This window comes from Miniopterus natalensis, chromosome 1 (genome assembly GCF_054644295.1).
Source record: "Miniopterus natalensis isolate mMinNat1 chromosome 1, mMinNat1.hap1, whole genome shotgun sequence".
NCBI classification, from domain to species: domain Eukaryota; kingdom Metazoa; phylum Chordata; class Mammalia; order Chiroptera; family Miniopteridae; genus Miniopterus; species Miniopterus natalensis.
This window is the reverse complement of record NC_142081.1, coordinates 82222472-82661440: the sequence shown is the minus strand read 5'-3', so window position 1 is coordinate 82661440 and position 438969 is coordinate 82222472. Positions and strand designations below refer to the sequence as shown.

At 42.8% G+C, this 438969-nt stretch overlaps 1 protein-coding gene, 1 non-coding gene and 1 pseudogene across 2 annotated transcripts; 2 read left to right on the top strand and 1 right to left on the bottom strand.

The window, feature by feature from the left end:
- Positions 1-40725: 40725 nt before the first annotated feature.
- Positions 40726-41747, bottom strand: LOC107530232 (putative protein FAM10A4; annotated as a pseudogene).
- Positions 41748-59364: 17617 nt separating this feature from the next.
- Positions 59365-425043, top strand: CAMK1D (calcium/calmodulin dependent protein kinase ID). The gene is made up of 11 exons (XM_087823615.1): positions 59365-59483; positions 195642-195773; positions 277940-278014; positions 372188-372326; positions 378709-378835; positions 395772-395847; positions 413498-413610; positions 414680-414758; positions 421071-421158; positions 422081-422198; positions 424343-425043. The coding sequence occupies exons 1-11, from the start codon at positions 59392-59394 to the stop codon at positions 424459-424461; spliced, it is 1158 nt and encodes a 385-aa protein (XP_087679741.1). The 5' UTR covers positions 59365-59391; the 3' UTR covers positions 424462-425043.
- On the top strand, positions 131445-131573 carry LOC148094242 (U6atac minor spliceosomal RNA). The gene has a single exon (XR_015713649.1). It is a non-coding gene; the product is annotated as a U6atac minor spliceosomal RNA (small nuclear RNA).
- Positions 425044-438969: the final 13926 nt, after the last annotated feature.

Here is a 438969-nt window from a genome sequence, read left to right as displayed (position 1 = left end):
TTTCTCCCCATTTACGTTGCCACTCACTTAAATCAGCCAGGTTGGCTCACTTTAGTTCCACAGTGGCATGCCAAGAGGCCAGCCATTAGTCCCTGGGGCGGAGGAGACAGCCCCGCCGGAGAGCATGTGGGCTCGCTCTGGATTCCTCTTAGATCTGCAGTGTAGCCACAATACTCATGGCTCCACGTGTGTGCCTCAGCTAAGCTTTCGGCATAGTGGGGTCCCTTCTACTAAAGAAATTGTGAAGCTGCACAACCAGGCATTACACCCTTGTGTTCTTGATCTAAGTAGATTTTAATTGACTAGATCACTCAACTTTCATTACATTGAGGAAACAAACTGCAAACCTTGGGGGGGATGTGTGTGTGGGGGGGAGGACACACACCTGAAAAGCTGAAAGCTTATGTGTTGATACAGTTTTTCCCTGCCCTTCCCCACTCTAGAGTGTGACCTTAATGCTCGTGTGCAGGGCTGCTTTAGGAGCGACGCGATCTAGACTTTCCACTTGTTTTGAGCCTTAGGTGGCAGCATTTCTCCTAGCTGATTTCTCCTTTCCCTGATTCTTTGCTTTAGTTTGGGTTTTTGAAAGTCCTGGGCTGGTCAGAGGCAATAGTCCCTGACCTGCAGGAGGTTTATAATTCCATAGTGAAATAGGGACACACACAACATATAGTATGACTAGGAAAAAATATGTGGATACATATGTGTTAATGGCCAAATAGCAGTAAATGAACATGTGCCTTGATATATAGTTGGTTTTAAAGGTGTGGAAAGTGAGGTATTATAAATCAAAAGTTGGTTTAATATAACTTACTGTGTTGATAAGAACAGGATTCCATAGTAAAAAAAAAATCCTCCCATTATGTACCCATCCATCAAATGATCAGTCCTAAATATGATTTGTGGCCAGTTTTCTTTAATGCCACGCAATTCCATATATACTAGTGTGACATTTGAGAAGTGAGAGAAGGGAGCGTGTTGAAGGGATTGTACTTTCTGTATTGGGTTTCCCTGACTTGGACATCAATGATCATTGGTTGTGATTGGGAGAATCAGGGCACAAAAGGATACTTGGTGGGTGAGTAAACCCTGAAATACGGGGGTCTTTAAGGAAAACATGTATGCAAAGCTGTTGAAAGACTTGGCTCCTACCTTCACACCCTGCCTTTATTTGCAGTTCACAGGGGTCTAACTGCTAAGACCTTCAGCCAGTGATTTCTTTGAGCAGGTGGAGGCTCGCCTTCCTCTTGATGGAATTTCTGCAGAAGGAGTGAGCCTGTCCTTAATCTCACTGAGTTCTTTCCAGTCTCATCATTGCACAACACTGGGCTAATAGGCATGGTTCATTTTTACCTCTCTCCCCAGACCACAGCCCCAAATAAGAGAAGGGAGAGGGAGCAATAGGGCAAGAAAGAGTGCAGATGTTATGTATGCATGTGTACATATGCACTTAGAAATGTGAATTTAAAAGTGATTTGCTTTGGTATGCCGAGCAACACCTGAACTTCAAATAAGGAAGTGAGCCAGTCACACAAAGGAAGGATCATTCAAAAGCTGCAACCCCACAGTTTGAGGGGTGACTGGGAACGACCTAATCTGTGTGGAAACTTCTCAGTGTGTCATCGTGTGGGGCAAATGGAAGCAGAGCCAGGTCAGAACCCTGGAGGGTTTTCCTCCAAACTGTCTTCGCAGACTCTCAACATTCACTAGATAAATGGTAGTTCTTCTCATCCCCCACCTTTCCCCCTTTTTTTTCTCATAAGAAGTCATCTTGTTCAGCCAGTGTATATGCAGGGCACATTGTTTAGGTCTGAGGAATGAGACAGGATTACACTCAGCATTATACATTTATTCTTGCGGAAAGAACTGACAGCTCATCCTTTAATGTCTACAAATTGCTCTTTAGATGAAAAGCATTGAATAAATGCCAAGTAACATTATAGCTTTTAGGGGCATTTGTTTCCAGTCTGGTAAAACGCATTTATCTCTAGGCCCAATAGAAGCTCAAACTTCCACAGCCAGAATTTATATGTTTCTCTCACATACAATAAAAGCAGAGCCTCCTGTAGGCATACTGGTGATGCTGAGAGCATTGTAATTCTTAGTTACTTAAAAAAATAAGTGGTCACCCAAGGAAAGAAGACATTGGGTAGGGACAGGAAAGAAGGGATGGAGAGGCATATCTTCAAGGGCATGTGACCTTGATGGCAAGGGAATTTAGAACTGAAGAAATAAGTGGAGTAGGAAGAGCCACATTTCAAACAAATTAGAATATAGTCTGGTGCAGAAGGATCCCAGGTACCTCTTTCAGTAAAGGATTGGGTGTGAGAAATGAAAGTGGCTAGGGTATCAGATGGCTACTTCTCATCACCATGGCTGTCATGAAGTTGTCTTCTTTGAAACCAAAATGAGAATCCCTGGGTTGAGCCTTAGCAAAGGAGAAATGAAGATCTCAGGATGTGGCATGCTCACTTCCGGATTTTGAATGCAAAAATAAAGCTGTGGCAAAATTGAATAATGGGAAGAATTGTGCGGTCAACCTGTTAAACTTCAGTTGCAAGGTACAGAAACTAACTTGGATTAAGGGGATGTATTGGAAGGATATGAGGTACCTCAGAGAATTAACAGCAAAGCTGAGTAAACAGGCCATGTTGCTGAGTAAACAGGCAGAGACACAAGCAATTTAAGAGATTTAGTGGGAAGTGAGTGACACCAGGCCTCAGCCATCAGAGAGCTTCTGGTTGCTGGACTGCCGTTCCTCTGCTGAAGACAGGATCCTGGGAGCGAGAGTCTGACTGGCCCAGCTTAGGTCAAGGTACAATTACTGCTAGTTTGAACGTGAATCACAGTTCTCTGGAAATTCAAAGGAGGGGGTGGAAGGCACAGTGGTCTGGAAAGGCCTCAGGGAAGAAGACAAGTTTAATTTAATATCATGCATAAGCCTAAAGTTTAAACAGTGGTTCAAAACCCCAGCTAGAGTGGGGTATGGCACTTTGACTGACAGTCCAAACAAGACTGCATGCACTGGGCAGGTCTCCAAAGGAAAACTGAGGAACCAGCAAAGGGTGGAAAAAACAACAGATGTCATTACACATGAGTGGGCAATGGAGAAGAGAAAGAGGATGCTGGATGGAGATGTTCTGCGGAGATTCTTACCAATTATTATTTTATCCTCTCTGGATATCTAGGACATTACTCAGAGGGCTCTGCTGTGCTCAAGCCTCAGTTCTTACCTCTTCAGCATTAATTTCTCTTCTGTCATGGATGTCTACTTAATTGGTCACCTCATTTAACTCTAGTTAACCAAAGTGTATGGAACAGTTAGTTATTACATACATCATGCTAAGTGTGAATAAATGTTATTCCTGACATAAAAAGTTAGTCTCATAGAGAAGGTCTTTATCCTGCCACATTCATGCTCTTTTCTCCATGCCAACAATTTATTTTACTCATTAGTGTTTTGTTAGTAGTATATTCCCAGACCATCAGCCTCAAAGCCTTAGAATCACATACAACTCAACCTTTTTCTTAATTTCCCATATTTATATCACTTATCAGCATATCCACATAGTAAGTCCTACCAATTCTTCCTCCCAAATCCTTACATCCATTTGCACATTTCTGCACTGGTGTCCCACTTGTCAAAGCCCTCATTATCTTGCACCTATTTTTCTGTAATAACCACTAGCTGAGCCTGCTAACTTGGTTTCTTCCTTCCTCCTGTCTTTCCTGTCTGTTCCAGAAGCCTTACAATAACTTCACTTCGACCCATGTAGCTTACTTTCGACTACTTTTAAAACATAACACGGCTCCAGGCAGGTCAGTCATCTCATTGTCCTTTAAATATACCATGTTATTCTTGCTTTCGTGCCCCTCTGCATATATTTGTCCTCCTCACCTGGAATGTCCTTTCTTTCATCCATTTAATCGAGTGGTTCTTAGCACTGGTTACACATTCTCATCACCTGGAGATGGTTGTTCCTCCCTCCCTCCCTTCCTTCTTTCTTTCCCAACGGAAAGGACCCAGCTAGACCAATTAAGCTGAATTTTCTGGGGCCTCAGATTTTTAAAGGCTCTCCAGGTAATTCTAAAGTACCACAAGAATTTAGAATGACTATTCAAACATTAGGCCTCATGCAAGTGTCCATAAATCAGCCCTGCTCCTGAGGACCTCCTGGATCACTTTAGCCCCTCTGCCTTTGACCTCATCTTTCTTTGAACTTCTAGAAAACTACAGTCCACTTTGTCCAAACTAGCAGCTAATTCCCTACTTTACTCCATGATTTCTTAGTTGTCTCTGGTGTTTCGTTTATTTACAGGCTCCTTGAGGGTAAGAACAAAAGCTTAACTGATTAGTAAGCTCTTCCAGATAATGAAATACAAAATAAATAGAGATAAATTAAAGAATGTTTGAAATGATTGTGAGTGGACAGTGAAATGTTATGGGCTGAATTGTGTCTCCTCAAAATTTATATGTTGAGCCCTAACTCCTAGTTCCTCAGAATGGGACTGATTTTGAAATAAAGCCTTTAAGGAGGTCAGTAAGTTAAATGAGGCTGTTAGGGCTCTAATCCAATCTATATGATCTTGTGAAGAGGAAATTTGGACATGCAGAGGAAAAACCATGTGAGAAAACAGAAAGAAGAACATCTGCAAACCAAGGAACTATACCTCAGAAGAAACCAAAGCTGCTGACACCTTGATCTCAGATCTCCAGCCTCCACAACTATGAGAAAATTAATTTTTGTTGTTTAAGCCCCCCACTCTGTGGGACTTTGTTATGGCAGCCCATGCAGACTAATATATGAAGATGCGGACAAATTAAATTCATGAATTTGGACACATCAAAATTACAACTAAACTACAGAACAACCATCATTCAGAACCACCTGAAATCCAGCTGAGTGGAAATCCTACAGAACAACCATCATTCAGAACCACCTAAAATCCAGCTGAGTGGAAATCCTACAACTAGGGATATAAAGAAGGAGCCACATAGAGACTGGTAGGAGGGGTGGAGCTGTGGAAGGGCTGATCCCAGACCCACATGTGGCAGATAAAAATTGGGTGGGATATCTTGGCTGCTGAGGTCCCCCTGAGGAGCATGAGTCCCTGCCCCACACCAGGCCCCCCAGCCCAGGGTTCCAGTGCTGGGAAGAAAAGTCCCCATAACTTCTGGCTGTAAAAATCAACAGGGATTGAAGCTAAGGGAGGCTGAGGCTGCTGGAGTCCCAGGCAGTTCCTCTTAAAGTCCTACACATGGACTTATTCTGACTCACTCCCTCTGAGCTCCTGTTCAGGAGCCGCAGCTTGAAAGGCACCAGAGACATATGGGGAGGAACCGAAGTATCTGGCATCAGGGCAAGAGCTGGAGGGGCAGCTTTCTCTCAGACTGAAGAGCTGGCAGAAGCCATTGTTTCTTTTCTGAGCCCTTCCCCCGCAGAGCCAGCAGATGGGTGCTATATCTGAGTCTCCATCAACCTGGCTCATACTGCTTGTTCCGCCCTGGTGATTCCCTGAGACCTTGCCCCACCCACTTTCCAGCCCACCCAAGAGGTTTCCAGTGGCTTTTCCATAGGAATGGCCTCTCTTGGCTCATGCTTCCTAAAAGCTCCCAAACAAGTAGTATCTGGCCCCAGCGTGCCCCACACCTCTTGCTATGTGGCCCCAGGCCCAGCACTAACAGCAGTTGGCCTTGGTTCATAGCTTGGCCTCACCTGGGCACCTATAAGCCCAGTATAAGAAGCAAACATCTACAGATCACTTTGTAGCTCATGCCTGGTGGCCCTGGGCAGAACACAGGCAGTGAGTGGCTGACCTTGGCCTGCACCTCCTGGGAGGCCCCAGTGCCAGCACACTCAGTGGGCAGCTACAGACCATGTCAAAGCACCACCACCCAACCACCTCCACAAGAAACACACTCAAGGGACAGACCTAGAGGGTACAAGAGCCCTGCTGAAGTAAGTCCTGCTCTGTGTGGTGGGCCCCTCCACAGATGATCCTTCAAGGTGGTTGGAAGTAAGTAGTCAGTCCTTGAAGCTGATCAGCCTTGGGGTAAATTCCTCCCATTGACATGCTAACAGCAATCAAGGCTCAACTACAAGAGGAGAGTGTACAGCTCAAACAGGGGGCCACACCTCCACTGCCCAGCTGGGATGATCACAGAGGCTGTGCCACTGGGCTCTGCAGGACATCAACTATATTAGGCTACTCTACCAAGCCTGGGAGACATAGCAGCTCTACTTAATGCATAGAAACAAACACAGGGAGGCTACCAAAATGAGGAGGCAAAGAAACGGCCCAAATGAAAGAATAGAACAAAACCCCAGAAAAAAAAACTAAACTTAATGGAAATAAGCAATCTACTAGGTGCAGAGTTCAAAACACTAGTTATAAGGATGCTCAAGGAACTTAGTAAGGACCTCAACAGCATAAAAAAGAACCAGTTAGAAATGAAGGATACACTAACAGAAATAAAGAATAATTTACAGAATCAAATAATCAATTTGGACTATAAGGAAGCAAAAAACACCCAATCAGAACAGCAAAAAGAAAAAAGAATCCAAAAAACTGAGGATGGTTTAAGGAGCCTCTGGGACAACTTCAAGCATATCAACATTCACATCATGAGGGTACCAGAAGGAGGAGAGAGAGAGAGAAAAATTGTAGACCTATTTGAAAAAATAATGACAGAAAACTTCTCTAACTTGATGAAGGAAACAGACATACAAGTCCAGGAAGTACAAAGAGTCCCAAACAAGAGGAACCCAAAGAGGCCCACACCAAGACACATCATAATTAAAATGCAAAAGGTTAAAGACAAAGAGAATTTTAAAACCAGCAAGAAAAAACAGTTACCTACAAGGGAGCTCCTATAAGACTGTCATCTGATTTCTCAAAAGAAGCTTTGCAGGCAGAAGGGATTGGCAAGAAATATTCAAAGTGATGAAAAGCAAGGACCTACAACCAAGATTACTCTACCCAGCAAATCTATCATTTAGAATCGATGAACATATAAAAAGCTTCCCAGCCAAGAAAAAGCTAAAGGAGTTCATCACCATCAACCCAGTGTTATATGAAATGTTAAATGGTCTTCTTTAAGAAGAAGAAAAAATATATATGAAAAATAAAATGGCACTAAATACGTATCTGTCAACAATTGAATCTATAAAAAATATATATGAACAAGCAGAACAGAAACAGACTCATAGATGGGAGTTGCCAGATGGGAGGCTGTGGGGGTGGGTGTAAAAGGCGAAGGGATAAAGAACTACAAATTTGTTGTTACAGAATAGTCATGGGGATGTAAAGTATAGCATAGGGAATAAAGTCAATAATATTCTAATAAATAGGTCTGGTGCTGGATGGGTGCAGGATTTATTGTGGTGATCACTTATTAAGTTATGTAATGTCTGGTCATTGGGGTATACACCTGAAACTAATATAATGAAGTATGTCAACTCTAATTGAAAATAAAAAATTATTTAAAAAATAAATAAATTCATGAATTTGGGGAAGATAATCTAATTATAAGCTCTACATAATCAGACGCCCTGTGGGTTGGCCCCCCCCTCCCCAGGCAATCCTTGGATGCTGGGTAGTCCTTGAAAAGCATATTAGAAACACATAAAGGCACACCCACACAAAGCAGAAAACGTGTACACCTGGGAGGCTGGTATGCAGTTCAGGGGAGCCCTTTAGAAGAATGTACTAGGCTTTCCTGAAGTGAGAGACTCAAAGCAGCAGGGCGTCTGTCCCCACTGCTGGGTCAGAGGATGTAGCTGCCGTGAACTCTGGAGCCACAGAAGCTGATCCTTCCCTAGTCAGGCTTTCAGTTGAGAACTCAGCTCAGCCCACACCTAGATTCCAGCCTCCGGAAGCCCTGAGTAGAAGCCAGGTAAGCCTGCGCTTCTCACCTTCAGAAACCAAGATATAACAACTGTGTTGTTTTAAGCCATTAATTTGTGGCATTTTTTTGCATAGCAATGGAAAACTAATACAAACCTTAATTACTAAAGCCTGGATCATTACCCTAGGGCCTATCATTTAAAGCTCAAAGGAAATAGCCTTTGAACACCTGAAATTTAGCATGATTTCACACCCCAGAGAATAAATTTATGGAATCTGCTATTTAAAGAACCAGTAAAGTTAAATAAAAAAAATTTAAAAAAGGTTTTGGAAGGATTTCCATGAAATCATGGATGACCTCTTTAAAAAATTACGGCTTATGTTCTACCTGCTTCCCAAAATGATTTGAGGTGACCTTGAAAGGTGTGCTTGGTGACAATTAAAAAGACAAATAGAAAATGACCACAGAGGATAAAGAATGAACAATATAAAAAACCTTGGCTTTGAATTTTGTGTCCATGGATTATGCATATATGCATATAAATTCTTTGGTTAATCTCTCCCCACCCACTCCCCCACCTCACCCTTCCCTCTGAGATTTGTCAGTCTGTTCCATGTTTCTATGTCTCTGTATCTATTTTATTCATCAGTTTATTTTGTTCTTTAGATTCCACATATAAGTGAGATCATGTGATGTTTGTCTTTCTCTGACCGGCTTATTTCGCTTAGCATAATACTCTCCAGGTCCATCCATACTGTTCCAAAGGGTAAAAGATCCCTTTTTTTTTTTTACAGCTGCATAGCTGCCCTGTTAATTCTAACATGCAGCCTCGGCTGAGAGCCACTGAACTATAACTTTTATTGTCAAACAAAAGTGCCCACACTAATTTATCAGGAGAGATACACTGTCTTCTGGGATTTTTATTGTGAAATTTGTATAATAGAGAATATCTTTATACTTTAGCCGTTTTGCAGAAAATGGAAAGATATTCTTCATATGGCCATTTCTTATATCGATATTAAAAAAACCAAAGACATGGCATCAAAATGTAATTTTTGAAGGAATTTCTTTGGGAGGCTTAAGTTTCTGATGCTATAACTTGATAGAGGAGTTGGAGTTTAAATTTCCTAGAAATGTGAGTGGACACATCTATTTTTGCAAATCTACTTTAAACAACCATCTTGAAAAAATTCACGAAAAGAACTGGTAAAAAAAACCTTCAGATTGAAGTCTTCAGTGAGACCCTGTGATAAAAATATTCTGTTAAGCTGCATGAAGGGACATGATTAAGCTTCAGGTGTCAGACTTACAGGTGCCACCTTCATATGTTAGCTTATGTTCTGTTTTACACCATTTGCAATTGAGATTTGATTTTTCTAGAGAACATTTTTGACCACTCTGATGTTCAAAATGTTTTGATATAGACTCTACAAAAATACTGGTAACATAGGATTTAATTTGAGATTAACTTAGTTCTTAGAAAATTGTTGGGTATGAAATCAAAGGCTGATGATAGATCAGCTAGGGTAGGGAAAATTATTTAGCAATATTTGAGCATTTCCAATAATGCTTAATACACATAGTACTTACTGTGTGCTCAGCCCTATTCTAATCTCTTTTTATATTAACTAATTTAGTCTTCATGGCAACATGTAAGGTAAATACATTATTATCCCATGTCATGCATAAGAACACAAACACGAAGAGGTTATGTGACTAGCTCCAGGGCACCCTATTAGTTAGTGGCAGTTGTAGGATTTGAGCCCAGGCATTGTGGCTCCTGAACTTTTGAACCCATCTGCTAGGTCACACACCCAATGGCAGGTACTACAGGTGAATACGAGAATAATCATAGGACATTCTCTGACCTTGGAGAAATGCACCCCAGTGGAGAAACAGACATGCTCATACAACTATACGTGGAGGAAGGGGGAGCTTGTGTGGATTGCATGCAGAATAACCAGCCTGAATCATGTTGCCCTGCTCCAGCCATTTCTGTAGCTCTTCCTTCAGTTCTCAGGGGCAAAGTTTCTTTCCCTCTGGCATAATTTCACATTAGCCCAAAGAACTTACTTAGTAGTTCTTCTAGATCAGGTCTGCTGGTGATGAATTCTACTAGTTTTCCTGTACCTGAGAATGTTTTTAATTTCCCCTTTATCCCTGAAGAATATTTTCATGGGATACAAAATTCTGGATTGAGAGCTCTTCCTTTGAGAACTTTTAAGATGCTGTTCCAGTGTCGTCTGGCCTCCCTGGTTCTGAGGTCTAACCGCTGTCATTCCAGTAGGAAAGGTGTTCTGCACTAGCTGCTTTTGAGAGTTTTTTATTTTTGGCTTTCCGCAGTTTGACTTTCATGGGTCTGTACCTGGTTTTCTTTGTATTTATTTTGTTTGGGGTCCTCTGAACTTCTTGAGTCTGCAAGTTTATATCTTTTGCCAAATTTGGGGAGTTTGGGGGTCATTATTTTTTCAAACATATTTTCTCTGCCAATCTCTCCTCTTCCTCTAGGACTCCAAAGACACAAATGTCAGATCTACTGATAGCCTACAGCTCCTGTGGTTCTAGTCCCTTTAAAAACTCTACTTTTTCTCTCTACTCTTTAGACTAGATATTTCTATCTTCAACCCACTGACTCTTTCTTTACATTGTCATCTCCATTTGTAATCTTCCCCAGGCATTATTCTGTCACAGTTGTGGACATGTGCAAGGAAGGCATCCATAGACAGACCACTTTTATCACCTGTGCGGTCTTTGTGCTCCTGTCTGCAGCAGGAGATGTGTTTCCATCAGGGTGGAGTTGGAGGGCTGGGTGGAGGAGGTGGGGAGGCCACAGAGAAGTAACTTCCCTAAGGCTGCCCAGACCCAGTGGCCTAGACCTCAACAGACCCGTGGCAGCCAGCCCTCCACCCCAGCGGGCTTCCCTGGCTTCCCGCCACCAGACCAGCAAGAAATGTGTTATACACAGTGGGCTGCGGGCAACAGAGAAAGGAGCAGTGTTGCCTCATGGAAAATTCTGCTCTTGGAAAACCTTGGCATTGTTTTCATTTTTTCCTCTTTTCCCTCTGCTTTGTTATTTAGAAGGGCCCCAGGAGAATGGGCATTCTCTTTGTGGGATGGAGGTAGAAGAGTGTGGAGCAGAATACTTACATTTTTCCTCTTACGGGTGTGTGTGTGTGTGTGTGCGTGCGTGTGTGCGATCTGTTCTGGATGCAGTTACTCTGTACCAGAGACTGAGTTTGTGACTTAATCAGTGGCCTGATGAAGGGGGCAGTCAGTGGCAGGGAGACGTGGGGGTGGGGGCGGCGGGAGTGGGGCTCCTCAGAGCAGCAGGATTCACTAAGGGCGGGAAGAGGCCCTCCCCCCACAAGCTCTGTGCCTGCCCCCCCCCAGCCTCCCTGCTTCTCCCCTGTCCCGTGCTGACTCCCGTCGCCCCCAGCATGACTTAGTAAGTACTGCTTCCAACTCCTCTCCAGGCCCTTGCTTCTCCCAAGCCCGTTTTCCCGGCTCCAGCTTGCCTCCCACTGCCCAATTATGCCCTCGGCATTTCTCCTTCCATCTTCTCTCCCCTTCCTTCCAGGTTGGTGTATTGCAAACACGTCCCCAGAGTATTTTGGCAATGGAACAAGGAGGAAAAGGACAACCCACATCCACACTTGGTCACCACTGTACCCTCCCTGCCCTTAGTCACTCGTGTTAATTCTCTTTGCCTTCTAACATTTTCTGTTGGCTGCTAAGACCAACAAAAATGAATGTTCCTCGTTTCAGACCCACGATCTCGGGCCTCCATGAAATGTTAGTGAGCAGCGAAGCTGGGGAGGGAGAGCAGGAGGGGAGCGACGAAATCCTCACCGTCATCCGTCTAGTTATCGCCTGTCAGCACACTTTCCTCCTTTGTTCCACTTTAGCCTTCTCACCGAAATTACTTCTGCTCTCGGGCTGCCTGTGGCTTTCTTCGATGGTCCTCCCTTCCTCAGAGGCTGATGGCCAACTTCCAATCACATCCTCCTTCCGTCTCTCACCCGACGGATGGCACTCTCTGGGCTTTCTCTGTTCCACCTTTGGAGCCATGCCCAGCCCCTGCTATCTATGAAGTTAGTTACCCTCCTGACCCTCAAAATCATTTTCAGGCACCCTCCCCCCCTGCCCCCCTTCCAATTCCCTGAAAGCTAATTGCGACACCTCTCTCCCATCACTGCTTATTTCTTCCCATAGAGTGACTTCCCCTCACAGTGATCCATATTTACCGAAGGATGGCCTCAGGCAGCCAGGTTGGCTGTACAAATTTAGCCACAAGTAAGATTATATGTGATTGTACCTTGAACATACCGGTGGGCACTCAATAAATGTTTGTTTAACATTAATCTGATCAAAAGAACTCAGACTTCGGGCAAGAGAGAATTCTGGTTAATTTTTTTTTTTTTTAAATGCAGTCAACCAGGTATTTATTTAATGGCTGTTATGCTCCAAGCATTGGGCTCTTCTGTGGTTCACTGTGACGAGATATGTTATCAGTCAGCCAATCAAAGGCATTCACTGAGCACCTTCTGTGAACTTGACACTGTTGTGTAACCATAAAGTGAGAGAAGGACTTATAAAACTTTTTCGGGCTGGGGTAGTTTACAGGTGGGTGGATTGGGGGGTCTGTTTGCTGTAAGGCTAGGTTGGCAACATAAAAAATCCTGAGAGTGGCCTGAAGCTTCTCCAGTCCCCAACTGGGCAGAGCTAGGCATCTTGCTCACCTGTCTCCCCATGACGAGCCTGTCACAGATTCGTAGCTCTGATTTCATAGCCACACAAAATGCAGAGCTTCACCCTGCTCTTAACCAGTGTGGGCTCACTACCTAAGCTGAGCACTAAGATCTGCAGCAAAGACCATGGGATGAGAAACAAGGAAACCTTAGTTTCATTTCTGGTTCTGAAGATACACAATCAATTGTGTGTTGTTTCCATAAGTGAATGGGACACCCTGCATCCTTTGTGTAAGTTTCAGGGGGACCCCACTGGGTAACCCTTTCTCAAGATAAAAAAAGTAAATAGAAAAACCCAGAGTCCATGTGTTCAGACCTTCAGTTCCTTTCAGGTTGTTTGAAACCAACCTACCAATGACTGTATCTAGAAAATTTTCCTTATGTGTTAAACCATTCAGACACGAGATAGGACCTGGTCTAGAGCTGAAACACTGAATGAAGTTTTTTCTCAAAGATAGGTAATTTTCATTACATTAAAAAATTTTTTTTTCTGTGAAACAGATTCCTTAGATTTTCTTCCTGGATTCTATGATTGCTGACTTCCAGATGGGGAAATCACGATCAATATTTACTAAGTCTTAGATCAATGGAAAATGTATTATAAACTCTTGTTTTGTTTTAAGTTATGAAATGGAAGTTCAAGCTGTTCCTAAACTGGTCAAAAATAGTCTAAAAACTACACTTCACAAAACTTAGAAAGTGGAAAAAATTTGGCCCTCTGTTTCTTTCAAATTTCTGAGAGGATTTACCACAAGATGGCACCACGCACGTGGTAGTTAATAAAAAGGCTTAGTAATGTTTATCTTGCATTAGGCCCTCGAACTTAAGAGCATGACATATGGCATATCCGATAATGCTACTTATATGAAGACAAATGTCTGTCTTGCTATGTGGGTTTTTAGTGACCAGGTCTTCCTCTTGTGCTCTGCCTTTCACCAAGCCTTTCTAGTACATGCTACCGACACAACACTAAGCCCTCTGTTACGTACACTCTTTGAGAAGGTGGCTCAGTCAGGTTCACCTCTAAGGCATTTATTGGTTAAGTTTTCCCCTGAGCTGTGGATGGAAAGTGTGGAAAGGTTACATTCTGTGTCTTTTCTCCATCACGCTTTGTGTTGTGGATTTGTTTAAGTGCCAAACACTTGGTTTCCTTAATTTATCTGTGGAAGATCAGCAGCAGAACTGGAAAAGTCCTCAGTGCTTACAAATCTCATTTCTGAGAACAGAAGGATGAGTCTGACCTCCCAGGCCAAGTGACCCCATTCTCTTCACATGTGAAAAGCAAACCTTCAATATCTATTTTCTCCATGGCGAGTCAAATCCTGGAGAATTGGGTGATTTGGAAGTCAAAGCATTCACATGGTTTTTAACATTTGGAAAGATAGTCACAGGAAAGGCTTAGCCTTCTTCATGTGTGTGAAGAGAATGGCGTGCAGGGCGTGTGTCTTTGAAGTTGAATAAAACTTGTACCACCCTGTTGCCAAGTAGCTAGGTAAATATTTGCAAAGTGTCTCTTGCTTCTCTGAATTTGGGGCACATGTCTGCTGGATATGAAGCAACCTCTGGGGAAGTAAGGCTACCCAGTGCTTATCTCCTCCCTCTGGCACAGAGTTCACTGAATATGACACAACCACCAGAGGGAAGGGAGGCCTATCAGTTCTTATCTTCTGTTTCATCTGGCATTGGGGCATTCTGGTAACCAAGACCCATGGGTCACTTGTAGGAGCCCTGGAGATAAAAGGTGGGCCCAGAGGTTCATCCTCTGAATATACATTCCTGGAGTTGCCTGTTTCCTAAGGGCTCGTGATTAGAATTCACTGAGGGGTAGACTAGTTAGCTCTGTGGTTGTTAGGGGTGACAATCTGTAAGAAACACTGAAATATCATGGAAATGGAATGATATGGAAAATCGTCCTTTTCAGAACTCTTTGAGGTAGAATATTCTAAGGGGTAGGAAGAAATACTTTGATAAGTGACTTAGGGTGAAGATTAGATGCCCAGCCTCCACTGCTGGAGTCATAGCAACAAGCTGCCCAACTGCCATCCAGCTGAAGAACTTGTTGCTAAGAGGGATTCACAGGAGGGGCAAGGTGAGCTAAATGTTTAGGGACAAAAGAGCAGAGGCTGAGTTATCAGACACGTTGTCCTTCTCTGTCCTCCCAACAGGCTTTCATCTACATAATCATTAAACAACTCCCTGAAAGACTATGGATTTAAAGCAAAGCCCAGTCCTGGGCCTGTGAAAGAACACAGTGTCTTTACCGTGTCAGGTGAGGCCGAGTTGCTGGGAGGATGCTACAAAGAGAAGCCAAGCAAGAAACATTTCATGTGAGGGATTATCTGAGTGCCCACTAGACAAGGCCTTCAGCTTTTCACACCTGCTGTTTTCCTTTTCCCCAGAACAAAAATAGTAGCCATAGATCCTGAATTTCGAGAACTGTCTGGTCTTAAACATTTTGTCTATTTTGTTCAGACAATATATTCTAACTTGATGGTCAATTATGTCCTGGCTTTTGGGTCAGAAAAGTGGTCACCATAGACTCAAGGACTTTGAACTCAGTAGTTCTGTCTTTTCTGCATTGGAAAGTCCCCTGCAAGATGATCAGAGATGGATCCTTTGGAAAGCTGCTAGGCCAGGGGCTGGAAATGGCTTGCATCAACCCAGTGGAACACTGTTGTTGACACTTGTGTGAATTAGGCCCTGTGGAAGAAGACAGGATGGATCAAAGACCAGGCTCAATGGAGATAAGTATTTTTAGAGAGCTTCAAGTTTTTCAATAAGGGCCTTCTCAAGTGTGAACGGACCTATAGGAACAGAAATAGGTCAGACGGTGCTCCAGATGGCCCAGCCTGGTGGCACATCTGCCAGGTCATGTGTAGCTGTCCATCTTTCTTTTATCCCATTTCTTTCCCTTTCTTAAATTCCTCTTATGTTTTGCCAACGTGGTTCCTTGGGTAATATTTCCATGGTGGGTATGTGGGCAATAAACCTTCTGAGTTCTTGCATGTATGTCCAAAAGTATCTTTTTGTCCCTTCACTTCTTGCTAACAGTCAGAGCTCACCTAAAGTGGGAGGGACTGCCTTGGGAACCCGGGAGTTCCTCATAAGGGTTCTTCTTGATGGAGATATTGTAAATCAGATCCAAGAACCAACTGGATGGTTAGAATACATGATCTTTAAGTTCTTTTTCAACCATGAGTATTTATTTGCAGTACTTGGTGAAATACCTGGCACTCCGTGGATGCTCAGTGGATGCTAAATAAAACATCTGTGGGCTGCGTGATGCCTCACACTCCAAGGCGAGTGGCAGGAAACTGTTTTCATTTGCTGTGATTCAAGTTTATACTAAGCAGGGGTTAGTCACAACTATCGTTAGCTACTCATATTGAAAAAATGAATAGACTACTTTCTTCCACAAACAATGGCTTGCACTGGGTGCTCAATTTTGTTCCCAAACCCTTTACAACTTTGTCGCTTATCTGCGCTACCACAGACTTGTGCTGTGTAGACATAACCAACACAGAGAGGGCACGAAGCAGTTAAGCGGCAAAGCCCTTAATCGTCTGGATTAGGCACAGACCGAAGGGCTTTGGAAGGAAAGAGGCTTTCAGGCAACACTTGGCTTGAAAAATACAGTTTTTCTTGTCTGGGAGAGTTAAAGAAGACATCCCAGAGTGTGGCCCATCTTCCTGCTCCTTTGTGTACCTGCTTGTGCCATGTGGTTAGGGACAGAATCTTTAAAGGTGGGGACAGTAGAGACACAGTCGATGTGCCCATGAATTCAGTTAGAAAGCTTGAAAAGATGGAGCCTTTAGTCATCACCCAGAGGTGACTGGCCTTCTGGCCCAACTGATGGGCCAGGACAACGAGCAAGGGAGGCATCTGGTGTCCCAGGCCTGCTGCCCTGGCCTCTCCCAGCTTCTGAGTCAAAAATTGGAACTCCTGGGCTGACAGAGGATGTTTCCTGCTTTGTGAATTTATTTTTATGCATGCAAATAACATTATAAGAAAGATGCAAAAGAAAATTTCTCCATAATCTTATCACCCTAACACAACTTTATCTGGCTTGTTTAATACCTCCAGGCTCCCTGCAGGCACATATAGCTTATTAGAGATAGATGGTTTACTATAATTATAGTGCAAATATTTTCCTACTTAATATATCATATGCATTTTGCTAAATATTTTCTCTAAAATATTCTCTAAATATTTCTCATGGCTAAATGGTATTTCATCAAGCAGAAAAAATAATAATATCGAACATGTACTATGTTTATTATATGCTCAGCTGACTGCCATGTGCTTTCTATGTTTATCTCATTTATTTCTCACAGGATGGCAGGTGATATTATTTACTTCTTCTTTTGAAATTTTCAGATGAAAAATTTTGAAGGGCACTTGGTAATGCAGTCCCCGAGTGGCAGAGCTGGACTCAGGCCTCTTTCCAGGGACGCCTAACCATTTTAACCAGGATGCCTAACCATTTATTCTCTGTTTGGACATTTAAATTGCTTCCTTTTTACTCCTTTTGTTATAATAACTAACCCTACAAAGGACATCTTTATCCATAACCCATCTGCAAAGAAATGCTGTTGACTCTAAACAACAGTCAGAAAAATTTGATGACAATTGATGCCTTGTTTCAAAATGACTTTGAAAAGAATGATGCCAATTTATAATATATAAGTGATATGTAATTCTACATTGCTTCTTTATCCATCTATTTATAAACTACTTCTTTGCCAGCATTAGTTATGCTAGCTAAAAAAATTTTTTTTGCTAATTTAGTAATAAAATGAAAATTTAGTGTTTTAACTTATTTTATTAGAACTATTGACTATTATTTCATTTATTTGTTCACTGGATCTAGTTTTTTGAATGTTAGGTTTATGTTCTTTTTCCATTTATTCATTGGAGGCATAAAAAAAATCAATTAACAAGGACTTTTCTCATACTAATAAAGATACTAGATTTGGTGAAAATATTTTTCCTGGTCTGTTGGCATTTTAATTTTTTTTGACATATTTTCAAGAGTTCATGTACCTAGGGATAGTCTTTCCAAACTTTAATTTAATATACTGCTTCTAGACAAACTTATCTCCTCCAAACTCTTTTCCTGGTATTTCACAAATATTTTAGTTTATTTTCCTATAGTTTTTTATTTGGTTAAACAATACTGTTTGGAATTTATTTTGATTTTTGATGTGACTTATATATGCCTAATATGCTCAAGACTTGCATAAAAAACCAAAAAAATTCACATCCCACACACCCTCTAGCTACTGCTCTTTCTCCACTTCTTTACCTCCCACTCACACCTCCACCCACTCCAGTTTGGATTTCATCCCAAATACACCTACAAAACATCTCTGCCTCTCAACTCCCCAGTGACCTGTTTTCATTTCTGTTGGGTAAATTCCTAAGAGTAGAATTGGTGGGTCATATGGTAGGTGTATATTTAACCTTATTGCAAAACTCCTAAGCTGTTATTCCAAGTGGTTGCACCATTTTGAACTCCCATTAACACTGTAAGAAAATTCTAGTTGCTTCACCTTCTTTCCAACATTTAATATTGTCAGTCTTGTTAATTTTAATTGTTAATGGATGTGAAGTGGCACGTTCATCTGGCTTTAATTTGCGTTTCCCTAATGACTAATGATTTTGAGCACCTTTCTACATGCTTATTGATGATTTGTATATTGTCTTTTGTGAAAGTCTTTGTCCATTTAAAAATTGGGTTGTCTTTTGATTTTTGACTTGTAGAAGTACTTTATATATTTTAGATAAGACCTCCATTAGATAAGTGTATTGCATATTTCTCTCAGCCTATGGCTTGCCTTTTTACTTTTCTTAATGGTATCTTTTGAACAGGATTGTTTTAAATTTGATTATTTCTAATTCATCAATCTTTTTTTCATAGTTAATACTTCTTGGGCCTAAGAGATGGTTACAGACCTCAAGGTCATGAACATATACCCCTATTTTTCTTCTAGGATCCTTATAGTTTTAACTTTTACTTTTAGGTCTAAGATCCAATTCAAATAAATTTTTGCATGTGGTGTGAGGTAGGGGTCAAGATACATCCTTCTCCATATGGATAGTTAATAGTTCCAGCAGGATTTGCTGAAATGAATTTCCCCATTGAATTACCTGGAAACTTTTGTGGAAAAGCAACTGATTGCATTTTATGTGTGTATGTGCGCCTGCACACACAATTTCTGGGCTCCCTATTTTGTTTCTTTGACCTATTTGTTTTTGCACCAATACCACAATGTCTTATAGCTTTATAGTAAGTCTTGAAGTAAGATAGTGTAACACTTTCAAACCAGTACATCTTTTTTCAAGATCATTTTGACTATTCTAAGTCTTCATATTTTTTAATCCGCTTTCTAATTTCTACAAAAAAGCCTGGGGGATTTTGATTGGGGTCATGTTGAATCTTTGGGGAGAAATGACATCTTAACAAATTGAGTCTTCTGATTCAAGAATATGATACATCTCTCCATTTCTTGAGTCATTTTAAAATGCTTCTCAACAATGTTTTGAACTCTTTAATGTAGAGATCTTGTACATCTTTTTTTTTAAAAAAAAATCTTTATTGACTTCAGAGAGAGGAAGGGAGAGGGAGAGAGAGAGAGATAGAAACATCAATGACGAGAGAGTCATTGATCGGCTGCCTCCTGCACGCCCCCGACTGGGAATTAAGCCTGCAACCCGGGCATGTGCCCTGACTGGGAATCGAACCTCGATCTCCTGGACCCTAGGTCGATGCTCAACCACTGAGCCACGCCCAGCCAGGCTCTTGTACATCTTTTATGTATTAATAATATTTCATAGTTTTGATGCTATTATAGTTGTATTGTTTAAAAATTTTATTTATTGCTAGCATATAGAGATATAACTGATTTTTTTATATGAACATTATATCCTGTGATCTTGTTAAATTCATTTATTAGTTCTTTTAATGGGTTTTTGGTTTTGTGTTGTCTCCCCCTGCCCAGATTCCTTAGAGTTTTCTACATAGACAATTATGCCATGAGCAATAATGAGTTTTACTTCTTCCTTTTCAAGCTTTTTACAATTAATTAATTAATTAAAAAATAAAGTTTGCCTTATTGCATAGGCTAAGAACTCCAGGACAGTGTTGAAATACTCAATCTTAGAATGGCTTGTCTCAATCTTGGAATGCGGTCAATATTTTGACTTTAAGTATGCTGTTTTTATATCATGAATAGGTGTTGAAGTTTGTCAGATGCTTTTTCTGCCTCCACAGAGGTAAGTTTTTTTTATTTATTCTGTTAATGTAGTGCAAAACATTAATTGATTTTCAAATGTTAAACCAACTTGGCTTTCTTGGAATAAACCCAAGTAGGTTATGCTATATTATCACATATATAGTTGTTTTATAGATATGCTTTGCTTTGCTAATACTTGCCAGTAATTGCATCATTGTTCTTGAGGGATACTAGTCTGTACTTTCCTTTTAATTTGAAATGCTCTTATCTGGTCATTTCACAAGATTTCTGTTAAATTATTTGTTTCAGTCCCATGGGCCATTGAGTCTCTGCTCATTGCCCAATCTTCTTTCTCTTTGTTGTTTAGTTTACAATATTTCTGTTCATCTCTCTAGGTTCACTGATTCTTTCTTTTCAGTGAACTATCTCCTATTAATTCCATGTGATGAATTTTTATTTCAGACATAGTTTTCTGCTCTGGGTTTCCATTTGGTTCTTTTTTAAAAAAGAGTTTCTATATTACTCTTAATATTCACCATTTGTTTCCTCTTTGTACCTATCTTTTCCTTTACAATCTTTACCATATTTGTTTGCTAACTAGCTGTTTTTCTTTTTTTTTGAGAATGGGCACACTCTTTTCCTGGATCTTTTCCTGTGTGGTAATTTTTCTTTTCTCTGAGTTTATTACTTATTGGCAGGAAGGTTGGTTCATTGCAAGTTACTGGTGGCAGAACTCTCCTTTGCTTTCATTTTCACATTGAAAAAACTGAAGTGATTTTCAAAAGTCATTAAAACCTGGGTTCAAATCCCATTTCTGCTATTTGTTAGCTCTGAGGTCTTAGACAAGTTATTTAAGTTTTCTGAGCCTCAAAATTTTTCTCATATTTATTATTATTGTTATTAATTTCCTCATATTTTAAAATGAGGAAATTAGAATAAATTTCTTCTAGCTATAAGGTTTGGGGATTTTATGATTGTAAAGTGCTGGTGCTAAGACTCAAGCACAGGTTCTGGGGACCAAATTTTTAACTCTTTCACCTCAGAAAGTTCTGCTGACTAAGGACCCTCTTGGCCTCTGAGCAGCTTTGCCTGGGTGATTTCATTTGCTAATGCAGCCAGCCAGTTGCAACTAAGCCACCCACAAGGCCTTCATTTTTGTAGTCTTTTTTGTCCCCATCTCTCTCCTTCAGGAGAAGGTACCTTTGAACTGGAAAGAACACCTGTGCAGGTAAGTACGGATGGAGAACATTGCACAGCAATGTCACTAGAAATTCATCATCAGTGCAAAATTTTGGTTCCACCTTGGACCTACTGAACTGAAAATGCAGGGGTGGGGCCCAGCACTGCACGTCCAAGTGATTCAATGTACACTCAAGAGCGAGAACCACTGGTAAAGGGGAGTATGGCAGAATAGAGCAGGAATATGGAAGAGGGTCTTTGGGTGGGGGGAGGAAATACAACAGTGGGACCACAAAGAGGGAATTTTTGCTTTTACTTTTAAAAATAGAAACCAGAGTCTATTTTGTTGTTTGGAAAGTAGTCACTCAAAAGAGTGGGTGGCATTTCTTTGAATGATATTTAGGTTGTTTTGAGAAGCAGATGATGAGGCAAGAACCACATGGCCCTAGGGATCAGAGTATGATTTTCTCCAAGTCATTTCACTCCAAACTAAGCAGCTTCTGTGGTCCTTTGAGGGCAGAAGCACCTCAAGAAGGTGGCCTTGCAGTCACATTGGCTTCTGTGTGGATGGAGGTTTGATGTTGGATGTGTCCAGTAGGAGTTCAGGTATATTCCACTAGGCCCCCCTGGAGCCCACTGCCTCAGTTCCTATGGTGGCTTGAGCTCGGCAACCTGGTCCCCAGGTGGGGCTGGGCGAGGAGTCTTAGGAGCAGTCCAGAGGTGTGGCTGACCTGACTTGAAGCACATAGCATGTGTCATCTTAGGAGCACAGCAGGACGAACAGTTTCGTTTCCAATCAGAGAAAGATGGAGGCATTTCTCCAGCTGGAGGGACTGGGGAAGCGACTTCTATGGAGCAAATACAAATATATGCAGATTAAGAGGAGGCAGAGGAGGGGGAGAGGGAGGAGGGGAGCTGATTAATGGTTAGGGTAAGAAAGAGCCTTTGTTCTAGATAGTTTAAAACCACAATAAGTTAGGTAAAACAAGGAATGTAGTCTTGTCCAGAAGAAGAAGAACATACTCTCTGATGTTTACTGGTTTCCTAGGGAGCACTCTACTTAAAATCCTATTGAGAAATTTTTGCTACCTGGTAGAACATTGCTTTCATTGAATCAGTCGCTTGCTCAAGACCCCACTCCTGCCTGCCTGCACGTGAAGATTGCCTTTGGCTATAGCCTCAGGCCCGGGCTTTTTCCTAAGATTTTAACATCCTTCCTTAATTGGCTCAATTCCACCTTTCTAACCTCATTTCTGAATTCCTACCAACACCAAACACTGCCTCCTCCAGGCAATCTCACATCTCGCAGCACACACCATGCTCTTCTCACTGTGACCCGCTTGCCTTCCTAAAGGGACTTTCTAGTCCCCAAGCTAAACTGTCCATCTTCAGTGACCCCGCACCCCTCCGTGGGAATGTCAGCCCACGCTAGGCTCTGTTCCCCTAACTCTGACCTTTGTAGGCTCTACATCAAGTCAGTGGCTACAGAAACACTGTCCTGCGTTCTTTACAGATTGGCTTCCTGCCTGGCTGGTTCGTTCCATGGACGGAGGAAGCCCAGAGCCCACCTCGCCGGGCTCTCCATCGGAGCTGGCACAGGGCTGGCCGCAGGGAAAAGGAAAGGAGCGCATCACTGCTGGGTAGGCTAGAGCGCTGCTGCGTCAGGTGCTGTCAGCTGAGTCAGGGGCTCCCGGTCGTGTTCCAAGGAACACTAGCTGGGCACGGTGCTTATCATCTGTCTGCCGGAGAGACGGGGCGCACCTGCCTCAGTGGCAACCGTTTCTGCTCGTTACCCGTGTTGTTCTAAGTGAAAGACACCGGCTGAACCTCAGAGGCCAGGAGGATGAGAGGGAGTGTGGGAGGGGGCATATTCATTATTTTTACACTTTTAATTGTAATGCTTTGTCTGTTTGGGGGAAACATAGTAAGAAACATGAAGGATGGGCTAATTAAAATATATTGAAAGGGAGGGAAGGAAGATACACCAAGCGAAGGAAGCTAAAGAGAGTGCAACTTTCCAAGGGGACTGTTTTTCTCACTTGGCTGTTTCTGGTCAGTTTCTTTGGGCCACAGCGGCTGCCCCTCAGTGTTCTCTGTATTTTGCTGATAGCCTGTGGTGAATTTTCAGTTTTATGAGAAGTGGTGCTAGACATTTTCCCCCAAACATGCGATGACTGTAAAATGTTAAAAGGTTCTACTGATAGCATCGCCTCTCTTAGACATTAATGAAGTTGGGTGAATAGATTTTACTAATATAGAGAGCATATGGGCAGATGGATAAGACACAGATAGAAACTAGACCCAGCCCAATGTTAAAAATCTGGGTACCCCAGCAATTGTTACTCTTTCTCTGCCAACTTTTGTGTGTGTACATCCACACACACATACCCATAAATCCCCTTTGTTCAACACAGACAAAATTGACAACCACAGTCAGTCATAAATGACAGCTAGCTCTGCCCCTCACTTCCTTCTGTATTAATGAAGCTTAAAAGAACTATATTACTTTCGCTATGCAAATAATATATGATAAATTCATGAATATTAGAAATGTAGATAAAAAGAAAGTATTCAACTTGAAATGACATCATCCAGATAGAACCACTCTTAACATTTTTCCAAATGCATCCCAGGCTTTCTTCTCCAATGAATGAATTTATACACAGAAATAGGCAAACTTTTAAGAGTGGCGTCACAATAAACATTGTTATCAAATTTTTCACTCATTGATATATTTTAATCATATTTTCACATCATTAATCTTTCACATCATCCTTTTCAATGGCTCATAATCATTCCTTTGCCTGGAGGTACCATTTTCTATTGATTTATACTTAGGATTAAAAAAAAAAATCTATAAGTAAGACTTCAATGAACATGATTTATATATGTCTTTGGATACTAGTCTGATGATCTCCTTAGGATAAAACCTTATGAGCAGACTTACTAGGCCAGAGTATTCATTATTTTAATACTTTTTCCTGTAAGTATTACTATTCCTGTCCTAATCTGATACATTCTTACTGACTTGATATAAAGTAGTGTTTTTATAACAGTAATGACTAGGTCCAAGTGTACAGAAGAGCCCAAGAGAGAAAGCTATGGATGGGCCTTAGCCCTGAAGACATTAGTGTAAATACCACAGAGCTGTGGGCAAATCAGTGTCTAATTTTTGTTTTTGTGCCCTAAAGACAAGCTTCCCTATAGGACAGGCCCAGGACATAATGAAGCCATCAACTACATTTTATTCACAACCTAGCCTACTTTTGTTTTTGTTTGTTTTTGTAGCAACCCTTAAAAATCAACTATGTGGAGCCTGTCTAAATAGTATTAAGATGCACCTGACTACCTAGGGAATCACAACCTTCCACATAAACCCCAACCCAAGTCAACGCTTCGAGAGGGACACATGGGCAGGACAAGTGAGTCTTCTTGTCATGGGTTTCAGGAAGGTGACTGTTCTGTGTTTGAGATTTATTCCTTAGTCTGCACCAGTGGTAGGCTGGTAAACCAGCTTTCCAAGGGGAAAAATAAGCCCTGACTTAAAGCATTTGCTAATTTACATGGTGTAAATAATTGCATATGGCAGATTTCAAACTACCAACCATTTAACAACTGGCTAACTATATTCCTGACTAGTTAACAGTCAGCTCTTTGGTCAAGACCGTGGTTGCTTTTACAATAGAATCTTTATTTTTAAAGCTGGTGTTCAGGGACCACACCTGTCTTAACTATTTATTGTGATGAGCACACCAGAGGAATTGCTTCTCAATATTGCACACATGTTAGGTACCACATGAAGTCATTTTGTGATCATGGCAGTTGACAACTAACGCCCTTGTAATTTAAGGCAAAGTCATCTCTTCTGTACTTCATGGTGCAAGACACTGGGCTATAACTCAATGCTCATGAGAAGTTTCAGGCAGGCACATAGTTCTTTGTCAAGAAAAAATGGGATCATGCCTTTTCTTTGAGAAACAAAGTATATTTCGGACCCCTTAATTTTCATAGCAGTTGGTCAGTTCTGGTAGCTGGCATTAGGTAACAAAAGAATAGGGAACTCTTTCTATCTCACAATGCAGAAAATATGAAAGAAAATGTGCATGAGGCAACATATGCCTATTCTTTTTTTTAAAAAAATATATCTTTATTGATTTCAGAGAGAGGAAAGGAGAGGGAGAGAGAGAGAAACATCAATGATGAGAGAGTCATTGATCGAGCCCACAACCCGGGCATGTGCCCTGACCGGGAATCGAACCCTGATCGCCTGGATCCCAGGTCGACGCTCAACCACTGAGCCACGCCCGGCTGGGCGGCCACATGCCTATTCTTTTCTTGCTCACAGTGTCTTAAAGTTTAGTGGGCATCAGAATCACTGTGGGAGTTTTGAATGTGTAGGTTTCTAGCTCTTCCTCCCAATATTCTGATCCAGTAGGTCTAGATTGGCCCAAGAATCTACGTTTTATCAGCAGTTCAGCTGAATGTGATGCAGGTTTTCAGGGTGGGTGGGGGACACTTGGAGAGGCCCTGGCCTTGCCTCCTGTAACTCTCACCCTTGCATAAGGTTGGTCATCAGACATGAATATGTTCAGACCGGTAGGGTACTCCTTGCTTGCCCACAAATCAATGTCCTATGCCCCTGGCTTTGATCAAAGACCAGTACATGAACCAGCCACACAAAGTAAGTGTATATTTTCACTCTTGTTTAGATTTAATTATAAATTCCTTTTGAAATTTAATTTTAGTGGGAAAAATTTTATTATCTAAATAGGGAGCCAACACTTTTTTTTTTTTTTTTTAACTTCTAAGATGCTCCAAGTAAACTTAATTTTTTAAAATATATTGATTTTTAGAGAGAAAAGAAGGGAGAGAGATAGAAGAGGGAGAGAGAGAAACATCGATTTGTTGTTCCACTTATTCATGCACTCACTGGTTGATTGTTGTATGTGCCCTGACCAGAGATCGAACCCGCATCGTTGGCATATTGGGACGATGCTCTAACCAACTGAACTACTTGGCCAGGGCCAGAGTAAACTTAATTTAGTGTTTAATAACAATAATTGTCTAGCCCTGGTTTCTGGTGTAATTATGACTGCCTCTTTCCCCATAGTTTCTGATGTCTCAGCTTTTATTTTAAGGTGCCTTAAATCCTTTTTGGGAGTACACAATGTGTAACAAAGCAAAAAGCAGATAAAACATGGAGAGGCCTGTTAGACATCATTATACTAACAAGGGACATAATTTGTCTCCTGGTACCTCCGAAGCTGTGGGCTAGTAAAGAACTTTATAGTTTTTCCACACCACTTCTGTCTTTTAACATCGAGTTCCCTTCCTTCACTAGCAAACGCTGACTAAATCTTCCATAAAGCCATCAGCAGTGCTACAGAGGAAATGTTCACATTCCTCCCAGTTCATGGGTTGAAGCCTTAATCCCCATGGGGGTGGCATTTGGAGATGGAACCTCTGGGAGGTAGTTAGGTTAGGTCATGAAGGTGAGCTAGATAGGGTTAGAAGGACGGTTAGATTGGATCAGGAGAGTGGGCCCCTCATGATGCAGTTATAGGAAGAGAGAAGAGGGAGATCTCCATGTGCACACACACAGGAAAGGTCATCTGAGGACACAGCGAGAAGGTGGCCATCTGCCAGCCAGGAAGAGAGCTCTCCCCAGGAACCTAAAGTGGCCCACACCTTGATCTTGGACTTCCAGCCTCTAGAGCTGTGAGAGATAAATGTCTGTTGTTTAAGTCTCCCGGTCAGTGGTATTTTGCTATGGCATCCAAGTTGACTAAGACAAACAGCGTTTATGGGCACCTACTTTATACCTAGTACTCTGTTTCAACCACTCTTCCTCGGAAAAGGGAAAAGATAGGGCAAATTTCTAAAACTGGGCAAGTCTAACTTTTACATTCCCTATTCACAAAGGGCTGATCTTTGGCTTTTTCTGTCAAACACAGCTTCCTGGATAGTCTACTGCTCCAGGAGAAAGGGCGGGCCTACCTTGCACTAGAGAATAGAGTCACTAATCCCCCACCCCAGCTCCTGAGGTCTGTGGGCTCCTCGCTCTCTCACGGTGGGGGTGAGCGCCTCTGTAGACCCACAGCAAGAGGACACCCGGGGTCGGAGGTGCTTTGTGAAACGCTGCTCACCTCACTAGCATGGGCAAAGCTCTGAGCTCTCATGCATTAGAGTCCTTTTTAACTTGAAGTCATCCAAGGTTTCTCAAATGATTTGATCATAGGACCTCTCCCTTATAATTTTTACTTTTTGAATCATGCCTATTAGATATCAGCAATCAAAGGGCTGTGCTCAAGACCTGGCTCCACCGAACGCCCACAGATGCTGTCTCCTCGCTGGGTGGCTCAGTTTTACAGGCCAACCCCGACACCACTGCCCCTCAGTCTGCCCTGAGAGAGGAAGCTTCACCATGGAAACAAATGCTTGCGTGTGTGTTTTTAAGCTAAACAGAGATGATGCTAGAACTATAAGGCAGTTATGATGAGGCCAGCTATAATATCTAAAAAAGGCTGGGATGGTGTATTGGTGGAAAATACAGTAAAGAACACAATGGTTGGAAGGAAATAATAGAGATTTAAAAGTCTGTAAAGGGGGCAGGGGAAATGGGGAGTGTTTAATGGGTACAGATTTCAGTTTTGTAAGATCTTCTGTACGACAATGTGACTGTTTTGAACACTGCTGAACTGTGCACTTAAAGTGGTTAAGATGGTAAATTTTATGTGTTTTATTTTTTATACCATAATTTTTAAAAAAGTCAATAAAGGTAAGGGAGGAAGGAAGGGGAAAAGGGAGCATGAATATCTGGAAGGTGCTTAAAAGTATTGTAATGGATCAGCATATAACCCACAGCATAGCTCTCTCTCATTTGTATTTCCTCTCTGTCCCTTTTTTTCTTACTATTTTTGATCTGTAGTACCTGCTGCAAGACTAGACAAAACTAAGGTGGCCAGATAGCAGTGAGGTCACTGGTCATTTTGGCCCCTCTTTTTTCAGGAGACTGCAAGCTGCTTACTTTTTTCGTTAGTTCTCAAGGCATCTCACGTAGCTGAAGAGTTCTTGATTCCTCCAGCGCTAAGTCACTGCTTCAAGCTCAAGGTTAATGGATGGAGGAAGAGTTAATTCATTGATTAATATGTTGGGTCAGAGCCAGGCCTTTGTTTATGCTGAATTGCACTTTGGACTTAGAAGTTCTGCCAAAAAAACCTGTGACAGTGCCATCAATGTGAGACGGGGACCATTAACTGGAAACAAGAGAAGCTTTATATAATTTTCTGGATTTCACCAGTGAGCAGGAGAACAGGTCCTTCCCTTGACACAAAACTGAAAACACTAGGTGTCTAATGAGATTTGAGCCGTGGGTAATAATAATTAATATTATAATAAAAAACATATGTTTGAGGTCTTACAGGCCCATCTATCTAAATCATCTCATGTGGTCCTGGACAAAAACCATTAGAGATGTGTAAGGTTCAGAAAGGAAAAGTACTAGCCTAAGAATGCGTAGGGAGTAGTTTGTCTAAAGTGCTGAAGCAGTGATGGAGGTAGGATCCGAACACTGTACTCTCAGCAACCTAGAGGAGGTGGCTTGGTGGTCACAAATGCTTCAGAGATGTATTGATAAAACTAAGAAGAGTTGTGCTGATGGAAGGGACCTACAGATAAAGCCCCACTTGAGTTCTGATTACTTGCTTGACCTTACGAATCCATTATGCTCAGCTGTTTTCAAGGATCTCATGAGGCCATGTGGTTTACTAAATACAGCTTGGTTGTAACACGGTTGGGGTCCTAAGGACTGGAGTGTAATTTCTGTAATTCTGAAGACCCCAGTCATTTTCCCAGAGTGAGGGCCAGCACAGAGGAAGCGGTTATTTTTGGCCCCAGCCTGCAAAGTCATACAGTGCACCCTGCCAGCTCTCCACTGTCTCTGGGCAGATTGCCAGGGTTGTAGATGGAGAGGATGGGCTTTAACCTGTGAACTATCCTAGCTACATAGGGCCCGTGACAAGAAGCCACTGGGTTTCCAGGCCACTCTGGTGATGGAGCTGAAATGTGTGTCGACAAGAACCTGCCAAAGGCAGTTCTGCTCTGTCTATGGGTGAGCAGCAGGCTGCAGGCACAGAGGCATCAATACTGCTGATCACTGCCCTGGCCAGTTGGTTGGGTGTCATCCCGTGCACCTGGGGGCAATGTCTGGGTTTCAGGCTCAATTCCCAGTTGGGGGCATGCAGGAGGCAGCCAATCGATGTTACACTCTCACATCGATGTTTCTCTCCCTCTCTCTTCCTCTCTCTAAAAAAAAGTCAATAAAAAACATCTTTAAAAAAAAATACTGCTGATCACCAAAGACTTCAATATTTTCCACTTTGCGGTATTTACTGTTCCCTCACTCCTGCCCTAGTAGGAAGGTCGATTTCTTCCCCAAATCCTGTTCTTGTGAAAGTGAACTTAGGTGACAAGTGTAATGACTGTGAACCTCAGTTTCCCCACTTGTAATTGACGTGTAATCCTTCTTTATCATGTCATATACAGAGCCTTCCAAGGTGTCACACCTTTTTCAATCTCATCTCTTACAACGTCCTCCGATGCACATTGTACATGGTCACAGTAAGCTGTAGATGGAATGTTTGTGTCCACCTCCCACCAAATTCCTATATTGAAACCTAACCCCGAAAGTGATAATATTAGGCGGGGGTAGGCTTTGGGAGGTGATTAGATCCTGAAAGTGGAGCTTTCATGAATGGATTAATGCCCTTATTAAAAGGGACCCAGAGAGCTCCCTTCCCCCCTCTACCACGTAAAGACACAGGGAAAAGACAGCCATCTATGAACCAGAGAGGGAGCCTTCACTAGACACCAATATGACGGTGCCTTGATCTTGGACTTCCAGCCTCCAGGACTGTAAGAAGTAAATTTCTGTTGTTAAGCCACCCAGTCCATGGTATTCTGTTACAACCGCCTGAATGGATTAAGACACAACAGATGTTTGAGGTTGCCCCAACATCATGCTCATTCTCATCTTTGTTCTTTGCTCTTGATGTTCCCTCTGCCTGGGATGTTGCAACTCTAACCTCCACCTGTAGAATCCTCACATCCTGTTAAAGACCAGTTCAGAAGGTAATCGCTCACTCTCTGCACTCCCACAGAGCTTGGCATATATTTATATTACAGAACCTACAACATTTTTGCCTGATCATTTTCTCATCACTCTCCCTCACTCCTAATCAGGGTCGCTAGCACACGTCCTGCACATGATAGGTGCTCAATACTATCAGCTGCAAGGAATTGATAATATGCAGCTTAGAGCTTCAGATGGACTCCAGTGGAGAATGGAAGCGGAGAGGCCTCAGGGATGCACTGCAACTTGTCTCCAGTCTCCAAGCAGGACCTGCCTCTCACTGACCTTGAAGAACAGTGAATGGTCAATTGACTTTTAGAGGAGGGGGTCCTCGTAAGTACAATGTGCTCTAGACTGTTCCTTTGCTAACCGATTTAGTGACTGAGAGGGCTGTCACTGTGGGCACCGGGAAGTGGAAAGCACTGAGTTAAACCAGGGCAGCCCGGCATTTCAGCGGACAGCTCCTGGATATTTCTGCTTTCCCAAAGGAATGGTCTGAATTTCCTCTTTGAAAGGCCCCAACCTGCAGAATCTTAAACTTAGCCTGCGTCAGACGGCAAGTGGTGTTTGGTCTTCAGAGAGGGATTTCATTGAGTGGGAACAGCAGGAGGAAAGTTGGAGCTTTTAGAGGTAGAAATAGGACTGGCTACTTGTAGTGCTAAGAGGTTGTGTCAGAGAAGACTATTGTAAGCTAATAAGAAAGTAAATGGTCTCATTTTTGTATTGTCTCAAACTCACGGGCATCTTTCTGTTGTTGGTTGACCTCGAGGCAGGGAGAAATGATCTAACATTGTTCTATGCACTCCCATAGCTACTCAGTTTCATTGCAAAGAAGGTTGGCATAACCCCTCCATCAGAACAAGCCATAGGATTACCTATTTGCTGCTAAATCTTCAACACTTAATGTTGTGTCTAGCCAATAAAAATACTCCATAAATGTTGAATAGATAAATGAATTATCGACTCAACAATTCAATCAAATAAAATGTCTAGTGGATCCATTTGGGCAACTGCTTGAAGGATCAAATTAAATATAATTTTAAACCACGTAAGTGTACTGTTTCAATAAGACTAATTCTAGGAAGTTTTTATAAAATTAAGGATTGTATTATTTTACTGTATTCATTAGAATAGTCTGGGTCCCATGTACAGAATTTAGGCACTAGAGGGCAAGGATTACACTTCTTTTGCCCACTCCTCACCCAAATGCCAGCTGATAGTGCTATGAGGAGATTTGATAGAGTAATCTTCAGGTGTCAAAGATTTAAATAAAAATGTTATTTAATAAAATATTTTTCTTTGTTAATTATGTTACTATTAATATAGAATATTTTACCAATAGAAATGTTCCTAAATGAATGTGATACATATGTGATCTGCTCTTTTACTGAAAAAGAAAAAAGAAACTTTTGTTAGTATTATACACAGGACTTTTGGTGCACTTATGCCTGCAAAACTAGTTGTAGTTTTTGTAAAGTGCATCAAAGAATGAGAATATCTTATTAAGTTAAAAAAACACACAACACAACCTGCAAGAGGTAGAGATTTCATTGTCCAACATATGGGAATCTTCCTTGAGAAAATTCTCCAGTGTGTGAGGGGGATTCTGACTGAGTGCCAGGGCACTTCCCTGACAAATGTTCTTATATTAAATAGGAAAAAGTTTCTTGACTTTGATTCTCAAGGATTTAAAGATGTTTTCTTTGCAACCATGACAATTCATAAAACTAGAAACTATTAAAAGGCAAATTAAACCATGAGAAGAGTAATAATATATCCACGAGGAACAAAATAATATATCTATTTGTCAGCATTTGAACTCCCTCAGAATCTATAATTTTGAGACTTCCACCTCCACAGCAAAGTATTTGGCTTCTGAGAAACTTTGACTGGAGAGGACACCTCTGTCTCTAAGCAGAACTTGACAAGAACTAAGGTGAGCTGCTCTGTCCAGTGAAGAAGATTCTCTCCCTGTCCCAGGGTGATGGTATTTCAGTGGATTACAAGTTTGCAGCCAATAAACTCTTGCAAACACCCCAAATGCTGAGCCCTTGGTAGGTATTCAATACATGTTTCCTAACTTTGGTAATTCAGATGTGCTGTGTGACACCAAAACCCTAGGATTTTTACTTTCTTCATTTTTTTGATTCCAACCAGATATTAATGCATTCCAGGCCTCAACGGATCTGCTGCTCCTCTGTCTTTATGTTCTGTCTCTTCTTCGATCTGCTGAGGCTGGTCCTTCCACTTTCTCTACAGGTGTTGGGTTTTCCCTTCACACTCAGATGGTCTTGCCCATCTGTCCATCCCAACTCCATTAAACTTTTCTTGGCTGAACTTCCCAGCCCTGATTGCTAAAAAATCATGGTGAAAACCCATAGGTTCCCCTTTCTCCCTCTCCCCCCCAGTGGTTAGCATTCCCAGGTTTATTCCTTGTCTCTTAGCATAGCAATAATTGATGACTATCCTCAAGGCTCCTGTGCAATGAAAACTTCTTACTTTCTGAATTGTCTTCATAAGTAGAAACAGACTCAGTTTTCACAAACAGTAGAAATATCAATGCCAATTTCCCATCTGACACCACAGTGGTTACCCTACCTGTGCTCTTGGCATAATTTCCACTGCTTTTGGTACTAGAAATGGATCCAGGAACTGATGAGAGAGAGTGGTAGTGTGCAGAAAATGTTCTAGTGAGGAAGGGGCAAAATCGGCCCCTCCCCAGGAGGTGTTGCCTAAATGCTCTAGAAAATAATCGGTCCTTGGAGAGTGAGAGAAAGATTATAATTGGGGCTCATCTTTCCAGCCTTTTTCTCCTGTGGTGTGACGGCTGTTGGTGCTTTTCTTGACATGAAAGTTACTGAGAAACATTATTCTTACTAAAGCAAGTCATATTTTCTGGGCACAGGCCTGAAGAGAGGCAACTGAAGAGGTGTATTGGTAGAAAAAGGGAATGAGACCAATGGTGTTAAATGAGTTCCTTTGCCTTTCTGGGTCCCAATTTCCTCACGAACACACTGGAGGTGATAGTGATCCCAATAATACTTCCCTTAAGGCTTTATTGGGAAGAGTAAGAGGTGAGTAAGCTCTTAGCACTGTGCCTGGAGCATGTGAAGTGCTTGATGAGAAGGCTGGTTCCCCCAAGTCTTTCCTCTTTGCCACAGGGTTCCTGTGCAATCCCTCATTCTCCTTGGGGGCCAAAATACCTTGCTATGGGCCTCCTGGGGAACCTGCTCTGTGACCTCCTAACCTTCATGATAAAAGTAATGACAACCAATGTTTATTGAGCACCTACTATGTGCCAGGCATTATCTAAATGCTTTATATGAATTAACTCAATTCTTACACCTATGAAATGAGAATGAAGTGTTATTATTTCTAATTTACATATGAGGAAACTGAGGCACTGGAAGCTTTATTTATTTATTATTTATTTCTTTATAAAATATCTTTATTGATTTCACAGAGAGGAAAGGAGAGGGAGAGAGAGAGATAGAAACATCAATGTGAGAGAGTCATTGATCAGCTGCCTCCTGCACGCCCCCGACCGGGGATCGAGCCCGCAACCCAGGCATGTGCCCTGACCAGGAATTGAACCTCGATCACCTGGATCCTAGGTCATTGCTCAACTGCTGAGCCACACCCCGCTGGGCCAGAAGCTTTATTTAGCTGCCCAGCTACTGCAACTAAGAAAGGAAGCCACTGGCCTCAGGGTCAAACCCAGGGCTACCCCTTAGTGACACCATTAACTGTGGAGTCTTTGGTGGACCTGATGAGAAAAAAAATCTAACAACTATTTGTAACACCTTTTGTGAGGAAAGTGTGTTTTGCTTCCAAAAGCCAATGTATCCGTGAACTTTTGGATAGATGTTCCTTTGTCAAGTCTGGGTGGGCTCCTGGTAACGGAGTGAGAAGTGGGCTCTCTTGAGGCTGAGCTGTGTTGTAAGAGTGAAGTCACTCCCACCCTCTCACAGAGCGGTGGCCGAAATGTTCATTTTCCACACATCCAGGGCGTCGGTCTTCTAAGTCAGTGGGTCTGGCAGGCTCCCAGCGATGGCTTTATGCTTTTGTTCAGTCCACCTGGACCGGCCTCGTTTCCAGCGGCTTCCTACACATAGCTCTCTGGAGAGAGCTGTGCTGTTTCAAGTGCTGGCTCCCATGTGGAGGCCTGATTCACAGAATGAAGATTGGGTTAACAAATATTTTAACTATTACTTATCTCCAGCATAAAAGCATTTTCCAAGCTTTTTTCACATGTTAGCAGCTGGGAAATAGAGAAGCAATTTTTTCTGTCCCTTCTTAATGTAAGGGAAGCAGTTAATGCCTGCTTATAAGGAATTCTTTATTGCTGATGATTATAGTAGCTCTTATTTCATGAGTCTGTCTTTATATATATTCTCACCAACTTCACAGATGAGGAAACTAAAGCACAGATAGAGCTGAGGTTAGAACCCAGTTCTATCTAGTGCCAAAGCCTGATTTCCTAACCACCAGTCTCTCTGCCTGCAGCTGCCCTGTGGTCCTCTGCAGGGTAAAGGGGGTGCCTGTGGGGCTGATCCAGACAACAGGAGATTTAAACAAATTCCTATTTGCTTCAGGAATCCATTATTTATGGGATTTACTTATTTTACTTAGGCAAATATTGAAACTAATTTTTTAAAAATGTTTTATTGATTTTTAGAGAGAGAGGAAGAGGGATAGAGAGATAGAAACACCCATGAGAGGAACACATTGATCGGCTGCCTCTTGCATGCCCCTTACTGGGGATCGAGCCCAAAACCTGGGCATGTGCCCGGACTGGGAGTCAAACCGACAACCTCTTAGAGCATGAGATGATGCTCAATCCAGTGAGCCACACCGGCTGGGCTTGAAATTAATTTGGATTTTGCGAGTTTACAGCAGCTCAGGGTGTGGCAGGGACAAAAACACAGTCTAGGAGCCTGGGAATCAAGGGAAAGAAATCAGATTGAGGTTAAAAATTAGCCTCAGAGCCAACAGAATGATGTCTGTAGGAGAGGGTAACCAGGGCTGGCTATGTGCCCAAGTTTTATGGTAAATCATAAAAAGATGAATTTCAATCTGTAATGCAGTTTCATTAAGCTCAGACACTCCTTATTTGGAATTCACGGTGACTGAGTCGAAGCTCTCCTGGGTTTACTGAGCAAAACCATGTCTTTAAAGATCTGACAAATGAGTAACATAAACAAGGACCTGGGCTATTAAAGGGAACTGGTCTTGGTGAGTTTGATGCCTTAGCTGCATTGTCCAGACAATACTACGTACTAGTACCTGTCTTATTCCTGGTTTTGTAAAGCGGCCCCCTGGACTCCCTCTATTAGGGAACACTCCCTTTTAGTCAGCCTTCTGTTAACTCAGGTTGTCATCCTTTTCTGAACAATTCCAGGATTACGATGGAATCAGGTTGTGAACAGCCTTCCTTCTGATTTTATGGTTTGACTGGCCTCAGAAATGTTTCACTTCTGCATCCACAAAACTTTAGTGATGGTCAGTGTCTGGTGTGCAGTGGGGTCATATATGAACTTATCATGTATATAAAGCAGTGAGGAAATCGCTGAGAATGAGGGAAAACCAACTAATTACCCTAGAAGAGGGCTGCTTCCCTGCTCAGGACTGCCTTTTTATTTTTTATTTTTCTCATGGCCACTTCGGGACGAGCTGTCCTGAATTCATATAATTTCAGGGCTGGAAAGGAGGTTAGATGTAGTCAATTTCCTCATTTTTAGACGTTCCTCAGGAACATCCATTTCCTTGAAAATACAACCTAAAGAAAATGCAAAGAAAATCTGATGCCTCATGGGTCTGTCTTCTGGACCAGTGCTTGTTTTCAATGGCGAAATCTGTGTACCTGCTCCCTACACAGGCCTCTCTGCCCCTCGCATCCTGTTCTTATTTACTCACCTAGAGAGAAACATGCAAGGCTGCCTTCTAGCTCCAAGGAGACGCGGATGTGATGCTGCTCACCACACATAGTTTTTGACATTCCTTTGGGGCTTTTCAAAATACATAGCTAGATGAAAGGAATCATATACATATTTAGGCCATGTAAAACTGTCTAAATTGCTAAGATCATGAGTATAACCGACACTGACTACTATTTAGTTCAGTCCTCTGCTAACAGACCCTCTTTTGAATGTTGCAATTCATTCATTCATTCAAGAAGCATGTACAGTACTGACTGTCAGATGCCACCCACTGATAGTATAGCAATAAATAAAGCACCGACCTTGTCTTGCAAGAGTTCAAAACTGAGCAGCTGAGGCAGACTGACTTACCTCATCTAAGAGGAGGGCCACCTTGATTGTTTCCTAGGATGGCAAGGGATTGTACTGACTCACAGCTTACTCAGAGATTGCTTGTGAACCAGGGCCTTAATTTCCCAAGGCCAGTTGAGTGGGGGTGCAAGGATTGTAGGGAGAATGAATGAGCAGGGCCTCATTGGTACTATGTTCCGATCAAATAGGCTGGTTGGACTCCGCTGTGATATGACTTGTGATGACAGCAAAGGCTATGTCAAGGTGATTTGCAATATTTTATATGTGGATATGTTGCTGGAAGATTGGATAGGTTGCAATTCTCCGTCACTAGTGGGAGTAGGGTTTTGGGGGTACCACTGGAATAAGAATTTCCAGAGGGCCCCATTGGAGAATGGGATGTGGTAAAAGGCTTTGTTTTCATGGAGTTACATCCCTTGGTTTGCAAAGTCCCATTGTTTTTAAACCAGTCCTGGAAAATGTGCAGCTGGGGTTTCGTAGAGCTAAAAGCAGGGCCAGTGTCCAGAGGTTCTGTTCCATGGTGGAGCTGGGTCTGAGGTAGCATCAGGCTAGTTAAAGTCCGTTAGTCCATTGTGTGGCATCCACATGGCTGTGGGCCAAGTGGGCAAATGCAGAGCATGCGAGCCCCACAAGTAGGAGTCAGGCGCAAACTGCAAGAGTGAGAGAGAGAACTCCCTTTGTGCAGGAGTTTAAATAGCAAATCTTCCTGCATTTATAGTGGCCACGCCTATTCTAGCCACTGACTTGTTCCCAGCTGTGACTGACAGATAAGCATTTTCCCAAGTCGCCCAGGCCTTACTGGGCATTTGCCTTTATTGCAACTTCCCTTTGTTTCTTTCCAGTTAAATAATAACCAGGTAATTATAACGGTATCAGGTGAACAAGACCCAGGCGTCCCTAAATCCTCAACAGTTGATCCTACCCTGAGGGCGCCGCATAGGTGGTAGGCAGTTACCATTCCAGTGCTGCTTTAGGGAAGACTTTGAGCCCTAGTGGACACAGTTCAGTAGAAAGCCAGTGATTCAAGCATAAAAGAGGACATGCGGATGGCCAAGAGACATGAGGAAATGCTCAACCTCAACGTTGCTAATCATCAGGGAGATGCAAATTAAAACCACAGTGAGGCGTCACCTCACACCTGTCAGAACGGCTCCATCAACAAGTCAACAAACGACTTGTGCTGGCGAGGGTGTGGAGAAAGGGGAGCCCTGGGACACTGCTGGTGGGAATGCAGACTGGGGCAGCCACTATGGAAAACAGTGTGGAGGTTCCTCAAAAGATTAAAAATGGAGCTGCCGTTTGACCCAGTGATTCCACTCCTAGGAATGTATCCTAAGAATCCTGAAACACTAATCAGAAAGAATATATGCACCCCGATGTTCATAGCACAATTTACAATAGCTAAGATCTGGAAACAGCCCAAGTGCCCATCACTAGATGAGTGGATAAAAAAGCTGTGGGACATTCACACCATGGAATACTACGCAGCTGTAAAGAAGGACCTCGCACCTTTTGGGACAGTATGGATGGACCTGGAGAATATTATGCTAAGTGAAATAAGCCAGGCAGCGAAAAGCAAACATCACATGATCTCACTTATATGTGGAATCTAAAGAACTTAATAAACTGATGAACAGAATAGATTCAATGACATGGAAGCATAGATGAGACTGATGAATGTCAGAGGGATGGAGGAGGGCGGGTGGGTGGAGGGGGAGAGAGTAACCAAAGAATTTATATGCATATATGCACAACCCAAGGACACGGACAATGGTGGGGAGAGGGACTGGGGAGGGGGGTGAGAAGGGGTGGAATGGGTCATTGGGGAGAAAAAGGGATATGTGTAATATTTTAAACAAAAATAAACACACACAAAAAAATTAAAAAAAAAAAGTAAAATAAATGCATTCATCTCCACTTCTACAGATTCACTGCTCATCCCCAAAGGTTTTGGTTTAAGAAAGTAAAGTTCCAAATATCCCAACTTTCTACCTCCACGGCTCGGCTTTGTTTGCAGAAGCAGGTTTCCTTGACATTAACACACATTTCCAATTTAAAAAATAAGTCAAAACAAACTTATGTTAAGATTTCACTACCATGTTGTTCTCATTTTTTCCAATTCAGTGAGTGTTCCACTGTAATAACCAGACCAAGCTTTTTATTTTATTTTTTAATTTTTAAAATTTTTATTTATTTAATTTTTTAATTTTTAAAATTTTATTATTGTTTAAAATATTACAGATGTTCCCTTTTCTCCCCAATGACCCGTTCCACCCCGTTCCTTCCCCCTCCCCCGTCCCTCACCACACCATTGTCCTTGTCCTTGGGTTGTGCATATATGCATATAAATTCTTTGGTTACACTCTCCCCCTCCACCCACCCGCCCTCCTCCATCCCTCTGACATTCATCAGTCTCAAGTATGCTTCCATGTCATTGAATCTATTCTGTTCATCAGTTTATTAAGTTCTTTAGATTCCACGTATAAGCGAGATCATGTGATATTTATCTTTCGCTGCCTGGCTTATTTCACTTAGCATAATATTCTCCAGGTCCATCCATACTGTCCCAAAGGGTAAGAGATCCTTCTTCTTTACAGCTGCGTAGTATTCCATGGTGTGAATGTCCCACAGCTTTTTTATCCACTCATCTACTGACGGGCACTTGGGCTGTTTCCAGAATTAGCTATTGTAAACTGTGCTGCTATGAACATCGGGGTACATAGATCCTTTCTGATGAATGTTTCAGGATTCTTAGGATACATTCCTAGGAGTGGGATCACTGGGTCAAAAGGCAGCTCCATTTTTAATTTTTTGAGGAACCTCCATGTTGTTTTCCATAGTGGTTGCACCAGTCTGCATTCCCACCAGCAGTGTCAGACCAAGCTTTTTATTTTAAATTTCTTTCACTAAAGAGGAGGCACAGAATCACAGGATCCTTTCTTAGGTTTAGTCCAGACATCTCTCTCAGAATGCTTATCTTTTTACATGATTAGCTGTCTTTTACATGAGTACTAACTAGGAAAAAAGAAACAAGAGAAATGGATTGTCTTAATTTCAAGTAGAATTATTTATGAAAGCACATGGACAAAATATCTCTGAAACCACAAAAAGTTCTCATATGTGATTTGTAAATTTACAGTAATTGAGACATAAATAGTAAAACACAGAGAAGCCAGCCATGAAGCTGTCCCAAAACACGCAAGAGTATATGACAAAGGAACTTTACAAATCATTCCTAAAGCGATGAATTTATTTAATGAATCATTTAAATAAATGATGGTGGGGAAATGGACTACCTGGGAGAAGTCTCAAATTATATTTACTTTCACCATAGAATGTAAAGGCATGTCAAAGTGAATTCCAGATGGATTAACAGAGAAATGTAAAAATGAAACCATAAAAAAATCCAAAAGAAAACAGAAGGGATCTCAGAGTAGAAAAGAATACTGTAATTAAAAAAAAAAAATCAGTGGAAGAAATTAAAAAGGGAAAGATCAGTAGATTGAATTACATAAAATGTAAAACATTTTTTTGTCAAAATATCAAGCAAAATTAAAACATAACAACAAGCTAAATCAAATATATTAAGAGCTTTAAAATGTAAAATGACAAATGCTTTGTGAAATTAAAAAAAACAAAAGATAATTCATAGGAATACACATTAATAAAAATAATTATTTCAAACATACAAGTGATAAAAATGATTATTTAGATATGATTCTGTGATTTCATTTTTTATTTATCAAATTAGTAAAGATTAAAAAAATAATAGTTAACTCTAGGGTATATGTGCAGGAAAACCAGCCTTTTCTTGTACTCTGGATGAATGTGTAAATTGGTAAAATCCTTTTTAAAAAAAACAAGTTGTTAATGTATATCAAGAGTCCTAAAAACACTCATATCCTTTGCTCTGATAATGTCATATCACAAAGTAACCATACAGGTGCAGACTGATCTATATAGCCTGGGATGTTCATTGCAGCATTACTTATAATAATGAAAAATTGGAGGCAACTTAAACGTTCAACAGAGAACAATCATTAATAACATTATGATACATCAGGAAAATGGAATATTATGCAAGTAGTGAACACTGTGTTTCCTTTTTATTGGTAAAGAAAAATGTAGAAATTAACACACCCTTTTATTTTCATTTGTTTCTAAATATTTTTAAAGTTTGAAAGTGTTTAAAGTTTGTAATTCCTAGTAGGAAAACATTGTCTGGATGAATATCATCCAATGGGTGATCTAAGTTGCTCTTCCTTCAGCAAGGGCTTTATTTGACAGAAGGGCATTATGCTTGACCTCCAGATTTGGCAGACAATTTAAAGATGAGATTCATAACCTTTGGGTTGCTCTGATATTTTTACATTTTTGCAGGGTTCTGGGCCACATCCTGGAGGTCCACCATGACTTCTGGATCCTGTATGGCTGCAAGAACCTCTGGATCACTAAGAATTTCCTTGAGCTCAGGCATTGCTGCCATTCAGGCAAGCCCCATCCCATTCCTGGCATGCTCCCCCCCCCCCCCCCCCAGCCACCTGGAAAAGAAACACAGCGAGCTCCTGTTTGTCTTACTTTCTTGGATGTTCTGCAATTTTCTGGGCCCTTGGCTGAATTTCCTTCAGCATTGCACTAGCATCTTCATCATAATCCAATTTACACGCAAGGGCAAGGTCATGGGCCGCTTCTTCTGCATGGCACAGGAGTCTATGTGCTGTCCCTCACCCCTTGCCAGGCTGCCCTGAATCAGGATTATTCAATAGCTCTGCCGCAGTCTCAGATGGCAGCATTTGGCTTCTGTAATTTGGTGAAGACACTGGCTCTCTTGGCATACAGAATGTCCAAGTGAGTATTCAGCTTGATGGCACCTGTGAACAAAGTCCACTGTCATTTAGGGCACAAGTGGCAGCCTCTCTTTTGTCATTCGCCTAATCCATCATCTCCTTGGTTATCTCTACATTTTCATCTCCCATTTCTTGAGGGGTGTGGCATCTGGTTCAAGCACACCTTCACTGTCAGTTTCTAGATCACTTTCCTCACGTGATGGTTTCTCTGTTTTTATGTTTTCTTCCTCCCTCCTAATAAATATTTTCTCTTCCTTGATATTTTCTTCTGATTTAGTTTTATGAGTAGTGGTGGTGTTTTACCCACTCCCTCAGGAAGCGCATCTCCCAGGTGTGCAGAGCTCGGATCCTGCTTATACCTTCTGACCAAGGCCCTAAGCTCGCTCACTTTGTGGGGTCCGTGGTCGGAGGTGGAGGGCATGGCCGAGGACCCATTCCAGGCCCGGGTACTTGATGGGGGGAACATCATGTTTTCACAGAATATTCATTGACATGGGGAAAGCCTCATGATATAATATTTAGTAAAAATAGGCACACTTGTGCCATTTTTGGAAAAAAAAATGTTTAGAAATAAAAGGGAAGAAAACATGCCAAAATGTTAATAGTGGTTATTGCTGGTTGATAAATTACAGCTTTTAGATTTTGCTATCTTTTATGGCCCACATGCATTTTTATTATATTTATTGTCCTCTATCACTAAGTCAGACACTCCAAAGACCTTTAACTAGAATTCCTGATGGGTTCCCTACCTACTTTTCATTTCTCTTTGCTCCCAGCTCATCCTCAGGCCCTCCAGTCTCAGACCTCCTGGGCCCCTCTGGAATTTCCTCAGTGCTGCTCCCTGTATGTCCAGGGCTCCTGTGGTCTGCTCTATTCTGGAAACACCTTTCCAATCTGGCCTCTGAATTCCAAGCCTTTATGACATTTCCCTGTCACCTAACTGTCTTCTGTGGTGCCTGTTTCTGAAAGTAGGCTGCACATACCCACAGAGCAGCCACCGCGTGCCATCCGGCACAATACTGGGGATCCAGGAGGTGGCCTAATATGCAGTAGTAGGTGCTCAATACGTATTGCTGATTATCTCATTTCTAACCTAATTGTGGCAATACAGTTTGCCACCATTTGGAAAATATTTTTTTGGTACATCTCCCTTCCATGCCACTCCCAGAATAAGGTCATTTACAGGCCAATGGACACTCGGGGAGCCAATGAGCATCCCAGATGGAATGAAAATCAGGCTGTGGCCTCACAGGCATTTAGTGTCCTCCCCATCTTTCTGTGCTGTTTCTAGATCTCCATGATGGTAAGCAATAACTTTCTATATTAACTCCAGGTAGACGCTTAAGCTCTCATCTCCTTTTAACGTTCACTTAAAACTTCTTTTTACTATCTTTTAAAATAAATGAAGTCATCCTTCAGTTTAGTTACTAGAGTTTTAGGGAGGGTGGGGCCCGCCTCACAGGGCCAGTGCCAGCTGTGTTTATACTGGAAATCAGGAGGAATGGGGGCAGGAACTGTTGGCCACAAGGTGTAGATAAGAGATCACAGACTCAGACACTTCTCTGGCCAGCCAGGCAGGCAGCACACGTAGACACTGTGCTGGGGGTGAAGCCAGAGGCCGGGGTGGGGCCTGAGGTGCATTGATTGTGGAAGCTCATGATGTGTAAGCTTCTACACCCATCCCTTGCTCAGGTCCGTGGAGGAGCAATAGCAATTTTATAGTTATAATTTTGATCTATTTTTTTAAGAGCCGTCACCCCCAAGTTACATAAGCTTCAGGTCCCGCAGAAACCTGGCTCGGCCTCTGGCAGACTCTGACTGATGTGGACTGCCTCAACAAGCCGGACTCTTCAGCCAAGTGGTGACAGTTCATCAGAAGTGTTGCTAGAGCTTCTGATTTTAAAGAGCAGCAAGGAATCCAGATGTTTGTATGAAATCACCTACATTTTACAGGCTGGCAACTTAAAACAAAAACAGTCTCTGGCCAAAACAAGTCTTATCTATAGGCTCAACTGAGCCCATGGGCTGCAGGATTGTGATTTCTGGTTATTTGAGCCTGTAGGAATCACAGAATTGCCAAGTGCTAAGGATACCTGTATGGCAGGTACATCTGTCCTCGGCACATTAAGAACAGGTTTGGCCAAGTCTAAACCAGTGAGCTTTGCTCTTTTCCACGGCTGCAGCCAACAGCCAGACATGCTTTAAGTGTCTGCCACTGGTTACAGGGCAGGGAGCTAACCAAGGCTGTGGATGAATGAACTGGTGTAAATTCATCCTCACAATTGGCAAAGCCAACCGAAGTACATGGCCCACGGACAGGAACGGAGCAGCAAAGCCACTCTGGGAACACCTGAGGACAATGAAGGTGGCTCTTCTTCCTGGGCACAGATTCAGCTGGGAGGTGGCTATTTTGTGCTCCCCTGTAGGGCTGCAGCCAGTGATTATAGGAGAGATTTATATAACTGCTTAAAGGGACAGCAAGTCACTTGTCTTTAACCCCCAAATCCTCCCGAGGCCATGTAATCCACCATTTCATAACTGAGGCTTTCCACAATATGAACACTCCTGAGAAACTATAAAGAGTCCCCAAAATGAAGGGGATTACCTCTGGGTACCATTTCATGTGCAGAGCGTGGGTGCTCAATAAAAAGCTCCTGGTGTAACAGGGGACATGAGATAAGACCACAGGCTGGAAATTGAGGCACAGCATGGCAGTAAGGCCATGGGGGAGGGGAGGGAGAGAGAGAGAGAGAGACAGAGAGACTGATAGGAATGAGAGATGGCCCGTGACAGCCCTGTGGGTGTCCCTGAGCTGTCAGCTCAGATTGGTGATAAAGCGGCTTAGAGCTGCATTTTGATCACTAATTAGCTTGCTATGGGATCTGCTTTGCACAGAGTGGCTTTGGGGGCTGCAGCTTGGTTTGCAACTCATTTGTTGTGGTGACTAAATGTGTCAAGAGTGGTGCAAGAGCCAGAGGGGAACTGTTGTCTAAACTCCACTTCTTGGGCTCTGACAGAGGCAGAAACAGAAGCAGGAGAGGGGGTATAGAGGGTGCAGGGGACATTGCAGCACATCTCCTTCTACGGGGGACGTCAGGGAACCTCACTCTTGTGCGTGGACTGCTTCTGGGATTGAACCTGTCAGAATTGCCTGGAGCTGTTTTTAACTACACAGCTCACAACTACCAGAGATTTAGCGGAACATGTCCAGCCCTATGACCCCTGCATCCCCCATCATTTGTTCTGTTCTAACCTCTTTGCCTTGCCGCTGAGGCACTGGGCCTGGATCATCTCAGGGCTGAACCTGGACCATCTAGTCCAGAATCTAGTATCCTGACTTCTGGCCTAGCGGCCTTTCAACTATGTCCTACCCATCCATGAGCAGGATCACAGGGCTTCGCTAAGTTGGGGACAGGAGCTAGAGACCCCAGGAGGGCTGTTTTGGTGTAGAATGGGGGATGTGCCATAGCACTGTGACTTCAGGGTCATGGTCATCTCTTCCATGCTCAGTAGGGCTGGTGCTTAGTACCAAGCACAGGGTTGTACTTCTTGAAAGGACTCAATATGCTGTAATTTCATGTAAGAGCATTTTCATCCTAGATTTAAATAATCTTCATATTGCTACAAACTGCAGCAGATAACGTATCATGGGAGAAGGTTAAAGAAACAAGATGAAGTTTTTCTTTTTCCTAGTGAGCTAGACAGCCTTCGTGGGTGTCAGTAGTCCTGATACGCGCTTGGTAGCATTGCCTCACTCACAGATTAACGTTTGACTTCCTGTAGTAATGTGTATTGTCCTCACCTTCACCTGGCCCTTCCTGATTTGTTTGCTTTTATGAATTAAAAATTCACTCTTCTTGGCCCGCTTGTTTAAATGGCTTGTTTCATTCTTCTGATCACTACTAACTTGTAGCTTTTAGAAATGTTCTGGAAACAAGCAGTGTTTCAGCTTATGTAAAAAGAGGGCCACTTAAAACTTGATGTAGGTTGTCACACACCCAGGGGAGGGGGGCAAGTGGAGAAACACCAGGGTCCATGCTGAGGCCTTGAGAGAGTGGGGAGAAAGCCAGAGTAAGCCGCACATGCTCCAGGTTTAAGATTTCACTTTGGTTTTCATTGTTTACACTTTCTCTATGTTGTGCCTAAGTGTAGATTTTTCAAAAATTCGTGTTGCTTGGGATTTGTTGGGCTTTTCAAACTGAGTTGATGTCAGTCATCAATTCTAGAAAATTCTTGGCTATTATCTCTTCAAATATTGCCTTTGTTCCAATATCTCTTTCCACTCTGGATGCCAAATTAAATGTATGTTAGACCTTTTAAATGTATCCTCTTTTTAATATTTTTCTTTTTTCCCCTTTTCAAGCTGAATTCTGGATAGCTTTTTTCTGACATATCTTCCAGGTCACTGATTCTTACTTCAGCTGTGATAATCTGCTGTGAACCCAGTCATTGGATTCTTTAACTTCAATGACTGTATTTCCCCGTTCGAGAATTTCTATTTGGATCTTTTAAAAAAATTTTATGTCATTTTCTACAGTTTCCAGTTCCCTGTCAAAATTTACAAGTGTGGCGTTTATGTTTCTGAATAGAGTAAGTAGCATTGTTTTATAGTCTGTGTCTAAGCATTCCCATTTCTAAAGTTTTTGTGGGCCTGTTTCCACCCTTGGCTGTTTCTATTATTATTCCTGCTCATAATGCCCTGTTTTCTTGGGTGCTTCAATTCTCTTAGTAAGCATTAGTCACTGAAACACACAAACATACAGAGTCATCCACTGCATAGCAATGTTTCAGGCCACAAGGGATCATACACCTGACATAAGATTATAACGGAGCTGAAAGATTCCTGCCGCCTAGTAATGTCGTAGCCACTGGGATGTCAACTGCAACAATTACTCGTGTGTGTGTGGCGATGCTGGTGTGAACAAACCTACTGCCAGTCATATAAAAGCATAGCACTTAAAATCATGTACAGTACATAATACTTGGTAATCATATTAAACAACTATGTTACTAGTTTATGTATTTACTATAATTTTTATCATTCTAGAGTGTACTCTTTCTACTTACATATGAAAAAATTTGCTGTAAACACAGCATGCGGTGTTATGCTCGCAGCAGCCTCATACCTCTCCTGTTTACCACATTTCCTCATTGCAACATTTTCTCTGCGCTTGATTCGATCTCTTGTTGTTTTGTACAGTGACGTGCGGTATAGGTTTGTAGCCTGGGAGCAACAGGCTGTACCATGTGGCCTAGGTGCGCAGTGGGCTCTACCGTCCAGGTTTGTGTAAGTGCGCTCCATGAGGTTCTCACAATGACAGAATTGTCTAATGACACATTTCTCAGAATGTATCCCCACTGTCATGCATATGTCATGTTCGCATGTATGCATGTATGAATAATGGCAGAATATCTTTCTAGAGAGGCTTTTCACTTGTGTCTGCCAGTTGTTGAGGGCACTTCCCATCTGAAACCACCTTAATCCAAGTGTAAAGCTTATGAGTTTCTGGACTCAGTGGTGAAGTGAACCTGTCTGTAAGACTGAGGGATAGATATTCCCCCTTCTCCCCCACCCAGGGTTTAAAATGGAGTGTGGTTTATCTGAATCCCCAACTTTGGCAGGCTCTGGGCTTTGGCCTTGTGAGGCTATCAAAACAAGATCTTATTTTCAAAGTTGTTTTTTTTCCAGATTGACAAAGACCTTCGGAAAAAAGCTTTGTGAGCTACCCACCCATGAGCAGGTGGGTTTGTCATCTCTGAAATTTGGCAGGTATTTGTTTACTACCTTTTTATTGTTTTTATACTTTTAAGAAAATAAAACAAATATTTCATCCAGCTTTTTAAGTTGTTCTTGGTAGGAGTGTTGATCTGAATTACTTAGTCTGCCATTGCCAGAAGTGAAAGTAGCAGATGACCTAGGTTCAGATCCTGGGTCTCTCACTTACTAACTAGTTGATGTTGGCCAGGTTTGTTCCCTCACCTACCAGATGTATTCATGAAACCCTAGCTACTTAACAGCGTGGCTGTAAAATTTAAATGTGAATCTTTTTGGTAAAGTGGTATAGTAACACGTTTGTTTATTATCTCTGTCGTACACTAGAATGTAAGTTCCATGAGGATGGCAAATTTATTTTTTTCACTGTTGTTTCCCCAAAAATGCCTGGTGCATAGAAGATGCTCAATAAACATTGAATAGGAGAAAAATTACTTTGTAAAGATAACCAAGCACTTAATCCAAATGCATGACTTTAAAATAAAAACATATTAGAAAAGTGTACTCTTGGGGGTCAAGCCCAAATCTTCATAACAGCCTCTACTATTTAGAAGGTCCTACTCCCTTTTATTATTTTATAAACCTGGTCGTTAGATTGATACAATCATTGTTATTTTTGTTTTAGTTCTTCCCTTGGTATTATTTTGACTAGAATCTGCCTTAAGTGAAAGTATCATATTTCATTGCTTTGTGAAAACCTGGCCCAGGCCTGCTGAACACTTGGGCTGGTTCCGGTTTTGGGCTATAAGATAATGCTGGCTTCTTCGTTTGCTGATGACAGTGAAAAGAATAAAATGTGTTTATTGTCAGGCTTTTTCAGAAGGAGTAGTGCTTATTTCAGTGCTTTCTGAAGTCTGGCATTTTCTATAATATTAACACAGTCAACGAAAACTGACCCCGAGTCTCCCAGAGGAAAGCTCAGGCTGTATCCAAAGCAGATCAGGGAAGGAGGTTGTGCAATATGAAATGCAGGGTCACTGTTAAATCCTGGTCATTAACTTCCATATTTCCTTGGACAGAAATTGTTTTAATAAATGCTCTATAAGTTATTGTGGCCACAGACACTTATTTTTTTAAACCAAGGGGTGATTTAAAAATGGTAATGCGATTTATATTAAGCCATAGAAGCTGGAGTGCTTGATGACCTCACTCCATACTCTCTTGCAACTTTTAAGAGAGATAACTAAAATAATTTTGTAATCAGAACAACTAAATAACCCAAATATGCTTTTATTTAATGATCAAATGATTGGATGAAAGAGTCCATACAGCAATAAGATCCACCATTTATTGACTGCCTTTGTGTTAGATGCTTTATAGTTACTAGTTAATTTTCTTAGAACAACCTAGTAAAAGAAATACTATTGTATTTCCATTTTCCAGATGGAAATGGAGACTGACATAGCTTATGCCACTTGCCCAATAGTTAGAGGGTGGCTGAGGCCAACTGATGGTGCTGATTCCAGAGCCCAGGCTCTTTTCACTGCTCCCTGCCCTCTGACTTCTCTTTTCATTGAAAGAAAAAATGGCCTTTCCTATTGGCAGGAGCTCTTCAAGCTGCCCTGTTTGCGCATCCTCAGGCCCATGAGGGTTGGGTGTTCATTCAATTCAATGTGTTTCTTTAGGACCCAGCACTACTTGCCCCCAGGGCTATGGGTTAGGTGACTTGAAAGGCACAAGAGCTACAAGACAGGACATATGCCTTTGGGGGCTCAATGAAGAGGTTAGACATCTGTGCAAACAGAAATAAACCACAGGAGTGGCCAATGGGAGGATACAATCAATAATTAATAATAGTGTAGGTGGGGTGGTTATGCTGGCTGAGGGAGGGAAGCCCTGACCAGCTCATCTCTCAGGACATCAGGAAACCAGGATTTAAAAGCTGAGATATAAAAGCTGAGAGAAAGCCTCCCCTGTCCTTGAGGATATCATTTTGAATTGAGGATAGTATCCAAAACCAAATTTGATGTATTTAGTCTTTTCTGAGTGTACTGGGATGGCATGAACCTGGGAATCAGGGTTGGAAAGTAAAAGATGGGAAATTCTCTTGGCTACCACCCATTTGCGCCCTTCTCCCTCCCATTTGCCATTTGTCATTTGCAGGGAAGTTTAGGGGGAGGAGGAGATGGTGGGGGGAGGAGGAGAGCACCCTGAAACTCTCCTTCCTCCTGGTTCATTTCTGGCTTGAGTTGGAGCTCCTGCCCTCTGGGAGCCATGAATACTCTGATTTCTGGTAAAAAGGCTGCCTGCACAGGGTCAGATGAAAACTTTGGGCTTTATGTGGCCACAGCAACAAGAAAGTTCCGGTGTCTCGTCCAAGGATACATGTCAAGCCAGGATTAGAAGTTGGATCCCTGGCCTGCAGGTCAGGGCTGCTGCTCATTTAATGTTCCACGTGAGTCACAGGTTCAACCAGCACAGGAGGCAACTGAGGGGCTCAGCATCTCTCCATAACCCTCAGTAGCTGGGTTGAGGGAAAGAGAAGTTTTTGTTCATGAGCTCATTCCAATCAGAATGTGTCCAGATGCCCAAATATTTGATTTGAGCCTGGTTGCTAAGAGACCTCCCACTGGGACCCAGCTGCCTGCGGGCAGGAGGGCGGTATTGGCATCACTTCAGATTTCTGCCAATTTATTTTGAAACCAGAAAATCTGGAACCTCGGCCTCCTCAAGGCAGCCACCGAGAGAGAAGAGATCTGAGTCAGCCAAGCACCAGAGGAAAAAGCCCTACTGACCTTCTGCCAGGAATCTATAGGAGGGTTTAGGATAGAATTCTTATACAGTGATTGTTTACTTGGTGTGAAATATGCTGGTTTGGTAATGAAGAATAAATTGGAGCTCTGTGCCTGGCCAATCAGGGGACATCTCGGAGCAACCTTAGGGACAAGGCTGGATTTCTGACCTATAACTGGGCATCGGGAAGGCTGCCTTGATTCAAAATCAGAGCCATACACCCAGAATCTTGGGTTTTCATTGCCTGGTGAATTAATCCTCCTAAGGGAATGCCATAAGCGAATGTGTCCTTGGTAAGGGTGTGATGAGTCAGGGCACGGGGTGATAGTTGGGGAACCCCTATTCCTCAGAAGGCAGGCAGCTGAACATAATAGGCTCACCTTGTTACTGTTTCCACTGAGTTACTGCTACTGCTTCCCCATATTACTCGCAGAATAGGACCCCCAGTCCCCCATGCAGGACCCTGGCCCCAGTGCCGCTCTCAGAGTCAGAGAGTAATCTAACAGGCCTCAAGCTTTTTCCAAGGTATTTTGTTTCTGAATTTGGCTTAAGTACTTGTTTATAAATAAAGGTTGAGAAACATAGGTTTTGCTGTTAGGATTTTTAGATGAGAATTGTAATTTGATGTGTAAAGGTCATGGCTGGTTACTCTTGACCTTCACCCAAAGCCCTCCTTTCTATTAACCATTTCCTCGGAGGCGGTATAGTTAGGCAGGTTTTGCTTTGGGCTAGGGCTGTACTGTGGGCTCCATTCTCCTCTGTGTAGATTTGTGCCCTTGGCCAGTTCTGGTGTTTTAGTGTCCTCATCTGTCAGAAGTCCTCTAGAAAGAAGTGCTTGTTGGGTTTGGGAAGAGCAGGAGGGTGCTTGGGAAAAATCAACTGGGAAGAGGAAGGAGCTTGAAGTTAAATTTGGAAACAGCAAAGGGATGAGACTGGGGCTGAGCACAGTGTTAAGTACATGATAACCAATTTCTACAGTCATTCTGGATTTGCTCTGAGAGGCTCCAATCAAGTTTGCTTGACTAAAAAGGAAGATGAGAAAAGGAGATATACGCCCAGTTCCATGAACAGAGGACTTGAATAAATAGTCTGAATGTAACAGAAAATAAGGGGGAATCACAAATGCTTCACACGGGTCTTGTGGCACCAAATCAGCAGGTAGTACAAGTTTCATCTTGCAGACCAGGGAAAAGATACCCTGCAGAATTGAAATATATCTGAATCCAGAAGGAAGACCCTTTAGTAAAGCAAGTTTTTGCTGCTAAGTCTGTGTGCTGAAGAAATACGCAAGAGATAAATTTTCCCCACCCCCCCCCCAGTGGTTAAATATACCACGTCATCTGAAGTACCAATGATTTGTTTCCATAAAAAGGCTATGATGTCACAAGGGCTGCATTATGATATCATCACAGGATCCCTTAGGCACCTGACCAGGAGAGATGGCTTCTCATTTTGAATACAAATATCCTTGCCAATGAGGAACACTGGCAGAAAGGAGGAGAGGGCCACTCCAAAAAGATAAAAGCGGCAGACAGAAGGCCAAATCCTACATGGAGATCTTGAATATTACATGAGGTATTCAGCCAAAAGCTGTCTCTTAGTTTTTTCAGTAATAATAAATGACAAAGCCTGGGGTAAAAATAAACCCACTTCCAGTGTGGTTTCTGGCTGGTTCAGTGGGAAACAGCTTTGTTAACCTTGAGGGGAAAGGATAGCTGTCTGAGATTTGGAAGCCCAACCTCTCCAGGGAGGAGAATGACTGGGGTGGGGGTGCCTCCCCCCCGAGGAGCTCCAGGGCCACTCAGACCCCCAGTTCCTCCCTCTGCCCTTTGCTCAGTTTCGATGTAAACTTAATTAGGAGAAAGGCTCTTCTTGAGGCTGGTAGTTAAACATCTGGGGTGCAGATTCCACAGACACCTCAATATGTGAACCCTGGAAAGAGCAGTTGGGCCAGGAATGCTGAGAAGCACTTAATTGAATTTTTTGCCTGGTAACTTGTGAGTGGATCCTTTGCCTATAGCTTTCCTCATTTTTAGAAACACTTGAGAAACAGAAGAACCACGGTGGCTCACAGGAGCACTTTGTCAACTTGAAGGAGCATATCCCTTTAAAAAAAATTAAGCTACACGCCATTTGTTTTTGTAAAAATATTGGTCTCCACTTGTAGGTCTCTGACTTAAATATAAAAACTATATGTTTCTGGTTACAGATTTTCATGGTTGGTTTGGAAGAGTTCATACTCACAGTGGCAAGACACTCTCGGGGTCATGCATGAGCAGGATCTGGCTTATTGATAGGTTTCCTTCAGCTAGGAAATCCCTGCCAGAAACAAGAATCTGTGTCAGTCCAAGATTATTTACATCTAATATACATGTGTCAATTTAGAGGAAGTCTTGTGGGTGGGTGTGTTTTGGTAGGATATTTTTTCTTTTTAAATCCTTCACCTTATAATCCAGGCAACCCCCCCTCGCCCCCCCAAAGAGCCAGATGTGACAGCTATTAAAAAAAAAAAAAAGGCATACTATTAATACCTCATGTTTATTGACTGCTTTTTTTTCTGAGAAGTCCATGGTGCTTTGCATATGTTATCTCATCCATCCCATATGTTGTCCTCATTTGAAGAAAGGACTGGAAAATGCCTGAAGTCAAGGAGTGTGTGAGACATCAGATAAGACCTCGGTTCTTTTATTTTGAACAGCACCTTGCTCTGGTTCCAGCACCAATATTGCAACACATGTTGTGTTTTAAAATACCCCTATATTGCACCCCCTTTGGCTGTAGCCCTATGGTAAACAGCTCTCATAAGACCCACTGACAAACAGAATTACTTGTTGGCTTGTTTCCTGTGCCAGGCTGTTTGCTAAGTCACGTTTGCATGGTGTGCCCACCTGCTCACCAATAACGTGATTCAGGGACACTGTTCTGTTGGACTGGGATGTCTGAGCAGTAGAGTGCATTTCAGAATGCTGGTAATTAGTCCGTCTTCTGCACATCCTTAGGACTTCACCCCAGACTTAAAGATTTGTTAATGACTAGAAATTGAAATCTGTTGTTGACTTCAAAAGTAGGAATGTTAGAAGTGATACTGCAATTTTCTCTGGAGCTCCTTGTCTGACTTCCTTCACAGGTGTACAGTGTTCTGTCGTGGTTAAGGCTGTGCTCCACCAGGATTAGAAAAGCAACCAGGAGCCCATACAATTTCTGTAGGTGACAGAGCCATTTCAGAAATTCTGGGGTGGGAGGGAAGGGTGGCAATGTTCTTAACCCTGATTGTCACACTTGAAGCACTTAACATTTTTATTCTTGGGCTCAAAGGAAGGACAGTCAAGGACTTTCAAAGACAGATTCTTCAAGCTTCCTCAACCCCATCTGTCTTCCCTTCTCTGCTCACTGCGCTCTAACACCCCCCCCCCCCCCCCCCGCCAGCACCACTGAACACTCACCTTCTGTGGCACCTCTGCAGTGGTCATCAGCGCTCTTGGCCAAACCCATTTGGCTTTCTCCCTTCTGGGCACATAAGATTGCACTTTCTGGACCCCTTGTGGTTGCGTGAGGCTGTCACTAGCTCTGGCGGATAACTTGAGAGTGGAAGTAGTGTGTCCCTTCCAGGGCAGGGCAATTAAGTGCTGGTGCAAGACCTGGCTGGATTCCCCTCCCTAAAGTGACCAGCAAAGTGCAAAATGGCAGCTGCTCTGCCAGCAGGTGGGCTTGAGAACCCAACTACTGAGATTTGGGGACTCTCACCATACTATTCTGATGGATAAACCTTTCTTTAATTTTTGTGCCTTCACCTATTCTTTTCCTTCTGCTTGAAATCTGCATTACCCTTCTCTGCTTGGCAAATTCTTCCAGATCCTTCCAGACCCAGTTCAGAAGTCCTGTGTTCTATGAAGCTTTTTCTGACACCTCCAGGAAGTTGGACTCCCTCTAATCTGTGCTTCCCCATCACCCTCTATGCGAAAGTCCACTATAGGCTTCATCACATTTTATTCTTGCTGTCTGTTTACATGTCTGTCTTCCTCTCTTAGACTTTGAACATCTTGAGAGCAGGCACTGTGCTTCAATCATTTTTCTAGCCAAAGTGGCCATTTCAAAGTACAAGCTCAACAGAGAAACTAAGGCACTTGGGATGGTTGATGGACACAGTTGAGGTCAGTCCACTAGTGTTACAGTTCATTGTCCCAATGTCCCCAATATACCAGAACTAGTAATTTACCAAACATTGGAAGACATTTCTTAAAATTGATTTCCCTTCTTGTTTGAACATTATTTAAGTAGCTGTTATATTTCAAAAGTAGGTGTGGTTCAATGAACTAAAAATGAAGAAAGAACATCTTACAGATTCCTATCTTTTGATAATTACCTATCTTTCTAGGAAAAAAAATATATAATTTTAAAGATATGGAGATTTGGAGAAAATCATTCTTCATGGGCAATTTTTTGAGGCCATTGTGGTTGGTTGCTTAGGCCTGGCTCTGCTTACATGAAACAGCGCATTTATTGACTCAATGCCTTCAATTTTTGTGAATGTATTTATGTACATCATCAAAGGTGCCTCCCTCAGTTGTTTGGAATGTACCATTAAGTTAAAATATTAGTTGGTGAGATTCTATTTCAATGTCTGTTGTAGATCAGGGTAAACAATCAGGGGAAGTCCCATTTTTATTTAGGCCTAGTTCCCCATATAAGAGGCAGCATATTTACTGTTTTTAGTGTCCTTAATTTTATGACTGCACCTGTGTATATTACCAAATGCACTTTGAGTTTAGACTCTTAATTCTAACATGAACTGACAAAATTGTGTTTCAACGTCAGCTGTAGAATCAGCAAAATATGGGTCTGGGAGAATGTCAAGAAAGGCCCCACACTTGTTTCGAGTCTAAGGTAGAAAGGTAAGGGCTAATGTCCACTAGGTAAATATCCAATGGGATATGTTCACTTGAGGTTTGAAAAACTAAAACTAAAAAAGAAAGCCCAGTAACTCCCCCCCCACCCAGTACATTTAGCAGTCATTTGATTCTCCTGTTTTGGTTTTTAAAAACTGTCACTTCTCTTTATTGACTTTGGGTGGTGGGCACACAATGCAATATACAGATCACGTATCATAGAAATGTACACTTGAAACCTATATAATCTCATTAACCAATGTCACTCCAATAAATTTAATAAATAACTAAAAAAAGATTATTTTTACATTATGGTGGACATCTATCATGTTTGCCTGTTCAGAATTCAATCCTCCTCCTAGTAACAGCTTCTCAGTGTTAAGCTGATGACTTTGAGTAACTATGATAGAGGACAATAGTGCAATAGTTGAGGGCAGGGCTCTGGAGTCAGGCGGCTTGGTTTCATCCACTCATGCTGTGTGACCAGGGGTGTGTGACTTAACCTTTCCAAATCTTGGTCTCCTCCTCTTTAAAGTGGGAATAATGATATTACCTACTTCACAGAATTGGTGTGAGGATTAATAAATAAATACGATAAAGCACTTAGAATAAGGCCTAGTAAATGTTAGCTATTATAAAATTTTTACATGACAATGTGATTTCCTTAGGGATGTTATAAACATATCTTCTGGCTATAGAAGTCTGCAGCAGGCTGATCTATTTTATGCATGTGACTTCACTTTTTTTCTTTCTGAGAAAGCCAAAGGATTTGATTAGAACATGAGTAGTTTTTCTAGGATGTGCCTTGATAATGATCATCCATATATTTTCTGATACATTGTGTGACCCTTCAATCTATAGATTGAAGTCTTTCTTCATTTCTGGAAAGACATCTTTCAATATTTTTTGTTCTACTACTGCAGTCTTTTCAGAAGGGATACCATTTATGCATATATTGAACTTCCTTTGTGTTTCATATAACTTTATAGCAAATCTTTGTTTGTTTCCATTTTATTTTCCCATTACAGTTGTCTTTTGGTATTTGTGGGGGATTGGTTCCAGAACCCCCCACAGCTGCCAAAATCTGCAGATGCTCAAGTCCCCTATATAAAATGGTAAAGTATTTGCCTATAGCCCAGGTACATTCTCCCATATACTTTAAGTCATCTCTAGATTACTTCTAATACCTAATACAATGCAAGTGCTATGCAAATAGTTGTTATATTGTATTGTTTAGGGAATAATGACACGGAAAAAACCTCTGCACATTTTAGTACAGATGCAGCAGTCATAGGCCTAACTAACTACGTAGTGCATGTCAGCAACAAGGTAATTTTAAAAATATATATATTTTTGATGTGAGGTTGGTTGAATCTGAGGGTGTGAAACCCTTGGAAATGAGGGCTGACTGTTTTCTTAATTTTGTCCCCTGTATCTCTCTTAAGGAGCGGTCCTTATACATTTCAAGGTTTTTAGCAATTTCCCTTGTGCCATTTCCAGTGCAGTCTTTATATCTATGGTTGTTTTGTTCATGCTTGTTTCCTGAGCTGCTCCAGCTCATGTTTTAATTTCTTCTGTTGCCTTGCCCTATATTTCCTGAGCAAATGCATCTTTGCTTTAAGTTCCTGTTTTCTACAAGTAAATTTTTTTGGTAAATTATATACTTGAATATAAATTTTACCTATTCTCCAATAAATTTTTTTCTTGAGTTGATTCTTCATTGCCATTTGTTTTTCCTATTTCTTCACTTTTTTTTTTTTTAATTGGAGGAATTTTGTAAAGATTTTGTTCTGGTTCCACCTTGATTTTTAATCATGTGAACTAGATGAGTTCTTCCATGAAGAGCTATTTGTAAGAGGCTCATGTTAACGAGTGGGCCTTAGACATTTTCCAGTCTAGCTGGAATTTTCCTTGGATCATGCTCAGGTTCTTTATGACCCAAGTTTGTGACTGAAGGTTCTTTTAGCCTGTACTTTTTTGAATAGAGATCTGAAAGGGCCTTGCTGAGTCCCTCTTCTCAACCTTGCCTCCTTGCCAGCCTGCTTTTTATAAAGGTGGCAGTTCTGCGTGATTCCTTATTCAGCTATGCTTTTCCTAGGTGTTATTGTAGTACTCTGTCAATGGCTCGTTAATCATCAACATATAGGAAATATGCTCAAGTAACTCTCTTTTCACTATTTCTAAGAACTAAGTACACAATTTAAGATGCCAAAATTTTTGCAGCATTTGTGAGAAGAGGCCTCAAACATCAAAGTGTTGTCAAATAATCTATTCGAGGTGAAACTTTTAACAAGGCAACGTTTTTTTCCATGCAATAATTTTCGTCCAGATTTAAACAAGTTTTTCATGTAGGGTGTATATATATGAGGCCACCTAATAAAAAAATATTTTTTTTGACCAATGTTTTTGGACCAAATAGTTCTTAAATTTTCAAAGGTTGATGATATTCTGGATAAGCTTTTCATCATGTTAAAAACAACAGCAACAACGCTGATTTACAAGTCCTAAAAATCACTGATCCTTAGGCAAGGAGCAAGGGGGAGATAGGAAAGATCTGTGTAAGAAGGAGACGAAGCGGGAAGGGAAGGAGGAAGGAATTTGAGGTGCTTATGGTGGGGTGCGGTGGGGCGCGGGAGGGGATCACCTGGGCTCTCAGTTATGCCTGGTTCCTACTCTTCACACCTAACCTTTAAGCCAAATAAAAGATATTATAGTTCTCCAAATATACTGGGAGGTGCAGTTAGCCTCAGATTTGGGTGATGTGTCCTCACCTTGAGAGAGGTTCTCAGTAACCCGTCCTGGAAGTTGGGTTTGTCAGTTCGGTTTGTTTCTAACAGCCAAGTAATCCCCTATTTGCTTTCCTCAGCCTGGAGAGCCTCTGAATGAGACCACCCGGAGGTGTGGCGCGACCACGCCAGGCTGACCTCCTGGGGTCAGGGAAGGGTTGGGGACCCCTGCGGGTCCAGACCGTTCCAGGAGACCAGATAGCCTGCATTCAGCTTTTCGGAACCAGCAGAAGGTGCTGGGTGAAGTTTCCTTTTCAGGGAGTAGAATTTTTCTCTCTCTCTCTTTTACAGTGAAATTGGAACGTACTGGGAAAATGGGACAGGTGTCGCCAATCAAGAGTCGGGGCTGTTTACCCAGCGCAGCCTAGGGGGCCGTAGGGAGTGACAGTCTTGATACAGGGGAAACTATAATTTTCCGGAACAAGAGGCAGTCCCCGCAGGCTGGGCGGGGGGCTGTTTGTAGATGGCCCCTGACAGGCGGACGGGACGGGGGTGGGCTGTCGAAGCGCAGCTCCGAGCAGCAGGCCCGAGCGCACCCTGGGTTTGTTTCCCCAGCGCGTGTGTCCCGGCGCCGGGACTGCCGCCCGGGGACCTGCGACGCCGGTGGGGCCCAGGAGGGCGTGGGGCAGGGGTGCCCTTTCCATAGTCTCTGGGTTTGCGAGGCTGCGGAGCGGCCGCAGGAGGGGGGGGAACCAGGCGGGGCCGAGCGGAGCGAAGGCGGCCCGGACCCGCTGGCCGCTCCCGCCCGGGGCTGGGGCAGCCCGAGAGGCGCACGAGGCCCGCGCCGGGCGGGCACCGAATCCACCGCCGCCCAGCAGCCAAATCATCCCGGGAGTTTTGCTCCTAGAGGGAAACCCAGGCAGCGCCTGGCAGGTCCTGCGCGTCCCCGGTCCGGAGGCTCCCAGGCTTTCTCGTCGCGACGAGGTCCCTTCCCCCGCCCCCCTCCCGGCAACAATAGGGCGCCCGCGCCGATTTTGGTGCAATGCGAATTAGCTCCAGTCGCCCAGTGGGGAGGGACTGACGAGCCCGCGGAGCGCGGGTCCCGCGGGCGCCGCGGCCCGAGTCTACGCCCACCTGGGTTGGCTACCCAGCCGCCGCCTCGGTCGCCATAACAACCGGACCCCGCCCTCTGGACCCGCGCGGCCCCGGGTCGGCGGGGCTCGGGCTCTCACGGGCCAGTGCCCCGGACCCGAGAGGGCGCCCAGCATCCCGCGGCCTCGCGTCGCCGCCCCCGCCGCGCTCCGCTGCCGCTGAGACGACGCAGAGGCGCCCCCGTCCGCCGCGGGGGAGGAAAGCCCTCGAGCCCCCGAGACTTGACAGCCGAATTCACAAAGCACCCCAGGGGCCGGGCTCCCCGCGCGCGCCCCTGTGCCCCCGGCCTGCTGGGTCCCCCGCCAGCCCCCTCTCAGGCTCCAGGGCGCACGCGGCGGCCGGGAGCGTGGCCCGTGGCTGACGGCGCTCGGGGCGCAGGACATCCCCGAGGGCGGCAGCGCGCGGGAGGCGGGAGGAGGGGGGCGGCCGGGGCCCGCGGGTGGGGCGGGGAGTCCGCAGGAGGAGGAGGAGGAGGAGGGAGCAGGCGGGCGGCCGGGAGGCGGGGAGGCGGAGAAGGGAGGCAAGAAAGTAGCAGAAAGTGAGGCTGGCAACCCGCGGCGAAGAAGCCGGGCGAGCGACGGCGGCAGGAAGTCTGTGCCTGAGACAGGCAGAAATACGAGCCAGGGAGGGACCGCGGCTGCGGCGAGAGTGAAAGAGGAAACTGCAGAAGAGGAAGCTCTGCCGCAGCAGCGAGGCTCCTCCGGCTCCCGCGCCGCGCATCCCCGCGCCGCCAGCCCGACCCCGGGGACACCCGCCCGCCGCCGCCCGGCGCCCCCTCCTCAGCGCGCCCGCCCCGCGCGCCTCCCGCCCGCGCCGCCTCGCCGCTCGCCGCCCTCGGCTGCCATGGCCCGGGAGACCTGCGAGAGCAGCTCCTCCTGGAAAAAGCAAGCGGAGGACATTAAGAAAATCTTTGAGTTCAAGGAGACCCTCGGAACGTAAGTGGGGACGGGGGAGGCGGTGGAGGGGGCCGCGGCCGCGGGAGCTCGGGCGGCTCGGCTGTCACCGCCGCCGCAGGAGCCGCAGGAGCCGCTGGCCGCCACGTCCCCATTGTGGGTGCTCGGCTCAGAGGAGCGCCCCGCGCCCAGCGCGTGGCCTGCGTCCCCGGTGCGGTGGGCACGGCTCCGGGGCGGCGGAGCTCTGGGCTTCGGGAGGACGGCCCCGGCGGGCGCCTTGCACTTCCCCTGACACCGCCGCCCTCTCGCCTTCTTTCTTCCGACGCGTGACTGTGGGCTGAGGCGGTGGGTCTGCCTGTCGGCTGTGCGGCTTACTCACCGCGTGCAGGGGCGCGCCGTGTGAACGAGAGACGCGGTCATGAGAAAACCGGGCTGCGGTCATTCCCGTTTCTGTGCTTCCATCACGTAGTCTTACAGAACTGCCATCTGCACGTAGTCGGTGTGGGCAAGACTTTGGATGGCCGCGCGAGGGTGGAAGGGAGGGATTTCGCAGTGTGCAGGGTCATGTGTGGGCACACGCGCCTCGCCTGAGCGCGTGGCCATCGCGGAGGCGCAGCCACGCGGGCTGGGGTGCGTGTCTCCGAGGGAAGGTCTGTGCGCGCCGCTGTGCAGGCGGTTTCTCTCCAGGGCTGCATTTCGTCCGGTGCTGGTGGCTGCGTCTCAAGAAAGAAAGAATCCCAAGTCGAGGGCATGAATGCGGCCAGCGTGTGCCGCTCTGCTCAGCTGCTGCTCCCTTTCTGCCCTGGAGTTGGTTTTGTTTTGTTTTGTTTTGAGCGCCAGAGAATAGGTGGGGAGGCCGATGGTGGAAGGGAATCAGGCACTGCTGGATGAATCTGAAGTTCAGGTTGTTTTCTCCCCTCCTGTGATCAGTATCTGCTGCTGATCAGCATCTGTCAGTATATATTGGCACACAGGTGCTGCATGAACTGGGCGTTTGGCAGGGATTCCTGGAGGTGCCCACTAGGCTGGGAAGAGAAAAAGGAGGTGTTTCTAGGGTAAATCACTGTGCTCTTTCTTTCCTTTCTTCCTTTCCCTCCTTTACTTGTCTTTTTGTTTGCTTTTCCAGAACCATATTTTCAAACCCAGATTGTCTTATGCTCCGTACCCAGGGTCCATTGCAATTGTTTGGCCATTTTCGCCACCCCAGCCCCCAATATCTGCATTGGGTTTCCCAGAAGCAAGTAGTGAAGGTGGCCTTCCTAGCCAGCCTTCTGACTTCTGGGAAAGTACACTTGCTGGGGTAGAGAACAGGGTCTCCCAGCTTTTGTGCTTTGCTTCAGGGAGGGCACCTGTGGGTCTATACCTTCTACCTTTCTTGCCGTGAAAACAGAACAGACTCAGTCTGTTCATAACCAGGGGTTTAAGGCTGCCTCTCAGCATGGCCGGTTAAGGAGTGAGTTTTGGAGAGAACTTTTGAAAATTGCCATTGAGGTTCATTTGGGTTTGGGGTTGTGACTCTGAGATGCTCAGGCTACGGAGAAATGAGAAGCGAGGAGTCCTTACTTGTGGTTCCTACACCAATTATGTGACTGTGGGTCAGGGGACTGGGGAGAGTGGTGTCCCTTCATGTGAGAATGCATCCCTTTGCATGGTGTGTCCCAACCTGAGCCCCCCTCACTAGTCTCTCTGCCTGCAGCCTCCAGGTGGACTGATGCAGTGTCCCCTAAGTGACTCCTGCTCCTGGGAGAGCCCCGCAGACGCACCTCTGCAGTGGCAGGTTTCTGAGGCTCAGTGAGCTGTGGCTTCATTGAGTGGCTCCTGCTGTCGCAGGAGCTGCTTGGGGATGACTGCGGTGGTTTCTGCCTCTGGGAAGAATGGGATTTGTCTTCTGGTGCTGGAGACACTGTAGAGCTCTTGCAGTACAACCTCTTAGATTCTGGCCATGTTCCCCCTGAACTTGCGTATGGGCCTCTCTTTTGGGGTTCCAAAGCTTTGCCTTCTGCTTAAAAAGAATTTGTTGAAAAGGAGTTTCCCACTCAGGTCCTGTAGTGCTGACAGGAGTTCTAGAAGAATGAAACAAACAATAAAATGATCAAAATGTTTTTACTCAATGACGTAATGATAATAATAGTAATCATGTGTGACTTTATTAATTGAAATCTAAGTAACAGGCATCATTCTAAGTGCTTACATGTATTAACTCATTTTACTCTCATAATAATCTTATGAGATAGGTATTTACTATTGTCCCCAATTGGCAGATGGGAAAACTGAGGCAAGAGAGAGTAAGTGACCTGCCAAACATGAGCTAGTTATTAAGCGGTGTAGCTGATACTTGAATCTAGGCAGAACAACTCATGATTATCCATATGGGGTTGAGCCACTTCATGGATTATGTAATGGCAAATGTTTAATAACTGTGACTTAATTTTAGTATTTGGAAAGCTAGTCTTAATATTAATGTAAAGAACATATTTGTGGGGTAACCTGTTATCTAAATCTGTAACATTTCAAAGCTTTTGGATTATCAACATTGTCTCTTCAGACTTTCCAGAAGTGGTCTGAAGTTCCGGATGCTTGTTTCACCCTAGTTCATGTCCTGAGTCTAAACAGAGAAGTCATTTCTGGTCCCGTCAGTGTAGATATTGAGTAATGAAATCCAGCATAAATCAAAGGCATTGGTGATTACGACCGGGATTTATTTCCAAGGTACCCTGCAGGCCCAATCATTTTGTTGCACCTTCACCATCTGCCTTTAAGATCCTAAGGCAGGAAAGCCCTCCCTGCCAGAGCCAGACTGTCCGTTTGCAGTGTTAAAATGCTTTTCAAATAAAGCATCGGGAAGGCCTGCCAAAGCTTGTCATTTGATATTTGACTCCCTGATCCAGGTACCGTTCCTTGCAGAGCAGAACACTTACTGTTGAAGCTTAAGGGTCTAGCTATTTAGTCCGTGTGGTCAGAGGGCCCTTGCTGGAGGGTGAGGCCAAACGAGAGTGAAGGCTTGCCCAAGAGAGTGGGAAAAGAGGCTCAGGAAGCAGAGGACAGCTGAGGGGAAAGGATGGCCTCTGTGGTTTGGGCCTAGGTTAGCAGACACACCTCTGACTCGGGCCTCAAGACAAATCTCTTACTTAACCTGTGGGCTGCAGTGTGGCTTCCTTTTAGAGGGAATCCTGGAACCTAACCTTACCACCTGATAAGGTAGTTAAGGCTTAATTACTATTTATTAATCAGTGACATGTTTTCTGATCCTTGACACACTGTGAGAGCAGATAAATGCTGTGTAACAGCAAATTAGGAGTGGTAAATATTAATGCTGGTGTATTTGCTGAGGTTCTTCAGGCCACCTCTACTGTAGATATCTTTTAACAACTTCCGAAACAAGAAAATGAATACATGCTGTTTGGGGAAGCCTACAGAGGGGAAGAAAGCCTTGGCATGGTGTCCAGGAAGTACCCTGGACTCACGGAAGTCACTCATGTAATTTCCACATCATGAACAGCATCTGGAGGGAGAAGGCCTCAATACTTCTTCCAATAGAAGTATTTCCCCTGGAGTATAGAAACTGGCATGTCCTAGAGAACAGTCTTCATCTCCGTGGGGTGTGAATACATGCTTTTCTTATAGACTAAACATTTTACGTGGAAGTAATTGCTGCCTGTAGGGGGCTGGAGGAGGCGCCGTGGAGGATGCGAGCCTGGTTCCTGGTCTGGCCCTGCCACGAGTGGGGGGTGTGGCCCGTGGGTTGGCTGGTCACTTGCCAGCCTCCTCACCTCTAGAATCAGGTAGGCAGGGGAGATGAGGCAGTTCTCACGGGCCCCTGCAGCCCTGAACCTAAAGCTCGCCTGTACAAGGCACTCGTATTGTTCTTCAGGAGCTTTCCGCGCATGGCCAGGTGCACCTGATTCCTGTTTGGAGGGACAGTTTTGTGCCCAAGCCAGCAGCAGAGGGAGACTGCTCAGGACAGGAAGTCTTATCCTGCTGATGCCAGCAGCACCGTGTGTTCTCTTTTTCATTAAGTGAGAGCCCGCTGGGTACTGCTTGAGGAAGGGTACAAATAGAAGTTTCTGTGGGGCAAGCACTGTCTTTTCTCACTAGTATGTATAATACACTCCTTACCAGATCTGAGATTGCTCAGTCAGTGCACCTGCTGAGGACACAGATGATGGATTTGCCTGGAGGCCCAGGTGGAAAACACTCAGCTGTCCTTTTTGGGGTGTATGGAGGGGGAGAGAGGGAGAATGCAAAGGTACTGGAGGTGGTTGGTATGTTTGACTGCCTGGAGTTGTAAATAGTATTTATTCTGGGATTACTCTGAATTTTAGAGCCCCGGAGAAGTATTTGAAAGCATATTACCTGGAGGAAAATAAGGGCAGGAAGTCCCTAGGTTTCTACCTGAGGGTATCCCAGCTTCAGTATTTGTTAGAAGCTTGCATTTCTCAGAGCCCCCCCCCCCGCTTCTTCCTTTTCTTCCTCTTTCTCCTCCTCCTCTTCTTCCTCCTCTTCCTCCTCCTCCCCTCTTCCTCCTCCTCCTTTTCCTCCTCCTCCTCCCCTTTTCCTCCTCCTCTTCCTCCCCCTCTTCCTCCTCTTCCTTCTCTTCTTCCTCCTCTTCCTCCCCTCCCCCTCCTCCTCCTCTTCCTCCTCTTCCTCTTGTTCCTCTTCCTCTTCCTCTTCCTCTCCTTCCGAGGCATGATATCATTCAGCGTCTCGTACATTTAGAAATATCTATTGAACATCTATATTCTAGGCAGTGAACAGACAGCATGTTATACAGTGTGCACATTACCGGGAGAATAAATCAGGGAAAAGGGTTTTTTTGGAGTGGGAGTGATTGCAGCTTGAGGCAGGGTAGCCAGGAAGCTGGTATTTGAATGAAGATCTGAAGGAGCCATGAGGGTGGCTGATGTCGAATATGCCAGTTGGAGGGGAGAGCAAAGGCTGGGGGCCTGAGGTGGGAGTGTGCCCGGTGTTTTTGAGGCCTGGTGTTCAAGGAGCCCAGTGTGGCTGGAACTGAGTGATCATGGGGAGGAGAGCGGGAGCTGAGGTGCGGGGCATGGCAGGGGTGGGGGTGCCGTAGAAGGGAGGTGGTGGGGAGCTCACTAAGGCCTTATAGACCATAGTAAAGGTTGCCTTTGCTCTAAAGAATTGGAGAACATCGGAGGGTTGTGAGCAGAAGAGTAACTTGATGTGACTTAGGTGTGCCCATCATGGCTGTGGTTGCTGTGTTGAAGGACTGGTGGTCTCAAGGGTGGAAGGCCATTGGGAGGCCATTGCAACGATGCAGGGGAGACATGGTGGTGGGTAGGACTGGGGAGTAGCGATGGAAGTGATGAGAAATGGTTGGATTCTGGATCTATTTGGAAGGGACAGCCAATGGGAATTGCTGGTGGACTGGATGTTGGATATGAGATTCTCCAAGACTTCTGGGTTGAAAGAATGGTGCTGTTGGTGGTTTGGGTCAGTTTTTCCAAGGATTTTTGGGAAGCTCTTGGGAACAGTTTAGAGGGTAAGCTCATGCCTTTTGGAATTCTGGGCTCTTCTTGTGAAGGACTGCTGTATTTTAAGGTGGATCTCCTTCCTCCCAAGTGCTTGTGTCTGGAAAGGGCTTCTGAAGTATCTCCTCTTCTGCCACAGAGGGAAAGTTGGGATAGGCTGGGCATTCTGGCAGCTGGAAGAACTGCTTAACTTTCCATGAGAATGCTGGGTTTTGCCTTTGGAATTATAGATCTAGATCACTTTGACAGTAGGCCTAGCACCTATAATTTCTCACTTGATTGGGGAATTTGCAGCCCAAAATTTCTGTGAAAAATAATAAATATGAGAACTCGAGCTCCTCTTTTCTTTGATAGGATGTATTATACTGTTTTTGGAGAAGAAAAGCCAATAGTTTTTCTTGATTGAAAAGAGATAAAATCTCTAGTGTCCATATTGACTAGTAGGGTGGTGTTTGGGAAATTGTATTTTTGGATAGAACTTGTCCCCAGAGGGGCTAATGAGGACTGTGTCTCAAGTAGGAATTTCTGGTTCAAACTTGGCAACTGAATAGGCAATAATCAGGCTTGGCAGGTGGACATTAGTGTCCTCTCCAGGGAGGACTTTAGGGGTTAATTTGTTGAGTTTTTCTTTGGCTGGGTCTCCGTAATTCCCTGTAATCTTTCCTTTCCCCCAGATAAATCTCCTTAAATCTCCTCCAGTCTCTCTCCTCCTCTCTCCTCTGGGAGGGCTTAGGCATTGATCCAGTGGGGGATTGTCACATCACTGGTCAACTTGCACCCAGAGTGGCTGACCCCAGGACCTCAAGCCTCCGTCCTTACCAGATTTCACAGGAATGATCTGGGAGCGTAAAGCCCCCCTGTGGGACACATTTCTTTAATTGAGGAGCTGCTGATGGGTGGCCAGCATGAAGCCCAGTGCCCTAGTCAATGACCCAAATTTATTTTCTGACTCAAAATGCCCAATCCAGTGCTCATGTGACTAAAACAGGAGGACATGTGGACTCTGGGAGAGATGCCATCAGGATCCTCTTTGCCAGTTCATGTTGGTTATGCCCCTTTGACTTTCTGTGGTGCAGGAGGTCACTTTCTCCTTGAACTCATTTTTTATTAGATCCTTCTTGATTTAAAAAAAATGTTTATTATGCAGTGTATGAATTACTGAAGCTCCAGTGAGACCAAGAGTAATCTCCAAATGGATACCACGGCAGACCAAATTCATTCCACGTCTCCAGCAATCAGCTGTGTGTCTTGTGCTGTTTTTCCTACTATTTCAGCAGAACACAGAAACAGAGGGATTCTGTGTCTTGGAAAAACCAATCTTGAGGATAAATCTTTAAGACAACATATTGGCTGAGGTCAGGTCTGGGAGGCATCAGGAGGCAATGAGTAGAAATAATGGAAAGGTGGTTCCAACACAACCACTCATACTGTAGTATCTGGAGAGGCTCCTTAATCTTTCCCAGGTAAGATGGAGATGGAAGTTGCTGCCTTGTGCTGTCTCTTTGCAAGGGTCCAGTGAAGTATATGAGTTGCCTGGGACATAATTGGGATTGAGTAAATAGCAACTGTCATCAAATTTAGCTGCCTTCAGCAGCTGTGGTTGAGGTTGACTACCTGAGGATATTTAGGGCCAGTACAATGGGAAGAACATGTCAGTATCTGTTGGAAATTGATTTTGGAAACTCTTGTTGGGATTATGCAGAATGGTGCATATTTAACCTCCTTCCAAATTGAGGTGAGAAATCATCACAAGTCGTCAGTCAGCTAGGGAAGGACAATTGCTGGTTGTTCTCCACTGCACTGTGCTGAGCAGCTAAGAATGTAGACTCTGAGGTCACAGGATATGGATGCAAATCCTGGATCCACTGCCTCCTAGCTATAAGGTTTTGGGCAAATTATCTTGCCATTCTTAGCTTCATGTCCTCATTTATAAAACAGGATAAGACTAGCACTTAATCTCAGGGTTGTAGTGAGGATTAAATGAGGGCGCACAGAAACTATTTAGTATAGTACATGGCCCATGAATATGTCCTCAGTAAATGCTGGTTCTCTCTCATTAGTCCCTGTGGTGCTGGAACACTGCTCCTCAGAGGCCATTTGCACAGATTTGGATGGTCCATTGAGCCATTCAGCGTTTGCTCCCCACAGGAGGGTGATTAGTTCATATAGTGCTAGCATTAACCAAGGGGCTCAGTCTGAAACATCCTCTGGGCCAGCTTGTGTGGTGGAGTGACCTAGTTTGCCATATATCACAGGCTCATTCTTTCCTCTAGTTATCTCATCAGCTCTGCCTCTCTGCACCTCTCCTGCACCCTGAGCTGGTGTGTGTGTGTGTCAATCTGTCCCTGTCTACATCAGCTTGTGCAAGAGTCTTTTCTAACTGTACTTTCTGTCTCCTCAAATGGCACTGAGGTCTTGGTGCAGCTGTGGCCCTTCTTCAACTTAGACATGCTTTTTCTTAAACAAGCAATTCACTGAGAATTGCTTCAGTGTTTCTGCTTTGTTTCTTATAGAAAATAATGTTTTGATTTATTAAAAGGACTTAAGTAACTTTTTTTTTTACAGTACCTTTACATTGTGGAGTTTTGTAGTTTAAAATCTAGATGTACTGAATGTGTTTTAATATGAGCATATTTAAAAATGGCAGCAAGTATATGCATATACCACATGAACATAACAGTTTATTGAAAAACATCCTTGTAGCGGACGGTTGCGGGGGGGGGTGGGAGATCTCAGAAGATTAATTTCCCAGGTCCCAGGGTGTAGATATGATCTTGGGGAGCTGATGTCTGAATTGGGAGATATCCCTCATCTTGATCTGTCTGTTTTAGCCCTTTTGATAGCCATACAAGGTCTTTGGGTCACAATTTATTAGGACCTCTGTGACAGGGTGAGCAGGGAAAGAGGAGGCTCCCGAATTTAAAGTAGTTGATATTACCACTCGTCAAGAGGACTTCTCTCTGTCTTTCGTGACCACAACACACATCACTGAAATTGCTTTTACACCAAACTGGATTTAGTGCTGTAAATGGATACCTAACGGTTTCAGATTCATTCAAACCTCAGACAGTCCCTGACACTCCTGCCTACCTCCTACACAACTCTGTCCCCTCCCATTGTGGCCCACAGTGTTGTATGGGAAAAAACCCCCACAACAAAACACCCCCAAACCTTGTAGCTTTAGAAAACTTGTGGGTGGAGGGAAGAGCAGCTGTGCACAGCGGCAGGTCTGGTGGAGTGAGGGAGGTGGCAGACACCCCAGGCAGGAACCGTGTCTCCTGCTCCCAGATATCTTCCCATATACAGGGAGGGGCAAAAGTAAGTTTACAGTTGTGAGTACTTGAAATAAAGTTCATTCTTGTATTATTATTTATTATTGTATTATTTTCCTACAAACAACCGTAAACCTCCTTTTGCCAATGCTTTGTATGAGCTGACACTTCTTTAACCATGATAAAAATGACTGTTTGAAATTTGCCTTAAAACATTAGAAGATATAAATATCTTCAGATAGGTTGAGGGACCAGTCATTTATTATGTAAGGAATTTTAAAGAAAGTACATTGTCTCCCACACTTAACCGGAAAGAATTAGTGTTTGAATGATAGACAGTAGGGAAAATAGGTAATTCTAGTCTTGGAACTTTGGAGAAACGGAGGAGGCTCAGATGGGTTGCAAACTGGGAGGGGCTGGGTGAGGCACCATGGGGAGAGGACCCAGGCCCACTGACCTCAACCATCACAAAACTGGGTCCTCGCTGGCCTTGGCCCTGGCAAGGGAGGACAGCATGGTGCTGCCTCTGTGATCTTTCCCTCCTTCCCTGCACTGGCTCCGCTCCCAGGACCAGGCCAGGACTGTTAACACTGTAATTTAGCCGAAGCAGGGACTCAAGTCTTCTCTGGGCCTGAGTAGGGTCCTGACTACTGTGAAGATTTTCACTTCTCTACGAAAATATACCTCTAACAACATTAAGCTTACAGTGGACTTTTGGAGCAGACCTTGAGTAAATGTTAGGGACAGCCTGCTTCTGGCAATAATGTACAAGAATGATACTGGTTGGATTTTTCCTACCTGTGTTAGGTCAATAAAAATGGAGTTTGTGGTCCTAGTCATGATTAAAAAATATTGTTCGCTTTTTGTGGTGCTTTTTCCACTCCCTTGATACTGGGATATGATATTAAGACCTAATATTTGTGTGTGTATTTTAAATTATGGTAAAAATGCATAAGATTTATCGTCATAACCGTTTTTAAATGTGTAGTTCAGCAGCATTTAGTAGATTCACACTGTTGTGCAACCATGACCGCCGTCCATCTCCAGAACCTTTTTGTCTTCCCAAAGGGAAACTGACCCCTGCTAAACACTAAGCCCCCATTTCCCCTCCCCCACCCCCTGGCAACCATCATTTTGCTTTCTGTGTCTATGAATTTGATTACTCTATGTACCTCATGTAAGTGGAATCATACACTATTCTTTTGTGTCTGGCTTATTTTACTTAGCATAATGTCCCCAAGGCTTATCCACATAGTACTACGTGTCAGAATTCTCTTCTTTTTAAGGCAGAATTATATTCCATTCTATGGACCGCCCACATGGTGTTTATCCATTCATCTGTCCATGGACACTTGGAGTTGCTCCTACCTTTTGGCTCTTGTGAAGAATGCTCCTGTGCACGTGGGCATGCACATATCTTGTTGAGTCTCTATCTTCAGTTTCTTTTGGTTATACCCAGAAGTGGAATTTCTGGATCATATGGTAATTCTAGGCTTAATTTTTGAAGTACTGCCATACTGTTTTCCATAGCTGTGTGGTGTTTTGCAGTTTGCAAAATGTTTTTTTTAATCCTCACCTGAGGATATTTTTTCATAGAGAGTGGAAGGGGGGGAGAGAAACACCGATGTGAGACACATCGATTGGTTGCCTCCTGCATGCACCCTCACCAGGGCCGGGGACGAGCCTGCAACCGAGGTATGTGCCCTTGTCCAGAATTGAACCCGGGACCCTTCAGTCCACGAGTTGATGCTCTAACCACTCAGCCAAACCGGCTAGGGCATTTGCAAAATGTTTTTAGGGTACGTGTGTGATTTCTTCTGAGTCTTAGAGCAGCCCTGTGAGTGGGCAGCAGTCATTGCCCTCATTTTAGAGATAAGAAAATAGAGGTTCAGAGAAGATATATGACTCAGGTGAAAAGGTTGCTAAGTGGCAGGTGGAGATGGAAGGCTTCTGACTCCCAAGTCAGTGCTCTTTTCTCACATGGCATGCTGCTACAAGCTGGTTAGTGGAGCCGATGGGAATAGAGAATACTGACGGGATTAGGAAAATGCCCCCTCCTTCTGTGGACTTGTCATGGTACGGTAAGGAGACCATATGATTCAGTTGTGTTCTGGTAAACCAGCTCTGATTTATAATAATTGCCAATTTCCATGATGTAGATACTCCCACTTGGAACAATTTGAAGCCCATGGTTTAACAACCTGCCGCAAAATTCTTGAATTAGGCTCTTATGAGTGGGCACGAGGTGACACGAACACACCTCTGAAGGAAGTAGAGTCAGGAGACACGAGTTTAGTCCCCGCTCTGTCATTTAGGAACTGTGGAATCCTGGCTTTATCTTCTCTACGTCTTGATTACCTTGTTTGTTAAATGGGGATAATTATACCTGAAGTGTACCTGCTTACATTACAGACTGTTTTAAGGCCTGAATGAGATAAATATGTGTAGTAGGCTTTATACAAATAGAAGGTATTATTGTGTTATGAAGATTATAGCTTTAAAAATATTTCTTTCTCATAAATATTAGTATCATGTACTCTTTCAAACCTGGCTATCTTTGGAGCAGGATTTCCATAGAAGCTGGGCCATAGTCAACTTTTAAAGCATCAACACAAAACCCAATGTCTCACAGTATATTTTCACTGGCTCTATTCAGGTGTATGTGGTTTTCATTCTTGGTGTTTAAGTGATTGGTACCTTAAGAAAAACTTTTAAAAAATTATAAAAGCAACATGTTATCTTAGTAGAGAATTTGAAAAATCTGGAAGAGTATAAGGAAGACAGTAAATATTGATTAGTTGGCCGGATGGGAACTGGGTAACAGTCCCTCTAGGGCAGGTGTGGGGAATATCTGGCCCTCGGGCCAGAAATCATTTGGTCTGGCCTTGCCAAGGCAACCACAGGAGGGACTAAAAATTCAATAAATTTAGGAGCTTTTTTCATAGTTAATTTTTAAGTTGATAATTTTGTATGGCCCACAAATGATATTATAAGTATCCAAATGGTCCTCGGCAGAAAAAAGGTTCCCCACCCCTGCTCTAGGAGGTGGGGAGATCTCAGGATAGGTCCCAGACATCAGCTGTGGGGAAGGACCTATGGGATTAGGGTGCGGCTGTAGCTGTTTACTAAGCGGTATGAAGGTATTTCAGTATTTTGCCAGCTGGTCTGATCGAACCACTGTGCATGGGTTGAGTGTTGGCTCTGGATATAGGGCTGGTGGTCTTTGTTGAGTGCTGTGGATGTCTTATTTTCTTCACGGTGTCAGTATTTTGCATTAGCTTGGAGGTGGTGATGGTGTTGGGGTTATTGTCATGCTGACCGTCTCTACCCTCATTGCGACCTCTAAAGGTGCACAGTCAGCAGTGGGACAGAACCTGGTACCAATAGGAAACCCTGCTCCATTTACTTCCAGTGAGGTAATTACACACTCGGGAAGAAGGAGGTAAAACATATTCGCATCTAGGTGTGGCTGACTCTTCCTGATTGGGGCAGGGCTGAGGAGCTTAGCTTCTGTCACTTTGTGGCATGAAATTTCTGTGGACTGAATGTTTGTCTCCCAAGAATTCATATGTTGAAACCTACCCCCAAGCTCATGATGATATTAGGAGGTAGGGCCTTTAGGAGGTAATTAAATTATGAGGGTGAAGCCCTCATGAATGAGATTAGTGCCCTTATAAAAGAGACCCCACAGAGCTCCCTCACCCTATCCACTCTGTGAGGACATAGTGAGACGATGGCTCTCTATGAAGCAGAAAGTGAGCCCTCACCAGCCACCAAAATGGCCAGTTACTTGATCTTGGACTTTCTAGCCTACAAAACTGTGAGAAATGTCTGCTGTTTAAAAACCACCCAGTTGGGAGCATTATCTCAATTTGTTGAGATTTTTGCTTCCTGGTAATTGTTGACACTTTGGCTCAAACTCTCCAAAATGCTCTATAGGTTTGAATATTTCTTATGTTGACATTTACTTGGCATAGTGTGGCAGGATTCCAAAGCAGCTCACCCAGGACCACCTCGCTCACCGGGACTCAGTGCTAGGATTCAGCAAAGGGCCCATGGAACTCACTGGCTCCCCTCCAAACTGGGTGAACTTGGTGTTGGAAGGGACCATACCTTATCAGGTGCCTAACTGCGAATGGACATCTGCCCCTGTCTCTGACACTCGCCTCCACCTACAGTGGAGGTCAAAAACTTTTCAAGGATGAAAATCCCAAACATCAGAACTAGACAGCCATCCTGAGACACCAACAAGGCCTGTATATGTACAAATTAATGTTGCTGCTAATATTAGTAATAATAATTATACTTTTTCTTTAGACTTTTCTCACACTCTATTTATATAACCCAACTGTTAATAATTACTGAAGGTGTATAAGATAACCTTTTGTATTATCAAGAATATTCTTTTTATAGTTTCTCTTTTGAAATTTAGAAAAAATGCTATTGCAAAAAAAAACAAAGAGAGAGAAATATTAAGAAAGGAATTTTATATATAAACCTCAAAACCTAATTATGAAAATGTGCTTACCTCCTAACCCAACAGAGACTACTAACTATATAGGGCATCCCCCCAAAATGTATACACACACTTTGAATAATTAAAGTGTGTATACATTTTTTTGGGACACCTTGTATTAATTCCAATAGAAGCTGCAGTGGCTATAAAAACATGGCCTTCTATAACTGCTGCTGAGGCACAGGAAAGTTACTTATGAAACACTCACTGTCCTCATTCTCCTGGCCTCTGGAATTTTAAATGGTAAGTGTAATTTACAGCATTATGTTCTTACAGCCTTGGCCACAATTAAAAAAACACACACAAGAAAACCCCCATAAGCTTACAGCTTTAAATTGCTCAACTAGTGGTAATCAAATCAATAACTGCACCTTATTGTTTCCAATGGGAAGTAAGTGGGCCATGTCAAATAGAAACCAATCTCATGGTCAGATTATAAAAACCGAAAAAGTATATGTTATGCCCTCAAACTATAAGCGAATGTTACACTAGATGCAAAATATTAAAAAGTGAGGCAGGCAACAGAACCTGGATCATAGTAACTTATAGGTTAGAAATAATCTAGAGTGCTTTTCTTAATAAAGGCCCATGAAACCTGACTGCCTCCCATTACCTGCCTTTCACTTTGGAGAAAAAATGTTGGCCTTCCGTCCAAGGTTACAGGTTTTTTGTTTTGTTTTGTTTTTAATCTTCAACCCCCTAGGATAATTTTTTCCATTGCTTTTCAGAGAGAGTGGAAGGGAGAGAGAGAGAGTGAGAGAGCACGAGAGAAGCATCAGTGTGAGAGAGAGACACATCAGTTGGTTGCTTCCTGCTCATGCACCAACTGAGGCTGGGGATCGAGCCTGCAACCAAGGTACGTTCCCTTGGCCAGAATTGAGCCTGGGACCCTTCATTCCAGGGACTGATGCTCTAACCACTGAACCAAACCAGCTAGGGCCAAGGTTACATATAGTCTTGCCCCATCCCCAGTGGTCCTTATGTTTGTTCAGCAAGACAAACACTAACACAGACTTCCTAGGAATGAGCTTTCCTGGCACCATGGCACCTTGTTGTCCAACCGAAAGGTTGGTCATCAGTGCATCCTTTGGACTGTTTTATGACCAAAAAGGAGATGTGTGAATGAAAAGGGGCCACATGCTAATCTGACGAGCTGAGGGAAGGTCTGCGTGACGGGCTTGCAAACTCAGAGACCTAAAGTAACCATAAAGGATGGTCTGAAATTAAAACTTTTTAACTAAAAGCAGTCTATGGCAGGTAGTCATATCCTAGGCTAGAATCTTCCCTGACAAAAGTCAATCTTTACCTTAACTAAGCCTGTCTATTGTCTTTTGCACCTACCATAACATACCTTTGGAATGTCAGGGTAACTCCCCTTTTTCCAGATCCCTCAGGATACAACCAGTGCGCCAGGGAGGAGGCCATAAATCCTTTCTTTGTTATTGTTATCATGTTAACTGTTGACTGTTAACTATCCTGTACCCACCTACGTAATGTGTCTATCATTTTACTTTTCATCCAATCCCAGAGGTTTCACACCTTTGCTTTCTCCCACCTCCCTAATCTATCACCAGTGGATTTCATGAAACCAACTTGCGTCTTCTCTTCTGATTATCATGTGTAAAGCAGGGTGCAGAACTGCCATTCTCAGGAGCATTATCTCAATGCATTGAAATTTTGCTTCCCACAGTTGTCGACAGCTTGGCTCAAATAAACTCACAAAATTCCCAAACAAACAAATAAGTAAGTAATAAATAAGCAAGCCACCCAGTCTATGGTATTCTTTTATGGCAGCCTGAACAGACCACAAGATTTACAGACACACTTGTGCCTTCTGCCAAACTGCTCACGGAAATCTTCAACTAACCTCTCTTGAGAACAGTGTGTTCACATTCAGCTCATTCTTAGGATTGGAAGGTGAAGTCTTTCTAACTTAAATGGAGGTGGGCTAGGCCAGCTCCCTCATCTTGTGGGCCGTGACACTGAGGTGCTTTGCGATTAAGTGGCCTGCCTGAGGTCCCACAGTTACTCTTGGCTGTATCCAGAACTCTGGTGCTTTGGCTGGGCCTCTTCTTGTGTTTTCCCTAATGATGGTAGCAGTGAACGTCTGAGGCATCGGTCCATCACCATCGATGTAACGGTTATTACCAGAGAAGAAACCAGGCCTGTTAGAGGTTCCTGCTGCAGTCATTGTCTCTCCGTTCTTGTATCCTCCGTAGTTCACTTGTGGGTGCTGTAAAATGAGCTCCCAAGGATGTGTTTGGCTCCACAGAGAATTTGGAGCAGTGTACAGGGCGTGACTTTGCTCCCTCTGCATGGTATGGCTCCCAGGCTATTGTCCCTAAGTCGGTGAAAGGGAACCACATTCAGAGGCCTGAGAGCAGAGTGCAGGCTTTTATGACGCCTGCAGGGTCTTAGACCCAAGCCAGGAGGACCCTGGGCCAAGGCCTGTGTCTGGGCTCCCCTAGGCCAGTGGAGTAGGCCACGCTCACAGGCAGCACCTCGCTCGTATGTGACGCCTACATGTTTCATTGTGTTTGTTGAGTAAGTGAATAGATAAGTGGAATAAAAGAAGGAGTACTGGCTTTGATGGCAATAACCAAGTTCAAATCCTAACTGTGCCGCATCTGAGCTGAGAGACCTTGAGCAAATTACATAATCTTTCTGAGTTTCTGTTTTCTCATATTGAAGTGAGGATAGGAGTGTTACCGGAGAATCAAATTCCTCCCTCACTCATGGGAGAGGGGTGGCTCTTGGGGTACTGCTGAAATAAGCACTTTCAGAAGCCCCCATGGGAGAATGAAGTGTGGTAAAGGCTTTATTTGCATGGAGTTACCCTCCTCGGGTTACAAAGTCCCATGCCCCTAAGCCAGTCCTGAAAGGGGTGTAGCTGGAGTTCCACCAGAGTCAAAAGCAGAGCCAGTGTCCAGAGCTTCTGCTCCATATTGCAGCCAGGTCTAGTTCAGTATCAGTTAATTAAAGTCCATTAGTCTATTGTGTGGGTCTCACATAGCTGTGGGCCATGTGGGAGCAGGGGAGTGCCTTCGTCCCTGCAACAGGAGTCCCAAGGGGGCCAGAGGGCCAAAGGCCAAGAGCCAAGAGAGTAAAAACCAAGGGAATGCACTCCTTCGTTCAGAAATTTAAATATTCTGGGTTCTAGCCGTTGCAGTGTGCGTGTCCACCCTGGCCACTTGGGGTAGGCACCTTCCCACATCACCATACCTTACTGGGCATGCATCTAAACTGTCTTTGTCCAGTCCCTTCCCCCAGTGATCAGCAAGGAACAGACTTGGAGAATGTTAAGTTGGCAAAGCTGTATAAATGGCATGCCTGTATTATCTAGTCTTCCCTTTACTCCTTTTCTGTTAAATAATAACCAGGTTATTACAATGGTATCAGCAGTACCTACCTTTCCAGCTTGTTGTGAGATTTTGTTGCAAAAACAATAAGGAATATAAAGCATGCTACATATTATAGGTGCTAAATAAAGGGGCACTGACTTGATGTTTTAAGCAAATATGTATTAGACCTCATCGTGTGATTCAGCTTCATTGAAAATCTCTCTACCTGATGCCGTGATGAATTCTGTTAGAGAGTCATTCCTTTGGCTAATGGCATTTTCTCAAGAAATTAAGCACTAATAGCCATTTATAGGTCATTGTTAAAGAGTTTATATTTTATTAGAATGAGCTTAGAGAAAGAGATGGGAAAGAACTTTTGAAAACCACTTCTAAACCAGGTTGGATTAGAAGTAAGGAATGGTGGTAGTGCTGATTCTGCCAAAGAGGAGATTGGAGGAAGGAAAGTAGGCCAGAGTCATAGCATTCATTTATTCGAGGATTCATTCAACAATTTCTGAAATCTTTCTCTGTGAGAAATACTGTGAAGGCCTGATATCCATCTCTGTGGCCCTGATGACCATGTTCATTGCGATTCTTATGGTCCATGTGGAAGCCCCAAATGAGAAGAATATGATTTGTCTTTTAGTTGGGGCATCATTCTTGCAGCCACTCTGTTGCTCAGATGGTTCAGGAGAGGGAGGGGCTCTGCCTGCTGTCCTGGGATTGTAGGAATGGGCCATGAAGATGCAGGGACCTCTGGAAAGCTTGGTTAACTCTAAAGGTCCCATAGCTGGGTGACCTTCAGAAGCTCTCCAGGAAGTTGGTGTTTGGTGGTTGCTGTTTAGGCTCCTAGCATGGCTCGGCGTGGGGGGTATTATCTAGGAAAGCTCCTGGGTTTATTGAACACTGAGTAAATTGGGCCCCTCTTGACAAGCCCCATCTGCCCCATGGGCATGAGAGAAACTTGAACTAGTCCTGATGCTAGAAAATCAAATGGGTTTGTCTGGTCAGAGCCATCTGGAGATGTGCCTTCGCTTATTCCCCTCAGACTGCCTTCAGATAAGACTTTTGAGAATCGTGAAACTAAATCCACAGTTTTTTCCTTTTAAAAAAATTCAACAGATAGTATAGGTTGAGAGTCTTCTTCGTTCCAAGCAGGAAGGCGGTGTTGATTAACCCCTCCTCCCCCCCCAAAAAAACTTGGTTCCTGTTTCTAGGGAACTTTCTGGGGAGAGAGACAAGTAAATATGTAATCACAATTCAGTGTGATAGTGCTGCCATGGGGGGGGTATATGACATGAACACCATTAAGTGGGGCCCCTCGCCAGAACTGAGGCTCGGGGATGGTGAGCTGGGCTGTTGCCTAAGAAAGTTCCAGAAGTCGTAAGTGAAAAAGAGCTAGCTTTCCTCAGTTTTTAATGAGTTTCTGCTGTATGGCAAAGAGAATGCTGGTTTCTGTAGGAAAACAGAACATATAGTTTCAATAGTTTTGATAGTAATAATAGCGAACAGTTATTGAGCACCTACCAGGTATAGACACTGTGCCAAATACAGTATTTTACATGCACTTTCACATTAAATCCACACAGCAGCCCAATAAAATAGATACAATGTTATCACTATTTTAGAGATGGGGAGACTGAGGCCCAGAGAGGTTAAGTAATGTGGCTGAGGTCACACAGAACTGGGATTTGAACCTAGGTTATCTGTCTGGGGCCAAAGCCAGTACCCTTAACCATCACCTTACAGGGTCTTCCTGTCCAGGTTGGTAAATTTTGCCCTCTGAACTCTTAGAGAAAATTGGGTGTGTACCCATATACCCATATGGTGATATAGACATGGTGCAAAGTGTTTTAGAGGCTCCCAGGAAAGGGAAATAATTTTTAACAGACATAAGGGAGATGACTCATGGGAGCCGGGAACTGAGGTTTTCTCCAGCGTAGCTTCTCTCATGAACCACTTCCCAGTGCCGGTCTTGTTTTCATTACCCAGTGGTGGTTAAACTCTTATGCATGGCTGCTGCTGTACCGGCTGGGGCTTCTGTGGCAAATGAGGGATGGAGTCGCTGCTGAGTCCTACAGATATGCTAGCCTCCCTCCAGCCTTCGCGTCCTGCTCCCACCGCCCACCCAGCAGTGCTCCAGGGCTCCGCTTGGTTCTGCTCTCTTCCCAGGCCTCCCCAGGTGTGCACAGCCCACTCAGGGCTCCTCTGCCTCTGCTCTTTCCGTCTTAGAATCACACTGTGGAGGGTCTGTTTTTTCCTTTGTGACAGTTTATCTGATACACCCGAAAGCTCCTTGAGAGCAGGAGACATTCTTGCCGAGGTGGTTTCCCCTGCGTCTCCCACAGCACCTTCCACGCTGAGCACTAATAGATGGAGAGTTTGTCTGGTTCAGTTTTAAAAATCCTGAGTAATGAAATTGTCTCTTTGGTCTCTTAGGAAGCTTGCTTTTCTAAATGTTTTCATTACTGATAAGCTCTTTAGAATGTTCCGCCCATATTTTCTTAGTCTGGATTTCGTCTCTTTAAATTGTCACCACGTTTGCATGTGTGGATTGCTCACTCCGTGGGTTAGCTGGGGTGAATTTTTTAGTCCGGGGGGCTTTGCCAGGCCTCCTCCCTCAGCCAGTGGGCAGGCGCCTTCCCTCAGCTGCCACTGGGGCTGTGCGCAGAGAAAGCAAGCTTGTTGTCAGGCTCCAGAAAAGGGTCTCCCTCAGCAGGATGGCCTGAAACGGAATATAAACGACATTGGGTTTTCACGCCCTTCTGTTAGTTGGGTGGCCGCGGTGGGTCGTGCCCTGTGAAGCATTACTCTTTTCTGTTATTTTCCTTCTTGAGATTTTCCCGCTCAAACATGGCTTGTTGCAGCCGTGAGATTACTCACGGGAGCAGGGTCTGGTTGGCTTTTTTTCAGCTTTTCTCTTGCAACTCAGGCCTTCAGTGGTTTTCTGACTTTCTTCTGCGTGCCAGTGTATCTAAAACCCAAGGAGGTCCCTTGACTGTAGTTACCAACTGCATTCATTTTCTTCAGGAGGTGTGTTATCTGCTTAACTGAAGATGGGATGAGAAATTCCTTGTTGTTTCCCTTAGCATTTCCTGATGTTCTCTCCCTCAGAATGTAACATTCTTTGTCTCAGTGTCCCAGGTTCATTGACTCTGAGGTAGAAGATTTCCTTGCTCTAAACTTCTGAGGGGAAAATGTGCAGTTTCCCTCTGCTAGCACCTACTTTCTGAACGTACTGGAATTTCCGAGGAGGTCACCAGGGCTGGCGGTAGTGGGAAGGTGTGGACGTGGTTCTAAAGGAGTAATATTTGAATATCTGCTTGTCACTAGACACTTGACTGCCTGGTGGGTCATTTAATTCACCAGTAACCCTGTGACTTTACTGCTTGACAGTTGTGGAGCACTGACCCGCCCCAGGTCACATAAGTCACTGGGCAGCGATTTGAATCTAGATCTGTCTGAAGAAGCTTCCGGAAGGCTGTGCACAGCTCACAGCTCTTCTGTTTGAGGTGGAACAGCCTTCTACAGGCTGTGTCCTGGGAATCTGCACCACTGGCCAGGCCTGGAGATGCTGGCAGGGAGATGTGTGTTTTTGTGTTATGACCCTTATTACTGGGTCTCCAGAACTTCACCCCAGCCGCCCTTCTCTTCAGGCACCTCAGAGGCCTTGCCCTTGAACCTGGAGCTGGGAAATTGTATTAGGGAGGACACTGGGGCTTGGAGCTTATGACTGGGCTCACCTCATCAGAAACCTCTGTGCTGAGAGAGGAATGGGACTAATAACTATTTTGCAGGTCAAGGATACATTTTGTTATTGAGTTACTATTTCTCTACTGGCAAAATGAAGAAAATCATTTTTAAAACCTCAAGAGAACCCTGAGATTTCGAATCAAACTATTTGCAAAACAAACAAAAAGCAACAAGAAACTAGAGTGCTCACCCCAGGGTTCTGGCAAACAGAATGAAGTGTTCTCTGGAACTTAAAATAATACACATCATTTATAGCTTAGGTATCCATTAGCAAAAGGTCATGGAAAATTCAGGAAGATATCCAGAAATTTAGACAAAGTCTGGTTTATTTTCTTAAATGGTAAAATGTGTACAGGAGAATGATTCCTGTCCCCTTCCCATACAAGCTGGTGCTGAGCTGGTTACTTGTGGAAGCTGAGTGACTAGGGGACAGATAGTCTCTGATTTTCACCTCAGTCCTCTTTTTTTTTTTTTTTTAATCCTCACCTGAGGATATTTTTCCATTGCTTTTCAGAGAGAGTGGGAGGGAGAAAGAGACAGAGAGAGAGAGAGAGAAACATTGATGTGAGAGAGACACACATCGATTGGTTGCCTCCTACACATGCCCCGACTGGGGCCAGGGATTGAGCCTGCAACTGGGGTACGTGCCCTTGGCTGGAATCGAACCCAGGACCCTTCTGTCTGCGAGCTGACACTAACCACTGAGCCAAACTGGTTAGGGCCATCTCAGTCCTCTTTACTCAAGTTTTTTGTTACTGTTGCTCCGGTCACACTAAAATAATTTGTTTCTTGTTACAATGTATTGCAAGTATTTTTCAAAAGTTTATTCAGATTTACTTTTTCTCAGCACTTGTAATTTAAAAAAATCATTATTAGGTGTGCAATAAAGGCCTCATTATATATTATGTACCTCAAATGGTTTCTTAATATTTTCATTAATTAGAAACACCAGGAGATAGCCAATAGGAATATTAAAAATTTTGAACACCTGCTCTATTACAAGAACTATACCAGCATGATATGCAACATTACTCACTGTTTCTCTTTAGGATATGGTTTGAAATCTGTTTCTCTAATGATATCTATGCAAGATGACCTTTTCCTGCTGTCACAGGCAACTTCGTAGCATAAGAAGCAGTTAAAACTGTATTTTGTATTGAGCTCACATTCAGAGGTATCAGGAGCCAAGCTGCTTAAATATTCCAGTTTGAGATTTTGATTTTGCATGTGGTTCATTCTGGAGAAAACCTCCAACACCTGCAGCTGAGCTCCAGGCCATTTCACAGCCTGTTTGTTAAGCTTCTTTCCTCTAGAGTCCAGAGTGACCTTGGGGGTCCTGGAGACCAATCCTGTCTGGGGCTGGCTTCCTGGGCATGCAGCCTTTGAACTTGTACAGAGCCCTGAGCTCAAAGGCCCCCTTGCGTCATGTAATACGCTTCTCTCTTTGTCTTAAAATGCTTAATATTTTTTGAATAGGAGTCCCCCATGCCCCCATTTTCATTTCTTGGGTTCTGCAAGTTACATAGGTGTCTGACCCTTCTAATTATAAAGCTTTTCTCTCCACTCCTTTCAGTCTAATATCAAAGACATGTTACTGATTAACATTTTCTTAGGGTTAGTGGTTAAAATAGTTTGTTGATTACTAAGGTTTACCGCATACTTGGAAAAGTCTTGTATTGTGATATCCTAGGTGGTAAAAGCTACCCAGGTACGGGCATACACTTTTGAGTATATAAAAAAAAAACCTCTGAGGCATCATTTTGCAAAAGTCTGAGGTGTTTCTAGAATGCTGTGACCTCAGGTTTTCTCAGTATTACAGTGGATCTTATAAGCAGGGGGTGGTCTGTGGATAGGGGTACAGCAGTCCCCAGGCCTGAGTTCCAGCTTCACTACTCACCAGTCATGTGTCTGCATAATGCTGGGCCTCTATTTATAATTCATAAAAATGGGGATAAGTTATCATCATTATTATTGTTTTGCATAGTGCACAGTATGTACATGAAGTGCTCAATGAATGTTACCTGAAGTCACTTCATTTTGGGCCAGTTTTGCGACTCTGATTCATGGCCAACTTGATACCTCTACTGCCCAGCCAGATATCTTTTTAAAAATGTGTCATAAAGTGGATGAATCAGTGTAAATCCTTTAGGAAAACTTTAAAAAGAGGCGCTATTTAGAGATGCTGTCCTTGCATATGAAGGGGTAGCATTGCCAAGTATCTTGGCAACTGATAAATCGAAGGGTAACCAGAAGTAATATTTGGTGTGTCAGATTGGAAAGAGGGAAGAACACACACACACACACACACACACACGGTGGTGCTGTCATAGGGCCTGTGGATACAAAAGGGAAAGTCACAACCACTTCTCTCAAGGAGCAAACAGAAGGGACCCTTTCATCTACTGGCTCCATGTTTTGGGCAGAGCTGGAAAAAATGAAGGCATTTGCTCATGTGTTTTCTGATGTCTCAGTTCCCGGGCCATATACCCACAGTGTCTTCGGGCTCTGGTTGCAAGGAATGATGAGAGGGGTGTACGTGAGAACAGGTGAGTGTTTGGCCTGGACAATGATAAGTGGGGATGGGGTGGGAAAGGCGTCCCTTTTTCCTCAGGCCTGTCTCCAGCAGAGCAGGTATTCTGATACTGTTTCAGCTTCCAATTAAGCAAACACATGATTTCAAGAATGAGAGAAAGGTTGGGAATGTTGCAAGATTTCAGTCACACTTGTAGCCTATTTTATGTAATAACTCTTCAGTTTGACGAAACAAAGTAGGCCCCCAAACTCTCCTTTACGAGGCAGGTAGCGTAAGGGCAGTCTGCCTTTCATGTGATTGCTGCCCTTATAAAATGGACGATTGATTTTTATTACAGTGCCCTCAAATCAACATATTTTAAAGAGCACTTAGCTAATTTAAGGCTCACATATTCAGTAATGATATAATGGCTAGGTGGTCATTTAGCCATCTCTTTTGGGTTAAAATGAATGGTTTGAGGTTCAGATGAAAACAAAAGTGTGTACCTGTGTGAAGCAGCTAATGCATTTTATGAATTTCTTCCAGTTTGACTTAGTTGAAAGCCTTCCTTTTTCCTTTAGACTCAGAGAAATAAAAAGGAGATGGGAGTGAAAAGAACCAGCTGTGCCTTCAAAACAATTGTAAAAGAAGGTCAGTTTTGTACATACATTGAGCACTAACAATGGACTGGCACCTTATAAAGCTGCAGAATTAGAGCAACCCCCTTCCTGGTGTGCTCACAGCTTGGCTTGGGTGACGTGATGGAAATCTGAATCTCTCCAAGAGAAATCTTAAGTGGACGAACTAGAAAACACAGCATTTTATTGTGACACGTGGCATCATGTTCCCCTGGTCACCAGGCCTAGCGCATGGTTGTGTCATACAGGCCTCATGTGGCTTTGAGCAGATGTAGGGACACGTTGGACTTTCCAGCTTCAGAATGCTGACTCTGGAGAGGGGTCTTGTGAACATCTTGTTCTTTGATCAGGTTGAGAAAACAGGCCGCACAGCCAGACGCAGCAGATTCAGTGCAAAGTCCCAGAGCCCTTGTGTGCAGGCACTTTCCATTAGTGCGCTGGGCTTCCAGATGCTAATCTTCTTCAGGGGGCAGAAATGCACATGTTCTCCTGTGAAATGAGTAAAAATGACTTTATCTTCTTCTTGCCCTACTCCTGATTCATCATCGGAATCTCAGGACCTGAGGAGCTAAGTAGTAGGGAGCTCATTTCAGGCTGTTGTGGGAATTAAAATGAACCTATATGTTCATTAGCACAGCGCCTGTCTCCGAGTAAGTGCTCGATCAGATCAACAATAGCACTACAGCGACCTGGGTGAGCAGGGCTGATTGTGGCATGGCCACTGTTGTGGTGCTTTGTTGCCCTGTGGCCTTAACCCCCCCTCAGTGCCAGGGTCCTGGCTCTCCTGCCCAAAGGAACTGCTTTCATTTCAGGAGACCATGTGTAGGAGGAGCCCCTCTCTGCCGTATTATTGTGGGATTTTTTTTCTGTTGTTGCTTGATGATTTTTAGTTGTTGATGAATGGTTTTCTGTGGTTGACATTGCTAATTATGAGACAGCCTGGTGTGTGTGTGTGTGTGTGTGTGTGTCTGTGTTTGCATGTTTGTGTGTATGAACTAGTTGCATATGACAGGCACTTGATATTGGTTTAATTAAATTTTGTGTTGTCTTCTGGAAAGTCTGTGGCTCAGCTAAGTCCAGCATGTGGTAATGACCAGGCTGTGACTGTGGAATGAGTGCAAGTTGAGGATGTGGGTTTAGTTCTCTCAGTAACTGCTACGTAGTGGACAGAGCCTGCTCCTCTTTTTTTCCCCTGGTTTGCCGTGTAGTGATAACGCTTTTGAAACAGGAACTTTCGTCAGGTGCACACAGTTTCATAGTTAGGAAAATGTATTGTCTTGAGATTCATTCTCAAGCCTTCCTAAGTAGACAGAGCAGATCTCGCAGAATGGATTAGGATCACAGTCAGCATGTTCTGAAGGCTGTGGTGTGCTCGCAGCACAGAGGCTGCCTGAGTCACCTGGGCAGAGCTGGTCAGTCTTCATTAGCTTGTTAATCAGACAGTTTGAGATGTGCCAATTAGCCTGTGTCAGGAGCATGCTCAGATGGAGAAATGAGGAGCTTGGCAGTGTCATTGCTAATTGGTGTCCAGGGTGTAGACATGGCCATTCAGGGGACTTAGGGATATGAGGTCAGGATACAATTTCCAGTTCATTGGTTTTTTTCCTAAGCTACCTTCTTAAGGAAAGCAGGTAAACAACAATGGTATAAACTCATGTTTGAAATTTATTAATGAAAACCACGTTTTAGGCTGTGTATCAAGTTACTCATATAGTCTGCTCAGTCTCCTGCATCTTCTATCTCTACAATATTGTGTAATTATAATGCATGTAAAATCCTTGTGGTGTGTATCATGTTCATTTATACCTGACTAAAAAACTACTTGTGGATGAACCTGGCATACCTTTTGTAACTTACATAGGATCTTGCACATGCAATACTTGGAAATGAAATGGAAGCTGTAACTGTCTGTCTACCATAGTACAGAGACACAAAAATACTAAGATTGTTTAGAAGGAGTTTTCAGCCACAGAAGTCTGAAAATTAGAAACTAGAATGGACCAGACGAATCCATTTTTTGAACAGTTTAGTTAGGAAATATTACTACTAGTAATAAAGTACCTACTGTGTTCCAGCACTTTATGGATAATATGTCATGCAATCTTTACAACATCCCTGCAAGACAGTTTTTGATCCTTATTTATTTATTTTTTAAACAGCACAGAGAAGATAAGTAACTTGCCCAAGGGTGCACAGCTAGGAATGGAAAGATCTGAGATTTGAAGGCAGGTCTTTTAAAGTCCAGGTGGTTTCTCCTACCCCTCTTTATGTGTGTCCCAGCTAACTAAGACGTTGCTCTAATATAATTTGTTTAGGGGTCAAACGGGATAATCCAGGTTTCAGGGTTTTGATCTGAAGTATGTGGTATGACTAAATAATCAAATTAAGTGACTGTCAAATCTGTCTTTGTTCTAGGATTTACAGATTTAAATACAATTATAATAGATCTTCCCAACTTTTTAAAATGGTATTTATTGTAAAGAGCCTTAGAGTTAATTTGGGCGAGCAGTGGGATGAAAGCTCAGGGAACTAGTCAGGCAGGAAAACCAACCCAGAATTTCAAAACATGCTCAGAATAAAGTCTTCCTTTCAGCAGTGAGTTGAGAGGCTGAATTCAGTGAACTCAGGGAAATGTCAAATTAACTTTAACTTAATGCCCACTGTTCAGGCTTTCTATGAGCAGGTGTTTATTTTACCAGACACTGGCATTCAATTTCCTTAAATCTGTCAGTTTCAGGTCTTCTTGAACTTCAGAATTACTTGAGATTTTCTTTAACCTGTCACTGTCCCTTTTCTGCTATTATAAGTACAAAGAATGCTGAAATTCTGTTAGAGAAAGAAATATTGAGGGAGTTTCACATTGGGAAATGGACATATTTAGGATTTCTTATGAGTGGGTATAACACTGATATAACCTTTTTAATCATCTCACAAGTATACTTAAGAATGCTACTCCCAGAGCTAGCATCATACTTAATGGTGAAAGAATGAATACTTTCCCCTGAGATCAGGAACAGGACAAGTATGTTTACTCCCATCACTTCTATTCAACATAGTACTGGAGGCTCTAGCCAGGACAACTAGGCAAGAGAAAGAAAGAAAAGGCATCCAGATCATAAAAGAAGAAGTGAAACTGTCTCCTTTTGCAGATGACTTGATTTTGTAGAGAGAAAACCCTTAGGAAGCCACTATAAATCTAACAGAACTAATATATGAGTTCATCAAGGCTGTAGGATACAACATCAATCTACACAAATTAATGGTATATCTAAAACCTTTTGTGTTTCAAAGGATGCCATCAAGACTGTGGAAAGACAACTCACAGGGTGGGAAACTTTTTCTGCAAATCTGATGAAGGACTTATATAAAATTAAAAGGCTTACAACTCAATAATTAAAAGACAGCCCAATTAAAAATGGGCAAGGGATCTGACTAGACATTTCTCCAAAGATACACAGGTGTAAGCACATGAAAAGGTGCTCAACGTCATTAACCATCAGAGTAAGATTCACACTTCCTAAATTAACCTAAATGTTCATCAACTGAAGCATGCATGAACAAAATGTAGTATATCCATACGATGGTATAATATTTGACCATAAAAAGGAACAGAGTACTGATATATGCTACAACATAGCTGAACCTTGAAAACAGTAGTCTAAATGAAAGGAGCCAGTCACACAAAACTACGTACATTGTATGATCCCGTTTATGTCAGATGTCTAGAATAGACACATTTATAGAGACAGAAAGCAGATTCATAGTTGTTGAGGACTAAAGGTGAGAGGGCTTGGGGGGAAGTACCCCACAGAGTGACCTCTGAAGGGTATGGGGTATTTTCTAGGGCATGACGGAAATATTCTAAAATTGATTGCGATGATGATTATACAAATTCTATGAACGTACTAAAATCATTAAATTGTACATTTTAAACTGGTGAATATCTCAGTAAAGCTTTTATGAAAAAAATTATCTATGCACTAGTATTTCCTATAGTAATTGATCATTGGAAACAACTCATTTAATAATACAAAAGTGATAAAATAAACTGTGGTACAGCAATAAAACGTGACACTGCAGACTTCAGCTCACGCTGAAGGATGTTATTTAAGGGCATGGGTACGTTTGATGTGAAAAAATAAGTTATCGAATAACATGATCCCAGTTTTGTGGAAGAACATTTGTAATTATAGGCACAGGGAGAGGGCTGGAGGTATGTACGCCAGTTATAGGGCTAGTAGTCATCTCCGGGTGTTAAAATAACAGATAACTTCAATTTTCTCCTCTTGCCTTGCTGTGTTTCTTAGATTTTCTATGCTATTTATGGATTCACTATCAGAAAAAGAAATTTTATGTGCAATTTACATATAATAGACTGGTTTAATACTTTAATAAAATAAGGAGTTAAGATGATCTTACCTTGGCATATTTCATTTTCCAATTACTACTATTCTCAGAATAATGGCACACACACACACATATATGTGTGTGTGTGTGTGTGTATATATAAATATATATATAAATATGTGTGTATATATATATATAAAGTAATAACTTAAACTTTTATTGAGAGCTTAAAATAAATGTATAGAGTAAATTGTAAGCTCTTACTAAATGTTATATGTATGTATCTTATCATGTCATGATAAGTGCTCAATAAATGCTAGCTCTGTCTATTGGAATGTAAGTCCTAAAATATTTTATTCATTTTAAGAAATAAAACCATCTTTCTTTCACACTGGCCTCTCCCTCTTTTTCTTTTATGAGTGAGTGAGGAAATGGAGCCTCACGTGGGAGAGAGAGACCTCAGCAGTCTCCTTCCTGAGCTTCGCTCCTGTCTGGAGGTACCTACCACGTAGCATCTCGGTGCGGCTGGTGCTGTGTGTGGCTGGCAGCAGTTCCCAGGAGATGTCCACTCTGCAGTGATGTCCGTGCCAGTGGCTCCTCCTGTATTTTGGGAGACTGTTTGGGGGCCCTGGGTTGTTCTTCCCTCTGCTTTGGGAGGAGGAGACTTTGAAGTCCTTGTCATTATACAATTTTACCTGAGTCAGCCTGGAACCTTGTTCCCCAGTCTCCAGCTTCTTAGGTCCTCTGTCTGCAAATAAATGGCTTCAAGTAAAGCTGGTTAAAAGCAGAAAGGAGAAAGCCCTGAAATAATCTGGTGTGCCTTCTTTTTCCAGGAAATGTTTTTGTCATGTCTCAGTGTTTGTGCCCCTGTTGCATGCTGCTCAGAGGCACAGGAAGAGTTACCAATCTGCCAATTGCAGAGGTTTAAATGCACCTCATCCACTGTGTCTCTTAAATTAATAAATTGTGAACAGTGCACACTTGCGAGGCTTCTGAGGGCTCATAAGCAGCTCTGTGATCACCGAGGGCTACAGGTTCCAATAGTGTTTCAGGAAAACTCTGCCAGTGTGGACTTTCGCTGTGAAAAGAAAAACCTCACCCCCTGAGAAGTCATGAGCTATGGCCTGAATGTGAGTGTGACCATCTCCCGAGTCACATTAGAACTCTGCTCAAAAACTGGTGTTGGAGAAGCCTGGCTGGTGTGGCTCAGTAGATTGTGCACCAAAAGGTTGCCAGTTCGATTCCTGGTTGGGGCCAGGTTGTGGGCTCGAGGCAGCCCTGGTGGAGGGGATGCAGGAGGCAGCCAATTAGTGTTTTGTTCTCACATAGATGTTTCTTTCTTTCCCCCCTCTTCCTCTCTCTCAAAATCATTAAAAAAAACCACACATCTTAATAGAAAACCCAAAACCAAAAAAAACTCATGTTGGAGGAAAATGCTTTGAGAGCCTTGGATCAAGGCAAGGCTTGCAGTTTCAATTGTGAGAAATATTTTCATTAAGTCTGCCTGATTTACATCCCAGGGAGCTGCTGGAGACACAACTGTACTTCATGGAAGGTGCTTCTAGTCCACGGGACTGGAAGGGGAAGCAAGATTGCCTGGATAGAGAGGGGGCTGATTATTCATGATATCAGCCCCGGTGTGAAGAACTGTGTCACACAGTGTGTGGGGGTGAGGTGAGCTGAGGGGTTTGGGTGGGGTCATTGGCTGTGACATGTGTGTGTATGTCACCTGTGTATCTTTCATGCTGTGCAGACCCTGGGCGTGAGCTGAGACCTAGGGCTGTGTTCTGCCCATGGCACTTGGGACACACTTTAGGAAATCAAGGTCTCTGGAAGTGTCCTGACCCTGCTCCCCTTGGAGGTGTGTGGCTAGAGGTGCCCTCCTCAGGCCTCACAGAGAGATGCTGACCACGAGAGCCAGACTGGGCTTTGCACAGCACCACCCACATGCTGGCCTGGAGCAGCCGGGTGGCTTTATCCAGGCCCAAGTGGGGACGTGACCTAATTATTGTGCCTCCCAGCACATTGGCACAACAACTAGACCTTCCTTCCTCTTCTCACAGCAAGAATAACTCTGCTGGCCTCTCAGAGGCTGAAGGGCCAGTTTTAGTAATGTGACTTTCCTGGCTGGCTATTGTCCAGTTACTTCCAGTGAGTGTTAATGGCCACGAATTTAAAAGTTTTATTTAGGAGGAAACTCTCTTTCTTGATCCTGGTGTCTTTGTCAAATGTTACCTGCCTGAAACTCTTCCTTCTTTGGGGAGAAGTTGACAACAAAGTGGTCACAAAGTCCCTGGCTTTGGATTGCCACCTGAGGTCTTCTGATGTCTTTGACACCTTCCCTGTGCATGGAAGTCAAAGGAGGGAGTGAAATCAGCATACGCACTTGAATTAGCTCTGTAGGATCCCAGCCAGAAGGCCACTCTTCTTATAGGTCATCTCAGGGCTGGTCATGGCATGCGCCACCCCGCGGCACAAGGTGACTTTAACTTTGAGGGGTGGCATCTCAGTCTTTTGACTGTAAGGGATATGGGGGAAGATTTAACTTCTGTTTTAAGTCAGACTTCTGCCTGGATTATTGTTATTTTCAATGCAAAATCAACTACTTTAACTTAAAGCCTGTTTGGGGCTCTGGGGACAGGATGTAGGTATACTTTCCCCTAATTAAATCGGAATCGCTATGTAAATGAACTTTCCAGAGGAGCCTCTCTGGGAATTCCTAAAGCAGTCTTAGGGTTGGTATTGCGCATAAAGAAAACATCAAGCATTCACTTTTAGGAGCTTATCTTCTATTCAAAGTTTGCACGTGAAGGAAATTTCACCCCAGCTGGGATCACCGGTTGCTTTGCACATTCTTAATTCTTTTGCCAATTTTCCAGATGCCTTTGGAAATTCATGCTGACCGCCTTTTCTTTTTCATTCCATTTTGAGTACTGAATATTTTCCCGTCATTAGCTAAACTGGCATGAATAAAATATTCCTTTTCAGGATGATTTTCAAGTGTTTTTTAAAAGAAAAACAAAACACCCAGTTGGTTAAATTTATGAGGCCTGTTAAAATGTCCTTACAGTACCAATGGGTGGATTTGGGGAATAGCAACCTATCTTTCTATAGGCCACATAGTGTCAATCACGGTGGTTTCTGGTAGTAGGATGCATAAAGGAATGGGTAGAAAATAAGTAGATTTGAGTGGACAGAAATCATTCAAGACTCAAAATACAATTTTTTCCTCAGAATCATCTGGATATTTATACTAAATGTATGGGCTAGTTACTGTCTAACAATAATACAGGTTAAAAAGAGGAATGATTAAAAATAATATAAACACTAAGTATAAAATATGCCATTTATCTATTCATACATTTAATAAATTTTCCTTTAGCTCTTATTAAATGTAAGGCCTTGTGCAAGGTCCTTAGAGAGAGACAAAAATCCTACATTCAAAAAATACTTGCAGTATTAGTAGGAAGAAAACTTATAAGCTTAAATAACTATATTAAAATTTGAGAAGTAATAAATTCTACAAAAGAGGGAAGGTGAAGATAAACTAAGCCAAGCATTTTCCATATATTATATCCCCATTTATCCTCATAACCTCAGTGAGATAGATAGGTTCAGAGATTTTAATTTTCTCATCTGGGTACATTCAGCTAGTAAGTGGCAGAGTTGGGATTCAAATCAGGCTCTGACCAGACGCTTCTCTGCCTTCCCTAAGCAGAGATAAATGCTACATAAGTTCGGAAAAGGAGACATTAGTTCCACCTGGGGGAGATGTGGTGGAAGTGTTAGAATCTGAGCCAAACATTGAAGCATGGGGGGGATGTCCTGCTGTGGAGGTGGGAACACAAACAGGATGAACATGCTGGGCCAGAAGCGCCACCGTGGGAGATGGTAGAGTTGACATGAAGTGTGGGAGGTGGGCCAGTTAGCTGGCATGGAGGACACCTGAAGAACCAGTAGGGTTAGAAAGGTAAGGGTTCAGATCATGATGAGTTTGAGTTCTAGGTTAAAATGTTTATAATTTTAGCTGGTGATACAAGCTAGTAAAATATCCAGGTGATAAAGCTATTAGAATATAATATTAGAATATTAGAAACTAACCTCAGCCTCTGGGGTTGGGGGAGTGGAGCTGGGACAGCCTGCAGAGAGAGAGTTGGAAGGCTGGCACAGCGGTCCCAGTGAACCGCTCCTGAGCTAGTGTGGTAGGGGGAGCCCAGGAGAGAGGACAGGTGTGAGAGCTGCGGGACAGGGGCGAGGCCTTGTTGGGGCCTAGGGTGGTTCACCAGGGAGCTGGGAGAAGCAGGGCTGGGCATTGTCACTGCCCCAGGTGAGCTTCCCTTTGCATTGTGGTGCCCCTCAATTTGACTAGGATATAATTAATTTGTAGCTGCTTTTGATGGTAAAGGGAACAGTTATATACTTAATCACATTGTGGTTTGGGTCAGATTTTGTTCTAAGTGCTTTGCAAGCACTCACTCATTTCTTCTTCGTGACTATAAGGCAGGCTATTATTATTACCCCCACTTTACAGGTGAGAAAATGAAGGCCTGCTCTAGGATTTGTACTCTTAACTGTTAAGCCTAACCCTCACTTTTGGTGTAATAATACATTCGAGATGAAAATTTTAAGGTATTTCCACAAATTCTGATTGTCTTCTTAAAACGACTGTAGTATCCATTGGATATGTAATGCATGCAGTGGAAACATCTAGAATGGGATTCATTAGGGGGGTTTCCTACGAAATTGGATTGAAATTTCTGAACCAGGAGAATGAGGGGATACTGGAGTGCGAAGGACCAATGAGATTGTCTGCTAACTAATTTGGTCCAGCCGCCTCACTGTGTACCTGGGAGAGAGGTGCTGGTGGAGCAGGTGGCTTACAAGGGCCACCAGGATAGGCCTGGAGCTCAGGGCTTCTGACAGCTAGTGCAGTGCGGAGCGTTCTGTTATGCTGGGGCAAAACATCCTGAAGAATACTCTGTTTTTGAGTGTTTGGCAGCTCATGTCCAGGGCTCCTTAAACTGTTTCCATAGAGGACTTTTGTTGGGGAAGGGGTGGTGGAGGCCAGTGCTGGAGCCCCAGGGGGCTGTGCGGCCTGGGAGGGGACCCTCTTCCTCCTCACACCCTGCTGCCCTTCCCTCTTTACTTCTTCCTCTGTTTCTGCTGTGGGATTAAGAACTTTGGGAACCGTTGCCAAAATTGTTATTTTTCTGGTGAGTGCTGTGGAGGATTTTTCAATTGAGGGCTTGTGTCCAGGGCCAGTGCGTTCAGATTCTGGGTCCCCAACCAGAATTCCCAGAAGGGCCTCCTGCTTCATCTCCTGTTTGCTGTCTGTTGGAAACCAGCAGCCCTCCCTCAGAGAAAACCCCTTTTCTCAGAGGCTTCCTGCGGAGAAGGGGGTCACATGGACAGGATTTTCTCTTTTTCTCGTTTCTTATGATTTCTACTTCTGCCTGACCTGAGCAGATCCTTGAAACCATCTTAAACGAACTCTTAAAATCTTGTTGGAGTTCAGAGCAGCAGTTGTGTTTCTTGCTGCCTTTGCTGGTTCCTCTGGGCCAAGCCTGTCCTTTTCCTTCCGCAGCTGTTGCTGGCAGCTCAGGAGTTCAAGGCCACACAGGTGCCCTGCTGCACTGCCCCCTGCCTGCTGCAGGCTGTTCCTGAGATTTAGGTTTTTAACTCGTGTTATCCCCAGGAGTTGAATTATGGGCCTAGGAAGAAGCAGGTTGTATGCAACACCTCCGCGTTTGGCCCACAGCTGTGTTTTTGTGATCTTAAAACAATTTCTGTTTCCTCTCAACCGTGCCCCGTCAGCTGGCCCCTCTCATCTGCAGCCTTTGGTAATCTCAGTTTTAATTAATCTGTCAAAGAAACAGATTAAGATGATTGCCTCCAAACTGAGTTTTGCTGTACGTACCTTTCAGCTGCCTCCCAGACGTGATTAAAAGAAGAATTTTTATAGGAGCTTTTATGCCCAGTTAAGATTATTTTTGGATCTTGTCTCAATAGTTTATTTCTGTCATGTGCCTGTTTTTAACACAAGAACTGAAAATGAGGAGCGGGGCTGGTTTTTGTCTCCCTATCTGTGTTCTTTGCTTCTGGACATCCTGCCATGATCTTTGCTCCTGTCTGCCTTGTTGGCCCATCTCCCAAAGAGCCTTCCCAGGGTATCCATGCCAAGCCATCAACATCGAAGTTACAGCTTGTCTTGGCTATTCAGGATGCTTCTGGTCCTGCCTTCTCTTCAGTCCCATGCTAATGCAAATAAAACCATTTATTCCTGATCCACCCATGCCAACGCACTGCACCCAGTATTTAACCCTAGCACTGAATTTAACAGATGATATTGCAAAAAGGTAGTCTACTTGTTGAGGACCCCCTGGGCTGTCCTTCTTGAGGACAGGTGCTGTGTTTCCATCATCTCTGTGTCACCAGGGCCTAGGCTAGTGCCTGGCACACCAGGAGGTGTTTTGTGAGGGTTCTCCTTACAGTGTATGGAAAGGTTGACAGAGGATGGTAAGTATTGCGCAGAGTCAAGGCAGAAAAAAATGTTGGCTGGTTCATATGTTTTATTTGGCCTGCATGCTGTTTAAAAAATTTCTGAACCGACATATCAGAGAAAGGTAAATTGTACATAGAAAATCCAGATTTCCAGCTTCTCCTGTAAAATGTTAAGACCCTGACTATGCTGGAACTGAGGGGTGGGCTTCCCTTTGAGGGACCTACACTCTGCCTTTTGCTCACCTGATCCCTAAAATAATTTCGTAAAATCATCTACCCCTCACACACTTTGAATTGATAGGTCAAATTTTTCATCATAATTTAAGTGTTGCAAGGTATGTCATTTCCAGATTATTGTAAATATTGACAAATAAAGCTGTTACATCATTTTAAAAAATATAACCAGTGGAATCTAAATATCACAGAGACCTGATACGCACTATCTTCCATTTAAAAACAAAGTTCTTGAATAGACTCTTCTTTTAAAATTTTTTGATTAGTTACACAAATGTATTTTATGTGCAACTTCACTCTCAAGGAAGCCCGATTTTGTTAGTTAGATGTCAACACCAGAAGGGCCTGGGGGCAGAGGATTTTTTAGGAAGGACTGGCCACTAGACTTCAATAACTGCCCTTTATTTCTCTTTTCTGTTATGTGTGTGACTTGAACTTGATTAATGTGACTTCCCAATATGATGACATGATTTTTAATATAACAGTGGATTTTATCATCACTTCTTCCGATACTAAAAGTATTTCATAAGTAATATCTGCAAAACAGCAAGTGTTTTCTAAAAATTTGATTCATTTATTTCTCACCCAAGAATATGTTTTATTGATTTTAGAGAGAGGAAGGGAGAGGGAGAGAGAGAGAAACGTCCATGTGAGAGAGAAACATTGATCCTTTGCCTTCCATACTTGTCCTGACCGGGGATCATCCCTGCAACCTGGGTATGTGCCCTGATCAGGAATCGAACCCATGACCTTTTGGTGTACAGGACGACACTCCAACCAACTGAGCACACCAGCCAGGGTGCAGGTGTGTTTAAGCACAGGCACCCTAATCAGGGAAAAAGATGTGGACGCACTTAGGGAGTGATGCCAAGGAATCCATCTCTTTAGGTAGGTGAACCATAACCTTGGGCAGCACGTGTGGTCTAAGGGTAAGGAAAACTACCCCGAACTAAGCTACAGTTGTAGGTGACTGCAAGTAACCTTGGGAACAGTGGACACAGACAACTGCATGTCTTAAGTGATTTAGGCTATAAAGACATGTGGTAATTGGATTCTCTAGTAATATCTGCCTCTGCTGTGGTTCCCTGGGGAACATGGCCAGGAGTCCCCCAAGGGCATCGTAAACTTCTGTGGTCCATGAGGTGTCCTCCTGCCTGCCCCACTGAGGCCCACCTTCTAGAAGCTCCACTAACGCGCAGGCAGGTGCACCGGGTACCCAGCCACTCTCTTGGAATAGAGTCTTCTTTAGCCACTGGAATTTCTACTTCATTCTTTTTTTTCTCTGAATTTATATTCTGTTCCCACAGAATGTTATCCGAGGGTATTATATTTGTTCTTGCAAAAAGTATGTCTATACATTTAAATTAAATTTCCTGTGGCTTTAAGGGTCTAAATATAAAAAGTTCCTGTATTTAGTTATTATGATTGGTTACCATTATACATTTGAACAAAACATAAATATATTACAAAGTTTGATAAATATATTAGAAGGAGAATGCAAAAGTTATTTGGAAATATATCTCCTGGCCCTGGCTGGGTAGCTCATTTTGTTAGAGCATTGTTCCGATACACCAAGGCTGTGGGTTCAGTCCTCGGTCAGGGTACATACAAGAATCAACCAATGAATGCATAACTAAGTGGAACAACAAATCGATGTTTCTCTCTCTCTCTCCCTCTCAAATCAATCAATCAATAAAAAAATACATCTCCTAATGATATGCATGGAGCCCTGTTGTTTTGCAGTTGTTTTCTGTGTCCATGGATTTTTATGCCTGGAATAAGAAGGCTCAGCACTAGTTCATACCTGTTTTTGTGTTTTAATAGATGGAAGCTTAAAGAAGCTGTATATAATTAACATAGATGGGACTAGGAGTTATATTATAGTGGTCCCGCGTTTCTTTTATTTTATTATTTTTTAAATATATCTTTATTGATTTCAGAGAGAGGAAGGGAGAGGGAAAGAGAGATAGAAATATCAGTAATGAGAGAGTCACTGATCGGCTGCCTCCTGCATGGCCCCCCACCAGAGATCGAGCCCGCAACCCGGCATGTGCCCTGATGGGGAATCAAACCGTGATCTCCTGGATCCTAGGTCGATGCTCAACCACTGAGCCACGCCTGGCTGGGTGGTACCGCGTTTCTTTGAACTTTTTCTAAGTTATATGCCCAGTTGTTTATCCAGCCTGCATCCATAGTTAGTTGCTACCGTTAGTTTCTTCCTTTTCAGCAGGTAGTTCTTGAGCGGAGAGAGCTTGCCCCCTGCACGGTGTGTTGGAACTGCATGAGGGGGGTGGGGCTGTCCGACCATGCACATGTCTCTTTGAGGCTCAATAGCAAGAGGGAGTCCAACGGAGCTACCCCGGCAGGGGCATTTAGTGAGCTTAGAGTGCACCTGAAGGAGTAATGTTCTGGTGATGGGAAATGCCTTTGCTGTTTAAACTTAACGGTGGACTTCTTGCTGCGTACTTGGGCTGAGTAAGGAGAGCGGCATCTGAGTTGCTCTTTTATTATTGACTACAGCTTCTCTCACAGCAGAAACGAAGCCTGGGGTTTGGAAGCTGTGCCAGCCTCCTCATTTACATTCAGAACCATTATTTATTCTCTGATTTCACATGGCTTAAACTACACATGACCCTGAACAGCACAGTTTGAACTGCGTGGGTGCACTTATACACGGGCTTTTTAAATAAATACTATAAATGTATTTTCTCTTCTTTATAATATTCTTGATAACAATTTTTTACTCTAGCTTACTTTATTGTAAGAATACAGTAGATAATACATATAACACACAAAATATGTGTTAATCAACTGTTTATGTTATCAGTAAGGCTTCTGCTCAATAGTAGTTATGTTTTTGGGGAGGCAGAGGTTACAAGTAGGTTTTCAAATGCATGGGGTGGGGTTCAACATCCCTAACGCCCATGTTGTTCAAGGGTCAACTGTATTTTTTTAATAGCCACTAGTACCACAACCACTAATCCCTAGTTAAAAGTACAAAAAATGTAATTGTTATGGTTTGAGAAATTTATATTCTGAGGCACAGAGTGTATTTTAAGATGTGACTTGATCCTTCTGGAATCCTCACTTGAGTGAGGGCTGCGTTTTAGTGGACTGGGACTCACAACCTTTGCCCAGAGTATGACGTAGGCATTCAGGAAGGAAGTACTTCTTACTTAATCCTCTCCTCCTTCTGGTACAAATCTCTGGTCCAAGAATACCTTGCCTCCCCTCACCTCTCCCTTTATAGAATGTTTTTTAAGCTTAAATCAGATTCCAAGTCTGGTTCTTCTCTCCATAAATTATAAAGCCAGTGGTTTTCTTTCCTTCCCATATACATTGTTTTTACTCATATTTATTTAATCAGTAGATATTACTGAGCCCCTACTTTGTGCCTGGGCTTGTGCTGGGTAGTAAAGGTACAAAGACAGTCTGCCCCCAGCCCCGGGGGAAGGAGCCCGCTTTCGGCTGGGAAGAAGGATCCGCGTGGAGGGGCTGGTAGGGGAAGCTCCTGAGCTGAGCCTCCGAAGGGAGCTCACAGTGTTTCAGTTTGCCCGAGCATCAGGGAAGGCTTCACACAAGAGGTGGTGCTGGGCCTGAGGCTTGAGGAATGGGTAGGAGTTTACCCAGGGACGGGAGAGAAGGCTTCCAGGCACATGGCTCTGTTCTAGTCCTAAGACCCAAAGGATGAAAGAGAGTGGGTCTGTTTTGGGGTTCAGGCAAGAATAGGGCAGTTGTGAGAGAGGAAGCAGGAAAGGGAGTGAGGGGCTGTGGTTTCAAGGACTTTTTATGCCTCACTTAGTAGTTGGTAATTTATCCTGAAGGTAGAGGAATTGAAGGGGAAACATGATCAGCTTTTTTGTGCAATTGAAAGACCTCTTTGGAGCCATAGTTGGGAAGTTCAGGACAGGTAGGGAGATCAGTTAAATTGCTATTGGGTCCATGGAAGGGGCGCTTGGGGGAGGAGTTGAGTGGCCAACTGGCCATGGGCCATGTAGAGAGGGACAGACAGAAGATATGCTGAGGTAGTCAAGTCTAATTCCTTGGGATCATTTTGGATTTGGGAGCATCGAAGAGAGAAGGGCTAAGAGGCTTCATGCGTGGGTAACTGGGTCGAGCGTGACGCACTGTGCTGCGAATGCGCGCGGGCAGGTGTGTGGGAGAACCGCAACGAGTTCTGTGTGTGCAGAATTGCATGGACCCTTGCAACCTCAGGGTGGAGAGATCCCGTTACCGCTTCAGTATTATATGTTGGTCTGTTGGTTGACAGAAAAAAAACATGGAGCCAAATGTGCGAAGTAACTGGGAGGAAAGAAAAATCTCTAATGATGTGGTCTGAAGACAAAAGTGGGCACAGGAAACCAGATGCAAGGAAAGGCTGTGGGCTGTTTTCAAACGTGACTTACGACAAGCTGTCACCTGCTGGCCACCCTGTGTTCACACCTGCCCTGTGGAATGGTCAGTGGCTAAGGACACTGGTTCTGGTCTGACGTGGAGCTAGTCCGTCTTTCACTGGAGATTCCACCCCTTGGATGAGTTTCTGCTCTGTGCCTAAACATCTTTCTTGTATCATGGTGAAACAAAACCCACCTTATTTGTGAGGATTAAACGAGATAATTGATAGTGTTTCGTAGCCTGTTTCCTGGCATAGCGAGCACTCAAAAAAATTGTACAGTATCTCAAAATAATTACATGAACAGATCTTATGTAATGACTCTAAAATCACATCCAAAAGCAAAGCTGGGATTGAGGATTGGTTTCCTAAGAGATTTTTTTTTTTTTCATGTAGGAAAGGATGCATTATAGAATTCCTGTAGAAAATCTTCCTATTAGTGCATTTAAAAATATTCGACTTATAGAAATCTACATACTTTAAAGTCATAGACTGTTATTAATAATCTAAATTATAATTAAATAGTGCACTTAACTTTTAACGTTTTTTTTTTCACCCTTTGTCATCTGAACTGCTTTTCTATCCTGGGCCTCGCAGTGGGGCTGACTTTGTGGCCCTGGGTTTACTGATGAGAACACTGAGGCCAGGGAGCTCCAGGGATGTCACTCAGCTGATGGCATTGGGGCCAATTGAAATCTTTCTGTTGCTTTTTGAAAGAAAAAGATCAAAGAAAAAAAGTGAGCATCTAGTTTCCTGAGCTTTTGGAAGAGCAAGAACTTGAGGGAGAAACTGCTAATTGTGCGAATACAAACCTTCCCTTAATATCTTCAGAGCTACCGTTGCATCTTATTATTTTTGGAAATATGGCACCCCTTATAAGTAAATATGCTCTGAATTAGTTGAAAAGATAGAAACAGTTATAGAGAGAAAGCTAAGAGAGAAAGCTATTCATTATTGTTAATTATGTACTAGGGCTACACTAAGAATGGGTTCTTATGAACAGCTTCCTGTGAAAGTTAGAATCATAGAATTGTAGAGAAGGGATCCTAAAGATCAACTTTTTACCACACGAAAACTGTACTTTTGAAGCTCTAACTCATTTGCTTTATAATTTTATTAATAAAGGACAGACCCAGCTGCCAGTAAGGGCTTCCCCTCCCTGTGCTCTCACCATGGCCACTGCACATTGAGTTGACATAATTCTTATTTAAAGCAAATATGTTTTAGCCTGTGCCATCATATTGTGGGTAAATGTGTGGTTTCTGTTGGGCCTTTTGAAATACTGAAAATAAGCCTGGTGTTTCCCTTGGGGACAGCCACAGCTGTTTCCAGTTCACCTGCAGGTTTTGCAGACCTCAAGAGTTTAAGTCACTTGCCCATGGTCAGAAACACAGAAACTTTTTAAGGTGATATATTGTATCCAGTGCAGATATGGTGCCAAGACAACTTTTGGGCCAATCACTGATGTTCTTTGTGGAAAACAATGCTGGAGCTACCATTCTTATGTTTGGTAGGAAGGCAGGCAGTGAACTGGCAACACACCTCCACTGTTTGCTTAGCGTGTCTGTGTATTGACTCACCTGCTCACAGTCCTAAGCAGCTATCTTAAAAAAATTAGTCGCAATTTGTCACATCAAAATGAACACCTGTAACTGTCTTGCTCTGTAAGTACCACATGCCAGAGCCCCCAGTAAACCCTCACCCATCGAGATCCCCATACATTAGGGAAGCCAAGTGATAACCCACAGGGATAAGCCAGAGTTAAGCCATTATCTACGAAAAGGGAGCTGAGTTTGCTCAGCAAGTGTATGGTATCAACAGGAACTTGGCCATATTGTTTAACCACTTAGCTTTAATGTTTGCACATGTAGTTAAGTTTATTACAAGTGATTTTTACGAGGACCAACAAGACTCCTGCTTAGCAATACTTGGCGAGCCCTTTAAAGTTGTTTATGAATTTTCAAAGCATTTCAATTGCATTTCTCTATGAATGTTTGAAGCTCTTTGGCAAAAGGGCAAGTGGTAGTGTAGGACTTGTTTGCACCAGTGCCGACAAGAATACCTGGCACAGAGGAGACGCTCAGGGCTCACTTGTCGAACGTATAATCAAATGTGTGAATAAAGACCATGATGCTGGTATTGTGGGCTCACTAGTTGGAAAAAATAACACATTGTGTTTCTCAGTGGGAACCTATTGGCATTGTGGCCAAGATGGTTTTTCTTTGCTGAGCACTGCCCAGGTACTTCTGGACACCCAGTGTCCCTGACGTCATCACCCAGCAGCAGGATTGCGCAATCACAAAGTTCCATTTGCTTCCAGATGCCCATGGGGGACCAGTGCCATCACTAGTTAGGGACTACCACTTCTCCCACACACCAAGGACTCGGAGCAGTTCACCCTACCCGCTGGCTCCAAAGGTGTTTAAGGGAAAATCCAGCTTCTTTGAAGCTTAATATTGTCCCAATTTACTCTTACTGTTTACTCAAAACAGACTGGTATCTGTTTCCTTGTAACAAGTGTGTCTCGCAGGGCTGAAGACACATAGATAAAAAAAAGTACTTCTCTGGAGGGCTGCTCCCCAGGGAGAATGAAATGATAAACCTTTTTGTTGGTGGTTCCACAAATCAGAGAGGACACATCCAGCACATGCAGTGTGATAAGGCAGTGGGGCAAATATACAGCGTGCTTGACAACAGATACTGGTTCTCTCTTAGCCAGAATGACACATGTTTAGTAGGTGGTCAGAGGCAAAGCAATTCTAGACCTTAGGGACAGCCTGGGGTCTAGCCTTTACTGAACCTCGGGCTTATTTTGATAGTCTTTCCTCTGTCCTTATTTATTGATTATTTTAAACTCATCTCTGGGTGCTTTTGCTTTTCTTAGGTTTGTCCTAATTGCCAAAAACGTCAGAACAGAATGATTGGCTATGGTGCACTGTGTCTGTGACATTTCTGGAATGCTCATGGTAAACCTATGCCCTTCCCTTCCTTATAGGCTCCATCTCATATTGAAATATGTTCTCGGAAATCCAGTGCACTCATTCATTTACTAAGTTTTAGCTGCCCTCCTGGGCTCCTCTGACACCACTGCACTTAACATTGGCTCATGGAGTATTTATTTCTGCCAGTCTGGGTGCCGAGTAACCATCTGTGGGATGAGGTGACCTCGGCTAGTTCTCCCTGTTTTGTTTTTTTATCCCATGGGCATATCTAAGCATTGGCAGTTTTTTATTTTCGGGGCAGGCACACATGGGGAGAATGCCAAGAACCTGAGTTCAGAACTTTCTGACTTCAATTAAAAAAGAATTTCAGCTTTACTTCAAACGTTAGGCTGCACTTCCACGATGTGAATTCGTATTGAAATTTCCATCTTGCGCCGTCTTGTAGAAGCAGGCACCTGGTCGCTGTGCAGGTTTCTGCAGCCGAGGCTGTCACAGGTGCTGCACTGTGTGAGGTGAGGTGACATGGCTGCAGAGGTGCCGTGCCAAGCTTCCAGGAGGTGCTGCCACATGCACCCTTCATTCGCCCCTTCCTTATACACTGAGGGTTTTTGAGTAGAAATATATGTGCATTTTAATTTATAGTGTTATTCTACTTGGCTTCTTAGGCCCATTATTGATAGCAGTTACAAAGCCAGGAACCAAAATCATGACTCCAAAACAGCTGGAACATCTGCTGATGTCTTTTGATCAATCTTGTTTGAGGCTTGAGTGTGTCCGAGTGGGCTCTTATCTTGTTTAGAGAGAGAAACAGAGTAGGAGACTGAAGGCCAAGGCCCTAATAATCCAGGTATGTCCCCTTTCCACCCGTTAAGAGCAAAAGGGGCTTTTCTTTAATGACATTCACCTGGTATTTCCTGGGACTCCATCTGTGGGGTGAGTCTGTGGCATTGGTGGCTGTGGGTGGGGGAAGCAGGCACTGTCTGTCCCCGCCTCCCCCCCACGGCCAGCTCCAGCATGTTGCTCTTCCTCTTCATAGCCACAAAAGAAAGAAAACTTGAACGGGTGTCTATTAAAAATGAAACCAACTGTAAGTTGTAGCAGATGCCTGGGTTGAGTATAACAGAAACAGGAGGGTAAAGTGGGGTGTTCAGCACTGAATTTTCCATCCACTTTTTTGTGTCTTTCCCTTAGATGAAACATTTACTCATCTGAACCCTGGTCCTCTGGGGTTCTTTCTGTCCCTGGAAAGAGTTCACGAACACCTTCCTACTGTCCTTTCTGGCTTGACTCACGGGCCTTGCCTGCCCCGGGTTGTGAGGCACGGTGGGTCTGGGAGTCTGCAGAGGTGGCTCAGCACCTTTCCCTGAGTGCAGCTCTAACCCAGCAGTCCCCTGGCCTTCCTCTGGGGGCCAGGCTGTCTTGAGGTTCCAGGAGTAATGCTTACATCTCTTGGCAGGTGGGGAGGTTTATTCAGGGGTTGGGGAGAAAGGGCCCATCCTCTTTGGCCGAAGTGAAGGCTGGCCTTGCTGAGGTGCATGGGAACCCAGGGAAGTCTGAGGAAGCACATCATGGTCCCCAGGGATCCTAAGGGCAGGGCCGCAGGGGACAGAATAGATTACTTGGTCGGAGGCTCTGCATGGAACTCATAGCCCACCCATGTGGGGCCAGTCTGAGGCCACTCAGGGGGCCTTCTGGGGAAGTGCTGAGAATCCTGTGGGGTTCTGTGTATGCTGTATGTCATCACAACAGACTGCCAACCAGCTTGGGAATACAGGATTTCTACTTTAAAAACAAAAACCTCCTGTTAATAGGACATATTACATGCTCAAGGTAGCTAACTTGCCCTCGCCATACCTCAGACTCCACAGCTGCCAGATGGGGTGAGTATTTGTTACTGCACCTACTTCACGGGGGTGCTGGGTTGATCAAAATAAAAACAAAATCATGAATTTGACAGTTGTCTCAACATATTATGTGGTATAGTATTTTACGTGATGTGATGATGGTGATGAATGTGTTGGTGATGGTGGTGGTGCTGGTGACAGTGATAGTGACAGTGGTGAGTGCCGGTGCAGAAGGACATAGAACTGTGTGTTTGAACGAGTAGTAAGCTGGTCATTGGCTGGTGTTTATGCATCTTGAATTCCTGGATATGGGCTAGTTCTGATTTCAGATATTCTGTTCCGTTGTCAGACCATATATTTCATAGTAAAATTGTGCCATGGTTTGTTTAGAAAAAATATGTTACTTTCACAGAGTTTGCAGATGAGGAACCTGGGTCCTCCGGAATTGAATCAGGCTCTCTGGACTTCTTTCTTAGTTCTGAAATCCATATGCTTTATACCGGTGGCCTTCAAACTTCAGCCTGCACCAGAATCCCCTGGAGGGCTTGTTAGAACACAGATTCTAGGCTTTCGCCCCGGAGTTGCTTGGAGCCTGAGAATTTGCATTTTGATACGTTCCCAGGTGATATTTGTGCTGCTGGTCTGAGGCCCGCACTTTGGGAAGCACTGCTTTGTATCCTCTGGACCACTTTTTCTTGGTCCTGGTTCATAACAAAGTTTTCACTGGTGTGCAGGAAAATGAGGAAAATGATGTACTGGGTTTTTCAGAAATCCAAATGGAAAAGGGAAGGGATTATCCTTTTATTCCCTGACATTTTGTCTTTCCTAATTTTTGGTGATAAAACCCTATCTTTCATAAAACGATGGTAGCAACATCAGTAGTTTAGATGTACTGACCTTCCTTGAAAAATTATGAGTTGGCAACTCTAATCCAGTTCTTGATTTCTGGGAGAATTCTACAGCTCTCTGAAACTCAAAAGTCTGACAGGTATTATCTAATCAATATGTGGTTTAGCTCCTTAATTTTAAAATTTTAAATGGGCAGTAGTGGGAATGGAGGTGGTGAAGTGAGAGGCATGTGTTTATTCCTTTGGCTAAGCCCTAGCTATTTTATTTTTCTGATGGTAATTGTGGTGAACTTTTTCTGTGTTGCAAAAACCCTGTCACTCGAGGCAAACTTGCTGTGCAGGGAAGACAGGGTCTGCCCTGGGAACGTACATTGGCTGTGGCGTGTTTCATCTTTTCCTTCCGTGGTTTCAGAAAGAGAGGGGAGAGTGGTCAGCCTCATGATCACGTGTTTAGTGGGCGATATTATGTTTTGTACTGACATCTTGCGCTTTTCTAACTTTCTATAGTTTTCTCACACCTGGCTATTCAAATACATCTAACGCTAATGCCCACTTGTAGGCCTCTTTCTGGAAGCGCTCTGACAAGCTTTCACCATTGATTTGCAGTATTTTCGGCAAAGTGTTGAAGAAAATTTTGTAACTATTCCTTATAATTTGAATTTAGATAGTTTCCTTGAAAAAGCCTCTTTCTTAGTCACAGTGTCCCAGCTGTTTGCCTCATGTTGTTGCGTGATTGATGACCTTAACTCTCCACTTGGCTTTGCCTGTGGTAGATGTGGTCTTAGTTGAGGGTTTTTAGATTTTGCCTGATGGTCAAATTCAGTTCAAATTCAGGTTAGTTATGGAGAGTTTGTTTCTCTTCTGTGCTCAAAAGGTTCCATTTAACATTCATTTTGAATTTCTACTGAAAAAAAATCTTGCTAACCCTCTTTGATTTTCCCTTGTAAATCTGTTTCCCTCTTTGGTTGTCATTACCTTCCCTTGTTTATAGGTTTCCTCTGCTAATTTCATGTGTCCATTATTACAGCCAGGACCACCTTTCTTAGCTTATTAACTTTCCCAGGTTTTTCTATTTATATGTGTGGTTTTCTTTTCAAAAATACAGTTACTTACTAAGTAACTTAGCCATTTCTTTTTATATCTTGGAGTGTATGTTGGTGACATACATTTATTCTGTGTTTATATTTTTAAAAAATTATTTCTTTCAAGTGTTGTATGTCCATGACTATTCCTCAGGGTCTCACTGCTACACATTTTACTTCATTATTCTAAACTCAGTACTAAGAAATCACTTCTTTCTTTGTAACAGATTGAAATGATAGTTATTTTGTCTTCTTTAAAAAGATAGGCATTTGACTGTGGGGCAAAAGTATTTATAAATATATGGTTGTGGCTAAGACTTATGCAGTATAGCAGAGTAAAAGACAGTATTTACAATTTGTTTTAAAAAATATTCTCTTTGTTGGTTTTTTATGTCTACATAGTTTGTTCCTTAGAAAACATAGGCTAGTCCCCTTTAAAAAAAAAAAAATCAATTTTAAGTATATTAATGGAGCGGTCTCAGCAAATGTCACTTAAAATGGAACGTTTAGTTTGGATTTAACTTTTTATGGAATTGTGCATGTAATTCCATTTGCATTTGCTGAGGTTTTGTGTTATTAATAGAATAGACAAATCAGCATTTTGTTGGTGTAAGACTTCTCTTGTTTTTCTTGATTGCTAGTTGCACATAAAATTGAGAAGGAAAAAGAGTGTAGCATAGAGAGGAAGGGAGGTGATAGAGTGATTCAACACTCCCAAAGTCCTGTTTCCACTTCTGGGGCAGCCTTTTGGCTGGAAGCCTTGACTTTAAACTGCCGAATGGGGCATGATAATCCTAACCCAGCACACTGAGTGTAGGTGCTGAGTAATCCCACAGATCATGTGTTTGGGGGAGACACTGTAGGTGAAATGGCTTCCTTTGCAGAGTGGAGTTGCTGTGAGGCAGGGGTTTCACTGGGCATGGGAGAGGAGGCCCTGACTAGCCCTTGCAGTTGGGACACCAGAAACCATATGCCACATTCTATGTCACTGTTTTTCCAGGAGGAGTGAAATTCCGTTTGCCTGGGGATTCTGCTGCCCTTGTTCCTTCCCCTCTTCTTTCCTTATTTGTTTGGCCCACCCTGCTCCAGCACCCCTCCACCACTCCCAGCTTTTCTGGATGCTTTGCCAGAAAGGAGTCTCATCATGGGTGTGTCCAAGTGGCCTGTTGGTGGACTCCCTAAAAACGTTCCAGATGCCAAAAGCTGCTGAGGCCCGTGGACTTTTTGGTTGGTGTACCATTGTTGGGGCTCTGAGGTCAGGCTGTTTGGGTTGGAGTTCAAGTTTAGTCCTGCAACTTTGGACCAGTTGCTTAAACTCTTGAAGCCTCTGTTTCTTAATCTGTGAAATGGGGATGGTAACAGTACCTGTCTCATCAGACAGTGCATGGAAATAATTTAGCCCAGTGCCTGGCATATAATGTTTTTAAAAAATAGTTGCTATTATTATTGCCTAAACACAGGGTGATAGACCGTGACCTGAATTTTCTTTCATTTTCTGAGAGAGAGAGAGAGAGAGCGGTAGAGAGAGAGAGATTGGAAATAGTACAATAATTTAATGGACTATGGGGGATGTTTGAACAGAGTTTCAATGGCATGTCTTTGAAGTGAGCTAGGAATTTGGGGGTGCCACTGTGCCAGAGAAAACAGTTTCCAGAGAAAGCAAACAGAGGCAAGACTCCTTGCAGAGCAGGAGGTGGCAACAAGTAGTTTAGGATGGCACTCAGCCAGGAGGATTGCTGAGTGTTTCTGCAGGAGGTGGCCTTGGGGGGAGGGAGCTCAGGGAAGAAGGCGTTTGCCTGGGCTGTGGGTTAGAGAATGTTGGGCAGGGATGTTGGCCCGGGGACCCGGGTTAAGCCGTGGTGAACTGCAAGCCTCCTGGCTCCTTTAGAAATGAGGCCTGGGCAGGCCCACACCTGGCCACTCCTGGTATGTGAGTGGCAGGGGCTCAGAGATCTCTGATGTAGTGGCTCCACTCTATCATTGGAATCAAATGGACACTGGGTGTATTTTCTTCCAAAGAAAACCTCCTCCTGCTAACTGGGTACTCCATGCTTATTGACAGCCAGATGAGCAAGACCGAATAACCTTCCCCAGGGTGTCAGAGTAGAATAAATTGCTTGGTAACCAAAGTAATGTTTAGGCCAGTCCTTGCTGGAAGGGAGCTGCCAGTCCAGTAGGTCAGAAGAGGCAGATGATGTGTCATCAGAAGAAACCTCTGATTACAATATTGGAATGCCACAGGGAGGAGGAAGGGCTGGCCAGCTGTTGACAGATGAGAGATGCAGATGGACCCACTTTATCACTGGAGATGGACTTGCTTCATTACTGACTCATCATCATCATTATTGTTCTTGTTGGCGAAACTGCATTTATCTAAATTGGTGTCATAGCTACTATGTAACTTTACGTCTGAGTCTTTTTTCAACATTATACTTAGAGTAATTTACCATAAATTATATGGTTGTAAATATGTTTCTTAATGGCGTCTGAATATCTCATTGACTAGATATACCTTAATTTAATCACTCCCCTGTTCAGCATTGGGCTTATTTCCGTTTAAAAAAAAATCTATTATAAATAACATATGCAAGGGACATCCTTGTGCCAATATCTGTTTTCACAATCATGATTGTTTTCTTTTTTTTGTTTTTTTTTTGTTAATCCTCACTTGAGGATATTTTTTCCATTGATTTTTTTTTTTTAAGAGAGAGTGGAAGGGAGGGGGAGATAGAGAGAAACATCAATGTGAGAGAGACACATCGATTGGTTGCCTTCTGCATGTGCCCCAACTGAGGCCAGGGATTGAACCTGCAACCCAGGTACATGCCCCTGACCAGGAATTGAACCTGAGATGCTTTGGTGCCTGGGCTGATGCTCTAACCACTGAACCACACCTGCCAGGATGTTTTCTTTATTTGTCCTCCTGTTTTTGATATTTTTTCATTTTATGATGTATAATTGACAAATGAAGTTGTAAGATAAAGTGTTCATATATACATTGTGGTGATTTGATATACGTATACTGTATTATAGAAGGATTCCTCCCTTCTAGTTAATTAGCATGTCCATCACCTCACATATTTATTTTTTATTATTATTTTTTTTCAATGAGAACATTTAGGTTTTACTCTCTTAGCAAATTTCAGTTATACAGTACAGTGTCGTCAACTATAGTTACCATATGTTACATTAACTCCTCAGAAGTTTCTCATCTCTTAGCTGAAAGTTTGTACCATTTGACCAACCTCTCTTCATTTCCCCCAACCTCAGCCCCTGGCAATTACTTTTCTACTCTGTTTCTGAGTTTGCCTCTTTTTAGTGGTACCGTGCATTTGTCTTTTTCTATCTCTTATTTCACTTAGCATAATCAGGGTCCCTCTGCATTGTCGTAGATGGCAGGATTTCCTTCTTTTTCATGGCTGAATAATATTAAATTGTGTGTATTGTATGTATATATGTGATATACAACAGTTTCCTTATCCCTTCATATGCTAACAGACACTGAGGGTGTTTGCGTGTCTTTGCGAATGACGCTGCAGTGAATACAGGTGTTGTGATAGCCTGGGAAGGGGCATTCAGTTAAATGAAGTCCATTGTTTTAGGGGCTTACTTGGTGCCATAGTGGCTCTCAGAAATATGTTTTACTAATTTACACTTCTAAGAGTAACGCAGCAGCATGCCCATCTTAACACATCCTTGTGAGTGATTAGCATTAGTTTTTTTTTTTTACTAACTTGAAAGTCTAAAATAAAACCTTAAAATAAAAGCAACTAATCAAGGTATTACAACCAAACACTTGATGTTCAGTTGAGCGAAGATCCCAGTTTCTACATTTGTCCAAGAGTTTCCGGCCCCTACCTGGGTGGGAGATGGAGAATGACGGTCTGTCCCTGCTGAGAGGTCCACAGGTTTACTGCGGCTGGGGTGTGGCGAAGGCACATCTCATAGGAGACTTTAGAATACCTGTCTGGTAGGGTTGTTTTTTTTGCTCGACTTTACTGAGTGAATGAACTTTTCTGTCTGTTTTTGACTTAAATTTTAGAAAGGTCCCTGAGAGGTCATCCATCTCAAATGAATGGAAATCCATCCTGCTTTTTAAAACCCCAGGGATAGGAGATTTCATAAGCATTAATGGTTTTCCCATATATTTTCTTCAAAACTTGGCAGGCATGATCTCATCAATATCCACCTCTCCCCTATACCTCCCACTTATTATTATTTTTAAAATACACACATCTATACACCACATTTTCTCTATCCTTTCATATGTTGACAGACTTAGGGTGTTTCCATGTCTTGGCTGTTGTGCATAATGCTGCAGTGAACATGGGTGTTGTGATAGTCTGAGAAGGGGAATTAAGTTAAATGAAAACTGTTGTTTTAAGGGCTTACCTTATTTTTAAAAAATATAAGTCAGAGACAAAATTGAGTAAGCTAAGCCCAGTGAGGTGAGTTTGCTAGCCTGAGGCCACTTACGGGAGGTTCCAAGAATAGAGAAGGGTTATCCTAACACCCACTGACTTTGGGCAGGAACATTTTCCAAATTGCTATGAAAATGGGAAAATTCACTACATAACCAGAGCCAAGTCCTGTTTCCTGACTTTTCCGCAGCTTTTATTAACAACATGCAGGGCACACATTAGACATAAGTCAGGGCCCTGGTTCTCCTAAGCGGTAAAACCCTATGTGCAAGTAGTTGGCTCCCCACTGGGCCTCGGTGGATTCTGAATGAAGCCAGAAAGTGATTCAGCCTTAGATCAAAAGACAAAACACACACATACACCTCAAGGCAAAAAGAGTTCCTCTTATTTCTAGGGTGCAGAAAATACTAATATTGAAAAGACTGCCTGTTTAAAAGCTTCTTGGGATTTCGTTTTATACATTGGATTTTTAAAAGAAGGTTTTCTTTGTAAATAAGCGATTACCACCAGAGCTGTTTCATTTGGGGCACAACTCTAGATAGATCCTGTTTTCATAGCGATGTCAATGACTAAATCAAGTTTTAAAGATTTTTTAGTAAGCAACAAAGAATTGGATCTAATTCTTTTTCTCCAGCTTTAGTGAAAAATCACATCTATGCAACTTTAAAAAATATGGCACTTTTGTGATAGAGGTAGTGGAAGCATGATATATTTTAAATATTTTACGTTGATAGCTCACTTCACATGAATAGTTCTTTTTATTATTTTATAAATTATAATACTTGTTTTCATAACTCCAGCAAGGCTTTATTGGCTCTGGATTTTCTGGATTAGTATGAGTTCTAGGTAACTGAGGCTTACTTATTTAATTAACCCTTTGTTTGGGACTTTTTGGTGGAAATTTTAGTCAAATAGATTCCTTTTTTGAGTTGTCTAGAAAAATACAACATCCCAGCCTGCTTGGGGCGTGTGGTGATTTCTAGCAGCCTCTCTCTTGCAAAGGGCTGTCATGTAATCTAGGAAGACAGAAGGTTTTAGGAGAAAACCAAGTGTAGCAGCAGGACTATTACAGCCAATGCTAAGTCACTAACCCCCCTGAGAGTGACTCTGCTTTCTTCCCATAAAACAATGTCAGTTATATTTTCTTCTATCCTCAGAGGGCTGTCATTTTTCCTCTGGGCTCATGTTGGTATCTGGGACAGCTGAGCAGTTCCGTGGCTCTGGCCATTGGACAAAGAGGGGATGGCGGGTGCAGACAGGCTCCTTAAACATCACTGCAGTGTCTGCTCTGTGAATTTGCCTCTTGCTTTCACCTGAAAAAATAAACTCGTTGCTTTCCCTCATGCCTAGAGAAGTCCCTCTTACTGGTTTGAACTGTCCACTCAGGGCCCTGCACACTTTATTATAGAATCTCCGGCCTCGTACCTCTTAGGAGGCAGGAGGCCCTGAACGGTGTCATGCTTTCCTGTGAACCCAAGCCGAGCCGCCTGCTTTCTGGGTAAGGACTTCTAAGACCGGGCAGATAGGGGCTCCAGGTGACTGCACCTGGTCTCCTTCCCACTTTCACATCCAAGCGTAGGAAGAACTTTCAAGCTTGAATCAGTTTGGGCTTTGCTCTGTGAGCTTCGTGAAAGGAGTAAAGTCCAACTAATAAAGCACCAAGCTTGTTCTACTGATTCTGAAGGTCAAAGCTTTGTGGGTGGAGCATGTCCACTGCACTTTTCCTCAGGATCACAGGGAGCTTAAAACCCAGTGTTCCTGGCCAGCACCGTAACGCAGTGTAATCAGTACAACCAAAGCATTTCCTTCGGTTTCAGTTTGACTCGTGCCTGTTTCTCTGTCCATTGTTTATGCCGCGCTAATTTGCCTGGGTTCTTTTTGATGGTTCCCAACCATGTCCTGTTGGTTTTATTTTATTCCCTGAGGTCAGGCAGTCAGGAATGATTTTTCATGGATATTTGGTAATTACACCATATAAAAATTTTCCTTGGTTCACCCACTAACAGATACCAAGAGGCAAATAAATCTGTTGGTGATGAATCTTTAGTCAGGATGTTTTAGTTGCATATATTAGGAGGAGAGAATGGAGTCTTGTCTTTCTCTGGTTTTTCTTGATTTTCAGCATGTGCTGGTAATGAGATAATTACACAATGATAAAAAATAACCGGCCAGCTCTGCCTGGAGGGGCCCCGCGCCCACGAGCATTACCACATCATGCCAGATATGATGAGGGGACGCAATTCCCCATGAGAATAATAGCTGTTATTCCAGCTCCTGTGTGCCATTGGACACCCAGCCAGCATGGGAGAGAAACTGGGAGCTTCCAAGCCCCCTAAGCAAAAACCCTTACAGATAAATAGAAATAGAATACAGTGTTCTGGCTTATATTTTACCAGTCAGAGCTTGCTTTAGGAAATATGTGGGTAGTGGTTCTGGTAAAAATGTTTACAATATTATTTTTTTGAGGGGGTTGCTTATGTCAATGGAGCCTGCGCTTATATCTAGAAATCAAGGATGATTTAGGTGCAGAGTAACGGAGAAAAGAGGGGGACATCTGTACTCCTTCCCTGTACCTCTAGCTCTTGAGAGTTTTCCTCTTGTACTGTCCATGGACGTCATCTAGTATTAGGAGTGACCACTCACTGTGTCAACAAGAGACCTCATGACAAATTCTCTTACCTCTGGCGACTGAGTGAAATGCAGAGAAATATGCAGGTACAGGGCACCTCTGTTTTTCTGGAAGTGTCAGTGGCAGAAATTTAGTCTTTCTTTATCCAATTAGGATGAAGCTAGCTTGAAATGATAGCTGGGATGTCTCAGATTTGGATATGAGAAACATGTCCCTTCAGGTTTGTTCAGACAGCCATGAATGTTTTATCCTGGCTAATTTGGTTATTTTAGGGTTTGGTTTCTGTGGAATTGAAATAAAAGACCCCAAATGGTGTGTATTTGAATTTAGGGAGGCCATTTGCTCATGCCCAGGCTTATGACATATGTGTCTACTCAGATGCATCCTGTACCTTCCTGCTCAAAGTCTGTATCTGCCTTGTTCAGTGTCCCCTAGCCCCTGTCAGAGTGCACCCACCAAGGCCAGTCACTTCTCCACTCTCTGCAGCCTCTGCACCTCATCCCTCCACGGAGACGTCTCTCCTCAAGGTCACGGCCGCTCCTTCCAGGGGTTCTTTCCTTATCTAATGTGAGTTGAGAAGTCCTGAGTCCCCATTTTCAGCCCACGCCTCCTTCCCAAGCTCCTATGTCCAGCACATCCCTGGATGCCCCTAAATAATCAGGCCCAGCCAGCGAACTCTCCCTCACCATCCCTGCCCCCATCTGAGTCCTCAATCTCCCAGTGGCCCACAGCCTCCTCTACTTGCCCATCCAGACATCCTTTTAAGATTTGGTCTCCTTCCTTAATCTCTAATCTCTCCTCCATGCCCTCCTTCCATTTCTAGTCAACTCTTCCACATCTGAAATTTTAATTTCAATCTCTCAAGTTTGTGTGTGAACAGTGACCCCACTCCCCACCCCAATGCAATGAGCCCGTGCCATCTCTTCCTTGAATTTCTCTAAAAACATCTTTTCTACTCTCCCCTTCTTCAGTTTTGGCCCCTCTCCAGCTTTATTGTCCAAGGGGCGAAGTGATTGTCTGGAAGCACAGATCTGAGTGTGTTAGTCCTGTGCTCAAACCCCAGCAGGGATTTCTCATTGGCCGTAATGTGTAAACTGGCCCATGTGTCGGATAAGCGGAGTGACCACATGTCTGGCATGTCTGGGACAGTCCTGGCTTATGTCTTCTTCCTAGTGCAAAATGTCACTCTGAACATGTCCAGGTTTGGATGATAAACTATATGGTTTCCTCACCTATCAGGCCTTTCGCGAGGTGCCACCCACACCGCAGCTCCTCCTCCCCACCATCCGTCTCATTCTGCTTCTCTGGGGACTGTGCTGCGTTTTCTCTGCCACCTCCAGCCTTTACACATGTGGGTCCTTCTGCCTCACACCTGTCCACTGTGTCCTCTCTTGGGCTAGCTCCTGCCTGTTCCCTTGGCCTCCACTTAGATTTCATTCCATCTAGGGCACCTTCACTGTGCTCTGCTCTGCACTAGACAAGATGCCCCCACCCACCCCAGAAGCTCCCCAGCACCTTTGCTGAGCTCTGAGCACCACTGGTTGCCTTGGGTTTAATTGTACGTGTTTATCTCACTTCTCAAAACTAGATTCTCATCTCCTGGAGGGCACAGGACTGTATCTTGGTCACTGAACTCTAAAGTTTGCCCAGTACCTGCCAATATCAGCAAATATCGACCCATATTATTAAACAAGTGAATAAATGAGCAAGTTAAAAGTAGAATTACTCCCAAATAGGCAAATGTGTCAGTCATTTCAGTTCATATATGATGATAGGAAGACTTTAAAATCCTGCACCAGGAACATTTTTGAATGTGTTGGTTGAAGAACTGGGAATAGAGACTGAAAATTCTCATCCTGCTATTAAATAATTCAGGCTCACTGATTGTGCTGGAGAATAGGCCATGCCAGGTACGTGTCACCTCACCTCTTTAGCTGATCCTGGCATTATTTTACAATTTCCTCTTTAGCACACCACTCATGATAAGCTATTATTTGGAGCACTGCAATGATTCCTCTTTAATGAGACGTCTTTGAGCTTTGGAATAGTTGGACCGGATGTGGAGTCAGCCCTCTGACACCAGGAAGGCATGTTCTCATGCCTGTCGGGCTGCTGTGTTTTTGCTATAGAGGGTTTTCAAGACAACTGGGTGTTTCATGGCATCTGTTGTGTTTCAGATGCTGTCCCAGCAGGAAAGGGAACTCACTTCAGACAATTCTAGTAAAGAGACTTTAACAGAGGGGTTCATAACAGACGTATGGGTAGGGTGAAGGCAATCAGTGATAGCTGTTGGGAAGTCCAAGGACTAGTGCCTCTCCTAGGCCAAGGGACAACAGGAGGAGCCCCATGGTCCCTGCAGAATGGGTGCCAGAGCGAATGGTGGTGGTGGGATACAGCCATTGCTGGAACCCTGGACTAAAGCATGGAGGGAACAGGTCTCTCTCCTCTTTCCCTCTCTTCTTTTGATGGTGCCCCCTATTGGCCGGCCTAAAGCCAGAGGGCCAGGGAGCCTGGGTGATGCCATCAGCAGGGGTTGGCTTCAGGGACAGAGAGCAGACACAGGAGGGTGGAAGATGCATCTGGGAGGCAGGGCGTAACCATTCCCCAGTCTCTTTTTCTCCTGGCCGTCTTGGAGGCAGAAATTATGTTTCCCTTTATTTCGTTTCATGCATTTTATTCCCGAAAATGTCATAGGGCCAGGCATGCTTTTCTAGCTTTACCAAACTTACTGTTTCTTGACAGAAAAGCACTGGATTGTGTCTGGCCTGCTCCACATCCTTGCTGGCTCCTTGAGCCCACTCACCTAGGCTATCGATTTGTGAATTAAACAGAATTTTTAGGCAGCTGCAAGTAAATTCTTGTTAAAACCCCTACCGCCAATTCTTTTTCACCAAAGTTTCTTTTCTTATCCCACTTTCAAAACTCTGCCTCATCTCGTTTCTCAAAGGTGTGCGTTTCTCTGTATCTCTGCTACCACCGCCCGAGCCTGAGCCCCCGCGTCCCTCTCCCGGGCAGGTACAGCAGCTCTCCAATGTTTCCTCCTTTCATTTTGTCCCTCCCCAGTTTAACCTCTCACAGGAGCCAATGCTGTCCTGGGAAACAGTGGCCAGACCAAGGCATGCCCTGTTCCGAAGCTTCAAATCGTCCCACCACGTGCGGATTATAACCCGATCTCCTTACGCCGGCGGAGAGGCCAGGTGGGGCGCGGCCTCTGCCCGCTCCTCCGCCCTCGCGCTCACCCTCGCAGGCCCTGCAGCCACGCTGGCTCTCCCAGCACCCGAGCCCGGCCCCGTCTCTGGACCTTGGGTCTGCTCTTCCCTCTTTTCTGACTCTTCCTTCTCCCCGGGTCCTGCTCCCTTTGCCTAACTGGCTTCTCCTCATACTTCAGCCCACAGTTTAAATGTCACCTCAGAGCATCCTTTCCTGACGACCAAATGTCAGAATGGCCCTTTCCTGGCACATCGTCTCTCCCATGTCACCTGTCACTCTACGTGTCCATCTCGTGTAGCGGGCACTTAGCCCAGGGGTTGGCAAACATTTGACAGCAGGTTCAGGTCTGAGGAGGGTGTGACGGAGACCACAGGTGCATCTAGAAGACAAGCAGAGGAAGCTGCACCTGCAGCTGCGTCCCCGACTGTGCACGCATGGCTGTGTGCCCTCATTTCATTTCACATCCCGGTCTAGTATCCAGTGGGCCACATGGGCCAAGGGAACACAGCTCTTAGAACGACACTTCACCTCCCCAGTGTGGGGGTCACTTAGGTGGCCGTGAGCCACCCACTCCTTTGTATTTTCTCCCACATTCTGTCCTGCTTGCTTTCTCCTCCCATTTTTTCCAGCCTTCTGACTTCCTTGCCTCATATAAGTAGCCACACATAATGATGAAGACACACACACACCCCTGCTCTCTCTTGCCATTCTCTCCTGGACAGAAGTCACTGTCACTTCATCTCCCACTCCTTGAATATTTGTGAGCATTTGGAGGGGGTTAAGTTGATGTTAACTTTCGTTCTTGCCATGAAAAGAGGGATTGCTCAGCAAAGGTATGTGATAAATATGTACCGGATGGAAGCCATGGGCTCTCTGAGAACAGAGTGTCTGGGGGCACGTACCCCTCTGTTCATAGGTGGGCCCATGTCAGTGCCACAGCTTGGCAGCACCTTGTCAGCCCGAGTTTTGCTACTGATGAAAGTAAAAGGGATCAATGTGCTTGTGAATACCTAGAGCTTACTCTAAATCAAATTCGCCTTTACCCCAAGTCTTTTGAATTAATTACACGACTTTCTGCTTGTCTCCTTGTGGCCACATGTTGTCATCTGAGAATAAGGAAGTAGGTTGTTAATTTTGTAAATAAATAAACTGAGGCCCAAGAGCTGCCCAGACTATGAGGACCACGTGCTTCTTCAGGGGCCGAGCTGGAGCCAGAATCCATGTGTCTTGCATGTTGGATCGCTCTATTTCTCTCCAGAGCTTTTCAGTTTTGGAGCTTTTCTGCCTAAATGTGATTAATATTTTAAAAATGCTTTCATTGGGTTTGAATAACAAATCAGGAGATTTGTCTCATTTTCTTATTTTTTTAAATTTGTGCTTCCTCCACTTTGTTTTTATTCCCTTGTTATTGTAGCAGAGAAAGGAAAACAAATTAAAACAATAAACCAAAAATGTTATAGGCAGTTTTGTGGGAAGGTCAATCAAACACGTGTCTCACCTCTATGTATGCTGCTTGGAGCCTAGTGCTGTCTTTCCCTGTTTATTGAGGGCACAAGTGGAAGTTGAGACCAGCTTTTAGCTCATTTCTTCCCGAAGGTGAAGCAGGTCAGTGGCGACAGGGAGCCAGGGCTTGTGGTTGTGTTTGGAAGAATCTGGGTCTGTGACCTCTCAGTCACTGAGGTGAGAGGAGATAGAAATGGGGACCAAAAGATGGAGAGGTATATGAAACCCTAAGGGAATTGGTTAATCACATACACATAGTCTCATGCCAAGAGGTGACAAATAACCCCTACTTCCCCAAGGAATGCTTTGCTCAAAAGATTCAATAACCCTTGGCCTTGGCCAGGTAGCTCAGTGGGTTAGGGCCTCATCCCAATATGCTAAGGTTGTGAGTTTGATCCCTGGGCAGGGCACATACAAGAATCAACCAATGAATGCATAAATATGTGGAACAACAAGTCTCTCTCTCCTCTCCTCTCTCTCTCTCTCTAAAATCAATAAATTAAAAAAAAAAAAAAAAGATTCACTAATCCTTAAGTAAACCAGTGTGACTCTTCAGAGCCAGCCTGGCTCAAGGGGATGGTGGAATGACTATGTTCTGACTCCAGGGCAGGGTTAGGGAGGCATGACCATGCTTTATAGGCCTCTCATCTTGCCCATGTGATCATGTCTGATTTTTCTTCTTTCCTGTTTCCCTGAAGGGATTGCCTAGGAAAGCTAGAAGTGATGGCTATTACCCACCTTTTCTATATCACATTTTAGGTTTACAATGTCCTAATTTCCATTGAGGATTTGAAGATGTTCTCTGCAACCTCTTTGTTTCTTACTTTTTTTCTGACGTCAACCATGACTTTCAGCCACACGTCAGGGTCTGGGGAGTCAGGTCACACCTGGGAAAAGGCAACCAAGGAGGCTTGGCTGAACCTTCTTGAGCAGAGCTAGCTGTGGCAACTCATAGGGTCTGGCATTAGTCATTGGGAAGGAGAATTTGGGGTAAATCTGAGGTATGGTGGTTTCTAGATTCTGCAGGCTTTTGGAAACAGTGGGAAATGCCTCTCCCAGAGATTGGAAGCAATTCTTCATCTTTGGTGATGTCATGGTCAGAGAAAGTGAGCAGGGCTGTTTGGCTCCCAGAGATGGACTAGAACTTGCCCATGGTGGTAGGGAGACAGCCCCAGAGAATTTTCACAGTTTCGTGAGGCTGTGATCGGAAGTTCTCTTCCATCACCCCTCCTTCATTTGCAGGCAGTTCTGTGGGTGATTCCATGGCTCATTCATCTGCTGTCTGTGTTTGTACATCTCTGGCATGTCGAACTTGGGGCTGGGACTAGGTTTGAAGCCTTTTACTTTTCCTCCAAAATGGAAATGAATGAATGAATGAATATGTCAGGCTTCCAGTACTGCCTCTGCTGCAGAGGTGTCAGGGTTGCTCACTCCCTGAAGGCTCCCCATTGTCCAGCTCCATGTCTCCTGTGTGCTGCTGTTGTTGGGGCCATGCTTGGCACGCCTTGAAGCCCAGATCGCAGCCAGCTGCTCTCCAGATGGAGACATGTTAGTGACAGGAACTTCACAGCGAGGGAAGACCCTTAGGGTCTTATACAAGGTCCACAGAATTAAAGTAAGTGCAAATGCACTCTAGTGATGTCATAATACCTGAACTATCTCCCTAGGTAACTAAAAAGAACCAAGACTGCCCAAGTATACTCTGGGCCTGGGGCAAGTGGGACCAGGGCTTCATTGTATGGCCAGAGAAAACCTGACAGACCACACACCAGGTACTAGGTAAGATTTCATCTCAAGCAGCTTCAGAATTACTCTTTTAATGCTGCTCTGCTCTTAGAGACTAGGGGGCACAGAGATCCCCACTCTCCAGCTGAACACTTTTCGTCAGCTCAGCTACTTTTGTGCCTCACACTTTCCTGGAGGTTTGCGGATCGTTCTTATCACTACTCAGTGCCCTGTGCAGACCACAGGGTTTAATTACCGGTGATTGATATTTTTCCTTCTGCCCTCATTTCCTGCTCAAGGTGCTTGGTGTTTTTTTTTCCTTCCTTAGATCGAAGGGTTCGATTTTTTTTTCCGATTTGGTTTTTCAAACAAAATAGTCTAGGCTTTCTTTTACTCTCCTGCAATTTTGCTCAGTGATTTAGTCAACAAAAGACGGATGAAACAGGGCCGAGGAAAGCAGAACCTGACAGTTTCAGTGTATGGGATGCTCTAGGATTCACTTGATTTGAAGGGGACTGGGACCATACTGTTGGTATCTCCCCCAAATATCTCACGTGTGGTTGTTCAGAAAGATGGCACTTGGTGTGTATTTGTTGAATGAAATGAAGACAAAATATCCCAGAAAAGAAAGAAACATAAGGTCATGGATTCAGATGGTTAATTTTATGTGTCAATGTGGCTGGGCTACAGGATACCCAGATCACTGGAAAGACATTATTTCTGGCCCTGGCCAGGTAATTCAGTTGGATGGATCATTGTCCTGTACACCAAAAGGCGGCAGGTTCTATTCCCTGTCAGGGTATATACCTAGGTTGTGGGTTTGATTCCTGGATGGCGCATAAGCTGATCAAAATTTCTCATCAATGTTTCTCTCTCTCTCCCTTTTCCTCTCTTTCTAAAAATCAATAAAAAACGTATCCTTGGCTGAGGATTAAAAAACAAAACAATATTATTTCTGGGTGCTTCTGTGAGGGTGTTTCTGGAAGAGGTTAGATTCGACTTGATTAATAGGCTGGAGCAGATTGCCCTCCCCTCATCCACTCTGCTGAGGCCTGAACAGAACAAAAGACTGAGGAGGGTGAGTTCACTCTCTCTTCTTGAGATGGGACATCCATATTCTCCTTCCTTCAGAAGTTGGAGATCCTGGATCTTGGGCCTTCAGATTCTTGGACTTAAACACATCAACTCCCCAGGTTCTCAGGCCTCTGCACTCAGACTGAACCACACTGCGGGCTTTCCTGGTTCCCAGCTTGTAGACAGCAGATTGTGCGACTTCCTGGCCTCCATAGCATGTGAGCCAATTCCTATGATAAAGCTCCTCTTACATGTGTCTTTACATGGCTCCTCTTGGTTCTGTGTCTCTGGAGAGCCCAGGCTAATACACAGAGTGATGAACTTACAGAACATTTTCATTCTTGCAGTTCTGCTCCTTGACGTCTCTCAGCTCTGTATCTTCAGGTTGCTAAGAGTTGGTCAAGCCTCACCTCGTGAATGGTTGTGTTTGGGACCTCAGCATAAATGGGAAAGGACTGGACTGTCCCATTAGACAAGGATTTCAGGGTCCCATGCTTCCTCCTGTGCAAGTGTAGTTGGCTCTATAAATGCCTCTTCTGAAGCGTGAGTGTTCCTTCTGAGTCTGAAGTGTCGTGTCATCACTGACTTAGTCTAGTGGGATGAGAAATGTGCAAGGTGAAGGGTTGGCTCATGAAGATCTATGCTATCACAGCTCAAATGGTCAGTCACAAAATAAGTAGGAAGCCTCCCTCTGTGTGAAAGATCCCCAAGACCACCCCAAGCTTGATTATCTGCTCGGAAGACTCATAGGACTCAGCATGTAGTCATACTCATGGCTAAGATTTATTACAGTGAGAGGACACAGCAAAATCAGCAGAGGGAAAAGGTACATGGGACAAAGTCCAGGGGAGACCAGGCACAGGCTTCCAAGAGTCTTCTTTTGGTCGAGTCACTTAATTCCTTCAGCAACAAGTAGAGACGTGTAAAATGGTGTCCTCTAGAAAAACTCCTTAGACACAGTGGCCAGGGATTTGCTGGGGCTGATCATGTAGGCAATCTCTGCCTGGCATGAACCAAAATTCCAGAGGGGCTCTGGCTGGTGTGGCTCAGTTGGTTGGAGCATCGTCCAGTACACCGAAAGGTTGTGGGTTCAATTTTCCAGTTAGGGTACATACTTAGGTTTTGGGTTTGATCCCCTGTTGGGGCACCTATGGAGGGTAACCAGTCAATGTTCTCTCTCATATCGATGTTTCTCTCTCTCTCTCTCTGTCTTCAAAATCAGCAAGCATATCCTTGGGTGAGGATTAAAAAAATTCCAGGAGGAAAGCAGGACCTTTCGCCGTGTGGAAGCCTCCCTATGCATGGTACAGTTTTTCCTCCCCTCAGCTTGAGCAGAACAAATGAGAATTTACAGTTGTTTACTATAGGGGCAGCCAGTGCCATGAATTTCACTGACTTTTCCTAAGTCTTTGGGGTCTGACCTGGGCTGGGACCATTCTTTTCGTGGCGCTCTTGGTATTTCCAAAGGCCTAGGGTAATACTGTATATTTTTGTATGTGCCAATAGTGAAATCAGTCTCTTACCCTTCTACTGCTTTCTTACCTTGCATAATCAGTCCTAAAATTTTTCTCCTCCAAGCACTAAAAAAAAAAAAAAAAAAAAGGTCTGGTGGAGTAAAGTTGACTGTGTAAAGGTCTAGAATGTATGGGATCTGGAATCAGACACACGTCTTTACTTGTGACTTCTGACAAATTGTTCTACCTTTCTGAATCTCATATGCAAAATGAGAGAGTCCTTTTGCGATAATATATGTGAAGGGTCTGGCACTGAGCCCAGATCAAGGGCACCCAGTAGATGGCCACTGTTGTAATGGTCAGGGGTCAGGGGCAGGACTGGATCCAGTCAAAACTGTGATGTAGACCAGGGTACTGACTTATATATCCCAGGCTGTTCTTCTCATTAGTAGTGAGCCTTCCTTACTGGCCCAGAATTAACTAGTTGCTTTAGGTATAATAGCATCTAACAGGTGATTGCTTGAAGATTCCAAACATTTAATGACCTAAATGATGAAACCTCCATCCATAATGGAAAAGTTTAAAAATTTCTTGTGATATTCTCAAACCTGTAGTCTAAGAAACAGAACCAATGGCAGATGGATGGATGGATGGATAGATAGATAGCGATTTATTATAAGAAATTGGCTCATGTCATTATGGAGGCTGAGATGTCCCATGATCTGCAATTGGCAAGCTGGAGACGCAGGAGAGCTGGTGGTGTAATTCTAGTCTGAGGGCAGGAGAAGGCTGATGTCCCCACACAGCAGTCAGGCAGAGAGAGCGAATTCTCTCTGATCTTGATTTTTGTTCCATTTAGGCAGAAACTACATTGATTGCATAAACACTGAGCCATTCTTTTTAGTTAGGTAGTGGGAACCTCCTAGAATTCAGGTTCTCAGGTTCCAGCCAAGGGAAACTTGTCAGCAGGTCTTTGGAAGGATAGGAGTCAGGCCTGCTATGATAATTTTCCGTTATAGCCCACTGTGCCGAGTTTATCATAGAGTGATTCTAGGGCTGAAGTCATTGGCTCTTCACCATGAGCATCTGTCTTCCTCCTCTTCATCTGGGACCACTGATCATAGACCTGCCTTGGAAAAGAATCCTAATTCTAAACAGCTCTTGGGGTCCTTTGTCCACTTCTGATACTCTCATTCCCATTAGGTAAATGGCCTTGATGAAATTATGTATATGGCTCTTGTCCTCTCTGAATTGGAAGGATGAAAAGGCATACCTCCCCAGGACGTTAATTCAGTTCCTTTCTTAAATGCCAGGTTTAGCGTCTAAGCACAGAATATTTCATCAGTCGAGATCCCTGGGCCTGTCTTTTATGAGTGGTCACCTTCCTGTTTGCTGTGACCCGATTTTTATTTGTTTCACTGGTTTGGGCATTAAACTGTGTCATAAAATTTGCCTACTACTGCTGACCTCTTGTACAGGCGTGTCTACATTTTTGGTGCTGTGCTAGGGATTATTAGCCTTGAGATTGAAAATTCTCCTCATAGCTTCTGAAGTTTGAGGCATTGTGCGAGATGCAATGGATTTGTTCTCCAGGGCATAGAGGAAGCCCACCTCCTTCCTTCCTGCCTTGCCTCATTATATCACATAGTTAAAAGTTTTTACTTTAGTTAAAAAGTAAATTTGCCTTTGGACACTGAATGTGAATCACACCCTTGAACAGCACTGTATTACTTTCATTTTTTAGAAAGACATGATACTACCATTGGCTTTTAGTTTTCCTTGGAATTTTCCTGAGATCTCAGCTTTCTGGTGAAGTATTCTTTCTCATATCTTTCTCCCAGTTATTAAAATGGAGCCATGCCCTGCTCATGTGTGAGAGACTTGTCATCTGGGCAGGACAGTCATCAGCCACTCTTGTCTGTGTCTATCACGAGCTGTTGTTCCAACTCCCAATGCCTGGCTGTCTGGGGACTATTGTTCTGTATACCACAGGCTAAAATTATTTTTCTTTTCCACAACTCATTTTTGCAGTTATTATGACAGGTGCTTTCTGTGGGTAAAAAGACTGCATGTGTCTCAGAGACCAGAATGGCTCTTTGTTGTGGTTTGATATTTATTGAAAGCACTCGTCTAGGGGGCCATTTATTGACTGGAGGCCAGGCAGAGAGAGCCACGTGTTTTCAAAAGTATTCTGTGAATGCCCATCCTTTTAGATTTACAGTAAGTTTTATTACCATTTAGTGAGCTGTAGAGACTAAACTGATAAAGTTGAAATGTTGTGCATTTTGTTTGCTTGCATTTGAAGGCTTGGTTGTGATGACAGCTGTGGATTTTTCTCTTAGTTGTCATCCCTCCCCTTCCGTTACTATCCTTATGGTGAACATCTGTTGCACGAACAGGCTGCACACCTGTACTCCTGAGCCGTTTGTACTTGAACCTGAGGGTCCCAGAGTCCTGAGAGGGGAGAGGACTTACTTAGTTTCTTCTGCTGTGTCTTTGATACCAGACAGGCTGAGGACGTTTTTGTTTCTCTCAACAGAAGGAAAAAGAATTTGGTGGCCTGCCTTCTCTTCCTATCTAGTAGAAACTTCTCTTTAAACCTGGTGGAAGAGAGACCAGGTTCCACTGGCCTGGGGTTCATTCCTCCCAACTCCTTATACAGGTCACTTTTAAATTATGTAGTAATTATGCAACAGTAGTTCTGCTGCTCATTTTTATTCTTCTGCGATTCTTGTTATATTTTAGTCGTTTTGGATACATTAAAAAATTTTTTGTGTGTGACAAAAGCCAAGCCCTTTTTTTCCTCTCAGTCTAAACTTAACTTTTCTTTATGTATTCTGCTCAAAGATGGGAACCAAATCCCGCAAATAACCCAAGAAGCACTTAATAATAGTCAGTTACAGTAAAATTTCCAGAACATAGAATGGATTGGAAATTGTATAAAATGAGTTTTCTTGCACAAAAAGGTGAAACAATGGAAATTTGCAATTTATTTTAAAAGTTATGAAAGAAAATCTTTTTTATGGCATAAAAATGCAGCAGTAATAATTCTTCAGGTCTTTTTAATGAATTAGAATGCACCAAACTCAATAAAATTTAAACCATAGGTTCAAAGAGTTATTAAAGTAGTCTTTACTAGTGATTTGCTTTTCTTAAAACTCTAATTTTTCTTGAACATTATACAAAAATGGAATGTCATTCTACTAACATTTCATTCCAGATATATCTGCAAAGCTCTTCCATTCACATTTAGCATTTTTAGTTTCTCCCCAAACCTTGAACGTTTACCTCCAGTCGGAGTTTGTATGAGTCTAAAATCTAATGATATTACTCTTTTAGATGGTGGAAGGTGGCACGTGGAGCATTTTTTTCTTTTTTTGTTTTGTTTTCTAACAAGGAAAATATATTAAAGGAACTTTCAACCATTGCTGAGCATTTTGGGGAAAGTGAAAACTGACTTCCTCCATTTCATTTGTAAGGAGGAGCACGTGAGAAGTGAATACTCCTGGAAATGTCCAAAATCCTCCAGGAGAGGAAGCAGCAATGGCAGAGTTCAGGCAGAACTTGGAAGAAGGGAGGTGTTTCTTTGCCTCCTTCCCATCTTATCTTTTCTTCTCATTTCCTTTACTTGTTCCACTTCTTCCTGACTATTTCTTTCCTTTCTAATATTTCCCTTAGGTTTTGAGCCATTTCCTTTTACTCTCTTTATATATTAGCTCACGGCAGTTGAGAAAACAGCGATACCGCTCTCAGAGAGATCTGTTTTGTTAAGGGCTCTGCAAGACGGATTTAAAGAAATTAACCTTTAATAATGAAATTTTGGCTTGAGTAGGAAGGATATTTGTGAGCAGAAAGTGTTCTCAGGAATTGTCTGTTTATGGCATTTATTCAGTGTTTATGGACGAGAGATGATGGATGCCAATTGTGGGTCACTTTGGTCAAATATACAGGTGGATAAATGAAGTTGCTTGCATTTCGAGGGCCCTGCAGTGGCAGGAGAGGGGACAGACAAGCATAGAAATGAGCAGTTACAGTGCAGTGTTGGAACTGCCTTCCTGGAAACTGGAACCACGTGTTGTGCTCAGATGGTCAGGCATGAGGATGGCCATGGAAGCCTCCACTTCTCTGGTCTCTGAGACTCGCAGGAGGAGAACATGCTAACCGAGTTAATGTTAGAGCTCTGAATCAAACCACCTTGGAACCTGTTGAAACACTGCGTGGCTAGAGTTTAGACTTAGCTTTGGTCCTGCCTGTTTCGCTTTGGCTTCTTCGGCGGGAAGGATGGGTGCTAGGCTTTTGTTACTTGGCTGGCTTCCATGCTAGCTTTGCCGTTACTGTCTATGACATAACCTAGCACCAAAATATGGGTAAGAAAGTGGAAGGCATGATTGGGTTGCAGAGCAGACAGGCTTTCCTTTATTCAAAGTGTCATTGTCTAGTAATGTTAACACATTTTTAGACAGGAGTCTGTCTCCTGGTGTTTTCCTGACTCGCCTTAAGCCATTATAAATACTGCATTTGCGCTGCCTGCAGTAATAAAAAGGAAAAAAACATTTTCACTCTTCTTAATGTAAAAGTTAGAAAATAAATGCCTTGACAACTGCAGAAAATTGTATTATTAATTTATTTCTGTGCTAGTGTAACTTTTAATTGCCTTTCTTAACTTCATGCCTGACCCTTGTTTTCTGAGACGAAGTTAACAATGTTTTGAAAGTTCAGGGGTAAACGAATGATACAGTCACAATAGCAGATTTAGACATGTTGTTGGCATTTGGTGAATGTCAAATACTAATTTTAACAATAATACATTTTTAGGAGGAATGAGAATTTCCCAGCTAGTAAAAGGAAGATGTTCTGTGTGAGAGACTCTTGTTCCTTATAGATACCACTATTAATTTCTATTGCAGATAGAATGGAAAATATCTCCTCTTTGCTTTAATTATTACCTTCACCATTCAGCCTGCTAATATTTGACAAAGCTCAGATTTTTCAAGCAGAAATAGCCATGATACAAAACCTCTTCTTGTAACCTAGGCCCTTTGCAGCAACCTCCATGCCAGTAATCACCAAACCCTTTGGAGTTACACTTAGTTGTACCAGTTCATCTGTTTTTTTTTTGTTAATCCTCACCTGAAGATATTTTTTCCCATTGATTTTTGGAGAGAGTGGAAGGAGGTGGGAAGGAGGGGGTGGGGAAGAGAGAGAGAGATGTGAGAGAGACACATCGATTGGTTGCTTCTCGCACGTGCCCCATCCGGGCCTGGGGTTTGAACCTGCAACCCAGGTATATGCCCTTGACCAGGAATAGAACCCATGACTCTTTGTTGTGCGGAGTTAAGCTCTAACCACTGAGCAACACTGGCCAGGGGGATCTGATTTTTAGTTTCCCCTTCCCTCCATGCCTTCAGATGCTACACTTGCTGTACCTTGGTGTGGCTTTGACTTCCTTTGAGAATTCTTTGGCTTCTTCTAAGACTACATGAGACATCCTTAACTTATTCCTGTTGGGGATAATTGGACTCAATGGAGGAGAGGGACTCCGGGACAGGACTAGAGAACATTCCATCAGACACTTTCTCCAGTTTATTGTAAGATAGATACCTCCTCACCTCTTCTAGGATCAGTTGTTTGGATCTGATTTTTTTGGTCTTGGGTCTCGGTTTAGCATTGAAGGTACAACTTTAAATAAGTAATTTAATTATAAAGATTCATGCAGCGTCATTGTCAGCACTGACTAAGGCATTGGAAGGTTGGATACATCCTTGTTTATTTCTCGTGTGTGTGTGTGTGTTTGTGTGTGTATGTGTGTGTGTGTGTACAAACACTTCCCTGCAGAAACGTGAAGACTTTCCTTTAGAGTCCTTCGAAGGAGAGATTGGCAGCTTTTCATCACATCAGCACAAGAGGCTGAATGGGCAGCCTCTAGAGGAGAATTTGCAGAGCTGCTTGGACTTCTTGCCAGGTTTTCTGGAGAAGAGCTAAGTAGCACTTAAATGATTTGAATTTTCGATGAGTGAAAGATTTTTCTGACATCAGACATTTTGTTTTGGCCTATGGGGCAGATGTTATTTTTTTCTTTTAATATTTTTTAAAAATATTTTTTGATTACAGTATTATATTAGTTTCAAGTGTACACCATAGTGATTAGACATTTATGTACCTTACGAAGTGATCACCCTAAGTTTAGTACCCAATCTGACACCATACGTGGTTATTACAATGTTATTGACTATATTTCCTATGTTGTACTTCCCATCCCCATGACTGTTTTATAACTACCAATTTGTACTACTTAATCCCTTTCACCTTACCTTTTGTTTTTATTTTTCTGCACTGTTTTTAAAGAGAGCAATGAGAAGCATTTACCCCTGGAACATTTCTCCCAGGGAAAAACATTAGGTGTGACTGTGTGGAAATGGAGTATGGCCATAAGGAGAGCAAATGGCAGTCATCAAAATGCTGACTCTCTCCCATACGCTCTGTGGTCTTGGCAAGTTTCTTAAACTGTCAGTGCCCTGGTTACTTCATCTATATGATGGAGACAGTAATCTCACTGGATGTGTTGGTGATTAATCAAGGTCATTCTTATAAAACACTAGAAAAATCCCTAGTACAAGGTAAAGCAGTTCATAGTTATTATTGTAGAATTCTGTTTGGTCATTTTATTATGTAATGGAAGATTCTCCTTTCTTAGTACACTTATGTGGTCTTAGGAACTTAGAACAGATGTCCACTCAGGCCATTGTTGAATGAATATTTGGTCATTACTTGGTAATTTGGGTTAGAGAAGAAGACTAATCTAGCAACTTACTCTTTTCATCAAAGCCCAGTTTGCCACACTCATTTGAAGCATGCAGAGAGCCCCTCCAAAGAAGAAGAGAGTGGGCTCCAATTGCCCCCTCATCACTAACCAGCTGTGTGTACCTTGGTCAGACCTGCTGTTCATTCATTCACTTATTTACTTCACTCCATTTGTAAAAACTGCTAAAGTATTTTATTTATTTATTTTCATCCTCACTCGAGGATATTTTTTCCATTCCTTTTTAGAGAGAGTGGAAGGGTGTGAGAGAGAGAGAGAGAGAGAAAGAAACATTGATATGAGAGAAACACATCAATTGGTTGCCTCCCGCATGCACCCCGACTGGGACCGGGGATTGAGCCTGGGCCCCTTCAGTCCATGGTCCGACACTCTAACCACTGAACCAAACCAGCTAGGGTGCTGAAGTATTTTAAAGTAAATTAAAGATATCTTATTGCAGCATTATTCATAATAGCCAAGATATGGACGCAACCTAAGTACCCATGAATAGGTGAGTCGATAAAACAGATGTGGTGCATGTGTGCAGTGGAATTTTATTCAACTATGGGAAAGAAGGAAATCCTGCCATTTGTGATAACATAGGTGGACCTTGAGGTCATTATGCTAAGTAAGATAGAGAAAGACAAATAATGTATGGTATCACTTATATGTGGAATCTAAAAACTGCAATCTTGTAGAAACAGAGAGTAGAATGGTGGTTCCCAGGGGCTGGGGACATTGGAGAGATGTTGGTCAAAGAATACAAACTTCCAGTGAGAGGATGAATAACTTTTGGGGATCTAATGCATAGCCTGGTGATTATAGTTAGCAATACTGTATTATATACTTGAAAGTTGGTAAGAGAGTAGATCTTAAATGTTCTTATCACAAAAAAAGAAATGATAATTATGAGTCATGATGGAGGTGTTAGCTAATGCTATGGTAGTAATTATATTGCAGTAGATTACGGTATTAAGTCTACCTGTTATACATCTTAAACTTACATAACGTTATATGTCAATTATGTCTTATTTAAAAAAAATTAACATTCCACCCCTAATAATAGTATGAATATCCACTCCTTCCATCCCTCGAAGGAAGGAAGGTTTCTTATATAACCAAAATAGCTCTATCACAACTAACATAATAATAATTTTTAATTTCTTGTAATATCCAGTTCATATTCAGGTTTCTCAGGAGGGGTCAGTCATAGACTGAATTCACTTTATGTTACTGTCGTCACTTCATACAAGGAACGAAGAGGCAGAACTAACCAAATGATCTCTGAGGCTCATGGAAGCATGAAAGTTCATGTTTGCAACCTGTAGCAAGTGCTGCTCTGATTTTGTTCATTTATCTCTTGTTCTTGGAGAAAGAGTATTCAAAGATTATAGACATAAACTATGACTCTATAGCAAGATGAGATGGAAGTTTGGAAATTGCTTATTTGGTTCATGGAATCAATCCAGACAAGTTAGAGGTGCCTCATGCCAGGCATGTCTTGCAGGTTGGTCAGCCCTGGCCTTAGCTCTGGTGAGATAAACTGTGCACTTGCCAGAGAAAAAGAGCTAGCAAATGAGTTTTAGGCCCAACAGGTTTTGGGCTTGCATTTTATATGCTCCACAAATTTCATGATGTAACTTAGAGTTAAAAACAAGGACTTTGACAGTCCTTTTGATTTTTGTTGTTATTGTTGTTATTTGAGACTCTGGTTTTTTATTCAAGGAGACTAAATGCTGGATCTCTTAGGTTACCTGTCTAAGAAAACCTCCATTGTTGCAGAACAAAGGAATGAAAAAATCATTCAGTGACTGCCTGGCAGAGATCGGTTGCTCCCAGTCCCAGAGGTCACTGGTGATTGGCAAGGTCTCTGCATGGAGCAGTGCCCATGGAGTCTCTTCCTGGCTTCTTAACCTTCCCAAGCTGCCGCCTGTTATATGTGTGAAAAATGAGGCCCTTTCCCATCTGATCTCTCAACCAGTTGGGAATTAGGGCTGAGGGGTCAGACAGGTGGAGACCAAAATATTAACTTTATTCCCAATAAAAACTAAATTGGAGGACTGTGGTATGTGGCAATAAAGGGCTTCCTAATTCTGAACCTCTGAGCTAGGCAGTGCTGGTCCACTGTGGGCCTCTTTTCGTGGTGGGCAATGTAGGGGAAAGAAGCCGTAGGTGGGCTTCCAGAGGACTCCCAAGAGAAGGGAGGGAGAAGGGGCTGAGCTCCCACCCCTCCTGGTTCTCCTGGCCAGCCGGATAAGTCCCTTCTCCTGCCCTGGGGAGGAGGAGTAGGGGAGAGGACACAGGGAGGCACAGCCCCAGAGAAACGGAGACCAGGAGTGGAGAATGACTCTTCCCCTTTATAGTTACCTTCCTCTCAGGACATGGTATTGCCCAGTGTACAAGATTTCCAGTGCCCTAGAAGGTTTCTGGCTACTTTTTCCTATCAAAACACCCCCTACCAAAGGTAGTTACTATTCTGCCCTCACTAATTACCATAGATTAGTTTTGCCTGGTTTGAATTCCATTAAATGGAATCACACATTTTGTGAGATTCTCTCATGCTGTTGCATGTATAAGTTGTTCATTTGTTCTCATTGCTTTGTAGTATTTCTTTACATGAAATTTAGATACCCATTCTATATGCGATGGGCATTCGATTGTTTCCATTTTGGGGCTATTATGAATAAAGCAGCTAGAAACATTTTGTGCATGCCTTTGGTGGAGGGAGTATGTTATTGATTAGGGTAACTAGTCCTAGAATTGAAGTTTGCATTCACTATCACATGGAGAATATCATATGGTCCATGTCAAATGGTTTTGAAAGTAAACTGAAGGTGTTGTATAAAACTATGTCAAACAAAGGAATGAATTTAGTCTAGTATGACTTATATTTAGCAAATCTTTGCTGGTAAGAGGTAGATCATTACTCTTGTGCTCCTTGACTATAATAAATATCTATGCCAGAGGGTCAGTTTTCTGAAAGCCAAGCTTCTCATGTGAAAGTATGTTTTTTTCATGCATCCTCCAGAAGGGGTGGGAAGAGAACCTTTTTATTAATTCTGCAAATAGACATCACTTTGTAATTTCAGATTCTCACTGTGAAAAAAGTCATGAATTACTAAAAGCTTTGAGAATATAAACGTGTGTGTGTGTGTGTATGTGGCAGGGGGATCCCCTGAATTGGAATGAATAAGGCTTTAAAATATTTACATATTTCTTTCCATGCCATTTTGGGTATTGTGATAAAAAAAATATTTGCTACTGATTGCAAATCCCTGAATACTCTTAGAAAAATGTAATTCCACCCATATTGACTAGGCTGTCAGGGCTTGTTTGAGGGCCTGTTTTCCAGTAACAGGTCACTAGAGGGAAAATCTGTTAGCCTCAAGCATTGATGGATGGAAGTAGATTAGGGAAGCTGGACTAGAACCACCACTGGGGATATTGTGCTGACTTAAATTTTAAAAGAGCCCATGTTTTGTGAAAGTGAAGAATTAGGTTAGCACTCTTCTTGACAAGAATGGAAAACAGTCTAGTGACCTACACCAGACTCAGACATTTAAACTAACACCACTTCTTTAGAGCGCCTAACAATACTTTTTAACAACCTTGCAGAAGGAGAATTTGGCAGAGTGAACCATGACAGGTGCAGCATTCCTGTTCTGGGGCATCTTTCCTACACATATACCTGCACGTATAATGCAAGGACATTCGTACAAGGTTATCGCTGAAGCTTTGTGTGCAACTCCAGAATGTTGGAAGCCACTAAGTATCCATGTCAATAAGCGAGTAGTTGAAGGATGGTGTGTCCAGTGTAATGCTCGTTAACAGAGAGTGACAAAGATCTGTGTTCCTATAAGTAATGATGTCCCAGTATATTGCCAAGTGAAAGCAGCAAGGTGGAGAATAGTGTATAGAGCATGTTACCCTTTGTGTAAGAAAGGTGGGGATATGAAAATATGTATGTGAATTTGCTTATATTTGCATAAAGAAGCACTTGAAGGGTAAATAAGAAACTGATAAAAAATGCTTTATCTATAGTGGGTACAGGGAGGTGGAGTAATTTCGAGTAGGTATAGGAATGATTCCTTTGCGTGTATCTTTTTATATTGTGTTGACCTTTGAATCATGCAGAAAACAACCAACCATGAAATGTGAATCTGTGTGGGCATGCCTTTGACATTGAACTAGACTAAGAGCAGGTAGGGGAAAGTACAGCTGGTTGAACATGTCATGAAAGGGTCAGACCATTCATACCATTTCTTTTCTCAGAAGCTAATCTGTGTGTTCAGTCTTTTAATCAGCAAATGCTTATTGAGCCCCTCTGCCCCTCTGATGTGCTGTCAGTGGGAGCCTAAAGGTCCAGGCTTTCTTGGAGCTGCTGGCATTTTGAAGGGGCAAACTGGCAACCAACAGATGAAGAGTGTTGTTGGGGCCAAGGACAGGAGGTGAGAAGAGTCCATGAGGAGGTCAGAGGAGGAGGTTAATTGCTGATTTATATTCCTATGTATTAGTGGTGCATTTATGAACAGTACTGTTGCACATGGGATTATAAAGTGGAGTAAACTCTCACTTTTAATTTTTTGTTACATCAGTCAGGATTTCATTTTACTATATCATTATTCAGTTAAGTTTCAAATAAAGATAAAAACACATTAAGGCAGGTTACTGTACCCCAGTCTACTACTGTGTTGGGAGGAGACTAAAATTTAGTGGAATAAAAAATTGACTTGACCATCATGGTTTGTTTTTACCACAGTGGGATTATATTGGGGATAATGTTATCTATATGATTTGTGACTATAATCATAGTTTATTAAATGGACAAGAATTACTATGATAAGTCTATTTTTTTTTCCATTTTAAGAATGGTTTAAGCATAAATTGTCCCTTTAAAATGAAATATTAACTACAAAAAATTGAAAAACACACATATATACACACACCATACAGCCCTCACATTTCATATGACTTTATGACAAGTATTGTCTGAAAATACCATAGAGGTATTTCCACAGTAGATAATATAGACATTTGAAACATATTTCTCCTATGTGTATCTTTTTCTTAGTCTGATCCTTTACTGGCAGATTTCTCTTTCACAGTTTCTGAGTCAGTTTAAAGATATAGATAGTTATTTTTTTTAAAGTTTCTATGATTTAATGAGTTTTTAAAACTTATCTTTATTGTTGAAAGTATTACAGATGTCCCTTTTTTTCCCCATTGACATCCCCCCCCCGACCTTCTTTTTCTCTGTTTTTTTGTTTTGTTTTTTTTTTAGTTCAATTAAATTTTGGTGAAACTTGAGAAAAAAGATCAAAGCTGTAGGAAAATGTGATGGTCAAAGTGTTTCTTGCATCTCTGAGCCTACAATATCTTAAGTCTTAGTCACATAAGAGGAATAAGAACCCAGACTAGCACCCAGACTTAGGAGTCTGGAATTTTCCTGGCAACCAAAGTCCAAAATATAGATCTATCTGGAGCCAGCATATTCACAAACAGCCCTAGGTTTGTGTTTTTGTTAAGGAAGCACCAGAAATCAGATTTGTTTTAAGGGTTTAAAAGTGCAGAATAATGTAGATCCTTATTTCTTAATCATGATAAGCCCCACTCTATAGAATAGTAAGGCAATGCCCAGGTGCTGCAAGAATTTACTGTATTCCTAAGAAATACACAGAAAGGTGATGATAGACCCTTGCTATTGTATTGCCCCGTTCTCTATTTCATAAAAGTCTTGGGCCACACCCTCATGTTACAGATGAAGAGACAGAGGTTCAGGGAGGTTAAATGGAAGGTCACCCACTGAGTTGTAGTGCTGGGCTGCAACTTCACCCCTCTGACTGAAGACCCATTCTCTCTTAAACTATTGCCTACCCACTGGTGGAAGTGTGGTGAGATGTCCTGAAAGACAGAAGGAAGACAGAAAAAGGCTGAACTAATCTTGAATCATTAATCCTGAGTCACCAAGAATTGACAAATATTTGGGAGAGTTAGCTTGAGATTCTTCAGATAAAAATACTGCAAAGTATTGGAAGGAACAAGTGAGATAATGGATTAAAAATACTTTGATAAGTACAATCAGCACTAAATGTGCCAAGGAAGACTGTCAGTGCTGTGAACCTCTGCCCCTTGAGACAAATCTGTGCTTCATCTGGTCTAGACAAACAGTGGCTGCCAAACAAAGCAACGTGTGGCCAGGAGCACTTTGGGTTAAGATCTCTAGAACTTTCTGGCTAAAAGGCACACAAGTTTTGATAATTCATTTGGAAGCAAACCAAGTATGTCCTGTCTCTTGGCCCCTTGAGCAACTTGCTCACAAGTCAGTGGAGAGCAGAAGGAATGAAAGGATGCGGCCACATTTAAGCTTGTAGTAATAGTGTTACTGGTGAGATGATGAGACCTCAGTTCTTGTCTTCTTGAAGGAAAGATTTCAATCAAGATACAAAGTGCAGGAGAGCAAGCAATAATTTATTGGTCTCAGCAAAGACACACTTAAGGCAGTGAAACAAGGAAGGGCATAGAAGAAGCAACAGGAGAGCCTAGGCTGGGCTGCTTTGGCTCACTGAGAAGTCAGAGAGAGAGAAGGGGGCCTTGGAGACAGGTTCAGGGGGTTAGCCCAGAATGAGCTCTCTCTGCCTATTGCTTCCCTGTTTGCAAGTCTCATGGGGTATTTATCTCTCTCTTGCAGGTGGGTATCTTAGGGGAGGTCTCAGGGGAGGGTCTCAATAGAATATTCATCAGTTTTTCAGGTGTGCTGTTTCAGGGTCAGGGTCTCCACTGATTGGTCAGAGCCAGGGCAGGGGGTCATTAGTCAATACAGCTGATCCTGAGACAGCCACAGTGTCACTTGCCTGGTTTTACTGCTTTTCTGGGCTTGGAGATGAAATACAACTGAGGCCTAGATGTTATCTTTAGGGAGGAAAAGGTCAGGGGGTCATATCGCGTGACTAGCGATCAAATGAAAAGTCAGGGAGTCCAAACAGCATGACCAGCGATGTGCTAGAGGGAGGAAAGGTTACCCGGGGTGTGAGGTTCTTGGTTTCCCAATTTTGACCCTTTTTAGGCACCCAGCGCTTTCTGCCCTGGTGAGTTTCTGTATCTGGTCCCTTGTCCTTGCTCTGCTCATGTCTGTCTAATTGCCTATAACAATACTGATAGTTGGTGGTTGGGGATCCACCCTCATGTTTTCTTGATAGTTGGTAACTGATGAATTGCTACTTCAGCATATCCTAACCTAAATAGTTGAAGTATTTAATGCGTGTCTAAACATTTTCACTTCTGTTAAAAAAAGTGAAATTCAGTTTCCTGAGGGCTACCTCAACTATTCTCTCATCACTCACTCACTGTTCATTCTCTGAGAACACCAGCTGAGACAAACTCTGTAATGCCTGGCATAGTAACTGAGGAATGATGTACATATTTGCTGAGTAAATGAGCTCCAGAAGCATCTACAGAAACCAGGCTCCCTTGTAAGAAAGATGACCTCTTGATTGGTTTCTATTGACATGAAGCTTATAAAATATGTTCTTTGGTTGTTTTTTTAATTGAAATTTTATTGAGATAATCATAGATTTACATGAAGTTGTAAGAAATAATACAAGATCCTGTATACCCTTTGACCAGTTCCTCTCAATGACAAAATTTTATAAAACTATTGTAAAATATTATGACCAGGGTGTTGACATTGATACAGTCCACCCATGTCATTTGTATAATCTGCTGATTTTATTTAAATATTTTAAAAGTGATTTTAAAATGGTGAAATATGATTGGGGAGAATAAAAGCCAGGTTGTGGTCTCCTGTGGCAAAGGTGGATCCAGAACTTTCTGGACATCTGTTGGGCTGAGGTTGATTCCAGCTGTGGAGGAGAGCTGAGTGTGGGATCACTTGGGGAAGGGGTGTTCCCTCTGGGGAAGGGGAGGTTTTCCCTTGGAGGCATGGGGCTGAGAACAATAAAGAACTGTATTGCAGCCCAAAGAGCAAGGAAAAGCACTGTCCTGCATTTTCCAGGAATGAGCTGGCCCCCTGTTGGGTGCCTTTCCTGCCTGAGACAGCCCCCAACTTCCCCAAGCCACTAGCCCATGTGGCAGGGACATGTGCAGTGAGTGGTTTGCAAGGGCCCTAAATCTGGTCTACACCCAAATACCAGACCACACCTTCCCCCTTCTGAACCAGAATTTCCAGAAGGTTTGAGAAGAATTAGCTGCTGTCTTTGTTATCCTTTCCTTTCATGTGGTAGTTTTTCTTATTAGATTCAGGCAAGCATATAATTAGGTATTGGGGAACTGGGAGTGTCTCTTTTTATTCATTATTTGGCAGCCTCTTCCTGGTCCCAAATCTCATCTGCCCTCAGCAGCCCACACAGCATCAGGTCCCAGAAAGGTGGGTCATTAAAGCTCATGGAAATGAAGTCAACTTCTCCATAGGGAGAGATTCCTAGGGCATGAAAACCCAAAGCTCCCCTGATCCAGAGGAAACAGGTTGAGGAGAGGAGGGAGTGGTGTCGTGTGGACAAGGAGTTTGTTCTATTCCTGAGATTCTTTTTTTTAATATGTTTTTATTGATTTTTAGAGAGAGAGGAAGGGAGAGAGAGAGAGAGAGAAACATGGATATGTGAGAGAAGCAGGGAGATCAGCTGCCTCGTGCTCGTCCCCTACTGGGGATGGAGCTGGCAGTGTGGGCATGTGCCCTGACCAGAATGGAACCAGGGACCTCTTGGTGCATGAGACAATATCCAACCAACTGAGCCACACCTACTGGGCTATTCCTGGGATTCTTGCCCCACTGAGTCTGGCGGTTTCCTCTGAAGTGGGAAGCTGGTCTTGTTTCTATTTAAAGAGGAAAGAACCATCCAGCATTTTTACACTCCTGGATTAAACCCAGCATTCCAGGTGAAAAGACAGAGGTTTCCCCCGCCCTCCCCTATTCATATGTAGATTTAGAAAAGTCTGGATTTCAGCCCATACTAGTAACTCAAAGAGTTAAGTCTTTCCTCTGAGCTGGGCCTTCCCTGTGGGGTGTGCAGGCCATCAGCTACACCTTCACTGCTCTCCCTTAGGCACAGCCAAGAAATGCAGCATTTGCGAGATATCCCCTGTTTGGTTTGCTACCCTCTGCCATAGATTTGGAAAGGACATACTTTTCACAGGAATTACAGGTCCTTAAGCAAATAACCATATGATAGCTTCCTATGTGGGAATGCTGATAACTTTTTCCCCAGAAAAGTTAATATAATAAAATGCTTTGTCACAAGTGCTTATAGTATAATCTTATTTATTAAGGGTTTAAGAATCTGGCTTTTAAATTTTCAGCTTCTGGAGAAAATAACATTGTATTTTACTCAGAGAGCAATTTAGTTGAAATGACTCTTTCAAGGGACTTGAAAATTCACTTGTTAAATCATTCTTTTAAGCCTTTGTAATCGGTTCTCATAGAAGCTGGTTATTCCTTGCAGAATTTTTTCTCCTCACTTTTTTGTTTTACTAGGTTATTTTAAAGTATTGAACATTTTCTTTAGGGCATAGTCTGATATTTAAGTAAATGGATGAGTATCAGAAAAAAGGATGGTGAATTTTCTGCTTGATTGCTTTGGATTTTTCTTTGATCCAAAGATTTGTCTCAATGATTCCAAATGTTCACATATCAGTAAGCAACCAGATAATTATTTAGGGTTTTCAGATTGTTTCAGAATGTCCATTATTATGTAAACACAGCTAGCTTTGAGGGCTGCATTTGCCTTCCAGATTTCATAATGATTTTGCTTTTGTAAATTAAAGAAAGTGTGCTTCCTCCTCACCCCACCCCATTGTATAATATATAAAGATTTAAGGAAGATTATAAACATTGACTCTAATCCTGCCACTCAGAAATAACCACTGTTAAATTTTTTATACATTTCAAGCTTTTTCTGTTTATAAATAGTGAATGCAATTACTTTCATATCATTTATTGTTTCTTCCATTTCTTATTAAATGACATATCCTGGGCATTTTCTCATATCGTCGTCTTTCCCCCCAGTACTGCATATACCATTTGAATCCCAATAAACCCAGTCTTAGCTTGATGTGTGCGTCATGGCCCAGTGTGCTGCCCCCTCTATGTTAAACAGGGCCCCTGTGTGTGTGTTGGACTGTTAGTGTCCTCTCATCTTCCTCCCTGTGTGTGTTTTTCTGTGTTTATTTTTCGTCCTACTTTCTTGTGGCCAGTGTCCATCATAAGCTGGAGGCTGGGTGGCCATTTGTTGCTCACCGACTCTCTGCGCCTGCACATGCCCGCTGCAGGCTGAGGGGAGCGGGCTTGCTCCTCTTGGAAAGCGAGTGTTAGCCTGGTTCTGCATCAGCATGTTCAGGTATCAATGGGGGCAGCTTTCTTTATGATTCTTTTTCATGTTTACTTTTGGGCCCAAGATCACATGTTCTCGATACTAACTTCTAACTGGAAACAGCATCTCATTGAAGAGGGCAAACCCACTTCTTAGTTCAGGAGGGCTGGCTTGGCCTATGGGTGGCCATGTCAAATGGGTTTTGGGTCTTTGACTAGAGCTCAGCAACCAAAACCTGAGTGTTAAAGGTTAGGAGCTGTTCTGGCTGCCAGGGTGTTGGCTGAGGGCCCTCAGCTCATAGAAGTTCCTGAGCATGAAAGAAGGCAGGATTTGAGCACCCCAGCCTCCCACCTGGGTTCTCCACCCATCTTTCTACCTGCTGAGTGGGTTTCAGGTTTCTTCCTTTACTGATAGTGCAATAATGTGGAGAGACACATAGAAAAAGTTGTTTCTGAGCTTGACTTCGAGTCCCCATTTAATCTGAGATGGCCTCTGCCCTCCTCATCCTTCTGTTATTCATATTCACTCACTGAAGTGTGAGGGCATTTTGAGAGAAAGATGACACGCTGTCCACGCAGTTCCCCATCACTTGTCTCTCTTTGTTCATGTCTAAATTATCACATGCCTTAACGGCTTAGGCCCTGTTGAGGCCCGTGAGCCTCAGGTGGTCTGTGCACCACATCACTGCTCAGCCCAGAGTGGCCTTTGATTCTTTCCTTCCTGTGATTATAAACCTTGCTTCTCTTGCTGTCACTTGAGCACACCCCTTCTTCCTATATGGAGATCTCGTGCAACTTTATTCCAGCCTGTGTCATTTTCCTGTCCTTTCATTCCTGGTCTCAGTCTTACTCTTTTTATGTTCAGCATTCATTCATTCCTCCAGCTTTTTATTGGATGTCTTGTCTGCGGCAGGCCCTGTGCTTGAGGCACAGTGCACAGTGTACAGGGATGAGCAGCGTAGATACTGCCTGCCAGGGGCCCACTGTTCCTTATCTGGGGAGCTAGGTAAGCAGCTGAATGTCCAAGGTGGGAATCACTCTAACAGTGGGCGAAGGCTAGTGGAAACACAGAGGAAAGTGGGTGTAAGTCTGCCAAGGAGTCAGGAGAGCCATCAGTGGTGAAGTGACACCCCCTGAAGAGTTTTCTGGGCCAATGTGGGGCAGAGGGAAGAGGGCATGTAGGCGGAAGGAGCAGCACATGAGGAAGTTGGAGGCATGAACAGTATGGCCTGTTGATGAAGATCAGCTAGTAAGATGATCTGTGCAGAATCAAGGGCAGAAGTTACACTTGGAAAAAGCAGCCCGTGGCCACGTGATGACAGTCCTGGTATATCAAAATGATAACAGCAGCTGGCACTTCCTTCCATGGTCCTTAGTATGTGCAAGACACTGTCTGAGCATTTGTTGAATGTTAATTCATTTAATCCTCATAACTCTAAGAGGTAAGAACTGTTAATGTCTCCATTTCACAGAGGAATAAACTGAGGTCAGAGAGGCTGTGATTTGCAGGGAGCCATTCAGACAGCAAGGGGTAGAGCCAGGATTGTAGCCAGGGAATGTCCTCTGGGTGAGCAGATGGCCCAGAGTTAGCTCTCCTGAGAGCCCAGCTTGTTGTCCTTCAGCCTGCAGAGCTGTACATTATCACGCTGGCCTGGAGGAGCCATGGAAAAGCATTAGGTAGTGGGGAAAAGGTTCTGAAATTTTTACAGGAAATTCTTTACTATTAGAGACAGGTAGAGACCTGATCCAGGAAGAATGCTTAGAAGTCCCTGCAGTTTCTGTGCGGGAATCTGGTGGAACGGTCTTGTAAAATCAGTTTCTCAGAATGATGTACACTGAAAAGGCAATTCCAGATCCTGCTATTAAACCAACATTAGTTTATAACAAAACATGCCCTATATGCTCATGGAATTTAATGTTTGAATTAAATAAGAAATATGTTTATGACTTGAAGTATTTTGCTGTATAATAAAAAGAATTGTTTTTTTAAAAGATACTTTTCTTAAATCCCTTTGGCCCTTCTTTCCACTTCTGAGTTGATGGGAGAGTGGCAGTTTCACTAACAGAAACTTTGGGGTCTCACTCACTGGAAGGGAGGGAGGAGAGGGAAGCAGCTAGCCTGTGACAGTATCCCTAGCTGTACCTCTTCCTGCCTCCCCTAGGAACTATCATTCTGCTTTCTGTCACTATGAATCTGAGTACTGTGGGTACCTCCTATAAGTGGAATCATACAATATCTGTCTTGTTGTGTCTGGTTTATTTCACTTATCATAATGTCCTCAAGGTTTATTCATATTGTAGCAGGTGACAGGATTTCATTTCTTTTCAGGGCTGAATAATATTCGACTGTGTGGTTAGATCCCATTGTGTGTGTTCATTCATCTGTCCTTGGCCACTTGGGTTACTTCCATCTTCTGGCTCTTGTGAAGAATGCTTCTTTGAACATACGAACATATGTCAAACAGCTGTTCACTTTTAGTTCTTTTGGGTATTCCCTGAGGTTTAAAACCCTCTTAGGCCTGAATTTGGGAAATATAATATAGAGGAAGCATTTACGGACAAATTCCAAGCAGGAGGTTCCCTGAGCTATGGAAGTGCCAGTGGAGATGGGAGTGGGGTTTGAGGGAGGGGCAAGGAGAGCAGTGCTCTTTTCAGCACAGTCCAGAAAGTAGAAATTATGGGAATTCATAATTTTGGACTTCATGGTGATGAATGAAGAAGAGAGAAAAGTCTAGAGTGAATCCCAGATTTGTAACTTGGGCAACTAGATAGATGGTACCATTAGCATGACTGGCAAATGAGGAGGGTGTTGAGAGTTTCACAGAACACACATCTATTTTGGGCCTCTCCGAAATAGGGGGAGAAGCTCCATGGCCTGCGGATGGTGTGCAGGGCAGGGATAATTACAACGTGACTGTATAATGGAAGTGGAAAATGAAATAAAGATACTGTATAATTAGTGTGAATTTAGTTTCTTACTCAAAGAAGATGGTTATATTTCTTTAAAGAAATTTCTTTTATTGTGTCAGGATTTTTTATTTTGGGAACCTTCAGTGAAGGTTAGTATTTTCTCGGTTTGTTTCAAAGGTGACAAATGAAACTAGGAGAACAATTTGATATTAAATGTTATAAGTGTTTCCACCTAAATTTTTGTTCTCTATTTTGACCTTGAATTTTGGGTGAGTCACTACTTTATTCTCACTAGCACCTGAATTGTCTGGCTCTATATACCCTTATCGGTAGGCTTGCCAGTCCTCATTCCTAGGAAACACAGCTCTTTATTTTTTCTGCTACAAGTCCTATTATTATGGAATTGGAATGAAGTGTACAGTGAGAATAACAGATGTCACAGGAAGGATAATGGTTCACTTTCGAATATCTTGATCTTGAGAAGCTGGTATAACATCCAGGTGGAGGTGAGTAGGTCGTTGGATATAAAGGCCTAGTGCTCAGAGTTGGCCTATGGCTGGAGGTAGCTATGGAAGTCATCCCAATGCCCAGGGATGAGATTTACAGAGAGAAAAAAAGAGACAAGAAGAGCAGAAAACTAAAGACAGAAGACTGTCCTCTTTGTCTGTCCTGTATGCATTTCAGCCGACAAGTTTGAGAGATGGCACCTGACCTGGATCTTAGTCCCATCCCACTGTCTTCATCTGCTCGGTGCAGACTCCAGAGCAGGAAGAACGGGATTTCAGCAGACAGGCTGGAGGAGACAGGAGGAGGTGTGGCAGCCACGGAGGTCAGAGGAGAGGAGCCCACAGAAAAGACTGACAAGGAGGTCAGGGTGATATCAGGAGAGCCAGGACAGGTGCTGTTTTGGAAGTCAAAGGGAGGAAGTTGAGGGAGGTGGGAGCAGTGGACTATGAGATGCTGGAGGGAACAAGATGATTCACAGGTGTCCACTGCATTTGGCTGCTAGGAGGCCCTTATGACCTCTCCCAGAATTGTTTTAGGTAATGGTGGTGTGCACATTGGGCAGGCACCTGGAAGTTGGTAAGCATATTAGATGCTAGCAGCCTGGGGAGCTCCCGTCTCCAATTTGAGCCAGACATTGTATGGGTCACTCTACTCTGTGGTTGCTCTGGGCTTGCTCAGGATGGCAGAAGCTCCCTTTGTGATCATGCCTTTCCTGCAGGCTGCTGCAGCATTTACCTCCACTGTAATGAAATGTGGTTTCCCGTGAGGGGGTGGTTATTGGTATTTATAGAGTGTCTTATAGCTGAAGAGCTCCAGAAGCAACAATTATCTCTTTCATCCTTAGCATCTCTCTGAAGAGGGAAGTAAATGGCTGTAGCCTGCTCCTGCGCCATCTCTTTGTGTCTCTGCCCCTGCCCTGCCCCTTACAGAATGCGCACAGCAGCAAGGTGGGAGGAGGAGAGGGGCAGTCAGGGGAATAAATCCTTCTGTTGGTTACATTCAGAGCCAGATGGAAGTGTAGGTCCTCTTGTGGGGGGTCTTGAGGTCAGCTCACCTGCATTCAACTTTATTCTACTTGGTAACTCAATGGAGAAATACCGTATTCCTACTAAAGAAATCTCACCAGCCACTTTCACTATTCTTATGCTCAGGGATCGAAAGTTTGAATCATAGATTTGTTTTTTCTTCTCAAGCAATGAATTCTTCTGTCTTGGCAGCTACAGTATTCAAGAGAAGCTATTTAGAGAACTGGAGAAAAGGGAAAGGGATGCAGCCTGGGAAACCTTGGTGTTAGTGTTTTCCATCCGCGTGTATATATTACATGCACATTTGCATCTATGAAGCAGCCTACTGGGTATGCATGATAAGCAGCCGCGCTGTGTGGTCTTTTGTTATGCGGATGTAATTGAATTCAGTGACAGCACCTGAAGACTTACTGCAAGGAGATAAGGCTCATTTTGGTCATCTGAGCTCACCAATGGGATGTTATGATGGCGCTGGAGGGTTCCTTGTTTATGCTAATATTTTCTGTTACTAAGGGTTGCATAACACCTTTAGATAAATAAGATCTGCTCTTCTAGGGATTCAGGACTTTTTCAGCTGTTAGGAGCTCCTATTTCAGGGTTGTTAATAATCACTTCCCTGGCCAGATCGTAGTGCTAGCTAAGTGTGCAAAAGAGATATTACAGTTAGAAGAATACTCTTAGCTTCCTGTTATTTTTCCCCTCATGATCCTTCATGAAAAGGGCTGGCTGGGTTAACTTCCTCCTTTCTGCCTTTAACCACCTCTGCCCAAACAATTCCTGAGTGCGTGTCGTTGGCCAAGCCCCTGAATTCCAGACTTTGGTAGACTCCAGTATATCTTTGTTGAGGGAGTATCATTTAATCTGATGGGTTTGTTAAAAACTTTAAAAAAACCCTATTTTTGCCCGGCCAGGAGTGGCTCAGCGGTTGAGCGTCGACCTGGGATCCAGGTGATCAGGGTTCGATTCCCATTCAGGGCACATGCCCGGGAATTGTGGGCTCGATCAATGACTCTCTCATCATTGATGTTTCTATCTCTCTCTCTCCCTCTCCCTCTCCTTTCCTCTCTCTGAAATCAATAAAGATACATTTTTTAAAAAAACAAAAAACCCCTATTTTTAATGACTTTATTTCGTACTTGGGGAACCGAGTTCAGGCTGGTGCACTAGCCAAGGTCCTGAGAACTGAAAAAGGCAGGGCGGGTGGAGTTGGCATTCTGTCACCCAGGAACTTGGCAATCGGAGAGATATAAATATTGCACCATCTGGGTTCTGAACTCTGACTTCCCCTGGCACCCCCCTCCGCCCTGTTCCAGCCCCAGCGCTGTGGTCCCTTCTTCTCTCCCCTCCTTGAGGACATTCTCTGCAGCCAACAACCCCAGTCCTTGTTTCCCTCCATGTTTCACCTCCAGAAAGCAGAAAAGGTATTCAGTATGTGTTGGGAGAAAGGAAGGCCAATAGGGTGGCCGTGGGATAAAGTAGGAAGAAGGAAGCATGAACGGAGGCCTGGAAAATTGATTAGATGATGCTTCTACCTCCATCCCTACAGGAGGGCAAGGATCAGAGAAGCAGAGCTGCCCTCATCCTCCACATAGTTAGAGAGTCAGCGTTCTTGGAAATGCCAGGAAAGTCCGGAAGCTCTTCCAAGACGGCCATGGAAAGTCAGCAGGGACATCAGCTCCAGGGAGAATGAACTCATAGGAGGGGACCCTGTGCAGTGGAAATAATGACTTCCTGCCCTCAGATGTGGAAAACAGCTTCTAAGGGATGGCTTGTGGAGCTAAGCCAGGTCTGTGGCTTTCTTTAGATGTTCTGCAGGTTTCTGACATGTCATGTGGCTTCAATGGAGGCCATTCAGCAGCTGCTTCTGTGGTGACAGTGACTCTGGGGGCTGAGGCTGGGCACGTGCCCATGGAGGGCAGGTGTGACATGAAGAGGGAACAGTGGAGTTCCATTGTGTGCCAAAGTAAATGTTTCTTCGTTGGCTTTTTTCTTTCTCCTCCAACCCTAGCCTTTTTCTTTTGTGTCACCAGTTACCATCCAGTGTACAAAGGTTTTATACACAATTGTCACCCAGCATGGAAAGGTTTGCTGTTGGCAGATTCGTATGCTGAGCACAGCAGAGCAGACAGGAACCTTCCTGAAGGAATTGCTATAACATTCTGCATGTTTTCACTGCTGCCTATATGGGTATTTCTAAGTAAGAATGCAAACAGGCCTGAAATAGAATGTATTAGTAAGTGTAACAGAGAAGTGAAGTGTATTTTTAGCACATATGGCTAAAGTTGATTATTGCAGTGAGTGAGAGCTAAGAGAAGGGCAGAATGCTGGGCATGAGGATTGTCTCAGCCTCTAGTTGTCCCCAAACCTGAAAGATTGATGGGGTCTGAGGATGCCTGGGCCGGGGTGGCTCCCAGAAGACTGAGGGCTTCTTGAGGCTACTGTGCTGGTCTTATAGCTCCTCTGCTCCTGCTTCTGCATGTTGTGGAGGAAATTAGAGACAGGCAGTAGACTGTGGTGAAGCCAGGAAAGGCCTGCAGCAGTTTCGCCATCCAGGAGTCCCCTCGCTGGGCTCCAGCCCTACAGTCTAGTCTCTCCGTGTTGACCAAGTTAACTCTGGGATCCTCAGCTCCTGTATTCTTACTTGCAGAAAAAGCCCATCATCATTGCAGTGGGTAATTTTGTGTGTAAACTTGACTGGAACATTGGGTGCCCAGACATTTGGTCAAACATTATTCTGGGTGCTTCTGCGAGGGTGTTTCTGGATGAGATTAACATTTAAATCAGTAGATTGGTAAAGCAGATTGTCCTTCCAAAGGTGAGTGGGCCTTATCCAATCACTTGAAGGCCTGAATAAAACAAAAGGTTCACCCCCCTCCCAAGTAAGGGGGAATTCATCCTTCCTGATGGCCTTTGAACTGGGACGTTGGCTTTTTCCTGCCTTTTGATTCGTGTTGAAATATGGGCTCTTCCTGGGTCTGGAGCCTGCTGGCTTTCGGACTGGAACTTACTCCTGAATCTTCAGCTTGACGACTCACGACTCACTCTGCAGATCTTGGGACTGTCAGCCTCCATAATCATGTGTGCCAGTTCCTTGTAATAATTCTCTTTATTTGTTGGTTCTTGTTTTCTGAAGAACCCTGACTAATAATATAATCATCTGCCAAGTAAAATTGCACTTTGTGGGCCACCTAAAATGTCCCTTTCTCTATTATAGGATTTCATGGCAAGGCAGTGAGTGGGCAGAGTGTAGAACGTGGGCTCTCTCATTGTTCATTCTTTGTGTGACAGGCAATGGGGCATAGACTTAGAGCCATGGAGGCTCTTCTTTTAGAAAATACAATGCATAGAAATTTAAACCTATGCAAAAAGAGAATATAGGAGCTAATTTTTCACATTAAAATAGGATTCTTTACAAGATTCTTTTAATTGACAAGTTTCTTTTTATGTGGAAAATTTTGATTTACAGGAACCCCTTTCAGGAACACATGGATTACCTCAAATGAACTACCAGACTCTAGGGCATAACACTGAGTGACCTGATTGATCAACTCACAAGGTTGATAATTTGATGACTTATTTCATAGACTGTTCTCTAGCAACTGGCATGGACCTGGGAGTTGCCCTGTGGCAGAGGGAACTTTGGTTGATTTGTACCTTTTTTTTTAAAATTTGGGTTTGATTTTATTGGATCAACTCTGAGTCAATTCACGAGTCCTTTTCTAATCACTCAGTGCCTGCAGCCAGCCTCAGCCCCCATTGTAAGGACACATGTCCCAGAAGAAGGCGCCAGGTCATGGGAATCATTTGTGATGTGTCCTACAAGGGATTTCTGTCGTCAGGAAGAAGGTTTCAGGCTCAAAAGAGTTCTGAAGTCAGTGAGACTGAGATTTTTCTCTCTGTTCTGACAGTGGAACACTGTCCTACACAGACCCGTGCAGTATTCATCAAAAGTCAATGTTATCTGAAATGGAAAGTATAAACAATTATTAATCTGGCTTATTTCGTACCCTTTCCTTCTTGTTTTAACAACGTGGGCATTTCAGAATCTCAAAAAAGTGACCTGTATTGATGAACACAACCTGGGAAATACCCTCTCCTCGGTCTCAGGAAATTTCTTTCCCTAGCTCCCCTCCCTTCACAGACATCATCTGCTTTAATTCTCATGACATCATTCACTCTAAGGCAGAAGAGACTGATAACTTCATTTCATGCAGGAGCTGCAAGTCCAGGGTAAAGTTTCCCATGTTAACTATTTAAAGGACACAGATTTCTTCCCCCCTGAGGACAGAGGCCTCCCGAACAGCCTGAAATCACAGAGATGGGCGGCCAAATCACATATGTGACGGTGGCTAAATACATATGCTTTGGTGAATATACTATGAGAAAATGATTTTATCTTTGGAGTCTTCCACTGAGCCCAAAATGAAGGGTTGACTCCACTTATCAGACAACAGTGTAGGCAGTGACTCTATATCCTGCAGGTGCCAGAGTAGAAATTTTAGTATAGACCATCCACATGACATGAACACATGGAATGTTTTCCCACACTTCCCTTTCTTGGTATTACTGGGGTGTGTGACTGCTCATGCTCTTTACACACCTCCATTTAATCTCCACCACTCTCACTTCCGAGCCTTTATCTCGAGCTCACACGTACATTTGCCTGAGCTTGACCATCTGCATGGGCGGCTGTTCACAGGCTAAGGCCAGCTCTGTAGAGAGCCATGTGCTGCCAGGAGCTCAGACACCTTGAAAGCTGCATTCCAACCTTCAGCACGAGGGGGACGTGCTGCTGGACATGATATTCCCTGCTCTGGATAGCATGGGACAGCTGTGAATGGGGCAGCCACGCTTGCAAGTCCAGGCACTAAAGGTGAGAAAGGAGTACACCAGGGCCATGCTGGAGTGTCTCCAAGTTTTTCTGGGTACAATCTTTCACAGCCCCTATGGGAAAGCAGCACTCCCCATATACCACAGCCCTCATTTCTGCTGTTAAGCCTTAACTGGGCCCAGGAAACCACTTGAGAGTTGTCCCATCCTTGCCTATGGACTTAAGATACTTTGTTCTGAAATTAATTACAGTGTGATAAGTATTGTGAAATAGCAACACTGTCCTTGGAACTGTCATCAGAGTCAGTGCTGCAGGCGCTGGGACACTCTGACTTGCTAGATTCTTCTACTACCTGGTCTGTTAGGTTCCTGTGGTGTGGTAAGGGAATTTGGGGGTCTGCCCCAGCTTTATCAGAAAACAGGGAAGTAACTGGGGATGGGGGCGTGGGGAGGAGATTTTAAGACAGAAGGAGAAAACAGGATGGGTGTTGAAGAAAAATATCAGGATGTCAGTCAGCCCTACTGTCCCTCTGTTGTTACTTTCTTAGCATATTGGAGTTAGCCAGGCTTACCTGCCTCATTCACTGCATGTTGAAAAGGAGGATACTGCTGTGCAGACACTGGGGATTTGATAATTTACTGGGTTGTACACGTTCAGATTTCCAGATTTCCACAGCCTGCTTCCATGACCGATACAGGATCATCCTGCCCCATGCACATTCGGTTGTAACTATGGGTCACTAGAGGGTATGAGTTTGTGTGTGCTATGGACAGAATGTTTGTGTCCCTCCCAAATTCATATGTTGACATCTAACCCACAATGTAATGATGTTAGGAGGTGGGGCTTCTAGGAGATGATTACATCATGTGGGTGGAGCCCTCATGAGAGGGATTAGTGCCCTTATAAAAAAAACCCAGAGAGCTCCCTCACCCCTCCACCATGTGTGGATGCAGTGAGAAGACGTCGATATGAACCAGGAAGTAGGTCTCACCAGACACTGAATCTGCTGGTATCTTGATCTTGGATTTCCAGCATCCAGACTATGAGAAATATCTGTTGTTTATAAGCCATCTAGTCTATGGTATTCTGTTATGGCAGCCCAAGTGGACTAAGACAGTGTGCCATCTGTCTGAAGACATAATCTCAAGCTTCTTAAATTTTATTTATTGATTTGAGAGAGCGAAGGGGGTGGGGAGAGGAACATCAATTTGTTGTTCCACTTATTTATGCATTCATTGGTTGCTTCTTGTATGTGCCCTGCTCTGGGATCAAACCTGCAAACTTGGCATATCGGGATAATGCTCTAACCACCTGAGCTGTCTGGCCAGGGCCAGAATCTCAAAGTTTGATGGAATATATCTGAGAATGTCTGGGCTGGGCTGTTCTGGTCTTCAATGATGGCAGTTACTTGAGCTCATCAGGTTGGACAAAGTAGTCACCAGACTAAGGGCATGTGATATGGCTTCTGACAGGAACACTTTATATCTATTTTATTAGCTTGTGTTTATTATAAAATTCATACAGCCTAATGGGGAAAAGTTGCTTTAAATTTACTCTTTTAAAGTAATGCAAAGATTAGATATTTTTTCTTCTTCTGTGTCTGGAGGGAAAATTCCTGTGTCTAAAGAAAATTCCACCTAAGAATAAAAGATCCCCAGAGTCCATTGTCGGAGCCTGAGTAGCAAATGGCTTTAACTTCTGAGTGAGGCAGTTCTGACTCTAAGTCCCCTCTCTGCCACTCACCAGTCCTGAGAACTGGGCAAGGCATGCTCGCTTCCTGAGCTGTAAAACACTGTGAGAGGATTCACTGAGATAATGTATAGAAAGGACACCCATTCACTGTTAATTGCTACAAATCATTAAGAGCCCTGAAGAGCCCTGGAGTGATGATTCTCAATCATCTTCTGTTTAGTACATTTCTAACTGGAGGCTTGATGTGTTTTTTAAACATGTCCTCTTTGAGAAGTATCATTATGGACAGCACTGACTGTGGGTTTTGTTCCTGCAGGCCCCAGGGCCATGTCCCCTACTCTGGGGCTGGTCTCCAAGGTGGGAGGTTTGTAGCAGACAGCCTAGACCACCATCACCGTGGGTGTCCCCAACCAGAAGCTGGAGTCACAAAAACATGCAGCTACTGTTGTTTACAACTATAACTGGTCAAGCGAGGGCCATATGGAGAGAGGGGCCTTCCCAATGCAAGGAGCTAGCTGCCTCTCCCCCTACAGTCATTGTGGGCTCCAAGCCTGCCACTGGGCTCATTGAGACTCCGTTAGATACATTGCCTATAAAAAGTGACAAGACAAATCTTTGGAATGTTGGAGAAAAGCCTTGATTTTACTGGAACACTTGGTAAGTATGCTGAGCACCCGCCTGAGCCAGTAAAATTTGCTTGTGGTTGGGTGGAGCGAAGTAAACACATTCATTGGTGGTTATGATTTACATGCTTGAGTCAATGAAGCTGGGTTCTAGAAGCATCTCACAGTTCAGACCCAATTCCAGTTGCGTTGTGGTCAATGAGAATGAACTTTCCATTGAAATTACATTTTTATAAATAGCATCGAATATGTTTCTTTGGTAGTGGAGGGATCACACTCTCAAAGAAAGAATGTAGAAGCAGATTAAAGACGCTACTGCTGACATAAATAGATGAGTAATTCAGAAGCACATTCATTTTCTCACAGAGAAAAGGTTAATTATGACTTTTAGGCTAGAGTAGTGCCTATGACACTAACCTGTTTATGTCTGTTTTAAGTCATTCATTTTATGTGTGATGGGATCAAGTGGATTGCTGATGAGCTGCCACAGTGAGGTCACACTGTTTTCTGGTGGAAGTCCTCTCCTCACCTGAGGTTTAGGAGGACAAATGGAAATGCATATTGTTTTAAAATATTGTAACTGTAATTTGGAGATGCCAAGGGGAAACCCTCAGTGAGAATAATCAAAGGAGTATAATAGAAGGAGATTTATCTTTGGGCTTGAGACTAGGGTTAACATAATAAAAATCTGTTCAACACAGAGCTTGTAGGGGAGGAAATACTGGCCCTGCTTGTGGTCTCCGAGGGGAGCTATGAATTGCAGAGCCAGAAGGTGTGTCGCAGGACTGACAGGTGTCATGTCAGTACTGGCAAGGAAAGTCTCAGCCATTTATAGTACAGTACATCAGATGAGGGTACATATGAGAAGCTTAAATTCAGTTGTAGAACCAGACTAGGGCGGGTTCTTTATGGAAAATGTTGAATCTTAGGCTAGCTTCACTTTATATTTTTGGCTTGCAGCTTAGTTTTGAGTCATTTTTCCTTCTTGGCTGGTGTGTGCTTAGGAAATGCTTGCTAATATTTAACATTAGTTTTATAGACACACACACACACACACACACACACACACACACACACACACTATATTAGAGAGCCACTCATTGGAAGGCAAACCTGCTGCCTCCTTGCTCTGCCCCCAACCCCCACCATTCCAGTCTAGTGTGTCACAAAGCCCGTTATTTTTTAAATTCATTCTCATATTCACTGTGGTTTGGGATTTTTCTTGTCATTTTTCACCTTAATTGGTTTGGTTGATTAAGAGCTGATTATCTCATTGTTTTGAATTTGAGATCTAGTAATGAAACATTCTAAATGTAAACTAGAAATTAGTGGGGTAAGAGTGGCTTAGGGATGGGATTTCTGTTTCGGGTGAAAATCTTCTCTTTTAGAATTAAAAGCACCATTGTCAAAATCCTTCAATTAAAAAAATGTAAACTGTGAACTTGTGGGCTGAAAACTTAAATTCTGGTTACTTTCAAAGTGAGCACATTGTTTCACTCTTGTGAATTTCTTTTATTTTTTATATATATTTTTAATCCTCACCTGAGGATATTTTTTTCATTGCTTTTCAGAGAGAGTGGAAGGGAGAGAGAGAGAAACATTGATGTGAGAGAGGCACATCAATTGGTTGCCTCCCGCATCCCCCCCGCAACCGGGGCCAGGGATGGAGCCTGCAACTGAGGCACATGCCCTTGACCAAAATTGAACCCAAGACCCTTCAGTCTGCAGGCTGATGCTCTAAGCACTGAAGCACTGAACCAAAACAGCTAGGGCCACTCTTCTTAATTTCTCACAACAAAAATTTGCTGCCACAGTTAAAGCTCATGCTGTTTATGAAAAAGAAAAATGCCTTCAACTTTTTTATTGCCTAATAAGTTCCCAGATGCAGACAAATATTTATTTCTTTTACGTGCCATATGCTCATATGACCTTATAATAGTGCAGGGCATAATGATAACATTAATTTTAGTCACTGCTTAGAATGAGCTAAATATTAAATACCATCAAGGAGTATTTCTAATTAGTTTAAATAATGATATGTTTTTTCCAATCATCCAAAGTACTTCTTTCTTAATGGACCAGTTCTTTTCAGTTTTTAAAAGTTATCTTAATTTTTAAAATTAAAGCCTTTTTTTTTTCCAGTTAAGGAAGTAAAATGCAGAATGCCAGAATAGTTCATTTCAGTTCATTGCTCATTTAAGTTCTGTGTCCTTGGGAAAGTTAAGAAATATACATTTAGGCAATTTTGAAAGGATGCAAACACTCCAGTGCACTACACTAGTAGAATTCAGGAATAATGTACAAGACAGTTTATTGTTGTCAAGGGTTTAATGAGGTGAACTATATATTTACCTACTGTAAGAAAAGCTGCTTTCTTTAAAGAATGTTCTTTTAAATGTATGTTTTCTTACATGCTCCTTCATTCTCCAAAGGATGTGGACACGTGTCTTAGTAAATTACCTTGGTTATTAATGAAGTTCATGTTCTGTTTGAAAACTTTAGTCTCTTGAATGACTGTGTTACTTAGGATGAAGACTGAACTGCAAGTCAGAAAACTACAGATAACCGAGTAAAATAGGAGAGAGGCTGGTTCTCTCTTACACAAGTCTTGGTAGTGGTTTAGGGCTGGCATGGCTCTTTGGTGGTGGCAGGGACCCAAGCTCCTTCTTGCTTGTTTCCCTGCTTTTTGTGGCCTTGATTTCATGGTGCAAAACGGGGCACCCATATCCCAGGCAACAGAATGAAGGAAAGGACAGAGAAAAAGGAGCACAGGGCACATGTGAACTAGCTAGAGCTTAGAGAGTCATGCCTAACTGCAAGGGGGGATGGGAAAGCGTCTCCATTCTGAGGTGTGAGTCCAGCTCGAAAGCAGGGGCTTTCTCCCTAGAGAAGAAAGAGCAAATAGCTAGAGGTGAACAGCTCACAGTCTCTGCTACAGTAACAAACTTTGGCTATAAATACAATAGCAACAGTCTGTTAATAAGATTTAAAAACAAGCTGAATTTCTTTTTTAAGTTGAATTTATTTATTTTTTTAATATATCTTTATTGATTTCAGAGAGAGGAAGGGAGAGGGAGAGAGAGAGAGAGAAACATCAATGATGAGAGAGTCATTGATCAGCTGCAGCCCGCAGCCCGGGCATGTGCCCTGACTGGGAATCGAACCCCGATCTCCTGGATCATAGGTTGACACTCAACCGCTGAGCCATGCCCGGCTGGGCCTGAATTTCTTTTTATGGTGGTTATGGACCTGAAGTACACATTGTTTGCTTAAAATTATGAAATGCAGTCATTCGAACTCTAATAAAAAATGGGTTGAAAAGTACACAATGATTTCACAGAAGCCTGGTTTATGAAAATTGACCAAATCTAAGCCTAGGATGTGGCAAGAAAGTACGAATTAGGTGATTAGACTGGGAGGTGCCTAGGCTGGAACAAGAGATGAAGATGATGCTGGCATATATTTATTTGAGGGTGTTGGGGAAGGGCAGGTAGAAAGGGAAAGTGGGTAAGAGAAGAATGTGAGGATGGTTGAAGTCAAAGCAGTGGAGACTTTGTGATGACTGAGAACCCTAGACCTGAGTTCCAAAACTGTAAACTGAGCCAGACTTAAGGAACTGGTTTGCCTTGTGGCCAGGGTCTTAGAGTGAGCATCTGGTACCAACAGAACAACAGAGCAGACGACTTCTGGGTTATCCAGGAAGAGAAGGCCTTAGGCTGGGATAGGTGCATTTTAGTAACAGAGAGAGGTATCCAGGAACTCTTTGACTGAAATCAGGCTCAACTCCATATCCAAAATGTGCCCAATTTCCAACTTGTATAAAACCTGGATAGCGTTGAGTTCATTCTCATTACTGGATGTCTTCAGAGACGTTGGGAGACAGTTGCTGGGTGAGTCGAGATGAAACAGAAGAGATTCTGGCTTCCAGATTGGAGATGGGCAGTGGGGAGCGGTGGGGAAGATGAGCTCTGAGATTGACAGGGGAGGGAAACCAGCTGGTTGTAATACCCCAGGCTAATCTTGGGGCTCCAAGAAAACACCAAAGTCATTGTTGGCACTGGCCACTAGACTTTATTATGTTAAAGTTTGTTGGGGTGCAATTCAGCTCTCTGAAGTGCAGTGATTAAAAAGTAGTAAAGAGAAACAAGAATGACATTGCCTTCCATGTGATGTCATCTAAATTAAGAATTTCTGTCAGTTTTCACAATAGAAGTTAGGTAGATATTCATGCACAATTTTATTATCTTATCTTTTTAGTTAAAATACAGTTAATATACAAAATAAATTAGTTTCAGGCATGTAACATAGCTATTTAACATTTATACCTAACGAAGTGACTACCATGATAAGTCTAGTAACCATCTGACACCGTACAAGTTTATTACAATATTATTGATATAACTGGAAATTTGTACTTCTTCATTCGTTCACCTTTTCACCCTTCCCCAGACCCCATTCTCCTCTGGTAACCATCAGTTTGTCCTCTATGTCTGTGAGTCTATTTCTGTTTTGTTTTGTTTGCTCATTTGTTTTTCAGATTCCACATGTAAGTGAAATCATACTGTATCTGTCATTCTCTGACTGACTTATTTCACTTAGAATAATACCCTCTACATCCATTCATGTTGTCACGTTTGGCAAGATTTCATTCTTTTTGTGGCTGAGTAATATTCCATTGTGTGTGTGTGTGTATATATATATATACCCCCCCCACATCTTATCCATTCATCTTTCGATGGACACTTAGGTTGTTTCTTTATCTTGGCAACTATAAACAATGCTGCAGTGTAAAATAGGGGTGCAGATATCTATTCGAATTAGTATTTTCATTTTCTTTGGATAGATACCCAGGAGTGGAATGGCTGGGTGGTCATGCCAAACTCACAGTGGGTAGATTAAGGCATTGGTTCCGAATGACTTGTCTTGGCTCATTCCTGAAATCTACTTTCCTGGCTTCTCTATTAGTGCCTCCATTTTACATCCATATCAAACATCGTGTTTTATTATCATTTATGTTGTTTGTTGATTAATGGACTAACTGCAAGAGAGATGGAAAGGGAATCTGATAAATAAAAGCTTTCCAGGCAGTTCTTCCACATATTGTTTTTTAAATCAATTTCAGTATTTAGTGTTGAAGTGCTGAGGTCATTTAGGGTGACCAATATCCTTGGCTAAGATGTGGACGGACCATTCTAGGTCTTGTTTCACTACCAGGAGCCTACATCTCTTTTCTCACCCTGATAAGAACTGTTTTACTTTATCTTTGTTGCCCACAATCCATATCTGCATGCATATTTCATGATTTTCTTATCTTCTCGGTGCTTCTGGGGTGGTGGTGGGGAACATGATGGAAAAAAAGAAGAAAGACATGTCAGAGCTGAAAGCAGAAGTAAACAGTTTCATGTAGCTGGCCCTGAGGCATTAGTATTGATTACTTACACACACACACACACACACATGTGCCCAAATCTGAGTCTCTCGCCAGGCGACTGTGTGCTTAGGGGGTACACACTGAGGGTTTTATGGTAGGATTTGGCTGAAACAACATAAAGAAGTGTATATTTTCCCACCTCCTACAACAGCTGACTTTGAAATTGGGGTTGGGGTGCGCCTTAGAGCAGACTCAGGAGAGCAGAACATAGAATTGTGGGCAGGCTGTCTGCCTGTTAGCTGTTCTGTTTTGAAGAAACTCAGGGGCACTGATGGGCATTAGGTGCCCCATTACATAACAGGGTGTGTGTGCTGAGGCCTTGGGTACAGTTCCAGAATCCTCACCAGACACTCTGGGACATGCTGACACTGTCCATTGTCTACTTGAGGAGAAGGAATTACAGGAAGGAGAACCCTCCACGGGACATTTAGCGAAACCATGGCAAAGCCAGGAGTGCCCAGAGAGGGTGTGGTGTTTGGCTTCTGGAGGATTGAGACGGGGGAAGAAAGCTGAGTAGCTTCCCCCTCCTCTCCTAGAGCAGAGTCATTCGCTATGTGCATCTGTCCAAGGCTGGGCTAACTTCCTTTTTGATCTCACTGAGGACAAGGCGGAGGCCCAGCCCCACCCAGTGTGAATCCACTGTGGTGGGGACAGGCCCCAGAGGCAGCAGCCCTACCCTTGTGGGATTGGAGGAGTCCTTGCTGTCACTGCTAGTGCTAGTGACCTGCCTTCCTAGTGACTGAGAATCTATTTAGTACATAGCAGAAAGACTAGGCTTTGGGGCGTGGCCACCACCCTTTGCCTTGTGACTTTGGGTGAGTTACTTGACCTTCAGGACCTCCATTTAGAGAGGATTCCCTATCAGAGTGGCTTGGGACATTCTGCCAACTTGTCATCTAGTCAGTCTTTCCTTTAGAAGCCACCAAGGTATGGATTCTTTGTGAGCGACTTAGCAGTGGAGTACAGTAGTTCTCCGTTGTCCACGGGGGATATATTCCAAGACCCCTGGTGGACGCGGGGGCAGCAGCAATAGATCAAGGCATAGAGAGAGGGTGAGTGTGGAGTCATCAGGGTGGTGGGAAGACCAGCCTGTGTGGGGCAGTGGTTCTGTGGGGAGTTTGGACTATCAGGGAAGAGGTGCAATGTAGACTTTGGGGCAGGGTAATGCCATGATGGACCCAGGGTTTTAGGAAGGCTGCTCTGACAGTGGTGGGTGAGACTGGTTGGAGAAAGGTGATCTGAAGTAAGGAGACTCTAAAAAGAAGAAGAAGGGGTGCATTGTAGCAAGTGGAAAATCAGAAGTAACACCTTGTGAAAGCTGGATGGAACATCGGCGATCGCTGACCTGGTCTCAGTTTGCCCATGAGAGAGTTTGGGTGCAGCCACAGTAGCATCTTTTTCACTGGCTTCGTGGAGGTGAGGCAGGATCTGGGTAACAGAACCGGACCTTCATTGGGTGGGTCCTGTCCTAAGCACACATGGGGAATTGTATTTTGTCCTCTTGATACCCCACAGGGTAGGTGCTGTCATTACTTGCATTTTACAGAGGAAGAAATGGAAACAGAAGTTCAGTGACCTGCCCATGGTCCCATCAAAGCAGTGGCAGAGCAGGCTTTTATCTGAGCAGGTTGACCCAAGGATGCTTGCTCTTAAGCAGTAGACTTGGCCTTGCTCCCAGGAGGTGGCAGCTCATGTTCCATGAGGCCGTCCAGCCTGACCCGGGCGCTGGCAGGAGCGGTGGAGAGGGGTGATTCAGAGGGCAGCTTGAAGGAGGGTGCAGAGGATTCGATGCCTGGCTGCCACCTGGAGACCCGAGAGGGCCTGAGGTCCTGTGAGGGCTGTTCATTTGCCATTTCCATCCCTTTCTCTTTGGAGCCTGTCTTTACTGCAAGAGGAACTGGCTTTCCCAGCCCAATGTGATTTCATAATGTTGTCATCTCCGTGCTCTCCCCCTTGGCATAGCTGTGTCAGCACTGTGCTGTTGCCCATTCAGTGTATTAGTGTGTGTTTGTGTGTGTATGTGCGTGCAAGTGTATATGTGCGTGTGTGTGTCTCTGTCTATGTGTGTGTACATGTGTGTGCTGCTGGGATTGAGGGAGGAGTGCTTGCTGCTCTCCCTGCCCATTCAGCCAGGTGGCTGCATATAATGTATTTAAATACATTCAATGAGATGTGTGAACCAAAAACAACAACTGGGAGCCGGGTTACAGCTGAGTACCCGGTCCCTGCTCAGGCATACATCAAGGCTGTCTGGCAGCCTGGGCTTCTAATGAGGAAAAGGGGCTGGGCAGAGGGAGGAAAGGAGAGAAAGGGGACATTGGCAAGAGCAAAAGAAAGAGAGGAAGAGTGGTCTGATAGGGAGATGGGGGAATGTTTGGGAGTAGAGATCTTATCACAAGACATAAAATTCAAGTAAGGCCCCACTTAACTGGGCTAGCTCCACCCATGATGAATAAATGCATTTGATGGAGGATTAGTGGTGACTTACCCTGATATGTCCGTTTTGTTTCCTAACAAATCAGTCTTTCCTCCTGTCCTCTGTTGTTGGGCCAGTCTTTTAGAGTTGGGGCTGTGGCCCTGAAGGGCATTCTGTAGGATGGAAGATCGTATTAGAATGCTTTCTCTTGGCGCCCTACTTTGTAGTGATGTTCAGGTCACAATGTGTAGAAGTCCAAACTCCTAAGCAGGCAATGCTGGCCTGAGGGTAGTAAGTATTATTCAAGGAGACTCGGAGTTGGACGTCTGGCTGGCTTTGACATGTATCTCCGCTTTCCTGCATCAGCTGATGTATCTCTCTGGGAGAAACCTTGAGCATATTAACCAGTCAGAAAGGCTGGGTTTGTGGTCCTCTGGGAACATGCCCTGTCAAAGACCCTGATGGCCACTCTGTCCCTTTCTCTTAATTCCCCCTTTGCCCCCCAGGAGGTAGCTGCTCGTCCAGGTTTTCCTGGAGTTCTGCAGTGCACAGCCTTGAGTTACCCTGTGGCACATGCCCTCCGACCTCTCCCGAGGGGTGGGCCCAAATCTTCTCTTGCTTCCAAGGGACATCAGAGCAGTCATGGACCATTGCCACCTTGTTTCTTAGTCATGTGTTTTTTTGTTTTTGTTTTCTGGATTGCTGTTTATTTTTGAGGTGTTTCATGGTTATTATTATTCCCCTCATATCTTGATCGGTGCAAAAGCAGTAAGAGAGTGAGAAGTCTTTGTGAAAAGAGGTGTGTGATGGTAGTGGAGCTGAAATGAAACTTGCTTGTGAGGTTGCCTACTGGCATGGCATCCCTTTGGACAGGAGAGCAGATGAACTCCCAAGTCTTCAAGAATGGAACTTGTTGCAAGCACAGACCTTCTGGACCTCCTTTCCCTCACAGGTGCCAAGGAAATGAACATTCTTTTACAAAACCCAGTGTGGGAGAAGAATACAAGGATTATTACATCAGCTCTATAATTTGAAAGGTAGTAAAGCTGGTTTAGAAAGCTTCTCCAAGGTGGATCAGAGACTTCTAAGTGTTGCAGTGTCAGGAAGACTGGAGGGAACTTTTCCTGGCCGAGTGGTCCATCCGGCTCCTTCCCTGCCCACAGGAGGAGCTTGAGTTGTGCTCTTCACAGGCAGTGGCTGTCCTTGCTTATTTAGCACCACTGCGCAACAAAGAAGAAAAAAAGTGAAAGCAAATGGGCCAGTACTAGTGTGTGTTTCATGAGAATTTAATTACGCTTCTCATGGCAAAGTTGGATCTCTTCTTTGTGTTGCGGCTTTATCACTGCTTGGTTTTCATTAAGGCCAGGACTGCGTGCTCTGGCACGTACCAGATACTAACAGGATAGAGTGAAGAAGGGCTGATTCGATAGAACAAGTGACTTCAGATTACTGCCTTCCTCCTCCTCCCCTCTTCCATCCTGTCACGTCACATGTATATGAAAACCTACTATTTTCCCCCTAAGAAGGGGCAACCTAGAATTTATTCTTTTGTACTAAAGTCATAGATTGGAAAAAAGGAGAATCTAGGTTGATTCCAGGTTCTACCACATGCTAAATGTGCGAGGATTGGCAAGTCACAACTTCTCAAGCCTTTATCTTCTAATCTGTATAATGGATGTATTATGCCTGTCTAGCTTGCTTCCTGGGATTGCTGTGAAGATCAGAAGAGATAATATACCAGAGAGTGCTTGGGAAGTTTAAGATTCTCTGCACACTGTAAAGGAATCAGTGAAAGGAGCCGGGCCCTCTCTTTCATGCTCACTCAGTGCTTGGTACCACTGAGCACTAGGTTGGGACTCTGTCTACTTTGGGTCACGTATTGTTTGTTCCCTGCACAGTACTCAATAAATGTCTGTGGAATTAATGAAAGGGAACAAAAAAAACAGTCTTTTAATATTTTCCCATATAACTGCAGAGCTGAGAACATTTTTTTTCAAAGTAACTGCACTAATTAATAGAGGAAATGATTTATTGGGTTGTTTGTAAAGTTCTGAATGCCTCATTAAAAAATTTAAGAATAGCAAAAGAATTGAAATCAGGATCTTGAAGAAGTATCTGCACCCTCATGCTCACTGTGGCATTATTTACAATAGCCACAATATGGAAACAGCCCAAATGTCAGTCGACAGATGAATGGATAAAGAGAATGTGGCGTATTTATATATTGGAACATTATATAAATGGACCCTTAAAAAGGAAGGAAATTCTGCCATTTGAAATAACATGGATGGACCAGGAGGACATTATGTTAAGTGAAATATGCCAGTCACAGAAGAGGAAATACTGCACTATTCTGCTTATATGAGCTATCTAAAATATTTAGTCAAATGCATAGATGCAGAGAATAGAATGGTGGTTGCCAGAGGCTGGGGAGAAGAAGTGAGGAGTTGTGTTTCAATGGATAAAAGTTTTAATTATGGAAGATAAATAAGTCCTGGAGATCTGCTGTACAACTTAGTTTCCCTGGTTAACCATATGGTACCGTGCACTTTAAAGTATGTGAAGAGGATAGATCTCATGTTACGTCTGCTTACCAAAAGAACAAAAAAAATAAGCAAATAGCCCTCCAAAGACACAAGGGAAAAACACACACACCTCTTTCCACCATATCAACCTGACCCAATAATGTGATACTAAATATACGCATAGATGCAGAGAATAGAATGGTGGTTGCCAGAGGCTGGGGAGAGGAAGTGAGGAGTTGTGTTTCAATGGATAGAAAGTTTTAATGATTTATTTAAAAAAAAATGTTTAAAAGTAAAGACTTTTAAGGATAGTTGAATTTCTGAACGGTTCTGAATGCTTTGCAGCTACTGTTTGAATGTGCCTTCATGTCTACAGTAAAGCACAACGTGGACTTTTCTTGCAGCTCTATTTCCTCACGATTCTTTGTTCCCATGGGTGATGTGTACACTACATCCCTCAAGCTGGTAAGCACAGTAGAGAAAAACCAAGAGGCTAAAAAAACCCTGGAAACCGAGTTTCTCCTATGTCAGCTCAGATGGTGTCTGCCTGCATTTGAGGATTCTGTCCTGAGGAAGGAGGGACACCCAGCAATGGCAAGGTGCCCTTTCTCTTTTTAACTTCTGTTAATCAGGTGGGGGAAGGCTTAAGCTCACCGAGATGAAGCTCATTGTGCCTCAAAGGGATCCCAACTCCTGGTTTCTGCTGATAGAGAGATTTCCCACTAAAATCAGTAAGTCCTGTTCTCCTTTCCCGGGAATGGGTGGAATGGGTGGTGGAGAATAACCCAGCAGCTGCTTTGTTAGCTGGCCGGGGGCACCCAGGGGAAAGGGAGCTTTTTCAGAATTGCACAGAGGCAGTGTGCATGAGCTGGTGGCAGTTTCTAGAAAACTGCCTGCCTGGTCCCCTTGACTCATGCTGGGCCCTTGTTGCTGCTCCCGATTCTTTTATTTCTGTCTTATTGACTCCCTTCTGCATCTCCACAGAACTACTTTAGCTTTCCTGTCCTTTCCAGTGGTGGCTCATTTTGCTTCTCAAGATGGTGTTCTAGAGATGCCCCTCTTGTCTCTATATACAGCCTTCCTCATTTACCTCATCTGTGCCCAAGCCTCACCCATGACGTTGAGGCCACATTGTTCTCAGGCAGAATTTACTGTAAAAGGCAGAGTTCTGGGTCCTGTTCCCAGCCTGTCGATCCAGTAAAGCTGGGGGTAGGATCGAGACGTTTGCATTTTTAACAAGCGTCCCAACTTTGAGAAGCAGTTTGCTGACCTTTAACAAAATGGGTTTATTCGGGAACAGCAAAGAAGTGCAGTTCAGGGGCCGCTCGTATGTAGACCACTCGTACGGGGTGTGACGGCAAAGCACGCGAGTCCGGAAACTGAGGAGGGGCCTGTTGTAAACGTGGAGTCCATTGGAGGAAACTGGAACGTCCAAGTATAGAGGCTTCTCATTGGCCGAGTCGTGGCCGCCTCCCATTGGTTGAGCTGTTAGGCGCAAGGAGGAATCTCTTTTTCCTGGCACTGAGGTGGTCAAGTCGTGTCCCAGACGCAGGTACCTCTCTACCTATTGGGGCCTCTCCCTGGTGGGGTCAGTGGTGTGTGCCGAGTGACAGACCTGCCTGAGAGCTCTCTCTCTTAGCTCCCAACTCCATTTTAAATTCTGGCTATTAGTGTTCACAAGCTCTAGCGTGATCATTCCCGAAATCCAATCTCCAGCGTGCTGCCTGCCTTCAGTGAGAAATCCTCATTTCCAAGGCTGTGCTGTTCCACTCTGTATGCTTTTCTGTACCTTTCCATAAGTAAGTCATGCCATTACTTACAGTAGTCAAAAGGTGGAGAGAAACCAGATGCCCACCGGCTGGGGCCGGGGCTGGGGAGTTGGTGCTCAGTGGGGCAGAGCTGCTGTTGGGGAGGCTGGAAAGGGCCCCGGGGATGGACGGTGGTGATGGTTGCACAACAGTGTGAATCTACTTAATGCCACTGAACTGTGCACTGAAAAATGGTTATGATGGTAAATTTTATGCTATATGTATTATACCACAATTTTAAAAAAAGCAAACACATTTATCTCCCCAACTAAACGTCTCCTCTTGAGGCCCATATTTAGTTGAAATAACCCAGATAAAGCTGGGAGGAACCCACCTAACTTAGTTTCTGCGTTTAAGCCAAAGTAATAAAAAAAGAATGTCTTTTGTTTTTAGAATCTAAGAATGTTAAAGTAAAATGAGCTCATAAGCACCATTAACATTCTGGAGAATCGCCCACTCCCTAACCTGGATGACTGGGTTGGCAGTTCTGGTACTAAATCAGCTTTGAGAGGGGGTGTGGGCACTGAGGCTGTGACCATTCACACCTTACATTTTCTGAGATGCCAGAAGACATCTCAGAAGAGGAAGCAGCATGTGCCAAAATTCAGAGGCTGGAGAGAGCCTTCTCTTGGGTAATTGGTAGTCTTTCCATTCAGCAGCTGCTCATGGGAAGGGCTCCAGGCCAGAGGCATCACCTGACTTTGGTGAGGGTCCTGATTGCTGCACTGAGCCTGGCATACAACCTAGCCATTTCCTGACCCGGAATCCTGCTCTTGAAGGAAAAAGGATGAGACCAGTGTTTGACCAAGCCAGTGTTCTTTTATCATTACATGAGTGACATGGATTGTCAGCTTCCTGTTAGGTGTGAGTTTGCCTGTCTTGACACAGATGGGGCAGTGGCACTCTGGTCTTCCAGAACTTTGAAGTTTTAGAATGTGACTCTAAGTGATCCTTGTCTAAAAACAGGCTCTAGCAAATCTCATCCACCACATTTAATCACACAGTAGTTTTCCCTCCATTCACTCAGGACTTTGTCAGTGATTGTGGCTCAGAAGTAGCCACAGGGCACCAGGTGAATTCCACAAAGGCCTGGAATCCACAGCTCATTCCCTTCAGGCTCCCTGGCTGGATGCCTGTTTCCACCTGGGGGCTGGGATCACTGAAAATAACATTCTGTGTTGTTGCCTGCCTGCTTCCATCATTGTAGGGAGGAAATGCCCTTAGACTTTAAAACATAAATCATGTTGTGGGTAAATAAAGCCTGAATATGAACCTAAACTCTAGCTTTCAGCATAAGTGTCTTACAGGCTTGAGCTCAAAGAGCCAGGGTGGCTTGGGAAGCTGGGAGCGCTTTTGGAAGCCGTCTTCAAATTTGTCTTAAGATCTCATTTAATTATTTCCTATTCACCATAAAAATGCTGCTTTATTGACAAGTATATCTGGGCATTGATTGTATTTTCACATGGGTGAAGCAGAATTGGACCACTTGCCAAGAGGAGTGTGGTCGTGGTTTTTACAGTGCAGCCTCCGGGACCACCCAGTAATTCAGTCCTTTCCCTGAGTCACCAATACATGAGATTGCGTTCAGGCCACCCCTGAATGAATCAGAGGAGTGCCTTCCGAAGGACGCAGTGGGGACACAAATGTACAAGCATAGCATTTTCTGGGTTCCTGTGCATCCATTCTGCAGGGAAGTGGAAATGGATGCAAATGAATGCAGACCGGCAGTCCTGACAAGCTGCGAGAAGCCTCAGCAGCGTGTACACATTTCACTTCTCATTCCTTAGAGGCAGTCCCTTCTCTCTGATAAGAAATGGAGGCCGAGGAGGGAAAGGATTTGGCAGTTAGACTTTTGCAAAACACCTGATTCTGAAGCAGGATGGTTTGACCTTCACGTTTCAGTCCCTCAGCACTTAAGCTTGTGCACACTTTTAGTGCACATGATTTTAGTTGTAGTCGGTGGCCTGCTTTGTCATAAATATGCTTATGTTTTTCATCATTGGTGCAGTAGTCCACCTTCTCTGTGGTTTCATTTTCTGCCTTTTCAGTTACCGCTGGTCATCCGCAGTCTGAAAATATTAAATGAAAATTCCAGAAATAAACAATTCATAAGTTTTAAATTGCATGCTATTCTCAGTAGCATGATGAAATCTTGCACCACCCACTCCATCCCAACATATATATATGAATCATCCCTTTGTCCAGCACCTCCATGCTTTAGAAGCTGTTCCCACCCATTAGTCCCTTAGAATCCACCTCAGTTATCAGATTGACTGTTGTGGTAAAGGAGTGTTTGTGTTCAAGCCATCCGTATTTTACTTAACAGTGTCCCCAAAGTGCAAGAGTATAGATACTGGCAACTCAGATATGCCAAAGAGAAGCATAAAATGCTTTTTTAGAGTAAAATGTATGTTATGTATAGGAAAAGACAGTATATGTAGTGTTCGGTACTATCTGTGGTTTCAGACATCCACTGGGGGTTCTGGAACGTATCCCCTGTGGATAAGGGGGAACTACTGTATGTGCCATGGCCGTGAATCTAGGTTTTGGAATTGAACGTTTCCCTTCCTCAGCCTTTATGGATTTTCACTCAAATGCTGTAGTTAGCTTATATATTAATACCTGCTAGGGCCTAGAAGCTAGTTGTTTTAATCTGTGCTGCAAATTAGAATTTTCTGGGGGAACTTTCAAAAATTACATATACGTGGGCCCTCTTCCAATCCAGTTGGATCAGAATCACTGGGTGGTGTCTGGACATTTTTTAAAAATTCTCACCAGAGGATATGTGTGTTGATTTTAGAGAGAGGAGAAGGGAGGGAGAGATAGATGGAGGGAGGGGGGAGAGAGAAATAGAGAGAGAGAGAGAGAAAGAGAGAGAGAGAGAGACGATTGACACCCTGACCTGGGATTGAACCCACAACCTAGGTACGTGCCCTGACTAGGAATTGAACCCACAGCCTTTTGGAGTACTGGATGATGCCCTAACCAACTGAGCCACCCAGCCAGGGCAACAGAGAACCCTAGGGCTACACAAAAGGATCCACACTCCTGGATGGGCACAGAGATTTGTTTCTACCATGTGGATCATAAGAATGGATTGTCTGTAATTTCTCACCAAGCCAGCAGCATCTCTGAGCAATGGGGAGAGTACATACAACCTATGAGTGTGGAGATCCCTGGTGCTGTGCTATTAATGAGTTGCATGAGTTCACTCAAGGTGTGTTTTGTTTCTCAGTTTCCTTCTCTGTGAAATGGGGATAATGATTCCTATCCTGTTGGACAGGAGCTAATGAACTCCTACCTGTATGGGAAAGCACACTGGAAAAGATAATGAAGTGCTATACTAAAGGAAGCTGTCATTCCCTGGTATAGTGAGATGTAATAAAAAGCCAAACACAGTGCATCTTCATCCAAAGCCTTAGTGTGTGGCTTGTGTCTGTAGTTGAGTATTGAAATGTCTCAACTCGCCAAAATATTTATAAAACCCTTTCCAAAAGAGGCACACAGATGAATGGAGCTGGATATATCTGTGATCCAGTTGGGATGCACTGCCTTAAGCTGCCTCTGGTTTCAGATACCTTGATGTTTCCCCCACCTGCTCCACCAAAAGCCCACTTTTTTTGTACCTGACCATAGGGGGATTCAGGGCTCCTTACCAGAGCTGTTAATAAATATAATGCCTTTATTTTAGTAAATAAGACTTCATTTTGGCTTCCAGGATTTAGACTCCTTGGTTGCCAGTCATGTTTTTTCTCATTTCCCATTTCCCCTTGTAGATGTCTTTGAGCCTAGAAATGGGTGTGATGCAGCAGGCAGACCACCTGTGTGTTTTGTTAAACCCAGAAGCAAGGTTGTGCTCATAAAAGCTCAGTAAAGCTCATATGGGCATTTGCTTTTTTCTGAGGGAAAAAAGTGCCTTGGTCCAGGTGACTTAGGTGTGTTCAGAGAGCTCAAGGGGAAAAATAAGCAGACTGTGTGGGGCTCATGTTGACAGTTCCGTAATAGGACAACCAACGTGAACACTTTGTTTAACTTTGCTTTGGCTGTTTTCCTTTCCTGAACAGACCAACAGCACAGATCTCAAAGAATACAGTCAGGATTGTGTGTCAGCCCATCATGAGTATCAAAGGTTTGGATTTACTGCCCAGTTTATGCCCTGAAGGGGAAATTCTCATGGGAACTCATGATTGTTAGTTCCTCAAGCAAGTGTTTCTGGTTGTAGCCACCTAGGTGGGGGTTTTGCTAGCTTTATTGCTGGCCTTTTATTTTCTGCCTCTTGAAAGTCTTTTTCTTGTGAATGCTCTCACAAGAGGTGTCAGGGCAGCAGGTAGAGTAACTGGACTCAGCAGCCTTGGAGAAGTCACCATGTCAGGCTTTTGAATCCTTGGGACAGGATATAATAAATACGAGAGCGTCTGCAGAACGAGGCAGAATGTGTGGGCACCCTGGCTTTCAGTGCTAACCCGCTAGTTAGTCAAGTCATATGATGTGTGGCAGACCCACAAAGGAAGTATGGGAGCTTCTTGAGGGAAAGGTCCCTTCCTGACTTCTTCATAAAAAGTGCTTAATAAATGTTTGCTGAACTGATGACGCATTATCCTCTATTTAAAGTGAAACCTCAAAGTAGTGAAAGCTTAAGTGATGGATGTTGTCGTATCTCTACATTTGTCTTCTGTGTTTACATCAAACATTTGTTCATCTCTTAGTCTGCCAGACTGCAGTGGTGGGCTGTACCCGATGCTAATAGCATGATAAATTATGCCTTCTCCACACACGCATTTGTCACTGTGCTGTCCTGGAGAGAACAGAGTTTCCCTGGGTTGTTATGATGAGATAATGACATAATGGATCCGAAAGTGCTTTTCAGTTGGAGAGCAGTACGGGAACATTAAGGTTTCATTAATGCTAATAGTAATCATAATTAGTTATTTCATCAGACTGTTGTCATTATAAGGCAAGGGGCGATATAACACATTGTGGGTTATTAGTATAAGGGTAACCTTACACACACATATACTGCTTATATTTAGCACACTATTCATTATTATGCAAATTTTGTAACAAAAATTTGACCACGTCTGGAGTGTTTGCATCAGTAAATGAGAGGAGAAACTATATTATTATTCACTTTTCCCACTCAGTAAGAAGTGCCTAATACAGTGCCTAATACAGTGCCTGGTACCGAGCTAGTGCCATGTATTTATTGGTGTATTTTATGTCCCCCTCTTTAAAAAATGCTTTTAAGTTTATGTACAGTAAAAACCCCTCTTTTGGTGTACACTCTCTTGTATGAGTTATGACATGCGTAGAATCCTGTAACCAGCACCATAATCAAGAATCAGACATTTCCATTACCACCCGGTTGGAGTCAGACCCTCCCTCCAGCCCTAATTCTTGGCAACCTTTCCCTACACTTCTTTTCAGAGTGTAATGTAAAGGGAATCATGCAGTATGTAGCCTTTTGAGTCTGGCTTATTTCTCTTAGCACAGTACATTTGAGGTACCTCCATGTCATTGCATCTGTCAGTAATTTGTTCCTGTTTATTTCTGTGAGTTATGCTATCATATGATGTCCAAAAAGTTTGAGCCATGTACCAGTTGAAGGCTTTTGGGTTGTTTCCAGCTTGTGCATTTATGAATATAGCTGTTATAAGCATTTGCATATAGGTTTTTCACATAAACATCTATTTCGTTTATCTTGGGTAAATTCCTGAAAGTGGGATTTCTGGCTGCTATAGTAAGTATATGTTTAACCTTATCAGAAACTGCTAAATTGTTTTCCAAAGGGTCTGTACCATTTTATATTCCCATCAGCAGTGTATGATGGTTCTAATTGCTCTCCATTCTTGCTACTCTTGGTATTGTCAGGTTAAAATATTTTTTTAGCCATACAGATATGTCTCATTGTAGTTTTAATTTGCAGTTCCCTAGTAACAAATGATTTTGAGCATCTTTTCATGTGCTTATTTGCTATCCATATATCTTTGGTGGAGTTTTTGTTCATATTTTTTATAGTAATTTATCACTTGAATACAGTTTAAATTAAAAGAAATATTTATTGATTTTAGAGAGGAACAGGGAGGGGGGAGGAGAGAGAGAAACATCGATTTGTTGTTCTACTTATTTATGCATTCATTGGTTGATTCTTGTATGTGCTCTGACTGGGAATCGAACCCACAACCTTGGTGTTTCAGGCCAAAGCTCTAACGAACTGAGCTACCTGGCCAGGACTACAATTGGAAAGCCTTACAACCAAATAGATTCCTTTACTGTCTCCTGTTTATATTATAGTTATATGTATTACATCAACATACATTAAAAACCCTATTTAATTTTTGCTTTCAGTAGTCATTCTAATGATAAAGAACTTAGGCAGAGGCAAATAATCTATCATATTTATGCAGATATTTACCATTTCTTTAGCTTTCCCTTCATTCTTTAAGTTCCAAGTTAGAGCACATCTTCTGGTGATGAATTCCCTCTTTTTTCCTTCACTGAGAATGCCTTTATGTTTTCCTTTATTCCTAAATGATATTTTATTGTTTATAGACTTGCACTGGATATAGAATTTCAAATTCTTTAAAGACTTTTTTCCCACTGCCTTCCAGCTTCCATCATTTCTGTTGAGAAATTTGTATTCATTCTAATTGCTGTTTCTTCTATATGTGATGTGTTGATTTTCTCTGGCTGCTTCCAAAATTTTTGTCTTATCTTTGGTTTTCAGCAATTTGATTATTATCTGGGTCGCCTTTGAATTTATTTTATTTGGGGTTTGATGAGCTTCTTGAATCTATAAATGCATGTCTTTAACCATATTTGGTAAGTCTTTAGCCATTTTTCAAACTTGTTCTGTGAACTAATCTCTCCTCTCATTTTGGGACTGTAGTAATATGAATACTAGACGTTTTGATATCCTATAAGCTTCTAACACTCTGGTTCATTTTTTTCCTCAATCTTTTCTCTCTGTCCTTCAGATTCAGTGATTTTGATTACTCTTTCTTCATGTTTATTGACTCTTTTCTTTGTCATCTGCATTCTGGTATTACATGTATCTAGTGAATTAAAAAAAAAATTAATTATATCTTTCAAGTCTAAAATTTCCTTTCAGTTCTTTTCAATAATTTTTACTTTTCTCTGAGAACTTCTCTCCGTAAATTTAACAGTGTTCACACTTACTCATGAAGCATGGTTATAATAACTGCTGTAAAGTTTTGGTCTGATAATTTCAACATCTGATTCATCTTTGGGTTGGCACCTATTGATTGTGTTTCCCATTTGTTTTGGTACATTGACTAATTTTGGATTGTATCCTGGATATTTTGAATATTATGTTGTGACATTCTAGGTCCTATTAAAATCTGCAGAGGAATGATTTCTTTTTTAAGAAGGAGGTCAACCAGGTTATGCTCAGATGACAGGTCTATCTCACCTTTCATGGGTGGTGGTAACAGTGTCAGTTCAGTGTTCAAAATCTTTGCTATGCTGTTTGGCTCTGCCCCACACATGTGCTATTCAGAAGTTAGTCTAGCATTTACATGGTTCTTTATGCCATAATTTACTTTGCAGAGCCATTGCTTCTTTGGGCGTGTTTCACACGTGTGTCTCATGGGTCCCCTCAGTGTTATGTTGATTGATACACAGATATACAGGATCTCCTTCCCTGACTTTTCCCTTTCTTGGATTTTTTTCACACTCTTACTCTCAGGGACTCCTTTCCCAGTTCTTGTCAGAGAAGTGGGCATGTCTCAGAGTTTTACCTTCCCACCCCACATGCTGTTGTGCAGTTCTAAGGGACTGGGGCTGCTCCCAGGACACAGCAACAGTGAAGAAAGAGAACAAAAATAACCATCATCTCTTTACACTCTCCAGACACAGGATCCTCCCTTTCCAGTTCTTTTGGCCAGAGAGATGGATTATTTCTTGGGGTTTTAGGTGCTCATTTTGCCCAGCAGCAGGGCAATGCCATGATCAGGGTGGGCTTTACATCAAGGTGTGGAGGAAAAGAGAGGAAAAATACCCTGGATATCCCATGACACCCTTTGGTTTTCAGGGACCCCATTTCCCAGTCATCTGGGCAGAAAGAGGAGACTTTTCCTGGAAGGTTTTGTTATTTTCTGTAATTGGATGGTTCCTTGATTTGACCTACCTTTGGATCAAAGCCAAGAATTAAAGGAGGAAAATTTAATCCAGGAAATTTACCAATGTATGTTTTTCATGTTTGAATGTCCCTCTCAACCTACCTAATGTTGTTTGGTTTTCAGAGTTCTCAAAAAGTTGGATATTGCATTCTGTGCAGAGATTTTGCGTGTAATCAGTGGGAGAAAGAGACTTTTGTGGGCTTACTCCTCCTTGGCCATTCCTGCGAGTCTTACATCTCCTTTTTACAAAAACAAACAGCAGCACACTATTTGTTTGACACTTTTTTTTTGTTACTCAATAATGTATCTTGGAGATAATAGAAATGCTATCAATAGTGACTAAAGTAATAGTTATTGAATGCTTTAAGTGCCAGGTGCTGTTCTAAGCACCATCCATATATCAACCCACTTAATCCTTGCAGCAACCTATTGGGTATGTAGTATTTGTTCACATTTTACAGAGGATGTACATTATCAGAGATGTTAAGTAACTTGCCCAAGGTAACATAGCTACCATGGAGGAGCTACCTAGGTTGTCTGGTTTAAAAGTCCTTACATATAACTACTATTACATAATAATGACAATGATGGTAATACTCAGCACTGTTACAAACTAGCACATGCAAGCTAGAAAACTTAGAGAGCTAAATGTACAAATCACCCTCAGAATGGAGCACCTTTGTTAGCACATTTATATTCTAAGGTAACAAGTATATTCATTCTGCATGTAGGAAGCCCTAGAAAAGGCAGGTGACTTGGCAGAGAGGAAGCATTTGGCTTCTCTAGTACAGACATGAGATGTGACTATTGCTGTCCCCTCTTGAAGGTATAGTACTTTTCTAGCCAGTGAATCTTGGAATAATAGAATCAAAGGAGGTTAGAGCTGGAAGAGACTCACAAGGTCTGAGTTCGCCTCCTGACCTTATAAATCACACATCGTATCAGAAAACATCATGTAAAAGTTAAAATGGCATATGAATGTCAGTTATAGATAATGAAACAATTCTAGAAAACTAAGGGGATGAAATTCTTATCTTCATTATCATCATAGCTGCATTTTTGTAGGACATCAATGTCCCAGACACTTTGCAGGGTACTTCTCTGATGTTTTATGTAACCTTGTAAAATAGGTATTATAGTCCCCATATTTTTCATATAAGGAAACAAATGTTCAGAGATGATAGTTCACCTGCCCAACCAAAGTGACATACTGAAGTCAAGATTCTTTGAAACGTCTCTACTGAGTACTTTCTATTTATGAGTATTTGCCTGATACCAACCATATGTGTAATTACCATGTACTTTTTCTGAGTGAAAGGGGTACTAGCAGTAATTATACTGGGACTGTCCTGGACAAATTTGGACAAAGAGTCACCCTATCTATGAGCCTTTATTCCCAGATGGCATAATTTATAGTTGCCATAGTTTGTTTGATTTAGATAATATAGAATGCTGTAGAGGACCAGCGTTCGTGAGTGTGTATTAATGAATATCTTGATCTGTTTTCCATGGTCTTTATTGGTGAACCACACAGAGCTGAGTTTCTTTTATGCAGTGGACTTACAGATTTTGCTCATTGTTTGCTCATTGAGCAAGAAAGGCCACCTTTTAAGGAAATACAATTTTAAGATGGGAGTGTTGTGAAAAGTCACGAAGAATGCTCTTGAACCAATATTTATTTTAAGGCTTTTTCTCTAGAGCTAGGTACTCATGAGCCTTTCAGGAGGAATATAATTAAATATGGAAGAGACTAGATAAGCTGCCTGTTCTCCTGTATTGCACTGAGGTGAAGGAATAGCCATGGTCATGTGTTTCCGGGAGGTAAGGCTTTGGAAATGCAAACAACTTAAATGTGAATCTTCTCTTATATACTCAAGAAAAAGATATGTAGACAACTGCTCATGATGTATCAAGATGGATAATGTGCCTAAAATATTAAAAAATAATGCTTCTTGCAATTATAAGGAAGGAAATTGTATCCCAGTTCTGTGTATGGGGAAAGTGAGGCTCAGGGTGGTTAAGTGACTACCCCAGGCTTTCCCAGGTGGCCAGTGCTGGTGTAGGCACTGAGATCAAGGTCTGGCTGGCTGCAGAGGCCATGTGCTCCTGAGCACTGCTGCATTATGAGCTGAGAGGCTCTAAGTGTCTGGACCTTGAACAAGTCACTCTACCTTTTTTGACCTCAGTTTCCTTTTCTGGGAAATGAGGGGATTGAACTTGATGACCTCTGTGGCTCATCCAGGTCTAACAGTTTGTGATCCAAAATTGATTGTGGGCCCCATTCAGCATGGTGGACATTCTGGTGGGAAAATACTACTCATCAGTTTGCATGCTTATAGTTTAGGTTTAACAAATGGAGAAGCACAAAAATTCTATTGTGGTTTTTTACAGGACTTGGGAGAGTTTATTAGGTGTTCTTGGGAGAGTTCCCATGTGCTTTCTGCCAAGAACCATTTTTGTGTTACTTTTGTGGACCCCTTCCACCTTTCTCCCTTGCAATTCCATCATTAATCTGGAGACTGAGGTGATCAGAAGTCTGAGATTGTCCAGGATAAAATAAATAGAACATTAGCTCAAAGGACCCTAAATGTGAAGCTTCCCCTATGGCAAATAAAACAAGTGTGTGGAAACTACTCGAAGTTTACATTAACATCAGTATTCTTGCTTTGGACATTAGTGGTGAGACCATCACAATCTAATGAACTGCTGATACTGGTTTTTCTTCAGAAGTATATAGTGTATATTAGTTAGGATCCCAGGCAGTCAGAAAGCTGGTTCCCCCCGGCAACATGCCCAGGGTGCATTCATTCTCCTTTCTGCCTTGTGCAAAGAGAGATAACAGATGCATGAAAATTACCAACATCAGAGGGTTCCTGTGCTCTGGCCCTGCCTCATCTGTATGCATCATATTTGCTTAAACCTATTGTCTGCGGGCAAAGTCCAATTGTCTGGAGCCAAGTTACTAATGATAAATATAATGACTACAGCGTCTGCCATTGTGAACTGCCATGGAGCAGGGGAGACTACATGAAATTGTCAGAATTAAAAAAACAAAAGTAAACCAAACACATTTTGCATAGAATAGTATAGTGGAGCATTTTTTCAAGACAAATCTTCTGTGTTCAAATGATACATTATAGAATGCAGAATAATTATAACTGAGAAACAAGACTTAAAATTGCTGTCACCCGACATGACTTCCTCTTTCTTTGGCTCTTAGAAGCAGCATTCTCATGATGGTCTATCTGGGTCAGTCACAAACTGAAAATTGACTTTGCTGGCTTTCCTCACAGGGTGGGTAAAGTGGCAAATAACTGCTAAATGATGAGTTTGGGTATCGTAATTGAGGCCAGGGAATTGATAATAAAGACAAAGGAGATTGCCTATTTCTAATTACGAAGATTTATAATCTAGGGCTGAGGGAACTCTCTCATAGTTCATTTCTAACAGGTCCCTAACCCAACTCCCCCTAATAAAGGATATTCCAAGCACTACATAGTGGAGAGCTATGGACAGGCTAGCTGATTCTGTTCACTTGATGATGTCCTTCCTGGGTAGGTATTGAACAATTAAATCATTCCTAGAATAGGAAAAACATCTTAATTTTTCCACTGATAATTGGATTTCTTTTTTCTTAATTTGATAGAGCACCTTGCCCTTTTTCTTCTTTGTTATTTAGGCTTTTTAAAAAAGGTATGTCATTGCCCTAGCCAGGGTGGCTTAGTTGGTTGAGTATCATCCATGCACTGAAAGGTCACTGGTTTGATTCCCTGTCAGGGCACATACCTAGGTTACAGGTTCGATCCCCGGTTGGGGTGTGTACAGTTGGGGTGCGTACAGGAGGCAACTGATCAGCGTTTCTCTCTCACATTGATGTTTCTCTCCCCCTCCCTTCTTCTCTCTCTAAAATCAATAAAAACACATTAAAAATAATAATAAAAGAATGGTTGAGAATCTCTAATATATATAGTGGCTCTGTGAAGGCACAAGGAGCCTAAGTTCTTTGTATTTTTTTTTTATAAGTTGTCTTCATTCATTCAACAGATATATATTGATCGCTTCGCCAAAAAAGCCATGTTTAATTCTTTTGTTTTATTTTCAAGACTAACCTTTGAGTGCATTGCCACTCATTGGCTGGCAGTGGTTGGTGTTCTTCTGATCTGAACCACCTTCCTCTTGCATTGTCTGGTTGTAAGTTTATTTGAATGGAAGGAAGCGTATCGTACACCACTCCATGTTCCATCTCCTGGTCATTATTTTATAATGTGATGCAGTGCTCCTTCATAGACTGACCAGTCATGAGTTTAGCCTTGTAAAGCCTGATTTTCATGCCATAAACTTCCAGTTGTATTTACTATACAATCACAGTGCACATTTTTGTACTTTACTGTTTAGATAAAGTTTACCATGCTTCTTCAGTCTTTGTTGCCATGATTTTAATGGCGCTGTATTTTCACCGTGGTCCACTTTTTCTACTACTACTCTTCAATATGACACAGTCCCTCCACACTCATTGGGTAGTTCTTACAGCCATTTATTAGTAAAGAAGTGAACTTTCAGATGGCAACAGAGTTTCTACTCACATAGTGAAAACAGATTGTGGGTTTATTATCTCATGTAAAATAATGTAAAAAATAGGGAGTCCAGGGCTAGTGTGGTGGCTCTATAAACACACAAGGAACCTAGGCCCTTTATATTTTTTTATTCTATATCATTAGCAAGAACGTCTATCCTCAAGGTCACAAGTTAACTCTTGGAAATCCAGCCATCATGTCCTTATTCTAGAAGAAAAGGAAGGACAAAGGACAAGAAAATATGCCTCATGCCAAGTCAACCTCCTTTAAAGGGCTCCTCTTTAAATGTCATACTATGACTTTGGTTAAAATCTCATTGGCCACTTCTAGCTAAAAGGGAAGTTGGGAATTGTAACTTTGAAGGTTGGTATATTAATGTTAGCTGTGGTAACAAATAAACCTCCAAATTTTAGGGCTTAACACAATGGCTTTTATTTTTCTCTCATCAGAGTCTAGTACAGATGTCCCTGGTTGGCAGTATGTCTTCCACGCGGGGACTGAGAGACCTCTGGGATCTTGGGGTCCTCTGCGTTGGGTAGACACATGGCAAACAAGAATGGAGTCATGTGGGAGGTGTTTCTGGGCCAACCTGGAAGGGGCCCACATCGTCTGCTTATTCTCCATTGGCCAGAGCCCAGTCACATGGCCACGTGTACCTATAAAGCTGGGAACTAGAGTCTAGCTGGGTTCAGTGGACAGCTAGCCACTGGACACATTGCTGCCCCCATAATGTCAGGATTCTGTTACTGAGAAAGATGTTGAGACATGCCGAGACACATTAAACCAGTAAGAATCTCAGCTACAGCCAGACATAAGGTCTGCTCATTTTTCCTATGGAGATGCTTCTTGTTCCGGGTCACACAGATCAGGCCTTGTCCCTTCTGAGTCAAGGGACTTGACATCCTTGTTTTCTCCAATATCAAACTTCTTGTCCAAACCACCCAGTTTAGCTCTTAATTCTACAAAGACTTGTCTTCATTTGTTCAGTATTTCCTGGGTCCTGGTTTTTGTGGATATAATAATTTGTAGATCCAGTTTCTCTAAACACATGAAAGCAGGGACTTTATTCTCTTTTTCCATCATTCATGGTTGAATGTATTCTCGTAAGTGATGTTTCCTCCTCATGAGAGTGGCCGAGAAGTCCTCCATGAAATTGGTTCAAAGAACTAATGAGGCCAGGAGTTAAAGTTAAGAATTTTTGGCCAACATCCAGAGGTCATTTGGAGAGCTGCCAAGCCTCTTAACTTATATTCTAACAGTCTTGGTAATGTGGTCTGAACCAGAACAAGGCTTTCCCTTCCCCACGTCCCAGTTTACTCTAGAAAATTCCCATTCCTCAAAGGTTATTCAAATACCTCTGCTTTGAAAGATGCAATGCTCAGTTTTGGCCAGCCAAGTTTTGTTCTATTTCCTCTGAGTTCTTGTAGTGTTTTGTGAATGTTTTGTTTTAGGGTCTATTGCCTCATCAAAATAATGTTTACTGATCACATTAAGGGGTAGGTGTATAATTTCCATCTTTTCATTTAATCCTCATAACAACCCCATGAGCTATGTAGTGTCCCTGTCACCATTGTACTGATGAGGACACAGGCTCATAGAGATTAAGCAATGTGCCCCAGATGCTATTAGAAGTGAAAGTTGGACCTGTTAATTATTATCCTGGATGGTATGCATGAACTGGGACTGTCCTAGTAAAACAGGGACCTGTGGCCTCCTTCCTTATATGCCCTCAACTCTGCAGTTTCCCGGAGGCACCATTGTCTGTTCTGCCTTTGGTTAAATTAAAAAAAAAAAAAAATCATGAAATACTTCAACTTTACCAAAAAGTACAGAAAACTACATGAATAGGCTATCATGTACCTACCATCCAGGTTGACCAAATGTTGATTCACATTTTGCCATATTTGCTTCAGATTTCTCAAAAAGATGTTATGGATACAGGATACAGTTATGGATACAGATTCCATTTCCTTTCCCTTCCTGGAGTCAACTAGTGCCTGAAGCTGGTGTGTATCCTTTTTGTGTGTCTATGTACTTTTATTGCATACACATACGCTGCATGTCGCAACAATGTAGGGCTTAGTGCTATTGATGTGTTTGTGTTTTATAGAGTGACATGAATGGAATCAATACTGTTGGTATCTTTTAGTAACCTGATTTTTCTCACCCATTCTTACAGTTTCAAGATTTATCCCTGTTAATACATGTACACCTCATCATTAAATTTACTACAGAGTATTCCACTGAGTGTCTTTATCATAGCTTACTTTTCTTGTTAGTGATATTTATATCCCTCTTCGTAAGCTGGAATATTACATCCTTCTAGATGAATACATATATCTGTAACTCATTCTTTTCAATAGCCATATAATAGTCCATGATATGGCTGTTCCATTCCATCATTACTGGAAATTCACGTTGTTTTCATGATTTTCCATTTTTCATGGTGCCTCAATGCGTCCTTATACATGCATCTGTCCTAAAATGAAATTTTAACAGGAATAGCCAGATTTATTTCCAAAAGTACTATGGCAATTTATAGGCAGCAACTTTCCCACATAAATTGACCTTTTCCCAACCTGATGAGAAGAGAGTTGTCCTGTTGAGGTTTTATTTGCATTTTCTGGATGACTAGTAAGGTGGAGTATCAGTTAATATGTTCATTGACCATTCTGTGAACTGTGTGCTTGTATCCTTGCCCACATTGTTCTGCAGGACCGGAGCATCTCTGCTGGGCATGGCTGCTGTGAACAGAGCATGCTGGTGTTGTGCATGTGGCAGCCTTGGTGGGAAGTCCATGGTGTCATAAGATAGTAACTCTTTGTCTTATGTGTTGCAATCATTTCTCCACCCCGACTCCAGCCTATCTTTTTTCTTTTTTACTTTGCTTACAGTATCTTTAACTATGTCCCATTTTTTTTTTCTTTCATAAAACTTGAATATTTTCTCTTTTCCAATATGATCTTAGGGTTTTGTCTCTTGTTTAAGATGGTTAATTTATGCTTGCCTTCTAATTCTTTTCTTCATAAAATGTTTCCAACACTTTTATTGTATTTTTTTAAATCTGGAAATTTAAGCAACATCTTTAAAGAACCCAGGTTTTCTTTATATGTCATTACAGCATGGCTAAGGCATTGGAACTCACCAAATATTTGCTTGGATGCTGTATCAGATGCTCTGCTGACATACAGTGATGTGACATGTATTCTCATCTTTTCCTTTTTAAAATTTACACTTTGATATTTTCTATTCAAATAATATGAAGCTTACAGAATAAAAAAGGCATGGCCAGCTGATGGCTGCTCATACTTGGAAGGGAGACCTGGACTTGTGTTTTGTTTAAAAATTAAGTGAAGAAACAGTGTCATTTTAATTGTCCCTGATGTTTATCTTCAGGAAAGATGCCAGCCCTAAAGCATCCGGGGGACTGACAGCTGATCTGGTTAGTTCTGCAGTGCTGTCATTTATGAGGGTTGAGACATAGTGGTTTGTTCCTGGGGGAGAAAGGAAGGCAGTGGTGATGAGAGAAAGGGAGTTCATTTGCTGCTGCTTATGAGGTAGATCTGATTTAATAGTGAACATAGTTTGTGGATCCAGTTGCTCTTTTTAAGTTTACTTTTCAGAAGCATCAAAGTAAGTGGCAAATGAAAAAAAGTTAAATGTGTTACATTTTTATGTGTGTGGTTTAGATAAATTTCCATAACCACCTTTGATTGCTCTATGAAATGACTTTTGCCATTACGAGGATGAAGTGCCAGTTCCAGGATGGGTCTGATGAGGCGCAGACCAGTGGCTGAGTGTCCAGCAGATTAGTGATGAGATGCAGAAGACATGCTTGTTACAGAGCAAGGGAATTGGAGCTGGCTGATGCTTGAGTTCAAGTCTGTCCTTGTGGGCGTCTGAGAACAGGCCTGGAGCTCTCACCTCTGCACCTCTTTCTTACCTGAGGCAGAAGCTGGAGCATCATGCCCATCTTGCAGGTGGAAAAACTGAGGCAAAAAGAAGCTGAGTCTCAGCAGCTTCATGTGATCATTCAAGGGAGAATGAAGCCCTCTTACTGCTTTGTGAGGAACTTTGACTAAATTGGCATCAGTTCTACTTTTCAGGGGATGTGAGTCATTAGTTATTTAGCTAGAATGATGGCATTTGTGAAACCAATGCTGGGCTTGATTCTTTATGCTTTTCTTTTTTTTAAGCTCTCACAGAGAAGAAAACAGTGTTCTACAACTAGTGTATTCTCACATCTTTCAGAAACTGCCCTCCACCCCCACCCCAAACCTGCCAGACCCTTGCCACACCGAGGGGCACTAATGCTCTCTGGATCTCCTGGACTTCATCTTTTCCTTCTTTCACATAGCTCCAGGAGCTCTGGCCACCTGTCCTTCTCTTATAAGCCAGGGCCTCACCAGCCCAGGACCTTTCATTTATGGTTTTTTTGCTCCTGGAAAAGTCTTCCAGACATGCTTATGGCTTTCTCCCTTGTTCCATTCCATTGTCAGCAAAGAGGCCTGCTCTGGCCACCCATCTACAAATGTACATGCCATTTTCCCCTGCTCTATCCTTGTTTTTTGACCCCTACCGATGTATTTGTTTATAGTGTTCCTCCCTTCTCACTGGCATGGGAGTTTCCTGGGCTGGAGGCCTGGTCCCTTAACCTGACTATTCTCAGGGCCTGGCATGTGAGTGTGCTCACTGCACCTGTGCGAACTGAGCAGCCTGAGCTCTTTCCCCACTGCCAGCTCGCCCAGGTGTAACCTGTTCTCTGAGTCAGCAGCAGGGCAGGGGCATTGGCCACTATCCCTTACTACCTCCAGGAAGCAGTGCAAAGTGAATGTACCGTGGACATGTTTCTTTGAAAGTCAAGTTCATCTGCACAGGGCCAGAACTAACTGAAGTTTAAAATATCGATCATTTCCTTGCTTGGCTGGTGTGGCTCAGTGGATTGAGTGTTGTCCCATGCACCAAGAGGTCAGTTAGATTCCCAGTCAGGGCACATGCCCAAGTTGTGGTCTTGATCCCCGGTAGGGGGCATGCAGGAGGCAACCAATTGATGCGGTGTTTCTCTCTCATCGATGTTTCTATCTCTCTCCCTCTCCCCCCCTCTAAAAAAATCAATAAAAGCATATGTTTAAAAAATAATAAAACATGGATCATTTCCAGTGTCATTAAGGACTTCCTGCTGAGCAGGCGCTCATGTTACAATGTGGCATGCTCCCGGGAAATACACTTGGGTTTTAGAGGAGATATCAGTAAGTATGTCTTTTAACCCAAAGAAGTGGCACAAGCACATTAATGGGCTAATTTGGGGAATATTTCTGGGCAGGTGAGCCTTTTGGAACTCCTCCAGTCAGCCTGCCTGGGAAATCCCACTGTTTTGGAGGTTGACCCTGCTTTACTTTTCAGAAATTTCAGCAGCCTGTCCCTGAATACTGCAGTGTCAGGGAAAAGAACCATGGAGTTTCTAATGAATGCAGTTTTCCTGGCACTGGGAGAAAACCTGATGTGCTTCTGGGCTAACAGTACGTTTTTCTGCCCTGCTTGGAGAAGCCAAGAGCCTGTGCCTGGTGGCCTCTGTGGGATCAGAGCATCAGGTCACCATTCCTATCATTTGAGACTGTCAAGGCTGGCAGAGGTGGAGTAGCCCCTACATTCATTTCCATTGTCTCTGTGATGGGTCATAACTTCCATGGCCAAGTAATTGAGAGAAGCTCAATGAACACTATCTCCATGCTCCTGGCCTTCATTTTGCATGCAGTGGTATCTCACGAAATGAGCTTTTGTGTTTGTGGGTAGCCACTAGGCTGATTTATTCTTATTTTTGGCCAGAAGTAATGTTATAATCAGTACCTCACAACAAATTGATGAGTAGTTTATGTGTGTGATTTGAATGTTGCATTAAAGCTTTATACCTTACACCAAAGCACTAATGCCCAGAGATGCTTGAACTTTCCTTTTCTTTCAGCTGAGACATTAATGTGATTATGCTGTAGGAAATGGGAGAACTTATCAATTGTGCTGGAGGATTATGTCACCTCTATTAATCAGGAAATGAATAGTGAGATGTGTGGGCAGTTTAGAAAGAGAAGCAATTAGCAGGTGGGGCAAAAGAAGGGTCAATCTTGAGTCTACTGAGTTTTTATACTTTTGAAAAGAATGAAAATTATTATGTAGAAATTTAAGATATAAAGGCAGTAAGGAGGGTGCCTAATTGGGGTACGTTATAGGAGTGCCTTACGAACACGAACAGAGGTCCAAATTAAAAATTCTTCACTCTCCTTGAACAGAGGGTATGGGTTCTTGAAGTAGGAAAGAGGAGAACCTTCTGCCTTCAGCCGTTGGGATTGAAGTAGGAGGACACTCTCAGAAACTGAGAAGCAAGCTGAGGTTATTAGGGGCCCATTTGTGGGTTTTCTGGTTAAGATAGTGTCTGTGAATTTACCTATCGTAGCCCAGATTGCCATTGACACAGTATGGGCGAGGATTTGGACTTTTTTCATGGAGGCAGGAGTGGCAGATACAGTGAAAAAAAAACACCACCACATCTATGCACCTCACCCACTCTTCCTACTTTTCCTGAATTATGGAATTAATTACACCTGGAGAGGTGACATTTAAAAATGGAAAGGAATGAGTTTGGTATCAAACTAGGGTTACAATTTCAGTTTATTATCTTGTTAGCAAAATTTTTAGTCTCTTTGAACTTTAGTTTTCTCAGTTATAAAATGGGAATACTGTTATGCAGGGTTATTGGGAGAATTAGATAATGGTAGGCAAATATTCTAAAAATAAGCTTCTAATAAAGCTTTGCTAAGCAGTTTAGATGATGGTGGTGATGATTATTTAGGTTAGGGAAGCTTCATTCTTTGCCAGTAGTCTGTCTGCCTGGTTATTTTTCTCTATCCATACAAGGAAGCACAGAATAAATTGCCTCTTGACCTGTCTTGTGTGTGGAACATTCCAGAATGCAGCTCAGTGAGGAAGAGGTGTGCAGGGCACTCCATCCTTTTAGTGTTGGGAGACTCAACGAGTTACAAAGCAATCACATAGAAAGAATGGAATTTTCAAGGTGAAAATATAGACAGTATCTGTTATATCACTCAGTACGAAAACATTAGCCATAAATGAATTTCCTGTATGGCAAAGCTATATCACTTTGTTAGAGAGCACACTTAACTGTTTCTGTTCAAAATGATATAGAACCTACCACATGTTTCACTGGACTGAGAATCCCAAGTAGTAGTCAGCTTTGTTCATTTCCCTCATTTGTCCAAAACCTCATCCCTGAGATTCCAAGTTGGTGGTGGATTAAGTAGAAGCTACAGCGACACTCTCCTAGGACCAAACTGGAATTACAACTAAAATATTGAAAAGACAATCTTGAATAATCAACTGTAGACTAGCTGGAGAGAACCTTCATGACCAAGGAAGTAAAGCAGAGACTGATAGAGACTAGTAGGAAGTGTGGAGGTGTGAGAGGGCTGGTCAGGCTCCCACAGGCAGCAGCTGAAGGTTCAGAGGGATATCTCAGCTGTGGGGGGGTACCCATTGAGAACTTTGGGGTCTAAACCCAAAGCTGGGCTTCCCAGAATTGAGAAAGGTGCCCACATAACATCCGGCCATAAAAAGCAGCAGGGTTTCTGTTTGCCAGGGAGAGACAGCTAGAAGTTCAGGCAACTTAAAGGCCAACACACAAAGTTTTGTGTGTAGCCACTCACCTTGGGCTCTGGCGGAGGGAGAGCAGACTGAGCTAGAGGAAAATCCAGGGATGCTGGCTCTGGGGATAGAGCTTAGAGGGTGGCCATCTGGATTCCTGTGCTGAGTCATTCCCTGATACTGCAGAGGACAGATTTCTCAGGCAGACCTTTACCAACCAGGCAGCTTTTGCTGGGGGGAGGGGCAATTGCCCCACCTCGCTGTATTCTACAGCCTGAGGCTCATTAAAAGACAGAATAATAATTAGCCTTCAGTCAAAAGCAGATCTCTTGGTGGTTTGAGTCTTTGCCTGATTTGCTTCTGGGCTGGGGACTAGGAAAAGCAGACCTTGATGCCCACCTTGGTCCTTTCCAAATGCACCCAGCCCCAGCAGAGGGAGCTACAAGCTATGGATTGCTGAAGACCTCAAACGGTACTGAAGGCCAGTCACAAACAGTGTCTGACATTGACCTGAACGTGAGACCATCCAGAAAGACTGGGAGTACTAGCAGATTTACCTAATACATAAAAACATACCCAAACAGGCAGCCAAAATGGGGAGACATAAAACAAGCCCCAAATGAAAGAACAAGAGAATTTTCCTGAAGAAGAGATAAATGAAATGGAGATAAGCAATCTACCATACATGGAGTTAAGAATAATGATTGTAAGGATGCTCAACAGCATGGGAAAAGATATGGAAACTATGAAGAAAATTAAGAATTACATAGGATTAAAAAACACATTGGAAGGAATAAACAGCAGATTTCAGGCTGCTGAGGATCAGACAGTAAATCAGAAAACGGTAGAAAAAAATCAGAGAACCAAAAATTAAAAACAAAAAACAGGAGGACAGTTTAAGGGAGCTGTAGGACTACATGAAATGTAACAATATTCACATGATAGGAGTCTAGAATGTGAAGAAAGTGATCAAGGGATAGAGAACCGGTTTGAAGAACCAATGGCAGGAAACTTTCCTAACCTGGTGAAGGAAAAAGTCACACAAATTCAGGAGGCACAGAGAGTCCCAAGCAAGAAGAACCCAAAGAGGCCCATGCCCAGACACATGACTGGCTGCTTCTAGAGGCCCATCTCCTGTGACTCTGGCCCTCCTGCTTCCCTTTTATAAGGCCCCTGCTGATTACTTTGGGCCCACCTGAATAATCCAGGATGCTCTGCTCTCCTCATACTAAAACTTAACCTAATGCCAGCTGTAAGATAGAAAGGCAATAAGAAGGCGGCATTGCAAAATAACATTCACAGGTTCTGGGGATGAAGACATGGACATCTTTAGGGGGGCCGTTATTCTGTCTGGCATAATATTCTCTAGTGTTGTGAATATAAATGACATGTTTTACACACACATACACACTATGTCCTTAGCATTGTGTTGTATACAATAAACCATTGCCCTCCTCCCATACTCTTCTTGTGTATAGATTCAGGCAGGGCCTGTCTGTGGAATGGATTCTGCTTTTGTCAACTTGCCTTTCTTGACTTCCCTCTACCTTCCCTGTTGTTTTTGTCTGTTAACACTTCCTCATCTTTCCATTTCAAGTTCCCACTTCTCCCTAAATGGTGTTATTTAGGAATGATCTCTGAAGAAAAGGTTTTCTTCAAAAAACATTTGAATTTCCTCATTGGGGAAGGTGTCTAGGCTAATTGGGAACCAAGTGGAGAGGGCTTGGTCACCAGTGCACACCCGTCCTATTTAGATGGCTATTCCAGACAGCACAAGGGATGAACTTGGCTGTATAGTAGGAATGTTACTGACTTTTCATCAATAGGATATTAATCCAGCCAGAACATCTAGTACAAAGCTTAAATTAGCCAGAGAGTGATTTTGCATAGATGTTTATTGATTATTTTCTCTTTATTTTTCCAAAATTTTTCTCCACTTCACTAAATAACTTTTAATGGAAAAAACTGCATGTACATAGTAAAATGGATAAAATTAAGTTTCCCAACCATCCTGCCTCCAGGCTTCTCCCTGTAGACAACAGTGTTGTCTCTTTTCTGTCTGGACTGACGGACTCTCTTTTGCAGGTGGGAACATAATAAGCACTTTGCTCTGCACTTTTATTTTTTCACTTAACAGTATATCTTGGGAGTAATTCCAGATTAGCACACATAAATTTACTTAATTATTTAAAATGGCTGCATAGTTCTTCATTGCAATTTTACATTGTAATTTACTTAACCAGTTCCTTATTGATAGATATTTAGGATGTTTTCAATGTTTTGCTATTTCAAACTTTTGCTGATTTTTTTACCTGATTATGTTAGGCCTTCTATTTTCTTTATGTAGATACAGCCAAATGTCCCTTAAGTGTAATAATTATTATAACAGTAATGACTCTGGTTTTGTTTTGTTTTTGATGAGGAAGCTTGAAAGACTAATTAGAGTACATTGATGTTGGTATGGAGCTCAAAGGCTTTTTCTTTCAAGTTACCTGTTGATATATCTGCCCTGAACAAGAATTAAAATAAACTGAAAAGGGTGCTTAAAATAAGAGCCTTCCAGAGGCTTCCAGTGAGGGCATGGCCATGTGAGGGATGGCCAGCTGGGATTAATCATAAATATTCACCCAGCTTCAGGATCATGGGTTTATTCCCCATGTGGCAATGATGTACACTAGCCCCTCCAAAGACTGTGTTTGGCATTAGGAGAACATTGGATCTTCATAGTAGTCACAGGAGAAAGGGACATGAGGGTCTGCTAGGTCTGTCTCTGCCATAGGGATGGGGGTGAGGAAGGAGAGGGTCATTCTGAAGAGCCACCTATGTAGGGAGAATCTTTGTCAAACAGGAGATCTGTGAAGACCACTATGAGCCACGGAGGAGGTCTGCACAATTGACAAAGAAAGATGGAGAATATATTGAGGATTCCAGTTTCATGCCAGTCATTATCCCTATCATCCAAGTCAGCTATAGCCTTGCACAAATGCATATACAACCCACACAGTCACTTTATGTGCCTTTTAGTGTTACTAGCCTTTTAGTTGTGGCTATAAGGAGACTTCGTAGTCCCAAGAGTACAGAATCTTTTATTCTGCCACCACCTCCCTAAGAAAAAATGACTGACTCACTCGGGTTCCATATCAACCTTTCACAAGTGACTGGTGAGCAGAAATAAAATATGGGACTCTGAGAGAAGTGAAGACGGGAAGTTGTGCTATTAAATGAATCATGTTCTTTAAGAGGTGACAGTATGCATGCATTCATTTGTAATTTATTTATCTTCTCTGTTTGGATCAGGGCAGCAATTAGCAGTAAAGATTCAGCATCACAGAAAAATTGTAAGAAACCAAAGATATCACATGCAGTGACTGCTGGTGTTTTCAAGCCTTCCCTTGTGACATGCATTGTCATACCCAAACCTTCTCCAGTGGTTTTAGACACAGGGATGTATGCAGAATGAGAATTGATCTGGGCAAAAATCAGGCTAATCGTGTGAATATTTAAGAACATCTCATCATGGTTCTTGAAGCTTTTATCAAAGGTTGCTAGTGATGGTGGAATTTACCAGTTGAGGAAGATGGGATTTTTTGAGTGAAAAAGAATAGCTATTTTTAGTAGGACTCTCCCTATTGCAATGCATAACTTACTAAAGTTAAGGGTAATGTCTTTAATGTGAACTGGTTGGTGGGGCAAGGGTCCAAATTAATAAGAGCCTGACTTATAGGTGGTTTTTAATTTTTTAAAAAATATGTCTTTATTGATTTCAGAGAGAGTAAGAGAGAGAAACATCAATGATGAGAGAGTCATTGATCGACTGCCTCCTGCACACCCCTGATCGGGGATCGAGCCCACAACCCTGGTATGTGCCCTGACTGGGAATCTAACCGCGATCTCCTGGGTCATATATAGGTCGATGCTCAACCGCTGAGCCATGCCTAGCCGGGCATAGATTATTTTTAAGACTTGAAAATTTAATACTTCTAGTGAACATATTGCTTACTACATAATTGCCAAGTAGAGGGGTTTAGAAGACACACTCTAATGAATAGATGTTATATTTAAATAGGATACCAATTTTCATGCACACATATTTGTTCTTGAAGCATGTGAAAGCAAGACTTTACTTTGCTTGGCAGAACATTATTTTTCAGATTGGGTATGGCTTTCTTTAGGTCAGTGTGCTGAATTAGCACGACAAGATGTCATGAGTGGTATGTGAATTAGTGAAGACTTTAAACTGAAGATTCTACCAGAAAGAGTTATGTCACTTCTAAAATTACCTAATTTCTGCCTGGAGAGTTGCTTAGACATTGAGACCATCTGACTTCACACCTGTTACTATCTGTTTGGATGCTCTGAGTTCAGTAGGACTGTTGCTTGGGTTAGCAGATAGGCTCTCCTATTTTAAGAGTTGATTCTGCTCTGGAACAAAAGGTCTAAAAGGCACCTGTCCATTTCTTTATTATCTAAGGCCAAATATCACCAACTTCATTTTATACTCTTTAGATCTTTTCCTTTTCCCCCCTACCAGCCCTTAATATAGTCCTGGCATAACACTAGGGGAAATAGAATGCTTAGTGGAAAAGAACATTTTAATTTATGGTCCAAGAACTGGGGGTAATATCTGTCAACCCAGTTGCCCAGCATAGTAATGGTAATAGGCTAGAGGCAACGTCATTAATAAAGTTAATAACACAATCAATCTGATTTTTATGTAAAATGACTAAAAAGCTCAAAAAGGCAATGATTCTGTAATAGCTGACTCTAAGCTAATAGGCAGATCATTTCAGCACCATCTGATTATTTCTTGGTCTAATTTGGGATGGATATAATTTTACTGAGCGATCAGTTTAGTGTACTATCGTGAATCAAAAAGACAGCTCCAAAATTCCTGATTCTTGTTGGAAATCGGGGACATCTTTTTAAGGATTTACCAGTGCAACTGGATGAACATTTGTGGAGCACCTAAAATGTACATGTCACAGGAAGTTGTCAGACTAAATGTCCATTTTGTTATTAAATTGCTCTTGTATGAGAAAATGATTTAATTTTGAATTATGTGCACTTAGAGATGGCAGCCCATGTACAACTCATTTTAGATGCTATCTGATATATTTCTTAACCACTTCAGGTTAAAGATCATTAGAAATCAGGAAAGTAGGATTCATAGATTCTTGTTTTTGCTTTTTATGATAATTGGTCATGAGTAGATGGTTAGCCAGCACATCTCTAGCTGGGCTTAGCTCTGAGGTTTTTTTGGTTTTTTGGTTTTTTTGTTAATCCTCACCTGAGGATGTTTTTTCCATTGCTTTTCAGAGAAAGTAGAAGGGAGGGAAGGGGAAAGGGAAAGAGAGAGAGAGAGAGAGAAATGTCACTGTGAGAGAGACACATTGACTAGTTGCCTTCTACACGCACCCCAGCCAGGGTTGGGGAGCAAACCCAAATCTGAGGTCCATGCCCTTGACCGGGAATCAAACCCTCGACCTTTCAGCTGACACTCTGACCACTGAGCCACACTGGCCAAGGTTTAGCTCTGAGTTTTGATCTCAATATATAGCAGCAGATCTGGAGGTAAGGTGCTCAGAATAGCTCTAGGATTTCTTAACAACTAGAAGGCAAATGCCTATCTTTAGTTCCAAAACCCTTAAATGTCTGTTTTTCGCCAAGGCATCCTCAGGGCACATGGATTTTGTTCTACTTGCTGAAGGAACTTGGAAATATAAGGAATTCCCAGAGCACAGCCCCACTTCTCTTCTTTGTTGCTCACTGGTCAGATGGAGCTGGATCTCATCAATTATAGAGGGTTGGGTATCACCTTCAGGTGGGCTTTATGGCATGGACAGTCTACCATTGCAATGCCAGGATTCCATTCTTAAACTAGATAAGACAAAACAAAACAGCTTTTTTGGAGAGCCATCACTTATGAAGTTAAAACAAAAAGTATCTATCTAGAATTCTTTAGTCAATATAAAAAATGTGACTATTTTCCTTGAGTGTTGAAAATTCAGCTCTCAAAATAGTGTTTATTTCCTCCCGGGTACCTGGAGGAAGCTGCCTCAGACTAAGCTGCCTCCAGGTGATGATTTGATTTTCTTTGAAATATGAAAGAAAAAGGGGAAGGATTCAACTTTTGTAATTTGTACAGCTTATCTTCAGGAGCCAAAAATAAATACATATTTAACATTTCAAGAATAGCTTTTTCTTTGAGATTTTCAGCAATTTGTCATAGAGATTTAATTTAGATGGAAACTTGGTGTGTTTTTTTAAAAACAGAATAATATAGTTTAAAAAAATTAATTATTATGTCACAACTTGAAAAAATGCAATTTTCAAAACAATGGAATTTCATTTTAAAATACATGATTATGTATTTTCTGAAATCTATATCACAATCTAAACTTTCCTCTTTCCCAATGAATTTTACATATTTAACAAGGATGAAAGTTTATGAGGAGAAAGGTCATATCATAAATTCATAAATTTAATATTTTTAGCATCAAGACAGTTTATAGTGGGTAGCTGAAACTGGAAAGCAAAACTATGGGTAGGGATCCCACTATATATCATTTATTTTGAGGTTCTGCAGCATTGGAGAAATGTGAAACGCTAGATGGAGGGTCAGAGGAGAGCCCCAAATAATGGTGACCATCAAAACTGCCTTGTGCACCAGGTGGTGCAATTGTTGTTAGGTATGGAGATACAGAAAAGAATTAGTTAGGACTCCCACTCTCATACAGACAAGCGTATAAAGGAGCACAATGGAACATATAAGTGGGTTCTGGTAGGTGTAAGCCAAGTGTGTGGGCCACAGAATCAGGTCCTCATTCTGTCTGGTTGGGAGGCAGTTGAGAAAGCCTTCAAAGAGAAGGAAATATATCAACTGGGCCCTTTAAAATATAAATGGAATTTTGCCAAACAGAAAGAAATGGGAATTGTGTTCCAGGAAGGGGGAGGTAGGCGGGACTTGAACCAAAGCCAATGGTATGAAAGGGCATGGGAGTATTTAGGAAACTGCCAGCTGACTGATGTGGTTGGGTAGAGGAGATGCCTATATGGTGGGGTGTGTTTGTGTTGGGGAAGAAGGGTCCAGTGCTAGATGAGCTCACAAAGTTGGGGTCATGTTGAGAAGAATTTTGATTGCCATGGATAACTTGCAAAGGAGTTAAAATTTTATCCTGTGTAGATGTGAAACCTCAAAGTTTTAAGCAGGATAGTAACATAATCAGATCTTTGCAGTAGCAGGTAGGAGATAGCAGGGGAGAGATGGGCTTGCTGGGGGCAGAGGAGCCAGGAGAGAACTTAAACCAGAACAGTGGTGTAGGGATGGAGCAGACAGGCATTTGAGAGTCCTTTTTAATAGAAGACCTGAATATACTTGATGATGGAAATGAGGGAGAGGAGTGAAATAGGGTTCTAGGCTGTGTTACTGGATCTGTAGAAATGAGAGAGAATAGAAGAGAGAGAAGGTTTGAGATGAAGATACTGTTTTTTACTTTGGTTATGATGCTCTTGAGAGGCTGGTCAGGAGATTTACCTAGAAAGACCCAGTAGGCAGCTGGAAAGATGAGATTTGCACATGAGAGAGATTAAAAATTTGATAAAGGTTAGGGGGCCATGAGGAGATAAGTGGAAACTGGAAACACCTGATTTTCCAGGGGCAAGTTGTAGAACAGGATGAATGGAGGGCTGAGGGTGCAACCTTGGGGATCGTAGATGTTTGATGGGAGGAAGAGGAGTGGGTGGAGGAGAAAGAATGGTGGAAAGAGAGACTGTGTCACAGACCCAAGAAGATGAGAGAGTTTTAGGAAGGAGGTCCAGACCCTCAGATGCCACACCAAAGACCAATAGGATGAGCATAAGAAAATGCCATTGGAATGAGCAGTTGGGAGACCCCAGGTCTCCTGATTCCAGTCAAGTGGTGGTGGTGACAAGTCAGAATGTAGGGAGCAGGAGGCCTGGGTGCCAGGTGGAGCTGGCTGCCCACAGGCTGCCATTTCAAGATACAAGTACAATGCAGTCTGGCTGGAAGGCTCTAGCGTTCAGTTTTAGATGCTTGTATTTCACAGATGATAGTCAACTTGCTTTGACCTCTTTGTATTTTAAAACTTTGTAATTCTCTGTCTCAGTTTATGTTCCCAGGGAATTTATTTCTTTGGGTTGTCTGAAGGTTTTATGGGCTCTCAAATCATTTTTCTTACTGTCTTCCTTCCTGCCATCAGCCCTCTCCCAGCCTGCCTCTGGCTTCCTATCTCTTCCCACCTCCCACAGAGACACACGGACACAAACATCATTTTGTTGGGTAATTACATTGAAAGTGCCCAAACTCTTCATTCATGAGTTTCTGCTTCTGATGTTTTTAATTAGCTTTCCTGGAACAGGGAAGTATCTTCTAGTGGTTTCTATTTATTGCAAGAACAATAACAATTTATGCTAATCTACATCCCCTAAGAAGATCAGAGAGCTTTGTCTTTGGAAAGAAACCTTGAAGAAGGTAAATGAACATTGTGTTTGGCTAAAGGAGGAAGGAGGTGAATTTGCACACTCAGGGAGGGTGGCAGCTTCCCAAGATGCTGGGTCTGACCCTCTGTTGCTGTCACCTTCCAGGCTGTGAGGCAGGCCCCTAGCCAGCGGTGTGTGTCAGTTCAGCTCCGTGTGTTGAAAGGGACCTCAGAGGGGTTATGAAACCTAAACATTCTTTCTTTACCCTCACCCAAGGAATGAGGACATTTTTTCCATTGCTTTTTAGAGAGAGTGGAAGGGGGAGGGAGGGAGGGAGAGACAGAGAGAGAGGAGAGAGAGAGGAGACAGAGAAACATCCATTGGTTGCCTCCCACACCTGCCCTGACCAGGGGTGGGGATTGGACCTGCAACCCAGGTATGTGCCCTTGACCGGGAATCAAACTGGTCACCCTCCAGTATACAGGCTGATGCTCTAACCACTAGACACACAGGCAAGGGCCTAAATATTCTTTTCTGTCCATTACTACCTGTGTGATTGAGCTTCAGTGTCTTCTGTGTAATGGTGGTGAGGGCAACTTCCTGTACACTTCTTGAGGTTGTTGAATTAAATTAATTGATTTGTGCCAAAGCCCTTTGTAAATATCTAGTGTTACACAACATCTGTTACCCTACAATTATTCATAGACTTTCTTTCTCCTTTAGGGAGGTAATGAGTAAAAGGGTTTATTAGATTTTTCCGATGTGACTATCCCAGCTAATGTCATTTAGTAGAACCAACACACTTTTAATTTACTTTTATTTTTTATTGTGTTAATATATGTATAAATAACATAAAATGTACCATTTTAACTATTTTTGAGTGTACAGTTTAGTGGCATTGAGTACATTCACATTGTTATGTAACTATCGGCACCATCCTCCTCTAAAACTTTTTTTATCTTATCAGAGACTCTGTACCCGTCGAACAGTAACTCCCGTTTCCCCCTTCCCCAGCCCCTGGCAGCCACCATTCTACTTTCTGTCTATGAATTTGAGTACCTTAGGTACCTCATATATATAGGATTATACACTATTTGTCCTTTTGATATAAGGTCTTCAGGTTTCATTCATGTTGTAACCTGTGTCAGAATTCCGTTCCTTTTTATGGCTGAATATTCCATGAAAGCACATGTATTTATCCTTTTATTCATTAATGGATATTTGGGTTGTTTCCATCTTTTGGTTATGGTTAATAATGCCAATAGGAACATAAGTATATAAATATCTGTTTGAGTCTTTGCTTTCAGTTTTGTTGGGTTATATCCAAAAGTGGAATTGCAGGCTGACTTTCAGTCTGAGATGATGGGACTATATAACTTTGGCTCTGTGACTTTACTTAGTACCCATTGATGGAGACTCCTGGAGTCATAAGGGGCACCCTTGGCCCTCTGGGGCCTTCCCTGTGCCCTTTCACAGGTGCCTCATTTTCAAGCCCCCACATGCTTAGCTCACGAAGCCCTTCATGGATCTATGCCCCTTTGTCCTGCCCTCATCATGGGGTTGCAGATTGTCCATCTTTCCTGAAGTCAGGGACAAAGGTAGAGAACTCTTGATTCAGGTGCTGTTTTCTCTTGACCTCAGCTTCCTGCAGCAGCCACCAGCACTGGATCTGATGGCGACTTCTAGTCCCCTCTCATTATGTCATGGTCAAGGGGTTAGATTCACACAGAAACCTCACTTCCCACTCAGGAAGGTAATGATCCACAGAACAAGGAAGTACTTTTCCCTTATGGGCTCCTGATAGCTGCAGCTAAGCACAGGACCTCCTCTATTGGCCATAGTCTGTTACTGCTGCTGGCGGAAGTTGTGTCCTTTCACAGGATCATGAGGAAAGCGTTCCACGGACCCTCTTATGGGAGACTGTTTTATTGTAAGATTTATTCAGGTGGAAATAGAAGGCTGGCTGCCCCTTGGTTTCCAGTGTCTCATCTCTGTCTATCCCACCATAGAAATCTTGTCTTCATCAAGGCCAAAACAAAGACCACTGTCCAGAGTTTCTGTGTCATGTGAGAGCTTAGTTCGTTGGAGCCCTTGTGGTCAGCCATGGGCCCCAGGTGGCTGCTAGATCCACATGGTTCCTACAGAGAGAACATGCAAACAAACCAGGACTAGTGCGTATTACTGGGGGGGGGGGGGGGAGAAGGGCTTTGTTAGCTGCGATTATATTATCTTGAGCTTCAGAAGGAACAGGCACTCTTTTCAAACTAACCAATCAACTTCCCAAGCTTTCGCAGGCTTCTGATGGGTCCACTTCCTAAACAATCTATTACTTTCCCAGGCTAGACTGACAGGCCTCTGTGGTCATCATCTTCACTCCTATTGCTCATGCCTCATAGAAGCACCTCCCCCTGTGCCATCTTGACTTCTACTGCACATGTGCTTACCTCCCCCTGCTCTCCTGACAACCTGTACCGGAGGGAGGGCTGCTTCCTGCATGGGGAAAGGGAGGGATATTAATCCCCTTGGTGGGGCATTGCTGCTGTTCCCTGGAGTGTGTGAAGCTGTAGCTTTCTGGTTAAACCGCCTTATTTTCCCTAGTTGATTATGCTTAATAATGTCTAACTCCCTTTGCTCCCTTTCTTTTTTAATATCTCGCTACCTAGCTAACATTACCATTCATACAGATCCTGAAGGGGCAGGAGTGTGAGTGGATGCAGAGTGGGGTCTGCCAGCAGTTCTCCATCAGAGCTCTGGCAGTTTGGTTGCCACTGCTAAAGGGCTTTTCTACCTTCTGGAAAATTGACTTAGTAAATCCAACAGACTCAGGAGAGAAGCCACTATGGTATCATCAGCATCAGGGACCCAAGTGGCAAATAGGGAAACTGAAAATGAATGCATGGGGTTCCTCACCCATGGTTTTAGGATCCTGGTCTTTCCTTACTGATCTTTCTTCTCTCCAACATAGTTCTTATTCTGCCTCCTGGAGGATAACAGGAGGGACCATGTACATAGTTGTCCGCAGTGTCTTTCATCTAAGAACCTTCAATCACTTTGAGATGAATCCTTCTGGGTCTGTCTGTGAGACAGAGCCAGGGAGAGGGACAGCTCCTGGGTTGGGGGGCTCCCTGAAGTCATACGAATTGGTCTTTTTGGGCAAAAGTTGTTGACAGTGACCAAGTGTTACTGGGAATATCCTATTACATATATCACTCTGTGATAAACCTGTTGTGGGTTTTCATGTATTACTATTTCATAATTGCCCTGCTGGCTGGTTCCATGTGAGGCATGTGGTAGTGTGAGGGGAGAATCCTACTTGGCCGATTATTTGTGGATCTGGGTAGAACGCCTCGGGTCTGACATTTTCCACTTGGTTCTGCTGTGGAATGCCTGTCTTCTGCCCCTCAGGTTTATGTAATTAGATACAGACCTTGAAGATAGGCGGACTTCTCTCATGGGAGTTAATGTTCCAGTAGGAACGCTGTTCTAAACACTCAGTTAATTGTACTAAGTGGAGTGAATTTCTCTCACTGGAAAGGATTTTAAAAATATCTGTTTGCCTTCCTTTGGTCCATGACAGATGCATATCCCTTCAGATGGGGAAGGAGAGGGAGAGAAAAGTATGTTTTCCTTGCTTAGGCATCTCTTTGAGGTTGACTGAAGAACAAAGACCCCTAGGGCATGGGTATTGGGATGACAGTGGTCCTTCTAGTGGTTTCTTTTGATGCAGGAGGAGTTGTCTCTCATCATAACTGTGTAGAAGCCATGTTCATTGTCTCTCTGAGGATAGAAGAGAAAGTCTAGGGATAGAGAATGACTCAGTGGTTTGTGGTTTTCCTTGACCTGTGTGCACAGGTCCAAGTCAGTGAGATCTGGAATGGACAGTGGAGGAGCCTGTTTTTTGTTTCAGAGTCATTGGGGGATATTCTGCCCCCAGCCCAAGCACAGCATCCAGGCACTATCTGTGGGTAAATACAGGAGGTGGCAGGGGTGGGTGGGCAGGGGGACAAGGTGGCCAGTGAGGTACTGGCTCCAGGGCTCACTGACCACAGGGGACATCTCTGGAGACATGGGCTGTGTTGACTCAAGTCCTGGTTACATTTTCAGCTTATTGCTCTGCCCTTGCAGAGTTAAATTTATATTTTCAGGCTGGAAAGTCTCTCCCACTCAGGGCATCATTTGTGTCTTTGGCTGGTTTAATAAAGAAAGAAACTGCTTATTGAAAACTTTCGTGCCCCTCCCTAGCAATTAATTAACTGGGTGCCAATAACACATGCTGCACTAACACACTGTTTTTTTAGTCACATCTTTACCTATCTGTGAGAATTAAATGTTTTTGAAGTGCTCTGAAATTTTCTTGGGATGAAAGGGCCTGTGAGGACTCTTAGAAATTTTAGTATGACTTCTGGTCTCCTTGGGTGTGGGGTGCTGACAGCTTCAGATGGACACGATCTTCCTCGGTAGGAACCTTGCTGGGAACTTCTCTGTTCCCAAGTGGCTGCTACAGTGTTGTTCTGCAGGGTGGCAGGTGTCACCAGAGGCACCCAAACCCATGTGGACAGCCATGTGTCCCTTCACATGAGGATACATTTGTGTGTGTATGTGTGTCTTTGCATAAAGAAGTTTGGTCGGGGGTGGTGCTGAGCAATAAAGTAACAGTAATGCTGGTGGTCGTTTGCATCGCTGTTACTGCTCAAACTTTGGCAGTGGGATTAGAGGAGCCTTTGGAACCCCTAACTCCTGAATCTAAACCACTCTTTTTCTCCCTCTTTCTTTACAGCGGGGCATTTTCTGAAGTGGTTTTGGCTGAAGAGAAGGCAACTGGAAAGCTCTTTGCGGTGAAGTGCATCCCTAAGAAGGCACTGAAGGGCAAAGAAAGCAGCATAGAGAATGAGATAGCCGTTCTCAGAAAGTAAGTCCAGGAGGCATGGCCTTCTTCCCTGGCTGCCTTGGGATTATCCATCTCTAGTCCAAGGGAGGGAGAAGGCTGTGGGTGCTGGCCTCCCAGAGTTCAAAGAGGGTGATCAGGACTGGCAGGCGGGGGTCAGTGGACTCTGTCAGTGACGACTGACTGTGTTTTCTTTGAGAGCAATTTTCAACTATACGTAGTATGTCTTATAACATTTGCAGCAGTATTTGAGGTGGTTACTTTTTCCCAAGATCACAGCAGTCAAGTAGACTTGGTTTTGAACTCAGACCCTGACATGCACGCTAGCTGGTGACCTTGGGCCAGTCACTGAGCTCTGAGCTTCCTCTGAAATGAAGTGAATACCTTCTCCCTACATGTGGCCTGGGAATTTAGTGAGATGGTGCTTCACAAGTGTTTGTACAGCGCTTCCAGTAGCACCTGCTACATAGTAAGTGCTCAGTAAAGGGAAGCTGCCACCACACTGTTGCTAGTGTTGTTATTGTTGTTGCTTTATTTTATAAGGAGATGAAGCTCAGGGAATAGAGTCACTTGTTCAGTGCCTTGCAGAGCCTGGAATGCCAGCCCCACCAGTGTTATTTCCACTCTTTGACGGGTCTTCCACTTCCCGCCACACACATGGCACCCAGGAAGTTCCATACAGTTCACTATTTAAGTGTTTCACCTCTTCATTCAGTTTTATTTTTGCTCCCCATGTGTAATAGAACCAAATCAAGGTCTCATCTTTAGCATAATGGCACACACAGAACCATTCCAATGTGGCTGGACCCACCCAAAAGAGGACCTTTCATTAATGCAGTCCCCATCATGATTAAGCATCCCCTGTGCCTCGCAGGGTTTGGAGGAACACACCCTTATATGGCACCTGTTTTTGCCTATTTGGAGTGTATCTGAGCATTCTGCTATGAAATTTTAAAGAACTTCTATTAATAAAAGATGTTAGAAATATCCTTGAAATTTTTGGGGTTTGGAACCAGCATAGAGCATGAATCCTGTCCAGATAAGCAAAACAGAATGGGAACAAGCCTTGTAGGGCCTTAAAACAAAATGTCACCCCCACACATTCTTCCTGAGTAAGCCACCCTCCCATTCTTTCTTAGGGACCAACAGTGCCCTTTGAATGATGCTTTGCTCAATCAGTACAAACCCAGCGCCACCGAGGTTGTCGGGAGGGTTCGTCCTGTTCTGTATCACATGTGATGTGTATTCCAGAACAGATGGGTCTGAATAGTTCTTTAGTGTAAGGGTTTTACTTATTTGTTTGGTTGCTTGGATGGTTTCTAGGTTTCCTGGATTGTCTGTTAGGGACCCAGAGAGTTTCAGATTGCCCAGTGCAGGACTACATGAAATGACTCCATGGGAGAGAATTGTGGAAAACAAATTACATTAGTATCAAGCAGGAAAACATTATGTTAATGAAACATTTATTTAAATTGCTCGTTTTTCAGTATGAAATCAGCAGTTGGAGAGGAGGGTATTTGCTAGGTATTAAGCTGCTGCTGCATTGCAGATATTTGACATTTTAGATGAAATACTAGGTGGGCCCAGAGCCTTACAGAGGTTCTACTTTGGGCACGGGGCTGTCTTCTGCTAAATCAAGGATGCTTCCTTTATTTTTATGTGACTTCTTCATTGGCTTAGAAGCCACAAATCCAAGGAAGTCAGTTTCCATTCCCAGTGTTATTTTTCATCTATATGGCAGGGGACATGGAGGTAGACTTCATATGTGATGTTGGTTATGCCACAGTCATTCTGCTTTAGTTAGTGTCTCCACCCTGCGCCTCACGCGAATAATCGTCACTGCCAGGAGAAGGAGCTTAAAACAGCGAGGGCTAGGGACTGGGAATAACTCACTTTGATAGTTTCACACTATCAGCTTTTGGAATATCTTGAAACATGACTCGTCTTTCAGGAATACAGAACAGAGAAATGATTTCTCAGGGGATAAGAAGGTGATATATCGCCAGAATTCGTTTATTTTTTGGTCCTCTACAAATGACTCGCATGTGGACTAAGAGGCAGTTCCGCATCATAAGCAGCTGAAAGCAAAGGATCAGAGTTGTAAAGAATCTCAGTTGTTGGAACACCGTCATTGAAACATTCATTCATTTAACCAATATTTATTCAATTCCTATGCATCAGCAGCCTTGCTAGACACTGAGGTTATAAGATAAAATACAGTCCTTGCTCTTGGGAATTCATAGTTGTTACTAAATAAGTGCCATAACAGATGCTGTGAGAGAGGTTTGATCAGGGTCTCAAGCGCAGAGCTGTCCAGTTTTTTCCTTTTGGGTGAGAGTGAGGAAAGGTTTTGTGGAGGAGGTGGGCCCAGAAAATGAGAATATTTTGCTGGGAGCAGAAAGGCAGAGGGACATTCCACCAGAAGGAACAGTCCAAACAGAGGTAAGTAGATGGGAGGCAGGCTGGTGTGCTGGGAACTCCAATTAGCTAGCTCATCAGACTGGAGCAGAGGGTTCAAGGTGAGGTGGAGGAGACCTGAGGTTGGAGAGGTCAGATTGGGGGGGGATTGTTTACCCCACTTTGACCTTGAATGTCACTCTGTAGACTGTAGGGAGCCAGTGAAAGTTTTTAATGAGAGGGACAGTGTGATCAGGATTGTTTCATAAAGATTACTGTGGCAGAACATAGAAGGACAGATTGGAGGGGGCAAGACTCAGTATAGGGGGAGCAGTTAGGAAGCCACTGGTGGAGTCCTATTTAAATAGAAGCTATGGGTTGAGACAGAAGAGACAAATATGAGTGTGTGCGCAAAATCGAATCTCTAAGACTTAGGGATTTGGAAGCAGTGGAGAGACAGTTGAGGGGAGATAGGATTCTAGAATAACTACCAGGTTTCCGATTGGATAACTGGGTGGATAATGATCTTATTAACTGAGATAAAACATACAAAATAGGAGGGCAAGTGATGAGTTCTGATGTAGGCAGGCTGAGTTTTAGGGTTTTTAAGATGGCCAGGTGGAGATGACCAGTTGACTATGGCGGTCTGGAACTCAGCTGTGATCTAGGCTTGCTAGATGTTTAAGTTTTTGGAAACAACATAAAAAAAATTATTTGGTACTTTCCATTATAGATAGGGTTCCAGATACCTGCTTTGTTCCAAATTCTGCCATATACCCTGGTCATTTGTATATTTCCATGCTATTTTTCACCCAGGTAGGCCAATCTGAGAGACTGCTTGCCCTCCTATGTGCTGAATTTATTGCAGGATGAGAGATTTATGTATTTCATGGGATTAAAGTAATTAGCTAATGTATCCTTAAGGATGTCTTTATACTTGTTCTGAAAATAGTTCCAAAATGAATCTTCTTCTTGATAAGTAGATATTAAACCAAGCTCAGAGGGAATCAGAAGTGGTAGGCATCGTGGAGGGCAGGTGCTGTGCAGCAGAGAGCTGCTGGTCTGACTTTGGCATTCAGGGGCAGGATCTATATATTTCAGCACAAGCATTCTCAGCAGAATGGTTAGCTCTGGTCCCAGGGATGGAGTATTTTATGCACTAGGGACTGTCACATTATCAGTGTCATATGCCTTAGTTAAATTATAGAGCTTATAGCCCTAGCTGGTTTGACTCATTGCTTAGAGCGTCGGTCCGCGGACTGAAGGGTCCTGGGTTAGATTCTGGCTGAGGGCTCATACCTCAGTTTGTAGGCTCAGTCCCCGGCTCTGGTTGGGGTGTGAGCAGGAGGCAACCAACTGAGGTGTCTGCCTCACATTGATGTTTCTCTCCCTCTCCCTTCCACACTCTCTGAAAAGCAATGGAAAAAATAGCCTCGGGTGAGGATTAAAAAAATTATAGAGCTTATAGTTTCTGTGCTATTTTTTATTTAGAGGGCAGACTCTATCCAAATCTAATTTTAAGACAACACATATAACATTTTTTGAGACCTAGAAAGGCAAATATATAAACAGTCTGTATTTAAGTGAGAGATGAAGAGAGAAGGAAATGCATAAAGCTGGAAAATGGGAGATGAGAGAAGTAACACAAGTGAATCTAGAGTAGCTATTTTCCTAATAGTTGGGGAGACTGAGGCTCAGACTGGTGAGACTGTCTGCATGACACATGGCACCAGAATTCAATACCCCGTTCTAATGGTTACCTTGTAGGCTGCAGAGGTTATCTTCCCCAGAAAAGGGGCCTGGGTAGGAACTACTTTTAAATTGTGTGCTCTCCACCTGAGTACACGGGAGTCTCAGCTAATGCTCTCTGCCCTTTTCTCTCTAAATCAGTGGTTCTCAGCCCTGGTTGCATATTAAAACCATCTGAGATGCTTTTCAGAACATCCTGATGCCCAGGCCCCATCCTAGACCAGTTGAGGTAGAATTGGAAGTTCTGGTGGGCACTGGAAATTTTACAAAGCAACCTCCCCCTCAATGATCCCCCCCTCTAACCTCTCCCCGCTGCTGTGATTCCAGCATGTGGTCAGATCAGTGCTGAGAACAGCTCGCTAAGGCCCTTGCCTCTTGATCTCACCGCCCAGGGAGTGAAGCTGCTCTTCATGTGTCCAGGGTGTAGAAAGATGTGTACACACACAAACACACCAGATATGTTTCCTTTAGGTGAGAGGTTCCATTTAAAGGAGCTGTGCTTCATTGTCAGAAAGGGGGATTGGCTTGAGCCCACCATCCCATCAGAGGGGCAAAGGCACCAGCCACAGGCTGAGTCAAGAGCTAGAACCAGGCTCTTTGAGGCTGGTATTGGGGTTGGTCAAGTCAGCATGACTAGGTGCTGAGCCCACTATCAGAAGGGAGTCAGAGCTGCTGAAGGTAGCTGAATCCAAAGCCCAGGATTGCATGTGGCCCGGGTCAGCATGATGGTAGGAAGTGTGGTGGGGCTTGGCTTTCTAGAGGGAGAATGAATCGAACACCTTACCCAGATGAGAGCAGGACTTCAGAGGCCTGGGCGTTTCTTGCAGTAGTAACTTGGTTCTCTGGTTCTCTTAGACTAGACATGCTTCTCTCCGTGCGGACCGACTAGAGGGAAGGCAACTTTAGCACCCAAAGAAGAGGACAACTGGTTTTGTATTAAGTTACAGCCTTCAGAGAAAGACTTCTCTGTAGATGAGCTCATTTAAAGCTGGCTTACTTCAGCTCCCTCAGCTTTGTTCTGATGGCAGGCTGGCCCGGTTCACTTGTTGAAGTCACTGCCAAGTGCCAGTTTATTGTGTATGTTAGAGAAACATACGCTTCAATAGAAATTCATCGATTCGGGGTGAACAAAACCACTTTTCAATGACTGAATGAAAATGGCTGAGCTGGTAAAGCTGATACTTGAGTTTCTCAGGCACCAATACAGCTGTTTAAGGATCTATCTGACCTGCCTAGAAGACAGCGTTCTAACATAGAGACCTTTTGTCTTGAAAGCTAGTTTTGGAATTAAGGACACAGGCAGGAAGTGTGCAGTATAATGGTTAGAGGCCATAAGATAACAGATAGGGAGGCAAGTGTATATTTTACAATCCTAGAACCCTTACTGCAGGTTTCCTTTATTTTGAGAAAAAAACCATGCAATTCAAGTAAAACAGGGTTGCGAGATACAGTAAGTTATCTGATGGTGGTTTTTGTTGTCATTGTGTGTGTGATCAAAGTCAGTCTTGCCATGCTTGGAACATGCATGTGTGGGTGTGTCTGCTGAAGGACACCAGGCCCCCTGGAATGTTGCCACAACCCTTCTGGACCTGTTTAAACCAGGCTCTAATATGAAAGCCTCAAATCACAGAGAAGGGCGACATGCTTCTTTGTGGCTCTCCCGGAGACCTGACTTCAGTCTTGCCTGAGTTGGGGTACTTCCTCGTCTTTAGCTCCGCACCTCTATTTCTGGGATCCCTGTGGATCTGACTCCTAGGTAAGGAGCCTCTCCCTGCCAGGCAAACAGTAAACTCAACTTTGCTCAGCCACCGTTGGTGGTTCTGTTTATTTCATATTAACAGTGTGTGTGTATGTAAGGAATAAAATGGGTCTGATGCCAGTGCAGCTTTACAGCCAGAGAGGATACAGTTGGTGCTTCCAGGAGGCCTTCCTGTGGTGCTTTGTCCACAGCAGATAGTCCAGGAATATTATTAATCTGATTTGAGACCCAGAATCAGTGCACTTTTATTCGTTCTATTGGTTGCTTGGTCATTTCTTACAGAACTCCAGGAATGGTAGAAAAATAGAATTGTTGGCATCCCTTCCTACAAAATGGGGACGTTTAAATTAGCCTGAGCAGGCATGTGGGCTTTTCTATCTGGTGACCACAAACCTCTGGAGCCCCTTGTGGTAAGTGTGGAAGTTTGTGTGCCTCCCTGTCTTCAGTCCTGGCTCCCACAACATGATAGAAATGGGTGTGTAAATGCACGTCTGATGTTGACCGTCTCAGCCTTCATTGCCGAAAGTCACCTGCTTGATGGAATTCACACTCCTTTGAAACGAGCCCTTGCTTTGTGATCTTGCTGTCTAGTGTTCACCTCCTCACCCCTATACCCCATGTTTCAGTTTTGTTCCTCCCAAAGGAACAGATGAATCCTGAGCAGATGATTCAGGCCTCTGCCTCTCCCACCCTCTCCTTCCTGCTTCAACAGGCTAAGCCTCAGTTTGAGATACCCCCTCCAGGAATCCCCCTTGATTGTCCCTGCCTGGGTGACCGCATGGCACCAAGTTTACCTCTTTCCCTCCTGACTCTGCTGCGAGGTCTACTTCCAGAGATTGTAGATTTCCTGAATCTAGTCCTGACAGCGCTAAAGGCAGATGGTGAGCATGGACCCCAGGGGTGGGTGAGGGGATCATGTGATAGTAAGGAGGTGAGGAGCACTGGGCTTGGGCACTGACTAAGCAAGGAGGCGTTAGCATAAAGAAGAAATCCATGCTGACTTCCAGTGCTCTCTGGCTGTGGCGACCCAGGGGATGGTGAGTCCATCAGCCAGTATGGGGTGTTCTAGAAGAGGAGGCCATGTGTGAGGGGAAGATGGTTCTCCCATGGCAACAGAGCAGACTTAAACCTAGTCTGGCTGTTCCTACCACCTTTTATGCTATATATATGCCTCTGTAGATATTTAGAGTAGTTGAAGAAACAGTGTGTTTTATCACACTTCTAGAAAGAGTGCCAGTTATTTGCATGCTTGTCTCCATGTGCTGTCTCTCATCTAATCTGCCTGTGTGTGGGGGGAGTTCAGTCCTTGTGTGGATTACTTGGTGGTTTAAATTCCTCTAATAATATATCTTGACAAATGTTTTTCCGTCCTATGAATTACTTACCTAGTGATTTATACAAATTTCACTTAAGTAATTCCAACAGAAGTTTATATATATATTTTATAGCCTAATATTCCTAAAAAGTCAGAATAGCTTAGATGGGAGGATCACACATGAAAGAATAAGTATAGGGAGTCCTGAGTTGGCAAATACAGAAAAAGAAAGAAATATATACCAAATGTTTCTGTTTCTTTTCTGTTAAACTTTAGGTTGTGTCAATTCTATTTTCTACCTGGTTTTGGCATTATTTATATGTGTAGATAAATGATTTCAGTGAAGTTTTATTTATGACTCATTATCTAGTTTAAACTATATGTAATTTGATGAATAAATTTTATTTTACAAACTTCAAGTCCAGGGTTATCATTTGGGTGGTTTATACAGTTACCATTTTAAAGCTGTGTAACTGACTTTCCTCCCCAAAGTCAGCTTAAAATTGAGGTCAGATCTTAAGTAACTGGTCTGAAGTTTTTAGGAAATATACCATGAATGGAATAATTTCTAAAATAGTAGTTGCATGGAATTTGATAAATGGGATCCATTTTTAACCATTTGCATTTTTCTTTCATAAATATTTCAAAAATAGTGTTTATTATATGATTCAGACATGTAGTAGATATCACTGGGGAATGCAAATACATGTAAAGATATTTGTAAACAAATACAGTGTTGTGATAGATGTGTTTTCATTCTTGTGAAGGCTGCAGGACTGATGTGCTAAATATACACACATATAAATGTGCATATATTACACACAATATATGCATATACAGATATACATATATGTACATACATGTGTATATACACACATAGACACATTTTAAATACATTTCAGTTATTTTAGGTCTTGCCACTGAAGATCGAAAAATTCTTTTTGCTTTATTTACTAAATATGTCCTCATGCTGTCAAAAATCTGCTAATTACCTAAATAAGATAATAAGGCATATGAAAAACCTTTAAAATGTTCAAGTGTTAGGGGTTATGCAGATCTTAGGCATTACCCCTCTCATCATACTCTCTCTGTGGAGAGGTAAGTACAGAAACTGCTCTCTATTTTATAGGAGGAGAAACTGAGGCACAGAGTGTTGTTTGGGTGAGTGATGGAGCTGGGGAGGCGGCAGAGAGCTTCTTATTTGCAGAGCTGTTCTTTGTCTTTTAGGGTGCCCAGCCTTCCCTTCTATTAGGAAATGCTGTCGGAACTTTGGACCCTCTTAGAACAATGATAGGAATCCGAAATCATATGCTTCCCAATGAATAGTAAGAAATAGTTGCCATTACATCCCAATAGATGTCAGTAGATATTAATAGATGGATTGAAACAAGTGTTAATTAAGTAAATTGATAGACACAACTCTAAAATCTGAATTCAGTCTTTTGTCCCAACTTAGTCACCAGAAATCTACAGCAGTTTTTAATCCTTTGAGATTTTAAGTACAGATATTCTCACTTTGTCATAATTTAGAAACTAACTGGGACTCCTACTACAAGCATTGTTTTATGTAATCTTCACAATAAAGCTATGAAGTGGATATTATTATCCACATTTACAGACGAGGAACTGTGACTTATGTAAGAAATGTTCAAAGGCCACATAAGTAGTAACAGGTAGAGCAGGAAGTCAGACCCAGGCCTCTCTTTTCCATTATGATTTGTTCCTTCTGGTGTCTCCATGTTGTCCCTTTAAGACAGGGCCAGGGAGTCTTGATGTAGGCAACAGCCCACTGCATATCGGGGTGCTCAGTAATGGCAAAAGAACAAATCTCTAGTTGTCTCTTGTTTAGTGCCATTAGAGAGGCAGTGTAAAATATTGGTGAGGACCTGAGAACCAGCCTGCCTGTTTTCCTCTGACTGTACCGCTTAGAAGCTGTGTTACCTTAGACAAATCATTTCAACTCTGTGCCTCCGTTGCCAGGAAGATGGGGGATGATACCAGTACCTGCATCACATAGTTGCTGTAGGGATTAGGGAAGTAATGCATTAAACAGCGCCTGGCACATAGCATGCGCTCTCCAAATGTTTGCTGTTTATATTATTGTACGTGTCCTGGGGACGTCTTGTCAGACAGTGGGAAAGGGGAGAAGCTGCCTTCCCGGAAGTCAGTCACACACATATTGCCTCTTTGCAGGGTGCCCTGCCGGGGCCCAGGGAAACCCTGCTGGCAGAGTACGCAGTGCCAGCAGCAGTGAGGTGAATGGCCTCCATCCAGCAGAGAGAGAACCGCAGTGATAATACCCAGTGTAGCTGCAGAGTTGTCAAGAATCTATCAGCTCTACTATTTTTCTTGCTGAAGAAAAACTATGACAACTTCTGCTCTTCTTGTCTGTCTTGCTGTCTGCATTCCCTAACATTAGAATCACAGAGCATTAGCACAGAAGGAGCTTAGGGATCTTGGCCCAGCTCTCTTGATTTCCAGATGAAGAAAGAGGTTACGTGACTGGTCCAAGGTCACAGACCTAGCTCTGGTGGACATGCAGCCAGAACTATGGTTCCTGCCTCCTGATTCAGGATTCTTTCCACATAACCATGTTGGCTCTCTTGCACAGCATCCCTCAGGAGAGTGCAAGAAAATGACTCTTCCTCATGTTTACAAGACCCTTTGGTATGTGGGGAAGGGAGAAAAGACTCTACTGGGTAGCTTGGCCAGATCCCAGGATGGGATATTGAATCTGTTTCCAACATTCCCCTGGTGATTCAATTAGACCTGCTGCTGTTTCCTGCCCCCTGTCCTGAGGATGTAGCATTGCTGCAGGCTGTGCTTGCTCCGTGTCTCTGGTAATCTGGAATTCACTGGAAAGGAGCTCAGGCCAGCCTCACTTAGGGCCTGTGTTAAAGATCAGCACTGGAAGGCTTATTCCATTTCAGGTGCGTTTGATGACGCCAGTTTCTTGTCAATAGAACGGAGACAGCACTTCTCAGAGGTGCAGTAGGAAGAAGCCAGCTACAGACTGGAATAATTTAGAAAATATGGAAAGTGCTACTCTGGGGAGAGGTTATAATCCCGGAAGACATTTTCCACTCTCCGTACCCAGCTGCCGACCAGGGAGGTATGCTGGACACCTGAGTGCTGCTCCTGTCCCTCCTTGGCTCTTTGTGATCCTGTGTCTTCTCTGTGCCTTCCTGGGATATTCTAGAAACACAGGCTGGGGGGGGGGGGGGGGGCGGCTGCCTTCTCATGCACTCCCAGGGACATCAGAGTGGGTTTGAGGGACATTGGGTCATCCTGAGGGTGGCCAGGGTAGGGAAGCCACTGAGCAGAAGAGCCTGAGGTGACCACTGAGAAAAGGTACCATTTGTGAAATAAAGCCACCTATTCAAGAAGCCCCAGAATTGTCCTCAATAACTTTTTCCTGAGTATAAAAGTAAACTTAAAGAAGTTTTCATTCAAGCATTAGATAGTCTTTCTAGTGAGTCTCCTTGCTGGGGAACAAAGGGATAATGTAGCCATTTCTTTAAAATGAATGCTTTCCTGGATCAGGTTAAGTTTGTTTGTTTGAATTGTATTACCACAAATCCAAACCGGGATTCCCTAGCTGTGAAGTCTTGTGTGTTATTGTGTTCATTTGTTTATTTGTTGTTTGTTTAATTCCAGTATTACTCCCTCTAGGACAAAGCAATTTGATACAGTCACTGGGAGGGTGGCCCAAAGGATGACAGAGTGCAGGTGTAGTGCAGTGCCTCAGGTTTTGGGCCAGTGTTAGTGATATCTCATATAACATTAAAACTTGGGAGGCAAGTTCATTTGTGGTTCATCTTGTTTAACTGCATAAAGGACCCATTTTCTATTGGATTTAGGACATAGCACATTGTAAATGGGCCCTGGGAACTTCCCACCTGTTTTTACTCAGGTTTTCTTTAAAGCTGTCAATAGAATGGTTGAAACTTTGATTGACTTGTCCTTGGGCCCAGAGTGAGTTTCTTTTTTTTCCTTGTACTGCTTATTTCTTTAAAAAAAATTTTTTTAAATTGATTTCAGAGAGGAAGGGAGAGGAGAAGAGAGAGAAACATCAGTGATAAGAGTCATTGATTGGCTGCCTTTTACATGCCCCCACTGGGGATGGAGCCCACAACCCGGGCATGTGCCCTGACCAGGAATCGAACCTTGATCTCCTGGATCCTAGGTCGATGCTAAACTGCTGAGCCATGCTAGCTGGGCACAGTATTTCTTAAAACCTTGTAGAAGATTGTAGGAATAATAATAGGAATAAGTCAGTAAGCTAAATTTGATCCACCAACAGTATCATGAATAAGTACCTTATTGTCACAGAAAAAAAAGTGCTCGCTGATATAATTTCCTGGAGAAATATGGCAAGTTGTTTTTATTTTATAAAACATAGTCATTTAATTAAGTGACACAGTATTTCATTATGCAGACATGGATACTATAGCTCATTTAGGCAGTTTGGGGACAGTCCTTATTAAGTTTATTATTAAGTCTATTATTCAGTTAATGTAACTTTCCCAAAAAGATAATATCCTTCTTTAAAAAATAATTTTGAATGAGTGTTTTTCTCTTTATAATGACCAGTGTTAAGCAGTATAGTGCAAACTTCTGAGTGGAACTCTGTTCTGAAGAAACTGCTTACACAAGAATTATGCCTGAAATATCCAGTTTATTGCTGAGTCAGAAGAATAGATGGCAGCTAGACTTTTCAGAGTATATAGTATTTCAGACTCCTGTGTTCTCTGTACTCTAGTTTAGTTAGTGTGGACATTTTATCTCCTTTTGCAGTAATGAGCTGCATTCACTTACTTGCATAAAGCATAATTTTTAAAATGAAATAGCCAGTAATATCAATATATCATTTAGATTTTTTTCATTATATCTTTTTTGAATGGTATTATCTACTACATTTATTACATAAAATCCTGTTATTTTGAACTTGGTCTACTCAAGGTACAGATCCAGTTGAAATTTATCTTTTCTAATACTCTGAAAAAATGTGTGGTGAGCATATGATTGAATGAAAAACACTTATGATGGTATTTCGAAAACCTACCTAGGAAAATGAATATTTTAAAGTTCTTAAAACCATTGTGCTAAATGTCAGTGGTAATTACCTTTTCATCTAAATAGATGTTGCAGTAATCCGGATAGCTGTAGGTTCAACAGTCTATAAGTACTTGAAATAAGTCAACTCCCTTTAAAAATAGTTTATAGCTCAGATTTCTAAATAATTTAGATTTGTGTTTTTCTAATTATTCTGAATTAGAGAGCTCTTAAATCTGCTTAAGAGGGATGCATCATACTTCCAAGATTGTTGATATTTTCATAGCCTTGATTTCTTTTTTCTCTCCCTCTTTAAGATAAATGAGGAGAGGAGTGGTTGCATATAGACTCCCTATGGCTGTGTTCATGTCTCCTAAGCCTGGAGTGCACTTCCTCCCACTGGTCTGTTCTCAGTTGGGGGCCAGTCTTCTGGGCCCTTTGCTGCTCAGAGTGTGGTCCTCAGACTAGCAGCATCAGCATCTCCAAGGAGCATGATAGACATGCAGGCTATCGGGCCCCACCCTGGACCCTCTGAATCCAGATGTGCAACTAGAACTTCAGGTGATTCTTGTGCACACTTCCCCCGAGAAGCACTGTTCAAGGAAACTGACCTTTGGAAACCAAGATATTTAACTGCCCCTTCTGTGTGCTCCAGTAGCATGTGGTGTTTTCTTCCCTTGTAACACTTGTCACAATAGAGAGGAATTGCTCATTTCCTTCTTTCTTTCTAACTGTATTGAAAGCTCCTTGAAGAGAGGGATTATAGCTGAGCTCTGAATGCATTTCTGGTGCCTGGCAAAGTCCCTGCTACATAGTAGGTGCTTCATATGTTTTTGTTGAATTGAATTATACCAGTTTCACAGGAGGAAAGAATGAGGAACATGATATATATTCCCTTCCCTCTTAAAAGATCAGAATACTTTATTTCCTGAGTATTTAAAATCTTCAAGTATTTTAAAAACATAAGTATATGTGTCCTAACAAAAATGTTTTGAGAGTGGCCAATTTGTACTCATTTCTAAGATGGAAATTGGCACTAAAAACTTTAAAAAAAAAAGTTTCCATATAATATGTTAAATCCCTACCAGAACTGGCCCAGAATTTCCAGTTTTGTTGTCAGTTCTCCTTGGATGGGACACTAACGCTCTCTTTTAAAATGTCGACTGCAGTGGGAAATGTGTGAACGGCATACCACAGACACACCCTTAGTGTTTAAAATAATTCTGGTTAAGGTTTGTCTCTCATGTCTATAGCTTCTCCAGAATTTTAAATATGAAGAGACAATATTTATTAATGGCTCTAAAGTTTCAGTGACTAAACTGCTTTCTGGAAAGAAACTTGCAGTATTTTGAGCTGAATTAATAGAGTCATTTATTTCTTGAACCTTGCTGATCACTGTAGTCACACTTTCAAAGTGAACAGAACCCTGCTCACACTTTAAGGAGCTGATCATTGGGGCACGGAGCCTTCCCAGAACACCCAACAAGTGTGCATAAAAGTGGCCTGCACATCTTTAGGGCAGTGCAGGTATTTGGCAGAGGGACTCAGGAGAGGAACCAAACGTTGCCACTTGGTGAGTCAGAAGAAGGTGGCATTGGAGTGACCTCGGAGGATGGGTAGGTAGGCTTTTCTGGGATGGAGGTAGGGGGAAGGGGAAATATCTCAGTGGATGGAACAGCTTGAATAATTACAGACAGAAAGAGATGAAAAGTGGGGGATGAGTTTGGCCTGGCTGGAGTGTTTGAGAAGATGCAAGTGAGCAGGAACAGGGAAGATGGGTCAAAGCACAGAGATGCTTACCTGTGAGGCTAAAGGGCTTGTACTTCATCTTTGAGACAGTGGGGTGGCCACTGAAGAATGTTGTATAGAGGAGGGCTGGGAAGGAATGTTGGGAGGATTAAGGATGACTGCTGGGGTGGTATAGGGTAAAGGCAGATTAGAGCCATGTCAGAATAGAGGCAGAGACTACCTGATTGTGAAATTCCTGGCCAGAGGGGCGCAGCCCTAAACACCCCCACGCACCTTGCTTAAGACGCTAAGGATGAAGACTCAATGAAGCTCTGCAGGTTCGGGGAGGTAAGGGGTGAGGTAGGTGAGATTTCAAGTCTGAGTGACCTGGAAAGTTCAGGGACCAAGAATAGAAGTAGAAGTGAAGAACATGGCAGGGCACTGTGCCATATGTATGGATATCTTCCTTTCCTTCCAACAGGATATCTAATGACAGAATTAATTAATATGAACCCCAGAAGCCTGAGAGAAATGAGGCTAGGCTGGAAAGCAATCAGGCCCAGGCCTGTAGCACTGCATCGAAAACAGTACTTGTTTCAGTTAGTGATGCCTGCAGGTGAGTGATGTGCTGGGGCCCAGATGTCAGGCAAGGTAGGAGAGTGAGAGGGCATGATGGAAGTGCAGAGCTTTTACCAAAATGCAAGGCTGATTTACATGGACACACATGAAGAGACTGGATATTGTGTTGGTGTATTGTGGTTAGCATTGCACAAATTAGGACAAAAATTTAGCTTCTGAGGTAGGTCATAATTATAGCCTGGATTTTTAAGATGGACCAAGTGAAGTAAACACTTAACATTATTGGCAGTGCATGTAGCAGGAGGGTTCATCCTCTGAAGTTCCAGAGCAGTGGTTTTCACCCTGCAGAGTTTGATGTCAGAATGCCCTTGTCTCCTTCCTTCTTCCTTTCTTTTCTCCCTCTTGCCATCTTTCACTACTAAACTTCTTTAAATAGTATTTCTACATCTGCTGTACTTCCTCGACTCACTGACCAACCCCTTTACAACACAGCCTCTGCCCAACCGTAGTACTGATGCTGTTTTCTCAAAGATCATCAGTTAATTTTGAATTGCCAGACACCATAGCCTTTTCAAAGTATAGATGCCCTTTGGTGGAAAGATGGAGTCTCCATCTGCCCATCAGTTCATCTTATCTCTCCATCCATTTAACAAGTCTTTATTGGATGCTAATAGCATTAGTCAATACAGACTGAGCAACTCCTCTGTCCAGCCCCTATATGTGTATTATCTTATATCCTTACAGCTACTCTGAGGAAGGCACCGTGATCACCCCCATTTAACAGGTGAGGAACCTAGACATCACAGAGGTTAGGCAACTTCCCCAAGACCAGCCAGATAGGAAGTAGCAAAGATTGGATTTGAACCAGTGAGGTCCAACTCTAAAGATCAGAATCCAAACCACTACACGTTGTGGATGGCTATGTTTCTGTCATACATATGCATAGTGTGCACATGGGGGATACAAAGACCAGTGAGACATGAGCCTTGCATTTGCAGTCTAGAGTGCGACCAGAAGTATAGGCAGAAGACCACAGCCCTTCCATAAGTGCTGGATGCTCTGAGAGCCCAGGAAGGGGGCACTGACCCGGGGAAAGGGACTCTCACTGGGGAACTACCTAGTGAACCTCGCCCTGAAGAACAAGCAGAATTTGGCCAGGCGAGTGTGGTGCTGTGAGGAGTTCCTGGGAGATGGAGGAACAGCCCGAGGGCTGGAAGAACATGGTGTGAACAGGGCACAGCATTGTGGCTGAAGCGAGGTGAGAAGCTGAAGCACTTCTTTCCTGGGTCCTCCTCCTGGGTCCGTGGCTGTAAGGCCCTGCATAATGCCTCGTGTCTTTCTCTTCTCCCGTGCATCCCTGTGCTGAGCTCTCATCGCCTTATACCTGGACAGTCGCAGCAGCCTTCACTCTCTACCTCTCCTGACCTGTCCTGTGCCACTAACGCCAGCAAACCTTGCAGTGCCCTTTGATCACCTCGCTCTCTCAATTAAAGAACGGCTCTCTGCTGGTCAAGCCATTTAGTCCTCATGCAAGACGTCCATACTTGCTGTCAGTCTGTTTCCTGTTGTGTCTTTCGCGACATATTCCTCTTCGCATTGGAGCAGAAAGAACTCTTGTCTGCTCTCTCCATATACTGTGCTCCCCGTCTCCCTTCACCCTTTTCTCTCTCTACTTATCAAAAATCTCATTCACCTTTCCAGGTCATCTCTAGCTACTCAAACATAAAGCCTTTCCTGTCCATTCCAGCCATAATCCTCTCTTCATTCCCTAAATTGCTACTGTCATCACAGGGGACCCTGGCCTGCCTCACCTTTTGTCATTGTTTACACCCCTTAAGGCAGTGGCTGGTTCTGTTCTTTGGATCCATTCCAGTAGTTCCCACCAACATAAGTCAGAAGTTCAGGGAATGGCTTTGAGTTTCCAAGGGACCTAAAGCCCTCCTGTTGCCCTTGCTCTGGTGGGATCATTCAAAAGGTGCCTTCTCTGGGCTCTTACTCTGTGTCTCCTTGGACGTTTTCTCCTTGAGCAGAAAATGCAATGATCCCATCTCTTCTGAGGAGACAAAGATTGCCTGTGAAACCTCAGAGGGTCTTTGGGCAGAGCCAGAATTCCCCAGTGAGGGGTACCTTGAAGGTCTATTCATCCAAACCTGGCCGTGTGAACCATACCTCTCCTGTCTTTAGATAATTCTTATGGTTACAATTGTCTTGTCAACATGATCTGTAAGTAATTTAACAGACGTTTCCAAATTGGAAGTCTCGGCTGTACCAATGCAGTCAAACTAAAATATACATTTAAGCAATGAAAGACTGGAGCCTGCTGGGGCTGGCAGCATGTCTCCTAGATCACAGTATTTGGTGTAGAAAGCCTGGTGACTCTGAAAGTGCTGAATTAGCTATAGATTAACTCCTCTGAGAACGCTGTTTCAAATGAAAGATGGGTTGTACTTTGTATGCAGAAGCCTTACTGTTCAAACAGGGCTTGTTAATCAGTTCAAGTTTCACTTTGTCCTTGAAAAATAGACTGTAGATCATAACTAAGTGTATCACTTAAGACCCAACAGAAAGCAAGTCATGGAATACTATGCCCTGTTGTCCATGAACCAGCCTGAGGGAAATGTGAGAGTGCTTGGGAGGGTTCTACGAGGAGCCACAAAATGGCCACAGGTTGGAAATTAGGTTCTGGGAGGAGAGCCAGAAGCGACTGGTATTATTTTACCTTGAGAAACTTGTTAACATATATTTATTATTGTATCTGAGTGGCCATAATTCTGTGGGGACTCTGTGCTTTTTCTTTTTAAGTCTGTGAAGATGTAGAATAATAACGTGGACATAATAATCCATCTCTTTTATTTTATAGTGAAGATAATGAGTCCCAGAGAAATTAAACAGCCACAGCTCACCACTTGTCATTGACTGGGTGAGGATCAGGATGTGGGGCTTGAGGACACAGCACTGTAGGGAGGCTAACTTTTACTTTTACCCTCTTAGGATTCTTTTAGGTTGGGCCTGAGCATTAAATTGACATAAGACAGATCAGTAGGAGACAAGTATACAAATCTAGCTAGTACACGTTTTATATGATATAGAAGGCTTCATAAGGAATGAAGACCCAAAGAAATGGTGAAATCTACTTGCTTTTGTGTTAGGTTGAACAAAGAGAGGCAACAGGTTTGCTTGTGTAGCATTCTCTTGGCCACACTTTCTTGTCTTGATGATAGGGATGCTACTTTCCTTCTGGTATCAGAAGGACATCTTTCACATGGAAATTTCATCTCCTGCTTTTAAGAGAAGGTTAGAGTTCTTCTTGTCTTTGCTTTTTTTAACTCAAAATATTTCTTATATCTTTAACTTAAAGTATTCAATATGCTAGAGTGGCATATTTGGGGTGCCATGTTCTGAACTCCTATGGAAGTCACAGATGAAATTTAAGAAGGAGAAAAACAGTTTCTTGTGAGAGGAAGATGATCTGATATTGCAACCAGGGAGTGTAGTATCTTGTCTGGAGAGGTTAGAACATACCGTCCATACTGGGAGAGTTACAACTCTGCAATGACATGAGTTGCTTTTTCCTTCACATGTAATGTAAGGTGAATTATCTGGAAAGCATATAGTTTGATAATTGCTATTGTTAAAATAGTTTATCCCATTTCCAGTCAGATATGTTTTAAAATAAACAACAAAGAAGGTGCTGTTCTCCAATTTTATCTGGATCCTTAGAATTTATCTGACATTGTCAACAATGGAATGAATTTGAGTATCTCTGTGTTTCTAATACACTCCATGATTTGGACTTTTTCATTCAGGTAGCGTTTTCACTTTGAGTTTTTATCTTTTCAAGGACTGCATGAATGTGATTGTACTAACCAGATTTAGAGTAACCAGAACATTATGATGGCAATGTGGCTGTCAGCACTCGGGCACAGTTTTCTGAAGAAACAGTTTCTTCAGCTGTTTCTCAAATGTGGTGACCAAGTGTGGAGCCTGCAAGGACCCTGGAGGCCAGCCTGGACCACTGCTGCCAGTCCTCAGTGACCTGCCATCTGCTGAAGGCTTCAAGACACAGCGCTGTTCTGCTCAAAAGGAAAGGACACTTCCTCCTCAGCGAGTGGAGTACTCTGAGCCCTGCCTAGCACAGGTTTCAACTGAGGGTCAGGTGTGGCAGGTGGACCACCACCATCGTCGGTTTCTTTCAGCCTTTTGAAATGAGAGGTTCTGTCAGGTTCATGAGTGATGTCCTGGATGTTGTACTTCAGACCATGAGCATTCAAAAGTATTGATAGACTCCAACACATGGAAGGTCCTCCGTGGATGACTGACACAATGGCTTTCTCCTATATTAGTCTTTCACAACATTTGAGAAATATTCTAAATATCTTTAAAATTGTTTCTACTCCAATTAGTAGTAGCAGCCCATAACAGACCTATAGCATTTCTGTATTAGCTAAAGAAAATTGACTCCAGTTAGTTTAAGCAAAAAATGTTTATTAGAAGAATACTGGTTTATTTTAGCTAATCAAAGGGAAAAATGAACAACCCAGATTTTCCTGGAGAGGCAGTCTTGCCTGTTTCTGGAATGTCTTCTTAGGAATTCATGATCTTCTTCCTAGGGTGTAACCATTAGTGTAACTCAGTATCAAGTTTTCTCCTCCTCATATCTTTCTCTTTCATCCTCAAGTTTCACCTCTTTCATCTCTCTCCCCGCTCCCTTCTCTCCTTTCCTCCTTCCTTCCCTCCATTTTCAAAGTTCAGATTCCTAGGACAGCATCATAGACCTGCCTTGGGTCAAGACTGATCCTTGGATCGAGCATGTATGGTCAGGTTCACATGGTGTAACTGTGGCCCTTGGGGTCCCATGTTGGTGTTTTAGGAGCTGGGCCCAGAAAAGGGGGCATCCTGCCATATGTGGTTCTCAAAGGTATGTTCCTACCACAGTGATATCAGGGTGTTAAAAATGTATAGTTCTATCCCTCTGAAGGCAGACATTTCTGTGACCACAGCAGAGGTGTATGGAACTTGTCATTTTTAAAGTTTAAGTTCTCAACTCACTGTTACCCCAACAGGGTGACCTGTAAGGAGGGGCTCAGCCCCCAGAGAGGTGCAGAACATCCTGATGGTTGACTTGTAGCAAGAAAGATTGCTTTTGTGTTTAAGCATTTTAAATCCTTTGTGAAATGCTCAAAGAGTTTTTAATCCAACAAAGTTAGCTGCACATGTGACAGTTGCAGGGCCCACACATGCTGGCCTTGACGCGCCTCCTCAGGCCTGGTCTTACCTGAGTCGTCTGGTGCTGCACTTTGCAGGGGCTGCAGCAAGGACCCAGGGCTCCACACAGCTCCCTTTGTGCCCTCTTGTCATAGAGTGCTCTCTTTCCACTGACTCTTAACTGCCTTAGATCTGTTTTCAGAGCTGGAGGCCTCCTCAAGGCTAGAGACTGGTCTCCATTTGAGAAAGCCACCCCTAGGTTCCTCCATGGGAGGGTAAATGGTGGGACAGGGCCAGGGGAAGCTGGAGTCCCCCAATGGGTGCCATCTTCAGGGACTCCAAATGTTAGAGAAAGGAGCCCAAGATGATGAAAGTAAGACCAACTATGCATTTGAAAAGTTGGGATGTTTATGTCAGGCATCAAATGAAGTCTACAAAAGCGATGCAGTAAAAGTTCACTTCACATGGTTGGGAAGTATGACTCTTTTATTAAAGAGAACACCTGCTCTCCAAAGCTAGTTCCAAGAGAATATCCCACTAATGAGAGGGAGCCTGATCACAGCCTCCCAGCAGCCCAAGAATAACCTCAGCTCAGCATCTTATGCTGAGAAACACGACCACCTTCAGCTACCTGTGGTACTTCTGAGAACACCAAAAGCTAAGATATTACAAAGGAAAAATTAAACCCAGAGAGTTCCATAAATCAAGATTTCTCTGTCCTTCAAGGGGTATGTTTTGCTATTGGTAGCCCAGGGGTCTGGTGTACAGACTCCTTAACATCCAGGCTGAGAAAGAAAGGTCCAGTTTCCTCTCCTGCCTTCCCTTGCTCACTTCTGCTCTCTTACCGTCTGTCTCTGGCAGGCCCCATCCCATGCACCAGGCTATGGGCACCAAAGATGTTGCTTTTCAGGCAACATCTCACCTTTACCTCTCTGCCCCTTTCCTCTTAGTCTTCAGTAGACATATCACAGGAGGGAAATGGCGAAATACACATAGATAGTGGAAAAAGTGTTTTTTCTCCTTCATTCACCTTCACAACTGCCTAAGGTTGACTCAATGATCCAACATAGCCATTGAAATACATATACTGTGGATAAAGCAAAGGTACCCCTCTTCGAAGTACTAATCAATGCTGGTTGCCAAAGGGCATTATCTATGCTCTTCCTGGTTAAAAAATGTACTCAGTGCCTCGCACAGGCACTTATGTACACAAGAGCTTTCAGTTCAGTTCAGCAATATTTATTAAGCAGCTATTCTGCAGGCACATACCTGAAAACAGCTAAATCTATTGTGAAAATCATTTCACACAAAAAATAAACAACATCATTACAAAGTACAGGAAAGATGGAATCTCAAAAAAGAGCTGCCTTTTAGTCAAAAAATAAAGATACAACCCCCAAACCCTCCCTTTCCTGCCATTACTGATTTTTCTGATGCATCCCTGGTGGGTGGGAACTTGCCTGACTGTACCGAGAGCAGCGTCTGAGAGCTGCTTCTCTCAATCAGCTCTTTGCTTTTACTGATAAGGAATGTGAGCAGGCTGCTGGCTATCGAGCTCCCTACTAGCAGAGCCTGGTCTCAGCCCTGTGTCTTCCAAGGAAGTCTGGACAGTGGCTAAGTTTTCTCGGTTCCCTCTCACTTAGAGATCTTACCATTAGTGGTTTTCATTTTATTCCCTCTTGGCTTCAGCTGCCTTTTCTGTAAATTGTCTAGTTGGATGTGATCTCTGAGTACCACGCTCTGATTTTATGGGTTCTTTTCCTTTTAAAGGGAAACAGACTGCTCCGCAGTGTTGAGAGAGGTTGTTATGGTAAATAACTTAAAATTAATAAGCAACAACTAAAGAGTAGCCAGCCCACAACCACTTTCCTAAAATACACTCTGACTTCCAAAATAAGCAGGAACAAGCAGCAGCGTGGAGCCCCTCTAATAATATCCCAGATACAGATTCTGGGAGTTTGGGGCCAGCAGCATACTGACTCTCTGGTCATCTGCATGTACGCAGGGTTAGGTGATGGATGGCAGTGAGGTATTGGCTTGGATTACAGCCTGTGGTTCTGGACTCTGGCTGTGTATTAAAACCGCCCGGGCCTATTCCAGATCAGTTAAGTCAGAGTCTCTGGGACTGGGGTCTGGACATGAGCATTTAAGAAAAAAAAAAAAAAATCTGGGTGGCTCTGATGTGGACCAGGTGTGAGAACCCTTGGACCAGGCTCACAAACACAGAGGGAAGGATCGGAGCGGCGAGAGTCCCAGAGGAACATGCAGGTGGGACGCGTTGTGTAGGCTGCTGTGGAATTCATTATCTTCCTGTAATGTAGCAATTCCTCTTTGCATATTATCTTAGAAACATATTTTCACCGACCTTTTCTTATTTGATTCTCAAGAGAGAATATTTGGGTTTGGCTTAGCATCTCTGTAGGTTTTTTTGGTATGACCCTGTCATCAGTAAACCTGGGATAAATGAAGAATGGCTGGGCTGTGGAAAGGATATACAGTTTACCCTTGAACAATTCAGGGGTTAGGGGCATTGGCCCCCATGCCCCCAAAACATCACTACAAATAACCTGCTGACCAGAAGCCTTACTGATAACATAAACAGTCAATTAACACATGTTTTGTGTTATATGTATTATATACTGTATTCTTACAATAAAGTTAGCTAGAGAAAAGAAAATGTTAAGAACATCATAAGAAAGAGAAAATACATTTACAATATTTATTGTAAAACAATTGTGTAAGTAGGCCCACACAGTTCAAACTTGTGTTGTTCAAGGGTTAACTGTACTGAGTTATTGAAGATTTTGCCTTCAAGCTCTTTTAAACAGTGACTTTCTTAGTTTTTTAAAAGGCTGTATTTACATTCAGCTTTACAGGAGAACACGAATATTAAGAAAAGCAGCTTTCATCTAAGTAGGGTTGACATGAGTTAGTTTACAGCATAAAGTGTGTGAATATTCCAAGGGGAATGAAAAAAATGTGGGTAGTTCTGTACTTAATGCAATTGTCAGGGCATTTGGCAGCTGCTTCATCCCTTTGTATCTCATATATGGGTGACAACTTGCAAGGCCCAGAGCTCTGCCTGCTGTGCACCATAGTGACTGGGTGGGGAGAATCCTAGCTGGTTTGGCCACCTGAAGATTTTGAGTGTGTGAAGAATAATGATTAGACACCCTGACTGCATACTTAGCACCATCCCCAAGGGCTTTTAGTCAGAGCATTTAAATAGGAGACACACCCAGGAGAGTTTGCTGAAAAACAAAGAGAAACTCTGCTCTCAAAAAATGCCGCCTGCTAATTGTTTGGGGATTTACAGTAATTACAGTAAATATCAGGTGGGACCTCTAAAACCCTCATCAGAGTTAATAAATATTGAGTCAGTATTTGGGTGCTTGTTTTTGGTAATTGACAAACCAGGGGCCATTGGCCTCCCAGAACTTCCTGTTTCCTTCTTGCAGCCCCCCCCCCCCCCCCCCAAGCACCTGGTCAACCCTTTCTCACCCTGGAGTGGAAGTAATAGAGAAAGAAAGTATTTTCAATGAGTTGGGCATCCCCCCAGAAGACAACCAATTTGCCATTTTCAACTGCTGATCGAGAAGTGACTTTATGCTTTGCATTAAACTTGGGAGAGTTGTGTCTCTGTATCTGTGTTTCATAGGGAGCAACTAAAATGTAGGCCAGAATTGTTTGGTCTTTAAGAGAGGCTGACTTGTTTAATGTAGGCACTGGCTGTGCTTCCTGAACAAAAAACACTTTGAGTTTATGGTTTGCATGTTTCTCTTAAATTGGAGCAAATGGAAGCGTGTTCGAATGGTGGCCACAGAACTGCAAACAGTAAAAATGAGGCTTCCCAGCTAGGACTGGACAAGTGAAAAATCTCTTCTAGCCTCTTTCTTGCCAGGGAAAATGTAAGGCATTTGAGTGTTATGAGACTACATCTTTTAAAATCCGCCCTTCCAGTGCTGTGAGTACCTTCAGTTGGGGGTGGAGGGCAGCAGGAAATGGCAATCTTCAGCATTTACCACTTCCTAGGAATAGGGACTTTAAAGAAAATCAGCCTTATGGAACATTTGGGCCCCATCATTGAAGTCATTTAGTAATTTCTGAGACTGGGTTTTCTCTGGCCAGAACATCCTGTAAAATGTTGAGTTGCCAGTATTCTGGCATAAACCTCCTTTTGAATGCCCTTTGCAGTAGATACCTGCTATTATAATTCTGATGTGCTAAACCCCAAAGCCGATGGAAAAAGGAATGGGAACACGTAAAACTTAAAGCCAATGAAAACTCTTTGCAAATTACAGTATACTAAAAATTACAATCGCTAGCTGATTATTCTTTTTACAACCTTTCTGAATATTCAGAGTATTTGCCATTTTCCGTATCACTTCCTATATCATTTTACGTCACTGAATACTTTGTTTCTTGCTTAATTGTGTGCATATTGTTACTTCTCAACTAAGGTCATTTAGCTCTGGGTGTCTTTTCTCCTAGGAGAGTGCTTTAGTCATAGTTACTGTCACATAATTATTGTTGGATGAATGCACTTCCACAAAACATGGGCGTATTTGTTTTGTTTCTCAGATTTAGGTCCTAATGAACTAATGTATCTGGATGGGCAGACATAAAGCTGCCACATGGAGAATAAAATACCAGAATCATAGAACCATAAAATTTATAACTATAAAGGACCTGAGAGAGTTCAGTTCAACCTGTTTATTTTACAGATGAGCAGTTACAGCTCATAGAGATCAAGTGACTTGCCAAAAGTCCCAGAGCTGGCAGTAGATGAATCAGTCCTCCACCTTACTAATACATTGATTAGCCACATATGAACTGAAATTGCTGACAGTTGTTTTATCTACCTTTTATAGTACATTTAAATTTCATCAATCTTTATGCCCCTAATTTTCCTTGGGGAGGATATTTGATTGATTTTTAATGTCATCACCTCTGAATTTGGGGGCTAATTAATTACTTGGTTTTCTGTCTACTTTCTAAAATTTCTTCATGCTACTTTCACGGTAACTGACCTGAACAGGCTGTTCTCCCATGTTGGACACAGAATGGTGATGGGTAGGAGACTGATTATACAGATGGACAGTGGCCTGGCCATATATTAATTATGTTAGAACTCTGACCCATAATTTCAGCAACCAGTCCAGGGAGTCAAACAGTAACCCCTATTTGCCCTAAATGGCCAGGACTTGATCAGTAACTGACACTTTGCTGATTTTTGTTTTTGTTTCCAAATTAGGAGCAGCCTGATAAAACCCAATATGCTCCCCAAACAAACCACAGGGGATGCTCTCTTCTAGTAAGCCCGCCTACAGCTTTCTCTATGCCGACAGCCTCTAATTAGGGCATCCTTAAAGCTCTCCCTTTTTTTTTTACTACAAAGCTTTCCCACCCCTCTGCCTGTCTTTGAGTCTCTGCCAAATGCAAGTGATGGTGGCTAACTCCCCTGCCCTAGCAAGCTCTGAGTAAGCAGCCTTTGCTTGTTCTCATTTGGATGGTCTTCATGCCCAAGGAGGAAGAACCACAAAGACTAGCCCTACCGATGTTAGTGTTCTCTGGTTATGATTGTGCAGACAGCTGTACACATATGCATTGTGGCATTTTTAAGAGGCCCTTTGTCTCTCCCTTATCTAAAGAATGTATGAAAACGTCTTGGTCAATATCTTGGCTGAAATTGAAATACACTCTTTATCAGTCCATTCTTCTGACCTGTTCCCCCATAACCCTGCCAAGACAGGACAGGACAGGAGGTTGGTATGACTCAGTTGTCACCTCAACATTTACTGAATGTTCATAAAACTTTCATTTAATCTCTAGAATTTGGCAAGGGTAATGTCAGGGGTCATATCTTCTTTTCTTTTCTGGAATCCATCCTTTTATTTTGAAAATCAGGATTTTCTTTCTCCGATATTTCTCAGTATAGATTTAAGGTCTGAAATCATAAATAAGGTTGATAATTTACCAGCCCCTAAGGTGTATCTTTCTTTTGAATGCCAATATGTAATTAAAGGGGTGAAATTATCTTGTTTTAGGGACTGTCTTGTATGTCAATTCCCTCTTCACAGTGACACTGCAAAGGTGGTACCTTGGTGGGGTGAGGGAATAGAGAGTTGGTTCTCCCAAGTATCTATCAGCTTCGCCACAGCTCTGAATTTTTTGATGTGACCAGTTGACATTTTCTCAGTATTAAATGTTATGCAAATGTAGTTGTAAACTCCTCATTTTTGAATATACTGAACCCATCGGCCCTTCGAGAGGAGTAAAGTGTTAATGTAAGTAAGACACTTGGAACATAGCCTGGCCCACGGTACTCACTCAGTGTGTGCTGGCTGCTGTAATCACTCCTGCAGTCTGCTCCTGTTACAGATGGAAATCCTGGAGCTGCGTTTGCCTCCTCTTACAGACCTCGAACATGTCAAGCTCTTTTCCACCTCTGGTATTCACCCATGCAGTTCCTTCTGCTTGAGGCCTCCTCTCTTCTTTCTGCCTGGCTCATTTCTCCTAATCTTTCAGTTGCCTCTTAAACTTCACTTCCTCCAGGAAGCCTTCTAAAGCTCCAGTCTAAATTATTATTATCTTAGACCAAAGGTCCATAAATGTGTAAAGTGCCCATTTGTAAATGTTTTAGAGTCTGCAGGCTATACTGGTGACTACTCAAGTTTGCTGTTGTAATGCAAGGGTAGCCAATATGTAAATGAGTGGATGGACTACATTCCAATAAAACTTTATTTGCAAAAACAAGCGGTGGACCTCTGACTGCGGTTTACCAACCCATTTTAGATTATTGTATAGTTTTTCTACACAATATGAGTATGTGATTATTTGTTTATTATCTCTCTACAAGGCCTGACTGGTGTCCATTTTTGAATTGGCAGGATAAGCATAGTACCAGGTTCAGAGCAGGCACTTAATAAACATTTATTGAATGAATGAATGAATGAATGAATGAAGTGGAAATGCAATAGGCATCGAGGTCTACCTTCTGCCTTCTACCACTCTCCTCAGTCTGTTTGCCAAAACTTTTCCTTATCTTCTGGCTCTGAATATTTCTTTAAAGTAAAATCCTCTGTGATATTTAGCCTTTAAACCCTTCTCCCCCCCCAAATCTAGATCCTCCAGGATTTATCTGTCTTCCCGAGCTTGGGCCACTCAACTGGTAATTACTTTGGTCAGATAGTTTTTGTGCCAGATGGGAATTGGCAATCCTTCTTCTCTAATTAAAACATGGGAGTGGAGTTTTGTGTGTGCTATTATGAGAGATGAACTCATGTTATGAGCCTTATGGCATTCATATTATAGGGAGGAACACTTGGCCATGTCAAATTGTCATTAATGTGATTTGGGGGAAGGAAAAGAACCAAAACACCAGCCACCACCTAGCAACTCTACCCCAAGTATTTCAAGATGTAATAATTTCTTTTATAACCAAACAACTTTGTTTTGCTCGAGCACGCTTCAGTCTGTAGGTGTGATCCTTATTTTTACAGTCAACTAATTTCAAAGGGACATTTTGGGACATGCTAATACCACTTGCATTTTTCTTGCCTAATGACTGCCTTACAGTTGAAGCTGCCAGCACTCCTCAGGGTCCACAGAGGCAGGGGCTAGAGGGAATGTGGAGCCACCCACCAACAGAGTCGTGATGGTAGTGTCCGCATTCTTTGCCATCCTCATTTTCAGGAGTCAGTGAACTTAGCATTTCCCACAGTCTCAGATGTACAAATGTTTCCCATGGCCAGGAAGTTAAAGGCTAGTTTAGGATATAAGAAGTTTGTTCACTTGCTTTTCTGGTAAAAAAAACTTCCATTTCCAGGAGGTTGAGCCTGTGGTCCTTGTCTGCTCCAGCCTGCTAGTGTTTAGTCTCAGGGCAGCTGCTTGCCGCCAGGCCAGGGGCCCAGGAGCAAGGGCAGTGGGAGGAGAATAAAGGACAGTAGGCCCTCCAATAATGTTGTTTTGTTCAGTGTTGTTTTGTTATAATGTTGTTGAGAAAAAAATAGATTTGTCTCCAGGACCACTTTCTGTGTGGAGTTGGCACAGTCTCTCCATGTCTGTATATGTTTTCTCTGGGGACTCCAGTTTCCTCCCACATCCCAAAGATGTGCATGTGAGGTGAATTGGCATCTTCGGTGTCCCTGTGTGAGTGAGCATGGGGTGTGTGAGTGGCCCTGGGATGGAAGGGCCACCTGCAACCCTGAACTTGAATTAGCAGTTAGAAAATCATTCTCTTACTTGTTTATGTTCATCTTTCTTAAATGTATGTATAGCTCACACTTATTTTAATGTTTTATATTAGAAGTGTTTCGGGTCTTTATTTAGAAGTTTGGTGATGTTTTTGTGACCAGAAATATATGTTGTAGGAACTTAATTTTTGTTTATATATATCAGCCTATGAATTAGTTTCATTATACTTTGTTTTGCTTAAAGTTGCAGTTTCTAAGAACCTACTGACAAAGTAAAGTGAGGATTTACTGTATACTGGTCAGAGTTCAGTTGCAGAAAGCAGAGTCTCCTGTTTAAGCACCAAGTGAATGATACAGGGTGCCTTAGTCAGCTGGGGCTGCTCTAGCAAAATACCATAGACATTTATTTCTCATGATTCTGGAGGCTGGGAAGTCCAAGGTCAAGGTGCCAGCAGACCCAGTGTCTGGAGTCTAACCCTCCCTGGCTTGCAGACAGCAGCCTCCACTGTGTCCTCACATGGTGGAGAGAGAGCTCTTGTCTCTTCATCTTCTTACCATCCAGGGACTAATCTCATCACAAGATCCCACCTTCATTACCTTATCTAAACCTGTTTACCCCGCCCTCCTCCCAAAGGCCCCACCTCACATCTCCCTGCTTTTTGAACAAGGGCATTTTTATTTTGCGCTGGATCTGCAAATTATATCTCCAGCCCTGGATAAGTCTTATACCTCCATGATGGGTGTAGTCTTACTTCTGCCTTCCCTGTTCTCCCAAAGCTCAGCAGCTGCTGAGGGGAATCAGGGAATCTGGGAAATGTAGCCTGTACAGGGCTCTACCCCTACCCGTGGCCATAAGACAGACACCTTGTTAAGGGCCAGAGATGAGGAGCCAGCAGTCCTAAAAAGGGAGATGACCTAGTAAGACCAAGGAAAAGGGGAACAGGGAATGAGGAGAGTGTGGGGAAATTCGGGGGAAAGGTTGTCTTGATCCCCAGAGCTCCTGGTTTGAGCTGCTCTGAGGTCTAGCTTCCCTCTGTAGCCTGGAGATGGGCATTGCAAACTTAGGCAGCAAGAGGGGAGTGTGTTAAAAACAAAGATGTATGGATCCTTGCCCTCAAAGATGCTGATGCTGAAATCCTGTGGTGATGTCCAGAAATTAAATCAAGACTCTTAGTATAGACTCTCACTACAACACAGCTCAGACCCATCCTTCCTCCATGCCCTCCATGCCCTACAGGCCACCTGTCCCACCCACATTGTTTTTAGACCTGGCACTTTTGTTTTCCTTTTTGCATTTTTCTTGTGGCTGTTTTATCTGTAAGCAGAGTGTTTCCTTCCCTGTGAGTTCTGTAGTGAACCTAGGATTTCGAAGATAAGTGCTTAGATGAGGCTATGAAGTTATTTGTGGAGTTCGGGTTGAATTTTTTCAACATTCATTAGGCCCCAAGAATGTCACTGTCAGTGGGAATTTTGAATTATAAATGCATAGCTTCTGCCCTGTAGGAATTCTCAGCCTCTCAGGGAAGCTTAGCACCTCTCCCCTTGCTAGGTTCAAGCAATGGGGAGAACTGTGTCTATTTAGAAAAACAAACAAAAAAACACAGAAGAAAAAAACTCATTTGCAGATCACACTTGGACTCTGTGGCCACTGCTCTTAATTTCCTGAATACAGAGTGTTGAGCTGAATGTATAATGCCCTTTATGGCTGGTGGAACATCTGTGACCCCCTTGAGAACTGAACTCAGCTGCGGTGTTCCAGCTCAGGAAATGTCACTTTGAACTTCCAGGAATCGAGGCCGGGGCATTCTTGAGGAGGCGTCCTGTAGTTCACAGCTCTGCTAACTCGTGGTTGTTGGCCTTCTGGGTCAAACGTCTCCTCCCACAGATGCGTTTTTCATCTGGAGGGAACAGGATTTCCCTTTCTGGGAGGTACTTCAGTAAATGATGGGTGGCTTTGAAGCTGCCCTGGAAAGGCGAGATTTATGTCTTAAACCCCAAGTAGAGGCAGGTGCCTTTCTTCTGACAGAAAGGCGCGTCTGTGGCCCAGGTGTTCTCTAACTGATGGTGTACGGAGACAGCCAGCTCCTTCCTGAAAATGTAGCCATTTCAACCTTAGGTTCTTGTCTCACTCATATCCTGTGTGAGTTCTGCTGTACCAACTTGCTAGTTCTCCTGGGCTTCCCATGGACTATGTTCACCATCTATCAGCAGTTGTTCCACTCTCTATCAGCACTCTCTGTCCAAAGATGAAAGAAGTTTGTTATTTGCTGATGCAAGCTGGGTAGCTTTATCTGTGCTATAACCAGATCTCTGGGAGGTGTATTCTACTATCAGCACACCTGGGGCAGTTACCTGGACATAATGTCGGTGTTGGCATCATTATCAAACAATAGCACCAAAATTTGCTAACACCATGTACATATGTTACTGTGCTAGGTGCTATAGAGGAGAAACCACACTCACGGCCAGTCATCGAAGTGTTGATATTAAGATAGACAATGCTACAAAACACATGAACTTTAAGTTCCAGAACATCTATGCAAGCACGGTAGTCACATTTTTTTGGTGAAGGATAATCACTTATTAGCTTCAGAAAGACCTCATTCATGCCTTCGTTTTCAGTGTTGCCCCATCAAAGCAGTCGCTGAACCCAGGTCCCTGCTGTGAAAATGAAAACACTTAAGGATATTCGATTGCTTTTCCATTATTCATGTGCATCAGTGGTAGACCTCATGGTAGAACATCTGCTCAAATCATGTGATTATGTGTGGGCTCCTGCTTCTGCCTGAGATAGTTTCATTCCCTACAGCTGCCCTCCAGCATGGTAAAACATGAATGATGCAGATATTTTGCCCATAAGAAGCTCCCAAGATGCACCAGTTTGTGCTTTGTCCAAACAGGGGACCAAAGAGAACAAATGACTGAGAGATGCAGACTAGTTTTAACCAGTATTAACTTAGTATCTAGTCTATACTAGGAGGCCCTTTACATATCTCAGGAAACAAACATGTTTTCATAAGGAACGGAATATGTTTTTGGCTAGCTACTTCCTGCGGATTTAGGACACCCCACTGAGGAATTAAATCCCTGGGTGCTCTTTTTGAATTTGCCATAAATGCTAACAAATGCTTATTGTCATAGCACAACCCCCAACATACATGATCTATCTAACACCTTCTGGGCTGTAGGGATGAGAGCAAGATGGGAGGTCTGAAAGGAAAGGAGAGAACCTGTACTGATGAGTTCCTGAAACTGTCTCTGCCTTAGGCTGTTTATTGAACCTCTGCAGTCCGCAGACTGCCCCAGTCTGATTGGAAGCAGAATTAAACCAAGGCAGATTAATAATTTAATAAGTAAATAAACTGACATGCTATCTGCTATGTATGTGATACCTGGGTATAGCAAATCTATTTTTATTAGGTCTACAAAGACCAAAATATCTCAATATGTGTGATGTGATGTATTCTATTTGGGGTGGGAGTTGAGTAAGGAGAGGGCAGAGCGGACAACTTCTCTGGAATCAGCAAAAATGTACACAATTACTGTTTAGTAATTCAAAAGAATGCACACATACTCATAGAATTGAGAAAGGCAATGCAGTCTTCCCATACATTAGGGAAGGCGATAGGTGTGTCTGGGGATTGTCTGGGTCCACATGGTCCTGTAGCCGATAACAGGTGTTTATCATCATTATTTATTGAGCAGTAGTGGTGACTTAGTATGTTTTTTGGATTATTTGCACCAGTCATTCTGTTTTCTTGAGTTATAAAATTATGAGTCAGGGTTTGGGTTAGAATGTTGGAAACGGAAGGACCTCCTATCTCTGCCCTATTTTGAGAGTTGATGGGGGAGATTCAGTCAGGGAGATTCAACTCAGGTAAGGTGCTGCTGCCTCTAGGTTCTTATCTAATAATTGTGGTCTCCTGGAGTCTGCAGGGGGTGGTGTGGGGATGTAGAGAAGACATAAGCATTTGGCTTACTGGATCCTGGGAGATTTCATAACTTCATTGTACCCAAATGGCATTACAGGAGTAGGTTACGCATTGCCTAAAAGGTGGACTCATCTTGACAAAGACATATGTAAAATAAGAAGAAAAGACCAAGCCTTTTTGCTCTACAACACTTCAGTGTTCTCTCCCTACTGTGTCCCTTTCCTGACAAGCCCGTTATGTTTTAAAGACAGAAACAGGATCAGAAGAGGTGGGGAGCAAAGGTGCCACTTTGGCTTTGTCACCAATTAAAAGAGATGCTAGTGTTTTTATGAGCACAGGTGAGCTCTTGGTATTTGAGATATAGTGCCCCTGCCCATAAGTATTAATATTGTTTCCAGATGGACTTTGGGGGAGGGCTTGGGGCTTACCCAATGTCAGCATCTAGAGAGGAGAGCAGTGCCAACATTGTGTCAGTCCCTTATTATCAACTAGAGGATGCGTGAACACACATTAAGTAAAAAAAAAAAAAGCCTGTTATAAACAAGTGGCCTTAATTTGTAAGAAAATATATAACAATAGAAGGCTGTAAAAATACTCAGTCTAGAAAAAAAAAGGGAGGAGAAATACTTATTAAAGTAGATTTGACTCCGGTTTCCTGCTGCTAAAGTGGGAAGCTGGATAGGTCCCTCTAGTTCTGATTAAATATTCCCTTTGAGACCTCAGCTCAAGGGAGTTTCAGAAATGATGCACACTACATTTTAACTCAAATGCTTCCTGTAACTCAACGCAAAACTTAGAAAGAGTCTCCAGCCTGCAATCCACTCACATTTTTTTAATAAACAAAATATAGAGGGGTCAAGGAACCTGTGTTTTGATTCTAAGGAAATTCCAAGCTCCTTTGTTTAGCAAACGATGTGATAAAATGTGGTTGTCACTCCCTTTCAGCAACCAAAATGTCTGATAATGAAGTAATTTTCCTTCTAATTTACTTAACCATACAAGCTGTTTGCTTAGAGATCTTTAAATCCTTTATCAGTCTTTTGTGGCATGAACTTCTACGCACAAACATTTTATGTCCTATAAATAGTGTACCAAGTTTTTCTGTTATGACAGATGTTCCCTCCAGTTCTGACTACTGCTCATCTGAATAGACACGGGAGTGCACATGCTCTAATCCTCATGTGGGGCCCTAGCTGACAGGTGTGCAGAATGACATGGCTGCTTACATGGGACTGTCAGTCTGGTCCTCAAAGATACAAGTTGTACAAACAACTTTAAGTCATTCGAAGGGCTTTCGTCTTATCCACAGAATCACCTTAACCTTATTAACTCACTTCTGCTCACCTGCTGTGCATCAGGTACCTGTGGACTGGGAGCTCAACTCTTGGGAAAGAACAGAAAGAAGTCCCCCTATCCATGAGTCCTGCTGAGGGAGTGGGATCCCATGGCAAAGGCCTCATTCTGAGACCACTCATAGGAGGTAGGACTTCAGAATCTTCTAACACTAGAGGAATGTCTATCTCATGATTGGCAGAACTTCCCCTGATGTTTCTGTCTGCCTTCCCATACTTCCTTGCAGCAGCTGTTTTTGTTGTTGTTTTTTATATGATCAGTTCTTTGTCCAAAGCAAAATCTGATTACAGTAAAGTAACCTAAGGTAAATCACTATGAGGTCATTTGTCACCTTCACCCACAATCTCTTGCGTACTTCACTTTCACAGGCAGTTTGCTGATATTAGGAATCTCAAACCAGTTACTTTTGTAACCCAGAGAAGGCTTGGAAACAACCCCAGTGAAAGACAGATTGCTGGGTGACAGAAACTCTTTATATTATACTTTTAAACAGATGGCAGGGCCATGGGAGCTCTGAGTTAGGAGATGAGAGTGCTAACCCTCTTCCTGGTTAGCAGGCTCCTTTTATGTTACGAATTCCTGGAACACCAGAAACACCTCTCTAATGCGTACTTTTAAAATACTTGGTAAATGTTTACTTGTGGAGTACCTGCACCGTCTGGTTTGTGCTCTGTGATGGGCACTGGGCCTGCAGGCACCTGTGGAGACCGGGAACTTGAGCGCTGTGCCTGTCTGTGCGGAAATTTGGGAGTTGAGGACGTCAGCGCACAGACCAGTGCTGTGGCTCCAGCCTGGATCTCTCCTGGAAAATGCACGCATTCACTTCCAGCTGCTTGCTTGATATTTCCCCCAAATTCCCTGCAGTTACCTTAAGTTCCTTATTCCTTACCCATATGGCGTTTCCTGCCATGACCTCATCTCAGTTTATTGGGACACCAGTTGTGCAGCTGTTGCAGCCATAAACCTTAGGGTGTCATGATACTTTCAAGGGAAAGTCATCTCTCCACCTCCTACCCCACCAGTGCTCCCCTTTACTTGAGCATAGAGCATCTTGCTTCTGAAATGTGTCTGAAACCTGTCATCTAGCTTTCCACGTCCATTGTCCCCCTCGTCTCTGACTTGATTGATTGAAATAGCTCCCCTAACTGGCTTTCTTGCCTTCCTCCTCCAATTTGTCCTTCACCTTTACCCCAGAGAACTCTCTCGAAGAGCACAGCTGATGGGTGGGTTAGCACCTGTCTGAGCTTATTCTCATGCCTTTTCAATCACTTCTTCCCTCAAACACAGGCCTGACCATGTCACTCCCTTCTGCACATGTCCTCCCCCTCCATGTCCAGGATAAAGACCAGACAGCAAGCCAGTAAGAATGTGGCCCCAAACTATCTTTCCAGCCTCGTCTTTCACCCCCTCCAGCCCTTGAACACACATTCTCCTGTGACACTCCCACTTACCATTTCCTGAAAGCATGAGGCACTTGGAGGTCTGTAGGACTTTGCCTAGAATGCTCTCACCCGCCTCAAGCATTCATTTCTGCTTCACAACTAGCCACACGTGGCTGTTTGGTGCAGCTGGCCCCAAGGCTGCTGGGAGAGCCGCCATCCTTCGCTGGACTCCCCAAAGTGTTTGTAAGTGCCTTTATCACAGGGGTGCTGGTCCCTTTCCATCATAAATACTTATTTATCTGTCTGCCTTCTCAGGTTGAAGGTTTACCTCCTAAGGCCTGGGATGATTTCTCATCTATTTTTGCTTCTTAGTACCCAACCAAGCCAGGTGTCTATAGAATCTTTGCTCAGGGTGAACAAATGTAGCAATTCAGGCAATGTGATGAGACAGGTGTTGTGCAAACAATTCAGGTAAAACTCCTGAGGTTGGTGGAAATTGGGTACAGGAGGTAGTACAAGTGCCAGCATCTTTGAAAATGGCAGGCTTCGATAAGTCATCACATGAAATATATAACACAGTAAATCTTTGGCTTGTGAACAGTGTTGGCACATGGGAAACTGAACTTCTGCCTCGCCCGAGACGTAATCAGTGTGCTTAGCTTGTCTGGGAAGCTTTCCAGAAGTGCTTATTTGATGCTGTTCAAAGAGTCGGGAATTTGAGGGTCAGGCTCACCATCTCCGGTCAGCTCATGCCTGAGAATAATTTATCACCTCTAACTTGCAAGTGATACTCTGAGCATTTCTAGAGATTGCTTTAAATGTTTCAGGTTTCAGTTAACTGTCGGAATGTATATTGTCCATCTATTATGTGTCTAGGGGTACAGAAAAAGTGAAGGGTATGATTCCAAGTTGCAACATGGATCTCCAGGAACAGGGGAGGGGTGTGCCTGGGAAGGTATCGCTAGAGATTTTCAAACTCAGTTGATCACTGAGTCCTTTTTCCTGGACACTAGGGTACCATAGAACCACACTTTGAGAAATACTGATCCAATGCAATATCTTTATTTTATAGAGAAAAAACTGAGGGCTGGACAGATGACGGACACAAGAGTAGGAGGTGATAGAGCTGGAGCTAGAATCCAGTCAGGCTCCTTCCTGTGAGCCACTGACCTTTAATGCAGGGTGTAAGGGCTGGAAGAGCTGTGTGTGTGTCTCTGTGTCTGTCTCTGTATGTGTGTATGTGTGTGTGTCTGTGTGGGAGAGGTAGACAGACAAAAACCTTGGCCAGAATGGGCCCTTGGCAGTAGGTAGTGTTTGCATCGGTGTCTGCTCACCCTGTCCACTTGTCAGTAGAGTTTTGCTTCCAGCTGTCCTCCCCTTCCTAGCATCTGGTAATTTCAAACTACTCAGGGGTCTGCTTGACCCCCCCCCCCCCCCCCAGCTCTTCTCCATCCCCTATTCTGTGTTCCAGGCAGACCTTTTACACTATAATTCTTGTTCATTGCCTTCAGAGGGCCTATTCAGAAGAGGGGAATTCTCAGGAGTGTGCTGGTGAAGGTGGGACATGAGGGGAGGGGGTAGCAGATGTGCCATGGCCAGTCCTCAGGGCCCACAGCCTGTGTGGCCCAGAGTTCTTTATCCACCCCGGGCTACCCTTGGATGTGACCATTCGTGGCTGCCTCCCTCCTTCTCCCTTTGGCAGGGAGCTCTTGGAAACAGGAGTTATGGGGAAACCAAAAGTAAACATCCCAGCCTCTCCCCAGGGTCCTGGCCTGGAGGGGCTGGTGCCAGCAGCTGTGCTCAGACAGTCTGTGGGCCTCTGGGTGGGTGCAGGGAGCTGGGGCCACAGGGCAGCACTGGGTGTTACACGTGTCATTGGTGTCCTGATTGCTGGGGGCAGACTGAGGTCAGAGAAACAGGCAAACGGAAATGTCCTCCCTGTCTGTGTCTCAGTGACCCAGCTGGGAGTGGAAAGAAACCAGAATAGCTCTTTTCTTTGAGCCAAAACAAGTGCTCTATCATTTCACAGCTGAGCAGAGACATGGTGACTGACCAGGGTCCTGCAGGGGAGGGGCCACTAGATCTCAGACCCAGGTCCTCTGCCCACATGCTGCTTTCTTTCTGCTCCATGGCCCCTTACAGAACCACAGCCAGAGGCATAAAACTGAGGTCCCAGAGAGACCAGGGTGCTGGATAATTATGGAGAAGGGGTCCAGCTCTTCTTCACACTTCCTACCCTGCCCTGCCTCACAGCATGCTTCCTATGACAGAAAACTCAGTAGATAAGGCCTTTGGCTCCCAGATCTGCTGGACAGTTGTGGAATCATGGACTATCCTCATGGGGCAAGGCTCCAAATGGAAGGCAGGGACTTTAGTTGGTGGCATCTTGAATGAGTTTTTCCAACTTTATTGTGATAGTAATTTTGAGATAGTAATATAATGTTATCTGAGTTGAAAGTGTACAACATAATGATTAATACATGTATGTATTGCAAAATGATTACAACAATAAGGTTAGTTCATATGTACTTTACTTCACATAGTTTACAGTTTATTGTGGTGGTGGTGAGAACATTAATGACCTACTCTCTTTGCAACTTTCAAGTACACGATACAGTATTATTAAATGTAGTCGCCCTGCTGTACATTAGATAAAACTTCATCTTAAAAGTGGAATTTGTATCCTTTGACCAACAGTTTCCCTTTTACCCCCAAGCTGGTGGCAAACACCATTCTAGTCTTTCTGTGAGTTCAGCTTTTTTAGATTCCGCATGTAAGTGATATCACATATTTATCTTTCTCTGACTGACTAATTTTACTTAGCATAATGACCTTAAGGTTTATCCATGTTGTTACAAATGGCAGGATTCCTTTGTTTTTATGGCTGAATAGTATTCCATTGTATTCATGCACCACACCTTCTTTCTTCGTTCTTCCATTGGCAGACACTTACTTAGACTGTGTCCACATCCTGGCTATTGTGAATAGCACCGCAGTAAACATGGGGTGCAGACACCTCTTCAAGATCCTGATTTTAATTCCTTTGGATAAATACCCAGAAGCAGAATTCCTGGGTCATATGATAGTTCTATTTTTTATTTTTTGAGGAAACTCCACACTGCTTTCCACAGTGGCTGCACCAGTCTGCATTCCCACCAGCAGTGCACCAGGGTTCCCTTTTCTCCACACCCTCACCGGCATATGTTCTCTTCTTATCATTTTGATGTAACCATTCTAACAGGTGTGAGGTGGTATCTCATTGTGGTTTTGATTTGCATTTCCCTGTGATTAGTGATGTTGCTTACCTTCTCATGCACCTGTTGGCTGGACCAGTTCTTGACTTTCCAGTTGACCACTGACAAAGGGGAGAAGAAACGTCTGAAACCCAGCAACAACGTAGAACCTTGCTATTCACTTCTGACTAGAGGAAATTAATTTACATTTCACCTCCTCTCCTTTCCTGGAAGAAGAGTGGGAGGAAGCGTTAAAGAGGTTGTCTTCCTCTCTAAAAGGCGTGTGGTGCCCACATTTAGTGGTCGGCTGATGTGACATGGTGGTGGGGGTGTGGGTCTGAGGCCTGCCGGGGTGCACATTCAAGCTTCAACTAATCACAAACTGAGTGGTAAGATTAGTTCACATCTCTGTGCCTCAATTTTTCCATCTGTGCAAAGAGGCTAATACTAATAGTGCTTAGCTCGAAGTTTAGTGTGAGAATAAATGAATTAATACCCATAAAACACCAGCAGCAGTGCTCAACTCCTGGTATGTGCTCAGTAAATGCTACCTGTTTATATTAGTTGGTGCTTTCTGTGCATTTTTGTTTGTTTCCTTCCTCCTTCCATGTTTCCACCATCAAATTTTTCTCCAGATAGTTCTAGAAAATCACTAGCTCTTCTGCTAACCTCATATACCTATGGGGCCAGCCATGTGAAATCATGTGAATTGATGATCTTAGGGAGGGCAAGGGGCATTTAAAATGAGGAATTGAAGACTCTGTAATCTGGTTAGACTTCTTCCACTATTTTGCAACCCAGATAACTCTGACCTCTGTGGTATAGGATATATGTAGAGGTTATAGATAGCTGCTTGGAATGGTATCTGATGTCAGCAGAACCATTTTGCAAATGAAATCTTTAATGGTACAATCAAGATTTATTTTCTTCCTTGGATGATAGAGGGTTAGAGAAATGATGCTAAGTACTCTAAGGAAAAGATCTGTGTGATTGATTAGAGAATGCCGTATTTAGTCTTTTCCTTCTACTGTTGTACAGCAGTGTTTGGCCAAATCATTCTGATGCTGGTGCCCCCGTTTTGCCTCGGGGGCAGTGCTGGCAGCACAGGCTTGGATGCCTGGCAGGATAGTGCTACTCCCGCTTCTCTTCTCACCTGGGTGACCTTGGACCTGGTCCCCACCTCTCTAAACCTCACTTTCCTGCCAGTAGTAAAATGGGGATCTGAAACTCCTACCTCATAGTGTCTTCATGAAGATGACATGGGAAAATGTATTTGAAATAGAACCACAGCCCTGCCCCATGTGAGGAGGAGCTGCTCCTCAATGGAGAGCAGGGAGAAGGGCCTGAGCTCAGCCCTGAATGGGCCTCCTGCTTCCTCAGGGCCAGCTGCCTGCCCAGGAAGCACCTCTCAGTCCTCTGCAGTGGAGACCTACAGCTGTCCTTAGGGCCAGGGGTGCAGAACAAGTCTAAAGCCAAGTTCCCCAGTGCTCATCAGGAATACTGCTCACGTTTCCATCTCCATCCTCAGTGTGTGAGAGTCTCTCTGACTCATTTTCCTGTTGTTTCTCAACTTTGCAGGAGAAGAAAGGGACCTTATGCACTGACGCCCTAAAACCCAGGAGGGCACAGGGAGCACTTGGAATGTAGTGGTGAACACTCAGGTGGCAACGATGACAGAAGAGTGAACTTGGAGTCAGAGAATCTGATTCTTAGACCTGCCATTTATACAAGACACATCCTTGGTCATGTCACAAATATGACATCTGAGACCCAATAGTCCTCATCTGCGTAATGCAGGAGCTAGAACAGCCTGTGAACTGAGTCTTCCTAATCAGACAGGAGAGCAGACAAGCCTCAAATCTCAGTGCAGGAATTCAACTAAATACAGTGGTATTGAATGAGAAAATGTGTATGCAGTTATTGTCTCCTTAAAAAAGGGCATTCCGTCAAATCCCTGCTGAATTACACCTTGGGGATCATTTCAGGGCTTTATTCCTGGGCTCCCATTGCAAGGCTGGTGTGGGAAGGTCTTTAAACTGGGGAAAATAGATGTTTCCAGTATATCTCCTCCACTCCCCTCCTAGTACACATTTATCCCCCGCGTATCTTATTCCCTCACTAGTGAGGGTAATCCAGGGCTGACTGTACAAGAATCTTCTAATAAACTATCCCACAGCATCACCGTAAAGGGTAAGTTACTCTTGAGAAGTGCTGTGGGTTTTGTAATGAGAGTAATTCAGAAAACCTCCTAGGCCATTTTTAGTGAAACATTAATTTCCCAGGAACATCTCCCCTGCACTGTTCATGTTCTCTCAACATCCCAGACCAGGCACAGCCTCTGCTAACAACACAGGGCACAAACCTTCAAGCAAATGCCTGGCACCCTAATTACCCTGAGGATCCAAATCAAACAACCTTGCAATTTCTCCAGCAGCTCATGCCACCTTCTTACCCAAACACACAATGCTTTACTTTTTAAAACTAACGGGATCCTAAACCCAAGGGTACTTACTATTTTATAGTTTGGGAATGTGAGATTCAATAACAAAATAAAATGGATCCCCTAGAGAAAATTTATAGAGACCAGTGGAACTAATAACAGATTTTCATGGTTTAAAGGGTTTTGCTGCTTATGTGGAAAGATTTAAGATTGGCAGGTTCTAAGTACCAGTTTTTCTTCTGTACTACGACATCAATACTTTCACTAAGGCAATGACAGGAGGGTGCCACAGAGTATGTTTTATGATACAAAATCTAGCCCCATAGTCCTGAAAATGGCAACTGTGAAGAACCACCACTAGGAATCAGAGAGATTTTAAAAGTTGGTTGGAGTTGGGAGCTATTTCATTTATTCAACAAGTGTAATAAACAAGAACTTACATTGAGATTGAAGAACATCTACTTTTACAAGATCCCCTGGCCCTCCTCACCTCTCCTTTAACCTCAGTCATATGTTGCATCAAGTTGTTGGCATACCCCATCTAGAGGAGGCATTGTGGGGCCATGGTGAAGTACTCTGGCTTCACCCCTTACCCTTCAGGGTTCATATCGGTCTGTGTAATCTTGGATGAGTTGTTTCAACTCTGCACGTGTCAAGTGTCTCGTGAGAGAAGGCATAGGGTTGGTGTAAAGCATAAATGGAATAAACTACGCAAAGCACTTGGGACAGTGCCTGGTGGAGAAAGTGCTAGTAACAGCTGTTTGCCATGTTTTTATTGTCGTTGCTGTAACCCCAAGTCCTTGTCTTCCAGGTCTTTGTCCTCTAGCAGAGGGGTCACACTTGTAAATAGACATTCATTGTGATGGAGATAAGGACAGGAGTGTTCTTGAAATGGGCATAGCCCAGACCAGATGAGTGAAGGATGTCTTCCAGGAGGAAGCAGTGGCCCGCTGTGTCTTAAAGGACCTGTTGGAATGATCAGGGAGAGAACCATGGAGAACACCAATGTTTCAGGGCCTGGTGGGGGATGGGAAGCTTTAGAGCCTGAGAAAATATGCTGGAAGCAGAAGAGTCAGCAGGGAGACCTAGAAGCTAGGATGAGAAGGAGGGTCATTAGGGATACATGAGTAATAATAGGAATACTTATCATTTATTGATGATTTGCCTTGTGCTTGGCACTGCCATGCCTCATAATCCTATGAGGGGTATTATTCACTCCACTGTACTGTTTGAAAAAAGCTCTGCCGAGTGGTTAATTAAATTTCCCAAGGATACACACTAAGGGTGATGGCTGTGCTGGGGTTTAAATCCACGTCTCTCTCTCACTGCAGCCTGTGCTCTCATTACTGTGGAGCACTACCTCCGAAGATGAGATTTTGACTTTTAAAGAAGCCGTTGAGTCTTGACATATAGCAGATACTCAGTAAATACTTCTGAAATGTTGATTGAAATAATGATGGCTAATATTTTTGAGTAATATCTGCTAAGCTCTGTTTAAGTACATAATGCCTAGTTAACTCTTTAATCTTAAAATAATCTTATGAGGTTAGTGTTATTATTATTATCTCTCTTTTGCTCCTGAGCAAACTAAGACATAGAAAGGATAAATAACTTGACCAAATCTACTAAGAGCTGCATTTAAAAAAAATTAAGCATTGTATTTTGAGATGATTATAGATTCATATGCAATTGTAAGAAATAACACAGAGAGATCCAATGAACCCCTCACCCAGTTTTCCCCAAAGGTAACGTCTTACAAAACTGCAGTACAATACCACGGTTCTGACATTGATACAGTCAAGATACAGAAGGCTTCAGTTGCCCTTTTATAGCACATCCACTTCTCTCTGCTCCCATCCCCTCCTTAATCCCTGGCAACATGTAATCTGTTCTCCATTTTATAGTTTTATTATGTCAAGGATGTTATATAAATTATACATGTAATTGACATGTATCCATACATATAGATTAACACTATAATGTTATATACATATGTAACCTTTGGGGATTTGAATCATGGACAAGACTACCAAGTTGTTCCCTGCCTTACGTGAAGGCACCCTCTATTTTAGAACATCTTAACTATAGGCATACCTTGTTTTCTTTGTCACTCAGCATTCTCTGTGGGTTTCTTCCAGGCTGTCACATGTATCAATAATTCATGCCGTTTTGTTCTGCGGTATGGGTGTACCACAGTTTGTTTAACCATTCACCAGTTGAAGGAACATCTGGGTTCTTTCCAGTTAACTATTAAAAATAAAGCTGCTATAAACATTCATGTACAGGTTTTTGAGTGAACATAAAATTTTATTTCTCTGGGATAAATGCCCAGGAGTTTGCTGGATTTTATGGTGGTTCCATGTTTAGTTTTTTAGTTTTTTTTTAAAGAATCTGCCAAACTGTTTCCCAGAGTAGCTGTACCATTGTACATTCCCACCAGCAATGTATGAGTGATCCAGTTTCTCTGCATCATTGTCAGCATTTGGTGTTGTCACTATTTTTAATTTTAGCCATTTGGATAGGTGTATAGTGGTAAATTACTGTTTTAATTTGCATTTCCCTAATGACCAAATGTTGACCACCTTTTCATGTGCCTATTTGCCGTCCGTTTATCTTCTTTGGTGAACTGTTTCTTCATGCCCATGATCTATTTGGATTGGTTGTTTTTGTACTGTTGAGTTTTGAAAGTTCTTTCTGTAGTCCAAGTATATAGTCTGAGTATAGCAGTCCTTTGTTGGATATATGGTTTGCAAATATTTTCTTAAAGGATCTTTCACAAAGCAAAAGTTTTAAATTTTGATTAACTCTAATGTATCTTTTTCTTATGAATAGATCCTGCTTTGGTGTCAAGTCTAAGAACTCTTTGCCTAGCCTTAGATTATGAAGATTTTCTCCTTTTTTCCCCCTTAAATTTTTATAATTTTAACTTTCACATTTAACTCCATGGTTCATTTTGAGTTAATTTTTATATAAGATTGAGACTCATGGCAAGGTTTTTTGTTATTGTTGACTGTTGCTTCAATTTTTTGCCTTTTTGCTCCAGTTGCTTAAGCACCATGTGTAACAGGCTACCTTTCTCCATTGAATTGCCTTTGCACCTTTGTCAGAAATCATTTGGGCACATATGTGTGGAATTATTTCTGCATTCTCTATTCTGTTCCATTGATATGTGTGTCTATTGACCTACCAGTACCTAAATACTGTTTTGATTACTATAGCTAGATGATAAGTCTTAAAATCAAGTTGTGTTATTCCTCTCAGTTTATTCTTTTTTTCAAAGTTATTTTAGCTAGATCCTAGTTCCTTGTGGCCTTACATATAAATTTCATAATCTTGTTTGCTTTTACAAAAAATCTTGCTGTGATTTTGATAGGCCCTGTGTTAACTTGTATATCAGTTTGGGGGGAAGTGACATCCTTACTATGTTGAGTTTGCCAATCCATGAACATGGTATGTCTGTCAATTCCTTTAATCAGAATTGTATAGTTTTCATTATACAAATCCTGCACATATTTTGTTAGATTTATACCAAATATTTCTATTTTTTGAGGAATTTTAAATGGTATTGTATTTTAAATATTGGTATCCATGTTTTCATTGCTAGTATATAGGACTACAGTTGATTTTTGCAAGTTTTTCTTATATGCTGATCTCACTTATTAGTTCCATAAGTTGTTTTGTTTTGTTTTACTGGACATTTTTGTAATATCTTATGAGACTCTAGGTATCACTTAAATCTATTTTAGATGGTTTTGCTAACCCTGCTCTAGTAGGAGAAGGGAGTGGGTGCTGGCCAATTACTGCCAGGTGGAGGTAAAAGTTCCCATTCCCCACTAGGCTTCCAATGACATTTGGGGTTGACTGCACTTACTGCCCAGTATGGGGAGAAGTATAGCCTCCCTGTATGGTCTCCATGGACACGTAGAACAGGTCTTAATGCCTTAATACTAGCCAGTGAGGTAAAAGTCTTAACTTTCAATGGGGCCTTTTTAAATGCTTGTATGTTGTCAGTCAAATTATAGTAGAATCCATATATGTCTTCACTTGAGGTTTTAGAAGCTTTTCCAAGATAACATGTGGGCATGTGTCGGATAAATGTCACGTTATGGTAAATCATGGAAACCTGGACTTCTAGTAGAGGTTAGGCAGGAATCATGTATTCATACAATATTAGACCTGTAGGAACCTCAGAGATCACCCAGTTTAATTCCCTGTATTCAATTTTTCCTGTTGTGTTGATTTTTTAAGAGGAAGATTAATACACATTCATTATTTAACATGTCAAGTGACACAAAAATGTATATGGAAAAAGTTAATAATTTATTACACTACCACCTCTATAATCTTTAATTTTTTCCCTCTGAGGTAGCTAATGTTAAAATTTTGTTGTTTACCATTTTTTACTTTTCTTTATACTCATAAATTCATACATATATGTGGTTAGTTTTCATTTTCAATGAAAGCTATATCATACTCATAGTACACCAAAATTAGCTTTCTCACTTAACAGTACAACATAAGCATACTTATGGGTATTTACATGATTTTAAAATGTAATTTTACTTTTATCAAAGCAAGATACTTGTATAGAGTTTTAACAATCAATTAGTAAGACTAGACTTAAAATGAGAAATAGTACTTATTTGCCCACTCCTTCCTGGCTCCTTGATTCCCTCCTCAAAGAGATACCCTGTGAACTCCTTAAACTGTTGCTTCTGGTATTTACCACCAAGTTTCTAAACAACATGTTTCTACTATTCTTTGATTCATCTGTTTTAGAACATCATTTATTGACATCATACTAACAAGAGGGTTTAGCTTTTTATCTAACCCCACAGACACATGCATGTTCTCTCTCTCTCTCTCTCACACACACACACCCCATGTATGTCTCATTGATTAAATAAAAAATTAGTGCTTACATTATGTCACTGTAAATAATTTCACAGCATAATCATAAGGTATATTAGGGTTACATTTACTTTCTTGTACCTTTTTTGTTTTTCTTAAATTTAATGACTATATTGTTTATCTTTTTAATTTTACTTATCTCTGTTGGAGTTTAATTTATATACAGTAAAATGCATCCATTCAAAGTGTATGGTTCTGCGAGTTTTTGACTAGTGTGTATGTACATTCAGATAATCACCAGACCATTCAAGATAGAGAATATTTCCATAGCCTCAAAAAATTCCCAGTGTCCCTTCCCAATTAATTTCCTCCACTCTCTGTTCCAGGCAGCCCCTGATTTTTTTTTTTTTGACTATAAATTATGCTTTCCTGTTCCAGAACTTCATGTAAATGGATTCATAGAGCATGTACTTTTTCTTTTGGTATCTTTCACTCAATATGTTACTGAACTCCATTCATGCTGTTGTATTTGTTCTTTTTCACTGCTGGCTAGTATTCCACCATATAAATGCACTACAAGTGTTTATCCATTCACCTATTGGTGAACGTTTAGGTTCTTTTCAACATTTATATTCAAGTCTTTGTGTACACATATGTTTTCATTTCTCTTGGGTAAATACCTAAGAGGGGCATTGCTGGGTAATTTGGTAGGTGATGTGTTTAACTGTTTTCCAGAGTGGTTGTACCATTTTCGTTCCCTCTGGTACTGTAAGAGAATTCTAGTTTCTCATCAATATATGGGGTTGTCAGCATTTTTAATTTTAGTCATATTAGTGCATATGTAGTCATGGCTCATTATCATTTTTTATTAATGTACTTTGTTTGAACAGTTGTAGGTTTTCAGAAAAATTGAGTGCGAAGTATAGACTGTTCCCATATACCTTCCTCTCAGTTTCTCCTGTTGTTAACATCTTACATTAATGTGATAGACTTGTTACAATTGATGAGCCTATATTGATACATTATTATTGGCTAAAATTCAGTTTACATGAGATCTTTCTCTTTGTGTTTTACATGTATCTACCATTACAGTATCATACAGAATAGTTGCACTGCCCTAAAAATCCCCTGTGCTCCACCTTTGCATCTCTCCTTTCCTCCCTTACCTCTCTCCCCCTGGAAACCACTGATCTTTTTATATGGTCTCCATAGTTTTGCCTTTTCCAGAATGTCATATATTTGGGATCATGCAATATGTAGCCTTTTCAGATTGAATTTTTTCACTTAGCAATATGCAGTTAAGGTTCCTCCATATCTTTTTGTGGCTTATAGTTCATTTCTTGTTAGTGATGAATAATACATGCTTGTTAATTGTGAGATGTTTAGATCTTTTGCTCTTGCCTTCAGAGACTCTCAGAATTACTCCCCAATTTACCTTTTCTTGCCTTATCTCCAAGAAAACAGCCTCAATCGCTGCCCTTTCAGCCTCTAGTCTGTACCTTCAATGCCAAATCCAGAGTGTGGGGTCCACAGCCCTTTGTTTCTCTTCCATGTCTGACTTAGGGCACATGTAGAGGATTATTCAGATACACTGAGGACTCTTCTTACCACCTGTAATTGAAGAGCTAGACTGAGGCATGAGGCCTGGGCAGCTTTGGTTGGAATAAATGAAACACGGTTGAGCTAGTGTGGACCCATCTAGACCCTTCGGAAAGACCCCATGTGGTCCTGGTTTTCCCATCTTCTTTCTGAGAGTCTTGACTCTTTCTTCTCCTTTGGAGTAAATTGATGGAGCTTTTCTATTCCATAAAGGGAGCTTCACATACGAAAACCTCTGCTGGTTTCTTACTAGGAATATTAGAATGTTTTGATAACTTACATTTTCTTCATAGAGTGCATTAAAGGCTAAAATTCACATTAGAAAATAATTTCTTTTTCTTGAGCAATACTTCTGAACCATAGGTGCCACTGAGGAAAAGCTGTGGGCTCCCTTGCAGAGATTCTGACTCATTAAGCCTGGGGTGGGGCCTTGGAGTTTCTCTTTGTAAAAGCTCTCTACTTGATTCTGAGGCATTTTCCCCATTTGACACCACTGGTGTTAGGCTATTGCTCTGAAATGCAGGTAACCTTGGAACAGGTAATATGTTAAGCGTCATGCTCTCCTGGCCTCACAATATCTTTCATTCAGTTTGTTCTATAAAGTATTATGAAGCCAACATAAAACAACAGGGCAGCCTGTCCGACACTCAGTGGTTGAGTATCGACCTATGAACCGGGAAGTCAAGGTTCGATTCTCAATCAGGGCACATGCAGGGTTGCGGGCTCGATCCCCAGTAGGGGGCGTGCAGGAGGCAGCCGATCGATGACTGTCTCTCACCATTGGTGTTTCTATCTCTCTTTCCCTCTCCCTTCCTCTCTCTGAAATCAGTAAAAGCATATTTTAAAAAAACACAACACAGGACAATAAAGGTCTGCACTTAAAAGAAAGAAGATGTTTTTATTAGATGCTGAATTCTTGTTTGTTAGCTTTACAAAAGGCATACAACAAATATTACCCTTCCATTTAATTTACTGGGGGATTTATTTTATTGTGATTTCAAAAACTATAACTTTATGCAGTAAACTTTGCACTCCACTTGCTGTCATATGGAGACATCTTGTTCCAAGGTGTTAAAGTCCAAGATGACAACAGACATATCTGCATGTAAGTACAAAATAAAACCAGTAAAGAAACAGAGCTGAAGTTTTGTCCTCTGTTCTAGAACTCTTGTGTTGTCAGAAGAACATCTCATGGAGCCAAGTTAGAGGCCTTGCAGGAGGCTAAGTGAAGAAAGAGCTCACTGTGTGGGAAGAGCTTGATTATAGTCATCACAGTCGGGGACATATTCTTACCCTCTGGTTTTCTTTCAGCCTCCACCATATCTTGCAGAAAAGTGCCAAAGGGCAACTCTTACAATACCCAAACTTAAAAAAATATATATTATTGTTCCTGATTTTGCTATGATGTTCCATTTCTCTGTGCTTGACACAGTGTTGACTGGTAGCATTATCTAAAGTATGGGCCCCAGATACAGAAAGAGGTGGGCATCCATGGAGATGGTTATGAGTTCAGTGACATGGACGGTAGAAGGGGGTGGACAGAGACATGGCTGCACTACTGTATACTCATGACCTGCTCCTAGGACAGTGAGCTCAGAGGGACTCCAGGCAGAAGGGCATTCACGTAGCCCAAGTGGGCCTTTGTCTTGCTTTGGGTATAGTTTGGACTAGATGACCTCTGAAGGATTCTAACAATTAAACCCAAATTCCTCACCTTGATATTTGAAGCCATTTGTCACCTGGTTGCCTCTTACCTGACCATAGTATCCCTTCTTCTCCCCACTATTCCCTCCTCACTGGCGAGCTCATTTCTGTTCCTGGACCTTCTCTTTTGCTTTTCCTCACAAACCCCCACCACTCGCCACCCCCCATACATACACACCATGACCATGTGCAGGACTCTTCTCTTCTCTTCTTATCCTCATTCTGCCCCGTGAGATTAACTTTCTTCACCTCACCAGTGAGCGTTCCCTAATGACCTGAGCCTCCCTCTGGATCTTCCTCCTTTGAGATCCTGTTCGACCCATTTCTTATACGACACAATACAGCACTTTACAAAGGCTATTATTAGGGCGAGAGGCAGTAGAGCCTTCAGAGGGCACACCTAAGGATCAGTGGATGGGGAAGAGGCACCAAGAGGAAGTAACACTGGGGATGAAATAGGGTCCCCCAGACCCTCATCAAAGTGAAAATTCCTTGTGAGAAGAAACCTTATAATCCTCAGGATTCCTTCTCAGCACTTGATGATTCATTATCTTACAACATAAATGACAAAGCAAGGAAGGGGAGCTGTTCTGAGTGTGCAATGAAGACTTTATTTGAAAGTGTGTCTTGATTTAAGTCTCCAGAGATCAGCACACCACCTCTGATGTCATGTGCCACTGTTTTCACAGTGATTTTTGTGCATTGCACAATATTTGTCATTAAATTTGGTGAAGAATCTGGGAATAGGTTCTTTAAGGAGGGTGGCAAGTCTTAGTTAAAAAGGTTTCAACCTATTGACAGTGGCCTTGAAAAGTGAAGACATAGTTCATCATTGTTTTACATGTGACTATTTTAGGGGATCAGAGAATGTCATGTTTTTGAGCAGGAACAGGAAATGTGAGGAGCCAGCCATGCAGAACCTGGGGACGAGATTTTGGGCAGGGGAAATAGGCATGTGAAAGCTCTGAGGAGGGTCTAGCCTTGGATTGTTGGAAAAGAACAGGAAAACCTATGTGGTTGGACAGAGTGAGTGGAGTGGCCAGAAGGGCTGGTAGGACCAGATCAGGTGGGCCTTGAAGGCCATCCTAAGGAGACTGAATTGTATCCTAATTGTATGGTTAGGCTATTGTGGGCTACTATCGACTTAGTGCTTTACCATATGTTCAAACCTCACAGCAACCTGCAATAAGTCAGTTGGATATAGTTACTTTCATTGTAGAGATGAAGGAAATGAAACTCAGAGATTTGTAGGCTGGAACCCAGACCTTCTGATGGCTCATTGAGCTGTCTCATGCTTGGCCTAAAAAGTGGAGTGTCTCCCAATTTGTGGGTCTCCCATAGTGAGGCCCTATGAGGCTAACCCCCCACAGAGAGTCAGTGGTACCCTGCTCTGATAAGTAAAAAGGCAATAACGGATGAGTTAGGAGCTGAGCATGAGCTAAAAGTCCATTTCTTTTTTTTGCTGTTGGTTCCATCCGTAGAGTAGCATATTCAGTTTTGGCTGCCACACTTTGGGAGAATGTGAGGGAACTTGGAGAGGGGCCAAAGAGGAACAGGAAAATGGCTGAAAGGGTGTATTAGTAGTCTTATGGGAGAAGGTTAATGGATTTGAGGAGTTTGTAAATTTTTCCCATAAGAAGCAATAGCGGGAGGTAAGGCAACAATTGATCGTCAGATAACTGAGGTTTCTAGCTAGTGGCTTCCATGTCCACAGAAGATTAAACTGGAGAAGGTCAGCTGTAGTGATACACATAGAATGATCAGCATAATGAAATCATGAACAATAAACATCATTAGATACCTAAGCAGACCACTGATGGTGAATGTAGAAACTTGGTCCCAAGAACTGTGTGAAAATCAAAGTGTTATTCTTATGAAAAGGTTAGGCACAGGCTTTCATCGGGGATGCTCTGATCTTTTACATTTGATCCTGTGAGCCCATGATCTGGGTAGTTTGAAGTTCACAAAGAAAAATATTTCTCAGGCTTGGCAAAACCTGATTTTGGACAGGTATTTCCTTCCTGGCCTCTCCGTGGCACTGTGGGAACTGGGACAGGCTGGCGAGTGTGTCAGGTGGCAGTGGTATCCACTCAGAGGAGCTTTCTGTTTGTTTCTTGAGGAATGACTTTCAACCTCATTACGGTTGGAAATAATTGTTTTCCATGTTGCTGGAGCAACTCTCTGACAGGTCCTTGTGATTAGTATCCTCCTTTATTAACTGTACCTCACTCTCCCCAACTTGCATAGCATGCAACGTACAATGATTCATTGGAAAATAAAAAATAAAACATAACCAAAAACCCCATATGCTTTGTCAGGAGACATCTCCACAGACAGATGCCCTCATGTACCCTTTCAGCAGCTGTTTTCAGCCATGAGACAGCCCCCCAGTGACCATCTTATTGTCCCACTGATTGTCCTTCAGGCATTGGTTCTACAGGGACAGAACGTGGGATAGGAGATTTTTAGGCTTGTTACTTACCTCAGTGTCATATCCAGCTGGTGCAGCTCATCCCTTTTCTTCTGTAGATTCTGTACAGGAGACACTCTGCCCGACCCTCCAAGCCACCTGGTCAAACTTCCCCATTGAAAGTCACCGTGATTCTTGACTTACTTGTAATGCTGTTTCACTTTTATACACTTAGGATCTGGTGTAGTTGCTCTTCCTGTCAGCCCATTCCCGGTCACTTTCCCTGCCTCTGAGAGGCAACATCTCAGGGTTCCCCAGGGGAACCTCGCCATAACATGAGCTGGACCTTTCAAGTTCATGATGCTGGCCAAGATTCTGGCCATGTACAGTGGGGCTTGCTCAAGTGACAGCATAAGCAAGAGAATAGGATTTGTTTTGTTCAAATGTATTCATTCATTCATTCATTCATTCATTCATTCATTCATTCATTCATTCTGCATAGATAGGATACAGTAATAACCAAGACAGACAATGTCTCCATTTTGATGGATTTTTACTTTGGAGGGGAGGGCTGGGGGAAGTAGACAATAACTCAGATTATTTCAGAAGTTGATAGGCGCTGTGAGGAATGTAAGATAGGATAGGATGGTGTGAGGGTGAGTGGTGAAGTTAGGTTTGGGGAGCTGAGGAGGCCTCTGTATGGATTATATACTGAGAGCCCGCTCATGTTCCAGCTCCTGACTGCTCAGGCATGGCCTGATCTGGCTGTGATGGACAGCGTCTCAGAACCATGATCTCTTATGACTTCCAGCCCAAGTGTTCTCTTCCAGCTGAAGTGTCCACTTTCCACTTTTCTCAAGAAACTCATAGCCCCTCCAAGTTGTTTGTTTTAGTAAATATAATCAGTGAAATATCTGAGTTAGTACAAAACTGTTCAGACTTCACCATTTGGAGTAGATTAAATATTATGTTGTATTCACTCAGCAGTTTGTTGAGTGCCCTCTAAACCCATAGGATTGTGCAGGACCTGGGGAGAAGGTCCTGCCCTCAGGGACTCCAGTCTGTGGCTGGGGGAGGAAGAAATACTCTGCTGAAGAAGAGGAGGGTAGGAGACCTTCCCAGGCTGGAAGGGGCCTATCTGCATTTCACATCTGTTGAAATGTGGTCCTGCAAATGTCCATCAGCACTAGAAATGGGGCCTATATATTTCAGTGGATCTAACTGATTTCATTTGTAAATGTTAAACCTAAGTTAAAAGCAGGAGCAATGATCTGTAGAAGTAAGGCTTTTATCTTATAATGATTAATTCTTTTCTTTTTTCTCTTCTAAAATTTGTGATTCCTGATAACACCCAGTGTTTTATTTTATATTTAAAGGATGCTCCATTGAACATTTTCTTTGAAACAATTCAGTATTGAAAATGCATATTTCAAGAACTAGAAACAATCTACTAGGCTTGAAAGAAAACCAACCTGTTTAAAGTGGAAGAAATCTCTCTCTTGATTACTCTCAGTTTCTCCATCCAGACATTTTAAACACTTTCAAAATATTGCTTGGAGTTCTTTTTTTACATTGTGGTAAAATACATATAACATAAAAATTTGCCATCTTAACCATGTTTAAGTGTAAAATTCAGTGTCATTAAGTACATCACATTGTGGCGCAGCCACCACCACCATCATCCCCAGAATTTTTTCCATCTCATGAAAAGACTGAGTTTTTAGAGCTTCTCTTGCCAACAGGTGTATTTTATTTAGCCTTGGCACTATACTAGGCATTTTACATACGCTATATGTAAAATTTGTAACATGTATTTGATATCTAATGAGATTTGTAGTTGATAATTCTCATAAGGGGCATGTTATATACACTGTTTTTACCCATGAGAAACCAGGCTGAGAGGGGCTTAAAGTTATGCAGCTAATAGATGTTGGAGTAAGAATTTGAGCCCAGCTGCCTCAAACACCAAAGCTCTTTCTGTTGTTTTACAGTGATATTCAGTTCAAAATCTTGATTCTGGCATTCTGCCTTCTGTCAGTCACTGCTTTCAGCACCAATCAGAGCACAGGTCACATTTTCTCAGAATCCTGGGAGAGTTTCCTCTGTTCTCAAATTTTCTTAATCAGTACATATGAGTACCAACACAATAGGCATCTGATAAGCAGCTAAGTATCAAAACCATACTTTATTTTTGAAAAGGACTTGGAGATTTACATCCCTAAAATTCAATAACTGATTATATCTCTGTTTAGAACATTCTCCCCTCTACAATGTCACGTGTTGATTTTTAACTCTAAAAGAGGGAAGTCAGTCTCCTCATTGTTATATGTCCCTTCCTGCCCATTAAAGATAGCACTTGCTTCTCTCTTTTTATTTTTTATTTTTTTAATAGGTTTAATCTTTATTGTTAAAAAATTACAGATGTCCCCTTCCCAGCCCCTCCCTTTGGCCCTCTCCACTCTGCTCCATCCCCCTTCCTAAACCTTCCCCACACTATCGTTTGTTCATGGGCTATGCATATAAATTCTTTGACTAATCTCTTCCTGCCCTCCCCTGTTCCCTCTGAAAGACATCAGTTTGTTCCATGTTTCAGTGTCTCTGGATCTATTTTTTTCATCAGTTTATTTTGTTCATTAGATTCCACATATGAGTTAGATCATGTGATACTTTCCTTTCTCTGACTGGCTTATTTTACTTAGCATAATACTCTCCAGTTCCATCCATGCAGTACAAAAGGGTAAGAGATGCTTCTTTCTTACAGCTGCATAGTATTCCATGGTGTAAATGTACCACAGTGTTTTTATCCACTCATCTACTGATGGGCACTTGGGCTGTTTCCAGATCTTAGCTATTGTAAATTGTGCTGCTATGAACATAGGGGTGTATATGTTCTTTCTGATTGGTGTTTTGGGTTTCTAAGAATATATTCCAAGAGGTGGCATCACTGGGTCAGATGGCAATTCCATTTTTAATTTTTTAAGGAAGCTCCACACTGTTTTCCATAGTGGCTGCACCAGTCTGCATTCCCGCCAGCAGTACACAAGGGTTTCTTTTTCTCCACATCCTCGCCAGCACTTTTTGTTTGTTGATTTGTTGATGGTAGCATTCTGACAGGTGTGAAGTGATACCTCATTGTCATTTTAATTTGCAACTTTCTGATTATTAGTCACCTTGAGCATTTTTTCATATATCTCTTGGCCATTTGCATGTTCACCTTGGAGATGTGTCTATTTACGTCCTTTGCCAGTTTTTAAATTGGATTGTCTTCCTTTTGTTAAGTTGTATGAGTTCCTTAAATATTTTGGATATTAATCATTTATTAGATGTGTCATTGACAAATATGTTCTCCAATACAGTGGGCTCCTTTTTCATTTTGTTGATGGTTTCTTTTGCTGTGCAGAAGCTTTTTATTTTGATGTAGTTGCATTTGTCTATTTTCTCCTTTGTTTCCTTTGCCCTAGGAGATGTATCGGCAAACATATTGCTATGAGAGATGTCTGAGATTTTGCTGCCTGTGGTTTCTTCTAGGATTTTTATGGTTTCACAACTAACATTTAAGTCTTTCATCCATTTTTAGTTTATTCTGGTATATGGTATAAATTGGTGGTCTAGTTTCATTTTTTTGCATGTACTTGTCCAATTTTCCCCACACCATTTATTGAAGAGACTGTCTTTACTCCATTGTAAGTTCTTGCCTCCTTTTTCAAATATTAATTGACTGTAATGGCTTGGGTCGATTTCTGGGTTCTCTCTTCTGTTCCACTGATCTGTATGTCTGCTCTTATGCTAGTACCAGGCTGTTTTGAGTACAGCGACTTTGTAGTATAACTTGATATCTAGTATTGTGATCCCTCCAACTTTGTTCTTCTTTCTCAGGATTGGTGTGGCTATTTGGGGTCTTTTTTGGTTCCATATAAATTTTTGGAGTTTTTTTTCTGAACCTGTGAAATATGCCATTGGTATTTTAATAGGAATTGCATTGAGTCTATAGATGGCTTTGAGTAGTATGAACATTTTAATGATGTTGATTCTACCAGTCCATGAACATGGTATATTCTTCCACTTGTTTATAGCGTCCTCTATCCCTTTTTTCAATGTCCTCTAGTTTTCTGAGTATCAGTCTTTTACCTCCTTGGTTAAGTTTATTTCTAAGTATCTTAATTTTTTTTTTTTGCAATGGCATTGATTTTTTAGTTTCTCTTTCTGAGAGTTCATCATTGGTGTATAAAAATGCCATTGATTTCTGGGAGTTAATTTTGTATCCTGCTACATTACTGGATTCATTTATTAAATCTAGTACTTTTGGGGTGGAGTCTTTAGGCTTCTCCATATACAGTATCATGTCATCTACGAATAGTGACAGTTTTACTTCCCCCTTTTCAATTTGGATGCCTTTTATGTTTTCTTCTTGTCTGATTTTGTGGCTAGGACTTCCAGTACTATGTTGAATAAGAGTGGTGAGAGTGGACACCCCTGTCTTATTTCTGTTCTTAGGGGAAATGGTTTTAGTTTTTATCCATTGAGTATGATGTTGACTGTAGGTTTGTCATATATGGCCTTTAATATGTTTAGATATGATCCCTCTATTTCCACTTTGCTGAAAGTTTTTATTGAAAATGGGTATTGGATTTTGTCAAATGCCTTTTCTGTGTCTATTGATAAAATCAGGTGATTTTTGTTTTTCAATTTGTTTATGTAATGTATCACAGTTATTGTTTTGCAAATATTGTACCAGTCTTGCATCCCTGGAATAAATTCCACTTTGTCATGGTGTATGATTTTTTAAAATATTGCTGGATCCAATTTGCTAATATTTTGTTGAGGATTTTAGCATCATTGGGGATATTGGCCTGTAATTTTCTTTCTTTGTAGTGTCTTTATCTGGTTTTGGATAATACTGGCCTCATAAAAAGAGCTTGGAAGTGTTTCTTCCTCTTGGGTTGTTTGGAACAATTTGAGGAGGATAGGTGTTAGTTCTTCTTTAAATGTTTGGTAAAACTCCCCTGTGAAGCTGTCTGTGCCAGGGCTTTTGTTTGCTGGGAGTTTTTTGATTACTGCTTCAACTTCATCAGTTGTTTATAGCCTATTCAGGTTTTCTGATTCTTCCTGATTTACTTTTGGGTGGTTGTATTTTTCCAGGAATTTGTCCATTTCATCCAGGTTGCCCAACTTGTTGGCATATAGATATTCATAGTATTTGCTTACAAGTCTTTGTATGTCTATGGTGTCAGTTGTTACTTCACCTCTTTTGTTTCTGATTTTATTTATTTGGATCCTCTCTCTTTGTTTCTTGGTAAGTCTGACTAAGGTTCATCAACCCTGTCTATCTTTTCAAAGAACCAGCTCTTGGTTTCATTAATCTTTTGTATTTTTTTTAGACTCTGTGTCATTTATTTCTTCTCTGATCTTTATTATTTCCTTCCTTCTAATCTGGGCTTTTCTTGTTGTTTTCTTTCTAATTCTTTAAGTTGTAGTGTTAGATAATTTATTAAAAGTTTTTCTTGTTTTTTGAGGTAGGCTATGAACTTCCCTCTCAGGATTGCTTTTGCCATGTCCTATAGATTTTGGGTTGTTGTGTATTTGATCATTTTCATTTATTTCCAGGAAGTTTTTAATTTCTTCTTTGATCTCATTGGTAACCAGTTCATTGTATAATAACATTTTATTTAGCCTCCATGTGTTTGAATGTTTTTGAGTGTTTTTATTGCTGTTGATTTATAATTTCATGCCACTGTGATCTGAGAAGATGCTTGAAATGATTTCAGCCTTCCACTTGTAGAGACTTATTTTGTGTCCTAACATGTGATATATTTTTGATAATGCCCCATGTGCTACAACTCTCTAGTCTTTTTGGAGGGTCTCTGGTGCAGGACAATGTCAGATGCTGTTTGTGACTGGCCTTGAGTACCCTGTTTGGAGCCTTCAGCTTTTAGCTCCCTCTGCTGAGTCTGGGTGAGTTTGGAAAGTACCAAGGTGGGCACCAAGGTCTGTTTTTCTTAGTCCCCAGGTCAGAAACAAATCAGGCAAAGACTCAAACCATCAAGAGATCCACCTTTGACTGCACACTAATTCTTATCTTAATGAGCCTCAGGCTGTAGGCCACAGCAGGGTGTAAACTCCACAGGGTGGAGTGAGAGGTTTTCCAACAGGGTGGAGCAGTTACTTCTCCCCCAGGCAAAAGCTGCTTGGCTGGTAAAGGTCTGCCTGAGAAATCTGTCCTCTGCAGTATCAGGGAATGACTCAGCACTGGAATCCAGATGGCCACCTCCTGAGCTCTATCCCCAGAGCCAGCATCCCTAGATTTTCCTCACACAGATCTAGTCCACTCTACCCTTCCCTTTGCCAGACCCCAAAGTGAGTGGCTGCACACAAAATTTTGTCTGTTGGCTCTTTAAGAGGGTGCCTGCATTTCCAGCTGTCTCTCCCTGGCAGACAGAATCCCGACTGCTTTTCATAGCCATATGTTATGTGGGTACCATTCTCCGTTCTGGTGCTCTGGGCTAGGGAACCCATCTTGAAGTTTAGATCCCAGAGTTCTCAGTGGGAACCTCTCACAGCTGAGATATTCCTCCAGACCTTTGGCTGCTGCTTGTGGGAGCCTGGCCAACCCTCTTATGCCTCCACACTTCCTACCAGTCTCTATGCAGTCTCCACTTTTCCTCTTTGGTTATGAGGGTGCTCTCCAGCTTGTCTTTAGTTGAGTATTCAGGATGGTTTTTCTATATATTAGTTGTAATGCCAGTTTTGTCCTGAGTGTCAGTGTAGCTTCCACTTAATCCACCACCATCCTGGAATTGTGTCTCTCTTTTTTGAAAACACCTGGATATAGGACATTAGTTTCCTCCTTAGTGTCAGCATTGGCCAGCCTGGGTATGGAGGTAGGTAGTGGAAATGCTAATACCATAGAAGGCCCAGGGAAGGTCCCAGTGTTGGTGCAAGTAGACTTACTGATATATAGGTGCTCTCATTTCAGGGGGAAGCAAGTCAGTTGCATAAAATCGTGTAAATGTTAGCAATCTTTTTATTCTTGGGAGAAACAGTCTGTTACAGAATGTGGTTAGGAATTAGCAGTAAATCACCCCTTCTCCTTTCCCCTTTCAGAGCTGTGGTGCTATATTAAGGGTTATCACTCAGATGGCAACACCAAACATATGGTAGAAGAAGGAAGGAAACATGTTCTTTCTCTAGTTTGGCATGCAAATAAGAGGGAAAACATTGCAAAGGCACAAGCTGGCTTCTAATCTTAGAGAGCAGAGGAAGGCCACTCAGGGCCCCAGCCTGGGAGCCTCATAATATTCCCCTGCCTCCTCACTGCCACCCTCCTCCTGGCCTGGGCCCCAGTGACCAGAGGCAGCAGACTGGTAGGGGAGGTAGGTGGGGTTGCCTAGGTCCTTGTGGTGAGAAGGCCACACTCCTTTTTTATCTCTCTCCATCTGTCCATCTCCTCCCAATCTCTTTTCTTCCCCTGCCCCCTCTACACACACACACACACACACACACACACACACACACGCACCTACACACACACACACACACACACACACACACACACACGCACCTCCCTCATTGATTGACCAAAAGTTCACTGCAAGTGGAGGGGATTGATGAAGGCTAAGCTCCCAGCCAAATCAGTTTTTTTCAATCACAGATCCAGAGCTTTCATCATGTGACCCTCCTTGGGCTTACTTTTAGTGGCTCTGCATTGCCATCTGGGTAAAGTCCCAAACTCCTGGCCTGCTTGCGTTCCATGATCTAGCCCTTGGTCTTGCCTTTACCCCTCCCTCCCTCCACATCCTCCCAGGCTTTCCAGTCCCCACCCCCAGCCCTTTATGATCCCCCAGTGCCAAACCCCGTGCTGCTCCCACTGCCACTCTCTAGGCCACCTCGGGCCTTTTGCAAAAGCTCTTCTCTGCCTGGAAAACGCCTTCCCCATTAACTCTACCCTCACCCTACTTCACTTGTATAAACTCTACTTGTCCTTCATCTGCCTCATTAACTTCCTTCAGGAAATGTTCACTGAGTTGCTAAACCTGGTCAGGCTCCCCTCCGATGTGATCCCATAATCCCCATGTTAACACATAATGCACAGTGACATTAGCCTGCTTCCTGGAGTCTCCTCAGACAACCTGAGGCTTCTAGTCATAGTTATATCCTCAGAGCCCGGTAAATGTCTGCCAAAGAAATGGGTGGACTACATCCCACACGTGGCTGTGCAGCCCTCCCTGCCTGTGCCTCATTTTGTATCATCCAGTCTGTGAACATGGAAGAAGAGTGGGCAGGAGGGAGGTGAGACTCTTGACCTTCTGCCTTCTTCTGTAGAAAAAACCTCCTTGGAGAAACCTTCTGTGGCCACTATTATCTCCATTACTGTCCCTCTACTTCCTTCAGAGTGTTTACTATAATCAGAAACAATCTCACTGTCTGCTATCTTTCCTCTCTGCTGGACCATCCTCTTCACCAGGGCAGAGACCTCACCCCTCTGGTTCCCTCTAGCTCTAACATGCAGCTCCTTCATGGGACATGCAAGGTGTTCAATCTCTAGCTGCTGAATGTATAAATTAATTTATTCAGAGATATACAGGACTTTGGCATCAGAAGGAGAAAGACATCTTTCTCTTTTTTTTGCCTTATACATATGGAGAAAAGCTTTCAAGAGTTCAGATCAGAACCAGAAAGGCTTTAAGGTTAGTTCATCTAGTACATCCCCCTACCTAATGAAACCTCAGTAGAGCTTTCATCTCCATTTTTCGCTAGGACACATGTGAAATTTGTTTTAAAGGAGCTCTATTGTTTATTGACTTTTTAATTAACATTTTGGGTTTCAGTGCCCATCTGTTTATTATTTGCTTAGTTACACTGGCTTGCTTACTGCTGCATTCATTACCAGATCAGTTAAGCCCTAAGGTATTTTCATTACAATGCTACCCAGAAAAGGATTATCATTTAACAATCAAATGACTTGTGGATGTATAGTCCTTATTTGGAGATTCTATCATTATGCCTGGTGTTCAATTGGAGACTTCTGTGCACTTGAAATTTTACATGAAAACTCTTTTGGTAGATATACTGGAATAACTGATGATTTCTGATAGCACTGGTACCTCAAACTCTGTGACTTTAATGAGAGGAAAAAACCCTGTAATATATGTTCTGCAGAACTCCCCTTTTGGATGATAGAAACTGACAGATGTCCTTACTATTCCACAGAACAGCTCCTTCCTCTCACCGAGAAGAATCTTGTGTTCCGAGACCCAGCAGTTTCTACTCCTAGAAAACTCGTTTGCTTTGCTCCTGAGAATGTTTCTTCCCATTTGGGATTTTGTTTGCTGTCAGCCTGCCTCACCCCATTTAATTAGGCAAGGCTTTGCCTACTTACAGGTTTTGCCAGCAGGGTGGTGGAAAGTGAAAGGATTTCAGAATCAGGGAAATACTAGCTCCATGGTGTTTGGCAGGTTAATGTGCCTCCCTGTTCCCCTCACTGTAGAAGTGGAACTGTGCGCTCTGTTCCACATATGCTAGCACAGAGCTTTGCACATATCAGGTTCTCAACAAATGTATGTTGTACCAGTGGCGTTGAGCCTCACGTGGGGATCTTATTTGCAAGCCTGTTGGACAAATCAGCTACAGAATTTCAGAAACAAATGGTACTTTATTTTCTCTGTGGAAAGCATGAGGATTTAAGAACTTAATAAACAGATTAAAAGCATCTTTTGTGTGTGAGATGTCATCAGGCTATTTGCATGTCTCTGTAATTGGTAAAAAGAATACTGAGCACATTTTTTACACATTCTCAGAGAACATTCCTGACCAAGTTCTCTGTGAGCTGTGCTGTGTGGCACATTGCAACTGAGATTGATGGGCGTGGTCTGTTAGTCTTGACTCCCGCACGCTCTACAGACACAGTCATTCCTTCAGGGGGTGGTGATGTGAAAAAGAATCGAAATCTGCTCTAAACTGCATATTCTAGATAAATTCTTTCAAATTGATAGTAAGGAGTAATTTATCAATCATTATAGGTAGGCTTTGGTTTAAAATACAGCTTTTACCCCTTTGAGATGTGTATATTTTACAAAAAATTTACTTTTCAGTTAAATTTACATTGAGCATTATTCCGTATTAGTTTCAGGTGTAGAGCATAGTGTTTAGACAATCATATACTTTACAAAGTGGTCCCCCTGATATTTTCAGTTCCCACCTGGTACCGTACATAATTATTACAGTATTATTGACTATATTCCCTATGCTGTACTTTACATCCCCATGGTGGTTTTGATAAACTCTTTTGACCTTTAAAAAAGTAAGTAAGTAGTTAAATAATAGAAACATGTAAACCTATGACTGTAACAAGTCAGTTGATCCTGGGCAGGTTCTAAAACATCATGGAAGAGATGGGTTGGGAACAACTTTAGAAAAGGAAGCAGGAATCACTTTGAGCTGGTAAAATTTTGAGCAAATTTTAAGTGAAATTTTGACACTGATGAAATTTCATATGCTCTGAGATGCTGTACCTATCACGGTGTATTGTAATTATTTACTGGCCCACTGATGGACTTGACTGACTTCCTTGCAGCCAGGGCTGAGAGTCATTTAGCTCAGCACTTGCAGGGCCTGGCCTATAATAAGTGTTCAGTAAATAGTTATTGAATGAGTTAATGAGTATTCTTGTACCCTCGCTGGTGTGTCTCAGTTGGGCGTCGTCCAGTGCACTAGGAGGTCAACAGTTTGATTCTCGGTCAGGGCACATGCCAGGGTTGTGGGCTGGATCCCAGGTAGGGGGCATGGAGAAGGCAGCCTCACATCGATGGTTCTCTCCCTCTCACTTTCTCTCTCTCTCAAAACCAATTTAAAAAAAAGGTATGAACTCCATAATACCACACTTAAATGGTAGATGATTCGCTGAGTGACCATCACCAGAGGCTGATGATCAGCAGATCAATATAAACCTGAAAGACAATTTCTAGGGATTTTCCCCAGGACAGACTCAGGGCATATTCTTTCCAATAATGAAAAAGAAAAATAACTTGAATGAAGACATGGAAGGCATGCTTATTAAATTTAAACATGGCCAGAAGCTAAATTCAAAAATAATTCTACCAATAATAAAGAACACAATAAATTAAATTTACCCTAACACTGATTGCTCTTTTTCTTCCCCATGTTTTTTTTAAAAAATATATCTTTTTTGATTTCAGAGAGAGGAAAGGAGAGGGAGAGGGAGAGATAGAAACATCAGTGATAAGAGAGTCATTGATCGTCTGCCTCCTGCACACCCCCGACTCGGGATTGAGCCCGTAACCCGGGCATGTGCCCTGACTGGGAATGAAACCCCGATCGCCTGGATCCTAGGTCGACACTCAACCTCTGAACCACACCCGGCTGGGCCCCATGTTTTTGTGCCTTTGATTTAATTTAACCACCCACTGTCTTTAGTTTATTTTAGGGTTTCTAGTTATGATTGGATCTTGACAATACAGAATAATGTTCGATGGTCATTTTCAGTGACTGTAGGGGAATATATATATATATTTTAAATATATCTTTATTGATTTCAGAGAGAGGAAGGGAGAGGGAGAGAGAGGGATAGAAACATCAATGATGAGAGAGTCATTGATTGGCTGTGAGCCCTCAACCTGGGCATGTGCCCTGACCGGGAATCGAACCCCAATCGCCTGGATCCTAGGTCGATGCTCAACCACTGAGCCATGCCCAGCCGGGCTAGGGGAATATTTTTTGAAAAAACTTAGGAGTATTTCCTAGTATATTTGAGGTAAATATACCAAGAAAATGAGGAGTCAAAAGTAGCCTTGGAAGAGTGAGCTCCATAACTTTTCTTTTTTTTCCAAATGACTGTAAAAACTAGGGATAACTTATTTATTCTCCTGGCCAGACTACATATTCTTCTCATGCAGTCTGTGTGAGCTTGTCTTCTTTGGGGTGTAAAAGTGACCCTTCTCACCCAGTTGCCCCTTCCCCTAGAGCTGCTTGAGTAAAACAGGACACAGTTACTTCTTTGAATTTCCCGACAAAAGTAAATGTCTCTTTTCCCATTAGTGTGAGTCAAAAAATAAATAAAAGCCAAAGCTGTGGATTGTGCCAAGTAACTAAACCTTGACATCAAAAGTCAATTTCTTTTATGTTTGTGACAAATCAGATAACTCAACATCTTAATATGGCATCAAATTTATTGTTTCCTTGCCCAAAGCTTTGCCCCATTACTGGAAACCTCCCTGACCTTTCTCTTCTGAAGTTGGCTTGTCTTAATCCCCTCCTTGGAGGTGGCTCCCACCTCAGGGCTTAGTTTCTTTTACCTTTTCCTCAGAGTTCCTGGCTCTTCTCAGCCATGTGGGCTTTGGCGCTTCTCCTGGAATTTCAGCAACCTCAACTGTGGATGCTTCCCTCTGATTCTGAAGGGGCTCTAGGCTTTTTGTACTAAATTATATGTTTTTGTTACTGACAATACAAGCTGTGATTCATATCTTGTGTAACTCCACAGAGAAATGGCTACCTACATTATTTTTTCCTGAGTCATTACAAGTTAATATTAAATTCATGTTAATATTCCTATAAGGCTGCATTCAATGGACCTCTTCTTTATTTCTGTAGAAAGTGGAAATATGTATCAAATTGCTTGCATTGAAATTTCACATGTTAGGATTAGATTTCCAATATGCATAAATCCAAGTGGGATTGTTTGAAGTTTAGATAATCTTCACAAATGGTTTAAATCTATTCCTTTTCTTCCACAAAGCTGTCATTTTCTTAGCATCTGACTTTACCATGTGTCTCAGATCTCTCAGAATCATTCCAAAGTATGCCCCCTCTTCTGTCTTCCATGATCTTTCCACATTTTAAGTGGTTGAACATTTTCATAAAGTGTATGAGCAGCAGTTAACATTTCCCCCACTTTCTGTTTGATAGGAACAATCATCTGTCCCCCAATAATGACATATTCATTATTGAGCTAGTACTATCATTTTCAAATTTATTTCTAACCCTAGATATGAAATATACCTCTATTTTTGTTTACACTGATGGAACAACTTAGAAACATATGAGCTTCACTTGTTGTACCATCTGTATCAATTAGAATGCATCTGATTGTAAGCAACAGAAAACAAACCTCAAATTGACTTAAACAATCAAGGGGGAAATGGTTGATATGCCTTATCCTCTGAATATAGGTAGGTTTACATTTGCTTTGATTCAGCAAAATAGTACTGCAGTCAAGACCTTGGTTTCTATTTTGCTCTTCACAGCTTCATTATATAGTTGGTTCCTTCTTCTGATCGCAAAAGGGCTGCCAGCAACTTCTAGAACAATTGCTTACTTGTTCAAAGCCTGAGCCAAAAGCCCTAGTCTTACTACCAGGTGCAGAGTTAACTTTTCCCAAAGCACAAGCTGTATGTGAGTGATGTGGACCAAGTGAACTTAATGAAGGAAGGGGTTTTCATGGTTTATGTATCCATCACACCAAGCGCCTAAAAAATAGTTTATGAGCAGTTCATCTAAAAATGCTGCCTATATTGTAAATGTAAGAATATGTTAAAGGTAATTTGTCCCTTTTTATCATGAGGCTATCTGACTTTATTTAAATTATTTTTATACTATTTTTATACTATTTAAAAATTTTTCTGAAATTTCTCACACATGCCTAATTTTTTTAAAGAGTAATTGAAAGATTGTAAATAACTTCTATTTAGTATCTTCCACTAAAGAAAGTAAGAATTACTTACTCTTTTGCTTACTCTGTTAATTATTTTTATCTAGAAACTGGACAAAAAACTCAAGTCTTAGTATGAGAGATGATTTCTATAGTGTAAAGCATTTTTATAATTGATTTTACAAGATTTTTTTCAAGGCTGTTATTAGGATGGTAATTTGCTGAAACATCAGTGAGAATTTTTAATATTCTTTCTTTTTAACAGTTCATAGTTTCTCCCTGTCTGACTTGTATAGCTTTAAAGAGTCTCTCGCCACAGTTACAGATAAAGTACTAGAAATTTGAAAAAAATCTTACGTAACAAATGTTGTGATGTTACATAAATTGTAAAAGTTCTCTTTCTTTAGAAAAGTTTATTAACCTTAGAGAAATAAGAGAAATACACCCATGCTTTCATTTCAGAGGTGATTACTGTAGTAGAAAGAAGTGAGCTTAGGAATGACACAGTTGTGGGTTTGAATCCAGGATGTGCCGTGTAACTAATTTTGGGCCGATTACCTAACCCCCTTGCATTTCAGTTTCCTTTCTTGTAAAATAAGAATAGTAACATTTTCCATTTATTCAAATAAGGTATTGGAATTAAATGTGAGTAGCCCAGTGTCTGGACATAAAAAGTTTTAAGAAAATGACAGTTACTACAAAATATATGGGACCAATCAAGAAAAGAAATATCAAAATCCCACTAAAATGTGTGAAATTATTACTTTAAAACTTTAGAAATTCTCTCTCCTTTGTCATGTTGAATTCTTTTACTTTAGAAACATATGAACAGTTTCCTTTAAAATTTACTGTATGTCAGTGCTTAGTAGAAAAGCTACCTCTGTAAAAACATATGCACATATCTACATATAAGAATATATACGAGAGTCAAGGAGACTGACTTTCATCATGACAGGTCTGCCTTCTACAGGCAGTGACATTCTGAACCCGGGCACCAGGAGCCTCTGGGTCACCGTATTCCATTCTAGCCCAGTGCCCTCCTCCTCCTCCTCCTTTTTTAAATATATCTTTATTGATTTCAGAGAGAGGAAGGGAGAGGGAGAGAGATACACAAGCATTAATGATGAGAGTCATTGATCGGCTGCCTCCTGCACGCCCGACTGGGGATCGAGCCCGCAACCTGGGGATGTGCCCTGAGCAATCTAACCACCATCTCCTGGATCAAAGGTCGATGCTCAACCGCTGAGCCCCGCGGGCGGCCGGCGGCCTGTGCCCTTCTTGTGGTGGGGGAGGTGTCTGCAGAGTCAAGGACACAGGGCCAAAGAAATGTTCAAAGTGAAGGGCACCCATTGTGTGTGCCCTTCACTTTGAACCCAGAAGTCCTCCCCATAACACCACCTCGAGAAGAATCTAGGAATTCAAAATTCAAACCTGGTAGGTGGGAGAACATATTTTACTTAAGAATCTGTTGTTTTGATTTGTTGACATTTAACAAATAGACAGCTTATTAATAGATATTTCTACAGCAAAATGGGTTTATTTGGGAAGAACAAAGAATTGCAATTAAGGGCACATGGTCCCGGGCAAACCATGAACAAGTCCGGAGAAACAAAGGAGAGGAAGCCTGTTTTATGAACTTGGGAGGGGCTGTTGTATACACAGAGTCCATTGGAGGAAGCTGGCGGTTTGAAGTGTAGAGGCTTCTCATTGGCTGAGTCATGGCGGCCTCCCATTGGCTGAGCTGTTACTGGGCAAGGAGGAATGTTTTCTTCCTCCTGCTGAGGTGGTGAAGTTGGTCACTGCTTGTCCAAGATGCAGGTAGATCTCTTCTTCCTATTGAGGTCAGTAGTTTCGGGTCATTAGAGTGACACATAGGGAGAGTTCTCTCTTCTAGCCTCCCAAGACTATTTTAAATAAGGTTTCTGTTTATTAATTTTTACAGATGTATAGTTTCATCTATACAAACTCATTTCTTCATAGAATATAAAGAAATTGTATTCCACAACATACCGTTATTATAACCAGCTGAGAGTTTGTGGGTAGTCACTTAATTTTCCCATCTGTAAATGGAGAGCTGGCTAGACCATTGGTTCTCATATTTGATTAATCATCAGAATTACCAGAAACTTTAAAAAATATACATGGTTCCCAGGTTCCACCAGCCTAGTAATGGTGTTTTAATAAGACTGGGGAAGAGCTGGCAATGTGTAGGCTTTAAGTGTGACATGGCAGATCTTGATGATCAGTTGGCATTCACTGCCTCTCCACTAGATGGACTGTAGTGTTATTTTCTTTATTTAATTTTCACTTCAAAGAGTCTGTCCCAGTATATCTGGAGATGAGGAGCTGGTGTTCACTGGGAGGCACTTGGTCTGTCAGTCTCCCTTAAGTTCTGTGCTTTACCAAGTTTGAGCACACACTAATACAGAGAGGCAGCCATGAAGTCCACTGCCTTGACTTTCATTCTGTGTTACTATTAGGTACTGAGTTTGAATGATAGTTATGGAGAAAGGAGAGAGCAGATAGATATGTCTCTGAAAGAGAAGCAGGACTGACAAATGGCCAGAGGCTGTGTGCTAGGAGCCCATGGAAACTTGGGCGGGTTTCTACATTGTCAGAAATTCCACCAAGTAGCTGGCACTTTCTCTACTCAAGAGTGCTTGTGGTTGATGAAAATGAAAAGATCTTTCCAATATGTACAGTGTATTTTCTGAAAACAACAGGAAATATTCAGTCAGTGGCATTCCGATTCTGGAACTATAGGAAAACTCTGAAGAACAAAACCTCACAAAATGAGAGAGATTATTTTCTTTCTCACAATTCCATTTTCCTTTGAAGCAAATAAACTTGGTGAAAAGAGTTATGAACTTATCTTTCCATCACTATCTATTACGAGCTCCTGGGTTAGTCTTAATCCTCAAGGAAATCGAGACATTTACACCATGGTCAAATTGACTTTTTCTACTTGTTTATGACGTAAGACAGCAATTTTTCAGTTGGTGTGTCGCAGTAATTTTTAAAACATGCAATACCTGACTATCTAATCAGGGGCACTGACATCTTTTCCCTTAGATTGTCAAACAAAAAAAATGACAACAGCCAACATCACAATAGCTGTCCAGTGTGAACAAATCAAAATTATACCTTGTTTTTGTCAGAGCAGCAAAAAATATATTTTTTGATGTGCTGCAGAATTTTAGTAATTAGTTTATGTGTGCCATGAGATGAAAAATGTTGAAAATCACTGACATAAAAGTGTGTATGAATTTTACACTTGGGAAATTTAAAGGGGAGTAAATGTTTAAAGTTACACCATTAGTAGGAGAGAGAGTTAGGACCTCAAACACAGTGTAAGGAGCTACTTCACATAGCTCAATTTAAATGAAACACACATTTACTTTTCTTAGAGCTGGATTTTTACACTTGCATATTGCTTCTTAGTTCCTTCAGCATAAAACCCACACTGTTGAACTTGGCAACAAAGCATCTCATTCCCCAATTTACCCTCATTGATGTGTCTCCCATGAGCCCCATCCACTTGAGTATTCTGTGTCCCAATACAGCACACCAAACTCTTCTGTTTTTGCAAATGCTGTTTCCTCTCTCTGGCAGGCTCTTTTCGTTGTCTTCCTCTGCCTGGAATACTTGCCAACACCCAGAGCATATGTCACCTCCCAGATGCAGCCCTACCCAAATACCTGGGCAGAGTAAGACTTGGAGCAGCCTGTGCTCCCAGGGCCAGTGTCTCCCTGGCAGGATGTTGGTTGTGCTGTATCATGATGTTTATGTACAAAGCTGTCTTCCCACACTGACCAGGGAGCCACTTCGTTTCAGGGACTGTGTTTTGTTTGTCTCTATGTCCCACTGCTTGGACTCATGTCTGACACTCATTAGTACTCTCTTGATGTTTTAGGAAGTCTAGGTTTGTGAGTTTTATGCAAGCTCTCTTCAAATAATGTACCATGATGCTTTTCCGAGGGCTCTGTATGTAGTAAGCTTTGAGAAAGTGCGACAGTGACATAAGAGGTGGTGCTTTCCCTTTTCCCCCCACCTGCTTCCATCTGGGGTGCAGTTGGTGGCATTCTTTTGCAGCCTTTACCATGATGTCTGACGGGCTGTCTTATTTAGCAGAACTGTTCTCATCAAACCACATTAGACCTTCAGATGCTAAGTCCACCAACAGCCCCATTCCTCACCTCCCAAGAAAAAGAGAGAGAAAAATCACCAGGTGGTTCATTTACTACCACACTCTTACTGCAAGATCCTAGAACCAGCAGTTCTCATTCCCACAAACCGTTGGGAGTTTTCTTCCAAGGCTCCCGAATTAACCAGCACATGTCCACATAGCTTCAGCTGCCTTCTGATTTTGCATCATGAGACTGGAAAATAATCCTGACTCAGTTTTGTGTGTCTTAGGCAACCCCACTTTGCTCCTTCCTCCACCCAGGCCCTTATGCTCTCTGTTTCTTTATCTCTCAAATGTTCTTGGCATCCTTTCCCTGACATAAATCATTCTGCCAATTTTTCTGCCTGCAGAATGTGTTACACAGTGCTGGCTGCCCCAGCCTTCTGTGAAACATCAGCTTCAATGCTGGGGACCCAGCTACTGTGTGAGTGTACACTGGGCTTAAGGAGAGTGGCCCAAAATTGTATATATGTATGTATGGGTATATGCATGCATACATGTGTATGTATATATGTATGTGAATATGTATATGCATGTGGGTGCATTCATGCATGTGTGTATGTGCAGGGTGGGGCAACAGTAGTTTTACAATTGTTTGTATGGAAAATAATACAACAATAAATAAACAATAATACAAAAATAAACTCAGTGTTTTGCATACTCACAACTGTAAACCTACTTTTGCCAAATCCTGGATTCATGTATGCAGGCATGTATATATGTATGTGAAGGTGTATGTGTGTGTGTGTGTGTGTGTATGCACATGCTTATAATCTCCTTACCCCTACCTGTCTGTTACATTGTTGGCTTCTTCTTGATTGTAACATAATTAAAAAAACCAGAAAACTCTAAAGAGACCATAGATTCAGGGAGAAGTACATTAGCACCTTTGGGAATAACTTTCTGAGGATAAGTCTCCCTTTTGTAGCTGCAAATATATTGATGACACTAGTCTTCTCTAGGTGGAGTAGGGAAGAAACCTTTTATTCAGTTCTCTATTATTTTGCACTGTTTTCTTTTTTCCTTCCTTCCTTTTGTGTTCTTTTCTTTTAGTAGCAGAACCCTTTTAAAAATAAATTCTTGCATAGAAACCCAATATATAAACAGGTAGGAAATATAAGATTTTATCAGAGTGAATTTTTAAGTTCAATTTTATAACTTCATTACGAATCCTGTCGATGAGTGAACACCAGTGGACGTGGTAGTGGCCCCCACCGTGAGTTCACATTTGTATCTATTGCAGCTGTTTAGTTGTGTTTCATGGCAGTTTCTAAAATATTTATTGAGAACCTGGAGGACTTGGGGAAAACCAGATTGAAAAGCTCTGGTCAAAAGTGACCTCAGTGAAGTCTAGACAACATGCTCTGATGCTTGGAGGGAAAACTCTCCATGCCTTGCAGAGTAGCCTAAAATGCACTTGGCAGCCCGTGTACCACCTCAGCCTGGCTGGGCCTTCCCCAAATTGGCTTGCAGACCATGGCCACCACCTGAGCACATTAGCTGTTTTGCTTGAGCATAGGAACAAAGCCACTGCCACCCTCCTCACCCTGGCTATATTGGTGTAATTGTCACAGACTGTCTACATGGCTGAATTTCTTCTGTTCTCTCATCCCTCATGGCACAGTTGCTGTCCTAATTTCCTTTTAAACTCTGGAATAGAAAACTGTATGAGTAGCAACTAGTTTATTAGACACAATCTATTGGTAGTATCATTTCTGAGAATTTGCACATAGCCCTGGAGCTCATCCTGGGAAATTTCTCAAGAGTTGACATCCCTTGGTTATCACAATCATGTCATATTTATTACCAGAACATGATAAAACTATAACCTCAGAACTGCCTCAGCATATAACCCTGATCTACATAAAACTGCAGTTTGCAGAGGTGATGTGTATATCACACACTTCCTTTCAAAAAAATCATCAACAAAGCAAAATGTGCTGTTCTTCCTAATCGTGGCTCTAATCTCAGTTATGAAGAAAATCTCTCTTACTTTCTCAAGAAAGAATACAGAGCTGCCTTTACACACAAACAGATGATCTCTGTGCTTTTAAATACACACAACTACACGTACACACACAGGGGCAAAAGTAGGTTTACAGTTGTTTGTATGAAAAATAATACAATAATTAATAAATAATACAAGAATAAACTCTGTGTTTCACGTACTCACAACTGTAAACCTACTTTGCCCCCCTTATATATATAACATATATATGGCACAAAACCAAACACAAACACCCCAATGAATTCTCAACATGTAGATGCTTGAAAACGATTTCCTTCCATTTGAATGTGTCAGGTTTTCTGAAGCCTGGGTCTGACTTGAACATACTGTGAGACAGCATTAATTACTGATGTGCAAAAACGCTCATCTGATGTGGAGAACGCTCGATTCTGCACCATTATCTCTGCTGTGGGTACTTTCCTAGAATAGTGAGGAATGTTTTATAGCACAGGTTCAACTCTCTTAAGGCTGAAAATGAACTGATATTAGACAGTGCTTCAAAGCAGATTTCCCTCCTCTATTTTTCTTCTTATTCTTTTTTCACCCCATCTTTTCCTTTTACAATTTGCTTCCCACTTTATAAATAGATGGCACAGTGTTCCAGCAGAGTTCCTGAGCATCTGGAATTGTGCTCACCTGGCCCAGGTGCTTCCTATAGAGAAGGAGCATGGACAGCAGGCCTGTGCCTCTTCTTTCTTGTAGTGCTCTCGGCCTCTGTGTCGATGTGAGAGCCCTGCCTGTGCCAGGACCATGCAGCTGAGCCTGCTTTTCAGAACACCTATTGACTTGGCATAGTCCTGGGTTTGCGTTGTGCAACACAGGACTCTCACTGTGGGTATCAGCATGGAGAAAGCTTTCGTAGTAGGAATGGAAAGGAAAATGATACCTTTCCCCCGGATTCCAGTTCATGGTTTTGGTCCCCTTTCCTTTATGTTCACCTAAATGCAAGTGTTCAGAACTAGAAACTTTTGAGATGCTCCCTGACTTCAAGCCCCCAGTGCCTTCAATCTGGAGACCAGAGTGTGTATGATGAAGTTGCAAGATACGGTCCAGGTGGTCTGCACCTGGTCCTCCATCATCAGCAGTGTTTCACACGGGCAGGCCTTCTCAGTTCACATCATGATGATCTGCAGTGGACTTGGAACAAACTTTCTGAGGTTCCCTTCAAAGGTGGCTTTGGATGCTGTATTTTCAGATCAGTGGAACTAGTAAATCAAAGTTTCAAGACCTCATCTCTAGCCTGAGGCAGGTGAGTGCCTTGATGTTCTCCTAGACTGGGCATCTACTCTCATGTGAAAACATCCAGAGAAATATATGTTACCCTTCTACAAAACGTTACCAAGAAATCCAGAGAAGGAAGTGACAACATTTTCTTAAATGTGTTAGTATTTCAAAGCCTTACTAAGGAATATTAGAAGCTACAATTAACCTGTTGAAATTTGTTAATTTTTCATACTCTTTTCCTGAGAAGACAAATGTGTTGGCCAAGTAGCCTTGAACCTTCAGTCTCAGGGTACCCTGACTCTTACCTTTAAATCAGACCTATTATGAAGTAAATGTATTCAGCCAAGATGAATTTAAAATGGAACTAAAACTATGGAATTACCAACTCCAAAGCATCTAATGGTGAATACCTTCTCAGCATCTGTGGTTTTTATGAACTCAATAACTTAACAGGGATTCTTAAACTTTGCATTTGAATCACTTGGGAGGGTGTGTGTGTGTGTGTGTGTGTGTGTGTGTGTTTAAATCCCAATGCCTATGCTACATCCCAAGCCAATTAAATCATAATCTCCAAGGATGGGCCCAGGTATCAGTATATTTTAAAACTCCTCCGGTAATTCTAACATACAGCCGAGTTTGAGAACCACTGGCAACTTATCATAGGTGGTAACAAGAGTAGGAAAGAAATTATAGTAAAATCTAATCTTTTTTGTTTTAGGTATCCAGCTTCTCAGTATCTTTGGTGTGTAAGTCTTTCCGAGGGCCAGAATTAATTGTTCATTTATTTATTCATTCTTTCATAACATGTTTCACCCTTATTTGGACTTAACTTATTTCTCCTTTAGATGAAAGCAGAGGTGGGGAACATCTAGCCCACGGGCTGTATAAGGCCCACAAAATCATTTGGTCTGGCCCTGCCAAGACAACCGCAGGCAGGACTCAAAATTCAATAAATCTAAGAGCTTTTTTAATAGCTAATTTTTAAGTTGATAATTTTGTATGGCTCATAAATGATGTTATAAATATCCAAATGGCCTTTGGCAGGAAAAAGTTTCTCCACCCCTGGGCTAAAGACAGCCAGTCCCCTTCTGGAGCTATTCAGATGTGAGCAAATCATTTGGTTATTTATTTATTGGTCCAGGGCTACAGGAGAAGGGAAAGAAAATCTTTCTGTGGAAGTGGCTTCCTATCTCAAAAAAGCCTATTCCATGTCTGACAAATTTACCCCTGCAGAAAGAGAGCTTTTGAAATCTGAGTGGTAATTCAGGCTTCTGTGCAGCAAGCACTGTCCTAGAGAACACTGAATATTGGCTTAAAATCAAGCTTTGTAGGCCCATATATACCTCTGTACTCTTTGCCTCGTTATAATTTTAGGTTCATTGATCACTAGAGCTGGAACGGACCTCAGAAAGTATCCTTTTTGCTAGTTAATTTCTAGATGAGGAAAGTGATGTGACCAGCACACAGTCCCATAGAGACAGAGAGACAGGGCCAGCCTAGTGGGTGCCCTTCCCATGGTGTCATTACAGGTTCTAGCCTGGCCCCTCTACACACACATGCTGGCCAGGCTCCCACCTTGTGTGCCCTAAATTGTACTAAAGATGCGTGAGATACTCTTTCAAAAATATGGTCAACTGCACACAAGGGTTTTGCTTGTTACTTGTTTGTTTTTAAGGATTCAAAGCAAAATTTATTTCATGAGAGAGTATCATATGAAGTACTTAATCCTAAAAAACAAACAAACAAACAAACAAACAAACCGGCTTACATACTTAAGATGTAGTTGATTTGTGGCGCAGTGGTCTGCTCCTTGGACTAACATTGATCATAGCCCCATCTGCTGGCAGCAAAGAGAAATGATTTGAAGCTTTGGATTTTAAATTCTGCTCATTCCTGGGTTGGCCTATATATATATTTTTTAATTAAAAATTTTTATTGACACTATTGCAGATGTCTGCCACTCCCTACCCCTTTCCTGCTTTGCCCACCTCCAACCAGCCCATGCCCCATCCCCCTGGCCCTCCCCACACTATTGTCTGTGTCCATGCCCTATATTCTTAATAGACAAGATCTCTCTTTAATGTGGTATGATACATATTTGTGTATATATAATATATTTTAGCTCTACACATGCGTATATATATGTGTGTGTATGTATATAAATAGATAATGAGACCACATATTTTAATGTTCATTTAACAAATGAGGAAATGCAGTCAGAAAGTATTTAATGACTTTCCCAACACCTTGCAGTTAGATGTGTCAGAGCTGAGACCCAGCCTAATCTGATTGCTTGAGCAGTTAAATGAATGTTTGTATTTCTTTGTGTCCAGCATTATGGATATCTTTTAGTGAACCAGGTGTTAATGATTTTGATTAAGAACTCTAAAACAGTGCCCCTTTGTAAAAGTTTGGCAATGCAACAGACTAGTAACCTTTCTTTAATTGGGTTCAGTGAGAGACTCAAGCCCTGATGCCCTAAGGCATTCACTGAATATGCCGAATTAACTTGCTTATCCACACTGCTAGAATGGTTCATCTTTGGGAAAAATGAGAAAATAGTCACTTGAATAGTTTTTCTCTATTCTGTGGTTCAGATGAAGAACCCTGCTTCAGAAAAATGGGAAAATCTCCTCCTGCCCTAGCATACTTTCTGAGGTAACCAGTTACCAGTTTGATATGTAAACCTTACAGACTTAAATCTGAATATGAGATCATTTAAATATGTACACATACAGATATTTGGGATGCAATGCAGTACGCACAATAGGCTGATAAAAGTGAGGTGGCCCAGAGGAGTGGGGTTCAGCCCTTTGAGAGGTAAGGGATAGGAAAGGGTTTTCAATGGAGGTAATACAAAATGAGCCTTGGAGAGTAAGTAGTTTAATAAGAAGATATGAGAAGGATGACACACCTGTATGGCCAGAGAAGGTGCGCACAGGTGTGCGAGAGGTCCCCAGGCCCAGTCAAGTTTTGGTGTGTGGCAGTGGTAGAAGATGAGGTGGCATGGACAGGTGAGGACTTAACAAGGAACCTGGTATGGCATGCCAGGTGGCTGGAACTTTATTCTGGACTACAGGGAGCCGTTGGAGGATTTCAAGCTAAGAAGTTTGATCAGTTGTATATTATGAAATGATGGCTTCAGGGGACAGCATGGAGAACAGTTAGCAAGAGAGAAACCTCAGAGGGAGGTAGGGAGAGTGGTTAAGTTGTTATAAAGGGTGGTGGGTGGCGAAGGCCCTAGTCCTTTAGGGTCTTCCCCTGAGAGCCGGCTGCTTCCCCCCCCCAGACAGGCCTTTCCCTGATGGGACGGTTAACCTGGAAGTTCCTGAGAGGACGGGAAGATCTTTATCTCCACCATCCCTGATAATCACCTTGTCTCCTGTCTGATTATATTTCCCTCTGTCTCTTATCCTCCCATGGCTTCTTTAATCTGAATAGATAAGTGACCATTTCCAAAGAATGCCAACACAAAGGAAAGGCATTTTATTGCCTCTTCCTTCTGATAATTCTCAAAATTGCTACCTCGCTTTTCCCCTTCCAGATCAGTGAGCCATGATTGGATGACAAAAAGTAAAAAATGCTGAACTTTCCTTTCTCTCTCTTCTTCTTTTTTGTGTTTTTCTAGCTTTTCTCATTTTACATGGGGGTCAGAATTTGTGAATCCTTGAACTGTGGAGAATTAGACTGCAGGGAGAAATGATGTAGCTATCATTTCATAGAAGCATGTATATTCAATAGAATGCCTGTCCTTTGGGTCCCGATGTTCCCTCCAGCTTGGGGGTTTTGGAATGGGGCCTACTTGTGCATTTGGCACTGATTTTTTCCTTCATGAATTAACTTTAAAATGTTTTTCTGGCTCTTTCTGGGTTTTCTAACTTGGCTGTCAGTTACCATTGCAGGCTGGAGTCTGCAGTGATGCCCATGTGCTGTTTTTCCATTCAACTTTTCTCTCTCTCTCTCTCTCTCTGCCTGGGCCTACTTCCCTCCATCCACTTCTTTTGTACATTTCGGGGGATTATGGAGACTTTGGTGTAGATTGCTGTGTGAACCATTTATCCTCTGGACATAGATGTATCAGCTAATGTTTACTTTGGGCCTGGTAGATGGTAAGTGGTTAAAGTTAAGTGAGGTTCTTTTCATCACCTCAAGTTGCTTTTTAGTGACATTATTCCTTTGAATTTCTGCACATTGCTTTTGGGGGGTGAACATTCCTCATGTACAGAGGTCCTCTAGGCCATGCTTTGGAAAGACTGAAAACAGATCTACGGGGATTTAGCTATCAAACTGTACAAGGTTAGCAGAACCTCAGTTTTCCATTTGCTTGTAGCTGACCTTTGCCTCTACCCACTTTTTTCTCTCTTTGATGACACTCGCAGATCTGGGCTGAGGAAGTCTCTTTCTAATGATAATTTCTGGACTCCCAACTATTCCTTCTGCATCTGAATTTCTCTTCCTCTGGTTCACTTTGACCCACTGGGATTTCATCTGTCAGGATGTTTATAACCAAATATCTTGAGAGCTTCCACTAAGTTTTAAGATAGTTCTACAACTCTCCGCACCCCTGGAAGTAGATATTGTATTGTTAGTTATGAAATTTAATACTTTGACCTTAGGTGTTACAATTTTATACAAATAAGTCTGAATTTGTATGAACTCTTCTATATTCTTATTATAACTTAGTTGATATGAAGTTATAGTGTAAGTGCTTAATGATGGGCTTGGGAGTTAGAATCTCAACAATTCCAATTACTAGTTGTATGACCTTGGAATACTTACTTAACCTCTTGGAGTCTTAGTTGTCCTCTTTTGAAAGTGGGGAGAATGGTGTCTGCTTGGTAGGATTGTTGTATTAAATGAAATCATTAAAAATACTTAGTACAGTCTTGACACATAGTTAACACTCGATAATGGCATATATAAAACAGCTAGGTAAGCAGGGCCTAAAGAAAGTTATAAAAGTAGTTCATCACTAGATTTAGGTTTGTTACATCCCAGGGGGCTGAGGAAATTGCACTTATCACAGAAGAGTCACAGTTGAAATGTTGGAGAATCAATATAAGAGATGTTGCTAAATTTCCCAAACATAAAAAAGGTTAAGAATATTACATGTATAGACTGGGAAGTTTGACTTCAATGCACAGTAAAATTCTGGAACAGTTAATCAAGCAGATGGTTAGTGATCATGTAGTAAAGACTATAGTGGTTGCTAGGAGCCACCATGGGTTTACTAAGAACAAATCTTTTCAAGCATCCATTTCCCTTTTAAATAGTATTTAGCAAAGGACCTGATTGTTTTCTGATAGAGAGGATGATAAAATATGGGCTAGATGACAGTATTGTTGGGTTAGCAACTTGGCAGCAATTGAATCCAGCTGATTAATGTCTTAGTTATCTTGATGGGGCCTCTGGTAGAACACTATGGAGCTCTGACATATAACCTTCCCACTGAAGACTTTAGGAATTTGGATAAAGGCATGTAGGATGGATGCATTCCAAGCAAATATGCAGATGGCCATAAGTTGAGAGGGACAGTAAATATAATAGATGAGAGAATAAAAATTCAGAATATTTCTGATCATGTGAACATTGCGTGGAACCCAAAAAAGCTGAATTTAATGAAGCTAAAGGTGAAGACTTTAAGCTCAAAAGATCAAGCTTGAGTGCCCTGGCCAGTGTAGCTCAGTTGGTTGGAGCATCCAGTGGGGGCACATACGGTAGGCAAATGTTTCTCTTTCACATTGATGTTTCTCTCTTTCTCCCCCCCTCCTTTCTTCTCTCTCTCCCCTCTCCCTTCCTCTCTCTTTAAAATCAATGAAAGGCATATCCTTGGGTGAGGATTTTTAAAAAAAATAAGATCAAACTTGAATAAGAAAGGAGATCTTGTTTGATAGAAGTTTAGGTAAAAATGATCTCATTTAATTGATCCTAAGCTTAATATTTTTTCATCCATCCATCCATCAAATATATATTGAAAATACTACCAGCCATTCACTCTTCTTGGCATTGGGGAGACAGTAGTGAACAAAATAGTCAAATATCCGCTCCTCCATGGAGCTTATATTCTTTATATGCCAACAGTTGTTCAGCTGCCTAAAAAAAAAAAAGAAACTAATGTTAGGCTTTATTTGCAAAAATGTAATATCCACCTCATAATGGTTAATAGTTCTACTCTATTAATACCTCATTATTATTTTTTATTGATTTTAGGGAGGAAGGGAGAGAGAGAAACATTGATTCGAGAGAAACAAATCAATTGGTTGCTTCCCATACATGCCCTCACCGGGGATTAAACCCACAACCTAGGTATGTGTCCTTATTAGGACTCAAACCCGTGACCTTCCATTGCACAGGACGACACTCCAACCAATTGAGCCACACTGACCAGGGCTAATCCCCCGTTCTTGATGCTATATTTTATACTGGGATCATTACTTTTCGTTCTGAATGCTATATAGTCTGGACAAACAAGAGTGGCAATAACATGATGAGGAATATAAATCATGTGGGAGGAGGATTGGTCAGTGTTGAGATTAAGCAGAGATATTGTATCTGTGAAATATTTGCAGGATATATGAGAAGAGGGCGTAAGCTTGTTCTATGTTGCTCCCAGGAGTCACTGCTAATTATAAGGAGGCTGTTTTTCCAGTAAATTTAGGAAAGACCACCTGTGAAGTGTCCTAGCTGCAGCTGGATGCCCACCTGTGTGAACTTCACAAGGCTGATATGTGTCTCTTGTGATGCCCAGTACTGTGCCTGGTACATGGTGGGCATCCAAAGGCTTGTTTATGGATATTCATCTGTCTTTTGTGAAGATAACCTAGGTATTAAAATATGATAAAAAAATTTGAAGTTTGGTGTTTGTATATCTTAGGGAATCTGAGGGTGGAATAAAGTACCTGAAAACAGCTGTGGGAGGCCAGAATATTTTCCCTATCATGTTCTAACATATACAAGTTAAGTAAAACACTTTTCTTAAGAGACATTTAAGGGGCCATTTTAGGATTTCTTTAAAATTTCTGAAGTGTGCTTATTCAAACATTTCTCAACCCAGCTCGACTCCCATTATTTTCTTGAGGTCTTCACTGTAATTCTGACCCAGACAGGGCCTTGCTTTCTCTGAACTTAGCACCAATTCTACAGTTTAGCATTTAATTCATTGCTAATTGCTTCATGGATCTCTCCATCTAGGTGATGAGCTTTTTTGAGGACAAAACTGTATTTTATTTTTTCTTGTATTCTCCCCAAAACATAGTAGAACGTCAGTAAGTGACAATTGCTTGATTACTTGATTCATTAGTTAGGAGGAATAGTTAGTAGAATAAGAGGAATAGTTAGAATAGTAATAGTCATTCCAGCCACTATAAGAACTCATGTAAGACATGGCAGGGTAAATAGGCTAATTTCTCCATCTCCTGTATCCAAAGAAGGGGTTATATTCTTAATTTATTAGTCTCCTGCTTTGGCTGGCAAGTGCTTTGTACATAGTTGATTCTTTGTATATAGTTGAATCTGTATTAATAGCTGTAGTCCAAGGCTCAAACTGCCTCTTGGCTCAACCTCCAAGGGCAGCTGTCACCATAGGGACAGATCTCTAAGCCTGCTGTAGAGGCTCATCGACTGTGATTCATGTTAATTAGGATGGCCAGAGTTAGCACATGAAAACTTGCAGGGCGCCCAATCATATTTGAATTTCAGATAAACAACAACGCAATATTTGGGACACACTTATACTAAAAAAGTATTCATTGTTTATCCAGAATTAAGCCTAACTGGGTGCCCTGCATTTTACCTGACAACCCTACATATAAATCACATTCCTTGCATTTTCCCACAAGTCTACGCTCTTAACCAACCCCCAAATTAACTCAACTGACTGAAAGAAAATATTTGTGCCCATGTGGTTGATTCCAATGGCAAATTTTAAATCATGAATGAAAGGGAACATCCATATGCTTATACTTTTTGTGGTGATATTCTTTCAGTTATAGCCAATAATGATAATTTACAGACATCTAGGATCTGGGCAGTCCCAAATTAATCTGTCTTGGTTTCCTTGGTGGCATAGTTTACATGGTTCATGTAACATATTGCTGGTATCATTTTGCTCAGGTATCACAGTAACTAGTGCTAACAAATAATTAGGCTTATGCATTTGAATCAGATGAAAGGTGAATTTAGTATAATGTATCATCTCAGCTCCTACAAACAACTGCATTGACTAAAAACAGCTGCAGGAATCAAAGCATCACCACTTGGTTAGGTTAACTATTTTGTTTCCTTCTTTCATCTGCTCAAAGGCAAGATAATATTCTGGTTTGTTCCACCTTGGAAACTTCTTTTTGAGAAGCAGACATCTCACACTGAGGAAAACTGCCTCTGTTTTCCCTAATTAAATAATTATTTTGCTGTTTAATAGCAACAACCTTTAAATCCCATTCATACAGGAAACATTTATTTAGCAGATCGATAGAGGTACAAAGGAAAAACAAAATGAGTAAGATGTAGTCCCTGCTTATAAAGGTTCCCAAAAATCTGTTCATTAAATGCTGGCTTTTAGGTGGTTCAGCAATAATTTCAGTGAAAAGCTTGTGGTAAGAGCTAATTAGCTCAGAGTGATGAAATGATTCTCCTCTCAAATGTTTTAAATATCAGACCTTACACTCTGAGCAGAAACTGCACTTAATGGGGAGTTCCAGGGCTAGCATTAGGCTGATTTTCTCTCCCTTGATTATGTAGTTAGGACTTTGCTGTCACAGTGTGGTCTGCAGACCAGCAGCACCAGCATCTCCAGGGAGCATGTTAGACATGCACACTCTCAGTCCTGCTCAATCAGCATGTGCAACCAGGACCTTGAGTTATCCCTGTGCACACTTCCTTTGAGAAGCACTGACCTAATACAGATTTTCTCTCACTCAACTTGGTGCACACAGATCATCTGAGGATTTTATTAAAACATTCCTGGGCCTGCCCTTACAGATTCTGATTTTGTCTGGTAGGGGGAGGGCCTGAGAATTTGCATTTCTAACAAGTTACCAGGAGATGCTAGGCCTGCCTGTTTGACAACCACACTTTGAACAGCATCTGCCTAGTTTGCTTGGGGTACTGAATTGACAATGTAGTGGTGTTAACTAGAGTCTCAGTGAGGGGTCAGTCTGACTTTCCTTTGCCTACACTGGAGTCATCAACTTTACAATGAAATTGTCCCCTGGAACATCTCACCTTTGATGGGGATGGATTTGCATACAATGAACTGTATAGGCCAGTCTGTGACACCATTAGGAGACTACAGAAGAGGGAGAGTTAAATTCTCCCTGCAAGTTAATGGGATTTTGCTAGGTTTTTGCCAGGTTTAGTCCATTTTTGAGATTCATATGAAGAAATGCAAGGAGGCTGGGATACATGTGAGGCAACAGTAGTGAATCCTGTATTGCTACACTGGAGGGTACAGAGCCTGGGGAAGGAATGAAGGGGAGCAGAGAGTAGAGGAAGAGTAATGGGAAGTAAGTCTAAAAACAAGTTCAGGGACAAGATTGTGAAGAGTCTTAAATGTCACATTAAGGAGTTTGTGTTAAGTTAAATAACAAATTCAACTGAGTAAATGTTAAAGATCTAATTGATTTTATTGTGCAGTTCATGAATCAGGCAGCATCCTATCTAGCAAGTAGAAAGGAGCTCTGAGGAGCGGTACAAATGGAAGTGTTTTATAGGCAGAAGGGGAAAATAACAGATTGTTTTGGACTTAGGTAACTTATTTATGCAACACAAAAGGGGACTATGTAGCAGATTACCTCTTGTGTCAACCAGAAAGTTCCAGACTGACCAGTTAAGATGACATTCCTGGGGGTTGTAACTGCAATTAGATTAGATATTAAGTTTTGGTTTGCTGGTGTGGGGCTCAGCACAAGTGACTCCATTTTGGGCCTTTTTTTTTTTTTAATATATCTTTATTGATTTCAGAGAGGAAAGGAGAGGGAGAGAGAGAGAGAAACATCAATGATGAGAGAGTCATTGATCGAGCCCACAACCCGGGCATGTGCCCTGACCGGGAATCGAATCCCGATCACCTGGATCCTAGGTCGATGCTCAACTGCTGAGCCACGCCTGGCTGGGCTTGGGCCTGTTTTTTAACTTTTAGAAGTTTTTGGTATAATGACACCTGTTTTTAAAAGTTTCCATGTTTCATACTTAATATTCAGTGTGTGTATTTCATTTTTTTCTTTCAGGATTAAGCATGAAAACATTGTGGCCCTGGAAGACATTTATGAAAGCCCAAATCACTTGTACTTGGTCATGCAGCTGTAAGTACCTTTTTAAATTGATGAGTGTTGACCAGGGATTGCAAACTCAAATGCCTACAAGGCTAGGTGGTAAAATTAACTAATGTAGTGGGCCAGGTAAAAACAAAACAAAACAGGGAGTGGTGAAGGCTGTTGGACATTGGAGATGTGTGTACCCAACTAAAGACAGTTGGCTGAACACAGGAGGCTGCAGGCCTCACTTGGTCTTGCCTGTAGCTGCTGGGTTAGTCTGAAAATCTGAAGTTTCCATAATGGGGTTCAGTGCTACCATTTGCAGGGTGCACCTACCTTCAGGATGACTGTTTTGCTTTTAATGTGGAAGTTCCAAATGCTGCTTCCTGAAAACCCTTCTGTGGGCCCACTGTGAAGTACACTCTGCTCTTCTCTCAAGGAGGAACTCCTACCCTTGTCTTCATTTCTAGGGCAGCTTTGGGAGGGAGCAGCAGATGGCAGCTGTGTGCTCTGTCCTTTCCCTCTACTCTGCTGGCAGATAAACACACATGTGACTAAACCGGAGTTCATGCCAGAATAAGAAAAGTATAACTGGAGTTAGACCTTGACAGTTATCACCCCAGTATAGTATGTCTGCATTCTAATAACACTGGAGATTACCAGAAGGGGGAGGAAATGAGAAAGCTAAATATTCAGGTAGCAACTATACTTGAACATGTATTTTTAAATGTAAGTTGAAATTAGCCTCCCCCCTCACACAAATGCTTCACTCTAAGTGATATAATTCCTAGGAGTAGTCCAGGACTAGATTTATTAGAATTAAGTGATGGAAACTGTGGAAGAGTGTTATACTTTAACCATGACCTGAGAAAATAAATTCTGAAATAACATATTATTGAGCTGAGTGACTGAAGAGGACTTTTGTTGAAGGTCAGAATGTATACTGAAATTTTATTATTTATGATTTTCAGACTTTGGATTGTCAAAGGTATTTAGAAAATTTGAGGGTTAGTCTAACAATTTATTTTTTATCTGTTCTTTTATTTTCCTTATGAATGTTTAAACAACACCTTATCTGGGGATCGTGGTGGTGACCAGCAGTTTCAGATTTGTGTTATTGTTAGCCATGAGCCTGGCAGGGAAGCAGTTTTGACTGCTGGTTTCATGCCAACTCCCAACTGCCTAAGTGCAGGCTTTCCTAGTTCTTTGCTATCCTGTTTGTTTTACAGTTTGCCACATTTATGGTTCTTCTTAGAGGCTGGCAGCTCTCCCCAGTCAGGGGGCAATCCCCAGAAGCTCATGTGTCTTTGTTTTGTATAGAGTTTATGCTTTAAGCAGCAGGTGAATCAATTTCCCACCAAATATTGACTGCCCAGTGGGAAGAATATGACATTCTGGTGACAAGAAAAGTCCCTACACAATTTCAGTAGTGTATTTAAATGTATGCTTTTTTATTGGTAATAAAAAAAAAAAAGTATTCATACCTTAGTTCTCTGTTGGAACTGTCACTTAAATCAGTTAGAAAGTACCCCAAATATGTAAATCTCAGTTCTGTCTCTTACTAGCTAGGTGAATTCAGGCAAATAGCTATACTTCTCTGAATATCAGTTGCCTTGATTGGAAAAAAATGGGGATCACAATAATATTAATATTAGGGTGCTATAGTGAGTATTGAATAAGAGAAATGTGTGGGAAACGGTCTGCCATAAATAGTAGGTCCTCAATGCAGACTGTTTTTTTCATCAGTATGTCTCTGCAGATAAAGTTGTAAGTTGAACTATTATAGGTCAGGGACCATCTGTATACTTACCAGCAGAAGTTTATGTAAAGATTGGTTGGCATGAAAGCATATAAGAATTTGGAACAGAATGAACCTTAGAACAAAGTTTGGATGTCACACTGTCAGCACAGCTGTCCCCATCCCTCACTGAGCTTTTCTATCACACTTTATACTCTTTTGCAATTATCTTTAATATAGACCACATTCATTCAGAATTTGTATTAATGCAGAGAGGAATGGTGCTGGAATGAACTCTTGGGGGGCACTGGGTGAGGTTTGTCAGGCAAATTAATCACAAAATCCATATCTAGAGGTGATGTTTAAAGCACCTAAGGAAAAAACTAACTGCATGGTTAAACATTTCAGAGGCACTATTTACATAAACACTGGACATGCTAATTATACACTTAACTGATACGAATTTTTTTTCATTGTTTCTCCTTATTATATAAAAAGCCAGCTTTATTGAGTTATAATTTGCATACAATTAACTGCACCCATTTAAACTGAACAATTCAGCGATGAATGTGAGACGAATCATATCCAGGAAGCCACCACCACAATCAAGAACAGGAAATTTCCATCAGTCTAAAAGATTCCTTGTGGCCATTTGAAGCTGTCCCTCCCTCACCTCTGATCCCAGCCAGCCAGGGGTCCACTTTCACTCAGTAGAGATTCTTTTGCATTTTCTAAAATAGTGTATACATGGGATTATATAGCATGTACACTTTCATGTCTGGCTTATTTCACTCAGCATGATTACTGACATTCATCCATGTGGTAGTATGGATCAGTAATTTGTTCCTCCTTATTGCTGAGCAGTATTCCCTTGTTCTAGATAATTCTCATTTTATCCACTTACCCGTTAGTAGGTATTTGGGTTGTTTTCAGTTTGGGGCTATTATGAATAAAGTTACTGTCAACATGCATGGACAAGCCTCTCTGTGGGTGGGTGTATGTTTGGGTGAATACCTAGGAGTAGAATGAGTGAACCATATAGGCGATGTTATTTTGAACTTTTTAAGAAACTGCCAGACAGTTTTCCAAAGTGGTTTTACCATTTTACATTTTCATCTGCAGTGTAAGTTCCTGCTCTTTACATTCTTACCAACACTTGACACTTCCAGTTTTTTCAATTTTAGCCATTTTAATGGGAGTGCAGTGGTATCTCATAGTGGTTTTAGTTTGCATTTCCCTGATGATTCATGATGTCAATTAAATTTTTATGTCTTCATGAGCCATTAGTATATCTTCTTTGGTAAAGTGTTTAATCAAATCTATTACTTAATTTTTATTGGATTGTTTACCATCAAATTGTAGGTTGCAAGTGTTCTTTATATATTCTGTTCTTTGTCAGATATATGTAATATGAATATTTGCTTCCATTCTATAGCTTGCTTCTTTTGTTTTCTTAATGGTGCCCTTTTAAAAACAGCTTTATTGAGATATAATTCACACACCATACAGTTTACCCATTTAAAATGTACACTACAGTGGTTTTTATTAGTCACAGGGTTTTAAGTCATCACACAACCTAATTTTAGAACATTTTCGTCCCCCTAAAAGAAACCCTGTACCCATTAGCAGTCACTCTCGAATCTTCCCTTTCCCCAGCCTCTGGCAGCCAATTACTATCTGTCTCTGTGTATTTGTCTACTCTAGATGTTTCACGTAAATGGAATCATGCAATGTGTATGTTTTTTGTGACTGGTTTCTTTTACTTAGCATAATATTTTCCATGTTTATCCATGTTGGAGCACATATCAGTATTTCATTACTTTTTTAAAAGTTGTTTTTATTGTTCACACTGTTACAGATGTGCCCCATTTTTCCTCCTTTGTCTCCCTCCATCCCCACCCCCTAGGCCTTTGCCACATTATTATCTGTGTCCACATTATTATCTGCATATATGTTCTTTGGTTAATCTCTTCTAATCTCCCTCACCTCCCTCACTCCTGGGATCTGTTAGTCTGTTCCATGTATCCATGCCTCTGGGACTGTTTTGTTCATTCAGTTTATTTTGTTCATTAGATTGCACATATAAGTGAGATCATGTGATATTTGTGTTTCACTGACTGGCTTATTTCACTTAGCAGAATACTCTCTAGGTCCATCCATACTGTCCCAAAGAGTAGGAGATCCTTCTTTTTCACAGCTGCATAATATTCCATGGTATAAATGTACCGCAGCTTTGTTATCCACTAATTTACTGATGGGCACTTGAGCTGTTTCTAGATGTTGGCTATTGTAAATAATGCTGCTGTGAACATAGGGGTGCATATATTCTTTCTGATCGGTGTTTCAGGATTCTTAGGATATATTCCTAGAAGTGGGATCACTGGGTCAAAAGGTAGTCCCATTTTTAATTTTTTGAGGAAATTCCATACTGTTTTCCATAGTGGCTGTACCAGTCTGCATTCCCACCAGCAGTGCATGAGGGATCCTTTTTCTCCACACCCTCGCCAGCACTTGTCATTTGATTTATTGATGGTAGTTATTCTGGCTTGCCAAGTAATATTTCATTATGTGGTTATATCACATTTTATTTATCCATTTATCAATTGATGGGCATTTAGGCCATTTCTACTTTTGGCTGTTATACATAATGATGTTAGGCATATTCATGTACAAATTTTTTGTGTGGACATGTGTTTTCATTTCTCTTGGGTGTATACCTGGGAGTAGAATTTCTGGGTCAAATGGTAACTCCATGTGTAACATTTTTGGGAACTCCTAAACTCTGTTCCAAAGTGACTGCACCATTTTACAATCCCAAGAGCAGTGCATGAGGATTCCAATGTCTCTACATCCTTTCCAATACTTGTTTTATCTTTTAGTTGATAGCCATTCTTGGGTGTGAAGTGTTACCTCATTATGGTTCGTCCACTTACAGATCATCTTTGGAGAAATATCTATTAAAATAATGTATCTCTTTTAAAATTGGGATATTTGACTTTTATTTTTGAGCTATACGACTCTCTCTATATTCTCTATATAGGTCCCTTATTAGACATATGATTGGCAAATATTTTTTCCTAGTCTGTGGTTTTCCTTTCACTTTCTTGATGGTATCATTTGCAGCCCCGAAGTCTTTAACGTTGATGTACAGTTTGTTTTTTCTCTTGTCACTTATGCTTTAGTGTAATATCTAAGAAACCATCACCTAATTCTTAATGGTACCTTTTGAATAAGAAACATTTTAATGGTAAAAAATTCCAACTTATTAATTTGTTTTCTCTTCTGGTTTGTGCGTTTTGTGTCTTGCATGAGAAGTTTTTGCCTACCCCAAGTTTGCATTTATTTTTTTCTTCTAGAAGTTTTATAGTTTTAGCATTTCATTTAAATGTATTTGCTTTTAAAAAAATTATCTTTAATTTTGAAAGTATTACAGATGTCCCCCTTTCCTTCCCCCCTCCATTGACCCCCTCCACCCTGCACCTGCCCCTCAGGTCTATTTCAAGATCAACTTTAAATTAATTTTTAAATATGGTGTGAGATAAGGAAGGTTGGTATTCTTTTTGCATGGTTACTTTACTATAGGGATATCCAATTTTCAGCATCATTTGTCGGGAAGAACTTTTCTCCCCTCAGTTAATCGCTTTGGCACCTTTGTGAAAAATCAGTTGACCATATATGGTTAGATTAATTTCTGGGCTCATTGTTTTATTCCATGACTCTATATGTCTGTCCTTCTGTCAGTACCACTCTGCAACTTTTTTGTAAGCCTTGAAATCAGCTTGTATAAGTCTCTAACTTTGTTATTCTCTTTTTAAAATTGCTTGGGGTATTCTAGATTTTTTGCATTTTCATATACATTTTAGAATTACCTTTTTTCCTCCCCAAAAATGCTTTTGTGAATTTTGTTTGGAATTGCTTTGAATCTGTATAAAACTTTGGGGAAAAATTTACAACTTAAAAAGTGGTGCCTTTCAATCCATAAACATGATAAAATAGCTTCACTTATGTAGATCTTTCATTTCTCTTAATGCTTTATATTTTTCAGTGTGTAGTCATCCATATCTTTGTTGAATTTATTCTGAAATATTGTTTATCTTATTATAAATGGGTTTTTATTTAATTTTCCAGTGGCTTGTTGCCGTTATACAAAAATGTGGTTGATTTTTTTGTGCGTTAACCTATGCCCTTGCTAAATTCACTTATTAGTTGTAGTAGTTGTTTTCTAGATTTCTTAGCAGTTTCTAAAGAAACAGCCATGTCATCTGCAATTTACATTAATTCTGGTTGGTCCTCAAGAGAATTCTGTTTGGCAAAACTTTGATAATTTAGCTCTCAATATTAAGTATAAGTACACTTAATGTCATATATTTCTTTAAAATGTTTCATGTCAGATATTTTGAAAATTCAAATTGGCCTCACTTGTATTCCTTTCTCTTCTTCATTGATTGTCTAAATCAGTGAGATTCTTAAAAAGCAATGGCAAAAAAAAGTGGGGGGAGCAGTGACAGAAAACTTTTGATGTATCACAATATAATGTTTGGAAAATATTTGATTTGGTTGGAAAGTTTCGTGGACTTTATTGTTATTTTTGTTGTTGTGTTTTTATTTTTGTTGACAAGTCTTAATAGTGTTTGTTCTTGAGATCCCCATATCTTTGGTCAGTGGAAAATGGGTTTGGGTGTTTTTTGGAAGAGCTTACAAAGTGCCTGCTTTCTAAATACTTGGAGAAGATCTTGAACACAACAGTTGGGGAGACTATATTTCACAATATTTGTGCCTGGGAGATTTTTGGTTTCCTAGGAAACATTGCCATGGGCACTGACACACAGATATAATAGGGGGCGCTTAGCACCCTAATTTTATTACTTAGCTAATTGTTTCAACTCTGAGTACTGTAGCATGTATTTTTCTGTGCTGCTACGGCAAAAGAGATTTGATTGCTTATAGGATTCTGTGTTTAAATTTTACTTGGGTTTTTGACAAATATATATTTTTTCAGTATGCCATTTTTGGTAACATTCTTTAGATTGTATGACATTGGGATAAGTTACAAATGAAGAGCACATTTGTTTAGAATTTATTTCTCATCTAACTTTACTTGTGGAATACTAGCCCATATATTTGGAGATGAGAAAGGACATGCTCATAATACCTCCCCTTTTGCATACACTTCAGGCTGATAAAATTCAAAGGACACATCAGAATTAATTTTTTTAAATAAAGAGATGATATTCCATATTGAATTACATTATATTTTCAGTAAGACTTAAATTTCCTTTTGTGGTAACTCCTGCATTTATATCATTAGCCTGAACCCCTCCCTTGAATCCAGGCTTTATATCTGTCTGCTCAGTAGCTTCACTTCACTGTGTAATAAGCATCGCTCACTTATCAGATCCAAAATAAACTTCTGAATTTTCCACAAAATCTGCTTCTCCTGCTGTTTGTCTCTTTTAACAAATGGCAACTCCATTCTTCCAGCTGCTCAGGTCAAAACCCCGCAGTTGTCCTTAACTCATCTTCTTCTCTTGTGCCTACAATCCCATCCATTGGCAAGCTCTGTGGTCACCAACCTGGTACTATACTGAGAATCCAGCCATTTTGTCATCTGCACAGCTACCACTCTGGTCCGAGATATTTTCATATATAAGGCTTATCTTTCTTCCCCAACCTTTCCCTACTGCACTGTTCTTTCTCAGTATATTAGCCAGATCTTGTCATGCCTCTGGTGAAAACTCCCATTGGCTTTCTATCTCAGAGTAAAACAACAGGTCCTTACAGCAGTCTCCAGGTCACTCTGTGATAAGCCCCTGGTAACCTCTCGGACACCATCCCTACTCCTCTCATTATTTCCTTCAGCTGCAGCCCTTGCTGTTCCTCACACACACATAGCTTGCACCCCCATGGGCCTTTGTTCCTGCTCATCTCTCAGTCTGGAACACTTCCTTTAGATATCTTAATGCTCTCATGGAATGAAAGAAATATTAGAATTTCTGCCAAATGTCACCTTTTCATTGAGATATTCCCCAGTTCCGCTGTATGAAATAATAAACCTGCCAGCATCTTCTACCACACCCATTCATTCCTGTCTCCTTCCCCAACTTTGATTTTGTCTATAAGACTTGTCACCATCATAAAATTTATCTCTGCTTTGTTCTCTGCTAGAACAGTGCTTGTATATTATGATAGACACTTAATATGTGTTCAATTAATATGATTACATATACAAGGAATACTAGTTAACATTAATTCACTCATTTAATTCTTACAACAAACTTAGGAGCAACCATTATTTCCATTTTACATGAAGGCTCTGAACAGAAAGGTTGGATCATTTATCCAAGCCAAAAAGCGAAGTGGTTTCGCTTAACCAACATAATCTAATACACTGATGACATTTTCTAGGAAAAAAATCTTGTAGGGAATATTAATGTGAATAGTTCAGTTTACCTGGAAACACTTATCAATTATGACTCAATGAGTATTTATTATTATTATTATTATTTTTTTATCCTCACCTGAGGATACTTTTTCCACTGCTTTCAGAGAGTGGAAGGGAGAGAGAGAGAAACATCAGTGTGGGAGACACACATCAATTGGTTGTCTCCTGCACATGCTCCACCCAGGATCAGGGATCAAGCCTGCAACCAAGGTACATGCCCTTGGCTGGAATTGAACCTAGGACCCTTCAGTTCAGGGGCCAATACTCCAACCATTGAGCCAAACCACGTAGGGCTCAATGAGTGTTTTAAAAGCTGAAACTAGAAAATGCCCTGTAGTTTTCAGTGGTTTGTGAGGGGGAAAAAGAAAGTAAACTAAATGATATCACAGGAAATCATTAAAGCAATCTAAATTCATCACAGCAGTGATCATGTTTGTTTCTTAAATAATTTTTTCAATTAATGAAGGAATGGACAAGTATGAACTAGTGTGTTTTATCAATATTGTGATTTGTTACATTGTGCATATTCCACGTGAGATACAAATATTTCCGATATCCCTTTCATTCCCTGTTAGCATTAAGATATGTACTACTAGTTACCTGCTGAGCTTGAAAAACCAACGATTAAACACACTTTCTGTCCACCCGGGCATGGCTCAGTGGTTGAGCATCAACCTAGGATCCAGGAGATTGCAGTTCAATTCCTGGTCAGGGCACATGCCTGGGTTGTGGGCTCGGTCCCCAGTCGGGGGCGTGCAGGAGGCAGCCGATCAATGACTCTCTCATCATTGATGTTTCTCTCTCTCTCTCCCTCTCTCTGAAATCAATAAAGATATATTTTTAAAAACACACACACAAAAAACACACACTTTCTTTAAAGAATATTAATTTGACTCCTGAGTAGTCCAAAGATGAAAATATACATAGCTTCCAAGAGAAAATACTGTTTATTTACTCCACTGGCTTGTGCACGAAGCCTTTTGAACATTTCCCTGTTTGTGGGGGTTGCCAGTGTTACCTTCATGTGGATGTTGTATTCATAATTCATACAATGTATTTCCAGAAACAGTTTTAATTAGAACACAAATTATTACTCCCAATAGAAAATCTTTTGTAAGTAGCCAAGCATAAATAATAATGAGGAAGAAAGTGTTTCTGACTGTGAGACCTTAATAAATTTACATATAAATTACCAAAATCTTATCTTTGTTCACAATAGACACTAATTGAGAGGCTAGAGGGCCTGTGACTTTTATTCAGTGTTGGGTGAGTGGAAGGGGTTTGGAGGACACACACAAGGCATAGTGAGTGGGGCTCTCTCTGTGGAGGAACAGTTGTAACCCACAACCACCATGCCCCTCAGGGTTTGTGCAGGAACCTGTGGGTCAGAGGGAATGCCTGGTGGAGACACCCTTTGAGTGGACAGTGACTGGAACTTAACCAGATGGATGTGCTGGGGGAGGGATGTGGTGGGGGCTGTGATCCAAGCTGAAGGGCTGGTACAAAGAGAGGCAATTAGGAGCCTGTGTGGAATGTGATGGGCTCAGGCTGTGGCGAGATCAGTCTCTGAAAGTTCCAGTCTGTGAGAGTTCAGTCTGAGGGTTCAGTCTGTGAGGGTCAGTATGTGGAGGGTTCAGTCTAAGGGGTCACTCTATGAGGCTTCAGTCTGTGAGGGGCAGTCTGTGGGGGGTTCCACCTGTGAGGGTCAGTCTGTGAGGGTTCAGCCTGTGAGGGTCAGTCTGAAGGGGGTTCCATCTGCGAGGATTCACTCTACGAGGGTCAGACTATGAGGGTTCAGTCTGTGGAGAGTCAGTCTGTGGAGGGTTCTGTCTGAGGGGTCAGTCTGTGAGGGTCACTGTGTGAGGATGCAGTCTGTGAGGGTCAGTCTGTGAGGGTTCAGTGTATGAGGATTCAGCCTGTGAGGGAATCAGTCCGTGAGAGGTCAGTCTGTGAGGGTCAGTCTGTTGGCTGTTCCATTTGCGAGGGTTTTAGTTTGTGGGGTGTCTAGTCTGTGAGGGTTTCAATCTCAGGGAGATTCAATCTACAGGTGGTTCCATATGAGAGGCACCCAGTCTGTTGGGACCCATCTTTGGGGGTTAAGTCTGCATAGGGTTTTGTCCTTTGGGGACAGATTTGGCTGGGATGGAAGACTGTGACATCTTTGCGGGAGATATGGCTGGAGATGCTGGCAGAGGCTAGCTCAGTACTGCTGCCACTTTGTCGTCCTCAAGGCGAATTATTTAGTATACCTTTTATGCTCCTCCTGCCCCTGGAAAACCTACTGAGATGTAAAGGGCTGGGAGAGTTAAGAAGGTAAAGAAAGAAGAAAAGCCAAGATCCAATATAATCATGAACCAATTTTACTAGGTTCAACCATATAAAATTGCCAAGATGCAATCATAGTTTTTGAAATCTTTCTTCTCTTTTAATGTAAGCTTTTACAACTATAAATTTTCCTCTTAGCTTTTTTTTTTTTTGCTACATCCCATAAGTCTGGGTATGTTGTGTTTTCAATTTCCTCAAGCTGTTTTCTTAATTACCTTGTGATTTCTTCTTTGACCCATTGGCTGTTTGTGAGTGTGTTGTTTAATTTCTAGGTGTATGTGAAATTTTCCAGTTTTTCTTCTGTTGTTGATTTCCAGTTCCCTTCCATCAGGATTGGAAAAGATGCTTTGTATGATTTCAGTCTTTAAAAATTTATTACGCCTTGTTTTGCTGCCTAACATGCTGGAGAATGTTCCATGTGAACTGGAGAAAAATGTGTTCTGTTGTTGGGTGACATGCTCTCCGTATGTGTGTTAGGTCTAATTTGGAGTGTTGTCGAAGCCCTCTGTTTCCATACCCATCTTGTTCGTTTGGTTATCTATTACGGGAAATTGGGTACCGAAGTCTCCTGCTATTTTTATAGAGCTGTCAATTTTTCCCTGCAATTTTGTCAATGTTTGCTTCATCTATTTTGGAGCTCTGATGTTTGGTACATGTTTGGGGCCTGTATCTTCTTGGTGAACTAACCCTTTTATTAATGCCCTTCTTTGTCTTTTGTAACAGTTTTGATTTTTTTATAACCATGTTTTCATACAATCATTTTTGTCTAAATGATTTTCACAATGCTTTTCTAAATACCATCTTACCTGTTTTATCCAATTTGAATAAAAATTAACATCTTTCTTTACATTTTAAATGAGCTCTTTAAATTATGCACAATTTTAAAATCCTACACATTATATGAACAATTGTAAAATTTTAGTAAGTAAGATTTAGTCACTAATACTTAAATTTGAGAAATCATAAAAATACATATAAAGAGTAGAGTCATGCTTAGAATATGAAACATCAATTTCAGAAATTATCCATTTTTAACTTAAATGTTGTACAAATATTTGATTTAAGGGTACATGTAATACCCTAAAGTCAGCAAGCTGAGCTTGTAGAAAAAATAGAGAAGATATCACCACTGACTTTGTTGCTTCTAGTTCCCTAGTAGATAACAACTTAAGGCTTGTGCCTACGCAGTCATACATTTCTGACTATCTTAGATTAGACATTCTGGTTTGAGATGCTCCTGAACTGCAGTTACATTCGATGACTTATTAAAAGAAACAGGCTCTCTGCTTCAACCAAACCCGTTTCCCCATGCTCTGCAAATAGGATATGGATGTTCCTGCCTCAGGTTTTCTCTCATGTCTTCCCAGTTTCTTTAATGCTCTTTCTATTCTTGTCAGTCATCTACACCCTCTCTTTCCTTTTAAAGCACCAGATTAAACCCTTCAGGTCCCACCCAGGCTTCTTAATGCCTGTCTTTGTACCAGCTCTTCAGCCAGGAGCATAGCCCCACCCTGCCCCACACCCAGCATATCCATCTGACTAAGTCCTAAGCTCTCTCCACCCAAGGGTGTCTTCTCTATCAGGGCCTACCCTGTGACCCAGAGCTCCCTGTGCAAACCTGGAAGAAAGCAATCATTATGGATTATAATTGCTCCTCTCGAAAGTGTGAGCTGCACACCTTCTGTGATCCCAGGGGCCACAGCCCAGAGAATTCACTCTTCTGAAATTCTGTGACATTTTTGTCTGTCATGGTCATTATGCATTATGATAATCATCCATTCATTTACCCAGCAAGTGCTTATGGAGCCTCTAAGTTATGTCTGGCATTAGTCACCAGTGGGAATACAGCAATGAATATAATAAATTCCCTTCCCCTATGGAGCTTATATCACAGCAGAAGAAAGAGACAGCCTACAAACAATGAACTTCATAAACAAGTATGTATCAGGTAGTGATAAAGTCTATTGAGACAAATTCAAAGGGAGTGAGGGGGATACCAAAGCTGGAAGGTATGTGGGTGGATTACTACTTTATACAAAATGGCCAGGGGAGACCTCTCTGATAAGGAGACATTTGAACAGAGACCTGAAAGAAGTGAGGTAATAAGCAAAATGGCCAGGTCTGACTTCATGTGTGTGACACAGAGCCCTAAACTCAGAAGGGCCCCACACTTGGAGTTTAATGCTTTGCACTTGCCATCTAAACAGCCTTAATAGTTTAGTCTTTGAATTTGTGTTTTATAAGTGAAGTCCAAGGGGATTGGAGCCCCGGCTCATGTCAGGTTCCACCTCCGGCCGCCTCCCCAGGACAGATTCTCAGTTGCCCACTCCCCTGTTCCCACCTGGTGGGGACCTGGGCACAAGTATGGGGATGTTTGTCAGATGCATACACCCAGTATACCAATGTGGTCTGGAACCTCAGGTGCCATGGGGGCCTGTGCTCACCCCACAGATGCATATCCCTATGACTAAGGGAGTGGATCATTGAAGAACAGATAAAAAATACCACGGCAGTTTGAGTGAGAGACAGTAGCAGATACGGAGAAAAATTTTCCCAGCGTTTTGAACAAGGAACATACATTTTTATCTTGTACCAGGCCCAGCGTGTGGTTGTTAGAAAAAGAGCATCCTGGCCACAGAACAGCAGGTGCAGGAAGATCAGGGGGCCTGGGAGGTGGGAGGACAGAGGGTGAGCAGGTGATTGGGTGCAGCAGAAGGGCTTCGAGGGGCATGTCCGAGCCACATCTAGTGGGGCCTGGGTTCTGGAGGACGAATGGGGGTCGTTGGGAAGAGATCTGAGGAAGGAGGTCTAGAACCCTTAAAGTGTACTCATGTCCGGGTACAGTTATTTTTCTGGGATTATATCCTGGTTTACCCATTTAAATCTAAGTTTCCAGTGGTCAGGGACCATTGAGTCACAGGATGTAGCCCAAGGGAATTTTGGACATAATCTAATCCAACCTCAATTTCTGCCCCCTTGAGGGAATCACTGCCCCTTCATTGGAATCATGAAAGTCCAAATGGTTCTATAAACAATTTCATGGGGAAAGTTGAGGCTATTAAGTATAAAATTCCTCATGTTCCCATTTGGGAGATTTTTTCAGGCATCTGGAAGGAGGTGTGGGGGAGTCTCACAGGACTTATTTGAGAGACTCATTTAGGAATGCTGTAAAGTGGACAGGTGGCTGGGCTAGAGTCCCGAGTGTGGATTCCACGTACCTTCTGCCTTTGGTGAGTTCTGTGCCAGCTCAGTGCCTGGCCTCTCTGGGTCTGTCTGTAATGTAGAGGGTTCTTATTGCTGTTGCTGGTTTACATGTTTTAGATGAGCCTGAGATCTCAGGTCTAAAATTCCATGCTTTTGTGTCTTTCGCTGTCCCCGTTTTCTCAGTGTCAGTCTCTGTGAAACCAGCGCAGACACTGGAAATCCAGTTATTTGGTTTTCTGCATTTGCTAGCTAAGCCTCTCCATTTCCCAAGAAGATTATTTCTCAAATTGTGTCTTCTCTCCTTGAATCCATGGGGCTTTCTAAATAAAGCATGTTGATAGTGATGCTGGCTTGGCAGCCCTGACAAATGTATGAAATTTGGTGTTTCACACAGAGGAGGGAGGTGATGGCTGGGATTAGAGACATGTTCTTTGGTTCCCGTTTTGAAGAAGATGGTTAGAATTCTGGCAGATCCCTATTGCCACATCTGGGTGATTAATTTCACACTTGGGAGTAAAAATCTTTGCTCTTCGTAGCTCAGGCTCTCAAGCTTATTCACCCCAGCCTTCCTTGTTTCTGCCAGCTCCCAAGCTTCTTTTCCATTGAAGACTTTGGTGTCTGACTCACAGATTTCTACATCCCACAACTTCTGTGACCAGGATGGTCATCATGGTACCATCAGTGTCCCTGTTGACAACCCACATGATGACCTGCAATGTTCTCAACCAGCTTTAACCCCATGGCTACTCCCTAGAATGGTGATCTTAATCTCTACCACTCCATGTCTGTCTTTAGCCTAGCTCACAACAGTCCCTCAGTTTTCATTTCTTGCCTGTTCTTTGATGTTACTGAGAACCCCCAGTGCCTCCCTCCTTGAGCTTCCTATTCAGCCTAACCCCTCTGAGTATCCCCACCACCATTCCCCTGCCAGCATCCTTACTGCTTTGCTTGCTGCATCTACCTTGCAAATGCAAAACTTGACCTCATGCCCCAGCTGGTGTGGCTCAGTTGGTTAGAGTGTCAACCCGTGTACCAAAGGGTCATGGGTTTGATCCCTGGTTGGGGCACATATGGGAGGCAACTGATGGATGTTTCCCTCTCACACAGATGTTCCTCTCTCTCTTCCTCTCTCTCTAGAATCAATGAAAAACATATCCTTGGGTGAGAATTAAAACAAACAAACAGTCAAACAAAAAAAAGTTGACCTCAGTGCATCCTCTCCCCCTAAACCAGGGCTGCTGGGTCCTAGTGGAGGGTAGCACACTTGTCAGCTGGCTAGGAGCTGCTGAAAACTCAGTGGTCTCCAGTCTCAGCCCTGTCCTCAGCCCTGCTCAGCTCTCCTCGCACATGATCTGGTTAGCTGCTTCTTCTGTTCTTGTGTATTCCACTGATTCCAAACATGTATTGTTCTTCCTAAGCTACCTGTTCCATCAGTTGGATATTAGAGTTTAATCAATTAGAACTATATGAGACTTTAAGGGGGGTACTTTGTAAATCAATATAAGTATACTAAAATGGCATCAAACCTCTTTGTAAACAAATCCCCCATATTTTGGTTGCATTGGTTTAAAAAAAAGTTGGAAACCTTAATCAAAGTATTCAACAAGTTAAGTACAAAAAATAGCAGCTTTTGAAGTTTTTAGAAAATTGCAATTATTGGAAACAGAACTTGAGACACACCCTACAAAAGAGAGAAAGAAACTGAACAAATTAAGTGATGAGAGCTCAATAAGGTATATGAGTGAGTTTTGAAATTCTGTAACTGTGCTTTGGGATAACTCAATCTGTGGGAAATGTCTGGGTGGAGCTCCTATTTTTTATTGGATAATTTTATATCTGTGATGCAATGGAATGAGATTGGGAAGGCTGATTATGTTGCAGCATCCAAATCTGGAGAAACATTAAAAATCATTAATGACTCAATTTATTTGACAAGGTTTGTCTTTTACAAGTATTTATCAAAGAAAGGCCGTATTTATTGAAGAAAGGTGGTAAAATGGCTGAAACATACATATATATATATATGCGTGCACACACACATGCTTTTTGATTAAAAATTTATAGTTAGAATTTCTCTGTTTAGCATGATTTGCTTTGAATTTATTATGTGTTGTAGCATGTAGAGAGTATTTTCCAAGTTAAAAATATTATAATCAATGAAGAATCAATAGAACTGCCTATGACCCAGCGATTCTACTTTTGGGAATTTATCCAAAGAAACCCTAAAACACTAATTTGAAAGAATATATGCACCACTATGTTCATTGCAGTGTTATTTACAGTAGTCAAGATTCGAAAGCAACCCAAGTGCCCATCAGTAGATGAGTGGATAAAAAAGCTGTGGGACATTTACACCATGGAATACTACTCGGCCATAAAGAAGAAGGGAATCTTACCTTTTATGACAGCATGGATGGACCTGGAGACCATTATGCTAAGTGAAATAAGCCAGTCAGAAAAAGACAAGTACTGTATGATTTCATTCATATGTGGAATCTAATGAACTAACAAGCAAAATAGAGACAGACTCATAGATAGAGAGCAGGCTGACAGCTGTTGGGGGCCAAGGAATGTTGAAGGGATTGAGCAAGAAGGGAAAAAAATAGAGGAAAAAACTCATGGACATGGATAACGGTGTGGTGATTGCTGGGGACAACTGGGTTTTGGCTGCTGGAGGAGGTGGGTCAGGGAGGTGGAGGAGGGTATAGTGGGGATAAATGGTGATGGATGGAGACTTGACTGTGGGTGATGAACACACAATACAGTATACAGATGATGTGTTGTAGAATTGTGTGCCTGAAACGTGTAATTTTGTTAACCAGTGTCACCCCAATAAATTTAATATAAAAGAATCAATTGAAGGTGTTGACAGTTTCAAAGTCAATGATCATAAAATGCAACATTAAAGAATATTGTAAGGAATTTTATGGAGAAAAAAAATAAACCCACATTAGAAAAAAGTGAAATCTTTAGATATAGATTTAGAGACATTATATGCATAAAAATTGATTAAACTCAGTGAATATGTGCCAAGAGTAATTATTCTGCCTATAGTATTTTCTTATATTTAGACAACAGAAAGAAGTTAAAAAATTTTTTTAACATATGGATATGTTATTTTAATTTTTTGGAAAGAACTTCCTTTTAAAAATAGTTATTAAACAAAAATTTTTATAGCCCCACCAAGGTGATAAACACATAAGTAAAAATGGCTTCTTTTACTCCAAAAATGGACTGATTGGCTATTAACTTATACAGTAATTTTATCTATGATACTCTTTCTAACTTGTCTTCTCTCTAGGAATTAAATCATTCCTTCCTGTCTTTTTTCACAGCCTCATACATATTTTTATCGTGTTCTTTTTGCTCTTATTTGTTCACACATCTGTCTCTTCTAACTGTAAGCTACTTGAGAACAAGATCATTGTCTTATTATTTTGGCATCCTCAAGGTCTACCCTAATGCCTGGAACATGGTAGGTCCATAATGATTATTAAGCTAATCAATTTAGAACTCTGGGTATTTTTAAAAAACATCCTAATAAACTAACCTATTAGTAAACATTTGTATTCAACACCATGCCTTTTTGTCCGTCACCCATCTGGTAGCCATTTATTGAGATACCCTGAGTGACAAAACAAGTGAGAATGAAAACATTTCAGGGCAGCTACACTACACATGGTATTTTTGCTTATAATGGATGCACAGGTGCACTTTAAAAAGGATGAGTTTGCATTGAATACAGATGTGGCATCTGATGCCTTTAAAACAAACAAATTGTGCCATAAGGAATATACAACATTAAGGGGGGAGAGTTTTTTGTCTGGTAGTGTGATGTGCATAGAAGTCACTGATAAATACACACTAGAACACATCAGCCCGTTTGTACGGCTACAAGTCACTCAGGCTCCTGTGCAGGGACTTGGCCACAGCAGGAAATGCTTTCTAACATCTTGGTAGGAAGCAGTCATTGCCCCTAGAAGAGTGGAGTTCCTCAAGTTGACAGGGGCTTTCAATGGATCAGTGACACCCAACTGCATCTCTGGAGGATCAGAGGGGATGGGGGGAAGGGGAAAAATTGTTGGGTCAGACATGGGGTAAGGAAGTGATTTTCTCAGAAGCAGTCCCAACCAGGACAGTTCCTCCTGATTTATGCCAAATTCCTTGGAAGAAAAGACTAGCTATTTTAGGTAATAAACCCTTGAAAAGGTCCTCAAAAGAAGTAGCTGAATTTTTAAAAGACTTTAGTGAGTATAGTAGGAGATTACTGATTCATGTGTCTAAATGCTAAAAGCCATGCAAATAATGAGATTTTTCTAAAATAATTTTTAAATGACTGCTTATTTTAAAAATCACAGCATGATATGTATTGAACAAGTTTCTGTAGCCACAGTGTGTACAAACAATGTGATCTGTCAGCTTCTTGTGTAAATATATATTATATATCCCCACTGGTAATCCTTATAATGAAAAGAAAAACTAAGAGAATATATTTAGAAGAAGTTGGGAGTTGGGCAAAATTTTTTCCAATCATTGTGCTTTTTAATTATTTATTTTCTCTTTTTGATGTCAAGTTCTCCAAACTCTGAAAATATAGTTAGCCCTGAATAAGTCACCTTTTCCTATATAAAATGAGCAAACATTTATCTAGGGTAGTTAATCTGTAATACTCCAGATAGAAATGGAAGCAGAGTAGCTGCCTGCTGAGATTCCAGCCAGGCCTGTAACTGAATAATGTTTTTCAAGGGCTCCTAAAGAGTTAAACCTTGTCTTCCAAAGGTTATATAAAAATAGTCATTGCTAACTCTACTGTCCCAGGACTGTGACCTTTAGTATAGGTATATGTTAGAACTATTTAAAAACCCCAGGCACAGCTGAGTTTTTGCATCTCTTACAAGGACTCAGTGCTGAGGGATTGTTCCTCTCATATTTGGAGGAGCCACCTGAAATCAGTAATAACTATAGTATTAACTTTGCTCAAACATCTGCCTTCCCAATAAGTGCCACTCGCTTAACTGATAGAAAGTTGACCCGGGCCCCTCACAAAAAGCCTGAATTGTTGATCATTTGTTTCCAGGAATAGTTCTCCAGCCACTGAATTATGCATATTTCTATCCAGAAAGGTCACCCCAGGGCCCCCTCAGTGGTGACTCACCGTCTCCACTGTCTCTCTCTCCCTGTTCTCAATCATCCTGGGCTTGATAGAGAGCAAATGACATTTTTGAGTGGCAGAAACAAAGTCATGAAAGATTTAGGACTGGAGAGTGCACAGAGATGGATGGACTCTCACCCTGAAGCCAGGAGTGGCCAGTAACAGGAATTTTAGACTCTTCAGGAGAGTTTTGCAGAAGATTATGAGGGCTGGGTGGGACTCTGCCTTGCCTGCTTCTGCCCTGCAAGTGTGTCTTATTTTGTTCCATCTATGGCTGCAGATGGCCCAGGGAGCTGATGCCCTCGCTGTGTAGAGAAACACAGTTTTGTGGATTAGAGTAACGGTGGCAACATTTACACCCAGGAAGTGGTAACTGCAAGTTGAACAGCTATAGTTCCAGAAGGATAGTGTGTTTCTAAGGTTCTAGATGCCCAGTTCAGCCTATTTAGAAGTTGACATTGTTTATACATTGAAAGTTCTATCAATTATGCCATATACTTACATAGAAATATTATCCCCTGAGTGAGGCTGCTTTGTATATGCTGATATGGGATGGTTGGGGAGATATGATATGAATCAATAAGCACTGTGATAACATTGTGCAGTGTGTGCTGTTATTTCTGTTTCTAGGAAGGTTATGTAGATGCATATATGCTTTTCTGTACAGGAAGCATCTGGAAGAATATTTAGAAAGCTATTAGGAGTTGATTCTTGGAGGAAAGCTTGGGTGTTTAGGAAGAAACTTATTTTTTGCTATTATCCCTTTGTACTATTTGAATTTCTTTTTTTACCATATTAAAAAATAAATTATAAGAGGCTCTAGTTGTACCTATTCCCAGGGCTCTTAGACTTGTAAAAATCACTTACAGGGTCTTTAAGAACCTTTAGTTCCTTCAGTAGACTGGATCTTTCACTACCAATCTCAAATAGTAATTATTTTGCTACCACCAACCAAATTTTCACATCAGTGAGCATCAGTTGTCAGTGTAACAAAAAATTTAATTTTGCTGCCACAATCAAAGCCTAAATCTTCATCAGTGAAGATGTGATTGAGCAAGGGAGGTAGTTACGCTGATAGGTAACATCAGGTTCTAAATGGGAAAAGGTCTGATGTGGTGCTTTTTCAGCACAGATTCATTTTTAATATCAGCCTTCATACTGAGCCCTTAATGATTTGGGTCTTTAATGATCTCACTGAGCAATTTATGTTGGTTCAAGATCAGCTGTTCTCTTTGATTTATTGATCCTATGCTCAGAAAAAAAGTTTCACATGGTATGTTTTGACAAAGAGCCTATTCACACAGTGCCTCCTGTGTTGTGCCCCCAGAATTGTGGGGAGTAGTTTCTATATCTGTTCTCTCCCTACTGGGTTTTACATTTGGAGTAGATGAAAGATGCTGTTAATTTCCATTTCCATTAGTGTGCAATTGTGGAGTCTTTGTAAATTTATGAGCTTTTTCTAATTTTGTTATAATGTGAAATGGTTGAAGGAGAATCATGAATGGTAGCTAAATCATAACAAAATTATACTTTCTCAGGATCAAATCATGAAATAAACCAAAGGCTGTGTGTGTGTGCAGCATAGGGGCGCCCAAACCCGAGGCACAAGGATCAGGCTCAAGCAGGAAGAAACACTTGCCACAGTGCAAGCAAGAGAGCCCTTGACTGAAATAAAGACCACTTCTCTCAATTCTGGGATAAATAAAAAAGAGGGAAACATTGATGCTGACAGCTCCTCAGGGCTGCAGTGTCAGGAAAGCTTGGCTTTCCTTTTGGAGAACTACGTGCTGTAACAGATTGTGCTTCTCTGCCAATTATCCCCATGTCCTTCCCTTACATCTCAGGGACGTTTGGCTCGTAAGGCCAGGGACCGTTTGTTTCCATTTGTGAGATTGACAGACTTTGAGCAAGGCCATAAATACAGATCTAGATATGCAGGTCTCTGGTGTAACCCCCGCTTATCAGAAATGGACATGATAAGAAACAGCAGGAAATTAAGGTGTGTGAAATATTTAAATTCAGGCTCTTCTCAGAAAGTATATTTTTATGATCTGATTTTGTTTTGTATGGTTAGGAAATACCATTGTAACATGTGTCCTCTCATTTTCCAGAGTAACCCTTTAGGGGCTGTTTCATTCCTTTGATTCCTCCTGCCACCAGGTGAGAGTGGCTTATGGTTACACCTGTGTGAGTTGATTGGCAGAACTCTTTGATAAGAATGACTGAGTGATTGTGGCAACACAGGTCTGCTTTCATCTTTAACTGTTTATTTAAATAAGAATAAATAGAAACCAATCACTAATTTCTAACCTCTGTTAGCTTCTCAAAGAAGACGAATAATGAAGAGAAAGATTTAAAGAATTACAAACAGCTCAATAGACTTTCCTGCCTTAACATTATACTTTCATTTTAATATTGGAAGTTTTCCCCTGCCATGTTTGGGTAGAAAACAGCCTGAATCCTTTAGATCCACAAGTCAGTGAGGCGGAGTACATCCTTCAACAGCCCAGAATTCCTTTTAATATCTGAAATGCTTACAGCTTTAGCTTGTCCTCAGATGTCTCTGTAATGAGTTATAGTCTCAGATTTTTTTCGAAGTCTGTTTATGCTTCTGAGAAAGGAAGCATGAAGTTCTCTTCCCAGCAGCTCCGTAAAACGCTTTAGAAGGAAGGGATTGGTTTTCCACGCCATTGCCTCCTGCTTCATACAACTTGGATTAAACTGAAAGAAGAGAGATTGTGACCACGCTATGGGGTAGCTATATTTTTTTCATGTAGGAGGTTTCCCTTAGCAACCAGCTTTAATAACTCACTGAATTCTCTCCTACCCACCCCTCCCCTTTCTAATGAAGCTTAATCTCTATTAATTGGTTGAATATCTCATTAACTAAACAAAGTATACTCTTTCATAACCCATTTCTCCTTTTGGCAGCTTAACAACCTGCTTCATAAAGTGGTTTTGCTTCTCTCGAACCCCTCATCCAAAGTTTAAAATACATTTGAACAGAAAACCCAGTTAAAAGCATATGAACAGTGGTTTTCTCAAAGAGTACAGCAATTAGGGATTGATTTAAACTGAACCTACTTTTACAACTTAAAATATCTTTATATTCAGTTTATTATTAAGTAGAAAACAAAATGAGGCTACATTTGGTTTGTTTATTTTTATGGTTCATTCTGATTTGGGGTTCACAGTTTCATTGCAATGTTTATAGAAAGTAGACAAGACACGATCATACAGAGTCTCTAGTGTACGGAGATCCTGGGTGCTGACAGATCCTTACATTGTTTTATGATCTGGTCTTGACAGTGGCATCATCCAATCATGATTGCTAGTCCCATGCACTGAGACCGGTCAGTTCTCTTTGATATGCATGTGGCCCTGTCAGTGTCACTCAAGCTTTGCAGTGACCATGTATGTCACATGACTATAGACTTGATGAGAGTTAGGGAGAACACCATGTGTCCTAATGCAGGTGCTCAGACCTGCTCACAGTGGCTGAACCACTGAGCCCTGGAACAACAGATAGGGTGTCTGGAAAGTGTGCTTCCTTTCCCCCAAATTCTTGAAGACTGTCTTTAAAGTGATGCTTGAAACAGAAGAAGGGCCCAAGTAGATAGGGCCTTCCAGGAATTGGGCTGACACATGAAATAGAGTATTCGAAGCAATGAAGGCGAACAAATAGGAAGGCAGACTGGCGACAGTATGAATGAGCACTACTATGTATGGAGATGCAAAGACTGTGAACAAAAGAAGTTAGATATCTGGCAGAGGGCTCAATTTCTCTATGTTTTAATATGTAATATATGTAGTAATCTAGTCTGTGAATAAAATGAAGAGGAGGAGGAGGAGGCCTTCTATAATCAAACCAATATTTATATCCTATTCTTGTGAACTGTTAGAGGGATTGAACATTTGTACAGTCTTTTTGGTGGACAGTTTGGCTGTATTGCTCAGAATTTTAAATGCAAATACTCTTTGACCTAGTACCTCCAAGTCTAGATATTTATCCAACAAACAGGTTTATTGAATCTATTTGTGATGGGAAAACAAAACAAAGTGGAAACAAACCATTAATAGGAGAGACTGGTTACATAAATTATAGTGCATTAACAGTACAACACTACACAATTAGATTAATATGTGCTGATATGGGAAATTATCCAAGCTTATTATTCATATGTAATATTTATTTAAATATATATTTATTATTCATACACACATATATATGCCCTTTGTAGAAAAAAGAGGACATATTATGTATGTTTTAAGTTTCATAATCATTTTCAGAATGGACAGTAAATTTTAAAACAGACACATAAGAAACATCTTTGATTAATTATAGGAAGTGGGGTGGAAGATGGAGGAAAACTGGATTTTTCCATTTTGTTTCCTTCTATAATGTTTGCATTTTGAAGCCACAAGGTTGTATTGTTTTTACAATATAGGCTCAACTCCTCACCCTGCAAAAAGAACTCTTTTCCCCCCCAAAAGTCACAGCAAAAGGCAGGGAAGGAACTCACTGCCCAGATGTCCCTTAGCTGCACTTTGGGATGCTCAGTGCATTTGCCCAGGGACTGGGACAGGGCAGCCGCCATGGTTTTCATTGGTACTGTGGTGTCCCTGTTGGACTAGGGTCCTAGCCCGAACTTGCCTTGCTTTTGCCAGAATTCTCTTCCTAGAGACTCAGCTATAACTATACCCCAATCACTAGCAAAGGTTCCATTTCCAACTGGGTGGATTCCCTGACTGTCCCTGACTGGACTCCTTAAGTACCAACAGCCTGATCCTGCCCCATCTCACTCCCTTAGACACTGACATTCAGACCATTGGCTTCTGTATTAGTTTCCTGGGGCTGCTCTAACAAATGACCACAAAATTGGTGGCCTAAAACAATATAAACATATTACCTTAACAGTTCTGGAGATCAGAAGTGAGCATGGGGCTCACTGGGCTAAATGAAGGTGTCAGCAGGGCTGTGTTCCTTCTGGAGCTTCTAGGGAAGAATCTATTTCCCTTTCTTTTCCAGCCCCTAGGACTGCCTGCAGTCCTTGATTCCTAGACTCTTCCTCCATCAAAGTCGTCAGTATAATGATATCCACCTCTCTCCCTCTCTCCTTCTGTCATTGTATCACCTTCTCTGACTCTTTTAAGCATCTCCTGATTACCTTGGTCCCACCTGGATAATCTAGGCTGTCTTTCCATCTCCAGATTCTCGACTTAACCTCATCTGCAAAGTCTCTTTTGCCTCGTAAACTAACAGACTCGCAGGTTGTGGAGATGAGGACATGAACACCTTTGGGGAGCCACTGTTTTGATATCCCAGCCCCTGTCCTCAGGGCCTGCCCCTCACAGGCCTGGTTTCTTTCACTTCAGCCCTGCCCATTCCCAGCTCCCTTCCTTCTCCTCCATGGCAATGACATTGTTAATTATTTTAGGTAAAAGGTGATATTTCACATCAGATCAAATGGTCCACTGTTTTAGTTACTGTGGGTGCCTTAACATGCAAAGGGCTACAGACCACTTGATGGATACTTTCATCTGCTCCCTTTTTCTTAGTTATAACACTCTGATTACCTCCTCCCCACCCCCCCACCCTGCTTCATTGAGGCACTGAAGGCCTGCCCAGCTCTAAAATGTAATGGTTCTGTGATATAATCCATGTAACAGTGTGGGTGATTAAAAAATAATGGAATGTTTCATCGCTCCGGAAATCCTGCCATACTTTTGACTTATAAAAGTGACCTGTGGAGCTTGAATGTGTTTCCCACATTTTTTCAGTAATTGTCCTGGGGTGAAAAGCTTGAAAATTATCCCAGGAGTCTGAATGCCTGAAGAAATATCCAGCTACTTAAGTCATATGTTCATATTCACATTCAAGAATAATTGTCTTAAGAGACGAAAATGTCATTCTCTAAAAATTTTACATGTAATTCTTGATGTTCTTCATTATATTTGGAAACATAAGAGTATTCTCCTCAGTAGAACAAGTAGTTCTAGTAATAAATTTCAAATTCTTGCTTTCATAGGAAAATAGACCTTTCGAAGAAAGTGGCATATAAAGCTGTGTCAGTTTTAAGGACAGGGTTAGAACGGGCTCCATCTTGGCAGACTGGGCTAATATTCTAGGATATTTATCTGCCTGGGTCATTTCAAAGTATGTAAGAGTTCCCAGATAATCCGTTTGTTTGCTGTCACACTAATGTTACTTTTCATTGAACTGAGAAAGGAAAAAAAAAAGAGTGAATTCAATATAGTTTACAGTAAAACACAGGCTACCTAAGGTGCAACACAGAGTACAACCAAAAAAAGGGTGTAGGAATAATACATAAGATTCACCCAGAATTGAGAGGAAATGATGGAATCAGATCTGGGTTAAACTGTCCTAAAATCTGTGGAAATTTTTTTACCTTTCGTATGTCTAAGAACCAGAACTAGAACCAGAACTAGAATTTGGGATTCTCTAGGGACTAAAAAGTGTTTCTCTACTTTTAACCTCCTGGCGTGCTGCTCTGTTGCTAAGTGTAGAGCTGTGAAGATTAAGAATAGAAATCTGGGTTCAACTTCAGCAGCATTAAGTTTGTTGAGAATGCAATGGGCGGTTATAAAAATCAAGGTCAAGGGAAAGACCCTTGACACAGGCACACTTCCTGTATTTCCACTGATGTTACTGAGCCTCTGGCTCCAGTCTGGGTTTTGGCCCAGGCCTCACTGGAGGCCCAGTGCAGAGGCAGTGGGCTGTGTTGCTTTTGGTAGCCAAGTGGTGTGAAAGGTTGGTAGGCCTTGCAGCACTTCACAGGAAATGGCTCTGGTTGTTTCCAAAACTACTGGCTGTCCTGAGGTCCATTCAGTTTACTTAGCAAGAAATGTCTGTTTGACAGGAAAGCTTCTGTGGCCTTGGCCTAGCTGCTATTTACTGAAATAGTGACACCAGTTTTCTCAAGGCAGTGACTTTGTAAATACTACTCTACTGTTAGGCTTGATGCGGTTTTAAGTATGCCTAATATTTAGAAACATGTTTGTGAAAAAGTTTAGCATAATGTCTAGTACATAAAGATGCTCCTGGAATTCTTAGATGTATAAAGTCACCGGCAATGCTGAATGAACAAATACTGAGCTGTTGCTCCTGGGGAAACAGGGTTAGCTACCTGAGAGCTCTGGTCACAACGTTTTCATCAACCCATCATTACATCTCCTTGGTTTATGTGTGTTTATGTTTAAAGACACCTCATTTAATATATATTGTTGACTCATTAACATTGAGCTCATGGCCAATAGCACTGTAACATATGCCTGAAGGAAGCTTATCTAATGCATATATTTTCTCCATAAGGCACATCCAGACCTTCCTGTGCTTAGGAACCCTGGACAGCACCTCAACACTATTCTTGGGGGCCATTTTAAACAATGAAATCACCAATAGGCTCTAAATAAACAGCAAAAAGGACACTTGCTTATAGTATGAGAACTGAAACAAGAAGCAGAGCTGTCACCCTGTCACCTTGGTCAACCTCACTGAGTTGGGACTCAGATTTTCTCCCCTTTGTTCATGTTCACCAATCACCACAAAAGAGCCACAATATTGATTTGGGGGTTACAAAAAAACTTTAGCAAGGAGGCAATTTTGCAAATATGAATTCACCAATGTGAGAATCAACTGTACTTGTATTTTTATTTTTTTTTACTAAATATATTTTTCTACCAATGAATAAAGCACAAAAATTAGGTGTTTTCCCCCCAAATCCAGACCGGGGCTGGAGGCTCAGTAACATCAGTGGAAAAGCAGGAAGTGCGCCCATGTCAAGGATTTTTAAAGCCAACTCTGCATTCTCAACAGACTTAGCAACACTGCTAAAGTTGATCTCAGGTTCCCAGTCTTAATGTATCTTTCTGTAAGCTGAACAGCAGAGCAGTTGCCTGGAGTTAAAGGCATAGAAACATTACGTGGTCCTTGAGGAATCCCCCATTCTAATTCTGGTTCTAGTACTAGATCTTGGACATATAAAAAGTAGAATCATTGTGGGAGATTTTAAGACTATTTAACTCAAATATGATTCCATCATTTCCTCTCAATTCTGGGTGATCTGTGAATTATTCCTGCTTTGAGCTTGGCCTTACATTGCCCCTAAAGTAGCCTATGTTTTACTGTGAATTATATTGAGTCCAGTATCATTTTCCCCTTCCTCTTGGGTATGATTGAAAATATACTGCTTTTTTTTCTTTTTCTTAAATATGTCTTTATTGATTTTGGAGAGGGGAAGAGAGAGAAACATCATTGAAGAAAGGGTCATTGATTGGCTGCCTCCTGCACGCCTCCCACTGGGAATCGAGCCCACAATCTGGGCATGTGCCCGGACTGGGAATTGAACCATGATCTCCTGGGTCATAGGTTGATGCTCAGCCGCTGAGCTATACTGGCTGGGCAAAAAATATACTGCTTTTTAATAGTTGACATTTCTACTTTTAGTTGCCTATAGCTTATTTTTTAGTGTCTAGTGAATTTCCTCTTCCAGTGGTTTATTTACTGGAATTACAATCTAAAGCAATTTGCAAAAAAAAAAAAGGAATCCCAAGCAAAAAACCTTTGCAAAGATTGCAAACATTTTAATTAATAAATTAATTTTAATTGATTGTCATCATTTGTGTGTTTTTAAGTACATCTCTGAACGGAATTCAGACTCTCTCCAGTAAGAGCTGGGTGGGGATGAGGAGAACAGAGGGTTATGCCAGTTCTCTCTGGCTGGCTAAATTGCCTCATCTCTCAGTTCAATTTTGTTTAAAGTAGTGTGGCTTCTTAAGTGACATCTCTGTGACAAGCCACCCTGTTCTTTTCACTGCAACGTGTTTCTTGAATCTCCAGCCTCCCGTGAACTTCAGGTCATTTGCCAGGATTCACTGTAGGAGCCTGGTATAAATCAAGGCCTTTTTATTTTTCTCCAAACCCAGGGTGCAATACTCACCTACTCCTAGAAAGGAAATCTGGAGTTCCTGCCTGCTAGAGCAGTTAAATCCCAGGTCTTAGGGGCTTCAGGGGATAGAGGCTTGTTTCTCATTCATGTGCTATCCAGTTGGGAGCCTGGCTTCGGGCCAGGGTTTCTCCTCCAGCCATCATTCAGACTCCCAGGCAGGCGGAGCCTCTGCTGTATTCCACTTGTAGGCATGTATACCCAGCCAGCAAAAGGGAAAGAAAATGAGCAGAGAATCAGGCAGGAGGTTTTGATGAGAACCCTAGAAGCAGTGTAATCCTTTCCCACATTCCTTAGCAGCAACTCATTTGTGTGGCTAACCTCTTAGATGTGGGGGTGGAGAGCTGGAAATGTGTGCCCTTGCCGGGTAGCCGCCTCCCAGCAGCAGCGCCCCACCCGTGAAAGGGGAGCGTGAATTGTTCACAGACAGCTAGCTGTCCCTGGCACACAGCCGAAGACTGTGTGGGATGCTGCTCTTCATGCCAAGTAGTGAAATGATATCAGAGCTAATGTCAACATTGAGGAGATAAGGTTGCCGCCAATATTCCTGTCGCACAGTCCCTATGTTCAAGCTAAACCCCTGTTAGTGCCCCACCTCCAAGGTTTATAAGCCTGTTCTCTCCATTTAGGTGGTAGGCAAATACAGTACATGGTATGGAAATCTGTTTTTGATGCTCATTGGATCTACTTGGAGACAGGATGCAGCTGAGCCTTGTGCTGAGAAGACACTCAATACATGCAAATTGAACAAATGTAACAATAGCCCACTTTTACCACACTCTCTTGTGGGCTGGACCTGTGCTGAGCACTTGACATCTGTTATTTCATTTCATCTCTAAATTACCATTACAAGACAGATTCTGTTATTATGTTCTCAGTTTTACAGCTAAAGAAGTACAGAGGCACATAACTTTTTTACAGCAGGTATCTCGGGAACAGCAGAACTAGGCTCTGAGGCAGGCCACCTGTGGGTGGAGGAAGAACATGAGCAGCACCTGGATGCATGAGAGTGACATAGTGCCCCTTTTCATGTTTCCTGAGGGTTTCACGTAGTGTGCACTATAATGATTGAAGGTCATCCAACTGCATTATTTTAGATCCCTACCAGAGAGGCAGCATTGTTACCTTTTGGCCATGATGGCGGAAACTAGGGCTAATGGGGATGCTACAGCATATAATTCCTACTTTACAGTCAGCGAAACTGAAGCTTAGTAAGTAAATGGCTTCCCCAAGGTTACAGAGTAGGTCAGAGTTGTTTCTAAGAGTTCATCTGTTTTTTTGTGTTCCTTCCGAGCAATAGCTGGCCACCATTAAGAAGATAAGTAGTTGTCAAATGAATCTGTAATTTTCCCGAAGTTTAGTACTATTTTTTTGATAAATCTGTCATTTGTCAGATAGCTGCATAATAAGAAATTTTAGTCAATACCAGTGCCTCTATCTCTCCAGAATTGTAACACAAATGTTGGTAACACAATAAGGCAGGTGAGAGATGTCGTGGCCGCAGTTGCCCTTTAACAGGCTGCAAGTGGCATACAGTTCAGGGACTGTGTGGAAGCCACAAGACTCAACGGTTGTGGGAGTCCGGTCCCTTGGCTGTCTTGTCTCCTGGTGACTTAAGTCAGCTGATAACACTGGAAGGAAAGGCACTTCCAGAGTGCCAACTCGGGAATAATCCACATTTAACTGCTTTGTCAAACAGCAGCCTTTCAGATGTTGCCCAGATACATTTTAAGATAGTTTGATTCAATAAAGAAGTGAAATGCTGTCACAAAGTAAACTGTCATATTTATTCAAAGGTATAAATTTCATAGATGAATCATCCAGGGTTTGATTCACCCTTCTTGGCCAGCCAAAAATAGACCAATATTGTTCTCGGAATTATTTCCCAGCTTTTGTGAAGTGTGTGTGTGTGCGCGCGCGCGAGAGAGAGAGAGAGAGAGAGAGAGAGAGAGAGAGAGAGAGAGAGAGAGAGCGCGCGCGCGCGTGAGCGCACAAATGGATAAGTGACTCAGCTGCCCCTCCCATTAGTGGCATTAGGTAACTCTTCTGCTGGTATGTCCACAGCTGTGCTAGCTTCATCTTCTTTTTCAGGCTTTTAAATATGATTTTAAGAAGTAGCATCATTAGGCAAGGTTAAAAATTAGAACATTATGTACAGCCTCTTGCTGTTACCAGTATTTCATATAAAGGTAGCTGATTACAGTCAGCAGTCCTCCACCATTGCTGGAATATAAATATGAGTTAATTATAACAATTATATTATCACCTTAGTTTTGTATGAATCATTGAGTGAACTTAACCAGAGACGAATGAAAATGTGGATATGGCACTGTCCTTAGACCCTGTATCCCGCCATTGGTGTTGTGAATTGAGAGCTTGTCTACCATCACCAGTCCTCCCAGAAGATGTCACATCTTTGGTAGTCGCTTATTTTCTGTATCTAAGTTGATAACACTCAAAAGAAGAGAGATTTCTCCAAGAACGAGTCATCAAGTATTGAAACTCAGATGAAGTGCATATTCTGGATGATTGACAATTCGTAATATGACAACTGAGAATACAGTGGGCTCTGTAAAACTCTGGTGTGGTTGGGGGTGGGGTAGGACAGGGAAATCATCAGATGGTAAGCACTGTTTGTGTAATTCCTTTAAGTGTTTGATGGCGTTCAGTTTGTACATCTCCCATGGACAGTCTTTTTAAGTGTATATTTATGAGTTAAATATCACTTATTTTTCTTCTTGTTCTCGTAAATTATTCCTTTATGGTGTTGGTGTTGGTAGTAACACTGGTTCTAGAAGTATGCAGTAAGATCTAGTAAAAGTTGTTGGGCAGAATTAAAATATAGAGGCCCTAGAAATATGCTGTCTCAAATGATTGTTATTTCTGATCAGTGGGGATCAGGGTTAAGTTAGGGCAGCTTACTTAGGCATTGCTTAATTGTTTGTTTTGGAGCTACAGATTTGTCTTTTCTTTCGTACTCGGGTCTTGACCCACCATCAGATATTGCATCAGTTTGGTGGATTATAACTGGCTTTTAAAAGAGAGAATTAAATAGAAAATAATAGTGTACCATATGTGTAAGGGTAAGAAAATATTGTTTTGTGCAACTTTTGTTTCACTTACATGAACATGAGTGTGTGTAATATATGCTGGTTTAGGAAGACCAACTGGTCTTTGGTTATGAGTATGGCTGTCTGTTTCCATTTGGACAGCTACCTCTATTCAAGGTAAACAAAGGTTATTGCATGTAACGGGGACTTAGGCCAGATCTCCTGCCATGTGTTGAGACATACTTTCTGTCTGTCTCATCAAAATACAATGTATGATCGGTGCTGCTCTAAGAATAGCAATATCTCCCTTAGTTGGTGTGCCTTACAGGACAGGAATGCTTTTTATCAATTGAATAGTCAGATTAACTAAAAGGAACATTAACCAGAAACTCCTGATTTTATTATTTCAGCAGTAGTTGAGCATCTTTATGAGACACATAGTAATACTTCAGCATCCTTATTTAACACTTGTTATATGAGAGTCATTGAATCATCAGTTTAGGAAATTATAGCATTATCATTCTGAAATGAAGATCCACAGTGTTGCAATGTAGCTGTGGATATAGATGGTGGAAAGATCTATTTCTCACTCATCCCTCATTTATTCTTAAGCAAGCATTTTATATATTATTCTATATGAGCATTTTTTGAGCATCTACTATGTGCTGTGCTCTGGGAACTCAAACACGATGACCTTGGTCCTGACAGGTAGTTATATAATGGCAATTCAGGATGGTAAGTGCTAGATGAGAGGGAGAGATTCATAAAGTTATCTGGGATTTTAAAGGAAGAAGGACCAACTGTGTAGCTTCGGAAGACATTACACATCATCAGATCTTTGAAATAAAAGTTGACAGGCAAATCAGAGTTTCCCAGATGGAGAAAAAGGAGAGTTAGAGGGGGGGTAGGGGACACACCCTGGCTCCAGAGCACAGCCTGCAGTGTTCCGTTTAGACAGTACTTAGTAGGTTTGAGTATCAATTGCTTCTTTCTCTTGGAAATTGAGTTCAGAAAAAAACAATTCTAGTTATTCAGAGTATCAATTAGTGGAGGTCTGGCTAATTAAGGTTACAGTGTAACTACACTAGTGCATCAGAACACAGGATTATAACAGTGTGTTTTTGTTTTAATTCTATTGAGAGGGGTTTCTGTTGTTTTTGTTTGTTCTTGCTGGGAGGTAGTTTTCTGTGTAATTCTGGTTTTGACTTTTTCCTGAGAAATCCAATGTGTCATCTCATACCCTCTCCCTACAAGAATATAAAGTATTTGCAGGGGGTCAGCTAAAGTGTGGGGCGCAGGGAAGGTGGCCAGAGCCTGTGGAGGAAGACGGGAAGCGTCTGCTGGCACGTGTTCCCCTGTGGAAGGAGAGGGGACACAGTCAGGAGTTAGAGAGGGGATGAAGAGCAACTTGACCAGCATCAGGAATCCCGGAAGGCAGAGGACAAAGGTCAGTGTGTCTGTTCAGCGTTACAGTTTCCTGCCGCTAAGTTCTCTCTCGAGAACGAAGAGCACAGGCGGATGGTCGGAGGGAACATTGAGTAGCACAAAGGGCAAGGTTCCCAGTGACCTGCCTTCAAGGCCCAGTTCTAGAACCATTGTGAGCCTCGTTCCTTAGCTGTAAAACCAGCCACAGAAAGACTCTCTTCAAACCATGTTTTTGTGTGAGGATTTCCAAGGATTCATATCTGATTAGTACAACGTCTAGGGCACAGGAGATGCTCACTGAACGGTTCTCTCCCCTCCCTTCTCGCTCCACATATAATCCTCTGTGAGTCTTTGACTAGGGAATATCAAGGTGGCATTGTCACTGTGGTGCTGAGGAGGCACATTGTACTTTTTTATGCTTTTCTCTCTAAAATTCAGAATATGATTCTACCACAGAGTAAATTTCAGTGGAGCACAAGTAGTGCAATTATTTTAGCTATGGCCTTAATGGTCCACCCTTAAAGTTTCATGTGTGTGCCACCTGCGTCCTGCCCCCTCTGACACGTGGCTGATACCTCAAGCTGACAGTGCTTTCCCAGTGTGAGCCTGCAGGCCTTGAAGTTCCTTGGGTGTTGAGTGTGTTTACAAGTGCTATCGGTGATATGGACTTGGGGGTGGCAGGGAGGGAAGGAGTAGAACGAAGCCATTTAAGTCCATCTGAAGATCAGAAAAGTATAGGAAGGATGACAGATATGCTCTGTATATTTACTTTCCTTCTTTTCTGCCCTAATCCTGATTCCAGTTAGATCTCAACTTAGAATAATAAAACAATGATCAAAGTAGCATAAATGCAATTTGGTTTTTTGTTAAACTCTTAATATACTTTTGGTACTTGTTTCTCTAAAATCTTTAGATGACCTCGGCCAAAGAGTTGGTAATCTTTTCCTTTTCCCATAATTTGACTGAATTTGCATGTCTCTGTATGCTAATAGCATCAATTTCCTCAAATCATTTTATAGATATTAACTTCCAAGACAGTGTTATAATAACAGCCCTGTGATAGGTGGGCTGCTTACTTCTTTCACCCTTGTTATATAGTGAGTCTAGGGTATTATCAGGTATTAAATCTGAATGGCTTGTTTGATGGACTAAAGCTTATTTTAAGTGACCTTAGCTATATATTAGGGTTCTGAAGTCCTCAGGTCGCACAGCTGGAATCCACCCTCCACACTTCACAGTGAATTTTCGCCTATCCCTCTCCATTCCTATGGGAGTTTGTTATGCACTATTAACCTGCCAAATATTTGATTCTTGGAAATATATGACACAGCCAACTATATTCTACCACTACATATAGATGCACATTCTTTCAAAACCCTGAGTTGTAAAATTAAAAGTGAGTTGGACCTTGATGTCCAGTTGAGATGCTGAGTGTGGGAAAGGCTTATTTGATTGAATGGGGAGAAGTCATTGGTGCATGGCTCTAGGATTCGACAACATTCTTAGAGTGAATTCTTCTCTCCTCATAAGTCCTGAAGCGAATTCAACATCCTCAGGTAGATGGTTAGTAACAACTTGCGCTACATAATTAGTTCAAAATATTACTGTCAAAAAAATGTTTGAAGGCCAGAGCTGGTGGGGTCTCTGGGCCTCTCCCAGGCACCTAGTGACTGCACACTCTGAAGCCTCTCAGCGACTCCTTTGGCTAATCTGCAGCATTTCCTTTATTTCCATTATGAGCATAATGAGCTCATTAGAAAACCTAAGGGATGGTTAGTTTTGCAACTTATTTGAAATTTTGAAGGGATCATCAGAAACCATAGACAGTATGAAAATAATACAGAACTTTAGGAGTAAAAATCAAATCTTTACTTTTTAGTAGCTGTGGCCCCTTGAGCAAGTGACTTGGCTTCTGAGCAGAGGACTCCACTGCTGTCATGTGGGCTGGTACCTGCCTGCCTTGCTCAAGTGTTCTAGAATGAAAAGAAATAACAAGCACAGTGCTTCACAATATGAAGTTGAATACCTGGGCACTCAAGTCAGCAAGCACTGCCTGTCTTTTGTATGCATGGCATAACAAACAGGCAGGGTAAAATCAGGTAGGAATGGAGGCTGCAGACACTGAGCTGCTCTGGGACTGCCTAACTCACTGTTCTGTGGGGTGATAGAAATTTGAACTCCACCAGAATTCAAATCCATGTCTGCATGTCATTAAGAGATTTGAAAGCCAGAAGGAACCTTAGATGAATAAAGCCCGAGGGTTAAGGAGAGCTGTTGAGATGGCTGCTGGAAGCTGCTTGACCTTAGGTGTGAAACTGAGTTGTGGGGCAGTAACTAGGGAGGAGGTGCCACTCTTAGCAGCATCCCAGTTGGTGGCATTGCCAAGAGAGCTGTCCTGACTCTCTGGTGGAGAGAGGGAGGGGAAGGTGGCAGCCCAGCACAAGCTTTGCTCAGTGTTAGACCTTCCTCCTGGGTGAGTCACCCTGTGTGGGGGGCGGGTGAGTACCTGATGGTGGAGGCTCCAGGGAAAGCCCACGTGAAGCTGTAGCCTCCACAATGATATAAATGGAAGTTAGAAAAAAAAAAAAAAAAGACAGCGAGGGTTTATAGAGATGGAATACATTGTAACTGAGAAAATTCTTGGCTGAGAAAATGTGGAGAGCGTGATAAGGCCTTTGTTGGAGGGCTTTTTGTTTTTCTTGGTAAAAGGAGATGGGGACAAGGAAGACACCAACTGTCCCCACTCCTTTGCAGTGTGGAAACAGACAAATTGAAAAGGAGACATTGTCATGCATTTAAGGTCTGGGAGGGAAAGTAAAGGATGAGGAATATAAAGAATTGAATGCATTCTCAAATCTTAGGTGGATAAAATATCTAGAATGGAGGCTTAGCCTGAAGCAAAGAGTCTGCTAACTCTGAACAGCAAGCGTTTTCTTGCAGAGCTGCAGGACTGGGCAATTTCTTTCTTTCTGGTAGCAGTATCTGTGAAAATATCTGTTTGCTCTGTGCCTTGGGAAGACATTAGGAGAACTTATGATTCAATCAGGTTCTAAATATTTCTGCCGAGTGTTATCACTTTTTTATATGTAATTTAATCTTTTAGTAGCTGATGGACTCTAGGCATATTTAGCAGGACATTTTGAAGGAAAGATTACTTTTGATAGAAAGCCAGTAAGAAAGGAATTAAAGAAAGTAGACTAGATCTCCAGAATTTTTTTGTTTTAAGTTCTGGTGACCATATTTGCATTTATTTTGAAACTTGTTTTTGTTTTTAAGCTCATATACTTACATAGAGACCACTAAGGGCACTCCCCCAAAATATAAGAAAAGCACAGATAGTCTGTGGAGAAGTAAGGGAAGCATCTCACACTGACTCAGGCATTAGCAAAGGGCTGGCTGGCACCGTGCCCTTTCCTGAGTCTGCTTATCAGTGAAGCATTTGCACACACTGATGATTTCCTCTTGCTACCTAATGAAAAAAAATACTACCCGATGAGTACCATTCACGTGGTGACTGGGATTTTCAGTTTTCTTGATCTGTTTACATGATCACCTGATCATTTGTGAGCCTACCCAACTGTCTTACTAATTTTTGTTGCTTTTGTTTCCCCATCTGTGAAACCATCAGCCCCTATTATAGGGACATCAATGGTTATTCTTTGAGGTCTCATCCCAAATGCAAAAGCAGACACCTTTATAATTTGATTTTATAAAACTTGGAGCACCAAAATAATGCACTTTGAAAATTGAAAATGAAAATGTCACAGACAGAGTCTTCTAGATTCTGAATTGGCAGCAATACTTTACGTTAGTCGAGTCCTCTTATTTTCCCAAATAGCTTAGTCATCCTTCGGTCATCCTGTAGCCTGTTTGCAGCTTCTCCCCTGCCCTGGCTTTCTACCCTCTTTCTGTGAGGTAGAACAGGAAGTACCATTTTCATTTTAAAATGTAAATTATTCAAGGCTACAACTCTTTAGCTATTTAGCAAAAAAACAAATTCCAGTCCCCAGACCTTTTTGTTCTTAATTAAGGATTTATACCATTACACCCAGCCTAGGGAAACTACTATCTGTCTGCAGGATTTGGGTTTATTTTCATTTTATCAATGGCTCAAGGGCAAGGGGACATCTCCTCATCTGATTTCAGTATCTTCTTGTGAAAATCCAACACGACTTTAAAAATATTTCAGATTGTGTGACAAAAAAGCCTTCTGCCTCTCCCGCTTCCTTCATTTGTTCATTCCTTTTTTTTAAATAAAAAATAGTTCAGTTTTTAAAAAATTTATCTTTATTGTTGAAAGTATTACAGGTGTCCTGTTTTTTCACCCCAATTGACCCCCTCCACCTCGCTCCTACCCCCTCCCCAGGCCTTCACCCTGTTATTGACTGTGTCCATGGGTTATGCATATATGCATATAACTTCTTTGGTTAATCTCTTCCCACCCTCCACCCCCTTTCCCTCTTTCCTCTGAAATATGATTGTCTGTTGCATGAATCAGTGTCTCTGGATCCATTTAGTTCGTCAGATTATTTTGTTCATTAGCTTCTTCTTAAAGAAGACCCTTCAACATTTCCTGTAGTGCTGGTCTGGTGGCGATGAACTCCTTTAGCTTTTTCTTATCTGTGAAGCTCTTTATCTGACCTTCAGTTCTGAATGATAGCTTTGCTGGGTAGAACAATCTTGGTTGTAGTTCCATGTTTTTCATCACTTTGAATATTTCTTGCCACTCCCTTCTGGCCTGCAAAGTTTCTGTTGAGCAATCAGCTGACAGTCGTATGGGTGCTCCCTTATAGGTGACTAATTGCTTTTCTCTTGCTGCTTTTAAAATTCTTTGTCTTTAACCTTTGGCATTTTAATTATGATGTGTCTTGGTGTACGCTTTTTTGGGTTCCTCTTGTTTGGGACCCTCTGTGCTTCCTGGACTTGTAAGTCTATTTCTTTCCCCGGGTAGGGAAGTTTTCTGCATTATTTTTTCAAATAGGTTTTCAACTTCTTGCTCTCTTTCTCCTGCTGGTACCCCAATAATACAAATATTGAGCCGCTTGAAGTTGTCCCAGAGGCTCCTTATGCTATCTTCATATTTCTGGATTCTTTTTTCTTTTTGCTCTTCTGGTTGGGTGTTTTTTGTTTCCTCATGTTCCAAATTGCTGATTTGATTCTCAGCATTCTCTACGCTAGTGTTGATTCCCTGTAAATTATTCTTCGTTTCAGTTTGTGTAGCCTTCATTTCAAATTGGTACTTTATTATGTCATCGATTTTCTCAGTTGTTTTCGTAATACTCTTACTAATATGCTTGAGCATCCTTATAAACAAAATTCTGAACTCTATCTGTTAGCTTGCTTGGATCTCTTTCATTTAGTTCCTTTTCTAGAGATTTCTTCTGTTCTTTCCTTTGTGACATGTTTCTTTGCCTCCACATTTTGGCTGCTTCCAGGTGTTTGTTTCTATGTATTAGGTAGAGCTGCTATGGCTCCTGGAATTTGTAGAGTGGCTTTGTGTAGTAGGTGTCCTGTAGGGATCAGTGGCTCAGCCTCCCCAGTCATCTTAGCTAGGCCTTCTAGGTGCTCCCTGTGTGGGCTGTGTGCACTGTCCTGTTGTAGTTGAGCCTTGGTTGCTATTGGCATCACTGGGAGGGATTGACCCCCAGACCAATCAACTGTGAGGACCAACTGCAACTACAGCCAAAGAGTTGCTGTGCTGGAGACACCCCTATGGATCAGGATTTACTTCAGTGGAGCTTTGGTGTTCACCAAGTGTGCCCCTGAGTGTGTCACTAGTGGATGCGGTAGGGTTGTAATCCAGTGTGGTCAGGTCTGACCACCAGGTGCACTGTCTCTGGGGCCTCCTGTGAGGTGCAAAGTCAGCCTCTGCCAGTGCCTTGCCCAGGGCCACCCAGCATGAGCTACACAGCAAACCATAGTTGGCTGCTACTTGTGCTGGGCTTGGAGGTGTCCAGGAGAGGCCAAGCTATGAGCCAATGCAGGCTTCCACTAGTGCCAGGCCTAGGGCCACTTACCAAGCTGTATGGGGCATGCTGCTGCTTGTTGGAGAGATTTTAGGAAAGTCCTAAGCATAAGGCTCGAGAGGCCACTTGCATAGAAAAGCCAGCCACTGGAAATGGCTTGGATGAGCCTGTAAGTAGGGAGGGGCGGGGCCTCCAGTAATCACCAGGGCAGGGCCAAAAGTGTGAGTCAGGTGCTGGCGATTCAAATATGGGGCCTGCCTGCCCACTCTGTGCAGGGAGGGCTCGCCAAAGGGGCAATGGCCTCTGCCAGCTCTTTTGTATGGGAGAAAGCTGCCCCTCCACCTCTCACCCCAATTTCAGGCAGGGTAGTTCCTCTCCAAGTGTCCCAGTTTCCTTTTAAGCTGCTGCCAGGTGCTGGAGCTCAGACGGAGCGGGTCTGAGTGAGTCTGTGTGCTGGCCTTTTAAGATGAAAGCCTGGGGCTCCTGCAGCCTCCGTGACCCTCAACGACAATCCCCACTGGTTTTCACAGCCCAAAGTTGTGGGGATTTCTCTTCCGGGCCTGGAGCCCTGGGCTGGGGGCCTGCTGTGGGGCTGGGACCCCTCACTCCTCCGGGAAACATCCACTGCCAAGATGTCCCTCCTGGGTTTAAACTGCAGCACTGGGTGTGGGCCTGTGGCCGAATCTCCATGATTCAGCCCCGATCGGCCCGCATCTCCACCCCTCCTACCAGTCTTGATGCTCCTTCAGTTCCCTGGTTGTAGGGCTTCTGTTAAGCTAGATTTCAGGAGGTTCTGAGTGATGGTGGTTCTGTATTTTAGTTGTAATTTTGATGTGGTTGTGGGAGGCAGTGGGTACAGCTGTTACCTACGCCACCATCTTGTACCAATGTCTGTTCGTTCACTCCTTAGTTCCCCCCTTTCTTCCACAACTCTTTGTTAAATGCCTCTGTGGAAATACTGCTCCTGGGATATCAGTCTGTCCATAGCTCTTTTCAGTAACTAACATGGCTTCTGAACAGTTTTCAAACTTGTCCCCCAGTGTCCTGGATGCCAGGAGCCTGGATTGAGAAGGGGAATAAGAGAAGAGCCCAGTGGATGAGCACCCGTCCTCCATCTCTACTTCCACCAGAATCGCTCACCTTGTTGTGATTTCTGACACCATCGGCAGTTTTGCCTCTGTGTCATCTGTTACTTGTGGTTACAGTTCCATCAAAGATGGTATGAACACTGGTTATGTTCACTATAATGATAGTGTGGAAACAGGAGTCAGTAACTGCTGGGTCCACCATTCTCCTGCCAGCCCAGCCATAACTGATCAACAGTTGAAGGAGATCCGCAGTGATCTTCCTGTGTGGAAGAAAACATATTAGAAATTAGGAAGCTCCAAGCTCTTGCTTATTTTGTAAAGGCCCCTCATGGACTGCACTTACCTGTCTGGAGAGGGATGGTGAAAACCAACATTAATCTACTTACATAAACTGAAGAACCCCAAAGCTCCAATGCCGTGGTTTTCTTCCTTAAAAAAAGAAGAATAGTTAAAAAAAAAAAAAAAAGATTACTGGATGTACTGAAATAGAATTCAGTCACAAAAAGGCCTCCTGCTTCTCCCGCTTCCTTCATTTGTTCGTTCTTTCCTTAGTTTCTCCCTTTCTTCCACAACTCTTTGTTAAATGCCTATGTGGAAATGCCTATGTGCCCATTTGAAATTCTTTTACTGATTGTATCGTATCTTCTGTGAATTCTAAGATTAGCTTGTATGGCAGAGGCTGACTAGCTGTTCATCAATCCCATTTCCTTTTCTTCCTGGGCACAGTACTAAATTGTATTTTCCAGTTAATCCTGCAGCAGATTTAGCCACATGACTATGTTTGGGCCAATGGAATGTGAGTGGAAGTGACATGTGCCACTTCCAAGCCCCATCCATCAAAACCTTTTGGGCAGAATCCTTTGTGCTCTTTCTCCTTCCACTGGATTAATGGAGGTGCACACCATTCCGTTGAAGGAGATGGAACAACTCAAAGGAAGGATTTTGATCTAGGAGTAACTCCTGGGAGGAGAGCAGTGATTGTGGACACATGAGCTTGTGTGCACAAGAAATGAATTTCTACATCGGATCCATTGTACATTTTCGGGTTTGTTTGCCTCAGTAGGGTTTGTTGTCATAATTTCATCCTAATTAGACAATAGGATCTCCAAGAAGTACTTGAAAATTCTAAGAACAACAGAAGTTCTGAACTGAAGGGCTGGAAATTTCCCATGGTGGATGATGATGTATGTGTAAGAGCATCATGGATTAGCTGCTGATGAGGTTGCATAAGGCCACATCTGCAAAGAACTTCCTCCTCTAACCCCTACTTCCCAGCAAGGAGTTATTGGTATGAGTGTGGGTAGTGCTTAAGGCTTTCCATTAAGAGAATAGGAGACACCCACATGGTACAGGGAGGCGGGACAGTGGTGACTCAGAGAACCAGCTCTGAGTCAGACTGCATGGGTACCATGACTGTGCAACCTACTTCATGACTTTGAACAAATCACTTAATCTCTCTGTACCTGTTTCGTCTCTTTAAAATGTGATCCTAATAGTACTTATCTCACAGATTGTTGTGAAGATTAAAGGATATACTATATAAGTGTTTAAAACAGTATCATAATTTTTCTAAGAAACATTAACTGTTATCAGTTGTAACTAACTGACTTAAAGATGCTCAAATTCCTTTTTAGTTTTCCCACTTAGAACCCAAGGTATACTTCTGCAAAATATGCCCAGGCACCATAGCTGGGTCCACATGGAATGACACTGGCTTATACTATCAATAGCAGTGTTATGCCACATCCATTAGAATATTCTGGACAATCCATTGACTTCTTTCTGTGTTGTGCTGACCCCGTCATTCATTCCATACATATTTGTTGAGCACCTTTTATGTACTAAGGGTTACACTAGCTATGGAAGATACCCAGGCGAAAAATAAAGATCTAACAGATTAGTGGGAGAGACAGAAAAACCACTACTTCTGATACAGTGTGACAACTCTTGTACATGAACATTGTTAGGTCTCTGGACAATGACTGGGGGAACAAGGGACTCAGATCTTTTAGGGCTCAGGTCCTGCAAGCTGTGGGGTGGAGGCTGAAAGAAGGTGCGGCCAGCCTTGCTTGGACTAACCTGCCTGCTGCTGCCCAGAACCCTACCCAACCTTAGTGAAAATGCAATGCTTTGGGAGTCAGGACCCAGGCAGAGGGAGAGCTTAGAAAGAACAGCACTATTTCACAAAGAGCAAATAACAATCACACAGCAATGACTCTAGTACAACAAAGAGACCCACCAAGACATCCATGAGCACACCCAGCATACAAAAATGATACCAGTCCCTGTGTGTTTGACATTTGAGCAATCATTATTGGAGTGTCCATCAACTTGTTCGGACTGTAACATGGACTTTTGTTGGGTAGACTATGCTTTTGTATATATTGCTTATCTGATTCATCATGAAATCAAAATCCACCTCCCACATTAAACCTCTTGGCTAGAACTCCCAGTGGTGAAGGCCTGTTCTCTTTTTTATTCTCTGCCTCTTTGTATTAACTTAAGCTTAATAAAGTCTAACGGTCTTGTGATTTCAGGAACCGTTGGTTTCTGGCAAGAAGCAAAACTGCCTGCTTTAGTCGCATAAGGTGATGTGGCAAGTACAGCTGGGCAGTCAGAGGGCCTGGAACAGAGGCGCCACCTGCAGGGCCGAGGGAGAAAAATACACAGTGAGAAAACTCAAACCTTGTTTTATAGGAAAGACAGGACAAGAAAAAGGAAAAAAGGCAGTCCCTACATGATAGAGAGCAAAGAACTCAGCAGAATCACTTGTAGATACATAAGCATGAGAATACATTCTTGCAATAGTTCTGGCAAATTCCCTCTGTTCCTGCCTTTTGGAGTTTCAGAAAGGTTGTATTTTTGTTATTTTTTTCTTTTTCCAGTGTATAGAGCCTAAAAACTTCCCCAGACCTCTTGCTGCTTAATTCTAACTGAGACTACTGGCTAATCTTCTAAAAAAAAGCAATGCCATGTGAATTATTCTTTGCTTTGATAAAGGGAAGTCAATGTCACAGCAAACTCTGTTATATGAGGAAGGGGAGAACATTCCAACTTCAACCCATAGTCTTCATATTGTTTGGTGTCTTCTCCTTTCTAACAGATCTAAATATTTATTTCACCTGCACTCACCCACCTGTTCCTGCAGAAACATTAGTGCTAGAATTAAGGGAACATTGACAATGAAGATTATCAAACATTAGTTTTCCCAAGTGCCATCAGAAACAAGTTGGTCCAGAATAAAGTTCTACCAGAATTCTTTTGTTTGAATGTATACTTCTTATAAAGGTAACATAATTTTCTTAGACCTGATTTCAAATATTCTGTGTGCCATGCTGTCTGATCATGTATGCTCAGCCACATATTGGCTGTTCTTCTATTAACTTTATTTATTGTTGCTTTTAAGGGACAAAGTGGGGTTTGGTTGCCGATTTATGATTTTTTTTCAGTACCTAGCTGTTGAATATCTGCTATTGCCAGGAACAAGGGACATAGCAGATGTGTACGTTACTTTTAAGAATTTCATCAAGAAGCTCGGGAGCCAGAGTTTAGTTGCATTCTGAGGAACGCCCAACTCTCTACACCTGAAGCTGTTCAAAGCCAATAGGAACGGCTGTTTCTTGAAGCACCATAGTATAGCAGTCATCGTGGCAGATTCAGGGATGTTAAGATGTAGGTTTTGCTTCGAGAGTATGTAGTGTCAATGAAAGATAGGGGCTAGGATAGGCACACACACAATGTAATTCAAGCCCAGCGACGACAAAGAAATGCTGTGAACAGAGGTCCAGGAGGCAAAGGAGGGGAAAGTCCAGCTTCGGGATTATTTGACCAAGAGAATTCGAATGTAACATTTCCTCCCTACCCCCTAGTGCGCATACACACACCTTTGTGGTAAGATGAGAGCAGAGGAGGACACAGAGCTTGTGAGCAGCAGGCAACATTGTCAACTGACACTTTAAGGAGCTTCAAAGACCACTCTCTGCGAAAGGAGCAAAGCATAATCATGTGAAAAAAAATACATTTCCATATGGAAAAGACCTTTATGAAATTTCTGGGGGCATTGAACCTATCTCAGATCTCCTTAGGGCATCTGATAAGTGGGTGCCTTCTTTAAGAAATCCAATGGCAGGAGATTTGTGAGAGTCGCTACAAGTTTCTTATGGGTCTTGTTTTGGCTTTGGGGATTTCTATGAATTGCCTTTTATCCAGAGGTTGGTTGGAGTGTGGCAATTAGGTTAATTTTGTTCTCAAGAATTCCAGGGGTGCCCATGCTAACAGCTTTTTACAGCAGTGACATTTAAAAGTTGGGTGGTCTGTGTTAGCACAGCAGATACACATGTACCTGGTGCTTGTTGTTTAAAAATAACAACCATGGAGGGGACATAGACTTTGATCAACTTTTGTGGAAATCAGAGTAGAAAGAATGGAAGAAAAGATGATTGGTTGGGCCATCCTCATGCTCAAAATTCATTCAGCCACAGATTTCATTAGTGTTGAGGAAGACCTGGGGAAGGTCAGCACACACATGAGTGGCCTCCAAGGAATGGCATTGACATAGATGGATGAATTAATGCCCCACAGTCCATGGTCTAGACCTCAGCTGATTTCTCAATACACTAAGAGTCAATCTTTTAGTTGGGACAGAATTTCACTAATCAATGGATGGAGAATGCCAAGTTTATTAATTTATAATGAAATATAAATTTTATTCATATTTAAATGAATATGTTTGCTCAGAAGCATATTCTTTCCCTTTAGACCAGTGATTTTCAACCGGTGTGTCATGGCACACTGATGTGCCACAAGAATATTTAAAACATGCAATACCTGACTATTTAGTCAGGGGCATTGACCTCTTTTCGCTTAGATTATCAGATACAAAAAATCACAATAGCCAAGACAGCAATAGCTATCTGGTGTGAATGAGTCAAAATTATAGCTATTTTTTGTCAGACTGGTAAAAAATATATTTTTTGATGTGTTGCACAATTTTAGTAAATAGTCTAATGTGTGCCATAAGATGAAAAAGGTTAAAAATTGCTGGTTTAGGCAATCAGAAGATTGCTTGGGGGTAGGGACTTGGAAGAGGCAAAGGGGGATTATTTTATTTTAATGACTGCTGCCATCAGATTGTGCTACATAGTCTAACATCTTCACCTCCACTTCAGGTACAATTCCACCACAGTTCATAGTCATGGTCATGGTCACTGGGCCGGAGTCTGCCTCCTCTGATAGTGTTGAGAGGCAAGATTGACCCTGGCAACTTTAGAGGGCCTTTCTAACCCTCTTTTCTAGGCCTCCCTTGCTGACTGATTCCCACCCTCCCCCCCTGGATGTGTTCCTTCTTTAGAATATTAATACAGATAGCCTTCATACATAGTGTGTTCCCAAAACATGCACTCATGTGCAAAACTTGAGCAGTGCATTTACATGCTTCTAAATCTAAACATAAAAAACAAAACTTCAGCCTTTTGGAAGAAAATGTAGAATATTTTTGTAACCTCAGTGCAGAAAAGAATTTCTTAAAGCACACACACAAAAACAACAGAAACATAAGAAAAGATTTATATATTTTGCATCAAAATGGCATTCTTCTATACACTATAAGACAGCATAAATACACTTAATAGATAAGCCACAGACTAGGAGAAAGCATTTGTAATGTAATGTGGTCTACAATTAATCAATCTACAAATTGTATAAAGAAATCCTAGAAATGAAAAGACGAGTGACCTAATATAAATACAGGCAAAGGATATGAACAGGCAATTCACAGAACTGAAAACAAATGGTAAAAGGATAAAAGAATGGATTAAAAACTGTGATCTATTCGGACAACAGAACACTATATACAAAATTAATATAAGTCAATTCTAGATATGATCAATGTGGACACATCTCAAAATGTTGAATGAAAAATGCAAGTTGCAGTATAAGAAAGCGCTTGTGGGCTTCCCATCAGGAAGGCAGCATCCTACCATAACTACATCAAAAATACAACTAAACTACAGAAAAACCATCATTCAGAACTTCCTGAAATCTAGCTGAATGGAAGTTCGACAATGGAGGATACAAAGAAGAAACTACATTGAGACTGGTAGGAGGGGTGAAGATGTGGAACAGGCTGGTCCCACACACATGTTTGATGGATAAAACTTGGGAGGGAAATCTCAGCTGCAGAGGTCCACCCCTGAGGACCAATGGGTCCCAGCCCCACACCAAGCACCCCAGCTCAGGGTTCCAGTGTTGAGAAAAGAAGTTCTCATAACTTCTGGCTGTGAAAACCATCATGGATTGTGGCTGAGTGAGATGGAGGGATGCTGGAGTCCCAGGCAGTTCCCCTTAAAGGGCCCACACATGGACTTACTTGGATTCACTCCCTCTGAGTTCCAGTGCTGGGGAAGCAGCTTGAAAGTCAACAGGGACATATGGGGAGGAACTGAAGTGTCTATATAAATGGCCTGTTCTAGCTCATGCTTCAGACTTTCCTAAATCTCTTAAACAAGCAGCATCTGGCTTAGACGTGCCCCTTACCTCTCTCTAAGTGGCCCCAGGCCCAGCATTAGCAGCAGCTGGCCTTGGTATGCAGTTTAGCTCCTCCGGGCATCTCCAAGCCCAGCACAAGTAGCAGCCATCTACAGATCACTTTGTAGCTCATGCTGGGTGGCCCTGGGCAGAACACAGGCAGTGGCTGACCTTGACCTGCACTGGGAGGCTCCAGAACCAGTGCACCTAGTGGATAGCCTCAGACCAGGTCAAAGCACCACCCAATCACCTCCACAAGTGACACACTCAAGGGGCAGATTTAGTGGGCACCAGAGCCCCATTGAAGTAAGTCCTGCTCTGTGGGGCCATCCCCTGCACAGCTGATCATCCATGATGGCTACAGCCAGTTCTTGCAGCCTGTCAGCCTGGGAGTAAATCCCTTCCACTGACATGCCAACAGCAATCAAGGCTCAACTACAACTGGAGGGTGTATACAGCCCACAGGGGCAGCTCACGTGGAGTGCCCAGCTCAGATGATCAGGGAGGCAGTGCCACTGGACCCTACAGGACACCTACTACATTAGGCCACTCTGCCAAGCCCAGGAAAGGTAGAAGCTCTATTTAATACATAGAAGCAAACACAGGGAGGCTCCCAAAATGAGGAGACAAACATGTCCAAATGAAAGAACAGAACAAAACTATAGAAAAAGAACTAAACAAAATGGAGATAAGCAATCTACTAGAAGCAGAGTTTAAAACACTGGTGATATGGATGCTCAGTGAATTTAGGTCAAGAGTAGATGAACATAAACGGCATAAAAAAGGATATGGAAACCATAAAAAGAACCAGTCAGAAATGAAGGATACACCAAGTAAAATGAAGAATAATTTACAGGGACTCAAGAGTAGAGTAGATGAAGCTGAGAATCAAAATAGAGATTTGGAATATAAGGAAGCAAAAAAACACCCAGTCAGAGGAGCAAAAAGAAAAAAAAAAATCCAATAAAAATGAAGATAGTGAAAGGAGCCTCTGAGACAACTTCAAGTGTACCAACATTCACATGATGGGGTTACTGGAAGGAGAGGAGAGAAAGAAACTGAAAACCTATATAAAAAAATAATGACACAAAACTTCCCTAACCTGGTGAAGGAAATAGACACACAAGTCCAGGAAGCACAGAGTCTCAAACAAGATGAAACCAAAGAGGTCCACACCATGACACATCATAATTAAGATGCAAAAGGTTAAAGACAAACAGAATCTTAAAAGCAGCAAGAGAAATACAGTAGTCACCTACAAGGGAGCTCCCATAAGACTGTTCACTGATTGCTCAACAAAAAATTTGCAGGCCAGAAGGGATTGGCAAGAAATACTCAAAGTGAAGAAAGCAAAGACCTAAAACCAAGATTACTCTACCCAGCAAAGCTATCACTTAGAATCAAAGGACAGATAAAGAGCTTCCCAGATGAGAAAAAGTTAAAGGAGTTCATTACCACCAAACTAGAATTACATGAAATGTTAAAAAGTCTTCTTGAAGAAGAAGAAGAACAAAAAATATATGAACAATAAAATGGCAATAAATACATGTCTATCAACAATTGAATCTAAAAAAACAAAACAAAATAAATGAACAAGCGAACAGAAACAGATTCATAGATATGGAGAACATGTTGATGGTTGCCTGATGGAGGGGGGTGGGGAGGTTGGATGAAAACGTGAAGGGATTAAGAAGTACAAATTGGTAATAACAGAATAGTCGTGGGGATGTAAAGTACAGCATAGGAAATATAGTCAATAATATTCTAATAACTATGTATAGTGTCATATGGGTAAAAGATTTATCAGGATATTCACTTAGTAAGTTATATAATGTCTTGTATGTCAGCTGTAACATTGAAAAATAAAAAATGATTTTAAAAAGTTTTAACATAACCAGCAGTGTAGGATGGAAATTTAAACTAAAAATAAAATAATACTTTTTCAGAAAGTAAAAAAAACAAAAAGCACTTGTGTGTACAAGTGAAGGAAATACTATATATCATCTCTAGATACATATGAGTATTAAAAATGTGAAAACATGAACTGAAAAGTGACCACATTCATCGTAATATTTGCTTCTGGGAAGGGAGGAGAGTAAGACTGAGTCTTAGAACAGAACTGAAGAGGGGACAAAGGGAACTTGAGTGTTAATCTGTCAAGTTCTGTTTCCTTCATTAGAAGGAAATCTAAAGAAAAAAGCAAAATTTGTTAACTCAGTGCTGAATACCAGGATGCTTGTTATAATGTTCTCTGTAATTTTCTGGATCTTTCAAATTCTGAAAATTAAAGTAATAAACAATAAAATCTTTTGAAAGCATTTTAAAAGTAAGAAATTTAGAGAAGAGGAGAATAAGTATATTTAACACATAAATAAAACATGCATTCGGTTCGAAGCTGTAATACATCACATGCATTTCTAAGACTCACTGTGCAATCACAATGGTACGATAAAGACCACAGAGCTTGCTTGGCTGGTGTGGCTCTGTGGTTGAGCATCAAGCTATGATCCAGGTGATCGTGGTTCGATTCCCAGTCAGGGCCCATGCCCGGGTTTCGGGCCCGATCCCCAGTAGGGGGCATGCAGGAGGCAGCTGATCAACGACTCTCATCATTGATATTTCTATCTCTCTCTCCCTCTCCCTCTCCCTTCCTCTCTCTGAAACCAATAAAGACATGTTTTTTTTAAAAAAATCACAGAGCTTATGGGAGAAATGGTGTTAGGTACACAATAATCAAAAAGTTCATCAGTGACATACTAAATAAGAAAAGATAAGAACCTAATAAAAACAGCACATTTTATGCATGTTAAACATTTATGCATGTTAAACAGATGATTAAGAAGTAAGCAATTACCTTGAAAAGTACCTGCATTTTGCTTGTGGAAGTGGGTGTAAGAAGGATGGAAGCCTGTGAGTTATTGTGATATGCCTGAAGGAAGATTATCTGAAATCAGATGGGAAGTTGTGACAGCAGATGTGGACAGGCAGGGCTCATAACACAGAGTACTCAGAGGTAGCGGGTAGATGCTTAGAGGATATGAGAGTGTACATTTTGTGTATTCCAACAGCTCAGTTCTCTTTGCATACTGCAACATTTCTCCCCCTTCCCACTACTGACATTTTGAACTGGATATTTTTGTGTTGTGCTGGAGGGCTGTCTTGCTTATTGTAGGATGTTTCTCTTTATCCTTAGCCTCTACCACTAGATGCCAGTGGCAACCTGCCCCCACTGCCTCCACCAAGTAATGACAGAAATGTTTCTAGACATTGTTAAATGTCCGGGGGGGGGGGGGGGGGGAGAGGCAAAATTGACCTGATTTAGAACTGACCTAGTGTTTCACAGACAAAACTGCATATAAACAAATGGAAAATTTTGTGATATTTTATTCCCTAATATATGAATCATACTGAAACAAGTTTACGTTTTAAAAATAAGCATTATAGCAAAAATGACTATTTCATTAAACTTAAAGTTTAATTCTGATTCAAATGTGAGGGTATCATTTAATTTTTAAAAACTGAATCAAATGATGCCCTTTTTATATTTTACACAATGAAAAGATGAATGTAAGTTAAAAATAAAAGTTGAACAAGATACAAATTTACCCATAAATAATAAACACACGTGGCAATAACAGTTGGAGTTAAAACTGCCTTAAACAAAGCAATTCAATTAAAGATGGAATATATACTTAATGTTATTAAAGTATTTTAAACTAACAAATATATAATTTACATACTTCTAGTTACATATCTTAGAAAGTGTTCAGTATATCCAAGACAGCCACAATAATGCATAAGCAAAAACGTTAAACAATTAAAAAAACTCAGTGCCATTAATTTAGAAATAGTCCAATGACAATGTACATTTCATAGGCTTCTAATATTATATTTGGTTTAAACTGTAATTTAGGAGACGTATCTTTTTAAAAATATATATATCTTTTTTGATTTCAGAGAGAGGAAAGGAGAGGGAGAGAGAGAGAGAGAAACATCAATGATGAGAGAGTCATTGATCAGCTGCCTCCTGCACACCCCCGACCGGGGATTGAGCCCACAACCCAGGCTTGTGCTCTGACCGGGAATCGAACCCCGATGGCCTGGATCCTAGGCCAACACTCAACCACTGAGCCATGCCCGGCCGGGCAGAGACATATCTTTTTTTTCTTAAGTAGTCTTTGCATTGGTTTTGTAATTTTTAAAATTACCTTTTGGCCCTATCTGGTTTTGCGCAGTGGTTAGAGTTTCGGTCCGCAGACGGAAGGTTCCTGGGTTCAATTGCGGCCAACGACACATACCTCAGTAGCAGGCTCAATCCGCAGCCCTGGTTGGAGTGTGTGCAGGAGGTAATCAATTGATGTATCCCTCTCTCTCTCCCTTCTACTCTCTCTGAAAAGCAATGGAAAAAATATCCTCAAGTGAAGATTAAAAAAAAAATTACTTTTTGATTTTCAACATTTATGGCACCTTTGTGGTACATTTTTACAGCCAATTTATACTTTAGTAATGAATATATAGACACTAATGAGGAACTCTTAGCTGCTTATTCCTCATGCTTGCTAGTGAAATTGGTATAATTAGGCTTTCATGTAAGGAACTGGGTTTTTCTCATGCAAAAAAATATCACTTCTGGTAACTTATTTGGGGCTGGACAAGTTGTAATGGAAGCATTAGAAGAAAAGTTTATGAAGGGTAGTGTTACAGAAGAACTACCTTATTCAAGGCAGTTATCTGAGAGTTTGCAGTCATCTTTCCTTCTTCCTGTAAGAGTAATACATATACATTTTTACATGAAAAAAGTTTACTAAAGAGAAAGATAGTTTCAACATTTGAAGAAATAGACACCACACTAAAACCATTAACAATTCCATGTGACATTATAGACCTGAAAGAAAGGACATGTTAAATTATTATTATTATTTTTAAAAATTTTAATTTTGTTTAAAATATTACAGATGTCCCTTTTTCTCCCCAATGACCCATTCCACCCTGTCCCATCCCCCTCCCCAGTCCCTCTCCCCAATCCCTCTCCCCACCATTGTCCGTGTCCTTGGGTTGTGCATATATGCATATAAATTCTTTGATTACTCTCTCCTCCTCCACCCACCCACCCACCTCCATCCCTCTGACATTCGTCAGTCTGATCTATGCTTCCATGTCATTGAATCTATTCTGTTCATCAGTTTATTAAGTTCTTTAGATTCCACATATAAGGGAGATCATGTGATGTTTGTCTTTCTCTGCCTGGCTTATTTCACTTAGCATAATTTTCTCCAGGTTCATCCATACTGTCCCAAAGGGTACGAGATCCTTCTTCTTTATAGCTACATAGTATTCCATGGTGTAAATGTCCCACAGCTTTTTTATCCACTCATCTACTGATGGGCACTTGGGCTGTTTCATATCTTAGCTATTGTAAACTGTGCTGCTATGAACATAGGGGTGCATATATTCTTTCTGATTAGTGTTTCAGGATTCTTAGGATACATTCCTAGAAGTGGAATCACTGGGTCAAAAGGCATCTCCATTTCTAATTTTTTGAGGAACCTCCATACTGTTTTCCATAGTGGTTGCACCAGTCTGCATTCCCACCAGCAGTGTACTAGGGTTCCCCTTTCTCCACACCCTCGCCAGCACATGTTGTTTGTTGACTTGTTGATGGAGCCATTCTGACAGGTGTGAAGTGATACCTCATTGTGGTTTTAAATTGCATCTCTGATGATTAGCGATGTTGAACATTTTCTCATGTGTCTCTTGGTCATCTGTATGTCTTCTTTGGAGAAGTGTCTATTCAGGTCCTTTGCCCATTTCTTAATTGGGTTGTTTGTCTTCCTCTTGCTGAGTACTATGAGTTCTTTGTACACTTTGGAAATTAGCCCCTTATCAGATTCATCCTTGGAAAATATCTTTTCCCAGACCATGGGGTTCCTTTGTATTTTGAGGCTGTTTTCTTCTGCTGTGCAGAAGCTTTTTAGTTTGAGGTAGTCCTATATGTCTATTTTTTCTTTTGTTTCTCTTGCCCTAGGAGACGTATCAGTGAAAATTCCACTACATGGGATGTCTGTGACTTTACTGCCTATGTTTTCTTCCAGGATTTTATGGTTTCGGGACTTACATTTAAGTCTTTTATCCATTTTGAGTTTATTTTTGTGTATGGTGAAAGTTGGTGGTCTAGTTTCATTTTTTTGCATGTATCTGTCCAGTTTATTGAAGAGACTGTCCTTAGTCCATTGGATGCTTTTGCCTCCTTTGTCAAATATTAACTGACTGTAATGGTGTGGGTCTATTTCTGGGGTCTCTGTTCTTTTCCAATGATCTATATGCCTGTTGTTGTACCAATACCAGAACATTTTGATTACAATGGCTTTGTAATACAGTTTGAAGTCCGGTAATGTGATCGCTCCCACCCTGTTCTTTTTTTCTCAAGATGGCTGCAGCAATAATGCTCAAGATTTGAATTTTTTTTTTTAAATCCTCACCGGAGGATTTTTTTTCCATTGCTTTTTGGAGAGAGTGGAAGGGAGGGAGAGAGAAACATCAATATGAGAGAGACACATTGATTGTTTGCCTCCTGCATGTGCCCTGACCAGGGCCAGGGATTGAGCCTACAACTGAGGTATGTGCCCTTGACCGGAATCGAACCTGAGACCCTTCAGTCCGAGGGCAGATGCTCTAACCAATGAGCAAAATGGACTAGGACAGGATTTGAATTTTTAATTATTTTGAGCAGGAACTGTATCTTCCACCCCACTCTACTGCTTCTGTTATAAAGTAGGAGGAATGTATAAAGCTAACTGAACCTTATGCATCATTTCAGAGAGCCATTGATGCATGTTTTCTGATTTTGTTTCTGGTTTTGTAATTATGTAATTATTGAATTAATTGTCTTCATATTCTGTGTGAAAACTGCAATTGTGAAATAGAGTTCAAAGCACAATTTTTATTATTTGTAGGCGCTATTTGGTTTCTTTTTCAGAGCAGAAAGAATATCAGAATTACTCTTAAGCATCCCCCCAACTTAATTTTGGTTTGGTTGTGTCCAAATTACACTATTTGGATTTTTTATAGCACAAGCATGTGTTTTGTCAACTCTGGTTTGTCTTGTGCCATTTGCTCCAATGACAGTGCCCACGGGCAGCAACTTTGTGCCCAGGAGAAGGATTTTAATTAGTAGGCACACAAACCACCAGATGGCTCTCTTAGGTTTTTAAATCTCCATTTGGATAAACAGACTTTCCCTGAAAAAAATTACTTAAGTAAAGTTTGAATAATGCCCCAGAGTCACAAAATGAGCAAGTCCTCATAGTTTTAAGCTGAATTTATAGGTTTAGAGCTGTCGGGGATTCTTATACAAGATTCTCAAGATGGTTTTACTCCATGCATCATGACTTATCTTTGTTGGCTTTTTTTCTCCACATCGTTTTTTTATTCAAGGCTCAAATGCCTCATATCTTGTTTCCTTTTCTCCTTTGTAGCTTTTCTCTACTGAATTATATGATGCCTTATAACCCTCCCAATGACAGCGTTAGGGGTTCAGACCCAGAGCAGAAGGTAAAGTTGTGTGTTCCTCTGCCAACCTGGCCTACTCGCTGCCCATAGTCTCACTGTTGGACACTTTCACGTCTGCAAAGTACTCTAAAACCTGATGGAATAGATTCTTTAATCAAAAGGAAATAGAAGAAAAGGATTATGGGATGGTTTTTTCATTGTAGTAAGAACACTTAACATAGGATTTACCCTTTTAACCAATTTAAAAAATATATATATGTCTTTATTGATTTCAGAGAGGAATGGAGAGAGAGAGAGAGAGAGAGAGATAGAAACATCAATAAGAGAGTCATTGACCGACTGCCTTGTGCACGCCCCCTACTGGGGATCAAGTGTGCAACCTGGGCATGTGCCCTGACCAGGAATTGAATTGCGATCTCCTTGATCCTAGGTTGATGGCTCAACTGCTGAGCAACGCTGGCCGGGCCCTCTCAACCAGTTTTTAAGTGCACAGTCCAGTTTTGCTAACTATAGGCAGATCTTCAGCCGAATGAGTTCTAGCTTTTTTGATAATAGCCATTCAATAGGTGTGAGATGATACATTATTTTGGTTTTGACTTGCATTTCTCTGGTGGTTAGTCAGTTGAGCATCTTTTTATATACCTTGACTATTATTTGTATGTCTTCTTTGAAGAAATATCTATTCAATTTTTTTGCCAATTTTTAATCTGGTTATTTTTTTTAAGTTTTAAGAGTTCCCCATATATTTTGGACATTAACCCCTTATCAGATATATGGTTGCAAATACTAATCTCCTAAGTTGCCTTTTCATTATGTTGATGGTTTCCTTTGCCATGCAGATTTTTAGTTTGATGCAGTCCCACTTGTTTATTTTTGCTTTTGTCACCTGAGCTTTTGGTGTCATATCCAAGAAATCATTGCCAAGACCAATGTCAAGGACTTTCCCCCTATGTTTTCTTCTGGGAGTTTTACAGTTTCAGACCATACATTTAAGTCTTTCATTCGTTTAGAGTTGATTTTTGTGTATTTTTGCTACTGTGATGATGCCCACAGGGGACCAGTTTTCCTAACACCATTTGTTGAAGACACTATCCTTTCCCCATGTTGGCACCCTTGTAGAAGATTGGTTGACATATACGTGTGGGTTTATATAACATATAATACTATATATTTTGAAATGAGGAAATATCAGTTCTGTTCTTCCTCCTCAAGATTGCTTTTGCTAATTGGGGTCTATTGTGGTTTTGTGTTAATTTTAGAATTGCCTTTTCTATTTCTGTAAAAAACTGCCATTGAGATTTTTATGGGAATTGCACTGAATCTATAGATGGCTTTGAGTATTTTAACAGCATTGTCTTCCAATGCACGAACACAGCCAGTATCAAACCTTTATGTCCTCTGTCATCGTACTATTTCTCCTTCTGTGAAGTTTATCAGGAAGTCTCCTTTGCAGTTACTCTAGGGCAAAACCTGTGTATAAGTCTCTGTTAGCAGTTGTAGGAGCCAGAAAGTAATTGCTTGTCCTAGCCTTTAGATTCCCATTCACTGAGAAGTGTGGCTGAGAAATCTGCATGGGAGAGAGCGTTAGAGCAGATCTCAAATTTTAGTTCACTTAAGGATCACTTGGAGAGCTTTTTAAAGAAAGATTCATGGGCCTCACTTTTAGAGATTCTGATTCAGTAGCTCTGGTCAGGAAAAGGGACACGAATTTCCATTTCCATAAGCTTCCAGGTGATGCTGCTGCCGATGATGCAAGGACTACTTTTCGAGTAGCAAGACCTTCCAGAACATGCTTGTAATAGTTGTCACTATTCTAGTGACTTCTAGGGAGAGATGCCTTTGAACAGCAGAGTGATGCCACATCAAACCATTTGCCACCTGAAACACACATAGTTTTATGTGACCAGAGACTTATGACTTCAGTTAGGGTGTAAAGATACTCAACTTGGTCCCATGTCCAGAATTCCTAGCAGAGAGTGACTTCTGGGGTATCAATGAGAAAAGAAAAAGGGCATTGGAACATCACCTAGAGAATGTTCCTACTGGCTTTATGTCTTCACTTATATCTAGAAGGAGATGATTGAGACTTACTCAAGACATCATCCCATTAATAACACAGAAGAACAGATCCCTGTTGTTGAACATGGAGGGATGTGATGAGTGATGAGAAATGTGACAAGTCTGTGACCAGACTCCTCCTGCAAGTCACTTCAAGGCATTCTTACAAATCTTTCAACCCAACCATTGCATAAGGACTATGAGACCCAAAGGTGACATCTTAAATAAGACTACTGCTGACAAATTCTCAAATCTCAACTAAAGTAAACACAGACCTATTGTCCCAAGTCGGTGGCTAACACAAAGCCCTGATTTTCTTAACAGAGGTTTGAGATAGAAACAGGAGTCTTTTAGCCTATTTGAGAATGAAATTGCTACAATGGAGAAAAAATTTTTCTCTTGAATGGCTCTGAAGAATCAATAAGGATTCATATCTACGGCTTTTCAAATCCACAGAAAGGTAGTTGTTCAGGGAGGTTATGCTGGGGAGCCTACCACATGTGTTAGCATCCTTTGGTCTTTTCAGCCTTAGAATTAATTGCAGCCCAAGGACATGCATCAAATGATGCATGTGAGTAGTCCTCAGAAGCCAAGAACAGCACACCTATCATCTGAAATTCATTAATTTGTTCAACAGCAATCTTTGGATCTGTGTGAGATGTTATAACATAGGCCCTGACTCATAGGGCTCACTGTCTTTGGGTGAGGTGTAGATGTGTGTACACAGGTGACTACAGAGTGGTTAAATTATGCCATGTGAGCAGCAGATATTGATCCATCCCCAGTATGCTTGGGAAGCATCAATAATAGAGGGACTGGTACTGCAGGTGGAGTACAGCCTGGAAGAAGGAAGATGAATTTGCCAGGCAAAACAGGGATCTTCAAGGCCAAGGGGCTAGTGTCTGGGAAGGCATGGACATAGGGACCAGGAACAGTAACCATGTTGCATCTCACATAGTCTCATTACCCACCCCAGTTTCTGGCACATTTATTTCACTCAGTAAGTAATTTGAGACTGATAACAGTATATTTTCTCACCATACGTTTTCTTATCCTTGATAAGAGTAAGCAGCTTCTCTGCTTCTGGCTCCCTCCACATGCAGGCTATGAAAACACCTTCTAGAATGCCATACAGGGAAGAAAAGAATTTCATCAGAAGAGATGTATTAGGGAGATCATTTATCACTCTGAATTTTGCACTGTTGGTGACAGGTCGAAATCTTGGATCCATGGTGATGGATGGCTCAGAGCTTCAGAATTCAGTGTTGCTTTCTCTAGCCACTATTTGTTAATTTATTTGTTCATTCATTCATCCAAAAAAATATTTACTGAACATCTACCAGGTGACAGGTCCTTTCTGTGCATCGGGAATACAGCCAAGGACCTGGCACTCACAGAGTTTGTTATCTAGTAGAGGAGAACCCATGATCACAGGTAAACACATCAGTGATGAAGATACTTCCAGAAAGTGATTGCACTATGAAGAGCTGATGGGAAACGACTCATGGGAGATGGTAGGCCTCCTTTTTGCAGATAAGCACTAGGTATGGACACAGCACTAGACCGGGTCAGAATTACCAGTGTAAAACATGTTCCATAACAGAGGTTTTTTAAGAGGTTCTTTAACCCCCTCACTGGAGGAACCTCTGATTTACTGACCTCCGAGGCTCATCAGGAAATGTGAGTGGAGAAGCAGTTGCAGGGTGAGCAAACTGTTCTGTACAACAGGGGGTAAGAAATGGGAGAGATCCCGAAGAAAGAAACCTGCAGCCAGGCAGGCTGAGAGCAGGAGGAGCAGGGTGAAAGCTAAAGCTTTGGTGGTAGATTGGGTGAGGGAGGACTTTGGAGAGAGACGGAGCTGTCTCGTGAGGATTTGCTTCTCCTCGTTGGCTTATGCATAGTGAGAATGAACTCCCTCCTCTGTGTTTCCTTAAAAACCTCAGCTGAGTCTGCCTTGCTTATTCATGCTTTTCTGTGGCTGGGCTCTTTCTGGTCAATTCAATGAAGGGCTGAGTCCAGGCTGGAATAGGGAATAAGAAAGTCTGATAAGTGGACACAGAAACTGGAAGGTCAGCACGAGCAGTTGACACCTGGGCTGTACTTTAAAATAATCCCACAGAGGTTTGATATTAGCACAAATGGTAAAGCCATCCCCCAGGAGTAACAGAAGTGTGCCCTTCAGTATCCTGGTCTGAAAAGTGGGGAAAATTTTTCTTCATAGAAGTGTGGTGAGGAATATGTAGCCGAATGCTTGGCACATTGTAGCTGTTATGGACTGAATGTGTTCCCCCAAAATTCATGTTCCAATCCTCACCCCTGATGTGATGACATTAGGAGGTGGGCCCTTTGTGAGGTAACTAGTCATAAGGGTGGAGCCCCATCATGGGATTGGAACCCTTATAGGAAGAGACAGTGAGCCCTTGCTTCCTGTCTCTGCTCTCCATCCTGTGGGGACACAGCGAGAAGACGGTTGTCTGAAAACCAGGAAACAGGCTCTTGCTAGGCACCAGTTCTGCCGGCACCATGATCTGGGACTTCTAGAATTGTGACAAATAAGTGTGTGTTGTTAAAGACAGCCAGTCTATGGTATTTTGTTATAGCAGCTAGAACCAACTAAGACAATAGCCATTCTATTTGAGATGTGTTGGTTTCCTCCCCCACTGCCTACCAAGGAATTGGGGCCAGGTGGACTCTAAGGACCTCGCTGTTTAAAATCGATGGACCTCCCGGCCAGGCATGGCTCAGCAGTTGAGCATCGACTTAGGATCCAGGTGATCAGGGTTCGATTCCCCGTCAGGGCACATGCCCGGGTTGCGGGCTCGAACAATGACTCTCTCATCATTGATGTTTCTGTCTCTCTCTCTCCCTCTCCTTTCCTCTCTGTGAAATCAATAAAGATCTATTTAAAAATATATAAAATAAAATAAAATCGATGGACCTATAAGATAAAAATCCCTGTTCTTACTGAGTTCCTAGTGTTCTGGTAGAAATAAAAATCATTATTGAAATGAATGCAATCTATTGGGGACTACTTGAAGCAAGAGTGAAAAATAAAAGGAATAAACAGTTAGCAAATATTACTTAAAAAGTAAGTGATGTGGAACATTGGAAGTCTTAAGTAGCGTTTCTCTAGTGGTGCTACAATAGGGGTGAAGCAGCTGGGAAGCCATGTGGCCTGGAACTTGAGTAGGGTGTGGATGGAGAAAAGGCGGAAAGGAGGGTGTTCTAGAGTCTGTGGTGGGAAAGAAATAACCTAAGCACAGGTGCGGAGAGGAGAGTAAATGTGTTTATGAAGAGACTACAGCTTCCATGGCATCATGTTGTGGGTTTGCACATGTGTGGACCCACATATCTTACCACACAATCTCGTTAAATCACACTTACCTAATTCAGAATTTGTGATTATTTGGAAAGAGACAGCCTTCACAGTTTGGGAGAACAGAGGTTTATTACATGTTTAAACAGTCTAAGCAGGAATATTATAGACCGTTAGCTCAAAAAGGAAAAAGTGAGGTGCTTAGAAGGTTAAGTAGCTTTCCTAACCTCACACAGCTAGTTAGTGACAGACCCAGAATTAATTAAAGTCTACATTTCCTGGCATCATTTTCAGAGTTTCTCATCTTACTTTAGACAAAAGGGGAAGGTTGTCTACTTAAGGAAACAAACTATTAAAAATAGCACAAAGTCTAATTGCATAAAGGCCTGCCGTAATTGCAATGTTGCATAGGTGAACATGCATCTTTTGCTGTTTCTCCAAGGTCATCACTAACTAGCGTAAATAAAAGCAAGACCTTTAGAGGCAGCAGTTACTATGTAAACTGGAAGGTATTTTTTCCTATAAAATACACCAAAAATTACAGTGTTTATGTCCTTGCAATAGTTTTTTTCCCTCTCAAACTTATTTTTCATTTTTTTGTTTTTTAAAATTCATCTTTATTGTTGAAAGTATTACATATGTCTCCTTTTTCCCCATGGACCCCCTCCCCTGCCTCTCCTCACCCCCCACCCAGGCCTTCACCACACTATTGTCTGTGTCCATGGGTTATACATATATGTATATAAATTCTTTGGTTAATCTTTCCCACCTCCATCCCTGCCTTCCCTCTGGATTCGCCAATCTGTTCCATGCTTCTGTCTCTGGACCTATTTTGTTCATTAGATTCCACATATGAGTGAGACTTATATTTAAAGTATAATATACATACAGCAAAATACAAAAAATACACAAACCTGCCCTGACTGGTGTGACTCAGTTGGTTGGAGCATCATCCCGTACTCCAAAAGGTGGTGGGTTCTCTCCTGGTCAGGTCACATACCCAGGTTGTGGGTTCGATCCCCGGATCGGGGCACATGTAGGAGGCAGCTGATTGATGTTTCTCTCTTACATCAGTGTTTCTTTCTGTCTCTCCCTTCCTCCCTCTAAAAAATCAATAAAAAAATATTTTTTAAATGCACAAACCATAAGTTTACAGCTCAATGATTTTTTTTTTATACATTTTTTATTGATTTCAGAGAGGAAGGGAGAGAGATGGAAACATCAATGATAAGAGAGTCACCCATTGGCTGCCTCCTACATGCCCCCCGCTGGGGATCGAGCCTGCACCCAGGCATGTGCCCAGACTGGAATCGAACTGCAACCTCCTGGATCCCAGGTCGATGCTCAACCACTGAGCCACGCCTGGCCGGGCAATGATTTTTTTTCTTATACATGTTTCAATGCCTCTGTAACCTCCACCCAAATTAAGTTAACTTTCTATTATTTTATTTTGGAAATTTTCAAACCTATAGAAAAGTTGCAAGAATACTTTTCACCTCTCAACAGTAGTTTCAATATACATGAGTAGGTTTTTAAAACGTATTTCTGGATTGGTATCTTTTGACCTTTGGTTGCTTTTTATCTTAAAAGTATGGGGAAAATGGCATCGGTGTATACAGAGAAGGTACTGTGTGGTTCAGTGATTGTGTTCTGGGGCTTTAAGCATCCCCAACAGTGTTCTGGAGTAACACTGGGTGGGCATCAGTTCACTTCCAGGAGCTGGTGCTTTTGCAGGTTCTTACCTGCATTAGATATCGTACACCTACAGCTCAGCATCTTCTAGTGTGAGAATGGAGTGTGATTGCTGGCCAGAAACACACTTTGTAAATCCACTTAAAGAAGACCATTGAAGACATCCATATTGTCAGAGACGTTGAGAAGTCCTTGGGCTTAAAGGCTGTTTGGAGAAGTGTTAATATTTTAAAGAGCTTGATGCCAGGCAACCTGCTGCCTGGGACTGAAATGTAAGGAGATACTTCTCTGCCTTGAAAGGAGCCCTTACCCTGCCCAGCCTTCTTGCTCTGGGCCTTCACTCAGGTCTCACCAGGTGACATAATATGCTCTATCTGTGCCCAGGCTTCTGCCACCTAGATGTTAGATGTAATCATGGAAGTATTAAAGGCACATTTCCTTTCATCACAACTTTTTCAAAAATGTAAACGTCTCAGATAATAACTAAGCACGTTTGTCTAGTAGTTTACAGCAGAAGAGCGTTCCTGCCCAGTTTCTCTTTAGCCATGTGTTTTGGGGGCAATTGGGGAACTCCTCTGATCTGCCATCCTCTGTCTGTGAAATCAGCTTGCAGATTGCTGCAAGCCCGAGTAAGACAATGTATGTGGGCTCTGGCTGGTGTGGCTCAGTTGGTTGGGCGTCGTCCTGTGCACTGAATGGTCACCGGTTTGATTCTTGGTCAGGGAGCGTGCCCAGGTTGCAGATTTGGTCCCTGGTTAGGGTGAATGAGGGAGGCAACCAATCAATGTTTCTCTCTCACATTGATGTTTCTTTCTCTCCCTACCTCTCTCTGTCTCTGTAAAATCAATAAAAACATTTTTTTTAAAAAGACAAAAAATGTATGTGAAAGCATTTTATGATCATGACTAGGCAAACCCTCACCACTGTCAGACATTAGCATGTTCCTATGTGTGAATATATTTCAAAGCTCCTTTACATCTAAATTCAAAAATAGGGTGTTTCCCATCCAAGTACTAACCAGGCCAACCCTGCTTAGCTTCCAAAATCAGACGAGATCAGGAGCATTCAGGGTTGTATGGCCATAGATGAATAAAATAGGACCAGAGGCATGGAAACATGGGACAGACTGGCAAATCTCAGAGGGAAGGGGGCAGAGAGGAGCCAGAAGAGATTAACCAAAAAATTTATATGCATATATGCATTGCCCATGGACACAGACAGTAGGGTGGTTGAAGGCCTTGGGTGGTGTGGGGGGAAACCTGGGTGGGGGTGGAGGGCAAGGGGGAAAAAAGGGGGGACATATGTAATACTATTCTCAACAGTAAAGATTTTTAAAAATAGGGTGTTTCCTTCCCAAACAAAAGAACATAAAAGCAGGCATTTTAAAGAGAAAGTAAAATGTAACCTCAACTCAGATACATTCATCCAAACATGATTTTTAAATCTTTTCAAATATTCAGCCAGAGTAGTTAGTAATCAGTCAACCTGTAAAAGCTCCCTTAAAAAGTCATCAGTACCCACTGGCAATGTCAATTGATATGATTCATTTTCTCAACATTTGTCTTCTCTCTTCTTGGAATCTGGCAGATAGGATTAATGTCATAAGACATGTCTATATCTGTTCCTGAGGCGGAAGGAGTGGAAAGGATTCCAAAAGGGTCCCATTTTCCTAGCAGACTAGACACTGCTGCGTGGTAAGGTGTTTGATTGGATAGACTATTTCTCTTTTTAGGGAATATTCATAATTCACACATGTTCAAGGCCAAAACAGCTTTCATGTACTTCTGAGAACTTTCAGTATCAGACGTGCACGCAAAATAACATTTGCTCCGGAGCATTTGCCATGCTGTTCCACAGTCCAGGACCATAGCAGAGTAAAATTTTGTATTGGATATTGCATATATTTAAAGTTGATGTTCCCCCCACAAAGAACACTTTATCGTTTGTTTTCCTTTAAATCCCATTGTTTACATAATGGATTTACAGGCAGCACTTAAACTTTTGTAAATGAAATAAGTAACTTTCTGCTCTTCCCCACATTGCAAACACACGTTGAAGTAGTGTGTCACTGCAGAACTTCTCATTATTTCATTCTTATGCACATGCCATATGCTTTTTCTAGCTAATAAATAGTTCAGCGGGACTTTTACTTAGCCTGTAAAATAGAATTGATGACATTTAGTATTATAAAGGGAATACTGAAGTCAAATAGGAAACAGACTTGCATATTGTCAACTTTAATTAGATCCAGTTCTGCAGCAGAATTGAGGGCCATGACCCAGAAAACGATTTTAAAGAAGCCACAATCAGAACATGTTACTGTTATTATTAGTAATTACCTTTAGCCCTCTAGTGTATAGAGCAAAGCTGTACCAAACATTATAATATTCATTAAGTTCTTGTTCCTATTCTCTGATGGTTGAGGAAGCTGAAACTTAGAGATAATTGACTTGCCTGAATGATAGAGGATGAATTTGTTCTCATGTCTCCCAGGTCCTAAACTTTACCTATGACAACTGTGGTTTTTGAACGTGGGTCAGGTCTTGAGTTCACCACAGTAGCTGTCTCTCTGTTTTAATTCTTTGCATCTGCTTGTGCACCTGGTTAAAAAGTTTGTTGAAACCAAGTTTCTTCTGTATTGTACTCCGCACACCCAGGGCCGTGGTGAGTGGTTGTCTTAAATCCATGCCTCTGACAGCCGTACTCGTGACCACACCCAGACCCACCATCTGCAGTCCTCAGGCTACTCTGTCCAGGTGTTTTGTAGTGTGCATAGGGCCTAAGGGAAGTGGGGCCAAAGAGCCAGCATCTGGGACTTTTCTGCTTTGTAAAAACTCATTAACCAAGTAAGGGAAGCAAAAATAAGGTTCATTGTTATTACAATAGGCCTCAACTTAAAGCCTTCAGCAGACTTAAAAACAATCCCTTTCAAGCCCAGAAATGTTAGCAAGATTATGACTCTAAAATATCAAGCCAGTATGCATTTGTGACCTGAGGTCAAATAATTGAGGACCACACAGCTATCCTGAGTCTGGCTTATATACAATATTTCTTAATATCTTGCTTCAATTAGCATTTTTACTGATAGAGCATGTGAATAACAGCGATCTGTTTTGACCTTTGTAATGTAGTTGTATACAATGTGTACTGGCCCATTATATTTTGTAGAACAAGCTTGTTATGATGATAAGTGAACATTCAGAGGCATAAATTCCACACACTGGAAGAAGGGTATCTTTTGGGCATGCTTTTCCATACCTTGTGGTGGCCCCCAAATACATCATGGCCTTAAAAACAACTCTGAACATCAAGGCAGCGAGCCTTATTTTCAAATTTGATTATATACAAGGTCAGATTAGGGTGTATCACTGTATTATAGGATGCATCTAAGAGCCCTAGCAACTTTCAAATATAGCCTATTTCTAAGTAGGTCACAGCCTTTCACCTAGAAAATGTGCTCAGATGCCTGCTTATGTGTGACGCAGAGTTGCTGCCTCCATGGCACTGAGTTGCATTTGCACTGAGCATTCAGAGGGCTCATATAGTCACGGTGTTGCCTGCCTTAATAAATGTGGCAGATTCACAATTTATAAATGAAATTAAAGATTTACGGAAATACTGCATGTTTTTTCTAGCAATTCATTTTGTGCTAACATCTTGCAGGGACAGTTCCATCAGCTTTGTGATCCCAGTTGACTGTTTGCACACATCCTTGGGCAGGATTGGTTATACCTGGACAAGCGTTTAATTGTGTTACAATTTCATTCCATTAGCAGAGCCCTTGTATGAAGGTAGTAGCCACTGCAAAGCTGAGATGAGCTGTGTTGTGAACTGGCATGAGAGCGGTGTTCAGTGGCTTGACATTGATATTACCCACTTTTAGGAACTGTAGGCTATGAATTACAGTCTGTTGGAAAAAGCACTCCAGTGTTGCATTATTGCCATGGTATTAAGGTAGAGCTGGAGACTTTGCTTCTAAAATCATTATGAGGGCGTGCTATCTTTGTGTTTTTGATGGCTGCATGAGAGGAGGCAGACTTGTTTCTTTCTCCACCCTTGAAACTCCACTCACTCACCTCTCCCCCAGCTCTTTCTTTCTGCACAGCTGCATGCCTTGGCCACCAAAGTCTGTGATTCCAGAAAGGGTGCCACTGTTGTTTGGTGTTTGGTGTGTGTTTGTGTCTACATGTATGTGTGTGCATGCATGTTTTTGCCTTCGTTTACTCTGCCTACAGAAAAGTATAGCAGAGAAGTATTAGAGATGATCATTTGCAGTATCTTTTTACAAAATGAGTGCTTATAACTACTACAAATTCTGTAATCAGGTAAAAAAATTTAAAGATGCTCTAACACGTAAAAAAACTGAAAAGTGATTGAAATCATTCTTGCTTCCTCGCTGGTTATCAGTATTCTGACTTGAGTCCATCCTTTATGCCTTCATGACATTGTGGTTGGATATAATAGAATTCCTAGAATAATGGAACTTTAGAATGTGGGACAGGATAGTTCTGTGTATGCTTTCCATTCAACAGAACTTGTATATTGAGTGAGTATACATGTACTGAGTGCCAGGGATGGTTATAGGTTACAACACAGGCAATAAAATTTCTGCCTCTATAGAGGAGGGGAAGTGGACAGTACCAATAAATATAATAAGTAAATAAGTATATTCTGTAGTATGTTAGAAGGTGCTGAGTAGTAGCTCTCGAAAAAATTAAGTGGTGTAAAGTGACCAGGGTTCCAAGAGGAGGACAGTCAGTTATAAACTTTATTGAGTAGATGACATCTGAGCAAAGACTTAAAGAAGCCAGTGGAGTGAACAGAGTAGATATTTAGGGCAAGAGTACTGCAGGCAGAGGGAACAGTAAACAGAAAGACCTGAGGCTGGAGTGAGCCTGGTGTGGCCAAGGAACAGAGGAGGCTAGTGTGGCTGGTGCAGGGTGAGGTAGGGGGAGAAGAGATGAAGATAAGAGGCAAGATGTCACAGGAGGACTGATCCTGTAGAGCTTTGTGGTCCTATGTGGACTGAAAGGACTCTGGGGTGACTCTGAGAAGAATGCAGGCCCATTGGGAGATTTTTAGTATGTTTTCAAAGAACTCCTCTGGCTGTTTTGCTAAGGTGAGAATAGGCTCTAGGGGGCAGTGGTGGATGCAGGGAGATCATTTAGGAGGCTACTGCAGTGACCCAATGAGCCAGTAGTATGACCCAGTCAGACCAGGATGATTGCTAGGGAGATGTGATAGGATTCTGAATATGTTTTGAGGGTCAGTAACATTCCCTAGCAGGTTGGATGTGGACCAGTAAGAAAAAGAGAGAAGTCAAGCAAGAGTGATGCCAAGATTTTTGCCCCGAGCAACTGGAGGGATGGGATTGCCATCAGCTGAGATGGTGAAGTCTTGGGTTAGAGAAGATTTGGGAGAAAAGATTAAGGGTTTATTTCTGAACATGTTGAATCTGAAATGTCTGAGACATGTCCAGGTGGAGAATTTGAGTGGGCAGTTTGATGTATTTAGGCTAGAGGTCTCAGCTGTAGTTAGAAGTTGGATAGTCATTGAATTTTCCATTTGAATTTTCACCCACTCAGCATGAGCTCTCTGAGGTAGTGCAGGGTTACAGAACAGAGGACCTCTGAGCTTTGGGGGTTCCCAACATTAATGGGCTCAGAGAAGAGGAAGAGTCAGAAAAGGAGAACAAGATAGAGTGACTGGCAGGGTGGGCAGAAAATCAAGGGCATTACCTTGGAAGGTGAGGTAAGTGTTTCAGGAGGCATGGCATAGCCATCGTTGTCCAGTGTTGCTGGTGGGTCCAGGAAGCTGAGGACTAAGACTTGACTGCTGCATTTAGCAATGGAGACTTGCTCCATTGGTGACCTTGATGAAAGCATTTTAAGCAAAGTGCTTGGACAAAGGCCTAATTGGAGACAAAGGATTTAGAGAAAATTGTGGGGAAAGGCCTTAAATTTGAGTGTAGAGAGTATATTTGAGATGTTTTACTGCCGAGGAGAATAGAGAATAGGAAGTAGCTGGGCAGGGGAAGTGAGATCAGATAAGGCTTTTGTTCTATTTGTTTTAATGAGAAAAAGTACAGTATATTTGTGTTCCAATGAGAATGACCCAGCAGAGGGGAAGGAAAGTTGATACTAAGGGGAGAAAAAAGGGAAACTGTTCAAATGGGGTCTTGAGTGATGGAGAGGGGTGAGACCTGGTGTATAAGCAGAAGGATTGGCTCTAGCAGGATCAGGCATAGTTGTCTGTGAAAGGGGAAGAAGTAGAGTAACTTGGTGTGGATGCTCTAAGTGATGAGTGTCTGTGGAAATTCTGATTGTTTCAGTTTTCTCAGGGAAGGAGAAAACCACGCCATCTGAAAGTCCTAGAAAATAGAGATTGGAGGAGAGAAGTTCTGAAATGGTTTTCTATTAGAAGGAATAAGAAAGTGAATGGACTAGGAAAATAGAATACAACTTCAAGACAGCACATAAAGGGGTCAGCATGGTCAGGAATTTAAAGTGGACTGGTCAGCAGGCTTATGTATCTTTACACGCTGTGTTAAACTGCATGTGTGCAAGCACAGAGTAGATAGATTGTTGGCTGTAACCAGAGTGTTGGCTTTGCCAAGTAAATACGACAGGGTAAGGAGCAAGGGCATATGGGGAAGGGTGATTCTAATGCCTGGCTGTGGAATTTAAGGTAGTTAAGGGAGTAAGAGAGAGCATGGAGTTGTCCAGACACAATGAAAAGATGGTCAATGGCAAAGGTGGATTGCAGGTTTCAGTGGGGCTGAAAGATTTTTGGAGTCTGGGTACTAGGAGCAGGCTGGAAAGATTGAAGGTGGAGATCAAAGAGGAGGATGCCTGATGTTAAGATTATGGGAGGGGGCTGCAGTTATTGGTAATGACAAGGTCTTGGGTATGGTCAGGAGCATGAATGGATGATTCGGTAGGGTAGGCGACTGAGTCACTGGAGGATCTGAGAGGACCTCCATTTAGAGACCTGAGTGATTCAGTCATGGGCAGGGTAATCTCCATATATGGTGAATATGACAGTAAGCAAGGAGCTCACATCATTAACGAATAAGGTGAAGTGATCTGGAGTAAATGGTTAACAGCAAGAATGAGGGACAGGGTGCTAGCATCTGGCAGGATCATCTATGTCTTCGATTGACAAGTGTTTGCATTGATACCAAAATGGACCTGATTTCAGATCTTAGCTCCATCGTTTGCTGTCTAGCAGATACTAACACTTCTCATTCTCACTTTCCTCATCTGTTGAATAGAGCCAGTAGACGTATATACTCCAAAGACTGGGCAAGCATGAGGGTTAGATAATATGATGCATATAATATATTAAGCATTGTGCTTGGCATATAATAATTCTTTTGAAAATAGCATTATGATGTCGTTACCCTTTTCAAAACCTTTATGCAAGACCCTATGCCTCCAGTTTGGAGCACAGGGCAGTTTATCTTTCCATTGTTATGTAGCAGCTATTGTATTTGCCACATAAGGTTCATCTGCCTGTCTTAGCCTTTTTCTGTAGTAGTGTGGAGGAACAATTTGAGGAGAATCTGCTGGGAAGGGGTGTGGCTACAAAGCTGTTCTAACAGCTGAGAGAGACAAAGAAGCCATCATCCTTAGGAGGGGTGGAGATGGAGATGAGAGATTAGAAATATGTTAAGAACAAAGACATGAATTAATAATGGGTGGAGAGTGATAGATGGTCCCCCAGGTTTCTGGCTTTGGTGACCATGCAGATGAGAAGAAAAGCAGGGAAGGGAGCTTCTAGCACTTCATGACAAATAGCGGCTTCATTAATTGAGTAAATTTCCATCAGGCATGGCAATAGTGAGGAAATGGGCCCATTTCCTCCATCTTTGGTGCATCTAGAATTAACTATTCCTCACTGTCTACAGCCACAGAATAATTCTAACACAGGTAGTGTTCTAGAAACATCAAAATTAAAATGCCAGCCAGTCTCTTCACTCAGTACATTTCATTTTATTTGCCATAAACCCCAATCCAATTTGTTTGCTTGTAATGCTCATATGTGTTAGTATTTCTTTGAGCCTTTTAGCACTCATTTTATTATGATTTTCAAAAGCATACATATCTACTACAAATACACTCATTGCATGTATGCTCAATTTCAAAACTATTTTAAAGATTATTGATAGGCTAGAAGTTCCAAGGTGAGCAGATCAAATCTTCAGCCTCTCCAAGACTCTGTGATTAAGCTCCTGCAGTGGCTTCCGTTCAGATCATCTGTCTGCTGTGCTTGCCCTGAGCAATTGGTACATGTTCATTTATAGATATCAAAATGTCTGTAATTATCCTGAACTTGGCTGTAGAAAAATCTAAGAGCCACACTGTGACCTGCTTCCACAAAGTGTGGAGAACTTCATGGCTTTGCGCACCCGCTGCACCCTCTCCCATCTTAGCTTTACTTTGTTTCTGTTTCTTTTTCTTTTTTTAACTTTTAAAAATATATTTCAGAGCGAGGAAGGGAGAGGGAGAGGGAAAGAGAGAGATAGAAACATCAATGATGAGAGTCATTGATCGGCTGCCTCCTGCACGGCCCCCCACTGGGGATCAAGCCCACAACCCGGGCATGTGCCCTGACTGAGACATAGGTGATGCTCAACCGCTGAGCCATGCCAGGCAACTTATTAATTAATTAATTAATTTAGTTAGTTAGTTAATCCTCACCTGAGGATATTTCTTCCTTTAATGTTTTGGAGGGAGGGAGGGAAATATTGATATGAAAAAAACATTGATTGGTTGTCTCCTGCATGTGCCCAACCAGGGTCAGGAATCGAACCCGAGACCCTTTGGTGAGCAGGCCAACTCTCTAACCACTGAGCAACGCCATCCAGGGCTTTACTTTGTTTCTTAGCTTTACTTTTCTTACTAATCTTAAATATACTTTCTCTTTCTACATTGCCTGCATCTTTTCAAGCCTGATCATTGGAACGGGGGTGGGCATAAGAAGTAGTTTCTTTTGATAGATTTGGGTATTTGGACAGGTCCTTCCCTACACCTAGCAGAGTGTCCGTTACAAAACATGCACTCGGTAAACATTTGTTTGGTCAGTAAGAGTTCACTTGATGCCATCTGTGAAATGGACATATTATCTCAAGGATTTGCCTAGATTGAAGTGCCTTAGAATAACTATTAATAATAATAATGGCTAATATTTATAGAGTACTTGCTCTCTGTTTATTTTTCATACATCTTACTTAACCTTCCTAATGATCCTGTGAGATAAGTGCAACTTTTATTCCATTACAGATGTGAGTTCTAAGAGAGGAAAGTACCTATCTAAATTCAGGAAACTAGAAGTAGAGGAGCAAGGATTCAACCTCCACCACCTGAAATGTTTATCGACCCTACAGTATGCCATCACATGGTAAACCTGCAGAAGCATGTCTCCCTAGAAGGAGCTTGTGATATTGTAATTCATAATAGGAAATATGAAATATGCATGTGGTCTTTGTCCTGGTCCTGGCACAGTGCTCCTAAAACCTCTGGAATTTTTCGAAGTGAGGAGAGCAGACACAAAGGTGTTTTTGTTATGTTAATTACTTTTGGAAAGCTCGAAGGTAACCTAAGAAAGGGGCTGGTTCCCAGGGGAATCAACCTGGAGATTAGAGTGTTGGCACTTTCAGCCCCAACCCCTAGACCTCACTGGAAGGGGGCGGGGCTGGAGATTGAGTTCAGTCAGCCATGGCCAGTGAATAAATCAATCATGCCTAAGTAATGAGGCCTCCCCAAAAACTTTAAAAGAAGAGGTTTGGAGATCTTCTGGGGTGGTGAAACATGTGGAGGTGTTGAGAGGGTGGTGCATCCAGAGAGGACACAGAAGCTCTGTGTCCTTTCCCCTTACCTTGACCCATACATCTCTTCCATCTGGCTGTTCCTGAGTTATAGCCTTTCATAATAAACCAGTGATTTAGTAAGTAAAATGTTTCCTGAGTTCTGTGAGCTACACTAATAAATTGATTGAACCAACGAGGGGGTTTGGGAACCTCTGAGTTATAGTTATTTGGTCAAAAGCACAGCTGACAACTGGATTTGCAATTGTCATATGAAATGGAGGAGGCAGTCTTGTAGGACTGAGTCCTTAACCTGGGGGATCTGATGCTGTCTCTAGGTAGATAGCGTCAGAATTGAGTTAAATTTTAAGACATCCAGCTGGCATCTGAGAATTGCTTGGTAGTCTGGAAAAAACACATTGTAGAGCCGGACACTCTCAAACACCTGTGGCACCAGCTCTCTCGTTGCACCCTTTGGTCCTGGTCATCCATGTGGAATGCCCTGCTCTGACCTTGGAGCTGGGAGCAGCAGCTGAGATGTGGTGCTGGCAGCCTGGGTACTTCTGATCCCAACAGAATTATGGAATGACACAATCAGTCAGTGTTTTGTTTTGTTTTTTAAAGAAACAAAGAAATGAAAAAGCTGTACTTGCTAGGAAAAGACATGGAGGAAACAGAAAGGCATATTACTAAGTGAAGGAAGCCAATCTGAAAGGCTATACTGTATACTGTATAATTCTAATGATATCGCATTCTAGAAAAGACAAAACTTTGGTGGCAGTAAAAAGATCAGTGGGTGCCAGGGGCTGTGGGGAGGGAAGGATGAACAGGTGGAGCACAGAGGATTTAAGGGCAGTGAAACACCTCTGTATGATACTATAATGGTGGATACGTCATTGTACATTTGTCCAAATCTGTGGAATATACACCCCCAAGAGTGAGCCCTAATGTAAACCAGGGACCTTGGGTGATGATGTGTTAATGTAGGTTCATTATTGTAACAAATGCACCACTCTGGTGGGGGATGTTGATAACGTGGGAGGCTATGCATGTGTGGGGATAATGGGTATATGGGAAATCTCTGTACCTTCTACTCAGTTTGGGGGTGAACCTAAAACTGCTCTGAAAAATAAAGTCCATTCAAAAATAAGCTGCAACCCGGCTGGCATAGCTTAGCAGTTGAGCATCAACCTATGATCCAGGAGATCGCCGTTCGGTTCCCAGTTGGGGCACATGCCTGGGTTGCAAGCTCGATTCCCGGTAGGGGGTGTGCCGGAGGGGGCCAATAAATGACTCTCTCATCATCTATGTTTTTATCTCTCTCTCTCCCTTCCTCTCTCTGAAATCAATAAAGATATATTTTAAAAAAGTAATAATAAGTTGTACTCTGTACACTCCCTCCACCACCGCCATTGCTGTGGGGTTGAGAGACAGCTGGCAGCATGCTCAGATTGCCAGGGAAAAAGAAGGATAATCTGACTTTGATTGAAATTCCACTGTAGGCACATTGGGGAATTTTAAATAAGTGCTGAGCCAGTCAATGCTGTGGGTTCCTTTGTTTGGAATTGGCACTGAGGGAAGGCTTTGCTGCCAGAGGGAGCTAATATGGAGGACAGCCAAATCTGCAGTGAGTCCTGGGCCGTGACCTTTCTTCATTCCGAGATTTTCATCCTGGCACCAAATGCCAGGGCTCCTGTGGAGCTTCTGTTGCTTCAAATGGCCCATGACTTTCTTCCCCAATGAGGAGCCACGCTGCCACTTTTCTCCTCTCCTCCTTCCCCTCACCTCTCTCACAGCCCCGGCCCTGCTCCTGTGCCCTGTCTCAGTCCACTGCCTTCCCTCCCTGTGTGTCCCCATGGAGCAGTTACATGAAGAGCATGTGCTGCAAGTGGGCTCTGCCCAAGAGGCCCTGTCTCTAACTGTTGAATAGATAAGTATTGCGTTAAACTGGATAGTTATATTTATTCATTTAACTTCCAAATTCTTATAAAAGTTATACTGACAATTTCTTGATTTTTTTCAAGCCATTCATTTGTAGAAGCGTAAAGCAGTTTATATCATTAAAAGTTTTCTGGTAGTTCCTAAATAAGGATTTGTATTTTACCATTTTGAGAAATATTTCAATATAAAACCCAACAAAGAACATATGAAAAATCATTAGCAAAAAAGCCAATTCTTTATGCTTATGCATTAACTTAGCTATATCCACATGCTCTAATTCCAAACTCTCTCTCTTTCCTCCCAAAACGCTTTCTTCCTCTTCTGTTGCTTCTCTTGAGTAATGGCACCATCATCTCACTGGTTGCCCATGCAGGAAGCAAGCATGACATTTCTATTTAGTCAAGACTCTTATGGTTGCAAGTAAGATCCTCTCAGCGGAACTGAGCTCCTAGAACTGTGGTTTCTCTCTTGTATTCATTCATTCTCTCTTCTGATCACTCTGGGGATTTCTTCTCTCATATTCTTTCTGTATGTTGGTTCATTTTCTGCAGCCACGGAGGAGCTCTGTTTCTGCAGTGGGGACTACAGCCACAGGTCACTCCAAGTCTGAATCATTCTAGCTAACTGACCCAAGAGAACAGCGACCATGCCTTGGCCAACTCAGAAGATGAACCAGTGGGAAGGATTTTCATTGGCCTAGTCTAAGTCATACAGGGAAACACACACACATGCACACACAGCTTAAATTTGCATTTCTTTAATGAACATTTTAAATGTTTATTAGCCATTTTGAAATCATCTTTGTGACTCTTTATATCCCTTGTTTCTTGTTATGTGAGTTAACAGTATCTACTTAATAGTGGAAAGGGTGCTAGACAGACATAGCATCGATCCTGAAAATATTCTCTCCATCCAGTTTCCTCCCCTCTCCCCAGCATCCAACCAACCACCGAGTTCAGACAGCCCTCTTTCCCAGTGATCTCTCAAGTTCTCTTCCTCCTACCCATCCCTCTTGCTCCTTTGGGCAGTGCTATTCATTCTTCTGCCAGCCTGCCGTGGTAGCCTTTGGATGGTTTCCATGCCTCCATTATTGTTCCCCTAGTCTGGTCTCTGTACCAGTGCTCATCCTAAAATGTAACCCCAAATGTGGAGTTTCTCTGCTCACAACACTTTGTCTCAGCTACCAGTAGAATAAGGCCTCCAGTCAGGGCCCTGTCTCCATGGTCTGGCCTCCTAGCACCCCGGAGCTGCACAACCTGGCCACCCAGCCTCTTGTTCCCCAAACCTGTACCTTATTTCTTTCATCTGAGCTTTGAACCTGCTGTCCTTTCAGCTTTACAGAGCCCTTACCCATGTTCCTGGGGTCTCAACTAAAACCTTCCTTGGTCTGGCCTCTTACTTCTGGTTATTACATTACCCACTTCTCCCTACTGCCGCTCTCCCTGAGACTGCTTCTGTTGTCAGCACTTTATATTGTAAATATTTATTTGTATAGTAGTGAATACTATGAGTAATGTGTTGGAATTGGTTAAATATACCGACTTGCTTCAGGGTGAGAAATACCTTCCCTGAGCCATGGTAGGGATTTGAGACTTTCTCAGACCTTTTCTATGGATACACCTGCTCTACACTTCTGGCTCCCTCTTTGGAGGGGGAATTCCTAAGTTCCTATGCCTCCCCTCGATCCTGCAAGTCCATGTCAGGTGCTGACACTTCCCCTTAGCTTACTTTCCCTGTGGTGGTGCTGAGTCTCAAGTTTGTGTGCTGTCTTCTAGCCTCAGAGTTGGGCCAGCTTTCTGCACATGCCCAGCGGCTGTCTGCAGAGATACTCTCACCAGCACTGTGGATGTGCACAGGCTGCCAGCCTCAGGGTTGGGTGTGCGGGGTGCATGGAGGGTTGCTGGAGCCCATGGGTGAGTTGGGGGAATCTGCAGGCAAGGTGTTCCTAGTGGCTCATGGGTGAGCTTTCTGATGGAGTCGGTAAAGCAGTTAGTAGGCTCGGTGTCCCTTTGATGCCCTTAGAGAGCCCTGGCTATTACTCTTCTAGCCTCTCGTCACCCTGCAGTCATGCAGCACACCACAGTTTTCTGATAGGGTAAGAAACAAGTGGGCCTCTTTGGTGGTGTCCTGCACAGCTGGGGAGCTGTGCACTCAGTCACACGCTCTCACTCCCCCCGTGGGAGAAATCACAGGCTGAGAAGGTCTCCCTTGGCCCTGAGCTGTGTCACTACGGGGGAGGTTGCTGCAGGTAAAGTGAATCTGTTCCTTTACCCTTCAGTGGGTACAGTCTCGGATTTTATTCTGCACCAGTGGGAACATCTCTGACTTCTCGCCTTCCAGAATGGCACTCTCATCAAGGGTGGTTGTCACATTCTGTGTTTTTTAGAGAAGACTATAGAGAACCCCTATATTGCCATTTTGATTGCACAGATACTTTGAAAAGTAAAGATTGATAGCAGTTATGAGTTGAAATGTGATATTACTTATGCCAAATATTGTTCCTAACTTGTAAAAATATTATGTAATAGCATGGTAACGGAGTAGTCCTTTTGCCATTGCCTCTCATCATTTGGTGTTTAATTTTTCTGACTTCTCACTGTGCCTTTCTCTGCCTGTGCCTAACAATTCCCCAGCCCCCTCCCCTGCTCTCCATTTGGGCAGCACTCCCTGACACACACCCTTGGGGTGGGGCTGCGGGAAGGCATGCACAGAGGCCAGCCGAAGGGGAGAGTTCACAAATAGGAGAGGACTTTGTGTTTAAGTGAATGATCCATTCATGGAGGCACCATGTCAAGGGGGAGACAAGATCAGAAGCAGGAGGTGGGACCAGGAGTGTTCCTAGGACAAGTGGATGAAGATAGGTGGGCTTACTACTGGAGAAGATAAAACACTGGACAAGGCACAAACAGGTAAACCACGGCAGTTCTGGAGATACTGGAAGAATTTGGAAAGGCAGTGCCTTCTTTGGAGAGATTCATTTTTTGCACAAGACAACACACTCCATAGTGCTGGGTACTGAGTTGGACCTACCATACAAAGATCAATAATGTATATCTCTTTGGCTGAGGACATTTAGTGCAGTTCCAGCATTTATGTAATGGGCCAATGGGAGTTAACAATGGTAAGATAACCAGAAGTTTCTAATAAGATTTGGAATATTTTAAAGCAAAGCAATTTCAGGTAATTGGTAGCTCCTGGAATCCCGAAGGAAAGGGGACTTTCCAGATCGCTCTTTTCATGTAACAGATGTAATACGTGGAAGGGCCTCTAAAATGCTATGGTATCAGTGGTTTTAAATAATTCAGCCACTGAAATCTTGTTTTCCTCCTGCCTGCAGGCTTTCTAGTAGAGAGTACAATTATGTTAAGTGTAGGAAAGAAATGGACTTTAAATTCAAGTGTGGATACAGACTTTCCTGGCATCTCATTGTCTTTCCGGGGGTCTCATTACCCTGATTCCCTTGTCTTCCTTCTTTCCTGCTTAGCAAGAACCATACAGTCTTGAAACTATTGTATCCAGGGTGAGAAGAGACCTGCTGAGTTCAATAAGTCCATTTAAACAGACATGTAAATGCATTGCAGAGTCCTTATAAAAGAGCAGGGAAAGCGCTGCTAATGAGGAGACAGACTTCTAACTTAGAAATCATCAAACACATTTAGTATTAGCTACAGTTGTGAAATGTCAGATTCAAATATAGTGTTCCTAGAGTTTGTGGTGGTACTTCAGTTTGAAGAACTTTTAGGATTTTTTTTTTTTACTTCTTATTATGAAAAATTTTAAACATTTATAAACACAGAGAGAATATATAGTGAGCCTCTGTCTTAGGTCTGGTTCCCTGCAAACAGCCTCTAAAGAAGCAGATTGGGTGCAAGTGGTTTTCTGAGGAGAGCTGTTGGGATCAGACTCTGCGCGTGTGAAGGAAGCAGGCAGGGCAGTGGGAGGAGGTGGGCCGTAAGGCACTTTCAGCAAGAGCCTCAGCCAGTTACTGGAACTCAGAGCTGAGGGTGGGATTTCTCCTGCCTTGAAACAAATGAGACATTTCCATCCTCTCATTATCTGGTCACTGGATGTGGGCTGTCATGGTTGGGGGTGTGACCCTGGATAAGCAGCACTCCTATGCTAGGGAGAAGCCTCAGAGGGACTCAGGTAAGAGCCTTCATCAGCCACCACTCCCTGCATCTAGGGTGACCTGAAGGGAGTGCTGGGCACTACACAACAGTGTCCACTACATCTCCCCACCCCCCCAGCTCCATTCTTACCAACCTAAGGCTCATCTTGCTTTCTCTCTGCCTCCACCTATCCCTGTTCTATCCCTGTTTTATTTATTTTTTGTTTTTGACAACTTTATTGAAGTATAATTTATATACCATAAAATTCACTCATTTTAAGTATACAATGATTTTTAGTAAATTTACCAACTTATGCAGCCATCACCCTAATTGTTTTAGAACATTCCATCACCCTAATAGCATCCTCCATTTTTAAAATTACTCCTGGTATATTTCTAAGCAAATCACTTTAGTGAGATTTTAATGCAATTAAGTTCTTAGGTGCAGGGATCTATTGATAGGAATGAGAAAAGACTCACATTCACATGAGTGAGGTACCATTTAACAGTTATTTGAGGTTACACAATATAAGACTTTGGGAGACGTAACTAACTAAGGCTGTTTCCAAAGAAAGTGACTCTCACACTCTTCGTTAAGTGGTTTATTCCCAGAGGTCATCTAAGAATATCACATCTAACAAAGGCTCTGTACTTTATAGTTCTTCTACTTTATTCCTCAAGAGAAGAACCTGGATTAGAGGCAGGGGGCTGTTTCAGTAGGTCTGGGTGTGTGCAGGACAGCAGGCAGTAAAGGAGGAGGGCCATCGAAAAAGGAAATAGTAGCTCCATTGTCATCAAAAAGGAGAGAAAGAACAGATATGGAGACAATGGAAATGTTCTATCAGCAGATCTCTTCAGCTAAGAAAACCCAAGACAAAGGGGGAAATTTCATTTGTTACATGGGCAAAACCAAAAAAAAAGGCTATTTTTAGGGTTGGTATAAATGCCTTTTGCACATTTGTCTTTCTGTTGATAAAAATTATGGGTCTAGACAAAGAAAGGGGACTTTTAAAAAATGAGATGTATTTCGCATTACCATAAATTCACCTTTTTAAGGTATATATACATTTCAGTGGTTTCTAGTATAGTCACAAGAGTATGCAGCCATAACCACTATTTAGTTCCAGAACATATTCATCATCCCCCAAAAAAACTGTACCCATTAGCAGTCACTCCCCATTCTGCCTTACCCCCAGCCTTTGGCAACCACTAATCTACTCATTGTCTCTATAGATTTGCCTATTCTGGACATTTTATAAAAATGGAATCATACAACATGTTGCCTTTTGAATCTGGCTTCTTTCCCCTAGCATGAATCTTTTGGTGTGTTTGCAGTGGTGTAGCCTGTACCAGTACTACATTCCTTTTTATGGCTGAATAATGTTCCAGGCATGAATTATATGGGTAGGCTAGATGTTTATTCACTCATTGATTGATGGCCATGGGGGTGGTTTCTGCTTTGGGGTATTATAAATCATTTTGCTGTGAACATTCATATAAACATTTTTATATGAACATATGTTTTCAGTTCACCTAGGAATGAAATTGCTGGGCCATATTGTAACTCTGTGTTTAATTTTTGAGGAACTGCTGAACTATTTTCTCCACAGTGGCTGCACCGGTTTACACGCCCACCAGCAACGTACAAGAGCTCCCATTTCTCCACATTCTCATTAACGCTTGTTATTTCTGGGCTTTTTTGTTTCGTTCTGCGTGTTTTTAAATTATAACTATTCTAGTGTGTGTGAAACAGGAAGGAAGGCACATTTTAAAAGACACTGGCAGCAAAGAAAGGTGAACGTTAAAAGCAAAAATCAAGTTCTATGTTTGGGACTCTCAGTTCTGTGCCCACAAAGTGTCACTCTTTGTGCTCAGCAAGTAGATTTGGTGGCCATCGCTGCTCAGAGTCCAGTCACCCACAGGCCTGAGGGTGCCCGTTCTGGCCTGGAGCATGGAATAGAGCCTGCTCTGTTTTGAAAGACCCAGGCTGACTGAAGTTCATAGTTATTATTTTTTTTAATATGTCTTTATTGATTTCAGAGAGAGGAAAGGGGAGAGACAGACAGACAGAAACATCAATGATGAGAGTGTCATTGGGGATTGAGCCCTCAACCCGGGCATGTGCCCTGACCAGGAATTGAACCCTGATCGCCTGCATCCTAGGTCGACGCTCAACCACTGAGCCAAGCATGGCTGGGCCATAGTTATTTTTAAATAAACGTACACATGTGCACGCGCGCACGCGCGCGCACACACACACACACACACACACACACACACACACACACACACACCCCACCCCCAAGCAAAAACACTAGAAACAGCATGCTGAAGAGAAAAAGAAGAGTAAATAATTCTGGTGGCACTGACGAAAGTGTGTCTCTTCCCAAGGTGTTTTCTCTGGGTTTTTGAAGTGTTGCTGCAGATGGATTTTGTTTGTGTTTTTGTTTCTTCAAATACAAGGAAGAGTAGTCCAAGGAAGCACTCTCTTCTAGAAAACTGTGAATCAAAGACAGTGACTGTCAGAAGAATGTCCCAGGGTCCCTTCAGCAGTTAGGTGGCATTTTAGACTTCCAATTGTCCTTGAAGTGTTTTGTCATCAATGAAACACTTAGTATTTGGCTCTATGCCTATTGTTACCCATAAAAGTGAAAACACAAGTTACTGAATTTCAGATCTGTCCACTGGCAACTCAGGTATCTTAGAAAAGTTGCCAGAAATTGAGGAGGAAGTTGAAACAGTGGGTGAATTGCTTATAAATGTGAATTTTCCCTGTTGCACCTTCCTACTACTCCTTTTCAGGAGATGTCTGAAGACGTTTCTGAGTAGACAGCTCTGGGAACACCCTTCCTCTTGTTTTTCTCAGTGTGCCTCTTCTCCTCTTCTCTACTTCCTATTCATGTTCTACCTTGCTTTTGTGTATGTAGATAGTTAAATGTCGTCTCTGAACACGTTGCAGTGGTCACATTCAATGTCATGTGTCTTATTTCCCTCTGTGCTAAATGTGGAAGGTGAATGTGTGGGTGCTAGAAAGGACACAACTGGAAATCCATCAGCAAGAATTACTTTTGCCCAGTATGGGACTGTCACACATAGGAATATGTCCTAGAGGCTGCCTGACTGTAGCCATGAGCGAGGCTTGGTTATATCCTCACACATGCAACAATTTGAGCTGAGTGAGAAAGAGCAGGCACGGGGGCTACTTTCCTGGAATGTCCAGTTCCTGGTCTGTTTTGTTATTTTCATTAGAAAAGAACACATGGAAGAAAATGTTGCAGTGAATAATGGATATTTGTGCAATTTACAGGAATGCTTTAAAACATTTATAGAAATACACAAATGACAACAAACTACTGTGGCCTGACTGCTTTGGTCCTGCAGACTGCTCGGGTCTGTTCTGATCTGCCCCATTTAGTCCATGTGGCATGGATTGACCCATGTGTTGCTAGCCAGGCACCCATCCCCCAAGGACCAGTTTTTCCCAACACACTGCTCTGCATCACTCACTAACTCACCCTTTAGCAGGTCATCCTACATATTTTTGGACATGATTTTTAAATAGATGATTATATAAATACACTGAAGCATCTCTTATATAGATGCTTTTAGGTGTGACCTTCTATGGAAGCCACAGGTGCTGTCTGCTCAGGGTCCCTAGGCAAAGCCAGGACCAGCCAGGCGGAACAGCCATTCACTGGGCTGGCCAGGGGTCTTAGAACCTTCTTCAGAGTATACAGTGCATATTCCTAGCAAAAAAGCAAAACCTAGAGCAGAATAGACCAAGGAGAGAGATAATTAGGGACAAAAGGTATAGCATGCAAACCATTAGCAAGTTTAAGTGATGAGGAGAGTAGAATGAATGAATGGATGGATGGGTGGGTAGATGTATGGATGGAGTGAGGTGAAGATAGAGAGAAAATTGTCTCACCTGCCAGTCTGCTAAACAGGTGGGTTTCAGAACACTTCTGTTGTGCACTCCATAGCACATGCTTTGAGGATTTGCATGATAGCTTAAGGATGCCCAGCTAGACTCAGACTCCACTCACTAAGCATTTTGTGTGCAACATCTTTCTTTATTCAACACACATTTAGTTAGCTTATCATCTGTGCCAGGTACCATGCTAAATGCTGGGTAAACCAATTTCAGCAAAGAGATGATCATTACCTCTGCCTCCCTGGAGTTCACAGCATGGGATAGGCAGGAACAGAGTAGGAGGAGACAAGCATTACACAGACAAATGTGCCAGTAATTAATTCTAACTGGTGAGTGCTGTGCAGAAATACAGGTGCTAAGAGCAAATGTAATGTAATGGGAGAGGTGCTAATCTGGTCAGGAAAGGCTTCTCTGAAGTAGTCACATTCAAGCTAGGATCTAAATGATGAGTAGGAATTAGATGTGAGGATTCAACAGTACAAAGGTGGCCCAGAGCCAGGGAACCCTGCAGTGGTCACCTGCGATCATGCATCTCTGTCAATACTATTGATAGAAGGTAAACCCAGGAACTCCAGACTTCATCAGCAGAGGCATTGAGCATTTTGCAAGGCTGACAATAAGCAGGCCATTTTTATTCTGATCCTACTTTTTAAAGGCATTGTTGACCTTCCTCGTATTACTGAAATGCACATGCTCCCCCACACATCTGCTATGTGATTTTCAGTGAGCATCCCCTTGACTGAGAAACACTAGAACAAATGTAAATACAAGTAATGAACTTCTATTAAAGCTGGACATACAAAAAGGAATCCAAAAGCACTTTTTAGACTTGTGATAAAACTGGAGCCCTATCAAGTTTTTTCAGATACTGATCTCTGAGCATATGTTAAATTGCATAATTGTCCTCATTAGTTTTGAACATAGTCATCTATCCAAGATAGACAAAGATGTGCTTACAGCCAACTGGCGTTTCTCTACGTGGGAGTTAAAGATTTTGTGGCCTATCTGTAACCAAGCTGTGTTCCTAGACTTATTCCAGAACCATCTCCAATCTCTTTCAGTTGTTACCTACTCAAAGAATGCAAATTTATTTTAATATTAGGAAAATTATAATAGAAAAATATGTTGCAAGTAAATTCTTCCCAATTTGGATCTAATTGTGGGAAGGCTGATTGATATGTAATAGTCAAACAGTTTATTACAGAATATTTCCAAAAATTATGCTTAATACACATTCAAGAACATTGGTTATTACACAACTTGTACGGTCTGTGCTCTACCACAAGGTCACTATTTGGACCAAAGGCATGTCAGTTAGTACTTCATTAACCTGGAGTAACTCAGTAAATGTGCCATACTAGGTCAAAAGCATTCTGATCCCCACCTTGCAAGTCCTCATTTTATAAGGTTATTGGAAGATACCTCTTTAATGCATAAGTCACAATACTAAATTGTACAATTACATAATACAGCTAAAATTTTCACCAATTTCCATCCTAATCAAGTACTTGGATAGCTGTACAAAGCCCCAGCCTGTCTGTGGGGAGCAGAGAGAAGAGCAGGGGGCTCTTCTGTCGGAAGAGCCAGAAGCCTTGTGTCACCCTGTGTAACCCTTTTCTCCTTCCAACTGCCTGTTCCTAGCAGCACCCTCACACCAATCCCTTGTCAATCAGTGGTTTGCTCCTGCCTCTCAGTTCCTCTGTGGAGAAGGGAGACTGGAACTGACATTTCCCAAACACTAAAGCATGCCAAGGGGCAAGAATTACATTGTCTCATGTAATTCTTTTTTTTTTCTTTTAATTTATCTCTATTGTTGAAAGTATTGCAGATATCCCCCCCCTTTTCCCCCATTGATCCCCTCCACCCTGCATTCCTCCTCCCCAGGCCTTTACCACACTATTGTTTGTGTCCATGGGTTATGCATATATGCATGTAAGTTCTTTGATTAATCTCTCCCCACCCACTCCTCCACCCCCACCTTCCCACTGAGATTCATCAATCTGTTTCATGCTTCTGTGTCTCTGGATCTATTTTGATCCTCAGTCTATTTTGTTTATTAGATTCCACATATGAGTGAGTTCATGTAAAACTGAATCAGGAAGAATCAGAAAACCTGAATAACAACTGATGAAATTGAAGCAGTAATTAAAAAAACTCCCAGCAAACAAAAGTCCTGGTCCAGACGGCTTCAGAGGAGAGCTTTCTAATTCTTTAAGTTGTAGGGTTAGATAGTTTACTAAAAGTTTTTCTTGCTTTTTGAGGTAGGCCTATAATGCCATGAATTTCCCTCTTAAGATTGCTTTCGCTGTGTCCCATAGATTTTGGATTGCTGTATGTTCATTTTCATTTGTTTCTAGGAAGTTTTTTTATTTCTTTCTTGATTTTATTGGTAACCCATTCATTGTTTAATAACATGCTGTTTAGCCTCCCTGTGTTTGAATGTTTTTGAGTGTTTTTACTGTAGTTGATTTCTAATTTCATGCCATTGTGATCTGAGATACTTGATACAATTTCAATCTTCTTGAACTTGTAGAGACTGGTTTTGTGTTCTAACATGTGGTCTATCTTTGAGAATGACCCATGTGCACTTGAGAGGAATGTATATATTCTGCAGCTTTGGGGTGAAATGTTCTGTAAATATCTATTAAATCCATCCAATCTGGTGTGTCATTTAGAGTCACTGTTTATGTATTGACTTTTTGTCTGGAAGATCTAACCAGTGAAGTCAGTGACCAGTTAAAGTTCATGACTATTACTGTATTGCTGTTGATCTCTCCCTTAAAGTCCTTAAGGTTATTATTGATAGGTCCTTACTTAATGCCATTTTAATTCTTTATGCCTATATTTCTTTCTCTATTTCCTCTTATTATTACAGCAGTCCCTTTAACAATTTCTGCAATGCTCGTTTGGTGGTGATAAACTCCTTTTGCCTTTTTTTGTCTGGGAAGCTCTTTATTTCACCATCTATTTTGAATGATAGCTTTGCTGGATAGAGTAGTCTTGGTTTCAGATCCTTGTTTTGCATTATCTTGAATACTTCATGCCATTCCCTTCTGGCCTGTAGAGTTGCTGATGAGAAATCATCTGACAACCTATGGGAGCTCCCTTGTAGGTAACAGATTCCTTTTCTCTTGCTGCCTTTAAGATCCTCTCTTTGTCTTGAATTTTTGGGACTTTAATTATGATGTGTCTGGGCATGGGCCTCTTTAGATTCTTCTTGCTTGGGACTCTCTCTGCTTCCTGAACTTGTGTGACTTTTTCTTTGACCAGGTTATGGAAGTTTTCTGCCATTATTTCTTCAAACAGGTTGTCTAACCCGTGCTTACTTTTGACCTCCTCTGGCACTCCCATGATGCGAATATTGTTATATTTCATGTTGTTCCACAGTTTTCTTAGACTGTCCTCCTGTTTTTTTAATTGTTTTTTCTTTTTGGATCTCTGATTGATTTTTTTTTAACCCTGTCTTCTAATTCACTGATTGGATCCTTAGCTTCCTCTGATCTGCTATTTATTCCTTCCAATGTATTCTTTATTTCTGCATGTCATTCTTCATTTCTGACTGGTCATTTTTCATAATTTCCTTGTCTTTTTTCATGCTGTTGAACATCCTTACAATTAGTATTCTGAACTCTCTATCTGATAGATTACTTATCTCCATTTCATTTAGCTCTTTTTCTGGAGACTTCTCTTGTTCTTTCATTTGGGGCTTGTTTTTTTGTCTTCCCATTTTGGCTGCCTATTTGGGTTTGTTTCTATGTATTAGGTGGGCCTGCCAGGACTCTCAGTCTTTTTGGAAGGTCTCTGAAGCAGGCCAATGTTGGACACTGTTTGTGACTGGCCTTGAGTACCCTGTTTGGAGCTATCAACAACCTACAGCTTAAGGTCCACTCTGTTGAGGCTGGATGCATTTAGACAGGACCAAGATGCACACCAAAGTCTGTTTTTCCAAGACCTGTGTCCAGAAGCAGATTAGACAAAGAAAGACTCTAGCACTCTGAGATCTGCCTCTGCCTGCAGGCTGATTAATCTGATTCTCTTTATGAGCCTCAGGCTGTAGAAACTCCACAGGGTGAAGCGGATGACTGTTATCAGTCTCTCGATGAGCCTCAGGCCATAGAAACTCCAGAGGGTAGGGTGAGAGGTTTTCCAGCAGGATGGGGCAATTGCTTCTCCCTCAGGCAAAAGCTGCTTGGAAGGTAAATGTCTGCCTGAGAAAGATGTCCTCTGCAGTATGGGGGAATGACTCCACACAGGAATCCAGATGGGTACCTTCCAACCTCACCCTCCAGAGCCCACAACCCTAGATTCTCCTCACACAGCTCTAGTCCACTCTGCACTCCCTCTGCTGGATCCCAGGGCGAGTGACTGCGCGTGAAACTTTGTGCACTGGCTCTTTAAGAGGGTGCCTGCATTTCTAGCTGTCTTTCTCTGGCAGACAGAAACCTGGCTGCTTTTCACAGCCAGATATTATGTGGGCACCTTTCTCAGTTCTGGTGCTCTTGACTAGGAAGCCCAGCCTGGAGGTTAGGCTCCAGAGTCCTCAGTAGAAACCCCCCACAGCTGAGATATCCCTCCAGACCTTTAGTTGCCTTGCCAGCCCTCTCGTGCCTCTGCACTTCCTACCAGTCTTTATGGAGTCTTTACTTTTCCTCCTTGATTATGAGGGTTCTCTCCAGCTCGTCTTCAGTTGCAGTTGATTATTCAGGATGGTTTTTCTATATTTTAGTTGTAATTCCAGTTTCATCCCAGGAGAGTGTCGGTGTAGCTTCCACTTGGTCCACAGCCATCTTTAATCTCCTCATGTAATTTTAAAAGCAGGTATAATTTCCCCTTTTACAGATGGAAAAAATAGGCTCAGAGACCTCAATTCTGGGTACCTTTCTCTTCTCTGTGTACTGGGACATCTCTTCCATTCCCAGTGTCTACTTGCCATGTCATATGCCATGTCTCTCAGATCTCTACCTCCAATCCTGGCCTTCATCTTGGCAAGTATGATGGACATTTCTCTGTCCTCATTTTATTTGCTCTCTCGGAAGCACTTGTCAGGGTTGGCTAAGGCCTCCTCCTTGATTTCCATGGCACCACACTTTCTTTCTTTGCTTCCTGCCTCTCTCTGTCTGGTCCTGTGCTTGGCCCTTTCTTGTTTGAGTGTTGGCATTCCTAGCACTCAGTCGCTTTCCTCTTATCCAGCTACACTTTCTCAGCAGTTGATCAGGTCTAGTCTCTTGGTTTTGAAGACCATCTACATGCTGATGACTTGCTCATTGTGAACTCTAGCCCTAATCTTTCCCCTTGAACTTCAGACTTATATATATGGGCTATCTGCTTGATGTCTCCATCTAACAGGCATCTCAGACTTCACATATTCTACCCAAGACTCTAGATCTATGCTATCTAATAAGGTAGTGCCGTGTGGCTACTTACATTAATCACAATGAAATAAAATTTAAAAGTCAGTTCTTCACTTGCCCTAGCCACATTTCAAATGCACCATACCCCCCTGTGACTAGTCGCTACCATATCAGACATTGCAGATAAAGAGCATTTTCATCATTGCAGGAAGTTCTGGTGGTCACTGCTGGCCTAGTTGTTTTGATCTCTACAAACCTGTTCTTTCACCAGGGTCCTTCTTTCCAATAATGTCACCACCACCTACTTGTTTCTCAAATCAAAAATTTAGGAGACAATCTTGATTCCTCTCCTTCCTGTGTGCCTCATATCAGCTTCATCTTGTCTACTGAATCTCCAAAACATACCGCATGTCTGTCCACTTCTCTCTGACTCCAGTGTCCCAGGCTGAGCCACCATCTTCTGTCACTTGGATCATTGCAGTATCTCCTTGACAATCTGCCTGCTTCCACTCTTGCCTCTACAGCCCATTCTCCACACAGCAGCCAGAATGATCTCTAAAAAATGTAAATCAGTTCACCTGTCCTCTGGCTGAAAACTCTCCAATGATTTCTTATCAAATGTAGAATAAATCTGTCCTGTTTAAATCTTAATTTCCATGACATCTTCATCCATGTGAGCTGCCATAACAAAGTACCATAAATCAGGGTGCTTATGAACAATGGAAATTTATCTTTCACAGTTCTGGAACCTGAAAGTCCCAGATCAGAGTGTGAGCACGGTTGAGTTCTGGGAGCTTTCTTCCAGGTTGTAGACTGCCACCTTCTCATTGTATCCTCACATGACAGAAATGGGGCAAACTAGCTCTCTGGCCTCTTCTTATAAGGGCACTAATCTCACTCATAAGGGCTCCACCCTTACCTAATTACCTACTAAGGCCCCACCTCTCAATACCATCCCCTAGGGGGTTACATTTCAACATATGAATTTTGGGGGAAAACAAACATTCAGTCCATAGCATATGGGCCTGCTTGAAATGGGCCTTGCTTTCTGTCAACCATTCTACCCACTGACCAGCAAAATCCAGTCATTTTGAGCTTTTTGGTCCCCAAATACCCTGTTCTGTGTTTTCTTCAAGGTCTTAGGACAAGTCACCCCTTTTTTCAGAAGCTCTTCCCCACAGTTGTTACTTGGCTGGCTCTTTCCTGCCATCTTAGAGACCTTTCTGGAGCCCATTCAAAGTGGCTGCACCAGGTACTCATCTCAGGTTTGTTTAAGTTCTCTGCACAGCACTTAGAACTCCTTGAGAGTTCCACATTTATCTATTTGTTTCTCTCCCTTCCCCACTGGAATATAAGTCATAGATTTTGGGAATTCTATACGAATAAGATATGTTTTGACCTCTTGGAAAACAAAAAACTAAAAATGATTTGTAATTATCTTTTTTTCTGGAATGTGAACAGGTGCTTTGAGTTGGAAAAGATTAGCTATTTTCTCTTAAAATCTTGATCATGTTAATAATTTCTTCACAAACCCTGTAGCCCTTTTCTCATGAGTAAAATTTCCTTAGCAGAGTCTCAGCAAGCAAGTTTCCCAAACAAAATTAAAGCCTTTCGTTCTTTCTTATTCCTCATTTTGACTATAACCACACTTTTCCTGGCCAGTCTAGAGGGACAGCTGGCTGGGAACTGAAGGGGTGTAGTTGGAAAACAGGAAGAGAAGATGATTCTAAGGAATCACTGAGTCCCCACCAAAAGCAATGAAAGCTGTTGCCTGTGTGGATGGAAATCTCTGCACACTGAAAAGCTGGCCAACGTGGTTTCATTGGAATGAATTCGCCTGTTTGCTTTTCTGAGCACACCTAAGGGCATCAGGAAGTCTGCAGGACTGAATATAAAAGCAGTAGGCCTCCAGGATGGCAACTGCAGGCCTTCATTGGAAGACAGCATATACACCTTGGAAATGACTTTGTTCCAGATGTCCCTCACCCCACACCCACATACACCAATGGCAACAATCTCAGTAGCCTCTCTTTCAGATATGGGTTGCCTTAGATATCAAGCAGCTTAGAATTTACTATCATTTGATGCAGCCCATTCAGGCTGCACTGCTTGGTTTTCAGAATCCTTCAGGATCTAGCTTTACCAGTTGCGTTTTCCAGATAAGTCTGGCTTCTTTGCTACCTTGTTCATTCCTGCTTTCACCTCTTCTCTCTGCCTGTTATGTTCTCCCTCCTAACTCCTTTCTCACAACTGACTTCCTTCAAGACTCAGCTGACATATTTCTGTAATCCAGTGAGGACTGTGCTAGACTCCAGAGTCATAAAGGAAGTTAAGATAACTCCTTTGGGAAGCCTCCTCTAACCACTGATTTCTCCCTTCTTCAATGCCCTGTGGTCATCCATATGGGGGTCACAGTTTGGCAAGTCATTAGTCACTGGTGGTCTTGATTGTCAACCTGAGCTTCTTTTGTGGCCCCCACATACAGACTAATACTGCATGCCAAGCAGTGGGCTTACGGAAAGAAGGTGCTCGCTGATCTCTTTCATTGACTGCATTTCTCTGAAGAGTCAGTTCACCAAAAACTCCTCTTATGATCATTCAAGTTCCTAGACCTTACTTGCCATTGGGCTTTCCTCCACTTGACTAAATACTGCTTCACCTCTAAGATGGCTCAGTTGGTCAGAGTGTAGTTCTGATATACCAAGGTTATGGGTTTGATCCCCTGTCTGGGCATATACAGGAATCAACCAATGAATGCATAAATAAGTGGAACAACAAATCAACCAATATCGCTTGCTTGCTCTTTCTCTCTCTCTTTCTCTCTCTCTCTCCCCTCCCTTCCCCTTCCTCTCTCAAATCAATCAATTTTTTTTTAAAAAGACAGATCATACTCACCTTCTCCTGCCCTGTCACCTGGGCCCCTTCTAGGTGTCCTTCTGTGGTTTTGCAAATCTCCTTTACTGCCCCACTCCCATAGTTGGAACCGTCTACTGTGTTCAACGTCTCTGTGTGTTTTAGTGACACTCTCCCATCCCCGGCTGTGGGCCTCTTGGAAACAAGGACAACATATTGTCTGGCTTGATAGAAGATTATTTGATGATTTGCTAAATTAAAAAAGCACGCAGTACAAAAAAGTTTTTCCCCAGTAAACCTAAAAAAATATATTAGAAGAGAACGTACATTCAGAGATACACTGCATGAGTATGGCTGGTACTTTACGTTGCCCAGTGTCTTCGTACCAAAATGTCACATACTAGAGGGTTTAAACCACATAATTTATTGTCTCACCATTTTGGCAGCTGGAAGTCCAAGATCAAGATTTCAACAGGTTTGGTTTCTTCTGAGGCCCCTTTGCTTAGCTTGTAGATGGCTGCCTTCTCACTGTCTTCACATGGTCTTTCCTCTGTGTTCACGCATCCCTGGTGTCTTGCTCTCTCTCATAAAGACACTAGTCATATTGGAGCCATATGACCTCATTTAACCTTAATTACCCCTTTAAAGGCTCTCTCTAAATACAGTCACATTCTGAGGTCTACTGAGGGTTACGATTTCAATATATGAAATTGGGGCGGGGGACACACAATTCAGTCCCTAATACCCCAGATATTGAGAAGTCATAATAGCCAGAATTAAAGCATAATGGAACACAAGGAGTTAAATTTATCTGGTCCATTAAAAGGAGAGGCATGTGTTTGTGTTTTGGAAATTTCTGAACAGATTGAGGCCTGGAAGATATTGTGAAACTGAATTCTAAGAATAAAGATATTTTTATTATTAAAGTAGGATTTATTGAAGGAGGAAAATATTGAAGGCAGTGGTTGCATGAAATAAAGCTTTAATCTTCCCAGAATGGATGGGGGAGTCCCCCCAGGAGCAGAGTGTACAGGCGCCAAAGCCAAATTAAGTAGTGAGGATTAAGGGTGGGGGCCTGGGAGACAAGCAGGGGCAACTGCCCTGTGTAGGAGGAGGGAGATCCCAGGGGCTGCCAAGTTGGGACTTGACTGAGGAAAAGATTGTGAAGATAGATGATTTCTCTCTATAGGCTGGGCAAAAAAATGCACATATCTGGGCCTTGAGGTTTCACACTTGAAAAATGCTTTGCTTGTAACCTCTCTTAATCACAACCTGCATATTTCAAGAGTACCTTCCCCTTAAGATTAAATAAATGTAAATAGGGGAGATGGTTCTTAGCAAACACACATTTATAACTAGCCTAGCTCTAGGGCACAATAAGACCACATTGCTCTTGTATTCATGTCACCAGGTTCTATTACTCTTTCACTGCCTGGTTATGTGACAGCCTTTGTGAATTTCGAGGCATATTTTCTGTAACACTGCTTTTTTATTATCCCAGCACCACTGCTAATAATTCTCAGACTATTCTTTCTGAAATTAATAGCACAGCACTGTAGTGTTTGGCCCTGTGGGGAAGGAAAACATTTTACTTAACCCTTTGAGGTTCTCTGGTTGAGTCTGAAAATTAAACTGACAAAGATTAACAGGAGAAAAGTGTATACATTATATAGAGTTTTTACATGTACTTTTGAGCTTTCACAAGAGAATGAAGACCTGAAGACGTGACTAGAGCAGGAAGCTTCTATGCCTTATAGACAAATAATACATTTGTGAAGAATTGACAAGACAAAGGGATTTGGAGCAGGGGTAGTAAATGGTGAAGAAGTAACTAGGAAAATAAGGGTGAGTTAATCAGGTTTGCTTGCCAGTTTCTCTGGTGCTGTATCTGGGCTGGTAAAAGGCTATCTCCAATACAAAGGGAATCTATTTCTTGCCTTTAGACAAGAGGGATGGCTTTCCCTCCTTAATTGTCTTCAGCTCAGAATAATTTTTATGTCAAAGAGGCTTATTTTGGGGTGACATATGCTAGTTTCCTTCAGCCTTCGTTTTATTTTATTATATCTAACTCCTAGAAAAATAGTGTTTTGGACCCGATTTTTCATTAATGGCACAAGGACTATCTTTTAGTGAATGTGTTGATGATATTGTTATAAGACAAAAAACATTTTAAGTTATAATTGGCAGTAAATTTTAAAGTAAGAGGATGATACCTACCAAAATTGGATGGGGAAGTTCAAGTGCACGTAAAGAACAAAATGGTTTGTCTCCTACTAACAAAGTATGCATGGTATACTGACAAAGTTATATGGCATTACAGTATACTATAGTGGGGACAGAGCTTACATTTTACTAGATCCAGCAACTTCGAAATTGTTTCTTGACGATTATTCTTTAATTTGAAATTATTTGAATTACTTAAAATTTTCAAATAAACTAAAATGTTACTGAGATTATTACATCCAACTATTTTACATTTGCATATTTAAAACTTAGGTACGATCTGATAGCAGTACACTGTAATAGGCAACGACAATTAGAAACTGAGTAAACCCAAGTTTCATGCAAAGGCACGTGGTTCTAAATCAATGTCAGAGTTTGAATTGAGAAGAGTAGAGAATTTTTGAATCATCTCTCTGTCTTCTCCTTTGATCTTTAGTAGCTAGTTTATCTTTCCATATCTGCATCCCCCACAGCGGAGCCCCTTTCCCAGTAGCTACATCCATTCATAATATTTATTGATCTATTATTATGGTTCTACTTCTTTTACTCAACTACCAGACCCCTGATCCTTCTAAATGTATTCTGATGCTTTGCATTTTTAAATTGAGGAATCCCATGCACACAGAAAGCTTGCCATAGAAAGATATTGACTAGAGAGCAACCTTTCTGTCAGATTCAGCAGCCAGCCAACCAACTAACCTAACCATGGTCTCCAGGCCTGAAAATGAGACATGCCCCTTGCTGCAATTCCAAATGTATTTCGTCATTAGTGTTTCTGGGATTCTGGTGGTTCACAGGTGGTTTTGAAAATGACTGGTTGTCTAGTTAGCTTAGGCTGCCATAACAAAGTACCAGATGCTGGGTACCTTAAACAATGGAAATGTATTTCTCACAGTTCTTGAGTCTGGGAAGTCCAAGATAAAAGGGTTAGCAGATTTGGTTTCTGTCAAAGGCTCTCTCCCTGGCTTGCAAACAGCTACCTTCTCACTGTTTCTTCACATAGTAGAGAGACAGAGCACTGGTGTCTCTTCCTCCTCTTATAAGGTCACTAATCCCATCATTGGGGCCCCACCCTCATTACTTCATCTAAACCTAATCAACCCCCAAAGGACCCCACCTCCAAACACCATCATTTTAGGAGTTAGGACTTTCACACATGAATTTGGGGGGATGTAAACATTCAGGCCTTTGAAATGTATGCTTAAGGAGATTTTTGAAAAGCATAAAGTGATTTGCAAGTTTAAGGTATTTTTATTAGTGCTTGTTACATTTTTTTATTGGCAAGTTTTTTTAACATTTCCCCTGTGCCTTGGTTTCTAAGGAAACCAAATTTTTTCTGAGCAATGTTCAGAAAAATGAAGACCCGATGCAATTTGAAATTTAATAAGGGAAATACCAAATGTGCAGAGAATTGGGACTCTGTGGCAATACATACCACAGCAGTATCTTACACTTCAATTCTGAAGCTTCAAATCTTATTGCATTGCTGCCCTATTGCCGTGCAAATATTATTATTCAATAGAATCTATTAACACCTTATATATCACATAGCAGAAGAGGGAACTTTGAGAGAATAGGAATCAGGAAAGATCAGTTTTGAGGGAGAGAGAGGACCTGGCAGTGTGGGTCGTGCAGTACTCAGGGTGTGGATGGGGGTGAGGAGAGGGTGAGCAGTCTTCCCTGAGGTCCTCCAGCAGCCTTCATAGCAGAGGACGTGAGTGGCAGGCAGACTAGTGGTAAGAAAGCAGTGGAATACTAGGTTACTGTGCCATTACTGGAGGGTGGGCTGATGCTAAAGGATGAGGAGGGGCACTGGTAAAACAGACTTCCCTCCCTCATAGCTAATGCTGCCTTAACTGGTACCAACCACGCACAGTAGCTGGCATATAATGGGCACCCAGTAAGTGTTGAATGTATAGTCAAACAAAGGATTAAGTCAAGCGAATGTATATAGTCACCCTGCCCCTGGGAGCAGTACATCTCCTGTCCTACATCCTCAAGTTCTGCAAAGTTTCAGGCATTGAAACTTATTGGAGGAAGGTTCTAGAAAAGTGAACACTGGCAAGATTGTGGTGTCAGTTGCTGAGAGGGGATGTTTTGGGATTTTGGTTTACCTAAGGAGGGATCATTTAGACAACATGGTCATGAAAATGTAGTTTCTCCCCAGTTGTTTCAATTTCTTATCACTCTTTGAATTGCTTTTTATTTCTCCTGAGCATCTTTCCTTTTTCATCTAGATTGCTCAGTTTGCTTTGGACACAAGACATTATCCAAGTGCAATATCACTTGGGATGAACATAGATAACATGTAGGCCTTTTATTGCTGCAATTGTGTTTATGTATCGGTGGTTTAGTTACTGTATATTAATTGCCATGACTTGCAGAAAATGAATCGCAGCCTTGAGTGTTTGTGAATGTGTGTATGGTATGGCCAGGGCGTGCTTTTACTCTGTTAAAGCTGTAAAAGTTGTTTATGAAACTGTTTTATGCCCTTAATATTTCAAATAAACCTCTTTTTCATTTTGTTTTTGGAAAATTTGTTTCTTTTTTGTAGAAAAAAAAAAAGTGTTAACATATCCCTTGAAGTTAATTTCTAAGATGCTTAATTGTTTGAAAGAAGCAGTTTTCTCAGCGAAGTATATATTCTAAGAAATGGAAGGCTAAGGTGTTAGTTGTTTCTATTCAGAATTATACAGTTCTGTTACTTTGTTAAACTCAGAGTAGCATCAGATATCAAAATGGAAAGATCTATAGAGGTTGTACACCAGGCTTTTTGACCTTTTTCAAAAAAGGCCTTTCTTTGTCTAGCCCCCTTTTTGATAAATATGAAAAAATATATATTTAATGCAACCTGAAAGTCAAAGCAAATTAAAATAAAATATCGTCACCCTAAACCAAAGCAAAGGAGTATAATAGAGGGTAATTTTCTTTCTTTTTTTGTAAATCACATGTGGCTTTCAGGTTCTGATGCTTCCAAAAACACGCCCTAACCTCCATTAGAAATAGTTGACTAGATCAATCTCCTCATTTTACAGATAAAAAGACTGAGGTTTAAAGACTCAAGGAATACTCAACGCACTCAGCATATTAGGAGCATAGCTCAGTCAAACCGCAGACATCCTGTTGGCTGCTCAATGCTTTGCTCACAGCATCCCCAGCCTGCGTCTTTTAAGGATACTTTCTGAGCAAAGGAGGCATCTTAGCCAGTATCATCTTGTGTATCTGATGATGCTGACTTTACATTGTCACAGCAGCAAGGAGGCAGAAGCCAGGAGAGACCTGTCAAGCCTGGCTAGTCTATGGGTCCTGGCTTATTTTCATTCCCTTTTTTTCATTCCAAACATTTGTACCACCATGACATAGAAACACTTCCTTGGTAGAGCTTCTAGGGAATAGGTGGGGCAAAATCTAACTCTGAAAATAGGTTAGTTTATGAAATAAAATTTGTGTCTTTTGCCATATTGACAGCTCTTATTTGTGGTTTTCCCTGAGTAATTCAACAGATCTTCTCAAACTTCTCATTTGTTCTTTTTTTTTTTTTTAACAGTGTATCCGGTGGAGAGTTGTTTGATCGGATAGTGGAGAAGGGATTTTACACAGAAAAAGATGCTAGCACTCTGATCCGCCAGGTCTTGGATGCTGTCTACTACCTCCATAGAATGGGCATCGTCCACAGGGACCTCAAGGTGAGGCCGTCGCTTAGCCACATCCCCCACCTGCTCTCCAACCCGTAACGCACCTGTCCGAGAGGACTGGCTCCAGAGGAGGGGTGGGGTTTCCTTAATGTAGTTATGGGTGGAATGAACGGTGGGCGTAATGAACGGTGGGCGTTTGTGACTCAGAAGTAGCTTGAAAGAAGCTGAAGATCGCTGGGGCTGGCCATTGTCTGGGAGGTTTCGTAATCATTATGCTGCCAAAGGGCCACCAAGAGGTAGGTTATGTATTGATTCAGGCCTACCTAAAAGGTAATTTTGTTCAAGATGCATAGGACACAAAAGCCCTTCCTTCCTCCACTGCAGATCTTCAGTCTTCTCCTTATTCCATCTCTGTTTCAGCACAACACTGTATGAAAAAGAGAGTGGGTAGAGGGCAGGAGGTGAAAGGGAAATGGAAGGTTATCAGGAAAGGTGGCTTAAATGAACTACAGTTACAGCCTTCTAAATGTCCTGGGTTCCTTTCTCATCTTTTCCTTGTGAGGTTTTGGCACTCCTTACCCCTCACTCAATAGCATTGAAGGATCTGTGCCATATTTGGGCACCTTGGAAACACATTTCTCCCCAGGTCTGTGTCGATACCAAAGGGTAGATAACAAACACCACTTTGAGGAACAGTCCAGTTAGCACTGCTGACCCCAGGCTGTAATGTGGCTTCATCCTCGGTCCAGCCCCCAGATTCACTGTACCTGTCCAGGCAGAAGTTCCACCCCAGCCACTCCCATCATAAACACAGGGATTATGCTATACTGAAGCCACGTATATGACTACAGGAAATCCAAACCCATTTAAAGAATAAATCCTAAGCATGAGTGAAAATGGAATTTCGGCATCTCCCAGTATATGGCACTGGGAATCAAGGTATAAGTCAGTGTAGCTTTTTCTTTTATGAGCACTCACTGTAAAGTTTTCTCTTCTCTCCATGTTACCACTTTCCATTGACTAGGGTAGTGGCTCCCAAATGTTAGTCGGTATCAGAATCATCTGGAGGGCTTGGAAAAACACAGATTATTGCCCCCCACCCCCAGGTCTGCAGCAGGGCCTGAGAACTTGCATTTATAAGGGGATTCTAGGCGATGATGATGTTGGCTTGAGAACCACTCTTGGAAAACTGCTGGATGAGAGTATTTGGGAATGTTGATCAAATCCTTACCCTTTGCCCTTTGCAGGCTTCTTGACAAGTGAAATGGGCTGTGAGCATGATGAGCTAATCTTAGGACCTGGAGATACTTCAGAGGGCTAGATAAGGGCTAGATAGAAAAGACGGCCTTGCAGGCACTTCTATGCCACTTCTCTGCGCTTTTATGCCCTCTTCAAACATTCTGTGCTTCTAGAACAGAGCAGGCAGCCATCTCTGAACAAGTTAGTGTGGCGACTATGGAGATGTGATGTGATGGCCTGGTTGTCTGTGCTTATTAGAAATCATTTCTAAGCAGATAAGACATTTCCCAGCAGGCAATGTTTATTTCCCCCATAGAAAGTCAAATTGGCTGCACGGGAGATAATATTTTTCACTCCCATATAACACTTTTGGTAAAATATTTGCAGCTTCCAACCTGTGGAGCTTTAAGATCATCCACCAGGCTTATAATTATGGAAGGAATATTTCCATTTTAGGACCTTTTTTGTGATCTCTTTTCAATAGCACAAAGGAGTTTGCTCTGTGTGGAGGAAGTTGATGTTAAATTTTCATAACCATCTGAGAAAATGAAAACAAACTGTATTATCTAGGCCACAGCAATGGAGAAGATGATCAGGTTAATTTAAAACTAAGACACAGCCCTGGCCAGGTGGTTCAGTTGATTGAAGCATTGTCCTATACACCGAAAGGTTGTGGTTTCAATTCTTGGTCAGGGCACATGCTAGGTTTCAGGTTCAGTCCCCAGTCAGGGCACATATGGGAGGCAACTGATCAGTGTTGCTCTCGCACATCAAGCCTTCTCTCTCTCTCAAATCAATAAAAAAAAAAAATCCTCAGGTGAGGATTAAAATGAAAAAAAAACAACAAAAAAAAAACTAAGGCACAATCTGGGATACTGCCCCATCCCACATTCGAATATACTTCCTTCTTCCTCCAGAAAGGTTTTCTTGTATCTTCTTGCCCCAAGACACTACTAGATCCAATCAGTTGTTCTTTTTTCAAAACAAAGGACTGAGACAGGAAATGCCCACTATTGCCTCCTCACATTAGGGAAGGGCTTCTCAGCCTTGTACTAGTGACACATGGGACTGGATCATCCTTTGTGGTAGGGGCTGTCCTGTGCATTGTAGGATGTGTAGCAGCACCCTCGGCCTCTACCCACCAGATGCCAGTACCACTCCTAGAGTTATGACAACCCAAAATACCTCTAAGCTTGCTAAATGTCCCCTAGGGGGCGCAATTAGCCCCAGTTGAGAATCATTAGATTAGGAGGATGATTGATTATGTATAACATTAACTTTACAGGAATTGTTGATTCAGATCTTTTAAAAGCTTGTCATGTGAATATTAAAAGATTGGGATTGACCTTCCAACTCACGTATTGACCACCAGTTGTCTTGCAAAGATGCCATAAAATACAGTAAGCAAACTTTTCAAATGAGTCCTGAACCTCCTAGGACCCCAGGAAGAATTGTGTGATCTCCCCCTGTCCACCATTCCTGCCTTCCACAGACTTTCTTGTTCTCCTGAGGCCTCCATCCAGATTGTCCCTGAACCTGTCCTCTCCCACTTGCTTCCCTGTCTCCCCTCCCCCAGCAGAAAGCCTTGAGCCAATTAAGGCATTGATCTTAACCATGAACGACCAGTCCACTGAATCCTTCTTAGGGATAATTGTCCTTCAAAGAGCACTTTACTCACCCAAATGACTCTTCTGTAGGAGGAATGTTTAAGAAGGTAATTTGGGGCCTTTGACCATCTCCCGCCTGGATGAAGCCTTGGTCAGGAGCAGGAGCTCACTGACTTTACAGCTGCGGAAGTGCTGGGACAAGAAATATTGTAACTCAGGAACTTAAAAACAGAATGCTTCTCTCTGCACCCATGATGGACCCTTACCGTTCATCAAAGGATAACCCCTAAACATTGAGAGAACACAAACCATGTGCACTTTTTGATTAGAGCACCCCTCCTACTTTCTAAGCATTGATCTTTTTTCAACTATTGATTGGCCCATTTTATTTTCTTTTAAAACTCACCGCAAGCATATATTGATTTTCTTCTGATCTCATGCTTCATCTGCAGAATTAATGTCACAGCGACTGTTCAGTGCCATTTCTTTTTGTGTTATTATTTTGGGTAAAGGATAGAGAAAAAATTGGGGTTCTGTTAAAGAAAGGAATGATTCTGACCCTTGTTAAATGGTAAGGAAGACTTTATTCAAGTTTTGCAACAGAGAAGAGAACCCAGCTAAACTCCAAATTCAGCGGGGGGGGGGGGGGGGGGGGGGGCAGGAGACTTATGGTGATTGAGCAGAGTGAGGAGTCATGGATGGAAAGTTACTAAGGGGAGACATCTAGGGTAGGGGATTCTTGCTAAAGGCAGGCCAAACACTTACACACTGGCAGGCAAGGAGACTTTGACCAAACTTGAGTTGGACACCCCTGAGCCTCCTTTCTGACTAGGCCCTGACCTTGGGCTCATCCTAAGTCCATTGGTCCTGCCTACTTAGTTCAGTCTTAGCGAAAATCCTAGTGATTTAACAGAAATTCCTGCCCTTGATATCTGATCAAATGCCTTGTCCCCGCCCTCCATGTCCAACCACCCTGGACTGCCTTCAGCAGAGCTCCTGTAGCCAGAGTCCCCTTATCCTTGATGTTCCCTCTTAGTCATTTTCCGTCCACTGACCTACCCTGTCCCTTGGCTATAAATCTCCCCTTGTCTTTACTGTATTCAGAGTTGAGGCCAGTCTCTCTCCCCTACTGCAAACTCCATTGCAGTATTCCCCCTGAATAAAGGCTCCCTAACCATCTTTAATGCATGTCTGAATAATTCTTTTTTAACAACATCGAAGGTGAGGGTTGAAGAACTTGATCAGATATCAAGAGTGAGGGATCCTGTCTAAACTGACTTAGCAGGATTCTTGCAAAGACTGGGCTGCACAGGCCCAGCAAGGACAGGAGCGACACAGAACGCCGAGGTCGAGATCTAGTCAAGAAGAGAACTTAGCCTGGCTGGTGTGGCTCAGTGGTTGAGCATTGACCCATGAGCCAGGAGGTCACAGTTCAATTCCTGGTCAGGGCACATGCCTGGGTTTCAAGCTCAGTTCTCCAGTAGGGGATGTGCAAGAGGCAGCAAATCAATGACTCTCATCATTGATGTTTCTCTCTCTCCCCCTCCCCCTCTCCCTCTCCCTCTTCCTTCCTCTCTCTGAAATCTAAAAATCTGTATTTCTTTTAAAAAAAGAAGAGGGCTCAGAAGAGCCTGACTATGGTTTGGTCAAGAAAAGAGTCTTGGTCAGTTCTCAAAATTTCTCCACAACAGTGGTTGCACCCCAGAATCTCCACCATGGAGATCTAAAATCCAGAGGCCTGGGCCAACCTCAGATCCATTGAAGAACAGTATCTCCAGCCACTTAGTGCCCTCACAGCTGATTCTGCTACATAACTAGACTGAGAACCACTTTTCTAAATAAGTCAAGTCACTCTGCAAAAGAATAGTTCCTCAAATGTAATACTTAGGAACCAAAGATTCACCACAGACCACGGACAGGAGAGAATATTGCCTCACTCCTGGGGTCGGAGGAGAGCCAGACCTGAAATAGTGTGTGCAGATGAGTTCCCCAACCCACTCTTTCTGCTGCATTTCCTTAAGGTTTGGTACAAAGGAGGGACATGGTAACTTTTCGCTCTGTACATCTTCAGAGTTTTCCAGTTGGGAAAATGTAACTGGATGACACCAGAGGTGGCAGTCCTTGACATTATCTCCTTCGGTAACAACATCATTAACTGAGCAACTTTTCCAAAATAGACAAAAAAACAAACATGTGAGTGCCCCAGTATTCAGGTTCTCAACCTGGCAGTGCAGGGACAGCTCTGAGGCTGTGACACCTCCCTCAGTCTCCACAAGTCCTGCCCCCTGTCTTTGCCAGAACCCTGAGATTCCCCAATTTTACATAAAATGCAAATGAGGCTTCATTGTCTCCCTGAACCCCAGGGCTGAGGCCCCTCTGCCCCTGCTAGGTGGGCACTGAAGAGCAGAGCTCTCCTGGAAACAAACTGTGCCCATACCTTGGCTGTTGAGGTGCATTACAGCTGCCTGTGCTCTGCCATGTCTGTTCCATCACAAGGAACCATCACAACTCCTGTTTTACAGCAACGCAGACAGAACCTTGGGTTTCTTAAGGATGCATGTGGCTGGGAAGTGATGGATCTTCCAACTCCATTCACTCCCTGGTGACATCCCTCTGCTTCCCAAGGAGCAGAATAAGCAGGTGTCAGCTGACCAGGAAAGGGGAAAGTGAGCACATCAGCCAGAGCTACAGACAGGGTTACCCAGGGTGGGGGAGGGACTGGTGGACTAGAGAAAAGTTGCTAACAAGGGTCTGATAAAAGAACAAAATAGCATCAGCAAAGTAATTTTATTTCTGGGTCTCCCCTTTCTCCTAACCCAGGAAATGAATCGACAGGTCTGAGAGGAATCAGCATTCTAGTGCTAATCTAAAAATAAAAGGCCTTTCAGAGTGAGAGGCAACAAGTGTTTATTTGAGACCAACCAGGATATTTGGGTATCATTAATTCAGGCAGAAGCCCAGATGGTGTTCTGATTAGGAGACAAAGGCTACGGGGTATTTATGAGAAAGGGAAGGGGAACAATTATGTCAACAGGAGGAAGGTGTTTCTGTTGGTGCAGGTAACATAACATAGTGATGTTAATTCTAATGTTTTTAATTTTCAGTCCAGTAGCCATCAGTCCAGTAGTAATAGTAACTGCTTTCTTATTATCTTTGCATATAATTTTTTGGAAACAGTGTTTCCCTAGGCCCAGTCCAAAGGTTATTGTGCTCTGTTTGTAACATTCCAAGGCTTGAGGCATAAGACGTGCACAGCAGTTCCTCTGGGATGGCAGCTCCCACTCCATTTTAAAGTGGCTCTGTTTACGTGATTGTTTACACTGGATTGCCTCCAAATATGGTTAATTATTTTAAGTAGGGGAAATACTAATGGACATGGACTAACATTTATTGAAAACCAGTACATGCCCTCTTCTGTGCAGGGCCCTTTCTAGGCTTCATAAAAGACCACTTTTCTTAGTGTATCTAGGACGTCTGAAGGTCAAGTATACCCTTAAATAGTAAATAGATTTTGTGGTTTGGTGAGTCTGCCACAGTTAACCACCTCTAAACACAGTTTGTAAATATTTTCCTTATTTTCTTTTTAGCCTGAAAATCTGTTGTACTACAGTCAAGATGAGGAGTCCAAAATAATGATCAGTGACTTTGGACTGTCAAAAATGGAGGGCAAAGGAGATGTGATGTCCACGGCCTGCGGGACCCCCGGCTACGTTGGTGAGGACATTGTGTGTGTGTGTCCCTGCATGTCACCCTCATCGGTCCTCTTAAGCATTTGAGGCTGGCACATGATCACAGCTGTCTTCATTTCCCTTGAGGGAAGAATAAAAAGAGTGAGAGGCACTGGAACAAGCTGGAAGGGAAGCGATTCCTCTTGAAACCTTTTAAGAGTTGGTAGAAATCCTGTTTGGCTTGGATGTGGGCCTGACTGGAGGCCAGGAGTTGATTTGGATGAACTCCCAGCTTCTAATACCAGAAACATTGCATATATATATGTTTTCAAATGCTTTACAGTGAGACACTGAGATAACAATAAGGTGCAGACACAAATAAGACATTTAAAATGTTGAGTTAGAAGCAGCTGGAAAGACAATGTTGTCAGGAGGACTGTGGTTCGAACCTTAGTGAAGTCACTCTCTTGAACTAGCTAGCCTTGATCTGCACTAGAGAAGCCAAGAGTAAAAGTTTTCCTTAAAGTCAGAAGCCCAGGTTTTTTGTACTAAACATGGGGAATGCCAAGGAGGCTACTGACAGGTCTGAACACATGGATCCTGAGGTTCACCTTCTGTCTTCTGGGACCTAGAGAAAGGCATTGGAACTCTTTGTGAAGTTTTTGAGACTTTCATTTGCACAAATATACTCATTCATTCAGTAAATGTACATTAAAATACCTTCTGTGTACCAGGTGCTGTTCTAGGCACTGGGGTGATGACAGTGAATGAGACAGAGAGAGTGCCTGCCCTCACGTAGCTTACATTTTAGTTGGGAGCAACAGACAGTAAACAAAGAAACAAATAAATGAACAGAAAGTAAAACGGGGGTGATCCAGTAACAAAGGCGCAGAAGGATTGGGACTGGGTTAGAGGACAGGGAGGAGACTTGGGCAGGCAGCCATGGGAATATAGGGGACATAACATTCCAGGTAGAGGCATCAGCTTGTGCAAAAGTCCTAAGTGGGAGGAAGCTCAAGGAGAAGGTACAGGCTAGAATGTCTGAGAACAGGGTTAAAACTGAGGTTGGAAAAAGACTTTTAGAAAATGGAGATTGGCCGGTGTGGCTCAGCGGTTGAGCGTCAACCTAGGATCCAGGTGATGGGGGTTCGATTCCTGGTCAGGGCACATGCCCGGGTTGCGGGCTCGATCAATGACTCTCTTATCATTGATGTTTCTGTCTGTCTCTCCCTCTCCTCTCCTCTCTCCGAAATCAATAAAGATATATTTAAAAAAAAGAAAAAAAAGAAAATGGAGATTAAAGCTGAATTTTTGTCATGCAAACCATGATGTTCTTTTTTTTTTTTTTTAAATATATCGTTATTGATTTCAGAGAGTGGAAGGGAGAGAGAGAGAGAGAAACATCAATGGTGAGAGAGAGTCATTGATTGGCTGCCTCCTGCACACCCCCTACTGGGGATTGAGCCTGAAACCCAGGTATGTGCCCTGACTGGGAATCGAACCACGATCTCCTGAATCATAGGTTGATGCTCAACTGCTGAGCCATGCCGGCTGGGTGACAGCTGTTGCATTTTTAAAGGAACTCACTGCAGAGGAGAAAAGAGCAGGCTAAGGCGAGACAAGGAGGTTTAGAAGGAGGAGATAAAGGTGGTTCAAGTGCAGCAGGGGACGAGAAGGTGTGCTCAGGGCTGCTTGGCTCTCGACTGCTGCAGGTGAGGAGTGTGTCCCTGGGTTGGGTGTATGTACTAGACAGAGAACAGATTGTTCTGATCCTGTTTAAGAGGCCAGCATAGGCTTTGCTGGAAATAATGGCATAGCGAGCCATCTCTGTTCTAGGACAGTAATGTGATGGTTGCAGAAATAGGCTGGGTCTATCGGGGACTCTTGAAATTGTGGCTGTGTCACATATGTAAATGCATATGTATGCCTGGGAGGTGGGGACCGTGGGCAGAAGTGCAAGCACATGCGGTGCACGTGTAGAATTCCTCCAGCTTCGTCCAAGCCATCAGGCAAGCAGCAAATAAAAACAAATGGACATGCTTATTCTCATCTCTCTTAGAAAATGGGGAGGCAGACAGCTTGTTCCAACCACAGACAGTAGAAAATGAGGCCTGTGAGCTCATGGTGTCCAGGGTCCTTGCCAGGCTGGCTCTAGTACTTCAGCAGTCTGGTGCCCAGGCCACTCTGGGCGGAGAAGCTGCAGGAGGTACATTGGCCGCCCAGCGTCTCCTTTCGGGAAGTAGGCTCTGGGGCTATGATTTAATGTTCTGACAAAGAATGTCCATGTTTACATATGCATCACACTATTCTCATATTTGGCTGAAGTTGGAAAGCTCTAGCACTTTCTAAATTGAGTTTTGCTGCTTTGCATCTTGGCAGAGCCCATGGAATAGCACTTTCTCTGGGCTTCTAAGTGGTTGCCATCGTTTGGCCTGTTTCTGTTTAGATATCAGATGCTGATGAGTCTGGGAACTGGGAACAATGTTTAGATGTGGCCCTTGTTCTCACTACCCTAAATGGAGGCAAGTGGAGCCATCGTGGATTCCCTTATCAGATATTGGGCTTTCCGTGAGTGGGGAGGGTAAGAAGAGACTTGTGGGAGTATAGCCATTCTGTTTCTTTGTGTTTAAGCACTGAGACTCCTGGAAGACCTTTTAGAACAAGGAAGGGGACACATTGGGAAGCTCGTGTCTGTGTAGCCAGACTCAGGCAGTGGGCTGTGTTCCTCCCCTGCAGCCTGCATTGCAAACTCCTGTTGAAAGCCGTGCTGAGGTGCTACCCCTTTGATTGCTTTCCCAGCATCATCCTCCCCTTTGTCGTCCTGGTTCTTTTCCTGACCCTTTCTCATCGGGGCTCTGATTACACTGCCTCAGGGTCCATATTTATTTGTGCCTCTTCCCTACCACGCTGGGGTTTTTTCTGGAGCAGGAACTATTTCTTATTCATCTTTGCACAGGTGCTTGTTGATTGACTAAAAGCCCCAAGGTTCAGAAAATTAGCAATTTTTTCTTTCCTCCCTTTCTATTCGTTCAGCCTGCATTTATTGAATTCCTGCTATGTGTCCTGCACAGTGGTTTGGTGTTAGGAATACAAGTATGAATAGGACAGAGTCTCTGGCCTCAAAATTCTCAGTCAGTGTTACTGTGAGGCATAGAGGGCAAACAGGTACATTCAGTAATGTACGGTAAGTGCTACATTATTCAACCATTCAGTAATTATTTAGTGCCTACATTCTGTTCTAGGCACTGGGGATACAGCAGTAGAAAGAAAACAAACAGCTAAAGGTCCCCACCCCACCTTACACTTGAACAGGAGGGAGACAGATGATAAGCAAAGAGCTTTGTATGCTAATTAGTACCTTAGATGGTGATGAGTGCTCTGGAGAAAAATTAAGTAGGCAAGAGATTAGTAAGTGGGCTAGGCGCGCCTGTGTGTGTGTTTGTGTGTGTGTGTGTAGGTGGTTGTAGTTTTAAATATGGTGGTGAGGGCAGCTCTCACTAAGAAGGTGGTGATGCAATAAAGACTTGACGGAAGTGAAGGAGCTGGTCATACTGTTATTTGGAGGAAGAGCATTCCAAGGATGGTGCAAAGGCCCTGAGGCAGGAGAGAGTGGGGTGAGCAGAAAGGAGAACAGGGCAGATAAAGTCAAAGAAGTAATAGACAGGGCATGTGCAGACCAGGACTACAGGTCATTGTCAAAATTGTGGCTTTTACTCAGGGTGGCAGGAAGCCATTAGAAGGTTCTGAGATAAGGCATGATATGGCCTGATTTTTACCAGGATCCCTCTAAGGGACAGGCTAAGCAGAGTGGAAGTGGTGAGAAGTTGTCAGATTCCACATATAATTTGAAAGTAGTACCATCAGGATTTGAAAACTTGAAAGAGAAATCCGGGGTAATTCCAAGGATTTTTGGCTTGAGCACCTGGAATAGCATAGTTGCTTTTGAGATGCCCATGAGAGAAGCAAGTTGCAGAAATATCAGTGGTTTGGGTTTTGGTTTATTAAAGTTTGAAAGTTTGGGGAGGCAGCTGGAATATGAATGAGTCTGGAGTTCTGGAGAGAAATGCAGTCTGGCACTATACAGTCTATTCTCATTACACATGGTAGTTATATTCTATGAAGTCATCGTGAACACTGAGTTAGTTAATACTGAGCCACTCCTCTGAGGGGGAAAGACAGGTTTAGGGTCCTGCGGGCCTCTGATCACATTTTCAGCAACTGATTGATATGTAGCCTTGTTTTATGTGTGTTTCTGTTCAGCGACACCTTATTTAATATTATTGTTGATTCATTAACATTGAAGTCATGGCCAACAGTACATGACTCATGCCTGAACAAAACTTGTTGTACACATGTATTTTCTCCATAAGGCACATCCTGGCCTTCCTGTGCTTGAGAACCCTAGACAACACCTCAGCACCATACTTGGGGGCCTTTGAAACAGTGAAATGAACAAAACACACAACAATGTGAAAAATGTGGACCCAACTAGACCACGAAAACAATACTTATTTACAGTGTGAGAGTCAAAACAAGAGGGCAGAGCGTTGCCGAGTTTGACCTCACCTGGGAATATGCACCTTGGCCAACTCAAAGTTTTGGCCACAAATGACCACAAAAGCATCACAAGTGTGGATTTGGGGGCTACAAATTTATTTTAGTGAGTAGGCAAATTCAAAAATATGGAATCCATGAGTAATGAGGATAGGCTGTATTTGGGAGCTGATAATATCTGGATGCATTTTAAAGCCATGAACCTGGATAAGATTGCCAGTCGGGTGGGTATAGATGGAGGAGAGGAAAGGCCCCAGGGCTGAGTCATGGGGACTCTGGGGTCCATGGAGTCAGCAGCAGGTGAAGTAAGAAGAGAACCAGGGGAGTGTGGCATCTGGAAAGTGCTTCAGTTTGGAGAAAGTACCAAGTGTCAGTTGTTGCTACTAAGTCAAGTAAGATAAAGACTGAGTGAGTATTGATCATTGGTTTGGGGGACCTTGAATTATGACTTAATTATGATTAACTAGGTCTGTGAGAGCCTGGCTGTTAGAGCAATGTCAGGAAGAAGGTAAAACAGGTCTTTGTAAGAAGACCTCAGCATGTCAACTCTGAGGACAGACACAGCCAGCTCCACCCGTCCCCCAGCAATGGCTGCAAGGCTGGGACACTGGGATCTTGGACAAAGAAGCCAGGGCCTCATTCCTGCTGGGCAGTTTTCCATTTGAACAGAGCAAAGCCCAGCCCCATCTGGCATCTGAGAGATAAGGGAGAGAGTGCTGTTCTCCCAATCTGATTTGGGGGGACACTGTCCCCCTAGCCCAAGCCAGGAGCAGACGGTTGCTGGCTGCTTTTAGCTTTAGTTCAGACTCCTTTTGGTTTCAATTTGGGAGCATTATTGTTTTGTTGTCATTATACCTAAATGACTTCAGCTCAATAGGTAATTTTTCCAACATCAAGATTATTGCTTCAATTTAGATGGGCTCTCTAATAATGAAGAAATAATGGAAAATGGGCTGTTTATTCCAAGTATCCCAGTGCACATGCTGCCATAGAAGACGGCAAAAGAGTCTGGGCACTTGAACTTCATCCTTTACCTCTAGCAGCTGCCCAGATCTTACATGCCCTTTATAAGGAGCCATGGCCCTTGCAGATTGTCACATCACTGATAGCAGGAGATATGGGCACCTCTCCATCGTGTGTGCTGAGTTCCTACCACAGGCAGCACAGAGAGCTCCTCCAGTGGAGGATGGCAGGCGGGCAACACAGATCCATACAATCATGTTTCCAGTATCAAGTCACTGACATAGTTCAGAAGCAACATCACAAATACAGGTGAGATAGGTCAGCAAGGGCTGGAACAACCAGGGGAAAACCGGGGAGGTGGCAGGATTTGAAGAAAGGGTAGAACTTGGAAAGATGAGGAGCGTTACAGATGCAGGCAGGCAGAGAATGGAGGCCTGAGTCATGAACTGCTTCTTGTATGGTCTGGGAGAAATGAGCAGTCATTTGGCTTGGAGAGAGGGCGTGCATACATACTCGAGATAATTTAGGAGAAATGGTGGGGCCATCTGGTGGAAATCAGCTCATGGATGGCACCAGGATAACATGGTGACTGTCAGATTCTGTGGGTCTAGTTCTCCTGGTTTTAGAAAGAAAATTAAGCTATTTTAAAATAACTTAAAGTCTTTGCCTATAGATTAAGTGACAAAGTGCCTCGCCAAAAGAAAGCAAGCATGTGCTCTCTCACTAGCAAGGAGATTCAGGAACCTGAAACTGCACTTGGACCAGGCCAAGAAGGCTGGGTGGTGGAGGCTTTCACTGCTTTGTGATGTGTTTGAGTTATGTGAGACTTTCTTTTTCATCAAGCCTTACTGAGTGACGATCCGTCCCCTTTGCCATATTTTCATTTGGAGTGCACGCCAGCAGCCATACTCTTTCACTGTTGGATGCTACTAAGGAGTAGGAAGGAGATTTCTGCCTGGTCCATCCTGTTCATAAGCAGAACCCTGTCATGGTTCTGTAGATGGTGGCTGTTGTGTTCGTAGAGCTGTGGGGCAGGAGTCCTTCTAGCCTGCACAGGCATCCCAGAAATCTTTGGTCTAGCTCTGGCTTAACTTGCCTAAGTAGTTTAAATAAGTTAACCCTGTTCACTTCTAAGTGTAGATGGATAGCAGTTGGTCAATATTCTCAGCATATTTGTTGCACAGTTAGGAGAATGCTCTTAATTCATGGGCTCATTGCAGTTTTAGAGCTTGCCATAGGACCTGAGGTTATGGGGAAAGCTTGGAAACCAGCGGTTCCTGCCAGCTCAGTGTTGGGATGAGGACCTCTGTTCTCAAAGCCACCCAGCCTGTAGTTGGTAGCATTCATAGCAGTGGGACTTAAATGCAAGTATCTCTGCTGCCGGTTAATACGGGGGAGGCCTGGGTCCTTCATATAAACTCTCAGGTTCTCAGTTTCTCGTATGTAACCTCCAAGATTTTTCCTGCTTCCTACCATTAGGTGTTTCTATAGCTGTGTGACTTATTACCCTTTAAGTATATGAACATCTCCGTGTCAAGGATATTGCCTGTCATTTTTCCTGTCTTCACTCAGAACAGACAGAAACAGTTGTGTTAAATCGGTTGACATCGCGCATTTCCTCCCCTTCAGCAGCCTGTCAGGGCCGTTCCTTTCAGCTTTTTTCATGCTTCCTCTGTTCCCTTTAATCCTCACTCTTCTGTGTAGCTGCCTGCCCCGCCCCCCCCTCAGAGTTTCACTTTTTATTTGTTCACTTAAATATCGCTTTTTAGTCCCCGACTATAAGCATTACATCGTTGTTCTCATTCTCTCGGACTATTAGTGATGAAACAGGGTTTTATATCACCCACAGATTGGCATACAGGGCACAGACGAGTGGGCGGAGACTCAGACAAGAGTTTTCTCTTTCCTTCTCTCTCAGCAGCTCCCCCGTGACAGCCAGCCCTGAGCACTTCACCATACAGCGTGCTGTGTCCAGGCCCCACTTCTTAGAGGGGACAGTGCCCCCTAAGCGGGGAGACCTGTGGAGCCTGATCCTTTTATTACCCTTGATGTAGTGAATATAGATGGGGACAGGAGCTCGCTGTCAGAACGTGGGCAAAGTAACCCCATCCCTGCCCTGGAGGAGCCCCCCCTAGCTCCTCCAGGAGCTACATGCGCAGTCCCACTAGCTCACGCCTAACACTTTTAAAGTATTTCTTACCCTTCTGGAATTTCTTAATGCTCCTCTCGAAATCTTTCATATCGGCATGGAGTCTCACAGTTTCTAAACTGGTACCACTTTGTTGTGATGGAGAGGAGGGAAAACGGTCTTTTTTGTAACATTGGAATGCTCTACCTGTCTTCTTAGTTTTGAAGTGAGCTTATCAGATTTCAGAAGATAGGATGGGCTTCAGTGCAAAGCAGTCATCCCATTGCAGTCACAGCAGTTAAGCTGGGGGCTGAATCTGGGGAAAACCTGTAAGGGGCACGTCTCTGGGTTCTGTCTTGCCACATTGCCCTGAACCGCCTTACTCAGAACATTCTCTTTTCTCATCCCACTGAATTCCAGGTCTTGCCCACACTTTACAACACCAGCCGCCCTCCCATTTTCCACTCCCTTCCCATTCCTTAGCCTCACTCCCCCACCCTCCAGCCACAGTTTGGCTTTGGTAGCATTTGAATAGTAATCCTGCTCCGATCAGAATGGTAATTATAAAGCACAATGGTGCTTTAATGGGGACTTTCCATGCCTGTGGTAAAATTCAAGAGGCTACTAGAAAAATCAGAGTGAGCTGCTCTTTTGTGAGGCACTTTTGGTACATTACAACTCTAAGGGAAGGATTCAAAAGAGAGCAGAACTATCAAGAAATTTCTAGTCTTCTTAACTTTGGGTTGAAGACAAACCACAGGCAAGGAGTGATCCTGTATTTCAGCTGTATTTTTGTTTGCCAATAGAGTGGATTAAAATACCCTAAACCCGGGTGAAGCAGCACCTTTTTAGGATGCTCACAGTGAAGCTCCTCAGTAATCTTTTTCCCCCTCTTTTAATATCCTTGCTGCTGAAAATTCTACTATTGGCAGGAAGCAGAGCTGACTAAGCACATTCAATATTACCTCCTTGTTGTAATTCAGTTTTTATCGAGGCCCAATTCTCCTCTAAAATGTATGCCTGAGTTTTCTTTCCCTTGATCTCAAGAATGTTATTTACTGTCTCTGAACAGGTCACGGCTGGGTGGAGCTGTGTCTTCACCAGCTGTGGAAGTTCCTCAGGGACAGGAAGACTGTCTAGGGTCCACGTGTCTAGCCCTGGACACAAATCCCTGGTGGTATCCCTTAACATGAGGGGCCACACACAGCTTGCAGTTGAGCTCTTTTCCACAAAGGCCTAACTCCAGGACAAAGTGCAGGTGCCCTTTAAGACAAGAAAGTGAAGCGTGGAAAGATAATGAGTTCTCTCTCAGAGCCTTTCCCTCCCCACTATGGCAGCATGAAGTTCAGGTCCAATGCCTTTCTTCTTGGCCTCTTCAGGAAGGCGAGGCCATCCAGCAAGAGAAACAGGTGAACCTTAGACTGAGCCATGGGCCAGCAAGTCTCCTGTGTGCCAGCCTCTTCTTGCTGACAGCATAGGATACATGGCAGGTTGAACATTTTTAACCCATTTTCAAAGACAGAATCTCATTCAAAGACAGGTAGAGCTGCTGTTAATCTTAAGTGTCTGGTCAGCTCTATCTCATCAGGTGGGGGAGATGGCAAGAGTTTCACACACTACAGAGACTTACAGAAAATTAGAATACGCCCATTTTTATAAGCAGTCTTCTGGAACAATTTCTAACCTCCCTTTAAAAAATAATCGTAACTGGGACCAATGAAAACAAGATTGGTTAGAGCTGGGCATTGCATCCTTATAACTACTTGAAGGATGGGAGGAAACTCAGGATGATGGAAAGGGTAATCTTGATGATACCTGGCCTGGAGGGAAGAAAGGGTGGGGTAGGGGTTGGGGGAGAGAATATGGAAAGAGTATAGTCTCCCTCTTGCCCCAATAAGTGCAGGTACACAGAGGTGCCATGGTAAGCCAGAGCTCCACAGCCGTCACAGAAATCTCTAATATTAGGGCAAATTGTCCTGTGTCCATAGCATTGTCTATCAGCAGCAATGAACAGGCAATTCCTGGTTGCAGTGCCTAGAATGGTGCCTGGATAGAGTGGGGACTATGTAGACAGGTTGGTGATTAAGTGAGCAGAAGGATCAATAGCTAAATGAACAAAGGGACCACTGGGTGGGAGGTTTGTATAGGGGGTTCTAGGCTCCTTCCAACTCAGATTCAAGTTCTCACGTCAAACCTTTCTGTGCCCTTCCATCGCATGTGGGCTCAGCTCAATCCTGACTTCCAAAGGTTTCAATCAAAAGGGTGAAAATCTTCATTTATGAATCATTTCCATTATGTTAAGCTAGAATCAAGAGAAAATACCAAATGCTATCAAGGATCTGTCCATCCTTATTTCTAGAAAATAATAAAACCTGAGTTCTGCTTTTGCTCCTATGGTTTTTCCAACTTTTCTTCCTTACATAGTAACTACCACTAATTATATATATAACTTGTTATGAGCTTATTATTTTCTGTAAGCCACATAACATTAGAAGTTGGGCTCTATTAATGTTCCATTTTACAGATGAGCAAACTGGAAATTTAGAGAGATTAAATGACTTGGCTAAGTTCACACATAGAATAAGTAGTAGATCCTAGGTTTCCTTCACTGAAAAGTCAATGTGCCTGACTATGTAAAACTTCTTAAATCTAGGCAACTAAAGTTGCTTTAAGTTAAAATAACCTAAACCCAGACAACCATTTCACATCTTTGCCTCCCATTTAATTCTACAGTGATCCTGCTTGCCTCTCCTGTGCTTCCTCTTTACACCGATTACTTTATTCTTAGCACCTGAGGCATATTTCCGTAGCACCACTAGCCACAGCGATGTGGCCTCTCTCCACATCTTTCCCATTCTTTCCATTTGCACCGTCTCCATCATTTGCCTATTGGGGGTAATAATATTCTTTCCATAGATACCTTCAGAATTTTATTTAGAGTAAGTTTAGTATTTTCAGAGTTTTATTTAGAGTGAGTTAAGCTTAAAAACTGATAACACCTCTCCCACCCATCTTGCTAAGATCTTGCCTGTCTTGGCCTGATTGTTGGCCTCAGGAAGGCAGCTGAGGCTGTATTACTTCTGCAACTTGTCTACACACAGGGCCCAGACAGGAGTGCCATGGGTGCAGGGGTCAGGTCTGCCTTCTTCACCCCATAATCCTAGTGCCTGCCATGGACCCAGCCCATTAGACGATTGCATAGATTAAGGGAGAAACGCCCCCTCGGTGCCATTGTTCCAGAACCATGGTTTCATTTTCTGGCGTGGAGAGCTGCTCCTACCACCATGGGCTGCCCCTCCAAATTGTGTCCCTGCCCTTTGCTCACTGGAAGTGGTTATCTTTGAAGTGCTGAGAGGAGTGGCACTCAAACATCCATAGAGGAGAATAGATTGCCTCGAACATGGGCATGTGAGCTTGGTAACAGGGTGAGATCTCAATCTCCGCGCCTCTCTCAGCAGAAACTGCTCCTTAGAAACTGCTCCTCAGCATGCCTTGAGAGTACAGGAAAAGGGATATTTCCTTTTCTGCTTTATAAGAGCCTGAGGATTGATTATTGTGGTCCCATCTTCACCCCTCCAAGACAGCCACTCTCCTCATTTCCATTTGCACTTGGTTAAGCCTTTCCTCTCTCTCTCAATAAGGAAAATGGGCAATTTGCTTGTTTTAAAAAACAAGATGACAGGTTTCTGAAATTTTTAGTTTTCTTTTGCAGTCTCTGGTGTCTTTCCCTTTACCAGGAATCCTTGCTCTAAATCAATATACTACAGCTTGGTTTATGGAAGATGTTTCCTACCAAGTGGAATTTTCCACCATGGGTTGGTAGTGAGTCTCAGATCAGTAAAAGCAGTTATTTTAAATTTTAAACCTGTTTCACTAAAGAGTGTGAGTTCAGCCTGGGGCTGAGAAGGACCCCCTCTGTCCATGAATAGCTTCAATAGCTCTCAGGATGCTCTCCTGAGGCTGCATGGTTTCTGTGGAGATTCACTTATATTTACTGGTGTAAACAAAGTAAGCCAATGGCATGCTGTTTCTATCAGGAATAGCCAAGAAAACAGAATTAATGGCCCCCAAGATTTGACCAGGAAGGAGGTTCTGAGAGATCATTTAACAAAATATCTTTTCTGCCCTTTCTCCCTAAAACTAGAAATTCTAAAATCTCAATGAAAAGGTTTTAAATGGAAAGTAGCATGGGTGACAAACACATCTGCACACAGAGAACTGGGGCTAATTCTGTCTCCTTACTCCCCAAAATTCATGTCAGAAATAATTTGCTTAAGGACAGGTATTTAGTGATTGATCTTGTACCTAATACAGGCACTTCCCAATTGACAATTGAATTCCAAAATTCATTTGTTGCCCTCTTTGTCTTATTTTATTCTTTTTTTTCCCCCCTGTACGTACTCACCAAAAATATTTGAGACAGCTAAGTTTATTTGTAAATCACTCGTATGGAGTTTGGAAAATGTTTTCATATAGAAATAGTGGCGTGTGTGTCTAGGAGGATGGGTTCAATTGAATAACCGTTTGTTGAACAATCAGAATGTGCTAAACCCTGAATTTGACAATGAGATTCACATAGCAGTGAATGGATGCATAAGGTACAGTAGGAGCATACAAGAAGGCTAGTCAGTGTATTGCAGGATTTTGCTAAATGGACCTGGTAACCCAACCTTCGTGCCCAACACATGTCACCCAGGTAGAGCTACCTCCACCTCAGTCCTTCTTTCTCTGCCTCTAAAAGGCTGGCTTTGGCCAAGCCTAAGGGACACTCAGAAGGCTGGACCTGTTACCTATTTTGCATGTATCCTTTTCAGCACCTCCAGGAGGGTGGATATCTTTACTTCCTTTAATGGCCACTGACAGCTCCCAGGGATTCTCTTGAAATGCACTCGAGGAATCTGTGTGTCTCCCTCTACTGGAGTCTTTTCCTTCTGCCGTGGATGTGCCAGGAGACTAAGTCCTTTCCTGCTCTGCCTGGGGGCTGAGGGCATCACAAACCAGCCACAGTGCCTTTTAATGACTGCTCTCTTTGTCAATAGCTCCAATTAAGTTATTTCAATTAAAAGTTTCTATTAGAAAGTGTGGGGGTGGCGATAGTCATTGCCAACCTCCCACTACAGAGGAATTGTGCTGGGTACAATTAGAAGAGAAAATTATTTCTCCTTGATTAAGAAGTTCTTCGGCACCTGCAGGCAGTGTTGGGGCAGAGATGGAATTGTGGCCTGGCTCAGAGAACCTTATCACTTTACAAGGCTCCGGATGGACTGTGCTCATTCAGAAGCTCATTTGTCTTCTGAAAGTTTATAAATTAGATGCTGTGATTTTTGAGAATTACAGTAGAAGTCTTGCCAATGATGGCATAAGATGGATAACACAATACAAGGGAGTTTGGCTGGTTCTTAAAGTGGAAATTGGTCTCTAAAAAGATCAGAGTGAGAAGTGGACTCTCCCAGTGGGACGTGCTATGGTAAGGGATCAAGAAAGTGGTAGGAGATGGGCCAAAAACCTGGCGAATTAAACATTTGGGGAAATAAAGGAACCAACTGCAAAACACAGAGCAGGAGAGAAAATAGCCCAGCTCATCTCAGGATTTCATTATAATTTGGTCACTATATCCGATTGTCAGAAGAGTTTTGCATGTTGCCTGAAAAGAAATTTTTTTTCAAGAATTACTGTGAGATGAAAAGTAGCTATTTAAAGTGGCACAGGTAGGCTTGTTCAAACAATGTCCCAAAGAAAATTTGGTTCCAGGAATCACAAGTGAAAGTAGACTTAAGACCATTAGTATGTGTGCTGTGATATGATTTTTAAAACATTTAAAGTTGGTGAGAATAACATTTCCAAATCAATTGGCTTTGTCCTTTTTGTCATTATACTTCCTGCTTCACCCTCTGTATTTCCAATGCAATTAAGACCTCGTCAGAAGGCAAATGGTTCACTTGCCCCTAATTGGTTAAAAAATGTTTATGTTGTTGATATAACTCAGATAAGATACACCACCAAAAGGAACAAGAAATGTTTGGCACATGCACAGAGACTTCCACCCCAATGTGTGACCCTGATATTTGTTAATCATTTAAAACTTTTCCCCTAATATCCATGTACTGGCCCTCACATCATTTTGTCAGTGGCCTCTTTTGTCAGTTGCCATAACAGAAGCATCTGAGAAAGATCCAGAAATCTTTTTTTTTTTTAAGCCCCATACTTGATGTTATAAACTTTACCATTTAAACAAAATCCCATATTTTAAAAATTATGTGTCATCCGTGGCTTCAGGAATCTTAGCATCTCAAGTGATATTCCAGGTCCAAGTTGCATAAAGATCAGCTGCTTGCTGTTCAACTCTGTGCAGTGCCTTGCACTATTCTCTAAAATGACACATTTGCCAAAGTGAAGGTGAAGTGCGTGCTATGTGCCCCCTGGGCCTGCGGGCTTCTGGAAGGTAACTGTGTCCTTTATTCTCTGGGCTGCTGAACCATAGATAGTGGCCAGCTCCTTCTTCTTTCTAACCGATGGTGGAACGAGGAGGAGGATGTTCTTTTAAAGACCCCTCCCTCCCACAGCCACAGTGCTGGGGAACTGGGAAGACGAGCGCTCGCGAGAACACAGTATTCACTCCTCCTTGGAGTGAGACCTGGTCTGCAGGGGCCGTGTCTCTTTTCCCCTCTGCACATCGTGGCTCAGGGGCTGGGCAGGGTCCTTGCTCATTAACTATGGAATCAGCTGTCCGGGGTGCTGACAGTTTCCTTCTCCACCTTTCTTCTCTATGTTCCTGTCACTTGTGGCACCTGGTGCATGGTGTAAGTTTGTGCTTGAATCTGTGTAGAGTTCCTTGTGCTTCTGCGCTCTTTGACAGCTGGTTCTGTGGAGTGTCTGGGCCAGCTTGGCTCTCCCTCTCCCTAAAGAGCCCTGCAGACATCAGCTTGGCTCTGTGCTCATGCCATCTGCCATCAGCTTGGCCAGGAGGTGAAGGTGGGTAAGACGTTGCTCCGTGAGCCTCCTCTGATTCTTTTGAACTTTTTATCAGGCCACAGGGATGGCCCTGCAGGCTCAGAAATATGCTCCTTGAAGAGATGCAGTCACCTCCCACCATCTGTGCCCGTGTGGCCACTCAGACCAGAATATTGGTTCAGAGAAAGCATACCTCCTAAATCAGTAAGACATTTACTGTGGTAAATGGCTCCCTTTTGTCAGTTGCCATAGTAGAAGTGTCTGAGAAAGATGCTCTTAACAGCTACAGGGAAAAGGAAGTACGGATGCAGCCAGCTCCCAATTATCTTAGGGCCACTTCTCCAATTTGTGAGTTCCCTTGCTTTATAGTCCCCTCTCTCCTCTTGCTACTGTGTTCAGGATGAACATTGCAAGGAAAGAATGTACACATTTCTTTATTTTGCTCTTGTTAAAAAAAATATAGTCTAGCCCTAGCCATTTTGGCTCAGTGGTTAGAACATCAGCCCAAGGACCGAAGGGTCCCAGGCTTGATTTTGGCCAAGGGCACATACCTCGGTTGCAGGCTCTATCCTCAGCCCCTGTCGGGCATGTACAGGAGGCAACCAATTAATATGTCTCTCTCGCATCAATGTTTCTCTCTCTCTCTCTCTCTCTCTGTCTCCCCCTTCCACTCTCTGAAAAGCAATGGAAAAAATATCCTCGGGTGAGGATTAAAATATATATATATATATATATATATATATATATATATATATATATAGTCTAATCAGAAGTCTGGAGGAATTGGGGCTGAAACCTAAAATTAGATTTGGAGATTACCTGTGGATTGTATTTCTTGCCATCATAACTAGAAACACTCCATAATGGCTGTATACTTCTCTATTCTTGCTCAGGAAGATTTATCTTCAACAGAATGAAAGAGGGGATGAGGGGATTTTGCTGTTAGCTTCTCTTCACAGGACTTTTCTAGAAACTGAAGAAACTTTGACCTTAACAATCAGTGCATTCCAGTGGAAAGAGCTGGGATAAGGGTAAGACTGACTGGTTCATAGCTGCTGTATAGTGTCAGAAAATGAACTCTGAGGCTTGTTTTTCTCTCTGTCAGGTGCAGGTGAGGGTAATTGTCAGAGCTGTTGACAGATTACAGTAGAACATGTAATGAATGTAGAACATGTTTATGAATGACTAGCATGAGACCCAGGTCACAGCAGGCACTTAGTTTGGGTAAGGTCCCTCTGAGTGTGCTGCCCACTTTCCTGCTGGGTGCCTTGGGCCAGTTATTGCTCTCTCAGTCCCTCTGTGCCCTCACCTGTAACTTGGGGATAATGATGATAAAGATAATTAAGCTGTTCCCCCCAGTGACAGTGGGGATAAGTGAGGTAATACATCCCAGGTCCCTAGAAGACAGAATTCAGCCCATGATGAGTGGCTTGTAAGCCATCGCTACTTTTGGTTTCTGTACCCTCTTAATTTTTCTGGAAAGTCTGTGCTAGAGACACCTCAATCAGATATATTTGGGTAAAGAGGAAATTTTGCTTGTAAAGATTTACTGTCTTTTCTTGTACAGTATTTATTTACTCTTTGCACAAACATGTGTAGCAGACACTGCTGGGTGCCAGACACTGGGTGGGTGTCCAGCACTGGGCTGTCACCACAGGGCCAGGAACAGGAAGTGAGGGAATAGTAGAAAATAAGCCCAAACCCTGAGATGGTTGACTCCTGACGAACAGTGGATTATAACCATGAGGTGTGATGAAATAGCATTTTTCCTTTTCACTAATGAGAAAATGAAATGATGGTACTTAAAGATAATCCACCCAAAATCATAGAGGATGGACTAAGAGCAGGCCTAATGCAGGGTTCCCAAAGACCACATTGTAGGTCTAACCTCTACTCAGTTGTAAGCTGCATGAAAGCAGAAGGAAGCGCTTCAGGTTGGTGTCTAACAGCACCTAAAAAGGCCCACATGGTGGCCAGAAATGCCTCCTTGAATTGAATTGGCTTGAGGGGAAGTCATATCCCAGGCCCTAAACAAAACATACCTTTCTCTGACTCAGTTTGGTCTGAACTATAGTGCTTAACACAACACTGACATAAAATAGTCACCTATTAAGTATTTGTTGATTGGTTGGTTGTGTTTGATTGATAATCTCTAGTTACACATACACACACACACACACACACACACATCCTCATTTTCCTCATTTTTTTCTTGTTAGAAAAGCCAACAAATAAAACAGGTCATCTAGCTCTACTCAGTTTTTAAAATCACAGATAGTTCAGCCCAAGTAGCAGAGTGAAAGAAGGAAAAACAAACCTAAAAAAATGTCTTATGTATCAGACATTTAAATTGTCAGGCTTGTGTCTCTCCTTTGTGATTTCACAGCTCCTGAGGTCCTCGCCCAGAAACCTTACAGCAAAGCTGTTGACTGCTGGTCCATCGGGGTGATTGCCTATATCTTGTAAGTATTGCTTGCCACCTTGGCTTCTTTTTTCCCTTTTTTTTATTGTGGCAAAATAGACATAATACAAAATTTACTATTTAGCCACTTTTAAGAATACAGTTCAGCAGTGTTAAGTATATTCTTATTGTTGTTCACCCATCTCCAGAACTTTTTCATCTTCACAAATTGATACTCTGTCGTCATTAAACGCTGATTCCCCATTTCCCCTTCCCCCAGCCCCTGGCAACCACCATTCTACTGTCTGTCCCTAGGAAGCTGACTGCACTAGGTTCCTCATGTAAGTGGAATCACACTATTTGTCCTTTTGTGTCTGGCTCATTTCACTTAGAATAATGTCCTCAAGGTTTATCCATGGTGTAGCATGTGTCAGGATTTTATTTTATTTTATTTTAATTTATTTTATATTTTATTTTATTTTTTTGAGGCTCAGTAACATTCCATTTTGTGTCTGTACTACATTTCGTTTATCCATTCATCCATCAATGGACACTTGGGTGGTCTCCACTTTGGGGCTACTGTGAATAACGTTGCTATGAATATAGGTGTACAAATGTCTGCATTAGGCCTGCTGTCAGTGCTTTGGGTGTACACCCAGAAGTGGGACTGCTGGATCATATGGTAATTCTATGTTTAACTTTTTGAGGAGCCACCACCCTGTTTCCCAAAGCAGCACCACCGTTTCTCATCCCCAACAGCCATGCACAAGGGTTCCAATTTCTCCACTTCCCTGTCGGCACTTGTTTTTTTCCGTTTTCTGATCATAGCCATCCTCTTGGTATGAAGTGGTGCCTCATGTGGGTTTGATTTGCATTTCTGCTGCAGCAGTGATATTGAGCACCCTTTCATGTGCCACTTTGGCTTTTCTGGGGATGCACACCACTATGAGATATTAGGACATCCCTAAAAGAAATCACAATGAGAAAAAAATGGGATGAAACCCAAAATTTAGCCTGTGATTCCTCATTTCTTCTCAGCTTACTTATTGCAACTGCCCAGAAAATGTGTTCATAGGTCATAGGCTTAGGTCATAGGTCATTGGTGCAGTTATTTCAGGATGTTCAATTTTGGTTTTTATTGTTTTATTTTGCTTAAGTCCACTTATAAAGTTATTTTTAAGTTACAATGTCTTTTTCCAACATTTATTATCAAACATACTTTTAGGGTGGGTTTAGGCTCACTAGTTTCTGTAATTGATAGAAAATTAATTTTTCCTCCTCATTATCCTCAAGAAAGGGAACATTTCCTAGCCAACAGAGCCCACTGCACACAGTGAAAGACTGTGATCAGAGAAAAGTCTAACAGTATATGTCATCTTCAGGCAATGCTGGAAACACCACCAACACACAACCCCATGTGTCTCATTACCTGAGAAGAAAATGATCTTTCTATAGCATACATTCAACTGGGCAGCTTTTGTAGATGGCTAAAAGGAAAGAAGGGAGGTGGAGGGGTGGAGGAACTAGTTTAGAGGAGTAGGTGAGATCAAGAATTTCATTTGGGGCATGTTAACGTTGAGACCCCTTTGAGATATCCATGGACTAGTGTATGCACATGTGGAGGTCAGAGGTCTAGGGAAGAGATACTGGCCTATGATTTGAACAGTACTACATCCAAATCCTTATAATTACGGTATACAATACAATGTTTGACTGGATTCAGGTATAGTACTAAGCAAAGAAAAACTGTATTTCTTTATTTCTGTTTTAAGTATAAACTTGATAGTTACTTGGTCATTAGTAGCTTTCTCTAGGACTTAGTCTCAGGTGGATTTCATGACTGTGTCAGAATTGAAAATGGCAGCCTGGGCTTCTGTTTTCCCTGGTGCCTTCTAGAGCTCTGAGAGTCTCAAGCAGAGAATGAATGGACTTTGGACATCTCAGTTGTACCTTCCAGTATGTTCAGATCCTTGAGTGATAGGCCATATCCTGGAGATAATTTGCTACATAATATGACTGTGCTTGAAGAACCACTCATCTCGAATTTATCATTATCAGTATAAACAAGTAGCATTTGTTGAGTACCTTTTCTATTCCAGGCACTGTGCTAGGTGCTAAAGATAGCAAGATGAGAAAGACACGATGCCTCTCAGCAGAGTATTAACAAGGTAGATGGTGGGACAAGAAATTCCATGAACATATTAAGTGACATGCAGGGAGACTTGTGTACAACTGTGGAAGTTCCTGGGGTGAAGCACCATTGAAGACAGGGGCATTCAGGAAGGAGGAGGCACCATTCCAGGTGTGTCCAGAAAGCTAGAGAAAACTAACATGAGCAAAGAGGAAAGAAAAGAGCATCTGACCAGGGGAGCGATGCAGGCCCTAGAACAGGTGCCTGAGGCATGTTCAAGAGCTAATGTAAGTTCTGTGAAAGGACTGTAGTTGGTGTTCCTGGCACAAAGCTGGCTCTGAGTTGACCAAGTGTTGGAAGTTAGAACTCATGGGTGTCAGTCTCAGACTCTTACTACTTCCCGCTGACCCACTGTGCCTGGTCTCCCCATTCTCACCCTTCATCTGAAGAGTTACCAGCACTCAGTACCTGGGGAAGTCAGGCGTCCTCTGGGGATCCCTGCAGAGGTCCTCATTTTTCACGTCACCTGGAATGGAGAAGTGGTTAGCCCCTGCAGGGTTTTGGAGTGCATTTTCATTTGACAGACCTGTCATACTGAGATACTAGACTGCAGCAAAGGTGGCTAAGACAGGCCACGGCGCCACCTGTTTTCCTCTCTGCATGCCATGCAAACGTTCCTCATTTTGCCGGTGCAGAGACTTGATGAATTGGTTCTGTTAAACTCCACCCTCATTTCTTTGTTGTCCCTCATTTGGAAGGAGAAATATCTTTTCCTATCAAGGGTACTCATTTTTTAAAGCACATTTGATGGGTCCCTATCCTGCCAGGAATCTCCCTGCAGGGATCAGGACTTGCTTGCCTGCAGAGCTTAAGCTACCAGGAAGGACTGAGCATGGGGTGTGCTAGGCACCCCGACGAGCAGAGTGGCTCCACCAAGGCAACAAGTTCCGAGGAAATAAATGTCCCCACTTAAGCATTTCATTGAACCAACTCAATTTTATGATTGCATATAGGCTGCCTTTCTCACAACTTCAAGGAGATGGTTTAATGATCACTTGCCTAAATAATGCTCAGGAATACAATGTGCAACAGAGAAAGGCAGCAAAATTTTGCTGATGTAAAACACTGAGGAAGATCCTAAGGGGATTAGGCATTAGCATGTTGGGATAGGCCAGATGGTTAGGGTGTACTTGCCATGGGTGGTGATGGCACTTACCCATGCTTTGACCTCTGACCTGTGTGCCCAGAAGAAACTCCAGGCAAAATACTATGGTAACCCCCTTAGTTTTTGACTGGCCTCCTATATTTAACTTTTAAAACTAGGTCGCATAAATACTGGTTCGCCAGCATACACAGAATAATTACTTTTGTTAGGAGTGGAGCTGAGAATGCCTGATCTTCATGCTATATCCATTTTCTGAGGCAAAAGATGGTCTTCACCAAGGTAGTCACCATTACTTTCCCACACTGACAGCTGCCTTTTTATAGATCCACATGTCCTTGGAGGAGAGCATGAGCCCATGGTATGATGACCGAGCCCCAGCAAAATAACCAAGCCTGAGGGTTATGATGGTTGGTATGAGTGTTAACACTAATAAGAATAATTAACTGGCATTTCCAGCAGGCAGCAGTCATCTTGTTATATTCAAAAGCTTTGCCACGTGGGACACATACATGCCTCATTCAGCCCGCGTGAGCCATGGTCTGGACTTTGGCTTTAGAAGTTTAGGAACTAAGTTGGATGCTTATTCGTCTTGCTCAGACACTCCCAGTGAATTGGTTCACCCTAGCCAGACTCAAAAGAGATTTGAAGAAAGCAACTGGAGTGTCAGTTCACTAAATCATAACAAGACCTGTGTCCGGCAAGGCGATTGGAGATGCGTGTCATCACCCTCGCATGTTCTCTGCCTGATAGGAAATACTCCGTGAGAAAGCAAATTAAGACCAGAAGTTTCCTTTAAGAACAAGAAATTGGAGCAGTGGAGTCAGATGGCCGTGGCTGTTTTCTTGGAGCCTGTAGTGGTCCCTGCATCACCCTTCTTACCAAAGGGTATTGCTGTCGAGCAGCACAGCTCTTCCTGTTGGCTGGGCAGAGTGGCTGCCTGCTGATCAGCTCTTACACCCCCTTCCTCCTGCTTTAAAGACCAGCTATTTCCTTGTTCTAGCTTTATTGTTTTTATTTCAGCAGGCACTGATTGCTTGCTTGTTATAATTCTAGGTTTACTGATTTGATTTCACTGGCTGCATTTCAGTGTGGCTCCTTTCCAAGGGCTTTCAGAAAGGTGCCTAATCTCCCCTCCACATTCTATGCTGAGTGGACCCTGGTGGTGGTTAGCTGCCTTTCTTAGCTTTAGTGCTTCTTGACCAGATTTCAGCTTCCTTCCTGGCCTGTGACCCTCTCGCCACTGCTTCAGGGGAAAGACTTTATTAGTTGTCTGTTGACAGCTGGTTCACTTCTAACCCCTTAGGAAATAGTCAAACATAAAATACTCTTTGGGTTCAAAAAGTGAGTACAGAGCTATGTGAAGTGGTGATGGAGGGAATTTTACAAGCTGTGCAATTGAGATAAAGTCAGTCTGCATTTTAGATGATGGTAAGAGCAACTTCCTGCCAGTGATTTCAGGGAAGGTGGAATGCACCAATATCTGTGACTTTGTCTTTGCAAAGACCCTGGGGTAGAGAGAGTACCTGGAGGGAGAAGCAGGAAGAAAATGTCTATATCACTTTCAATACTCTGAATGGTGCAGCTTCACACTGGATAGAAAAACATTTCACCCCCTCTGCTCTCCTGTGTTCATCTCAGCATCATCTCCTGGAAACTGTCCTTTAAGTAGCAGCTAAATGCTTCAGAATATTTATCCTGGAGAAGGGAAGGCAGGGGATTGATGTTCACTCACATAACTAACATTTATTGAGCCCAATATGTGTCAAGCAGTATGATGGAGCTGCAGAGATAGATTCATTACCTTCCTGGCCTTGGAGTTGCTTACTGTCTGCTGGAGGCAATAGCCAGTAAACATATAACTTATAATCCAGTCTTGCTGGCTGTCACTGAAATGGGAGAGAAGGGCTGGGAGAGCTCCCAGAGCAGAGCCGTGAATCCTGCCTGGCTTGGAGGAGGGCTACACAAGAGGGGTGACAGTGATCTGAGTCTCGAAGGACTGTCTTCAAAGGACTATCTTGCAAAGCCATTGTGCAAGGAGATGGATGGTTTATCCTTCATGACCCGATTATCTAAGAATATGATGTGCTTGCTATGTTTGAGAAAAGATGTACCAATCCATCTGAAACATGATTTTAAAAATGTAACCTGGAAGAACTGATCCAACTTTGAACATTTGATATCTAAAACTTGGTGATGGGAAAATTAGAACTGTCTGAATTATCAGATTATTCATTCACTAGTGCCATACTGAGCCAACACAAGAATCAAAAGAGGCCTTATTATTTTTTTAAATGTTTACCATCTGGAATGTACCACAGCACACAGAGGCAGGAGGGAGGTAGAGCACAGAGAGTGAAAAGACCCAAAAAGTGCCCAGTGAGGGGTATGGCCAGCTCACCAAGAGAAGAGGTACAGTAGCAAGTCATGAATTCAGACCACTTAGTCTGAGCTCTGTTTGTGAGTAAGAGAGCAGAGATGGAGGTGGGAAGGGGAAAAGTTCCACTTCACAGCAGCCAGGCAGGAAATGCTCATGGAGGTGGTGGGAGAACTGAGGAAGGGCTGGCCAGAACCACATGATGCAGTGAGCCACTAGCCAAGGCTGATGGCACAGGAGACCACCCTCTGTCTTCCGATTCGCTGGCCATGCTCTAAGGGCTATCTCCTGGTCTTCCACAGAAGTGCATTGTGAGACAGTAAATGGAGCCAGGGGACAAGTGAAAAGTACAACTGAAGGCCAAGGCCAACAGGATGGAGGTGCCAAGGCATTTCCCAAATGCAGGTGTTGTTCTGCAGAGACTCTGAACTGCTTACCGGTCAGATCATGGCAGAGAGAGAGGAGGAGGGAGAGAGAGAAGAAAAGAAGGAAGCTCAGGGGGAGAGAGGGAGAGATAAAGAGCCCAACAACCAAGAAAGCAACGTCTAGATGCACAGGTCGAATTGGAAATCTGCCCCGTTTGGAATCCTCAGTTAGTGCTCATGTTAGTCACCTCCAGACTGGATATCGGCTCACCTCGGGGCCTTGGTATGAAATACGTTACTCATGAGAACTAATTCTAGCTACTGAAACTTTGCTGTGTTTTTCCTAACACTACATTCCTGGTGGTTGGGAGCTCTCCTTACTCCTCCCCCCGCTGTGCCCTCGGTGCCACGGGTGGCGTGAGCGGAGCTGAAAGTGGTCTTGTCCGAACTTCCTCCAGGTGTGTTTCACCCACAGGAGGAGGCCGACACCTCTGTGCTTATCTCCTGACTTCCCAGAGGTATGTCCCCGAGGTTAATGCAAGAATATAAAAATTATACACTTGGAAATGGGACCTTGAATCACATACAGCTGTTCGAACAACGTATTGTCTAGTCCAACCCTGTACCATGTGCAGAATTTGGTTTTCACTAAATTCTGGTTTAACTTCCCACAGTTGGGGAAGTGTTTGGTTTTCTTCCACTCCCTTCCGGGCTCCCAGTCTCCAGCTCCAGCTGTGTATAAACTTTCTAAGGAATGTATTCCTTCTCCTCCGATATTCTTTCCTTCCTCCCTAGATCTTTCCTTGAACTGCTCACTCATTCTCAGCTTTGAAGGTATTGTCCAGTCTCGGGGGCTGACATGGGACATTTATCCATTGCGTTTTCAGCAGCAGCACTTAGCCGACATCCACCTGCACATGGTTTTCTTTCTTTTTTTTTCTTTTTTTTCCACATGGTTTTCATATGAGAACCGTTCCCTGATCACTTCTCAGTTTGCGGGGTGAAAGCTCTGTAGTGCACCTACTCAAACATATAGGTTGCTGACGTGATTGGCTAACATTTTTATAATGACTCAGGTCTCTGGTCACTCTGGTCTATAAATCTGAGTACTATGCTGAAACCTGTTTTGCTCAATAAGTGGGCCTTGCAACTAAGTACAAGAGACTTACCAGCTTAAAAGGCTTTGCTTTATCTTATTGTTTTTAAAAGCCTGTTATACCCAGAGTAAGATGAATAAAACTCAGATTCCTTAGCACAGGCCTCCGACATTCATTAAATAAATACTTGAATACCCACCAAGTGCCAAGAAGGAAGGACAAATAGTGCTTCCAAGAGTGCTTGTGTATCGGTCGGACTGTTTTCCAAAGGAAGAACGCCCAGATCTGATTGATTTTGTGAACATTTTTCAGAGACTTTCTAGGCCTGGACTGGCCTTTCTGTGGCTTATCTAGTTGGCAATATAGAGAGAGGTGTGTTATTTCAGTGCCATGGTTCCCTGCTCTAATTGCATAACAGTTGCTTTCTTCACAAATATGCCTTTGAGGAAATGCTCACAGGAAATCTTGAGCTGTTCCTAGAATTGAGGGCTTCTAGGCTCAGTGCTGGGAAACATTGGAACACAAAGGTCAAAGCCTAAATGCAGGTCTCCATATATTCTGTCCCCATAGTCATGACACAAATAGTCGCCAGAGGCAGCTGCACTTCCTCCCTTCCGTAGTGGGTTAGACGTTTAGGTCAGGATGTAAGGTCATCAGTTGATAATTCTGAGACTTTGCATAGGATTTGAAAATATGTTGCTCTTTCTCACGTTTAGCTTATAGGAGATGGCACCGAGTCCCTTGGGGCTCAGCTACTCCTGTCCCCCCTCATATTGTCCTTCCTGATGGGGAGCAGTATCCCATGTCAGAGTATTTCAGCTGAAGGACCCTGAAGAGGACTAGATGGAGTTGGTGGGATGGCTAAGAGTGAGGGAGCTTGCATTTAATGATTGCTGTGTGACAGGCACGTCCATGCATTGTGCCTGTTACTCTGGGTATGTCTCTCCATCCATTGGTCTGTCTATGCATGTGTGTTTTATATATAATATGCATTATTATACAGCATATGTTATACATATTGTAATATCTCTCTATAAGGTGGCCATTCCTTTCCTTGTTTCACAAAGAAGTAGCCTAAGACAGGATGTATAGTTTCCCCAAGATCACTCCACCAGTGGGTGTGGGTCCAAGATCTGAATCGGTGTTGTTCCTCCAAAACCCAGGCTGAGGAGAACACAGCATGAAGCCCCTGAAAGAAGAGTCTGCGCCTGCCCTCAGAGGACAGACCCTTCCTTAAAAATCACTTCTCTCTTCTTCTTCAGGGCCCTTCCATCCAATTAGATTAAAACCACAGCTTCTGGGTTGCCATTTTTTTTGATGATTCAATTGTCAATGTGAACTGTTGCACTCGAATCCTTTTCATATGAAATATTTAAAACTTTCTTTGGCACAAGAAGCACGTTGCAGGTACTTAGAGAATTTGCTTCCATATATTACTTGATTCCCAGCCACATTGGTCAGTGAGGTACACCTGAGCTTCCGCCCCACCCCGCCTCACAGAGGCCCTCAAAATTGGCTGAGATTTCCTGTCCTCAGTGTTCCTGCACAACTCTGCATGGGAGCGGAGCTGAATGAAGGCCACAGGACGTGATGGTATTGGAATTTGGTTCAGTATAGACTCAGGTTCACTTTTCTCCATCCCTCTCTCCCACTGACAGGCCACAATGGTCCTGGTCATTGTCCTCCCATCTATCTTTGCGGAAAGCAGGCTGGGTAGATATTAGGTGTTGATTTTCTAACTTCAAGGCCTCTGAGCTGTTCTATATTTCTTTGGCAGGTCTTAACAGCTCTGTTTCCAAATTTATCACATATGCAAACATGATATCCTGACCACAGAGGTAGGTTTAGGAAGAGAACAAGTGGGTTTCTCCATCTCTGCAGTGACATGTATGGCTATAGTGCTTAGAGGTTAATAGGACTTGGCTCTGGAGTTGGGTAAGGAAAGTTAAAATTTTGTTCCACCCCTTAGATACGAGCAAGTTGCCCAGTCTCTCATGCATTTTCTCATCTGGAAATAGAAAATTAAATACTCATAAGCATGCATTCAGTGAGACAGTATGTATAAGTTGTGTAGCCCAGTACCTGGAACACAGTAAAGGCTCCACAGATGGTGGCTATTGTCATTAACTTTTATGGGACATGCACGACATAATTAGTTTCTGTAGAAAAGTCATTGTTCCAGTTGTCCTGTTGAAATACGCTGGACACTGAACTCTGAGGAACAAGAACAGGTCTGTCTTCTTCCCTGCTACATGATAAGCATTTGGTCTAACATTGGTGCTCAATAAATTCTGTAGGATTGGATCAAAGTGGCTGGCTTTTGTTGCTCTAAGTGAGAGCCCTGGGCAAATAGGTGCCAGACCTATACTGGTTGTGGTCCGTCTCTATCTCTCTGGGACTCTTTCCCAGTTTCCTACAGGAGGAGTTAGAACCGATGATCACCTCTGGACCCCAGAATAAGGTTCTCTGGCTCTCTACTCATCCCCCTACTATGCAAAGTCCTTCAGATATACTTTTCAGCTTCTGATTTGAGGATTCACGTGGGGACAGGGGTGCAGTGTAAGTTGTATCATCACACAGGCATCTGTGGCTAGAGGGGTTCAGGAGCAGAGAGGTGGACACACAGAGGACACCGTTAGGGCAGAGGACAACAGTGAGTGCAGAGAACACTTGTTGAAGACTTGTGCTCATTTAGTCTGCTTTGAAGGATGTCACCTACAGCTGATGCCGTTGACCATTAGGAGCTTCACTGCAAAAATTATAACACCTGGGAAAGTTTAGGTGAAGTACTTTTTCCAGAGTAAATACCTGTCTCAGGGTGTTCAACCCTATTTCTTAAGTCAACTTCAGTACGTGCTGTGGGTGTGCATGCACACACACATGCATAAATGTTTAGTGTAACTCCTCACCATTGATCGAAAAACAGTCAGTCAGCAAACATTTATGGAATACTACTGAGTGCTAATGAAAACTACAAAAGAAATACAGTATGTGACAGTATTTTTCCTCCAGGAACTCAGAATCAAGGTGAGAAAATAAATGTAATAACCGTGAAATAATCCTTTTTACATTTTTTGTGAGGACCCAAGAAAGAGATGGGATTGAGGTGGAGTGTGACGAATGGGAAATGTTTAGGGAGGGATCAAGCAGGTGGGGGTGGCAGTTCTGAAACACTGAAGCATTTACAGACTCATTCATCCCATAGACGTTTGCTGAGCACACCCTAGGCTGAGTACCAGGATTGCAGAAACAAACGAGACACTGCCACCTCCCTCGGGGAGCTCAGAGTCTAACAGAGGACATGATGGTTGGAGATATCAACCCACATGGGTGCCATAATGCCTGGGCGGCTGGGGAGCACAGAGGAGGAGTGCCTGCCCTGGCCAGGGTGGGAGTCGGGAAGGGCGTCCTGGAACAAGGGCCGCACAGGCGGAGCTCTGGGAGCAAGGACGCGGCGCCCTCCAGGCCCAGTGAACTGTGTGGAGAATGCTCCTGCTGAGGACGAAACACAGAGGCTTCCCACCACCAGCTCCACATGATCTTTCCCGCCTATTTTTGTATTTCTTGTCTATTTTGAAGTTTCGTGTTGAATGTCCCTTCCCTCCAAGTAGAATATAAGCACCACAAGAATCTTATTCAGTGCTGTATCTGCAGGCCTGGGACACAGCCGATGCCTGGTCAGTGTCTGGGTACAACCAGAGGACTGCCTGGCGGGTGTTTTTCGGTCCTCTACCCTCAGTGGGGACCTGAGGGGTCTGCTTAGGAAGGCAGATGTGGTCCAGGAGGGGGCAGGCGGCTGCAGCAGGCCTGTGCTCTCTTCTGGGTCAGAAGGCAGGAAAGGGTGGCTAGCTGTTACTCAGGGAAACCTAAGAGGGAAAAATCAAGCATATCTCCCCGAAGTGGGATTGTTTTTGTTCGTGCTGGGGGATTTCTGGAACATGCAAAGAACCAAACTAGCCGTTCGTATACAGCCATCTCGCCAACGCTAAACTTCCAGGCAATTTGAATTCTTGTACCCCGTACACATATATTCATGCTCTAGATGCCAAGAAAATTTCTGAAAAGCCTTCACAGGAAATTAATAGCAGGAGTGGAAATGTGGATCAGGAAGGAAATTTTTCCTATATGCTTCTATATTTGAACTTTTTAACTATGGTCATGAATTCCTATGTAAGTTTTTTGGTTCTTTTTTAAAGAAGAACAAAAGTAAAGGTACTTGGGCCCTGCCCTTGGAGATTCAGATGCACTCAATTTTGGGAGGATGTGGGCATCTTTAGGTTTTACCAGCTTCCCAGGTGACTGATGGGCACCAGCCTGGAACCACAGTGCAGGTCATACCTCCTCCCAGGAGCCTTCCCTGATCGCCGTCCCACTCAGGCTTCTCACTTTCCCCTGAATTCCTGCAGCAGTCGCCAAGAAGGAAATCACACACGTGCACATTCTTGCTCACACACACACACACACACACACACACACACACACACCTGCCTTGGGCATCTAGGACAGCAGGGCTCACTTCTTATGCAGCTCTTGTAGCCAGCAGCACCTAACAGAATGCTACAGCCCCTTCTCCCCTTAAAAGTTACCTTCTCCAGACCACCATTTATGGCCCTTGACTCAATGGCACCAACTTAGAGAATGGAGGTAGAGGATGTCAATGTGTCTAGCTGGGTGTGAGTAATAGGGAGTAGTGGAGACTGTGGTGAACTGGCTGGATCAATGTCTATGGGCATTCAAAGTCACATTTGTTTTCAGTCCCTGCTGGCCACATCTGTGGGCCAAATTAAGCCTGTGGAGAATCAGACTGCAACTCCGGTATCTATAAATTCTTGCTGAGTGATCTTATCTACTCTCCCAGCTTTCATGCAAATGATGATGGCTTTAATTTAGCATCCCCAGGCCAGAGCAAGTCCCTTCTTCAGGCTCATCTCCCTACTGCCTGCTGGCTGCCTTCAAACACACCTGTTCCAGCTCACCACAAAGTGTGAATGGAATTGATCATCTGTCCTCCATGGTATGTGACAGCCAGGATAACATCTGTGGGATGTTGGCGTTTTTAGTTGCAAGGAACAGATTCTTTCCAGTTACCTTAAGGGAAAGGGATTTGTTGCACAGCTTTGTGTGGACTGAACAGAAGCCCCTGACTCTGGTACAGCCCCGGGCACTGGCCCTTCTCACAGCCTCACCCCTGAGCTGGTATTTCCCTCCTGGCATCTCTGCTTCACTCTCCATGTCTGCAGCATCAGCTCCCTCTCTTCCCAGCCTTTCTTAGTCTTCAGCCCAAGCCTAGGCAAGACCCATTGTAGTTCCTAGAATTAATTACCGTTGATGTCCAGCTAACCCATGGGTCCCCCTGTGGAGGGTCAGGCTCCCCCACCCCCACACAACTGCCCAGAGCTCCTTCCTTGAGTGGGGCCAGGGAAAGAAGTTGGACCTTCCAGGTGCTGTGGTGACATAGCGGGGCCAGCCCCAGACTCACTCTCCCTCCTGTTTCTCCATCACAGATGATGGCAGCTCTGATCCTCCTCGCTGAGACCTGGCCATCCTGGGTTTCACTTACCACATGGGAAGACCGCAGACCCTCCCGGTGTTTCCTCTCTCAACTCCTTTTGGAATCTTTCTGTTCCCCGGTCGAGCTGCCAAAACCTGCAGACACCTGTCCTTCCTTTGCTTGGTGCAGCTGCTAACTTGTCTTCCTGCCTCATATCTACCCTCCCCTCAGCTGCAAAGCCATTTACCCATGTGCCTACTCCGTCTATACCTTTTGGGGGCTTCCTGTTACCTGAAGGCTAGACTGTCTACCTTGGTATGGGGAACACAGCCTCCCTGGTCTGGTCACTGTCCATTTCACCAGCTCGTCTCTACTACTCACTGACATATTTTACACTATAGCAGCAGCAAATTTCTCTGAGGTTCTTGAATAAACTATGTTTTTTTATGCCTCCATGCCTTTATTCCTGGCTGGCCACGCCCCCCCCCCCCCCATGGCCCCCTCTGTCTCCTATAAAACTCCTGCTCATCCTGAGACGAAGTATAGGCACCTGCCACTTCCACCCTCAAAAAACTTTTTTGGTTCAATGTCCATGCTCTCTATACTCATAACAACTTCTGCATACCTCTATTATTGTTACTACTTCTGTCATTAGTATCTGTTTGTGTATCTCTCTCCCACTGGACTCAGCTCTTGAAGGCAGGAGCTGCTTCTTATTTATCATCATATCTCCAATATGTATCAAACCCAGTACCTAGTATATAATAGATGCAAAATAAATATCTGAGGAACAAATGAATGCTATGTATAAGGTATACATAAGGCACTAAGTAAATATGTTGGCTGATTAAAAATGATGACATTGAAGTACTATAGGATCCATATGGAAATACTTTTCAAAAGTCACTGCCTGATAATAGCTATCCTGACAGGTGTGAGGTGGTATCTTCTTGTGGTTTTGATTAGCATTTATCTAATGATTAATAATATTGAGCATTTTTTGTTATAGCTGTTGGCCATCTGTATGTTTTCTTTGGAGGAAAAAGAAAGAACAAAAGGTAGAGTATTGGCGAGGATGTGGAGAAATTGGACCCCTTGCACACTGGTGGTGGGAATGAAAAGTGTGTCAGCCACCATGAGAAACAGTATGGAGGTTTCTCAGAAAATTAAAAATAGAGCTACCATATGATCCCTCAAACCCATTTCTGGGCATTTATCCAAAAGTATTGAAATCAGGATCTCAAAGAGATATTAGCATTCTCATGTTATTACAGTGTTGTTCTTAATACCCAAGATATGGAAGCAACTTAAATGTCGATAGATGAATAGATACAGAAAATATGGTATACACACACAATGGAATATGATTCAGCCTTTGCAAAGAAGAGTACCCTGAAATATGTGACAGCATAGATAGAGCTTGAGGATATCATGCTAAGATAGGTCAGTTACAGAAGGACAAAGACGACACAATTCCACTTAAACGAGGCATCTAAAATAGTCAGATTCATAGAATCAAGGAGTCGAGTGGTGACTGCCAGGGGCTGGGGGGAGAGGAAATGGGCAGTCACTAATCGGTGGGTGTAAAGTTCCAGATGAATAAGCTCTAGAGCCCTGCTGTACAACATTGTGCCCACAGTCCACAGCACTGCACTGTGCACTTAAAAACTTCAGAGGATAAACCTCATGGTAAGTTTTCTCACCATACTAAAACCTCCTTAAAACCCTATTCCCTGGTACTGACCATGGCTGGCGCTTTTTCTGCCACCCCTTTTTTCTTTAATAAAAATGGCATGTTAGTTAAGGTGTACATGCTGGCTTGATAGGCATATACTAGTGCAATGACTGCTAGCAGTCAAGCTCAGTAACATATTTCCTTCTTCCATTGTTACTTTTTTTTCTGTATTCTGTACAATTTACTTTGCATTCTGAAATCTGCCCTTATAGCAAATTTCCAGGACACAATAAGTATCGTTAACAATAGTCCTCATGCTGCCCATTAGATCTCTAGACTTATTCATCCTACATAACTGCAACTTGGCGCCCTTTGACAAACCTCTCCCCATTTCTTCTACCTCCCCACCCCTGGCAACCACTGTTTAACTCTCTGATTCTATGTATCTGACTTTTTTAGGGTCCACATTATAAGTGAGGTTGTACAGTTTTTTCTTTCTGTGTCTGGCTTATTTCACTTAGCGTAATGTCCTCCAGGTTCTTCCATGTTGTTGCAAATGTCAGGATCTTCTTTTATGAGGATGAACAATATTAATATGTGTGTGTGTGTGTGTAATTGTGATATATAAATACATATATATCACAATTTCTTGATATCTTCATCTTGGTTGTGAATAGTGCTGCAATGAACATGGTGGAGAAAGAGAATCTGCAAGGTACTGATTTCATTTTCTTTGGATAAATACCCAGAAGTGGGATTGCTGGATCATATGGTAGTTCTATTTTTAACTTTTTGAGGAACCTCCATAGTGTTTTCCATAGTGCTTGCACCATTTTTTATTCCCACCAACAATGTGCAAGGGTTCCCTTTTCTCCACATCCTTGCCAACACTTTTATTTTTTTGCCTATATCATTTTTACAAGTGTGAGGTGATATCTCATTGCCTACCACCATTCTGATATCAGCTCCCTCCTGACCATTCTGTATCTGTCTCTGGTACCAGAAGCTATAAGGAAAAATAAAACTTTAGGACAGAGGTGATGGACGAGCCCTGTGAAGGTGTGTTGCCCGTATTGGGCATGGCTGTTGGTCATGGGGTTGGCAAGTTTAGATGTTAATCTGCACCATAAACTTTTATGCCAAGAACAATTGGGAATGCCTTCATTTCCTTTTGAGTGCCCATGGTGAGATAATTTGTAGATTATTTAACTGACTTGATATGTAAAATAATCATACAGAGATTACACATGCAAATAGGCAGGTCCAGGACCATGGATGTCAGTGTTCTGCACATGGAGATAAATAGCACAGAGCTGCTGTTTCTCCTCTTTGGACCTGCCACACGAGCCTCCTAATGAAATAGCCTGGCCAAGGAGCCCCGTGAAATGTCTAGATCTGAGGAAGATTTTATAGCTCCTGTTCTTTTACAATCCTTATTTTGAAATCCTCTTTTTAAAATTTAATTTAGTCTCTAAGCTAGATCTATTTCCTTTTCTTCCATCCTCAGCACAGGCACATAAACACAGTATTCAGTAACTCCCCCTCCCCAAGAAAAGAGCCAAAACCAGAAGAAATTGGGATATACATTAAGAAAATTGGCACAGGAAGAATAAATCTTTCTTGGAATTTTCTTAACGATCTTTTTTCCTTGAAAGGAAGGCCAAACTGTAAAGTAAACGTACTCCACTGTTAATAAACAGAAACTTCGCATATCTAAAATTCAGTTATTTTCCAAGACACAGTAACACTTTGCCTGCTTTTCCTAACACTCCAGTTTCTTTTATTCCACATCCTCATCATGGGAGATGTTCATGCCCATCTCCCTGCCCCGGCTTTCCTGGGCAGGAAATACGGGCTCGGTGGTTTCAGGAGCACTGGCTTCTACTCATTCCGCCAAAAGTAGCAAATCTTCAAAAATGAAATTTTCCAGGCACTTGCACCCTACATCAGCCTTGTGGGGATAGAGGCTTTAGAATCCTATCAGCCCAAGAAGGTCTTACAGCTTTAAAGATCCCACCAGCCAGTCCCCTATGCAGCCTGGCTGGGGACACAATGTTTTGTGGCAGGAGTTGGCTGAAGAATGACTGTACCGGGGCTGTTTCGAACCTTTATTAAATTTCTTATTTGCTGACAAGCCTCACCCCTCGCAGGCCTGGAGTCTTTGATTCCTGTTTGTTCTCATTAAGCCGGTCTCTAGGCTGTGGCCGTGTTTGAGCAAAGTTTGGCTACGTGGGAAGATTCAGGGCTTGTGTATGGGCAGAACTCCACTGCGGCCGCCACCCTCTGGGCTGTCGAGGGCAAGTTCTCTGCTACCCAGCTTTGCACCTGGCTTTCCGGAGTCCTGTCCGCCCTTACAGCCCCAGCCGCAATCCCGCCCCTTCCCGGCTGTCCAGTCCCAACTGGGGCCTGTCTCTGCCCCATGTGGACCTCAAGCTCATACTAGATCTTCCCCTGGGTCTTGACCAGCCATACAAAATGGGATAGGGAGTTTAGAACCACATCATCTAAAAGCCAGAAATAATATGGGGAATTTTCTGGTCTGTCCTCTTCATAAGATGAGAAAATTTGGGTCCAAAAAAAGTGTCAGTGTCCTACTAATGGTGAAGGTTGCATTGAAGGTGATAGTATAACTGGAATGAGAACCTAGGATTTTATGGAACGAATTGTATTTGGAGTATTTAATAAAAATTTCTACTCCTTGTTGTTAGATGACTGTTGGTGTCTCCAGAACTATATGTTATTTGCACTAACATCCCAACATCCCAATTTTAAAATCAACTTGGAAAGGATTCAGTGGAAAAGGGTGATAGTATTCTAATTCATGCCAACTTCTGCTTATGCTTATTGCATATTAATGGGCAAAACTATAACCTTTCAAACTCCCGGTTGGGCATGATGGGGTGACAGTGTGCATTTCATGGTGACTTGTGGCAACTTGGTCCTCACACAGATAAAATTTCCTTTTCTTCCTATGATGATTTGTTAAGCAAAATGAACCTGGAAGGGGCCCTAAAATGTATAGTAAACTTATATTTTGCTTATTTTTTCTGCTGACCCATCATTTATAAAGGGGCAATATCATAGACAGTAAGATCAATAACATTTATACACAGAAGGCTGTCTGGTAGGTGTTTAAGGTGTATGGGGCTCTGTGTTGAATAATGTGCAGAGTCCAGGTAGACCTCAGTTATCACCTGAGTTGTTAGCCCTTCTTGCTATTTATTAAATCACAAATTCTCTTCTGTGCCGCCTGTGCCAGCAGAACGTGTGGACCCTTTGCTGCGACCCTGTCTGCAGCACCCACAGTGCGGGTTTTCTCAGCTGGAGTGAAACGGGCCTTCCTTGTCAGCAGGTGTCTGACAGCCACACTGGAGATGTGACGTTTCATATCCTTTCTTCATCCTGTCTTCCAGGCTCTGTGGCTACCCTCCTTTTTATGATGAAAATGACTCCAAGCTCTTTGAACAGATCCTCAAGGCAGAGTATGAGTTCGACTCCCCCTACTGGGATGACATCTCCGACTCTGGTAAGTCTTGGCTTCAGCAGGGTCTCAGGACTGTCTGCACTTGACTTGCAAAGTGGAGGACAAACTTGGGACAAGGGTCCCAAATCAAGCCATGGGACAGGGACTCACTCCACCAAATCCTAGCCCTGCCCTGACCTGGGTGCCCCAGGAGTGAAAACATGTTAGCTAATATGTATTGAGTGCTTACTGTGTGCTGAGCCCTGTAAGCTGTACACGTGCACTATTTCACTCAATTTTCAGGACAACCTATCAGATGGTATTACTCTTAACCTCTTTGAGAGATGAGGAAACTGACGCCCAGAAGGTGAAGTAACTTGTCCCAAGTCATACAGGTAGTAAGTGGCAGAGCTGGGACTCGAACCCAAGGCCCACTCCAGAGCCCACATCTCAGCTACCATGCCACACTAACACATTCCCAGGGAAGTTCAGCATTTCTCCCATGGGGGTAAAGACCAAAATCAGGGCCCATGTAAACTGACGAAATTTTTCAAGCTGATCCACAGAAGACAGTAGTAATACTTCCTAACAAGAACGGTAGCATAAGAATCAAAGAAAATAATAAAAGAAACAGCTTCATACTCACTGATGAGCTATTCAAATATTGCTTTTTATTATTTGTGTTATTTCCTCCTAACTGGAAACACCTGCTTCCTTCCTCAGTCTTCCAAAGCCTAGAGAGCAGTTCTCCAAGGCTTGCAGGAAAGAGCCACATGGGAATATTTTACTTCTCACCTGGGAAGGGCATGGCCTTCCTCTGAAGCCCGGGCCTGTGGGCCGTGAGCTGCCAGAACCTACGAGGCTGTAGATTTCCAGCTTGGCCCACAGGTGTCATCTTCTAATTCTGTGACCCAGTCTCAGATGTTCTCAGTGTTCTGCTATTGGGTCATACAGAGTTCCAAACCTTGGCTTCCCTTTTCCCCAAATGCTGTACCTGTGGCCAAGGTACTGTAAGGTCTGTGGAAGGCTGGCCTCATAATTTTGATGCTACACACAGTAGTCTCAAAGACCTGCTGGCAAGATATCTCAAGCCACAGACTGATTCCTTCCCTTGTGCTTTCTTCCTAAACAGCAAAAGATTTCATTCGGAATCTGATGGAGAAAGATCCAAATAAAAGATACACGTGTGAGCAGGCAGCTCGGCACCCATGGTAAGAAAGATCCCCCACTGGAGAGACTGTGTCTCTCGCCTTCCCAGAGTGTTGGTTGTCACTAACTGGGGAAGCAACAGTAATGCTTGCATTTCACTCTGGCCTCAATCATGTCCCCTTGCCAGCACTCGAAATCTTGTGTTCCCTCAGGCTCAATCTTTTAAATGTACTATTGACAGGTTAAGTGTGAGAAAGGTAGTTGTAGTTTTATCACTTTAGGAGAATTTTTTTGGGATCATTTTTAGTGAAGGTAATTGCCCAACAAGGTATTAAGATGACAGCTTTATTCCTTGAGTTTATTACTCAGTAGTTAAATGAACTGAGGTTTTTTTCCCCCTTTTAAGATGCTTTTCAAGTAGTGTTTCTTCCCCTCTAGAGGGGTAGATTGATGGTTTACAGCATTCTGTGTATATTTTCAGTAGTGCCCTTGAGGAAGCCTTGTTTGTGTGCCACCTAGTAGGTTTGAACCCACCTTCACTATCAACTAGCTGTGATTTAGCGTTTATACTTAACTTCTCTGAGCCCCAGTTGTCTCATCTCTAAAATGAGGATACTGATACCTAGTTTATAGGGTTGATGTAAGAAATAACTGAGATGACGCATGTAAAGGGTTTGTCGCGATGTCTGGTGTAGAGTAAATGCTTCGTTAAGCTGTTATTACTAAAGCACCAAGAGCATCCATTTGAAACAAAGGCCAGGAGTAGTAAAATATGCAATATAATGAAAATAAAGGGACGGAACCTTGAGTTTGGGAGAAATTCCTCTAGGAAACACTCCAGAAGACTGTCCCCTTGTTTATTCCACCATCTCCTGTAGCATTTCCCCCAGGGTCTAATATGCTGGTTAACCCCCAAAGGGACCTGCTTAGGGTCATGCCATGACCCAGTTTCACAGCATTTTAATTTATATTAACATCTGTCATTTATTGAGCACTTACTATGTTCCAGGCACTGTACTAATTGCATTAAAAGAGCATCTCATTTCGCTTTTTTTTTTAAAAAGGTATCTATATTGATTTCAGAGAGAGGAAGGGAGAGGGAGAGAGAGAGATAGAAACATCAATGATGAGAGTCATTGATTGGCTGCCTCCTGCACGCCCCCCACTGGGGATCAAGCCTGCAACCCAGGCATGGGCCCTGACCAGGAATCAAACCACGACCTCCTGGGTCATAGTTGGATGCTCAACCACTGAGCCACTCCGCCTGGGCTCATTTCGCTTCTTTCTAATAACCCTGTAAGCTAGGCTTTACCTCTGGTCAGAGATGAGGAAATGGATTTAGGAAGGTAAAGTAACTCAGCCAAGACAATACAACTGGATAATGGCAAAGCCAGAACTGTTTCCTGCCGGAGCTGTGGGACTCCAAAATGAGTACCCTTCACCGCCCTGCAGAGAGGAGAGTAAATGGGAAGGGAGGAGTAGGCTGAAGGGGAAAATAAATAATTTTATGAATAAGGAGGCAGTTTTAATTATGTATTATCTTGATTATTTTTTTTTTAGTAAGTCACTCCATACAATAGGTCAAAGTATGTGACCATAAAGATAGTAAAGTTTTCTTTTTAAACAGTAGGACTTTAAATCTGTAATACCTTTTTTCCATTTGTATTGAGATGTTTAAGGTGTACAGCAGAATGACTTGACATTCGTATTTATTGTGAAATGATTACTGCAATAAGTTAACACCTATCACATTATATAGTTACAAAAAAATTGTTTTTTCCTTGTAATGAGAACCTGGAGGATATACCATACAGTGGTGTTAACCGCAGTCGTCACACATGTTACATCCCCAATACTCCTTTATCTTATATGTCTGGGACTTGGGATTATCTTATAAAGGAGGGAAATGACCTCAAAAGAAGGGAAGTGATTTGCTCCCACGTACTTGCTCACTGACCTGGCCTCACTTCGTGGCAGGCAGAAGGAGGTCAGTTAAAGCGCAGTTTCTCCTTCACCAGCCAGTTTTGAAAAACCAAAGAAGGTAGAGGTCATTTTTACTGAGGGGCCTGGCAGAGGGACAGGGTGGCCTAGCAGCATGAAGGAGGACTTCACAGAGACGCGGAGCCTCACACTGTGAGAACTCTCTCACCAGGGCACCCAGGGCACCCAGAGCACCCAGGGCAGGGAGGAGTCCCAGTGAGGCGAGCAGCCTGGTCCTGCCGGGCGGCTTACGCTGCACATCCATCCCTCGTGCCACAGCACTGAGTATTCCTGGAGTAAGAGGGACAGAGGAGCGAGGCAGGAGATGGGACTAAAAAGGAAGGCAGCGCAAGGGTTCTGGGGATTAAATGAGACAACACATACAAAAAAGAAGAGTACCTAGTAGCTCATAAATCTCCGATCTGTATGAATTGCCATCATTTTAGTATTGTACTAAGGAATTTGTATTTTTCCCTTTGGGCAGTGGGAGCCCCTGGCAGGTTTTAAGCAGGGTGATCAGATTTGCACTTCAGAAAGCACAACCTGGCTGCCTGATAGAAGTAACTTGTGGAGATGGGGCATGGGAAGGTGGCAGAAAGGCACAGACAGGAGGTAGAGAGAAGGCTGGCCTGGAGAAGGGTGAAAAGTGGCCTGCCCAGTGCCACAGGGATGGAGAAGACCACAGGAGACACTCCCACGGAAGGGAAATTACAGGACTTGACAGAGCACTGGTGGGCGGGGTGAGACAAAGAGAGGGGTCTGAGGTTATTCCTGAGTTTCCAGTTTAGGAAACTGGGATGATGATTGTGCTAGGAGAGCAAGCAGGCTGGCGTGAAAGAGGAGGAAGGTGACGGGTCCTCTAGGCCTGTGGTGTGGGCTGTGCTGAATGGGTCTGGAGCTCGGGAAAATGGTCACATGTGAGGTAAAGACCTGAGTCAGAAGCCTGGGTCACATTAAGACGTGTTATCTGTGAACTGAACAAATAAGTGCCTTCTTTAGAGGTGTTTTTCCCCCAGTGTTTTATCATTTTTATTATTCATTTCAAAATTCCCAAGTCAAACATTGGAAAATAATTTCAAAAAAAGAAGAAAGAATGCATTTGACTCAAACATCATTGAAACACCCTATTTGCTTGCCTGCAAGGTATGCCTGTTTCTTTATGTAAAATTCCCGGGCGAAGGAGAGCAGGGATTCAGCTGAGAGCCACAGAGAGTGGAGTGATGCATAACTCTGTGGTCATCACCATTCTGGAACCTGCAGTCTCCACACATCAACCCTCTCCAGTCAGCAGCTTCTCTTATTCAGCACTTGCTCTTCCAGCTTCCTCAAGGCCACCTGGGGCCAGGGGAGGCCACTGGAAGTCACAAACACCTTCCCTTAGCCTCAAAACAGACCACTCCAGACAGGAGGGGGCCCCTTGCAGAGGACAGTCAGCCCAGCTCACCAGGTATTTCCTGAGCCCCTCTCCAGAGGCCTTGCCTTTCTCTTGGTGGTGCATGGACAGAAACTAGCAGACTGCTGGCTGGTAGGTGAAGAGTAGGGAATGACAAATGGCACATGGGAACCCGCTCCTGGTTGCAGGGAAGCACCTTGACGGGTTCACTTGTCCAGCTCAGATTGTTCTGAACCTCAAGCTCCAGTTTCAGTAACAAGCAAACCAGAGCAATGATCTGGGTGTCTGTGCCCCAGTGACACAGTGCCCCATGGCAATGACAGTGTGCCCACCTTCAGGACCTGCAGCCCTCTTCTCAGTATTCATGGAGACACCTCCTCTCTTCTGTCTCCATCCAGCCATGCTGGAATTAGGATACAGCCCAGGAGTCTGGGAGACAGACCCCTGACTGAGACACAGGCATCCCCAAGCCTGTCTTGAGCAAGAGGCTAGAAAAATGCAAAATCAGAGCAATGGAGGTAGAGCAGCCTGTGTATAAAACACAAGAATACCAAAGGCCAGGAGAGACAAGCTTGATGCTGTGTGTGTGGAGGACAACAGAGTGCGATTTACATGAATGCCACCTGCAGTGTTGGAATAGAGGTAAAGACCGAAAAGTAAGGGAGAGTAGGAGACCTGAGTATGTCTGTGGGGGGAGGGGTTTATAAGTAAATTCTCCCGTATCAGAGGCATTGCGTATTCCTAGGACAATTGAGATTGACAGCTGAGGCTCCTTCCAGTTCGGAGATTCTGTGCCTCCTTCTGTTGATGAATAATGCTAAAGCTAGAAGCATGGAGCATCGTGAACATCACACCTTGTTGTTGTAACTGTCCTGGCTCCTTGTGAGCAGCAGCCTCCATTTCCATCACAGTGCCCGTGGGAGGAGAGCCTGTACTCTCAGGCCCACGGTGGCTGCACCCCCAGGATGACTGCCCAGCAGGAGCCTGTGGACACCGTTGCTGGCCCTGCCTGATTCTTCCCCAGGAGCAGCATGCCCAAGGACTGTGGGAAGTGAGCATGGAACATTCCTGAAATAACTGGAAGGGTGCATTTTCCTTGCATCTGGGCCCATGCTCACCCACAGAGAAGGGAGTTTCCTGCCGGCTCGCTGGTCTGTTTGATTTGGAGTACGGCTCTGCTCTGTGCCGTGCTCAGCCCCACGAGTACCATACTTCCTACCACTCTGTATGGCTGTTTCTAGGAAAGAGCTGGCCACCGACAAGGTGGAAAGGCCTCCTTTTCTGAGGATATGACTTTTATAAACAGTGCAGGAGGAATTACTCACAGGAGCTGTCTGGGAGCAAAAACCTAATAAAGATGTCTACAGCCCCCCAGCCTCCTCGCTACTCTGGTTTCAGATGGCTTGCCCACTCAGATATCCTGCTTCTGTTCACTGGTGCATGACAGGTTCTGAGTCTACTCTTGGCTAAGTACCTTCAGCCCTGCGGGAACCAGAAGGAGTCTGAATGGGCAGCTGCTTTTAAAGGGAACATCAGACTGTATTCAATAGGCAGGCCCAGCCTGGTACAGACTTAATGTTCGGTCCTTCAACCACATTTTCAGTTCTAAAGTGAAAGGCTGGGAAGATAGGAACATATTTTTTACCCGGGGATTATATCTTGTCTGAATAAATCCTAAGCATCTTCCTTTCATTTTCCAAAACATGCAGACTTAATAGTCTAGCATCCAGGCTGTTTTGTGTCCAGGGCCCTTTGGGTCTGGGAGACGACAGGTTTCCCAGCCAGAAAGGATAGTCCATGTCCCCAGCATGTCTGCCCTTTAACTTTTCCAAGATGCAGGAAATTATTTTTTAGGCATCAGGGATCAACCAAGAATTTCATAGCGTGCTGAAAGGGAAGGGAAGAGAAGATGGAAGGCTCCGAGCCCAGAAGACAGCACAGTACAGCTCCCTCCGAACCCGGGGGAGGCCGTGGTTGCATGTGGAGGGAGGATGGTGTGAGGTTGGGAAGGGATGTGGGGGGAGAATGGGCTGTGAGTGACCTCCAGGTGGTTACTAAGACGGGAGAGGCAGTAAGCAGAGAGAGAAGAGGAAATAGGGGTAAGCTGGGGCGGGGACAGAGGGAGGAAGTCATAGGATGGGGGGCACTCTAAGGACAGGAAGTAAAGCAAGACTGCCTTCTTCCTGCTAATAGAAGTCTAAGGAACATGCAAGAACCAGTGTCTGCCAGTATCAGGGACCCAGCTGAATGTGAAGTGGATGTGGTCCTGGCATTTCTGAGAGCTCATCTGGGAAATTCAGCAGTAGGTGTGCCAAGCAGGGCCGAGAAAGCCTGGGAACCCTCTCCCTGAGCACAGAGAAAGGGCTGGGTGCCGGGTGTGGTTGTAGGTGAGCGAATGCTGCAGAGCTTTGTTCAGCTGGGTGGAACCAGAAGGGAGGGGAGCTGTGGGCTCAGGGACGTGAGCTTGTCCATGGGAAGGAGGACCCAGAGAAGGCAGAGTGAGGGGCCTCGGGCAGGAGGAAGCTGGGAAGAAGGCCCTAGGAGGATTCTGGTGGTCAGAGCAGGCAGGGAGCACATTTGAGGTGGTGGAGGCAAAGCCTTGCAGGTAGAAAGCTGGTGTAGAGGGAGGGGGAGGCAGCAGGAAGCAGAGAAGGATGGAAACTGCGTTCAGGTTGTGTCGTCATTGTGGGTGTTACAGGAATGGGAGTCACAAAAGGAAGGAGTGAGAGTCAAGTCAGCCAGAAGTCAGCCACGAAGGTACTGACCCACCCTGGAGAGGTGCAGCATGTAGAAACGGGACGGGACTTCGAGTGTGGCAGTGGCTTCTGTGCAGTCAGGCGATCAGACAAGCCATGGGGTGTCTGCACGCTGGGAGGGCAGTGGCAGGCCAGCCTCTCAGTGAACCTCAGGAAGGGGCCAGGATGAGGCTTCCCCGGGAAAGCAGGGCCAGTGCCAGAGCCCCCAAAGATATCCTTTAGAAGCATCTTTGCCTGTGTTTCAGGATCGCAGGTGACACAGCCCTCAACAAAAACATCCACGAGTCCGTCAGCGCCCAGATCCGGAAGAACTTCGCCAAGAGCAAATGGAGAGTAAGTCTGTGTCCATCAGATTCCCAGGGAGTTTAACCACTGCCTTGAAACTTGCCTTATGGTTTGAGCATTTTTTATTTCTAAGGGTTATTGTCACCTGCGTTTGATGAAAATTCCCAGAACCTCACCCAAATAATTTTACTATTTTTTGACCAATAGTGATAAAGACTTGAAGGGACTATCATGGTGTGAGAGGGACGAAGTCTGTGATTTAGTATTTCCCTTCTGTGGCTTGAAAACAGCAGTAGGGCCAGCTGGCTCCCACTCATTTGCTGTGTCCTTATTTCTTCCACTTTGCTGGAACTTTGAATTGTCGACTTGTAATAAAGTGACATGAAGGGGAGACAAACTGGACATCTGAATTGAACCCATCAATCCTTTCTGATAAAAATGTGACAGATGTAAATCATTGAGGTGTTGTGATCATTGACTGGTTACCTAAATAAACCCTGTGTTCTAGTCAGCGTGGGTAACGAAGTGCCAACGGTGAGACCATACAGAAACAAATTAGTTCCACCGACCTCTAATTCAGAGGAAATGGTATCATTGGGGACAAAATCACTAGTAATAGGAAAATTAAAATTATTTTTAAATGTCATATTTTAAGGTACTATATTATTCTAATATGCCTTTTATTCCAAAAATCATTTCTCTTAGAGACAGGGTCAGTTTACATTCTGTATGTTTATTATGTCAGGAGAAAATATTTTCTTCAAAATGTATTTTGGTTGGGGGAGGAGTCAAATGCATTAGTGTACTTTTGGAAGAAGGGGTAATATAAATTTCCTTTCTAGAGTATCATGAGAACATTTTCAGAAGATGGAAATACTTAGGGTAACAGGAAAAATAATAGGAGACAGTCTGCATCTTTTTCATTAACTGGAATTATTTTGTCTGCTTTTTTTCCTTTCTTGAATTTCAGCAAGCATTTAATGCCACAGCCGTCGTGAGACATATGAGAAGACTCCATCTTGGCAGTAGCCTGGACAGTTCAAACGCAAGCGTTTCGAGCAGCCTCAGCTTGGCCAGCCAAAATGATTGTGCGTATGTAGCAAAAAAGAACTTTTCAACTGGCGTTTAAGACAGATGTGGGATAGAGAGGAGGGCACTGTCATTTGCTGAGTACCTGCTGTATGTCAGGCACTGTCAATGATTTATCCTATTTCATACTCCCAACAATCCTAGGACATGATTTAACTTTTCAAAGTATTTTCTTTTTATCACATTTATAGGGGTAACACTGGTTAATAGCATTATACAAGTTTCAGGCGTACACCTTTATAATATGGCATCTGTACACTCTATTCTGTGCTCGCCACCCGAAGCCTGGTCTCCTCCTTTCACCTTGTATTTGAACCTTTACCTCTTCTTCCTCCCCTGACGTCTCTTCCTTCTGGTAGCCATCATACTGTATCTGTGTCTATGAGTTTGTTTTTTGTGTGTTTATAGCTTTTCATTTAGTATGACACTCTCAAGATCCATCCATGTTGTCACAAATGGCAGTATTTCATCATTCTTATGGCTGAGTGGTGTTCCATTGTGTGCATGTACCACGTCTTCCTTATCCGGTCCTCCATTGCAGGACACTTCGGTTGTTTCCATGTCTTGGCTGCCGTGAATAATGCTGCATTGAACATAGGGGTCCATATATCCTTACAAAATAAGTGTTGACTTTTTTCGGGTGGATACCCAGAAGAGGGATTCCTGGGTCATATAGTACTCTATTTTGATTTTTTTTTGAGGAACCTCCATACTGTTTTTTGTAGTGGCTTCACCAATTTACATTCCAAAAATTAATTAACATTCACACAACCCTAGGCACTGCTATTTCCATTTATAGATGAGGAATCTATGCTTCAAATTCATGTCTGTCTGGACAAAAGCTCACTTTCTGCTCTGTCTTCTTACCCTCTTATTTGCTTGTCATTGTGAGCCACTCTTAAGGGTTGAGGAAGGGATGGCAGAGACTCCTGATGGCCTGCTCTCATTGACTTTTCATATGTGTATTTTATGAGGATGATGGTAATTGGAGCTGATTTATATAAAATGCATTCGCTTTACAATCAAAGTAATAGTAATAATATTTCCTTCTCCCTCATCTTTGCACAGACTGTTATGTCATTGAGAGTGTACTTATACCCTCCTTATTTCTCTCTCCCACTCCCTCCTCTGTATATTTATTTAATCTCATCTCAGGCCATTCCAATGGCTCCTCTCACTTTTGAGTAGTTGCCTTGACACTTCCCCATCTGCCCTCGTCTCCCTAGCCATTAAGCAGCCTTCAGCTTGGTTTCATTCCAGGCATTACATTTCTTCCCATTTCCCTTAGAAAAAAGGTTTGCTTCATCACTAAATAACCCTTCCATCTCATTCAGAAATGTCCAGCCCTTCAGTTTTTCCAAGAAATCTCCAAGAGTGTCCCCTGGCCCAACTGCACAGTACCGTAGACCCACATTTATAGGTCAGCATAGATCCTCTCCACCCTCTGGTCAAAGGAAACTGACAATCGGTTCATACAATGGCTTTGACAGTGAAGCCACCATAATCTTTTATTTTATGGATCTTCCAAGCCTGCAAAGTCTATGGGGAAAACTCTACTGGAGCTTAGCTCAGTGGACTCATCCACATCCAGACGTCCCGGTGCCAGCACTTCCACTTGGGAAGCATTGGGCTGCGGTCTGTGAGGAACTTGTTCAGGCCAGGGCTGCAGAGTTCATGCAGGAATAGGTAAACAGCCCATCTCGATGTGCTGTCTGTCACAGGTGCTTCTTAGCCAAGAGTACAGACCACACACCAAGCAGGGGTCATAGGGGGTATCACATTCTTTCTTCATTCTTAAAATAACGACTTCATGAAGCTGTTGTTCTCATAATGACAGTGTGTACTCAACACCTGGCCCGATGCCTAGTACATAGTAAGTGCTCATTAATGGACCCTATTGTATTATGGTGGCTAAACCATGTCATATTCAAATACAAAGCAGTTATAAGTATAATGTAAAAAGGGGGAAAGAGTTGGGTCTAAAAAGAGAGCATTCTGGACACATTACAAATGCTTTTCTATGGGTAGGCAAAAATTTAGAGTCCAAAGCATAGAAGTTAGGCCCCTACACAAACCCTTGCAATAAGAGGGGGTGGTATTTCCTTCTGAAGTTTTGAATCCTTGTGTCCACTGTCCCCTGCAGGTCTGACGCCCTCCACGCTCTGTAGTTTCATTTCCTCTTCGTCAGGGGTCCCAGGAGTGGGAGCGGAGCGGAGACCGAGGCCCACCACTGTGACAACAGTGCACTCTGGAAGCAAGTGACTGGCTCTGGAGGTGGGGCCCAGGGGCAGGGCCTCGGGCAGAGCCAGGGAAGGGGGCCCCCAGGGGCCGCCAGTGCCACCAGCCACCCCAGAGTGATCCCACCTTGCATGGTACGCCTACCTGCACAGGACTGGAAGACAGAAGTTTTTTATGGCCATATTTTATACTGCAATTCTGAAGTGTTCATTTCTCACAAACTGTACTGACTCAAGGGAGCTGATTTAATAGGACTTGGTGCTGTATATATGAATCTTGCAAAGCTCTAATGGAACGGACTTTCTTTCTCCTCTCCCCAGCTTCCGTCACTTCTGCTTCTCTCAGTATAGGTAACCGTCTATGTTGTATTTTTTCATTAATGACAAAAAAGGTTTCAACTGGATTATTTAAGTATTGGTAAATATTGTGCATTAGGGTTTTTTTCCTTTTAAGATATATGTCCTGGCAGTCTATACTTAGTTACATGACCTATATGATTTGCTTGTTGGTAGTAACGTTTTATGTTAACCGTTAAGAGATTTATTCCCTCCAAGGTGAATTTCAAGGTATTTTTAAAATTTCTAATAAGAGGATCGAGAATCTGTCTCCAAGGTGAAGAGTGCACTTTACTTCTGCTCCTTTTCTCTCTCTCCCCTCCTGGGAGGGGCAGCTCTCTCAGAAGACAGCTGAGCAGCTCTGCAGGGCCGGCTTCTCCCATCGCTCTCGGAGGGGCCTGCAGAACCCTCTCCCAGCAGCTCCTCCAGCAAACCCCCACCAACCAGAGGAGCCTAGGAGCCTCTTGCCACCAGCGTTCAGAAATGAAGAAGCCTGCTCCCCCAAGACTAAAACTTTAGAGGCTAGACTTGCTGTGAAGGAGATGCCCACCCAGCAGATGCTTAAGGACCTTTCTCACAAAAGGGACAAGATGCCATTTCGTTTAAAGTGAACTTTCCACGCTGCTCTCATTTCTCCTGGGGGGTAACCATGGAAGCTCTGCTCTCAGCTATGCAGTTTTCAAATTAATCGCTCTTTCTCTCTGTTTTTAAAAAATGCATTTCTAATCTTACACTTAAAATGACCTCCAACTCACATAACTTGTTTCTGCACATTTTTACTCTGTTCTTGTATGAATATTATCTGGAGGAGGAGAGGGAAATGGCCTTGGAAAAGAATTTATCTGGGGTGGTAAGGAGAGGTGACCTGCCAAACAAGCAGGACACGGGCTGCAGTGATGGCCAGAGATGGTCTCAGCCAGGCCCAACTGGCACTTGAAGCTGTCTCTCTAAGCAGGGCTATCTGAAAACCAAAGACTTGTGATGGAGGGACTGAAGAATTTCCTGGGGTGTAGGACGTGCAGTGCTAATATTGGGAATGACCCAGGCAAACCAGGCCATGTTGTTCACCCACGTGGTGGATGGGTGTGCAAGATAGAGCAAGCACAGTGTGAAATCCAGGGCAAACCACTTTTCAAGGAAACTTCAAGGATGCTGTCTCATGGAGGCAAGCAGGTGGCTTCAAATGCCAGCTTTGCAAAAGCCCTCCCTCGATGGCCATGCAATGCCGTGAGTCTGCATTCCGCACAGTCAGCTCCAGGCCATTGCGTGTCCTTGTGTAGGCCTGCTGATGGTCCAGTGACTTTCCTAGCTGTTGTCCTCACGCTTTGCTCCTGCAGTTGGCCAGACTTGGCAGGTCCTGTTGGTCAAGCCATTCTCATCACTTCCACAACTTTGCCTGTGTCCAGGCCAAATGTTTAGGGACAGCCTCCCCCCAACGCACACACACGCCCACACAGAATTATTAGCGTCAGAGCTCCATCCTGCCTCCTTTAGGATGGCAGTGCAAGTATGCATAAGAGCAGCTGGAAAGACAGGGAGCTGGTCTACCCTGTTCCCACATAAGTCATAGGCACTGAGCCCTTGGACGGGAATCCCACTCGGCGCCTGCCACACATGCAACCAGAGTAAAATCAGGCTGTCACTCTTCAAAATCTGTAAAAAGCTTGGAAAACAATAAAATGACAATAGACCCAGTTAAGAAACAAGTGTCATCTGAGTTGGATATACATAACATAGCCCCCTTCAGAAGGGCAATAGCTTGAGTCTTATAAAGAGAATCTGAGGAAATTGAGGCATCTCCCCAGGAGGTTTAGTAGGATGTTGCTTATTAACAAGTATAATGGAACATTTAAGTTTCTACAGTATAAGAAAACAATAATTAGATGTCATGTGGGGTGAAAATTTGCCTGAACTCGGTACCTGCATAGTCATCAGCAATTTGTACTATGTGTGATACGCAGCCAGTTGCATTGGGAAAGCAACATTTAAAGCTAAATTCTATTATTGGTGGTTACATTATTTTCTGGAGCTAATATGTGGGGTGCATGTTATATTCAGTTAGTTCGAAATTATGTCTTACCTGAAAAGTGTGGAGCAGCTGAAAGGTGGGCCCTGCTGCAGGTGTCCTCGTGCGGTTTGGGTCAGCTCTTGGCTGTGCTTGGCCTGTAACACATCAGGTTTCAACCACATAGCGCCGGGGATGGGGATGGGTTTCAGCCTGGAGCTTGAACTTGGTGTCAGGCAAGTCCATACAGTCTCAATGTCAGACTTAGATTATTTCCTATTTTATAAAGAGGATAAAATAACTACCATATGGAAGAACTTTGGCTCTTTTGAGAGAGCCTGAGTGGTCTAAGGCTAGAGGTTCTCTTAACACTGCATTTGGTGTTTTTTATGCTCATTACAACATGGGAAGAGAACCTGAATGTGCCTTCTGTTAAGACCTGCCGAGTAGGTGGCAGAGCCCTAGGACCCTCACCAATGACAGATTTCACCAAGAGTAGCTGAGCATTTATATGTACCTGGCTTATACTCACCCTCAAGCCAGTGTGTGTGGCTGAGGCTCAGGCTGGACCACTGGTCCATCACAGGCCTCCTTCCAACCCTAAGCCCCCCTTTGGGTCTCCTCACATTCTTAGAGCAAGTGGATTTTTTCTTACCTGAATACTACATTTGAAATAGTGTCCTTGAATGATTTTTCCCTCAGCTGCCTGCCTGTGCCTGCCTCGCTTCCCTCACCTTAGTGTCACCGTTGAGGGCATAAGAGAAGCTAGCATTTGTCTGAAACAGTGAGCACCTGCTCACACACGGGTCCCAGCAGACCAGCAGCTTATCACGCTTAACCGGGCTCTTGGAGCCTGGACTGCTCCCTGCTCCCCCTCAGCGAGCACACTGGGGTCTGGAGTGTCGGGTCGGATTGGGGGAGGGTGGAGGCAGCTGGAGCCAAGAGGGGCAGGGCCTGCCCACACGAAGTGCTTCAGAAAGGATGTCCAGATGGAGCGGCAGCAACACCTGGGCCCCGCGGCAGCTTCACCACCTACTGCCCCTGGCTCCGCAGGACAATAGAAAGGATTGTCCCCTTCATGTTCCCTCTTAAAGAAAACTATGCAGGAAGCACACCCCAAAGGGCAGGCATGGCTCTATGTTCTTGACTGTGGAGGTGGTTCCAGTCACTTCAGAAATCTCACCACAAGAACTGAGCAGACCGCCCCCCTGCCCCCTCCCCAGCACAGGAGCTTGACCTTTGAGAGGGTCCTGCTCTCCAGAAGCTCTTAGCTAGTGTCCTAGGAACTTAGCAGTCCAACTTGAGGCAAAAGAAGACTCTTTTGGCTAAACAGGTCAGGCGCTGACACTCAGGAGGCATGAGCCATCTGACAAGAGAGATTAGGCACATGGCCCTCAGACTCAGTTTACCTGCCCAGCACTAATCTCCTGTTCACTTGTCTGCCTTGGTGTCCAGCATGTCTGGATGGATTGTGGAGAGGGAGAGGGGGACTCCCCTTTAGAATGAAAGCCCGGACACCAGACCCAAAGGGAGCCCAAGGGACCCCTCTGAAAGGAGGCTGACCCTCTCTCAAGGAATAAACAGCTTAATCTGATTAACCCACTGGAGTTTGACATTTCATGAGCAGTTTGAACAGAAAGGAAAGAATGTATCCCAGTGGAGATAAGTCAGTGTTGTTAAGGCTTTGGCCACTATGGCCCTGCTGCCCACCCTGAGCCTTGGCCGCAATCAATTTCACCCTGGAAAAGCCACACTGACCCATCTTCAGGGTTGAAGACAGGAGAGCTGGGGTCATTGCCTTGTGCTTCTGCCAGCAAAACACCTTGCTTCGTGTGATTCTCACAGCGCACTGCTGGGTTCCTTTGGGTATGAGAAAGGGAAGCAAGGGTCGGCAAAGGGCAGCTCCTCCTGCTTTCCCAAAGAGAAATAAGATGCACTCTTTCCCAGGGCCACACAGTCACCTCTAGCAAATGAAACGAAGGTCCTCTGACTACTGTGCATGGAGCCTTTGCATGTTCCCTGAAACGATGCCCTCCTCGTTCTGTCTGCTCACACTCGCAGTTTGCCTTTTCCTCAACACATTCCAGACCAAACACTGTCTCGTTTGTCTCCAAAATAAATGTGTATGCCTGTATGGATCCACCATGCTTTTGGGGGGCACATAGTCCTATTTGGGGGCTTCAAGTGTACCTGACATTTGCAAAAGAAGTATTCCAGTCCTTTGGTTTTCAGAATTGAAAATATTAAGATAGAAAAGGTGACTGGGGCAAACAGATTCCTAAAAGGGAGACTTATTTCCTGAAGACTCAAGAAAACTAATCTATAGATGAGTTCACTACTGTGAACAGCAGACAGGGAGGAGAAGCAAGAGAGAGGCTCACGCCCCCTTCGGCCCAGACCGTCATTGTGGTCCCCTTGCCTCGCGGCCTGCCACCAGGAGTGGTACAGCAGCTTAGCCCCACTGTGAGGATGGCCCTGCACGCCAGCCGAGGCCTGGCCCCAGCAGGAGGGCACATCAGCCCCCGGCCTTCTCCACCACGTGCAGCAGGAGCAGCTCAGCTGAGGCTCTGGGGGCCCCACTTCTACAAACCTAAAGGCTGTGCATTTGGCAGCCAAATCCACAGCATGTTGCTGCCAGGTCTGGTTTTGTGGACAAAGCGTGGAATGGCTTCTCTGTATATTTCTACTACACCAAAGGGAGCTGTTGCATTCAACCTTTGTACTGAAGCCGCTTCTGCATTCGCCATATCCATTTGTAACCTTTTGGTCTCCAGGGAACAACTTCTACGGTGATTATGTCTTCTGCTTACTTACTGAATTATTTACTTAGAGGTGGTTTTATTTTCTTATGGACAGGAAAAAAGAAAACAAGAGGAGAGTTTGAGGTTTCAGTCATAGCGATATCACCAAGGGCTGGAAAGCCCCAAACACCAGATAAATTACTTCTCAAAGGAAAACCTTAAATCTGGACAGACAGGTTCCTGGCCCTCCTGGTACGCCTGCACTTTGGGGAGCTGGGGTGCTGGGGCAGCCAGGCTTGGGAGAGGAGAGAGAGAGAGAGAAGGGGAGGGGGGAAAGAGGTTCGTGTTCTCCTTCCCAGGGCACTTGGCCTCAGAGTGGCATGAGATGCTGTCCAAATGGCAATAGAAATGCTTGGTTTTCAAAGGTGGGGTCATGTGTTTCAGAGAACATTTATCTTAGTCCCGTGCACAGGTTGGAAGACATAAAAGGTACATTCTGTCCAGAATCAAATTTGGGACAATTTTTCAATTGGCTTTAGTCACTGCACACAATTTCACCACCCTGCTCACAGCTTTCCCAGCACTGAGCATGTGTCCCAAAAGAAATGTCCCTGTGTCTATTATTACCAGGCTTGCAATTGGTTCCATTTTCCCATAAAAACATGCTTGTCCAAAAGAAGGGAAACTGTGCATTTATTCCATGCATGTAATAAACTCTGCAAGAAGTTTTACCGTCATAGGTTTGCGGCTCTGCAAAATTGTGAACGGGCTATGTAGCAAATGATTCTCTGCCTTGACAATCATGTACACATATCAAGATTTCTATCATAATTACGAGACTGATGACTTCTTGTTTTCCTCCAATAAAGACAGTTAATCACCTTCGGATGTATGTGGTTTGTTTCCTCCATAAGGAGCAGGAGGTGGGTGTCCCAACAGTTCTCTCTCTCCTCTTTTCTCTGAATTTTGGATTTGAAGGAAGGGGTTTGAATTGAGCCCTTGGAAACACATGAGGCTCCCTAAATATTTCATGTCACTGGTCCAATGAGCAGGAAGTGCCGGGGGGGCGGGCGCACATGTTGTCTTCGGAGTGTGTGGAGGGTGCCCAGGTTGAACACCCTGCTAGACAAGAAAGCTCCCCCCTTCTCCTTGCTGCTGCAGAAAGTGCCTGGACTGAGCCCAGAAACTCCAATCATACCAACTAGGTAGTTGTCATTCGTTTGGAAGAGAAGCCCGGGTTAATTCTGGGAAGTCCTAAGTGGGGTTGAAAGGGCACACACGGCCCTGTTCTCAGCACAGCCTCGGAGTTCTCCATGCCCAAAGAAAGAGTCTTTTCTGAGCAGAAGGCTGGCTGCTATCTTTTCTTGGCGGGGGGGGGGGGGGAAATGTAGGGACTTAAGCTAGCTCACAGGTCATCATAAATAGTGGGGTGATTGGGTCTGACATCCAGACAATTCCTCCAATCAAAATAGTGACTGTGTAGGGGGAGAAATGAATTGACATGTGATATGGATGGGGATGGAGACTGAACTCTGTCCCACACAGGTATCACGTGAACACAGCATGAGCCTTCATGGCAATAAGTGAGCCCCGAAGAAATACAGGCACACCTCACTTTTTTGCACATCACAAATACTGCATTTTTTACAAGACCCTCCACCAGCAAAAAGATGATGACTCACTGATGATTAGTTATTTTTAGCAATAAAATATTTTTAAGTTAAGGTATGTACATTGATTTTTTAGATACAACATTATTGCATGTGTAATAGGCTACAGTATAGTGTAAACATAACTTTTTTGTGTACTGGGGAACCAAAAAATTCACGTGGCCCATTTCATGGTGATAATTGCTTTATTGTGGGGCTGGAACTGAACCCATGAGATCTCTAAGGACCCTGTGCAGCATAACCACCCCATGTCTAGTCCTTTAGTTGACTGTGCTTCCACCTAGCCCACACCTCGTCATGAGGTACGCCAACACCAAGGGCTCAGTCCCTGGGTCCCTGGGTGGCATTATTAATGCAGACTTTATGGAACACAGGACTTTGGTAGTGTATCCACTTTTGAAAACTAAGGATTTATTAAAGAGGGAGCACCAACCATGACTGAAAATGTAGCCACAGCAAATGCACCTTTGCGTTGTACAGTATAAAACCGATTCTAATAGAAAGTGGGTACTTGCTGAGGCCTTCGAGTTGAAATGGGTAAGGCCAAAGGAGTTTCCTGCCTCCTCCAGTCACATTGACCAGGCCCCCACCTCGGTCCCCCCAACACTCACTCAGCTTCCCTGGGGCACTAAAATTCACCCCAAATTTTCTATATTTTTCAGGTAAAAGTTGGTCTTACACATTCTTGTGAATAATTGCCATTGACTATAATGCATTTAGGGGCCTATAGTATAAGGAAAGCCGTCATGCGTAGTCACAGGGTTGTCTATTTTGGAAAGAGTGGGGCCTGATCACAGCAGGCAGGAGCTTGATGGCTGAAAGGGGTACCTCTCATGGGCCCCTAAATCCTTCTGGCCCTCCATACCCCCAAGTTGGAGAATGACAACCCTACTTCATAAAGAGAGGTTCTGAGATCAAAATATCTTCAATTCACATGCAGGTGGCCATTTGGCTGAACGAGCTATGCTCTCCGGGCATGTGTACTTACTTGGCTGGACCAGCGCTCTCCAGTTTGAGAAAGACCAAGGAAGAAGAGCTGTGCTTAGCTCCATTTTTTAATACATTGGGTTGCAAAACCTGTGTTGAGCCCCTAGAATATGTAATCTCCAATGTAATCTCCCTATTACATTATATCTTTATGAGAGAGAGAAAGAGTACGTGTGTCTGTGTGTCAGTGTGTCTTTATGTGCACGGACAACCATGCCAGGGCTTCCAGCCGAGGGGGCTAGTAGTGGGAACTGCTTTCCAGTCCACACCCTCTGTGCCAAGCCATGCCTTGGGGCAGGGGAAAGGGTGCTTGCTTACCCAGCCAATTCATACAAAGGTGCTATACAGGGACCTGCTGGCTTGTGTGTGCCCAGTGGACCTTGCAGCTTTAGGCTGTGACCTGTGGGACAATTGGAGCTTTTACCAGGTTTTCAAGGCTGAAGAAAGCTGCTGAGTGAGAGGTCAGGCTCAAGGCCCAGCCTCCACGGGGAGTTCATCTGGCCTGTTCAGGGATGTGAGAGGAGAGAAGCATTAGCCTTTCAGAGGCTGGCTCTAAGGTTGCTACATATAAAAGCACTTTACCGATCTCATTTGCTATCACAACTGTAGAAAAATGTGTTGGCTTCCCTGTCACACAAGAAACCCAAGGAGAGTTTGTTTGCCTTTTGTTTGAGTCCTTTGGCAGCAGGGAAATTGGACTTCAGGGCCCACAGAACCCACAAGCCCTCCTGATCTGTTCCCCTACCAGTTCCCTTTGATGCCTTTCAGGTGGACCCTGTCATTAGCTTTCTCTCTTTTATTTATTCATTCAACAAGTTTTGAGAACCTACTATATAAACAATTTTCATTCATGCTGACAAAACAAAGGTAGATCTGACCTGCACCCTCCCTGGAAAGGCTGCCTGGAGGAGGGAGCCCTGTGGGTGAGCCTGGAAGGGAGAGTGAAGTCTGGACAGGGAGAATTGATAGGAACAGTGTGAGAGAGCATGGAGGCTGGACACACGTATGTGGGCAGAGTCAACATATTGCCTTGGGCAGGAGAACAGGGTGTGGGCAGACCACAGTGAGAGGCGAGGTGGAGGAGCCTCGTTATTATCAACAATAAGTTGACCATTTACTGTGTTCTACATACTGTGCCAAGTGCATTTCATTCAGTATCTCATTTAACCATTAGCCCAACAAGGGAAGTGCCCTTTTTGCCCAAACGGGTCCAGATTCAGTGATTTACTCGAGGTCAGCAGACTTTCAGACTCAACTGGGACAGACGCCAAAGGCCATTCTGCCATATTGCCCCTCACGATTTTGTGCAGGGCATGGATTCTAAACTACGACATCTGGACTTCATTTATTTAGCAGGTAACCAGGGCCACTGACAATTATGTTGATAAGTGATACAATCGAATCAGTTAACACTTTGGAGCATCAGCATTACTAGGATTCATTCTACATCTCAAAGGGAAAGTTATCTTCTTTAACACTCAAGCCAACTGTTCGGTCCAATAACGAGGAGCTGCAGACAGTGTAGGCTTACTGTACCACCAGCCCATGTTTTCTGCTCTTTTGTTCTTGTTCTCAGGAGAAATGTCACAGAAGCTGGATTTGATCTGGAAGCAAAGATGTGGACAATAATTAGATCACTACTGGGGTTTTGTTTGTTTTTGCAGTTAGTCTCTGCTGTTGCTCTGATTAATATCTCTGGAAAGTTCTGTTCAAACCACGGAGCTTCATCCCTGACATGCAGGCTTCTCTGTCGTCTGCTATTCTCCTCCAGACCATCTTCAAAGCTGATTTATTTTCAAGAATGAGTCTCAGATCTTGTTCTCGTCCCGCCTCCCCTGGGAGGAACTGCATTCAGCATGAGCTCATCTTCCCAACATGTTTCCAGCAGCAAGCTCGGACTCTTTCCCAAAAGACACAGCCGGCCAGGAAAATACAGTTCTTGGTCAACTTATTAACCCTTTCCCCCTTGCCTACCTCTGTGCCCATCTCTTCCCCTCCCTATAACATTTCTTTAGCACTAATTAGTTTCTTTCTTGAGCGTGTCAAGATCTATTTCTGTGGGCCTTTCTGGGCCAGGCTGTTTGTATCCCTGGTGGAGGAGCACTCCCTGGGGATGCTGACCCAGGGGCCCAGCCTGGCTGTCACCCAAGCGCACACGGACAGGCCCTCCCAGTGAGAGCCAGCTGCTCCCCAGCACACACATGGAAACAACTGGCCTTTACATTCACCTACCCCAACCCAAGTCCCCGTGGGGAGAGGAGAAAGCTTACTTACTCAGGGGTAAGTCCTTAAAATTAATTTTCTTGTATCTGGACAGTAATCCTCACAGTGAATGAGTGTCTCAAGAGCCAGCAAGGAAAGGGATTCACATCACCTCTGGTTCAAGTATCAGACCACCCTGGAGGAGCGGCCTCCCTCCTGAGCTCAGCTCCTGACAGAGACCCCCCAGCCTGCCACTGTTCAGACTGCTGCACCCCAGGGCTTCCCACTTGATCTCCAGGTATTGGTAAAGTGCAGATTCTGATTCAGCAGTGGTGCCACTGCCAAGGGCCACACTTCGAGTAGCAAGGGTCTCGAAGGCACCTCTTCCGTAGGCTCTCCTTCCTGCCTGCACATTTACATCACCTTGGGAACGTTTCAAAAATGCTAATGCCCAGGCCAACTGAGCCAGGATCTCTGGTGAAAGGTGTCCTCAGTGATTCTCAAGAGCAGACCACAGCAGCAGGGCCACCTCACCACCTCGAGCTGAGAAGCTCCATAGCTTCCAATGAAACAAGTCTGGGCTGTAACCGTGATAACCTGCTGCCTTCCTCTAAGAGAGTCCAGGATTGACTCTGGCCCAAGCTTCCCAGGTCTGGCTTCAAACAGCTTATGGTACCTCTCCTTGTCTGACTGATCTTCTATCTTCTGAAACCCCCTGGCCCCTCCCACTGTGCTTTCAGGAGCTCATTGACTCTCGTCAGCAAAATCCTATTCTACATGTGGGTGGAGAGGGAGAGAGCCATTTCCCCACAAAGCAGGGAGGACCCACAGCCCTGGCCACTGAAGGACTCACTGTAAACCAGACAGCCCCCAGCCCACCTTGTGCCTAGCACCATGTGTTACAACCACTGTGGGCACACATTATAGGAGACTGACTTATTCATATTACAAACACCTACATCATTAAGTGCCTGCCACTATTTTAAACTGTCTTTGAATATTAACTCTTTCAGTTCGTTTAACAATCCTATTATATAGGTTCTGCTATATTCCATTTTAAGGATAAGGAAACTGAAGTGCAAAGATGTTAAGTGACTTCTTCCAGTCATACCGCTACAAGTGGTTGTTATGGGTTGATTGTGTCCCACCCCCAAATTCATATGTTGATGTACTAACCTCAAAATATGATCTTTTTTAGAAATAAGCTCTTTAGGGTAAGTCCTGATCCAATGTGACTGGAGTCCTTTTTTTTTTTTTTTTTTTTTTTAAGGATATTTGAACACAGAGACACACAGCGATGCAATGATGAAACAGATACCTACAAGGCAAGGGCACCAAAGATCATCAGGAGATCACCAGAAGCTGGGAGAGAAGCATGGGGCAGATTCTCGACCTCAGCCCTCGGAAGGACCCAAACCTGTCAACGCCTTGATCTCACACTTCTTGCCTCCAGAACTGTAATACAATGGATTTCTGTTGTCAAAGCCCTGGTGTGGTGGTTTGTTACAGCACCCAAGGAGGCTGATACAGTGACAGAGCCAGGACTCAAACCCAGGCCGCCTGGGGCAGAGCCTAAGCTCTTACCATTCTGCTATGGTGGGTGTTGGTGGCATCCTGTCCTGCTCAGACATACCCAGTCTTCATCTCTTCCTTTGCTCCCTTTCTCCTTCCCTCATTTCTTTATTTTCTCCAGTTCTACCATTTCTACATTTTTATTCATCTCTTTCCATTCATATTACTTATCTGTTGGCTGTGTAGCAAAATCCTTAAAACTAAGACTTCAAACAACAAACACTGACTCAGTTTCTGTGGGCCAGGAGTTGGGATGTGGCTTCACTGGGTGCCTCTGGCTCCAGGCTGCTGATGAGGTCGCGTCCGCTGCTGTTGGATGGGGCTGGGGCTGGGGCATCTCAGGATAGGCTGAGCCTGAGGGTCCGCTGTAAATGGACTCAGATGGTCACTGGCAGGCTGGGTCGCTTGCGGACTGTTGGCGAGAGGAGCTTCACTCCTGGCCATACTCGTGGGCCTCTGCATAGGTCAGCTCGCAGGGAGAAAGAGAACCCAGGATGGAAACCATGGTCTTCTTATAACCTCACCTTGAAAATGACAGGCACTGCTTCTGCCATATTCAATTTCTTAGAAGTGAGGATCACTCAAGGGTGTAAATATCAGGAGGTGGGGGTCATTGGGGAGCCCTCTAGGAGGCCACTACGGCACTGTCCTCCCTCTGTCCAGCGCTCCTGACCACTCTGCCCCTCTTGCTTACTGCCAGCGGAGGTGGGACCTGGGCTGTGATCTGTGGCCCAAGCACATGTGGCGAGGGAGAGGCAGAGTAGGGCCCAGACCCGCGGATGCTGGGAAGAACCAAGCTGTTCTCAAAACTCCATATACTCAGTTAATGTCTTTAAGGTCTGCGAATGAGCGTTTTTATCATCAGAGGAAAAAATAAGCTTTGGCCAACTCACATCCACAGGTGCTCCCACTTACCGAACGCGTGAGCAGCCTGAGCCTAATCCCTGCGGGGCCGGGAATGAAGGCAGGCCCCGCGGCGCTGGCCCGGCCGAGGCTGAGCCCGCGCGCACCGGCCGGCGGGAAAGGCCCTGCCCCGGGACGAGGCCGCGTGGCCCCTCTGCCTGAAGAGGGGCAGGAACCGGCTCGGGCACCTGCTGCGGGACGGAGGCCCCTGCTCGCCGGCACGCAGCTGCGGGCGGTCTAAGGTCTGAAGCGCCTCACCACGAACTACCCTCGGCCCTGCCAGCAGCCCGCGAGGGAGGCGGGACGCACACGTGGTCTGCGCCTCCTGTGCAAGGAAAGTCTCAGAGAGAGGCGGGGACTTGCGTGCGGGGCCGGGCCTGAGCCCTCGCCCAGAGCCCCGCGCAGCGTGTCCTCTCAGCCGAGCTTCAGGGAGGGCAGGGAGTGGGCTCAGCTCGCAGCTCCGGAAGAAAGAGAGAAGTGAGTTTTCGCTGAGGCCTCCGGGGCCAGCAGGGGCTGTCGCACGGCCCGCGGGCCGGCCAGAGCAGAGGGCGAGGCCGACTGCGGTGTTTCTCGGGTCCTTCCTGACCCGCTCCACTGCTCGGACTTGCACTCTCAGCTCTTGGCCCCTCACCAGCTCAGTGTGATCAGGGCTGAAACCTTAGCCCGCTCCCACCTTCTCAGGTGAGGCCTCTCACCCAGCAGAGCTGTTCCGAGAGCCTCCTACGTGCCAGGTGCTATTCCAGGCGCAGAGAATACCGCGGTGAGCGACGCCCGCCGCCGCCCTCGCCAAGGCTGCGTTCTCCCCACCGCGCATTCCCCGTGTCCTTGCCCGCACCCCCCCCCCCCCCATGTGGCCTGGAGCTGTAGGCAGGATCAGGAGAGCGGGAGCTGCGAGCCCATCATCCGAGTTGAAAAAACAGCAAGTAAGCTTCCTGCCCTGCAGAGGCCGAGCTGTGCTAAGCAGCCTTCCCAGGCGGAGGCCCTGCGCGATCCCCTGGTGATGGACCCCATGCAGATGCACTAAGCCGGCTGCGCTCTAACATTTGTTACAACGCTGTCTGGGATCACTGAGCACCAGACATTATCTGGCCTCCTCTCATCGTAAGCCAACAACTCTCCATGTCACTCCCTCACATCAGCCCTGAGGAGACATCAGAGAGTCTGGGATCTCAAGTGGAGTCCAGAGAATTGGTCGTGGTCCCAGGTGTACCAAAATGAGCTGTATAATCCTGAGTGAATCATTCTGAGCTTTGCCTGTCAGTGTCCTCATTTATACAATGATAGGTCTGACAGGCAGATCCCTAAGGGAGCTAGCTTTTAGCTCTAAAACACTGACACTCAGACATAGCTGAATCCCCATATTGCCACTGCGCTGGGTTCCAGTGCCTCTCTTAGGGTTTTGCTCTTTGCCTGGAGAAGGGTGTTGCCATGTCCAGTGTGCACTGTTTGCTTCCTGAGAAACAAGAAGCGGGTCTCAGTTGAACCTGTGATTTGGGGGCTTTTCCAGACATGAATTCCAGCCCAGAGGCAAGGAAGAGCATGAGGTAAAATTAAGTGGTTCTGAAACCCACATTTCCTGTGTTTCCTTCCAAGTCTGGTGTTAAATTAACAAGCTCAAATATGAATGTTAACAAGGGTGACTCAGGCCTAGAGAACGTGGTAGCATGTTGCTGGCTTTAAATGATGGCAGTAAAAGGACTTTTCTGATCTATTTGTTGACAAAAGACAGCAAGAGATCATTAATCTAGTTCAGTGATCTCTAAACAGTTTTCATTGTGCAGCCTTATGATAAAATATTTTGAGCATGCAAGCACCCATAATATATGAATCTTGATATATTTGGAAATTATAGGCATATAGCGCTATACTTACCTATGAACATATAAAACATAAACAAAGGAAGAAAATTTAAAGGACAATATCCAAACAAAACAAAGCTTCTATCTTTGTTACATTAATGTAATTTAGTAGGTTATTTTTGCAGTACAACCATTTGAATGTCTGGTTCCAAGTCTAGCTTATCTAAATTCTTGATTTCTAAGCACTATTGGAACTAAAAAAGTCACAATGCAAAAATAGTAGATCAAACTGGAAACAACCTTTTGTTGGGGTGCTTG

Coding starts and splice junctions, on each gene's coding strand:
- CAMK1D (XM_087823615.1), top strand. CDS start 59,392: ATGGCCCGGGAGACCTGCGAGAGCAGCTCCTCCTGGAAAAAGCAAGCG. Junction 372,327..378,708: donor TCGTCCACAGGGACCTCAAG/GTGAGGCCGTCG, acceptor TTTTCTTTTTAG/CCTGAAAATCTGTTGTACTA. Junction 378,836..395,771: donor CGGGACCCCCGGCTACGTTG/GTGAGGACATTG, acceptor GTGATTTCACAG/CTCCTGAGGTCCTCGCCCAG.